At 40.8% G+C, this 492,268-nt stretch overlaps 2 protein-coding genes, 1 long non-coding RNA gene and 2 other non-coding genes across 8 annotated transcripts; 2 read left to right on the top strand and 3 right to left on the bottom strand.

Moving 5' to 3' along the window:
• Positions 1-35,917: 35,917 nt before the first annotated feature.
• Positions 35,918-292,467, top strand: EML6 (EMAP like 6). Its single transcript, XM_055377903.2, has 42 exons — positions 35,918-36,145; positions 36,921-37,630; positions 130,355-130,514; positions 133,887-133,985; positions 137,491-137,559; positions 144,642-144,827; positions 146,419-146,554; positions 161,109-161,310; positions 164,554-164,691; positions 167,029-167,285; positions 170,699-170,911; positions 176,563-176,730; positions 180,790-180,896; positions 183,771-183,889; positions 186,192-186,378; positions 188,387-188,492; positions 196,423-196,516; positions 207,184-207,284; positions 208,584-208,786; positions 211,036-211,147; positions 211,394-211,521; positions 215,760-215,901; positions 219,173-219,325; positions 219,500-219,631; positions 226,991-227,079; positions 232,785-232,961; positions 244,327-244,528; positions 244,639-244,765; positions 269,354-269,432; positions 271,125-271,254; positions 273,051-273,149; positions 274,440-274,613; positions 278,231-278,439; positions 279,574-279,731; positions 280,697-280,811; positions 283,000-283,188; positions 284,455-284,627; positions 285,040-285,202; positions 287,465-287,568; positions 288,590-288,743; positions 289,127-289,227; positions 290,529-292,467. Exons 2-42 carry the CDS (start codon positions 37,434-37,436, stop codon positions 290,551-290,553), a joined length of 5,877 nt encoding a protein of 1,958 aa, XP_055233878.2. The 5' UTR covers positions 35,918-36,145; positions 36,921-37,433; the 3' UTR covers positions 290,554-292,467.
• On the top strand, positions 167,356-167,417 carry LOC115933614 (U7 small nuclear RNA). Its single transcript, XR_004069482.1, has one exon. It is a non-coding gene; the product is annotated as a U7 small nuclear RNA (small nuclear RNA).
• Positions 292,468-292,625: 158 nt separating the features above from the next.
• RTN4 (reticulon 4) lies at positions 292,626-371,035 on the bottom strand. 4 transcript variants are annotated; one of them, XM_055377905.2, is made up of 9 exons: positions 370,107-370,870; positions 348,525-348,581; positions 345,447-347,846; positions 307,933-308,140; positions 302,980-303,118; positions 295,129-295,198; positions 294,256-294,302; positions 293,998-294,056; positions 292,626-293,633 (listed from the first exon to the last, which is right to left on the bottom strand). In XM_055377905.2, the coding sequence occupies exons 1-9, from the start codon at positions 370,660-370,662 to the stop codon at positions 293,591-293,593; spliced, it is 3,579 nt and encodes a 1,192-aa protein (XP_055233880.2). In that variant the 5' UTR covers positions 370,663-370,870; the 3' UTR covers positions 292,626-293,590. The 4 variants fall into 4 exon arrangements, with proteins under 4 accessions (XP_055233880.2, XP_055233883.1, XP_055233884.1 ...); XM_055377908.2 differs by lacking the exon at positions 345,447-347,846 and having other exon boundaries at positions 370,107-370,929; XM_055377909.2 differs by lacking the exons at positions 345,447-347,846; positions 348,525-348,581 and having other exon boundaries at positions 370,107-371,035.
• On the bottom strand, positions 334,811-334,914 carry LOC115933692 (U6 spliceosomal RNA). Its single transcript, XR_004069546.1, has one exon. It is a non-coding gene; the product is annotated as a U6 spliceosomal RNA (small nuclear RNA).
• Positions 371,036-374,122: 3,087 nt separating the features above from the next.
• LOC129531605 (uncharacterized) lies at positions 374,123-469,690 on the bottom strand. Its single transcript, XR_008676887.2, has 6 exons — positions 469,508-469,690; positions 461,810-466,280; positions 400,755-400,905; positions 388,758-388,953; positions 378,948-379,018; positions 374,123-376,921 (listed from the first exon to the last, which is right to left on the bottom strand). It is a non-coding gene; the product is annotated as an uncharacterized lncRNA (long non-coding RNA).
• Between the last annotated feature and the right edge of the window lie 22,578 nt (positions 469,691-492,268).

The raw sequence follows: 492,268 nt of genomic DNA, 5'->3' as shown, positions 1-492,268 counted from the left end.
TAGCTAGCCACCGTCTCTTTGGGTATCCCTTAGACTGCTGCTGGCCAGCAGGGGTGGATTTATCACAAAATGGAAGCGTCAGGACCCTTCACTTGCTCAGGCTCCTTCCAAGGCCCTATACCTAATTTTGTATTCATCATTTTATGTTCTTTTTTCTTTTTCTTAAACCACTCCCTCTCTGCAAATTGTATAAGCTTCAGGCCCCACAGAATCTGCTGGGTAGCTTAAATTTTGTCCCCAGAAGGTTCTGACGTGGGTCAGAACAGTACATTAAGCTCCAAGGTCGCTATTACACAAAGCTGAAAATGTACTCCCTCTCCCGTTTCTGATCTCCGTTTAGGTCCAATCCTATTGTCTATCACTAGGAGTTCTGCAATAAGAGGAAATAATAACATTAAGATACTCCAAAAAACAAAATGCAAACATTTTATATATGTGTTTATTTATTTTTTTGAGACGGAGTCTCACTCGGTCACCCAGGCTGGAGTGCAATGGCACGATCTCGGCTTACTGCAACCTCCGCCTCCCGTGTTCGAGTGATTCTCCTACCTCAGTCTCCTGAGTAGCTGGGATTACAGGGGCATGCCACCATGCCTGGCTAATTTTTTTTTTTGTATTTTTAGTAGAGACCGGGCTTCACCATGTTGGTCAGGCTCGTCTTGAACTCCTGACCTCATGATCCACACTCCTCGGCCTCCCAAAGTCCTGGGATTACAGGCATGAGCTGCCCCGCCTGGCCTACAAAATGCAAACATTTTAAAGGGGCCCCAGATGTAGATATAAATCCTTCTTCTGTAGTAAATTCTCAGGGAGAAATAAAAGTTTAAAGAACAGACCTACTTGCATGTTAAAGTCCAAAGGTATTAAAATCTGAAATCAAATTATCTTGCCCTTGTGAGTTAAAGTTCAAATAAATGAAAGTCAGTTTAAAGTCCATCTCCCCACACCCATTTCAAATTCCTAGTGGCTGGGGGTATCAAAGCCTGCGTAGAGCTGAAGTCCTCTTAGCAGCTGTAGCTGGCACCATCGCTTCCAGGAATGGAGGCGGTTCCTTAAGGCATAGCCTTGGTTCCCACCAAATTTAGAAAATGAGTGAATCTCCCTCCCTGAATCCATTTTCTCAGGGGAAAAAAAAAAAATGTTTTTTGTGTTGCCAAAAACGATAGCAGAGACTCAATTGTATCTAAGGAAAAGAAGGTGGAAGATAAAAATCCCTTCTTTCCCTGGAGCAGACCCTAGGTCTGAACCAATGTCCTAAAGAACAGGAAGTCCTGTGGAGCAGCAGAAATAAGCAGATAACAAAATCGAAAACATAGTGTAGGGCAGGTCTTCATGTAACACATTTACTAGGTGTCTAATGGTGCCATGCACTGTCATCTTCTGGGGCTGCAGTGGTGACAAGGCAAGCAAGGCCCTTCTCTGGCGTGGATAAGACCCATGCACCCCAATGAAAGGTGGCCAGGTTTGCTCATAGCTTGAGGGAAAAACAGATTTACCAAGACAGGATATTGGTTTGAACTCCTCACTTCTTAAGTAACAGAGAATGATGGTTCATATTGATTTGATGGCAGAGCAAACCACAAAGAAAGTAGTCATCTGGGAAGAGGAAGGGTTAGAAAGGAAAAACAAGACAAGCAATTGAATACGTGGTTCCTCTGGCCTTGCAGACACCAAGCTGTGACAGTGTGAGTGGGCTTCTTAGAGAGTCTGCCGCTGTGCATCTTGACTCTAATTTTCTTATTTTATTTTATTTTTATTTTGAGACAGGGTGTCGCTGGCACTCCTGGCCTGGAGTGCAGTGGTGCAATCAAGGCTCACTGCAGCCTCGACCTCCCATGCTCAAGGAATTCTCCTGCCTCAGCCTCCCTGGTAGATGGCTGGCTCCACTTTTGAAGCAGAGATTGCCACTTTTCTTGTACTTTACTATTATTTTTAAAATGACCTTTTTTTCTAGCATCCTCCCCAATCCCACTGCTTCTCAGGGCATAAGTCATTTCTCTTAACTCTTTTCTGGCTACATTGCTTTGAAACTCCTAGCATTGAGCTGGTGTTGCTCAGTGGAAATGCTCCTGCCTACTAATGCATGTGTGCCACTTGCACACATGTCCTCTGCTAAATTGCTACTCCATCTTGACATTTCACTTGTCTGCCTTGACTAAGATTCGGGAGTTGAAACAAATATAGCTGTTCACATGTTATGGTCCTTTTTCTTCACCTTTGTCAGGAGATGGGGATGCATGTGAGTTAAGTTAACACCTCAAGCAGGCCGTTAACAACTGAAAGGCAGGAAGTTTCAGTCAGTATCAGAGGGAAAATCTGACTTCTAGATGCTGGAGCATACACAGAGCACAGGGGATGGATGACATCAGTCCTTTACTTTACTCTTAAGACACGTATTCGTCCACACCAAGGCTTTCTGTTTCCCTGCCTTCTCTCCCTACTCCTGAGTCCTCTCAGTTTGTTTCACTTCTAGGCTAAGATGAAAAGAAAGCAGCATGGGTATGTCCCGTAGCAGCACTAGATGTGAAGTCTCCATGAAGCCAATATCTTTCTGATGCTAAGGAATGTTTATCTGTGCAAAGGTGATAAGGTAGAATCATTTAAATGCAGAATGGATTCAGACATCTGGGCAGATAATTGCAGCCAGCCACAAATTCAGTCATTCTGCTGTCTTCTATTTCCTTTCCATTTTAGGATTCTCACTTTTCTGACCTATGATTGTCAAAACAGAGTGAGAGTAAACTGGGGCCACTGATCAGACCTAAATCAAGGACTGAGAAGGTATTTGCAGTTCATTGGCATATGTTTGCATTTCTGTTTTTGCAGTGTTCCATGACAACATCCCTTAAGTACAGGGTGTGTCCACAAAACCTTAAAATTGATGGAAAGTAAACATTTAAACCAACTAGTTGATTGCCCATTGTGATACCATTAATGATTTTTCCCCTCCTTGAATTAACAGAATTTTGGGCTAACTGAAATGTCAAGACAACTTTTAATCCCAGAAAACCTAAATGGGAAATCATTTCCCAGTAAGATCATAGAGCCACCAAAAGGACCACATTCGAGGTCAATATACAACCAATAGCACTCTTCCACATAAAGAATAATCAGAAAAATATAATAAAAAGAGATCCCATTCACAATAGAAACAAAAACCATAACGTACCAAGAAATACCTTTGATGTGAAATTTTTTTGACCCAAGAGAAGAAAACCAACCAATCAAGCAAAATGGCGGTGACAAGAAAGCTTGACTAAATGGAAACAAGAACCATGCTCTTTTTTAAAGGAACGAATTCTACTCAATCTAACTTATAGGTTTGACCACTTCTCAATAAAAAACAGAATGTTTCTGAAAGTTAAAATTATTTACCTGAACTAGAGAATGAATAAACATAAAATGAGATAGCATCAAAGAAAAGGATTGTGATGATCATGGTGGGTACTAGCACCACCATTTGTGAAAAAATATTCTCAATCTGTGATAAAGACTGATGCTGATGCATGTCAGTGGAACTGATGCAAATCAATGGAATAGAATATAGCAGCTAGTACATAAATGAACATTATTATGCATAAGAACCAAAAATACTATAAGGAAGTTCATATGATCAATGGGAAAAGAAAGATTAGATACTCTTAAAAGTAACTATTCATCTTCTAATTGCACACAGAAATTAATTCTAAATGAATTAATGAAAATTTCAAAACGGCAAAAATTATCAAACTAGATTATGGAAAGGAATCTTTGTCAGACCTCTGATGGAAGGGAGCAATGTCAAAGCATGTAAGAGTAGATACGAATGCATAAAAACTTCACACTCTAAAATGCAATAACATAAAGGAAAGCAAAATCAGGTGACAGAGGGCAAATATCTCCGCTGTAAAGGATGGAGAAGATTTAACATTTGCTGATTTTTTTTTTTAAAAAAGCAAAGCCTCTAAGATGTCAATATGGGCAAACATACTCAGGGAAGAAGTAAACTGGTCAACACACAAATGAAAAAATATTCATTTTCATTAGTTGCAAAAGAAGTGTAAAGGCAAAACATAAATAGATTCAAATTTTGCTTATTAAATTGTATTTCAAATGGTAGTATATTCCGATGGTTTAAAAATCAGAAAGTATAAAAAGTGTATAGTGGAAAGTCTCCTTCTTGTGTTTATTCCCCTAGTGCCAGTTTCCCAACCCTGTGCTTAGATTTTAAAATATTATGGGTCTATGCAAATACACATATAGATTTTCCTCCTTTTAGTCTGAAGGTAGCATACCAAAAACATCGTTCTGAAATTTCTTTTTTGACATAATAATATATCTAGGAACTCTTTCCATATCAGTACTTAGCTTGCTCATTTTTTATAGTTATATAAAACATTTTTCATTAACATTAGTATGTTGAAGTATATATGAATTTAAATTGGTTTCATTTAGAGTTTTTTAATCATTTCAGAGGTACACACACATAAGATATTTACAAGTTATTCATTCAACATTTGTTGAAGTCCTACTGTATGGTAGAAAACAGGTATCTATCTAGAAACTAACAGACAGCCTGGTAAATAATAAAACTCCATTGTGTAGCTATCCTACAGTTTATTTAACCAGGTCACTGTTAATGTTCTTACTTTTCCTATAGGTGAATTGTTTTCTTTATAGTTTTCTAGTTTCATAATTACATTTAATAAATTTTTATTTTAGGCTGGGCACGGTGGCTCACGCCTGTAATCCCAGCACTTCGGGAGGCTGAGGCGAGTGGATCACAAGGTCAGGAGTTCGAGACCAGCCTGGTCAATATGGTGAAACCCCATCTCTACTAAAACTACAAAAATTAGCTAGGCGTGGTGACGGTCACCTGTAGTCCCAGCTACTCGGGAGTCTGAGGCAGGAGAATTGTTTAAACCTGGGAGGCTGACGTTGCAGTGAGCTGAAATCGTGCCACTGCACTCCAGCCTGGGCGACAGAGTGAGATTCCATCTCAAAAAAGAAAATAAAAAAATACACATTTTTATTTTAATAAAAAGAATTTGCATCTCATTAATGCATGTAATAAAGTTGTTAGAATTATTGATTCAATTATTAAAACTACATCAAAATCTATAGATGTTAATTATCATTCAGAAGTATTGAATTCCCAGTTTCAGGGATTAAGCACAAACATAGTCATAGATACGTAACAGGATAAGACCAATTCCTTCAAAAATGTGCTACCAAGAAGGCAACTCAAGATTTAGTAACACGATATTATGACAATATTCTGTGAAACAATCTGTCAGCATTTTCAGAAATATGACATGCAATGCCTGGAACACCAGCCAGCCAGGCTTCTTGGTAGACATGTCAGTGAGGACAAGGCTGCACCGGGGTGACATATGTTTTTAAATGGCTCAGAGGCCAAGCACATTGCAAGGTGTCAGGCATCCCTCTGACATTTCAGTTGAATATAAATTTGGAGCTGAATGTTTATCAAAGGTAAATATGTACACACAGTAATGCTTTCATAAGAGAAAATCTCAGGTAAGCACCCTATGTAATGAAGACAATAACTTATTAACACATAGCTCAGCTATCGATTGCTGTGTTGTAAGCCATCTCAAAGCACAGTAGCTATGTGATTTATTACTTGTCATGGTTCTGGGGTTGATGGAGCTCCATTGGGAGGAGCTTCTGCTCCACGTTGGGTAGCTGAGATCACTCATGCGACTGCATTCAGCCGGCAGCTTGGCTGGAGCTGGGATGTCCAAATGGCCTCTCATCCTCCAGGATCTCCTTGCACTTGGCTTTTCACCCTTCAGTGGTTCCTATGGTTTGGATGTCCCACCCAAGTCTCATGGTAAACTGTAATCCCCAATGCTAGAGATGAGGTCTGGTGAGAAGTGTTTAGATCATGGGGGCAGATTCCTTGTGAATGGCTTGGGCCATCCCATCCCCTTGGTGATAAGCAAACTCTCACTCTAAGTTCTTGTGAGATCTGGTCATTTAAAAGTGTATGGCACACCACCCCCCGACCATGCTCCTGCTTTTGCCATATGATGAGCAAGCTCCCATTTCACCTTCCACCATGAGTAAAGGCTCCCCAAGGCCTCCCTAGAAGCTGAGCAATGTTGGCACCATGCTTGTACAGCCTGCGGAACCATAAGTTGATTAAACCTCTTTTCTTTATGAATTACCAAATTTCAAGTATTTCTTTATTGCAATACAAGAACAGCCTAATACAGTGGTCTAGCTCCAAGGAACATTTGAAGAGGACAAGCCCCCATGTGAAAGTGTGTATTAAGCCTCTGCTTGCACCACACTAGCTAATGTCCCATTGGCCAAAGCAAGCCACATGGCCAAGGCCAGAGTCAAGAGCTTGAATACATAATACATAAGGGCATGACAACCAGTAAGTGTATTTCCCTGAGGCCATCAAAGTATAAAACTGCCACATCATGATTTTTCTCTGTTTTACTTGAAAGGATGATAAAATTACTAGGAGGGAGCAAGTGAAACACTGAAATAGTGCCAGAGGAGACTACACAAGAAATTCCTCTAACTTTAAAAATCAGCCTCCTGCTGGATGCAGTGGTGTGCACCTGTCATCCCAGCTACTCAGGAGGCTGAGGTGGGAGGATCACTTGAGCCCAGGAGTTCAAGGCTAGCTTGGGCAACATAGCAAAACCCCATCTCTGAAAGAAAAAAAAAAAAAAAAAAACCATCCTCTCCAAATCTTTTTCTTTTTTTTTTTTTTCCTTTGAGACAGAGTCTTCCTCTGTTGCCCAGGCTGGAGTGCAATGGCATGATCTCGGCTCACTGCAAGCTCTGCCTCCTGGGTTTCACGCCATTCTCCATGTTAGCCAGCATAGTCTTGATCTCCTGACCTCGTGATCCGCCCACCTCGGCCTCCCAAAGTGCTGGGATTACAGGCGTGAGCCACCGTGCCTGGCCCCATCCTTTCCAAATCTTAAGAGTGCAGCTGAACAATGTTGATTACAAAGGGGTGAAATGTGTAAACTTGTTGGTAAAGCTCATTTACTGACAAGCTTTACCAATAAGCTTTACCAAAGGGCAGCACACTTTTAGAAAATGTCAGTTTGTTCAGCTAATGGAAAACAAGCTTTACTATATGGATGGGTCCTTTTGACTCTCCTTGCCCAGGGTTCTTAGGGGAATCTCTGCTGTGGGCCCAGATGTCTCTGCAGGCCATCAGATTGAAGCAGGGGGATGACTGTGACCACATGGATGGTATGATGCCAGCCTTCATCACTACCAAAGGGCTTGAGTCTCAGTGACACTAGGTAGATCAAAATGAGGAATGATTCCATCAAAAATAAAGCATTCAAATTCAAAAGACAACTCTGTGCAGAGGATGAATAATTAATTAGGTAAGGGATGGTAGCAAGAAAATTGGGATTTTGTGGATAAATTGAACTGTTTACATGGAAAAACAAAACAGACCAACCATATCGACAGACTCACTGAATCTCGACCAGCTGGAAGCAGGCATATTGGTTGCTAATATGGAAAACTATTTTGACAGTTAAAAAAATTAATGACAGTTAAAAGGATGAATGCTGAAAGAACTGCTTAAACCCTCAAATAATGAACAATATCAAGAAGAAAAGGCAAAAAGAGGATAGTAGTGAAAACAAAATACAGAAGACTTACTTCAAAAGGAGGAGCAAAGCAAGATGGCTGAATAGAAGACTCCACCAATTGTCTTGCCTGCAAGGGCAGCAATTGAACAACTGTCTACTCACAAAAAGCACCTTCATAAGAATAAAAAATCAGGTGAGCACTGGTTTTAACTTTATCTAGCTGAAAGAGGCATTGAAGAAGGTAGGAAAGACAGTCTTGAATTGCTGACACCGCCCCTCCCCCGCCCCCTGGCAGTAGCAGCATGGCACAGAGAGAGAATCTGTGCACTTGGGAGAGGGAAAGTGCAGTAATTGTGAGACTTGCATTGAACTTAGTGCTGCCTTGTCATGGCAGAAAGCAAAACCAGGCTGAACTCAGCTGACACGTACCCATAGAGGGAGCATTTAGACCAGCTCTAGCTAGAGGGTTATTCCTCATCCCAGAAGATGGAACTTGAGCTGTGGCAAGCCTTGCCACCCCAGGCTAAAGTGCTCTGGGGCCCTAAATAAACTTGAAAGGCAGTCTAGGCCACAAAGACTGCAACACATAGGCAAGTCCTAGTGCTGAACTGGGCCCAGAGCCAGTGGAATTGGGGGGCACACAACCTACTGAGATACCAGATGGGGTGGGTAAGGGAGTGCTTGTGCAACCCCCTCAATCGTAGGCTGCTCATCTTATTGCTCCAAAAGAGACCTCTTCCTTCCACTTGAGGAGAGAGGAAGAAAGAGTGGGGAGGACTTTGTGTTGCAACTTGGATACGAGCTCAGCCACTGTAGGAAAGGGCACCAGTCAGAGTCATGAGGCCTCTTTCCCAAGCCCTAGCTCCCAGATGCCATGTCATTTCTTTTCTTTTTTTTTTGAGACGGAGTCTCACTCTGTCGCCCAGGCTGGAGTGCAGTGGCGCGATCTCGGCTCACTGCAAGCTCTGCCTCCCGGGTTCACACCATTCTCCTGCCTCAGCCTCTCGAGTAGCTGGGACTACAGGCGCCCGCCACCATGCCCAGCTAATTTTTTGTATTTTGTTTAGTACAGACAGGGTTTCACTGTGTTAGCTAGGATGGTCTCGATCTCCTGACCTCGTGATCCGCCCACCTGGGCCTCCCAAAGTGCTGGGATTACAGGTGTGAGCCACCGCGCCCGGCCCCAGATGCCATTTCTAGACACATCCTGGGCCAGAAGAGAACCTGCTGCCTTGAAGGAAAGGAACCAGTCCTGGCAGGACCCATCACCTGCTGACTAAAGAGCCCTTGGGTCTTGAATAACCAGAAACGATAACCAGATAATACGCCCTTGGCCTTGGGTGAGACTCTGAGTCTTACTGGCTTCAGGTGAGACTCAGCATATTCCCAGCTGTGGTGACTATGGGGAGAGACTCCTTCTGCTCAAGAAAAGTGAAGGGAAAAGCAAAGGGAACTTTGTCTCGCACCTTAGGTAGCAGCTCGGCCACAGCGGGATAGAGCACAAAGTGGGTTCTTGTGGTTCTCGATTCCAGGACTTGGCAATTGGACAGCATTTCTGGACCTGCCCTGGGCTAGAGGGGAGCCCACTCCCTTGAAGGGTATATCTCGGGCCAGGCAGCACTCACCACAAGCTGACTGAAGAGCACTTGGGCCTAAAGGGAACTTCAGCAGTAGTCTGGCAGCACTCCCCTCTGGGCTTAAGGTGGCAGTAGCCATAGGATGAGAACTCCTCTGCCTTTGGAAAGGGGAGGGAAGAGTGGGAAAACCTGCGTCTTCTGGTTTGAGTGCCAGCTCAACCACAGTACAACAGAACACCAGGTAGACATCTAAGGTTTTTTACTCTAGTTCCCTGATTCCAGGATAAAACCTCTGGACCTACTCGGCCTGGGGGAACTTGCCACCGCAAAGGGAAGTACATAAGTCTGGCTGGCTTTGCCACCTACTGAATGTAGAGCTCCAGGGCTTTGAGTGAACATAGGCAGTAGTCAGGGAGTGGTTACAGCAGGCCTTGGGTGAGACCCAGTGCTGTGCTGGCTTCAGGTCTGACCCAGCACAGTCCCAGTGGTGGTAGCCACAGGAGTGCTTGTGTCACTCCACCCCAAGCTCCAGGCAGTTCACAACAGAGGGAGACTTTATTTGTTTGGAAGAAAATAAGGGGAGAAAACAAGGGTCTTTGCCTGATAATCTAGAGAATTCTTCTGGATCATATCCAAGACCATCAAGGTGGTACCTCTATGTGCCTGTAATAATCAGACCATTTCTGGGCTAGGGGTGCCACCTAATGCAGCTACGGCTTAGTTCACAACACCTAAGTATTTTTGAATATCTGGAAAGCCTTTCCAAGAAGGACTGGTACAAGCAAGCCCAGGCTATGAAGACTACAGTAAATACCTAACTCTTCAGTGCCCAGACACAGACAAACATCCACAAGCATCAAGACTATCCAGTAAAACTAAATAAAGCACCAGGGACAAATCCTGGAGAAAAAGAGATATGTGACCTTTCAGACAGAGAATTCCAAATAACTGTGTTAAGGAAACTCAAAGAAATTCAAGATAACGCAGAGAAGGGATTCAGAATGTTATCAAATAAATTTAACAAAGAGATTAGTAATTTTTAAAAAATAAAGCAGAAGGCCAGATGCGGCAGCTCATGCCTGTAATCCCAGCACGTTGGGAGGCCGAGGGGGGTGGATCAAGAGGTCGAGAGACTGAGACCATCCTGGCCAACATAGTGAAACCCTGTCTCTACTAAAAATATAAAAATTAGCTGGGCATGGTGGCACCCACCTGTAGGCCCAAGCTACTCAGGAGGCTGAGACAGGAGAATCACTTGAACCCGAGAGGCAGAGGTTGCAGTGAGCTGAGATCGCACTGCACTCCAGCCTGGCAACAGAGTGAGACTCCATCTGAAAAATAAAATAAAATAAAATAAAATAAAAAATAAAGCAGAAATTCTATAGTTGGAAAATGCAATTGACATACTGAAGAATGCATCAGAGTCTTTTAATATCAGATTGATCAAGCAGAAGAAAGAGTTAGTGAGCTTGACAGACTATTTGAAAGAAGATTTTGTCATAGGAGACAAAAGAAAAAGGAATAAAAAGCAATGAAGCCCACCTACAGGATCTAGAAAATAGCCTCAAAAGGGCAGATCTAAAAGTTTCTCCTTTACAGAGGAGGTAGAGAAAGAGAGAGATGGGGGTAGAAAGTTTATTCAAAGGGATAATAACAGAGAACTTCCCAAAGCTAGAGAAAGATATCAATATCCAATTATAAGATGGTTATAGAACACCAAGCAGATTTAATCCAAAGAAGACTATCTCAAGGCGTTTAATAATCAAACTACCAAAAGTCAAGGATAAAGAAAGGATCCTAAAAGCAGCAAGAGAAAAGAGACAAATAATATATGGAGCTCCAACACGTATGGCAGTAGACTTTTCAGTGAAAACCTTACTGACCAGGAGAGAGTGGCATGACATATTTAAAGTGCTGAACGAAAAAAGGTTTTACCCTAGAATAGTATATCCAGTGCAAATATCCTTCAAACATGAGAGTCAAAGACTTTCCGAGACAAAAGCTGAGGGATTTCATCAACGCCAGCTCTGTCCTACAAGAAATATTAAATGGAGTACTTCAATCAGAAAGAAAAGAATATTAATAAGCAATAAGAAGTCATCTGAAGGTACAAAACTCACTGGTAATAGTAAGTATACAGAAAAACACAGAGTATTATCACTGTAAACTACTCTTAAGTAGAAAGACTAAATGATTAATCAAAAATAATAACTGCAACAAATTTTAAAGACACAGACAATACAATAATATATAAGTAGAAACAACAAAAAGCTAAAAAGCAAGGTGGGAAGACAAAGTTAAGGTGTAGAATTTTTATTAGTTTTCTTTTTGCTTGTTTGTTTGCTTGTTTATGCAAACAAAGTTAAGTCATTAAAATAAAGGGTTATAGGACAGTATTTGCAAGCCTCATAGTAACCTCAAGTCAAAAAACAAACAATAAATACATAAAAAATAAAAAACAAGAAATTAAATCATACCACTAGAGAAAATCACCTTCACTAAAAGGAAGACAGGAAAAAAGGAAGAGAAGACCACAAAACAACCAGATAACAAACAATAAAATGACAGGAGTGAGGGCTTACTTATCAACAACAACACTGAATGTAAATGGGCCAAATTTGCCAATCAAAATATGCAGAGTGACTGAATGGGGAAAAAAAAGACCCAATGATCTGTTGCTGACAGGAAACGTACTTCATCTGTAAAGACACACATAAATTGAAGGCAAAGGGCCAGAAAAAATTCCATACCAATGGAAACCAAAAAAGAGCAGGAGTAGCTATACTTATATCAGACAAAATAAATTTCAAGATGAAAACTATAAGAAGAGACCAAGAAGGTCATTATATAATGATAAAGTTGTCTATTCAGCAAGAGGATATAATAATTTTAAATATATGTACAATCAACACTGGAGCACCCAGATATATAAAGTGAATATTTTTAAAGCTAAAGGGAGAGATAGACTCCAATATAATAATGGCTGGAGATTTCAACACCCTACTTTCAGCATTGGGCAGATCTTCTAGATAGAAAATCAGCAAAGAAACATTGGACTTAATCTGCACTATAGACCCAATGGACCTAATTTATATTTACAGAACATTTCCTCTAACAGCTACAGAATACACATTCTTTTCCTCAGCACATGGATCATTGTCAAGGAGAGACCATATGTTAGGTCATAAAACAAGTCTTAAAACATTGAAATAAAATCAAGCATCTTCTCTGATCACAATGGAATAAAACTAAAACTAGAAGTCAATAACAAGAGGAATCTTAGAAACTATACAAACACGTGGAAATTAAACACCATGCTCCTGAATGACCAGTGGGTCAATGAAGAGATTAAGAAGGAAAGTTCAAAATTTCTTGAAACAAATTATAATGGAAACACAACATGCCAAAATATGTGATATATATGAAAAGCAGTTCTAAGATGAAAGTTTATAGCTATAAGTGCCTATATCAAAAAAGAAGAACTTTAAATAAACAACCTTATGATAGATGTTAAAGAACTAGAAAAGCAAGAGCAAACAAAATCGAAAATTAGTAGAAGATAGAAAATAATAAAGATCAGAGCATAAATAAATGAATTTAAAGTGAAGAAAACAGCACAAAATATCAGTGAAACAAAAAGTTGTGTTTTTTTGCAAAGATAAACAAAATTGGCAAACATTTTGCCAGACTAAGAAAAAAAGAGAGGACCCAAATAAATTAAATCAGAGATGAAAAAGGAGACATTACAACTGATAACCCAGAAATTCAAAGGGTCATTAGTGGCTACAGTGAGCAACGATATGCCAATAAATTGGAAAATCTAGAAGAAATGGATAAATTCCTAGACACGTACAGCCTACCAAGATTGAACAATGAAGAAATCCAAAACTTGAACCGACCAATAACAAGTAATAAGATCAAAGCCATAATAAAAAGTCTCCCAGCAAAGAAAAGCCCTGAACGCGGGGGCTTCACTGCTAAATTCTACCAAACATTTAAAGAACTACTACCAATCCTACTCAAATTATTCCAAAAAATAGAACAGGAGGGAATACTTCCAAACTTATTCTACGAGGCCAATATTACTCTAATACTAGAACCAGACAAAGACACATCAGAAAAAGGAAACTATGGGCCAATATCACTGATGAATATCAATGCAAAAATCCTCAACAAAATAGCAAACTGAATTCAACAACACATTAAAAAGATGATTCATCATGACCAAGTGGGTTTCATTCTAGTGATGCAAGAATGGTTCAACATATGCAAATCAATCAATGTGATATAGCATATCAACAGAATGAAGTGTAAAAACCATAAGATCATTTCAATTGATGCTGATAAATCAATTAATAATAAGTCATTATATCAATTGATGTTGATAAAATCCAACATCCCTTCATGATAAAAATCCTCAAAAATCTGAGTATAGAAGGAGCATACCCCAACATGATAAAAACCATATATGACAGACCCACAACTAGTGCCATACACAATGGGGAAAAACTGAAAGCCTTTCTTTTTGATCTGGAACATGACAAGGATGCCCACTGTCACCACTGTTATTCAGCATAGTACTGGAAGTCCTAGCTAGAACAATCAGACAAGAGAAAGAAATAAAGAGCACACAAATTGGAAAAGAATAAGTCAAAATATCCTTGTTTGCAGATGATATGATCTTATATTTAGAAAAACCTAAAGACTCGACCAAAAAACTATCAGAACTCATAAATAAATTCAGTAAAGTTGCAAGATACAAAATCAACATAGAAAAATTAGTAGCATTTGTAAATGCCAAAAGTAAACAATCTGAAAAAGAAATCAAGAAAGTAATCCCATTTATAACAGCTACAAATAAAATAAAATACCTAGGAATTAACCAAAGAAGTCAAAGATACCTACAGTAAAAACTGTAAAACACTAATGCAAGAAATTGAGGAGGACACCAAAAACTAGAAAGATATTCCATGTTCATGGATTAGAAGAATTAATATTGTTAAAATGTCCATACTACCCAAAACAATCTACAGATTCAATGGAATCCCTATCAAAATATCAAGGACGTTCTTCACAGAAATAGAAGAAAAACAGTCCTAAAATGTATATGGAATCACAAAAGACCCAGAATAGCCAAAGCCATCCTGAGCAAATAGAACAAAATTGGAAGAAACACATTACCTGACTTTAAATTATAGTACAGAGCTATTGTAAACAAAATGACGTGGTACTGGAATAAAAACAGATATGTAGATCAGTGGAACAGAACAGAGAGCCTAGAGATAAATCCACACATCTACAGCAAACTTGTTTTCAACAAAGGTGCCAAAAACATACACTGGGAAAAGGACCGCCTCTTCAGTAAATTGTCTGGGAAAACTGGATATCCATATGCAGAAGAATGAAACTAGACCCCATCTCCCTATCTCTTGCCATATAAAAAATAAAATCAAAATGGATTAAAGACTTACATTTAAGACCTCAACCTATGAAACTACTAAAATAAAACATTAGGGAAACTCTCCAGGACATTGGACTGGGCAAAGATTTCTTGAGTAATAACCCACAAGCACAGGCAACCAAAGCAAAAATGGACAAATGGGATCACATCGAGGTAAAAAGCTTCTGTACAGCAAAGGAAACAATCAACAAACTGAAGAGATAACCCACAAAATGGGAGAAAATATTTGCAAACTATCCATCTGATAAAGGATTAAAATCAGACTATATAAACAACTCAAACAACTTCATAGGACTAGTCTAATAACCCAGTTAGAAATGGGCAAAAGATCTGAATAGACATTTCTCAAAAGAAGACACAAAAATGGCCAACAGGGATATGAAAAGCTGTTCAACATCATGGATCATCAGAGAAATGCAAATCAAAACTACAATGCGATATCATCTCACTCCAGTTAAAATGGCTTTCATCCAAAAGTCAGGTAATAACAAATGCTGGCAAGGGTGTGGAGAAAAAGGAACACTTGTACACTGTTGGTAGGAATGTAAATTAATATAGCCACAATGGAGAACAATTTGGAGGTTCCTCAAAACAATTTGGAGTTTCCTAAAAATAGAGCTACCTTATGATCCAGCATTCCCCCTCCTAGGATAAACCCAAAAGAAAGGAAATCAGTGTATCAAAGAGATATCTACTCCTATGTTTATTGTAACACTATTCACAATAGTCAAGATTGGGAAGCAACCTAAGTGTCCATCATCAGATGAATGGATAAAGAAAATGTGGTACATAGACACAATGGAGTACTATTCAGCCATAAGAAAGAATGAGATCCTGTCATTTGCAACAACATGAACGGAACCGGAGGTCATTATGTTAAGTAAAACAAGCCAGGTACAGAAAGACAAACTTCACATGTTTTCACTTACTTGTGGGAGCTAAAAATTACAATATTTGAACTCATGGAGATAGAGTAGAAGGATAGTTATCAGAGGCTGGGAAGGGTAGTAGGAGGCTGTGGGGGAAGTGGGGATGGTTAATGGGCACAAAAGTTAGAAAGAATTAACAAGGTCTAGTAGTTGATAGCATAACAGGGTGACTATAGTAAAATTAATTTAATTTTACTTTTAAAAATAACTAACAGACTATATTTGGATTGATTGTAACACAAAGGATAAATGCTTGAGGTGATAAATTTTAAAAAGGCTTCAACAACAACAACAAAAAACAATGAATACAAGTAAATTAAACTTGCTCATTAAGGTCATGTAATTTGGAAAATGGTGCTTACTTTATCTTTTTTTCTAAATATTTTAAGATTAAATGCTGAATTAGAAAAATGCATTGGAATTTCAAATATATATAACAATTTATTAGGTCGGTACAAAAGTAATTGCTGTTTTTGCCATTTTGCCATACTTTTAAATGGCAAAAACAGCAATTACTTTTTTGCCATTACTTTTAAAATGGCAAAAACAGCAATTACTTTTGCAACAACCTAATAAAAGAAGAAATAGATTAACATAAATGTGGCATTTTGAATAAAATTGCTTATGCAATTTTTCATTAAGGCAAAAACTAACAATTCTGAGTGGCAATTAGAGTGACTCATCAATCAAATTATTTGATTGCATCAAAATGAAAAACTCAACAATTTGGCATTTTAAGCAATGAGTCCAAAGATATTCCAATTATATTGTTTAGTCCCCAGAGTATTTTTCCCCTTGTCTGGGATTGGCCAATACTGAAAACCATGCCTCTTCCTAAAATATAATAAAAGATATGTTTTGAAGAGGCTTCTTAGGTCATCTAGACAGGGCCCTGTGATCCTGTGATGAGAGCTACCATTTATTGAATGTCTAGTGTGTGCCAGGCACTGTGCTAAGTCCTTTACATGCTTATTCTGCTCAGCATCATCCCCATTTTACAGATAAGGAAACAAAGATACAGAGACAGATGTTAGCTTGTCAAGTCACACGTCTGGTAAATAGTGGAGACAGGATTTGCACCAGGCAAACTGACTGTGGCTCCAGTTTCCCACTGGTTTTGGAGCTGTAATAAAACAAGCACCAGGATAAATAAATCTGGGGGTAACTGTGCAACCAAAGAAAGGAACCTGAAGAATTGTTGACATGTGCAGCTCAAGATATAATCTGCTGTCCCAATTTTCCTTTTTCTACTCACTCTTTTTTTTTCTATTGCTACTGTTGCAAAGCAAACAAGCTATCCAAATAGTCCACCTTTTAAACTAACTGTAGACTAAAAATATCATTTATTTATACTTTAAAAAATCTTGTAGATTTAGTAAAGGAAGATTTAGTAAAAATTCAATGAAGAAAGTATTTTCTGCTTAAACAGCTTGAGTTTACCTCTTGGTACACAAGAGGTGGCCCTTTATTAAAGATATGGTCTTCTGTCGCCATCTTCAGGAAGAGATATAAATATCTCCTCTATCTCATGCTGTCAATTTTTAGTACATTCATGATTCAACCAAAGTTTGTTATATACAAACAGATAAAAGCAGAATTAAAAAACATATTTCTTAGTACATTTAGTGCACTAGTGGCCAGTATTTAAAGAGAATCTAAAAACTAGACTGCAGTATAGAGAAAAAAGAGTATTGTATGTCAAAATGGGTTTTGACATTTTTAAGGAAAATTTGGGGTCTTCATCAAACTCTAACATTATTGAAATTTTTCTTAATAAAATATACCTGTAAGCTTTGTCTTGCTTTCCAAAGGTTTATGTCCAATGAGCAGAGGATAAAGTGCATCTTATTTCCTCCTAAGCTTATTTCTGCAGGCATGGAACTTGCCCTTGCCTGGTGTTCTATAGAACATACTTAGATCTTGGCCCCAGAGAGCCTATCTTGTTCACTGATCTATCCCCAGCTACCAGCAAGATTTGTGACCCATTGTAGGCACCAATAAACATTTGTCAAGTCAATGCTTTCCTTCTTGTGTTTTACAATGAATCATCCTTTACTGTATAACTTTGGAGATAACCTAGATTTAACCAAAAATGTTGGTCAGGCCCACCCAGCTTATCTTATCAGTAAGTGAAATGAGCTTTCTCTAAGGCAAGCCAGCCTTCAGGATTAAAAAAAAAATACCCCCTGCTATTCACAGATCCTAAAATTCTGTTATGAAAAAGTCACCTTTTTGAGTGTTACCTTTTTACAATTTCCTACATAGGAAAATTAACTTTTTTTTTTTTTTTTTTTGAGACGGAGTCTCACTCTGTTGTCAGGCTGGAGTGCAGTGGCACGATCTCAGCTCACTGCAACCTCTGACCCCCGAGTTCAAGCGATTCTTCTGCCTCAGCCTCCTAAGTAGCTGGGATTACAGGCGCCTGCACTGCACCCGGCTAATTTTTTGTATTTTTAGTAGATACAGAGTTTCACCTTCTTGGCCAGGCTGGTCTTGAACTCCCAAAGTGAGCCACCATGCCTGGCCAGAAAATTAGCGTCTTAAGTGCTGTTAACTCTAAGTTTGGCTGGGCTCAGGGGAGCCTTAATTCCTGGGTTAAGGGATACCTTATCAGGGGTACTACAGCAACTGTGGAAGGTGAGTGGTTAGGGTATGGGAAGAACATATTAGAATTTCTATATACGTCATCTTTAAAATGTCTTTGTTTTACATGACATTTAGGGTATATAACTCATTTTTTTTCTTTTTTTTTTTTTTTGAGACGGAGTCCCGATCTGTCGCCCAGCCTGGAGTGCAGTGGCGCGATCTCGGCTCACTGTGACCTCCGCATCCCAGGTTCAAGAGATTCTCCTGCCTCAACCTCCTGAGTAGCTGGGACTACAGGTGCGCACCACCACACCTAGCTAATTTTTTTGTATTTTTAGTAGAGACAGGGTTTCACCGTGTTAGCCAGGATCGTCTCGATCTCTGGACCTTGTGATCCACCCACCTTGGCCTCCCAAAGTGCTGGGATTATAGGTGTGAGCCACCACGCCCAGCCATGGTATATAACTTATTAATACAGTAGTACATGTATATAATTTATTCTTATATATTTACACACACATCAGAGAGCTCACTAAAAATGTCTTATTAATAAGTTTGAAGATCACTGTTTAAAAAACACGACTTTGGAGCCAAACCTACACTTGAAGTACAGCTCTTTCACCTATAGATGTGGGAAACTGGATAAATTCTTTAACCTCTTTAAGTCTTTATTTTCTCTTTCATAAAATGGGAATAACAATATTACTTTTGCAAGGTTGTGGTGAAAATTGAAGGAGTGGTCTGTAATGTATTCAGCCCTGGGCCTACAAAATATTAACAGTTCAGTAAATACAGCTGGCTTCATGGGGTTGTGTGTGATCTGTGTAGTCAGGGGCCCGAGTTCTGAGGTGGTTTGCATTTGGTTTAATGCTCTGCTATGGCTGACTTGAAATTCTTAATAATTTTTGAACAAGGGTCCTGCATTTTCATTTTGTACTGGGCCATGTAAATTATGTAGCCAGTCCTAGTAAAGGGTAGCTTTTACTGCTGGCCTAGCTAAATTGCTGTTCAAGTTTTTTTAGTTCAGTTATCTAAAGGTTTGTACTCTTTGATCCACATCACTATTTAAGCTTCTTTAGGCTACGGATGTTCCTTCTTTGAGGATGAGCATAATATTTTTTCTAATGTAATTTTTTGTTGGGATATAATTCACATGCCATAAACCTTACCATTTAAAGGGTAAAATTCAATTGTTTTGAGTTTATTCACAAGGTTAGCCAAGTCTCTTTATTTTATTGTAGTATTTTTAATTTTTTTGAGACGGAGTCTCACTATTGTTGCCCAGGCTGGAGTGCAATGGTGCAATCTCGGCTCACTGAAACCTCTGCCTTCCAGGTTCAAGTGATCCTCCTACCTTAGCCTCCTGAGTAGCTGGGATTACAGGCGTACACCACCATGCCCAGCTAATTTTTGTATCTTTAGTAGAGACAAGGTTTCACCATGTTGGCCAGACCGTTCTCAAACTCCTGACCTCAGGTGATCCACCTGTCTTGGCCTCCCAAACTGTTGGGATTACAGGCATGAGCCATCGCACCCAGCCCTATTCTTTTTAAAGAGCCCTAGATTAGGAGTGAATTGCACTGATTCCACATTGTTTTCCCCACTCTTTGAAGCAGGATCTAATAAATGATGTGTGACTGAATTATACTACTTCATGAAAATATATTGCCCATATCAAACTAATGCTATTAATGAACTGGCCATAACATTTTAGAGGTGGGAGAGATCCTAAAGATCATTTGGTCTTACTCCTTCATTTTATGGTTTAGTAAATTGAAACCTAAAGAGATTGACTGCTTTCTTCAAAGCCACAAGGAAAGTGGTTAGAGCTGTGCTTAAACCCAGGTCTTGTTTTAATTTCGTGTGTCCCTAGCTCTATAAATCTATGTCATTCTGTTTAGTGTTCACCTTTAGACAGCAGAACCAAAAACCTCACTAATATAGAAAATTAGGTATTTGCAGGTACCAGCAGCAGGGTTCAAAAGAGTAAATTTTTTAGTCTCCTTCCCTTTAGTAAAGTGGATATTTTCAGAAATACAGAATTTTGGGTGTCAAGCTATTTGGATAATTGTTTCTCTAGTTTTCCTCACTCCTGAACCCAACTATGTGATATTGAGGCCTTTATATTACCATTCATTGATGACATAATACTGTCCCTTCTGCGTGCAATTTTGGAAATTTATTCATCTATGCTGCATAATGGTAGCAATTTCATGAACTTGTAACGTATTATTTAGCTCATTAAAGTCTTTGCATTTAAGCAATGTTGATGCTTTTAAGGTTGTGAAGAAATTTTAGTTTAATGCAGAATTAGTTCTAATACATTCTAGAATTTTATCAGAAAACTTTCATGGCCAGACAAACTAAAAACACAGTAACAGTAACTCAGGCAATTACACAGACTCATGCATAATTAAATCCTCCTTTTACATTGTTTGGGAGTCTTCTTTGAGAGGATATTTTAAATATTGATGTTGTGCAACTATAATTAATAATAAATATTTGGAGTGCTATTGATGACAGTGGTGGGCCTTCCGGAGCAGCCGCTGCCACCACGCTGGCTGCAGTGGGGAGGCGCAGGCAGTGGTGGCAGGAGCCGCTGCAGGAGCAGCAGTGGCGGTGGTGGGTGTGCCCCACGTCCCCTGTGCCCCGCGTTCCTGAGGCAGCCAACTGCACCACCCTCACCTTCACACAGCGGGGCAGGACCCAATCCCAGGTTTGGAACCTCCACCGGGGCCTCAACCTTGCTACCGCCACGTCTTGGCAGCCCCCGAGCCCCCAGCTGAAGGCACAACCAGGACTCATGGGGCCGCCTGAGAGCGTCGGGTTTGTTTGTGCAGGGTTTGCAGGGGCTGCTGCGCCGCCTGTACCTTGCCTACCGCTGCTGCAGGCAAAATGCGGAGAGGAGGCTAGCAGACCCTGCAGCCCACCCCTGGGAGACCCCTCGGAGCCTGCCGTCCTGGGAGCCCCCATGGTGGGGCCAGGCCGATTCACCCACTGGCAGGGGAGCAGTGCGGTGGGGCATGGAGGGACAGGCAGAGAGGAGCCCGGAGGAGGAGCTGGGCCCGTGGCAATGCTGTGTTCCATGGAGTCGGCAGGAGCCCCGCCTTCCCAGGGATAGCTGCAGCCGCCCAAGTCGTGGCTGTGGACCCAGGCCTCCCTGTGCTCTTGGGGACCGGGAGCAGGCAGGAGCCCTGCCCTCCCAGGTGCAGCTACAGCCGCCCAGCCGCGGCTGCGGATCCAGGCATCTCTGCACTCTTGGGGGCCAGGAAGGCCCCCCTTTACCCCCGCAGCCTTGGAGGTGTCTGCTCTGCTGCCTGGCCTCTCCCAGCTCCTGCTGCTCACTCTGATCTCGGAGCAAGGTTGGGGCCAAGCCCAGGTGCTGTTGCAGCCCAGCTGGGTGTGCGCACACTCAGGGCAGCGCTGACACACCAGTCCCCTGCCGCCTCAGCCTCCTCTGGGCTTTGGGCACCGATAAGCCCGTGAGGGAGGCCGCGGCAGGGGCTGAGGGCAGCTTTGCACTGGCCTGCCGGTGCCCCTGGGCCGGAACCGCCTGGGCACCATAAAGGCGGCAGGATCAGACAGGCTCCTGGGAAACAGGCAGGTCCCTGGTGAAGCCCCACCTTCCATCCGGGGAAGGTCTGAAGTCTGGCGGCCGGGCTGCTGGTCCCGTGATCAGAGTGGGAACTTGTGGTGCTTTTTTCGGGCCGCCCATGGCTGCTAATGGACTGACTGGCACACACTTCCTCCCCTCTGAGGCCCATAAAAAGCCGCGGACTCAGCCAGACCTGAAGAGACGATGGGACGACCTACCTAAAGAGAAGACCTACCCTTCTCTGCTGAGAGCTGAACACTCATTGGGAAAACCCTGGCTACCTAGAGGAGCTACCTACTGCGGGTCTCCTCTGAGCTGTTCTGTTGTTCAATAAAGCTCCTCTTTGTCTTGTTCATCCTCCACTTGTCCGTGTACCTCATTCTTCCTGGACACCCAGGACAAGAAATCGGGACCCGTCAAATGGTGGGGCTAAAAGAGCTGTAACACAAACAGGGCTGAAACACGCCTTTTGCTTGCCACGTTGCGGGCAACAAGAAGGAGAGAAGAGAGAAGAAAAGAAGAGCTGCAGCCCGTCAGAGATCCCAGACCTAGGAGCTCCCCGAGCCAGGTCTGTGACACCCTCTTTAGGGCTCTGCAGTTTCTGGCGTCTCCAAGCTTCTGGGTATCACCATGTTCCCTGATGTCAGCTGTGGAAGTTGCTTATGGTACGCCTGGTCTAGCAGCAGCCTTGCGGGGAGCCAGCTCTGGAGACAGCACCTGGAGCTGCCCACCCTGCTGCAGCTGCCCACCCTGCTGCAGCTGGAGTGCCTGGCTGCGCACAGTGGCCGGACCCCACGCTCGCCCACACCTCTTGCTGCTCCACGCCTGACTTGCCCTTGGCAGGTGTGGGATCCAGGCCAGTAGTGCGAGCCAAGGGTAACCTTCCAGGCAGAGTGGGTGGAATGAGCCCAGAGGGCCAGAGCAAAACCCAGCAAAGGTACCACTGGCCACAGAGGTTTCTGGATGGCCAAGTGACACTCCAGGGATCCCATAACACTATGTGGTATGTATTATAATCACTTTACATACATTCTCCCGTTCATCGAATTCTCACAACATATTTATGAAATGCGTTTTATTATCCATGCCTATTTTAAAGATAAGTAAACTGAGATGTTAAGAGATAAATAACTTGCCCAGGGTCACATATCCAGATGGTAGAATTGGACTTGAATGGAGATGTCTGACTCCAGAGCCCAAATCCTTAACCACCACCCTACACTTTCTCCCTGTTCTCATTGGAGAAAATGATAAACCAAAATCTTACTTGATTCATTTTAATGAAACTATAATTTAATAATGAAAGTATAATTTATAATAATGAAACTATAATGAAAGCACTCTGCAAGGATAATGAGTAAACACCTTCAGATGGAAATAGGCCCAAGAGAAGATTCTGTAGCAGATGCTGCTCTTCTGATTATGCCCTTAATATTTTGGCTGAAATAGTCAGTGAAGACACACCCTGTCCAGAATCCTGGCTCTAACAATATTTGGAACAGTTGAAAAATATTAATTTTAAAAACTGGAAAAAAGAGATCTATGGAGCATGTAGAACATATAAAAAGTAGAATAGTAGAGCAAACTTACATGTGCTCATTATCCAGCTTTAGTAATTATCAGCTCAGGGCCGATTTGGCTTTATCTAGAATCCCACCCACTTCTCCCTACCCTCTCCAGATTATTTCTAAACAAATTAAGCAAATTCACACTTCAAATCTTTTCATGGTGAATAATTCAGCATGAATCTCTAAAAGATAAGAACTCTTGTTTGAAAGCATAACCACAATACCATTATAACTCCTAAAATTTAATAATACCTTAAAATCATCAAACATTGAGTATTAACAGTTTCATGATTATCTCATAGTTCTTTTTTTTTTTTTAACTGCTTGTTCAACCCTGGATCCAAATATGCTCCAGAAGATAAGTTGGTATGTCCTTTAAATATGTTTTAATAAGAGTTTCCCCTGCCATCCCTCATTTTTAATTCTTATAATTTATTTGATTAAAAAACAGATTGTCTTTTAGAATTCCCCAAATATCAATTTTGCTGATTGTATCCCTGGGGTATCATTTAATATACTCCAATATGATGACTACAAAAAAGTTTTTCTTTTTAACTTTACAGTCAATCTTTAGGCATGCCTTCCTTTTGTTCATTTTGTCCTTAAGCATATCTTCAGAAATGTACAATTTTCCACATTTTAAAATCAATATAGTTTCAATTTACTTTTATCTGATTTTGAGAATTTTTTTCATATGATTAAGGACCACATTAATTTCTTCTTATGTGAACTACCTGTTCATATTTTTTGATAGAGTTACTGGTTTTATTTTTAATCAACAGAATCTCTAATATATTTCCTTTCTCTGTGATATTAATTACAAATATTTTTTCCCAGTTTTTTGTTTTTCTTTTCACTTGCTTAGGATATTCTTTGCCATGCAAAATATTCTTGATTTTTTGGTAATAGAAGGTATCAATTTTTGCCCATGTTGCTTCTGGATTTTGAGTCATGGTCAGGAATGTGTTTCTCATCTCCAGGTTGTGGGTGAATTTACTCATGTTTTCTTTTAGCACTCGATGGTTTTATTTTAACATTTATATTTCTGACCCAGTTGCAATTTATTCAGGTGTCAGGTGTAAGGAATGACTCAAATTCTACACTCCTCAGAGCAGGTTTTAAAACTCAGGACTTTATAAAGATAACAAAGGGATCTGTTCAAGATGATTGAACCCACAGTCCCTGGTGTAATCAAAGTAGGGTGGTGATAGCAGTAGGGTTCTGCTGTCTCCACATCCAACTTGTTTTTACTGAAGAACTGGCACTAATACCTGGGGCCACGAGAAAAATGTATGCTCTGCCCTACTCAAGACTGGCCTCTTCTCCTGGATGTGAAGATTGCCTTCTTGTCCCATGGCCTGTGCAGCTCCGTGCTAGGAGTGGGTTTTCTTCATTACAGAGATTTTCTGGGGGAGTTCTTACTCTTCTCATGCGGAAATGCCGAGTTCCCATTTAGTATGGAATCTTAATTCCCGTGTCAACCGATATTTGCCGAGGGTTTTGCTGACCTCCTTGTCACACTGACTAACCTGAAAAGTGGTCTGGCCTCTTTGCTTGGGCCTTTAGAAATCTCTAACCTGAGTACCTTCTCTGGGCAGGCTGTGTTCTCTCTGGTCAGTAAGGTAAGGAAATTTTTTTTTCTGCTACCTTTAGTGAACATAGTCTCTTTCTAAGGTAATAATAATAATAGCTAAAAGGTATTGGCTGCTTTGACAGGCACCAGGCTTACCCCTCATGCTTGTGGGGCCAGGGCAAGAGTACTAAAGAAGGCCCACATTCCATATGTCTACATACTTCAAAGTTAGATATCAAATAAACTTTTAAAAATGTCCTTACCGGCCGGGTGTGGTGGCTTATGCCTGTAATCCTAGCACTTTGGGAGGCCAAGGCGGGTGGATCTCCTGAGGTCCGGAGTAGGAGACCAACCTGACCAACATGGTGAAACCCCGTCTCTACTAAAAATACAAAAATTAGCTGGGCGTGGTGGCAGGCACCTGTAATCCCAGCTACACGGGAGGCTGAGGCAGAATAATCACTTGAACCTGAGAGGTGGAGGTTGCAGTGAGCCGAGATCACGCCATTGCACTCCAGCCTGGGTGACGGAGCAAGACTCCGTCTCACAGAAAAAAAAAAGTCCTTACACTGAAAAAATTACAATATTCTTGAGGGGCCTTACACACAGGTTTGTGGGCACTCAGTCCATACGTGTATGCTCCAGGTACATGTTCCCCTACCCCACAAATCACTTTCCTTTTAGGTCACCCTCTTACCTAGAAGAACACACTCCAGCAGAGAAGTCTGGAAGACAGCCCTGTAAGTGGGCTTAGAGCCATTTGTGTAGGGAATTCCAGGGTCTCAGATAGCTGGAACATGGTCTTAAAAGTGGGGTTGGATATGTGTTCTGGGTGGGCATGCCTCTTTGGCCTGGCAGAATCTTTGCTCCATAAGTAGAAGGAAAGTCTAGATGGGCCCCAGGCTGCTTTATATGTATTTTACGTATTTAATCCTTACAACAATCCTATGAAATAGGTAGTGTTATGCCTATCTTACAGATGAGGAAACCGAAGCTCAGAGAGGTTTAGGTAACTTGTCCAAGGCCAAAAGGCCACTAAGTGGCAAAGTAAGGATGACAATTTGAGTAGTCTGGCTCCAGAGTCCTGTCTTCTGAACTGAAAGGATTGCCCCGTTGGACTATTCCAGGATGCTTTCAGTGTAGTATATTAATCCCTCCCCACACCAATACTCAAGTATTATTGCTCTGAATACATAAACACTCAGTAAAGTTATTATGGAGTCCTTATCCTTGGCAATCACCTGAGCCTCCTTTAGTAGAATTAAAGTATCTCTAAAATACCTTCCAGCTCTAGAATCCTGATTCTTAGGTGAAGATTACTATAGTTTCCTCTTTAGTATACACTTCAACAGTATTCTAGAATGTATACCTGAAGGTAACACACAATTATTAATAATTATTATTCGTAATAATAATTTTTTTTAAGATAGAATCTCACTCTGTTGCCCAGGCTTGAGTGCAGTGGTGTGATCTCGGCTTACTGCATCCTCTGCCTTCTGGGATCAAGAAATTCTCGTGCCTCAGCCTCCCAAGTAGCTGGGACTACAGGTGCACGCCACCACACCTGGCTAATTTTTGTATTTTTAATAGAGACAGGGTTTTGCCATGTTGCCCAGGCTGGTCTTGAACTCCTGGCCTCAGGCAGTCCACCTGCCTCGGCCTCCCAAAGTGCTGAGATTACAAGTGTGAGCCACTGCATCCCGCCTAGTAATAATAATTATTAAATTATTATTTTAGAAACCTACCTAGCAGTGAGATTGTTGCACATCTTTAAAATTTTGAAACACAAATTAATACCTTCTATAGGAAGCTCTCATTGCTCTTACTAGCAAACACTGGAAAAACTTAATATCTAAGAAAAGATTTAAAACTGGGGGAAATGTAGTGCAACTTAGTATAATAGGAAATTTAATATATCTGGAAGAGATTATCATAAATTGTCAAAAAATGTAATAATGAAAATAGGGTATTTCTTGGTATGGATTTTAGAGAAGGCAAATAAATTAGTGTATAGGGCCCACTTGGGAAGAATATATAATGATGCCAGATCCAGTGGTCCAGATCTAACAACTAGATGTTACCCCTATTATAAGAGATCCAAAACATTTGAACTGTGTTGAAAGTATAGCATGCATTATTAGCTATATGACTGACTTTTCACATTTTTTCTTTGAGGTTAGCGTTTCAATAGGGTCTTTATTAAAAAGGTACACTATGACTGACATATTATCAGGAGGAGAAAAAAAAGAATTCTTATCAGCGTTAATGTCTGGATTAAGAAATTTTAAGTGATGTGAAGTTTCAAATGTCTGTACGTTGCAAGTTGGTCTTCAGGCAAACTAGACTTTATGTAGAGTTCTAGCTAGTTACATTTGAAAGACCAGACTCTCTCTGGGTATCTAGACATGCTTTTTAGAATAGGTCCTTTTCACACAGGGATTAAAGGGGCTTTTTCTCACTTGTCTGACCCGGTTCTTTTATGTTATCTTTATTGTACAGAGAATAAAGAGGAACCCCATCTTCAGTAAAATAAATCATGAAAACTTTTCATTGATTTGATATTCTCTTAGACTGTACTGCCTTCCACAGCTCAATAGGCAGAAACTCTTTGTCCTTTATTGAAAAAGTTTGAAAAAAGATGGGAGGGGGATGGGAAACTTTAGAAATTTTTTTTCCTCCCCAAATGGCTAATTGCCCATTCCCTTTAGCCCTAGCATTTTATATCTTCTAATGTGACTTGTATAGTTTATCTAAGATGTTAATTATTCCTGTAAACATGCTAAACATAGAATAAGTTCTAGATGATAGACAAAAATGCTGAATTTTAATTTAAAAATCAATCACTTCCTTTATGAATAAGAAATCATTTCTGCTCTAAAAATAACTGCCATTTAAGGAACTGAACAGACAAATGATTGGTACATATAATATGCAGGAAATCCACGTCACAACCAAGTAAAACGAGTCCAACTTTGTTTTCATTTTTATTTTTAATAGCTTTGTTGAGATATAATTTAGATAGCCTACATTTCACCTACTTAAAATGGTGCTCTTTAGTATATTCAGAATTGTGCAACCATCATTACCATCTAATTTTAGAACATTTTTATCATGCCTGCCCTCCAAAACCCCATACCCATTAGCAGTCGTTCCCATTTCCCCGCCTACCCACCTCCAGCTATAGGCAACCAAGAATCTACTTTCTGTCTATTTATATTTGTCTATTCTGGACACTCCGTCTGAAAATGGAATCACACAATATGCGTCTTTTGTGACTGGCTTCTTTCACCCAGAAAATTTTTTTTTCTTTTTTTTTTTGAGATGGAGTCTTGCTCTGTCACCCAGGCTGGAATGCAGTGGCACGATCTCGGCTTACTGCAACCCCCGCCTCCTGGGTTCAAGTGATTCTCCTACCTCAACCTCCCAAGTAGCTGGGACTACAGGCGCCCACCACCATGTCTGGCTAATTTTTGTATATTTAATAGAGATGGGGTTTCACCACGTTGACCACACACCACATAAAATTTTTTATTTTAAAAATAAAAAAATATTTTTAAGGTCTACATTGCAGCTTGTATTAGTTCACTTATTTTCATTGGAAAATAATTTTCCATTATGTAAACACATTTTATGTATCCATTCACAAATTGATGGATATTTGGATTATTTCCACTTTTTGGCTATTATAAGTAATGCTGCTATGAACATTCATTAACAAGTTTTTGTGTGGATGTATGTTATTCTCTGTCTTGGGTATATACCTAGAAGTGGAACTGTTGGGTCATATGGTAACTCTATATTTAACTTTTTGAGGAACTGCCAGATTGCTTTCCAAAGCAGCTCCATCTTACTGAGATATAATTTATCTTCATAAGCAGTGTATGAGGGTTCAAATTTCTCTACTTCCTCTCCAACACTTGTTACTGTTTTTTTGATTATACTTATTCTAGTGGGTGTGAAGTGGTATCTTGTAGTTTTGATTTGCATTTCTGTGTTGGGTAATTATGTGTAGCATCTTCTCGTGCTATTTTTATTTTTAAGTCTTTTACTTAAAAATGTGGACTCTAACCCCATTTGTTGATAACTGGTTATATACTACTGTCAATTTTTATTAGCTTAATGGTATCTAAAGTGTGATACCAATGAGGTCAAGGCTACAAGTTCTAGTTCCAAATAATTGGTTAGTTTCATACAGAAGAAATTGTGGTTAAACAGCTACACTCATATGTCCTAACTGTGTCCATCAATCTGACAGGCTTTTAATTTATTTTTATTTTTTTGAGGCAGAGTCTCTCTCTGTCGCCCAGGCTGGACTACTGCAGTGAACTGTGATTGCATCACTGCACTGCAGCCTCAATGACAGAGTGAGACCCTGTCTCAAAAAACAAACAAAAAATAAATAAAAAGCCCTGTAATTTTAAATGTACAAACTTTCCCCTGCACCCAGGAATATACTGTACAATCCTAGCCTCCCTTGCAGCTAGACACACTTGGTTACTAAATTCTGGCCAATGGGATATAAGCAAAAATGTTGTATGAGACTTACAGAAAATATTCTTAAAGGGAGAGGATATGCCTATCTTGATTTCTCATTTCTGTTAGCAGGAATGCAAATATAACCACTAAAGTTTGGTCTTAGATCATGAGATGAAAGATGTGTGATGCATGTAGCAAGACAGGAGGGAGGATTCTGAGGATCTGACAATTTCTTGAAGCTGCTGTACAAGACCTCAATGCCTATCTCCACACTTTTTATGTGAGAGAGAAACTTCTACCTTCTTTAATGGTTTGAGATCTTTAGTCATTTGCCATTAACCTTCATCATAACTGTCACAGTGCTATATAATTTCTTTAATATTTCAGAATATCTGCCTGTTGCCTTTATACGTAATTTAGCTAGTTATAATTCTGATGTTACACTTTGTTCCTCTCAGAACTTACAGACACTGCTCCATTTTTTCTGGCAGCATTGCAAGTTGCAGTGTAGAAAACTGAGACCAGCCTGATTTCCACACACATCCTCGATTTTTGTTTCTACCTAGATCCCTGAAATAAATTTTCCCAATTTTTTATTTCAAAAATTAAAACAAGTAAAAAACATCTAGATTCAGCAATTGCTGATATTTTCCATATTTGCTTTGTCTCATGTATGTGTATGTCTGCATGTGTATGTATATATTTCTCTATTTCCATCCACATTTCTTCCTGAATTAGCTAGAAATAAGCTGCAAACAATATTTTACTACTAAATACTTCAGGATGTGTTTCATAAGATTTTCCTTAAAATAAAAACAGCACTTTGGGAGGCCGAGGCGGGCGGATCACGAGGTCAGGAGATCGAGACCAAGGTGAAACCCCGTCTCTACTAAAAATACAAAATGTTAGCCGGGCGTAGTGGCGGGCGCCTGTAGTCCCAGCTACTCGGGAGGCTGAGGCAGGAGAATGGCGTGAACCCGGGAGGCGGAGCTTGCAGTGAGCCGAGATCGCGCCACTGCAGTCCAGCCTGGGTGACAGAGCGAGACTCCCTCTCAAAAAAAAAAAAAAAAAAAAAAAACAGCAATTCCTTAATATCCTCTAGTATGCATTCTGCATTCAAATTTCCCTAATCATTGTTTTTCCCCACATTCTATTTAAAATGTGGGGGAAAAACAAAACAAAACCAGCAGGATCCGATCAGGATTCACACAGTGTTTTTCGTTGTTACATCTCTTTAGTCTCCTTTACTAAAGCAAGAATAATCCCTTGCTTTTTAGTTTTTTAGTTGTTGTTATTACATTTACCTTTTGATGAGGCTAGGTCATTTGTGTTATATACTGTCCTACCTTCTGGCTTTACCTGATTGTTTTCTTGTGATTTCAATTAACTCATTCATCTATGCCATTTTTTCTATAAACTGAAAGTTAGGTCTCAAGGCTTAATTAGACTTGGGTTAGATATTATTTGGTAAAAATGTTTTATGCAGCATTTTATACTCATCACATCAGGAGGCAGGAGGAGCAAGTTGTTCTGCCACTAACGACACTAAGTTTGAAAAGCTGAGATGGTGTCCTCCAGATCTCTTCATTTAAAGGTAAATAATCTGTGGGATGATTTTTTTTTTTAGCTTATAGGAACACCCTTTCATCGGATTATTTCAGTATACAGTCGATCCTTGAACAACACAAGTTTGAACTGTGTGGGTCCACTTTATATGAGGAGTTTCATTCTGCCTCTGCCACTCCTGAGTTAGCAAGATCAACTCCTCTTCCACCTCCTCCTCAGCCTACTCAACGTGAAGACGTTGAGGATGGAGACCTTTATAATGATCCACTTCCACTTAATGAATAGTAAATATATCTTTTCCTCCTTATGATTTTCTTTTTTTTTTTTTTGAGACGAGGCAAGGAGGAGCAAGTCACATCTTACATGGATGGTGGCAGGCAAAGAGAGCTTGTGCAGGGAACTCCTGTTTTTAAAACCATCAGATCTCGTGAGACTCATTCACTATCACGAGAACAGTGCAGGAAAGACCTACCCCCATCATTCAACCACCTCCCACCAGGTTTCTCCCACAACACATCAGAATTGTGGGAGTTACAATTCAAGATGAGATTTGGGTGGGGTCACAGCCAAACCATATCACTGATATCTTAAATTCATGTTGTAACTAAGTTCTTCTCTAGCAGAAAATGTAAACTGTCTTCCAGATGGGGTTCTTCATCTATCTTTTGCATGTTATATACCTTTCTTTCAGGATTTTAGTTTGTGTTTGCTACGCCCTCTCTTTTCATCTTGCTCAGTTTGGATAGGGGCAGCTATTTCTAGATCATGTATCTATTCTGATATATTTTATATAAGTTATTGTTTACATCCTTCCCACTTTATCTAGGAATGAACTGATCTTCTCAGAGCTAAAATATGGTGACTGACTACTGTTTCCCCCCCTCCCCACTTTTCTGTAGCCTAATATTGGAAAAGAGTAGAACAGGAAAATGGGTGAAATCTACTGAGACTAAGTACAGCCTCCACTAAGAGACAAGGTTTTGCTCTTGCTTAAGGTACTATGAAATGACCAGTTCCAGGACCTATCCCATGCAGCCAAAGATATATCTCACACCTATGAATGTTGGATTATTCCTTTGACTCTGCATAGTACAACCATCATTCAACCACCTCCCTGATGATGGCAGGTCCTGGTGAAACTATTTTTGCTGAAGACCTAAAGTAATATGTAGGATCTTCTCTAAACGTATGCCCCTTCTTCACCTCAGCCTCTAAAAATGTATACTTACATTTTACTTTTCCAAATTGGAGCATTTTTTGTGAGAATTTTCATGAGTTTTTCAACTTATCTTCTGTCCTTACTACTGTTTGTTGAATCTTTTTCCTTCTTATTATTTAGGAAACTTCAGGAAGTAAATTCTGAGACTTTGCTTTACTCAACTATTACTTTCTCATCGTTTAATAATAAATGGATCTATGTCTTGTGTTGGGAGGTATGGGAGTAGTGGTTAATAACACTAGTTCTGTAGTTGGACAGACCTAAATCTGATTCTGGTTCTGCCATTTATTGAATAATCTTGGTTAAATTACTTATTTTCTGGGTCTCAGTTTCCTCACATTAAAATGAAGTTATCTACTCATAGGGTTGTTGTAAGGATTAAGAGAGATAAGGGATGTAAAGTGCCATTTATTTTTTTCCCACAGTTTAAGAATCCTCTATTTTTAGTTAGGTACATGGTTGCCCAGAATAAAAACTAGTTCCTAAATCTCCTTGCAGCAAGGTATGCCTGCATAACTAAGTTCAGACCAATAGCATATAAACAGAAAAGACTTGGGGTAGCTTTTTCTTTTTTATTTTGAGATCTCACTCTGTTGCCCAGGCTATAGTCTAATGGCGTGGTAACAGCTCACTGCAGCCTCAATCTCCTGGGCTTAAGCAATTCCTTCCACCTCAGCCTCCTGAGTAGCTGGGACTACAGGCCTGTGCCACTACACCCAGCTATTTTTGTAGTTTTTGTAGAGAAGGAGTGTCACCAAAGCCCAGCCTGGTCTAGTACTCCTGGGCTCAAGCAGTCCTCCCACCTTGGCCTCCCAAAGTGTTGGGATTACAGGTGTGAGGCACTGTGCCTGGCCTAGGGTAGCTTTTGAGCATCTTCCTTTTAAAGGCAGCCAGGATGTGCCCCATGACCCTTCTCTTCTTTGAAATGTACTTGAAATGTACGTTTGATGGCTAGTACTACATCTTGGACCATGAGGTCTAGGGACAGCAGAGCAGAATGCTGGCATGCTGCCAGTAGCCTGAGTACTCAAGGATTCCTTTAAGCAGAGCCATCATTCTAGGCCTGTACTACCTCCAGGTTTTTGTGAGAAATAAAATTCTATCAAGTTTAAATCATGGCTATTTTGGGTTTCATTTACAGGTGAACTTACTCTACCACCTAAACAATTTCTTTCATCATTCTTAGCATTTAAGAGCAGCGTCTGGAGTCAGACTGCCTGAGTTCAAATCCAGGCTTTGTCACTATTTTGTGCATTCCTGGGCAAGTTACTTAAACTTTCCTTACCTTCATTTCTTCATCTGTAAAATGAGGAAATAACAGTAACTACTTCATAGGATTATTACTGGGGTGAAGATTAAATTATTTGATACACGTAAAGCACCATTTATAGTGCCTGGAACATAGTAACTGCTATTCATTACAACAACATGTTATTATATTATGAGTTTTACTCATGCTTTTTAAGACTGCTTATTTCCAAAGGATACTACCAGTCTTATTTGACACTTTCAAGTAGAGGTTACTATCTACTGCCATATAGTAATAATTAACATTTATCTAATGCTTTACTAATTAACTTTTCACGTATGTATTACTTTGTTTCATTCTTACAATTATCCTGTGGGGTGAGTACTGCTATACTTTATTAAATGAGGAGAGTAAAGATCAGAGGATTTAGTGATTTGCCTAAGGTTACAATTGTAAGTGGCTGACTCAGACTTACTCCTCCAACTCATTCAACAGTCCGGTACAGCATGGGGGTCATTAGTTATACTAAAGATAATTTAGGAAATGAATATGTTCCATCCATTTCTATTTAAGAGACTTCTTTTCAATACAGTTGTACATTTTATCTGGAAAGTGTCTCTTCCTTTATAGACCACTGCCACTATCTCTAATGCAGCCTCAAGCACTACCCCAGACTTCTAATACCTCATGCTTTGATTACTGCTTTCATTGTTATTCCCTTATTTTTATTCAAAAAATCAATGACTCCATTATTTTAAGGATACAGCGCAAACCCCTATGCTCAGCTCCATCTACAATCTAACCTTTCATGTGTCCTCTTGATCTTATATGAATTCTCCCTTGCACCAAACTGGGTATTCTCTTTAGTGTTCTCTAAATCCACTTTTCTGCATCTACACTTTTGTTTATTCCCTAAACACATGTAGAACGCTCTTTCAATTTATCTTTACTTATCTCAATTCTATCTATATTTCCTAGTTCCTCCATGAAACTTTTCCTGATGTATTTTATCTGGAAAAACTCCTCCTCTTCTGAATTCTTATATAGAACTTACTGGCCAGGCACAGTGGCTCATGCCTGTAATCCCAGCAATTTGGGAAGCCGAGGCGGGCAGAACACCTGAGGTCAGGAGTTGGAGACCAGCCTGGCCAACAGGGCAAAACCCTGTCTCTACTAAAAATACAAAAATTAGCTGGGCGTGGTGGTGCGTATCTGTAATCCCAGCTACACAGGAGGCTGAGGCAGGAGAATCGTTTGAACCCAGGAGGCGGAGGTTGCAGTGAGCCAAGATCACGATATTCTAGCCTGGGCAACAGCCTGTTTTGTCTCAAAACAAAACAAAACAAAACAAAAAGAACAACAAAAACTTACTGTCTTTATGTAATTCATTTGGCACTGTTTTATGGCACGACATCATTGATCAACTGTATTTTTGCTTCTATCTCAAACCTTTCTCAGGCCGTGTTTTTGTTTTTGGTAGTGTTCTTGTTGCCTAGCACAGTGCCATCTCACTTATTTGTTGATTCTGTTTCCTTAAAAACAAAGATGAGACCAATTCAAATCCTCTTCATTACTGCGGGCAGCAACAAATCATGCAAACTCTGGCACTTCCAGTTCTTTCGAGCTTTCCTATCAGGTCGGAGGGTTGTCTTAAAACTTGAGGGAGATGAACTGAGTAAGCGATTACACTGAAAGCATGGGAGGGAAAGGACGTTCCAAACGTCCAATCCATCATCCTTTTGCAGCCTCTTAGTCACTGGGATTTTGAAATCTCTTTCCAAAGACTAGCTATGGCCCTAAATTGGAAATAGGCTACTTGAGAACACAGAGGATTCATAGTTCACCTCGGGCAGTTTTAGGAGAAATGCCACCAGCTTCTGCGTTTGAAGGCCAAGGTTAGTTGTTCATGGCGTGAGCACCTTCCTGCTTCCAAACTCTGGTTATCTGTAAATACCCAAGTCCTCTAATTTAGGACGCAGGTCATGGGAAGACGCTGGTTCTTAGGGCAGAAGTGAGCTCACATTCCCAGCATTTTTCTTAAACTTGGCAGAACTGCACTTTAACAAATTAAAATCCGTGTGTATGAAAAGGAAAACTTAAGTAGGAAACAAACTTAAGCTTGAGTCAGTTACAGCATGGTGAAGATGTCGGTTACAGCAACCCTCAGAGACCGATGAAGGAGAAATTCCAGTGGTGGGCTGGGAGACCGTCTCCATTCCAACTCCACCGCTTTTCTCTACAGACACCCACGCACGCCAGCTCCCGCCTCAGTCACAAGGGAACGCCCCCGTGGGCAGGCAGTCGCCCTTGGTGAGCCGCGATCTCCTCATCCCGAGAGCCGCAGGCTCCGCTGACGCCGGTACAGGTCTCGCTGCGACTCCCTCTGGGCGCGCGGAATCCTGGGACTTGTGGTCCCTTCCGCGCGCTGTCCGCCCTAACCGGCGCAGAGAGGACTACACTTCCCAGGATGCGTCGGGGGAAGAGGCCACAGGGATCGGGAGAGGGAGGGGGCGGCCCCAGTCCTCCGGGGCGTCGCTGTTTCCAAGCGGCGAGATCTCGCCTAGTAACCGGCAGCTGAGGTTCACTAGCGCTGCGTTGTGGCCCCGCCCCCGGAGCCCCGGCTGGAGGAAGAACCTGTCTCCCGCGGCGCCCCAGTGACGAAGTCCATCCCCGGGTGCGGGAGGCGGGGAGGGGAGGGCAGGCAGAGGATTTCGCTCGCTCGCCCGCGCGGGATCCGGGACGCGCCGGTGGCGTCCGCTGGCAGCAGAGGTTAGAGGCAGAGAGCGCGCGGATGCTCCGCGGGCGAGGCTGGTTCGGGAGTGGGAGGAGTGCAGGGCGCCGCCAAGGCGGCAGTGCGCGCGGGCCGAACAGTCCTGAGGGCGGGCATCCCTCGCGCAGCGCGCCGACCCCCGGGGCGTGTGCGTCTGTGGGGGGTTGCTGTCCCCCGGGTCCCGCGGGCGACTCCGCTCCACGCTGGGCTCAGGGCAGGACCCGGGGTTCCGTGGGACCCGGTGTTTAGCGCAGACGTTTCTGGGGAGAAGTACACGATTTTTGCCACTTGTTATTTAATTTCTCCTCGACCAGGAGCGTTTGTAGGTAGCGCACTCCCTCCGACTGCAGTAGTGCCTCGTTTCTTCCGAGTAAGACAGTCATTCATGATGCGGATTGGAGTTGCTGATCAGTGAGAGCTGCTAAGTTCTTTATGGCTTTCTCGGTGAAGAGAAGGTTCACGGAGGATATGATTATTAAACACACACATGAAAACTAATTGGAGCATCTAAGAAATGACCATTGCATATTCGCCCTCGCTTATTAGGGAAACAGCAAGCGTTCCTTCAAATCGCATCAGCAACTGCCAGGCAGCAGCATTTACGCATATTTCATATCATTAAGGAGATGGAACTGGAGAGAGAAAGCGGGAGTAGGGGACAATTTTTAAAAATACCCAACTTGGTTTAGTTTGGGGATAATTTATTTTCTTGGATTGGGTGACTTATGCGAAAAATCTGTTTCTTTCTTCCTCGCTCTCGCTTCCTGGATATAGACTGTCAATTTCGGATCCAAAGACGGCGATGGCAGAGCTCACCCGGGTTGCCTGTCAAATCAAGGCTATCGCAGAATAAATCTCGCCGCCTGCCGCGAAGCCCCGGCGCACCGCAAACTTCAGTGAGCGAACTGGGTGATCGCTGTTGGGATATGCAGATTCCTGATGTAAAAGGCGGGTTGGCCCCCCCGAGAGCCTCTCCCGGGGGCCGGAGCCCGCAGGTGCAGTGAGGCGCGCGCGCCGGTGCCGGCGCCCCCAGAGCCGCCTTGCCCGGGTAGAGGGATCCCGGCGCCCGGCGGGGTCTGGCGGCCGCACACCGGCGGCGGCGGCTTGTCTGCGGCGGCTGCAGCGGATGATGGTGGCGGCCGGCCCGCTGGGCTGTGCCTGTGTGTCGCCGCGGAAATCAGCGCCCAGCGCCGCGCGCTGAGCCCCTGCAGGTCCGCCGCAGCCCCAGCCTCGGCGAGGACGGCCCCGGCGCGCGGGGGGGCGGGGGGCGCGCGGGGTCGGCTTATCATGGCGGATCGGACGGCGCCCCGCTGCCAGCTCCGGCTGGAGTGGGTGTACGGGTACCGGGGTCACCAGTGCCGCAACAACCTGTACTACACGGCAGGCAAGGAGGTGGTCTACTTTGTGGCTGGGGTCGGGGTGGTTTACAACACCCGCGAGCACAGCCAAAAATTCTTCCTGGGACACAACGACGACATTATCAGGTAAGGGGGTGGCCAGGGGCGGCGGGGAAGGGTTGCGTGTGGAGGCTGGGAAGGTGGGAAGCGGTTGACCTGGGGTCGGATCCGGGAGCCCCGTGGAATAGAGGATTCTCTCTGGAGCCGCATGGAATTACAGAAGGGCTGCTGATTCTAGGGCCAGGGCAGAAACAGAGTGGGGAGTGTAGGTGAGGAGGGAGAGATGTCTTTTCGCTGTATCCCTCCGGAATTCTGGCTTTTAAATCTCCAAGGAGTTGAGTGTTCTGATGCTTTCTTGCTGTTCTTTCCTGCTACAAGTGGAAGGAGCCTGGGTAACTATGAAACACTTCTTCCTTCCCTAACCAGGTGCACGGTAGGACCAATAGCCTGAAGTGTGGGCATCATCTTTGGGAGGCTCCTCAGTGGGTTTCTCAGTAAGCAAGAGGATTAAAAAAGATCTGAAAGAAATTTTACTACTGGTAATTTGGAATCTTCATCTCAGATGCTTTGGACCTGGGAAATTTCTGCAGTGGGTGGGGAGTTTGTTCTCTAATATTTCACTTGGCAGTGTTTTAATGCCCAAAGCATATTTATACACTAAATGGATGCTTCCACAACATCATTGAGGTTATTAAAGGCTGGCAGCTGCTGGATCACAAAATCCTACCAGCCAGCCCACACAATGACCAACATCTGCTAGCGGATGGCCCAAGACTGACTGACAGGAGAGCTCATTTGGATGAATGGCCATTTTAGGGGCCCTCCCGGTTAAATTGAAGGGGGTTATATTGTGATTCTTGGCCCTATCCTCTCATCTTTGGACCAGACACATTTTCCTCCAGCCCTTGTCAGCTTTTATGTGAGCAAACAAGGTATGGGCCAGATGCTGTTCACAGGGAATCCTTTTCAGCCTGCAGCAGTTAAGGAAGATTTTCGTCATATGGGAGCCTCAGCCCACAGGGAAAATGACTTGCTGAGGATGGACTACAACTGACAGAGACCATATTTATACCTTCCAAACTTGTGCGTTTCATTGATGTAGAACAACTACCATTACATTCTCAGAATATTGCCACTTTTGCTCTAAGTTTGTCTTTCACAATGAAATAAATGAAGTGGTGTCATGTCCATGCTCCTAATTTCTCAGTGCAGAGAATGATTTCAAAGATCAGCTTTTTTTTCCTTCCTAATGATGTGCTTATATTCCAGAGCCTTTTTTTTTCTGAGACCTAAAGTTGAAAAATTGTTACAGAAGGCAAGCACTTAATATTCAAACTACAGATTTTAAAAAATCTTGACTTTTTTTGAAGACGGGAGCGCTAATGTTCTCAAGATTTAGTGGAACTAGCATGTAAAACTTTTTTCATGTCACGCATGACACAAATAGCTTTTTTTCTTCCCTCCCTAACATGGTAGTTGTTGTGCTTGGGGCATCCTTACATAGTTTTGTTCTGCAGATTTTGCTTCTCTAATTGCTAGGCTGATTATGAAAGTTACAGGTGCAAATGATTAACAATGACTCATGAAAAGGTTAGATGTTTAAAAATTTAAACCCATTATGTTTTTGCTCTCTCTGTCTTAATGCAGTGCTTTCCATTACAGCATCAAAATAAGATGTAGTCCTTTGGGTGAAGGGAGAGAGTGGCAATTAAACAGAAAATTCTCTGTGGTTAAATAATATTAATGTGACAGTTCACTGAACTACTCTGTGGATTTGAACTCCTAATCCGAATTTTTTCTCTGATACAAGGAAAAAAACCAAATGCACTGTTGAAGCTGAAGGTGGGAAAAGGGTGGAGTTGCAGTAAACCGTTGTTATGACAAGCAGCCGGGCTAGTGGGATGTGATGAAATCTAGCTTGGGTGGTTAAGGAAACATTCAGATTTGAAGAAAAGGTGAATGAAGTGATGTGTATAACTGGGTTTGCAGGGAGCCTTAACTGATGAGAGGAAAAAGAGACAGTTAGCGTCTGATCTATTCATTAAGCTACTTTAGTGACATAGTAGTAAGCCTGATTTCAGAGAAAGGACTGTATTCATAATTCTCCACAATATTTGGTTGGGTCAGAGTATGTATAGGTGAGCAGAGCAGAGCAGAGTTCTTTAACATCCAAATATGTCTTTGTGCACAAGAATAAAATTAAGTTCAATGAATTAAGAAACACAAACCACAGATTATTATGGAATTAAGAGCTATAAAATTGGAATGTTTATGCTGTTCTTTTGCTTTGTCTTACATATGTAAATATCTTTTTCTGGTGAAGGCACTGCACAAACCACAATGCACAATTTTTTGTCCTTATGAATTTTAATTCATTTCTGTGTATCCTGGTTACTACTATTCTTCCACCTGAAATACTGAAGTTTGTTATTAAATGGAGAGGACTATAGCTAAGGTTCTAATGCAAAAGTGTTTTGTTTTTTTATTGAATCACATGAATATCAAAACTTGTTCGTTTCTAACTCTTGTTTCCATCAGGTGAGATAGCATAAGTAATTGTCCACTTGGTACATAGCTTTTGCATTAGTTTGAAAGATATATTCATATGCATACATCTATACTGCTTTATTTTTTGTGCTGTTTTGCCAAGAATATTAACTAGAAAGCAGCCCAACAAGTATTGATAACACACTCCATTTTATAAAACCATGTGATCTCCAAGATCATAAGGAACCCTAATAATAATGTAGGTTTTGGCAGAGCTCATTAGGGCTCAGCATATGTGTCCTTCTGCTTTGACAGGCTATATGTCTAAGTCAGATTTTTAAAGATGTTGCTATGTGAGGCATAATATAATTTATTGAATGTGGAGGCTTAGTTTTATTCTCTTGAATGATTACTTTTCAATTCAGATAACAGATTAGAAGATGATGCCATATTTTAGACCTGATAACATTGTGATAGAACAAGTGAATACTTAAAGTAATATTTGCTATTCGGCTAACAACAAGATGCAAATCAGGGCTTGAGAGCAAGGACAGTAATAGAGACTGGGATAATTACTAACTTGGTTTCCACTTTAGGTAGTAGAACATGACACAGAGAATGGGAGTAAATGAAAGAAAAGCCTATGAACACATTCATCCTCTGTTACTTCCCTTCCATTTTCACAGTGATTCCAGTTGAGACATTTATCTCCTCACTCTGGACCACTATATGTATTGCTTCTGGCTAGTTCCCTGTCTCCAGGTTCTTGTGCCTCATTTTCCGGCTCCCACTTGCAAAGGAGGTTTATGTACAATGCTACTTTAGGGGAAAGGGCACTGACTTTGTTATCATGCACACTTGGGTATAAATCCCACTCTGCCATTTACTGGGGGTATCTGGGTGAGTGGCATCACTTTTCAGGGCCTTGTTTATTTGTGAAATGGGAATGACAATACCTAAACTGCAGAGTTGTAACTATTAGAAAAAAATGTATGCAAAGGGTTTAGTGTGGGGCCTGGCCCTTAGTTGGTGCTCAATAAATATTCTTAGTTGTGGTAGAAGTAGTATTTCACTAAACACACACACACCCCCAGAACAAAACAATGATTCATCATTGCTCACAGGCAGAAGTCCAGATTCCTAAGCTTTCTGTTCTCTCTCCTAACCTACCATCCTATCCTTATTTTCCTTTTTTAAAAAATCATAAATTGTTTGCTTCCCACTTGCCATATGATGACTCTGTTCTTCCCTGCCTCACAGTGGAATGATTCATCTTTCCCGCTGGCCCTTCTCTGTCTGTCCAGCCCCACCCCTCCAATGGCATAGCAGTGGGAGCTTGGACTTTGCTGTCAGTCATACTTGAGTTTGAACCTAGGACTGCCACCAGCTGGCGACTTTAATAAACCTTTTCGAATCTTAACTATCTCATCAGTGAAACAACTTTTCACTTATAAAATGGAGTTTTAAAGGTATCTCCTTTGTAGTTTGTTGTGGGGATTACATACAAAAATGTTTGGCCAATGGTAAGTGCGCAGCACCGGGGTCCTGTTTGCATCTGCATCCTGCAAAGCCCTATCTGCTGCAGTCTCACCTCTCCCATGAGACCTTGTACCATCCTCAGATGAAGGGGCACCTTGCACTTCCAAAACTTTGTGTGTTTTGTGACCGATGCTGCTCGCTTAATATGTATCATTTAGGGCTATCGTTTCATTCTGTTTTCATTTGTAAGCATATATAAGACCCTTGAGGCTGAGAATGAATCTTATAACCAGAGCTAACATTTCCTGAGTGCCAAACTCAGAACTAAATGTGTATATCGATTGATCTGATCCACCCTCTCACAATCCAGTGAGATAGGCACTGTTGCTAACCCCAGTCTACAGGGGAGGCAGCTGAGGCACAGAGAGGTTGAGGATCTTGCCTGTTGTCCCTGTCTGGCAGACTGTGGAATGGGAATTGGAACCCAGATTGGTCTGATTCCAAAGCTGCAAGCTTTGGCTTCACTGCTTTATGGCCTCTTATATTGTGGTCCCTACAACTGTGCCTTCTTCCTAACCAGAAGGTAGTAGATTGTTGCTCTTTGTAACTCGCTTATCCTCTGTTGGTCTATAAACCGTTTGCTTTATTCAAGAATATTTGAAGTAGATCATTAGAATTCTGCCTGGAAATGGGACCATGTTTAAGTTTTGTTTAGAAATATCCCCAGCTCGGCCAGGCTAATCCCAGCAATTTGGGAGGCTGAGGTGGGCAGGTCACTTGAGCTTGGGGGTTCAGGGCTAGCCTGGGTGGCATGGCAAAACCCCATCTCTACAGAAAATACAAGGGCTGGCTGGGCATGGTGGCAGGTGCCTGTGGTCCCTGGTATTCCGGGACCTAGGGCCAGAGAATCTCTTTGGCCCAGGAGGCAGAGGTTGCAGTAAGCCCGGTTTGTGCTGTTGCACTCCAGCCTGGGCGACAGGAGTGAGGCCCTGTCTCAAGAAAAAAAAAAGAAAAGAAAAAATTTAAAAAAGAGAAATAGCCACAGCTTTGGAACAATGACCTGAAACAATGATCTATTAGAGATTTTAATTTAAAAAATTATTTTAGTCAAAATTGTGACATGGCTCAAATAATCTAGTGCTGCAAATACAATTGAACTTGTTGGATTTGAAGAGACAGGTCTAACACCCATGATTGGGCCTGGAGTGTCAGGTAAGCAAGTTCACATGAAGGCCTAGAGATGTGACTTTATATTCTTTAGTCCCTTGACCAGTTTGAATAAGAGAAATATGGAGGTAACCACAAAGAATCAAATCCATATTAAGTTGAGTGCTTGCTCTGTACCAGACACTTCATGTATATGTCATCCTATTGAATTCTCCCACCCCCAACACTGAGAAATAGGTCTTCTCATTTTACACTGAGAAATGGCTCTGAGAGGGAAAGAGGTTTAATCAGAGTTACTCAATGGTACCATCCTACTGCTCATTGGATCCCACTTACTCTGTGCATTGGAAAGAGCGCGAAGTGAAAGCTTTTGACGGAAGCTTATAATGATCTTCATAAATGATTGCATTATTGCTCTTCTTATTAATAAATTATAGTCTTGTGATTTTTATTAAGATTTGTTTATTCTCTAAGTTGGGTGTAATTTATTCTTTCATATTTGTTAATTCATCAAAAACTCATTTTACATCTATAATGTGCCAGATGCAGGGGGTGTAGCAGTGAACATGACAAAGTTTCTGCCGCCTCGAAGCTTACTTTCTGATGGGGGAAGCCAACAGTGAATGGACAAGAAAATAAGATGACTATAGATTGTGATAAGTGCTAAGAAGAAAAATAATCACAGAGAAACTGGGTTGAATGGGGGTATGGAAGCCACCTTAGGCAAGATTTCCAGAGCAGCTCTCTAGGGAGATGGCATTTAAGCAGAAACATGAAGGGTGTGAAGGGGAAGACAGGTGAAGATGTAGTGGCAGAGAAGAGGTTATGTGCAAAAGTGCCAGGGTGGGAAGAAACTTAATGTGCCTAAAATTCTGGTATAGATAGCCAGAGAAAGACCAAGGTCATTGTAATTCTCATCCAGGTCATTAATGCCTCATGGGTTTTGGTACCATATGCCCTAGATTTCCCAGGACAGTCACAAATATTCCATTCATTTATTGTTGTGGATACTTGTCACATCATGAATCTAATTTTTAATTCAGAAATATGAGGCCAGGCTCACTCCTGTCATCCCAGCACTTTGGGAGGCTGAGGTGGGAGGATCGTTTGAGCCTGGGAGTTAAGGACCAGCCTGGGCAGCATAGGGAGACCGCATCGCTACAAAAAATTAAAAAATTTAGCCAGGCATGGTGGCATGTGCCTATGGTCTCAGCTACTTGGGAGCCTGGAAGGTCGAGACTGCAATGTGCTGTGATCACACCATTGCACTCCAGCCTGGGTGACAGGGCAAGACCCTGTCAAAAATATATATATATATATGACTGTGTTTTGTTTTGGAAAATGTGGTTGCCACATAATGGGTCACTGCTTGAAAACATTGCGCTGAACTATACTATCTTATAAAGAATTGTATCAGTCCCACCAACCACATCAATCAGTCATTTGGATTACACTGTGATAGGTGAAAAACTGTTCCCATGGCAGCAACCCTAATTAGGCAACACTATCGTGCAGCCTCTCCTATCCTCAAGGTGTGGATCTGAACACCTTTTTGAAGCACTGTGAAACTGTTTTCCACAACAGCCACACCATTTTAGCATCCCACCAGCAATGTATGAGAGGTCCAATTCCTCCACATCATCAAGATTTACTATTGTCTGTCTTTTTTTTACGATTGCCAGGCTGCTGGGTGTGAAATGATATCTCATTGTGGTTTTAATTTTCATTTCCTTCATGACTAATGATATTGATCATCTTTTCATAAACTTATTAGCCATTTGTATATCTTCTTGGATAAATGTCTATTCAAATCTATTACCCATTTTTAATCAGTTTGTCTTTTTATTGTTGAGTTCTAAGAGTTTTTTTACATATTCTGGGTATAAGTCCCTTATATATTATTTGCAGACTTTTTTCCCATTCAGTGAGTTGTCCTATTCACTGTCTTGGTGGTAGCCTTGGAAGTACAAAAGTTTTTCATTCTGATGATGTCCAATTTATTAATTTTTTCTTTTTTATGCTTTTGATGTCATATCTAGGCAACCATCACCTAATCCAAGGTCATCAAGATTTACTCCTATGTTTTCTTCTAAGAGTTTTATAGTTTTAGCTCTTACATTTAGGTAGATGATCTATTTTGAGTTAATTTTTGTATATGGTGTGAGGTAGGGGTCCAACTTTATTCTCTTGCATGTGGATATCTGGTTGTCCCAACATCGTTTGTTGAAAAGACTACTTTTTCTCCATGAAATTATCTTAGATGCCCACAGCCTTTGAATTCAGCCAGTAGGGGACTAACTTCTCCCATGTAGAAGATGCTGAATGTTCGGGGACCCAGAAATGGAAATAATCATTAAAGAGGTTAACCTAGAAGAAATAGAAACCATAGGCTTTGGTTGCTATTCTGTATTTGTAAAGATGCTGTTTGAGCTAATGAGTGACATATAGATTTTTATATATTTATAAAGTAAACTATAACTTAAATAGTGAGTGCAGTATTTAGTAACTGCTGGTTTAGTGACCAACAACAGTCTATACATTGGATTTGTTTACTCTGAAAGGTTTTTGCTTTTTAAAAATGATTTTATAAGCATCAGCCTTGCTGCTGGACACAGGTCTGTTGAGCCAGCTGAGGAGGTGAGTGGTATGGAAAGCAGGGGGAGTTGTAACAGAGGGTGCTTTTTGACCTCTACTCTTTTATCAGTTCATTCCTTTCTTCCCCTAAAGGGAGGTAGGCATCTGGATGACCTCAACTGGAATTTGAAGGATTCTGGGATTGTCCACTGGTTTGCTGCCTGCCACTCCCTTTCCCATTAACACAGAGGAGGGGAGCAGCAGGCCAGCCTACCTCCTGGGGATGAAAGGAGCTCTCTCTGGACTGGTAATACCTTAATAGGCTGGTCAGAGAATTTTTCTAAGGCTATGGAGAATTATTTTAAGGCATGAGCCTTCATTTTTAGTTTAACTGCTGTTTAATAATGCCAGGAAAACATTTTTCTGTGTTATGAGTTGATTTTATGGATAGGAATAAAACAAGACTCACAAATGACAAGATGTCTTCTAAGTAAGGGATCATCAGTTGCAAGAAACTTTTTCGAAGAAGTACAGTTGAGGAGATTACAAGGTGACAAGAAAACCTTTTGGAACTCAATTACAGGGAGTATGGCTGGTCTCTTAGGCACTGCACAGTATCACGCAGCTATTCTTTCTCTAATTATTTCTCTTGGAAGTGTCCCTATGCATCACAGGGATTCATGTCTCTGCTTCTCTCTGGACAATACAGGCTTTTATTTTCTCTGGCTGCTTAACTCAAGGATTCATTTTGCACATGGCCACCCTCCCAAAAATACACCTCAGTCCCCTGAGTACAATCCGTCTTGGTCCTATGGTACCAACTGAATCAATCTTTTGAGTCTTAATTCCAAATTCCCAGGAAAGAGAATCGAATTGCTCTATCATGGGTCAGAATGTCTACCGGGTCCAAACAGCTGTAGCCTGGAGGGTGGGACAATGTTTCAAAGGGCTGCCCCTTTAAAGAAGATCCCCCACCCCTAATAAGGGGGGAATAGACTGAGAGAGAATAAATGGCAACTTTACTACAGAAGGTGGAGTAGAAGAGAAGGAGGCAAATGATTTCTTGATGCAGAGAAAAGGACAGTGGTGAGAAATACTGAGTTGAGGACAAGAAAAGGTAAGTAAAGGGATACTAAAAGGGCTTACATTAAAAATATTGGTGATATGGCCGGGCACGGTGGCTCACTTCTGTAACCCTAGCACTTTGGGAGGCCAAGGTGGGTGGATCACCTGAGGTCAGGAGTTCAAGACCAGCCTGGCCAACATGGTGAAACCCCATCTCTACTAAAATACAAAAATTAGCCGGGCATGATAGCGGGTGCCTGTAATCCCAGCTACTCAAGAGGCTGAGACGGGAGAATCGTTTGAACCCAGGAAACAGTGGTTGCAGTGAGCTGAGATCGCACCACTGCACTCTAGCCTGGGTGGCTGAGTGATTCTCCATCTCAAAAAAAAAAAAAATTGGTGATATGATATATCATGGAGTTTTCACTTCTCATAAGAGACTGTGCCGAAGTGTCTCCAGACAGTGCTAGACAATGGCTGGTGGCCACAGCCTTGGAAGGCCAGTTGGGCATTAAGTGTTTGCCCACTGGGGTGCCAGTGCTACTATTAAGGGTTTTTTATCCCCTGCTGGTCTGGTGTCAGGGGTGATGGGTTAGAGGGGTGCAAATGGAAATGAGGCTGATATTGGCAGGCACTGGGGAGGTGGCTTGATGGTACTCACAGGAGGCTTCCTGGGGCTGGCACAGTGGCCAAGGTAGTGGAGGTGGGGATGAGGGACAGCTGTTATTTACCAATGGGTAAAGAAATAGTTCCATATTTTAACTGGTAGAGATACTGGTGCATACCTGCTGAACATCAACCATGGCAATGAGTGAAAAGGTTTCACGAGTGAAAAGGTTTCACGAGTGAACCGTTGGATGATTTAGTGAGTGTAGCTATCTAACATATTTTGAAAATGAATTTTCCTAAGGCTAGATTTAAAACCTGCTTAAGGCTCTTTATTGCCTGCATGATGAGAGTCAGACTCCCACAAGATGTTCTCCACGGTCTATTATGATCTTCTCCCTGGCTTCTCTTCCAGCCTGATGTCCCTCCCTGTCTTAACATCCTCCAGCCACATCACACACCTTGCAGTTCCCTGAATCTGGCATCCTATTTTGTGTTTCCTCTTCCCTGCGTGTATCATTTTGGTTGCCTGAAATGACCCCTCCTTTCTCCACTTATACAGTACTTCACTTCCTTCAATATCAATGCAAGTGTCACTTCTCCCTGAAGCCTTATCTGACAGCTCAAGACTATCTTGTCCTCCTTTCTCTATGCATCTGGGCTACCATGCACGTTCCTCCCTTCTGGAGTCATTGCATCGTGTTGCATTTGTTGACTTACCCATGTTTCCATCTGGTTTGAATTTCATGTGTGTGTCCCTGTGCCTAGCACCTTGTCATGGGCATAGTAAGTGCTTTGGATATTATTCTTTATATTTCGAATTATTTGGAAGGAGCAAGGTGTGAAACAGGGGTGAGATTTCTATAGAACTCATTATATACATACTTTGTGAAGATAAAAACCCGAAAATATTATTCTCAGCTGGCATTGAGAGGCAGGATTCAGAATCTTCTTTTTTAAGAGAATATTTGAATGGCAATAATGACTGATTATTGCTGTGTTCTTAGACACCAAATTTGATTTGACTTCTTCCTTATACTTCTCTACTGGCCTAGATGGAAAATACAGCCATTGAGGACATAATGTTTCCTACTGGAATATGGCCATGGCCCTTACAATGAATGAGACATTCCTTTTGAATGTTTGTGCTTAAGGTATTTTGACTGTATTATAAGAAAAATCATGATTTGCATCCCTTTCAATGTAAGAAATGTGGTCTTTTAAGCAACTTTTGAAAATATGTTGAAGTGTTTATAAGAGGGAAGTGAAGTCCAGATGTCTGCAGAGATTGTAAGGCAGCATCTGCCAGCTCTAACTAAATTTGTCTTTCCTGGCCTAGAAGAGTTTTACCCAAACATACAGAAGTAGGGGTTCGAGGGAAGACCCCTGGAGAAAGTGACTTTTGAAGGCTGAAGAGCGGTTTGGCAGGGAGGTGGAAAAAGAATGGGGAAGGAGGGAAAGACAGGGCAGGAACAGCTTATGCAGAGGCTCAGGGGCTTAAAATAGCAGGGTCCCTTGAAGCAAGAATAAGTAGCTCAATGTTACCAGAATGACAGATGAGAGTGAGGAGGGTACGGTGGGAGATGAAGCTGGATTAAGTGGGCTGGAGCTAGATAGCTAAGGGATTTACCGCTCATTCCACAAGTTATGGAGACCAGTGAGTTCATTTAAACAAGGCAAGAGAAGGCCAATTTACATTTTAGGAAGATCATTGCAGGAGTATTTCACTTTGTTTTTATTAACCTTTTCTTCCGATTCCTTTCTCCTCTTTTCCTTCAATGCCAGACTTCTCAGAAGAGGGAGCGTGGCATTGTGCATGGGGATTGGGGTCCCATGGGATTGAACACTGCATGGGCTCTGTCTCTAACCAGACATGTGACTTTGGGCATGGCAGTTACCTTTTCTGGGCCTCAGTTTCCTCATTTATAAATCCCTAAGATCCTTCCAAAATCTCTTCTAAGTTAAAGTCATGAGGTTCTTAGTTGTCTCCATTTACTGCCCCCGTTTTCTTTATCTCTCATTCACTTTTCAACATAGTGAACTGCTACTTCCGCCAGCCACTGGAGTTCTCTGGAGCGACTTCAGTGACCTCCATTGCTAGGTGGAGCCACATCGTGCTTAACCTCTTCACAGCATTGGGTCAGCTGATCACCTTCTACTCAGTGCCTATGCTTTTCTTTGCTCATCATTGTGGTCCCCTGGTTTTCTCTTACCTCCCCTGCCCTTTGCCTCCTCTCCTTAGGCCTACCTGATACATACAGGGGCCGGTCAATGTCACTGATGACATTTTCTTGCCAAAAATGCATGGCCTCAATCTAATAATGAGGAAACAGACCAATGCAAATTGAGGGACATTCTACAATACAACTGGTCTGGACTTGGCAAAAAATGTTATTCTTGTAAAAGACTAAAACAGATTGAGGGAATGTCCAGGTTAAAGGAGACTAGAATTATAGAACTAAATGCAATGTGTGACTTTGGATTGGGTGGAGAGGGGTTGCTATATATAACAGTATTGGGACAATTGGTGAAATGTGAATGTGGGACTATATATGAGGTAACAGCTTTGTGTCACTGTTAAATATTCTGAATTTGATTGTAGCAATGCAGTTATATAAGAGAATGTACTTATCTTAGAAGATGTGTGCTGAAATACTTAGGAGTGAAGAATCATGATGGCTGCAGTTTACTCTCAAATGGTTCAGTAACGATGACAGCAGCAGCAACAACAATAATAATGCATATGTTTTCTTTTTGTTTTTGTTTTTTTAAGATGGAGTCTCACTCTGTTACCCAGGTTGGAGTGCAGTGGCGCAATCTCGGCTCACTGCAACCTCTGCCTCCTGGGTTCAAGCGATTCTTCTGCCTCAGCCTTCTGAGTAGCTGGGATTATAGGCATGCGCCACCGTGCCTGGCTAATTTTTGTATTTTTAGTAGAGTCAGGGTTTCATCATTTAGGCCAGGTCTTGAACTCCTGACCTTAATAATGTATGTGTTTTATGTGTGTATGCATTGTCTCCTTCAAGGCATCTGTTCTCTCCTTTTCTCTTCATGCCATGCTCTTTTCCTAAGACCTCTTACCCACTGCCTCTTCCCTGCTTCCATCCTTGCCTTTCCCTTCTATTCTAAACACAGCAGCCAGAGTTATCTGGTTACAATAAGTAATTGCAGTCTTTGCTGTATAAGGTTGTGCGGTTGAACAGGTCGTGTCAATTCTCTGCCTTGAACCCGCAGAGGAAAAGCCAGAGTCCTTGTTATGGCTTCTGAGTCCCTATTTGGGGATTTGGCCCCTTTTACCTCTGCGATCCAATCTGTTTTCTCTACATTCCTTGATCCACTCCAGCCACACTGGCCTTCTAGCTGCTGCTTGAATACCCAGGTGCTCTTCTGCCACAGGGCCTTTGCACTCTTTTGCACTCCTTCTGCCTGGATCCTTGTCCCCTCAGACATTCACATGACATTACTCACTTCCCTTAGGTGCCTGATCAGTGTTACCTTAACTGATTACTCTATTTAAAATTCAGACTCTTCTCTAACACATTCCTTATTGCCCATCCTTGTTTTTTTTTCCTTAGTATTTCTTTTGATCTATCTTGGCTCTTTAAAATATAAGCTGTATTTGGGCAGGGCTGTTTCATTCACTGCTCTGCCTACAGTTCTCATAATGGAGCCTGGCATGTAGAAGGCGCTTAAGAAGTGTTTGTTGAATGAACAAATGAAAGACTTGTGCGTGACTTTTATTTGTTTTTGGATGATACCCTTAGAATTTCTGCTTAGAATAGGACTTCTTTTTTGTACCCCCTTTGACAGGCTATGAAGCCTATAGACACCATCTCAGAATAATAGGCTTGTTTGTTCTGTTTTACACTTTTATTGCAGTGTAATACAGATACAGAAAAGTACATATATCATAGTGTACAGCTGGATCAATTCTCACAAACCCAATACACCTGTAACCTTGCTCACATCAAAAAATCAATACCATCTATACCACAGACAGCACCTCATGCCCTTTTCCAGTGACAATCCCCACTGCAAAGGTGACCTCCATCCTGACTTTTAAGAGCATAGCTTAGTTTTGCTTAAGGTACTTTTAAAAGGAATGGTACAGTTTGCATTCTTTTATGTCTAGCTCCTTTCAGTCAATACTATGTTGATGAGATTCATTTGTGTTTCTACATGCTTATTTTCAGTTCTGTATTTTTTGTTGCGTGGAAATACTGGAGTTTATCTGTTCTACTGTTTACGGGCCTTTGGATGGTTTGCAGTTTCCCTTGGCTACTGGTACAAGCATTCTAGCACAAGTGAACATGTATGCAGTTCCACCTAGGAGTGGTATTGTTAGGTCACGGGGTGCACATGTGGTACTTGCTAGATACTGTCAAATGGTTTTCCACAGTGGTTGCATCTGGCCAGATGCGGTGGCTCACTCCTGTAATCCCAGCACTTTGGGAGGCCAAGGTGGGCAGATCACATGAGACCAGGAGTTTGAGACCAAAGCGGTTGTGTCAATTTATACTTCCACCATCACAGAATAGTGTTTTCTCATGTATAAAGTAAAATATATACATATATTCTATAGGAAATTCTTTTGAAATATGGTTATAAAAATAGTTTTAATATGTAGGTATATATTATATGTGCTTCTTTATTAACACATACAATTAAAAGGTTTAGCAGTTCTTATAATTACTATGATTTAAAAGTAGGGATGAATATGCCTGATGTTTGAGATATCTGCAACAAATGTAATGTGGTATGAAAATTCTGTGTTTTTAGCAGTCACAAGGTCACAGGTGCTGCTAATACTTCTATGGTTTGTTGATTACCTTTTGAATGATAGGAAATCTTAGTCTGTTACAAGTTAGTGAAAACGAAGGTATAATTTTTAATCTAAGTTCATCAACCTCCTGAAATCTATAAAAGGGTACATGGACCCCCAGGTTAAGAACCCCTTAAGGAAAATGACTTACAACAAAGATTTCTTGAGTGCCTCCTGTGTGCCATACCCTGTGTGAGGCGCTGGGGACCCAGCAGCACACAGCACACAGCACACATCTCCTCTCAAGGAACTTGCAGTCACGAGGGCAGGAGTCCACATATGCACAGCCAGATATGGTTAGTTACCCAAAGTGTGTGAGAGCCTTGGGACATACTCCTAGCCCATTCATGGGAGGCGGTTGGTGGTTAGGGAAGGCTTTCTGGAAGAAGGGGCATCATTAGATTTAGGCTCTATACCTGTCACTCTGGCTACAGTGTGGATAATGGATTGGAGGAAACAAGTCTGCAAGCACTTGAAGTAATCCAGGTGTGAAGTAATTGTGGTAGAATGCAAAGAGAACTATGAATACGTTCTGGAGACTCTTGATTCCTGGTGATGGATTGGATATGGGAGAGGGCATTGGGAGTAGGGTAGAAAGAAGGCAGGTAGGTGTAACGTAGTGGTCAAGTTTCTGACTTAGTCAGCTGGTTGAATGGTGATGACCATTCACTGAAACAGAATGAGGAGCAGCTTCAGGGTCAGGGGAGATGAGTTCAGCTTTGAACATATTTAGATTGAGGTGTCTGTGAGACATCCAAGAGGTGGTTATACATTTATATGGGCCCTTGCTCAGGAGAGAGCTGTGAGAGTTTCAGTGTATGTGTAGGAGTGGGTGAGATACCCAGAGAAGGTAGGGAGGAAGGAAAAGATCCCAGGGTCAGGACTTTGAGAAAGATCAACTTTTTAGAAACCAGCAGATAAAGGGGTACTTACGAAAGATGGGAATGGTCACAGGGGTAGGAGGCAAACCAGGGAAGTAGAATGCCCTTGAAACCAAGAACAGAGAGAGTGTCAAGAAGATGCTCAGCAGACTCAGCAGAGTAGAAGAAGGTGAGTCTGGAAAACGGCCCAGTGGATTTAGCAATAAGAGGTCATTGATGAATTGCTTTTGCTACATAAACACTGGGAATGATGATTTTTCTCGGGATTGTACTTTCATCTGGGTTTTAAGCTTTCTGTTATAGCAGTACGAATGTCCAAGGGTCATTTCCTTTCAGGTTTACTTTTCTTCTTACATCTGCTTTATATATTTTCCTCATGCTCTAGTGAGTTTTATGCTGCAGTGGTAGTAGGCAGTCCTTTCAGCTTAATGACTTCTATCTCTAGCAGACTCTAGCTCTTTTTTTTTCCTTGGGACAATAAGAGATATTGTTACAGATGTTGCTTCTTGGTAAAAAGACTTGCAGGCCTATTTTTCTGCAGAGTAGATATGAAGACATTCACTTTGACTGGCCCTGTTTATGTATGTGAGGGGTTAGCCTACTGATAATGACTTTGCAGGTCATCTTTCTTGCCTTGAGTGAAATTCAGTTTCTAGTCCATATGATAAAAATGTAATAGAAGAGATATAAATTCTATAAATTTGTAATTATTTTCTTCCCAGAATGTCAACAACTTGGATTTTTTTATAATCTTTGGGAGAAAAATGAGAAGCTACTTAAGTTAAGCACACATGTGTTCAGTGCTTACTCTGTAAATGACAGTGCAGGCCACACGATCACAGCGATCCAGGCAGGAACCACTGAGTGCCTGGATACTCCTTCCCTCCTCATTCTCATTGTCCAGAGAGCCCCAAGTGCAGCTGATCTTGGCCTCTCTATCTTACTGCTTCTGCCCTGGTCCACATCCCTGGTTTTGTGTGGATGGTTACAATAGAGTACTAACTGGTCTCCCGGCTTTGATGGTTACTCCCCTAGCCCATCCTCTGCTCAAGAACCTGGTGAACTTAAACAAAAAAATTCAGATTTAATGAGCCCACTCCTAAGGATTCTGATTCAGTGGGTATAGGTGTGAGGCCCCAAAATCTGCATTTAAAAAATTGCCATAGAAATATAGATATAGGTGTATATAAATAAGTACACACACACACACACACTTCCTTGCTGTTTCTGTTAAGATAACTAAGAAAGCAGTGACACATCAGCACCAGAAACATGACTAGCACCAAGAATCCAGTTTCTAAAGACTGTTCTCCACAAAAAAGAACAGAACTCCTTGGAGAAAAAGCTGATTCTAGGCCTGGGGCAGTGAAAGCACAAGATACATCTGGAATATCTTCTTGTGCTAGAAAATATAGCAGTGCTTAAAGAATAAGGGGAGATATTAAAATGACATGAGAGCCAGCTTGAAGGGACTTCCATTGGTGACATCTGGGATAATTTGAGCATGAATTATAATCTGTAGAATAAAATAAAAATCCTTGCATCCATAGTGATATAAATAACTCAATGGGGAGAAGGCAAAGCTCTTCCTTGTGTAGAAAGCCAAGTATTAAATATAGCTGGAATGATGGAGTTAGAAAACCAATGGATGCTATAACTAGTGATGACGTTTTGTTGAGAAACGTGATTTTACATTGTCCTCCACCACCAGATAGTTAATATTTATAAAGGACAAACAATAAGTACAGTGGAGAAACCTGGCAACCCACCATAACTAAATTCAAATTAATATTCATAACAATGGGACAAACCACACCATTAAAAGAAAAAAAGATTCCTCAAGTGGTTTTAGTCTCCAGAATTTCTGCTCTATGCTAGCACTGGAATTAGTGCTCTGTGGCACAGATCTGATCTGTCTCTGCCTTGCTTAAAAACTCCGGCCAACTCTATTGCTTCTGGAATGCGACCCTACCCCACCTTTTTGCCATTATCTCTTGCCACAGCTCTGTTTCCCCGACTTTCCTACCTTTGGTCCCATCACCCATACTCCTCGCAGTAAGTCAAAGGGTTTATGTGTCTCCATGTTACTGCCCACAGCCTTGCTGCTGAAAGTGCCTTCCAGGTCTCTGGAATCTGAATTTGTGGCAGATTCATATAAGCCAAGAGACAACTACAGTGTCACCATCTCTGTGAAGCCCTCCCTGATTTCACGGGGGCAGAACTAATGTCTGTTTCCTCCTTGCCACTGTAGCATTTTCTCCGTCTCTTAAACACGTCTCAATTCTGCTATGGCTTTCCATTTGTGTGTCTCTCCACCCCAGTTATGCAGGCGACTGGCCCTTCTGTGTCCTGGAGGCTCTTTATGTGGTGGAAAAAGCTAGGGCTTCAGTGCCAGTCACACCTAGGTTTGAATCTGATTCTACCACTTCTTAGTTGTTACACAGCCAGCCTCAGCTTCTTCCTCTAGACACACTGGTAGATTGTTATTGAGAATTCAATTCAGTAAAGCATATAAGGAGCTTTGCAAAGTGAGTTGAAGAATGACATAAAAGAGAAAGAAACCTCACTCTAGGCCCTGAGTAAGTTTTTTCACACGTAAGTCCTCACTGAATTTCATCATTGATAGGTCTTTGGAAACTGTGACTTTAAACAAAACAATGTACAACAAACCAATTTTACCGTCAGCCAATTGATATAAAGAGTTAAATTCCTACGCATATTTCTGGCCACAGGAAAATCACTAACCTAACTAAAGACCAAAATGCTTATCATATTAAACATTAAAGTAAATGGGAGCTATCTAGATGTTTAAGAAAGGTTAATAAAAACTAGTAAGATAATGATTTACTCGTTTATTCAGTTCAGGGTCCCGGGTGGCTGGAGCCTATCCCCGCAGCTCAGGGCACAAGGTGGGAACCAGCCCTGGACAGGATGCAGTCACGTCGCAGGGTGCACGCACACACACAGTTGCACTCATGTAGCACTCATGGAGACACACCAGTTCACTGAACATGCACATCTTTGGGATGTGGTAGGAAAGCAGAGCACCTGGAGAAAACCCTCGCAGACGTAGGGAGATTGTGCGAACTCCAAATGACAGTGGCCCTGGCCAGGAATTGATATTTTTTCTCATCAATGCTGTAACAAGACAATGTTATTCAAGGACCTGCTGTATATATCTATTATTTTCAAAGACGTATTTTATATATATGCGTTTTTCCCTGTAATCCTGAAGAGAATTCAGAGGTATAGTTACCTGGCTAGTAACCAACAGACCCAACTTTGAACCTATTTCTGACTCCAAAGCCATGTTCTTTCTATTACATGGGAACTCATAAACCAGGAGAGACAGAGCCAAAATTACCTTAAATAAGAAGCCCATAGTGAAAAATGTCAAGCTAGAGTTGTAGTCTCTAAACCTTTTTTGATTGTATACCTCTCTTGGTAAAATACTCTTGTGCAACTCCCACTATAGGAATATTTGCTTTTTTATATATTTATGTTATATACTTGTATTATTGTGCTAACATTGTATTAAAAAACACATATAACATTTACATTAAATTTATATGTGAATGCAATTTACATATAAATTTCTTACTATACTCCCCCAAATCATCTTGCACATATCTTTGAAAACCCCTGAACTAGAGAACAGAGGAAGGAAGGTAAATTTGACTAGTGGGGTTTTGGAAGAACCCATTCTGGAAGAGATGGCATTTGGGTGGCCTCTAGGAGGATGTTAGGAAGTTAGCTGGCACACTGGGTGGGGGAAAGCATTGCAGGTTGAGGTCACAGGATGAAGACAATGCATTGGACAATTCTGGGCATTTACATTGAACAATGGTAGTTGGGCCAGAAGAGAGTTGTGGGGGGTGGGGGGAATCTAGAAAATAATAATGTAGCACACTTAGAAATGCAGCTCTGAGACAGGCGGCCTTCTGAGCTAAAGAGATCGCTTTATGTTATCAGTCTTTTGTGGGGAAAAGAAGGACCCATAATGGTGATAGCCTAGAAGAAAACAAGAGCTGGTTGAGTGCCTAAGGGGCCAGAGGAAGGGATGTAAACCCATGGGAATGTCCTTGGGTGGCAAAGTGACCCCGAGGGATAAATTTGCAGGAACATGTAGGTGATTTCACATTTGGACTGGATAAAAATCCAAATGCAGAGGTGAGCCATGGAGGCTTTGAAAGATGTTAGTGACTGTGACTGGATCTGGATTTTAGACATACAGACTTATAAAAAAGTAGCATGGACAGGGGAGTGGGGTGTGCAGAGTCAGGGAGGCCAGTGTGAAGGAATGACCTCTGGAACGCAGAGCAGGGGGAGCAGGAGGGAGACAGTGGAGAGGCAAAGGGGGCATTCATGGGATGAGGAAGTGGGAGAGGGAGGAGCAAATGCATTAGATGACTAGGAAGTTGTGGGTCAGTTAGGGGAGAGAGGGACCGAGGAGGAGGATTGGGTTCTGGGTGGGAGGATGGGGGCCTATTTCAGACATGCTGAGTTTGAGGTGCCTATTGAAAATTTAACTATGGACATTAGAAGTGCACAGAAGAGACCTTGCCTATTCAGGTGTCAGTCACCACTGTATTAGGTGCAACTAGAAGGATGGGAATGCATGTGTATAACACAACACACACACGTCCACACACACACACACACACACACACACACACACCCTGCTATGGAGGCCTTCCCAGTGAGGGAGTGAGGGAAAGAAGGCATTGTGGGGTGCGGAGAAGAGGGCCTGCCTGCCTGCACACTGGTGTGGGGGAGTCTTTACAAGAGAAGGGATGCTGGAGGCGAGTCTTTAAGGCAGGAAGGATTCTCCAGGTATGAGGTCTAGGAAGACTGTCCTGCTTCTGACTCCAGGGTAGATGAGAAGGACCAGGTTTGGTGAAGCAGAGAGGTATTACAGAACACTGAATTCAGTTTAGAAGCAGTTAATCTTGGGACAGACTATTCTTTTAAGGGTAGCTTCCCAAGGAGGGAACAGGTCGGCAGTCTTGACTGCAGGTCTGATCTTCAGGAAGGTGGTTGGATGGAGATCCAGATGGGATAGTGCCTTCTATGAAAGGTAGCCAGATGGATAAAGGTGAGACTCATGTCACAGACACTGACTGAGTGCCTGCCAGGAGATACTGATGGAGGTTAACATATGGGTGAGGTGAAATGCATGTGAAATGAAAAGGCACAAGACCTTAAGACAGGCCAAGTCTGATGGTTAATATCTGTAATCTCAGCACTTTGGAAGGCTGAGGGGGGAGGATCGCTCAAGCCCAAGAGTTCGAGATGAGCCTGGGCAAAATGGCAAGACTCTGCCTCTACAAAAAAATGAAAACAAAATTAGCCAGGTGTGGTGGTGCACCTCTGTGGTCACAGCTGCTTGGGAGGCTGAGGAGAGAGTATTGCTTGAGCCCAGGAAATTGTGGCTGCGGTGAACCATATTCACTCCACCACACTCCAGCCTGGGTGACAGAGCAAGACCCTATCTCAGAAATAAAAAAGAGCTTAAGATAAAACCGTGGGGTATATCCTTCCCTTTAACTACTGAGGAGAGGAGAAGAAGCATGAAGGGGCCTGAGCAGGAGCAGAGTAGCCAGGAAGAATTGGAGAGGTTTAGGATTGTAAACCAAGGGAGGAGCAAAATTGTAAACCAAATTGTAAGCCAAGGGAGGAGCAAAAGACTCTGCATGTGTTTTGCTGGAGCTGGTGGTGGAGGAAGTGGAGGTGGGGTCAACTGTGGAGCTGTGCAAAAAGATGGACCAGGATTGAGACTCAAAAGAGGTTAAGGGAAGAGCAATTTCATTCCAATGGTATTGGGCAGAATCCAAATTGCTAGAACAATGAGTAAGAATGAAAATGTGGAGGCAATGGGAAAGTGTAGCCTAATTAGGGCAAGGCACTTCCTGGTATCTGGAAGATTTAGGAGTTGTCTTGCTAATAGGCACCTATTCTGGGAGATTCAACATGCCCAAGATGCCATCTGTTTCAGTAGGGAATACTGAATGAAGGTACAAGTTGACCATCAACTGTGTCTCTTTTTCTCAAAATGATCCTTAATCAAGAGGACATATCTGCTTTGATGGAGCAACAAGTCAGAGGTTTGAAAATCTATTTATTGTTTTCCTTGGGTACAGGCTTGTGATTTCGTTTGTTTTTATGGTGGTTAATTATTCCTGAAATTTCAAGATGTATACAACATTCTGTTTAAGGGCTTTGTCAAAAATAAAAATATAAAGAAGAGAGAAAAAGAAAAGAGTGTTGTTGTTGTTACTAATCCTTATAGTATGTCACACTGCGAAGACTGATTTATAGGTGCAAATTTTACAGAATTCAGGACTTAGTTTTTTTCTGAGTTATAGCATCTTTTTTCTCTTTAAGTGACTTTTTTGTTTTATAGCTAGAAAACAATTGATCTCTTTATAGGTATTTAATTCCATACGTGTCCTAGTTTCATCTAATTCTCCTTTGAATCTCAAAAGCTAATTCAGCAGCTAGCTTTTTCTTTCTGGGTACCACACAAAAATAAAAAATCAAATTTCCGGCAATAAATCAATGGAAATGTTAAAGCAGTACTGTGCCACGAGTGATCAGTGATTGGCCATAGATGCCACATCAAGGAAGCAGTCACTCAATAGACATCCCAGGAGTGTTTTTTACTGAATGTCAATTACTGAATGTCTAACTTACTTTCTCTGGCACTGTATGCACTTCAAAGAGACTGCAGTATGAGCACTGTGTATTTTCTACATCCTGTGCTCATTCAAATCCTCATTTGACCTTTTCCCTTGTGTTTACAGGAATCTTAACTATAGGATTTTAAAAGTGATTTTATTAAATATCAAGGAGATACATAACATTTTGGTAAATATGTAAAGTGTAAGTAATAATTAAAGATTTTTAGAACTTCACCAAATGTCACCACTGTGTTGGTGGGTAAAATGCTTCACTTGTTTTTCTAATTAGAACACCCTATGCAGTGACCTGAGAGTCCAAGGGCTTCATGTTTTCAGAGCGGGTCACTTCACCTTTTCAGCCATGACAGAAGCAAATCTAGCCAAGGATACCCTTTCTTTTCATGCCAAGTGTGCTTTCTGCATAAGGTAAAAGGTCTGCTAGGCTGATGTTCAGGTGGTGGCAACACACTACTATAGGACAAGATCCTGAAATTCAAAATAGTGGGAGTTAATAATGAGGACATTTTGTGAAATGACTAAAAACGAACTCATTAACTTATATATTCTTTGGTAACTTTACTTATCACTAGGCTAGGAGAAAATAAGTATGTATGTCTGAAACCCACATAAAGAATGAACTTAATTCTTGCTTAAGACTAAAATGGCAATAAAAAGTGGTAATTGTAAGGGAAATTGGAACTTTAAGTAAACTTATTTCAGGCTCTTTGTTTTATTTTATTTGGGCCCTAAGCAAAAATTACTGTACTAATTAGCATGATTGATTTCATCCCATGTTATTTATCCTTAAGATATGAAATTATGAAAAAAACTTTGAGATACATGTGAAAAAATGTTAAACAGTTCTTGTTTCTACTAGTATACTCATTTTAATCTTCTTTATTTATAACTACATTATACAAATTTATCTAGGATTTTTACTTTATATTAATACTTGGATTACAGAACTGAGTCATTATTACTTATCCTAATTTTGTGCTTGGTTAAATTTTGTTACAATTTATAGGTTTAGAAACTTTCACTTTAAAATGTGCAAGGTATTCCAGTAATCCTGGGGAAAATGGGTTCCTTATAGTGACAATTATTACAAAAATTATAATGGGTAAAATTGTTTATTAATTCTGGCAAGACACCAAAAAGAAATTATAGTAGTTGACAGAAAACTTAGAAAAAATAAACTGTAAGAGAACATAGGAAATTATCAAAACTATGATTATATGGTGTCAAAGAAAGACTCAATAAAACTTTATTTCCTTTTCATACAAAAAGATTTGCCCCAGTGCCTTTGGTGGGCATAATTTTTATATGATTCTTAGTTGAAGCTATAAACTAAAAATCATGGGTGTTATTAAAAGCTGTCTTCTAAGATCCTACCTGGATTGGGAGAATATGGAATCTGGTTTTGGTTTTTCTTCTTCAGGCTAAAGGGCCAGAGTATCTTGTTTGCTGTCTTCATCACTGGTCCAGCACAAGGCCTAGTATAGGGAGGACACTCAACACATTTTTGTTGACTTGAATTGACTCAGAGGCCAGTGTTTACATACACTGTGGCTACCAGAAGAACCCCTGGACTTCTTTTTATTGGGGGGCAGGGAACAGGATTGCACTCTGTAGCCTACACTGGAGTGCAATGGTAGGATCATGGCTCACTGCAGATTCAACCTCCTGGACTCAAATGATCCTCTCACCCTAGCCTCCTGAGTAGCTGGGACTACAGGTGCATGCCACCACTCTCTGCTAATTTTTTATTTTTATTTTTGTATAGACAGGGTCTTGCTTTGTTGCCCAGGCTGGGCTCAAACTCCTGGCCTCAAGAAATCCTCCCACGTTGGCCTTTTAAAATGCTGGGATTATAGGTCTGCGCCACTGTCCCTGGCCAGAATCCCTGGACTTCTAATTTGTCAGTTCAATCTTGGTTTTATGTCTAAGCCTTCATATCGATGGACATTTAGATTGTTGACTATTATGAACACTGTTGTAGCACACATCCTTATGTATACTTTCTAGAGTATATGCGTGTTTCTGTAGCAGATATTTCTAGAAGTAGAATGGCCAGGGTCAAGAAATGTGTATACTTTGTATTGTGATAGATGTTGACAAATTGCCTTTCAAAAAGAGATGTACCAATGGACATGTAGGAAAATGATATTCCTGACAGCTTCCTCTGCTCTTATATCACATTAGTTTTAACTCTCTTAAAGACAGAAAGAATGTGGAAATTTTAAAGTTAAGAAAGTAAAGCATTCATGGGTGAAAATAATAAACAATGTTTCTTCTTTTCTGTTTGGTCTCTTTCATGGTAAATGCCTACATTTACACATGTGAAGACTCACAGAAATAGTCTATTAAAATAATAAACATTATATTCAAATATAATAATCTTATATTCAAATATCTTGGGCTTGATCATTTAATATGTGATTGTTTAATTGCTATCATAACATAAATAGGGATTTATCATACTGTCTTTTCTATAGAGTTGTCCTACCAATAATATATATTATTGATGCAGAGAGAAGATAAAACCAACATTTTATAATGTGTACCTTATTGATTAATAATATGTAATTATATACCTCATATATATGTGATTTATATTACCTATTATTATGTACTGGGCACGCTGAGCATTTTGCATACATTACCTTATTTAATGCTCACAAAAAATTTTTGAGGTAGATACTATTATTCCCTGTTTACTGAAGAAGAAACTGAGGCCTGGAGTATTTAAGTAATTTGTCCCAAAACATCCAGCTAGTAGCTGTCAAACAGGAGTTAAACCCAGGCGTCTCTCACCCCACACCCCAGCTGCCTAATTTACCTAATTGTCTGGCATATTTTAGTCACTCAGTTATTGTCATCTGATGGTAAGAATCAGGGATATTTTTCAAAGAAAAATAATGACATGAATTTAACATGAACTCCCATCACGGTATGTCCATTTGAGGCTTTCAGAGAGGTCCCTATTGAAAAAACTAGCCCTCTTCTAAGAATTTCTGCTTGACACTAGGTCCAGATCAGTTTTTTTCCTTGATGTTTGCTGAAAGCAATGGCAACAATTCCTATCACCTGTTTCTTGAACAAGGGAAGTACTTTGGCACAGAGCAGGGCCCTGCCGCGGTGAGCTCCAGGACTATCCATCGTGCACTGCCCACAATACCCCCTTAGCCTGGCTGCCCAGCCTGAGGGCCTGATTTTTGGCTTTTGGATATGGCCCAGGAAGAACTCAGGTGACATGCAGATTGATAATATTTGACTCCTGGGACCGGACTCAAGCTTTAGACCTGGAATGGCCAAGCTGGAACTCTGCCATTCCGATGGCTTCATAGCTACTTACTCACCAGCCAGTCTACAGCATTAGGTTGCTTGCTCCTCTGGGAAGCCATAAAGAGTTGGTGTGAGCAGTTAGCTTATTGGCATCACCACCACAGTTTTTTGGTGTTTAGAGACTTTCAGTTCAGGGTAACAGAACCCAACTCAAATTGGCCTAAGGAAACAAAGGAATTTAGTGGCTTATGCCACTGGAAAGTTCTGGATTGGTGCTGATATCAGAGCCTACAGGGACTCAGATGACTGTCAGTCGTATCTTAGACTCTCCCTTTCTCCATCTCTTGGCTGTGTTTCTCTCCGGTCGTTGGCCTCATTCTTTCCTTCTGCTGGCCGATTTTTTTGAACCTATGGGTATGGGCAGTATGTTGATGCCATGGTCATGGGTGGCTCCTGGTTTCCAGTCTCTCAGCTCAAGACCTCAGAGGAAACAGGGAGCTTTCCTAGCAACAGATTGTAAAGTTACAGGGAAGGACACTCTGGCCTTGCTTGGGTCATGTGACCATTTTAGACATATGACTGTAGCCCAGAATGGGTATCATGGTTGTCCAATCAGTGCAAGAAATTGTGATTGGCAGTCCTCCCTGAGCCACATGGGATGGGGAAGGGCCAATTTTTTTAAAAAGGGGAGAAGAGTTATTACCAGAAGAAAGGGAAAGAAATGTTGAGCTTACTAAAACAATATGTATTTAAAAGTGGTTGTTACAAGAGAGCCTGGAAAATAATAGGATGTTGAGCTTGACGCATCATTCAGAGAACAGATGAGTCCAGGAAACAATAGATCCCTGCTTGTTAGCTCTTTGAAAGGGATGGTTGCCTTCACCAATATCTTTTTAGGTTGAGAATCAGATCCATGTTTTATGCTGACAAAGACAATTTACTTGGGCAAAGGGCAGAATCATCTGGGCATGTTAAATAGCAAATATGAAACCTGCATATTGGATTACTGGTGTGGAGGACAGGGATCACTTCCTTAGTGTAGTTCCTGAGAAACACACGGAGATGTAAAGGAGCTTGGGCATGAGCTTATCTTGGAGGACTCTAATGGGAGTATAGATAAAATGGAAGCTTCTGAACAGAAGATTCCCTTTGAATACTGAGCAGAAGGTTCACAAGGAACTTTAGTTATTTTATGCAAAGCACAAGGGAACAGAGAGGATTAAATTAGAGCTTCTGCTTCCAGAAAAAGAAAAAAAATAGGATACGTTTAAAGGAAGAGAAGCTTACAAAAGGAAGGACAAATGCTCCGCAGCACACAGTAATACCCCGTCCCCTCAACCTTCCATCCCCCATATCCTTATCAAACTTTAGACAGATTTTTAAAAATCACTGAAGTTATTTTGTGGACCTATATTTAAAATTTATTTTTCAGTTCAGACAGAACATGTTATTCCATGTTGGCACACAGTAGCCTAAAAGTTGTCTTGGTTGACTGTGCAAGGTTTGTTATGCTGAATATATAGTGCCATTTATTGTTAACTTCTGGCTAATAAATGTCTTCAATTTGCTTTCTGAAAACTGAGGCAGTTAGAGGGTATCAAAAAGAGGATGAAACTTTTATCATCCAGTTTCAAGAAATAAGGGTGATAGGCCTTTGGGTTTCATAATGATAACTGGAATCCTTTAAGGGTTTGCATTTTGCGTATTTAACTATTTTGAAGGTAAACTTCAGCAGCCTGTATTTGTAACTTAGGCTTCCAAAACTTTCTTCCTTCTTTCCCACCTTAAGGATGAGTGTACTTTAGGGCATCATTTTCAGCATGTCTAGCGTGCCAGTGTTTTTCATTACACTGTGTTTAAATTACATGCTCTACTTAGGTTTGTTGGGAACCTCACAGAATCTCAGTTCTGCTGTTTTTTAAAGGTTACTTTTTTTCCACCATTATAATACCTATATTTACTCATTAAACAAAATTTTAAAAATAAGACAAGAAAGAAAAAAATTATTCATAGTTGAACCCCAAATATCTGTTCACATTTTTGTGAACTTCTTAATTGAAATATAACACATATATAAAAAAGTATACAAATTATGTGTTTATGATGAAATTTAGCAAGGTTAATATACCCATATAACTACTACCCAGATCAAGAAATAGAACATTAATGCAGCCTGGAACCTCTCACCTCCCACTTCCCAGTCATTATGCCCTCTTGAAGATAACCACTATTCTGACTCCTCTTATGTAGATATGTTTTGCCTGATATTGAACTTTATAAAAATTGAATAATAAAATATGTTCTCTTTTGTGTGGGGCTGAATTATTCAACATTTGTCAATGAAATTCATGCATGTTGTAGTAGATAGCATTCGTTCATTCTTTTTCATTGCTGTATAGTATTCTACTGTGTGAATATAATTTATTCTGTACTTGCTCTTAGCCAAAAGGCCAAGAAGTGATAAATATAATTTATTGTGTTCACTATTGGACATTTGGGTTGTTTTCACTTTGAGTCTACTATAAATAATGCTTCTTTTTAAACCTTTTTTTTTGAGACAGAGTCTTACTTTGTCACCCAGGCTGGAGTGCAGTGGCACGATCATGGCTTACTGCAACCTCTGCCTCCCAGGTTCAAGCGATTCTCCTGCCTCAGCCTCCCAAGTAGCTGGTACCACAGGCATCCACCACCACACCCAGCTAATTTTTGGATTTTTAGTAGAGGCGGGGTTTCACCATGTTGGCCAGGCTGGTCTCAAACTCCGTGAGCCACGGTGCCCGGCTACATTCTTATACATGTCTTTTGACACCTGGATCATAGGGCATGCACATGTTTAGCCTTAAAAGGTATATTACCAAATGGTTTTACCAATTTATATACCACTAATGTATGAGAGTTCTAGTTTCTCCACATTCTTGCCAAGACTTGGTATTGAATGTCTTTTTCAGTTTTAATTATCCTGGTGTGGAGTACCACATTGTGTTTTTAATTTTATTTTCTCTGATCATCAATAACATTGAGCACTAGTGTAGTCACAATGATGTTCCTCTAAAGATATATCGATGTCCTGATCCCTGGAGCCTGTGAATATGTGACATTACATGGCAAAAGGGACTTTATCAATGTAATTAAGTTAAGGATCTTAAAATGAGGAGCTTATCCTGGATTATCCCAGTGGGCTCAATGTAATCATAAAGGTCCTTATAAATGAGAGTGACAGGGAGTCAGAGAAGGAGATGCCATGATGGAAGTAGTGATGCTATGAGGAAGGCTTGACTGACCATTGCTAGCTTTGAAGATGAAAGGGACCTGCTAGCCAAGAAATGTGGGCAGCCTCTAGAAGGTAGAAAAAGCAGAGGAACAGAGTCTCCCAGTATCCCTAGGGCACCCAGTAAGAATGCAGTCCTGAGTTTTTTGTTTTTTTTTTAAAGAGACTGGGTCTGATTCTGTGGCTCAAACTGGAGTGCAGTGGTGCAGTCATAGCTCACCGCAGCCTCGAACTCCAGGCCTCAAGCTCAAGTGATTCTCTGGCCTCAGCCTCCCGAGTAGTTGGGACTACAGGTGCACATCACCATGTCCGGCTAATTAAAAAAATTTTTTTTGGCCAGGCGCGATGGCTCACACCTGTAATCCCAGCACTTTGGGAGACCAAGGCGGGTGGATCACGAGGTCAGGAGTTCGAGACCAGCCTGACCAACATGGTGACACCCTGTCTCTACTAAAAATAGAAAAATTAGCCGGGTGTGGCAGCCTGCACCTGTAGTCCCAGTTACTCGGGAGGCTGAGGCAGGAGAATTGCTTGAACCCAGGAGGCGGAGGTTGCAGTGAGTCGAGATCACACCACTGCACTCCAGTCTGGGCGACAGAGCGAGACTCCGTCTCAAAAAAAAAAATTTTTTTTTTTTAGAGACAGAAACTTGCTACGTTACCCAAGCTGGCCTCAAACTCCTGGCCCCAAGCAATCCTCCTGCCTCAGCCTCTTGAGTTAGCTGCGATTACAGGTGGGAGCCACTGCACCTGTCTTGAAAATCTGACCACTAGTCAGCCTTGAAAATTTTGATTTTCGTTCATTGAGACACATTTTGGACACCTGACTTTCAGAACTGTAAGTTAGTACATTTGTGTTGTTTGAAGCCACTAAGTTCATGGTAATTTCCTATTATGGCAGCAATAGGAAACTAGTACAAGCACCTTTTCATGTGCTTAGTGACCATTTTGATACCCTCTTTTGTGAAGTGCCTCTTCAGGTCTTTTTGACCGTTTGAAATAACTGGGTTGCCTGTCTTTTTCTTATTGATATATATGAGTTATTTATATATACTGGATATAAGTACTTTGTCAATTCTATATTTCAAATATCTTCTCCCATTCTGTGGCTTGCATTTGTATTCTTTGATGATCAGAAGTTCTTTATTTAGTGAAGTCCAATTTATCAATCTTTTACTTTATGATTAGTGCTGTCTGGGTCCTGTTAATGAAATATTTCCCCAATTCAGGGTTATGTAAAGATTTTCCTATGTAATCTTCTCAAAACGGCACTGTCCAATAGAACTTTCTGAAGTGTAGAAATGTTCTATGTTTGTACTGTCCAATGGTAGCCCACTAGTCACATTTGGCTACTGGCCACTTAAAATGTGGTTAGTGAAAGCTAAATTTTAAATTTTATTAGATTTTAATTAATTCAAAATTAAATGTAGTTAGTCACGTATAGCTAGTGGTTACCACAATGGATACCACAGTTCCAGAAACTTTATTGATTTCCCTTTCAAATTTAGGTCTGTGATCCAATGGAAATGATTTTATGAGATAGTGGTCATGATTAGCAATTTGTTTTTTAAATACAGATATACAGTTAACCCAGATCTATTATAGAAAAGATCATTTTTTAACCTATTGAACTAGTGGCAACCTTGTCATAAATCAGGCAGCCCTAATAAGTCTGTTTCTGGATTCCATTCTGATCCATTAGTCTTCATCCTTGCACTGACGCCACGCTGTTTTAATTACTGCAGCTTGAACTCTGAGAATATAACCTCTCTGACTTTGTGGTACTTCTTCAGAATTGTCTTGAGTATTCTGTGTCCTTTGTATTTCCGTATCAGTTTTAGAATTGATCTGTCAATTTCCATTAAAAACCTGCTGATATTTTGATTGAGATTATATTGATTGTATAAATCACTTTGGAGAGAATTGACATCTTTATAATATTGAGTCTTCCAATCCATGAAAATGATATATCCCTCTACTTTGTTCTCTTAGTAATGGTTTATAATTTTCTGGAGGAAGTCTTATCCATCTTTTGATGTTCGTCTCTACGTATTTGATGGGTTTTGATGCTATCGCAGATGGTATACTTTCAATGTTCATTTTCTAATTATTTTTGCTAGTATATAGAAATATAATTTTTTAGTTTTTTCGAGACAGGGTTTGGCTCTGTTACTCAGACTGGAGTGCAGTGGTGTGATCTCAGCTCACTGCACCCTCCACCTCCCAGGCTCAAGCGGTCCTCCCACCTCAGCCTCTGAGTAGCTGGGACTACAGGTGCAGGCCACCACGCCTGGCTAATTTTTCTATTTTTAGTAGAGACGGAGTTTCATCATGTTGCCCAGGGTTCTGCTTAGGTTTTTAACCTCTTAACCGCTGTTTTCTGCTTGGCTAAGAAAGCTCTTCCTTCTTGTATGTACTGGTTAGGAATCGGCAAATACCTTAAGGGGAAATTGTATGCAGAGGGTTGGACTTTCCTCTCTGCCATACCATTTTTAATTTGGATCTTGGCCCTCTTCCTTAAGTTTAGGCTGCCTTGGAAGCCCTGAATTCTAAGTTTTGTTTCTCTCATTCAGTGAGAATGCCGTGAGCGATAGGTGGCAGTTTCTGCTTACCCTCTGGGCTCTGCACTGCAAATTGGTAAATGCCCCAAGGAGGCAGAGTGGGTGAAATTTAGGGCTTACTTTAATGTTCAGGGCATTGCTCTTCTGTCAGGATCCTTGCCCCTAAAATTCCTCCTGCTTTGGTTTGTTCATCAGTGTCTTCAATCGACTGTGCTCTTTAATTTTATCTAGCTTTTATAGAAGTTCTCAATGGAAAGGTTGGTAGAATAAAATTCACTTTGTCCAACACAGAGTGGATGTCTAAATGTTAACATTTTAATGGATATTCATTCTGTTTCCTTTAATGTGCTTATGTTTTTATGTCTGTGAGCATGCTGTTTATACAAGTTTGGGTTTTGGTCCTGATTTTATATTGTCATACACAGCAGTTTCTTGAACCATTTGTCTTGTATTTGGGCAGTAGGGTGTTTCTTTTATTTTCCTTTTTTAAAAATTCTTTTTTTAAGTTTATATTTTCCTTTTATAAATGATGTTCTCAGGAGCATTTTTTTCTACAAAAAGCCTTTTTTTTTTGATTTGGGGTTATTTTCTTAAAAAGTAGGATTTCTAATTTATTTTTGTTGTGGTTTTCTCTGATATTCTGGGTCATTATTCCTGGCATACTGAAATTTAACAATAATGTGGCTTTGTTTGGGTCTTCCATCCATTGATCTTGCCTTTTTTGGGCCTCTCAACCTACAAACTCCTGAGTCTCAGTTCTGGAATGTTTTCTTGCCTTCCTTTCCATTCTCTTTGCTCTTTCTTCTTCAAAGCTTTTTGGTAGTTTTGAGACCTCCTGGGTCTGTAATTGTAATCCTATTTTCCTTATTATTATTGTTTTCTATTTTCTGGTAGATTTTTCTATTTTATCATTCAAATCGGTTGAATTTTTATTTTTGTATTTTATATTTTAAAATGCTTTTTAAACATTTACTGAATTTTTCTTTTTTATAGCTTCTTGTTTCAATATATTGCCATATTTTTTCTTTTTTCTGAGTATATTAATTATGTCCCTCCCTTATGTCTCCTTCCTTTTCTCTGTCACCTCAGCATTCCCTTTTTCTCCTGTATATTTGTATTGGTCTTTAACTTTTAGGTTCAAGGCTTTCATCAGATGTTGGGCAGCCTTTGGCTGTCTTTGTATTTAAGAGCAAGACCCCTGAAAGCAAATTGGGAGCTCTATATGAAGGGCAATGTTGATGAGTGGTTTCACCATAGGGTGTTAAGGTGGTGCACCGCCTTTGCAATGGAGGATGCTATAATACAATGTCAGGATGGAGAGGCATTTTCTCTTGTGTTGGTCAGTTTCCCCAGAAAGGAACCTCCAATCTCTTGCCTGGGGGTGACCGTGGGGTATGCAGTATACCTGGTGGCAAGTGTTCCAGGAGTAAAATGGAGAGAGGTTTTATGGTTCACGAGGCCGCCGACTCACTTAACTTCCTGTATGAGCTTTCCTCAGCTGGGCAGCCCCAGAGAGTAAATCTCCAGAGTTCTGCTGGGTGAGAGGAGGATTCTGGTGGACTCACTGTTCTTTACACAAGCTCTCAACTAGTCCTCCTACTTTCACCCCCTCCATCCACTCCAGCCTTCAGGATATGTATCTGCAAGGCCCTGAGCCTTTCCAGTTTTCCGGCTGTGAGCTGGCTGCTTCTTTCTGACTTCCCCCTTCTTCCTCCCACCCTCGCCCTGGTAGGCTTAGATTTCTTAGGGTTCTAAAATCAGTCACCACTTACTCATTTGCTTTCCGGCTCCTTTTTTTTTTTTTTTCTTCAAGGTTTCTTTTGCATACTTTATCCTTTCTTCTTGTTCTCTTTGTCTTTGTGGGCCTGTGTCTTTTAAAATAACTCCCTATCTTTTCAATTTGGCAAGAAGCATAGATAAATGCTTTAAAACTGAAAGTCTTGCATTGGATTTTGAATGCCAGTGACCGTAATTTTCATTTCTATGAGTTTTATTTGACTTTCACTTTTCTTCTGTTCTCGTATGCCTTATTCTTACCATGCGATATCTACACCTTCATCTTTTTATTGATTTTAAATAGATTGAAACTCTTTCCAGCTGTTCTATTGTTTTCAAGTCCTGAAGGGAGAGGGGAGTGGGTGGAAAGAAGGGATGCTAATTGTCTTGCTTGCTGTGTCTCCTGAGTCTTTCTTACAGTGATTTGTTTTTTTGTCCAGTGTAATACTATTTCTGGTGGGAGTCCTGTATGTCCTGGTTGTGGAGACATCCCTACAGAGTAGGTTTTGCCTTGCTTCTGATGGCCCAGAATGTGCTCTTATAGTTTCTCTTATTTCTGGACCTCTATACATGTGGTTTCAGAAATGTTCTATTTTCTCATCTTTGCTTCACTGTCTCTTACTAATCTCTCAGATCTCTGTTTAGAAGTGATTTTCTCTGGGACGGTTTTCCCAGTCCCCCATTCCCTGTATTGTCCCCTAGTATCTTATACTTCCTCCAACGTAGTACTTATTACCCTGTAGTATATCATCCATTTGTTTGTCTCTCTCTTCCTTGTGACTGATTCTGGAAGACAGGATCATGTTATCTTGTTCACTGTTAAATATCTAGTGCCTACCAAAGTACCTGGCCCAAACCAGGTATCAGTAAATATTTTATAAAAGAATATGATGCTATATCTTGTTTTAAGAGGCTTTGCAGGGATGGATTACAGATTGGTCTGAGAGCATTGTTTTTTTAGTCCCAGTTTTGCTACATTCCAGGTGACACTGCTTCATAGAGCAATGTAGGGTAATGCAGGGGTGCTCTGCAAACATAAAATATGGGTGGTTCATAGGTGGTTCATAAGTTGCCTTTTTGAGCTATAGATTTTCTTCCTGTTTTCATCACTTCCACATATAGTACATAATGGATCACACACTTGAAAACAAAAAATTGGGATGGAGTGCTTGGCACTCAGCACACGACCCAGTATTCTTGTGTGGCTCCCTCTTAGACCCAGTGAAGCAGCCTCCATTAGGTGGATGTTTTCAATTCCATTTTCCATTTGTGAAATGTGTGATTATAAAACAGCTGTGTAACAGTATGTTGTGTCTAGCATGTCTTCTTTTCAGGTAGTAGGAAATGACAAGTTCATACTAGATGAATAATAATATGCATATCTGATAATTAGGCCCACAGTTTACAGTGGCTTTGACTGGTATTTAATGTAGCTATCTTCAAAACTTGAGTTTAGGAATACTGTCCAAAGAATTTTTTTTTATAGCTAAATGAATGAGTAACCTTGGTTTTCTGGAGTATTTTATGGTAATACTAGAAAGAATAGTGGTGGTAACTATTATAAGATCATGGGGAAAGTGCTAAAATGAGTCACTTATTTTGGAAATAGCAATAATATTATTTGCTAATATTTATTGAATGCCGACTAAACGCATAGCAACTTTATTCATTTAAGGAGCTTTTAAAGGTTTTATAGAGTTTTTAAAAGTCATAAATTCAGACATAAATTAGCAATGGATGCCAAATCTGGGGGAGAGAGAAAAACTTTAAAAACTCTAAAAACTTTACATGTACCAACTCATTTAAATCTAAAGAAAAGTTGGATTTTACCAACACATCTTCATCACCAAGCTAGCATGTGAATGCTCAGGAGACAGCATGCAGAATCTGCTCAAAATGGAGACATTTTAACTATATCCCAATGTTAGGCTGTGCTAAGGTGATCCAAGAGTGAAGTTCGAGGTTGGACAAAATTAGATGTAATTAATAGTTGAGGAAACTTCCTTCCCTCCATATATATATATATAAAATCTTTGTTTACATATAATATATATTTATATATATTTTAATGATTAAGTGTAGGTGAGAAATAAGATAACTTGCTCTAGATATCAGCAGGATCATTATACACAGCAGGATCAAGACTCAGGCTCCGATTCTGGGCCATTACTCTGATGCATTAAGAATGTTAGTAATTTAAATAGCCTAACTTCCAGTTTTTCTCAGTTTCCACTATTTTATAGTCAAATTGATCTTGGTCTTAGATTTATTTAGTGTTTGACTCGATCCGTATTTTTAATCATTGAAAATTAATTTTTAACTACTTAAGTAATACATGAATAAGTTTTCTTTTTTTTTTTTTAATTTTAGAACATTCCAAATGAAGCTTTCATTTCCTGTCCTGGTCTCTCTCCATGCTCCCCAGATATTCACTACTGCTATGAGTTTGGTATATATTTTTCAGATCTTTATATTCACGTACTACCCAAGAACATAACAGAGTATTGCTTTATGCATGTGCTTGATTTCTTTACATAAATTCCCCCATTGACAGACTTCTAGGTTCTTTTGCTTTTCAAACAGTGTTTCAGTGAATCCTTGCACACATGGGAGAGTGGCCCTCTAGGGAGGTATCTAGAGGTGGACTTGGTTAGTCACAGGTATGCCCATTTTCAGTTTCAATATAGCCTAGAATTGCAGTACCTAGAGGCAGCAGGCTTGCAGAGTACCTGTTTCCCTACCATCTGGCCGGTATATGACACTATCAAATTCAATTTGTTTTGCCAAATGTAATTTTATCTGGGTTTTCTTTCTTATATGAAGAAGTAAGTTTCTATCTTTCCCTTATACAAACAAACCTTGACAGAGAATCACTGCTTTTGTCCTGGAATTCGGAAGATTTCAAAGATGGTGGAGGTGTACATGAGATCCATTCTCTCTCCCCACTGCTTTGAAGTTGAGGGAGCATTTTTTTTTTTTTTTTTTTTTTACTAGAAAAAGAATCTGGGACAGACTGAAAGATGGAAGTTACTCTGTGTCTGGGAAATACAAACCTCCTGAATCTAGAAGCATGAGGCTTAGTATGATGAATGGTGACCAATAATGTTTTTATTAATCTGGGAAGTACTGAGTTTGGTAATCAGTATCTTTGAGGTTTATGCTAGTGAAGTTAATCCCAAGGCATTTGAGAAACTAGATTTCAGCTTCTCTGCTTTATGGTTTTAATTCCACTTTATTCTTAGTGGTAGTGCAGCCGAATGATAATAACTCTCATCATTGTTGAGAAATTGTTTTCCATATGGTTATTTCATCTGAGAATATGATTTTAAACAGACTACCAATGTCATAGTACTCCCAGTTTGTGGAACGGACTTGTTTAATGTTATAAACTTGAATTTTGCCGTTTTGTGAACCAAAAAATATGATAATAAACAATACGCTTTGTTTCTTTTTTATTAATGCTTAACTGAAAAAAAAGCATAAATGAAGGTGCTTATTTTTATTAATTGGGGAAATACCAGGGATTAAACAAAGCTTGGTCCTTCAGTGTTTATAATTTTTGGTAAGAAAGTTGAATAAGGTATTTCCCCTTTTCAGAGCAGCTTACTAGTTTTATCTGAGGTATATAATATATGAATGTAATTAAATTATCAAATTTGGTTGGTCATTTAAAAAATCACAAAGGCATAAAAGTGGACATTTATGAATCACATTGCAATTTGGTCGAAAGTGATTCTTTCACTAACATAAATCATAAACTCTGTGGATATAGCTTGACTTTAATTTGTCTGAATTATGATATGGAAATGTTTAAAATGGTCAAAAATAGTTGAGGTACCTCTGCTTTAAGTTTAAAATATAAGTCTATTTAAACTTATTTTGGAATAATTTCAAACTTGCAGAAAAATAGCAAGAATAGTCCACAGATTTCATCCATTTTTAGTATTTTGACACATTTTCTTTGTTATTCTTTCTCTTTATAGATACGCATTAGTATTGCTTTTTTTTTTGGAATCACTTGAAAGTAGGTTGAATGCATCATTCCCTTTTACCCTTAATACTAAAACATGTAATTTTAAGAATAAGGATAGTCACTTGTATAACCACAGTATGGTTATTAAATTCAGGAAATTTAATGTTGACACAATACTGTTATCTGCTCTATATTCTTCTTTAGTCAGTAATGCCAATAATTCCCTTTAGGGCAATTTTTTTCTGGTATAAGATCCAGCTCAGATAATGTATTGCATTTCATTTTCATGTCTCCTTAGTCTCTTTTAATCTGGAAAAGTGCCTAAGCCTCTCTTTATCTTTTAGGACATTGACATTTTAGAAGAATACAGGCCAGTTCTTTTACTGAATGTCCCTCAAAGTTGGGTTTATCTGATGTTTCCCCATGATCAGCTTTAGGGTATGCATGTTTGGCTGGAGTACCTCAGAAGTGATAGTGTGTCCTCCTCAGAACATCACGGATGGGAATGCATGATGTCTATCCACTCATTATTGGTGATGTTCAATCTGATCATGGTAAAATCGATCATTAAATGTTATCCATTTTCTCTATCATATAGTTACTATTTTTTTCTTTTCTAATTATAGAGTAATTTGAGTGGAAGTGCTTTTTAAGACTCCACATAAATATCTTACTCCCCAAGCGTCTCCCACCTCCAGATTTAGTATCCGTTGCTAATTTATGTCTGAATTTATGACTTTTAAAAACTCCATTATTCCTTCCATATTTATTAGTTGACATTCTGCTATAATAAAGTGCTTCCTGCCCTTATTTATTTTGATGCTCAGATTATCCCCAGGGCCATAGGAATTCCATTTATCTATTTCCTTTGTCCTTTTGACGTGCTTTATAAATTTGTGTAGCATCTTATTGCTGTTTGGCATCATAGCTGTTCCAGGTCCATTTTGTACTTTCCCTTCCCTAGCACTGGAATCAATTTCTCCAAGAAATTCTGGTTCTTTTAGTGGGACTGGTATTTAAGAACAGTGATCTGTGATCATTGCTGTGCCAGAATGTCATTGTTCTTGACCTTTTCAGCAGATGGAGCTGGGGAATATATATACCTACACACTCATATATATAGCTAAAAAGATAGAGATACATTTAAACATCTTAAGTTTATACTGGTAACCCCCCAATTCCAACACAGCTTCCCACCCTACATTCTTCCTTGGTTTCTCCCATTTATTATTTATGTCTCTTTTCTTCCATAGTGAGAAGTCTGTCTCACAAAACATAATACATTTATTCATTTGATCCATCCTGCAATGTGCATAAAATAGTTTCAGGATTGTATACCCATCGAGTATGAAAAACAAACCACTAAGAAGAGTTCAAGATTTATTTGCAGTTCTTTTATATTTCTTTACACTGAGCATGAATAGTCAAAGCTCTATGTTCAGAAGTTACTTGGATTAGTTCTGTATTTTAAAAATTCAGCATGGTTATGTTATTCATTTTAAATAAAGTTGGGTTCACTGGAATACAGTTAGGTTTACATTCAGTTTTAGGCTTCTCCCTCTATTCTTGTTGATCTAATTGAATTTTTGAATGTTTATAGAACATTAACATGATTCCAAAACTCCAGACTATACAAAATAAGATATACTCAGAGAAGTATTCCAAGCTTCTTTCATTTTATTATCTTTTAAGTTAGCAATCTGCTTTTAAAGAATATTGAGAATTTAAAATCAAACACAGTGTTTGGCTAGGTGCATTTGTGTGGTTTTTGGATGGGTAGGTGGGTAGAGATATTACTGTCTGTTCTCCAAGTCATAGAAAATATGGAGAATGAAAGTGGTCTTTCTCCTTCTACCAGGAGCCTAAAAGGGTGAATGTATTCAAAGTGGTTAAGGTAAAAATTGGGTATGACATTAATTTCATCGGAAAACAGCTTCAGCAGGCCTGGCAGGGTAGGGTGAGGGTTTGGAAAGGCTCTGGTGCTTTCAGGGCGTGACACTAGGGGGCGCCTTGGCTCTGATGCTGCCTTCAGGCTCCCTTCTCTGCCAGAGTGAGGCTGGGAAGTGAGGTTCAAGATCTCTAGCCCTGAAGGCCTCTCCAGACTCCGTTGGTTGTTCTGTACCATCTTGTAGGGTTTTGACCCAGGGGTGGACAGAAGTTGAAGGACAGGGACATTCTCAGGCCTCTGGCCTTTTTCTTCGTTGACCTTCTTAACTTCCTGCCCTCTGGTCAGCATTTTATTTTGTTTAGGTTGGCAAAAATGGCTGAGTTAAGTAACCTGTCCAAGGTCATCATTCAAACTCCAAGCAGTCCAGTTGTTTTCAATATGCCATTTTAGAAAGGTTATAGACAGCAGCCATTTATGCTGTGTGCCTGTCTGCCTGTAAAATAAGATTAAGTCCATATAATTTCCTAATACAAAACAAACTGGCACAAAGTAGACATAGTGGGAATATTATTAGTTACACGTTATGAAATCGGAAAATTCAAATGAGAGCCATTTAAAGTAAATATAGAATTAGCGAGATTAGACCAAGAGGAAAAAAGTTGAGCTGATAATTAACTCAACATCTGATCCCCCCAAAGCAATCACAAATAAATTCATTATCCCTATTGCTCGTGAAACCTCGGGGCACTCCACTTGTATAAGGAATTTGAGGTGCATTAACTTTAAATTGCACTTGTCTGCCTCTTGTTGCTTGTGTAGGCATGTTTGCATTGCTTATATTAATGCTTAGTAATTCAATGGCTAATGTGAAATCCCCCTGCTTTAACTTTGGGGAAGATAAAATTAAATTGTGCCTTCATCAATAAATACAAGAATAGGTTAAAGGCTGAACTTGTTTTTAAGAACATCACCTATCTCATCAGGAGTGACTGGTTAAATACTGTTCTGCCTAGGGCAGAATCAAACACAGTTTGGGGAAATGGGGCAGCAAAAGGCCATGGTGGCCTTTTCAGCTTTCTTTCTATTTGGTATATGCATGGTAGGAGATGCCAGATTCCTATTTAAACTCTTCTATTTACAAAATTGCTCATGCCAAAATTTATTCATGAGTGCTTCCATTAAAGCTTGTAGTGAATTTTTTCCACCTGGGATTGCTGGCATTTGATTAGTGGGAGATGGTTAAATCACACATATGAATAGTGAGCTAATATTTTTGCTTTCAGTGTTTGTTTCCATTTTTAAAATTTTTCCTCTCTTTTGCCTACATTAGAATTTTTTTTTCTTTATTTCCCACTTTCTCGTAATAATATATTTTCTGGATATCTTCCTTTGAGTGGAAAAGTACCTGAATTTTAAATTTAAGTGATCGTAGAAGTTTTAGAAGCAGTAAATATTTATTATATTCAGCCTCTAATTTATTGTGTATAATTTAACACACATAAGCAGATCTCTAGAAATTACTTACAAGGGTATTTTTAAGAAGAGAAATGCTGATCTTATATTTTTAGTATGGATTGACATAATTTTAAATCTTCTTCAACAATGGCTAAAACTTGTTATGAATTATCTATATCTATAATTTTAGCATTTAATTATATATCTCCTCTTTTGAACTGTTGTCTGGTTGTTTACCCTCTTTTCCCTACAAACTTAAGGGCAAACAAATTTTATGCATTCTTTTATTTTTATTTTTATTTTTTGGAGATGGAGTCTCGCTCAGTCGCCCAGGTTGGAGTGCAATGGCACGATCTCGGCTCACTGCAAGCTCCGCCTGCCGGGTTCACGCCATTCTCCTGCCTCAGCCTCCCTAGTAGGTGGGACTACAGGCACCCGCCCTACGTCCGGCTAAGTTTTCTGTATTTTTAGTAGAGATGGGGTTTCACTGTGTTAGCCAGGATGGTCTCGATCCCCTGACCTCGTGATCCACCCATCTCGGCCTCCCAAAGTGCTGGGATTACAGGCGTCATGCATTCTTTTTAGTTTAGTCCCTATGGTACTATCTATACCATTATAAAATAGGTACTTAATAAATAGTCAATAAATACTTTACCCATTTCTTATCTACATACAATCTACTTTCTTTTTTATTTTACTTTTTATTTTGAAGCAATTTTAGACTTAGAAAAGTTCCAAGATGTGTAAGAAGAATACCAATATACCTTTCACCCAGATTCCTCAAATGTTAAGTATTTTGCCACATTTGCTTTAATATTCTCTCTTATTCTCTCTCCCTTCTTTCCACCTCCTCCTCTCACACTTTGCTTCCTCTCTCTCTATTCTTTTCCTTCATCTATCCACATGTATATGTATGTAGATACATATTTTTTTCTTGAGCCACTTGAGAGTAAGTTGCAGACCAGACACCTTGTGTAGTTACTAAAAACAAGGACTTCTTTTGTGTAACCACAGTATAGCTTTCAAAATCAATAAAATAATATTTAAACAATAGCTGATGTATAGATCTGATTAATATTTTGGCAATTGTCCCAATAATGTCCTTCAGAGCAAAAGAAAATCCCAGATCACGTGTTGAACATATCAAGTCTCTTTTGTCTTCTTTGATCTAGAACATTTCCTTAGTCTTTCTTTGTCTTTCATAACCTTGATACTTCTGAAGAATACAAGGCAGTTATTTTATAGAATGACCGTCAGTTTGGGTTTGTCCAGTGTTTTCTTATAATTTTGTTTATATAATTTTGGCAGAAGTATCATAGAAGTGATGTATTCTTCTTAGTACATAATATCAGGAGGCACATGATATTAATTTGTCCTATTACAGGTGATGTTAACTTTGGTCACTTGGTTTAGGGGATCTGCCAGATTTCTCTATGACAAAGTTACTATTTTTTTTCCTTTGTAATTAACATATATCTTGTGGAAATATAGTTTGAGACTGTGTAAATATCTGTTTCTAATCAAACTTTCACACAGGAGTTTTAGCATCAACTGATGATTCATGGCATAGTAAATTATTATTATGATTGCCAAATTAGATTCTGTTGTTTATTTTGAACATATATGTCCTTTGTTTATATGTTTACATATATGTCCTTTGTTTAGCTTCAGAATTATCTCCTAATTGTCTTCGTCATTATATGCCTTATTCTAGTGTACAGTAAATAACATTTATTTATTTCTCACAAATAAGTAACTTCATACTGAATACTTTTCATGATGGATCATCTGCTATCCTTTGTTTGCAATAGCAGCTAAAAGTAGCACCAAGTATATTAAATATCACTAGCAGAATAGTTTGCTTTCACATAATTTTAGGAAAAAATAATATCTAGAAATATAGTATTTTGTGTCAAAATTACCCTCCTTGAATGAGGCAGTCAAGGTAGGTTTTTATAGAGCATCTATTTGCTGTGACTGTTTCTTTGAAGCATCTTGAATACTATTTTGACACTGTTACAGCAAAGTATTAACTGATGCAACATAAACACAATTTAACTCAGTATTAACAGGACAGTTTGACAAGCCCTAATCAATGAAGAAGAACCTACAGCCAGGGAAAAAATGTCTAGATTCTAATGCATCAACATAGATATTGTTTTGCCTTTTTATTATATGATGATAAAGTAGAATCTACTAGATAAAAATAAATAACACGTAAATAGATATTTATATCAAGACTGGATAGTGTACTTTTATTTTAAGAAACACCCATGCAATACTTTTAGTCTCCAGTCTAAAAAGATATTTCACCTCAAATATCTATTTTATTTTATTTCTACTATGTCTATTGCAATTTAGTTCTGTGTATCACATATTTACTGAGTAGCCTGCCTGGACCTATACAGTAATTAATTGGTATGAAGAGAGTGTGTGTGTGTGTGTGTGTGTGTGTGTGTGTGTGTGTGTGTATTGCAAAAATATTGGAAGAAGTACTTTCTTCATTTTTTATTTTTTGTAGAGACGGGGTCTCACTATATTGTCCAGGCTGGTGTCGAACTCCTGGCTTCAAGCAGTCCTCTTGCTGCATGCTCCACCATGCCTGGCTAATTTTTGTATTTTTTTGTAGAGATTAAGTTTTTGCCATGTTGCCCAGGCTGGTCTCAAACTGCTGAGCTCAAGCGATCTGCCTGCCTCTGCCTCCCAAAGTGCTGGGGTTACAGGCGTGAGTCAACATGCCAGCCAGAAGAAGTACTTTTAATTTAATTTTGAATTTCACCTGCAAACATCTGCATGAGATCACATTCAGAGTAATGAGTCTTAGGCTTTGTAGAGAGTGTGGAATTGTTGTCTAGGTAAGTTTCTTTCATTGGTTCAGATGTGGGCCTCTTGAAAGGGAACATTGTAGATGAGATCATATGCCAAGGCTACCTCCTCGTTGGTGATATCCTGTTTCAGTTCTCATTATAGTTCTAAACAGATCAGAAAAACTTTTTTTTTTTGATGATTCATTGGCCTTTGAGAACAATGAAAACATGTTGTTTTGGCCTTAGTTGATCTCAGAGATGCCATTCCTTTATGTACTTACTTTTTAGTTAAAAGGATTCAGCAACTGTCAGAGAATCAAACTGATTTTGCAATGTTTTGGCATCTTATTGCTAGAACTACTGATAGATATGGTATCTCAAGGATGACATGCAAGGACCTTTCCTAGTTGGTCCCCACTACTACTTTTCTTCCCAATATGATATGAGGAATTCTGAATTGGCTCTTTTGTAAAGTTTTCAGGGTGGCAGGCAACACAGTGACAAGAACACTTGTAAACAGTTTATTTACATTCAATGGACTATATTTAATCATTTTATAGTTAATTTGCATAAACCTCTCTCTGTGGAATGTCCATGAAAATGTTTTTGGTTGGTGACAAGCAATATGGTAGAGATGCAGAGAGTCGTGAGGCCCGGATTGTAGCCCAAGATCTGTTATCCTCTTTCTGTGTGATCTTGGGCAAGCCATTATCTCCTCTGAGTTGGTTTTCTCATCTGTGAAGAAGACAGATTACAACATCTCTGAAGCTTTACATCTTAAAGTTCTAAAACTTTTCTGTTTAATAGTTAAATATATATAAATTTTCTACTCAAAGTTTTTTTTTTTAGAAAATAAATGGGATTTTGGCTTCTATATAAATAACAATTATACAAGACATTGTAAATCCCAATCTATGATTTATAGGTTCTAATTGAAATACTTCTCATGTTCATGTCTACATAATGCCAACACATGTGGATAATGATGACTTTGCATAAGATTTTGTCTGTATGAGTTTCAGCTTTCAGTTGAAAGCTGGGCAGTTAAGAACCACACTATCCAAGAAGCTGGGAAATAACTTATTTTGATTAATCAAAATACAATGTACAGATAAGCTGGTTGAGATACCCGAATCTGACAGGACATTTAAAATAAACTGGCAAAGATTTATATGAGCCAGTCTGGCTGCAGTGTGCACCTGGTGGGTTGTCTGGAAGCTTTGATGAATTAGTAGTGATGTCAGAAGACTTCACTATAATTCTAGGCTAGAATATTGCCATAGGGATGCAGCAGAGGACATCTGTTTTCACTTCAATTTATCCATCAGAGCCAACAATTTGAGTGCTACAGGGACAAGCCCTAGTGAAGCAGATTTTAATACCATGCACCTGATCTATGATGGGTTCTTATTTTTGAGAATGGATGGGTATGTTTAAATACATTTTTAAAAATTGTAGTACAAAAGTAATACATGCTCACTGTAAGACATTGAAAACTACTGAAGCATATACATTTAAAATATCCTCACCCCCAGCCACCCCAACTCTCACTCTCCTACGGCAGCCAGTATAAGCAAAATTTTATAGTACTTTATTGAGGTGTTATTGACATTCAAAAAGCTGTATGTATTTAAAGTATACAACTTGATGAGTTTGGAGGTGAGTAGAGGCCTGTGAAACCATCACCACAATGTATGCCATAAACATACCCATGACGTCCAAGAGTTTTCTTCTGCCCTCTTTATGATGGTGATTAGAACATTTCACATAAGATCTCTTTGTGAACTTTTAAGTGTGTGATACAGTATTGTTAACTCTAGGTACTATGCTGTCCAGTAGATCTGTAGGACTTATTAATCTTGCATAACTGAAACTTAAACTTTGTACCCTTTGACCAATTCCTCCCAGTTTTCTCCTCCTCTCGGACTCTGGAAAGCCACTATAAATTTTATATAGATCTTTGTAGGCCTTTTTCTAAGTATCCCACTATTATATTATATTATTGTAATTTAGAATTTTAGACTTGACTGAATGCAGATAATTTTGCATTCTGTGGAATGATATGAAGAAGCCCTTTAATATTTTTCAGTAAAATTGATAGTCTATCAGTATACTCAAATATTTGTCCTGAGCTTCTTGCTATGGGCCAGTCTTGGGCAGTTTTCTAACTTAAATAGTGATCTTGCTTAACCTAAGTCATGTAGAGCTTGTTCCGTGTTGGATAAGGAGATGGTGAACTATAAATAGTATAAGGATATAATTTATCATCCAAACTGGGACACTTTGAGAGTCCTTAATAATTACACTGGGACAACACGTGTAAGCTGGGACCGTTGGACATTTGGTCACTCTGAAAGTTGACACCAGCACAATTGGGACCACTTGCTTTCCAGTTCTGTTCCATGGTTCCTCATTCCTGTGGGATGATATAGCTGTGAACTCTACTGCATTTGGTCATTGACCTTAAATGAACTGATGGTTGATCGCCTCTTGCCCTTTGGTTTTTGTAATAGAGAAACTGCAGTATTTCTTAGGGAGACTTGTTAGCACCCAACATCAGACTAAGTTTCTTAATTCCATAATCATCTAGTATCTGTTCTTTCCACTTCTCACTTCCTAGTCTCTTCTCAGTTGCCTCCAGCTGGGCTTCTCTTGCCACCATTCCACAAAATCTGCTTTTGTTTATGCCATTTATGACCTCCATGTTCACAAATCTAGGGGTAATCACATCTCTGTCGTTAGTTGATACAGTTGATCATTCCTTCCTTCTCAGAATATGTTCTTCCCGTTATTCCTGTGACTGCACGCTTTTCCAGCTTCTCCCCACTTTCCAGTGCTGCCTTCTTAGTATCCTCTGCTGAATGCTTCTCTGCTTGTCCTCTGTGTTGAATTGCCCCAGGGCCCTTTCCTACCCACAGTCACACTTTTGTGGATGTAGTAATCATCTTCATGTTGGTGAATGGTTGTACCATGTACTGAAATGGAAACAGAGAGGAGCAGGTTTAATGTGGGGTGGGGAAATGGAAGGTCAAAGGCTCTGTTTTGGGTTTAAGATGTCTGTTACAGGCCTGGATGACAATGTCAAGTGGGCAGTTAGATGCATGAGTCTTGAGCTCAGTGGCAGGATCAGGACTGATGAGTTCTGTCATCCAGCCTATGTAATTTACTGAGCAGTTAATATTAATGGCATGCTACACATTTTTGGAGTTATAATTACAGTTTAGGCTCTCTACCTTCTCACCAGATCATCCCTAAAGCCTTTAACCTGGACTGGCTAGATGAAGTGTCCCTTGGTATTCTGTTCCAATTCTTTCTTTCTCATCACACTCATTCTCTGTCATCCTGTGAGTCACCACATGTCCCGTAACGCCACAGGCAACCATTCCTTACTCATACAAGAGCGGATACATTATCATAGGTATCTTACACCGTGTCAGCAGTTATTCAAAAGCCAATCTTTAAATTATGCAGCTTTTCTGCCTCAACTGGTCTTCATCAGCTGTTTATCACCGTATTTCTATTGCTAATTGCATAGATGAAGACAGATGCAGGAAACTCTGGATGTGGGATGTCTTCTTTGAAAACGAATGCTGCTAACGCCATTTCCAGAATGTCTGCTACAAAATTCCTTCTATAAAATGGTAGCTATCACATATGTGTGTGTATGTATATGTATATATGTGTGAACACACGCAGACACATACACAGTTGGGGTTGCAGCTGTTCCTCACAGTTGTCCGATAATCTGTTAACTGAGGTCGTGTCCATACAGTTTCTTTGAGGCATAAAATGATTATACACTGGGCAGCAAAACTGCAGCCTCTTTTTCTACTCTGATAGTTTCATTTGCGTTACCTCTTCAAGAAGAAGATTAGAATTAAATTGACTAGGCAAGCAAAGCTGAAAATTGAATTAATTTCAGATTTGTAATAAAAAATGGGATCTCTCCTACTCAGTGTTAACGAGGACCCTGTAGGCTATACAAACTAAACTGACAGTCTCTCATTAAAATGATATTTTCTCCAGTGAAATGTACTGGCACTAAATAGTCTCTGAAATGCTTTATGCTGCAGGAACACAGCTGCCTTCAGGATTATGGAACTGAGAGCAGTTTTCATGAATCCCGTGGAAGCCACAGCATTTATTAAATTGTTGCAATTTTACCAACTATTTATGGAATTCCTGCTTTGTGCCAGACATTGTGCTAGGCAGTTTGGATAAGGAAGGTAGTTCATGATTCTTGTGATGAAAGAGCTTCCAATCTAATAGGAGAAAGTGTTACATATAAAACGAAGCTTGAAGTGTATTGGTTAGTGGTGTGAGAGAAGTGCTATGGAAATATGAACAGAGGTGACTAATTGTATCCAGTTGGTTTGGATAAGAAGGAAATGAGTAATGAGAGGTGTGGACTTTGAAGGATTTCACCAGGAAGAAAATAGTCATATGGAACGGTGAAAATTACAAAACATTTCATGTCAAGTTAAATACTATGGAATTAATTCCATTTTTACTATATGGTTTGCCTTTAAGGAGATTTGATAATTTCATTCCAAGATACAATTTCCCCTAAACTGAGGCTACCTTTTTGTTTGTAAGAATGGCAAAAATTTACTGAATGCCTACCATGTGCTGTGTGTGTATGTACATTCCCTTATACTACACATAACAGCAGCTCTGCGGTGTAGTTAACATTGTCAACAGTAGATGGGAGAGGTCAGGAGACTTGTGCGTGGTTACACAGCTGGTAAGTGGCAGAGCTGGGCTTCACACCCAGGTCTGTTCCTCTGCAGAGACCATGTGTTTCTCCCACAGAACACTGCCTTTCTCACACAGGACTGTTAACAGCTGTGACTGCTGGTCGACGAAGGTGATGACATTGTCAGAGTCCACGTGTACAATTCTGGATTAATTTAACCAGATGCTACATTTGGGGAAGCCTTGGAACCAAATACTTCTCAGTATTTTGTTGACTTGATGATCTGAGAGCTTAGGTGTTGGTTAGGCCCAGGGTAGGGCAACACTGACCTTTCCTTCTGTCCTCATGTCCGAAAGTGACTGGATCTTGGAGGATGAGTCCCAGATGCTAAAGAGAGTGGTAAGCCTCTCAGTGGCCCCAGATGAGCTGCCTCAGGAGTGCCAGCCTGTGGGCGGCTGGGTGAGCTAACTGTCCAGCTAGAGGCTGTGGCTCTCCCCTAAGGTACTAATGGTTAAGGCTGCTGGCTATATGAGAGATATTTTCTCTTGGAAGGAACCAGAGCTACACTAAGTGACCTCAGTCCTTGAGGACTAGAAGGCTCCACTGAGCAGTGAGGCTGAGCATGTAGCCCAAAGCTGGGAGAGCAAGACACTAGGACAAGTTTCAGAACTGCGTTCTCTGAGCACTTCTATGTGCCCACCTCTTTTCTGTCAGTGTTCCAAGCCAGACTGTCAAATTGCTTATCTCAGATCCGTAACTGAGCCCAGTCTTCCCCTCCTGGGCCAGTGGCAGATCATGCCTGGAAGGCTGAGCTTTCTTCCACCCCTCATCATTCAAGAAAGGAAGAGACATTATTCATCTTTGGAGGGGAATTTCAAGACTAAAGGAGATGTATGAAGTATTGGTTTCTGACATCTATGTCTCTAGGCAAAACATCACTAGGCAATTATTTCCAATTTACATTGTCTAAGCTCTCAGATATCCATGGAAGGAGCCATATTTCTGTCTCTCTTCTTTCATCTACTGTATTTACAACTGGGAACTTCTTTCTTGCAGCTAACTTTAAGTTTGCATACTTTATTTGAACATCCATATCTGTTTCTTCTATGCTCAGGAATTATGAAATTAGCGCTTCTCCTAAGGAAAAGTATCACAGAATTTTCTCCCAGAGGCATCTTAGTGTGGCATGAGAGCATAAGCTTTGGAGTCAGATCTAGATTCAAATCTGTTTCTGCTACATACCATCAATTCGATTTGATGACTGGCACAGGGCCTCCTTTTTTCTTGTTCCTTTGCTGTCCTCAAGTAGTGGCTGCTCCCACTCCAGCCTTCATGTCTGCATTCCAGCCAGCAGGAGGAGAAAGAGGGGCACTGCTAAGAACACTTCCTGGAAGTTGCACACATGACTTCCATTTTCATCCCAGGGGCCAGAGCATGGTTGAATGGCCACACCCAGCAGACTCCAAGGGAAGCTAGGAAATGTCTTTATTCTTGGCATTTATTTCTGTAAAAGAAGAGGAGTGATTATCATAGGTTGAGTTTCCTAGGAAGCAGCTCTGAGACGAAGTTCAGCTTGCAAAATGTTTATTGGATCAGTAGTGATGGAAGGGAGGGCAGAGAGAGAAGTCAGGATACTATGCAGGCTCCACAGGATGGTCAGGCCTTTATGTTCCTACATTGATCAGTCATTAGGTACAGGCCATTATGGGAAGAAGGGTGACTGTGGGTGAGGGAGCTGTTGGAAGTTGAGGTGATCCCTGAAGAGCCTGACAGACAGAGGCCTTCTGGCCAACAGCACTACCAGCAACATATCCTTCATGGAAGGGGGTTCTGGATGGTTTTTAGCCTACATCACGGGGAGAATGGAAGAGCTAGCATCTCTGCTACACTACATCATAGGGTGGTTGTAAGGATCAAATAAAATAAAACATAGAGGTCCTTTTGCAAGAGGACCTGGCTTATGGTAAGCATCCAATCTATCTTAGATGTGGTATTAGTATTTCCCAAAGTTATTTTTACAAGATGTCTTTCTCCCAGAGGATCTTGTGGGACTAAAAGAGTTGGCATTCCTAGTCTAATGATCAAATTTAGGAAGTAGTGTATTGCAAAATCTTTATCTTCTACGCTGTGTGGATTGGTCTTTAGTCAATCCTTCTCCTAATGATTTGCATTAGAAAAGATAGTGTTGACATTGCTTTTGCCTTTGGTTTTCACCCAAGTGGAAATACAGAAAGTGCTTACAACATGTAAAATTCTGTATTGTTGACATTCATTACTTTTGTTAACAAATGTGTCACATAGAAATTTCCTGAAAATATGATCAAAAAATGAAAAAGCAAATACTTAGTGAGCAGACATGCAGTGGGGGGACCTTCCTACCCAGTGTGAGCCAGCATTTCTCACCTGTGCCTCTATAGTAGTCTAACTGGTGTGCCAGTTCCCACTTTTTGCTCCAGGTATAGTCTATTCATTATGGTAGCCAAAATAAGCCTTTAAAATTTTTAAATCAATCTTACCAATTCCTTTTACTCTCAACCCTCCAATTGCTGCCCAGTGTATTGACAGTGAAATGCGGAGTCCTTGCCATTCCTCGCTAGGCCCTGCAGGCACTGGCCCCTAGCCACTTCTCTGACCCCATTTCTGTCCCAGCCATTTTGCTCTAGCCACACTGGCTTCTTTGCTATTTCTCAGACAAACCAAGCAAGTGTCTAACTCAGGACTTTTGGACTTGTTCTTTCCCGTGCCTGAAACGCTCCTCCCCTCGATTTGGCCTTGGCTTACTCCCTCATTTTGTGCAGATTTCTGTGCTCCTCCTAACCTCATTGGAGGCCTTTCCTGACCTCTTTATATAAAATTGCACCTCTTGTCACCCTTTATCTCTCTCACCCTATTTTATTTTATTCATAGCACGTATTACAACCTAAAACTGTGAATTTAATGTTTATTGTTCATTGTATGACCAGACTACAGGATCTAAGAGAGCAGGGCCTTTGTTTTTGCTTATTGCTATATCCCCAGGAGAGTGCCTGGCTTCAAGCATGCACTCCACAAATTTTTGCAAATGGAGGAGTGAGTGTGCTGGATTCTGGAAGTACAGTAGTACCCTGCCCTTGTGGAATGGGAATATATAGTCTACAACTAAAACCCATTCTAACAGAAGATGCAATAAAAATTACAGAATTTTCTCTTTAAATATATTATTGTTGTAAACACCCATAGGGTTTCTAATATTGAGCCATCCTTGCATTCCTGTGACAACCTTACTTGGTCATGATACACAATTATTTTATAATAATATACTATTCTTAAGATTTGGTTTGCCATTATGTATTCTATTTAATATTGGCAAGTAAGAATGGTTTTCTGTAGCTTTATGATGTCTTTATCTAGTTTTGATAACCATAAGCCTTATCCTGGTTATACCAGCCTCACAGGGGTCCAACCTGCCTTATTTTGTTGTTGTTGTTGTTGTGTTTTGTTTTGCCTTAGGCTTTTAGCAGCCCAAAGCCATGTTTTTTAGTTTCTGTCTCTAGTGATAAGTGGAAAAGGAGGAGGAGAAAGGGGCTTTATTGGCCCAACCAGAAACAGAGACTAAGAACCCATGACTACATTCTCTCCCTTGTCGAGAACTCTGTTAATCTAGGTTTTATAGAACTTGCCTGTAAAACTGCCTGGGCTCGGTACCTTCGTGTTGGGTAGAAATTTGTCTTTATACATTTTGCGATTATTGCCCTATTTAATTAGTTCCCTTTTCTTGAGTCAATTTTTATACTTTTATTTTCTGGGAAAGCTTTTATCTATATTTTTGAATATAGGTAGTAGGCTCATAAAATGCTACATGTATATTTTCTAATATTGCTTATTTGTGTTTTCTTTCACTGGTTTTAATCAAGCTTGGCAAATTTTTTTCTACTGTATTGTTGTTTCATTTATGATCCCTTTGATGAGGGGATCATTAGAAGCCCCAACTCCAGCATTATGCAATACATGCAGGAAACGAACATGCACATGTATTCCCTGAATCTACTAGAAAAAAGAATGTCTCCTCCCTCCCCTCCTGTGCCACCCCACCCCCACGTCCTGTTTCTAACTCAACCTTGGATATTTTACAACATATATTCAGTTTGAAAGCTAATACTGATACCTTGCTTTATATGAACATTTGTATACTGGGACCCTGGTGAGGGACTGACTTCATTGGGATAGTTTATGGCTTAATGCATCTATGTGACTTATGTCTTGTTTTCTCTAAGTATTTATCCTAATAAATTTAAGAGATTCTTTGGTTTAAAAAAAACACCTTTGATTTTGTTCATTGAGTCTACTTTGTTGTTATTTTATTCCGTTTCATTAGGGTCTCTTTTTATTCTACCACAATTGCCAGAGTAAGGACAGCTTTATTGCCAGCTGCAGCTTTGCTGTCCACATCGCCCTGTGAGGCCTGGAGTCCCCAAAGATTCTAACCTACTGATATTTGACCTCAATACTCACAGAAGGAAGTCTGCTAGCCCTGAAAATGAATACTTCCTTTGCTGCAAATCTTAAGGTTTTAGCATGGAGCCAAATGCCTTCTCACTGCCAGCAAATTATTTAGGGTGGGGGTGGAGGAGTTGTGATGGTGGAGTGATGGAGAGGAGCTTATAAGTAGTCCAGCTGCTCTGCAGGATATCATTTAGTTGAGCGTCCTGATGGCTTCTTGACTCTGAGCTTGGACTTTTATGCTCACTTTTTATTGCAGGCTTTTTGCTTTGGGTTCCATGTAAATCTGAGTCCTTCGCTTTCTGTCTTCCACATAGACCTCAAAACTTTTGGTCCACTATTAGCACCATTTCTCAGTACTTAATTTTTAACAAAACAAGATACTGGTATGATCTTGCTTTGGAAAGGGGAAATGTAATTACTATCTTGGTGTGTCCTTATGGTCCTCATTTAACTCCTGTATTTTGTCATTGGCCATGCGGGAGAGATGGGAGTCATGAGTTCTGTTGGGCACTGGAATCTTTTTCTCACCCCAGAGTGACCAATCTGCCCTCAGCTTAGTGATTTCAGGAGCAGGAAGAGCCCTTTCCATGGCTGGGTACATGGAGTGTTACATTAATGAGTGCTTGCTCGAAAGTACCCATGTTTTCTTTGGTAAAGAAACTATCTTAAAATCCAAGATGTGGGTTATTTGAGAATATGATTTATTAATAGCAAATTTCTTCTGCCATCAAAATAGACTTCTGAATGAATTTAATAAAATTTTTGGGGAATATTTACATATGAAAAAATACCACTGGTTCTATTTTAAAATCTAAGCTTGTAGAGAAACAAAAGATAAAGAAAAAATATTCAACTCTATAAAAGATAATCTAGGCATTCATCACCTAAACATTCAAAGAGTGGAAATAATGTCTTGACTTTCTGTTTTTTCTTCAACTGTTTGGGGTCATTTAGACATGTCAGGGTAAGAGTTTTTTTCCATTTATATGTATCTATGAATCTCTAAATGTTTAGCTTATTTGGGATTATGTCAGAATGTGCAAATCCAGAATTAATTCTCAAAAGAAAGTGAGATAAAATCAGTTTAAGATGGCAAGTGAAGGATTTGTATAAGATTTCATTAAAGCTTATTAAATGTCAAAATTTATTACTAAAGAAGCCTCTGAAGTTAGTGCTAAATATAGAAAGAGAAGGAGGAAGAGAGAAGGGGGAGAGGAGAGAGAAAAAAGAGTTTTCTGTCTGGGATGAGGAGAAAGTTGCACCCCCCTCCCAAACTGGGGCTGAACTATAATTCTGACCCTCAAAAGTCAGCTACGTTTCCATATGAGGATTACCATCATGGCCATTTTATCACTCTGTGTGAGATGCTGACACCATGCACTAAGTTTTGGGTCCCATGTATTTCTTTTTATAGTGGAAGAAAAAAAACTAAAATATAATTAGAAGTGCATTGTTAGGCCGGGCGCGGTAGCTCACACCTGTAATCCCAGCACTTTGGGAGGCCGAGACAGGCAGGTCACAAGGTCAGGAGATCGAGACCATCCTGGCTATCACGGTGAAACCCCATCTCTACTAAAAAAATACAAAAAAATTATCTGGGTGTGGTGGCGGGTGCCTGTAGTCCCAGCTACTCGGGAGGCTGAGGCAGGAGAATGGCATGAACCTGGGAGGTGGAGGTTGCAGTGAGCCGAGATTGTGCCACTGCATTCCAGCCTGGGTGACAGAGCGAGACTCCATCTCAAAAAAAAAAAAAAAAGAAAAGAAGTGAATTGTTAAATTAATAAATATATCAAATATATAAAATAACTTTCCTTACACTCTTTACAATTATGATAGTAAGAATGAACTAACACTTTACACTTTCACCTGAGAAATGACAGAGCTTCAGAATTTGATTTCTTTAACTGTACAGTATTAATGAAATCCAAGATGGTATTTTGAATGAAAGAACCAACAGGAAGAAAAAGCCATTTTGGTGACAGGACAGTCTCATGAACTTGTCAGTGATAGAACTAGGGAAGATAATACAAAAGTTTTGACATCTCAGTTGCTTGCCACCCTATCTGACATGGCACTAGCTTGTTCTTTTAGAATATAGGAAGGAGGGGCCGGGTGCAGTGGCTCACGCCTATAATCCCAGCACTTTGGGAGGCCAAGGTGGGCAGATCACCTGAGGTCAGGAGTTCAAGACCAGCCTGGCCATCATGGTGAAACCCTGTCTCTACTAAAAAAAAAATACAAAAAAATTAGCTGGGTGTGGTAGCGGGTGCCTGTAATCTCAGCTACTCCGGAGGCTGAGGCAGGAGAATCGCTTGAACTCGGGAGGTGGAGGTTGCAGTGAGCCGAGATAGCACCATTGCACTCCAGCCTGGGCGACAAAAGTGAGACTCTGTCTCAAAAAAAAAAAAAAAGAATATAGGAAGGAGGGCCTGGTGTGGTAGCTTACACCTGTAATCCCAGCACTTTGGGAGGCTGAGGCAGGTCGATCGCTTGAGCTCAGGTGTTCAAGACAGGCCTGGACAACATGGCAAAACACCATCTTTACCAAAAATACAAAAATTAGCGGGGTATGGTGGTGTGTGCCTGTAGTCACAGCTACTTGGAAGGCTGAAGTGGGAGGATGGCTTGAGCCTAGGAGGTGAAGGTTGCAGTGAGCCAAGATCCTGCCACTGCACTGCAGCCTGGGTGACAGACTCAGTCTGAAAAAAAAAAAAGAATATAGGAAGGAAGGCAGGAGGGAGGGGAGAGAGGGAGAGAGGGAAAAAATATCTTTACAAAAGTTTAAAAAGTGGAACAAGATGATTGTAAAACCTTCAAATGATACGGAAATGTACAATAATACAGAGTTAGGAGGTGGGACTCCCACTCCCACCTCCTAATTCGGCTTTCCAAAGGTCCCTACTATTCACGGTTGTATATTCTTCAAACATTTATCTGTGTAGAAGCTAACACATGCATTTAGCCAACTGAGAGGCATTTATTAATAATCGTTTACAGTTTTTTACTATTACAAATAATAACACAATGAAATGCCTTTTTACCCATTAGTATAATATCTATTGAAATGTAATTAGAAATGAATAGTTAGATATGATAAAAATGACTTTCAGTCTGTAAGGCTAAACAATTTACTAGACTAGATTGTTCAAAAATCAGAGTGATTTAATATCCCTTAGCTTTTAGAATGCATTGGCAAAAATGACGTTTGTAGCTTTAGACTTGCATAGATAGATAGTTGACTGTCCCAGAAATATTTGACCTGATACAGAGATCTTCTTTGCATGTGCTTGCTTTCTAGAGCGGGCTGTACTGGAGTGAGTGGATAATAAGGCTCTTAGTTCTTCTTATATTCTCTATTCATTCTCCCCAGCAATTAAGGGAACTGTGTCTATAATATTGGAGATCTGGAGGAGAATTCAAGGTTAAAAAAGAAATACACCGTTATTATGTTAATTGTCTAAGATAATAATAATTTTGATTCCTTAGGGAACTACCTCAGATGTACTACACAGTTTTTGATGGAATATTTGCAATCTGGCTATAAATATGGAATGATAACGGAATGAGATATTTTCATAGAAACATAGTAAAAGGATAATGCTTAAGAATAAACTACATTATGTCTTGTGAGTCACACAAATAATGATTTGAATTATGTGACTGTGGAATTGTTGCATGAGTATAATAGATGGTTCATTCTTGCCTCTAAGCATTTGACATGCTACTTATTATGAAGGTTCAAATCCCATGCTTATTTATAATTCTTTGGGAGGTTAAGAAAGGAATTATTAGCTCTGGCATCCTTTATTTGTATGTAAAAACGTGAAAGGTAATACTATATGGTTTTCTGTATAAGAGGATATACTACTGAATAGTAAAAATAACAATTTACCTTTATTAAGTACTTACTACCTGCCTGCATTGCTCTGAGCACTTAAGCATGGAATGATCCCAATGACCCAACTATATATATATATATCTATTATCATCCCCTTTTTACATGCGAGACATAGAAATGGTCAGTATCTTGCCCAGGGACACACAGCTAGTGAGTGGCAGGCTGGCATGAGTGTTGAGAGACTTTTCTGGCAGTGGTGATAGATTTGCAAGGAGCCAGTCATCCATTTACATTCTTGTTGAGACCCTTCTGTGGCCAATAAATCGCATGGATTTTGAAAAAAGTGATTCAGGTAAGAAGATGCAGCTGATGGCTGTGAAATGGGAAATAGTGTCATTCTCAGATAATTGGTCCACATAGGAATTAAAATATTACCAGCATGCTTAAACTAAATTATGACACTTGCCCAAATTATGGCAGTCACCCTCTACTTCACCTGAGTGAAAATTTTGAAATCTAATTGTATCTAGACAGTACTGACAAATCATTGAAGTTAGAGATTGCTAAATATGTTTTAAAGCTCATATCTAATATTAAAAAACATAGAAGTGTTATAGTGAAATACTAGCATGAATTTACAAGTATAAATAAACATATATATGTATATTTTATTCTATTTTGAGACAGGGTCTCATTCTGTCACCCAGGCTGGAGTGCAGTGGTGCGATCACACCTCATGCAGGCTTGACCTCTCTGGGCTCAAGTGATCCTCCCACTTCAGCCTCTCAAGTAGTTGGGACCACAGGCACATGCTGCCACGTCCCGCTAATTTTTATATTTTTTTAGAGATGGAGTTTAGCCATGTTAGCTGGGCTGGTCTTGAACTCCTGGACTCAAGTGATCTGCCCACCTTGGCCTCCCAAAGTGCTGGGATTACAGGCGTGAGCCACCGCTCCTGGACTACAAATACATCTTTTAAATTTCAAATTGTTAATATTGAGTTACCTTTTCTACTTTTAATTACAGTGCATGTAACAAAAAGTTTTCTCTATTTTATGCCAACCAAATTGCATTCTGTATTGTATTGAAACTAGGCACAAAGTAATAAAACATTTAAAATAAGTCTATGTTCTAACTAAGTTTTATTTTGAATTTCCCTATCACTTCAAAAGTATCTTTTCTGTACGTATGTTAAATTTTACTTCATTGTTAATCTTTGTTGGTTAGTTCTTTTCCCTGATATTTCCCTAATAGTAAACAAAACCTTTAAAAATATTTACAAAGTGTCATTTTATGTTTCATGAAATATTATTTTGGGTTTTTAAAGTCAAATTTTTATATTGGGAAGCATGATAAAAATGAGATTTTAGAGTAATTGACATATTTTGAAATATTAGAGAGATTTCCTAGGGAAATTGAAAAAGACATGATTTTCCTAAATTGGGGCTATTTTATTTTCCTGAATCAAATTCAGGCCTTGCTTTTACTTCTTAGATCTTGTTCTTTCTTCTGTTCCTTCTGTAAACCAACTAAGACATAAACACTGATTATCTGTTACTTTGTTCTTGTATGACTTCTCAGTTTTTTGTAACAAGTATCATGAATGTGTCTAATCAAATCATAAAGGGTTATAAATATCTCTATTAGACCTACTTGTATTTTTTTTTTGGCTAAATTCTGTCTTCTTGTCTTCTTCTCTAAGATGCTTTAGTATTCCTACCCTCATTCATTGTTCATCCCCACCCACCTGCATTTTGTTACCCTCTTACTCATTGATTAAAGGCCATAACCTCCACTAGTGAGAATGCTGGGTTCAGACCTGTGCCAACACTTGCCTACTGTGTAACCTATGGTGAAAACCAGGCGTCTCATTCATAAAGAGAAGAAAAGGTTAGCACCTAATTTAGGGGTGCTGGGATGATTAAATAATCTGTGTAAAGGCTTTAGCTTCCTGTCTAATATATAGCAAGAGCCCAGTAAATCATAGCTGTTTTTATTGCTGTCATTGCCCAATTAGCTCTGTCCTTGTGGAATATTCTACATGGTAGGGAAGTTAATATACGTATGTATGCATGCATATATTATATCGATCAGTAAATAATAACTAATAAAAGTTACATCATACTGTATTACATCCTACATAGAAAATGCTTTATTACAATGCCTGGGAAAGGTCATTTACTGACCTCATGTCTTGTCTCATAAAATAAGAAATTATTCATATTCCATGGCAATTGATGTATATGCATATTTCTTTTTTATTGTTCTGGATATAACTATGTAATGAAACACTGTGTTATATTGCAAGTAAAAATCAAGCTTAAGTCTAGATTTTTAATTTATGCTTTAAAATTTTCCCTTTAGCTAGTGTTTCAAATAACACTCAGAACGTCACAAATTGTTTTCTGTAATACCATTAGGTCAGTTTGTACACAGCCTTTAAAAGTTCTTTTCATATTTAGAACAAAGCTGTAGTTGATTTTAGATTTAAGGAAGTGAAATAGAGACATATACCTTTTCTCAATCTAATTTAAAAAATTTAGTCAAATGTGGATATCTGGTGTGGCAAGGAAAGAATTGTCCATGTAATTAGCTGTAGTTTATGCTGAATTGCGGCTAGTTTGAAACGACTGTGATGATTATATTCACTGAAATGTTTTTGAGGCTTGATTTTTTTAAAAGATTTTGAGAAGACAAGATTTTTAAAAATGAGATTAAAATAATTCTTACTTTCACCACCCTAAAAATTGACTACAGTATTTTCTTTTTCTATAATACTATAAATATGTATCACTGATATACTTGTAATGAGACTGTACATGCTATTTTGTATTCTGTTTTCTCTCATGTTAATATAGGTAAATCCACATTGCAAGATTTTAAATATCTGCACATTAGTGTATTATTATGTTCATGTTCCATAATTTATTGAACAGTTTCAATTTTTTTTTTGAGATAAGGTCTTGTGGTATTGCCCAGGCTGGAGTACAGTCATGATCATAGTTCATGGTAGCCTCGAAATCCGGGGCTCAAGTGAATATCCTGCCTTAGCTTCCTAAGTAGCTAGGACTACAGGCATGTGCTACTCATGCCTAATTATTTATTTTTTTTGTAGAGATGGGGATCTTGCTATGTTGCCCAGGCTGGTCTCAAACTCTCGGGCTCAAATGGTCCTCCTACCTCAGCCTCCCAAAGTGTTGGGATTATAGGCATGAGCCACCGCACCTGGCCTGAACTGTTCTTTAATGTTAGATCTTTATGAAGTTGTAAATTTTTAAATCAATTAGCAAGCAACTAACTATATTTTGCCTATCACTTTTTTGCTATATTAGAATAAATATTTATGAGTAGAATTACCAGGTAAGAATATAAATACTAATAAACCTTTTGCAACTTGTTACCATATGTATTTTCAAAAGTGTTATAAGATTTTACCATACCACTAATAATGAATTTGTATAGCCTGCTTTGCCAATATTGGGTGTTACACATCTGACCCTCAAATAAAATGGGACTTAGGGATGCTGCCCCCACCCCCTTGTGGTGAAAATCCAAGTAGAACTTTCTGACTCTCCAGAACTTAACTACTAATAGCGTGCTGTTGACAAGAAGCCTTACCAATAACAGAAACAGTCCATTAACACATATTTTCTATGTTATATGTATTATATACTGTATTCTTTTTTTTTAAATTTATTTTAAGTTCCAGGATACATGTGCAGGTTTGTTACATAGGTAAGTGTGTGCACCTATCAACCCATCATCGAGGTATTAAGCCCCACATGCTATTCTTAAAGGAAGCTAGAGAAAACAAATTGTTAAGAAAATCATAAGGAAGAGAAAATACCCTTACGGTACTGTATTGTATTTGTCAATACCATAAGAGTACATCATCTGTTTACAGGATGAATTGTCTGTCTGACATAGCAGGCAACTGCAGCTGCAGACCTCAGTCTATGGCAAATCTCAAGGAATTCACCATTTTCTTGTAATATGATGACTTTTCTGTGCTTCTTGGGAACACCTCCAGCCTAGATCACTAGTGGCACTTCATAGGGGGTCCCACAGTGTTATTTCAGGTTTATAGTATTGCACTAAACATGATGAAAAATACGAGAGAACTTCAAGAGATTTCCACCCCCCCACACACACACTTTTTTTTTTTTTTTTTTTAAGACGGAGTCTCACTATGTTGCCCAGACTGGAGTGCAGTGGCGCAATCTCGGCTCACCACAATGTCTGCCACCCAGGTTCAAGTGATTCTTGTGCCTCAGCCTCTCGAGCAGCTGGGATTACAGGTGTGAGCCACCACGCCTGGCTTATTTTTGTATTTTTAGTAGAGACGGGGTTTCACCATGTTGCCAGGCTGGTCTTGAACTCCAGACCTCAAGTGATCCTCCCACCTCGGCCTCCCAGAGTTACTGCCTCAGCCACCCAAAGGTGTGAGCCACTGTGCCTGGCCCCCATGGCCTTTTAAGGGATACTCACAACACTTAAGTTCACCACAATAGCAAAGTACTACAGAGGTACAGTGTGCATTATAGTTAATTTTATGCAGTTATGATTTAATACTGCATCTTTATATGTGTTTACATTTATCTCGACTGTGAATGATTCCTTGTACTGTGTGTAAGTTTTCATAAGTTTTAATGTTTTATTGTACATTTGTATAAATTTTGTAGTAGCAAATGATAAAATAGACCAGTGTTTACATATACTTTTTGCATTCATGACATATCTCTTTCTTAATTTTTTTCAGTATTTCTAGGCTACACGGTTCATTTTTGAGTTTTTTCAAATTGTCACAAATCTCCAAAAAAATGTTTTAGTGTATTTACTGGAAAAATATGAGTATAAGTGAACCAGCACAGTTCAAGCATGTGTCGTCTAAGGATCAACTGTATATATAAATATATATATGTATTTGTGTGTGTGTGTGTGTGCAATTTAGGGCATGGTTATGGCCAGGAGGAAGTGGAGTGGCTACCCAGGGTGTTCGGGTAAAGGAGCTAGAGGTGGAGCGGCCACCCAGGGTGTTGGGGTAAAGGAGCTAGCTGAGAGCACCCATTGTAGGGAGCCTTCTATTTTTTCTAGTGCAATCAATTTGAGAAGTCCCACCGGGGCAGTAGAGGAGGAGATGGCTGGGCCCTGTGGCTCCTATGCTTACTCCCTGAGTGTCTCTTTTCCCTGGAAGTTTTGTCTCTGCCCTGTCTTCAAGGAGGGTCGTTCCCTAGGTCTCTAGTCCCAGCTCTTTTTTGCTACTCTTATCTTAAACACCTGAGGGTAGCAGAAAGTACCCTGGACTGAGGTGTTACAATTCTTGACAGCAAACAATCTAGGTATTTATATAAGCAGAAAGTCACTTATTGAAGGGTATTGGGACATTCACAGGATCTCTACGAGAGCCAAAGACCACACAACGGAGAACAGTGCTCAGCCACAGTGGGGTCCCCTCCCCTGCTCAAGTGCTGCTACCGCACCCACTACCTACCCCACCAGTGGGTTGTGGTGAAGGAAGAATCTGCTGAACCCTTTCAGGGGACATAGCGGTATAGGGAGGTGGACAGTTTACTCAAGGTAGAACCCACAACACACATTCCTCTCCATTATACTGAGTTTCTGGCAAATATTATAGGACTCCATTGAGTCCAGATTTCAACAAAGAAATGGAGCAAACAATTAGAATAATTCCCAGATGCTCGAGTTTTCCATATTGAATCCAGAGGCTCTGTTAAGACAGCTGGTCTCTAAAGCCCAGGTTAAAGTAATGTTCTCCCCTTTCCTCGGAATTCATTCCCACACAGGTTCCCCAAATATATAGTGGACAGTGAAACTTGTTAAACATATACAAGTTTGTAAGTTTGCAAAATAGTGCCATTCTTTTGGTGTGTAAGCCTTTTTCTCTCGGGCTTGACTCTTTGTTTGACTCCCAGTGCAGTTGAAATCTGCCTCTGATTATGGATCTGGGAAGAGTGGGGCAGGGAGAGGTTAGAACATGAGAAGACTTAGGTTCTCTTTGAAAGATGAGTGCCTCAGGGGTGCCCACTGAGGTCTCCAGGCCAGGCAGGCACTGCCTAAGTAGGTTCAGCAGGGCTTCGGGGAGTTGTGCAGTGTGCGTTGGTGGGAGAGAAAGCGGGTAGGGGACTGGTTCAGGGGTTGGTAGTTCTCGAAGTGACCAAATGCTCTCATTTTCCCATCAATATCGTTTCATAGAAATACCTGACAAGGCTCCCATGGTCTGAGCCTTGTCAATGAGATGGGTGAGGGTTGGGGGGGGTCTTTATGTGAACCCAGATGTCAGTTTTTAATGAGAATTTCAAGTATTTATATTTTAAAAGTAAACCAGAGGAAGATTGAATTATGAAAAGATTGAATTGTAGTCATACAGACCTAGGTCTGAATCTTGGCTCTGCCACTTACCAGCTGTGTGGCCTGGGCAAGTTCCTTAACCTCCGTGAGCCGCAGTATGTTTGTCTGTAAAGAGAGATAAGTATGTTTATCCCATTGGATTGTTCTTGAGCATTAAATGAGATAATGTGTAAAGTACCGCGTAGTAATTGATCGATAAATAGTAGGTAATGTCACTGAATGATTAATAAATGCTTATGGAACTGAAGCAATCTTTAGCAATAAAGTGGAGCATTTTGCTCATGGGGAACTTGGGAGTCATGTCTGGAGATGTCTCAGTCTGGGGTACTTTCTTAAGATCTCAAATCAGATTTTATAGGAGGTTTGTTTCACATGTTTAAGGTAGCCTGTGTGTTTAGGTGGAATTTGTTCAAGTGTCCATTGTCATAAATTTGTTTAATATCATTGCTCCTTCTGCATCAATTTTTAGGCCAGACCTAAGTTATTTGAAACCCGGTTGTACACACCCCGTCCCCCGAGGCCTGGTTGAAACTTGCCTCACCTGTGCGGTGGTTTCTGCTGTAGCCTGCCTGTTCCTCATCTCGCAGACCCAAAAAAAACCCAGCACACCCCACAGCTGTTGATCATGATGAAACCTGATGGTCAACATCAGAGTCAGGTAAATTAGACCCCCTCCCTTCGCACGTGTTTTCTTTAAACTAGCCAACCACTGCCCTGTGGAAAGCCTATGGCAGAACACCCGTGGACCTTAATAAAGGCTCAGGTGGCCAGGTTCTCGCTCACTCGCTCGCTAGCTGCCCACGTACTGGTTGAGCACGTAGGTTCCAGATGGCTCCCGCTTCCTGTTGGCCCTGCAAGGCGGGCTGCTCTCTCCTCTCTGGCATCTGTAAGTAACACCGGCTTCTGTTATTTCATGTGTTTTGTTGTGCCGGCTCCTGTGTCTCACTTGAACCTAACTCCCCTCCTGGTCAGGGCTGGACCCAGGTGAGAGAAGATCTACAAGGGTGGCTGCCACTATAACCGAGTTTTCTGTGAGAGGGGCATCTGGTCATGTGTCCACGCTTAGGATTAGGCATCCAGCTGGGAAAAGAGGTATTCTGTGAGAAACACTATAAACATCTGGGGCCGCCCCCCGCCCCAGCAGGTCTAGAATCGATAGCCACTCTCCAGAGAGAGATCTCAAGACCAAGTTAGAGGAAAATTGAAGCTTAGCAAAATGATCAAACAAGATTTCGCCAAAATAACTGGTTATTTGGCTGGTTATATTAACTTGTCTAATAGAATGGCTTATCAGTCACTTTATTGGAGATTCCTGTTGTTTTGGTGTGAAATGGTGGTGAACACTAATTGGCTTTTTGAAAAATAGTGCCAAACTCTTCAGAACATATATTTTAGGAATCAAAACATTATTTCTCCTGAAATTTTTAATGACTTTATTGTTTAAAATACATGTTTCATTTCCATTGGCTAGATGAAAAATGGAAAGTCATTTCTGACTGGTTGGAGTTCCATAGACTTAACGCTGAATCCAATGGTTAGTAACATTGGCTTTCTATTCCCGTCTCCATCCGCCCCACTCCCTTTGCCACTTGCTTACATTTCTTAATAAAATGAGGCAGGTTTGCTATCTTTTTGCTTTTTATTCTTTCTTATATCCGTCATCTGTTATCCTTTCTCTTTCATGTGTTCTGTCTCTGCTTAATTCCTTCAGCACTTTGGTTTTATTCCAATAAATAGCTTCTGGAAGATACTTGCCTAAACAAACAAAAACAGCAATAACAATGAAACATTTAATTTTTAGCAAGTGTTATGGTGACCTTTAGAAAGAATGTGCTTTCCAAAGTAGACACGGATGGGACGTAACTGGCCCACCTGATGTTGTCTTCCGTACTTGTATTGGTTTTCTTTTCTTCTGTCATGTGCCAGATACTGTATTGGATGCTTTACAAACTCTACCTTATTTAATTTTATCCTCATGATATCCAGAAGGGAGTTAATATTCTCATCTTGCAGATGAGCAAACTAAGGCTCACACGTGGTCCTAATAGGTAGAATAGAAGGAATTTGAATCCAGAGTTAACTCCAGCACACATGCTGCTTTCCTTACCAGGGCTTGCTTCTACCTAAATAGTAAGTACAGGGAGAGCTTTATAACACAGAATATCTACAAATACTGATTGACTTCTCTGGCTCTTGGACCCAAATGAGAATGAGCTTCGTGGTATGTGTGTGTGGTGGGGATTCATCTTATTTTTGCAAAGCGTATATGTGTTGTATTTTTAAATGATGAAAAATGCACAGGTAACTGGTACAAGAGGGAGATCTAAGAACAGTCAGCATTAAGTAAATATTTGTTCAAAGAATGTCTTCCGATGACATTGCATAATTTCAGTTCATATATCTGAAAACTTAGTAATGACTAGTGATCTTTATAGGAGAGATTGAATAGTGGGCACTTATTTCTAATGAGCCAATTGAAAAGCAAATTAGATAACTTGCTGTGTGTATGGTGACAATTCACCCACTTTCTATTTTCTCTCCCACTGTCTTCCCACATATGTATATATTGTTTTCATTGACATATTAGTGAGTTAACTAGGTTAATTTTTATTGTGCCCAGAAAATATTTAGGTAATTTCAGATTCATTGTGGAGCGGGGAAGCACTCTAACTCTGTGAGCTGTACTCTGAATTGCAGAGTAAGTTTACAACTAGTGGGAAATATAAACATTGACAATATTTGCACTCTTAATCTGTGTGTACAACACCATACTCTGTTGTCACCACCCATTTCACGGCTGGAGGGTCCATTCTTGTATCATTCAGATACCAGCATTTGGAAGCCAAGGACCTACATTTTAATAGACTTAGAAGCAAGAAACTGGTTATATTTTTGACATACTTATCACCAGGCTTTCCCACAGTTGATCGTTCACATCCATATTAGTATCAGGACCCTATTGTGTATAAAGGACATTGGTAACTTAATTTTCAAACTTTGAAGCAAACAGTCACAGGCCTAAGTTACTGGATTATCACCATTCAGCATTTTTTCTGAATAAATATTACAAAAAATATAATAGGTGTGAGGAGAAATTCAGAGAGGTGAGGGAGGATGTGTAGGGTTTTCAGCTTTATTTCCTGCTTCTCCTGAGTTGCACGTGGGAACACAGATGATGCGAGTAAATGCCTGATCGGGAAGTGACGGCACAGTTACAGTCCTGCCGGTATGCTCACGCAGGTGGGTCTTTTTCTCATCTCTTTTGAAGATAATTTATTGGGAAGGTGCCTACATTCTGTCCAGTTTGATTTCAACAGTGGTTTGCCAAAATGAGAATGAGTCCGAATTTCTCACTGAAATCTACGTATCTTCAAAATTAAGAAATCCAGCAGTACTACTCCTTCCTCTTGTACCTGTGATACAAGTTTATCCCTTATTGATGGAGTTCACCAGCAATGTAAACCCTGAAGTTGATCAGTTTGTCCCCACTTCTAGTTCCAGTCAGTGGATTCTATAATTAGAAGAAAGAATGGCTGAGGTACTATAATAAAATATTTACCTTAAACAAAGCCACACCGGTATCCCTTTTGTTCTTCTCCCCATGGCTCTGGGTAAACACTATAACTGTGATGTTAGCCTGCAGGCTAGAGCCAAGAGAACTGAAGACTGACAAAAATAAGTGATATTGGAGGTTCAGTAGTGTCCACCCTTCCGTTTGCCCTCCGCTTGTGAAGTCCAGCCCTGGATTATACTACAAAGTAACTATGCTCTGGGACAAGTCATTTCTCCTCTCTGGCTTTGGTTTTCTTCAAATCTGTAAACTGAGAGGGTGGGATGAGATTTTACTTGAGTTTCCTTTTAGTTCTGATTCTATGAAGGAGTAACATGTCTTGTTTGACTCAGAAAATCCTGGCAATCTCTTTCAGGCTTATTGTAGTGTTTATTACAGCAAGCTCTTTAGAAGCTTCCGCATAAGCAGACATCAGAATGCGCCTGGACCTCCCAAAGTCATCTGGTTTTCTTCAGTCTTTTAAAAGTTCAGAAATGTGATTTGTAGAAGGAGTAATAGAAGGGAGTATAAATTGCAGTGGGAAATGGGAAAACATTCATCTTAAAGCCATATATTTCTCTGTACCCTTTTGACATGTAATATTTTCTTATTTCTATTGTGTTGGGCAGAATGAAAAATGGGTCTGGATATATTTTGTCCCTTTAATTGTAGCCTACTTTATTAATGCCCCCTGGGCTGTCTCCTATATTATTGGTGGCAGTTTCTCTTTTTAGTAAGTCATTATGCAGATCTTTGGGGATGACTGTCAAAATGCTTAATAAAAACTTGATAGCTAAGCTAACTTTTGATTTGGGGCTTTGAATAGGCATCCGATGCCCCTGCAACCTCACTCCTAGATATCTGACCAAGTGGAAAACTTATTTTCACACAAAAGCCTGTCTGTAAATGTCGATAGCAGCTATATTTGTGATTGCCAAATACAAGGGGCACAGGGGAAATTTGGAGGTGATAGAACTGTTGCATACCTGGATTACTGTGGTGGTTACATGATCACAGATGTTTGAAAACTCACAGAACTGTACACTAAAGGGTGAATTTTTCTGTATGTAATTTATACCTCAATTTAAAAAGGTGAAAAAATACTGCTAAAAGAGTATATTTGAAGTATTTTTTTATACCTAATACTATGGGCACTTTGGGATGAAATAGAAATACGCTATAGAAATACGACATTGTTCACAAGGGCCCTTTTAGGAGATTGAAATGTAGGATTTCTAAAAAGATGTTATGAGGACATATGGATTATTGGAAGTAGTTACTTCTGTCAGACAACAGAGGAGTTATAAAAAGCAAAAAAAAAAGAAATGATTTTTAAAGTTATAGCATCTGAGCTTTTTCTTAAAGTTGGTTTAAAGTTTTTGATCTTTAGGCTTGGTGGAGTGGCTCTCAACTATAATCTCAGCACTTTAGGAGGCTGAGGCAGGCAGGTCGCATGAGGCCAGGAGTTTGAGACCAGTCTCGTCAACATCGTGTAATTCCATCTCTACAAAATTACAAAAATTAGCTGGGTGTAGTGGTGCATGCCTGTAATCTCAGCTACTAGGGAGGCTGAGGCAGGAGAATTGCTTGAACTCAGTAGGTAGAGGCTGCAGTGAGCCAAACTTGCGCCACTGCATTCCAGCCTGGGCAACAGAGCAAGACTGTCACAAAATAAAAATTTTGATCTTTCAGCGTTTGCAGGGCAGTAGAGGGGAGGAGAACCAAGTCATAAAACACGGATCAACTTTATTTTCCTGAAGAAGTATAAGGTAAATATGTATGAGTAGGCTTTTTTTTTTTTTGGGTCCCAGCATATCGTAACTACTTTTGACAATCCCTGTTTCTAATAAAATTTATGCAAGCATATCTTTGTATATTTAATTTTTTCTGTGCAATTCAAGGAAGGCAAATGGTTACTATGAACACTAAATCCTGTCGAACTTCCTCACACACCCGCAACATAGGCAAATATTTCAAAGGCTGTGGAAGAGACTGCCAGTTGCCTACCAAATATCTAATCTTCCCTTCCTTAGCAACAGAACCCCAGTTCTTTTCAGGAAAGCAATGTCCCTGTAGGAAACATTGGCCAGTTTTCCTTTGAGCCAGATGTGGCTGGTGACTACATAAGTGTTGTGGACTTCCAGGAAGCGGGGCTGGTTTGGTTAGTAGGGGCAGCAGTGGCAGAACTTCCCCAACTCCCACCTCCTGGTGCCTGGAATGCAGCTGTGATGGCTGGAACTCCCTGGAACTCCAGCCTAGGTCTTTTCTCTTCCTTCCCCTAGCCCCTCAATAGCCTACTAGGAGACAGTTCTCCTTCTCAAAGAGAAAGTCTCTACTTGACAGTTGATGGAACAGTTGTTACTGGTTTCCCTGAAATAGCTCTTCGGTCAATTCCCTTGCCTCAACTCATCTAATAAACATGAAAACTGACCCTTAATAAGCATTTTCCACTTTGCTGGCAGTGTACTAAGTATATTCCATATATTATCTCAAATAAATCTTATCCCAATGAAGTAAGTTGTGTTATTATCCCCATTTCGGACAAATGTAAAGGCTAAGATAGATTAGGCAGCTGGCCCTGCTGCTTGGTCATGCAGCAGGGGAGCTGGGATTTCAGCAGAGGCCTGTTTGCTTCTGGACTGTGCCATTACACTCAGCTGCCCATTCATCTTTACTCAAGTCCCTGTTAATGTAGGTCACTCAGAGGCATTAAAACACCAATTCATGGATTTCTATCGCCCTTTTCTCTGTTCTTATTATTGATATTATACAAATTTTTCTTAGCAAAATTCTTAATTTGACCCCTTGCTGACCATGTGATTTGATTACTAAACATTAGTTCTCAGTCTTCTTCCCTGGCAGAAACATCTGAGGGAGTAGGGACAGGACGGGGAAGGGTCAACTCAGTTCCCTTAATTCAAATACTTTCCGCACCCCTCTGGCTTCTGTAAACTGGCTTGTCCTGATGCCCCCTAAAGGATCCTATCTGCCTAATGTTTTTTCTAGGAAAACTTATCTGACCAATGGCCCCTGCATAATGCCCCTTTTTCCTTTCAGTGGAGTAAAGGCTGGGCCACCTGTAAATGGTTAGTGCACTCAGATTAACTTTAATAGTAAAAAGGTCCTAAGCATTCTTATACAAGTGTTCAACTTACAAAAATTGTACGACATTACGCTTATGTGACAAGTGTAATACAGTTGTTTGGTTTAGTAAATGCCTAAAGGAGGGTCATTGGAGATGAATTTGTAGCTTCAGTAGGTTCTGGTACCAAGACCAGCCCTCATCTGTATGATGGCAACTGAAGACTTTCAGGATATTGATTCCCTTAAGAAGGAATCATTTCTTAATTCACTGACCACACTAGCTCCCACCAACCCAGCCTTCTTTAAATTCCTTTACCTCAGAATTTTACCATGCCATTCTTATATAGTACTATTTATCCGTATTTTTTTGTTTGTTTGTTTTTCTAGATTGGTTTTGCTTTAACTTGGTCTTAAGCTTCTGGAGGATATAAAATGAGTATAGTGAGTTTGTTTTCACACTACTATAAGGAACTACCTGAGACTGGGTAATTTTTAAAGAAAATAGGTTTAATTGACTCACACTTCAGCTTGGGTGGGGAGGCCTCAGAAAACTTAGAATCATGGTAGAAGGTAAAGGGGAAGCAGGGCATGTCTCACATGTGGCAGGAGAGAGAGCATGTGTGAATGAGGTGGGGAGGTGCCACACTTTAAAACCATCAGATCTTGTGAGAAATCACTATCACGAGAACACAAGGGAAATCTGCCCCCATTATCCAGTCACCCCCCACCAGGCCCCTCCTCTGGCATATGGGGATTACAATTCGAGAGGAGACTTGGGAACACAGAGCCAATATCAGTGAGTCTCATCAAATACACACTTACCTCGTGTGGGGGAGGAAAAGGGAAGAGGGGAAGGAGGAGGATAGGGACCAATTTAAAAAGCATGGTGTAGCATCCTGCCACTGCCAGCAAGGAGCATATGCCCCCAGGGAATGTCTGGGTCTGGTGTCCTCAGTGGGCCTCAGTACTCTACAGTCATGTACATATGCCACATGCACTGCGCTGCCCCGATGGTGCTCTAAGGAACTGACTATAAGCAAACTTCAGTACCTAGCCCCTAGCATAAGATGTGATTTCCCCCGAATTCAATACTTAATACTTGAGTGAGCCTGATTCCCAGGCTCACTGCTGATGAATGCAGAGGCATAGATTAGGGGATTAGGCAGCTACATCTTAAGAATTTAAGAACAGTGGTACTCATTCAGCTTAAAAAGCTGCTTCTGTGGAATTTGCATGATTTCTCTTTCATGGACATACTCACTGGTGGGCTACAACTGTTGGCATTAAAAATCCAGCACCAAAATCTAGATGAGATGCTTTCATCATCTAAATTTCAAAACACTGAATACGAGATAAAATTACACAAATAAGTCTTTTAAACTTTCTCACAGAAAAATTATAACAAGGATTTCAAAAGATGCTGAAGGGAAATAAAGGCAAGTATGTTACAAAATCCGTCTAATAGTATATAAGTAAAATCCCAAGATATCATATCTGTCTATGACATCTCTCTCTCCATATCTACATCTAATTTTAACCAAAAGAAATCTCCTTGGGAATAAGTCTGATTAATGGCTTCTAAAAATGACTGAGGAAATATTTCCTGCTGAATTTCCTTATTCAGTCTTTACTCATTACTCTCAAAATAACACAATAGGAGCCTAAAGAAGCTAAATGACCTATTTCTTCAGAGAATCCATTTCTTAAAGGGAAAATGAAATATTCCCACTTCAGGTGGAATCACATTTATATAACTTGTGCATTTTTTTGAAGCGTATTGAGTAAAGTGAGCGCTTTTTTGTTTTGGTAAGTTTTTTTTTTTCTTTTTTTTGTAAATGGAATCATTTTAAATATGCTGAGAGCTTACTGTCTTAAAGGAACACTTAAATCCTTTCATAATGAAAATTGAGTATATTAAATATGTGTGTGCTTGCATACACGAGCGCACACACACACTTAAGTGACTGTTAGTTCAGTGCCAAAAGACTTACAGAAACAGGGATTTAAGCATACTGGGCATCCAGAAAAGGTTATGGGGATCTACAAAACGCCTACTTGGGAGAAAATGTTGTGTTTCTTGTGGTAACATAAGTGAATGCATAGAACAAACCGTTTTAGAGCACCACCGGGCTATTATAGAGGGTTAAGTGCAGGAGTAAATGATTCAGACAAGGACTCCTCACCCTGTGGCCAGGTAGTCACAAGGGGGGGGATCCTTTAAAAAGGTAAGCTCTGCAGCACTTTGGGAGGCCGAGGTGGGCAATCACGAGGTCAGGAGATCCAGACCATACTGGCTAACATGTTGAAACCTGGTCTCTACTTAAAAATACAAAAAAATTAGCGGGGCCTAGTGGCAGGCACCTGTAGTCCCAGCTGCTCAGGAGGCTGAGGCAGGAGAATGGCGTGAACCCGGGAGGCAGAGCTTGCAGTGAGCCGAGATCGTGCCACTGCACTCCAGCCTGGGTGACAGAGCAAGACTCCATCTCAAAAAAAAAAACAAAAAACAACAACAAAAAAGAACAACAAAAAAAACCAACCGTGATCTTGTAGGTCTAAGGTTGAGTCTGAGGAGCTGTATTTATTATAATAAGCCCCACCTGTTGAGGATGGATGCTGCTGCTCTGAAGACCATACTTCGAGTAGCAAGGGGCCAGTATAGACAATAACAGCCATCGGAGTTCAAAGGAGAGAAATGAATATGGTCTGGCCTTGAGACCTCTCTCAAACCTAACCGTGTCTTCTAGTAATACGAATCCTGTCTTAATCTGCTTAGGATACACCTTAAACAAATTAAGTCATGATTTCATACACAGGTATATATCGGATAGAGGGTTTGGTTTCAGACCACTGCAATAAAGCGAGTCAGACAAATATTTTGGTTTCCTAGTGCATATAAAGTCATGTTTATATTGTCTACTAAGTGTGCAATAGCATTATGCCTAACAACATGTAGAAAACTTAAATTCTGTATTGTAAAAAAAAAAAAATGCTAGCAATAGTTGAGGCTTCAGCTAAGGTCTGTGGGAAGTGGTTGGTATCTAGTGAGACTATACTGTGGAAAGGCAGCCTGTGTAGAGGTTATAAGCACCAGCTTTAGAATCTGACTGCTAGGGTATAAATCCTGTCTCTACCACTTATCAGCCATGTAATCTTGGGCAAGTTACTTGACTTCTCTGGACTTCAGTGTCATTGATACATTTTTTTTAAATCCTTATGCCAATAGCACATTGTCTTAATTTAGCTTTATATTAAATCAAGATTTAATATAGTGTGAGTCCTCTAAGTTCATTGTTTTTCAAGGTTTTAGTTTTTTAAAAAACCTATTCTAGGACCCTTGTACTTCAATACAAGTGTCTGGATCAGTTTATCAATTTCTATAAAAAAGCTTGTTGGAATTTCGATTAGGATTGCAATGAAGCAATTTGAGGAGGATTGGTACCTTAACAATAATTGAGTTTTTCAATCCATAAACATAATATCTCTTCTTTGTCTTTAATTTTTCTATGTAGTATTTTATAGTTTGTTTATTTATTTATTTATTTATTTATTTATTTATTTTCTCAGACGCAGTCTTGCGCTGTTGTCCAGGCTGGAGTGCAGTGGCACCATCTCGGCTCACTGCAACCTCTGCCTCCCGGGTTCAAGTGCTTCTCCTGCCTCAGCCTCCTGAGGAGCTGGGATTATAGGTGCGCACCACCATGCCCGGCTAATTTATTTGTATCTTTAGTAGAGATGGGGTTTCACCATGTTTGCCAGGCTGGTCTGGAACTCCTGACCTTGTGATCTGCCGGCCTCAGCCCCCTAGAGTGCTGGGATTACAGGCGTGAGCGACCACACCCGGCCATTTTATAGTTTTTAATGTAAAGGAGCTATACATCTTTTTGTTAAACTTAAGATCTTAAGGACCTTATGTTTTTTGATGCTATTATAAGTGGCATTAAAATTGTTTTCCAATATATTGCTACCGGTACCTACAAATTGATTTTCGTATATGATCTTGTGTCTTGCAAATATTGTTATACTGAATTCTAGTAGGGTTTTTATTGATTAGGATAGTAGGATTTTGTAACTGTAGATTAATTAGGATACACAATATCATCTGTGAGTAGACAGTTTTACTACTTATTTTCCAATCTTTATACCTTTTATTTATTCTTGCTTTATTGTACTGCTAGGACCTGCAGGCTAATAATGAATAAAAATAAAAATCCTTGCCTTGGTCTTCATCATAAAGAGAATGGATTCAGTATTTCAGCATTAAATATTTTAGCTTACAGGTGTTTCATAGTTGCCTTTTATTAGATTGGGAATTTCCATTCTATTCTTAATTTGCTGACAGCATTTATCATGAATGGATGTTGGATTTTGTTAACCAGCAAATCTACATCTATTGAGATGATTGTATTTTTTTATGCTTTATTCTGCTATATATTCTGCTAGATTTTTTTGAGACGGAGTCTTGTTCTGTCTCCCAGGCTGGAGTGCAGTGGCACCATCTCGGTTCACTGCAACCTCTGCCTCCTGAATTCAAGTGATTCTCTTGCCTCAGCCTACCTAGTAGCTGGGACTACGGGTGTGCACCACCATGCCCAGCTAATTTTTGTATTTTTAGTAGAGAAGGAGTTTTACAATGTTGGCCAGGCTGGTCTCAAACTCCTGACCTCAGGTGATCTGCCTGCCCCAGTCTCTCAAAGTGCTGGGATTACAGGCATGAGCCACTGTGCCTAGCAGATCCTTTTTTTTTTTTTTTTTAAATCTACATCAACCTTGCATTTTTGGGATAAACCCCACTTGGCTATATATTTCTCAGTTTGCTCATTTGAGGGAATTTTGGCATCCATGTTCATTAGGGGTATTTATAAGTTTATTTTCTGGAGTTGTGTTTATCAAGTTTTGGTGTCAGTGTGCTTGCCTCATAAAGTGAGTTGGGAAGCATTTAATCCTCCTGTATTTTTTCACAGGAGTTTAAGATTGACATTAGTCATCCCTCTGTCTCTGTGGAGAATTGGTTCCAGGTCCTCCTGTGGATACCAAAATCCATGGATGTTCAAGTCGTTGATATAAAACGGTGCAGTATTTTTGAATATAATTTATGCATATCCTCTCATATACTTTAGATTACTTGTAATACCTTATACAAATGCTATGTAAACAGTTATTACACTGTATTGTTTAGGGAATAATTACAAGGGAAAAAAGTCTGTATGCATTCAATACAGATGCATTTTGTTTTCCGAATATTTATGATCCAAGGTTGGTTGAACCTATGGATGCAGAGGTCTGACTGTATTTCAAGATTGTTTTAGTCTGGAACCTTCATATTTCCATATAAAAGTTTGAATCAGCTTGTCCATTTCAATAAAAATACCCAGTTAGAATTTTGACTGGGATTGTATTGAACTGAACAATGTTGGTTACAGTTCACTAGCAAAATGATCTGGGCTTAGTTTTCCTTGTTGAGAGGTTTTTGATAATTCAAATTTTGTGCATATAGAACTATCCAGCCTTTCTGTGTGTATATGAATTCTGGTAATTTGTATCTTTCAAATAATTTGTATATTTCATCTAAGTTGTCAAATTTATTGGCGTGATGCTTCTAACATTTCCTTATCCTTAATGTCTGTAGGATCTTCAGTGATGTTCTCTCCTTCTTAGTATTTCTTGTGATTTACTATTTTCATTAATCTCTAAAAATCTGTTATTGGCTTTATTAATTTTCTATGTTTTCAGTTTATATTGATTTTTGCACTTTGTTTTTCTTTCCTACTTGTTTTTGGTATAATTTGCAGGCACCATTTTAGGGATATCTTAAGGACCATGCATTCCTATATTTCCAATGATTTTTGCTTGCCAGGACTTAACATTTAGGTGGTTCTGACACTTACAACTTTGGATGGCTTTTTGGTTTTTGGATAGGTGTGCCCATTCATGCATTAAGGGATATTATCAGCTCCTTGGATACTCGTTAGATAAGAAAAAGTAGGCTTTTCCTTCCCTATTTAAATTAACAATTCAGATAAAGCCTGAGTTGGCGCGGGAGGAAAACTTGTTTGATAATTATGTATATGTAGGACTCCTATATTTTCTTTTTCTGAAAATGGAATCATTAAAGAGTACAGGTTTTGGAGAAATGCACCAAATAAGAAACTAAAATTAGACTTTATACCTCAAATTCTGTGATTCAATGTAAGAAATGATTAATCTCTGCCATTAACATTAATATTTAGGTTTAAAAGAATATGTTGAGTTCACTTCTAAACTGAGTCAACATTAGCTTCAGTCAGTAATACAGAAACCATAGTTCTGTGAGTTTGTGTCTGCCCTTTTCTCCCTGCCTTTGCAGAACCACATCACAGACCATATCTAAGGCAACTGTGTATCCACTACCGGCAGACTTTGTTCTGGCTTAACCCCTGAGACAACTCTGTTGGCATTAGTTCTGGCCCCTTCCTCAGCTCCTGAACCTTCTGTCTATGGGATCTGCATTTTTTTCCCCACTTCCATCCATGTGAATTGCGGTTGCTACTGTGCGCTCCTTTTTTAAGTTCCCTTAAGACCTCTCAGGGTCTCCCAAGAACTGGAGCTTTGCTGTGCTCTTCTTAGTCATTCTCTTCAATACTAGGGACTTGCTCCTGGGCCTTACCTGGTACTTGGTCTTGCTAAGGACAGGATATTCTTCTTCAGTCCTGTCTGTCTTGAATCTGGGATTCTGCTCCTGACTGTTCTTCATCCATCTCTCCATACCTGCCAGACCAAAGCTTCCAGGGAACCTGGGTTTCTGGCCCCTGCCTGCTTGTCTGGCCCCGCTGTGAGCCTCTGGAGCTGTGTCTGCCAGTCGATGCCTCATCCCAGTGGAAATACTGGCTTGGTCCATACCTTTCTTCCCACAGCCTTCCTTACTTCAAAGGGCAATACTTTGCCACATCCTGAGAAATGATTGTTCCAAATTGTTTGTACAGCTCTACAGTTTTAAAATCTGATAGTATGCCTTAATGGCATTTAAAAAAACTACATCGATTCTGTATAATCTCTGTACATTAGAATTTAATATATATTGAGTATATTCAGGTGCAGGTGTATAAGCATTTGATGTCTACACCCCACCAAAAAAAGGTACTCAATAAATATTGTTCATTTGAGTTTCTTGTATTACATAAGGTAGAACTATCTCTCAGATCATAATGGATAATAAATCCCTTTTTCATAAATGATATAGTTTGTTAAATATACTCAAAGCATTAACACTTAACATATTAGTCTTGTCAAATCCACTGTTTGAGTAAACACAAACTCATAATGTTTGAGGTGGTAATAATCCTGAGTTAATTGACAAGAATGTATCAATCCACATGTTAATTATTGGAGGAAAAAAGATACCATTGTCATTTCACAGCGTATCATCAGCTTCCTGGGTTAGTGAGAACATGCCCCAGAGCCAGGCTGCCTCAGTGTGGACCCTAGGGTGTCCTACAAACAGGAAGAGAGTATCTGATATGGAATAGCTTAAGAGATCTTTCAAGGATGACCATAAAGAGAGGGAAACTCAGGCGTATAAAGATTACCAAAGAATGCTAAAACCAAGAAGTCATGTTGATAAGAGTGAAGACACCCTTTGACACTTACCTGGTCTTCAGTCCTAACCTCTCTCCAGGGCACGAGACCAAAATTTCCAACCCCTTGCTAGATATCTGAAACTGCCTAAAACATAACATATCCAGAATGGAAGTATTTGTTAATTGAACAGTTACTCATCAGAACCCACTGTGTGTCAGGCACTGTTAACACAGGAGGTATGGTCCCTGTCCTCAGTTAGCCTGCTATTAGTTTATGTTCTTTTCCCACTGGCTTCCCTTCTTGGTTCCTTCCCAGACCCACCCTGAGATCTATGCCCCCGTTTCCTCCACTGCTCCTGCTAGTCTGCCAGTTGGCTGATCCCGTCTCCTTGGCTTACTTCCCTGCCCATTCCTTTTATTATGGTTGTGGTTCTGGTGTTGCCATTACGGCTACTGAGATATTTCAGTGCATTCTCTTTCCTGGTACATAGTAGGATTGTAAATCTCTGCCCACTTAGAGTTAGGTGTGGCCATGTGACTTTAGCCAGTGAAATATGAGTAGTAGTAACGTGTTGCTTAAAAGCCAGCGTGTACCTCACCATGATCTCCTTTTCCTCTGGCATGTTCAAGATGGTGTCCTCTCCCCCAGCCTGGGTTCCTGAGAGAGGCCCTTTGCTGATGCATGGTGGAAATGTAGCATGAGGAAGGAATAAGCTACGGAGATGGTGAGGTCCTTCGTTACTGCAGCATAACAGCCTGTCTTATACAGTTGTTGACATGCGTGTCTTCACTAGATTATACGTGTCTTAAAGGTAGGCTCTGTGTCTCTTTTTTTTAGAAGTGGGTATAGACCTACTTCTAAGCCTGCTTTACCTATTGGGTCCTCAAACTAATTTTACTTGAATCTTCCTGGAACACTGGAGAAAGTATTGACTTGGGGAGAGCCAGGAGTGAATAATGTTTTAGAAAGATTACATAATACATGCTTGAGTAAATATCTGGCTTCAGAACCTTTAGAAGGAAAAAAAAATGATGGAAGAGAAGAGGTGCAGCTGTGGAGGTAGGCCGACTCCATCATAGTCAAGTTACTTCACTTGCCATGTCACTGGGGAATGTTGACTTCGTCTTTATCATTGGCAAACAGTTCTAGAAAGACACTTGAAGCTTTAGCTATATCCTAACATGTTTTTCATGAAGTTACAAGATACACATGCCATGTTTTATTTTTTTACTTATTTTTAAATGGATTTTTATTTAGCCAATTGGTGATTTGCAGTGAATTTTAAAGTCATTAGTGTGAATTAATGCAGTATTGCAGTGATACTGTTTTCTAGATTTAATGAGATGTCTGTTCTAACATTAATTTACAGAGAATATTTTTAATAAAGGCAGAAGACCTGAGTCATTCTAATTAGATAAATGTGCAGTTTCAATAGCACTAATAGAACTATTCATGTTACTAGCTTGAAAAGAAGATTAATGGTTTATATCACTTGAGTTTCTCATCACTAATCAGTCAAGTCTACGATTCACTGATGTACCTTCAAAGCAGCTGGTTATGGGCCTCCATGGCATAGCATTGTGAGTCCATTTTTTCCAGAAGAAGAAATAATTTCAGGAGTGAAAATCACCCCCGCAACTCCCTAAACTTCAGCTCCCAGCATTATAATTGCACTCTTTGCAGGAATTTACTTGCAGTTTGTCTTTTTGTCAACCCTATCTATAGAAATGATATTGGTGATTGGTAACTCCCCAGAAGATATGTTTTTGTTCAGAGGATTTTATTTAAACATCAATAGGTTCTTGACTAAAAATCTGACTCACATTTTTAGTTAGAAATCTATTGTTTTTATTGCATTTAAATTCAATCCTGTGAAAGAATACACCTGAGTGTTGTCATTCATTCTCCTGTAGACAGATATATTTCTTTCTTTTTTTAATACAGCTACAGCAAACATAGATGCAATCTCACAACATATACTTTTGAGTAATAGGAAGCAAGCCCCAGAAGAATACATATAACACACCATTTAAATAAAGTTCAAACACAAACCTGCATACATGCATAATAAAACTATATATTAAGATTAAGTATGGAATTCAGGGTAGTGGTGTCTTGATGGGGAGGGAGGAGGATATGACCAGGGGTGGTAGGCAAGAGTATTGCTGTTTAGTACTGTGTTTCTTAAACTGGGTGATGGGCCTATGGACATTCATGTCTTTATGCTTTATATATACACATATAGACATTTGTATTTGTGTCTGAATGTTTTATAGTTACTATCTGTTGTAAACAATGTCAACATCATGAATTTGGGTGTTAAGAAATAAAAATGATAGGATTTTTCAAAAGACTTTTCAAAGGACTGTTTGCAGCAGGTAGATGCCAAAAGATGATGGTGTAATTTAGGGGTCAGCAAACTACAACACACAGGCCAAATCTGACATACTGCTTGTTTTTGTGTGGTCCATGAGCTCAGAATGGTTTTTACATGTTAAAGTTTATTTTAAATAAAATCCAAAGACAAATAATACTCTCTCATGTGAAAATTATATAAAAAGCATTCATTCACTTATGTATTGTGTATGGCTACTTTATTATTAGTATTTTTTCAGGCGGAGTCTTGCTCTGTCTCCCAGGCTGGAGTGCAGTGGCACCATCTCGGCTCATTGGAAGCTCTACCTCCCGGGTTCAAGCCATTCTCCTGCCTCAGCCTCCTAAGTAGCTGGGGCCACAGGCGCCTGCCACCACTCCCGGCTAATTTTTTGTATTTTTAGTATAGAGATGGGGTTTCACCGTGTTAGTCAGGGTGGTCTCGATCTCTTGACCTTGTGATCCGCCCGCCTTGGCCTCCCAAAGTGCTGGGATTACAGGCGTGAACCATCGTGCCCAGCTGTGCATGGTTGCTTTCATACTAGCATGGCAGAATTTTGTAGTTGCAACAGAGACCATATGACCATCAAAGAGTAAAACGCTTACTATCTGACCCTTTATAGAAGGTTTGCTGACCCCTTATATAATGGAAAAGAAATTGAGATTGGAGAGGTAAAATTAGCTCCAAGTTTTCAGAAGCAGACAAAACTCACTTTGAGTCTTTGCTCAGTTTGTTACTAGATAGAGCTCTCTGACCTTTGCTAGAAATTATTTAAAAGGAAAGTGAATGTGAAAATGTCCAGCAAACTGGTTGGTACACTTTATAAAGAGATTTGGGGTTTTGGCCAGGTGTGGTGGCTCACGCCTGTAATCCCAGCAATTTGAGAGGCTTGAGGCAGGTGGATCATGAGGTCAGGAGATTGAGACCGTCCTGGCCAACATGGTGAAACCCCGTCTCTACTAAAATTACAAAAGTTAGCTGGGTGTGGTGGCACACGCCTGTAATCCCAGCTACTCGGGAGGCTGAGGCAGAAGAATCGCTTGAACCCAGGAGGTGGAGGTTGCAGTGAGCCGAGATCACACTACTGCACTCCAGCCTGACGTGCCATGCAACCATTTGATTTCTTATTTTGTTTGCTCTGGAGGAGTTGGATTGAATGAGGTCCCTTAAAGGGTCAAATAGCTCAGATGTAGATGTTAAAGGTATCCCCCACTGTTCCATCAGATTGGAAGGTGATCCTCAAATGAGGCTTGAATTCAGGAATAAACTTTAGCCACACACACGTACATACACACATATAAATATATGTATATATATTTTGGGGTACCTATTTTCAATATAAGGACTCTTTTAAGCATCAAACATATCCTAAAATAATCAGTCTTCAGAGACCCCTCCCACACAGATGCTTTTATTTTTCCCAAAACAAGCATGAATTGACTTAGAGGCTGGCTCAAACATGTAACAGCACCTTCCAGCATGGTGAATGCACTCAGGAGGGAGTTGTCCCTTACCACAGCTTCCATTACTTGCACCTGGCTCCAACCCCTAGGACATCAGATACTTGGATGGGTAGATGGACGAACCACCATTCTGGATAGTAATTTTCTTGGTTCCCAAGCAGCTTTTTTACTCTCAGTGGATGAAAACCAATATGGGGGAAGAGAAGGGAGGCAGAGGTGTTACTTACCTCTGTATAATAGACATGTAGGATCCTCAACTCCAGCCCAGGTAGACCCTGATTGGGGATTAAATTTGATCTAACATGTGACGTCTCTGGAACAGGAGCTGGTAAATGGCGGACTCCAATTTCATTAGGGGTCAAGGAACTAGAATAAAGTTACCCTTCATGTTATCTGTTTCCTTGAATTTTCTTAGCCCTGGACATTAAATTCTGTTCTTTAAAAGTCACTCATTGAGGCCGGGTGCAGTGGCTCACCCCTGTAATCCCAGCATTTTGGGAGGCTGAGGCGGGCTGATCATGAGGTCAGGAGATTGAGACCATCCTGGCTAACATGGTGAAACCCCGTCTCTACTAAAAATACAAAAAATCAGCCGGGCATGGTGGTGGGCGCCTGTAGTCCCAGGTCCTCGGGAGGCTGGGGCAGGAGAGTGAATCCGGGAGGTGGAGCTTGCAGTGAGCCGAGATCTCACCACTGCATTCCAGCCTGGGCTACAGAGCGAGACTCTGTCTCAAAAAAAAAAAAAAAAAAAAAAAAGGTTTCTCATTGGAATTGAAAATTGCTTCCTATGACGTGTCTGAGAATATGAAGTAATGAAAAGTGGGCTGGGTCAGCCTTGGCCTGAAGTGATGCTTACATGAATTAACCATCTCTGGAGGGATACTCGTGTCAAAGTAGGAGTTTATTCATGCTTGACTCTCCAGTGTGATGTCTGGGATTGCTTGCGCCAGCTCTGAGAAGGGCATGCTTGTCTTTCTTTGTGAAATAATAGAATATGGATGAATCCGTTTCCCCATGAAACCATTTCTGTTGAACTAAAATACAAAGGAAAATCGGTGACCTTGAATTAGGCTTGTTTGCAGTGTTATTAGCTTTCAAAGGCCCTTTCATTTCCATTTAATGATTTTCTTCTGAACAAACTATTGTAAGAATCTAATGCAATTTTTCAAAACCAACATCACAAATGTGGTTATTATTTTGTAGCTAATTTGGTTAGAAAAGTATGAGGCCCTATGTATTAAAACGTCATGCCATCACTTCTCAGAATGGCACTTTTAAAAACTGGATTTTGGTCTTCTGGATAACTATTTCTTGAACTACTGTTATCAAGAATAAGTGGTATTTTTCATGATCTTTCTTGTCTGGAGAGTTCGTGACAGGAATTTTGTGCATGAAGGATGCCTGTGTCGTTGAATGTGTTCTTGCATCCATCTTGCTCTTACTCAGATGTCTGAAGCTATACATGTCAACTTACTCATTCAACATGTATTTATAAAAGTGTCCATTAGAGGCTAGGCATGGTGCTGTTCTCGGGGTCATCAATGGAAAAAATAGACTATAAAATCCCTGCCCTCCTGTAGCCAACATTCTTTTAAAATACTGATGGCAGAATTTTAAAACACTGATGGCAGAATTAGAAAGAATGCCCCCGATACAAGCAAGAATGAAATACAGTTTTTATTTTCTGCATCTAAAAATCACAATAAGTAACTTACCTCGTACTTCTAAGAGTTTGAATTTTTTTAACTTGGTAATAATTTTAGTAGGCAGGGTGCAGTGACTCAAGCCTCTAAGCCCAGTACTTTGGGAGGCGGAGGCGGGCAGATCGCTTGAGCTCAGGAGTTTGAGACCAGCCTGGTCAACATGGTCAAACCCCATCTCTACAAAAAAATTTAAAAAATAGCCAGACATGGTGGCATGTGCCTATGGTCCCAGCTACTCGAGAGGCTGAGATGGGAGGATCACTGAGCCCTGGGAAGGTCGAGGCTGTGATCATGCCACTGCACTTCAGCCTGGGCAACAGAGTGAGACCCCGTCTCATACTACTACTACTACTACTACTACTACTAATAATAATAATAATAATAATAATAATAATTTAGTTGCTCTGATAAAAGGCCATGTTACTTTACTTATGGCTACTATTTGAGTGCCCACTGTGTCTCACACCCTGTGCTGAGTGTTCCCATTTACCCCATTTGGCAGATGAAAACTGCAGCATGTTCTCAACTCAGTAGAGAGACACACTCTTACACATGGAATCTTAAAAAGGTTTTAATTAGTCACTTACGCCAAGTTCAGTGATAGTTCCACAGTGACTGAATCCAAACTGCGCAGAATTGAGAGTAGTGGGCAAGAGTCAACGATGGGTTTCCAGTTCTGGAAACTTGGGAGACTGGGGTGAAACAGGTCCCCTCTTTCCTGCCCACTTACTCCTCCAAACACAAACATGCTGGATGAAATATTACATATGATCCTCATTGAAAGAGAAAAAACTTGGAAAGAGAACAGAAGGAAGAGGAAAAAGATGAAACTGAAGGGGAAGAGGGGAGGTGTTGTTAACCACAAGAGCAAAACAAAAGCCAGAGCTCCGTGTGAGCTGCCATAGTGTGGTGTCTGTAGTTTCTGTATGGCCAGGAAGTGCCCTTGGAAGCAAGTTTCATGAACATAAATGATCAAAGCCAACTAAACTGGTCAATTAATCAAACTTGGCTTCCTTAGAAAAGAATAGGACCTCAGTTTAGCCCTATTAGTCAGCTTGAGGAGTCAATGCAATTGAGGGGTAAGGGGTTGACAGTGGTAATAAATCACTGGGCTTTTTTCTCGGCTGTATCTTTGCCTCATACCTTCGTCAAGCCACCCTAGACCCTCCTCTAGCAGCTCCAAGCCCCTTTTGTTTGTTGTCACTTCTATTTAAGCCTTTGCCTTAGGTACCAATTAGTGAAGTGATTATCTTAAAGTTGCCATTGTCAATGCTTTGGAGAACGCCTTGCATTTTGACCAAGCTGGTGAGGGAATTGGTAAGTTAAAGATGAACTCTGCATGATTAAGGTATCAAAACAGCTTGAAGACTGCCATTTTAATGCACCTTTCACAAGGCTGTGCAACTCTACACTTAAATAAGTGGCCAGTTTTGTTTTTAAGTGATGATCCACGTGGAGAAAATACTTCCAGGATTTCAATTTTGAAACAATTGAAATTCTCCTCCTCTTAGAGTGTTAGCTCCCGTGTGTGTGAAATACAGCTGGTCACCTCTCCCTGTGGTGCTGACTCTCCACTCATGGACCGGGCACCATCTGAGATGTTTGACAGAACATTCTGAGGAAATGGAAATGATGAAATCACATTGAATTCAACAGTAGAATGATAGGCCATTTAATGCAGCCTTAATCTTGTGGCTCAGTTGGTGTGGTGTAATATTAGGCTTGCCTTCTACCTTCCAAATCCCTTGATAGTATAAACTAGAAAATGAAGACTTACCCTGAAAATGACTGTGTGCTACACTACAAGAAAGGTAGAATGCTCCAGGAGCAGTACAGATAGAGGTAGTAACATTTTGCCATCTGGCAAAGCCGCTAGACCAGATGAATTCATTAATGACTTCTCTAAAGTATTTAATCAGACCTTACTGAAACACATGACTGGCATATTTAATTATCCTAAATTAACAGGACTTCTGCCAGATACAACCCTCAATGCTTGAGTCATACTCCTTGCTTAAAGAGAGGAGGAAAAAAGGATGACTAGCTCCAGAAAGCTGGATTTCACATAGACCCCTCTCATTAGTGAAACTTCTCATTAGCAAATTGTTGTGTTACAGTCTTAGGCAGTATTTCTTCTTTTTCAAAGAATGCACTGTAAGACTAGCCATGCTGATCAAATTCTTTTATCAGTAGCAATTATACTGGTGAGAAGCTCTGCGAGTTGATAAATCTGATATAGCCATCAGACAACCCTGCCCACTTCCTGCCTGTGGAAGACTTCTAAACCAACAGATGCCTTCTTGTGTAAGTTAATCAATTTATATTTCTCCAGGATCACTTTTGTTTTAATCTTTGTATTTGTATCAGAACAATGGAGACACAAAATAACAGAAAGCATTATAATGTAAATTTACCCCTGCTCTAGTCTTTCCTATCTGCAATCTACTTTTCAAAGGAACACTTCTAATTTTCAGGACTGTTCTCTCTGGTGGTTACTTCCACATCTCAAAACAGTATGGTTAATGGCTATTTCTTATTTTCTTTAGACATGTTGACTTCCTTTTAACATACATGAGGATGTAGCTTAGGTATACCATTCTTACATCACTTTTCTTCTCCTCCCTGAGGGTTATTTTATTTTTTATTCCCTTAACATTTACCTTTGTAGCTTTAGGTTATATTTTCATACCTTTTTATTTTTGGGATTGTCAACTAGAAACAGTATGTCTTGGCTCCTAACATATGATGAAGGTATTAGTGACTTGAGTATTCCACTGAATGCTCCAGGGTTCTTTCACTCAATGTAATATTTTTGAGATTCATCCATGCTGTGGATGTCACTAGTTCCATTTCTGTTTATGGCTGAGAACAATTCCATTGCATGAATAGATGATAATCTATCCATTCACTTGTTGTATGTGTGACCTATTTCCAATTTCTGGCTCTTTTAAATCTGTGAAGACTTGTATGCAAGTCTTTGCTTAGACATTTCCTTTTGGTTTCCCTTGGATAAATTCTGAAGAGTGGAATTGCTAGATCATAATGGTACGCATATGTTTATAAGCAACTGCCAAAAGACTTTCCAAAGTGATTTATCATTTTACATTTCCTATTAGCAGTATATATGCATTCCAGTTGCTCTGTGTCTTTAGCAACACTTGGTATTATCAGTCTTTTTAATTTTAGTTGTCCTTGACATTGTTCAAGTCTTCCAGCATATTTTAAATTAAGTTGTGTTCTTATTAAATTATAAGCATTTTTATATATTCTGGGTAGAACTTTGGTGATTTTGTTGTTTTTTTCTTTTCATTCTCCTAGTCTGTGTTATGCATTTTCATTTTCCTATTAGTGTCTATCAAAGACCAGAAGTTTTTATTTTTAAAGTCCAATTTCTCCTTTGTGTAATGGTTCATGCTTGTTTGTTCTCTAAGAGACCATTATCTTTCAGAGATCACAAAGATTTTCTTATATTTTTTTCTATCAATTACTTGGTTTAGCTCTTATATTTTTTGAGTTTTTTTGCATATGGTAAAAGGGAAGAGTAAGGTTCACTTCTTTCCATATGGATACCTAGTTGTTCCAGCACTGTCTGTTGAAAAACAATCCTTTCCCCTGATGAGTTATCTTAACACTTTTGCTGGAAATGAGTTGATCATATAAATGTGGGTCTCTCTATGGATTCAATTCTATACCATTGATTTTTATGTCTATCCTTATAGCAATATTCTTAATTCCTTTTAATAAAGACTTTAAGCAGAACTTCTACTTTTGTTAACATTTTTTCTGACATATACATGTATGTATATACATATATATGTGTGTATGTATATACATATATATGTGTGTATGTATATATACATGTTTGTATATATGTCTATATTTTAGATGTTTTCTCCTTAGGGAGGCATCTTCAGATAACTGATCTTGTGCATTCCGAATGGTTTTTACCAGTTTAAATCACAGAGAATAGTCTTATTTTTAAATTCAAGGAGAGTTCACCATAGCTCTCTATGTACATGAGTTGCTCGGACTTAGAATGTCTGTTTCTGGCCGGGCGCGGTGGCTCACACTTGTAATCCCAGCACTTTGGGAGGCTGAGGTCGGTGGATCACCTGAGGTCAGGCATTCGAGACCAGCCTGGCCAACATGGCGAAACCCTGTCTCTACTAAAAATACAGAAAATAGCTGGGCGTGGAAGCACGTGCCTGTAATCCTAACTACTCGGGATGCTGAGGCAGGAGAATCGCTTGAACCTGGGAGGCGGAGGTTGCAGTGAGCTGAGATGACGCCCTTGCACTCCAGCCTGGGCAACAAGAGTGACTCCGTCTCCAAAAAAAAAAAGAATGTCCGTTTCTGGGGGTGAGGGGTAGGTTTCATGTGGGTCTATCACATGGCGGTTAATTAATAACAATACCACCTATATAGTGCTAGGTTTTAAGTGCTACTGTTTTAATCACTGCTTTAGGATTTATTAAGTACTCATAGTACCTACTTTCTTTGAGGTAGGTACTGTTGTTATTCCCATTCTTATGGATGAGAAACTGGGGCACAGAGAGGTTGAGTAATTTGCTGAGGGTGATATATGAGAAACTGTTCTTTGCCAGTAAGGAGAGGAGACAGGTTTCAGTGATGCACTTGTCACTGAACGAACAGCTCTCCAGGAGAAAAAAATTATGCATATGCATTAATAAACTTATACACTTTACTGACATAAATAATATATAATGCACAACTTACAAATAATAAAGTGTCATACTTTTTATTCCACATAGCCAATCAATTCTGATAGAATGCTTTTATTGATTTTTTTTTCCTCTTTTTCTGAACTCCTATATCTGTGGTCAGTCTATGGTTGCAGTTTAAGCATGACTTGACAAAATCACATGAGGAATAAATTCTTGATTACCATCTGGTTCAGCAAAGAAGTTGTTCACATCATTGGCAAATGATTAAAGTTCCAATATGTATATGTTTTACATTTTCCTTATTAATGTAAATAAAGCTATCAGCCAACATTTGTGTTGGAACTACACTTGTTGGTCAATGATGTGAGAGAATATTGAGGACGTTTTCTCAATTTTATATATTCACAATGTAACAGCTACAGAGTGACACGCTTTTATGTTTGTTCTGCCTTATCAACATTTTATCCTATTAAGTCTAGACAATCAACAAAACAATAAATTAAGCCCTGATTTGTAGCACTTAGTGATTTCCATGATGTAAATATACCCACTATGGCTGACTTCAAGCCACCAATGTGACATCATTGAAAATGGAGTTGGGAAGAGGTGTGGAGTAACACACCATCTATGGTATTTCTACCATATGGATAGGATAGCAATAAATAACCTCATGACTATAGACAACAGTGAAATGTAGTAAAATAATTACCAAGTGACGAGCTTTCAGTATGTATTACCTTTGCTTTTAATATAATTTATGTAATTGTAAATCTATATAATACCTAACGGTGGCTGTGATTAACTGGTTTACAAAGTTGCTAAAACTTAATCAGTTTTTGGTGGCCAGTCTAAGCTGGCTCCAATCATGCCACTGTATGGCTGTATTTTTAACCATTCTTTTATACGAAGGTATTGCTGGAATACAGTTTCATACCAGTAAGTATAGCATACAGTTATGGCAAGGTATTAAGTTTATTTTACTAAACCACATTCTCATTAGATGCACCACTCATCAAGCTTGTTAAAGTCCAGTTTTAGGGACCCCCCCTGCTTAACTATGGATTATACAGGTTCTGTGGGGTTCACACGATTCAGGAAAATGGTAATGAATTTTGCTGTTTTGTCCATGTTGCTGTCATTCCTGTTTGTGCTGCCCAAGCCCACCAGGAAGGCAGGGCCCTCTCTGTGGTGTCAAGATCACAGTTGTGGTGGGGTACTCAAGTGCTAAGCGCATCTCTTGGGACCAGGACTGGAACACAGCCATCCCCATCTGAGGTTCCACTACCTCCAGGCCACTGTTCAAATCGGGCCTGCCTTTGCCTTTTCTGCCTTGCAGATGAACATCCACTGAGGCTGGGTCACTCACCCTTCAATCCCCAAAGCAGCAACCTCCCCTTCTGTCCTCAGACAATGCAACCTAATTTTGATATGCCTCTGCCTCTGACATGGAAAAGCTGCTCTCAAGGTTATCTTCAGGGCAGGGAGGGAGAAGGCTTTCATGCTTTCCTGGTGAGACTTTTTTTTTCGAAAACAAAAACAAAAAAAACTAAACATATAAATTATTACTGAGAGAATCACTGAAGCAGCCTGGGCAAAAATGAAATGAGGCTTAAGAATTGCGAACATTTTTTAAATGCTGCACTTGGAACAAGTGCTCATAAAATTTTTTGCCTCAAGGAATCAAGAATGATTAATATTGATGAGTGTTTGTTGTTGTTGTTGTTGTTGTTGTTAAACTTCATAAGCAAGGCTGTTTCCTTCCATGACCCTTTTGATTCTCATCTTTTCTTTTTCACAAGATGTTTGGAAATCTTCCTGATCTCATCTGACATCAGGAAGACATGCTTTTCCCTCCTGGCATGCTGGAGAAACAAATCAATTTCTTCTCCCAGATAGGTTGATGAAGGTCCTTCTCTGCAGTGCTTTCTATTGCTATGGTAACAGAAGATGGGATTTCCCAACAGAACTAGGTTTATATATTAAAAAACGGTTCTTTCAAAACTTGATCCTTTTTTTGTTGCCATATATAAAATACAATAAATGGAATAAACTGAGTACCAAAGGAAAAACAGTCACACCAAAACTTTTTATGTAGGTGTGGAATGAGACTTTCATTGTCTTGAGACTCTCAATGAAAGGGAGTCAACTGTAAAAGTTTTAATATTGTGACAGTGCTGTCGTAGCTAAAATAACTTGAAAAAGTTGCAAGTCTTAGAAAAGCAAAGAATTAAATATATGGACTCTCAATAGGCGGATAGACTTAAAATAGAGATAAGTAGTGTCCGTACTTCCAGTCATAACATGGTAAAGAAGATGACAAGAAGCCCAAGGTAGAATAAGCATTTTGTGTGATGGTGGCACTCTCCGCTTCTGTGACTTCCGCTATAGGAGGACACAATAGTTGGCCATTTCTCATGAGATCTTATCAAAAGCCCAGGGATTCAGGGGACAGGGTTCTTTGCATCACAGCCCCTTAATTATATACAAAGACCTGACCTTTTAATCTGCTGGTTGACTAACAGCGTGGCTGGAGGGTGACTTCTGAGGCTCACAGCACTCAGAAAGGAGCAGAGAGCAATTTTGAGGTAGGTAGAAAAGGATGGACTTGGTTTCATTTGGGGAAAATTCAAACATAATACTCACCTGTCATTTAAAATGCTTCTGAACTAAAATTCCAAAGATGTGTGGAATTTTATTTATTAAATAAATACTTATTAAATAAATCTGTAACTCCACCATTATTGATACCTTCTATTCTCTTGCAAATTTAGTGAGTAAAGTTCGTGAGCTTTTCTCCTTTTTTGAGGCTTAACGTGCTTTTGAAATGACATGACAAATTTAAAATAGAAGTAAATGCCATTTGGCTGTGCCCTGGATGAGACATGGATGCCATTTGGCTGTGCCCTGGATGATACATGTCACTGCTGAAAGGAGTGGAGTTTCTGGGAAGCTGATGGGAAAGGCAACAAATAGTAAAGTGAATAAAGGTGGTTCTCTGTTCTTGCTATTCTTGACATGGACATAGATAAATGGTAACATTATGAGTCACTCTAAGCAATCATGTTGCATCAAGCCAGAGAGGTGATGTCACAGACTCTGGCTCATGAAAGGAGAAAAAGCTCACTTTCTTAATGTACCCAAATGGCAAAGGAGGACTGGAGAAAGGGCTGTAAAGAGATGATTTAACAAACAGTGTGAAGGAACTTCTGGCAAGAAAAAAAAATTGCAATGTGAACTTTTTAGTAAATGTGATAAATTTATGGGCTTCAGTATGAATGAGAAGAACAATAACCAGCATAAAAATACTTTAAATCCAAAATGTGAGGTGTTTTGGGGTAGCACTGCTAATTGAACAACTAAGGCTCGTAAGTTATTTGAAGACTTGTTGAAATCTGTTTATTCCATTCCCCCCAACCCCATCATTCAAAGAACTGAAATAAATCAGGAATTATGGAATTAGAACAACTGCTCGGAGCAGTGATTTATTATTTGCTTCTGGATGCTTCAGAATCTCAAGAATCTAACAAGTATCTCAAGGATTTTAAAATAGAAGCTGTGATCACAGCAAAATAGTTTAATTTCTATCTCTTGAAAGTGTTTCTGGCCTTCCAGGGGAAATATGCTCATTCTTCATTTTCTAGTCCCTGGGTAGAACCTGTTGCCTATTGCAGGGGGAGAGGCAATATGGCAGCCAAGATGGTTGGCACCATTCACTCCCTCTTCAAGTATTTTGTTAATGCTTACTCTGCTGTATGATGTTCCAGGAACTGTTTAGAGTGATGGAAGACAGCCCCTGCCCTCACGGAGCATACAATCTAGTCAATCCTCTTCTTCCTAGCCTTTAGGATTCCAGATGTGATGCTAACCTGAGCAGTCTCCTTGGTTTCCCCACTAAAAATTGGATAGAGTTAGGCCATCTTTTCCCAGGATCAGGCTCATAGGCTTCAAACTTTACTGTAGCCAGGCTCTGTGAGTTACAAACCTCGTTGCCCACACAAAATCTTCTGTCAACTTTAATGTGCCCAAGCTTGTCCTTGAGTCTCAAACATACTAAGCATTTCCCCCTCTGTTCTCACCCCCAGTAGCTCTTGACTCTTCTTTATCCCCTCTACCCATGTCTTCCCTCCCTGTCTCTCCCTGGTCCCTAACTGACCACCTTGCCTCTCCTAACACCCCTCACAGATCTGTCCTTACCCCTGCATTTCATCACTGCTAGGATTACCTTCCTAAATTATGGAACTGTTTATGCTGTGTCCTGCTGAAAATAGTCAGTGGTACCCTAATTTCCTGGCCTGGCTAAGACAGCTTTCAAGAGCTGCCCCTGCCTGCCTGACCCATTTCATTTTCTGCCATTCTCTATAAGACTGAAACTGTGGAGGACATTGTCTTTTCACATGAATCCCCTTTGCACCTTGTCTTTCATATGAACTCGTGTCTTCACTAACGTCCTGGGCAGCTGGTCACTCCATCCTCCATCTTTCTCCATCCTCCATCTTTCTATGTTACTGTGTATGTATATTGACATATTGTGATTACTACTTTACATGTCTCTTTCCTCTGAAAGTGGGCTCCTTCAAAGATAGCATTGTGATTTCTGTTTATATGTCTATGGTACTGTCCCTGACATATCATAGGTCCACAAGGGCCTGTTGAATAAGTGAATGAGTTAAAATATACTGGTTTATCAACAAACAGGGTTTTCAGACTGCTTCCATCCACTCAGCTTAATGAGCAAACATGGCATGCCATAATCTTGCAGTTTTCTGGGACATCTAGATACTTTGAAATAGCAGGTGTGTCTCAACAAAATTGAGATTGGGAGGGTCCTTTCTTATTGATAATCTCTCACCAACTGAATGCTGAAGTGTTCTACAACCTTAAAAAGTTAAAAGCTTATAGCATTCACCTGCTGTGAAAAGCAACCCTTCTATATGGGTTATCTTTTTGTATTACTTGCTTATGAAGATTCCTGAAGATATATTTTCCAGCAAGCACTTTTCAGATGTCCAACATGGATTTAAAGTACATATGTTGTTTTTGGAAGCCATATTATATTCACACAGGCATGTTTATGTTGGTTATAGATATATAATGCTAATTACACAAAAGACAAAATTTGTATTCAGTGTTCGCTCTGTACCAGGCACTCTGCTAAGTTCCCCAAATTGACTATATCATCTATTTTCTGTATTATCTGTATTTTTAGATGAGGAAACTGAGGCAAAAGATGAAGTAATTTGTCCAAAGAACCAGAGATACTAAGGGCAGCCAACATGCAAATCCAGTGTCTGATATCAGAACATATACTCTCATTAACATCATGCTAAACACTGAAAAAAAAAAAGTCTACTTCCATTTACTGTGTTAAGCAGATACTGAAAATTGAAATGGGAAAATTTGTATTTGTTTATTGTATAAGCAGAAGTTTACACAATGAGCTAGTTTGCTATATAGGTAATGTGCTCTTGATTCCCAATGTCTGCTTTTTAGAAAGACACAGCGTCTGTACACAATGAATTTAAAACATTAGGGTGATTTTTTTTTTTTAATCTAGGAAAAATACTTCTCAACGGCTACTGACTCCTTAAAATACCAGTTGGTATTTGACGAAGTTTCATTTTTATCGAACTACAGAGAAAAATTGCTATACAAACCACAATTGTAATTTGTAGTTCTTTGGTGTCACAGTGATCTATGTAAAATGGAAACTTTAACTTAAAATGTGTAATCTATAGCAACAGACACAGAAACAGCACATGACTCTGGGACCCATTCATGCTTTGAAATCCTAATGAGGATAGTATCCAGTGCTTCTGCAAGTAGGTTTAATTTCAAGAAGAGAACCTTCCCCTAGTAACAACATTTAAAAACAAATTAAAGTCAAAAGCTAACTTGAAAACAAGTAATATTTTGAATATCAATAATTAAATTTCACAACATAAAGCAATTATAAAACTATACAGATGATTTTAAATTGAATAATTACAATCACAACAGCACCTAATTTTCAAGGTAACCAATGGGTAAGACCAAATGAGATTGTCAGACTGTGCTAAGCCTCTCTGCTAAAGTGAACATTTCAATTAGTCAAATCAAGTAATTAATTACTTTGGGGACAGTTCAGACTCTTTCTCTTGAGATCACCTTGTTAGATAATTTAAATGACAAACAGATTTGGATAAAAGGTGATCAGTGTTTTCTTCAGTTGGAAGATATGAAAAGAAACCTTTTCTCTTTCAGCCTTGCCTTACACCCAGACAAAACTCTCGTTGCAACTGGCCAAGTCGGGAAGGAGCCATATATATGCATATGGGATTCCTATAATGTCCAGACTGTGTCTATTCTTAAAGATGTCCATACACATGGAGTTGCCTGCCTGGCTTTTGACTCAGATGGACAGGTGTGTATCTTTTTTTACTTGTTTTATTTAATGACTTCTCACAACTCACTTAAAACTATAATACAAATAGCCAGTAGACTCAAAGTCCATCAACCCTTGCTGGTTCTTCTGGCACAGCCTCCTAGAATTTTTCACCTGTTTTTTCCCCTTTAAAGCTATGGCACTAACACCAAACTCTGGACAGGCCTTGGTTTTTGTTCCCCTAGTCCCACCATGTGGTTAAAAAGCATCCATAAAAGAAGTCATGAATTCATGCTGATCAGGTTCACCATAGCCCAGTAATTCTACTTTGTTGTCTGTTGTTAGCTTCCTATTTGGAGTAAGGGCTAGACCAAGCCTTATTCACAGACGTCAAGCCCTGAGCATGTCTGTAGTACCTCTTGGTTTCAAAAGATGACATCACCTCCTAATAATCCACTGGGAAGATTATCCTTGACTCTTTACCCCTTGACGTCACTTTTAGCTGCTTCTCCCTGTCCTCTCCCAATTCAATCTATCATCAGTTCCTGGGTATTCATGTTTCTTTACAATAACTGACATCCTCTCCTTTCCATTCTTCCTGCCACTGTCCTTTAAGTGCTAATAAGTCAGTGTCATGTCTGACTTAGTTGAATCTCTTAGTCTCCTCACAGGCAATTTCTTGCTAATGCATTTCATCAACTGAAAACGGTGTGAAAGCATTGTTTAAAACCAGTAAGAGCTTGGAGTACTCAATGAATAAAGTCCACACTTTGTAGGTGGGCATTCTATTTTAGCCAACTTTTCTAGACTTTTCTCCGTTGTGCCCTTGTAGTCGAATTGGACAAATCTGCAAGACTCCTATCGCAGACCTTGCATGTTTGTACCTCTGGGCCCTTCCTCAGTCTGTCCTGTCCACCTGAAGTGTCCTGCTCACTCTTTTGCCCATTGAAGTGATTCAGTCTCCAAAGGTTTTCACAAAGCCTTGCCAATCCCTCCCGACAACATTTTCTCTTCTTCCTTTGACCTACAGCAACACTGGGCAGAAAAGATAGGTTGATACGTTCTAGAAAAGAAAGTAAAAACAGAGGGATCATTCCTGGCTCCGGCTGCATTCATCTCCTCCCCAAGGCCGGGCCTCTTCTCCCCATCTCCCCAACCGCCTCCGTTTCCTGTGCCACCCTTCCTCTGTCTATCTCACCCTGCATGTTTCTGCCTGTTAATTCCTTCAATCTAATTTTTGACAAGTTTCAGAGTTAATTCTGTAAGTTGGTGCCATGCAAAGATCTGTGAAATTATTCATAGAGGCTTAACTGAAAGTCTGTGGGAAATTCAGTGGATTATAGGAGTTGACCTGGTTTGAGTCACTTTTGAAAAACAATTAGCATTTACTTGCTGTTTTCTGCTATTTTAAGAGAGCATCGATCACTAGTCATTTTTCTTTCTAGAACTAGATTTATTACATAGGTAGACCCCTGGAATATATGTTCTTTATTTTACTCCTTTGTAATCTCATCCAGTTAGTCAGTTTAATGCATGCATTCCCTTTTATGGCTACATAAGGAGACAATAGCTGGATGCTAGTATTTGTTCAGGCTTGCAGTTATATTGACTTCCTGAATAAACTGAAGTGAATCAGAATCCATACACATGTACAAGTATAAATGTATGCTTATGTCTGTACTGGTATGTACCTTCTCTAATCTGATTTTGTTATTCAAGCAAGCATTCTTTATCAATTTGTTCTGAAGTGTCACAAGAAAATGTAATGCAGCAGAGGGAAATCCAGCTTTAACTTCATTTTTGTCCATGTTAATTTATGTTAGAATCCTAGCTATTCTCTTTTAGGTTTCATTTTGAAGGATGGTGGTGGGGGTGGATTGCATGGTACTTAACTGTCAGGTGAGAGAAATAACCTCTTGTATGTTAGCCATGGTGGATTTCCTGGCTTGTTGATGGCTATTTCTTCAGGTCCGCCTTACTCCCTGGACAGAGTTCACTGGAATCGAATGATATTTAGAAATGACAAATGGTCCATTACCTCACAATAGACAAAAGGCAATAAAGATGCTTTTCAGGTAGCTATGGGACCTGTCACTACAGATGAACAAAATAGGTTTCTTTCAGCTTTTTCTCCATCAGGAAATGTGGGTTTTACTTCAGTGCCCCTATTTGTGTTCACTGCTTTTTTTCTCTTAAAAAGAATAAGCTGAATGGAATTCACCCGTTCAAATTTTCTTATGAATAAAAATACAACCACATCTTATTTCCATTGCTGAAACCCTCAGTTAAAAAATTATAGCAAAGATATTTCTTAAGGACACATTAAAAAACCCTCAACGATGTGTGTTATATTAAAAATTCCTAATGGAAGCCATCTTTAGTGAAGAAACCTGAAGAATCCTTGCATAACAGCACATGTATACATTTAACCATATGTGGCTGTCTGTTTCATCCACACTGTGAGTGTGCATATACACAGACACACTCTCGAATGTACTCAGTACTCACACACTCTTACACTTGGGGAATACCATATTTTTAAAACCTCTTTAATTTACATACTTCACTTGACCCATACAACAATCCAATAAAGCAGAAGGAATGAATATTTTTTATACCCATTGTACAAATGAGAAAAGTGAGATTTAAGGAGGTTGATTTTGCAAGGTGTTATGTCTGGCTACTTAAAGAAAAGCCAAATCTACTTATAGTTCAGATTTCTTACATAATACTGTCTCCTTATAAGTGATATCCTGCAAGAAACTCTGATTTTGGTATGACTGTTGCCTGTTTTTCACACTTGGTTTTGTATATAATCATGTGGGTTGCATTTTATTCTTCCTTTAAGGACAGGTTCTGACCTGAACCCAGGGAATTTAGGCTGGGAGGTGAAGTACCAGATTACTTCTACTTAGATTATATTATCTTGTAGTCACCTTAAATGTTTGTGAAATTATAGAAAACTAAAAATTAATGTTCATTTATTCTATTCGTCAAACCGTTAAATTTTAGCAGTTTGAAGCTTTTAGACTATAGAATCCTGGGTTCTATTAAATCTCACATTAAGATTTTACCTAAAAATTTTAAGTTAAAAATTCCAAATGCTGCTATCAAGTTCTGTTTCTGTAGTTTCTATTGACGTATCAGAGATTTCCTGAGAGTTTATATGTATGTTTCTTACACTTAAAAAGGATAAAGGAGCTGTAGCTCTTAGGTTTTTGAAATTTCAGCATATACTAATGGAAGTCATCTATTGTGTTATTTTTAGTTTGGGGTTTAAGATGGGTTTTGAGAAATCGGTTTGTTATAAGAAATTCAATGCCTAACCCATAGTAAATAGTAACTATTTCTTAACGTGTCAATAAGTCTTCCCATCACTTTTAGGTACTAAATTATTGTTCTTATTCTTAGCGTTTAGCCTCTGTGGGGTTGGATGCCAAAAACACAGTCTGCATTTGGGACTGGAGGAAGGGAAAACTTCTGGCCTCAGCCACCGGCCATTCTGACAGGGTAAGAACTTGTTGGATCAAGCTGTGCAGATTTCAGAACTTGGGGGGACTTGTGATATCGCGTCTCAGACTTCTAATGTTTTTAACAGTAAATATTTCAGTATACATTTTTTCCTATTAAACTTATAAGCATCCTCTTTTTTCGTGATTAATAGCTAACTGTGTTAATGTGCTTCTGGTGATCAAGTACTTTATATGAATTGTTACTGCTTTTCATAGGCAAAGCAAATTTTTGATGCTGGCATTTTACTTTATGAAATCAAAATGGAATTGAATTTGAAATTATGTGTAGTTTAGATGTATTCATTTAGAAATGGAAATAGTTGTTAGAAAATAGTCACAAAATATGATTACAAGGGTACGCATTTTAATTTTGAATGAGTGTAATGACAACTTCGTGATTCTTTGTTGTATTTGAGAACATAGAATGTGACCTGCTTACTCCTGTTCAAGTCAGTGTGATCAGAAATGATAATTCCATGTAGTCTTAGGGGATGAAGGGGGTATATACATAAAACTGGTCAGAAATCTAATTTGCCAGTGTCTTGCATAATTAAAATAATTTGACTCCTTTATTATCTTGGTTTCTCTAAACAATGAATTTGCATGACTGTCTTACTTGAATTTCTAGTTGTTTTGTATTTCTGCACAATATAAGTGTTAATGTAGAATAGGCATTTCCAATCTTTTGGCTTCCCTGGGCCACATTGGAAGAATTGTCTTGGGCCACACATAAACACCAACACTAATGATAGCTGATGAGCTAAAAATAAAATAATCTCATAATATCTTAAGAACGTTTACAAATTTGTGTTGGGCTGCATTCACAGCCATCCTGGGCTGTGGGTTGGACAAGCTTGATGTAGAATGAGGCTCTAGTTAAACATGAAATTCACTGTCTCTTGCTTAGAAGGAACTCTTAAAAAAAAAAAAAAAAAGTATGAATGGCACATTGATCTATGGAGGTTTGTAGTTGTAAGGAGACCCCACAGATGTTGCAAATTCTACTCCAGGATCAAGTCTTCAGAAAGCTCGGGAGTGACCAACAATAGAACCTCAGTACTGGAAGAGGCCTGGTACCCCTCTCGTCCAGTAGTTCCCAATCCTGGCTACAGATAGAATCCTCTGGGGATACTTCACAGCATATATATACACTCATACATAATATTTTATCTGAGTTATTCTGCATTTGCTACTTCTATTTCTGAGTCATTTTATATAGTCTGACCTGAACTAGTCTAGTATACTGTCTGTCAGAATTTTGGGCCTTATCACCTTGGAAAAAGTAGAAAACTAAAGTTACAAACAGTTTAAACCAGTAAAATCTCCTTACTTAGAAAAATAGCCTAATGTAATCACTTTGGCTTGTATAGAAAGAGCTTTTATTGTTAAATTATTACTGTTAAACTAAATTTGGCCTCAGCTGCCCTCCATATGGTAAGTCTCTACAAAATCAACTACATCCTAGCTTGGTAAGTGACCAAACTGAAAATTTAGGTGTATACTTCCGTAACAAATAGCTGAGTGGCAGCCAGCTTCAGCCAATGGCAGGCTGCCATCTATTCAGACCATGCCCAAATAAAGCAAATTCGGTACTGAAACTAGGAAAGCTGTTTCTGTACCTCAGTTCGTTTTTCCCAGGATACATATGCCTGCCCAGTTGCAGAGCAGAGCTCTCTGAACCTCTTCTGGTTCTGAGGGCTGCCCAATTTGCAAACAGTTGTTTGCTCAATTCAACTCTGTTAAAACTTTAGATAAATTGAACACCACTGGATATCATGTGACTTGCCTGTATGTTTCAGTGACTGTGCATGTGCTATTGCTGTGCTACCACTTGCCAGTAAGGGTGAAATGTAAAAAGTATAATAGGACTATAGTGATGAGTCTGTAATCTTAGGATGTTTTAATGAAATGCTTTATTTGGAACACTGTTCTCCCAGACCCCATAATCTGTGTCACACATAATTTTGCTCTTTATTACTGATACCAGTATGAATTATTGACTGCTTATGGTTAACTTCAAGATTATCTTCAAGATTATTTTAGTGGCACTAAAATACTTAATCCATTACATTTATATAATGAATGTTTTATACCCTGCAAGATGACTTTATATACCTTATCTTCATTGACCTTAACAAAACTTGAGGTGTTGTTATCCACGTAGAGAAGATGAGGTTAAGGTTAGAGATGCTCAGACTTGCCTGAGCTTGAATGGCTGAAATGGATACTTGGACCAAGTACTTTTTCTTCAGTGCTCTTTCTGGGGACCATAATTGCTCCTTTATATGTGATGAAAAGTTAGTGGTCTAGGTTATTTCTCTGGTCTAGACTTGGTCCCTGACAAGTAGTCCTTCCCTTTCTATCAGTGTGTCATGGAATGCGTTCCATGGATCTACCTCCATCAGAATCTCCTGGAGTCTGTTTAAAGTGTTGGGTATCTGGGCCCAATTCCAGACCCACTAAATGAGAGCATCTCAGATGGCCCCTGGAAATACCTGTTTTAAGCAATTGCTGTGGGCAATTTGATTCTCAGGATTGACCTTTTCCTTCTTGTCTCTGGATTGGAAATAGAACTACCTGCAAACTGTCTGGTAGCTCTTGTTAAAAAATGATAAATAGGCCGGGCACGGTGGCTCATGCCTGTAATCCCAGCACTTTGAGAGGCCAAGGCGGGTGGATCACGAGGTGAAACCCCGTCTCTACTAAAAATAGAAAGATTAGCTGGGCGTGGTGGCACGCGCCTGTAGTCCCAGCTACTCGGGAGGCTGAGGCAGGAGAATTGCTTGAACCTGGGAAGCGGAGTTGCAGTGAGCCAAGATCACGCCACTGCACTCCAGCCTGGTGACGGAGCGAGACTGTCTCAAAAAAGAAAAAAAAAAAAACCAAAAAAAAAAAACAATGACAAATAGTAGTTGCAGATATATTTTCAGTTCATTGGATAATTGAAAATACAGTAGTATGTTGGGTCAGATTAAAATGATAGCCTGAGGGACTATTTCAGTTAGTGACAGATAAATCCCTCTGCCTTACATTTAGGAATATTAACTTCTGTGATTACTAGAGACTGTTGGCCACATTAAATTGTAGTTAACTGTTGAATGTTTTCCTAGCTAAGAAGCATTTTATAATTCTTTAAATTTCTATTGAAAAGCTATCTCCAAAGTGTTAGCACTGTGGAGAGCTATTGAAAAATTTGATCAAAAATTTATCCTAAATTGTCCATTTGTTTATCTCAAATGGACAAAATTAAAAATATGACACCAGTTTGTTCTAAATAATTATGGTAAGTTCTCTCTCTACTCAGGCCTTAAGGTAAGTAGACATGAGGTGATAACGTGTGTGTTAGTTCCTGACTCATTCCAAGCCAAATCTTCCATTTTTATTCTGTGCAGGTAACATTGTGTTCTAAATGTTAGAGTAGAGTCTTGGCAATTGGACTAGTATTGGGAAAAGGCAAAAATATACCAAATGATCAACATGGCAACTTTTAATGTTTTGAACAGATTTTTGATATTTCCTGGGATCCATATCAGCCAAACAGAGTGGTTAGCTGTGGAGTAAAACATATAAAGGTAAAGTTTTTTGTTTTTTAATTTTGGTACCTTGAGTGCAAATAATTTTAGGTGTTTGTATAGATAATTTGATGTTGAGAGACAGCTAGACTTTACATTTTGTTTCTTCAATATAGAGCCCTCTTACCTGTTTCTCTGCTCCTGAAGCAAACTAACATCAGCTGATGGGGATCTCTCTTAGAAATGCAAAGTAATGACAATCAAGTGAAGTGCTCCGCAGGCAGCTGAAAAGGAAATTTTATGTTAATTAAATATCGAACTGAAGACTCATAATACTTGTGGGATTGCATGTTTTAAAACAGTGTTTATTTTAATGTTGTGAAGTAAGTTTTTCCATTATAATGAATATTTACGTATTTGCATGTCAACACTTTGACATGTTATGTTCCCTTAAAAGAAAGGTGTCATGTTGCGCTCTACATGGAAATAGAGGAATTCACAGTACAAACCTATCTGGACCATTGGTTTTTAAACGCCCCAATCTTCCTCTAGACTACACTCTCATCTGGGTAGACCCACATTTACTTCTTACTATTTTGTTCACAAGTAGCAAAATTAACTGCATCAACATGCTTTGCTCTGACATAGCAAAAATTTCTCCTGACCCCTGGGATATGGCCCAGGATCTTCTTTCTCTATAGGATCGTAAATAATATAAGTTAAAGTCCATAAACAAGAGTATAAGGATTACTTTCTTGCATAGAGCATGCATGGATTCTGTACAAAAATGATACATTTCTGTATGAATGAAGACTTTCCTCTAACCAACCCCTCCTATTTTGCAGTTCTTTTAGTCTAGTTTTTCACGATCCTTCCCATTATTCTTGCTTGGTTAGAAGGGGACAGAGGATAAAATACTCAAATAAGTATAACAAATACGGAAGACTTACCTAAAGAATGTTACAAAACTCTGCAGAAGAATGTAAAACAATACTTGAACAAATGGAGTGACAATGTTGATTCTGGACACGTCTAAAATTTACAAATGTATCATTTATCTCCAAATTTATATTTGGTAGAAATGCAGTTAAAATCCCTATTACTTTTGTTTTTACCTGACAGAATTTCCCTTTAAATTATCCTAAATTAATCTGGAAGCATTAAATAATGACAATAACTATGAACTTTGGGATAAAGAATCATGAAGAGGATATATGTACCACTATTTACTAAAGTATAGTAGAATTTAATTTAAATGATATAAGACTTGGATACAAAGAAATAAAAAAAGCTGAAAAATAGAACTTAATATGTATGACAACTTAGAGTATAATAGCATCTCTAACTGGCAGGCACAAATTTATCAATTTTTTAGAAAAAGTCAATACTTCATACTATACACTAAAAGTCTATATGAATTAAAGAGGTAAGTTTCAAAAACTATAAAATAACTAGAGGAATATATAGGCAAATATTTAACTGCTCAAATTGGAGAAAGATTTTTTTAAAATGTGAAAGCAAAGAAATCGTAAGGGATAATACTGATGCAACTATAGAAATATTAAAATATTCTGTATAATTCCTTTTTTCCCCACAAAAAGAGGGAAACCACAAACTAGCAAAAGTATAAGCAGCACACAAAGTAGATACTGGGTTGTTCTCAAAATGCAAAGCTCTCTTGCAAATCTGTAGAATGGACAAAAAACATAGAAAACTGACAAATAGAAACACTGTTGGCCAATAGACTTATGAAAATGTTAAACTCTAATTAAGGAACACAAATTTTAAAATAACAGCATTTTAAATCTATCAAATTTATGATTAAAAGTACCCTATCTTGGCAAAGATTCAGTGAATGACCACTCTCAAACCTTGCTGGTAGAGAGGGGTAAGCTGATAATGGTCTTTCAGCCAAGAAATTTGGAAATATTTATCCTTAGAAATGTCAATTCTCTTTGATCCAGTAATTTCATATCTTAGAATCTATCCCAAGCAAATTGTTAGAAGTATGAACCAAGAGCTGACTTATTGCTGAGTAACTTGTCAATAGCAAATAACCAAATAGAAGATCTGAAATAAACCAAACAGAAGATCTGAAACCACTTAAGTGTCTCTAGGAAGTTGAATAAAATGTTACATCCATATGATGAAACACTGTACAATCATAAGTTATGTTTTAGATGATTGATGATATTGGGAAATATTCAAAATCTATTATATGGGGAAGTTTACACTTTACTTTGGGGGTGGGTTATGTTGGGATTAGATTTGTGGCTTTTTTTCCTTTAAAAACATTTTTATGTGGGAAATACATTAGAAGGACTTCTCCAAATGTTAAGCAGTTATCTCTGGGTAATGGGTTGATGGATAATTTTATCCCTTGTATACTTCATTGTAAAATTATTTTACAACAATATATATTCCAAAATAAGAAAAAATTTAAAAATGGAGAACAAAAATTTTAGAGGTTCCACTACTCAAAAGTGTAACATATTCCATCAACACATTAGGGCTTCGTAAACATTTAATAATCCTGTATCAAGCCCTGATGTGTATATTTTTAATCTAGGAAAACATCAGCTGAAATCTAGGTAGTTTGCTTTATTAGCAGCAGCTGGAGGCTCCTTCTATGCTTGGTACAGCATACCTGAAAGACCAAAAACTCATTCAGTTTAATATTTGAGTTTGTACTAGGTGAAAGAACAAAAACAGACGCCACTTTCAATTTGCTTGAAGTTTAGCCATTAAAACATTAAGACAGAATGTTTTGGAAGAAAGGTAAAAATCAAAGCCCTCTATCGATAAAGATGACATCCCAGCTGGCTAGAAGCATGTTGTCAGGATGGAGATGCTGCTTAGGCTGAGCCTCAGTGGGTGGGTGAGTTTGGTAGGAAGGGTCGGGAGGCAGAACTAGGTGAGGGGTTGCACTTCTGTCAGGAGTTAAGAGAGGCATTGGTCACCCATGGAAGTGTGGGACTGGGGAGCTGGGTGGGTCCTTGGCTCATTATATGTTCCAAGATTACCAATGTTTTCATCACCAAAGAACCTATTCCATAGTTTTTTTAGGGAACAAATATTTTGAAAGATGGTGGCCGCAAAATAAACTAGCCAATAAATCACAGGTTCCTTAGCAATGTTTTATTAGTCAAAGATGTTATCTGCCAACGTGAGTTTCTGATCAGACTAAAATATGAAAATTGTTTCAGCCATGAGTAAAAAAAACATGTGAGTACATAATGATCCTGATTTCTGTTAGGCTGTGGTGGGTTTCTGGAAATCTGGGACCCTAACCTGGGAGCCATCATCCATCCTGTACTCAGTGGTGAAGAAACCCAGGACCCTAGGGGGTTAGGTGGGAATCTGACTTTGATTTGTGATTGTTTCCCTCTACTTGACTCTGGGCAACCATTTAATCTCCCTGAGGCTGAATTTAATATTCATTCATTCATTCTCTCTCTCTCTGTCTGTCTCTCTCTCAGAGAGAGATCACTACCTCCTAAATTAAAGATAATTACATTAAAGAGTATGGAACCCAGTAGGGGCACAATAATGTTAATTTCCTTCCCCATTTCCTAGGGTCACAAAAATGATGGCACAGTTGAGATTTAAGCTCAGCCTCTGACTCCTATAGAGCTCTTTCCACTGAGAAATTTCTTTAGTGAACTACCTTGCCTTAACTTTTTACTGGGTTCTAACTAGATTTGCTGCTTAATTGATAGAATTCTCCTGATTCCTTCCTATCTCTTTCTGTCCTTGGTTAACTCTAACTTTTAAATCAGTAAATTCTAAAAGCAGAAAAGCAGAGACAAAATTCTGAAACTTTATTTGAAAACAAGAGCTACTTATCCTGTTTAAATTTAATTGTCTTAGCAGACTTGGACATTTTTTCTAAGCAAATACAAGCATTTTTACCTCAAAGAATCTGGAATGTCTACCCAGCAATACTTTATTAATTTTGCTTAGAAATATAAAACATTTAAGCAGACTTCAAAAAATTATTTTTGCTGTCTGTATTCTCTATGTCCAATTACCAGGATTTCTCCACTTTTTTCCCCCAAAAAACCTACCTTAACATTTAATGATTACAGTCATAAATTGAGTGCAAAATCTTTGTACTCAAAGAAAATACTTTCATCTGAAATTTGTATAGCTAGGGTGAAATCCTTTTTGGCTTTGTAAATCCCCTGTGTTTTGGCAAATAGGAAAATTGCAATTATCTGAAACGAATGCTTGAAAAACAGTAACAGTTGAGCATCGGCTGCTTCATTGGTTTTATAGCAAATGAGCCTACCAGGTTTGTGGATACTGTTGAGCCGTCTCTAGTCAGAGACAGAAGGGACTTTAGGGACTACCTAGGGCTAGATGAACTCAAGGTACCTGCCAGCTCTAACAAAATTTGCATTACAGTCTGTGGGTAGAGACTGGAGAAGATAAACAAGGTCTCCTCATTTGATGTGAATTTAATGGTGTGTTGCTACCCTAAACTGCCACTGTTTTCCAAGTAGGAAATGCTTCTCAAAAAGAGATAATATTTCAGGTATTTGCCATTTTCTGCAGAAAATAACATACATTTTAGGGAATCACTTGACTCTTTGGAATGTTTTCATGTGGGCCTTATACCATCTGACCTGGTGACTTGTCAATAAACTTTTATGTAGATCAAGTCTGAAGATAATGGGCTCTATTTTTTGTGACTGTCTGTCTGGAAATATTCAGATAACTCAGACGGGGGGTGTATATCCAAAGTTAAAGGACAAAATAATTATTTTAATCTTGATGCATGAGGAGGTGTAAAGAGAAAGGGAACTGTCTGCCTTAAGCATTGCCATGAACAGCAAGTTCTTTGGCATGTTGGTGCAACCAGTAATCATTTATGTCTAATAGTTTGTTCAGGTTCATAGTAACAGCTTAAATGTTTTCCAAAGCTTATACCTAACTAGCTTTTTCCTAGATCTCTTTATTCTTTATTAAAAGAAACTTTATTACAGGTGTGTGCTACCACTCCAGGCTAATTATTTTTGTAGAGATGGGGTTTTGCCATGTTGCCCAGGATGGTCTCTAACTCCTGGGCTCAAGTGATCTCTCTGCCTTGGCTTCCCAAAGTGCTGGTATTACAGGCATGAGCCACTGCACCTGGCTGCTTTATTATTTCAACATATACTTCAACACCTTTTCATTAATAATACCTAAAGAAATGAGTTACCAGAGCTGATACCTTTTTCTGAGAAGAGAATCCCATTTGGTCCTTCATTGTGTATCTGCCCTTCATTCTTGCCAAGGCATCCCTCTATTCCTTAACCCCCTGCCACGCACACACATAGGACAGCCCCCCACCCCCAGCTGCCTGAATCCCGGCCACCTTGGGGGTATAGCCATCCCAGAACTGTTTCCTCTAGTACCCAACTACTCTGAGAGGACCATGGTTTTTCCTCTCCTACAGGTGTAAAATAGTACAATGTTACTGATTTATTCCCACATGCCTGCCATGTGGCTTCATCTCATCCTGCTTCTCTGAATCCAGATGCAGTTTCTTCCTCACTGCTGATCCAAGTCCTACTCTTGTTCATTCTGTTTAATTCAACTTAGTTCTCTACCTTTGAATTTCCTGCCACCCGGGCACAGTCTGAATATGCTACCTTAAAATTATCTCATTGTTTCATTTGCCTCTGCATTGATTCAGAGTTGTCAAAGCAAAGATAAAGATTTCAGTATTTTTTCTAACCCCATTGAACCCTTATCTTCAGTGAGCTACTTCTGTTTGCTTTCCCTCCCCTCCAGATGGAGATGACAGTCCTGTCTACCTTAGCCTATTAAAGGTTTTGATAGGATCAAATAACTTAGCATATGCAAATAGCCTTTATAAACTGAGGGGGGGCTATTTCAAGGGCAGTGAGGTTATTCTAGTTGATACATGAAAACTATGTTAACGTTTTGAGAGGCCAAGTGGGGCGGATCACCTGAGGTCAGGAGTTTAAGACCAGCCTGGCCAACATGGTGAAACCCCATGTCTACTAAAAATACACAAAACTAGCTGGGTGCGGAGGCACATGCCTGTAGTCCCAGCTACTCAGGAGGCTGAGGCAGGAGAATCGCTTGAACCCAGGAGGCAGAGGTTGCAGTGAGCCAAGATCATGCCACTGCACTCCACCCTGGGCAGCAGAGTGAGACTCTGTCCCCACCTGCCCCCCCAGAAAAACTATGTCAGTGCAAAATATTTTGTGTCTGTATAACCATAGGAGTGTCCTTACTGCCTTGTATAAAATTGCTGAAGCTTTGTGTATGGTCTTCTACACAATGGACACATTTTATGCAACTAAAACTGAAAAGCCGAGTCAATTATTTGGGTATATGGAAATATAACTCATATTTATGAAACGTTTCTAAGTAACATTTCTACAATGAAGATTTATAACATTTAAAGTTATAAATTATTTCCAAATATATGTACACTAAAAATACCTAGATATAGCCGAGTGCAGTGGCTCACACCTGTAATTATAGCACTTTGGGAGGCCGAGGAGGGCAGATTACTTGAGGCCAGGAGTTCGAGACCAGCCTGGCCAACATGGAGAAACGCTGTCTCTACTACAAATACAAAAATTAGCTGAGCTTGGTGGTGCACTCCTATAATCTCAGCTACTCAGGAGGCTGATACACAAGAATCACTTGACCCTGGGAGGTAGAGGTTGCAGTGAGCTGAGATGGCGCCATTGCATTCCAGAAGTTACAGACTATCACAATTTTCCTTTTTATACTTATCTGTGTTTCTAAACCTTTCTACAATAAACCTATACTAGTTTTATAACTTGATAAAAAATTAAGCAAAACATGATTTGTCCACTTGATTCCAACTCTGAGAACATTATCTTCTATTAAATCACCATTAAACAATGAGCAAAGCTTTGAAATTTTGGAACTTTGAAAGTTTTAAAAGTGTTGTTATAGGCTTTTCTTATGTTCCTGGTAGTTAGCTAAAATGCTTTTGTGTTACATGTTGTTATATTACAGCAAAGCAAATTAACTTATTTGTGCCTAGCTTGGATAGAGCAAATTATGTGAAATGCACTGAAGTATAAATAAACACCAATCCAATACATCCGAATACTCTATCTTGGAGATGTATTTTATCACTTACATTCTAGTTTTGGACACTGTGTGGAAATGCCCTGACTGCAAAAAGAGGGATATTTGGCAAAACAGGGGATCTTCAGACCATCCTTTGCCTTGCATGTGCCAAAGAAGACATCACCTACTCTGGTGCTTTAAATGGTGACATCTATGTCTGGAAAGGGCTCAATTTAGTCCGCACCATTCAAGGAGCACATAGTGTAAGTATTACCATGTGGAAATCTGTGGGTGACTTAACAAATAAGGTAAGACCACGAATCCCTCCCTGTATTTTTCCCTTGTTGCTTTAGAATCAGAGAACCCTGCTGAACACTCCCTACTCATGACAATTTCCCATATTACATTTGCTCACCTAAAGGAAAATATATTTCAAAAGCATACAGTGTAATTAGCCCTCACCTTAACTATTAATTGCTTGATTTGTGTCATCCACAGTAGTTTGACAGAACACTGGAACTAGCTCATCAGATTCATCTTATAGGCACTTCTCAAACTTTAATATGCCCATGAGTTTCTGGGGAATCATGTTAAAATGCAGATTCTGGCTCCATAGGTCTGCGATGAAGTCGCCACAGCTCATCAGTGACCCATAGTTTGAACAGGAAAGGTGTAGATAACTATTGCTCTTGTATTGGTTGGTAAGATAGATTTTCCTCATTCTTTATGTTGAGGTGCCAGGCTGTCACCTCCACACCAGTGTCATGAGCTCTTAAGGTACAATCAGAAACCATTGATAACTACATATCTTCTGATGGTCTGCTCAGTAAGAGCAAGGAGAAACTTCTTACCACTCTGCTCTCTTTTTTGATACACATGAAAAGGACTACATTGTTGTATCTACAAATGATAAAATTGTCCCTATAAATGGGAAGATGATGTAAAAGGCAAAGCCTATCATAGTGAATGGAAATTGGGTAAAGATGTTATTGGAAATGATAAACCTTTAGCTTATTGCCTCCAAATTGATTCCCTATACCCTTAATATGAAGAAAAGTTTAAGCAATTCTTAGAGCTATGACATTTCAGATCTTTCACTATATGTTGCAGGTGAATTTTCTTGGCTTCACTAATTATGAAACAGCTCTTAAAATAATAGGTCAGTATTTGTCCTCATTCACAAAAGCAGCTGTCTTAGTAACCTAATTTCTTTTTATACTGGATCTTATGTCAACATTATATTCTTGCAGCACTTTTGAACAAACCAAATAAAGTATTTTCCTGTGGAGGAGCATCTTTAAATTCCTAAAACTATTTCCCGTGTGAAAATCTTCAAACGATGCTTAACAAGCGAACACAAGTGCTATTTACATTTTCAGTTAGGTTCAAGTGATACCTTTGTGAGCTCACTGAGGTACATTTTGGGCACTTTTGTGCCTATGAAAGTGTTTATGTTCCTAGCCTCTTATCTCTACTTAATTATTTTAGGCAGCAACTTCCATGAAACACCTCCATAGTTGTCTTTTCTCTCTAAGGGCCACTTATCACATAAAATAATTTGATTCCCATATCTGCATTAATTATGTTTTTGAATTTTTTTTAAACTGTAATCTTTTTAGTAGTGGTAAAAGAGCACTTGAACTAGTTTGCTTTGATTATTATGATTTTTTAAATGTAGCTGAGATGAACAGTGTTATAAATGGCTACTTGGTCTATTGTCAGCATTTCAATAGAGAACAAAGGGGTTTTATTTTTGTTTTTGCCTTGCTATGTTTTTAAATCAACATTCAACTGTATCTATTCATTATACTTAGGATGGTTGCAGCATTGAGTATTACCTGTTTTAATCAACAGGCTGGAATCTTTAGCATGTATGCTTGTGAAGAAGGCTTTGCCACTGGTGGGCGAGATGGGTGTATACGACTGTGGGACACTGATTTCAAACCAATAACCAAAATTGATCTCAGGGAGACAGAACAAGGATATAAAGGTAATATATGTGTTAAGCTTACCTGTAACTCTGGATGTGAAATATAATGTGAAGTTCTGTATTCATATTTGTTTCTCTATACCCCATTTTAAAAAGGCAGTTTATATAAATATATTGAATACAAGCAAAAGTATGTTAAAAGTAAATGGATGTCCTTTTTCCTAATTCACACAAATGCATCTGTATGAACCAGCAATGCTGCAGCCAAAATAAGCATTCTGATGAAGTTGCTGAGGTTTCTTAGGAGATGGGATTGTCAGTGACAAAACTGAGACGTTCTAGACAAGTTGGTTACCATTAAAGTGAATGTACCCAGCCTCTGAAAACAAACAAATGAGAGGAGAAATCAGACAAATTTTTTTTTTAATAGCTTTAAAGTAGTAGATAATTATCGTAGTAGGGATTAAGAGCATGGGCTCAGTCATGGGGGGTGGGTTCAAATTCTTTTTACCTATGAGAGAGTTAAGAAATTGAACGGCAGTCTCAAATTTCGGGGTATCTGTTTCCTCATCTATAAAATGGAGATAATACTAGCACCAGCCTCCCATAGTTGTATGAGGATTAAATATACTTAGAAAATGCTCAGGATGAGGACTAAATATACTTGCAAAGCGCACTTAGCACTCAAACTGTTAGCTATTCTCACCATATATAGAGTGTATATATGAGAATACAATATATCTTTTAAAATTCTCATGGTAGGCCTGTTACCTTCTGGCAGACAAAGAATTTACAGCCGAGAAAGATTAAAGTGGAAAATGTAAATAGGTAAGACAAGAGGAAGTCATAGCGCTGTTACTACGCTAAGCACAGGTTGGGAGGTTCTGTTCACTCCCCACAGGTGGGCCACAGACCCGGCGCCAAGGGAGGGGTACATGGTACTGTGAGCCATGGGGGTCCACAGGATGAAAACTTACCCATCGTTCTTGTGAAGGGGAATCTTTTTCAGTGCCGAGATGAGGGAGAAATTTCCTGAGCATCTTTTAGAGAAGACCCTGTGACATAGGGCTCAAAGTCCTCAACAGGCCTGAAACGAGTTGTTTCTCCTGGGTTGTTCCTCATGAAGCCCCCGCTGTGTGACCTGATGGCGATGCTGCCACAGAGGTTGTTCCATAGGCCAGATCATGTGGCAGTGCGCGGTGCTCTCTGCCGGCCTTAGGTAGATTTCAAAGGACTGGGAGAAAACAGCATAGACGGCATATCCTTCAGGCCATCCTTAAATAGCGTTGTTTGCAGCAAAACTTTGCCAACAGTTGAGCAACAGGGAAGTGAGCTGGATATTATACTTCCTGTTTATACCTGGATGCCAGCTGCTTTATGTATCTGTGAAATACAAAAATGTGCATTTAAGTCAACTAATCCAGGATTGTACTGTTGTCTTCTCATGGAGGCTCAGGATGCTGGTGTGCATACGTTTCTGAATACTAGGCACAGAGGTTGGCATAGGAAGTTGTGGAATTTGGTGTCTACCTCAATGTAGGGACAAGGAGATAGAAGTCCTTAAGTTCTCTGCCATAGAGTGTGGGCCAGGGAAACTTGATCTGGAAAAAACATGCCAAACAGATATAAGCTTGCAAGGACCCATAAGAGCAATTTTTTTTAAGTACAGTAGCCAAAAATGTTTGATCCTGAACCATGAAACTTCTTGGTATATCTTTCAAGGTAAACCAGAAACCAAAACATGTACTTAGAGAGCAGAGTCAACTTGCCAGATGGGATTAGTGACCATAAACTGCCTAAACGTTGGGGAGCACCAACCAAGATTCATGACTCTTTTTGGCAGTTACTCCATTTAGCTAATCCAAAAATTGTATCACATAATTAAGGCATAAATTTTAAAGCATGGGGATCAGCTAAGAAGCCATTGGTTTACGCTGCTATACTTTTCTACCCAATACTGAGTTCTTGAGCCTGGCTCTCCTGGGAGAGTTCAGGGACCAGTTCTGAATGAGGATCTGTGTAACCAGGTGTGGTACTGATCACATCAGCCCCACAGCCAACTCCCATCTACAGAGTTAGGACAGTCAGCGATGCCCTCCGTTGTACATCAGTCTCAGATTCCCGCTCCATCCTTACCAAGATCGAAGCACATCTGGCTGGTACACGGTGGACACTGGGAACCCGAAACAAGCCTGCACCTCATAGGATGTGCCCTGTGGTGCCTGGGCTTGGCGTTGACCAGGGATTGGTGTGCATCTTAGATGGCTTACTGATAAGGCGGTAGCCTGCATTTTGTAGGGAGAAAGAGATTGTGCTTTTAAAGGATGGTATAGATCATGTTCCAGTTTGAGTCCAAGGGAGTCGGAGAGGACATAGGGGCTGGGATGGAGCTCCTAGGAGAGTGGAGATGGCACTGCTTAGCATGTAGCCCCACAGTGTGGATGCTATGGATGATGTTAATTTTAGAATTGCTGCTGACGACCAGTACTCTTAATTGCTTAGTATTTTACTTTAAACTGATTAATATATCTTTTTAAAACTTTGCTTTAAACTAATATTTGTGGCATGAGTTTAATATGCTGGGGTTTAATTTTTGCCCTTGGAGCACCCACCTAAAATTATCCTCTCCCCCTGGCTTGGGCAACATTGTCACAAAAGGCCACTGTGTATCATCAAGCATCAAAAGAGATGCCTTCATTCCAGTCCTCAGTGAAAAAACAATGTACATGTAGCATCAAAAGAAGAAAGGCTCCTGGTTTGAATTACTGGTAACAACTAAAGTCTGGCCCACCCATTGCTCCCAACTTAGGGAGTTCTTGAGCCTGCATGGACAGGGTCATGTGGGGAAACGTGCTCTGAATCCCTCTCTAAGGTGCTCTGTTGCGCTCAGTCAGGCCTTGGTGCCATTATTGCGCTGAAGCAAGGAAGGGGAGGATGTTGAGTTCCAGAGCCACCTTCCATAGCTCCAAACAGGGAGAGAGTCTCAGAACCGGCCCTCCTATGGTCTTGGAGGCTGGCTGCCTGGGCCATCCTGTGATGGGGCAGCCTCTCCAAGGCAAGTGGAAGTGTGCCCCTAATCCAAAGTGAGGTAGAAGACCCAACACAAGTGTAGGAATTAAAATACATAGGATTTGAGGAGATAAAAGTAATCAAGATGTAAATAGCTTTCTGGCGTAGCTCCCCCTTCAGCCAGGCAGTACCATACCCTTGGTTGTTTCAACATTAGCAAAGAGCTGAGCAAATAAAAGGGAAGGAAAGAGGGTGGGAAAAGAACAAAAGAAAGCAGAGTGGACAGAAGATGGTCAGGTGTCCTCCCCACCCCCCGCCAACCCCTCATCCCTTCCCTCAAAGAAGGCTTGGCCTTCTGCTCCACCTCTCTTTGCCTCAAACAAACCAAGTATATTCGAAAGGAACAGATTCAGGCAGAGCAGTGTTAGACTTCCTTGCCCTCAGTTTGGACATGAAGCTTCCTTGCTCTCAGTTTGGACATGATAGTTTTATTTTTATAAGAACTATCTTGATATAAATGAGCCTTCTTCTGTATTTTTGCTATTTGTGAAACAGCGACACTCGAAATCATTTCAATGGAAATGTAGCGATTTCTCATCTTACTCAAACAGCCAAATAGTTTTCTAAACAAATTTAGCAAGAGAATTAATCATGGCCACAGCCCAGTTCCCATGACATGGTATGGGTACTTTTCTATGTTCTATAAATTTAAAAGTATTAGCAAAAATTAAGAAATTGCTGCTTACTAGTGTTTAGGAATCTGAGGGTATTTATAAAGATCACACTTAGTGTGCCACCTGTAAAGACTTCTGTTGCTCCTCCTGTAGACATCTATAAGATTTACAAAATGAATCTGACAATTTCCAAGTTGTTTAATGCAAATCTTTGCAAGATTGGCATACATTTGCATCTTCTAATAACTATTAACTGTTAGCCATCAAGAAAGAAGTTTTAAAATGAACTAAGATGGATACTAAGCTCAGAAAAAAATGATATGGCTTTGTAATAAAGTGACATTATTAATTCTTTTACATCTTTGTAGTAGCTTGAGCTAATTAGGACACTTGACTTACAGTAAAAACAATTAACCCCACTTTAGGTTAAGCGTGAATGATTGGAGATGGGTCACATTCACATCAAGAATTGGTTAGTGTCAGATCTGATTCTCAGGTCTCCCTCCCTTCTCCCCAAGGGTTAGTCAAAGAAAATGTCACTCACATGATGAGGAGGGCCATCCCTCTGTGAAGGGAATTGTAGAGTTTTATTTGCACCGGTGACTTGTGCGTCTTTTGTGAGTTATTGCATTTTTGCTGACTGGGTGTTCAAACAAGTTTCTGTGGCAACAACAACACAAGATGATATAAACCAACAACCTAATTCACCCAGGATCCTTCATCTGCAATTTTCAAAGCCAAAAGGTTCAGAATACCAGAAGATTTTTTAAATAACTAATTCGGCAGCAAAACTTGACCTGATATGAGGCTACTGGGTGTCTTTATATATTTTGTTATAGAAATATTTAATTTCAAGGTGCTGCCTCAGTTTCTGCTGGATATATTACAAGTCCAAAATCCACATTTTTCTGAATTCCAAAATGCATCTGGCACCAAAGAATTTCAGCTGTATGGGGTGGTTGTCCTCCAATATACATCTTAGTGAATATAAAATTCTGGAATTTTCAGGCTGGGAGAGACCCTGGATGTAAGGCGGCGGCGGCAGGGGATGGGGAGAACTCCCTCACTTCATGGATGGTACAATGAGGCCCAGGGTCATTAGCATCAGGCTAATTTGAAACTGAAGTCACTCACTCATACCTCACACCTCACACCAAACTTCACAACAGTGCATGCTGAGTCTGATCACTTTTAAAACACATTTATGATCTGGGTAAAATAATGAAGCTTGAGTAACTTATAGTGGTGGCAAGAAAAGCCAAAATTCTTAAAGTCCCTCAACCAAAATGAATTACTTCTAGGATAATAAAACACTTTGGGTTAATGGTTATAAATGATTCTGTCTAAAGGAATACAGTAATTATTCACACAGTATAAGATGTATTATTTACTTATTTGTCCACTCAGTAAACATTTATTAAACATCCAAGTGCCAGATACGTGCCTAGGAACTGAATAGGAAGTCCTGAAAAGTATACTTCAGTCAAGATTATATTTTAGGTGTGAGTGGAGGTCGGGGGAGTTCTGTGGATTTTAACTACCAACACATATTTATTGAGTTGTTGCTGTGTCTAATGGACTATAAACTCTGAATCCAGAAAGATCCTGCATTAGATGAATCACTGAGCAAGAATTAGAGGCCAAAGTTCCAGGACATGAGATGCCCTGCTTAGACTTGTCACTATCTCCACTGAACCTTCTCTGGTCGGGCCACCACCATCTTTCACATAGAATACTGCAGTTGCTTTGTAAGTTGCATTCCTGCTTCGACCACCATCCTCTGCACAGCAGCTAGAGGGATTATTTGAACTTTATGTGAGCCAGATCACATAATTGCTTTCCTCAAAACCCTGCAATGATTCATCTTACCCAGAGTCAAAGTCCTTATGGCAGCCACCCCCCTCCGCATTGCTCTGCTTCGCCCTAGCTGCTCCTTCCCCTCGCTGCTTCTCCCTCTGCCTGTGACACTCTTGCCTAGAATCTGCGTGACTACTTCCCTCCTCTCCTTCAAACCTTTGCTCAAATAAAGCCTATGCTGATGATCTCTTCTAGAATTGCAACTCATTCTGCCTCTACCACTCCAAGTATTCCAAATCCCCTTCTCCCGGGTTTACCTTTCACCTTGTAACATACAGTATAATTTCTGTGTTATGTTCTTGGCTATTGTCTGTTTCCGGAAAGGTGTAGGGATCTTTGTTCACTGATGCCTCCCACCCACTTAGGATGTGCCTGGTGTGTGCTGGAGTCCTGGAAGTAGCTGTCAGGTGAATGAAAAGTGTCATAGGACTGGAGGGTGGAGCCTTGTGGAGGAGCGCAAGTGATGAGGATGCAGAAGGAGGAACAGATAACTTGGTTTCTTTGTGTCAACCTGTGACATGCAAGCTTGCACTCCAAGGGCCAGCTACAGGAGGTCTTAGAGGTTTAGGGAGGCATGTGGCATAATCGGATCTCCACTTAGTTCTCCTGCCCCAGAGCAGAGAGCAGACTGGGGTAGGATAGGATCAGAGGTAGGAGCCCAGGTGGTTGTTCCACGATGTTCATGCTTATTAATGTTTTTACTCCTCTGAGTACTGTGATGGTCAGATAGTCTAGCAGCTCTCAACCAGGAGTGATTTTTTGGACATTTGGCAGTATCTGGAGACATTTCTGATTGTCGCAACTGCAGAGTTGCGACTGGCATCTATGGATAGAGGCCAGGGAAGCTGCTGAAAGTATTACAATGGACAGGAGAGCCACCACAACAAAGAATTACCCAGCCCCAAATGTTGATAGTGTTGTTGTTAAGAACCCTTGCAGAGAACGTCCAAAAGACCAACTCTCAAACCTGAGAACACCCTTGTTTACGATAGAAGCAAAATAAGCATATCCTATTCTCCAGTCCCGCGGGCGGCTCCATTACTTACCTCTTGACTCCTTGCCTCTGTCACCGCTCTCCCTGTGTGCCCACCATTTTTCTCTGGACTTGCCCTTCAGCCTCACTGTTCTGCTGAGAAGGTAGAAGAACACTGCAGAGGCCCGAGCCTCAGGAGCTGGAGACAGATTTGCAGCCAGGAGATGTGGTGTCACTGTGTGCTCAAGTTCCGTGTGTGACATGGTGTCAGAGGGCTGCTGGCCTGGCTTGTAGTAATTCCTCTGTAAATAACTCTCCTTAGCCAGCCTTATGTAAAAGCTAGCCTGGGTGGGTTTCCTCCCTGGGTGGGAGGCCATGGGCTTGGCTATGTGTTCTCATCTTCTGATATCTCACTAGGCTTTGTGGATCTTTCACAGTTCCCGTGGCTATAGAATTTTGGATCCTGCGGATTGGGTTTTGAAATAAGCAGAGATTTTGTAAAAAGAAATCTTCCCTATGAATTCTGCTGGCGATTCTCAGGCAGGGAGCCTTTGTGAACAGGAGCAGCAGGTCATAGGCAGTCCACGCTTAGGATGACCTGCAGCCCCAGCCCTGCGGCTCTCCCAGCTCAGGGTCAGTGCTGAATGCCCACTCTGTGGTGGCCTTTGTGGTACACACTCTACACACAGGATCCCATTTAATCCTCAAACTCCCCTGGGGGTCCCCTGGCAGGGAGGCTTCTCAGGCTGAGATCTGGGCAGTCACACAGGGCCTGGTGCTCAGGAGGGCCCTGCGGTTGGTTGCATGCTTTGCTGTCACTTCCTTGGAATTCCTAATCATTTTTTAGCAAGGGGCCCCACACTTCTGTTTTGTACTGGGCTCCAAAATCATTGGTGTTTATGAATCCCTGGGGAGATGCATGTCTTTCCTCCTGCATTTCTTTCACATTTCCAAACTCTGTCTTCAGCATTACCCTTAGAACATCAGAAGCCCCTGCAAGGCCCAGAGCTCCTGTGCCCAGGATCCAGGCTCCCTAGGTGGCCTCAGCCACCCCTTCCTGAGGGGCTGCAAGGGCGGGGGGTTTTGAAGATCTCTGCTGTCTTTTCCATACCCTCTACCAATACTCCCTCTTAAGTCTGGGTGAAATTACTCTTCCTCTCTCTCTTGTTCTTATTACCTTTTAACCTCTTGCACTCAAGGCATTCCCTGGTTTTGCATCCTTAATAAGGTTAGGTTTATAGGAGACAGCCACAGCCTTGTCTTGTTTCACCTTCAGTACCATGTCCTGGGCATACATTCACAGATACAGGAAATAACTTTGTGGGGAAGGGTATTAACTCCACACTTGAACTGCCTGAATCCTCTTTTTTTTCTTCCCTATTGCTAGCTTGCTCTGTGACTTGAGGCAAGTAATACAGACTTTCTATGCTGTTATTTCCTCATCAGTTCAGCACGTATTTACTAGCCCCGTTGAGGGCCTGGCACTGTCCATGGGGTTAATGATAATGCCACCTCCTAAGTACTCACGGGCACTCACGGGCACACGGCTTGGTTAAGTTGGTGAGAATCCTTACTGCCCACCTGCAGGGCTTGCTTGTTTATCTCAAAGTCGACTTCTCACAGGTGCTACTGTCTTTTGTGTTATTTGCTCATCATCCTTGGGCTTTCCGATCCAGTGGGGTAGAGTTTGCCAGCAAGTGACTGAAGAACCACTGCATTAGAATCAGCTGGTGACCTGCCGGGCACTCTGAATTTTCAACAATTTGACATGCAAGAACACACTAGCTGGAGAATGGCTTGAGCAGGCAGTGGTTCTCAGCCCTGGGGAGCTAAAAGTAATGAAGTCTTGCTCTGGTCCAGACCAACTGGGAGGAATATCTGGGAGGGGCGCAAGCATCTGTGTCTTTTAAATGCTCTCTCTGTAGATTCTGGTGTACATTGAGGGTTGGGAACAACCATGCCTGGCCCTTTACCATATCAGGCCTTGGAACATGGGTTTTAAGAACACTATTAAATACGAGCCTCTGCCTGCTTTCAGTTTTCCCCTCTTGGACCAAATAATTGGGAGAAAAGGCCATTTTCTTCCCCAAATGGTTTGTTCTCTTTGTGTGCTGGAACATAGCCTTTTCCTCTGCGAGTTTGCAGTGCCAGCAGATCAAAATTATAATAGCAAATGACAAAAGCTAAGTTGTAACATAAGGCAGAGTAACTAAGACTCTAGGAAAGGCCCATAGGGCACTTCATAGTTCCTGGCACTGCCACCTTACAGGGCTCGGATGTGACCACACATACAGCAAGTTGTTCTGTGCTGAGATGTGAACTTAGTAGAAAGATCCTGACCTAGCACAAAACCCGCGGGTTAAAATAATAGCATGATGTATTGATTCATTCCTCAGTGCCAGACACTGGGTCATGTGTTGTTGTGTTGAATTCTCACAATGCTATGAAGTGTGAGTGCTAATATCTCCACTTTACAGATGGAGGAACTAACGATATGAATGACTGAATACCTTACCATGTCACACAGCTGGGAACGGCTGGTATATAAATCCAGTTCATATATTTAACTGTTCAAAATAAACTAGTGGTAGAAAATAAGCAATGTCCCTTAGTAATGAGGTCTGATTTGATATTCACAGACTAGATCTCCCCATGGCCAGGCTTCAGGACTGTGGCAGAGGGAATTGGAAGGATGCTGTTTCTCTTCTCTGGTCTGAGTATAAAATCAGGGCCACGGACTGGTGAGAATTTGGTCTTGGCATAAGAGGATTTTTTTGGTTTAGATGGGTGGTTTGCTCTCTACTGCCATCTGCTGGCTCTCTGTACCAAGCATAGGCCCAAGCTCCACGTTTCTCATCACAAGTGGCACACGGTGTGGTGTCCAAATGTGGACACCTCATCTGTGTGGTGAAACGCCTTCAGTTCATACTGTCAAAAGTAACAATGATGTGTATTTCTCCAGGAAAGAGAACTTCTGTGGTTTTAAATAATGAGGATGGTTTCTCCTGTTTCTCTTAACTACTGATGGATTTGTAACCATATTCCAAATACTAGCTTATATTTCTCTGACTCCCAGAGCAGAATACAAAGGAGTATAAGACAGCTTCGTTGCCTTCTAATGCTGCAGCTGCCTTGGCCAGCCCAGCTGGGACATCATGATTACATTGCTGTTCTCTGGGTTTGTGTCAGAAGTAGAAACTAAGCCTTGATAGACAGGAGAAGTGAATTAATGTCAGAACTTTGTCAGGGATCTGCCACTCACCAAGGTCTCACCAGAAGGTTCCCAGAAGAGAGTGTGAGGTTCTCTTTACTACTCTTGCATGCAGAAGAACAACTGGGTTTAAAAAGGATGGCAATGGGATGTTATTAGGAAACATGAATACAGCTTTTGACCCACTGATGTCTTCCTTTTTAAAATGGTTATCTAAGGAATGAGAGTGACCTGGTATTGTATCTATTGCCTGGTGGACAGACGCCATGAGATTGACTTGTCTGATGTGACAAAAGACAATTGATGTGTTTAAAGAACTGAGTACTTAGGGAGAGACCCAGTTGCTCTCTGAGAGAAAATGTTCACAGCTCATTAAGTTGATATTGCAAGCAATGAAAATGTAGCAACTCCTTCTCTTGTTCTCTTCCCTTCCACCCATGGGTAGCCAGAAATAATTCTTGCTAAGCTCCGCCTTTACGTTGGTTAGTTCAGTGGAACCCTTTTTCAAATGAAATCGGAGATGGTGAGGTGTCAAGGGAAATGCAGCAGTGGGATCCTCAAACTCCCGCCTCTTGCTGTCCCATTTCCTGGCCCTCTCCTTGCCAGGCACTCTCCTTGCCAGGAACCTGGCACTCTTCTGAGGAATGCAGGAGCTCCCTGGATATGGTCTGAAAAACACTGAGTGTCGTGTGACTTGACTGGTTCATTAGTCTGCGCTGAGTTGGAAGGTTCGTCTTTGTTCCTGAGCCTCTTAAAGTTTTTTAAAAGAGAGGATATATAGATATATATTTAATGTCGATATTTAATTCCAGGTTGTGTGTTGTTATAATCTTTTTTCCTTGCTGAATTTATTCCCCCAAATAAGGTTAAAAAATAGCAGGACAATAAATACAGTAAAAAAGTAGATTATTTAGTTTTTGCTGATGTTGGAAAATCATTAACTCTTTCCTTCCTGATAATGCTGAAGAGTACAGCATTAAATCCTTTCTGTAATAAAGCATAAATAGATACTTGACCAAATACAGCTCCAGGCCCTTGGGACGAATTCAAGTCATTTGGCCTTGAGAGGGCAGACATGCTGTTGGAGGCCTTGGGAGAACTGGTGTGTTCATGCTTACAGTGAAGCCATGGATTCCAGACCTGCCTGGAAAAGGGCCATGTCTTTAAAACAATCAATGGCATTATAAAAGGACTATGATCTGAATATTCAATAACAGTTAAAATATATAACGTATCACTAAGATGTAATGTATATGTCTATATCTGTATACAATGTATGTGTATATAGGTACACATATACATTTGCATCACTTTAGTTTTTGGTGCATGGATATCTGCTTACATATGTCTGGCCCCTTTTTCAAATGTAATCTTCATTACGGTAGGAGCCTGTCTTGTTCACTGTTAAGCTCCACTGTCAGGCACAGAGTGGTGCTGAATAAAAATTTCTGGAATAAAGGAATGAATATATCCCTTCTTTGAATGTTCTTACTGAGTAACAAGGGTGGTATCTTTTATTTCTTGGCATCTCCAAGGACTCAAATATTTGATTTTGATGTTTTATTTCATTTGCTCAGTAATCTTTATTGAGCATCCAACACATGACAGTCACTATGCCAGGTATTGAGGATATAGCAGTAAATAAAACTGATAAAACTCTCTTCACAGACCTTTCTGTTCTACTGAGAGGAAGCAGACAATAAATACAGTAAAAGTAGATTATTTGTTTTTTGCTGATGTTGAAATATCACTGACTCTCCTTCCTTCCTGATGATGCTGAAAAGCAAAGCATTAAACCCTTTGTGTAATAAAACTAGATGATGCAAAGCCTGCTAGGGAGACAACTAATTCAGCCCGTCCTCCCAAGCCCCTGCAGGAGCTGAGAAAAACACCAGGGAGAAAACGGGAATATGTTGACTCCTGAGTGGTAATGAAACCCCGAAAAGGGTAGGCAAAGAGATCAGGACAAGGAGGGGGGCTGTGGCAACAGGATCATGGGCGCAAGGCCGTGTGGTTCTCTGCAGCTGAGCTGCATGCCCTGTCAGCTTGCAATGACATCCTGACTGCTTTCACCATACATCTGTCCTTCCCATCCTTGAAAGCCCATCCTGATGTTTGCAGTGGAGGATTTTGAGTAATTGACCCTGAACTAGTGTTGCCAGGGTGTCTCTACTCCTCCTGGCGGGAATAATACATCTGCCTGTGTGCTTTTTCCCACCATTTCAAGACCTGTAGCAATGAATTCAGAGGAAGGAGTAAAGACAGTTATCCCATGTATTTGTTTAAAGCCTTATGCCTTGAAAAACTACTTTCTCTTAATAACTGCATTTATCTCATTGGATCCTCTCGGGACCACAGTGAAGTGATTAAGATCAAGATTATAGTTAGGATGTCCATGTACCCCAAATTACCCCTTCTGTTGTCCCAGCATCCCAGCTGGTTTAGTATTTGTCTTGGCTTTTTTTTTTTTTCTTTTGAGACAATCTTGCTCTGTCGCCCAGGCTGGAGTACAATGGCACGATCTCAGCTCACTGCAAGTCCCTCCTCCTCCCAGGCTCATGCCATTCTCGTGCCTCAGCCACCCGGGTAGCTGGGAATACAGGTGCGTGCTACCATGTGCAGCTAATTTTTCTATTTTTAGTAGAGACGGGATTTCACCATGTTGGCCAGGCTGGTCTCAAGCTCCTGGCCTCAAGCGATCTGCCTGCCTCAGCCTCCCAAAATGTTGGGATTACAGGCATGAGCCACCGTGCCTTGCCATTTTTTTTTAATAGACTATTTTTTAGGACAGTTTAGGTTCAGAACAAAATTGAGAATGTAGAGAGACTTACCATATACCCCTTCCCACCCACAACACACATACATAGCTTCCCTCATTATCAATATGCCCCACCAGAGTGGTACATTTGTTCCAGTGGGTGAATCTACCTTGACGTGTCATTATCACCCAGATGCCGTAGTTCACGTTAGAGTTCACTCTTGGTGGCGTACATTCTGTGGGTTTTGACAAATGTGTAATGACATGTCTCCACCATTATAGTATCCTACAGGATAGTTTCACTGCCCTAAAAATCCTCCATACTCTGCCTGTTCATCACTCTGCCTATTTATCTCTCTGCCCCAGATTTTTAATTTTGCAGTAAACAGTTTTTAGAATGTTATAATTGAAAATACTTTGATAGAACTATTTAGTAGGTCTTTCAACATAAGAAAGCTGCTTCCTTAGTCAAATACTTCAAAGTATTATGTAAATTTAGTTTTAGAGCCTCTTAAAGGTGTTCTAATTGCAATGACAGATTACTTGGTCACCATAATTATAGTCTACATCTTAAGGGGAGAGAAATTGGTCCCCAGCAAGGAAGGAATACTCCTATGTCTAGCCAGCTGGACCTAGAGCAGGAGTAGAGCCCGAGTCCTCGAACTTCTGATACTTTCTATCCCAGAGACACAGTGCCTGCTGGGGAGGCAAATTGGAGCCCATCACATCTTGGCCTTGTTTTAAAGTAGTTAGGAAATTGATACTGCTTCTGTATTTCTAATTCGGATTCAAAAACTCACTGCCTAAACAAATAACAAACCCAGTAAGGAACAGAACAGACTGCAAAAAATCCAAGATATTGAGACTCAGGCAAGTGAGGACCTGCCTAGGGAGGATGAAATAGTACTACTGAGAGGGAAGTGTGGACTTCAAAGGAGTACTATGCTTTTGGAGAAGAGGCTTGTGGAGAAGATTCCATAAATTAAGTCGGTGAAGAATAGTATTTTCACTGATAAATGTTGGATGGTATTTTGAGATTGAAATTGGAGTTTCATTTGCATATTTCTGAGACATGGTACATCTGTTTATTCCGTAGGATATATCTAGATTCTGATCAAATATGTATTAAACTTGTTTAATATGATCATCAGCTGTTCTGTAGTGTCACCCACATATAATTTTAACACAATGTTATTCCTAAAGGTTGAACTGATTCTTCTCTCATAGCAAATCTGAAGGAAATTATTCTGAAGGTAAGGTTTTCATGAAGACCAATTTATCATCTTATATTTACTTGATGATATAGTATTTAAAATACATTCTACTGTTTAAGACCAGCCTGGGCACCACATAGCAAGACCTTGTCTCTAGAAAGAAAAAAAACTAGTCTAGGCATGGTGTTGCACACCTGTAGTCCCAGTTACTTGGGAGGGTGAAGCAGGAGGATTACTTTGAGCCCCGGAAGTCGAGGCTTCAGTGAGCTACAGTGCTACCACACTCCAGCCTGGGCAACAGAGTGAGACCCTGTCTCTAAAAAATAAACAATGCTGCTGTAGAAACACATAGTTATCCTAAGTCAAGGAAAAGCAGCCGCTCTTTTGCGAACTAGATTACAAGGGGTGGAGGAAACATCCAACACTTGTAAGAAAATAACACAGAATGGGCCGGGCATGGTGGCTCATGTCTGTAAACCCAGCACTTTGGGAGGCCGAGGCGGGCAGATCACGAGGTCAGGAGATCGAGACCATCCTGGCTAACACGGTGAAACCCCATCTCCACTAAAAATACAAAAATTAGCCGGGTGTGGTGGTGGGCACCTGTAGTCCCAGCTACTTGGGAGGCTGAGGCAGAATGGCGTGAACCCGGGAGGCGGAGGCTGCAGTGAGCTGAGATTGGGCCACTGCACTCTATAGTCTGGGTGACAGAGCAAGACTCCATCTCAAAAAAAAAAAAAAAGCACAAAGAACGGTGGCAGAGTTGATTCTCTGCCTCCAGGAGTCTTTAAGATGTGTGACATTTGATGCTATCCTGGTTAAAGGGCATTTACTTTAGGGTTTGTGTGTGTGTGTGTGTGTGTGTGTGTGTGTGTGAATAGTGTGAAGATTTGCTTTTGTTTTACTTATTTTTGTCAGGCCTCTCTATCCGGAGCGTGTGCTGGAAAGCAGACCGCCTTCTAGCAGGGACCCAGGACAGTGAGATATTTGAAGTGATTGTGCGAGAGCGAGACAAGCCGATGTTGATCCTACAGGGCCACTGCGAGGGTGAGCTCTGGGCTCTGGCCCTGCACCCCAAGAAGCCTCTGGCTGTGACAGGCAGCGATGACCGCTCTGTCAGGTGAGGCCCTACCGCCGTCACCTCTCTGACTTTGAGATGGATTTATTTGCCCAAATTTGCTTATTAATAGAAGGATAAAGTGCAGAACAGAACCACACAGTTTCCAAATGAAACGTTAAGACATTTAGCTCATCAAGTGGGTTTTTGGCATTTTGCTCCTGCTGTTGTCTTTCTTGGCTGCATCTTAAATCATGGAAATGTTTTTTAGAAGTGAAAAATACTTGAATACTGGTGATGCTGGCTTCCAGTTCTTTCTAATTGGAGATTTATGAGCTAAGCACACTCATCTATGATGAAACCATATTGTCCCCTCGTGCCCTTGGTCTTCTGCAGGGGGCTGCATGGAGATTTTACAATTTCGTTAGAGATCTCTCATTCATCATCATTAGAACTTAAATTCTGATTCTCAAAATTGTCTTTAGCACATAAGTAAACTATTATTTCTTTTTAAAGTCTCAGATGAAATTTTGAACAGCATCATCAGATCAAAGAATCATGAGGCCTGAGAAAGTAGTTTACTCGGAGCCTCCAGCTTTCTTGCTGTGGATCATTTTTATTCTTTTGAGAGCACAACTGGGTAAAATGAGCACAATGACTTACGACTGCAGTATTTTTGTACCTATTAAAGGAATGAACATATGACTTAAAGGTTTGAGATGAAGAATGTTACCCCAATTTTAGTATTTTATTACTTAGCGCTGAGCTTTAGATATGTTCAACAACAAACAGGCCAGAAAGAGGGAGAGTGTGAGAGGAACAGACTGATCAATCGATTGAATGGCTACTGCCTCTGGGTTTTGATAGCTAATATAGAACAATGCAAACTGGACTAAAGCTCACTACTTCCCACCTCCCTTATTTTGTGTGTTTATGAGTCTCATCAAAATACAATTAGTGTAGTCATTAATTCTATTTTTTCCATCTCTACCAAGCAGGAAAACCTCATTGATCTAAAAATCAGTGAGAAAAACTAAAACAACTGTTGTTCTCTCCTTGTGTGACATAAATGGTTATTTGGTTTATACTTCACTTTACTCACTTCTCCTTTTCTGTTTTTGTCTTTCTGTTACTCTTGAATTTTCCCACTTATTCAGACACCTGTGAAACTCATACCCATCCAGAAAGAAGTGATTTCAAGGAAGTCCTTCGCTTTTATGTTTTAACAATTGTTGAGTCTCAGAATTGCAAACACCCTTGAGGAGCCCTGACTGCCAGAATCTTATTCCCTTTAACCATTAATTTGACTAGAATCTTTAATACATTTTTACACTAAGTATTAAAATTTAGGAAGGCTAAAAGTCATAATTTCTTGAGAAAGATGAGCATAGTGACTTTAGAGGGATAGTACCATTTACTGAGGAGTGATGGTTTCTTTACTAGTAAAGCAAGGGTTACATTGCTTAAAATAGTACAAGGTTGAAACAGCATGAGATCATGCATGATGGATGAGGTATTGAGAACATACTCAGCTTGAGGCTGCACAGTACAGGCTGCCTAAGGGACCGGTAAGCTATTTACTGTGCAGCTCAGCATGGAAGGGATGTGCCCCATCCCTTCTGATGGCAGAATGCTTTGAGAGAAACCGTGCTGCATGTGACTTATTCTTGTCTGTCTGTTGCAGAGCTCTAGGTTCTCAGTCTCCCAGACACTAGTTTGTGTTAACAGAAGACTATATTTAAAAAAGTACTAATTGATGGAAGTCAGATACCACAATTGCACCCAACATGTAAAGCCTTATTTCTATCTTCAGATGTTTCATTCAGGCTCATTCAGTTTGGGGTGCCTGGATTTAGGTGTTGTGGGGATAGGAATGTTTGCTGAAAGCTTTGCTTGAGCTTCAATTGCCCCTCATTTGCCACTTCTCCAGCAGTGACTGTGCTCACTGGCCAGGAGTCCTGTGAGGTGTCCACCCCCACAAAAGTGGACCCATCACTTGGGCGCCCAGGGAAGCTTCTGAGGAGCAACAGAGGGGGATATCATTTGCTCTTCTTCACCTTGGACACATTTTCTTCCTAGGAAGCCCAACAAATGTATCATATATTTCAATCTGTGTGTGCTGAAATAACTATTACTAGAAAGCACTTTTATATATTTACATACATATATAATTATATTGATTATGTATACTGATATGTAGATATATAGATATATATTTATATTGATCTATATATTGAGAGATATATATTTATGTTGATATATATTTATATTGAGAGAGATATATTGATACATAATTTTTTTTTTTTTTGAGACAGGGCCTTGCTCTGTTTCCCAGGCTGGAGTGTAGTAGTATGAACATAGCTAACTGCAACCTTGAACTCCTAGGCTCAAGCTATCTTCCTACCTCAGCCTCCCAAGTAGCTGGGATTACAGGCATGCCCCACCACACCCAGCTATTTTTAAAATATTTTGTAGAGATGGAGTCTCACGACATTGCTCAGGCTGGTCTTGAACTCCTGGGCTCAAGCAATCTTCCTGCCTTGGCCTCCCAAAGTGCTGGGACTATAGGCATGAGCCACTGTGTCTGGCGCATACTTTTTAAAAAGCTAATAATAATGGCATCTTATCCTGTAAGTACTTTTTAACATGTATGTGTGATGAACAACCCTTGGTATACATAAAGGACAACTTTTAATTTCCAAAGTGAAAGTAATATTTTGTATGAAGTAGTATTTAATTTTTTTTTTTTTTTTTTTTTTGAGACAGGGCCTTGCACTGACACCCAGGCTGGAGTGCGGTGGCAGGATCAGCCTTGAACTCCTGGGCTTAAGTGATCCTCCTGCCTGTGCCCCCCAAGTAGCTGGGGCTACAGGCACACACAACCACATCCAGCTAATTTTTGTATTTTTTGTAGAGTCTGTGTCTCATTATATTGCCCAGGCTATTCTCGAACTCCTGGGCTCAGGTGATCCTCCTGCCATGGCCTCCCAAAGTGCTGGGATGACAGGCGTTGAGCCATCATGCCCAGCCTTAAATTTTTTTTTGTTCTGTGAATCTCAAAATCTTTGGAAATGTTACCTCATTTTATAATTCTTGCTGGTTTCCTTCAAATAATGAAAATGACCCAAAGATGCACTAAAACACCTTTCCAGACTCGCTGACAGGCCATGATAAAGGGCTCTGGTGTGAAGTTCCTATGTCTTTTCTTGTTACTGTTGGTGTGGTGAGCAGCCCTTCTTGCCTTGGGCTGGCCGATGACCATGGGAAGTTGGTTTTGTTTTGTTTTGACTTCGTTCTTGTGCCTAGGCTGTGGAGCCTGGCTGATCATGCCTTGATCGCCCGCTGTAACATGGAAGAGGCGGTTCGCAGTGTAGCTTTCAGCCCCGACGGATCTCAGCTGGCCCTGGGCATGAAGGACGGCTCTTTCATTGTTCTCCGAGTCAGGCACGTACTGATGTTGAAAATGGTATTTAGAAATGCTCTCGTGTTAAATGTTACAATTTTCCTGGTCATAATACATGCTAGGACCTTAGGAAAAATCCATTTACCCATTCAAATAGGAATACTATAGATCTACGATCCCCTATCTGTAATTCTGAAGTCCTAACGCTCTGAAAATACAAAATTATTTGATAATTTGGCAGCACAGTCTAACCCAACAAACTGATGTGAGGCTGTTGATAATCTAGTAATCTCTTAGTAGAAATAATCATGTGTCATGTGACTTGCTGCAAAATTATTGTGTTTAATACAGATTGCTGCCCCAGCCCCCACTGGGGATGTTACATGATATATTGTGTATGAACCTTTCTAAAATCTAATGAATAATGAATTCCCAAGCACATCTAATTCCAAGGGTTTTGGATAAAAGATTGTGGGCTTTGTAGTAAGCCAAGAAAAGAGGAAGAAAGAATAAAGCAGCACCCAACAGCACCAGATGTTTAGAGGTGAGCTTTAGTAAAAGATTTCTTCTACCCATAATTGATACTAAAATGGAATATTTCCTATTTACTGACATCCTATATATTTTTTACTGAAAAAAATTATGACCCACCCTTGTAATTCCTCTGAATGCATTTGTCATTCTCTCGACTCACATGTTTTGTAATTATAGAAAATAAATGCAGCTATAAATTAAATATTGCCCGCTTTGCACAGAGAATTCTCCATAGCTTTGATTGGAGAATGGTCTTAGCACAGTTTATTACACTACATTCTCACTACCAACCACACATAACTCATTACTGAACTAGTGGGCAACATTTTCTTTCTCTGCTTAGTGATGTGTGAAAAGATGGCTGAGTACCAGATTTCTTTTTTGATGGACTTCTCAAGCTTCCACACTACACACACACACACACACACACACATAAATTTCCAGACACCTATTTTATGACATTCTAGTACACCATAATGCTATTAATAAATGATAGCAGGTATGAGCGACTGTTATGTAGAACGATTATTTGCTATTCTTTATGTATTCAGTTTTTTTGGAGTTGATGAAGCCATCTTTACTGGCTCAGGGGACCTGCTAGTTGTCATAATCCTGTCTCACAGTTGTAGGGAAAAAACAACCCCAGTGAGCTTTCCAATGTGAGCAGAAATTCTTAAAAGAATCTGGTCAGAAACAAAACAAAATATTCCAGTGACTCACTGTATTCATGACAGTAAAATGTTGAATGATTACATCACAATTTAACATTTAAGAAGGTAATTTTCTTCAGCTGCTTTTTTGACTTGCTCTTTTTGCGACAATAGGTATCAAGCTTAACAGTCACTCGTTTCTTAAAGTATAAAAAAGATGATTTATTTATGTTAATCTTGATACATTCTCCCTTTCTCCATGGCGTATTTTTAAAACAATTTGACAAACCCCAACTTTTGAAACAAAAATTTTAGGGAAAAATAATATATAGTTAAACCTGAAAGCAAATGTGCATTTCTTTGTAAAATTTTAAAAATCGATACATAATAGATACACATATTTTCAGGGTACATGTAATTGAATACATTCATATAATTCGTGAAGATCAGATCAGTGTAATTGGGCTATCCATCACCTTAAATATTTTTTTCTTTATGCTAGAGACATTTGAATTATTTTCTCCTATTTGGAAATACCTGATAGATTATTATAACCTGTATTTACTCCACTGATCTACCAAATGCTGGATCTTATTTCTTCTGTCAAACTGCAGTTTGTGCCCCTTAATCCACCTCTCTTCATCACAAATATGCACTTAATTAAATATTTTGTTTTTACTTTGGAAGCCCAAAATATCATTTAAACAGTTTGTTATTCTCCTAAAATGCCATAAATTTTAAGACGGAGTCTTGCTCTGTCGCCCAAGCTGGAGTGCAGTGGTGCCATCTTGACTCACTGCAAGCTCTGCCTCCCAGGTTCACGCCATTCTCCTGCCTCAGCCTCCCGATTAGCTGGGACTACAGGCGCCTGCCACCACGCCCGGCTAATTTTTTGTATTTTTCATAGAGATGGGGTTTCACCTTGTTATCCAGGATGGTCTCAATCTCCTGACCTTGTGATCCGCCCGCTTCGGCCTCCCAAAGTGCTGGGATTACAGGCGTAAGCCACCGCACCCGGCCAATGCCATAAATTTTAAATAATAACATTTCATATATTTACTCAAAAGTTAATCCTTTAATTCCTGCAGGTTTGGTTCTCTTTCAACACACTTCTTTTTCTGACACATATATTTTAAAACTTGGATTTTCTATTTGTAGAATTTCTGCTTATCGTTTTGCTTTTTATTCTTACAGAGATATGACAGAAGTAGTTCACATCAAAGATCGAAAAGAAGTCATTCATGAAATGAAATTTTCTCCAGATGGTTCTTACCTTGCAGTGGGATCCAATGATGGCCCAGTAGATGTCTATGCTGTTGCCCAGAGGTATAAGAAAATTGGAGAATGCAGCAAGTCCCTTAGTTTCATCACGCACATTGACTGGTCCTTGGATAGTAAATACTTACAAACTAATGACGGTGCAGGAGAACGATTGTTCTACAAAATGCCATGTAAGTCATGTGGAGGCCTTGGATGTTTCTGGAAAGCAAAATTTTGAACCACGTGAAGGAAATACAGGACAAATGTCATGGCTCTTTTAGAATTTGTACAGCAGGTTTTCTGGTTTTTGCCGGAAAGCCCCCCCACCTCAGGGCAAGGAATGTTTTCTGTTGCAAGATCCTAAATAACAGACATTCAAAGGAAAGGTATGAGTTGGAACATGTTAAACTAAAAATTACTGCACAACAAGGGAGATCGTGAATGAAATTTAAAGACAAGGCATAGACCAGGCATAAATTCTTGCCATTGTTATAATGGACAAAAGATATATATCTAGAATATATAAAGAATGCCTAAGGACAAGAGCAAGGAAAAAAAACACTAGAAAAATGGGCAAATCTCACATGACCAATAAAAGACTAGGAATCAGGGAAATGATCATTAAAACAACAGTGAAGTACCATTTTACACTATTTAGACTGGCAAAAGTCTGATGGCGAGAAGAGGGGAAATGGAAACCACATATACTGCTGGTGAGAACATGTACTAAGGCATGTGCGCACAAGGATGTTTGTGACACAATGCCTAAATGTTTATCAGCATGAGGAGAGTTGAGTTAAATGTGATGTAGTCATATAATGGAATACTTTAAAGAACTTGAATAAATTAAACTAGAGCTACTTGCATCAGTAGGGATAGATCTCAAAAATATGCTGAGCAGACAAAAGAAAGTTGTGGAATGATATATACAGTGTATGGTCATTTATATAAACTTTTAGCACATGAAAAAATTCTGTATTATTTATGACCATATACACATGTAGTAAATGTTTTAACAATGAATGGGAATGATACCTCATTCAGGATGTCGGTTACCGCTGAGAAGCAGAGATGATCTTGGAAAGACTAACCCAATGAGGCCAGGCATGGTGGCTCATGCCTGTAATCCTAGCACTTTTGGAGACTGAGGCGGGTGGATCACTTGAGGTCAGGAGTTCGAAATCAACTTGACCAACATGGTGAAGTCTCTGCTAAAAATACAAAAAAAATTAGCCAGGCGTGGTGGCGGGCACCTGTATTTCCAGCTACTTGGGAGGCTAAGGTGGCAGAATTGCTTGAACCCAGGAGGTGGAGTTTGCAGCGAGCTGAGATCGCACCACTGCACTCCAGCCTGGGTGACAGAGCAAGACTCCATCTCAAAATAAATAATAAATAAATTTAGAAAAAAAGCCCAATGGATTTTAACTCTGAAACATTTTCTTTAAAATTCTGTGATAAAGACATAATGTTAGGATTTGTTGAAACTGTGTGGTGCAACACTTGTACACTATAGTAGTCTGTATAATTTTCTGTATGCTCGAAGTATTTCATAGTTTTTTAAAGTAGAGAAAATCTGAAACAATTGTAGAACCAACTTTCAAGTATTTGGATGTTCACGACCTGTTTAGTTGATTATCCAAGTCTTTTGCTTTATCTGTTATTTCTTCTTTATTCCTGCTCTTTGCCCATTTCATTGTTCATTAATGTGTACCTAAAAAGTTGACTAAATGGTGATAATGCAAGATAGTTATAATGCTTCTGTCAGTGCCTTGCACACACAATTCTGCAACAGGGTTAGAAATGACTGAAAATGAACTGGAGGTATCATCCGTGGGTTTCAGCTTGTCAGGCAATAATACTCCCGTCGTAACACAGATATCCAGGGATAGTCGGCTACATTATCGTTAGGAAAACTGGTTCCTGCCAGAATAGAAAAGAATAGTCTATTGAAATTTTAGAAAAAATGGCCCTGGGAGTATTAGAAACTCTGAGATCAGCTTAGAACTCCAACAACATTTCAAGATTAAAGTCTTCAAAGATTTGAGGATCATAGTCCTTATTTATTTTGATTGTTTTAGTCCCAGATCTTTGTTCTTCATAATTGGAATCTCTTACTGGTTATTTGGTGAAATGTGCCCACTGGGATTTTTTAAATGCTATTTTTGTGACCCCACCGTAACTTTTATAAGAGATTCATCTGACTTACATAATACTCATTTATTAACATTTAGTTTGTATAATGCTAAAATAAATGTCATAAATAAGGCTCTGCCTTATCAAATTCTTCAGTGCGCCATTGCTGAAATATGTATTTGTTTTCTTTGCTTGATGTTACTTCATATATTTTTTCTATGTGAAAAAATATTAAACACATGTTTATCATTTGCAATAATAAAATACCATCCTGTTCAGGGGTGGCATCATAATTTACTTCATCACTGTCTTATTATTGGGTATTTGAGATTATTTCTAGTTTCTTTGTTGGTCCAGCTGTTGGAATTCCAAATGCCCTTGTACTGGTGGAATTTTCTCTCCTGAGTTACTTCCTAGGACTGTATTCTCCAAGGCAAGAACACTAGGTGAAAGACTGTGTTCCAACTACAGACGTTTTTATTTTGTTGTCTCTTCAATGAAGTTTTACGTAATGCTGTGTTACAGTCTAGAATTTTAAGGTGCCAATTTGATAATGCACCAGTATTATATAAGGGCATTTATTCTCACCAATTCTTTATTTTGAAAATACTTATTCTGAGAGAGAAGTTAGGTAATATGCTTAAATGTCTTGATTTTGAATTTTAAAATTGTGTGTGGTTAAACACTTTTCCAAATGTATGTTTGTTTCCTTCTTTGTGTGCTCTCTGGGGAACATCCCTGACCTGCTGTGGTGGGAACTGGGTAGTGGGCCATCCCCATTTGGGAATATACACAGCACAACGGTCGGGATTATTTTCCCCCGTGAATTACATTTTATTTCATCATAATCTTGTAGATTTTCAGTGCCTAGTACTTATAAATTTAAACAATATTCACTAATTTTTTTTCATTAATCTACTGAGCCTGAATTTTAAAGACACCACTTCTGAGCATCCTTAAATTATGAAAAATAGAAGTTCAGGATGAACTTAGCCAAAGTTTTTAAAACCTGACAAAGCGTTGGTGACTAAACATGATGATACATGATAAAAGTCATTTCATTAATACTACAAAGCATAATACCATCTGTATCAAGGTAATTAAGTAATTGTTAGTAGCTTGAGACATTACATTTAGTATGATAATTTTCTTCTTAAGTTTTTTGATACATTCATGTGTTTATTGGGTACATGTGAAATTCTGTGACATTCATAGAATGTGTATTGATCAAGTCAGGATATTTAGGGATGCATCATCTGAATATTTCATCATTTTCTTTTTATGTCTGAGTTTTGAGTGTGGGCTTTCTTTAAGCCATGCAAAAAAAGAAAAAATTGCAAATGGGATAAAGAGATTAAAATACGTAGTTTTCTGTATTTACAAAAGTTTTCTTAAAGTTTCAGATCTTTATAAAAAATAAATTAGAATAAACTTTTTATTTAAATGTAATGTTAATATTGATTATTTTCAGCTGGGAAGCCTTTAACAAGTAAAGAAGAAATTAAAGGGATTCCTTGGGCCTCCTGGACATGCGTGAAAGGCCCTGAAGTGAGTGGAATTTGGCCCAAATACACTGAGGTTACTGACATCAACTCAGTGGATGCGAATTACAACAGCTCAGTGCTGGTGTCTGGAGATGATTTTGGACTGGTTAAATTGTTTAAATTTCCTTGTCTCAAGAGAGGTAAGGCCAAAAGAGATGTTTCATTGCATAAAGATTTACTCTGAACTGTATACAGTACAATTAAGGCTGATCTTCCTGCTGTCTATTCCAATGCACTGTTTATTTTATCTTGTATATTCTTATTTACTTTTCAACAATTTTAAATAGAATGTGTTGATGTCTTCTACTTTTGACATCTTAAGATAGGTGGTTTTGCAAATTTAAGAAAGAATTTGCTAATAGAGTTATTACCATATTGTGATTTGTAAGCCTTGTTTCACATTTCAAACAAGTCATATTTATGTAAATATTCATAGTTTATATATAGTCCGTTAAAATGTTGTAACTAAAATTCTTTTATGATTCAGAGCTATTGTGCTTATACATGGAAAAGCGAAGGAAATCCTTTCAGACATAATTAAAATCTGATCATGGTTGTGGTGATAATAGTTTATGGACCTCTCGTCATAGCAGTAATTTTGCAAACTAGATTTACATAACTGGTGAAATTTTTGAGAGAAGTTTGATTCAAAGCAACCCTCTTTGCCCTCATGTTTTGTTAAAATTGTTTGACTTCAGTTATGTGGCACACTCAAGCATTGTAGAAGGTGATGAATTAACCATGTAATGACCTCTTCTTCCTTTGCAAGTTTAGGCAAAGCCCATATTCAGGCTCTTCTGAGACTCCTCAACTGTGCCTGAAAATCCGATCTTAGAAAAGTAATCAACAGGGACATGCTACTGCCTGAAAACTCTTTCACTTGAACAATTTTTAGACTAAGCAAGGAAAGGGATTGAAAAATGCAATCAGAAAGTCATTTTCAGCTAACTGGCAGTTTTGAAGCAGTGACAATTATGGTACAAATGGAACATAAAATGCATAACAAGACACCATCACTGAAACATCACAAAATGACCATCCGTTTAAAATGTGCAAGGCACAGAATTATCTCAACATGCCCAATTCATACTCTTCTTTTTCCCCACAAGAGCCCTTTGAGTAATAGGGCATATCTTGTTAGATTGAGTAGTATACTTGCAGGGGGTAAGTTAGGCCTCCAAGAAAGTACCTGGGAATTCAGAATTGAGAAGAAACAACATTGGGGTCAGTGGCAACACTACTGGTCTCTAGTGTCAGAACTTGAGAATAAACATAACTCGATGATAATTGATACCCTATACATCCCAAGTCTTTTAAGGTGTGCTTGGGTCTGGAAAATAGCAATGGAAATGTGGATCTATTATTAGAAAAGAAAGCGTGTGTTAGTCTGTTCTTACATTGCTGTAAAGAAGTACCTGAGACTTGGTAATTTATAAAGAATAGAGGTTTAATTGGCTCACTGTTTTGTAGGCTACACAGGAAGCATGATGATAGCATTTGCTTGGCGTCTGGGCAAGGGGTGCTCAGGAAACTTACAATCATGGCAGAAGGTGAGGGGGAGAAGGCACGTCACAAAGCCAGAGCAGGAGCAAGACAGAGCTAGAGCAGGGTTCCTACACTTTTGAGCAAGCAGACCTCATGAAAATTTGTTCGCTTTTAGGACAGCACCAAGAGGATGATGCTAACCTATTCGTGAGAAATTCACCCCCACAATCCAGTTACCTTCTACCAGGCCCCCCCCCCCCCAATTCTGGAGATTTCAATTCAACATGAGGTTTGAGCAGGGACACATGTCCAAACTATTTTACAGAGGGTGAGTAGTGCTGTCAAAATGAGTCACCGTTACATAAAAAACAGCTCTTTGGATAATGGCACACAGAGGGCATCTGCATGAATGAGGAGAGATGGACAGCCAGATGACAGTATGGTGAGAAGTAGCAAAACCCACCTCAGCAACCCACAGACTTATCCATGTCCTCATAGCAAATGGACTTGTGTTCTACTTTTCATGACACATGGCTTATAAATCTTGTAATTTGCCTCTGAGACATTCAGGCTTTTGTGTCCTTTTTGTGCCAAAACTACTGGTGGGGAAGTGAATAAAAGAGTGGGAATTGTTGACGGGAATACTAGCAGTTGGTGGAACATGTCTGTCTGTAATTTAGGTGACAAGGTACAAGTATTCCCTGTACATTTTGAACCTGTAAACAGCCAGATATGGGCAGGTGCTGATGACCATGAGCAGTTGTGGGAAATGAGCAAACATTATTGTTTTCCATTGTGATTTTTAAAAACTCACAACCAAGTTAATTTGACATGTTTGCAATTATATGTGTATAACAATCAGTTGCACAGTAATTAGACGTAAGTGTTCTGCAGTTAATGAAAATGACTGCTACTGTACTATGTTTACGTAGCCAAACCAATTTGTTTTTCTCATTTTGACAGTTTTCACGTCTTAAAATAATTAGGATCAATACTGACTGCTTTCCCTGATACCACTTAGACTATATCCTGTTTGACCATCGCCACACAGACACTGAAACGAGGTAAAATCCAAGGCCTTGCTCAATGACAATTTGCCATGTCCTAATAGCCTTGGTACTCACCCCTACTCCAATGGGAGACTCAGAGTCTCTCCATGTTCCACCTGGTGCACCCGTTCCGTTCCTCCTTTGCATTACACCTCAGCAACCCACAAAAGTATCCATGTCCTAATAGCAAATGGACTTGTGTTGTACATTTTATGACACATGGCCTATGGACAGCTTGAACAGCCACCTCCCATGATGAATGTCCTGAATGTTAAGACTTGAGTTGCAGAAATCTTGGATCTTAGATCTTGGAGGGGCTGGTGCTGGCCTTCCATATGTCATGGATAAGCTTGATGCAGTGCAGGGGCAGGAAGGCCAGTGTGGCTAGAACTTAGTGCATGAGGGGAAGAGTTGCATACCGTGACACTGGAGAGGGTGACAGGGCTGTGTCGTAAAGGGCCCCCTGGCCACTACTAGAAATCAGAGTCGTCTTCTAAGTGCAGTGAAAAACTATGGATGGTTTTACATGGAGTGATGTGACCAATCTAAGCTTTTAAGACTGTTTTGATATCTTGTGGAATGGTTAGGAAAAGGGAGGTTTCAAGTAGAGAAGTTATTGCAGGAGTCCAGGTAAGAGATGACGTGGCTTGGACAAAGATATTAGGAAGAGATACAGAAAGGTTGATCAGGCTTAGGAAACAGTTTCAAGGCAGAGCTGAGGGTCTTACAGATGGACTGGATATGAGAATAGAGGAAAAGAAAGTAATCAAGGATGACTTCTAAGTTTGGGACTTGAGCAGTAGGTTGAGTAGTGGCAGCATTTACAGAGCTGGGAAAATGAGAAAAAAGATGTTTGTCTCTGGGAGTGCATATAAGGGGAAGGGGAATGTCTCAGTCTGTTTTCCTTGTTGTAAGTTAGGGGCCCGTATTGGGCATCCGGGTGGACATGGCACAGAGCTGTCAGTGCTCCAGGGAGATGTCAGGGCTGGAGATGTGCACTTGGCAGTCACGTTGACAGCACTTTAAAGCCATGGGGGAGGAGGTTGATAGAGAAGAGATGAGGGCTGAGGCCTGAGCCCTCCTGTGGTGCAGAGGACAAAGGGAGGTCTGGTGGAGTCATTCAGTGTCCCAAGGAAAGCCTTTTGAGAGACAGTGTGGCCTTCATTTATTCAAGAAGTGTTTGTTAAATGCTGTCCTAGGGGATGGAGATAGGCCAGTGATGAAAACAAGCACAAATCCCTGCCCTCATGGAGCTTTTGTTCTACTGAAGGTCCACAGTTAATATACAAGAAAATATAAACATATCTGATTGTGAGAAGTGCTGTGAAGAAAAATAAAGCAAACAGTGGGAGCAGAGAATGCTGGAGTTAGGCAGTGTAGTGTTCTACATGAGTTGGTCAAAGAGGGGCTTGCTGTTGTGGTTTCATTTGACTTAGAACCTGAAGGAGAATGAAGAATCCAGCCGTTCAGATATCTAGGGAGAGAGCACTTCAGACAGAGGAAACAGCAAAGGCCTAGAAGCAGAGAAAATGCCTAGCATGTTTGGGGAATAGCAAAGAGACCAGTGTACCCAGAGCAGAGTGAGTGAGGGAGGAGAGAGGGCAGAAAGAAAAGGTCAGAGAGGTAAGGCCTAAGTATTAATGACACTAATGCTTTTGCAGGTTCTAGTTCCAGCTTACAAAGGCTATATTAATTATCTATTGCTGCATAACAAATTATTCTCCAAACTTAAAAGTGTAAATGCACAAACATTTATTATATCATGGTTTCTGGGAGTCAAGGATTCCCAAGAAGCTTAGCTGGGTGATTCTAGTTCAGGGTCTCTCATGAGGTTGCAGTCATGTGAAGGCTAGACTGAGGCCAGAGGATTCACTTCTTCCAAGATGGCTCACTCATGTGGCTCTTGGCAGGAGGCCTCAGTTCCCGCTGTGTGAGCCTCTCCATAGATTGCTCCAGTGTGCTTATGACGTGGCATATAGAGATCCAAGAAAGACAGCAAGGAAGAATCTGCAGTACCTTTTATAACCTCCTCTTAGATGTCACCTTCACTTTTGCCATATTCTGTTCATTTTGTATCAGAGAATTCGTGGACATATTTTTAAATCTCTGCAAAGAGATAGGCTAATTGATCTGTGAGGAAGGTATAAAGGTCAAGGAAGCAAAGAAGGGGCCAACACTTTAAGATCTAAAGAGAGTTGGGAAGAGCATACCCTGCTCCCCAATTACTCAATCATGAGCCAACATTTCCAACTGACCTTAGTTGGAGCCAGTTTGACTTTATTACGAAACTGATTTAGGTAACTCTTTGAAGTAGGCAAGTTTGCTTTTGAGACCCAGTGCTTCGTTTCCCTTCTGCAGCAGAATTCCCCTAATTTTTCTCAGAGCCCCTGATATAATGAGCCTTGTCTGGTCAGAGCATGCTCTCAAAAAATGTATGAGCATGACATGTAGCAGTAATTTTCACCTTCTTAAAAATCATTGCCTCTCCAGAGGACATTTGAAATTCAAACATGTGATAGTTGAACAGATGGCCTCCCCCAACCCTAATAAAAGGGATTTCATTTAGAGAAATTGTAAGAAATAGAAATGTTTTTGAAGAGAAGTTGGGGTATTTGCCCTCCTGAAATCTCCCATGGACTTTGGGGTTCTAGGCCTCCATGTAAGATGGACCCTGCTTATTACTCGAGTACCTTGATGCCGCTGTGTACTGAGCATATGCTGAAGGCTTTACTACTGTAATTCAACTGCAAATATCACTTCAAGTAGCTTTTTCTATTGCACTCACTACCTGGGGTTAGTGTTCACTGAGTAAAGCAACCAGTTTAAGGAGGAAAAAATGATTCTCCAAACTCTATGTCTACGTGACTCCAAACAATAATTTTATTTCCATAGAATTCTGTTTCCTGTTGCACAGGATTGCCTGTCTTATCTTGCATTTAAATAAGAATGTGTAAGATGTTCATTCTCTATCATTTATTTTCAGAATCAGTGAAGCAGTAGGCATTATTTGGAACAGGTTCAGGTGTGTCTTTAGCCACGGGGCTTAAATTTTAAGACCTATTTTTAGCTTACTGCATGTTGGAATAATTGAGATATCTTTTGAAGCACTTGGTTATTTGTTACAATATGTAAGATGGAACATCATTTTCAGATATATTTAAAGATTTTACTCTTCAACATGAACAGGAGGGGGGTTGTTTTAAACTAATGAACTCTTCTTTTTTCATAACTAATCCTCTCAAAAAATATTCTTTCAGGAGCCAAATTTAGAAAGTATGTGGGCCATTCTGCACATGTCACAAATGTCCGCTGGTCCCATGACTTTCAGTGGGTGTTGAGCACAGGAGGGGCTGATCACTCAGTTTTCCAGTGGAGGTTTATTCCAGAAGGTGTCAGCAACGGCATGCTGGAAACTGCACCCCAAGGTAAACCCAGCAATAATTTCTTAACATCATTTTATTTTTCAATAGGCATTTCAAAGAATGGTCTAACATGTATTCTATAGGTAAAGGATTTAAGCAATTTTGGAAAATTGATTCCTGTAATCTTAAAATTTTAAGATAAGAAGAAACTTTAAAGATTAATATGGGTCAGTTGGATAATTTTCTTCAAAGGAAGTTGCTTTACCAAATGCAAGTTGAGCAGGACGTCAGCAACGTGACATCTGCAATGTCAGAATAGGAAGCTCCTGACTCTCCCTCCACTCACGGACACCAAATACATGTTGATTCGCAGGTCCATTCTCTCTGAGAGAAAGTCATACAAGTTGAGAAACTCCTACCCACCAGGCAACTGAGAAAACATCCACATTGGGTAGGTAGGAAAAGCTGAGGCACACTCTGGCAGGAACCCTGCCCTGGGCACTGCTTCCTGAAATCAGGACAGGAATCCCCACCACTCAACCTCTGCCTGTGGAGAGAAGGGTTTGGACCTCACACATAGTGCCCTAACTCTAGGTTCCCTGTGGACTGGCTCTTAATTCACCAACTCTGGGAGTAGAGGGAATTAGACATTTGGGAGTCTCTATAGACCATGGGAAAGAAGCCTCGGTTTGATACAAGTGCTCAAGCCTTCCAGGGGCTTCATCCCCTGGAGCAGTTCTGAGAAGGGGCTTAAAAAATGCAGCCTAGTTTCTACCTAGAAGGGGTTGATGACACATTTCCGGAGGCTACTTGGCAGCCTGGCTTCTAACCAATATGCAACAGGGATTTAGAGGGGCAGACACACATTAGCCCAGCTGGCAGCCTAAGAAACAGACCTCTGAGCCTCCTCCCATGACTCATCCCAGCAGTAACTCCAGATCTAATAATATACTCTGGAAGGAGTTTGTCCACACGTTGAGCTCCCCAACTTTTATAGCTTCCACTCAAGGAAATGCATCCTAAACCTCCCACTTCTGGGAGCAGAGGGGGCAAAGTATATGAATGTCTGTCTAGACCATAGAGAAAGGTGGCAGTTTTATATGGACTTGTAGGCACTTCCAGCGGCTTCTTCTCTTAGGAGTGGTGACGAGAAGGTGCTCTAAGAATGCGGCTCCTCATTTCTCCCCAGATGGGGTTTCTGCCATGTGTTGAATGCCCAACTTTTACAGCTACCTCCCAGAGGACTCCATCCTAAACTTTTTTCTGGGAGCAGAAGGGACTAGGAATATTCTAGTCTTCCTATATCACGGAACAAAGATGTGGTCTTAAATGGGTTTACAAACACTTACAGGAGCGACGTCCCCTTGGAGCAGTGCAGAAAAAGGTTGGGAATGTGCAACTCCCATTTTTTTTCTCCAAAAGGGGCTTACAGCATACACTTCCAATGCTACTTGATGGCCTGCCATCAAATGATTTCCATCAAGGAGCTAACAGGGCAAACATATAATAGCCTTCCAGCAGCCAGAGCTCAGCACTTCATGAGCCTTTGCTCTGGCTCGCCCCAGTGATAAATCTAAGCCTACCCATACTTACTGGAAAAAGTTTGGTCATACACCAAGTGCCACACCTTCTATAGCTCCCACCTGTCTCCTTAATGAACTAGCTCTGGAAATTGATGGGGCTTCACATTCCTGAATGGACTTAAACCACATAAAATGAAGAGGTAGAGGTACAATGGGCCCACTTCAGGAGTTACCTCCCCAGGATCAGAGGGTACAGTCTAAATGTGAGTACAGGCATTTGTCACAGATTCTCTACCTGGCTTAGTGCAGAAAAAGTGAGTGGTAAATGACTGTGCTCAGCTTCACTGTGAAGATAGAAGGAATTGAAACACACAGCCTACCCTCCAACCCTTCTAGCTACGTCAAAAGAGTCTGATGTCTTCCCCTCTTTACAGTCTTGTGGTACCAACAGGACATGGCACATCTTAAGCTCTAGGGGCCACCAAAACAGACAGTAGTCTGGACAAACACAGATTTGAGAGGCACCTTAAAATCACTGGCCAGTCAGATTGGTGAGATCCTTCTCCTATACAAGGCCAGTCTGATGAGATAGGGAGAGGTTTTTTTTTTTTTTTTTTTTTTTAATCTAATGCACAGAAACCAACACACAGTGTCAGTGACAATAAAGAAATGAAATTCCAGATAAATGAGCAAGACATCTCCAGAAAGCAACCCCAGTTAAGTAGAGATATGTGGTTTACCCAAAAGGGAATTCAAAATAATAGTCATAAAGACCCTCACTGAGGTCAAGAGAGCGATATTAGAACAAATTGAGAACTTTAGAGATAGAAGGTGTTTTTTAAAAGTACGCAATGAATTTTGGTACTTTTAAAATACTTTCTCTGAGGATGGGCTGAGCACGTTGACTCATGACTGTAATCCCAGCACTTTGGGAGGCTAAGGCAGGTGGATCACTTGAGGTTAGGAGTTTGAACACCAGCCTGGCAAACATGGTGAAACACCCTTGTCTCTACTAAAAATACAAAAATTAGCCAGGCGTGGTGGAGCATGTCTGTAATCCCAGCTACAGGGGAGGCTGAGGCAGGAGAATTGCTTGAACCGGGAGGTGAAGGTTGCAGTGAGCCAAGATTGTGCCACTGCACTCCAGCCTGGGTGACAGAACATGACTCCATCTCAAAAAAAAAAAAAAAAGGAACTTTCTCTGAAGAGTACTGCCACTGAACTGAAAAATTCAATAGAGAGGTTCAGTAGCAGACTAGATTAAGCAGAAGAAAGGAACAGTGAACTTAAAGACAGATTACTGGAAACCATTCAATCTGAGAAAGAAAAAGAGTAAAGATAGCGTAGAGACTTACGGTGGTCCAACAACTTATGTGTTACCAACATGCCAAAAAGAGAAGAGAGAGAAATGGGCAGAAAACATGTTCAAGGAAATAACGGCAGAAAAATTCCCAAGCCTAGGAAAGAAAATAAGCCAAATCTAGGAAGCGCAAAGGACACCAGTAAGATGAATCCAAAAAGATGCACCCCAAGAAACATCTTAAATGATCACAAGTTAAAGGCAGAGCATTAAAAGTAGTAAGGGAAAAGAGAATCATCACACATAAGGAAACCTCTATAAAACCATAAGCAGATTTCCCAAATGCAAGTTGAAGGTCTAAGGTTTACGTGAAGAATTAACCTTTGGGGGATAACAGGAGAGGATACATTTCAGCTTCCTTAGGACAATTGTAACAGGCAGTGGGTCTGCTCAGGCTGCAGGGGAACAGGGTAACCTTTGAAATGTAAGTGGCCTTCAGAATGGGGCTCAAGGAATGGTTCACGGTTGGGGCCTATGTGTTCCAATTCATTGGACGTGTATGTAGTATTTTCATTTATCTCTGATGTCAGCAGAGGTGAGCAGGTGATAAAATGAAAAATTATTTGAATAAATGTCGACAAGAGTTCTGTGGTGGTTTGGGCCATGACAATTACCAACACTTGGGTGGGCATGCTTAAAAGGCTAAAGAGGATCTGTATTGAAGTAAATGGTTGGGTTTATTTTTGCCCTAGCCTTTCCCTTCTTAAAACCTGCCCATTTTACAAAACAAAGCTTAAAACCCAGGTATCTGCTATCTAATAGAAATGTGTAAATGACCAACCTAGGCAATGTGGTGAAACCCTGTCCCTACAAATAAAATTTAAAAATTAACTGGGCATGGTGGTACGCATCTCTGTAGTCCCAGCTGCCAGGAGGCTGAGGTGGGAGGATTGCTTGAGCCCCAGAGAAGGAGGTTGTAGTGAGCTGAGATTGTGCCACTGCACTCCAGCCTAGGAGACAGACCCTGTCTCAAAAAAAGTATAAATGAGTTTAGTCTGCCTGGTGGGTGGTGTGGGGAAGGAAGTTGTCCTAGTCTGTTAATGTTCCTGAAAGGAGTGAAGGGTGGGCTGAACTAAACCAAAAGATGAAAGAAAGATGTTTTAACAATTTATATTAAATGAAAACTATGGTATAGTTTTTATTTACTTTGCTAGGATGAAAGGAAAAATATTTTAGATAATTTCAGTTGCTCAGAGTCTCAGAATTTTTGCTTGTTTCTTATGGGTTGTATCTCTGCAGAAGGTGGAGCTGATTCCTACAGTGAAGAATCTGATTCAGATTTATCTGATGTGCCCGAACTGGACTCTGATATTGAGCAAGAAGCTCAAATCAATTATGATCGCCAGGTCAGTAAGCAGGGAGCAATGAAAATTTGTAACCCCAGAAGGGGATCTCATTGGATTTGGACATAGCACTAAAAATGACTGGCACTTAGACAAAGAGAATTAAGGCAGAAACAAGAAAAATAGTCTACTTTGTGCCTTTAAGTGCAGGTTAAAACCAAAGTGTTTACCCAATCATACCATTAAAATTTATTTCAGCAGAAAGTAATTGCACAGTTTCAAAACTGAACCCCTGGTATTTGGGCTTTTTGCCTCCCTAGCACCTAAAACTTTAAAATATATTTTGAAGAAAAATGTGCAAGTAAGCCATAGGTCTTTTTTCACTTTCTTAGCAGATTATGAAAGCATGTGTTTCCTTTACAAGGATGGATACCCTTAAGGCATGGTGGTTTGCATGTGAGCTTGTTAGCCCGGTTTTTCTGTTAACTTACTGCAACCATTATCCATTTAATCAAAGTAATTATCTACTTAAAGCTCAAATAAAATGTGTATTAATCTCTCCAGTCAGAAATCACCTCTAGTAGGAAAGCTGATCAGCTGACTTCAATTTTTTTGGAAGTTGACATATCATTTTAGCACTCAACAGTGAGTGTTAAAGCAATCCCTCAGCGGAATCTGAACACATACCACCTTGTTACAGCAATAACCATGGGGGTTCTCTTTTTCTTCCTTGTCACTTAACAAAGATATGTGAAGCAGATTCTGTACATGAATGTGGAATGAATAAGACTTCAAATTTCAGATGCATGAACTGTAAGTGTCGCCAATAGAGATTTAAGATATAGGCCTATGGCAGCTACCATGTATTGAAAGAAGTAAAGTAACTTGCCCATGTCCACTTTGCTTGTAGTATTAGGATAACAATGCTTACCTAGGCTTCTCTCCAAAGTGCACATTCTATGCACTACTTGGTTTGCCTCTATATAAGCACTAAATTGGAATATTTTTCAGCCCATAATCATCAGTCATTGATTCAGAGTTTGAAAAATTGTGTTCGTACCAAGACAGTCTAATGGTTTGGGTCAGCCCCATGACGAAATCATCTTGACTGTGCATTGACACATTGTATTATGCAATATGACTACTAAAAAGGACTTGAAAAGAGATTATTGTCTGTGGCCATACAACCCTGAACGTAGTCAATCTTGCCTGAATGGAAATTATTAATGTGGAAATATTATGCAAACACTAAACAATATTATACTCTGGTATCAGGAGACAATAAAGTTTAAACACAATACAGAATTTAGGAAAAGAAATCTTTAATTGGGAAGTGTTTGTTTAATAAAATGGTGCTAGTAGAAGAATGAAAAGGGGCCAGGCACAGTGGCTCATTCCTGTAATACCGATGCTTTGGGAGGACAAAGTGGGAGCATCACTTGAGACCAGGAGCTTGAGACCAGCCTAGTTAACATGGTCTCTGTATCTACAAAAAAAAAAAAAAAAAAAAAATGCTGGGCATTTGCCTGTAGTTCCAGCTACTCAGGAAGCTGAGGTGGGAGGATTGCCTGAGCCCAGGAGTTTGAGGGCTACACGCCACTGTACTGCAGTCTGGGCAACAGAGCAAGACCCTGTCTCTAAGAAAAATAAGTAAAAGAATGAAAAGGTAGACTTAAAATTCATGCCTACGACTTAAACAGTTTGAATATCCTTAATGTGAAAATCTGAATTCTCCAAAATCCAAAACTTCATGAGTACCGGTATGATGCTGAAAGGAAATGTGCATTGGAGCATTTTGTATTTTGGTTTTGGATTTGGAATGCTCAACCAGTAAGTATAATGCAAATATTCCAAGATCTGAAAAAATCTGAAATCCAAAACATTTCTGATCCCAAACATTTCAAATAAGGAATACTCAACCTGTATATTCTCCCTGACATGTCACTTTCCAGTGCTTTCACCGATATTTGATTTACATTCACAATATTCCTGAGTTATTCCTTAACAGGGATTTTTTAACTCAATTTTACAGATGAGAATTTGAAGCCCACAGAGGTTATGAGACCCATTTAAACAATAGAAATATGAAGACTAGAATTCATTGCTCTAAAGTAAATAGTTGGTGAGCTGATGAAAGCATCATGAATTAAGTTGAATAATAATCTTTAGATTCTAGAAGCTTGGTTAATTGCATTTGTAGTAGACAAAACAGTAGTGAGAGTTCTTCTGACTTTTTACAAATGATTTTTGATCAAATCCTAAACAGGGGCCTTATATTTTATGATTTTTAAAAGAGTTTGATTAAATAAAAACTTGATGAAGATGAGAAATTATTACTAGATTGGATTTGATTCTCCACCTGTTAAATGGACATTTCTTGGTAGTAAAGTATAAATACACAGTAAACAACAGATGTGTTTTTATATGCATTTAAATGGTACAATCAGCAGCACGTTTTAGGTCCCAAGTTAGACCAAGATTGATCTTTGCTCTATATCTCAGATCTGTTAAGATGCATGAAGCTATGAAGTGAATGTGATTCCAAAGAGGGATTTCAGGAGAAAATTGTCATGACTCATGAGGTCCATATTTTTCAAATGTCAGAATCAGTAAGAGATTTCTGGCCTTAGAAGAAATAAAACAAACTATTTTATTTATATTTTACTGATACTTAATTTCCTTTAAAATTTACTAATATATTTTCTAGACATTAAGAAAACAGTAACAAATCAAGAAAGATTATTTTAAAATCCCAATTATTTAAAAAATAGTTCATATTAGTTTTATTCATTAGGAAAAAGTAATATTCATTCTCATGTCTTAAGTTTTCAGACATTTTATTGAAGCGATTAAAGATTTTACAAGAATGTCAAGATACTGATATTTTTGGAACCTGATGAAAGGCATCTCACCCAGATGTTTCTGTTGTACTTTAAGGTTTACAAAGAAGATCTACCTCAGCTAAAGCAACAAAGTAAAGAGAAAAACCACGTAGTGCCCTTCCTCAAACGAGAAAAGGCTCCTGAGGACAGCTTGAAACTCCAGTTCATACACGGGTGGGTGGCCTGTCATGGGCGCCCGTGCGTGTTCCTCTGTCTCTGCCTGGCTGTCACCAACCTTAGCACCAGGCTTAAGGGATCCCCTCCCCTCAGTGTCGTCCTCCTCCTGGCTAGCTCTTCTCTGCAAAGTGCACTTGTACCTGTGGTTGCTATTTTAAGTGTGACTCTCTACCCACTTCCCTCGTTGATGTTCTGTGGCCATCACAGTGTGATTGTCTCTAGATTTCTCAGACTTCATATAATTCCATGACTTAAAGGGTGCTGCTGCTCATTGCTGCTGCACTTCTTTCTCATCACCATCTTCACTTCCTCTTTCTCCTTTCCCCTAATCCCCTGCTGTGTTTTGCTGGCTCCACCATAGGACGGTATTTTCTTCAGATATTTTCTGCACATGTGCCCAAAATGATTTTGAATTTTGTAAAATTTTATGCACCCTTGCATATTTTAAGTAGACAACTAAAACTTTTTAATGTCGGTTTAAATGGCTGAGAAGATACTATCTGTATTATGAATACATCAGTCCTTTAAATGGATGCAAAGGAACCTAAATGCCATAAATGTTTGATTCTCACTATTATCAACTTAAAAAATACGTGAGACCAGACACAGTGGCTCACACCTGTAATCCCAGCCCTTTGGGAGGCTGAGGCAGGTGGATTGCTTGAGCCCAGGAGTTCGAGACATGGTGAAATCTCATCTCTACAAAAAACTAGCCAGATGTGGTGGCGTGTACCTCTAGTCCCAGCTACCCAGGAGGGAAGTTGAGGTTGGGGAATCACCTGAGTTGGGGAGGTCTAGGCTGCAGTGAGCTGTGATCTTGCCAGTGCACTCCAGCCTGGTTAACAGTGAGGCCCTGTCTCAAAAGGGGGAAAAAAATACATGAACAAGTCCTTCTAAAACAGGAAGCTATTTTACGTCATTCATATTTCTACCTAAGCTCACATTTCCATTCTAATTTTCCCATAAAATTTTACCCTAACATAATCTTTTTATGCTTGAGAGTCCTTTGTCACCATATCATACCCTCTGCAAGAAAAAAAATTTTTCTGTGGTCCTAAGACTCTAACTCAGCCCAATACAATATCCACTAGCCACACACAGTCACTGAGCACTTAAAATATGGCTATTCTGAAAAAAGATGTTCTGCATGTGTAAAATGCACACCAATTTTGAAGACTTACTATGAAAAGAGGAATGTAAAATATCTCATAAGTTTTTATGTTGATTACATGTTGACATAGTAATATCTTAGATGTGTTTTGGGTTTAAAATGTTACTGAAATAAATTTTTTTTCTAATATGGCAACAAATTTTTAATTACTTAGGAGGATCATGTTATTTTTCTGTTAGTGTTGCTCCATTAACAGTTTATTTGAATTATAATTATTAGTAAAGTCGACTAAATCAACATGAATATATTACTAACTGTGACATATAATTATTAAGCACAGAAAAATTTTGTTGGAAATTATTTTAATATGATGGATTGGTTTTCAGTTGCAAGATCTGTGCATTTATATTACTTACTGTTAGAATGTAACAAAGTTTAATATTGAGTCTATTCTCAGTTCTCATTTTTGTATAGATATAAGCAGTGAGAAAGTTTATTCTCTTAAATAAGTAGGTAAGAATGGAGGCCATTTTATAGCAATGTTATTCAATTCTTCAAACTCCTATGATAGGCCAAAAAAGTCATATTTGATTTTGATGTATCACAAAAAATAATGATCTTTCAGCTGGTAATTCCATTAAGTCTCTGTACAATTTTGTTGAAAGCAAAGAATTGGAAATCACTTGATTTGCAGGATTCCTTAGCCAGTCATTAGAGTTGTTTTCTTTCAACATGCATACTTGTATTTTGAATTGTTCCTTTGTTTTGGTGCCCCTGGAAGGGTCTGTGTCCCAGAGTAATACAGTGTAGTAGGATTCCAGATGGAGGAGAGGAATGGCTTTCTGCAGTGGGCGGAAGGCATTTATGAGAGGGGAGATGGGAAAGGAATACCTGTGCCTCATCACAGATGTGTTCTCAGATGATCATTTTTAAGAAAAAGCACACACAGTAGCTGAGGATCTGCTAACAGATTCTGTTACAATGTTCAGTGCCCATGTGCCTTTTTGAGAGTCATCTCATGCCCTCAGACGGCCACATATCCTCATTTAAACATTGCTGTCCTATGTGACACCTGGGGTTCCACTTGTACGTGTTCACGTCAATATGTTAGCCTTGCCTCTGACACCTCCTGCTCCATGCATTTGCTGTTTGTTCAACCACTGTGCATTTCTTGGACCTGTGCTTCAGTTATAGAGGCTACGACTGTAGAAACAATCTGTTCTACACACAAGCTGGGGAAGTAGTCTACCACATTGCTGCAGTTGCTGTCGTGTATAATCGGCAGCAGCACTCCCAGAGGCTGTACCTGGGGCACGATGACGACATTCTCAGCCTGACCATCCATCCAGTGAAGGACTATGTGGCTACTGGGCAGGTATCTATCTCCTGTAAACTAGGGCCTAGCCAAAAAGAGAATTTAATTTTTGAATTCAGTTTACATACTAGAAATTCAAGAAATACTTGGTAGAAATAAACATGAGATGGGAAGATGAAGATTGAGTGATCATTGGATCCTTCCAAGATTATGGGAGAATCAACCAAAGCATCTTAGCACTATTGGGAGACCTCTGAGGAGTTCTTTTCCTGGAAGGATGAGATCTATGAATGGGACCAGCTAAAACTAAAATGGTGAAAGTTTTGTCAAGGAGCAGCTTTATATACTTCCTTGCTGTATGCCCAGGACTTAGTATATCCTAGGTACTCAATAAATATTTATTGAATGAACCATTTAAAAATACAATAACATCTAGAGTATAATTATATTTGTAAGACTGAAAACCATAAGACTTTTGACTAATTTGTATTTTAGCCTTATAAAAACACCTTGAATTTTATCTGAACTTTTTTTTGAAATGCCTAAACCTTAGATTGAGTCTGTAATTGAAAAAGCTGCTAAAACAGGGACCCTCTAGAATCATTTGGGAGTGTAAAGAGAAAAATAATCATTAATTTATTAAAGACTTTATTAAACACAGATGTATTACCTTGCTGGCAAAAGAGTAATATTGTCAAAAGTATTTTTAGTTTTATCTTTTCCTCGAATGTATAGATTATACTTTTGTTCAGTTTTTATAATGAGTGTTTAATTGCAGATAATACTTCAAATGGTATTAACTAAGTGGCAAATTCTAAGAAAACATTCTTGGTATAATGTCAAAGGTTAACATGAGACAAGCCCTTTTCCTGAGACTTGACATGCAGGTGGTAAAGCCTTTGGACAGAGTTCATAACCTGGGGTTCATGAAATCTATGAATGAAAATGAGAACATGAGGGGAGTCAACCCCTTAAAAAGTTGTATTTGGGGGAAAAAGGATCCATAGCTTTTAAATATTTTTTTAAAAGGGTTACAGTCCTCCAAAGGGTAAGGGCTGACCATTGGTTTATACATGAATTTGCTGGCCCTCCAACTGAAAATTAGAGACCTACTGTGTTAGGTGATGTTATAAGGTTTTACAAGTAATTGATCATTGCTTTGCTTTTTCACTTGCCCTTATTTTTTGTCTGTCTTATAAACAGATGGTGCTTGATTCACGTGTATTTAATAGCCTCTTTTTTTAAGTAAAAGCCAGAGGTGGTTTTTTTTACATAAATCCCCAAGGAGATACTGCACTCAATACTGTATTTGATGGAAGGTAAACCAGTGGCAAACAGTATTCCAGCAGCCACCTGCAGGAGACTGGGCCTCCACAGACCTCTGTAGGAGTGGCCTGGATTCTACTCATTTATGCCTATGGCTTTATCTCCCATTTTTCCTTTTAAAGTCATCACACCCAACAGGTTTCCCCACCCCCCACTACATATTACAAGTGAGAAAAACCACTTTACTATTATAATTTTCTTTGTTGTTGGGGATTAGTGTGATAGAAGCTTGTATCCCTGCAAAGATAATCCACCTTACTGAAAGATAGTGTTGCCATGAAAATGTTATTTCCCAGGGGGAGAAGCGGGACCAGGTCTTCTTCTGGTGGGTAGCGTAATTGAGAATGGGTAAAATAACTCTGGATAGCGTCATGACAATGTACAAGTGACTTCCTTGACTGAGAAGCAGAATCTTGTGTCGAGCTGGGAAGGCAGGAGAGGGAATGGTAGAAGTAACTGACAAAAACAAGGCACAGTGGACATTTGAATTAGCCTTAAAGGCCCAGGCATCAGGTTAGGCTCTGTTGGAACTCTACCTGATTGCCAGGACAAGCCTCTTAGAGATACAGTGCCTCAGTTTCCTCATCTCAAAAATAACTGAATTGTAGCAGATGATTTCCTAGGGTCCTTCTATTCTCCAAATGGGTTTATCTTGGTTTCTGAGCAGTGTTGGACTCTAAGGAACAAAATCATTGTTAGTATAATGTATTAGTAGTTAATAACAGTCATTCTGTTATTTAAGGTTGGAAGAGATGCTGCTATTCATGTGTGGGACACACAAACTCTAAAATGTTTGTCGCTGTTGAAAGGACAACATCAGAGAGGAGTGTGTGCACTTGATTTTTCAGGTAAGGCCAAGAGTGATTGACACATGGTTCTACGTTGAGAGAGAGAGAGACACAGAGCGAGTATGCCCCGCGCATGTGCGCACGCGTGTGTGTATTTAAACATGCTCCCACTTAGTCGTTCTGTTTGTATTGAAGTGCAAGCTCTTTGTATGCCAGCTACCCGCTCTTATACTGAGAATCATACATAGGAATACCTCACCAAAAAATGTGGCCTTTAGATTACACACCGCTTCCCATCTTCCTCATTTTCTGTCTCCTAAGTCATTACCCAGAGCTCACACTGTGTTCTGTATTTGCTTGAGCAATTTGAAATCCAGAGCAGCTGTTGCTGTTGACTTAGTCGCAAATGTCTGGCAGTGACTCAGAACATCAATTTCATCTCTCCAAATAAGTGGGAGCACATCACTTCTGATTGAAAATACAAAGTACTAGAGAGAAGGCTGCAAATTATCTGCAGAGGGCCACTTTACAACATTGGTATTTTGGAAATAACTTTTATATCGAAAAAATAGAACTGAAGTTTTCATCTCCTTAATTTAAAATTTGAACACAGTATCATAAAAAATAACTGATGAAAGTTAAGTTCCTTTAGAGTGAGTTTTCTTTAAGTTGGCATTTGAGAATGAGGGTCTATCACAAAAAAGTATTTCTACCTAGAAATTTTTAATAATTGCAACTGTAGAAATTAGATCAATAGAAAAAGAATTCTAAACTTTGTACAGAAAGCTGATTTTATAATTTTTTTCTAAATCTTATTCAAGTGCTTAATAAGTATAACATGTGTAATATTATTAAATTCCATGACTCCACAAGCCTGATTGTTCTCCCCTGTCCCTTCCTCTCCCCGTTCAAGCCCTCACTCTCTCTCATCTATGCCATGGTAGTCATGCTGGTCTCTAATTCTATCCCCTCTTCCTCAGTCCATCCCACCCTCTTCTGGAGTCTCCCAAAAGCATAGTTACCATTGCCACCACATGGATTCCCCTTGGTTGGCTGACTCATTGTGGAGCCCTTGGGACATCCATGGCCTTCCATGATCTGGCCTTAACCTTCCTTAGCAGCATTTTTAACCCACCAGCCCATTAGTGCTCCTTCACATCTGTCTAACTGTGGAGGCTACATGCACTCTTGCCCTTCTTTTGGCTGTGTTCTTTGCTCATGCTCTTCTCATGTGTCTTTTCAAGTCCTGCCATCCTTTAAGGTCAAGCTGGAAGTTTTCTCTTCCAACTTTACAGGGAGAAATAACCTGTCCTTTATTCTGCATCCCTTAGCCCTTTGTTGTCATTGCTCTTATGGCACCCATTGCTCTTGTGGCACTCCATGTGGCACACAGTTACTTGTGTCAGCATCTCCCAGGCATTTCACACACAGTAAACTACTTGGCAGTAGAGCCCATCTGTCTGGTCCCCACTGCACATGTCATATTGCTGTGCAAATAGAAGCTACTAAAAAAAGTGAATGACTAAATGAACAAATGAGGTTCTGCTTAATGCACTTTGTCTTGCCTTTCCCTATTACTACTAGAATTTTACATTATAAACCACGTTTGGGTGAAAACTACCTTCATTGCCTGACCAGTGCAACATGGGGCAGTTTTTAGTTTTTCTAACAGGCATGTTCTCACATACTGTGAATTACTCTACAAATCTGAGCTGCTGTATCATTATTAGAAGTTATTCAATGCCTTCAGTGATTATCAAATTAGTAAAAATCAAGGCTAAACAGTTTATACTCTACACTGGTGACATGTGAGGTAGGAGAAGGCATAAGTGTCAAGGGAGAGAGAACTCCGCATACCACCTGCCAGCTGAATAACACAGTCAGTAATTCACTCAATAAACAGTGAATACAAAGTCCAAACTCCCGGAAGTGTGATGGACATGCAGTTTTAAAATAGGTGTGCTATGTGTCACTGATAAAGCAGTGAAACCTAAAAGAAGCTGTAATTTTAGTTCAAATACGATTGTATTTCAAAGATGGGGATGAATTCCTTCTGCTTTTTGTTCTCCATAGTTCTACTCCTCAGTGGCCAAACTGCCTTTTTCCTAAAATTAATTTTGCTAGCAGACAAATGTGTGTATACTTAATATAAGTAATTAATATGCTTTAGAAGAGTGGTGAAATGCCCGTTAAAGTAGCAAAAATAAATAACAACAGCTAAATGTTTACAACATTATTGGGAATCCAATATATTCATTCTTTTGGCAGCACTGAAAATTGACTCAATTCTAGTGAACAATCTGGCAATGTATAACAAAGCTGTGATTCAAAATGACAAGTATGAAGATTGTATTTTATGCACATTTCAATGTATCAAGATAAAAGAAAAAATTGAACTCAAAATACCATCTATCACTGATTGCAAATGAGAATGTGCATATGTGTATTAGCATATAAACAAAGTGGCAAGAAATTTAGAGTAATATAAATAGAATTTAATCATTTGGTTATTTCCTCTATAGAGTTGATTAGTTTTCTATTTTTTAAAATCAAAATAATTAGCTCATGTTATTTTAAATACCTTTGGAAGAAGAGATTAGCAGATCAAAGACATTAACTATGAGATGAGTTGGTAGCAATAAGCTGGTACCCAGTAATGTGGCCTCTTCATTTCAGATAGCTAACATTTCTTCTGGGCTTATTAGTTTTATAGAAGAAAGAACAAGAAATTAAGTGAGCTTAGAAACCTTTTTCCCATAAGGCAGCCCTTCAGATGAGTGCCTGGGTAGAGAAATCAGATACTCTGGAGGAGGTGAGGAGCCCGATTCTGTAACTGCTTCTGATTCCCATCTTGGGCAAATAAATTCCCAAATATGAAATGTTTTGTGCATAAGAAGGGTATTTCAGTATTTTAACATTACAGTCTCCATTCTCCAGATAACAATCACTGGGAAAGAGCCCATTTTTCAGCAAATGTGTTGTTTTTGCTTACGGAAATTCACCTTTTTGTCTTACAGGTTAAGTAGTATGTCAATATATAAATGGTAGAAAGGAATCTGATAGTTTTAGAAAGTACTAATACTAAGGACTATTGCAGAAAAACTTTCACTGATACGTGATTCATTACCATAAATGGTTACATACAGATGAATTGTAGTCATTGAGTGGGGGTTGGGGTGAGGGAGTGGGGACCTGTGGTGACTCCTGAAAGTGTGAGCTGAGGCCTGTTTGGTTTAATTTCTATTGATAGTCTATGTTCTAATAATATAGTTTGAGTCTTAAACCCCTGCAACCACTTTATAGGCTGAGAATGGAGATCCTGAAGTTTGGTGGGGTGGCCTGGGCAAAAGTCAACAGTGGCCGATCCAAAGGCAGAACCCAGGTCCATTGCGAGGGCCACCAGGCCTGGGTTTGTCAGCAGGCAGGAGGCATGCCAGGAGTTCTCCTCGGTGTCAGGCCTCCTCCTGCCGCTTCCCTTTGCCGATGCTAGTGTGTACACTTGGCAAGAGTGTCATACCTGGGACACTCAGTGTGCAGGCTCACTTTCCGCTACCTGTGCCCTCCAGTAAGCATGTCCATCTGCCCTTCCCACCCTCCACTGTAACTGTGGAGTAGACATGGTGGTGCATAGAGGCCCCCATGTGGAACAGCCCCAAGTGAAGAGAGATCCCGTTCTAAAACAGCCCAGAAACTCACACTTACCTGAAGTATGAACAAGGGCAACTAATGCTACCATCCTTTGGAAACTGATAGAAAAGTGAGTAGCTCAAGTAGAAATGTTGAAAGAGGAGACTACGTAGACCTCCTTGTTTAACGGTGTAAACAGGGCACTGACACGACACTCATCAGTTACGATTTAGCTAGTGCTCCATCTCTGTGCCTCAGGACTCCTGTCGCTGCCCTTCTCTTAGGAGTTAGCTCTTTTGGGGGGTTTTATGGACACCTACTGATAGTGTGCTTGTCTCTTACTAGAGAATAAATTGTCCTGGAAATATAAAGCAGGCAAACAATGTGAAAACTAGACAACAAATAAGCACAGTTATGTGTGAGGATTTAGATTGTTCTTGCCACTTTTCGAAAGCAAACAAAAGGCATTTTTAGTCAAAAATGTTTCTTGGACAAAATTTGTAACTGGGCTACAAGGACAAGAAGGAATGAATATTATCTCAGTTGAGAACCTCTTTTAACTCAGTATTTATTACTGTCTACGGGAAGGGGAACCATTTTTGTTTTGTGCTTGCCGTGAGGAAAGTGCTTCCACATGAATAGAAAACCAGATTAGAAATAGAAAAGGTCAACCACAGAAGTATTTTCTAGCCTAAATATCAACCATATAATTTTTTTAAAAGCTTCGTAGAATAATACTGATTTCCATAAGGGCACATCTAAGACTTGATTTCATTGTGTTCAGTAGAAAACCTATGCATTTTTTATGAGCCCTGAATAGAGAGACCAACTCATAATTGTCTGAATAAAACTTTGTCTAATTCACCCTTTACTATTGACATTAAATGCCTTCATATTATTTCTGGACTATGTCACAGACATCCATAATTAATGCATGCTGTGACTGCAAAGATGTGAAAGGACATTACCTAAGAGTCTAAAAACATGGCTAAAAATAAAAAACTCCAACTAACCGGTCAGAGAGTAGATTTCCAAAGCTAAGACCAACCTTACAGGGAAAGTGAGAACTGGGAAAGAGTAAAAAGGTAGCCAATTTTATTTCCAAACTGTGTAGTATATACACAGAAATAGCCCACACCCGCAGAACTCGGGGAAGTCACCATCCCAAAAAAGAGGTATGGTTGTTGAGGCACCTCTGGGTTTGGACTTCTGCTTCCATTGCTACCCACAATCAGAATATCTTTTTTGGTTTAGAAAGGTTGGTATAACAGTGAGGATAAGCTGACAGGGCCTTGCAGAAATTCTCCTAAAATAAAAGCTCACCTCTTACCCCGGCAAAATCAGCTTATCCTTAGGCCTTCTTCAGATGACATAAAACTTTATTATTTTAAATGTATTTGTGCTTGCATTCCAAGAAGAACATAACTACACAGATTTCAAAAGAAAACATGAAATATAGTAAATGAATGCAACAAGACATTAAATATTCGTAGTGTTTTTGAAATGAATAATTTCTTTAAAAATTTGTTTATAATTAACACATAATTGCAAATGTTTACGGGGTAGAATGTGACATTTCAGTACATGTATATATTGTGTAATGATCAAATCAGAGTAGCTATCACATCCATCACCTCAAACATTTATCATTTCTTTGTGGTGATAACATTCAAGATCTTCTTTTCTAGCTATTTTGAAATATACAATACATTATTAGCTATAGTCACCTTAATATGTAATATAACACCAGAACTTACTCTTCCTAACTGTAGCTTTGTACTCAGTCTTGACTCATCATCCAAAAAAAAATTTTTTTTTTTTTTTGAGACAAGGTCTCACTGTTTCACCCAGGCTGGAGTGCAGTGGCATGATCATGGCTCACTGCAGCCTGGACCTCCTGAGCTCAATCGATCCTCCCAACTCAGCCTCCCAAGTATCTGGGACTACAGATGCACACCACCAAGCTTAGCTAATTTTTTTTGTATTTTTGTAGAGACTGGGTTTTCTCATGTTGCCCAGGCTGATCACCCACTCCTGGGCTCAAGGGATTCACCTGCCTCAGCCTCCCAAAGTGTTGGGATTACAGATGTGAGCCACTGCACCTGGCCAAAATCTTTATAGCTATATAACGTAGTACATTCTATTTCAGTCTATACCATCCACAGGCATATTCTGTCTTTATCTTCTTCCTCATCATCAATGTCACCAGTATCATCAACATTCATTGAAAACTTGATTCATGTGAGACTTACAAAGGAAATGTGATGTATTATGAGTCTTAAAAGAGCTTATGATATTAAAAAAGGAGAGAGAAAACACCAATAAAAATAAAATCAAGTGCAGAGGCATGCCAATATAGAAACAACCAGAACATATCAAGAGATATGGAAAAAGTAATGTTGGTAATGAATAGGAAGTCATTACCAGTTCCTTCTCCTAAATGCTAAAGAGGGACCTTGCCCAATTTAAAGCCTGGTAACATTTAAGCATAAGGGGATATCATTAGTTGTTATTTGAAAGACGTAGTTTATAATAATCACTTGGTGGTGATTTAGCCCTTAATGAAAGTGTTAACGTCTTCATCTAATACTACAGCCTAGTAGCTTGAAAGGGTCATGTAACTTTCAAATCCTTGCCTCATACTTAGTAGTGATGGAGGGTTGGAGAGGATTTGGTTTGTTAAACCAGACTTTTTCTTTCTCTGACTCTCCTTCATCCAGAAAAGGAGGAGACTACCATTTCCAGTTGGTTGGAGGAGGGTCTCTTGCATAAGCAAGTGCCCTCAAAGCATGGGCGTTGGTTAGCAGTTGAGATGGGGTTGCCAGATTAAACCAACAAAATCATAGGAAGCTCAATTAAATTTGAGTTTCAGGTAAATAATTTTTGTCGTAAGTGTATTCCATGCAAAATAAGGATAAATATGTAATATACATATAAATATTGCATGTGACATACTTGTACTAAGAAATTAGTTACTGCTTACCTGAAATGCCAGTTTAACAAGGTTTTCTGTATTTTATCTGGCAACCCTAATTTGGGGTATACTGCAGGTCTGCCTTTGAAAATACCAGTTGGGACCTCTGAGTGGACTGGCAGAACTGGAAGAGGCAATTTATCACAGACCTGTGTTGCTTTACCCTCATGGCTGGCCCTTGGTAGTCAGAGAAGAGCCCTGATATACTGATGCAGGATGAGCTTGATCACTCGTCTCCTAGCAACCGCACAGCTAGTGGAAGGGAGACTGCTGACCCAGAGATGGTTCTGTGTTGAATCTAGCCTTGCAGGAAGGCAGCAAAGGAAAGGCTTATTGACTATACCTCTTCTTTTGTCTTGAAGGGAAAAAGCAAATTAACTGTTTTTATTTGAAATTTAATTGTGCATTCAATATATTTTTAAAACAATTTTTGGGAAAATAACCTAAATGTCCAAATTATAGTAATCATGGATAATTATTATTCTCTTAGAGAAATAAATTGTCCTGGAAATGTAAAGCAGACAAGTGATGTGAAAACTAGACAATAAGCAGTTATACATAGGGATTTACAGTAATCTATTCTTGCCACTTTTCTAAACAATTATAAGTAATATTTAATACTAAAGGAAAATGTTCATGATATAACAGATGAAGAAAGATTAGATTACCAGAATAATACTGAACAGGTTTTGTTTTTTTCTAAGCACATTTGTGTAAAGATTGGTAGGATATATATCAAATGTTAGCCTAGAAATTTGGAAGATTTAAAAATTTTTTGTATCCATATTTTCTAAATGTCCTATAACAAGTACACTACATTTGAAATAGGGAATATAAAATTTTTAAATTGTAAAATCATCTTTTGAAAGAATTTTTTGAGTTAAATTTAGTTTCTATAATGTTCCTAACTTGGAGAATTAACTGAACCCAGTTTTTAGAGCTGAAAATGGTCTCAGGATCACAAAGCCAAGTGGTACCTCGAGTTAAATACCATGAGATTTGTTTGTCACAAAATAGACATAGTTTTTGTAGCTTACCTGAGAGTCTCCCTCTAGCTCTGTGTCTCAGAATGTCAGGTCGGCAATTTACTTCGGCAGCCCGTTATGCATTAGGAAGCTCTGCTATCTCTAGTCATGCATTTCATTCAGCGAGGTCCATTTAGTATATGATACCTCTTATGTATTAAAATATAATTGTACATGTTTATAGAGTATAGTGTGATGTTTTAGTACATGTATACATTGTATAATCAAGTCAGGGCAGCTATCACATCCATCACCTCAAATATTTATCAATTCTTAAGATCAGTTACTTATTCCTCTTTACAGTGTATGGAATGTTTTGTTTTTTCATGGAAGAAATTTTGACGTTTGTGTTGTTTTCATACAGCCGATGGAAAATGTCTGGTGTCGGTTGGTTTAGACGACTTTCACAGTATTGTATTTTGGGACTGGAAAAAGGGAGAAAAGATAGCCACAACAAGGTAAGAAGCTGCCTGGATCTTACGGTATCCTGCTGATACCACGGTTCAGTAAAGGTCAATAGTTTTCATTTTCTGGTAAGATTTCGTCTTCAAATGCAGGTGAAATTGACGTAGAAAGCTTAGCACCTAAGTGAAAAAATACTGCAGTATTTCATGGTGCCAAACCTGACTTAGAGCAGGTAATGTTTGTTGCGGTGAATCAGAAAATTCCGAAATCCTCTGCAGAGAGTCATTCACCGCTTCATTTTGAGTGGTCTGTGTAATCTGTATCAAAGCACTTCAGCAATAGAAAAGCAGCTTTTCTCAGGCTGGTGCCTTGCCCCTTGTTTTTCTTCTGTCCTAGCATCTGGTGAAGGATTGTCAATGTCACCGGAGTCAGAAGCACCGTTTGTCATGAGGCTGCAGCATGCTGGAAAGGAGGCCCCACCGTGTGCATCTGCCACTTGCTTTCAAAGCAGGCAAATTGTTTCCCTAATCTCCCGTCTTATAAATAGATTTTTTGAGACCGACTGCTGTTTATAGACCACCTGTCCTCCCTTACCCCAGCCTTCCTGCCTGCTGAATCAGCACTAAGTCTGAACATGACTTTCCACTCCTACTTACATTGAGCTCAGTTGTTTGCCCAACCCTGATCAGGGGTCAAAATAGTTGGCAGCCAAGGCCCAGCAATACAATTTGTTGCCTAGGCGTGTTGTCAGTGTACCTCCCTGCTTGTTCTTCTCTGCATTAATGCTGTCCTTTCTATCTTGCGATATAAAATCATTTTGAAGTTAATAGCCTTGAACCCCAATATTCACTTTTTAAAGTAATATTTTCCTCTACAATATTAAATAGGGAAAAAGTTTTGTGGGGATTTAATGAATGAAGATTTATAAATTGCTAGAGACCTGGAGGAGCAGCAGATGGAGGCATGAGGACTCCAACTGACCATCTTCGGAGAAAAAGAGAAGCTTTTCTGATGACTGCTGTTGAGATTGAATTCTTGGCAACAAATGACAGCTCATAAATCTGCCTGCCCAAGTGGTTTTTCTTCTGATCTTTGTTTCTAGTGTTCCTCACTGTCATTCCACTCCCTTCTAGTAGTACTCAGATTCAGCTTCTCATCAGAACTCTGTTTACCCCCAGACTAAAATACAGAATTTAAGTTTAATATTTCTGATAATATACCATCTGCCTTTACACATAATTTCAGGGAAAGCACATTTCTGGATTTCAAAAGCAACAGAAATGCAATTTTCCTGCTAGAAAATCCTCTGCAGCTGTGGGTGGCTCACCAGTTTTTGCCCGAAACATTAATAGAAATGGAAGAAAGAAATATTTCTTAATATTAAAATAGTATATATTTTATATACTTGATGGATAGTGTTACTGCCTCTATTTAACACAAAGTTGACTTAACACCATTATGTTAATAACACAATTCATATTTGGAATTGCTCCCAGCCTAATGACATATTCCCAAAACAGGATACCTGCAGAATTGCCCAGGAGAACATTTTGGATTGACATTAGCCAGTGCTGTTTCCAAGCAGGAATATCAAGGATTAAAGTTCTTTGGAAGAACAGTAGATTTTACAGTAATAAGTAAATAAAAGTTACGTAAATATCTATTTGCATAATATTAAAAAGATACATATTTACGTAAATACATAAGAAATTTAGACAAATAAATAAAGCTTATATGTATGGCCTTAGAGTGCTTAAGTAGATAGAAACTTTTAAAAACAGGAGGCCGGGCATAGTGGCTCACGTCTGTAATCCCAGCACTTTGTGAGGCTGAGGTGGGCGGATCTCCTAAGGTCAGGAGTTCGAGACCAGCCTGGCCAACATGGTGAAACCCCGTCTTTACTAAAAATATAAAAATTAGCCAGGCGTGGTGGCGGGTGCCTGTAATCCTAGCTACTCGGGAGGCAGGAAAATCGCTTGAACCTTGGAGGCAGAGGTTGCAGTGAGCCACGATTTAGCCACTGCACTCCAGCCTGGGTGACAGAGTGAGACTCCGTCTCAAAAAAAAAAAAAAAAAAATTTAAACAGGGGCATGATAGAAGTGACAAAGAAGTAATCCTTAACTGAATGATACCTTGCTTCCAGGGTCATCTAAGCTCCCAAGAGGGCCTAATTCACAGAGAAGCTGATTCAGTCCTACCCCTCACTTTTCACTTCTGTGTCTCGATCACTGCCAGCCTCATTTATAGAGCAAGGCTGAACAATTAACCTGCTTCTGGCTGGCTGTGCTGTTTTGGCAAGGGTGATTGTTCTGTTCCACTCATCGCCCAGGAGGTGAGGTTTCTCCACAGAGGAGGAGCATGGTTGGTAGCTGTGGTGGCATCGTCAGCTGTACTGCTGGTGGCTGTGCTGACGTGTGCCAGCTGTGCAACCGGGCACTCAGAAGTTGCTCCTCCCCTGATTGGTGAGAATATTTTAAATGAACCTACTCTTTAGCAGCTCACAGAAACTAGAGAAATTCAGAATTGGACCACAGAGATCTTATTTACAAGATACTCGAGATTTTATTTTCAAGATCTCTGTGAGATGATCCGATCTATTTAAACAATTTCCCCGCATGCATCTTTGCTAATTTTTATGTGTGATTTCGGTTACCTCCATTACAAATGAATTTTTTAGTCTTCTTTTTTTTTTTTCCCTAAAGATCATTCCAATTTTAGTCTAGTATACAAGTATCCCATTTAAGATCCAAGGCTGATCTCTTGTAGAAGTAGTTACAGGGCCTAACATCACTGTCAATCAGGGCAGAATAATGCAATGATTAATCAGGTACATCTGTGCTCCTTTATCTGTGCTTGTGTTACTCTGGTAGTGTGACTAGGGGAACAATGAGTAATTACAGATACTTTTCATCTCAGAGTTTGAATAGGAGGGATCTTGGACAAAAAAGAATTATCAACAAGAACACTTCCCAGGCTAATCTGAAAGTTTTGCTGCTAGAAAGCTTAGGGACAAAGGCCGGGCGCGGTGGCTCACACCCGTAATCCCAGCACTTTGGGAGACCAAGGCGTGCGGATCACGAGGTCAGGAGATCGCGACCATCCTGGCTAACAGGGTGAAACCCCATCTCTACTAAAAATACAAAAAATTAGCCAGGCGTGGTGGTGGGCGCCTGTAGTCCCAGCTACTCGGGAGGCTGAGGCAGGAGAATGGCGTGAACCCGGGAGGCGGAGCTTGCAGTGAGCCGAGATCATGGCACTGCACTCCAGTCTGGGCGGCAGAGCCAGACTCCGTCTCAAAAAAAAAAAAAGAAAGCTTAGGGACACACTAAGCTTATGCATATGGCAGGCGTATCGAACTTCCAAGTAAGCACTTCTGTATTAGCTTCGTCGCTTGATCTATTTTAGGTCCCTACCTTTACATGCATTTAATGACTATGATAGAGTCTCCCGCATACCATATGGGCCCCTTTTCTTTTTCACTTTGTTTTTTAAAATAACACTTATTCTTTCCTCTGTTTTTCAAATAATATATGATCATTATAGAAAAATTAGCAGGGAAAAGCACTTAATAAAAGGAAAATCATCTATAATTCCACTACCCAGATGTAGCCATGGTTAACATTTTAGCATATATCTTTTAGTATGTATTTTTCTAGTATTTGTATTCATTTTTATTTACATGTGGAGTATTGTACATATGCTCTATAACTGTTTTTTTCACTCACTAATACGTCATCTCACTGTTCTAATTTGTTACCTGTCTTGTTCTATATTATTCTATATTTTGAGCCAATTTAAATGTTTTTTTGGAGTTAGTATATGTATCAAACATTCATCAGTCTTCCTGTTAAAGGCTACTGCCACAGAAAGGGAGAATAAAATTACACACAGGACTGGGCCTCTATGCAAACAGAGTTCTGAATGGACAATATGGAAACCAAGTCACCCAGTGTGCAGTTGCCCTTGGCCTCTGGAAGAGGCTCCTTCCTTCGTGCTTGCTGGTGGGTTTATATGGCCCTGTGCGGTGAATTCCTTGTGATGGGGCGTGAGGAATCATCCAGTGTTAGGACAGCAGCACAGTGTGTAAGTTCTTATTCTCGCCATCTAAGATCTGACAAACTCTTTGCATTTTGTTTTGCTTACACATACACACATGCACGTGTGTGCACAAACACACCTACACTTGCAGGCAACTTCCCTACAAGTTTAACAAGTGTGTATAAGAAAAATGACAGGTATGCAGTGTGTTCTTTATTTAGATATTGACATTAGCTAAACATTTACATGCCATCATTAGCCACTTTATAACTAGCCACAACAGAAATAACCTTGGTGTTTTTATGACATAGAGTAGGACAACAAAAACTCTCACCCAAACTCAAAGTGCTTTTTCTGTTTTCTCACTCAACAACAATCAGCACAGAGACTTCTGTGACCAAACTTGCGGGGATTTCTCCCCACCAGCAAGCAAACAATTTTGTTTGCTGAGTGTTCTCTAGTTCCGTTCTATTCTGACACTGTCTACATGGAGGTAGCCTCAGATCCTACAGGTTGAGGGATCAGTTTCTGAGACCGTTCCCCTCATCCCACCTTGGGTTCGATTAATTTGCTGGAGTTGCTCAAAGAACTCAGACGTACTTACTTCATTTGCCAGGTTATTACAGAGGATGTTATGAAGGTTATGGTTGGAAAGCTATATAGGGCAAGGCACGTGGGAAGGGGCACAGAGCTTCCATGGCCTCCCTGGGTGCACCTTCCTCCAGGGATCTCCTTGTGTTCAGCTATCTAGAAGTTCTCCAAACCCTGTGCTTTGGAGTTTTTACTGGAGGCTTCATTACATAGGCATGATTGGTTTACCCACTGGCGATGGGTGAGCAACTTAACTTTTGATCCCTCTCCCTTCCCTGAAGGTCAGGAATGGGGCTGCAAGTCCCAACCCTCTACTACTGCTTTGGTCTTTCTGGTGACCCATCCTGAAGCTACCTCTGGGCTGGCAGCCATCAAGTCAATCATGAGCATACAAGAAGACCTCCCTGGAGATCCTAAGGATTGTAGGAGTAGTAGGCCAGGAAATGGAGGGGGAGAATTGAAGATCACATGTATTTTGTAATATCACAATGGCACTAAGAAATTAGATGTAAACTAAAAAGTTCTCACAAAAAAAGATTTTTGTAAATGTTTGGCATTGTATAAATACAAGGAAACAATCTTTTATCTCTAGGAAATATAGTTTTCTGTACTTTTTATTTTCATTTTGGTTTTCTCTAGTCTCTCTAAAGTATGTATTAATGATTTTGTATCTAGGGAGATTTTCCTCCAATCAAGAAATCATTGGGCTGGGCATGGTGGCTCATGCCTATAATCCCAGCACTTTGGGAGGCTGAGGCAGGTGGATCACTTGAGGTCAGGAGTTGCAGATCAGCCTGGCCCCCATCTCTACTAAAAATACAAAAAATTAGCTGGGCATGATGGTGCTGTAGTCCCAGCTACTTGGGAGGCTGAGGCATGAGACTCATCTGAGCCCGGGAGGCAGAGGTTGCAGTGAGCCCAGATTGCGCCACTGCACTCCAGCCTGAGTGACAGAGTGAGATTCTGTCTCAAAACAAACCTGGCACGGTGGCTCACGCCTGTAATCCCAGCACTTTGGGAGGTCGAGGCGGGCGGATCACCTCAGGTCAGGAGTTTGAGACCAGCCTGACCAACATGGTAAAACCACCATCTCTACTAAAAATATAAAAAATTAGCCAGGCATGGTGGCACATGCCTGTAATTCCACCTACTCAGGAGGCTGAGACAGGAGAATCACTTGAACCCGGGAGGCGGAGGTTGTAGTGAGCCGAGATCGTGCCACAGCATTCCATCCTGGGCAACAAGAACAAAACTCTGTCTCAAAAAAAAAAATTTTTTTTTGGATGCTTAATGTTTTTATGGTTATCTGGTTGATTTCTTCTCTTGGTGTTAAACACATTTCGTCTTTAGACCTTTTTCTCCCCTAATTGTTAACGATATGTCCAGTAATGTATCCTAGTTCCAATATCCATATTCACTTTTTGATTTTCTTTTTTCTTTTTTTTTTTTTTTTTTGTTGGAGTCTTGCTCTTTCTCCCAGGCCAGAGTGCAGTGGCGCTATCTCGGCTCACTGCAAGCTCCACCTCCCAGGTTCACGCCATTCTCTTGCCTCAGCCTCCTGAGTAGCTGGGACTACAGGCGCCAGCCACCACGCCCGGCTAATTTTTTGTATTTTTAGTAGAGACGGGGTTTCACCGTGTTAGCCAGGAAGGTCTCGATCTCCTGACCTCGTGATCCGCCCGCCTCGGCCTCCCAAAGTGCTGGGATTACAGGCGTGAGCCACCGCGCCCGGCCTGTTGAGCATGTTTTCATGTGCTGACTGTGTATATTTTCCTTGTAGAATAGAGTCATTTGTCTTTTTATTATTGAGTTTTAAGAGTTTTAATATATTTTGAATATAGGTCCCTTATCAGATATATGATTTGCAAATAATTTCACCCATGTTTAAGTTTTTAGGCAAGAATGCTTTATAGGTACTTCCTGTCACATCAGAAAAGATAAAATCGGTGGTATACCAGAGAGTAAGGAGGCAGTAGGCATGGTCCTTCCCAGGTGCAAGCAATAGGGGTATATTATCTGTAGAGAATTTGAAAATAACTAAAAGCCATACTGCTTTTTATTGTTCCCATTATCTGGCAATTCTAAACAATGTTAGTGATGGAATTCCTTCCCTCCAGGATGGACCACTTCCCCTGCACCACCCTTTTGTACACTACTGCCCAGAACATCTAGTTTTTCTGCTGTCAGTAATACTCAGCTCGGTTGGTGGGTTCTGGGAGCATTGAACTGATCCTTTCATTGTACAGCTCCCCATCACCACATTTTCTAATGGTTGTAGCATCAGCTGACAACCTTGGGCTAAATTGGTTACTTAGTTCAGGGTTCAAAGTGGCAATTTTCTAATTTTATCATTCATTCTTCATGTTAGCTAGAATTATTTTGTAAACAATTTTCCCTCCTGAACCATTTGGTTTCTCTGAAATATAATTCTCACAGAAAGTGATTCTTTAAATGTTAGGGTTATTTGAGTTTTGTCTATAACTTGCTGGTTTTTTTCCCAGTTTGTCATTCATCCTTTGAATTTGCTATGGTGTTTTTCATCAAGCAAAAGGTTTATATTTTTATGTGGTTAAATTTATTAATCTTTTATTGCTTTAAGATTTTTGTATTTAGAAAAATACTGCCCATTCTCACATTAAAAAGGAATCATCTATTCTAATGTTCTATGGCTTCATCTTTTATGTTTAAGTCTCTAAATAGTTTAGAATCTATCCTAGTATCTGAGGAACAGGTCCAGCTTTCTGTTTTTTCCATGTGGCTACCAAGGTGTTCCATTTTTTCCGTTTTTAAATAGATTTTATATTTTAGAGTGGTTTTAGATTGACAGCAAAATTGAGCAGAAAGTACAGAGAGTTCCCATTACCTCCTGCCTCCTCATATGCACAGCCTCCCCTATTATCACCCTCCTGCACTAGATGGTACATTTGTTACAATTCATGAACCTACCTTGACACATCATTATCACCCAAAGTCCGCAGTTTATATTAGCATTCACTTGTTTTGTACATTCTGCGAGTTTTGACAAATGTATATTGACACATATTTATCATGATAATGTTACCAAGCTAGCAATGGGCTTGCTGCCCAAAAAGCATAGACGCCGATACTATGCCACCAGCTTTTGTGAAAAGAAAGACTTTATTGCAGTTTGACGGGCAAGGAGACAGGAGGCAATGCTCAGATCTCTCTCTTGAGCTGGGGTCTGGGGCAGGATTCATAGCAGAGGGTAATGAGGCATGATCTGATTGGATCTTATAATGCAGTGTGGCCGGGAGACATGATAGGACTGGATCATGCCATGAGGTGTGTAGTTCTTAATTTGGTCCCTGTTCCTTGGGCCAAGCACTAAGGTTCCACCCATGGTTGCATGCTTGGTTCATCTGGGCATGATCAGGTGATATAACTTGCAACCTGGGTTACATGATAACTGAAAAACAACTCACCATTGTATTATATAAAGTTGAACCAGATTGGGCTGATTCTGCAGTTACAACAGTATATTCAGAAGAGTTACACTGCCCTAAAAGTTCTTTGTGTTCTGCCTATTTATCCTTTCATCCCTCCCTCCTCTGTATACTGTGGCAACCACTAATTTTTTACCCGTCTTTGTAGTCTTACCTTTTCCAGAATGTCATATAATTGGAACTATATAGTATGTAGTCTTTTCTGATTGGCTTCTTTTACTTAATGATATATATTTACATTTCTTCCATGTGTTTTCATGATGTGGTAGTTCATTTCTTTTTAGCGCTGAATAATATCCATTGTCTGGATGTGCCACAGTTTGTTTACCCATTCACCTGCCGAAGGACATCTATGTTGCTGCCACATTTTGACAATTATGAAGCTGCTATAAATATCCATGTGCAGGTTTCTGTGTGGACATAAGTTTTCAGCTCATTTAGGCAAATATCAAGGAATGTAATTGCTGGTTGTATGGTAAGAATATGCTTAGTTTTGTAAGAAATTGCCAAACTGTCTTTCAAAATAGCTGTATCATTTTGCATTCCCACCAGCAATTAACAAGAGTTCTTAGCACTCCACAGACTAGCCAGCATTTGGCATCAAACACCATTTATTTTAAAAGTTCATCTTTCCTGCTATTTATATAAAATCTTGTCTTTGTTATACACTACATTTTTATATTCATTTGTGTCTGTTTCAAGATTTTCTTTTTTGCCGTTTGTCAGTCAACTCATACACAGGTACTATACTGTTTTAATTATGGAGCCTTTATAGATTGTTTTAATACCTAGGAGAGCTACTCTCTGCCCTCTGCTTTTCTGTTTCCATTTTCCTGATCATTCCTGCTGGCTTATTCTTCCATGAGAACTTTAAAATCAAATTGTCTAACTCCAGATTAAACACACACACACCCCATGGTCTTTTTATTGGAACTAAGTTGAATTTATAAACTAAGGGATAACTGCTATCTTTAGGATTGAGTTTTCCTTTCCAAGAACATGGGATATAGTTCTGTTTTTTTAAAGTCTGCCTTTTTAATCTTACTTATCAGGTCTTTTTTTCTCTCTTCATTTTTATGTTATATGTATCTTGTTGAGTTTATGCCTTGTTATTTTTATTGTTTATAAATAGAGTTCTCTCCTACATTATATTTTTCAACCAGTCACTGTATATACAAAGGTTATTGATTTGGTATTCAATTTTATATACTGTACCTTTACTAAAATGTCTTATTTGTAGTCATTTTAAAATTTCCTTTTTAATTTTTTAGACATATATCATTTGCAAATATGAATAGTTTTAGCTCTTCCATTCCAGCTCTTGTGCCTTTTAAAATCTCTTCTAGTTGCATTAGTTTATATGTTCAATATGATGTTAAATGGTAGTGGTAATTATCCTGACTCTATTGGGAATGCCATTAAGTAACAGTCTTTTGAGTGTGCACACACAAATATGACGAATAAGCTATTCCAGCGTGTTCTGTCTTTAAAGAAAAGATAATGACACATAGCATGTTTGGAGAGCCAGCCTATATGTAGTTAGCTTGAATAAATCTGGGTTTCTCAATGACAAAGTACAGGGAAATACAAATGTCTAAAGGACAAGTCTGAAGCGTCCTTTAATTTCTACTGTATTGGGTGTTGAGTGGTTTATTTTTTAAATCATGGGTGAGTGTTAGATTTTTGTCAAATACCTTTTCAGCATCTGAAAATGATAATATGATTTTTCTCTTTACATCTATTAATATGATCAGTTGTATTACTTGATTCCTTAATATTGAGCCACCCTTGTGTTTGGTCCTAATGTATTATTTTTAATATGCTTTCAGATTCTGTTTGCTAATATTTATGATGTTTGTATCTATATTCGTAAGGCAGATCGGTCAGTCATGTTCTTTTTTTTAATTGCTTTTTTTACATTATTAAAATTATGTCCTAATATATCAAAGACCATCAAATAGTCCCTCTCATGCTGTGAGATTCCAAGTCTACAGCCCAGGTCTACAATGGAACTTTGCATTTTTATTTGTCCTTCTGCCCCTTGGGTTATAAACCTACCTCTCTGTGCAGCATCCCAAAGTGCCTTGAATCAATAGAAGACATCCTTTCTCTTTCCATAGCTGTGGGTCCAGGGCTTCAACTTCTAAACAATATGTTTCCAGCTGAAAACACATTTAACCCAGAGCAATGCTTTCCACAGCAAGAGTGATTCATGTGAAGCTTTTTGTTAATACTCTCTTTCCTCCTGCACAAGAGGAGGAAAAGAGGAGTCAATACTATCTCTTTCCTTCTGCACGTCCCCAGAATTACTTGCAACCCCACAGTGGTGGCATTAATTTTATCTTATGGAGACATTACAATATGTTTTAAATATTTCATTACTTCGCTTAAAGTATAAGTAAATAAACTTTGGCAGCAATATTAGGATAAGAAGAAAGGGTTCAAACATGCAAAGAAAAGCCAAAGCTCGTTATTTTAATGTAGATGCCTGTGTGGATTTTTAAACCATTTTCTAATTTAGTGGTCCTGTTAGATGTGCTTAAAATTAGACCAAATGCATGCTTTTAATAAAACTGTTACTGCTTCCATCCAAACTAGAATCTTATTTCCTATTTGTCTCTTACAGAGGACATAAAGATAAGATATTTGTGGTAAAGTGTAACCCACACCATGTTGACAAGATGGTTACAGTTGGGATAAAACACATCAAATTCTGGCAACAAGCAGGTACTGTCGTTTGGGTTTATCATTTATGTGACTGAGAGGTTTACCCTAGCTGGAAAGAAAAACAAAACAAACTGTTGCTACTACCTGGCTTGTCTCTGCAATCTAAAATAAAAATGTGCCTAAAAAAATTATCTCCCAAATTCACTTAGAACACTTGAAGCTTAGAACACTCTATATGACGCTATGCATATTCATCAATACCTAGAAAGCTTTGGAAAATGTTCTGCTGTGAAAATAATCATTTTTATATTTAGTCATCTGTTCTGAAAGCAGTAATTATGTTAGACTACTGCACAGGAAATAAAATAATCATTTTGGTTGAGTGAATAAAATTTTATCTGTTTGGATGGTTCCTTTATTTATCTATTACTGAATTTAAACCTGAATTAAACCCTGAGTCTGCCCACAAATAGGTGGTCCAATAAATATTGGTGGATTTAATGTTGATAATAATGATGAGTAAATAAGCATGAGAAAACATAGAGGATATCTCATTCTTCTCACTAATAAGTCAGACTTAATATAATTGAGTCTGAATTCTTAGTATCAGCTTTGGTACCAAGCCCTAACTTATTATGCACAAAATGTGAATAAGGTTCTGCTCCAGTGCATTTTGCTTTTAAAAGAAGGTAATGCCACCCAGTATGTCTGGAGAGCCAGCCTGTGCGTAGCTGTCTTGAATAAAGCTGGGTTTCTCAGTGACAGGGAGTGTGGGGAAATGTGAATGTGTAAGGGACAAATCTAATGGCTTGTCCCGTGTACTACCTTTTCCTACAAAACAATTCTTTTTTCTCACCCCAAAATAGCTGTTATAAATAAGCAGAGCATATATAACATGCTTATATTTTACATTTACAGTCAGTACTATTTTTATCGTTTTTGGTCAGCATTCATGAAGACTTTGCTTGTTCCTTCAGGCACTTAGTCACTCTTTCTCTTGGCTGACACAGAACTTATGCTGAGCCTCAGTTAAACGCATGTCTTGGACTGAGATGCATATTGATTCCTCTCTCCAGCCAGATTCTGAGTTCCTTGAATACAGGAACCCTCTTTTCATCTTCATATCCCAACAGTGAGCGCTGCACTTACCACATGTAGGGATTCAGTAAACACTGAGTTAATGAATGAATGAGAAATACTCTTAGAATATTTTTGTTTGTGATGTTCTCTGTCACTTTTAGACATCTTTACATAAATACCTAATGAGAGACACCAGGTTTCTCATGGAAGTAGTCCTTCTACATGCTTATAGGAAGTGCCAGATTTTTGAAAGTAATAACTGTTCTTGGTCCACTCTAGGTGGGGGCTTCACTTCTAAAAGAGGAACTTTTGGAAGCGTTGGAAAATTGGAAACAATGATGTGTGTTTCTTACGGACGAATGGAAGATCTAGTGTTCTCAGGAGCAGCTACTGGAGATATTTTTATTTGGAAAGACATTCTACTACTGAAGACAGTGAAAGCTCATGATGGGCCTGTGTTTGCTATGTATGCACTGGATAAGGTATGGCCTGCGTGTCAGCATTCATTTTCCTCATCAGCCTTCTAAAATTATAAAGTAGTCTTAGGATGGCCCAAGAGGATGCCTGTATCTAAAACAGGCCTGTCTGAATTAGGAAGTAGTTGTCATGAAGCTCAGTCAAGAGACAACAGGGAGGAAAGCAAAGATATTTTTATAATTTCGTTTACAGTTGTTTCTTTATATGCAACTTCTCTGCACTTTTTCCACACATGCTCTTCCTGGCGCCCACTCATGAGAGTCCCTTAAGAAGTGCCAGGATAAATGTGGACACTTAGCAGCAGAAGAGTCCTGAGAAATACTTCAGCATTGTCTTCCTCCTTGGTGACACAATGGGCAGAGACCTGAAAGTACCAAATGGTTACATTATTGTTCCAGACATCCATTTGCTACGATAAATTTGCATCCATAACCAGCTTGCTCCTGTGTAGAAAGGCTCAGCTTTTACAAGAGTGTTAGAGTGAAGGCTGTTGATTGGCCATATTACAACTCAAGCTCATCATCATAGCCCTGGTCTGTCTACTTGCCTTGCACTGTCCCTCTACAAAGATTACACTTACCTTCTCTTTTAGTCTGTTTTTGCTGCTGTAACAGAATTTCTGAGACTAGGTACTTTATAATGAACAGAAGTTTATTGGCTCACAGTTCTGGAGGCTGGGAAGTCCAAAATTCAGGGGCTGCAACAGGGAAGGGCCTTCTTGCTGTGTTACCCACTGGCTGAAGGGCCAATAAGAGTGGGAGGATCCGAAATCATCCTTTTGTAATGAACCCACTCCTACAATAATGGCATTAATCCGTTCATGAGGGCAGACCCCTCATGGTCTAGTCAACTCTGAAAGTTCCCACATCTTAATACTGTTACAGAGGCAGTTAAATTTCAACATGAGTTTTGGAGGGGGCTAATATTTAAACCATAGCACCTTCAGTGTTTTAAAACACTTTATTCAATCGGCAAATATCAACTTCTTTTCAGTTATTTCCAGTTTCCTGGTAGTACCACTTCATCTGTGCCCTCTGACCTCCAGTTTAAGCCACCTACTACTCCTAACCCATGTCTCAATTTTCTTTTACCTGTCCTTAGGCAAATGTGTTGATTCTACTGCAAAAGTAGGTTCTTGTTAGGTATGCAACTGTAATGGTTGTTTTGGTGGCTAAGGTTTTTTTTGTTTTGTTTTGTTTTTTTACTGGTACATATGTTTTTGGTTAAACTGCAAGTATTAGAAAAGATTAAAGAAGAAGAAAGAATTTCTGTAGGCCCAGAAGTAGATATGGTGTAACTTGTTTAAGCTCTTGTTGTTTGGTAAATTAAGCTGCAAAATCATGAGAAAAGACAAGGATATCACAATATAATATATTGCATTTAAATTTAATTTGGGGATTGAAATTTCCTGGGTACAAATTCTATAGAAGAATAAGGATATTTAGTGTTATACACTTGGAAATATTATTTCTTTGTAAACTTCATAAAAATGCATTAAATTAAAAGTTGCTAAGAAAGCAGTGAATTACTCAGCTTTTTTCTTAGAAAAAAAAAAACCTCTAAGAACAGTTGGTATATATAATAAATTACCAGAAAGGAAAACTAGTACAGCCAAAAAATTATAAGCTTAGAACAGGAATAAAGATCACTGTTCAGTAAAAAATATCCAATATGTTAAGCTTTTTACTTTCCAGGTTTTTGTAAAAATTAATCTGGATTTTAATTATGGAAATTGTGTCTATTGAATGAAATAGGATAGTTTCATTATATAAAGTACCTAAGCTACTCTTAATAAATAATGATATTTTCTTCTGGACATGACTTTTGTTTTTAAATGTTTAACAATAATTTTAAACCGTGATGTTAACTTCAATCCATTTGGTCAGAGTATGTGAGATACCAGAAACTCTGCTATGTTTTGAGGCTGGTTCCATTCTGTAGGAACCACATTCTGGTTGGGAGACTGGGCACAAGCAGAGCCATCCTTGATCAGTGGGCCAGCTGCCAACCATTGTTCTGAGGAGAGTGCAGTGGACACATGATGAGAACGTGCTTAATCTTGCTTAGGGAAGTGTGTGAGAAATGCTCCCAGAAAATATTATTCGAACATTGTTATCACCAGAGTTTTCCATCTCATATATTTAGGAAGGTAACATCCACAAAGCTTCCTTACCTGCGGGGAATCCTCCTGGGGCCAAGTGGGTAATTGGTCATTTTGATGTGTATATAATACCTCTCATGTGTGCCTTCACAGGGCTTTGTAACAGGTGGAAAGGACGGCATCGTGGAGCTCTGGGATGATATGTTTGAAAGATGTTTGAAGACTTATGCCATTAAAAGATCAGCATTGTCGACTAGCTCAAAAGGTGCCACTCCCAAACATGTAATAGAGATCTTTGTATTCATAGGGATGGAGAAGATTGTACTAAAGTTTTTAGAAAACTATTAGCAAATCAATTTTCTCCCTCTTCCATGTTTAGAACTCTCTTCCTCTGGTAGAAATGTCAAGGCTGACTGCCTAGTACCTAGTTCTTTGGAGCTATAAAAATTGAATTTATACTAATAAGCAGTTGTTTTTGTTACTGTGTTAAATATACCATCCCCTTCCCCAGGCTTGCTTTTGGAAGATAACCCTTCAATTCGTGCCATCACTTTGGGACATGGACATATCCTGGTGGGAACAAAAAATGGAGAGATTCTAGAAATCGATAAGAGTGGCCCAATGACACTGCTTGTTCAGGTACTGTTTGTATGTATACTAAACTGCAATTCACATCAGGGCTGGGACTGGGGTGAGGCAAAGTTTGATGCTTAGGTTGCAAAACTTAAGGAGGCACTCACTCTCAGGATTGCACAGGAGTTGAACTAGTTACCTATTGCTGTGTAACAAATTGCCACAAACTTAGCAGCTTAAAACAACACACATTTATTTTCTCACAGTGTCTGTGGATCAGGAATCTGAGCACAGCTTAACTGGATCCTCTGCTTAGTGTTTTATAAGGTTGCAATAAAGGCCAGGGTTATGGTCTCATCTGAGGCTAAACTGGGGAAGATTTTTCCAAGCTCACTCATGTTGTTGGCAGAATTTAGTTGCTTGTAAGTGTAGGACTAAAGGCTTTTTTTTTTTCTTGCTGGCTGTTGGCCAGAGGCCATTTTCAGCTCCCAGAGGCTGCCCACAGTTCCTTGCCACATAGGGTTTCCCAACATTGCTGCTTTCTCAAAGCCAAAAACGGGAAAAAAAAATAGACACTACAATTTTATGTTACATAATTATGTCATCACATATGTGGAATCATAACATTCCGTTGCCTTTGCCATATGCTGTTGGTTAGAAACAAGTCACAGGTCATACCACACTCAAAGGGAGGTGATTATGCAAGAGTGTGAAAACACAAGAGGAGTATGAGGGTCACCATCACTGGCCACCCTCTGGCCACCAGTTATTCATGTCCCTACCACATACAGAATCCTTTACCTCCACCTCCAAGGTCCCCAAGAGCCTTATCACATTACAGGATCTGCTCAAAGTCCAGAATCTCATTATCTAAATTGGGTCCAGGTGTGGAAGAGGTGCCTTAGGTATAAGTCCTGTCAATCTGTCCGTCCATAAAATGAACAAGACAAATTACCTGCTCCCCACATGCCAGATGCACTCGTGCCCCTTTGGAATGTGGGCCTCACTATAGTCTCAGCCTTGATCCACATAAGCAAATTGCATCCTCCTTAGTCCCTGTCTTCCCTCAAAAGTCATATTTAGGTAAAATTGAACTTAAATAAATGTAACAGCACCTTTTAGGAGCCAAGAAATGATAAAATCTCACCTCAAGGATGGGGATGTGGTAGGATGTGGAGGTGCGTAGGTAGTCCTGCCCAGTTTGGTGATGGATAAGACCATATTTAGGTGGAAGAGGCATGGTGAGGGGTGAAGGATGTGTGTTCAGAAGTTGGAGGGAAAAGAAAATGCACTGATCATATGAGCAGTCAGAACTTCCAAGATTCCAGTGCAGGAGCTTCCCCTCCTTGCCTTGATCTCTGAGTGATTGATGCCTGCAGGCTTGCTGTATTAGGAGTGAATCCCCAAATCCCACTGAGAGGGTCCCTCTGACTTACTGTATCACGGAAACACATGTGCATATACACTATGGCTCAGGACACTGCAAGGCTTTAAAAACACAGGTGCCCAAGTCCCACCCTGGTTATCCTGAACAAATCTGTGTTTTTAAAAGAAAAAATCTATGTTAAAAGCAAACCTCGAAAGCTCTGCAGCTGGTCGTGTCTTGCAGCCAGGCTGGAGAACTAGGCTGGAGATGCATCCCTGAGGCAATGATGTCTTTGTTCTCCAGCTGTTCTTGCTTTTGTTGTTTTCTTCCAAACTAAATCTTTTTTTTTCTGCCCATAACTTCTCAGTTAATTTTACTGAAAAGTATTTATTTACTTTTTAATCTCCAAATGTTTGAGAATGTAAATTGTTTCTATGTATGCTATGTTGCTAGATATTTTAGAAGATTTATGCCCCAATATGATTTAAATAATACTGTAAGATCTATACTTTGTTTTCTCTCTTACTTTGTTACGCTTGAGGTAGTTTGGTTTAAATATGTTTTATGCTTGATTAAGGCTTTTCACTTCTTGATTCTCCACAATTCTATTCTTTCCTATGTTTGTTTCTATTGCTCTAATAAGAAAAATAACCACAGCAATCATATATTGAGCACCTACTCTGTGTCAGGCAATACTGTTGTACAACATTTGTCTCATCTCCACAACAGATTGGCTCTGTTACATTCTTTTATAGATGAGGGACCTAAAGCCCAGAAAATTACCCACAGTCACATGCTAAGAACTGCGGAGCTGGGATTCCAACCAAGGTTTGCCAGAGCCCTTTTTCACCTCACCAGGCTGTTCCCCACATCTCTTAGCTTGGACACTGCAGGAAAGCCCCTGAGCTATGGGGTGGCTGGTTGAGCTGCTGGAAGCTTCAGACCAGATGTTAGTTACCATCTTTGCCACCTACATGTGTACCATTCTCTCCCTTTTTTTTTTCAGCATCTTTTTTTCATCTTCTGCTCTCTCATTTGCTATTTCCTCTTAGGTGGAACTCATTATTTCAGTTCAGTCAATGTTTGTTGGGCTCCTGCCCAGGTCTGCTCTGTGCTGTGTATATGTGCAGTGGAATAAGGGCTTCCTGCTTGCCCAGGACCGTGTCACAGTCCTGTTCTGAGAGACGATAGAGATAGCAAGGGAAAGTGAAGGAACTGCAGAGGCAGTGCGAGTGAGACGATGGGCTGTCCTGCCGGAAGAAGATTTTAGAACCACTTTGCCAGTTTTGGTGGCACGGCAATCCAATCACAGTTGGAATAGACTGCTTACTTTTTAAGAGAAAATAAGGTTGGGGGAGGGGAGAATGGCAGGTGATGGGTTGTGGCATTTCCCGTCAAGTGTGCTTTGAAGCAGTCAGCTCGCAGTTGTACAGCTGTTTATGATCAGCTTTGTGGGTGATCAGCAGCAAAGCAGGATCCTAAGCCCATTTCCTTGAGCCATTCGAGGTCCTTCAAGCCTGCCTCGCTTACTGTCCGATCCTGTGTTACACGGGGATTAAAATAAACAGATTAAGGAAGTACAATTTTGATGTCAATGTAAGGCAGTGGTTTAAAAGGATCTCTGGGTCCCACAATCCTGTTCTTAACTAAAATACACAAAGGGGCTCAGTCTATAGAAGAGCTTCAAGCAGAGTCAGTCTGGGAAGATGTGAGGTTGACCCATGAGCTGTACCCTGACTGTGACTCTGGGGCTGGGAGGCTTCCGAAGAGAAGGCTAGAAAACTGGGGATGTAGGGTGTCCTCAAATCCAATAAATTCAAAAACAATGTCTGTATCCTTCAGCCCTCATTTCCTCATATTTGAATGTCAGCTGTATTTGGAACTTTACATCTTCTGCCAAATTACTATTTTGCTCAAATAGCTTCTCAGTTAAATTGGAATCATCCAATTTCTCTTTGGAAAGCCACCTGTTCCCCAAAGCATTCCAGCTACAAACACCTTTCAGATGCCTGTGTGTGGGCTTCCTTTTTGCTTTACTAAGCAAAGCCTTTTTGTAGTTAGCCATTAAAAAGCAAAAATTCGGTAAACAGTTAATCTGGTCTGTTTTATTGCTCTGTAGCACTAATCTTTACACACTGCATTATAGAGTGAAAAATTATGAGAATCAAATTCATTTTCTCCCTGTTAAGTGTTCGTTATAAAAAAAATACTGCTTTATCTTAGTTATTATTCTAAGCCAGCCAAGTGTGTTTGTGATAAGATAAAGATATATGGAATTGGTCCAGTGCTTATTAAGCACCTTTCAGTTTTTGATGTTCATTGTTGGCACATGAACAGACAAATCTGTGAACAGACGCAGAACCTGGGCTACACCGAGGACGCTTGAAATGAAAATTTAGCTTCCTTTATTTCTGCTCTGCCGAATGCTACACATTCAAAGGACTAAAATTGCATAAATAATTAGAATATTGCTCTTCAATTTCACTGACATGAATGGGTCGTACCTGCATCTTTTAGAATATGATTTAACTGAAGGAAGTGGTTTGTGTCCTTGTGATTAAGCTGCTTTACTAGGAGGGTACATAGATACTATGTTTATTTAGTATGAAACAACAGAAAAGCAGGCATTTCACCATTTACCTGGATATTTCTAAATGGAAAGATGTTTGGCATCATATAAACAAAACCAATAAGCAATGAGTTCATGTTTTGCTTTGCAAATGAATGATTTAGCATCGTGTAGGTCTAGCTGTAGATTCAAGTTTAAATGAAAAAATTATTTCGGGTGATCATTTTGGTTCAAGGAAGCTCAAAGTGTGTTTATTCCTATTTGTGCTTTTTTGTGATACTCTTGGACTGAATATGTAGCACCAGGCTAAAGAAGGGCTAGCCAAACAGCATAAGTAAAGTTTATGTTGCCCCTTTTCCTCTCCCACAGGGGCACATGGAAGGAGAAGTGTGGGGGTTGGCAGCTCACCCTCTCCTGCCCATCTGTGCAACAGTGAGCGATGATAAAACACTTCGCATCTGGGAACTCTCTGCCCAGCACCGTATGCTGGCAGTACGGAAACTCAAAAAAGGTACATAACACCACCTTACACATCTGTCAGAGTATTTACAAGTAACAGAATGTGTCAGATTTATTCACTCAATTAATATTTACTGAGGGCACGTGTTATATGCCCATAAATATGCTGAGCAATGAGAATTTTATATTGGTTGCTACAGTCATAACTAAGCACATGTAGAATTATTCCAGAAGGCTGGCCTAATCCAGCTCCATTTTTCACTTCATTTTCGTTGCACTGCACAGATATTTGCCACCTGGGGGCAATATGTTCTTCCTCTTCTCATTGAGAGCTGTGGGAGTCAATTGAAATTCATCAGCTTTTAAAGAATGCTATTTATTTTGTAACTAACAGTCTCCAGAACTTACTTTAGGACTTGAAAACAAACATCAATTATATAGAAACATAATACTTAAGAAATGAGTAAATATGTCTTGAACACCTAAATGCACTACAACTATGAGGTGTACTGAGAGGTATAAATTCAGCAAACATTTATTAAGTAGCTTCTGTGTGGCAGGCACCGGGGATCCCATGATGAATGGTCCCATCTCTAGTGTCCGAGATAGACAGGACTTGAACAGAGTCTCAGCAACATATCCATTCAAATTGGGTAATTCGAGGAGAGTCTTTAAAATGGGACTATTTATATAAAGAGATGGGGAAGGTATGAGGAAATGACCAGGGATAGTGCAGCGCTATGCAGCTAGTAATGGCGGCTGCTCTCACTGGCCCTGGGCATGAAGGGGCAGGAGGAGAGGACAATTGCTGCAACCTTGAATATGAGAGCCACATGAGATGGCAGCCTGAGAGAAGCCACGACTGATAGCAGGGGACTCTGCCAGCATGCAGTGACCCTGCGGGAGGCAGCCAGGGAAATAAATGGCCCAGGCTCCCTATTCTTCCTCCATCTCTCTAATTTCCCACCCGTGCTCCCCGTTGGCCAAACTCAACCAGAAACCAGAGGACAAGGGAGCCCATTGATGCTCTCCATGCAGACCAGCTTCAGGCACAGAGCAGGGTGGACAAGGGCAAAAAGGGGATGTGAAAGGACAAACTAAAGATAGTTGGCACAAAGTACCCTGGAGCCTCAGAGGACATCTACTGCTTGGAAATGCTTCGTCAGAGAGGTGACAAGAGCTGAGGCTTGAAGGATCTGTAAAAGTTCTTAAGAGGGAAGGATGAAATTGGGGTCTGACCCTAAAATATTTGTACTGAATAATTTTATAAGCAGACATGAGGATTGTATTCTAGGGTAATAAAATGAAGAAAGGTGTCAAAACAGTAGTAACAATAGTGATGGTGGCTAATATGGCTGAGCCAGCAACTATGCCAGCTGTTTCCTTGTAGTCTTTGTAGGAACCCCATGAGTAAGGCTATTATTATTGCCACTTACAAATCAGAAAACTGAGGCACAGGAAGTTTAATTAGTTTGCACATTTAGTAGGTAATGGAACCAAATTCAAATCCATGCAGTGTGACTGTGAGAACACACCTGTGGCCACTGCTTAACACTATTTCCCTCTGCCGTGTTGCCTGTCTTTACACTAGACTCCTGGGGATTGGTAAATGGTGGAGGCAGGATTTCCCAAATCTAAGTCCAAAGCCCATGCTCTTAATCACTACAGGCTAGAATCATTTTGGCTACTAGTTTATACTGGGGGAATGATAGGCCAAGTCCTCACTGTGAAGGACTTGAATGTCAGTGAATGGACTTTATTCCCTAAGTTAAAAATTAGTTGAAAAGAACAACTGTTGACCCATCTTAGATAGGATAACCATTCAACCCAGTTTACCCCTGTTGTTCTGGTATAATTATTAATAGCTTTCCTTTTCACTCTCAAACGTGTCTTGGTCTGTACGATAGATTGTGGTTAACCTAATCTTGATGATGCTCTTCAAGGGCAGGCTTGTATTTTCATTGTCTCAGTACTGGCACGTCAGTTTTGGGTATGAACACAGCTTTCAGCATACCATGAACAGAGGAGTTGGTAAAGAGGCTCGGTATTAAATGCCCTGGCACAAGGCCATCTGGCTGTCCTATCCCTGGGGTGTGCTTACAACTCTCAACGATAAGAATGGTGGCAGAGGGTAGGCATGTTCTTGAATCAGTTTCCTTTTAGACATACCTTTGCAAAGTCCATGCTCCTGATTCAGAAAGGTCTTTGTGACCCTACAAAGCAGTAGAGAACATGGTTCATGGAGCGCCATCACCCTAGTGCCAATTAGTTTTCCAGAAACACCTTGGGAGAATGTTCAGATTCCATTCTTTCCATGACAGAAGAGGCAAGAACAACATCTTTCACCTCTAGAGTTATGCATTACAATCCATGGATCAGAGAATTGGAGCAACTAAAAGAATGAGGTCCTCTAAAGCAAGTTGTATGTAAGGCTTAATATTTTAAAATAATGGTTTCTGGAAATTTTATTATAGAACTCCTATTCTTAAATATTACCTCTTTTCTTCGAAGCAAAGATACTCATCCTATTAACCCTATACTCCTTTTCTCCATTTAACCCACTTATTTTTTGAAAACTCCAGGTATTTAAATACTCATAAATGAATGAATAAACCTCATGGAAGTTGAAAATGTATTTTTGATATTATGATCATTTTCCTTGGACTTGGGGAGAAGAGATGTTTAATTTTATTTTCTTGAGACAGGGTCTCCCTCTGTCATCCAGTCTGGAGTGCCATGGCATGATCACTGCTCACTGCACCCTCCGCCTCCAAAGCTCAAGTGATCCTTCCACCTTGCCTCCTGAGTAGTTGGAATTACAGGCATGTGCCACTATTCCCGGCTAATTTTTGTATTTTTTGTAGAGATGGGATTTTGCTACGTTGCCCAGGCTGGTCTTGAACCCCAGGGCTCAAGCAATCCACCTGCCTTGGTCTCCCAAGGTGCTGGGATTACAGGCATGAGCCACTGCACCTAGCTTATTTCTGTACTTTTTGTACGGGGTGGGTTTCGCCTCTATAAAAAATAACTTTTCAACTAATTTTTAACCTACGGAATGTGGCCCAGACTGGTCTCGAACTCCTGGGCTCAAGAGATCCGCCTGCCTCGACCTTCCAAAGTGCTGGGATTACAGGCATGAGCTGCTGCGCCCAGCCAAGAGGTGTCTTAAATTAGGAGGTTTTAGTTTTCACAAGTGTAGTGTCAATTTAAAGGCAGTCACGTGTCCATACATAATGCACATCATCAGATTTCTTCATCTTTTCATGTGGTTTGCTTTCAGTGAAGTTTTGGATAATAAGTGTTTTTTGTGGATTCTTCTGTAGGTGGAAGATGCTGTGCCTTTTCCCCTGATGGGAAAGCCTTAGCGGTTGGCTTGAACGATGGGAGTTTCCTGGTGGTAAATGCTGACACTGTTGAAGACATGGTCTCTTTCCATCACAGAAAAGAAATGATCTCTGATATTAAGTTTTCAAAAGGTGAAGATGACAGCAGATACTTTTTAAAATAGCACAGTCTTGGGACAAAAAATTACAAGAATGAACTATTTCAAATGTTTGTTTGACCATTTTCCCACTTTTAAAATACTGAGTTCCTGGAAGTAAATTCCTATATAAAATGCTTCGGTGTTAACCCCACATTTTTCTTTACAGATACGGGAAAATACCTTGCCGTGGCATCCCATGATAACTTTGTGGATATTTACAACGTACTTACAAGCAAAAGGGTTGGCATCTGTAAAGGTGCTTCTAGTTATATTACACACATTGACTGGGACTCTAGAGGTAAAGTATGTTGTGGCTTTCAAAATAGAATTTCTGTGTTTAAAAAATGTCCATTTATGCGTTGTTTCTAGAGAGAATGGCAGTTGAGTGTTAGAAATGGGAAAGGGGAACCCCACAACAATATAAACGACTGTAATTTTACAACCCAGAGGCAGCTGCTGCTAACATTTTGAATACTTTTTCCATCTTTTTATGCTTAAGATTATTATTGTCACTATTGATTCAAGCCATTGAGTTTTAAGACAGTTAAAGATACATGATGCCTTTTGTTACCATAGCAAGCCACCACCTCACCTTTAGTTGGGAGTGCTTTCTCCTTGACTTGGGTCCCCTCATCCTCCTCCTGGCTGGTTTCCCTTTTCCACCCAAAGCTCCACCTCTTGGAGAACCGCCCAAAAAGGCTCAAGCAAATTTCCTCCTCCAGCAGAGGTAGAAATCTACATTCAGCCTGCCTAAAATTTCTCTGCTCTATAAAACTCCCAACCTACTCCTACCTCTTCCAAGTCATGCCCACAAATGCCATGAGGATTTGTCTATTTAATAAATCTAGCTTTTATGGTGTTGAATAGTCTTAAGCTAGCAAATGTGGAGGCTCTGGAAGTGAGTAAGACATGGTTTCTGCTCCCTGCGGAGTTTATAATTGAGTGAGGGAGATACTCGTCCATAAATAATACAGGAGCACAAAATGGGTACCGTGTGAGTAAGCAGTGGTGAGTCACAAGGGAAGTGGTGAGCAGGGACTCAGAATGGGCCACGGCAGCATTCAGTACCCAGGGTGGAACATTGCACTATAGGGTGAGTCACTTGTAAATCCTATCCTCAAGACTCGGCTGATGTTGAGAGTCTGGAGCAGGTACTTGGGAATGGACAGCATTCCCACCTTCAGAGACGTTGTATTCCACTGTGGTAGAGAAGCACCAAGCCCAATGTATGCTCTGAGGGAAAGCTCCTTGGAGGTAATCCACGGAGCCTCTGTAGAAGGGAGTGACCTTTGAGGTTGATCTTGAGAGATAAGGAGAAATCCACCAGATAGCACTATCAAGGAAGAGCCATTCCAGGCAAAAGGAATATGGCATATGAAGAGCGAAGGTGGGAAGAACCAGGAGGTGATGAAGAAATAGAAGTGCTCAGTGGCTGAGGGTGTGAAGGGAGGGGAATGTGGAGACACAGGCTGGGATAGAGCAGAAGTTTCATGCTGAACTGTGTACTTGTAGGCACTACGTAACTCTGAGGGATCTAGCGTGGGGCATTCCCTCCCATCTTGGGGAGAAGAAGTGAGCCTGGAGTTGGAGCAATCAGATTAATCAGGAGAACGATGATGAAGGCCTCTGCCAAAAAGGTTATTTCAGAGTATTTCTTGGAGTAGTGGCCATAGACCAGGACTTGGAAACCCTTCTGCCTGGCAGGTATTTAGTTGTAACTATACTTGCCACACTGGAATTTGGACTTTATTTCAGCTTTACAACATTCAGGGGTTTTATACGGTGCAGTAGATAGAGAAAAAAGCATGCGATGCATTGCATTTATACAAGGTACAAGTCCCAACAAGGGCAAAGGGAGATCAGATAAGTCTGTTTCACTTTCATGTCAGGGCAGTGCCAGCCAGACAAAGTGCCGAGGGCTTCGACCGGCATTTATGACCAGGCAGGGCACTATGACTTATCTAGGAACTGGTGAGGCCAATGAAAGCAGCTGCTTCTCAGACCCTTCTTTGATATTCTCTGGTTTTTTTTTTTAAAGCAGTGATTTCTCCCTATTTATTATCTTGCTATTCCCTTGCCAGGTAGAATAGGGTCTGATTAACTTTATTTAGAATCGGACACACACACACACACACACACACACACACACACACACACACACACAAAATACCTGATACAGTATGTGAAATCCCACCACTCGATGACTATTAGGGATTAAAACCCATTATTGTTTCTATTATGGAGTGCAGAGTCCAGAGAAAAGAGGGTATATATAGAGTAAATTTTGACTGGGAAGATTTCTTAATTCTTTTGAATTGTAAAGTACACATAACAAAAATGTACCATTTTAATCATTTTTTAAGTGTACAGTTCAAGGACGTTAAAAACATTGACACTGTTGTGCAACCATCACTGCCTCCGTCTCAGAATTCTTTTCATCTTCTAAAACTGATGACATTCCCATTAAATGATAACTTTTCATTTCCCCAACACCTGGCATCTACCATTTTACTTTCTGTCTCTATGAATGTTACCACTCTTGGTACCTCGTATAAGTGGAATCATACAGTATTTGTCTTTCTGTAATGGGCTTATTCCACTTAGCATAATGTCCTCAAGATTCCTCCATGTTGTAGCGTGTGTCAGAATTTCCTTACTTTAAAGACTGAATGTTTCATTTTATGTATAGACTGTATTTTGCTTATCTATTTGTTGAGGGGCACCTGTGTGGCTGCCACATTTCAGCCACTGTGAGTGATGCTGCTATGAACATGGATGTACAAATATATCTTCAAAACCCTGCTTTCAAGTATTTGAGGTATATGCCCAGTGGTGTAATTGCTGAATCATATGGCAGTTCTATTTTTAACTTTTTGAGGAATTACTATACTGTTTTCCATAGCAGCTCTACCATTTTATATTCCCACCAGTTGTACACAAGGGTTCAAATCTCTCCACATCCTTGCCAAAGCTTATTTTATGTGTTTATTTTGATAATAGCTGTCCGAATGGATATGAAGTGTATCTCATTGTGGGTTTCATTTGCGTTTAGGGAGTTTGTTTGTTCTTAATTCTGCAAATGTATAGGCCCTGTGTCAGATGCTGGGGATATAAAGAGAAGTAAGTCCCAGATAGAAAGCACAAGATCTCGGCCAGGATCAAGGGGATGCTGCTGTGGAGGGGCCTGGGGGAAGGTCTGTGTAAAGTCCCTCAATATGGAGCCATCACTTGGTGGAAAGAGAAGCAAACCTCCCTATTTCCATAATCTTGCCCAAGGCCAGCCTCCTAGAGCTCAGGATGCTGAGGGAGGCTCCTGGGAATGAGCAGGAGAGGAGTGGAGTCAAAGGTCTTTGAAAAGCCACCATGCCTCTCATTGTAAGGGTCCCTGCAGGCAGGTGAGGGGATCAGACCAAGTGCTTTTTGTGGATTGAGAGTAGTAGAGGCACTTCTGATTTTTAGGGAGGAATTACACCATCTGGAGAATAAGAGCAAGAATGCCTGTGAATCTTCTTTGATCTAACTCCACTAGCCATGAGACATGTGTCGTCCTGATATTCCTGCATTTCCAACATCCCAGTCCCCAAAATGCCTGATCTCGAGAATGTGCCATGCTGCCTCAAGACCAGCCTAGCTTTCACAGCAGGGGCCTCCAGAGTCTGGCAAGGTTGAGAGCAGAATTTAGAAGCAGGGATCTGTTTCATGCCTTTGATCCTGTCGAAAATAGTGAAAGCATTTGCCAGAGCCAGCTGGCTTCTCAGGGTGGGGGATGGCACAGCCGCCAGCCTCAGCAGCCTCTTGTGCCCATGGCAACTACAGGTCCTTGGAAAACCAAAAAGTGCACTGGGCTTTTGCAGGAACGTCAGCTACCCCTGAATGAAAGCTCCAGCATGGAATGCTTGAGAAAGAAAAAATGTATGGAGGGAGAGAAAACATAGAAAGGATATTTTTTAAATGCTATAAGTTCATTTCTAGAAATATCAGGCTATAACATCCCTTACAAATTAACATTTTGAAGGCTGGGCGTGGTGGCTCACACCTGTATTCTCAGCACTTTGGGAGGCTGAGGTGGGTGACCTGAGGTGAGGAGTTTGAGGCCAGCCTGGCCAACATGGTGAAACCCCATCTCTACTAAAAATACAAAAATCAGCCAGTTGTGGTGGCAGGCGCCTGTAATCCCAGCTACTTGGGAGGCTGAGGCCAGGAGAATTGCTTGAACCGGGAGGCAGAGGTTGAAGGGAGCTGAGATTGTACCACTGCACTCCAGCCTGGGTAACAGAGCCGAGACTATGTCTCAAAAAATAATAATAAAAATGACAATTTGAGCCATAATAGGACATTTCATTCCCATTTTCATTGCAGATGGCCCGATACTTGGTACATTTAGTACCAATTGTTAGAATTTTTCTAACTTGTAAATTATATAGCAGCTGGGATGATGTATGTGGATCACTTTGTGGGCTGCAAAGCTCTATGGTACCCGCAAGATGTGTGATGTAAGGACATGGGTGTCTTTCAGTTTTTAATCTGTGTGAGCAGATATTTCCAGTGAATAAAAATGTGATTCTGAAAGGATTACTGTTATTCAAGAGCAATTATAAATGCAAACAGAGTTTTTGTTCTTGCTTCTGCTCCTCATCCTCAGAATATGTCAGTGGTGAGATAGATAGATAGATAGATAGATAGATAGATAGATAGATAGATAGATAGATAGATAGATAGATAGATATCACAGCAGGCAGAGAGAAAAAGGAGTGGTGACCTAAATATTTCCTCATGCTTAAGAAACATGTATTAGCAGCAGTAAAGAAAATTTTGGTTTTAAAAAAATACCCTTAATTATTCCTTCCTAATAGAAGAATAGCTTTTTGGTTTGGTTTTTTCTTCTTGACATCCTTGATAGCAAAGAGCAGAAACCCACTCAAACCAGCTTAAACTTTTTTTTTTTTTGAGACAGGGTCCCACTTTGTCACCCAGGTTGGAGTGCTGTGGTGCAATCTCAGATCACTGCAATCTGTGCCTCCCGTGCTCAAGAGATCCTCTCACATTAGCTTCCCAAGCAGCTGAGACCACAGGTGCCTGCCACCATGCCCGGCTAATTTTTTTTCTGTATTTTTAGTAGATACGGGGTTTCACCATGTTGCCCAGGCTAGAAACCAGCTTAAATTTTAAAATAATAATAACAGATGAGTTTATTGGAAAGCTACGGAGATATTTTATAGAATCCAAGAGCAGGAAAGAACACCTGCCAAGGAACTGACTTTAGCAATGAACTAGAAAACGCACAGGAACCAAGCAAGTAGTTCCTTTCCCCTCCTCTCCCACTCTTAGTCAGCTAGTTTCAGCATCCACTGCTCTTCTGGGTCTTATCTCTGCCTTTGACCCCTCTCTCTGCACAAGCAGCCTTTCTCTACTTCATCTGCACACGGCCCAGTCTCGGCTGCCCCAAAATGCCACCCACAGGCCCAAAGTCCACATCTCATCCCTGTAGGCACCAACTGATTCAGCCTCTCAGATTCCAATTTACCAAGAGAGAATTTTGATTACCCAGCCCAGTGTGAGCCTGGCCCCTCCAGGATCAACATCTGCCCCCAGAGTATAAACATGACTGCGGGGGCAGTTCTCAGGGAAGGGGCATGGGCTAGATAGGGACCCTGCAAGCTGTCTACAATGCTACACAGCACTTACGGTACTTGTCTATGTGTTTAGATTCTCGAATATTTTTGCAATCATAAATTAACCTCACTGAGAGATCCTTCTCGTTTTTGGTTTTAAGTGAAGTATGATCTTTGAAACTATGGTGTAAAGTGAGTTGTTGGGATTTATCTGAGGATTACAGTCCTCTGAATTATCTTAGTATCTCATGGCCAAATATCATCTAAAATTAGCCATATTCAAAGAATGTGTTCACTGAATAACTGTCCACGTGCTTTGTCATTTGCAATCACTCTTGAGTGTCCTAAAAATAGAATTACTTTACAGATGTATTTAGTTCATCGGAAAAGTATTGGTTACTCATTTTCTTATAATTCTAAATAGTCAAAGATAACTAACTCCCTTTTTTCTTTTCTCACTTACATATATTCAGCCATAAAGTCAGAAGATGTGCCCATTTCAGGGTACACATTTTCAGATATATTTGCTCAAGTCAAGGAAAAATCCCCTAATCACTGTGTTATAATTCACCAAATTAGAAATGATTAAAGTTGTCAGTTTAGAAATGAGAGAACCTTATTTTTAGTCACGTAGAAGTAGATCTACAACTTCTTAAGATTAGCCAAGCTAGGCTGAGCATGGTGGCTCATGCCTTATAATCCCAGCACTTTGGGAGGCCGAGGTGGGCAGATCACGTGAGGTCAGGAGTTCAAGACCACCCTGGCCAACATGATGAATCTCTGTCTCTACTAAAAAATACAATTAGCCAAGCGTGGTGGTGGGTGCCTGTAATCCCAGCTACTCAGAAGGCTGAGGCAAGAGAATCGCTTGAACTTGAGAGGCAGAGGTTGCAGTGAGCCAAGATTACACCACTGCCCACTGCACTCCAGCATGGGTGACAGAGCGAGAGTCCATCTCAAAAAAAAAAAAAAAAGATTAGCCAAGCTAGATTTCAGATCAAGGCGGTTCCTATTTAAATGCTAAAGAACACTATCTAAACCAAAAAGTTCTTATTTTGGTATTATTTTTCTAAGAAATATTTCAAAACTACTAGATATACATAGTTATGGGAAAAAGAAAAGGAGAAATATTATGTATATGTATACTGAATTATTTATAGGTGAAATATGATGTCTGAAATTTGCTTCAAAATAATCTAGGGTGGAGGTTCGTGAAACAGGGTTGGCCATGTGTTAATAGCTGTTGAGGCTGGACAGTGGGCATACAGGGGTTCTTTATACTCTTCTTCTATACATGTTTGAAACTTTCCATAATATTTAAAAAATGGCAAAAATACTGGAACATAAATACCTTGAGTCATTTACATTTTAAGCCTTACAAGATTGTTGCCATTGGAGGAGGAGAATTAGGAAATCTAACCTTTTTCAACGTCAAATCCAAGATTATAATTGTACATAAGACTGAAAGACTATTTTTGCCCAACATTTTCCTTGGGGAAAGTCCTGGATTTCTTTTCAAAAGTTCAAGTAAGACCAGAGGGTGGGAAGGAATGAGCATTTATAGTTTGTGTGTTCTGTTTCTAAACTTTAAAGGCAAATTTAGAACTCAGTCCTAAGTAAATGTGAATGCTCACAGTAAGTGTTTTATTTCTAATTGCCATAATCTTCCAATGACATAATTCTTGCCAACACAGTTTGCTGAGAGGCAACTGGGAAAAACAGGGGGAAAACTGATTTTTCTCAGGCTTTGGAAAACTATATTTTCAGTGCAGCAGAGTAAAACATATCAAACTTTATTCTTGTGTTATTTGAAGGATGTTCAAGGTCAAATATTATGAAGTCCATATTCTAAAAATCACAGCTTTGGGGTTTGTACCACATCATGTAATTGGCTGTACATGCCCTTCTGAATAATTCAAAATGTATTTACTCAATTTATGAGAATTTGATTAAAATGAATCAAAATAGCACCCATGCTTCTCATTTTATAATAAAGAGATAAAGTCAGATTTTAATTGTCTCTCTACTTCGTTCTGTCGTAACAGGAAAATTATTGCAAGTTAACTCAGGTGCCAAAGAACAACTTTTTTTTGAAGCTCCAAGAGGCAAACGGCATATAATAAGACCTTCAGAGGTAATAATCATACACAAAGATTTTTAAAGATATTTTGTGAAGATTTAATATGTGCATTTTAATAAAACCTATCACATTAACTATTAATATGGATTATATTTACTATACCTTTAAGTTTGATCATGTCTTGAATCTGATTGCTTAATCTGGTTTCCAGGTTCCCAGAACATATGGATTTATCACACCACTGGTGTAGCAATGTACAGTTGGTGCTCTGCTTAATTTTTCTCTGCCTGAAGACAATGAATAAGCTAGCAATTTGGATGTTATATATTCCTTTTTCCATTTGACATGTCATTTTGTGCAAAGCTTTTTATGAACATATATTTTGAAACATGTTTTCTCAATGGTTATTTGTAATTATGAACATTATTAACTATAACAACAGAATTTTTTTTTTGAGGTGGAGTCTTGCTCTTTTGCCCAGGCTGGAGTGCAGGGGCACCATCTTGGCTCACTGCAACCTCCCCCTCCCAGGTTAATGTGATTCTCCCACCACAGCCTCCCGAGTAGCTGGGATCATAGGCATCTGCCACCACACCCAGCTAATTTTTTTATTTTATTTTTTTAGTAGAGATGGGGTTTCCCTATGTTGGCCAGGCTGGTCTCGAACTCCTAACCTCAGGTGATCCGCCCACGTCAGCCTCCCAAAGTGCTGGGATTACAGATGTGAGCCACCGTGTCCAGCCTGGAAATTATTTTTTGAGACAAAAACAATCTGCAATCTGACCATTGTATTGTATCAAACTGTTTTCTTTTTTCTAGGTTTCCTTATGTCCTTAGCTACATACATGATTTTTTAGTTGCTGAAATCAAAGCCTAGATAAAATTTTTGAATCCCTAAACTAACACCTCTTGAAAGCTAGATGGCTTTTGTAGATGCGTACCTCTTTCAGGGTGTACACATAATGAGCCCTGGTCTAACTGTTGATGAGGATGAGGAAATATTGCTTCCTTAGAGGAAAAGGAGGTAAGGGTATGCCACTGAGTGGCACGCATCTGCCTCTCCCTCACTTCAGTTTGCCAGTATCTTAAACTGTCCCAGTATTGTAAGGTTCTCCCTAAGACATTTGGACACGTGTACATTTGCATTTTCGTTGTTTGTAAAGGAAGTATATGTGTAGTACTTAAAAAATATACATTGTTATAGATCATGGCATTGTATTAATGGAAATTGTTCACTGAGAAATTTTTATCTCACTCCCCTCCCGAATTCCAATTTGTTTGTCTCTGATCAGTCCTCTTTTTAACTTTTTTATATGGAGAAACTTATGGCCTTGAGTAAGAGATATTTTTAATTACGTCATTCATTCACTGGTAATTTGTTGACTGCCAGATACTTTATATACCTTTATTTTTAATTTTAATTTCAGCTTTGATTTTAGATTCGGGGGTACATGCATAGGTTTGCTTCATGGGTCTGTTGTATGACACTGAGGACTGGCATACAAATTATTGCATCACCCAGGTAGGGAGCACAGTACCTAGTAGATAGTGTTTTAGCCTTTGCCACCTCCTCTCTCTGCCCCCCAGTAATCCCCAGTATCTGTTGTTCCCACCTTCCTGTCTGTGTGTACCCAATGCTTTATTCCCACTCGTGAGAACGTGTGGTATTTGGTATTCTGTTCCTGCGTTCTCTTAATATAATGGCTTCTAGCTACATCCATGTTGCTGCAAAGAACATTATTTCATTATTTTTTATGGCTGCATAGTATTCTATGGTGTATATGTACCACATTTCCTTTATCCAGTTGGTCACTGATGGGCATCTTGGTTGATTCCATATCTTTGCTATTGTGAATAGTGCTGCAATGAATATATGAGTACATGTGTCTTTTTGGTAGAACAATTCATTTTCTTTGGGGTATGTACCCGGTAATGGTATTGCTGAGTAGAATGGTAATTCTTTTTTAAGTTCTTTGAGAAATCTCCAAACTGCTTTCCACAGAGGCTAAACTAATTTACATTCCCACCAACAGTGAATAAGCATTCCCTTTACTCTTCAGCCTTGCCAGATTCTGGTTTTTTTTTTTTTTTTACTTTTAATAATAGCCATTCTGAAGGATGTGAGACAGCATCTTGTGGTTTTGATTAGCATTTCTCCAGTGATTGGTGATAAACATTTTTTCATGTTTGTTGGCTGCTTGTATGTCTTCTTTTGAGACGTGTCTTTTCATATCTTTTGCCCACTTTTTTTTTTTTTTTAAGACCCTTTTCTAAGGGTCTTGCTGTATCACCCAGGCTGGAGTGTAGCGGTACCATCACGGCTCACTGCAACCTCGACTTGCCAGGCTTAGGTGATCTTTCTGCCTCAGTCTCCCGAGTAGCTGGGACTGTAGATGCACACCACCATGCCCAGCTAATTCTTGTATAATAGTTTTAGTAGAGCCAGGGTTTTGCCATGTTGCTCAGGCTGGTCTCCAACTCCTGTTGCCCTCTTTTTAATGGGGTTGTTTTTTGCCTGTTGACTTAAGTTCCTTTTAGATTCTGGATATTAGACCCTTTTCAGATGCATGGTTTGCAAATATTTTCTCCCATTCTGTAGGTTGTCTGTTTTCTCTGTCGATATTTTCTTTTGCTATGTGGAAGCGCTTTAGTTAATTAAACTCATCAAGTCTCACTTGTCAATTTTTGTTTTTGTTACAATTGCTTTTGAGGACTTAGTCATAAATTCTTACCCAAGGCCGATGTCCAGAATGGTATTTCCTAGGTTTTCTTCTAGGATTCTTATAGTTTGAGGTCTTACATTTAAATCTCTAATACATCTTGAGTTAATTTTTGTGTATGGTGAAATGTAGGGGTCCAGTTTCATTCTTCTGCAAATGGCTAGCCAGTTTTCCCTGCACCATTTATTTAACAGAGAGTCCTTTCCCCATTGCTTATTTTTGCTGACTGTGTCGAAGATCAGCTGGCTGTAGGTGTGCAGCTTTATTTCTGGGTTCTCTATTCCACTGGCCTATATGTCTTTTTATACCAGTACCAGTCTGTTTTGGTTACTGTAGCCTTGTAGTATACTTTGAAGTCCAGTAATACGATACCTCTGGCTTTGTTCTTTTTGCCTAGAAATGCTTTGACTATTCAGCCTCTTTTTTGGCTCCATATGAATTTCAGAATATATACACCTATATTTTAATCCTCATAACAGCTTTACATGATAGTTGTCAATCTGGTTTTACAGATAAGGAAACTAAGGCTCTGTAAGGGCAAAAGACCTACAGCACTGTGATCTTAACCCAAAGGCATCTATGTGTGACTCCATGGCCTACACCATGAAGCCTCTCAATTTCTCCTTTGGATTTAAGTGTCATTTCACATCACTTCAGCTGTACTTTCCCTTCCTGTTTTAGTGCCCCCAAATAAGTATACTAAAATGAAATGTAATTTAACCAAATGGTAGAGGAGGATGAGGCTGGCTTGGAACAGATGAGCAATTATTATATAAAAGATAATGCAGAAAAGGAAAATTCATGTTATAATGCTTCCCAAAGTGACAGGCTCTTGCTCTGAAGAGTTAATTTGTTACCCTGTGGTGCACATTTGTTACTCCAGAGGCTAATTCCTGATGATGTTGGTTGCAGAGTCCCTCCAACTGATGCTTTCTTGGCCAACTTCCCTAGTAGTGCCGCTACTGAGAGCATTGAAGAGGTAGCTCATCATGTTAGTCCCAATATTATAAGGCCCTTTGACTGAGCATGGGGGATTTTGGAAAATCTTTTTCAAAGAAGCAATTTTTTTTTTAAGAAACAATCATGGTAAACTAATAAAAAGCTTACCCAGCAAATTGTTAAAATATGACAAATGTTAAAATGCCCATTTCAAATCCATCTGATACAAATGGTACAGTTAAAGCAGCACCATATTGGGAGGCAAACTCTCTGGAGCAAACCTCCCCCTTCGGTTTCCTAAGCGTGCTGTGACTGCAGTGATGTAACCTGTCTGTGGGCCTCAGTTGCTTCCTTTGCAAAATGATAACATGTCTACCTGAGGCAAGGTGCTAAGGAAGGGATCCCTTGAGGACTCTCCTTCCATCTTAGTTCCAGCATTTTCAACAAGTTTATTTAACCCTTTTGCATTGACAGATTACAGGTATCATTTTTAATGCTCCATTTTAAGTGCAATTTCTGTAGCTTCCAGCAAGTTCGACATTTGCTTCCCCTGGAGAACACGGTGTCCTGATCTGGCCAACAGTGTTGTGTTGGGGTGTCTGCCAGGGGAGCAATACCATCTCCCTTTCCTTTCCTGCTGGGATGAGGCCAGCATCACTGTAGGGATTGCGAGTGGACTAGGAGAGTCTTAGAGATGGAATCTAGAATTTGGAAGGGAGTCAATGGCCAAAAGCATGCTTCCAGAACCAGCAAGGGATGGTTCCCTGCTTCTCTTCCTGTGAAGGTTAGGTTAGGACATCATAAGGGGTTGAGGGACTCCAGTTCTAAAACTGAGGTGATTTCTGGGGGAACCACCTTGAGTCACCTTGGTCTGTGTTCCTACCCGAGGCCCCCAAGTCACAGGACCAGATTCAGATTTTTGTTTCCACCTCTGTGTGCCTCCAAAAGAAACACACAAGATTAAATGAGGAGAAATTTGAGAGACTAACAAATGTATATAGCACCTTACCACGTTGTGACTAAAACTCCTGGCTGCATCTTTATCTCGTAATTTCTCTTCTAAGCAATAACAACAAGCAGAAATTAGGCAAGGTACATTAGCAACGTGCAAAACAGTTTCAAATTCAAAAAGAGAGATCTGGGCTTTAATTTTAGCTACAGTTCTCTAATTTCTTTTACTCCAGTGCTTTCTCTAAAGAAACTGGAATATTAAGGTATAATAGCAGATGTTGAATGAAAGTAAATGAGATAAAATCTCCCCGGAAAGCCATAATGTTGTTGTTATTGTCTATTATTGTTTTAGGAAAATGGAAAGAAAAACCTCAGTCTTATCAGGATTTAACCTATACAAATTACAAATATTCTAGCCAAGAATTTCAGACAAAACAGTTTTAAAGGATAAAAGATTCATGGCAATAGAATATGAATAGCTCTTCAGATTTTTAAAGTAGTCTCTCTAGAGCATACAGGATATTAAGCTTGCTGCAGAACCTTATTACTTTTTCCTCCAAGGAAGCAGTCATGTTTTTTAAAGTTGTGTCTTGTAACTTTTTAAAATAATTGGCTAAATGATCATCTCCATTGATCAGCCTAGGTCAGTGATTCTCAACTGAGAGCAATTTTGTTTCCCAGGAACATTTGGCAATGCCTGGGGACAAGGGTATGCTACTGGCATCCAGTGGGCGGAGACCAGAGATGCTCTAAACATCCTGACACGCACAGGACAGTCCCAACAACAAAGAATTTTCCAGCCTAAGACATCAGTGCTGGGGTTGGGGAATCTGGATCCAGCTTATGGCTTATACAATGATAAATGTCTAGTTAAGAACTAAAATACCTTATTATTATCAAATTTCCACAATTTCAAAGTGTTCATTTTATCTAGAGAAAAACATTTGGGTATTTGACTGCAGTGTTGGTTTCTTAAGACAATGCAAATAACCACTTTAAATATGCAACTTAGAATTCGTGTACCTCAGCACTCAACACAAATGCCTAATGTTGGCAAAGTAATTTAGAATTACTCAGGTGCAAACTGTTTCTTTTAAATAAAACAAACTAGGTTGTGCAAAAATATCATTCTCTTTCGTTCTTTTTCAGATCGAGAAGATACAGTGGGACACATGGACCTGTGTCCTGGGGCCCACCTGTGAGGGAATCTGGCCAGCACATAGCGATATAACTGACGTAAATGCTGCCAGTCTTACCAAAGACTGTTCCCTTTTAGCCACTGGAGATGATTTTGGTTTCGTTAAGCTTTTTTCATATCCTGTCAAGGTAATATTGCATGTTTATTATCTTTACTTGCTCAGTCTCCTTAATAACCTTAAATATTGTATCTAACTGCATTTTTTAAAATTTGAAGTCATAAGCAATTCACATTATCGGAGTATTATTTATGCTGTATAAAAACCTCCCTGACATTGTGTTTGAGTGACTAATTTCAGTGCAGTTCTCATGGCATAGAATTCTACCTTGAAAGGTCTTCAGTGGTCACCAAATCCAACATCTCACAAACTGCAAAGTAAGTGTTACCTTTACAACCTCACAGACCAGTGCCTTTCTAACTTTCATTAGGATACTTCCACAGATGAGGAACTTAATACCACACAGCACCCCAACTGATTTTTAAATACCTCCAATTGTTAAAACGTTTTTCTCTATCTTGAGCTGAATTCTTCTCTTTCCTTTTTTTTTTTTTTTGAGACGGAGTTTCACTCTGTTGCCCAGGCTGGAGTGCAGTGGCGCCATCTCGGCTGACTGCAACTTCTGCCTCCCAGGTTCAGGCAGTTCCCTGCCTCAGCCTCCCAAGTAGCTGGATTACAGATGCCTGCCACCACGCTAGACTAATTTTTGTATTTTTAGTAGAGAGAGGGTTTCACCATCTTGACCAGGCTGGTCTTGAACTCCTTACTTTGTGATCCACCCGCCTTGGCCTCCCAAAGTGCTGGGATTAGGGGCGTGAGCCACTGCGCCTGGCCTCTTTTCTTTTTAAATAAAGTTCTACCTTCTGAACCATCATTAAACAATTCCATTCCTCTTACAGCCGTCATCTTTAGTAAGATCACATTTGACTCCCCAAAGTCTCATTTTTTTTTCCAGCCTAACCTTTCTAGTTCCTTCAGCCATTTCCCATATTCGATGGCTTACAGCTGTCCCCTCCCTTTAAGCACAGTCCAGTTTATCAATTATTCCTTCAACTATCTAGTCTAGAACTGTATTCAGTGTTCCAGTTGTAATCTGATCAGGTCAGAGCACAGTGGGACTGCTACCTTCTTGGTTTTGAGTTTTACACTTGTGTTAAATCAAACTAAAATGGCATTGGCCCTTTTGGCTGCCACACTACAAAACTGAATCATAGACGTCAATCTCAAAAATGTTCAGATTATCCCCAAGCCTGTACTTACGCAGTTGATTTTCTAAGATCTGAGTACAGAACTTTACATTTGTACCCAAAGAGTTTTATTTATTTCTTCTCAGTGTTCCATCCTATCTGTATCTTTGAATACCTTGTCAGAGCATTTTCTCTCCCTTGCAGCATCATGTCATCCTCTGCTTTCACAATCCCGAGTTCTAAATCATAGAAAAAAAAGACAGACTGGAGCAATCACACGTCAACTCCAGGAACCTCCCCCTCAATTCAGTTTTACATTCCATTTATTTATTTATTTATTTTAACTAATGAATGAATGAATGACAGGGTTTTGCTGTGTTTCCCAGGCCGGAGTGCAGTGGCACGATCACCGCTCACTGCAGCCTCTACCTTCTAGACTCAAGCAATCAATCCACCTCAGCCTCCCCAGTAGCTGGGATTATGTGCATACCACCATGCCCGGCTAATTTTTTTACTTTTTGTAGAGATGGGGTCTCACTATATTACCCAGGCTGGTCCCACACTCCTGGACTCAAACAGTCCTCCCACCTGGGCCTCCCAAAGTATTGGAATTATAATCATGAGCCACCATACCCAGCTGACATTCTGTTTATTAATCTACACATTGTAACAATTCTTTAATCAGTAACAGATATTTAAATTTACCCCCCTGTACAGTCATTTATCCTGGTCCAAGAAGACATCATTAAATTCTTGGCAAATGTCTTGCCTAAAGACAAGTGGATAGTGGTCTCTGTCATCCTTAATCTCTCCTTCTAATAAACCAACCAATAAAATATGTGAGGTTAGTTCACAGTGTACCCATTACTGTCTGGTTATCACTACTTCTTTTTCCAAATGCTTATCGAACTCCTGTGTAATATTTCATCCTAGAATTTTCCAGGGATTACATTACCTCATGAATCAATATTTTTCGAAGCCTATTTGTTTTCCCACTGGGATACAAGAACCACTTTGTGTTTGATGCCACCTCTCCTGATTCCTAAACTTTTCAGCTATTACTGTATTATTTCTGTGGTCACGTTTGAAGGCACCTATACTCACGTAAATGAGCTCTGTTTTCTCCTTTGCAGTTTGAAGAACATTCTCTTTGACAGAGGAAATGAGAAATTGACTTTCAGTTCATCTGAAGCCACCTGATTGAGAAGTGTTCCTAACTTTCCTCTATTTTGCTTCTGTCCCTAAATATATCTTTCAAATCCTTTTCAAAAGTCTTATTTTTTGTCTTTAGCATTCCAGAAACTACACTTAAAAGTCGGTGCAAGGCTTTTGTATTCATCCTCAATTATTTGCTCCTCCTGTCATTTGTACATTTTAACCTGAACATACCAGTTACCTCTATGGCCACTTTGGTTACTTTGGACGCTTTTCCTTTCTTCTCCTTTCTTTGTTAATAACTGATTGGGTTATCATGGTGAGTAGCCCTGAGATACACATCTGATTATGTCCAGTGTTACCTTCATTGCCCATCCCAAAGCCACCTGGCAACCTTCTGCCAATGATCTGTCACTTACCAGCCCTTCCTATTTGATCAGAATTTAGTTCTAAGTAGCCATTTTCCTTGCTATTTCTATGTGTAAATGAAATTGCTAGCAGTACAAGGCAAAAAGTTAGTGATACTCTGGTTTTAGTAGACCAAGGTTTTGGAGCAGCTATTTAGATAACTAAAACCCCCACAGTACTATTGCATCTTGCTAGTATTTCCCCTACCTGACAAGGTGGCTTATCTATATATTACAGTCATTTCAAGTTGTGTTCCTCAGACCGGAGTTCCAGGGAGGTATATCTCAGGTGGGAAGGAAGGAACCAGTGCAAAAGCTCTGGAATCCCATTCCTGTTTCAACAAAGTTACACTATGTTTTGTATTTTGCACATTCATCTTCTGTGTGTGCTTTTTTTCTAAGATTTTATTGTGAAGATTTTGAAGCATACACATAAGACGAGAGAATAATATAGTGAACTAATAGAAACCCACAACCTAAATTCTGTAATTTAAAGTAAACTGTAGAATTAAGAAAGAAAAATAAAGGTCTCAAATAACCTAACTTTACACTTCAGAAAACTAGGAAAAGAAGACCAAACTAAGCTTACTGTTAGCAGAAGGAAGGAAATAATAAAGATTAGAACAGAAATAAATAAGAGATTATAAAGAGAATAGAAAAGACCAATGAAACTAAGAGTTGGTGTTTTTGAAAAGGTAAAATTGACCAACCTTTAGCTAGACTAGCCAAAAAAAGGACTCAAATAAAATTATAAATGAAAGATGAGACATTATAACTGATACTATAGAAATACAAAGGATCATAAGAGACTACTTTGAGCAATTACATGCCAACAAATTGGATAACCTGGAAGAAATGAAACATTTCTGGAAATATACAGCCTACCAAAACTGAATTGCAAAGAAATAGAAAATCTGAACAGATCAATAATGCACAAGAGATTGAATCTGTAATCAAGAACCTCCCAGAAAAGCCCAAGACCATGTGGCTTCATGTGTGATTTCTCCCAAGTATTTAAAGAAAAAATATTGCCAATCCTTTTTAAACTCTTTCAAAAAAAAAAAAAAAATTGAAGGGGAGGGAACACTTCTAAACTCATCTTAGAAGGCCAGCAGAACCTTGATACCAAAACCAGATAGACATTACAAGAAAACTACAGGCCAATATGCCTGATGAATATAGGTGCAAAAATCTGAAACAAAATACTACAAACCAAATTCAACAGCACATTAAAAAGATCATACACCATGATCAAGTGGAATGTGTTCCTGGGATGCAAGGATGGTTCAACATATGCAAGTCAGTAAATGTGATGTACCACATAAACAGAATAAAGGATAAAAATCATTTGATTATCTCAGTGGATGTGAGAAAAGGATGGACAAAATTCAACATCCTCTCATGATTAAAAACACTTCAATTAGATATAGAAGAAAGGAACTTCAATAAAGGCCATAAATGAAAAACCCACAACTAACATACTCAATGATGAAAAGCCAAAAGCTTTTCCTCTAAGATCAGGAACAAGACAAGGAAGTCCTAGCCAGAGCAATTAAGCAAGCAAAAGAGAGAAAAGGCATCCAGATCAGAAAGAAAGACGTAAAATTATCTCTATTTATGTACAACATGATCTTATATATAGAAAACCCTAAAGACCCCCCCAAAAGCTATTAGAATTAATAAAGTCAGTAAAGTTGTAGGATACAAAGCTAACATATACAATTCAATTACATTTTTATATACTTAGACTATCTACAAAAACTGTATCATCAAGACAAATAAAATGTTTAGGAATAAGTTTAGCCAAGGAGGCGAAAGAACTGTATACTGAAATCTGTAAGACACTCATGAAATAAATCGAAGAAGACACAAATAAATGGAAAGAGATCCTGTGTTCATGGAGTGGAAGAACTAATATTGTTAAAATGTTCACACTACCCAAAAAATAATCTACAGATTCAATGTAATCCTTATCAAAATTCCAAAGGCATTTTTTTCACAAAAATTGGAAAAACAACCTTAAAATTTGTGTGTAACCACAAAAAACCTGAATAGCCAAAGCAATCCCAAGAAAGAATAAAACTGGAAGTGTCACACTTTGAAATATACATTTCAAACTATATTACAAAGCTATAGTAATCAAAATGTATGGTACTGACATAAAAACAGACACATAGACCAATGAAACAGAATAAAGATGCCAGAAATATATCCATATATATTATATAGTCAATTTTTGACAAGGATACCAAAAATATACGGTAAGGAGAAGACAGTCTCTTCAATGAGTGGTGTCAGGGAAACTGGATATCTACATTCAAAAGAGTGAAATTGGACTTTATCTCACACCATTTAAAAAAATTAACTCAAAATGGATTAAAGACTTAAATGTAAGACCTGAAATCATACAACTCCTAGAAGAAAATGTAAAGAGCTCCTTGACATTGGTCTTGGCAGTGATTTCTTGGATATAACAGCCAAAGCACAAGCAAAAACAAAAGCAAGTGAGACAACATCAAACTAAAAAGCTTTGCATGGCAAGTGAAACAATCAACAAAATGAAAAGGCGGTCTATCAAATGGGAAAAATAATTGCAACCCATGTTTCTGATAAGGGGTTAATATACAAAATATATAATGAATTTTACAACTCAATAGCAATAACTATGATTTTAAAACAGGCAAATGACTTGAATAGACATTTCTCCAAAGAAGACATAGAAATGGCCAACAGGTATGTGAAAAGATGTTCAACATCACTTTTTAGGGAAATGTAAATCAAAATCACAGATATCACCTCACACCTGTTAGGATGTCTATTTAAAAAAGAACAAGTGTTGGTGAGGGTGTAAAGAAAGGGAACCCTTGTACACTGTTTGCCCACCAACAGTGTACAAATTGGTGCAGTCATTATGGAAAACGATATGGAGGTTCCTCAAAAAATTAAAAACTAATATATGATTCAGTAATCCCACTTCTGGGTGTATATCCAAAGGAAATGAAATCAGTATCTTGAAGAGATATCTACACCACCATGTTCATTACAGCATTATTTACAATAGCCAAGATATGGAAACAACTGAAGTATCTATCAACAAATGAATGGATAAGGAAATTATTGTGTATATATACATACACATGGTGGCATATTATTCACCCATAAAAAAGAGGGAAATCCTGTCATTTGCAATAATGTGGATGAACCTGAAGGATATGGTAAGTGAGATGAGCCAGGCACAGAAAGACAAATACTTTGTGATCTCACATATACGTGGAAGCTAAAAAAAGTTGAACTCACAGAAGTAGAGACTAGAAGGGTGGTGGCCAAGGACTGGAGAGTGGGTGGAAATGGGGAGATGTTGGTCAAAGGGTATAAGCTTTTTTTTTTTTTTTTTTCCGAGAGGGAGTTTTGTTCTTGTTGCCCAGGCTGGAGTGCAATGGCACAATCTGGGCTCACTGCAACCTCTGCCTCCCGGGTTCAACCGATTCTCCTGCCTCAGCCCCCTGAGTAGCTGAGATTACAGGCATGTGGCACTATGCCTGGCTAATTTTGTAATTTTGGTAGAGATGGGGTTTCTCCATGTTGATCAGGCTGGTCTCGAACTCCCAACCTTAGGTGATCTGTCCACCTCAGCCTCCCAAAGTGCTGGGATTATAGGCGTGAGCCACCACGCCTGGCCAAAGAGTATAAACTTTTAAGATAAATAAGTTCTGGGGATCTGATGTAGAGCATGGTGACTGTATTTAATTATACTGTATTACTTTAAATTTGCTAACAGAGTAGATCCTAAGTGTCCTCACCAAACACACACACACACACACACACAATGGTAACTATGTCATGATTAATGCATTAATTACCTTGATTGTAGTAATTATTTCACAATGTATGCATATATCAGATTCTGTTGTACACCTTGAATATATAAAATTTTTGTTAATTATACCTCAGTAAAGCTGGCAGGAAAAAGTAAATTTTAGACATCAAGATACTTACCCCTAAATGTTTCATCATGCATATTGCTATCTAGAGTTCAAGATTTGCTTATGGTATTTTTTAAGTAAAATTTATATACAGTTGAAATACATAAATGTTCAGTGTTCCATTTGATAAGCTTTGACAAAAAGCTCATATACCTATATAAACATCTCTTATGAAGATACATACGCCATTGCCACTCCAGGCTGCTTCCTCATACTCCTTCTGGGCCAGTCCCCATGCCCCCTCCCTCCCTCAGCTGAAACAACTGTTCCAATGTTTTTCACCATAAATTTTACCTGTTTAAGAATTTCATATAAATGAAATAGGTACTGCTTTTTATCCAGCTTCTTTCACTCAGAGATGTTTCTGAGATTTATCCATGTTGTTGCATAATAATAATTCATTCATTTTCATAGCTGAGTAGAATTCCATTGTGTGGATATAACAGTTTGTTCATCCGTATTCCTATGATGAACATACTTTTCCAGTTTTTGGTTATAGTAAAGCTGCTATGAACATTTTTAGACAAGTCTTTGTAGACATATGCTTTCTTTCTCTTAGGTAAATATATAGGAGTGGAATTTCTGAGTCATGGGGAAAAATATATATAACATTTTAAGAAACTGCCAGACCTTTTTCCAAAGTTGTATCATTTTATATTCCCACCAAAAATGTAAGAGTTCCAGTTGCTGATATTCGGTCTTGTCAGATGCATAAAATTCAGCTGTCCTGGGGAGTAGATAGTGCCATCCAGTTGTGTTTTCAGTTTACATTTCTCTGATGACTAAGGATGCTGAGCACTTTGTCATCTATTTACTGTTTGGGAAGTATCTGTACAAATCTTTTGTCCATTATTTTAAATTATCTTTTCATTCTTGAGTTCTGTATATTTCTTGAGTTCTCTGTTTCTTCAATCAGATTGAAGAAATAGGTTCATAGCTTAAACTACTAGCCAAATATGAATTATTTTGATAAAATCACTTCCTCTTTTTTTAAAAAAATTATTTATTATTTTTCAAGATAGAGTTTTTGCTCTTGTTGCCCAGGCTGCAGTGTAATGGCGTGATCTCGGCTCACTGCAACCTCTGCCTCCTGGGTTCAAATGATTCTCCTGCTTCAGCCTCCTGAATAGCTGGGATCACAGGTGCCTGCCACCATACCTGGCTAATTTTTTGTATTTTTAGTAGAGATGGGGTTTCACCATGTTGGCCAGACTGGTCTCGAACTCCTGACCTCAGGTGATCCACCTGCCTTTGCCTCCCAAAGTGCTGGGATTACAGGAGTGAGCCACTGCACCCAGCCTCTTCTTTTTTTTTTCAACCTGATTTTTCTGGCACACTTTCCTTCCCAAATACATGAATCTCTTGCCAATGAATATTTCCAGCTGTATAGTCACACTTGTCCAACTGCTATCACTCTGTTGAACAAAGTTCATTATCTGTTATGAACTTGAATGGTTGTGTCTTCGCAAATCTGTGTTAAAGCCCTAACTCCCAATGGGACTGTATTTGGAGATAGGTCATTTAGGGAAGTAACTAAGATTAAATGAGTTTATAAGGGAGGGGCCCTAATCTGATAGAATCAGTGTCCTTATAGAAGAGATGCCAGAGAGCTAGCTTTCACTCTCCACACACACACCGCCCGCTCTTCCTGTGAGCACACAGTGAGAAGGCAGCTATCTACAAGCCAGGAAGAGAGCCCACACCAGGAACCAAATTGGCCAGCACCTTTATCTTGCCCAGCCTCTAAAACTGTGAGAAATAAATTTCTGCTGTTTGGCTACCCAGCCTAGGGCATTTTGTTATGGCAACCCAAGCAGACTAATGTCCCATGCCATTGCTATATTCTCGCATTGAGTTCTATGTCATCAGTCTTGGTGATACCTGTGAGATCTTATTACCACCACAGAGCTCTGTGTCCAAAATTCAAGTTCCGTTTGTTGGCTGCTAAAATCACGTCATTATCTTGGCTCTTTTTCTCATTCTACTTTCCCATGAGTGGGCATCTCTTCCAGTTATTTTTCTTTCCATGCCAGACAAGTATCTTTATTAATATTCAGTTTTATAGGTTAAAGCCTTCCCAATTAGATCATTAGTGCCCTGACAGCCACCTTATCCCAACCTCCATGAGACAGACCCTATCCTTTATCAGAGACTTAACAGGAGCACGACCCATTTTTGTAGTACCTTAAACCATGGACCAGAAAACCAAATTCTGTTTTTTGACACCATCTGTATGGCCTGCTGATTGCTTCCTGTAGCCTCCCTTCCCTTCCGAACCTAGACCCTTTTGCTAAATGGAGAGGCTAAAATACCACTGTGTCATTTGCATTTTTAAAACCCTCCATGCCCTCAAGTCCTTAAGTTTCCTCCTCAGAATGTGAAAAGCTCTGGAGGATGATTCTTCAGAGAGAAACTTTGCATGGAAAATTTTATAGACAGGGAAACTGAAATGTGAATGTAGGGGAGAATGCACAGCTTTCACGAGATTCTGAGGAATTTCTTCCCTACAAGGGATTGACAACCACTACTCTGGAGACATATTCCAGATTTTTTTTGTTTTAAGATGGAGTCTCACTGTTGCCCAGGCTGTAGTGCAGTGGTGTGATCTTGGCTGACAGCAACCTCTGCCTCCCAGGTTCAAGCAATTCTCCTGCCTCAGCCTCCCAAGTAGCTTGGATTACAGGCATCCACCACCATGCCCAGCTAATTTTTGTATTTTTAGTAGAGTCGGGGTTTCACCATGTTGGCCAGGCTGGTCTTGAACTCCTGACCTCAAGTGATCTGCCCGCCTTGGCCTCCCAAAGTGCTGGGATTACGGGCATGAACCACTGCACCTGGCCATATTCCAGGTTTTTCTGGTGCTATCATCCATTATTTCATCACTTGATGGATCGAGTTGTGGTGAAGCAGCAAGTTCTGATGGGTGTAACAAGTGCAGTTTGGCTTGAAGACCCAGAAAGGTCATTCATCCCAATGGCTGTGCCAGGTCTTGAGGACGTTTCCTCCGTAGGCCCTGCTGGGAACCACTAAACATCCCTGCCAGTGTCTTCCTCTTGAGACAGCAGCTGGTTTCGCAGAACCTTCTAGCAACTGTCAATTCCCTTTATTGTTGCATGGAGCAGTGATCTTGTTTCCTATTCTGAGAACCTTGAATCACCCACTGCTGCAGGAATCTCTGCCTTGTTAAATCTCTTCAGTGGCCCTGAATTTTTTCCTCTCTCTTTCTTCCTCTATGTCCCTTTTTTCCCCTCTGCAACCTGAATCTCATCCTTTAGAGTCTGTTTTTCCTTGAACCTTTCTTTTTGCATTTTTTCTTCCCATCTAGAAACCCTGTGTCCCTCTTATAAGTTGAGGGTGTAGAGAGGCATTTCTCATGCTCTTTTACTTCTGTAAAGAAACAGCTTGCATTTGTAGTCTATAAACTGGATGTGCTCCTGCTTCCAGCTAGAAGACCAGCAGGGCACATGGCTGCAGCTGCTGTGACTGTCCTCTGTTTCCATGCCTTCTGGATCTCACATGTTCAAATGGGTTTTTCTTGGAAATTCTTTTGTTCTGCCTATTTGCTAGCAAACTAATGACTCTGGAGGGCCTCCTGGAAATCCTACCTGCCTGTTTGCTTCAGGAATCTTTCTAGGCTCAGTACTCTGCTGAGGAGTAGGCAGTTCCGCTCTGCCATCAGCTAGTAGTTGGCCAAATACAGGGCGATCTTGACTAGGAGTATTACAAAGTCACTAGTGCTCCTGCACCTGTTTCCTGCTGTATGTCTGTGCTGTTTTCAGATTCTCTAGCATGCCAGTCCAAAACCCTCTGGGAGCCACTTGTAAATTACTTAATAAAATTTTCATCTAGGATACTGGTGACTCTCTCACAACCTCAGAGAGTGCATGTGGCCTTCCATATTCTGTAAGGTATTCCCTCGGAGTCGCTGAGAGGATGGAAAAACTCCATGTCTTTAAATGGCTCCCACTGCAGCTGTTTTTGCCAGGCTGTGGCTCATGAGCTGAATATGGAAGCTCTTTCTGATGCCAGCTTTGATTTTGCACCACTTGTCAGGACTGCCCTGGCATGAGCAGCTGACTCACATTCCATCCTCCACCCGGGGATAAAGGTGGGGTGGCCTGGGCACACCACTCCAAAAAGCTTTTAGTCGTTACTGATAAATTGGGTTGTATGTATTTGGCTATGTTTGTTGAAAAGGAGCTTTGCTTTAAATCAATGTTTGCGTGTTTGTATTAAAAATTCTTTCTAGCGTATGTGCCAGAAACCGTTGTGTTCATTTTATATCTTACTTGAAGTCCCAGGTTTATAAGATATCCTTTGCTCTTCTGCCACTGCCTGGACTATGGTACAAAAGTCACTGTAGGAGATGGCTGTGAAGACACTTTTGATCTCAGATGTCAGCCAGACTCACAGTCAGGAGTTTACACTAGAGACCTGTGGAGGCAGCACATTTGACATTTGAGAGAACCAGAACAAGCTTTTTATATGTCCATAGATTCCCAGAAAGTAGGTTCTGTAGTCTAACATTTCATTCATTCCCTCAAAAATATATTCAGGACCTATTGTGAGCTGGGTACTGTTTGAAGAAAAAAGAGACCTAGTGCCTGCCCACATGGAGCTTACATTCTAGTTGAAATTTAGGAAATTGCTGTTGAACTGTTTCCTTTGTATCCAGTAGAAACCAGTAGAAACTAATATGGATAAACGAGCCCAGAGAAAGGAATAACAGTGGCTGGGGTAATAACCAATTTCGGGCTTTACAGGGACAGCACGCAAGATTCAAGAAGTACGTGGGGCACAGTGCACATGTCACTAACGTGAGGTGGCTGCACAATGACTCTGTGCTGCTCACGGTGGGCGGCGCCGACACAGCCCTGATGATCTGGACCAGGGAGTTTGTGGGGACCCAGGAGAGCAAGCTGGTGGACAGTGAGGAGTCGGACACCGACGTGGAAGAGGATGGAGGTGAGCCCCCCACCTGCCACGTGCCTCCTGTGCCGAATGCACCTCCCAACACCTCCCTTCCTGGGCCACTGCAAACCAACTGGCTCCCCAATCTCTTTCTGTTGTTTGAGGCTATGACAGCGATGTTGCTAGAGAAAAGGCCATTGACTACACCACCAAGATTTATGCTGTGAGCATCAGGGAAATGGAAGGCACCAAGCCACACCAGCAGCTGAAGGAAGTTTCCGTGGAAGAAAGGTATGGTGTTGCCAGGTTTGCTTGCTTTTATTATACCTGATGACAAGAAACTTGTTTAAGCCAGAGTGCATTTTCTTTGCCCTCAAAGTTGCTGTTTAAGTCAGTCTTTTATAAATCTGCACAGAGTCTTCACCTGTACACAGGCTTAAGCTGAGAAAAAATTGCACAACATCCCAGTACGTGGCAAAGGGCGGTTTATACTTTGTGGAAGTCGGTTATGGAATGTGACTTGAATAGACATGAAATTTAGTTGGACTACGCTTCTCCATGCGCAGAAAAAATGCTAGGGTAGCCCAAAAGCAGTCCTGACTGTGGCGGCTGACAGGAAAGCCTGCTGACCAGCAAGGTAGGAGGGAGGACAGGCTTCTGAGGTCATGGAGGAATGGTTGCGGAGTTGTGAAAAACCGTCTTCCATTCTAACCAGAATCTGTGCCTTATACTCCATTCACTTGGTGTATCTTCTCTTACTGTGTCTTCATTTGCCCAGATTTGTCCAGGTGGGTTTGGCAATTCCAGACTATCCCATTTGGTTTTATTGCCTTGGATCCTCTATGTAGAATGAGTGTTTTCTAGTATTATTTTGGGGCTTTTCAATGTGCTATTTTAAGTATTGATAAGAATTGTCAAACACTTTAGCATTTCTAAAAAGAAAAGCTCAGAATTACTATATTACTTAATTTATCATATTCATGCTAAGAGTGGATATTGAATAAAAACTCTTAATAACTAAAGAGAATTTCATGGATCTCAAAGATGTTTTAAGAATTCTGTTGGCTGTTCACATTGAGGTAGGCTCGATGTTGATAATACGCTGGTCCCACAATATATAATTTATGAGATTCAAGTAGTTTGCATTTCATGTGGCTTTCTGCCTAACAATAAGTCTGACCTATCACTTCTTACTACTATGTGGGGTTTTAGATGCAAAGAAATGTAACCTCCTCCTCCTCCTCCTCCCTGCTTAAATTCAGTGCCAGATGTTAAAATAAACTTGGTAAATGGTGGGTGTGCTACTGGCAAGAAGATTGAATCTAATGCAAAAAAGCCCTAATTTTTCCCTAGCATCTTTGTTAGATGTTACAAAGATCCAGAGCTTTCTTTTAAGAAAAAATTAGAGATTTTTCTGCAGTGGTCTTCATAGTTCATTTTGCTTGCAACATGGTTTTAAAGTGGCCACAAACAGAAAATAATTTTTATGAGTCCTAATTCTAAGAATTAAGGGGAAAAAAGAACCATATGCACAGAAGTGCATGAATAGGCCTCCCACTTAAATAATCCAATCTAAAAAAATGTTTCACCTGAAGTATACATTCCTTTGGAAAAAAAAAATTACCCAGCCTTTCTAATTTCTTTTCTAGTTTCACATACCATTATGAAATGAGTTGACATGGCCATTATCCCAAGGGTGTTTCTGGCTGATTTCTGTAACTCATTCGTACATCATGCTAAGATTCATGCTAGCCACCAAAATATAATCATTTAACCCAAGCTCCAAATTCCAGACACTACAGCTGATTTCAAACCCAAACCAAGGCTCACCTAATCTTCTTCTTGTCTCATTGCCTCTTTGGGCAAATCTGTCAAAATTTCATACTGCCAAACTTAATGAAAGGGAGGAGGACTGATGATAGAGAGGACCCTAAGAATTTTTCATTTTAAAATTCAGAATTTTCACGCTACCCCATTTTATTATCAAGCTATACCCCATCAGATAGGAAACTGTATAGTCGCATACACTGGAATGACTCTTTTTTTTTTATCGAAAGGAAAAAGCCTTATAATATTATGAAATAGGGGTAGGCAGTTCAGTACTTTACTGGCATTTAAAAAAATTCACACCAGGATTTAGTGAAGAAAACAATTTTAAGATAAGTATAGGGTCTGGAGGAATAATCAAACCTTTTCTGTAGAGAGCAGCTTCCTAGATAACTTTAAAAGCCTTGACAGCCTCAATTCCCAGAAGGAGCTGGAACTAGAGCACACACTGCCAGCTGCACAGCATGCCGGGAGCAGAGTGGGGCCCTGCCAGGTAGGGTCAGCTAGTAAAGAGCAATAAATGATGGCCAACTTAGCAGTCTCCATGGGGGCAAATCACAATCAGAACCAAGAACAAGCAGACTCCACCGGTCCTGGTCAGTAATTTTAGGGGAGACTGAACCTCAGAGATCAGACTGTAGGCATTTTCTGGACCACAAAATAGAACATTGCCAGGCAAGGCAGGGCATTTGGGGAATTTGAGAGAAAGCAGGATGAGTGATGGAATTGGGAGGGTGGCACAAGATGTTAAACAGCAATATCTTAGTCCTCATCTAGGGTATAAAACAGGACCCATGGACTCTAGCATCCTGGAATGACAGAGGGGCAGAGAAAGAAAAATGCTGACATCAGGACCACATGAAGCCAGGCAGCAGTGGCCAGCTTCTCCCTGGGAATAATCAGGGCCGTTGCCCAGCAGCCCCTGATACTGTTTTCTTTGGCAACTTCAAGCCCTGCTTGAAGATTTGAGAGGCAGGGGTTTTCCTTGGTGTTCCCGTCATTGTGCCTTCTGTATATACCTGCAGATAATTCTGTATACCTGGGTGCTTTTTCTAAACACTTGGTTCAAGACACGCACCAATGAGACTAATGGGAGACGAGTACTCGAGGACTGAAAGAGATGTGAGCTTGGGACAACCACTCCACGCAGGGTCCTTAGCACTGTTTTGTCACTTAGCAATGTTTCAGGCAGCTCTACCTCTGGTAAATCCCCTGTCACCTAAAAGCAATTAGAAACCGTGAGATGACTGTAGCACCTGTCGTACTGAGAAAAATGCCTTGAAGGCAGCTGTGCTTTATGCATCAGTTACTTTTGAAGCAACTGAATTCCTAATTCCTAAATTTTAAGATACTTGTGGATTGTTTCTAATTAGACTCAGTTATTTGACTTTAAAATAGCTGTGAGATTTCAGATCCTGCTTCCTTGCACAATTGCTAATTACATTGTGAGTTCTTATTCTTCAGAAGCCGTATGATCTTCAGTTCTAATCTTTCAGAAAATGAGGAAGCTGAGAAGAAATTTACAATTGGTCTCAAAAGAATCCTGGGCTACACCTACCAGATATGTAATGTCCATGAGGTGTTCAGCGGGTAGCCCAGTTACTCCAGCTTTCCTCTAGCACACTGGGATACCCTGCCTCCATGACCCAGACTCATCTGGCTGGTCCCCAACCTTGGGTGAACCCTTGGGTGATCTTGCTGCTCAGCTGCCATGTGTGGTGTGTGGCTGAGGAAAGTCATGAAGTCTTTTTTACTTTTGGGAATCCATGCTTTCACTCCTTATCTGGGCACTCAGGGCTACCCCACGCTGCCCTCCTTCATCCCCAGCCGACTTGACGCTAATTCTGGTCTAGAGGAACCCTTCCAAACCTTCCCACCTCTCAAGTGCCACGCCCCAACCTGACACACCTCTTACTCTCAACTTTTGACCTCATCTCCTTTGCCATGTTTTTTATAGTGTAATCTTTTGTCCATCTACAAACTTAAGATATTTAATTGATACTTAAAATATCAGAAAAGTTCCTTTTGGGAGAAAAAATGAAGGAGGAAAGCATAGTTTTTCAGAGCAATTTAAGATACAAAATGCTTATATCATCTCAACATGAGGTATGGTGTCCAAATCCTGTATTCAGACTTCGGTAAAAACAGTTTTCCCCAATTCATCAAGTGATGAAATCCCTAAGGTTTGCTTGGTACCAAATTACTAGAGTTGCCTGTTAAATTAAGAATTTTCTTTTCACGTTACCAAAGTCACACCTAGCTTACACAGTGTTTTTTGATTTATAACATAGGGGCTTTCAAGGGGGTCACCCAACCCAAACTGGCCTAAGCAAAGGGGAACTTACTGGTTTACACACCTAAGTATGCAGGAGTGGGGCAACTTCAGGTGGCACTTCTTAAGAGAACTCAAATCTTGCTGCCAGGATTCTGGTTTTTTTCTTCATATCTCAGTTCTGCTTCCTCTGGGTTATTACAGTTCTTCAGGTAGAAAAATGGCTGCAGAGCTTATAGTCTCTGTGGTTCAAAATCAGTAGGAAAGAACTGCCTCTGATTCACAAGTTCCCCCTACAAATGTCTTTTGAGGTGCTATTGGCTCTGGTGGGTCTCAGGACTACCCTTGAACCAATCACTATGGGCTAGGAAGAAAAAGTCTTTGACTCTTCCCTTGGAAATAGTCACCTGCCACCATAGACTAGCAATGTAATCACTTCACCTCTCCGTAATCACTTCCCCCAGAGGTGATTTGGACAGACCCAAAATAGAAAATGTCTATTAGAGTTCATCCTTTTCTTGTCATATATATTCTCTTAAAATGGCCCCATTTAAAACTATTCTATGTATAGGCCAGGCACAGTGGCTTATGCCTGTAATCCCAGAATTTGGGAAGCCAAGGTGGGCAGATTACATGAGGCCAGGAATTCAAGACCAGCCTAGGAAACATGGTGAAACCCTGTCTCTCATAAAAATACAAAAATTAGCCTGGTATGGTGGCACACACCTGTAATCTCAGCTACTCGGGAGGCTGAGGCACAAATCGCTTGAACCCAGGAGGCAGAGGTTGCAGCGAGCCAAGATGGCACTGCTGCACTCCAGCCTGGGTGACAGAGTGAGACTCTGCCTCAAAAAGAAAGAAAAAAAAACCCACTAAAGACCCCCACTATCCTATATGTAATTTGAAATGCAGTTATGCCACCTTCCCAAAAAGAGGCGGCTCAAAGTCTCAGCCAGTTGCCACATCCAGGATCTGAGAGTACTGTGAAATTTTCTCATCCAGGTCCAGATAAAGCCCCTCATGGTCCTGTGGCTAATGATAATATTAACCACCCTAACTTGCCAAATAGTGGTAAAGAGAGGACAGAATGAAGATAATTTTTTTGAATCACCACTTTGAAGGAGGGAGAATGAGACAACATGCAGTGGTCACTGGTCCATGCCGTATTGTCTTCTGCTGGACTGAACAATCAACGATTCCTGCCCTAGCTGTGTGCGAGTATTATATGACTGGATGGTAATGTGAATGTTGGTAAATACCAGCAGTCAGGATATAAAGGTTTTGTTTGTTGTTTCAAAACATACACATATGGAAGTGAAAAATAAAAGTAGGAAGTAACATAATACTCTCTTAAAAGTACAGCTCTCCAAGTGTCCCAGGTTCCTACTGGGATGTCAGTGATGCCCCTGTATTTTGTCATTCTCATGGGAAAATTTGTATCCTCCCGCCCTCCCATGAGCTCCTCCCTTGACGAGAGACTGGCTCAGCGCTTGGCTGCTCCACAGACACGCATAAGCTGTCACTTTGCTTGAGGGAAGGTCAATTTTTAGACATCTGCCAGGAGGCCCACATTTCAGGTCAGTCTAAATTCCATTTTTGTCATTTAGTCCTCTGGCCTAAGATTTGGAGTTATATAGTATCAACTTAGAAAATATATATATTTATATTTATATTTATATTTATATTTGAGACTGGGTCTGGCTCTGTTGCCCAGGGTGTAGTATGGTGGCGTGATCCTGGCTCACTGCAGCCTCAACCTCCTGGGCTCAAGCAATTCTCCCACTTCAGCCCCCCAAGTACCTGGGACTAGGACTACAGGTGTGCACCACCATACCCAGCTTATCTTTATTTTAGAGATGGGGTGGTCTTACTATGTTTCCCAGGGTGTTCTCAAACTCTTTGGCTCAAGCAGTCTTAACACCTTGGCCTCCCAAGTGCTAGGATTCCAGGTGTGAGCCACCATGCCCAGCTCAAAAAATATATTTTTTTACATCTCAAACTGATACTTGAGTTCTCAAGGGAAAGATATATCAATTAAACAAATTACTATTTTATTTCTTAAGTCAAATCACTTGTCACTCTGCCGTCATTTTTGGTGATAAACTGAGTATGAGTTAATTTATTATTGGTAGATATTCCTTTTTTAAAGTATAGTTTATATTATTTGTCTCTGGAAGGAATATTATAACCTTTTGTAGGCTCAACAAATTTTCATTAATGGTTTGCTATTGGCATTGCTTCGTGTTTAGATTGTCACATTTGGTCTCTAGCAGACACTCCTTTGGGTGGGTGTACGTGTCATTTTTGTAGTACCACCATGTACCTTTGAAAGTGTCTGTTTTTTGCTAAGGAGTCCCATGCTTATCTTTGGTGTTCCTGTCCTGTGAATGGCGTCTGGGCTCTATGAGTACACATTAGCTGGAGATTTGGAGAACACACAAAATCTAGTTCATTCTCCTTTAATTGTTCTTTCTAATGGAAAGTGGTGGTTATCACAGAAAAGAACCTTAGGGTATTTTACTGTTGAACAGTAATTACTATCATGTGTAACTACTTTTGCATATGTTTTTATTACCTAGTATTATATCTGCATAACTTTTTAAAAATCAGAGATGGCCAGCAAAAATTCAAATCAATGTCAAGAATTATTAGAGACATTTAAAACTTTACCCAATTAAAGTGAAACAATTTTGATGAGTCACAGTTTTTATACCACCATCTGAGCGTGCCACAACAACTTATAAAATACATTCATGCTGAGGTTTGTTACTTTTAAAAATTGTAGTCTTATATTCACATTATGTTTTGTTATTCGCATATATCTTTAAAAATAATGTTTAAGGCCAGGCGTAGTAGCTCACACCTGTAATCTCGGCACTTTGGAAGGCTGAGGTGGGAGGATAACTTGAACCCAGGAGGTTGAGGCTGGCAGGAGTTTAGATGAGCCTGGGCAACATAAGGAGGCCCTGTCTCTACAAACAAAATTTTAAAAATTAGCTGGGAATGAAAACACACTCTTATAATCCCAGCTACTCAGGAGGCTGGGGTGAGAGGATCCCTTGAGGCCAGGAGTTCAAGGCTGCGGTGAGCTGTGATCACACCAGTGCACTCCAGCCTGGCCAACAGAGCGAGACCCTGTCCGTGAATGAATGAATCAATGTGTGTTTAAACATCTTGGACTCATCTCCAGAGGTTTTCATTATCACATTAAGAGAAAGCCAGAAATTAGAAACTTATAACTATGGAAATATTTAGTGCCAATGTCTACATTTTTTGTTCTTATCAAATTGTCATGTGGCTTCAATTTTGTTTACTGTGGTAACTACACGATCACAAAGGAACATTCTTTTTGATAATTGATATGTAGCATCTAATAATATCTCTAAGTGTGAGTTATGATGTTTTACTGAAGTTCATATGAGCTGACCAGGTATTAGTCTTCCTAGTTACATCTGGTGGAGCCATGGTTAGTAATTTATTTTTAAATGCCTCCTGTTTGACATCGGTGGATGTCCTCATTTCTTCCTCACTTAACCGGCCACATAGGGGTTGGTCATAATGGATAATTTTATTTGCTGTATACAGTTGGAACCTGCATTCTACAGAAACCCAACTTTATAATAAGATACAGAATAAATAGAGAATTAAACTATTATGGAAATTGGCGTATAAGTACTCACTTAACCTTTATGTTTTGAGGAGGATACAATAATTAGCTCAAGGATTGTTTTCTCAATGCACCTGAGTCAGCCATCTGTATTTTTTTCGAGGTCCTTTATTAACAACTGCTGAGGCATACAGCTTTTGACTGTCTATCCAGGGATGAATAAAAGAATGTTAGACTTACCACTTCCTCTTTTTACATTATCTTTATAACATTACTTTACTTATAGCATTTTTCACCTGTCACTGAAAAGAGGTTTAACTGCTCCTCCTTTTCTTACCTGAGAAGCTGCATAACTTATGGCCAAAAGTCAAAATCCCAAACTCACCTAAAGCATATTTTTTTCCTTCCGCAGTAGACTTTGGGCTTGTTGCCAGTCTCTCCTGCTTAGCTCAGGCTAAAACGGTCATGTCTCTCTTTTTTTTTTTTTTTTTTTTTTTTTTTTAAAGTCTGGGCCGGGCACAGTGGCTCATGCCTGTAATCCCAGCACTTTGGGAGGCGGAGGAGGGTGTATCACCAGAGGTCAGGAGTTTGAGACGTGCCTCACCAACGTGGAAAAATCCCATCTCTACTAAAAATATAAAATTAGCTGGGTGTGGTGCACATGCCTGTAATCCCAGCTACTCGAGAGGCTGAGGCAGGAGAATTGCTTAAACCCGGGAGGTGGAGGTTGTGGTGAGCCGAGATCGAGCCATTGCACTCCAGCCTGGGCAACAAGAGCGAAACTCTGTCTCAAAAAAAAAAAAAAAAAAAAAAAAAGAAGAAGTCTTAGGCTAAGCATGGTGGGGTAAGCCGGTTATCCCAGCACTTTGGGAAGCCGAGGCGGGAGGATGGCTTCAGACCAGCCTGGACAATATAGGGAGACCTTGTCTCTATAAAAAATTTAAAAGTTAGCCAGATGTGGAGGTTTAGTTGCTTGGGAGGCTGAGATAAAAGGATCACTTGAGCCTGGGAGGTCAAGGCTGCAGTGAGCCATGATCATGCCACCGTACTCCAGCCTGGGCCATAGAGCAAGACTCTGTCTTTAAAAAAAAAAAAAAAAAAAAAGTAGAAAAGTTAGTTTTTAATGCTTCAATTATATTGCCTTAGCTCCAACTTAGTGTGGTTTACTTTATAAATTATGGATAACTGTAGATATTGTGATATTTATAGTTTTAGTCACTGATGTGTTAGATTTTATCCAGATATTCAGCTGTTTTACCTGGGTAGATGACATGTACACAGCCATCTTCTAAAAAAAGTTTCAAGCAACAGTGTTTTTATATACTCTATCAATCAAACTTTGTGCATTAATTAAATACTGTTTGTATTTAAATCATTATGGAATCTCTGACTTCTACAAGAGTTGGGTCAATGAGAATCAAAGCAAAACTCGGCTCCCCTTGGATTTCCTCTTACATATAAAACCTCAAAATAATGCAGTGTCTACCTTGAAAGTGGCCAGCTACATTCTGACAGGGGCTTAAAGACATCCTTTGCTTTAATCCCACTTCTGACACCATCTGCTTAGTCCTCACAGGACAGTGATGTTAATGACGTGAATGAGGAAAAGTGATTGTATAAAAGTTGGGTGGGGCCAGGTGCTGTGGCTCATGCCTATAATCCTAGCACATTGGGAGGCCGAGGCGGGCAGATCACCTGAGGTCAGGAGTTCGAGACCAGCCTGGCCAACATGGCAAAACTTTGTCTCTACTAAAAATACAAAAATTAGCCAGGCATGGTGGCAGGCACCTGTAATCCCAGCTACTCGGGAGGCTGAGGCAGGAGAATCACTTGAACCTGGGAGGCAGAGGTTGCAGTGAGCTGAGATCGCACCATTGCACTCCAGCCTGGGCAACAAGAACAAAACTCCATCTCAAAAAAAAGTTAGATGAAGTTTCTGTAATTTTAGGGTATGCAGAAAGCTATAGATACAGTTACATAAGGCAGGAGCTAATAGCATTTTTTAGGCAGCACTGTTAGGGCTTCCCAAGTCCCTCGCATGCCTCAATGAGACATACAGCCATGCTTATTGGCATTTTTCCAAGCACAAGAGGCTTGCTTTATTTCTCTGAGATGTATTTTATACTCTTCTACCATCTCCTCCTGAAACACATACCCAAATGTTTAGCAGAATCTGAGTACATGCCTACCAGCTCCGACAGTATAAGTAACTACTACAAAACAGTTCTAACATACTTTGACACGTCTACTATGGGAACTAACTGACTTTGGCTTCAATAGAACCCTGCCTCAGGCCCAGGCTTCACGCTGTCTGAGGTTCTCTTCAGCACAATGTGATGGGTTCCTTGGACGTCTGGCTGCACCTGTTCGGATCTCTGAGAAGATTTTGTTTGTCTTTGTTCTGTTTTGCCAAGTCTGAGATTGGCACTGGGGAAAATTGCCTTTCTGAGGGCTTTATTTTTGGTTTCCTTATTATCTCATTTCTGTTGGTGGGAGACCTGGGAGTTGCCTTAAGAACTGAACAATCACAGGCCCTTGCTGTTGACCTGATCAGGGTTACACATAAAGCCCTCCTCTCCCAAGTAGGTTGTCAACTCTGTGAAAGCAAAATTTCTGTTTTATACACTGCTTTATCTCTCTAATCTAGAACATGCTGGCACTTAGTAAATGTGTGTTGAATGAATAAATAGACTCCTTAACAACAACTTAACAAGATTTAGATTCATTTTCAGTCTAGCCCATGGATTAGATATCAAATTCTGAGTTCTTGTTGACACTTTGTCATTAAAATCCATAATCCAGCTAGGAAATCTCTGCTTCTAAGCAGTTGGCCTCCCTGGTCATCCTTCCAGCGCTCAGGCTGCAGCCTTCTCCATCTTGCTTCTGCCTTTAGGCAATTCCAAGTAGTGGTCTGAAGTGGAGAAGCCCTTGGCCCCAGACTGCATCTCAGTGGTGTTGAGGATAGTTGTCTGCTTTGTCTGGCAGGGAATGTGTGATAGTGGATGTTTAGGAGGGGTCTAGAGGATCAGGCAACTCTCCTTTCTCTGTCATACTTGCTGTAAGTTTACTTCCATGTGGATGGATGAGTACTGCTTCCAACAGTCCCCATGGACGAGGACTCATTTCCAAGTACCAGTAGCCCCTTGTGATATGCGCCCATATTTGGCTGATGCCAGCTGTCAGCATTCCATCATTTTCAATAGCCCCCACTTGTGGACCAGCAGGCATGTCAGAATCCTGAAGGTTGATCCTTATCCTCCCCGCTCCCTGCAGTGCCCCTGCCTGGGTTCTGCTCTGTCTCTCTTGACCCTCCCTCCAGGCAACAGCAGAGGCTAACAACTTTAATACAAGAGATGGTTGTCCTGGTTTAATGAGATTTGGGCATCCCATACAAGTCTGGGGGTGTGTCCCAAGTGGAATTCCTCTCCCAATTCTCTGTGAAGAGAGGGGAAAGGAACCGTTTCACTTCACAAACTGCCTTCCACTACAGAGGCAACTTCCCTCTCCAGCCATCTCAGCGGCCCGGCACAAGCAAACACGAGGAGGAGGTGCCAGAATTATTCTTAGCAGCAGATTATAAAGGAGGAATCTGTGAATATTCTGCATTAATATTTTAGTCCTTGTGGAATATATTCACTGTCAATCTGTGGCATATGTTCCTTAGGAAACCAAGGAACTTTTACCAAACCAAAATTAGAAGTAGTTTCTAAGCCTTTTATAAATGGCGGTGCCCTTACCTGTGAACTGACAGGCGCTAGCACCAAATGACCTCAAAATTCCACTGTAGCATTAGCATTTTCCAGAATTTTTTTAGACTGTACTTACAGTTGAATGGATAAGGCATTAAAACCTATCTTCCACCTCATTCTTTCTGAGTTGATTTGAATGGGTTTATGAACTGAAACAAAAAGAAAGTTCTATAAAGAAAACTATATACTGTGGGCTTAAAAAATTTTTGTGGGGTTTCAGAGATTTTTGTTTGTTTGTTTTGGTCATGTTTTGGTGTCAACTCTAAATTAATAGCCTTCTTTAATCCTTGATTCCTTAATTTATTAGTCTATGGCATCAATATAAAATTTCACTGGATTATAAACTGTGTAGGATTATCAGTTCCCCAGTGGCTGGTACTGTACCTATCATGGGACCACTGTGTGTCTAATGTGGTGCCTTACACTTAATACACAGCAAACAAATACTGTTCAAATGAATAGATGAATGGACCAATTTACTTAGCCTGATTCTCTTAATAGTTAATCTGTCTTCAAGATGCTGTGCAAGTCCATTCTTGGTCAGCGACCACTTGTACCTTCACTTCATTAGCAACTATGAATGGTCTTTGTGGGAAATGACGTGACTGATGTAGAATCCAGGGTGCCCCAGTTGGCCCTGGGACTGCACTTGGCAAAATGACTTTTTAATCTTTGTAGTATCTGTCCTTCAGGAATTACAATGTTTGTTTGGTTTAAATCTGTTTAACCCCAGGCAAAAGGAATCGAGAAGATTCTTTGTCACTGTGGCTATCATGCCTATCGTACACACCAAGGTGCTTTGTCAGCAGGTTTACAATGAAACAAAGAACATGCTCATAAGTGACTGTGAGAAAATGGGAAGGATGTAGACAGGTTTCCTTCAGTCACCAAATCACCGTATATAAGTAATCCCAGTTTTCCTTCTAACCTTTTATGCTGTGCTTGGAAACAGAAATCTGGGAGAAGTTGCCCCCAATTTGTTTTTAGTTTCTAATTTTTTAATGGACACGCAATAATTTTGTATGTTTATAAGGTACATAGTTTCAATATTTTCAATGTATAGTGGTCAAATTGGTATCATTAGCGTATCTTTCACCTCGAACATTTGTCATTTATTTCTGTTGGGACCATTCAAAATCCTCTCTTCTGCTATTCACTCATATGTGGAAGCTGCCCCCAGTTTTTTTTAGATGCCTTATTTAATCAGGAGATCTGTGGGAATTTCAAGCTCGCCTGAGGCATGATGAGCATGGTGAAGTGGCACAGTGTCAACGGCAAATGAGCAACCTGCGCTCCCAGCTCCTTCCTCAGCGTAGCCGGACAGAGACCCTTTGTTGTCATTGATCAATAGCTGCTTTGTGGGCCTGTATTGTTAGAGTTGCTAAGAACTGACCATCCTGCTAAGCTAATGCTGCTGGATTTACCATATAGAGATTGATGAAAACTGCTCAATCCTATCTTGAAGCTTGGCCCAATAAATGGGGAGGAACTTCTAGTTCTACATTTCCATCCCGTTTCCAAGGCTGGAGTGACCTTACAGAGCCTGCAGACCTTACAGAGAGTTGGTACAGAGATCTGCAGTTGCATGTGTGTTGTTTAAGCTGAGCCCAGCCCTCCCCATGGGAGAGTGATGGCACACGTGTAGTGCACGCAGGGCGAGGAGCACTCCTGCTCCAGAGCCCTTCTCTCTAAGCTACATTCTTCTTCATCCCACCCCTTCATTCTGCAAGAGTTCTGCCCGCATAGCTGCAGCAAGCAGGTAGAAATGCAAGACTCCTGTTCTTTATGAAGATGGAAGGGACTGAAATTATAATATCTATTAAACCCAGAAATGCTGAAATTAATCATCTCCAAGGCCTATTGCTTAGTTAGGTAACTCCACTAAAAGCTGAATCATTCGTTGATTTTTTTCTAAGTGAATATGATGCTATTTTCATAAATGATTTTCTTTATTCAAACCCCTTGATTTTCTGTATTGGTTTGAAGCAAAGCAATGACTTCTGTCTGATAATTTTAGGCATTAAACCTGCTGTTCATTATAGAATAGTTTCTTCACTTTTGATGACAGAGTGGCCAGTGTATAAAAATCCAGAAGTAAAGTGTTGGAAAATGATTTTTAGAAGATTAATGTGCCTAGGAAATCACACTCCCACAGTGTAATCATCAAATCAAACCTACTCACTTATGGAGATAAAAGAACACTTCAAAAATATGTAAGCACTTTTCTGTCAAAAGGGAGTGTCTCTCCAAAGACTGTGGCAGAGTTGGGTCTGATTATTTTAGGCAAGTGTCTGAACATCTCACAGATTCTCCATTTGGGGGGAATGGGCACTACCAGGGGTGTTGACCTGCCTCCTGTCAATTAGTGTGTGGTCAGGATGTGGTAACCGAGGAGGCATTTGCAGGAGTGGAAGGTGTGAAGGATCAGGGTGCTCTTGTGGGTGTGTTTAAACTATGTTGGCGTGCTCTTTACCCGACTCCCTCCCGCTCATTTGAAGTTCGTGTCATGCTCTGCCATCTTCTGCCCCTTCCTGTTCTTGTCATCTGTCAACTTCCTGTCTCTGAGCAATTCAGCTCATGGTCAACTGGCCAACCCTAGCCAGCTCCTGCCATGCCCTGGGTTACATCATCACCAGGAACTCCTCTGTCCCTCAGTGTCTTAACCAGCTGTCCTCTGGATTTCTCATTCCCGGGTACACCTGATCTTCATCAAGACAAACGAGTGCCTAGACACCTTCATTTTTCCCCAAGTTCATCAGCCCTTGCCTCACTTTTTGTGCCTACCCAAATGCCATTTCCCAGTCCTGTTGGCCCTTCTCCCCTACATTCCTCCTACCACCTGCCTCTCCACTCTTCTCATAGGAAGTCCCACGTTGGCACAGATGGCCACCACCAGAGAGGCTGCCTGGCTGCTGAACATGGCCCTCCAAGCTCCTGCCTCATTTTCATCCTTTCCTTTGGTTGGTTTTCTCTGCTGCTTCTCAGCAGTCATCCAGGTTTCAATTCAACCTCCTGCCCCTCCTTCACTGAGAAAACAGAAGCCACTGGCACGCATTCCATCTTGGTGCTTCTTTCTCTCTCCTCCATTTTGCTTCCCATCCTTCACTCACGTCAGCCATTCATCTTCTTCCCTCTCTTCTCAGAGGAAGTAAGTCCCTTCTCCAATTCAAGACAGGTCCCTCACCTGGTGCTTGGCCCCGGCCTCCTGTCCATCCGTGCTCCCTCATCTGTGTCTCTTGTGTCACTCTCCCACAGCCAGATCCATGTCCTCAACCAAAAAGTACATCCCAGTTTCCCACCTCCACCCAGCTCTCCTCAGGAAAAAAACAGGTCCTTTGACTAATCTTATAAACTTACACATTTCTGCCGTCACCTTCCCTCCAACCTTTTTCGTTTCTCATTCAGGCCTTGTAGTCTTTTCTTCACTATCCTATCTCATCTGTCCTCTGTCCCTGCCATTCTACTGACATGGGGGCTCTTTAACCCCTGAGTCCAGTGACTCTCCTCTCTCTGTCTTACTAAGAGAACTTGTTTCTTCTAGAAGTAGCATTGTCCAGTAGAAATATGTGAGCCACGTGTATAAATTTTCTAGCAGGCACATTAAAAAAGTTGAGATGGTGACATTGATTTTAACAATATATTTTAACTCGATATATTAAAAAATATTTCAACATGTAATTAATATAAAATTATATTTTACATTCTTTTAAAAATTTTTCAGTAGGACTTCAAATTCCAGTGTGTATTTTATAGTTATAGCACAATTCACACTTTTGAAAGCCACATGTGGCATTGGCTACTGAATTGGACAGAGCGTGTTAGAGAAGAATGTAAACGTTCTTCTCTCGCCTTTTTGAAAGAATCTCTCTTGGCCCTTCTGGTGCCTCCCTCTCTCTTCTCAGTGTCTCACCTCTGCTTCCTCTTCCAGCCCCTTACATGCTGTTGGTCCTCAGGATTTTACCTTTGGCTGGCATCTTTTCACCCTCTACCATCTACCCTCTCTCTTAATTAATCTTTTATATCCCACCCATTGGCTAGTGATTCCCAGGGTCATGTCACTGACTCCCATCTCTCAGTGGAACTTCCAACTAACAAAGCTATCTCACAGGTGTTCAAAGCTCAACATGCCAAAATTGAACTCATCATCTTCCCTCATTGATATTTTCTCTCTGTCTCATTCTATGATACAACCATCTATCCAGATATGCAAGCTGGAAAACTGGTATTGCCCTTGAGTTGCTTTTCCTACTTCATCCCCTAAAGACTCTCCATGACAAAGTGCTGTGAAGTCTATTTCGCCAACCTTTCTTTAAATATTCACCTGTTTTCTTCTCCACAACCACTGCTCCAGTCAAGTGCTTCATCATTCCTCTCTTGGATCATCACAGTGGCCTCTTCAGTATTCTGCCCATCTTAGTTCCCTTTACGCCACCCTTTGTAATCTCATTTTTTCACCCAAATAACTTTGTATTCACCTAAAATAGCCAAGTCTAAGACCATATCCCCATTTTTAAAACAACAACAAAAAGACACAAAGCTGTGTGATAGGCTTCAGTCAAGAGCATTTCAAGAGGGTAGGCTTCTCAGGACATCCTGTAGTTCTTCTGCCTGAATCCTTTCCATCAACCCCATCACTAAGTATCTCTGTACGTGATTCTGGAAGACATGGGAATACACTCAACAGAGTCCAGTTCTTAGGAATACTCTTAACAGAGTCCAGTTCTGAAGAATGCACTTAACACAGTCCAGTTTGGTCTTGATAACAGAGAGGCCCCATGGCTTTGGAGATTTTTCCTAACCCTGGATTTATCCTAGAGCACTGGTTGCTAATTTCTCTGTGTTTCTCGCCCCTCCCTTTCTCCCTCCCCTCCCCCATCTGTCCCTCCCTACCCCCCTCCTTCCCTCCTTCACTCCTTCCCTCGTCCCTCTCTGCCTCCCCCTTCTCCCATTCCTCCCTCTCTCCCCCCTCTTCCATTCCTCCCTCTCTCCTCCCATCCCATTCCTCCCTCCCTCATCCTTCCCTACCCCTCTCTCCCCCTCCCCTCTCTCCCCCTCCCCTCTCTCCCCCTCCCCTCTCTCCCCCTCCCCTCTCTCCCCCTCCCCTCTCTCCCCCTCCCCTCTCTCCCCCTCCCCTCTCTCCCCCTCCCCTCTCTCCCCCTCCCCTCTCTCCCCCTCCCCTCTCTCCCCCTCCCCTCTCTCCCCCTCCCCTCTCTCCCCCTCCCCTCTCTCCCCCTCCCCTCTCTCCCCCTCCCCTCTCTCCCCCTCCCCTCTCTCCCCCTCCCCTCTCTCCCCCTCCCCTCTCTCCCCCTCCCCTCTCTCCCCCTCCCCTCTCTCCCCCTCCCCTCTCTCCCCTCTCTCCCCCTCTCCCCTCTCTCCCCTCTCTCCCCCTCTCCCCTCTCTCCCCTCTCTCCCCTCTCTCCCCTCTCTCCCCTCTCTCCCCTCTCTCCCCTCTCTCCCCTCTCCCCTCTCTCCCCTCTCTCCCCTCTCTCCCCTCTCTCCCCTCTCTCCCCTCTCTCCCCTCTCTCCCCTCTCTCCCCCTCTCCCCTCTCTCCCCCTCTCCCCCTCTCCCCTCTCTCCCCCTCTCCCCTCTCTCCCCCTCTCCCCCTCTCCCCTCACCTCTCTCCTCCCCCCTCTATTCCCTCCCCTTCCCTCCCTCCCCTACCCCTTCCATTCCTCCCCTCCCCCTTCCATTCCTCCCCTTGCTCCCCTTCCCTCCCGCTTCCATGCCTCCCCCTGCCCCCTTCCATACTTCCCCCTGCCCCCTTCCATACTTCCCCCCTCCCCACTTCCATGCCTCCCCTTCCCTCCCCATCTCCCTCCCCTTCCCTCCCCCCTCCCCTCCCCTTCCCTCCCCCTCCCCTCCCCCTCCCCTCCCCCTTCCCTCCCCCTTCCCTCCCCCACCTCTTCTCTCCCCTTCCCTTCCCCTTCCCTCCCCCACCTCTCCTCTCCTACCTCTCCTCTCCCACCTCTCCCCTCCCCGTTCCCTTCCCCACCTCTCCCCTCCCCACCTCTCCCCTCCGCACCTCTTCCCCACCCCTCCCCACCTCTCCCCTCCCCCACCTCTCCCCGCCCCCTCCCCTCCCCCATCTCTCCCCACCCCCTCCCCTCCCCCCACCTCTCCCCACTCCCTCCCCTCCCTTCCCCCACCTCTCCCCACCCCCTCCCCTCCCTTCCCACACCTCTCCCCTCCCCTCCCCCATCTCTCCCCGCCCCCTCCCTCTTCCCTCTCCCCACCTCTCCCCTCCCTCTTCCCTCCCCACACCTCTCCCCTCCCCACACCTCTCCCCTCCCTCTTCCCTCCCCCGACCTCTTCCCTCCCTCTTCCCTCCTCCCTCCCTCTTCCCTCCCTCTTCTCTCCCCCAACCTCTCCCCTCCCTCTTCCCTCCCCCCACCTCTCCCCTCCCCTTCTCCCCTTTCCCCCTCCCCTTTTTCCCCCTCCCCTTTTTCCCCCTCCCCTTTTTCCCCCTCCCCTTTTTCCCCCTCCCCTTTTCCCCCTCCCCTTTTTCCCCCTCCCCTTTTCCCCCTCCCCTTTTCCCCCTCCCCTTTTTCCCCCTCCCCTTTTCCCCCTCCCCTTTTCCCCCTCCCCTTTTCCCCCCTCCCCTTTTCCCCCCTCCCCTTTTCCCCCTCCCCTTTTCCCCCTCCCCTTTTCCCCCTCCCCTTTTCCCCCTCCCCTTTTCCCCCTCCCCTTTTCCCCCCTCCCCTTTTCCCCCCTCCCCTTTTCCCCCCTCCCCTTTTCCCCCCTCCCCTTTTCCCCCCTCCCCTTTTCCCCCCTCCCCTTTTCCCCCCTCCCCTTTTCCCCCCTTCTCCTCTCCCCCTTCTCCTCTCCCCCTTCTCCTCTCCCCCTTCTCCTCTCCCCCTTTCTTCCCTCCCCTTCTCTTCCCTCCCCTTCTCTTCCCTCCCCTTCTCTTCCCTCCCCTTCTCTTCCCTCCCCTTCTCTTCCCTCCCCTTCTCTTCCCTCCACTTCTCTTCCCTCCACTTCTCCCCCCTTCTCCCCTCCCCCTCTCTCCCCTCCCCCTCTCTCCCCTCCCCCTCTCTCCCCTCCCCCTTATCCCCCTTATCCCCTCCCACTTGTCTCCCCCTCCCCCTTATCTCCTCCCACTTGTCTCCGCCTCCCCCTTATCCTATCCCACTTGTCTTCCCTTCCCCCTTCCCCCTCCCCCTCCCCCTCCCCTTCGCCCTCCCCCTCCCCCTCCCCTTCCCCCTCCCCCTCCCCCTCCCCTTCCCCCTCCCCCTCCCCTTCCCCCTTCCCCCTCCCCTTCCCCCTTCCCCCTCCCCCTCCCCTTCCCCCTCCCCCTCCCCTTCCCCCTCCTCCTCCCCTTCCCCCTTCCCCCTCCCCCTTCTCCCCCTCCCCTTCCCCTTCTCCCCCTTCTCCCCCCTTCCCCTTCTCCCCCTTCTCTCCCCTCCCCCTTCTCCCCCTTCTCTCCCCTCTCCCTTCTCTCCCCTCCCCCTTCTCTCCCCTCCCCCTTCTCTCCCCTCCCCCTTCTCTCCCCTCCCCCTTCTCTCCCCTCTCCCCCTTCTCTCCCTTCCCCCTTCTCTCCCCTCTCCCCCTTCTCTCCCTTCACTCCCCTCTCCCCCTTCTCTCCCTTCTCTCCCCTCTCCCCCTTCTCTCCCTTCTCTCCCCTCTCCCCCTCCCCCTCCCCCTTCTCTCCCCTCTCCCCCTCCCCCTTCTCTCCCCTCTCCCCCTCCCCCTTCTCTCCCCTCTCCCCCTCCCCCTTCTCTCCCCTCTCCCCCTCCCCCTTCTCTCCCCTCTCCCCCTCCCCCTTCTCTCCCCTCTCCCCCTCCCCCTTCTCTCCCCTCTCCCCCTCCCCCTTCTCTCCCCTCTCCCCCTCCCCCTTCTCTCCCCTCTCCCCCTCCCCTTCTCTCCCCTCTCCCCCTCCCCTTCTCTCCCCTCTCCCCCTTCTCTCCCCTCTCCCCCTTCTCTCCCCTCTCCCCCTTCTCTCCCCTCTCCCCCTTCTCTCCCCTCTCCCCCTTCTCTCCCCCCTTCTCTTCCCCTTCTCTTCCCCTTCTGCCCCCCTTCCCTTCCCCTTCTGCCCCCCTTCCCTTCCCTTTCCCCTCCCCTTCCCTTTCCCATCCCCATCCTCTTCCCTTCCCCTTCCCCTCCCCTTCTCTCTCCTTCTCTCCCCCCTCCCCTTCTCTCCCCTTCTCTCCCCTTCTCTCCCCCCTCCCCTTCTCTCCCCTTCTCTCCCCTTCTCTCCCCTTCTCTCCCCCCTCCCCCCCTCCCCTCCTCTCCCCCCTCCCCCCCTCCCCTCCTCTCCCCCCTCCCCCCCTCCCCCCTCCCCTCCTCTCCCCCCTCCCCCCTCCCCCCTCCCCTCCTCTCCCCCCTCCCCCCCTCTCCCCCCTCCCCTCCTCTCCCCCCTCCCCTCCTCTCCCCCCTCCCCTCCTCTCCCCCCTCCCCCCCTCCCCCCTCCCCTCCTCTCCCCCCTCCCCCCTCCCCTCCTCTCCCCCCTCCCCCCCTCCCCCCTCCCCCCCTCCCCCCTCCCCTCCTCTCCCCCTTCCCCCCCTCCCCCCTCCCCCCCTCCCCCCTCCCCTCCTCTCCCCCCTCCCCCCCTCCCCCCTCCCCTCCTCTCCCCCTCCCCCCTCCCCTCCTCTCCCCCTCCCCCCTCCCCTCCTCTCCCCCCTCTCCCCTCCTCTCCCCCCTCCCCCCTCCCCCCCTCTCCCCTCCTCTCCCCCCTCCCCCCCTCTCCCCTCCTCTCCCCCCCTCTCCCCTCCTCTCCCCTCCTCTCCCCCCCTCTCCCCCCCTCCCCCCCTCCCCTCCTCTCCCCCCTCTCCTCCTCTCCCCCCCTCTCCCCTCCTCCCTTTTCCCCTCTCTCTCCTCCTCCCTTTTCCCCTCTCTCTCCTCCTCCCTTTTCCCTTCTCGCCCCTCCTCCCTTTTCCCTTCTCGCCCCTCCTCCCTTTTCCCTTCTCGCCCCTCCTCCCTTTTCCCTTCTCGCCCCTCCTCCCTTTTCCCTTCTCGCCCCTCCTCCCTTTTCCCTTCTCGCCCCTCCTCCCTTTTCCCTTCTCGCCCCTCCTCCCTTTTCCCTTCTCGCCCCCTCCCTCTTCTCTCTCCCCGCGCCCTCCCTCTTCTCTCTCCCCGCCCCCTCCCTCTTCTCTCTCCCCGCCCCCTCCCTCTTCTCTCTCCCCGCCCCCTCCCTCTTCTCTCTCCTCGCCCCCTCTCTCTTCTCTCTCCCCTCCCCCTTCTCTCTCCCCTCCCCCTTCTCTCTCCCTTCTCTCTCTCCCTCCCCCTTCTCTCCCCTTCTCTCTCCCCTCTCTCTCTCCCTCCCCCTTCTCTCCCCCTTCTCTCTCCCCTCTCTCTCCCCTCTCTCTGTCCCTCCCCCTTCTCTCCCTCTTCTCTCTCCCCTCTCTCTCTCCCTCCCCCTTCTCTCCCTCTTCTCTCTCCCCTCTCTCTCTCCCTCCCCCTTCTCTCCCTCTTCTCTCTCCCCTCTCTCTCTCCCTCCCCCTTCTCTCCCTCTTCTCTCTCCCCTCTCTCTCTCCCTCCCCCTTCTCTCTCCCCTCTCTCTCTCCCTCCCCCTTCTCTCTCCCCTCTCTCTCTCCCTCCCCCTTCTCTCTCCCCTCTCTCTCTGCCTCCCCCTTCTCTCTCCCCTCTCTCTCTGCCTCCCCCTTCTCTCTCCCCTCTCTCTCTGCCTCCCCCTTCTCTCTCCCCTCTCTCTCTGCCTTCCCCTTCTCTCTCCCCTCTCTCTCCCCCTCCCCCTTCTCTCTCCCCTCTCTCTCTCCCTCCCCCTTCTCTCTCCCTCCCCCTTCTCTCTCCCCTCTCTCTCCCTCCCCCTTCTCTCTCCCCTCTCTCTCTCCCTCCCCCTTCTCTCTCCCCTCTCTCTCTGCCTTCCCCTTCTCTCTCCCTTCCCCCTCCCCTTTGGATTTCCCAAGACATTCTAAAACCATTGGAGCATTTTATGCCACATTTTGGAAGGTGAAGAAAGCTGTTTCCTCCAAGGACACTTTGAACATTGTCTGATGAACACGACTCAAAACAACTTCAAACTTGAATTTCTTGGCTAGTTGGAACTGAGTTTCCCCACACTCACACCCACACCCACACCCACACCCACACCCCTTTTTATAGAAACTGGTTGGAACGACTTGGTTTCTCACAGGCTGTCCAAGCCTCGCTCCCCAGTTGGCTCTCATGTTGTACTCATCTTGGATTGCAACTGACTCGTGACCTCAGTTGTTTCAGAAGCTTCCCTGAGCACTTTGGCCCTGAATGCTCTTACACATTTCAGGTCATTGTGTGCTCTGCTCCACCTCTTGCTCTGTCAGCCCAGTGCCTTGGGGAGGGGGAAAGGAGGGACAAGTACCCAGGCATTGGCCTGCCTTGGGGGTCTGTGCAGGGCAAGAGCCCATGTCAGGATAACACTCTCCACATCTTTAGTTGAGTCTAAGCTTTCTCTTCAGCAGCCCAGCGCTGGGCAGTGGGATGACAGCAGGAATTGGCCTTCCCATGATCCTGCCCTGCCCACAGAATGTGCCACCTGTATCCACAGGGGATACAGGGTTGTGACTCTCCCCACAGGCACTGAAGAGCAGGGCCAACTTGTTACTCAACACCAAGCCCCAGGCTGGAGTTCGCAGCCTCTCCCTGGGCTTCCTGCCTTCACTCTGTCTTCTTGGCAGGCTTCTCCTGCTCTCCAGAGCTTAGGCCTGTCTGCCACCCTCTCTCCTGATTATCCAGTTTGTTTGCTGTCTTGCCAGGCTCCCTCCTTAAATTTCTTGCCAATGGAAGCTCTTTCTCCTTTGTTCCCTGACCCTGCCCCCCTGCCCATTCTCCTCAAAGCCTGCTTGCCCCACCAGGCCCCTTTGTGTCTCTGCTCCTCCCATCTCCAGTCTCTCAGCCCCTCACCTTCCCAGATCTTGGCCCCACTGGGTCTCCCTGCCAGTGCCAGGTTGTGCCCACAGCCTTCCTCGCACTCCTGTCCTGTGCCAGCTGGGAATGACCAACTCTAATGAGCTGATTGGACTGAAAGTGAGTGAATGTCCTCATGCCTCCACTCCTTCCCACCTCAGCAAAGCTTTTCAGAGTCCCATTTCTGATGGAATCTGAATCTAGAAGGATTTAGATCCACGGAAAACTGTTAAACCTCCAGTGTTTGGCTACGTGTGAAGTCTCTGGCAGTCCCTCCCACATCTGATGTTATGAACACTGTTTATAGATGCCTGGAAAGAAGCTTTTAATACTTGTATTGTGTTTTAACTTGCTTTCCTTTGGAGGCAGGGAATTGTCAAGTAAGTATTCACACCGCTCTGGAGAAAAACACAGGTGTTTGGTGAACATCCAGTACTAAGTGTTCACGCAGAATCCACAACCGCGAAGGGTCAATACTTAAAATCCGCTGAATTTGCCACAATGCAGGTTTCTTCCCCTTGCTCCTCTCATCTTCAGTTTTGAAGCAATACAGCTGTAAACATATGCTTGCGAAATGAGAAAGAAACATTGAGATTGCTTTACCTTTCGGTTTTTTTCTGAAAATCAAGGTGAAAAAAAAAAGCATCGGATTGCCTCTGTGTATATATATACAATCTCCTGTATATATAAGTACACGGTGTTTGTGCTTGTATGCATACTCTATATTCACTGTATAATATATTACATATTATACAACCTGTGTGTCCCCTGAAATCGAGCCCTGTGTTTATCCTCGAATTATGCCTTATGAGCCATGCCATAGTTCCAGTGTCCTCTTGCTCTCCTCATAGCCCCTGGCTTGCTTTTGTCATACACTTAAACATTCTTAGGTGAAAGAAGAAACCCACGGATTTCATTTGAAAGTCCCACTAAAACAGAAGAAAGAGCAGATGTCCTGGGAAGCGATAATTAATGTGAAGGAAGTGTCTAATTGTGAGAACTGGCATGCCCCCAGTCTCCCGATTTTGCTCAATTTGGTGGCGATGATGTCAGCCGGGGGTGTCGTTTTGCAGAGATGTGCTCTCTACCCATTCTTCAGTGGTGATTATAATACCGTTTGGTCCAATTATCACTTATGATTACATAACGTGTTTTGATTGAAGAGTTTCTGAGAAAATAAAGGTACCCTGTCTTTCCCTGCACACAAAAAGAACCCCCGCAAGCCATTCGAGCAGGCAGGCTGACCTACCAAGAAACACTGGGAATTATTAGGCTAAATTATGAGTTGAACTTGATTTGGAAACAAAGTATCTATTGTACATAACTCCCCACGACATCCAGGAAGATGTCATTGTTTTTCTGACAGCAAGTTTCTCCCCAGCACACTCTAAGCAGAGTCCCCGGGCGCATTCGTAAAGTCACGGAGAGTGTGCGGGAAGCATTGACAAAGCTTCCTTTTCTCTCCCTATTCTGTAGGCGCTTTAGTGCAGAGTTTGCCCAGAGACGCCAGGGTATGAGCTTTCTGAATTTGTAGACTGGTGCACTCTTTCATTTCTGTTTTAGTTCTTTGCTGGCATGCTGGGGAAGCATGGTGTGTGCCACACAGGAATGTCTGTTCACTTGAAAAATGCTTGTGCATGAGTGAGGTGGTTGCTAAAGCGGCTATAAACTGTACTAAGTTTCTCACTTGGCTTTGTTTGCTGCTTACAAGGGGATCAAGGTAATCCTTCTCTTTGCATATCCCGGGAGCAATAACTAATTACTTTGGAACATGTGGTGGGAGCTGGTACAGTTCTCTCTCGACCCATCCAGAGAGAAATCTGATTTAAGGAAACCCCACATCACCAAGAACTGGCCTACTCCTCTAGGATTCCATTAGGGCTTACACATTGTAAAATCTCTTCATTAAATTTGGAGGCCCCAGACCCCAAAACTGAGGCGGGAAAAGCAACCTTTGGTGTGGTAGCAGCTGAATGCAGACCCGAGTCCTGAGACGAGGGCGGAGTGGGATGCGGGAGTGCTGTCTGTCTCCTGTCCCTCTGCTTCCTGCCTGCCTGTCTGAGAAGTGAGGCCGACCTAGGCACTTGACCTGTGGTCCTTAGGGCCCTTTCCGAAGCCTGGCTTGTAAGTGCCACTTCACGCCACACCATGGCCATTGACAACTTAATTCTGAACAACATGAGCACATCCCTGTCTGAAAAAGGTCAGCAAGTCCAGGAAATGTGGCCTCCCTCCCCTCATGGTCAGGCTTCTCCTTGGTTTTGAACCAAGCCCCTCTTGTTTCAAGCCCACATGTTCTTCCTGCTCCCCCTGCTCCCAGGAGAAGGTTAAGCAGAGGGAGGAGGGCTGACCCTGACCACGCTGCCTCAAGCGTGGGGAGGCCCAACCCAGTGCCTGTGAATTCAGGCTGGGTCCCGTGGCAGGCGGGGAGTGAGAGAGGAGGGCAGGACTGAACAGATCCAGGTGGAGGGGCCTTTGAGGCGGGAGGAGAGAGGAGGCCGGCACTGGCTTAGACAGGCCACACCAGGAAGGCAGCCTTGCAGCCCTTGTTCAATGCTGTGCTTCCTCTGGCCGCTGTCTCTTCCAGACCACCCGTTAGCCGAGCAGCTCCCCAGCCTGAGAAACTGCAGAAGAACAATATCACCAAAAAAAAGAAACTGGTTGAGGTGAGTTAAACAATTACTTGTAGTCTGATATTGACATTCTAAGACATACCTGGTGGACATCCCCATCTGCACGTCCCAAAGACACAGTCAAGTGAAACAGAGTAGGTCCCTTGGGCTCTCTTTTGTCCCCTCTCCCTCCTACGTAGCACTGTGTCTTCCATCCCAGGGACCAGAGTCGCAGCCACTGTATCGTATTCCTGCTTCCCCCAGCCCTGTCACCAGGTCCTTTCAGTACTAAATCTAAGACGTCCTGTGTCCCTCAAGCCTGGCTCCGTTTCCCTCCACTTGGTCCCACTCAGACCCTCAGCATCCCTTCCATGGAGAAGAAAGAAAAGAGACAGGGGAGCACATATTCACTGTCTCTAATGTTGCCTGAGCCCTGACTGTGTGCCGGGTGCCCTGCTCCATAGCCACGAAGCGTTTCATACAATCTTCACACACAGGAGGGACGCACCATTACTGTTTCCATTTTCCCGACGAGGACACTGTGGCTGAGGGGAGTTAAGGGAGTTATTAGGTCTCAAGCCCAAGATCACCAAGCCAGTAAGTGGAAAGGGATTTGAACTCAATTGTTGAGACTAGGCTCTCATAAAGTCAGAGGCCTCCTGACTGTTCTGCCTGACTTCAGGCTCCACCCTCTTTCTCTGACACATGCCCCAATGCCTCCAGAGTTGGTTTTTTAAAGTCTACATCTTCCATGCCTCACGCTGGCCTTCAGACCTGGGAGAGTCCCACATTGCCAATGGGATTCAAGTTCTTGGTTTCAAAACCTTACCCAGAGCCACTTTCTAAGCTTACCGCCTATGATTCTTCACCACAGTGCAAATCTCTGGCCCCCCAAACCCAGCGCTAGTGTTCTCGGAAGCTGCCTGGGACTTTGAAGCCCCTGTGTGGTCATTCCTTCTGCTTAGAAGGCTCCTCCTGCCAGCTCCCAGTACCCTGGTCTTTCCAAGACCTTCTCCAGTATCTTTTCTGTGGAGTCTTTCCTGATGCTTCTCACCCTAAACCTTCCTGCAGTTCCCTGCCCACACCCCATCCTACCACCTGCACAGTGATAGGCACAGAGGAGCTGCCTGAGAGGTCTGTGTTGGATTAGGAACTGATCTGAATCAGCCACTGTTCTTTGTCTTAGAAGACAAGACAGGAAGATGAGAAAGACTATAAACCTCAACAGTATCTAGTTTTTGGGGGGAAAAAATGGCAAATATGTAGCAACTTTGTAGAGCAAGCACCAGGCAGTAGAATGAGCATGGCCATTTGACTCTATGTTCTGCTCTACCCACCCTGGTCACATTGATGAGAGTTTATTAGAGCAAACCTCTGAGCCACCATTCAGCTCACCCAGAGAGTGCCTGCCAAGGCACAGACACAAAACTGCTAGGTACCCTTTACAGGGCATCAAATCTCTGGACTTTGGCACACCGACAGAGCCAGGAAGTAAATCTGGGTTTTTTGGAAAGTCATGGTGATTCTGTGTGTTAGACTGCCACCCCAGCATTTCAGAAAACTAAAGAAGGGGCTGCATTTTCTCCTCAGCCAGTCAAGAAGCAAAATGTTTTCAGTGAGTGTGTGTTGGCCTCACCAGCCATACCGTTCCTGGGACACATGAGGCTGCTCACGCAATGTGGGTGTGTTCCTCGGCTCTCCCTTCCTTCCTCTGAGGGTCACATTGATCTGTGTGTGTGAATGCAGGAGCTGGCTCTAGACCACGTGTTTGGCTACAGAGGTTTCGACTGTCGAAATAACCTGCATTACCTTAATGATGGCGCTGATATCATCTTCCACACGGCAGCAGCTGGCATCGTTCAGAACCTCTCCACAGGTAACCGGGGGTTTAAAAACACAGGTTTTTCTTTTAGCTGGTTTTTACATGCTTTCCCCACTCTTTAGATGCCCAAGAGCTTAAGCATTTTCCTTCCCTTATAGAGCCATTCCCCCCACTTCCAGCATGGTCTCAGTTAGGCCTGGTAACGCTCAGGCTCAGTGAGTCAGAGCCTTCTCTTTTTCTGACCTGAGCTTGACCTCACCTCATCATAGGCCCTAGAGAGAAGGCGGCCATGTTGACACCAGCCTCTGTAACCGACAGCCATGGAGAAAAGCAAGAGACAGGGTGTAAGAAGTGGAGAAATTCCTTGGAGACCATAACCATGAAGAAATCACAGAACTTTGCCTATTCATTTTTACAATGAGCTATTTTTTAACAGCTCAGATTTTTCAAGTTGTATTTTGACAGTTTAGCCACATTTATAATGAGAATGAAAACAATTAAACAATAAACAAAAATACCAGGCCCGGCGAGGTGGCTCATGCCTGTAATCCCAGCACTTTGAGAGGCCGAGGTTGGCGGATCACCTGAGGTCGGGAGTTCGAGACCAGCCCGGTCAACATAGAGAAACCCCATCTCTACTAAAAATACAAAAATTAGCCAGGCATGGTGGCAGGTGCCTGTAGTCCCAGCTACTCAGGAGGCTGAGGCAGGAGAACCCGGTTTGAGGTTGCTTGAACCCGGGAGGTGGAGGTTGCAGTGAGCCAAGATTGCGCCATTGCACTCCAGCCTGAGCAACAGAGGGAGACTCTCTTTCAAAAAGAAAAAAAAAAAATACTCAAACCACATGGTGACTCAAATTTTAAAAATGAACATTTCAAACAAAAAGAACCATTCAGAAATTAACAGAAAACTGTATCATTACAACCAGATTTAAACAGGTTCACATTTTGCCTTATTTGCTCATGCCTCAAGAAAAAAAAAAACCTTTCATTTTAAATTTTTGTTCTTTGTCAATTCTGTGTAGTTGTTCATACATAGATTTAAACACTGAAATCACTGGGCACATGTTGATTTGTGTGTATCTGAGGGGGAGGAGGACCTTGACATTGTCTATATATTTTCTTCACTTTCTAGCCTTGCCATCATATTGGTAGCCTTCCTTGTGTATCTACACCATCATTCATCTTTAGGTTCTTGAGCATTTGGGTGGGTTTAAAGTGGCTACTATGGAAGTCAGCAAACCCATTTGCTTTGATAGATGATAAAGTGCTCTTTCTTCTACTTCCTGTGACATATGTCGAGTTAGGGCTTTCCAGGGTAAAGCCATCACCTGTGCTTTCCAGGCCCCCAAGTGGATTGGCATTTGGTGAGCAAAGATGATTAATCCCTGAGAATTTCATATTCCACATGAAGAAGTGGTACCATTTTGCTCAGTAAAGCATCATCTCCAGGCCTCCACCCCCACTTCTGCCCAGATGTGGACACTGAGAAGCACCAGTCCTGTGCCATGGAGTGGAGGAGACTTTGACCTTCATCATTGTGGACTCTGGAAACCCCTGTACTTGAACTGTGCTCTGGACCCACACAGAGTTGTGGGAAGTATCGAAGAGCAGCTTGAGTGTATCAGATAACAGACAGTAGCTCCCCTTCTCCCAGACCCAAAACAGAATATGAACATTTCAAAAAAACGATCCTTCATCTCCCCAAGTGTGATTCTGGAAGTGAGAATTTGAGGGCTGTAAGCTCTCACTTTTATAAGAAGTATCCAATGGCTCCACGCGATGTTTTGAAGTTGCCCTAAAAGGTCTTTAGGTTCCACTGTTCACCCTCCCATGATCTCTCTCCCCCAGGGAACCAGAGCTTCTATCTGGAGCACACAGATGACATCCTCTGTCTCACAGTGAACCAGCACCCCAAGTACAGAAACGTGGTGGCCACCAGCCAGATAGGTAGGAGGTCCTGTGGCAGCTGAGGCTCTCCCAGCTTGCAGGGATGCTGACCTGTCAGCAATTACTGGGAGAGGGAGTGGGTGGGTTGCTTACATCCATCCCTTCTTGTTGATGTTGCTGTTGATTTTTTGAGTCCTGAATGTATCTGTGTCACCTGAGTTGACACATCCAGTGACTGTGATTCTGAGGGACCATAAAGTCTCACCAGCGCCTGAGAGTCCAAATAAACGATGGCCCCCATCCCTGTGGACTTGTAAGAATAGTTTTTCAGACCCCAAGTGTCAAGAACTCCGTGTCTTTTGAAGGTGATGATTGTGCTTGGCCAGGGTAGGTTTCAGTAAGTGTACCTGGACCCCCTGTGCCCTGGGAAACTGCCAGTGACAAATGTGAACTGATTCACATTTATGAGAAGTTTGTTTTCACTTTGTCATCTCGAGCAATTTTTACAACTTCCTGCTTGTTTTCATTGAACCATGTCCATTTTTAAGTTTAATTTGGAACTTTCTCATGCTGGTGTTTAGTGCTTCACTGTTGGAAACGTGACTTATTTTAGCTATTGTTTTCCCTTGACGCTTCCTCATTGCCATTGCTCACCCAATGCAGGTGATATTCCGGAAACCCCAGGTAAGGCTGTTCCATCCGTGAGTAGTTTGAATCTGCAGAGCAAAATCATGTCATTCTATCATGTTTGCTGATTGTATCTTGCTGAATTGCAGATACAAATCATTGACCTCACCAGTTTCCTTCGTATAAAATCCTCTGCAAGTGTGTGTGTGTTGAACATAAATGTCCGTAGGGCTCTGCCTTTAAAAGCAAATTTCCTCTAGTCTTTCTCCTCTGGCCAGGTCAGGCTATAGGTCTCTTATGCCCAATGACTGTAACAGCCCTAAACATTTGTCTTAAAAAAGGCTTTTGCAGGCCGGGCGGCAGTGGCTCACATTTGTAATCCCAGCACTTTGGGAGGCGGGCGGATCACCTGAGGTCAGGAGTTCGAGACCAGCCTGGCCAACATGGTGAAATACTGTCTCTACTAAAAATACAAAAATTAGCTGGGTGTGGTGGTGCGCGCCTGTAATGCCAGCTACTCGGGAGGCTGAGGCACGAGGATCGTGTGAACCCAGGACGTGGAGGTTGCAGTGAGCTGAGATGGTGCCACTGCACTCTGGCCTGGGCAACAGAGCAAGAGTCTGTCTAAAAAAAAAAAAAAAAAGGCTTTTACATGAACATAAGCATCGCCTTGGCTCTGCCATTTGTCAGCCTTACTTCTTTGTCATGCCTCTCCACACTCAGGGACAACACCTTCCATCCACATATGGGACGCCATGACCAAACACACCCTCTCCATGCTGCGGTGCTTCCACTCCAAGGGGGTGAATTACATCAACTTCAGTGCAACTGGAAAGCTCCTGGTGTCGGTGGGAGTGGACCCGGAGCACACCATCACTGTCTGGCGATGGCAGGAAGGTAAACCAGCACTGGGCTTTCTGTCCCTCCAGGGTGTCTGCCTGTGGGTGTCGAGCCTGTGGGCTCGAACCCAGATCTGCCTCACTCCGAAGCCCGCCGTAGGCACTGACTGCTGCTGGGCAAGTGGAAAACAGGGCACTGGGGATCCTGGTATAGCTGCCCCACTGATGCCAGTGCATCCCAGGGTCCCAGGGCCAGGAGGAGGCTGGCCAGGGACTCCAGGGCCCATTAGTGAAGGGGCTCTGAGGAGGTTCCCCGATGTTGGCAGCCCTCCTCCTCGGAAGGCAGCAGCCTCCCCGACATCTGTCTTAGCCACCTTCCTACCCAAGGGTCCTTGTCTTCCGTGCTCTTTCTGATGGCCCCTGGATCCTACTACAGCCCTATCACTTTGTCTGCTTTATTTTAGGAAATGGGATAATGTTTTATCATAGTCTCAGAAGCAATTAAATTTTTTTTTAACATTTTAACACTTTTGAAATAGGGATTTATCTTACGATCCAGGTTTACATTTACTGTAACAGGATTTCTTTCTAGTCCTCCCCCAATACATGCACACACACCTCACACACATGCACACACACAAGCTGCAACTGAATGTATGGTCATCTTAGAACTAAAGATGTGCAATCCTCCTCATATATTCTCAGGTTGGGTACTGTCCTGGCAAGAGCGGATCCAATTAGTCAGGACATTAATGAGGTCTGTCTGCAGCTAGGCAGCCTGTATCTGGGACACGCTCTACCAGGCAAGCGCAGAGGTGTCACTTCTCCCATCCAGGGCTCTGGAGTCCCATTATCTCCGCATCTTCCCATGGAGGGGGTGGTGCATGGAGGTTGTAAAGAGATCAGCACACTGGGGGAAAGTTCCAGTCCCTCCTGAGCACCCCCATATGAGGAAAAGAGCCTGACAGCTTGCAGACATTTGTGATGATACCATATTCCTTCAGAAGGTGACATGATCTGTAATGTTTCTAGGAAACCACATGTTCTCATTCTCTTGTTCACCAGTATATCTCACCCAGATGGCCGCATAGTCAGTATCCCACGGGTGCAGATTCATTCCTTGTGATGTCAAGTGGCCAACTGATTGACCAGACTCAGCCCAGAGAAATTGAGCGTCTTAAATGATAGACATAGAGCATCTTGGAGTGGGAAGAACTAGAGAAGACTTCCTGCAGTCAGGACCCATCCTAAGGAGAAATCCCTTCAAATGCACCCCTTTGTCCTTTCAAGGGGTGTGGCTTTCAAGGACCCCTTGAATACTTTCAAGGATGTGGCTCTCATCACTTCACAAGGCAGCCCACATGCTGTCAGAAAGCTCTTGCGTAAAGCCCCTTCTTATGTGGGGACAGAAATTGCTTCATTATATGTTTCTTCTGTGCTGCTAACTCTGTTCCTAGATCCTTGGAAGAAAGCTCTCACACTGGCCCCGCTGCACGGCCTTGTCTTTTTAGGTTCAGGCTCACTGTCTTCACTCCCTCTACCTGTCCTCCAAGCAGTGCCTGCTTTGGCCTGCCCTAGCACAGACTCTTGCTCACCCAGGGTCCCTTCTGACCTCCCAGGGGAAGGTTAGAGGAGCCAGGACTTTTAAACAAGCTCCCGGGGAAAAGAGGAGCCTGCTCTTGTTTGTACAGAGGGTTGTAAGCCAGTGCTGATATCTGACCTATCACCAGCCACCACCTCTTCCGGGTTGACCACGGACATGTCATCTCTCCTCTCTTCCTTCTCCAGTGTGGGTTTGCCTTCATTTCAAGTCTTACTTACAGATAAATAGCATGTGTTTGGGGAGGTTTACATACATTTTATGTATCACTAGAGAGCCTATTATTCATTCTTCATTTATTAGAGGATTGTTTTGGGGAACGTGTGTGTGTGTGTGTAGGTAAAAATAAAATAGACCTAAAAATGAGCTTATTACATAAAATCCATGTCGTCAGGTCCTAGGTATATGTGTAATTTGCTCTGAGCAGACTAGAAGCCAATGCAGAGGGGGATACAGGTGTCTCCACAATTAGAAGCGTCCATGAAATTAAAACAAGGAAAATACAAACAGTGGCTTTGAAAAAATGTGCAACTCATTGTTTGTTTGCATTTCTCCCATGACTGGTGAGCTGGAATCTCTTTCCATCTCATTAGCCACTTGTATTGGCTGCTTTTGTAATTTACCTGTTCAAATCCTTTTACTACTTGGAGTGGGAGGGTTGTTTGTCTTTTACTTATAATTTGTAGTTCCTTATAGATCTTTAATGTTAATCCTCTGAATCTTACAAGCATTGCAAGTGCTTTCTTCCAGTATGTTGTGTTACTTTGTTTATGGTATCCTTGGAGACCGTGGGTCTTAAAACCTCTGAGCCCTAAGTCGAGAGAGATCTGCTACAGTAAGTCAGAGATTCCATATGCAGAGAGAATTACAGCTGGGAGAAGTTCTCTGTGGGTCCCCCCAGCCTCGCCTAGAAAGATATTCTGTTAGGGAGTATCAGAGGGGTGGCCACAGGCCCAGCTACATCAAAACCCACCGCCATCATGGTACTAGAAAGCTGTCATAAAAACAAATGCGAAGTGATGAGAACGAAGAAGAAAAAAATAGGTGTGTGAATAATCAAGGGAGGGGTGACAATTAAGAAATCGGAACAAAAACATTCAGAGTAAGTTAAAGGGTAACAGGTTTAAAACAAAAATTTAAAACTCGAGAGCTTAAAAATAATGAAATTAAAAAAGAGGTGGGTTTAAAATACAGGCTAAAAGAATAGAAGCCAAGAAATTTTAAAAGGAGCTAAAGGAGTGATGATAATACTGTTACTACTACTACTACTACTACTACTACTACTACTACTACTGGCTAGCACATGATCACTCGGAGTATCAAGCACTGTGCTCAGGGCTTCACTGACGTCAATTCTTTTTATCTGCACTGCACCTTCTGAAATAGGAACGATTATTAGCCCCATCTTACAGGTAAGGAAACTAAAGCACAGAGAGCTTAAATAATTTGTCTAAAGTTGTTCTACAAGTAAATGGTAGAGTTGGAATTTTATTAAGACAAAGGTTAAATGAAACTCAAGAGACATAAATAAATGGGGTTAAGGAAAAAAAACTAGTACTTAAAAGGTAAAAAAATTTAAACCTAAACACCACAAAATAAAAGGAAAACGGGGAACTTAAAGAAAATGCAGGAGAATCTTAGGGGAAAAAAACACAAAAGCTCTCTAGAGGAATATGAGTCCCACTGGCCCTCTGGGAGCGGCTCTGTCATCCTGTGGGGGGACGACTCCTGTGGTGATGCTGGGGACTTGATGGAAGGGGGATGGGGGATATCTTTAAGCCACTTTGTTGCCTTCTCATATCTGGAAGCTTCCATCTCACAGGCCATCCTTTCTTGCTACGTTCATGAATGCCTGGGTTGGGGGATCTGTTACCAGCACCTGCTGCTCTGGAAACTTGCCAGACACACTTTCCCCGCTGCCACCTGGGGAGGAGTGTCTGAAGGGGAGAGAGTGCTGTAAAGAAGAACTGAGGCATGGCTTACGCCTGCTGGGGTGGAGGCCTCCTGGGCTGCGGCTCCCCCGGCCTGGCCTATGAAGCAATGAGGAGCCTCACTGGACTCTGTCACCCACACAGGTGCCAAGGTTGCCAGCCGAGGGGGTCACCTGGAGCGCATATTTGTGGTGGAATTTCGCCCCGACTCAGACACGCAGTTTGTATCTGTCGGGGTCAAACATATGAAGTTCTGGACCCTGGCAGGCAGCGCCTTACTTTACAAGAAAGGGGTCATCGGGTCCCTGGGAGCTGCCAAAATGCAGACGATGCTCTCCGTGGCCTTCGGTGCTGTGAGTTCTAGCAGATACTCCCTGAGAAGGGGACCCAGACCCCCTGGGCATGGGCATGGGCATGGGCAGGAGGGGAGTTTGGCCAAGAGGCTGAAAACAGCAGGAAAGCCCTTTCCACATTCGCTCCTCTACTGGCTTATTTGCAACAACTGCTCCTTTTCTGTAGCGCATATGGGTGGGTTGACTATATATATATATATATATATATATATATATATATATATATATATAATTTTTCTGAGACAGAGTCTTGCTCTGTCACCTAGGCTGGAGTGCAGTGGTGCAATCTCGGCTCACTGCAACCTCCACCTCCCAGGCTCAAGCGATTCTCCTGCCTCAGCTTCCCAAGTAGCTGGGACTATAGGCACCTGCCACCACGCCTGGCTAATTTTTGTATTTTTAGTAGAAATAGGGTTTCACCATGTTGACCAGGCTGGTCTTGAACTCCTGACCTCAGGTGATCCGCCTGCCTCAGCCTCCCAAAGTACTAGGATTACAGGTGTGAGCCACCTCGCCTGGCCAATATTTTTTTTTTCTTAAAATATTAACCAGAAAAGGTAGGACACCCACCCAGGACAGGAGGTTTGTTGTTCTAAAGGCAACCCTGAGTTGCAAGCCCCAGAGGATATTGGGAACAATTTCCGCTGTAGATAATGATCCTTTTTCTTTCCAGCCCTCTTGTGCCACAGATGCCCCCAATTACCACCCTTAAGTGGGCTATGGGGTGCCCTCAGCCAATGCAAGCTCCAACTTCGTGGTCCTCCAGGAGTGGGTTTCTCCCTCTTGTAGAGGGGCCCTAGGAAAGTGTCCTTTGGCCTGGAGTCTGCTCCATCCCTGCTGTCACTTGGGCCATGCTCACAGAAGGGAAGTCCTTGTTAATGCACAGCTGTGCTCAGAGGGGACGTCAGATGCCCAAGCCAGTTAAATATAGTGAATTTCCAAGCCAGGTGACTGCCTTGTGATGTGCTCTCGGTGATTTCTTTGCAAATTCTGCTGCTTTCCTTAGCACAAAGAGATCAAACTGCCTAGACATGTCTGCGTCTCTAGCTCTGGTTCCTTAATGAGAGAACGGGTGGCTGGGGAGGGACCCGCTTGAGTGTGTTCCGGGTGTAGAAGATGTTCTTTTGTTTACAGAACAACCTCACTTTCACGGGTGCCATCAATGGAGATGTCTACGTCTGGAAGGACCACTTCCTCATCCGGCTGGTGGCCAAGGCTCACACAGGCCCCGTGTTCACAATGTACACAACCCTTCGGGATGGACTCATAGTGACCGGCGGAAAAGAGCGGCCGTAAGCCAAAGCTCCTGTGGAAACAACTTGTCATTTGTTGTTATCTTGGGAGAAACTGACAAAAGTGTCCCCAGCTTGGAAAAAATGCAGATTGTCATCCTCCTATCTTTTTTGCATTAGGAGGATCAGTCTGCTCTCTCTCCAAGAGGGCCCTAAGTCAAGATCCTCACAAGGAAGAGAGGAGTGCAGAGGTGGTTTGATGATAGTTTAAAAACCTGAGAGAGGCATGGTGGTTCACGCCTGTAATCTCAGCACTTTGGGAGGCCAAGGTGGGCAGACAGATCACCTGAGGTCAGGAGTTCAAAACCAGCCTGGTCAACATGGTGAAACCCCGACTCTACTGAAAATACAAAATTTGGCCGGGCATGGTGGTGGGCACCTGTAATCCCAGCTACTAGGGAGGCTGAGGCAGGAGAATGGCTGGAACCCAGGAGGCGGAGGTTGCAGTGAGCCGAGATCATGTCATTGCACTCCAGCCTGGGCGACAAGAGTGAAACTCCATCTCAAAATAAATTAATAAATTAAAAAAAAATCTTGAGAGGTATTCTTGAACAAACCACAGTGACTTTGCTGTTGATAAAACGTTATTCTTAGTAGCTCTGTGGAGGAATGGAGGAAGGAGGAGAAGAGGGGAGATGCAGAAGCAAAGCCTGAAGACAGGAGCAACATTTCTGTGTTCTAATCTAATAAAAAGTCTGAATTTCCAAATTACGTTTTCTTTCCTCCCAAGATAGTAGCATTTGAAGGCATTTTAGGAAATCTGCAAGCTCAGGAGGTTGGGATTGCTTAGCAGCAGGGCCTAAGAGAGAAGCTGCCTGGTGGAGGGTCTGGACCCTGGAGGGTCTTTCCTTCTGGGCCCCAACTGGCCAGGACCCTGATGACTGGGAAAGAGGGGAGAGAGCTGGAGGGGGTAGTGGGTCTTAGGATGAGGGTTAACAGCCTGAGTCCCTTTCAATCTTTTTTAGGACCAAAGAAGGAGGTGCTGTAAAATTGTGGGACCAGGAGATGAAGCGCTGCCGGGCCTTTCAGCTGGAGACGGGGCAGCTGGTGGAGTGTGTGCGCTCCGTGTGCCGTGGAAAAGTGAGCACAGCCAGCTCCCCTGGGGGCTGGGCCAGGGAAGGGGGAAGTGTAGGTACCTTCCCAGCCGGCACTTTCTCTGGGCTGGTTTGTTTACTCCTTGAAACAAGGCCTCAATACGTGAATTGTGCTGTAGTGGGAAGCAGCTTAAGAGAGTCAGACTCCCCCAGGAAGAACCAGCTGGGTGACCTTGGGTGTGTTCCTTAATGTTTTTGTGTCCAGCACACAGGTTTGTCATGAGGTTTTTGTGAGGGTCACATATTTATACATGACAGTGCCTTTCATCTTACCTGGCATATAGTCCCATTCAGGAGATGTTAGCTACTAGTATTATAGATGATATTCTCATAAGCTCAGAGATACTAAATAGTTTGCCCATGCCCTAAGCTATAGGGCCAGTAAGGAGGAGGATAAGGGCCACCAAACTGTCTGACTCAAAGCCATTGGTTTCTAACTCATATTTGGGTAGCGTATCAAAAACAACTGTCGGGTTTTAAAGAATATGGATGTACAGGCACCCACCTGGAGCTGGTGAATCAGAATCTCAGGAGTGGGACCTGGACCTGTATGTTTCCTTCTATTTCCTTCTATTTAAATTCCCCCAGGAGATTTGATGCACTTAAAAGCCAATCTCCAAACTTCTATTGAATACCTTGTGTTTGTTTTTGAATATCAGTTTAAGAATTTGCTTTCTAGATGCTGTCCATGAAAAAGGCAAACTGGATATGGAGGACCACATGATTCAAAACTAGGGATTTTGTTCTTAAATAGCTAAGTGATGCCCAGCTGGAAGGGTAGTTATGGGAGATGAAGGCAGGACTATGCCTGGAGCCTGGAAGTTATCAGGAAGTAGTTTTTTTTTTTTTTTTTTTTTGAGACAGAGTCTTGCTCTGTTGCTCAGGCTGGAGTACTGTGGCATGATCTCAACTCACTGCAACCTACACCTCCTTGGTTCGAGCGATTCTCCTGCCTCAGCCTCCCAAGTAGCTGGGATTACAGGTGGCCACCACCACGCCCAGCTAATTTTTTGTATTTGTAGTAGAGATGGGGTTTTCCCATGTTGGCCAGGCTGTTCTCAAACTCCTGACCTCAGGTGATCCACCCACCACGGCCTCCCAAAGTGCTGGGATTACAGGCGTGAGCCATCACACCTGGCCAGGAAGCAGATTTTTGTTCAGTGGAAGGAGGAACTTACTAAGAGCTTGAGCTGTCCAAGAACAGGAGAATTGGCTGCTTTGCTCTGCAGTCACTGGAATATTCTAGCAGAGGCTGGGTGATGGAGGAGTCTGTGCTGAAGCTCTCACCTGAGGTGGCTGATGGAGAAAGGGCAAAGTAAGAGGGTGGACAAGAGCAATTAAGAATGGACAGTTTGTTGTTAAAAACAAAACACTGGCCAGGCATGGTGGCTCACACCTGTAATCCCAGCACTCTGGGAGGCCAAGAGGCAGGCACATCACTTGAGGTCAGGAGTTCGAGACCACCTGGCCAATATGGTAAAACCCCATCTCTACTAAAAATACAAAAATTAGCCAGATGTGGTGGCGGGCACCTGTAGTCCTAGCTACTGGGGAGGCTGAGGCAGGAGAATCGCTTGAACCCAGGAGGCAGAGGTTGCAGTGAGCCAAGATGTCACCACTGCACTCCAGCCTGGGTGACAGTGAGACCCTGTCTCAAAAAACAAAAAACAAACAAAAACAACACTTCTCACCCCTTCTTATTTTAATATTAACACTGCAAAGGCATTTTCTCAAGTTACTTGTTTTTTTTTTTAGACAGGGTCTCACTGTGTCACCCAGGCTGGAGTGCAGTGGTGCCATCATCATAGCTCACTGCAACCTCAAATTCGTGGGCTCAAGCAATCCCCAAGTTTTTCTAATAATAGTGGTGTTTTAAATTTTTTTAATTGTGGCCAAATAGACATAAAATTGACCATTTTGACCATTTGTAAATATACAATTCAGTGGCATTAGGTGCGTTCACATGTTGTGCAGCCATCACCACCATCCACAGAACTTTTCTTGCAAAACTGTAACTGTACCCACTGAACACTGACTCCCCTGTCCCCAACCCCCATTCACCGGCAGTCATCATTCTACTTTCTGTCCCCATGAATTTGTCTACTCTAGATACCTCATATGAGTGCAGTCATACAGTATTTGTCCTTTTTCTAATAGTGTTTCAATTACAACAGGGAAAAATCTTAGTGGGAACCAAAGACGGAGAAATAATTGAAGTTGGTGAAAAAAATGCTGCTTCTAATATCCTGATTGATGGTCACATGGAAGGGGAGATCTGGGGCCTGGCCACTCACCCTTCCAAGGACCTCTTCATCTCTGCCAGCAACGATGGCACAGCCCGGATCTGGGACCTGGCTGACAAGGTGAGGCCGACTCTGCCCAAACTCAGATGCCCACGAGTGGGCTGCGCGGCAGTGGGAGCTGAGCGAGGAGAGGCCCAGCCAGCATCATGGCAGAGACGGGGATGGGGCCAGATAGGAGATCGAGTTAGAAAACCTAACGATAAAAGAAGCCCCACTCACCACACCCCGTCTAAACAATATAATTGAGAACGATTATTCTGTTGTCATGAAAGAACCCACAAAACTAAAAATATAGAGACAATTCATGTTTTTCCTGGATGAGAAGACTAAAAATGATTTAAAATGTCAAATGTTCTGAAATGGGCCTAATGTATTTCTGTCAAAATCCCAACAAGGTTTCTCTTAGAGCTTGGGAAGGCAAGTTCATCTGGAGTAAAACTGTGAAATAGCAAGGAGTGGCTGGGCGGAGCGGGGTGGGTGGGAGGGAACAAAGAGTTCTTGCCAATTCTCATGCCTTATCCAGTGTTAAAACAAGTACTCAAGTTCAACTAATTAAAATACTTGGTTTCATTTTTAAATGGCTGGTAAGTGTTTGTTGTATTTTTAGTGTCAGAGTCACAGAATAGACAGGTAAAAGCTTGAGTATGGTTGCTAGACTTTTAAGTTAGTTTCTGTAATTATTTATTAAACATTATTAGCAACAGCTGTCACTACTTGACTACCTACATAACACCAGCTGCTTCATGGACATGATCAGTGCCTACAATAACCTTGCAAAACCCTTATTAACATCGCTATTAGTAAAAATCGAAAAACTGAGATGTAATTTACCCAAACACACCCAGCTAGTAAGTGACAGGGCCAGGATTCAGAATTTGAACTAGCAGAGGCAGAAGCTCACACTCTTTCCCCTAAAGAAGAGGTTGGCAATCTACAGTTAAAGGCCAGATCGGGCCTGTGGCCTGTTTCTGCAAGTCCAGCTGCCCTCATTTATTCAGGTACTGAGGCTGTCTTGTGCTACAGCGGCAAAGGTGAGTAGTTGCGACAGAGACTATGGCCCACAGAGTCTAAAGTGGGTGCTACCTAATCATTTACAGAAAAAGTTGGGCAGCCTGTGCCCTAAAACTTGTTGTCCCCCAAGCTGCTCTAATCAAGACATACAGCTCTGCTCAGTTATTCAGGGACATTTACTCTAAGAAGCAAGAGATTTGGTGGCCTGCAGTGGCTGCGAGGGCAGCCTGACTTCTCTGGCCTGGTGCAGAATGTCTCCTGGAGACCAGCTGAGGGGGCCAAGAGCTCAGGTGACTTTCCTTTGCATCAATGTAGAAGCTGTTAAACAAGGTGAGCTTGGGCCATGCGGCCAGGTGTGCAGCCTACAGCCCTGATGGGGAGATGGTGGCCATTGGTATGAAGAATGGAGAGTTTGTCATCTTGTTGGTGAACAGCCTGAAAGTTTGGGGGAAAAAACGAGACCGGAAATCTGCTATCCAAGATATCAGGTACCTAAGTGGGTGGTCTGGGCATGGAGGAGAAAGGCAAGCATTCTGCTTACCAGTGGTTCCCATTCCAGCCACGGCTGGAATAAAGAACTCAGTTGTGAGAGGGTCACTTTCAACAAGCCACCTATGAAAGAATACCTTCTCCCACTCTCACTCTCAGACAAGTCTTTGCTAATTTCCATAGAAGTGTGGTTAAAATTACTTGTAAATGTCATTCTACATATTTCCCAGGGATTCGATCCAGATAAATTGTTGAATTCCGTAGAATGCCAGGAGAGGCTGACCACATGTGAGTCACAAGGCGGCTCTCATTGCCTTTGGGCCTGGAAGGCCTGTCACAGACCAGCCTTCATGCCTGACCAGCCCCAAACAGCCCTCCTCACGGACTCTGCTCTCGGATTGCTTTTTCTAGAATTAGCCCAGACAACCGATTCTTAGCCGTTGGTTCTTCTGAACACACAGTTGACTTCTATGACCTCACTCAGGGCACAAATCTGAACCGCATTGGCTACTGCAAAGATATCCCAAGCTTTGTCATTCAGATGGATTTTTCTGCGGATGGCAAATACATTCAGGTATGCTTGGGGTTTACTTATATCTGGGGCAATCAATAACAACAGCAGTAATAACAATGGCCTATATTAATCGAGTCCTTACGGTGTGCCAGGCAGTGTGCTAACTCACTCTTCACCAGAACTCCTTAAGTAGTTACTTTTTCCATATTTTATAAATGTAGAAACAGAGGCTTAGAGAATTTAAGAACGTTGAGGAAATAGAATTTAAAATAATAAAGAGTAAGAAAAACAGGAAACACAAGCCCTAATCATCTTTAATCTGCCCCTCACCACCTCCTCTTCAGAGTTTCCTGATTTCTAGTTTTCTGGGGCTACACCTAAGCCTTGTGCCGCTTCTAATATTTATTCATGTCATTTCCAAACTCTACTGGGTAGAATGGCCCCTCCATACGTGGGCCCTGGACTCCAGCCAGTGGGCCTGGAGTGAAAGCTCATCCCTGGGTCCCAGGGGAACTGACCGGTGGAAGGGAGGGAGACGGTTCCACTGCTGGGACTCATCCCTAAAAACAGATTGATTTCTCCAGCACTCAACAAATCTGCGTTTGTGAGCTGGCCTGGAGCTGGATATTCACTGTAAAAGGAGAGAGGATGTATTTATTCATTCAACTATTTGCTGAACCGGGCACTATGCTAGACTTTTAGATGGACAAAATGAGACTGGTCCCGTAACCACCCAAGGGGTTCACCTTGCCGGCTGCCTAGACAGAGCCGATTTCTCAAGACAGGGGAATTGCAATAGAGAAAGAGTAATTCACGCAGAGCTGGCTGTGCGGGAGACCGGAGTTTTATTATTACTCAAATTGGTCTCCTTGAGCATTCCGGAAGCAGAGTTGTTAAGGATAATTTGGTGGGTGGGGGGAAGCCAGTGAACCAGGAGTGCTAATTGGTCAGAGATGAAATCATAGGGAGTTGAAGCTGTCTTCCTGCACTAAGTCACTTCCTGGGTGAGGGCCACAAGATCAGCTGAGCCAGTGTATTGATCTGGGTGGGGCCAGCTGATCCATCAAGTGCAGGGTCTGCAAAATATCTCAAGCACTGAATTTAGGAGCAGTTTGAGGGTCAGAATCTTGTAGCCTCCGGCTACATGACTCCTAAACCATAGTTTCTAATCTTTTGGCTAATGTTAATCCTACACAGGCAATCTGGTCCCCAGGCAAGAAGGAGGTCTGCTTTGGGAAAGGGCTACTACCATCTTTGTTTAAACCATAAACTATAAACTTTCTCCCAAAGTTAGTTCAGCCTACACCCAGGAATGAACAAGGACAGCATGGAGGTTAGAAACAAGATGGAGCCAGTTAAGTTAGATCTCTTTCACTGTCTCAATCATAATTTTGCAAAGGCAGTTTCAGTCCCTGCTTCCTGGAGCTTGCTCTATAACAGAGAAGACAAGCACTAAACAGACAATCACAAAATATAAATATAATTACAAATTGTGATTATGTGCCAAGAAGGAAAAGTACAGCATTCCGGGGAGCATGTAACAAGGTGCTGAATTTAGATGCACTTCCTCTCAGCAAGTGATACTTACGCTGAGGTCTGCAGGGTGTGTAGGTGTTAGCCAACAGAGAGGTGGGAACATTGTTCCAGGCCATCTGCATGAAAGCCCTGAGGCAGGAAAGAGCTCAGCTTCCCAGCTCATTCCAGGAGAAGCACTGCAGGGAGAGAGGAAGCTGAACAGGAAGGCAGCAGCCATTCACTGCAGATGTCTTGATGGTAGGAAAAATGGTTTGTTTCCTTTAGAAGACTCCCAGAGCACCGAGGTTCAGGTTCTAGACACCTCAGAGATCACCTGTGTCAGCCACTGTCCAGGAGAAACCTGCCTTACCTCTGTACCAAAGGTTCTTGGTTTCCTGAGAACTGGGATTCCTGTGTATCAGAAACACCTGGCGGCTTTGTTACAGCAGGGATTGCTGGGCCCCACCCTTTCGGTGTCTGTCCGGGTAGGTTTGGGGTGGGGCCCCAAAATTTGCATTTCTAACAGATTTCTAGAGGCAGCTGAGGTTGCTGGTCGGGAACCACACTCAGAGAACCGCTATCTTAGGACTGGAAAATAGCAAGAAAATGGATGAGAAGAAAGATGGGAAAATGGCCTGCTGGTGTGTCATGGGCTGGCCATGGCTTTGCAGCCTGGAGCTGAGCTTGGGTTTGGAGAAAAGCCCTAGGGATGCAGAGGCTGGGCAGTGTTCTGGGAAACTGCGCCCAAAGGGAGTCTGTGGGACTGAGAAAGAACGTTGATGAACATGGCTTCCCTTCTACCTACAGGTGTCAACAGGTGCCTATAAGCGCCAGGTGCATGAGGTCCCCCTGGGGAAGCAGGTAACTGAAGCCATGATCGTTGAGAAGATCACCTGGGCCTCCTGGACAAGGTGACTGACTGGAAGAAAAAACTTGAGGAAAAGGTCACAAGGGAGTCTCTTGTCTCACTCAGGCTCAGCCTCCAAGTTTGTGCAGGATCTGAAGAAGCTGAGAAATGGAGCTGTCTTTTCTTTTGGGGGTGAGGGTGGGAGGCTTCTTGGCACTAGTTTAGGTCACTGGCTTTGATCTGACCTAGGTTTTTGAAATGCGAAGCCCCTCTTTTTGTGTAATTTCTTCTACAAGTCTCCAACCCCTTCCAGCAAGTTCAACAGGAAACCATCTCCCGTCTCTTGGCCAATCCTAGTGCACAGTGAGGCCTCCATTCGCTAGGGGAAGGGAGTGGGAGGGCCAGACCCCGGCTTAGCAGGATGAGAAACAATGGCTAATTCATGGGAAAAGAGACCATTTAGCCTGTGAGTTGAAAGGAACCCCTGCTGTTCTCCCCAACACACACATATTCAAGAGGACCACAGGGAACAGGGAGAGAATCAAAGATGGGGGTAACTTGTGTTTTTGGAGTGTAGGGGTCTGAGGCAGAGGGGGAACAGTAAGAGCTGGCACAGATGTACAGAGGGGAAGGGGACAGATGCTTTCATGCCAGGAGAGCCACATGGCTGTACTGAATTACATAAAACAGCACCAGGGACCAATTTCATGGAATACAATTTTTCCAGAGACCAGGTTGGGGGTGGGGTTTCGGGATGAAACTGTTCCACCTCATAAGGAGCTTGCAACCTAGATCCCTCGCATGCTTAGTTCACAATAGGGTTCACACTCCTATGAGACTCTAATGCTGCGGCAGATCTGACAGGAGGCGGAGTTCAGGTGGTAATGCTCCGCCACCACTGCTCACCTCCTGCCCTGCGGTCGGTTCCTAACAGGCCATGGACCAGTACCGGTCCGTGGCCTGGCTGTTGGGGACCCCTGATGTTAAACATCCCTCTCTTCCTTATCCCTGGGAGGTGATGACTGACTGCAAGCAGCCTTCGCCGTGACTTCCTTCTATCCTAACCCCTCTTTCTGTTGGAACAGCGTCCTGGGAGATGAAGTCATTGGAATCTGGCCACGAAATGCAGACAAGGCTGATGTCAACTGTGCATGTGTGACCCACGCTGGCCTGAACATTGTCACAGGAGATGACTTTGGGCTGGTGAAGCTCTTTGATTTTCCATGCACGGAAAAATTTGTGAGTGTTCCTCAGAGTAACCTCCCTGCAGGTTCTCTGGTCGTCTGCAGGAGATAGGGGCCATGTCTAGATGGCCCTCTGGGAGACACAGAGAAACCCTGTCCCGGTACAGTGGAAATATGGCAATGAGTTTTTCACCTTCTGGAGGGGCAGTCCTGGAAGCCAGAAGGGAGGATGGAGGGCGGATAAAATGACCTGAAGTGGGGCAAGGATGAGAGGCAGGAAAAGTCAGCCAAAGGCTGGCTAATAGATGAGTCCAGACCAAATGGAAGTCCCCGGTGAAGGAAGGTTCTGGGAGCAGGGGATTTGAGTGCTGGAAGTAGTCTGTGGTTGCTGAGAGGAGCCAGGGTCTCTTAGCTGTCTCCATTCACTTTCGCTCACAGGCCAAACATAAGCGTTACTTTGGTCACTCGGCTCACGTGACGAACATCCGTTTCTCTTATGATGACAAGTATGTGGTCAGCACTGGAGGAGACGACTGCAGGTACTAACCTAGCTGACCCAGTTCTTACTCCACAGGCCTGGCCAGCTCTCCCTTCCCATCTCAGGCATCCCGTGGGTCAGCCTCTCCCAGGGGCATGAGGAGGGCTGATGTGGGGCTAATAAACAGGAAATTCCATGAGTCCTCATGAAGGCAAGTACTTTCCAAGACAAGGCATTTACTCTTTGGTGACTGTCAACCCAATGGTTGTGACTGGAGCTGTCCTGGGATGGCATGGGCATGTGATAGCTACTCTGGGCACTGCTGGGGGAAAGGGACAGGTGGATGAGACCCAAGATGGCTGATCTGAGTAGAAGCTCTTGGCAGCCCATGGGCTTTTGTGCATAATCAGGAGGTTAGAATGGAAATTCATCTATATGTCCTTTTAAGAACTCCCAGTTGATCACCAGTGTTGGGAATTTCTTTATTTACTCTAAATAGAGTATAGAGGAACAGGTCTAGGTCATTCTAACTCACTCAGCTCCCCCATTTCTGATGAGCTTCATTGTAGCATGAATACTGGGTTCTATTCAGCCCAAGCAAAACTCCTGAGGGGATAAAGATGAAATACAGGCCTTCTGATACTTCCTGGTGGTCTGAGTTAGGTTGTAAGAAAGGCACCTATGAAGAATTTCAACCCACTTCCCACTCAAAAGCACTGTGTATTTCTCATGGCCTGCCTGGGAGCACCCATCTCCAGCCTGCTGTGCTGGCTACTTCTGGCACTTATAGCCCTTGAGATAGTACTGACAGCGGCTCCCTGTGGGGTGCTAACACCCATTCAAAGCAGCACCAACCCAGTTGTGAACAAGCTAGGAGTAAGACGTAAATGAATTGGTCACCCCAATGCAGGGGATACAGACTTGTTTTAACATAAAAAAGAAGTGGCCTTAACCGTGCGGGGCTTGTAGGCCTTTGTAGGCATGGGAGCATGCTGTGATCCCTGGTTCTGTGCTAAACACTCAGAAGGGCTCTCTGACTCAAGTGGAGTTGATAAACCTTTTCAATAGTAACAGGAGAGAGTGTGATATCAAAGTGCCAGAAGTCCTCACGGACCAACATTTAGCACAGACATTCAAACTGCTGAAAGAACCAAACAGAACTCAACTGAAAAAAACAGACCTTTTAAAAAAAGCAATAGATCTTAATTTGGTGGCAAGATCCCTGGTTTACCTTTTGAAGTCAAAATGTTCAATATATCACCCGAGCTTGACTTTTGAGCCACTTGGCAAGATTGTTTTTTGCCACTTGACACAAGTATGATGTCCAGCTATGCAAAATGACTGTTTGATCTGCCTTTTCAGTGTATTTGTGTGGCGATGTCTGTAAAATGCCAGAAGCCTCTTATGTTATTGCTGCTGCTGCTACCAGCCAGCAACTGCAGAGGCCGTGCTGAGGTGCCTCCTTGCCACCAGCCGTTGGGAAATGCCTACCATGCTGCCCCGGACGCACAAGCTCAAAACGCTGCAGAAGTTACACAACTGCTCCCATAATCTGGACTCTCCAAAACCGTGATGCCACGAAGGAAGGTCAAGTTGTAAAATGTTAAGACTGCTTGCCTCTGTTCCTGAGACTAAACACTATACATACTAACTACATTGACAAAGAAATCCTATCTGATAATGTAGCCCGCTGACAAATTTTGAAGCCTCGGTTACCCTAACCAATATGTAGCTTTTAATTTGCATCAAAACTTTTACAAAGATGTTTTGCTATTGTTTCTATATACTTCAAGAATGTTCATTTTTACAAATAAGTTGAACAAGACAGCCTAAGTTAGATGCACCGAAGTACTAGAAATATCGCTAGCCTCTGTTCTCCAGTTTAGCTTTCAAAACCAAATGAGCCATGTATAAAGGAGTTGAGAAACTTAATTTTTTAATGTTTCATTTGCAGAGTTTTATATCCATTAAGTGCCTTTGAAAGTTTCCAATTGTGTGGGCTGCTGTCTCACCTCCCACCCATTTCTCCTTTCTCCATATGGTGCTAAAACTTCAAAGCTGAGGAGGGCTGCAGGACCCTTAGCAGATTCAGTGTGTCACCCTTGTCCTGTGTTCACGCCAAGGCTTCCTAAATGAAAGACATCGGTTACCTGCTTATGGGAAGGTGAGCAGCAAAGGAATTGAAGTTCGGGACGGGGTAGAATTATGGGTTTTCATTGTGTTTCGTGCCAAACCCACAAAATCCAAAATAGAATTCAAGTTAAACAAACTTCTACTACAAAATGGAAGGGGAAAAAGGCTCAGGAAGGTCCAGGAGAATGAGTTGACTTATCTCGTTAAATCTTAAGATAAATGAGGTAACCCAAGGCTGCACCTTGGTGTACCACCCTGAGTGAGTGGAGTTGAGGTGACTTCATTTGATTGCTTCAGGCGAACTATATAGGTCAAGTCCAGATTATAAAAAAATTATCTGCAGAACAAATTGTAAACCCAAGGAATAGCTGGTAAATCAAAATTATAAAGTGAGTTAGAGTTCCTTGGAGTTGGTTGTATGACAGAATATGACTTGGACAATCTTTACCAGAAGCCATCTGTAAGCCCCTCAGTCACGCTTTCCATGTAGCTGACAGTGCTCACTGAGAGTTGGTGCGGGACTGGTGGTTCTGAGCACATAGACGCCTATTAGTCCTTCCGGTCAGTGAACGAAAATTCTAGACCTACAGTTACTGGCTACTTGCATTTGTCAGTTTAGAGAAAAGGTAAAATGAGGCATTTTCAGTTATAGAATAGACTAACATTTACCACAGAAGTGCTTCAGCATTCTAAATGGATTAGATCACTCATTAAGCTATTTTTATACGCCAATTTACTAATGCCTTACATCAATCCACTAATAGGTTGTTGGGCCCGCAGTAGAGTCCCTATGCAGTCCCAATTCTGTTTTCTGTAACCATGTGACTGGTGATGCAGAGTGATAACCATGTCTGCCTATCTTGTACTAGACTCTTCATGCTGATCGGATCTTGCATTCAAATAACCATGTGGAAGAACAATGAATCGATTAATGATGACATGTACAACTATATTTAAAGAGCAATAGTGTCCGTGTGTCACGAAAAGCTTATTTGTAAACGTTTATATGGTATGATTTTATGATTTTATGTATGTTCATAAATCCTGCACTGTATGATATATGTTAAAATATCGGTGCATGAATTTATTTTCAAAGAAGTACAAAACACATATCAATCACTTAAACATTTTATGTGTCAAATAAAATTTGATTGATTATGTAAACACATTTGTTGACTTTTGTTTGTTTCCACAGTAAACAAACAGCTGCACCATCAGCTGAAAAAACCCTTCTAAAAGCACAAGCTACCATTCACTGGTTGAAGCAAAGTTTACTGTGCATTTTTAATCTGCTGCAATTTCATGAAATGAAAATACCAAAGCACATTTTAAGTCTATAAGCTTTATTGATACTTTGCTTTTACAGTTCACAATGCATTCCACAGATTTAGTTCAGTACAGCTTAAACCACAATGGTATAAATCTTCATTTTGTAATTTCTTGCATAACAATGTTTGATATTTGCAAACAACATTTTTGGAAGCATTAGATTCAGTCCATAGATTCTGTGACAAAATTAACTACAGTAAGTCTGTGCAATGAAATTGAAATTGATGTTGGAGTTCTATGTGTGTGGCATTTCATGTTGAAAACAGATGGTAGTGCTCCTAGAAATATATCTTCTTCTTCTTCTAGCTTATGTGCTTTGGAACTACACATGTATAACCAATGACTGACTCTGAAATATCAAGCACTGTGGGGTGGCTGGAAGGTAAAGGTCTAAGCTTTGTGAAACACTATACATATATAATCTATATTTACTTATATTGGCAATTAATATAACAGTAAAAGTCACAATACACCTAGAACATACCAGAAAAGCAAGCTTTGTCATTCCTGCTTTACCGGTATGATCTCGTCTAAACATTTCATTTCAGAAAATCTGCATCAATCTACACGGACCATACACAGTGCACAAACTGAAAAGGGCTTTTTTTTTTTTTTTTTTCTAGCTCCACCATCTCTGCAACTTGCCAAGATGCGGCAAGACTACCTGCAACAAAGTAAAATATACAGGTTTTTTATTCCACCAGTGCCTCAGATAGGAAAAAGATATGATTACGGTTTAAATCCATACATAGCAGCTTACAATACTTAACATGATGAACACATGGCAGTCAAGACAGGTAATTTTTCCTCACAACAGTGCATGGCTAAAAATAAAGATCTAACAACGATCTGTGAAACTGCACTGCAACGTCAAGGTTCGTTCTTCCCTGACCCTCCCCCGTATAATCAAATGAATATCCCCTTTAAAGATGATGAACTCCTACTAATTATTTTGGGCGTTTTCATTCAGCTTTGCGCTTCAATCCAGGGATTTTCGCTTGGATTCTGAAAATGAAAAAGTCAATGTAAATATCAGTTTTGTTTGCTGCTGCTTAAAATACCATCTTCCAAGAACTACTTGTATGTTATTCAGCTAATACAAGAAATGAAATCTTTAAAGCTGCCTAATTCTAAGCTATAATTTTGCCACCTTGGCCTCATGAATTAGATTTAAACAAAGCCTTAAACACATAATAAACCCAGAAACGAATGGTCCAAATGTTAGAAAAACAATCTTTTGGCAACTCTGAAGTCACACTTAAGGTCTGATAGAGATTTGTTACTCATTATGCCTGCAATATGAAAATACTGTTCTCACAATCCAGCACACCTTATCCTAGTAAAAACACTGCAGATTTTAAATACTTACTTAGCCATAGCATCTTTAACATTCTTATTTGCAAGTCCTAGATAATGATCTATCTGTGCCTGAAAGAGAGGTATAAAGGAATTATTACCGTTGCTAAAGAATCTTATTAACCACTGCTATGTGTCAAGCTAAAGGCTTAAGAAACCATCACACTTCTCATTTTTGTAAGACATTGAAAATGGGCACTAATACATTCATAAATCCCATGTAATAGAGTGAGTGCTCTATTCTGAAGTCAGCAATTAGTTAGGAAATTACCTGATGCCGTTCATAAATAACAGGAACACTGAAGAGTGAAATGAGAGCTGAAAAGGGAAATATACAACTTTTCAAAAAGAATGGAATGATTTGGGAGGAATAAACACTCAAAAAACTATTAAACTGGCAACTCAAGATAACCAAGCAGTGTTCCTAATGAATGAATAAAAACATAAGGATCTCTGGATGCATCTGCTGTTGAGGAGCCACTCCAGAGGAATGAATGAACTGTGTGAGGCTGCAGTTATTAGAGCTAGGAACCATTTCTAGCTTCAAATCATATCACAGTGAGATTTCATAAAATAAAGGTATCCCTGGTTAGATTTATGACTGCACCATCATATAAAGCCACCCTTTATCTGGTTTATCACTGTTAGTAGGAGCTGTCTTCAGCAACTAAGGTAGCATTTCAATAAACCGGGAAGCAGTATCACCAACTTATTTAAAGACAATACAACCTCAAACTTATTTTGAGATGGAGTTTCACTCTTGTTGCCCAAGCTGGAGTGCAATGGCACGATCTCGGCTCACTGCAACCTCCGCCTCTTGGGCTCAAGTGATTCTCCTGCCTCAGCCTCCAGAGTAGCTGGGATTACAGGCGTGCGCCACCACGCCCGGCTAATTTTTTATATTTTTAGTAGAAATGGGGTTTCACCATGTTAGCCAGGCTGGTCTCGAACTCCTGGCCCCAGGTGATCCGCCCACCTCGGCCTCCCAAAGTGCTGGGATTACAGGCATGAGCTACCGCGCCCGGCCCACATTTTCATCCCCTACTTTTCATACAATGAGAATATTCTCCACTAAAATGTCTAAGCTCCTGGCACACAATCTTCTTTCCAGCAATTTTTCATCCCAATGGCTTTGTAGACTTACCCAAAATCAGTAGTGTCAGACCATTAAACAAGGCACCAACATAGGTAAATACCCACATCAACACTGCAAACTATAAGAAAATAACATTAGCCCATTATAAACAAAATTCAAGTAAAGTTTCTTAATTATGCTTTCAAAAACATCCCATCTAAATGCCTACCTACAAAAGGCATACAACTTGAAGACTGGGTAAAGTACCATGAACAGTTCACTATTAAGTCACGAGTCTCAATTATGAATTTCAAAATCCTAAAATAATTAATAGATTTGACCCATTTTCTCTGGACTACACTACCAAGTAGTTGATTCTGCTGAGATCAGAAAATATACCAACGGTGCATCTTACCCCTCCAGCACTAACAACATTTAGCTTTTAAATGGGAAGACTATAAAGGTGTTATGAGAGTTGTCTATTAAAATTGATTTCAAAGTATGAACTAGTTGAGTGCTTGAAGATATATGAGCTGAATAATTCAGACATTAATATCTCAGCTGATAAGCAACAATTGGGCAAAGAGTACTTATCAGGGAAATTACGTTTCAGGTACCAAAAATATCACCTCTAGCCTCTGAAGGATCAGGCACAAAGTCAGTCTGAATTTTGTTAAACATTGGTCATCATCAATTCCTTTGCTTTCTAATTCAAGGCCTTCACATGTATGTCTGGCAATCACTTTGACCTACTTAGTAGGTAACAAACACGATGCCACCAGCTACAGTGATTATTTAGGCTTATATAACAGTATAAATGAAAAGGGGAGTAGTAGAGCACCCCCATTATCTAAAGCAGGGATCAGTAAACTTTCTCTGTGAAGAGCTAGACAGTAAAATTTTAGGTTTTATGGACCACATAGGGTCTGTGTCTCATTATTCTTTGTTGTTGTCATAACCCTTTAAAAATGTACACCACCCACTCTTAGCTCCCACACTACACAAAAACAGGCCGTGGCCCAAACAAGCAGTGGTTTGCTAACCCTTGATCTAAAGCATATATCTTTCTCCATGTATTAAACAAACTCTGACTGAATGCTTACTGACCATTAATTAAGCAGTCAAACATTAGTAAGCATATTTATTACAGCTTAGGAAGACACTTTGGATGACTCTACCAAGCAACAGCTCTACAAATAGCAACACTCTGGTCACCCTAACTGAATTTAATGTTCAAGTCAGTAAATATCAGGCATTCTTATTATCTGTCAATTGAAAAAAAATTTTTTTAAGCTGCCGTATTCTTAGCAATTGCTATTGGAACCCCTGGTAGAAAGGTTTGAAGGATGACTTCAGTTACTAAGGCTTTTCTCTCACAGTTTTATAGACTCCTATTGCTGAAGCTAAATATAACTTTTGCACTTGAGCAAGTTTACTATAGAGCAAGAGAGTTATTTTTATCCATCACTATCCACAAGTCTAAAGGGAAAAGTGTTGACCTTCCATATTTTAGAAGAAATTACTCTAGCAATGAAGATGCCCTTAACATGACAGAAGATAGTAACAAATACAAGCTAAAATAACTCCTCATTTGGTCATTACAGTCACTTACAAGGCTTCACTCCAAGTCCACAGGGGAAAAGCCCAAGACTTCACACCTGAGCCACTGAAGGAGCTCAAATGTCACTTGCCTCTTTGAGAACACTTCCTAAAAGCCAGGCTATCCCAAGACAAAGAGAAGAACACAGGGAGGTCTCAAATGTCCTTAGGGCCAGGCAGGTGACATACATGTATGTGAGAGGCTGGGAGAGAATTGAGGCACACAGTGATATGCATTCTTCCTCTCAAAGGGGCACTTACAACCCTGCTCCATATGCTGTGGCCATGCAAATATTCCAGGCCAGTGTTGCCAGAAATGTACACTTTTGTGTGCTATCATATAATTTTTAAATGTTGCAGCTATGTTGAGAAAACTGAACACTTCGGGGGCCCAAAACAGAAATAGTGGGTAAGTGTATCCCAGGGAACACACCACCAGGAGAGAAATGGGTGGCAGCAAGAACTAACCTAGAGAGTAACCATTATTAATGGGAATCCACCACAAATAATGGATTTGTAACATGGCAGGAATAAGGTCAATAAACACTTTAAAGAAGTAAACAGGCTGCTCTCATTTTGGACTTAACAAATTCTACACGATTCCATGGCAAATACTTTGCAACATTACAGCCAATACTTATTAACTGAAGAGGTCAAAGCTTATCTCTCCATTGCACAGTATCGAGACTGGAGGAAGGAGGCCTAAAATGTAATGAAGATCTAACAAATACTTACTGAAAAGGGGCAAGGCCACGTCTGGTTTATCTTTATTCCAGGGCAATAAGAGAATTAAATTCACTGTGTATCACACACCTGATTAAAGAGCTCTGCAGATTTGTGATGTTTCAATTTGGGGGAAGGGGTATCTTTAAGGCAAACGGTGGGAGAGTGCTTAGTAAGATCTCAGAAATTACTCTGGCAGTTCTGACCATTTCAAAACTTTCCTGCACTCTCAAACTCTAAACTCTACTTGCCCTTCTGTGTCTCCTTCAGATTCATTCATTAGTTGGTAAGTTTGGACTCTCTCTATATCCCCAGCCCATTTCCTTCTAATTTTTCTGAGAGCTCAAGAAACCTGAAAGGAAGCTGTCAAAATGTGAATGTTAACAGCTGCCTATGAGCCTGAGAGCTAGATTTTAGTGTTCTTCTGGGTCAGCTATTTCTGGAGCTCAGGCCGTTTTTTTTTTTTTTTTCTTCCCCTCACTTTCAGATTTAAGATTGTCTTCTGGAACATTATAGTTGCGCCTCAATTACAGAAAAGTAAGAACCTCTGCTGAAAATACCTGGTCTTAGTCCCTAAAAAAGTAAAATTATTAGACAGCTTTTTGGGATTTGAGGTTTCAAAAGACAGGAACCCGCTAAGAAGGCTCAGTTAGACTCAATTAGCCCAAAAGCTGAGCCCAGTAGGCATTGTCATATGCTTTTCTTTCAATGATTGGGGGTGGGAAGCGGGGGGAGGGAGGATTTATAGTTTAACGCCACAACTTTTTAAAACAGTGATTTTTGCCATACTATTTGACCAGGAAAATGATCGTTGCTCACTCTATAAATACTTGAAATCTTTTCTAGGACTTAGAAGTTTGTAGTTAATTGCAAAGGAGCAAAACAAATGGAACATTACACAAGAATTTAAAAGGAGAACTCTGCAGAACATGTCTTATTTTTATTCGCCCAAGTCAACCACCAGGAAACTTGGACCAGGCACACGGATGCCCATCATTTCACACCGGCGTTTATAAAAGGACTAATGAGCCCTGGAGTTTGTTTATTTTTTTGATCACATTTTGAAAGGCCAGGCTCCTCCTTTACTGCCCCCGCCAAAAGGCAATAAGCAAGGAAAAGGTTTCACATGCTAGCAAGAGCGGCTCTAAAATTTCAATTTCTGAGGAAGATGGTTCCAAATGGAAATAGTCATAATTGTAGGCTGGGCATGGTGGCTCACACCTGTAATCCCAGCACTCTGGGAGGCCAAGGCAGGCAGATCACCTGAGGTCAGGAGTTCGAGACCAGTCTGGCCAACTTGGCAAAACCCCATCTCTTCTAAAAATACAAAAATTAGCTGGGCGTGGTGGCGGACGCCTGTAGTCCCAGCTACTTGGGAGGCTAAAGCAGGAGAATCACTTGAACCTGGAAGGCAAAGGTTGCAGTGAGCCTAAGATCGCACCACCACCCTCCAGCCTCGGTGACAGAGCGAGACTCTATCTCCAAAAAAAAAAAAAAAAAAAAAAAAGAGCTAGTGATAATTGTGACCCAGAATCTAAAAATGTAGATATAAATTTGAGGGCACACAACAGATTTTGCATTTATGAAGACAATGAGTTATAGAGATACTTCTTTCAAACTGTTGTTTAAAAACTATTATTTTGTAAACATAGAGCTTGATAAAAGTGTCTTTTCTAAATGACAAAAATTTAGAAATGAGAATAATTTCTACTACATTTTCCTGAAATTAAGATGGTTTCCATTTTCCTAGCTATGAATCATATAAAATCAATTTAATTCCAATAAAAAGCTACTTCCTATAAATTTTTAAAAACTCATTGTTATTTAAATAAGATAAAACATACATCTAAACTGGAGAGACTGGGGCTATTAGCAAACTTCCCATAAATTTAAAATCTGACTATAAGGCATTAAAATAAATCCGTTTAAACAAGGTAAATACATTTTTCCTTATGTTGAAAAAGTAAAAAAAGAATGGGAATTGGAAAAACATTTTTTGCTTGCTTTAGGGTGACAGAATATAACTTTCCCTACCAGTTTTTGTGGCTAAAAGGCAAAAGGTAATACAGTCCACTATTAAGGAACTTAAGATTAAGATTTTAATAATTTTTTTTTTTTTAAACAGACAGGGTCTCACTCTGTTGCCGTGGCTGGAATGCAGTGGTATGATTATGGCTCACTGCATCCTCCACCTCCTGGGCTCAAGAATCCTCTTGCCTCAGCCTCCCAAGTAGCTGGGACTACAGGCATGGGCCACCATGGCTGGCTGATTTTTTAGTTTTTTTGTTTATAGAAACAGTCTCACAATGTTGCCTAGGCTGGTCTCAAACTCCTGGCCTCAAGCAATCCTTCCGCCTTGGCCTCCCAAAGTGCTGGGATTACCGGCGTGAGCTACTGTGCGTGGCCAGGAAAACCTTCTTCTTTTTAAAATGCTCTCTATATAAACAAAAACTGTGGTGGATAAGTGTGGCCATACACAGAAGTCTCTCTAGAAAGGTAATCCTATCAAGCATTTTTATAAAAAAGCAAAGTGATGTTTTTTTTATCAGCTTCCTTTTTCAATAAAAGCTGTTTTAAGGAAGTATTCAGTATTTCTGTAGTACCCTTATTTTCAATGGAAACAAACACATGGAATCTGTACTACTCATATACAATGACATTAGGAAAGGGTTTAGCTAAATTCTTGTGTGGCAAAATCACAAGGTTTATCGTTTATCAAGGAAGACCTTTCATGTACATTATCAGAGTGTGCACCTGAATTACCAAAGGCTTTACCTTTCATGGGGAGAAAAGGACAGATTCCCTGCCTTATTCATTTGCCTCTAGATTTTGAGATCTAAATGCCAGGTTCACTTTAAGTGCTAACATGATGAGGCAACTGTTATTTATTTGCAGTCCTAAATGAATTGCCAGCTGGGGAAGTCACCAAGCAGGTTTCCTTGAGCTCCGGGCTTGCCAAAAACACAACTCAGGGAAACCAATAAAGTATGTTTTTCTTCTCTTTTCTTTTTAAAAGGATTGCTAATCCTTAAGGATAAATTATAATTTTAATGAAAGTCCTTTTTTTCAATACTAAGAAACAACAAGTGTTCCAGAAAGGAAATCTGTCTCATCATGTGTTACTTTCTGTTACTTTCAAATTAGCAGTCACTCAATGCAAGAACTTATCAAGTTCGATTTCTCTCATTTATGCTAGCTTCCTCATGAATAACATAATTGCTTTTACAAAAAAATGTAGTTTTCAAAAGAAATTAAAAGATCAGATTTAACAAAGAAATTATTTCTCAAAACTTATTTTAAAAAGTCCTCATATTCGATTCTCAAATACGTGTGCAAAACAGAGATTTAAAATGTTTCTTAAGATCTCATCAGCCCCTTTCTAACATTTTCTCTCTCCTCTTGCCCCGTATCTACACAACGGACTGTGTATGGATGAAAATTTTCTCTGAAAGAATAAATAAGTTTTCTTTTGATTAAAGACAAGTGGAAACTTTATACTCAAACTCAGAAAACTAGAGCATAATGAATTATTTCCAGATCAATTTTTTAAAAAAATAGATTTATTCAAGAATGACATTTCTCTCAAGAAAAATGTTAAATTGTAGACATATAGCTGCCTTCACTGCTATACTGTGCAAACATGGAGGATGACTTTTGGTGTATCTCTGTTGCCGTGTTTATTGAATCTATAAAAACAACAAGCATCTCTCCTCTCCTAAGCTCACCAGGCTTTTCTTTGAAGTCACCTCTCTCCCCCACCAATCTCTGATTACTAAATTCAGAGATGGTCCTTTGCTGTTTGAAGCTCTGAATTACTACTTATAGACAGTATTTCTTCTCAGTCAATTCCTACCCACAAACCATCCATCTTAAACGGCATCAGTACCTCCTCCTCAATCACTTTTCACACATGTTCTACCCTAGAAGTCAGCTACGTATAGAAGGTAATAATACATGAATAGGAACTGGTTTCCTCTAGGCTGTATGTACAAGGTTCTATTTCATTTGCTCCAAAATATTTTTAGTTATCTCTTTTGAAACTTATTAACCAAACATGCCAAACAACATAACCGTATTCTTTTTATTTACAGACTAACATCAGATCATTTTAAAACATCACTACAGATTTAGTCACTAAATGCAACCACTCTATACGAAAGAGGTAAGTAATAAAAGGAAACTACATTATTTACCCTTGATGTTATTAGGAAGTAACTTAAGTTCCAAGTCATAAATAAAAGTAAGAGATGCAGCTGGGCACAGTGGCTCATACCTGTAAGCCCAGAGACGCAAACAGCTGAAAATAATGTATCAACTACTAGGTTATAAAGGCTAAAATTTTTTTTTTTTTTAAAGCACTTTAAGCACTTAAACCTATTCTGACCAGTTCAGAAATTGTTTTTCTGAGTCTAAAGGCCCAGTCACCTTATTGCTACTATACCCTTGGCATGTGTGATAAATATAAACTAGAACATTTCTCTTGGAAATGAAAAATGAAAAATTATGAGAATTACCACCACTACATTTCCGCCCAGGCTTAGACTGGAAACAAGTCTGCCTGTTTTCTGCAGAGTCACAGGCAAGAGCATATACAACACAAATGACAAGTTCTATGAAAAAGAAAAGCACTACAGGTCCAGTGCTTCAGGCTTAAATTACACAACTGTGGTTTAGTGCCTGTTTCGTCAGTCAGAACTTTGGGAGAGTTTATTTGCAAGGTGAGACTCTTAACAGCTGCTTATGTAGCGAGATCCAAAAACTAAAGAAAAACTTCCAATGATTACCAATTGAAGATTAGTTGAAGTGTTTCAGAATATTAAATCTTATCCAGAATAAGAAAGACTCCAAGATATGAAATAGCTTTCATGTATGTATGAATCACATACAAGCTAAGAAACTAAGTGCTAGACTAAAGCAAAGTCAGAATGAATAAATCTGATAATGCATTAGACGATCTTTATGCTTATAGTCAAAATTCCGATTAATTTCCTTTCCTTTTAATCTTTACGATTTCCAAAAGTATTATTTTATACATATATATACATATATTTTTTTTTGAGACAGAGTTTCACTCTTGTTGCCCAGGCTGGAATGCAATGGCGTGACCTCAGCTCACCGAAACCTCTGCCTCCCGGGTTCAAGCGATTCTCCTGCCTCAGCTTCCTGAGTAGCTGGGATTACAGGCATGCACCACCACGCCTGGCTAATTTTGTATTTTTAGTAGAGACGGGGTTTCTCCATGTTGGCCAGGCTAGTCTCGAACTCCTGACCTCAGGTAATCCACCTGCCTCGGCCTCCCAAAGTGCTAGGATTACAGGTGTGAGCCACCACACCCGGCCCACAAGTATGATTTATAACTTATTCTCCTTTAAAAAGGAATACAGGACTCTCTGTATTAAGTATGACCAAAAAAAAAAGGGGAATAGCACTTCCTCATCCTTATTTGATTGGATTCTGAATTTTAAAACACAAGTTTACAGCCACGTGATTTAATTAATATTTATCATTTACTTGAATATAGAAAAACACAATTTTAGACTCAACTCTCTTGATACTAAATTCTGGGTATATCAAAAATGAAAGGCAAAATAAACTTACCTTCAGAGAATCAACTAAATCATCAACTAAGAAGAGGCGCCTGAGTTCCTTTATCGTGCAGTTCACATGACCAAGAGCAGAATTACTGTACTTCTGAACCAACTCCTCAGATATAGCAACTTCAGATTCCAGATATGCCCTAGAAAACAAAACACATCATAATTGTCACTAATTGGAGTGATTTTCCCCTAAATGTCAATCAGAAATTATATATCTGTAAGAAATTAAGAAAACATTCTACTATAAAAGCCAACTGTTTCCAAATTAGGGGCAATATAAAAACTCAGCAGTAAGGGGTATTTCCTTGATATGCACTGTCTGCTGACTAGCACAGAAAAAGCTTACACTTTGAAGCCAGACTGATCTGGGATTGAATCTGATGCTCTGCCACTTACCTGGCTAGGTAATTTTGCAAAGTTATTTATTCTTCCCTCTAAACTTAGTTTCCTCATTTATAAAGTGGAGATTATCAAGAGAATTCAGTGAGAAAAGTGCCTAATGCAACTGAGCACAAGGATGCACTCAGTAAATGGTAGTTATGACTATGGTTTTTTTTTTTTTCTTAAAGTTGACACTATGTTGTCTCATCACGTTTTCCTAACAAAGATCTTTTTCATTTCCAAATCCTAAACTCTCTCAGACTAACCTTTAGGGGAAATTGCTCAATATGTCAAGCACCAGATTGTAAAGTGGCTGCCAAAAGCACAGTGGCAATCCTAGCAAAACATAAGAGTTACATCATCTAGATGTTTTAATCCATACCGAGATGGCTAAAATTGTTAAATTTAAAAGTATTGTATTGGTAATAAATAAATAAATAAATAAAAATACTATACTGGGGAAAAAGTCAAGTCCACAGGAATGTAAGAAACAGTTTCATTACTGTTTCAAAGAAGCCATTTTATCTTGGCAGGGTACAACCAACTCAGAAGTGCTGAGTGTTCCCTCGTATCTGTTGGAAGTAGTCCTCATTACCTCCCTATGTCTCAGGATGCCAGTTTCTTACAGTGGAAATAACATCTTAGACAACTCCTTGTCCCATAGTTTTACCTCTGCAACATGCCCCAAATATGTCTCCTGGTTTTTATTCACAGTGCCATCACTCTATTTTAAGCACTTACTATTTACGAGCTGGAATATTCTATCACTCTCCAAACCAATCTCTGATCTGCCTGCATCCAAATCCATTCTGTCAGCCAATGCCAGAATAACCTTATGTGAGCTATCCTAGACAGTGCTGTCTAGGCTGAACTCAAGCAAGAGTTAGAAGACCTGCCACTACCTAGCTATACAACATTGCAAAAGGCATTTAACTTCTCTGGGTAAGTGCTCCAACTCTGCAAATTTGAGAAACAGACTTTCCTCAGTTCCTTCAGGCTCAAACATTCTGTGATTCTATGACTCCAACTTTTCAACCAGGGACATCCTCCTAAATCTTTCCAACCTTACTTTCAACTACTCTTTATGTTGCAGCCAGAAATGAGTCATTCACTAAGTATTTTTTAACCTTAATGTAGCCCTTATTAATCATATGGTTTTCCCAATCTGCAATGCTCTCTTACCTCTGGTGATACCTTATTTAGCCAGTTAGCCCCATCTCAAATCTCACCCATACATAGAGAGCCTTATCTGACAATCTCTTTCATAAAACCCTGATGTTATCTCTCACTCCTGTATAATTCTAACAATGCTTTCTTTTGTGTTAGTCTTATAGTATTTACTAGATTCAGCTCTGAAATATAGACACATGTATACTTGTATATTTTTCCTACTAGAGTAGAAACTGTTATGGACCAGGAATGTATCTTTACTAATACATGGTCTAACACACTGTTAGACAATTATTAACAAAAAACGGAATTATTAATATCAAGTTAAAAATACTCAAATACTCACACTGATATTTAAACCAGCAATTATTTGTTTACCCAAATTTGAGAAATATAGGAAAGTGGCTGATATAACCCTGGTTGGTATTCTGCTTCTTTGTACCACTGTTACTTGTTCTTGCTGAAGACAAGATGCCTAAGCAGAAGCCATAAAGACAGTACTCCCCATCAATGACATCCTGTAGATATTTACACTAATTCAACTGACATTTATGTGATATTAATACAATGCCAGCACTGTTCATCACTCAGTAACCACAGGTATTAGATACAAACCACATAATATCACCTCTACTAGTATGATTAAGGGGTACTAGGAAAAACTGTCCAACAAGCTTAAACTGGTATGTTGGCTGAATTTACTTTATAATGACTATAAAAGGACTTTAAGAATATAAAGTGTTTCTAGCCAGGCATAGTGGTGCATGCCTGTAGTCCCAGCTACTTGGGACATTGAGGCAGGAGGATTGCTTGAGTCCAGGAGTTCGAGACCAGCCTGGGCGACACAGTGAGACCCATCTCTTTGAAGAAAGTTTAAAAAATGAATAAAGTTGTTTCTAAGAAGGAAATAAATCACTAATATTTTCCAAAAACCTCAAAAATCAAATGATGTGTAAAATTGGAACTGTAGAAAATTTAGAAGTTTTGGCTTGACAATATTTTTACATATTTCAGCATAACTAATTAAAAATCATACTTCTTTATGATTTGTGGCTTGATAATAGTATGACTCGGCCTTTTTTTTTTTTTTTTTTCCTGAAAGAGTCTTGTTCTATTGCCTAGGCTGGAGTATAGTGGCATGATCACAGCTCACTGCAGCCTTGAACTCCTGGGTTCTAGCAATTTTCTTAGCTCAGCTGCCTGAATAGCTGGGACTACTGGCATGCATCACCACACCTGGATAATTTTTAATTTTTTGTAGAGATGGGAGTCTCACTATGTTGCCCAGGCTGGTCTCCAACTCCTGGCTTCAAGCAATCCTCCTGCCTCAGGATCCCAAAGCATTAGTATTACAGGCATGAGCCAACACGTCTGGCTGGCTCTGCCATTTTCAAACTACAATTTCAAGTTACTGAATTCCAACTTTTTCCCCGTCACCCCATAAAATGGAGTGATACCACCTATCTCACAGAATTATCACAAATTTAAAATAAACTTATTAAAATATGTACATAAAAGGTTAGACACATAGGAGCTATTCAATAAATGTTGGTCTCTCCCCCTAAACTTGTATAACATCATTACTTCATCAAAAAGAGAAAGCCAGAGAAAAATCACCAGTCTTTACAATAAACAAAATAATTCAGTAGGTCTCCTCTTTCAAAGTCTGTAAATCCATTTAAGTTTACCCATTAATATCAACTGGATCATGTTGTAGGTAGGTACATAGTCGTATGCCCAAACAGATATTACCTTGCCACAAATAGTTTTTTCCTTTATTTCCCCTACTTTCAAGCTAACAAGTTAGAAATAGTTTTTAAATTATCTCAATCTATTTGAAGAAAAATGATCTCCTTATGCAAAACAATTAACATTTCAAAGGCTTAGTTAATGCAGTAGGAACTGAATTTTCGGATCATTTGGGGTCAGGGTTAGGAAATTCTCCAAAGAGCTGGGTCTTGAACCAAACTAAGAACCAAATAAAAAGTATGACTGAGGCAGCTAAGGAAGGCAGCATGAACATGGGTACAAAACTCTGGAAGGGGTAAATGAGAGACAAGACAAAGACATATGGACTTCATCCTACAGTCTATAGAGGGCCGGGGCATTTTCTTTTGTATTTTTTCTCCTTAGGAAAATAGTGGTACTTCTAGAAAAATTAATCTGACATCATCTGTAAGAACTGAAGTAATCCGAGGTAACTACAAGTCAATGTAGTAACAAATGGAGTCCAATTAGGGGTCAGCAAACTTTCTGTAAAGGGCCAGATAGTTAAGCATTTTAGGCTTTCATGTCCATATAGTCTCTCTTAAAACTACTGAATTCTGCTATTACAGTACGAAACCAGCTACATGAATGAGCATGGCTGTGTTCCAACAAACTATTTACAAAAGCAGGCAGCAGACTGAATTTGGCCATGGCCTTGCTTTACAGGCCCCTGGTAGACTGAGGAAGCAGTGGAAAAGAACAAAATTTTGTGATTTTCCTAACAATATTTAGTGATTTTCTTTATATGAGATGAAAACAAAGATAACATCAAAACAGGAGCCTGAAAACTAGCATGGTAGTGGTGTTATGGATAGAAATTAACAAGTTTGAGGGGAAAAGTTCATTTAAAAACGTGGTGAATTAGTGGTTGTCGGGCGTTGGTTGGGGAGTTGAACTGTTAATAAGTAGGAAGTTTCTTTTTGTGTGATGAAAATAGTGATGGTATAGAATTCTGTGAATATACTAAAAACCAATGAGTTTTATGGTATATGAATTATATGTCAATTAAAAAAGAGGGGGAAAAACATGCAGAATATGAGGTGAGGGCAGAAGACTCAAGCTGAGGTTGTGTCTCCATAGCAACTATATAATGCTATAGTATACTTGTGAAAATAAGGGTAGAAGATGATAGTTGAGAGACAAGGAGATGCTGAAACAAAGCTCTCCAAAAAATAATTAAAAAGTAATGCCTTAAGAAACGAGAAGAAACTAGATAAAGAAAATACATAAAGAAAAGCATAACAGAAAACATCAGCATACTAGAAAGATATGAAATATCAGAAGGCACGTTATCAGACAGCATAAAAAGCAATAAATATCCTCATCAAACCTACCCATGTTAAAAAGATACAACACTCATTCAAATAAGATAACCAATGCTTAACTCTAATAAATATTCCTAACAAGTAGCAGAGTTAGTTTAATGATACATAAACAGTCTCCTCCATCATGAGCCTTTAAAACGACTTTTAGAAAATCTCAAAAGCAGATGTTTTTGGTATAGCTCAAGCAAATAACTGCAATTATCTTTAACAAAAAAATGCATGCTTGTAACTCTATAGACAGTAGATGAAGTCTTAATACCAATCCTGTTCACACTATTGCCAATGCATGCCTTGTTTTCCAGACATCTCACCTGAATGGGTGGCCTTCATCTGATTTCTGGATAGCTTGGATCACACCCTTGTATATCCTAAAGCTGATGGTCACAGAGAGCAGGGCCAAGGCAATGTAGGCTGTTACACTCACAATGCTGAATACTGTCAATGAAAGCAGCAGGAATAGGCTGGCACCAAACACCACTCCAGTCTTCTTAATGTCTCTCCAGTACAGGAGGTCAACAACTAAAAATTGAAAAAGAAATCTGAAATTAGAACGTTATTTTATCAATTTGGATTTGCTCCATCTATGAAAACAAACAGGCTACTACATAAAGTAAAATCAAACCTAAAAATTTAAAGAAACACTAAGTTAAAGAAACACTAACTTTATAACCCACATTTTAAACCCACTCTTAGTTGTATATTAGTATAACACCTTTATTTTTGACCATGAAATGTTTTTTATTCAAATTTATTTCTGCATAACCAAATCATTCTAGCCATACACAATGATTAAATGTCTCCAAAGCCTAGAAGACTTCTAATCCAAAACAAGGAGTTACTTAAAATAATCTTGGGGGCTGAGTGCAGTGGTTCATGCCTGTAATCCCAGCACTGTGGGAGGCTGAGGCAGGTGGATCACCTGAGGTCAGGCATTCCACACCAGCCTGGCCAACACGGCAAAACTCCGTCTCTACTGAAAATACAAAAATTAGTGAGGCATGGTGGCGCATGCCTGTAATTTCAGCTACTCAGGAGGCTGAGGCAAGAGAATCGCTTGAACCCGGGAGGCAGAGGTTGCAGTGAGCCGAGACTGCACCACTGCACTCCAGAATGGGCGACAGAGCAGGACTCTTCTCTCCAAAAAAATCATCTTGGGGTTTTTCATCTCATACAATGCATGCTATATATTCAAATAATTCAATAAATATATTCCAATAACAGAAAAAATATTAACACACTAAAATGAGATACTTCAGTGACACCAAAATATATTTATATGCAGAAAATAAATTTAAAAAGGCTGACATATAAAACCTACACATATGAATGAGCTTTTTTTCTTATTTGTTTTTTTGTGCTAGTAATAACTCTGCTCTTAAGATCTGTCTTTTAGAAACAAAATAGTAACTTAACCTGGGTATCATTAAAAGAAGAATTTCCTACAAAGAAAAAGACAGAACAAACAGCCTTTAGATTACCTGAAAAGCTACTTCCTTCTAAGAGTTGATAAATATAATGCCGTAAAAATTTAGGGGTCAAAGAAAAAAGAAAAGTAAATGTGTTATACATTTACATAATGTTTATTAATAGTAAGGAGTCAGACAAAGCCCAACTTAGCATGTCTGCTCTTGGACATGGCCACAGGGCCACTGAGGGGATCAAGTAAGCATAGCCTGATGTCTCAAAATCAGGTTATGCTCAATGCAAGGAGAACCCCAAAGTGTGCCAAAGTGCTCTTGAATTCATAGGCTGATGTAATTAATCTCTCTCTGAACTGTGAACAATTGGGAGAAAAAAAATTTATAGTAAATATGGATATACTCTTTCTAAGAAGAGGTGACATCAAAGAAAAATCACAGTTTTAGGGCTGCTTTGGTTTTGATCCCCAAGGTCCCCTAAGATGTATGTAACTTTCCTTTGCTCTTAAGGGTACTTCTGTAGGGAAAACTATGTATGTGAACTGCACAATGTTGGATATTAGTACAAAGTCCTTAACTGCTGCTAGTATATCATGAGTAGTACTGTTTAGGATATTTTAAATGCCCATCACTGTGTCCAGTACATAGCAGGGATTCAAACACTTATTTCAGTTGCCTAAATGGTCTGGCTTGAATGCTATTACTTTAACATTCTATATATGATTTCGAAGTTTGTTTTCAAACTCTGATTTCAACTATTTATTCAAATATTCCCAAACTTGTTTGTTACAGCCCCTGCCTAAAACATCTAAAGGAGCTTAGTGCTATTCCACTAGTTTCTACTATTGTACTAGCACAACTGAGGACTGACAAGAACTTGAAATGGCCTATCTATAGGTTGTCAGAGGGACATTTCGAATAATGTCATATTGAATAAAGAGATAAGAGCAACGCTGATAGGTTTCTGGCAATCAGCAAACACTTAATGAGGTGAAACTGTTCAAGTAACTCAACCTAGCAGAATGAGAAAACTCATTCTGATTCTTGAAGGTCTTGTCCAACATTACAATTCTAGGAAAGATAAGACATGTAAAAGCAAGTCAATGAAGGTATAAAATAAACATTGCACTGCTGTAAGAACTCAGAAAAGGGAAAAACTGGAAGAAATGTTAAGACTGTGAAATACTGTAAATGGAAACTGAGCTGGGTCTTGAAGAATGAATGCGATCTAGAAAACCTAAAGGTACAGGCCTAACTGTAAGCATCTTTCTGCTAACAGTGGTTCTAATAATTAATGCCTTTTTTTTTATTAGGAGGGTACAGTGAGAGAACAAGGGGAGTGATGATAAAGACAGCCCTTGGTAAGATCACTCTTTACTGTGAGGCTCCCTTTGTACCCTACAACGGTGGTTTAATACACACAAACAGAAAACTTAGGTTCTATAGTTGGGTCACCTAGACTAAAAAAATGGTTGAATAACTTACGAGCTACGTGACCTCAGGAAAGTCACTAAAGTCCTCTATATTTCAGTTTCTTCATCTATAAAACGTATATGAAAATAGGAATGAACAAAAGGCTTAAAGTTTCTAGATAGAAAGGAGAAAAAACTTTTGAGATTTACTGCACCCCAGGGTGACAACAGTCAATAGTTGTATGTATTTCAAATAACTGAGAGTAAATTTCATGTCTCACCACAAAAATAGGTAACAAGGCGGTACTTTAATAAGTTTGATTTAATCACACCACATTGTATACATGTCAAAACATATTGTACCCCATAAATATATACAGCTATGATTTGTCAATAAAAAAATAGGAATGATCTCATTGAGATGTGATTCACTAGATTTTTCATTAGCAAGATAATTAATGTAAAGCACTTAATAGAGTACATAGCATATAATAAATTCTTAATAAATGTCAGTGCTATTTGTTGCTGTTATTATTACCACAATCACAATCATCTTACTCAATATTTAAATAGTAAATACATAAAGAAGAAAATTTCAAACTTATTAACTTTAGGTTAATAAACTATACTGTTGTGTTATATTGTAAACATGTTACTTTATAAACCATATGGGAAAGAATTTTAAAGCTTATCTAAGTTTTTACTATTATAGGGTAAGTAAAAGCTAATAGCCCAAAGGAATCAGCAAGTAAGGTGTACCTCAAATCTATTTTTCTTTTACTTTTTTTTTTGAGACAGAGTCTCGCACTGTCGCCCGGGCTGGAGTGCAGTGGCGCGATCTCAGCTCATTGCAAGCTCCGCCTCCCAGGTTCATGGCATTCTCCTGCCTCAGCCTCCCGAGTAGCTGGGACAGGCGCCCGCCACCATGCCCGGCTGATTTTTTGTTTTTTCAGTAGAGACGGGGTTTCACCGTGTTAGGAAGGATGGTCTCGATCTGCTGACCTCATGATCCGCCCGCCTCGGCCTCTCAAAGTGCTGGGATTACAGGCGTGGGCTACCGTGCCTGGCCTCTCAAATCTATTTTTCATATGAACAAATGCTCCTTTATAAAAGTGGTTCTCAAACTGCTCAGAAACATTAATTAACCTTCAAAATCACTATTGGTGAGAAGTTAAAGTAAATGCAGATGTACTTGCTATTTTTTACCATCATTAAAAACTACTCAGTAAAACCTGGCCATGAAATCAATGACTTTAGATTTGAGAGGTTTGCACTGTACAACATAAATTAATGTCTAATCAAACTTCCTAATATTATAACAGAGTTACTGTCTAAACAGGTGTAGCGACTATATATGAATTATTTATAATTAGTCTATAATTTCTACCTAAATGAATATGGTAGAAGGAAATATCAGGACTGGGATTCAAGAGAACCACATCCTAGCATGTACCAGCTCAGCAATTGTGTGATTTTGGATACGACTCCAACCTCTCTGGCCTTCAGTTTTATCGTCCATAAAGGGCATTAATCTTCTAATCTCTCTTTTCCCTTAAGGAATTAACATGACCCACAGTCAGTACAAAGATACACACATTAGTACTGCATTCAAATTCCCTGTCAGTGGATCCAAACCGATGAAGTTTTACTACTGGGGCATTATCTGTGCTCAATATAATTTAAAAATATTTCCTTCCTTTTTAGATCTAGATTTTTTTGGGGAGAAGGAAGCTTAAATATTTTTATTCATACCAGTCTTCTGATTTGAACCTTCCTAGAAATATCTTAAGTACCAGACATTATTAAAACTTTAGGAAAATAACCAGTTAATATTCCTACAATTTTTCAAGCAATTATAAACTCTATCATTATGGCAACTGTATGAGAGAAACTTTTTAAAAGTTTGAAAAATGATACGCTTAAGCCTGATAGATGTTTTGATTGCTGATCTACGTTCTCCAATCTCCACACCTCCTTTATGCCAAACACTGCAGTAGCCTATACAACATTATCTCTTTCAATTATTAAAACCTAATGAGCCACTATGCAAAGTGGGTTATGCCTGTAATTCCAGCACTTTGGGAGGCCGAGGTGGGAGGCCAGGAGTTTGAGACCAGGCTGGGAAACACAGAGACCCCTCATCTCTTAAACAAACAAACAAACAAACCTAATGAAAGGTAGGCTTGAAAGAGTGAAACCCAGCTCCTACATGACTAAACCCAGATCACATCATTAATAAGTGGCAGAACATGGATCTGAACCCAGGATTCCTATGGATAAAAACTCATATTCTCCATTGTATGATGCCAAATTGAAGGCTTAGCTGATTAAAGTGCTTCAAAATGTTATAAGTGTGCATGCATAACAAATGGGCAAAGTGTAGGCAGATAATTACAACATGCAAGATGAATCATAAAGGCCAAGAAGAAAAGCTAAGTGAAATTAACAAGATAGTTTAATCAATAAGGGACAAATTTTAATGTGAATATTTCACCTACCGTTAGACCCAAAAACCGAGAACAGGGCTTTACTCCAATATATTTGATAAGTACTTTCCCACAGTAGAGAACTATAATTAAGTTGTTGAAAAATGACATTTAAAAACTATGTGAATCTAATTAAATAAAATCAGGGTATATTTATGCAAGAGAAATGTTGTGTAGCCATTAAAAAAAAGTGATACAGATCTACATTATCACAGAAACATGTCCATAATGATAAATGAAACCAGAATGTTACAAAAAGACTCACAGTATATTCTCACTTAAGAAATTAAACATATGGCCGAGCGTGGTGGCTCACGCCTGTAATCTCAGCACTTTAGAAGGCCGAGGCAGGTGGATCATGAGGTCAGGAAATCGAGACCATCCTTCCTAATACGGTGAAACCCCGTCTCTACTAAAAATACAAAAAAAAAAAATTAGCCGGGCTTGGTAGTGGGCACCTGTAGTCCCAGCTACTCAGGAGGCTGAGGCAGGAGAATGGCGTGAACCCGAGAGGCGGAGGTTGCAGTGAGCCGAGATTGCGCCACTGCACTCCAGCCTGGGCAACAGAGCGAGACTCCATCTCAAAAAAAAAAAAAAAAAGAAAAGAAATTAAACATATAACTATGAAGTCTGAAAGTATATCTACTAAGCAGTGTTTTTATCTCTGCATAACGGGATTATCAATGAGTTTTACTTGCTTCTTTACTCTTTTCTGTGCCATCTGAAATGGTCCCACTCTAATGGCAAGCATGAATCATGACTATAATCAGAAAAAAATTCACCCCATTCTGTTTCTATTCGGTACTACTGAAGAGTCTTATGAGTGTTATTTTTCCCAGTAGGCTTTCCTATTGGAAAAAGAACACCCTGTCTGTTAGGTTAATAAATATTTGGATCCAGCCAACAGTTAAAATTCTAGCAGTATATAACTAAGTTGATGATTCTGGTGTTCTGCGTTGAATCAAGTCAATTTTCCCAAAGTTAATGATACCAGAATAGTCATGTATAAGGCCCAGCAGTACTCAATGATAGTAAGCCCTAACCTACCACTTCCTTTCCTCTTGTCATATGGTTCCTAGGAACACGGTCTTTTCAATAAATGGAAAAGCTCTGAAAATTACATACGTAAGCCCACACATACTGAATAAAAATATGTAAGCAGCTACATGAGAGTAGCTCAAAGCAGGTATCATGACAGACATACTGAAACAAGTACTAGGAATGCTCTGGTGGAGCCACCAGACCCTTTAGAGCCCTGGAGGAAAACAAAAAGGGAAGAACAGCCAAGAGAAATGAGACAACTAGGCACTGATAGTCACATGTAAGATAATATGAATATATCCTAGAATAGGAACACCTGAGAGGCAATCTACACTGCCACCAACCCCACTGTGCAAAGTACAGAAGAACTTCCATCTTTTTCCGTAAAGAAGCTGAAAAGATTGTTAGTGAAGCTGCAAGAATGAAAAAAATATTAGTTGATACCAAACAGTGTGGCTGACTTAATTGACATTTGCCAACAAAATTTCTAGTCCCTTACAGATTCCTCAAATTGGTTTTAATAAAAAAATTTTGAAAGATTGTTTATACAGGATAAATGATTCTCAATAGGAGGAATGTATAGAACTTTATTAAAATCCCTTCTGAGAAATATAGTGTTTTTCTGAGAAAAATACTGTTGCTTCTAATGGTCAACAAGAGAATTATTAGTTAATTTAGATTTATTAGTTAACTTAGAAGTTTGTTCAATCCTGATACCAAAATCAGACAAAGACATCACAAGAAAGGAAAACTACAGATAAATATCCCTTATGAATATAGATGCAATAATCCCCAACAAAATACAAGCAAACTGGATCGAGCAACATATAAAAAAGATTATACACCATGGCCAAGTGGCCTTTATCTCAGAAATACAAGATTGATTAAACATACGAAAATCAATCAACACAATAAATCATATTAATAGGATAAGGACAAAAACCACATGATCATCCCAACAGATGCAGAAAAAGCATCTCACAAACTCCAACACCCTTTCAAGATAAAACATTTAACATACTAGGAACAAAATGGAACATTATCAACCTGATAAAGAGCATCTACAAAAACCCACAGCTAACATCAAACTAAATGGTAAAAATCTTTCCCCCTAAGACTAGGAACAAGACAAGTACATCCATTCTTGCCACTTCTGGTCCTGGGGGTGCTATGCAGTGCAACTGGCCAAGAAAAAGACATACAAGGCATCCATATTGGAAAGGAAGAGATTAAACTCTATATAAAGATAACATGATCTTATACAGTAAATCCTCACTTAAATGTTGAGGATAGCTTTCTGGAAACTGCAACTTTAAGTGAAATGACATGTAACAGAACCAATTTTACCATAGGCTAATTTATATAAACAAGACTTCATTTTCTATGGCATATTTCTGGTCACAAAAACATCATCATATTCTAAATAAAGGTCGGGCACAGTGGCTCACGCCTGTAATCCCAGCACTTTCAGAGGCCAAGGCAGGCAGATCACCTGAGGTCAGGAGTTTGAGCCTGGTCAACATGGTGAAACCCCATCTCTACTAAAAATACAAAAATTAGCTGGGCATGGTGGCCGGTGCCTGTAATCCCAGCTACTCGGGAGGCTGAGGCAGGAGAATAACTTGAACTCAGGAGGCGGAGGTTGCAGCAAGCTGAGATCACATCACTACACTACAGCCTGCATGACACAGAAAGACCCTGTCTCTAAAAAAAAAAAAAAAATCTTAATAAAGACTCAAAACACTTCTACTATTAAACACTGAAATAAAGTAAGCTATATATACATTTAAGAAAGATTTTTTAAAACACAATTTTTGGTGAATCAGTGATGGTGGTTGTAGTGGTGGTGGGTTAAATCAAGGAACAAATGTCTGCAAAGCAAATACTGTGGTAGGAGCACCTCCTGCCACCACCACACAGTTCAGAAACAACAAATATGGAGGGATCTCTAAGTGCCTTCATACTGCATCATTTATTGTTGTGCATTTGCATGATTATTATATACTTTATGGGTTTTTATTTTATAATAATCTGTATTCATTCATTCATTCATTCATTTTCTAAGCTGCTTATTCCAGTTCTGGGTCACGGGTGGCCAGAGCCTATCCTGACATCTCAGGGTGCAAGGCAGGAACCAACCCTGGACAGGACACCATTCCATCACAGGGCACACTCATACACACACCCCCACACTCATTATGAGACAACTGATACACACCAGTGAACCTAATGTGTAAATCTTTAGAATGTGGGAAGAAACCACAGAGTACCCAGAGAAAACCCCATGCAGACATGGGGAGAACATACAAATCCCATACAGACAGTGGCCCCAGCCAGGAATTGTTTTTTTTTCTCTTCCTCATGCACATTATAACGAAACAACACTGAACAAAACAATGATATGAGGGTCTGTTGTATGTATTTTAAAAATTCTAAGGAATCCACAAAAAGCTACTAGAAATAATGAATGAGAGTCCAGCAAGGCTGTAGGACACAATATCAATATACAAAAATTGTATTTCTATACACTAGCAATGAACAATCTGAAAATGAATTAAATAATTCCATTTGTAATAGCATAGAAAAAATAAGATACTTAGGAATACAGTGAAAAGAATTTCAAGACATATAAACTATACATAACACACTGTCGAAAGAAATTAAAGATGACTTAAATAATTGGAAAGACTCCTGTTCATGAATTGAAAGACATTAAGACAGTAACACTCCTCAAATTGATCTAAAATACAAACACTATCAAAATCCTAGCTGTCTTTTAGCAAAAATTGACATGCCAATTGCAAAATTCATATGGAAATATAAGGGATCCAAAAAATCAAGAAAAACTTGAAAAAGTACAACAAAGGTTGGAGGACTCGAACCTCCCTATATCAAAACTTCCTAAAAAGATACAGTAATCAAGACAGTAGAGTAGTTACACAAGGACAAACAGGTAGATTAGTGGAATACAACTGATAACCCAGAAATAAACCATTACATTTATGGTCAACTGACTTTCACAAGGGTGCCAAGGCAACTCAATAAGAAAAAAACAGTCTTTTAAACAAATGGTGCTAGGACAACTGGATATCCAACTGCAAAACAAATGACGTTGGATTCTTCTACTTCATATCACACATAAAAGTTAACTCATAACGGCCGAAAGACTCAAAGTTAAGAGCTTAAACTAGAAAACTCTTCTATCTTTGTTTCTTATCTTTTTGTTGTTGTTATTGTCATTGAGACAAGGTCTCACTCTGTCACCCATGCTGGAGTGGAGTGGTGCAAAAGCAGGCAGCCTCAGCTTCCTGGGCTCAAACAATCCTCCTGCCTCAGCCTCCCAAAGTGCTGGGATTGTAAGCATCAGTCACAGCACCTAGCCAGAAAACTCTTTAAGAAAAAAATAAGTGTAAATTTTCATGACTTTGGATTAGGCAATTGTTTCTTACATATAACACCAAAAGTAGAAACAACAAAAGAAAAAAAAAGATAAATTGGACTTCATTAAAATTAAAAACTTTCACCACAAATAAAGTGGAAAGATACCACACAGAACGAGAGAAAACACTTGCAAACCAATTCTCTGATAAGAGACTTGTACTCAGAATATATTGAAAAACTTTTACAACAGTAAAAAACAATTTAAAATAGACAACAGATTTGAATGGACATTTCTCCAAAGAAGGTACACAAATGGCCAATAAGCACATGAAAAAATACTCAACATCATTTAGTCATTATAAAAATGCAAACCAAAACCACAATGAGATACCACTTCATACCCCCTAGGACGGCTATAATCAAAAAGATGAACAATAAAAGGTGTTAACAAAAAGTGATGAAGATTAGAAGCCTCATACATTGCTGATGGGAATGTAAAATTCAGCCACTGTGAAAAACAATTTGGCAGTTCCTCAGAAAATTAAATACAGAGTTATCTTATTACCTGGCAATTCCACTCCTAGGAATTTTCACCCAAGAAACTAGAAAACACAAAAACTTAACACACAAATGTTCATAGCAGCATTATTCATGATAGCCAAAAAGAGGAGACAGACAACCCAAATGTCTATCAGGTGATGAATGGATTTTTTTAAAAAAAGGTATATCCATATAACAGAATATTATTAGGCCATAAAACGAAATGAAGTGCAGTAGTCCTCCCTTACCTGCATTTTCCCTTTCCCTGGTTAGAGTTTCCTGCAGTTAACCACAGTTAAAAATTAGGTGAGTATAGTACAATGAGATATTTTGAGAAAGACACCACATTCATTTAACTTTACTATACTGTTACCATGATTCTATTTCACTGTTAAAGTTGTTAATTTCTTACTGTAACTAATTTATAAATTTAACTTTATCATAGTTATGTATAGATAGGAATAAACAGTATATATAGGGTTCAGTCCTATCTGCAGTTTCTAGGGCATACGCTAGGGGTCTTAGAGTTTTACCCCTCAAGAATAAGGGGGAAACTACTGTACTGATAAATGTTACAACCCAGATGAATCTTGAAAACATATGCTAAGTGAAAGAAGCCAGTCACAAAAGGCCATATATTTTATGATTCTGTTTATATGAAGTGCCTTGAATATGCAAGTTATGAATTCTGTAGAGACAGAAAGTAGATAAGTGATTGTCAGGGGCTGGGGAAAAAGGGAAGAGGAGTGACTGCTAGAGGGTGTGGGGGGCTTTTTTGGGAGGGGGTGAAGAAAATGTCCTGGAAATAGATTTAAAACTTTAAAAAAATAGTCCTTTCAACATACTTCTCTACTAGGTTGTAAACTCCATAAAAGAACATGTATGTCTTACTACCTAACTTTATCCCCAGAGCTGAGCAGAAAGCCAAAAACAACTAAATTTTCAATATTATTGTTGACTGATTAGAATGAACGAATACCTTATGACAGGTTACTAATTCTAATTGATTTATTTAAAAAATGTTTCTACGCTTTAGACTTAACATTTATTTTATTTACACTATTTTCAGATGTCTACATTTATTAAATAACAAATAATGCTTTCAGGTAATTTATAAAAAAGAAAACACTGTTTTGCAGGCTTGTCTCCCCTTACTAGACCCTGGAAAACTGATAAATGCCTTTCATCTTTATATTCCCATTACCTACATCATTAATGCTTGCTGCACTGTCTGAATAGCGGCCAGATTATTTTTAGAACAGAAACATTTAAATTCATTTTCAAATTAAAATAAAGGACACCTTTCAATAAGAACTACAGGATCACCAAAATGCTAATTTTGGATTCCTCGGTAATCACTTTAGTGGTTCCTTATTTTTGAAAAACCAAAACTAAGACAAAGAGTTTATACAAGGAAAGTTTAACTTTTCATGGTTCCTCAAGTCTCCTTCTATACTGCAGAATAAAGGGTTAATCATACAAGGTAATCCTATTCTGTGGCCTCAACCTTACTCATACAAAATGTTCATTAAACATCCTTTCAAAGATCTGAGATGAATTTAGCAGTACTTTTCCATTTACAACTTTGGGGGAATGCTTATGAATTGCTAAAAATAATGTTCATCAATTTTAACAAACCCTTGTAGTTTAGAAAAAAGCAATTTATGCCCTGCAGTCCTTGCCGTTTGTTTCCAAGATAAAAATCTGAAAAATGACTGTGTGTAATAGCATCTTTATCAAAATAAAATTTTAATTCAAAATAACTCAGTACACTTAAATCTTTTCTTTAAAATAAAAACTTCTGGCTCAATGCACAGTAAGAAGAGTTGCCTACATTTGGTAATCACAAACTGTCATCTGCCATAGCTAAAAATAGTGTCAGCCTGCATTGTGCATGCCTTACGTGCAGAAGTCATCCAATTACATTTTGCCTCAAATCAAATTCTTACATTCTTCTTTGAACAGCCCGAAGTCAGGTTTCAATTTTAAAAAGCTTTTGTCTGGGAAGGCGGGGCAGGGGGGAGTTAAACTGGCTGTTCCTAAAAATACTAGGACAGGGAATGGCTGGCAGAAAAATACCTACTTTTGAAGCAAAAGCAAATATTAAGTTCTCTTTAATAATGCCAGGTGAGGAATAAGAATGGCAGTTAAATAGGAAATAAATGAATATATAAATATTAGAACGGTATTAAAATTTCAGTTGTTTTTCACAACCATGTTTATAATAAGTAATTATATATTTATTAAGAATCACAACCCTTAATCAAATTCTTCCCAAATGCCAGGAAAAGTCATTAGAATTCAGAATTGAACATTTAGTACTACGTAATAGAAAGCTTTTGTGTCAACACAGTAAGCATTCACCTGTCAAAAAACTGACAGGTGAAGGTCCACAAAAAGGATCTGTGCAGAGTTTAGCTCTCTTCACAAAGACATTAAGAGGAGCTTGAGTCCTATTTCTTTTGAGTCCTATTTCTTCCTTCAGGTTAGTATCAATATGATCTGAGAAGATAATGTAATCTCTGTTTCCCTGTGTGTAAAATTAGAAAAATAATACCCACCTAAGAAATTATTTGAAGCTGAATTGAAATTTCACATATGGAAATGCTTGGTAAACTGAACACACTGGTACTAAAGCTCAAGAGATAAGGTCAAGAAAGGCAATCAAATATTATATGTAATGCTTAGCTAAGCCCTGATTTTTTAAAAAAGGTGAATTCAACTTTCTCTGAAAGTATATCTAAAGAGGTTTCAATTAGCACGTCTCAGGCTGATGGGTACCTGTTATTGCTACAAAAGTATCTCAACCAAATACCTGGCAAACCAGCATCTGTCTTGGCTATCTCCTCTTCCTTTAACTAGTTTTTAAACAGATACATGCAAAATTTCAGGTCCTTGTCTCTTCCACTAAATCTTTCCTGTCTTACTTTGATAACGTTACAGTGCTTTGGCAAATTTGAACCACCACACCTAAGAAAATAACACTTTACATGACAAACAAATAGCACTAATAAACAATCAGCAAAATTTCTATACTTCCCTTTTCTACAATAATTTTGTCATCTCCCAGTCTGAGCAAGGCACTGTGCTGAGTACATTGTATACATTACCTGGAATCATAACAACTCTAAAAAGTATTATCTGCATTACATATGTGATGCAAATGTATTTGTACATTTGTAATGTAAACATATTGTTAAATAAATTGTGTAGGGTTACAAACTGAAATTCAAGTCTGACCATGAAGGTCTCACTCTATTATACCTTTTGTATTTAAAGGACTATATTAATACTCAAGTTTCTTTTTATGCTACTTGAGAATACCAAATGCTGTTTCTACCTTAGTTTAAATAATTGAGACAGGAGACACAATTTACTAACACTACGAGTAGAGTTATAGGTGAGACCAATAAATTTCCTTAAGAGATTCAATAATAGGAATAAACCATGTTTTGTTTAAATTGTTTTCTAGAAGCAATCTGAATTGTTCTCACCTTAAAAATAAATTTATACTATAAATAACAATCTATGTAATTACATATGAACTATAAAAATAGATAAAAAAGACACTGGTGAATTTAAGAATGATATTAAAATTTTTAAATAAGCAATAAACTTGACAAACACAGCATATAAAGCAATGAAAATACCATTTCTAGAAAATCTCCAGGAAACAGAAGCCAAACATAAAGATGTGAAGTTAAGTCAATGTTTACTATTCATTTTATTAAAAAACCAATCCTACACCCAGGATAGAACCTTATTATTATTACTGAGAACAAATGGCCTTTACAATTAAAATCGTTTTAAACACCGAGTGTGTTTTCACACACATACTCCTTTCCCCACATAACATGAACTAAAAGATGGTTTGTGATTTTAAAAATATGCGTCTCTAGCTCTCTAGTAACCAACACTATTTGAGGAGTACAAGATTCTCTTACCCAAGTTTAGTATTGTTAAATGGTCCCTGCAGTTATGAAGTTGCATAGGAAAGAAAATTTTCATAAATAAGAAAACATCCACTAAGTAATCTTCAAAATTAATCCAAGCTCATAAATATCGCTTACTGTTTAAATTCACCATCCAGCGTCACTCATTACCTAAATGTCTTGTCAGATAAAACCACCCAAATCAACAGTGCAAAATTGCAAATCTTCCTATTAACATGAAATTCCACAAAGTTAATGTTGTGGGTGATGCTGGAGAATTGCTCCAAAAAACACTGACAGTCCAACAGGCACTTCAAAACAGAGCCTCTCACTTCAAAAGATTAGGAAGAGCCCCCAGGAAAGTACATTTTTAAACCACTGAACATTTTTTGTAAAGGGACATTATATATGATCCACTGTGAAATTCAACCATAAAGCAAAAGAAGCCATTTTGTGCTAGTATACAATTTTGTGGCAAAAATTACATTCCCCTAAATCCCAAAAACCTGATTCATCCTCTATGTATTCTAAAACCTTACGCACGGCTGTGATTATAAACTAAACTATGTTAAGAATGAACTAAAATAAATTTATTTTCATAGTTATTGGTTTTTATGTGCCAAGATAAAGTCAATCAAATCTTATTTTATTTATTTATTTATTTATTTAAGACAGCGTCTCCCTCTGTCACCCAGGCTGGAGCAGAGTGGCATCATCATAGCTCACTGCAGCCTCGACCTCCTGGGCTCAAGCAATCCTGCCACCTCAGCCTCCCAGGTAGCTGGGACCATAGGCGTGCACCACCACACCAAGCTAATTTTTTAAAATTTTGTAGAGACAGGGCCTCCCTATGTTGCCCAGACTGGTCTCAAACTCCTGGGCTCAAGCAGTCCTCCCACTGTGGCCTCCCAAAGTGCTAGGATTACAGGCGTGAGCTACAAGGCCCAGCCAGTGGTCTTTTTTTCCTATATTTCAAGTAGAAAATGCCTCAAATATGTTGCAGAAACATAAAAACTACCTATGGCTGTTTGCCGTCTTCTAAGGATAACACGAATTTCTCTAAGAGAAAAGTGAAGTTCAATAACACCACAGATGCTTCATTTATAATTAAATTCACCAGTTTACTTCATTAGTTCATGTAGTTTTCAATATCTCCCATAATCCTACACTCTTTCCAGCTTTACTAGGAGAAAACAAGCAAAAAAGGGCAGAAAACAGTTCTAATTTTGCACTCCTAGTTTTCCTAAACCATGATAATTTTCTCTTTACAGAATAATCCTACCTTTAATTTCATTTTCTCTAAGGTAAAGCTAAATATCTTCTCTTTAAGTATGTTGGATATACATGACTCTCCCTACCTGCACTCACTTTAACGATTTTTCAATTGTAAAGAATGTTAAAATGAGAACTTCTCCTATGACAAGTTTGTATTTCTGATACATGTTGATAAGCATGTGGTTATTAAGTTACTAGAATTGATCAAGACCTGCATAAATAGAAACCTAAAATTAGAAAATAAACTGGTTCAATGTATAATTTACTATAGTTTAAATTTTCCTTCTTGTTGGCCCATCTAAAGCTTAAAATAAGTAGGCAACAAGTCTTAGAAGCCTGAGGTTACTGCTCAAAACCCTATTTTCTACTAACAAAAACTAAATGGAAAACATACTGTCCCGTAACTCTAGAAACATGAAGCTTAATATACTGGAGTTGGGGGAGGGGAAGAGCTCAAAGCAAATTACTAGTTCAAAACACAGAATGAACCTCACTAGTAAGTAAATCAGTTATATGTCTTCTTCCATAACCTTATATAACTGTTGTACACACAATATAAATGTTCATCGAATCAATGAACAGTACAAATAATCATTAATATTTGATAATTTGGTAATTTTTCAGTTTTTAAATTGCTTTGAGCTTCATAAGAAAATGTTATATAGAATATGGTAGTGATATAGTATTTGAAGAAAGACGACACAAAATATTTTAGTGTCTATAATACGTCCAATGCCTAAGGGGCAGCTGAATCAAACAAACTTGAAAGTCATGAAGCAGATTAAAAAAAATACACACACACTCAGTAATATGTCAGCCTTATTCATGATAGAGCAGAGAAATAAGTATAAATGTGGTGTCAGATCACTGCTCCAAGGATGCAAAGAAAAGTATTGCCTAAATTAAACATCATCCCTTAGCCCAAATTCTAGCCAGAGATGGGACCAAGTGAATACAGTCAGCCCTCTATGTCTGCAGGTTCCACATCTGTGGATTCAACTAACTGTGGAGGGAAAAATGTAGCTAGACCTATGATGACTGCATCTGTAACTAAGCAAGTACAGACTTTTTTCCTGTCATTATTCCCTGAACAATATAACAACTACCTACATTGTAAAAAGTAACTCAGAGATGATCTCAACAAGATGTGCGTAGGTTTTACGAAAATACTGCACCATTTTATATAAGAGACGTGGGCATCTGTGGATTTTGGTATCCATGGTGTAGGGGGACGCGGGGTGGAGGGCTGGAAATAATCTCCTGCAGATACTGAGATGGCTGTACATAAAAAGGGAACTTAGGGGACACCCAGAGAACAAATTTAAGAATTCTATTCTCTGCCTAGATATTCTGCCTACACCCCAGCATGTAATCCAATCCTGAAAGATGAAAAGAAATTATTCTCCTGGCCCAGAGAACTCCCACTAGGTTTAACCTTTTGACAATACCTGTACTAAATGACTAACCACACCTACCTTCTTCCATGATTAGTGTGACAGACAACTGCCTGCCTTTTTTATTGCAGTGAGGACAATACGAAAGAAGTATACGACATTCAATAACATGCCACAAGTAGACTATGCACAAATAAAATATCAAAACATGGGCCGTTTTAGCTTATATACTTTTCAATCTTTGGTTATTCAAGTGCAAATATAAATTATAAAATAAAAACAAAGGCTTCATGCCACCATGGACCTGTGGCATGGTCCTGTGTGGGCCTGACAAATATTTAAATCTCTCGTTTTCTTGGTTTCCTTCTCAGTAAAACAGGAAAGTTGGAATAAATGATTAATAGAATGCCTTATCTGCAGGAATACTCTAAAAATTCTGAATCTACAGAAGTTCCTTCAGTTGCTGAATTGTTCCTTTAAGAAGGGGGAAAGTGGGGGAATCCTTTTTCTAATTGCTCCCACTTGAAATCATATTTTAAAATTTTCCAAAAATTTATGTGGGTTTAAGGCCAGAAGTAAACCTGGCTGAAAAATGGAGTTCTCAGCCTTTTCCTTCATTGACAAGCTGCACCAAGTCAATCAGAAGACCCAGTGATGAAGCCATCACTGTTTTTGGCCTTCAAAAAAATTTGGAGGCTGGAAAAAGAGCCAAGATATTTATGTATAAATAATTGTAATAGAAAGTACAAAATGAAACCCCTCATGCCCTTCCCTTAGGGGGGAAAAAAAAAGTACAAAATGAAAACTGAGAGATGGGAGTGAGGAACACTGAACTACCTCCCCAGGGAGACTTAGTGAACACCTCAAGGAGAACCGGGTCTTTGATAAGGACTACTTGAGCAAAATGAAATGGGAAGAAAGGGCCTTCAAGGTGGAGAGAAAAACACAAGCAAAGGCAAAGAACAGGTATGTTTAGAAAACGAGTCCTTCAGTGTGGCTAGCGACAGGGAGTAATGACAGACGAAATTATAAAGGTTGGGGCTAGGCCATGGAATGCCTTTCAAACATCCAGGATAGACAGAAGAAACTTCATTTGAAAAGTAAGTAAAGGAAAATCCCTTAAGTGCCATGATTAGAGTTGCACTTCGGAAGAGTAATTTTAATTTCGCTGTGACACACATCATTTAGTGGAAAGATCAGTTAGGGGCCCTAGTAAGGATAAGGAGTACACAGACTTGGGTAAATAAAATAGAAAGGCTATTTCCACCATTGCTCCCACTGCTTACACATCTTACAATATAAAGCTGGTTCTTATCAAGTAATTTAATGAGTTAACACTGACGAAATAGCTATCTTAGGGTAAAAACTGTAAGAAAGGAATACATACTATTTAACCTTAGCCACAGATCCATGATAGACACTCACATTCACTGATGAAAATAACAATTTGTACAATCTTTCTGGAAAGCAGTTTTGTAAAAGGCGCCCAAAGCCTAAATAACATAACCCAGAAATTTGGAAATAATCACAAATAGAAACAAAGACTTATATTCAGTTATAATCATTTTAGCATTGTTTTTACAGGTTGAGTATTCCTGTAATATGTGGGACTAGAATATGTTGGAATATTTGGAAATATTTTGGAATACTTGCATATACGTAATGAGGTATCTTGGGAGTGAGGCCCAAGTCTAAACATGAAATTTATTCTGTTTCATCTACATGTTATATCCATAGCCTGGAAGTAATTTTATGCAATATTTTACATAATTCTGTGCATGAAACAAAGATTGTGTTAAGTATTTATGTGTGGAATTTTCTACTTGTGGTATCACATCAGTGCTCAAAATGTTTCAGACTTTGGAGCATTTTGGCTTTTAGATTTTCAGATTAGGGATGTTCAACCTGTACTTGCAAAACTTTAGCAATAACCTGATTTAACTAGATGGAATTAAAATATTGTAGTCATTAAAATAGCGTACAGTATTTAAAAAATACTTAATGGAGGAAAAAGACTACAGAATAAAATATACCACAAAACCCTCCCAACACACATTACCCTGTTAAAAAGATGCCCCAAAACTATTCTCTATGCGATGTGAGTTTTACTCTTCTACTTACCTTCTAAATTCTCTATAACACATACCTATGTAGTGCTGCACTACTAACCCAAGATCTAGAAAATGTATCTAATGAATGCCTAAATATTCGGTTTTAACAAAGTTTAGAACTGAAAGGAGAGTCGTTCCAATCAGTAGGCCCCATAATTAATTAATGCCAAAGTTCCCTTGTTGGGCATTTTTTGGCCTTCCCAAGTAAGGCATTTCAAACACCAAGACCCCTGCTACTCTCTACCAAAATGTCAGTATGAGCTTTATTCAAGGCTTTCAAAAAATGAAAGTAGCTTATCATAAGTAAAGATCAGAGAGCCCTAAAAGAATCTCTACACGGAAGTATGCTGCAGAAATGGTCCAAAACTAGTTTGTCTTGAGATATAATTATATTAAGTTTTAATGCTAGAAACATTTCTTTCCCTATCCTACAGAAACTTCTCTCAAAGATTACCTCTGGCACATTAACTGACAAATCCAAAGAGTACTGTAACAATAAAGAACAGTGTTGCACCTACTTTTAAAATTTAACAAGATTCACATCCATTTCTCACTTATATTAACCAGCTTCTCTAAGTATTTAATTGCCCATTCCTTCTTGAAAATTCTTTCCCCCCTTAGTATCAGTTACACTATCCTGCTTCTTTTACTGCTCTAGAACCTCCTCATTTTCCCTAAAGCCGCAGACCTCCATAACGTAGGTTTTAGGCTTTCCTTTCTTAATAGTTCTTTCAATGCGAATCTCCTCACATAGTATTCACCTGCCTCACTCTGCATTTGACTCCCAATTCTTTATCATTAAACCTGTCATTTATCTGAGCTTCCGGGATGTTCTATCATCACTTCAAATTCAAAGTGTCTGAAACTCAACTTGGCATCTTTTCTATTTTAGCTCTATTTCTACTAATACTAAAGGACTGTCATTGCCAATATTTCACTCTAATTCAAACTTCATGTTGCCCCTTGAGTCTTTACACCTCATCCTTGTCTTGCAAATCTATACCAAATGCCAAGTATTCCTTCCTTGAATTTCTCAAATCTGCCGCTTCTTCTTCCTTCCTATTTCAGGCCAAATTCAAGCCTATCTACTTTAAATCTGGGCACAACTACAGTCATCCTAACTGGTGTGGCTATAGGTTATTCTCCCCCAGTTGATCTTATGCAGCACCCTAAACCAACTGCTATCATTTACCATTCCCTACTTTAAAACTTCCAAATCCTTTTTATTTCTTTTACAATCAAATCCAAAACTCAATGTCTTCTGCGGTCTGGCCCAGGGTATCTTTTCCATAAAACCAGAGAACCTCTCAACTGGAACCCTGGGCAGCATGCAAATGAGTAAATTAAAACCAAAAAGGTAAGTTTCTTATTCTAGCCAAAATCAAAATATACCAGAACCAAGGCTTAAACCCTAGATCACTGTTTCCCGAATTTGCCCAAAAATATGAATTACACCAGGATGCTTAATATGCAGATTGCCAGGCCCTACAAAATCTGATTTGGTAGGTCAGGACCCAAGGAATCTGCATTTTTAAGAAGCACTAGATGATTCTCATCTACAGAGAAGTATGAGGAAACCTAATCTAGTTCATCTAAATTTTCTACATTCCTTGACCACACCAATCTTATCTTTCAACTCCTGTCCTAAATATTCTGTTCTACCCAAAAAGTTATTTACTGTCTCAACTATAGCTTTTTAGTGGTTATATCATTCTCCTACCCCATCCAAATCCCTAGGCCTACCCATTCCTTCCTATTTTAAGCTCCTAAAAATCTTTTGACTACCTTAATCAAAATTTTCCATATAACCCCAGTAATCGAATACTATGTAAATGTCATTTGTCATAAGTATCCTACTAAACAGAAAATATGAAGAATATATAAAAGAATGCAAATTATTAATGCTTTCAGCCTGAAAGATCGAGTATCTTAAATACCAGTTAATCGGCAAGCAAACACACACACACACACACACACACCACCTTTTAAAGAACACTGAAATCAGAGCATCTCTCAAATCTGTCACTATGCTATACTGGTGGTCAGGGGGAGAATGCAGTAGAAAAATGCCTAAGTATATTTTTAAAATTTACCTAGACCCTAGATTAGGCTCCTTCTCTGCTGTCAAACTATTTTTTTTTTAAATGAGGAAAAACTCATTCCATGACAGCTTCCAACTTCTCAGTGATTTCCAACTTAAACCTTACTCTGTAATCTTAAATATTACTCTGTAATATTAAAATTGTCTGCTGATAGAGAAAATACTAAAATATAATTTAACCACTGAATCAGAAAAACAGGCAAAGTTAATCTTACCGACCAAAACAGCCAGACAGGTACTAAAAAATATTAGGCCATTCCACTTACAAAGTGAGGCTCCCCAGAGATATTCAGGAGTAAATTCAATTTTACATTTGAGTACCTAAAAATAATCAAACAAATCTCTGGAAAAAATATGAACTACATTGGATCTTAATTTCTCCTGTCTCATAATACCTTTAAATTACTTCAACAAATAAAGAACTTAAGATGTTATTTAATGATTTAAGACTTATTAATAAAGAACCTTAATAGTTGCAGAATGAGCCCTGATACGACTTTTCACCTACTTTTAAGGCCTGTATTTATTGTATTATTATCATTTGTATCATTTTCACTTAGCAAAAGCTACCATATATCAATTCATCAATCTGTAACGTCAACGGCTAACAGGATGAAGAAATAAAAATCCTTCTCTTTAAATTCACATGTAAAGAAATCCTAAAGGCAAAACCCAAAGCTGTATTGTTTTCTATTATTTTTTAGGTTGCAACCATAAAATCTTACCAATGTCTCAATATGGTCTCAATCTTAAATTCACCTTTTCCCCACGTCTTTATTGAACAAATTTTTAAAAAGATATTGTAAAAGTTACTGTAATTAGCTCTACATACTTTTAGAAATATTGTTGCCAATCCTGCTAGAAGGAAATAATTTTTTTTAATTATAAAACTTGAATGTAGCCAGGAAAAAAACTGCTTATGTAGAATGTCTATTTGGACTACTTAAAAATAGCTCTAATAATTTAAAGGTAATTTATTATAAGTGGTCAGATATACAGCCTACCACCTTCTTTTAAAGAAAAAAAGGTAGATTTAACCATCTACATAATAAAATATTCTTTAAATATTCTAGTCAACATTTTACCATTTACAGGCTTAAATTCTTACACAATGATCCACTGAGATTTGAAAGGATCTGGGCTTTCAAGGGGGAGGAAAAGGGATCAAAATCACTGATTGGTTATTACAAGGACAAAGGTTAGTGACTTAAATATAGACATGCATTTAAAATTACTGTGTAATTATACTGTGTAATTTGAATGATTTCAAGATGCACATAATCTGATTAAAAGAAAGTTGGTAATAATTTTAAAGGTTCAAATCAGATTTTCAAAGAAGAGGCTTACTGCAAACACAATATCTTGCTACCTACAAACCTTTGCACAGAATTTCAACTACACCAAGTAAGGTTTTTTAAAATAGTCACGGAAAATATGTCACTGTGAAACACAAAAACAGCAATGTGTATTTACCACATCCAAGTGACGAACAAATGAAATCTGTTAGATCTATATTGTTTACAATGTGCAAGATTAGAGAACAGAATCTAAACGGCAGGACTGAAAAGACTAAACCGAATGCCAGTGAAACAGAACAGCATGACATTTTCTGGTATACAACCAAATGTAAAAACACGTGAGATAGCCGTTTTAATCCTTTAGACTTCAACTCTTCAGAGGTTTCACTTTCAATCCAAAATATCTAAATTCCAAAGCTTATTCATAGAAATATATTAGTGGTCACATATAAAAACTGAATAAGAAATTAAAAAGCAGATATACCCTTGTCCTTCCAATTTTTCTTCTGACCGTCCATCTCTTGTCACGATCTGCTTTGCAGCTCCAATTATTAATTATGCATACCAACAGAAAAGCTGTAACTGCACAAACCTACTCCCTGAGACATGAAATACCCGTTTCCTCAACCGAAGTCTGCAGTCTCCTCTGCTGCACAACTGCAGCAGGACTGAAGTCACCTGACGTCTTCTGGGTGTGGAACAGTCTGACGCAGTGCAATCTGTAACTAGGCTACTAATACTCCAGCATTAATGCTTTCCTTCTATCTGTTGATTGTTTTAGGCATTTGCCTTGTTGCTCATACCAAATGGAGCTGCATTTGCAGGGAGAGGGCAGGCTACCAAAAGAAAGGAAATAAGGGTTGTTCTTAGAACTAACCACTGAATGTATCTGAAATGCAATTAAAGCCATATGCAGTTTTTTTTCTTTCTTTTTTTAACAGATGGTCGAATTATGCTACTGGTTTTCAGTTTCATTTAAAACTCTAAAATTAATGGTTACCTGATAAGATAAAAATGGACTGATCAAATATTAATAGCCTAAATTTCAAGCTTGTGAAATGATGAGTCTCCTTAATTGCTCCTAAGTTTATTAAGACGTAAAACATTCAGCATTTTGCACCTTATGAAGGGATAAACAGAAAATAAAAGTCAAATTACTAATGTTTATTGAACATATTATTTGAACAGAAAACTTTAGCAACTTAATCTTCCTAATATCTTTTTTCCTCTTTTACAATTATGGAAATCCAGAGACTTACAAACATACACTTACTCTTAATCATCATCTGCTCCAACTCAATCTTTGAATATTTATTAGACACCTCTACAGACAGTATTAATAGATTCTTAGCTTGGGGAGATATATTCATGGGCTAATGATATAATCTGCCATGGGAAAATGACATAAAAGCAAACTATAATTTTATTTTATTTATTTTTTTCTGACACAGGGTCTCGCTCTGTCACCAAGGCTGGAGTGCAGTGGTGCAATCATTGGTCACATGGCAACCTCAACCTCCCAGGCTCAAGCGATCCTCCCATCTCAGTCACCACAGGCATGTGCCACCATGCCCAGTTAATTTTTTATTTTTACACTTTTTTTAGAGATGAGGTCTCCCTGTGTTGTCCAAGCTGGTCACAAACTCCTGGGCTCAAGCAATTCTCCCACCTCAGCCTCCTAAAGTGCGGGGATTACAGGTATGAGCCACCACACCTGGCCTAAAATTTTGCTGAAAAATATAAAAACAAATCTATGTACAGCATTTTTAAAATCTGTGTTCAACTTTATAAAACTGATTTTCATTCCAATGCAGTGTCTCTACTTATGTTCCACAATCAATTCACCTGATACTTATATCTGCCTAAACAGAAAAGGCACTAACAAATCAGCTAAAATATTTTAAAATGCAATTTGCGAAAATACTGTAAGATACGTAGCCTATGTACAAAAATACATACTTAAGACTGTATAGCTAAAATGAAATAGAGATAATATTTTCTGGAACCTGCTATCTGTGGGCTGCAAAATCCTTAATATCAGAAGTGGCTTGATATTAATATATACTCCTATTATGTACCCAAAAAAACTAAAAACAAAACATGTAAGAGTTAAACATAGAACTAAAATTAGGAAAATGAGAGGGGAAAAAGGAAGTGGCTTGAATATCAATGACACATTTATTTCCCTATCTGCCACTCTAACTCCAAACATAAATAAAGAAAAGTAATTTTTAAAAGAGCCCAGTATTCTCAGCTCGAGTTAATATTTAACTTTAAACTTTATTCACTGAACCCCTGCATAATGTGATATTTGAGAACCCGGTCATCAAGCCATATCATGGCCTGAAAATGTCTGGCCTCTCCACGCAACATTCAGAATCTCAAACTATTTAGTAAATACAAAATACTGACTTTCTAATAACAAGTCTCTTAAAACTGAAAGCCAATAAATAAGTAGCATTAGAATAAAACACTCAACTATAGTACTCAAACACTATTTTCAAGTCAGAGATTACTTCACTAGGAGAAGAAAAAAGATTTACTGTGATCAAGTTACTCGGCACTTAAGACTACTTGTATCTTCTGTGGTACTTGATTTGGCTTAACAATTAAAGAAAAAAGTCTGAGAGGCGCAAGAATGTGTAATAAAACATACCCACTCATCTAAACATTAAACATACTTAATAGCACCCCTGACAGATTAAAAAGTCAAAATAGGAGCCCTGAAGTTTAGTAAACATTTCAGCCTACATAGTGACATCTACTTCTTTAATTTTTATGGTCTTTGTAAGTGTACAAGGAAAACTAGCTTGTGGAAATCAACTGACATTTTGCCCAGTTCTTTCTTACAAAGTTTTTCAACTAGACTTGTTTTAAGTTTGGCAAGTTAAGCAAAAAAGTGCTTAAATCTGAAAAACTGATATGACACAAATTCGTTAAAGATGTAAAGCCAGATGGGCTATGTTTATTATGAAAATCATATAATCTCTACTAAAAATGGAAGGCTTTAGGACATTGCCTGACAAAAAGTAGGCACTATGTAAGTGCTATTTACTTATCAGTATGCTAAAAATAACAATCAAACTAGAAGCAACAAGACAAGTAAGGCACATCTAAGAAAGCTCATATATTAAGTCATTCAACTCTAGGCAATAACCCAATCTTTCTAAACAGAATTGCCCCCTCTCATACACAAACTATTGTCGTTGCTGTATAGTTCTATTATTTTCCAGCTGAGAAAAATGTACATCTGCATAGTTTATAGGTCCTATTCCACACTGAACCCCAACTTAACAAGTCAAATAAAGAAAGGACATAAATCTGTTAAAAACTTATCTTCATTTATTTTGTTTTCCTTCAACTACCTAACTTTTAAAAAAATTAATTCTTTTGAGGACAATTTTCAAGTAGAGCACATATGTCTCAACTTGCAGAATGGCATTTTGACTATTTGAGACAGGAACCTCTTTTCCCATAAAAGCAAAGGCTCACAAAGGAGAGGCCACAGAAAACTCCTTTATTTATACTGCAAGCCAATAAAAGTGTTGTATGAATTCTAAGCCCTATTTCATATTGTGTGTTTGTGGAGGGGAGAAGAGGGGGAAAGTATTCTCCTTTTCCTGAACTCAAAATCAGCTTTACACAGAACTTTTGAAATAAACTGTTCAAAGTTCATATTTGGCAATTTCCCACTCCTCAATGTCCATGTCCCCAGTATCCCCTTCTCCCAAGCATGACAAAAAAATCAAAGATGAAAACTTCCCCAAATACATATCCATAATGTCTTTCCTTTGCACCTTATGAAGGGATAAGCTCTAAAGGGTAATATGCTGTAAAATTACCTACACGGTTTCTTTTCTCACATCTCAAACCAAACTCTCGTTTCCTTCATGCACTTACCTCTTAAGTAGGAAATATGCATAAATCAATTCCTACTAAACAAGAAACTCTTTTATGACCTCAGAAACTTTGTGTATGTTTTTTGGTGGGTTTTTTTTGAGGGGGAGGGTGTAGGGGGGGTGGTATCTAACTGGCAAGATTTCAGACAGTAGAAAGTTATATTTTAGATTTTAGAACAGGCAGCACTATGCAAGGTGTTAAGTCCACCCCAGCCAGCTCTTATTTTAAGACATTCTTCCTTTTCCATTTCTTTCTTTCCTCTACTTCTGCACCCAGGAAAAACTCAGGTTTTTGTTTTGCTTCGTTTTTCTTTACAACATTTAGAGATGCAAGGGAAAGAGGGTGGGAAAGCAGCAATCATTTGGATTGAAAATGCTACTCTGAAAGTTAGAGACTGCTTATGTACACTGCTCTTGAGAGCTAAAATAATTTATACTTTCCAGCCACAGAAAATAGGCATGTTTTTTAAAAAATAAGAAACAATTATAGCTACACAGCAGTTTTAAGCTTATTTCAAAATTTAACTATTCTGAGCTACACAAAGGTATGAAATTAACATGTTTCATTACTGAAAGGAGTTAATTTTTAAAACCCTACCATATGCTGTAATATAATGCCCTCTATGGACTAAATTACAGCACTTCAACATTACTGAATTAAATCTTAACTGGAAAAAGATTTTAGTCTAGAAAATGAATGACAGTACAAGTTAAAATAGCAAAACAACGAGCATTTTAAAGTCTATAAAAAATTTAACATAAGGTACCAAAAATGAATACTAAAATTCATAAACTGAAAGTGACACTATTTATGAAAACTAATATGCTAACTTCTTACATTATAATCTAGAACATACAAATATTCTTAAACACCCAAAGCATTTTTAAAAATTTTTTATATAAAAATATGAAACACTTCACTAATTCTATGCGTCATTCTTGTACAGGGGCTATGCTGATCTTCTCTGTATAATTCCAATTTTAGTATGTGCTGCTGAAGCAAGCATTTTTTTTTTTTTTTGGAGACAGAGTCTCGCTCTGTCACCAGGCTGGAATGCAGTGGCACGATCTTGGCTCACTGCAACCTCCACCTCCCGGGTTCAAGTGATTCTCCTGCCTAGCCTCCCAAGTGGCTGGGACTACAGGTGCGTGCCACCAAGCCCAGCTAATTTTTGTATTTTTAGTAGAGACGAGCATTCACCATGTTGGCCAGGATGGTCTGGATCTCCTGACCTCGTGATCTGCCCGCCTTAGCCTCCCAAAGTGCTGGGATTACAGACGTGAGCCACTACACCTGGCCTCAAGCACGCATTTTTAAATTCTGAATTCAAGAATTAATAGCCACTAGGCTCTAAACAGATCTTCTTAAACTTTAATGTCTTCATTTAAGTATCCAGGTATGGGGGGAATCTTTAAGGTCATTTCATAATGTTTATAGTAGTACGATTAAAGCATTTGTTTGATTTGGTACAAGATGTCAATATTCAAAATTGCTTATAAAAATTTTAAACTCATCTGTTAGTGCAAAACGATATTCACAGCTCGCTAAATTTCTCTGTCCAACTGAATTTATTCCACATAGTCAATTATAGATCATTCCACAGACTTGATCTTCCATCTACAACACTAGATGGCACCAACACCCGTAGTCTACAGTTGATTGCCCAGTTCATGGAAGGCAATCTGGCAAACATTAACTTTCTGGCTTTTCCACAAGATTGCTGCCTGGCCCTAGGGAGCTAGATCAGAGTATGGGAATAGGAAAACAACTCTAACACCAAAAAAAATACGTGGGGTAAAATAATCTCTAATCGGTATCCAAAATCAATTTTAAATAGATCAGAACTAAGTGTAAAATTAAAACTATAAGTAAATAAAAAATATATTTTCCTTTGTGAAAACTGAAAATGTCCACTGAAATGTAAACTAAAAATCTTTTAGAAAACTGAGGGAAAACTATAACACAAGAGTTTACATCCTTTATATGTAAAGAACTCTCATAAAATCAGGAAAAAAAATGAACACCTAAATTCAAAAATGGGCAAAGAGTATGAACAAGCAAAAATCACAGAAGAAATACAAACTGCCAACATGTTCACATTCACTAATAATCAAAGATCAAAAAAGCAAGTACTACTTGCACCTATCAAACTGGTAAAGGGCTTTTAAAAAATACCTAGTACAGAATGTCCAGAAGAATATTTAAGGAACGAATCATAGTAGATAACTCTAGGAACAGCACTAGGCAGCTGGACAACAGAGAGGGAGGAAGAAGTGTGACTGTCTCTGTACTTTTTGCATTTTGTATAATGTAAAAATATTATCTATCAAAAAATAAGCAATATGAATTGTTGGTGAAAGTAGAGAAATGGGTGTTTTCTTCTTCTGATAAAAGGGTAAAAATTAGTACAACTTTTCTGGTGGCCAATTTTTATAGAAACCCTTATAAATGCTCATACCCACTAACCTAGGTTTTTATTTCAAATTGATTTATGGAAAATAATTCAGGGATATGTAAGATATATTTAAATATAAAGAGGTTAATAGCATTATTTATCAATAACAAAGGAACAATCTAAGGGTCCAACAATAGCAAAGTGACTGGTTAAACTATACCCATACTAAGGAACACTAAGTACAAAAAATCAGCAGCAAAATATTTAAAGACATGGAAATGTTTGCATTATATAAGACATTACTAAAGTTTTTAAAAGCTTATAAACAATATATAGAGTATGATTCCAATTTCATAAAACACTATTACATTCTTAAAAATACACATATGCGGCCAGGTGCGCTGGTTCATGCCTTTACTCCCAGCACTTTGGGAGGCCAAGGTGGGCAGATCACTTAAGGTCAGGAGTTCCGGACCAGCTTAGCCAACATGGTGAAACCCTGTCTCTACTAAAAATACAAAAATTAGCCAGGCACAGTGGCCCACACCTGTAATCCCAGCTACTCGGGAGGCTGAGGCACAAGAATCGCTTGAACCCAGGAGGCAGAGGTTGCAGTGAGTGGAGATCCCGCCACTGCTACTCCAGCCTGAGTGACAGAGCGAGACTATGTCTCAAACGAAAACAAAAACAAAACACATGTGCATTGAAAGTAGACTAGAATAATATATTCTAAAATATTAAACATTGATTATGTCTGGGTAATATGATTATAATTTTTTTCATCTCAATGCTTTTCTACATTTTTCAAATTTGTACAATGAGCGTGTATTGTATGTCAGACTGCTTCATAAACTGTTGCTCTAACTTCACTGATAGTTATCAAGTCCTTAGAAAAAATCCTTATTACTAAAATATTGAAGCTCAAGTAGATTAAAATATTTGCCAAGGGTCATACAGCTAAATCAGTGAAAGGGTCAGAATTAGAACTCAGGTCTGTAAAATGCCTAAAATTAAGTTATTTAACCACATTATATTTAGCAGGTATCTCTTTGTTATGGTACATATTTATTTTCAATCTGTATTGGGCCCACAGTAAGCACTAAAAAAAACCTCACTAATTTAACAATGTCACTTTTTAAAAAGTAAATATAATCGTTTCCTTTATTAACAAGAGTCAGGTTCTAATTTAGCTACATTGTACATCTACTGATAGCCTTCCAGTTAAGATTAACTACTTATCATAATAAAGTCCAACTTACATCAAAATTTTCCAAATATTATTTGCTCAATAAAAATATATTTTAAACAAAATATCAACTCTTAGTATCTACAGTACTTCAGTAAAAAAACTCAAAGGCTATATATACTTTTTCAGAAAAATATTTTAAGTCATAAGAATATCAAAACAATTCTTATTCATGAACATATGTAAGTTCTTATTCATGAACATACATAAGTTTGCAAAGCTAATTTCGTATTATTTACCTAGACAAACAAGCCCTTTTAAAGTGAGTGATCATGGTAATACTACTTGGTGAATCCTGGGTATTACATAGTTTAATTATAATGAACATATAATCAATGTATGGTCGGTTTACACTTCACTTACCAATAGTTCCAATTAGTTCAGCAAGACACAATCTATATTTCGATTACGAACTAAAAATATTCTCTGTGCATTAGTGACAAGCAACCAACAAACATATATTAAGTTATCATTAAGTCAAGATCTCAGCAGTTTGGACAGGAGACATGAGCACCTTTCTGTACCAACAGCCTACCAACATAAACAGATGATAGCAGTTGTCCAAAGTAGGGTTTTTCAGTCTCCACATACTAGCAACAGAATGTTACCCTAGTTCCAATATCCTTACATATGTGAGAAAATGTAGATGGCAACCAACTTTCTTGACATCTTAAGATGTCAAGAAATGTCTTACATTGCCTAATGGTTCAACACAACAGATATATGATAAAAGCAGCAGCACCTTGATTGCCTGCTAAAGTTAGGACAATAACTGCTTATTCCAAAACCAGGAAATAACCGTGAACGGACAAAACCTGAGTTGGAATCGCAGTTCATTCTTGTGAAACTAGGTAACAACTAATACAAATAAGAAGTTAGCCCAATGTCTGAAACACGCAGAAGCTCAAAAACATTGTGCTTATTACGTAATTTACCAGGTATCCTTGAAAAAGTTACTTAACATCCTTAGGCTTAGATTTTATCATCTATAAAATGGTTCCTTCTTTCAGATTATGGTGAAGACCTAAATGAAACAAATATGTGAGAGTGCTTGTTGGTCAGAAGATGTTCCATAAATGATAGTCTTCCCTTTCCAGATAAAATGAGAAGAATTCAGCTTTTCTCAACACTTTAAAATTCTCAGTTAAAAACCTAAAACTGGGAGAAAGAAAATCTAGAACTGAAACAAATGAAGCTAACTGTATTTCAAATGAATATCATAGCCATTAGTCAGTGGGAGAAGGACGGAGGGAAAAGAAAAAAGAACAAACTAATACAAGTAATCTGTGAATAATGTATTTGACTATATACATTCCATCTTAGGCAGGGTTGCGGAGTAGGGATTTGCAAACAATCCAGAACTCTTTTATCAAGTTTTTTTTTTATTAAAGTGATATGAAAAAAGCATTCTACAACTCTTATAGGTGTATTAAAGGACTGGATATAAATAATGTATTGGTGGTCTTAGGAACCAGGGTTCTCACTATAAAAGAAGAGACAAATATGAAATCAGGAAAGAAAGAACAAACCCTGTGAGAATGGATTAGAATTAGAGGTATCTGTGTGAACTCATTTCTTAAGTATGTATGTGTATGTGTGTATGTTTATTTTTATGTATGTATATAAGCATTTCCTAGCTTTATCCACTGAAAGTGTTAAAATGGAAAGATCCCCACAGTAGCAATGACCACAACTAGCATCTAGCTCTTGATCTTTAATACCTCACTATTATGAAAATGACCTCTCATTCTACATTAAAAGGAATCAGGCATCCTTGGAGAAATGGCTGATTCCAGGGCTGGGACACGGTAAGCATAAAATAGGCCTACAATATTTTGTTAGGCTAGAAAGTAAGAAATGCTCCCCTCCCAACCCCAAAGAAAGAAGGTTGCATGTCCCTGAGCCTACCTGAAGGAACCCTCAAAATATGCAATAATTTACCACCAAAATAATAAAGTTCAGTAATGAATCATAAACCATTGGAAAGAAAATGGAAATTCATGGATCCATACTGATAATTAATTAGCTAATTAATTCATTAATGGAAATGGAGGTCTGCTGCTTAAACAGGAATGCTGAGGGTCAAATGAAAAATGTACGGGGAGTACTGGAGTTAAAATCATTTTTCAACTCTCATGGTAAAGACTGGATCAAGCAAGAATCATCAATGGTTTACTAAATCAGGGGGGCGAATTTTGATATGGAGCAGGATATCTGCATGTGTTCAAGTGTCACTCCTCAGACTGCTTATCATCTGTAAGGGAGAAACAAAGACAATATAAGGAAATCAGAGCCCATCTTGCCCAGACGGTCAAAATTAACATAACCAGTGAGGGACTGATGAATAGCAGATAACTCTAGAAGTGGTGCTATGAGAGGGACACATCATCATCTATACAGTATCATAAATGAACCCATAGCCTCAAATTAATCACTAGGAAACATCGGACAAATCCACTAGGAGGAATGTTCTATTATAAAGTCGGGGGAAGAGAGGCCCTGTGTTCTTTAAAACTGCTAATGTCATAACAAATGAAGACTGAAATGGGAAGTCCTACCCAGAGCAACTGAGCAAGAGAGAAATAAAGGATATCCAAATTAGAAAAGAGGAAGTCAAATTGCCCCTGTTTGCAGATGACATGATCTTATATAAAGAAAAACCTAAAGACTACCAAAAACTTGTAAATTCTGTAAAGTTGCAGGATATAAAATCAATAACAAAAATATCGCATGTCTTTACACAAACAACAAACTAGCTGAAAAAGAAATCAAGTAGGAAACTCCATTTGCAATAGCTTAAAAAAAAATACCTCAGAATAAGTTTAACCAAGGAGGTGAAAGACTTCTACAAGGAAATCTACAAAACAATGATGAAAGAAATTGAAGAGGATACAAACAAATGCAAAGAAAGACATTCCATGTTCATGAATCATAAGAGTTAACATTGTTAAAAAATGGCCGTAATATCCAAAGCAGTCTACAGATTCAATGCAATCCCTAATAAAATACCAATGACCTTCTTCACAGGAATAGGAAAAAAAATCCTAAAATCTGTATGGAACCACAAGACTCCAAAAAGCAAAAGCAATCCTGAACAAAAATAAAGCTGGCGGAATCACACTACTAAATTTCAAAATATACTACACAGCTATAGTAACCAAAACAGCATGGTACTGGCATAAAAACAGAAACACAGACCAATGGAACAGAACAGATAACCCAGAAATTAATTAACATATCTATAGCCAATCAATTTTTGGAAAAAAAAAATGCCAAGAACATTCATTGGGGAAATGCCAAGAACATTCATTGATACTACTGAGAAAAAAAATCAGTATTTACATTCCAATAGTAAGAATATAGTTTGTCACAAATTTCTTTGTAAATGGAGGGGGAGGAAGACCAGAATTCATTAGTTTCTTGACAAACTTTACTTCCCAAAATTAATAAAGCACCATCTGCATCACAATACCTTATTCATCTCTCTTGCAAAATCAATCTTTCTTCCCAAAACTAAAACTGATTTCTGCCTATAAAATGTCATTTTAAGAAAACAAGAACAGGAAAGTCCTGGAGGCTCACACCTGTAATCCCAGCACTTTGGGAGGCAGAGGCGGGAGGATCCTTGAACGCAGGAGTTTGAGACCAGCCTGGGCAACAAGGCAAGACCTCCTCTCTACAAAAATAATTAGCCAGGCATAGTGACATGAGCCTTTGGTCCCAGCTACTTGGGAGGCTGAGGACCACCTGACCCTGGGAGGTCGAGGCTGCAGTGAGCCATAATCTCACCACTGCACTTCAGCCTGGGCGACACAGCAAGAACCTGTCTCAAAAAAAGAGAAGAAGAACATATGAGATAATAAATGATCTGAGGAAATTAGTATTTTATTATTTAATAGTTTAAATGTTTAAATGCATACACATTAATAAGACCCAGAATTTTTTTAAAAACACACTTAAATATTTCATAATTAGAGATGGCATAAAACTTTTAAGTCATCTGAGAAGAGAGCTTCCCTTATGTTTTATCAGACCACTGCTGTATTTTGGTACATTTGACTTCAGTACACTTGAACCTCCCTTTCACGAAGATACATAGGTAAGTACCTATCCTCACTATAACATAGATCACAATGTTTAACTATGTCCTCAATAGTGTGCCTGTACCAGCTGGCTGTAAGCTGCATAAAGGGCAAAACTTTGTCTTAGTTTCATCTTTTTCCCTGCCCCCCCCGCCAAAAAAAATCTCATATAGTGCCTGATAGAAGCATGTTAAAGCAACTCTTACCTGCTTTTACACTTTTTTTTTTTTTGTCTTTTTTTTCTCCCTTTTTTGTGGAGAACGGAGTCTCGCTATATTGCCCAGGCAGGTCTCGAACTCCTGGGCTCAAGCTATCCTCCCACCTCTCCCTCCCTGAGAGCTGGGATTACAGGCGTGAGCCATTGTGACTGGCCACTACTTACCTGCTTTTAACAGATGCCTGTTATATAATCAAGTCAAGAAAATTATTAAGTTGCAAGGACTTGAGCTAATCCACCCTTCCTTTTATAGAAAAGGAAAATGACATCTAGAGAAACAAAGTGATTGTCAGTGGTATAGCCAAGACTAAAACCTCAGGTCACCTATATTGTTTTCATTATAGCAATACTGGGTTTCCTTCCCACAACTTTTGTAGAATATATATTTTGGGTGTATCTAAATAATTCTCTATTCCCTAGTAAGTTGCTATGATAACTAATATCAAAAAAGGTTAAGTCAAAAAGGCAGGAAATAACAATTTTCTCAGAGAAGGGAGATAAACATATTCTAAAAGAGAATGCCCAAGCATTGCTTACACTTTCTTCCACCATCCCCATTTAAGCTTTCAAAGGCAATGCCCCCTTTTCTTCCCTTACTTCTAAACTATTAGGCTATAGATTTCCCAGGTTTAACAAAAACAATCCAAGAAATAGGTGACTCCTGAAATACTGAAATTCCTAAGGGCCACCATCTACTAGAGGACTGCCAGCTTTAAGTTTTGGGAGGAAGCACTAGTGGGGAGGGGAGACTTCAAAGGTGTTGCTACACGGATTACTCCTTGCTCTTCACCCAGTCATCACCACGCTGCTCTGGGCTTCTGAGACCCTTCTTTCTACTGTTCCCTCCTAAACCATTTTACTGTGCTGTTTGAAACCCCCATTCCACTGTGAACCAGCTCCTCTAATCCTCAACATCTTTACTGAACACTCCTGCCTTTACCTCGCCTTCACTAAAACCTGGCTCTTCCTTGAAGATACTGGTTTCCCTGTGGAACTTGCTAAATGAAGCCTAAATCGTTCTCTCATATTCTACACACCTAAGGGAGGAGTGGGGAGGTCAGTACCCTCTGCTCACCAATGCTGCTTCCAGACTTTTATTTCAGAGACCTTGGGCAAAAGTCTTGGCTATTCCGCTATGTCATTCTCTGTCCTTCCTCATTTCTTCTACCTACCATCCTGCCAGTTACCTCACTGCCCTTTACCAAGGACTCTTACCCCAGTATTCCTCTCCACCCCTAGTCCTGCCATCACCCTGGGTGACTTCAATGTTAGGTAGAAGTGCAATACAGTATCATGGCCTCATAGTTTACTTGACCTCACCTCTAGCAATCTTAATCTGACTACACGGTAGGCCTTTGCCTGATGGCCTAACACTGGCCATTATAATCAACCTGAACTGCTATTCCTCTGAAATTCTAAATTCAGCATCCAACACACACACACACCCTGCTCTCCCGCACATGCATTCTTTCTCTCCCCTACTTTGACCACAATCTCCTATCATTCTGGCATGTATTTATTCCTACCACTATTGGTTCTTAAACCTAATCTGGGCCTTGAGTTCACTGACCATCTACTCTCCTCCTACCTCTCCTACCTTTTTCTATTCACATCCTTCAACTTAGATGTCACAGTCTATCACTTCAAATTACTCTCCTGCTATCACCCTCAACTTTCTTGACTTACTGTCCTTCCACAGGGCCCACCTGCCAAAACACATCCTTGAATCAATGCAATCATTTGCCTTCCCTGAACCCATACCTAGGTTGTTTGGCACAGTCAAAGAAAAGTCACCCTACCATTTAGACCACCTTTCAACCTTGATTAGGCTCCTAATACAATGCCTTTGGTTTCCCTAGTCAGAGGTATTGCAGATCTCTTCCACCCAAGCATGATCTACTTCATTCCCAGCAAATGAACTAACATACTGCTTTAAAGAATAAACATAAACCATCAAATAATTCCCTCAACTTTCAGTCACAAAACCCTAACAGTATCAATACCCCATACTTTCCTTTCCACTCATTACAATCAAAGCTCTATCGTTCCTTCTCTCTAACACTAATTCTTCCACCTGAACTAGGCAGCACATCCCCATCCCCTTCTGACTTTCTGCCAGCACCTGTAATCAGATTTTCCCCTTCCCACCTTAAAAAAAAAAAGTCCTACCTCCACTGCATACTCTCCTTCCTGCTTGCTAATATTTTAATTTTTCTCCAATAAAAAACTCAAGAGTAATCAACATTTAATAACCACTTACTCAAGTCTCATTCACTTCTCAATCCTAGCCATGCCCATGCACACCACACCATTTGCCACTGTCATGACAATATCTTCCCTCCTTTGTGACCAACTTGCAATCCTTAACTGACCTCTCCAGTATTTGATAATTTTGACCATTTCTTCCACCTTCAAGTAGTCCTCTTCTCTTGATTCTTCCTAATTGGTATCTGGGGCTTTAATTTCTATCTTTAAGCCCATGACAGACACATACAGCCAAGATCTCTCTCAAGAGCTTCATGTGTATAATATCCATAACTTACTGGATATCTTAGAGGTATGTACATCAATACCAACATATCCAAAACCAAATTTGTATCTTCCCTCTTAAACCTACTTTAATCTCTCATGTTCCCTATCTCAGTTTCTCATACTGCCACCCATACAAGTGCACATGCCAGAAATGAAATCCAGGGTTCCTGGGGTCATCTTTACCTCTTCCCCTCATCCTTTATGTCCCTATCCATCAAACACCAAGTCCTATGTCTCTGTGCTCATCCCACTGCCTGAATGTTCATAATCTGCTCTTTCTTAGATTACAGCAACTGGTCTACCACTGTTCCAATGGTGATGAGCTGGACCGTACTGCTGAAGCACCAGCACTTAAATATATAAGTATATTCAGTAAATTTATCATAATCACTATTATAGAGAAAACGCAGCTAAATCAGAATGCTAATAAAAAGCACATGTGCAAATCACCTTGTGCAAATCACCTTATGCAAATCAGGTATGTGGAAAATGGATAGTCAAAAAAAAAAAGGAGAATCGGTACTTTTCAAAAGAATTCATAATAGCATAATTCATTTTATACTTTTCAACAAAATGTCTACACTCAGTATGCCTAACTTTATACCTACCACTGGAAAAGTACTATATTATATAGAAATATTTAAAACATACTATAGAAATTTTCTTTAAAAATTAAATATGATAATTTCTGGGATAACAAAAACACATCTGAAAATATTTTAATATCTCTTGCTCTTCATGTTATCAAGAAACACAAGCGAAAAAAGAAAGAAAGAAAGAAAGAAATAGGTACTAAAGCCAATTCTTATAAACAAAAATATTTTCTATTAATAGTTCCATAGTGCAATATAAAAGTGTAACTGTGTGGAAAAGTTAAGGGTGAATGCTGAGTGCAAGAGAGTTAGAAAAAGCACTAAAACCTTTAACTGAAAAAGTGGAGAAGACTTCTTACCAATGTGACATATGAGACACTATAAACATAATATAAAACACAAAATGTAGTGGAATGTTCCCTAAATCCAAAAGTGGCATGAAAGCACAAAACTGCATATAGATTGGATTACCTGAAGTTTTACTCAGCTCTGCTGAAAATATAGCAGATGGTGATCTGTCCTCTTTTTCTGTATCGGAAGGAAGTTTTTTCTCAGCTTCTTTCACAAGAACTTTGGGTTTAACTATGCTCTCTATCTCTGCTTGGGTGGCCAAAGCAGAAACATCTGGAGGCAATAAGAGCACCTTTGATGTAGCAGACCCATTTTTGGAAAAGTCATCTGAGAAACTGACTTTCTCTTCAACTTTGGGTTGCACGTTCTTCAAAGAAAGGTCATGGGGCAACTCTGTGCAAGACAATGACCCAGCTCCATCCGGGGCATTAGCAATTTCACTTTTGTGGGATACTTCTAGGTCAGTATATTCCCTGGTTAATTTAGAAAATGAATCAGTTTTAGAACTGATCAATGTAGGGAACTCATCTATAATTTCAATTGGAGATGAATCTGAAAATGTTTCAGTTTCTCTTATCTGTGCTTCCTTAGAAATAAATAAGTCATCATTTGAATAAACTGCAGTACTGAGCTCCTCCATCTGCAAAGGAATTTTCTCCTTTTTGCTCAATGTTGAAACTTCATCAGGTAACAGGGTATCTTTTGTGTTATCTAAACTGAGCTTAAAAGATTCCAAATATGGCTTTCCTCCCTCAGGTGGCAAAGCACTGAGTTTTTCCTTATTTTCATGTTCTATCATTGACTCAAATGAAGTCTCAGTGAGACTTTCTTTCACAAGCATCACAGCTTCATCTTGTTTTTGTGGAACGTCAGGTATTGAATCATCACTAAATAAGTCAACTGGTTCAGAATCAGGTGAGGAATCTTCAACTAGCTCAGAATGATCAGGCACTGGCTGTTCAACTTTTGCCATTTCTGAATAATCAGAGAAATCCGGAGCTGGTTCAGCAGAAAGCTTTGTTTCTTTAATTAAATCACATGCAATAGATATATAAGGAGCTTCTGTTTCTTGAAGAGCTGTATTAATATTTTCAGGCTCTTTAATTTCTTCCTTTATTCCTGATACTTTTTTTAGTGATACACTCATGGCCTCTTCATATGGTGGGGGGTTTTCAGGCTCATGTTTTATGCTTTCATAATTAACTGAAGAAGCTTCTAATGGTGATGAGCTGGGCTGTATCACGGAAGCACCAGCACTAGGAACTGCAGAATTCAATGGTGCTTCCATAACAATGTCAGGCAAAACTGGTGAAGGAGTAGCTTCTGACTCTTCAAATGATGGGCAAAGCTGTGCTGCAGGATAGAGTGACTCTTGCATAACTTCTGATGTTTGAACCAAGTCCATTTTTGTTTCATAAGCAATCTTTGTACCAGTAACTTCATTCAATTCATTTTCACATGCTTCCTGTACTAAATCTGGAGTCAGGCCTTCAGGCATGTTTGCCACGACTTCCTCAGTCACCTTTGCTAAATTATCTGTTGTGACATAATCTGTTTCAGAATCCTGTGCTGCTACAAGAAAAGGGTTTGATGTTTTGGTGCTAGTATTCTTCTCTGTTACTATTTGGGCCTTCTTTTCTTCTATTTTTTTTTCATCGGTCTTATTTTCTGAAGTAGGATCTCCTAACAAAGGAAAAATGTTTGTTGCAATGCTCTCAGTTGCTGCTGGGTTAAAGGGAGCACATGTGATATATGCTCCTGAACGATCCTTTATACCTTCTGGCGTACTGGGGAAAGAAGTATCATCATTACTACTCTCACTATCTTTTTCGTGATTAGTTTGCTCAAGGCTATCTGCAAAACATTTTTTATCCACTTTACTTTCCAAGTTGCTCTCGATTTTACCTCCAGCAGCCAACATATCACTATCTTCCTTACTATCTTTCACTTCCCATACTCGCTCAAATGGTTTGAAGTCTGCATATTCCTCCCTCATAGGAGCTTCCACTGCAACTCTCTTTTCATTAAATCTGTCTTTTGCTTTTTCTGAAGACACAACTTCATCCTCTTTAACCAATTTAGTAAGAGCTGTAGGTAACTCTTGTTGATTATGAAGGATGTTATTACTAACTAAATTCTCTTCTTCATCTTTATTTTTCACGATTATTTCTTCCCTAGGATTTGCTACTATTACGGCAGATTCTGCTTTTGGAGAGACACTGAACGATGATCCCATTTCTGAGTATTCTAATTCTGAAAACTCTGTTAAATCTCTATCTACGAGTAGAGTTTTTGCCTTCTCTGAGACCTCTTTAGAAGCTTCACTGACATTTTCTTGAAGTGTTCCTTCAGTGGGTAATACTGTTGACAAATTACCAAGGTATTCATGTTCTTTGAAAGAAGCGGCTGAGAGAGGAGACAGAGAAGGAAGAGAAGCAGCAGTTTCAAGCAGGACAGATGGGAAATCCTCTTGACCAGCCGAAATAGTGTTACCTGGCTGCTCCTTCAAGTCCATATTTTCTGTGACCATGGACAGAAAGGAAAGTTAGAGAATGCCAGTGTTCTCAGAGTTAATGCAAGTTTTATGACAGATCCAAAATAGTGTTAGTAAAGACTTACTGTTTACTAAAATGATATGTTAATAGCAATTAATAAGTAACAATAGAGTAGACTTGAATCATTACTGAAAATATTAAGCTATTGTAAATATAACATATGCATGGCTACAGAGGCAATTACATGCTGTGCAAAGACAAATCAAGTCTGAGTAAACCTCAAATGTTATCAACTAAGATACTAATAGCTAGTTTTAGAGAAGAGAAGAATATCTGTGAAAAGAGTTTCGGTGACAGTATAGGAAAGAAGGGGCACTGGGTAAATGCCATAGACTGGTATTTATTTACAGGAAAGCCTTTCTGGCTATACTCAAACTGTATTTGGAGAAAGGGAATGGTAAATATGTAAATGAAATTCAAGGGTCCAAGAATTCCTTATGTACTTCCAAGTATTCATCAGATTTTGCTCATTTTTCCCTTGGGCATACCATATAAAATGCACATTTCAACTTTTCCAGTAGACAAAACATTCTTGGAACCATGCTAATTTTTAGTAAACCCAAACTACTCTGCATAGAGTTAACACACTAAAGAGTTAAAGTTAGAATACAGAGAGGATAAAAGGCTGGCAGAAAGAACTTGCCTGCAGAGGAGCGTATCACAGGCTCAGATGCAGCAGGAAGAGCAAAAAGGGTCTCATCTGAAAAACAAATAGAATATAACCTCAGCAGAAATAAAGACAGATTGAAAGGAGACTAAAGATAAGAGGAGCAAGCCAGGGTTCAGTTTGTAATAAGTTAACAAAAAACTTTACAGAGAAAGGGCCAAGATCAAAAGGAAGTCAGAAAAAGTAGTACCATTAATTCAGGTTAAATCATCATATGTATTATAAAGTTAATTAAATGTTATCCATAGAACCTATCATTTTTCAAGAGGCAATACAACCTGTTTATGTTAAAGAAACTTATGAATCAAAGTGGCTTTAAAATACTGTTCTACTTAACATATCACATCCCAAGCTTTCACTCAGGTTTTCACATAGGTAAATTGTCTTGTTCTATTCAGGCCAAAAACAAAAAGCTGAATTTGAATACAATTAACAACTACAAATGTTTAATCTTTTGTTACTGGCATATATTCAATTTAAAGAAACACTTTTAAAGAATTATGCATTTTCTCTTACATTCTAAGTTGTTACAGTCATTGTACATTGTTCTTTGAAGACATTAGTCCTGTGCCAATGTCCAAATGCCAGAGTCCAAAATACAAAAAAAAATAATTAACTGCCTTTAGGATGACACCATTATTGGTTTTGTTTAAAATTAACCTAAGTGAGGGCTACTTGTTATTTGTATACACAACTAGTAAGTGAGAGACTAAGGCAATTCAATTCCAGAGCCCATTTCCTTAATCACTGTATGTTACAGAACTGAATGCTTATATTTCCTACAAAACTCATGTTAAAGCCCCAACCCCTAAAGTGATAGTATCTGAAGATGGGGACTTTGGGAGGTGATTAGGGTTAAATGCAGTCAGGGTGGGGCCCTGGGCCAAGGGGATTAATGCCCTTACAAGAAGAGACACCAGAGAGCTAGCTGTCATGCTCCCTGTCTCCCCAGGCACACACAATAGGTCTTGTGTGCACACAGTGAGATGGTGGTCACCTATAAGCCAGGAGAAGAGGCCTCAAAAAGAAATCTACCTTGCCAGCACCTTGATCTTAGACTTACCAGCCTCCAGAATTGTGAGAAGTAAATTTCTGTTCAGCCACCCAGCCTATGGTATTTTGTTACGGCAGCCCAAGCTAACTAATACACTCTATATTGGTAATATTAACTTTGTACAATGTCATCTTGTACCTGCAGTTGGGAGATCCTAAGCTAAAGATCTTCCATGGTTTACACTAGAGAAAGGCCTCTACCATCAGACAATTTGAAACAGCCTGAGAGATGACTGGAAGGTGATATTCCTTTAACAGAGAGAACCTAATAAATTTAGACAATTTCATCTGGATGGACAAGCTAGACAAGGCTGATCAAAACAGATAAAAATCCAAGAAATGTAGCTAATATGAATACGGACTTGTCTTCCAAGCATATTACCCTTAATGAATTAGGAGAGCTAACTTCACAAGGTCTTATGTATTTTAGATAAATATATACTGGGCATGAAGTCATACTTAAAGGATTCCTAGATGAGGGTGATGACGGGAAATTTATGATGTGTGTTTAAAAGGGTTTCCTCCAACCTAGAGCACTAGGTAGGATGGGCTATCCAGTCAAAGGGGTAATATAATGGCTTATAAGATTTTTAAATAAAGTGCATATATATGTGTACACATTTTTAAAAGATTACTTGCTATGTGGATCTTAAATTACAGTTTCTCATTTGTAAAATGAAGGAAAGTTCCCTTCAGCTAAAATAATGAATTATTAGCTTGTATAAAACTGAAATTTGAGGGTCAAAGAGCAGAACCAAATAATTATGCAGGTGCTCCATCTAAATAACAATTAACCAATTCTTAACAAAATGGTTGCCTTTTTTATCTAGACAATATAGTCAAAAGCCACTAATTCAGAGGCTAGTCTATCTGGAAAGTGAACTAGAAACATATATTACTGTTAAAGTTAGTGGGAAAACAAACTACATCTAAATTTGTGCCATAATTTTAAAGTATTTTTTTAATGTACTGTACTCTTATTCCTACCTAGTGCAATAATATTTATAATAAAAACTATATTCCTGGAATTTTTCTAAGTAAAAAAGTTTTCAAATTGGTATTTCAAAGATTCATTATGTTTAAGAAAAAAAGAAAAATCTTCATTTTGTAAAATGGGATTCGATCCAGTTAACCATAAAACAAGTACTACATTTCTAAAAGCTCTTTAAAAAAATCCAGAATAGTTAACTATCTTCTGGGACTTCAAGAATACAGTTCAGACTCCTAATAAAGCAATCACAGATCATGATATTGAATTGCCTAAGTCCAAATCACAAATCCATCACTTACAACTGTAACTCTTAGCCTTTCTGTGCCTAATGAAACTTGTAAAATAAGGATAATAAGAGTACCTACCTCAAAATGTTGTGAAGGAGGGAGAGGGAAAGAAAAAAGAAGTAACAACTTGCCCTAAGTCACAGAACTAGGAGGCCAGAGGGTCAGAATTCAAAACATCTAATTCCCAAGTCTTTGTGCTTTATTATTATTATTATTTTTTGGCTAGGCTTCCTCAAAGCACGAGATGTGCTTCATCTTCTGAAGGATGTATTTATGTACAAGTGCAACTGGTGCAATCCTTCTTACTGTATCAGCCCCTCAAGTTAGTTCTCCTGAAACAAGGTAAATCGTCACCCAGTAAATACCTTGTAATTAGCAGAAATATTGCATTGATCAGTTGCTTCTATTTTACAATGTAACAACATTTATAGAAACATTAATGTGGGACAGGTACTGTGCTGAGCCGGCACATTTGTTTCAGTTGTTCATTCTGTTCTCAAAACTACCCTGTAAGGTAGGTACTACTGTTACCCCCATTTCACATACGAGAAAAGAGGCATTTAAATCATATCTAATTATAATACTACAAAAAACCTGCATTTTAAAACCATAGAACTTCTGCTTCTGGCTATGAGAGTAATTACAACAGACTAATTCTTCCAATATAAGCAACTAAAAATATGGGCAAAATACTAGAAGCAACTATCTTGAGACACTGGACAAGAGGCAGGACAGCAGTGTGAATCCTGAGAAAAGGGAAACCTGCAAGATGACTACGCTGCTTTCTGTCTGAAGGCACATTCTGGTCTACAGCACAGAGAGAAGCCTAAGAATACCGCACTCTTGGCTAAGCTGAGGAGGCTGAGGAGTTGTCTGGAATTTGTGGGACAGGGTAACATACAAAGTAAAGCCTCACAGAAAAGGAGCTCCAAAAATCTGGATAGGGGTTCCTCTTAAACCTCTGGGTGAATACTACGCTGCATGTGCACAGCACAAGACTCGGCAAGGCCTAGCCAAGAAACCTATGGTAGAGCTGCAAATTAACTGGATTATATCGAAGGTCAGAAAGTGCTGAAGACCTGATCTAAAAATTCTGACCAGTCAGAAAGGAAAGATCTCTCTAAACACCTCAAGCAGGACTACTCTAAGCCTAAAGGATACTCTAGACCAAGAGTCAGCAAACCATGGCTCATGAGCCCATATTGTATTGGAACACAGCCACGCCCATTCACTTCTGTGCTGTCTATAACTACTTTTGCACAATAAAAACAGAGACGAACAGTTTAGACAAAGGCTGTATGGCCCACAAGCCTAAAATATTTACTCTAACTGGCCCTGTAAGTCTGCAGACCCCTACCTCTAGACCCACCCTAACTTTAAAATCAAAACTTGAAAGGATCAAAATGATTTTCCAGCAAATTAACTGCCTGCCAGAACAAAGTTAAAACCACCAAATCCATGACATGCAGTATAAAATAAATTAATGGACATGCAAAGCAGCAAGAAAATATGACCATAAATAAGAAAGAATAGCAAATATAAACAAACAAATAACGTAGACGTTGGATTCGCACTTTTTTTTTTTTTTGAGGCGGAGTCTTGCTCTGTCACCCAGGCTGGAGTACAGCGGGGCTATCTTGGCTCACTGCAACCTCCACCTCCCAGGTTCAAGCAATTATCCCGCCTCAGCCTCTGAGTAGCTGGGATTACAGGTGTCTGCCATCACACCAAGCTAATTTTTGTATTTTTAGTAGAGACGGGGTTTCACTACGGTGGCCAAGCTGGTCTCAAACTCCTGACCTCAAGTGATCCGCCAGCCTCAGCTTCCCAAAGTGCTGGAATTACAAGTGTGAACTAACACACCTGGCCTGGATTAGCAAATATTAAAATGAAAATTAAAATAGCTATTAAGATATTAAGTACAGAAAAAGACATATAGAGTAGACAGGGAATCTTGGTGGAGAAATATAGACTAAAGGACCAAATGGAGATGCTAGAACTGTAAATTATATTAACTGAAAATAATCACTAGATGAGCTTAAAGGCAGATTAGACAATACAGAAAAAAAGATTTATTGATAAACAAACTTAAAAAACATCAACAGAAATTATCCAAACTGAAACACAACAAGGGAAAAGGGCAAGTGAAAAAAGGAACAGAGCCTCAGTGCTGAGAGACAATCAAGGAGTTAAAATACCTATAATTGCAGTCCCCTTAAAAAAAGCAACAGTGGCCAGGCATGGGAGCTCATGCCTGTAACCCCAACACTTTAGGAGGCCAAAGTGGGAGGACCACTTGAGGCCAGGAGTTGGGACACCAGTTTGGACAACACAGTGAGACCCTATCTCTACAAAAAACTTAAAAATTAGCCGGTGTAGTGGTGCACACGTGCAGTTCTAGCAACTCAGGAGGCTGAGATGGGAGGATCACTCAAGCCCAGGAGTTTGAGGCTGTAACAAGCCATGATCACGCCACTGCACTCCACCCTGGACAACACAGTTAAGACCCTGTCTCTTTAAAAAAGACTGAAGAAGTTAAAAAAAAGAAAAGAAAAAATGGCCTAAAATTGGACAGAAGTTGGCATTTTGAAAATACCAACCAACAGAGCCACAAAGCTCAATGTACTCCAAGCAGAATAAACACACCACCACAAAAAGGCACACCATAAGGGTCAAACTGAAAATCAAAGATAGAGACAACCCTAAAAACAGTCAGAGGAAAAAAGCAGGTAAACAACAATAAGAATGACCTCACCTCTCATTGATGTAATCCAAAAGGTAATGAACGCCTTTAAAGTTATGAAAAAACTGACCATCTAAAATTATATACAGATAATCCTCATTATTCATGGATTCCTTATTTGCTCATTTACCTGCTCACTAAATTTGTAGCCCCAAAATCCATACTTGCAGCACTTTCAGGACATGCAATGAGCAGAGCAGGCAAACCAGAGCGGGTCATCCAAAGTACAAGTTCCCAGCTGAGATGGAACAAGGTAACCCTACCGCCTTCTTGTTTCAGCTCTGCCACTGACTTCCCTGTTTCATATGGCCCTTAAGCACAGCACTGACATGCTATCGAGTGTTTTTAACCACAAGAAGGCTATGATGTGCCTTACAGAGAAAACATATGTTAGATAATCTTCCTTCAGGCATAAATTATAGTGTTCTTGGCCATGAGTTCAATGTTAATGAATCAATAATACATATTAAATAAGATGTCTTTATTTTTTAATTGATATATAACAGTTGTTTTATATTTTGGTAGTACATATGATATTTTGATACCTATATGCAATGTGTAATGATCAAGTCAGAGTAACTGGGTTATATATCACCTCAAACATTTTTCTTTTCTTTGTGTTAGAAACATTACAATTCTTCTAGCTATTCTGAAATACAGAATAAATCATTAACTATAATTTTTCTACTGTACTATCAAATACTAGAACTTATTCCTTCTATCCAACTGTATTTTTGTACCCCAGGTGGCTTTAAATAGAAAAACACATAAAACAAGGTAATATACTGATTGGTTAACAAAAATATTATGACAAGAGGCTTACAGGAGCCAAGTCTGTATTTCCCCTAAGAACAATGATTCAGTATTTGCTAATTCCCTGTTTTTGGTGGCTATACAGAACATAGTGACAGCTTAAAAAACAGAATTGGCTGTATTATTCAAAACATATTTTTTTAAATGACCAGGCATGGTGGCTCACACCTGTAATCTCAGGACTGTAGGAGGCTGGGGTAGGAGGATTGCTTGAGCCCTGGGGTACGAGACCAGCCCGGGCAACAAAGTGAGACCCCAACTCTCCAAAAAAATTAAAAAATTAGCCAGGCACAGTAGCGTGTGCCTATAGTCCCACCTACTTGGGAGGCTGAGGTGGGAGGATCACTTGAGCCCAGGAGTTTGAGGCTGCAGTGGGTTATGATCAGGCCACTGGACTCCAGCCTGGGCAACAGAGTAAGACCTTATCTCTAAACAAACAAACAAAATATATAGAAAAAGTAAAGATTAATAAAGGTATTTTCAGATAAAAGCTGAAAACAGAAGCTGAAAGAATTTGTCACTAAGACACCTACAATACAAGAAATGTTAAGTCAAGTTCTTCAGACTGAGAGAAAATGATATGAGATGTAAACTTTGATCTTCATGTAGGAATAAAGAATGGCAAAAATGGTAAATATATATGTAGATGTTGAATATACAGGTAGATGTTAATTATTCTCATTTCTTAGTTTCTTCAAAGAATAATTAACTTTCTGAAGCACAAATAATCACAAAATACAATAACTATAATACATTTAGAAGCAAAACTTATGACAATAAAAGCACAAAGGATGAAAATAGTATATGAAAGTATGTTTTATTACATGTGAAACATGTAAGGTGGTATAATATTCTTGCTATTTTATGATAAATTGAGAATGCATTCTGTAATCCCTAGAACAGCCTCTTAAAAAATAAAGAGGTACAGCTAAAACCCCAACAGAGGAGATAAATCTGAATATTATAAAATCCTTGATTAATCCAGAAGAAGAAACAAAAGAAGAAAATCAAAGAACCCAAAAAGCAGATGGGACAAAGAAAAAACAAAGACACATACCCACACACCATCAGTTAGGATACAGATGATTTAGGCCCCACTACCAATGAGCTAAACTGACTTTTATGGAACACTACAACCAACAATATAATACACGTTCTTCTCAAGTACATATGGAACATTCACCAAGATAAAACATTTCCTGGGCTACAAAACAATCTCAATCTAAAACAAGTGAAATCATGCAGTCTATGTTCTACAATGAATTAAATCATCTAAAATATCCTCAAATGTTTAAAAATTAAACTACAGAATTCTAAATAATCCATGAATCAAAGAAAATAGGGGGAAAATTAAAGAAATTCTGAATCAAATGATCATGAAAATGCGTGGGATGCAGCAAAGTAATGCTTAGAGAGAAATGTATAGCTTTTAAATGCTTTTAGAAAAAAGGCTTAAAATCGAAGTGTAAAGCTTCCACTTTAAAAGAGCAAGTTAAATCCAAACAAGTAAAAGAAAATAAGTAGTAAAGGGCAGAAACCAATGATAGAAAATAGATTTAAAAAAAAAATCAATGAAACAAAAAGTTGCTTCCCTGAAAAGATCAACAGAATTAATAATCAACTAAAATGATCAAGACAGACAGAGACTGAGAGACAGAGAGAGGAAGCAAGTATTGAAAATAAAAGAGGGACTGTTACTGTAGGTCCTAAAAACGTAAGAGAATATTATGCACACATTTATGACCATAAATTAGACAACTTAGATGAGTAGACAACTTCCTTGATGTCTACTTATCAAAATGAAAGACAAGTTTCTTTATACCCAGTCATCAAAATGAAATAGATGCATTCCTTGAAAGACACAAATCACCAAAACTGACACAAGCAGAAATCAAAAATCAGAATAGTCCTATGTGACTACACTTGTAACTTAAAACCCCCACGAAGAAAACTAATATAAAACATCTAATGAATAGTACCAACCTTACACAAACTCTTTGAGCATATAAAGGAAAAGCAAACACTTCCCATAAAATTTTTATAGATTTATGCATTAATACCAAAACCAGACAAGGATATAACACGAAAATTAAAATTAATTTATATAACAATATTCCTCATAACCACACATGCAAAAAATCTTCAATAAAATAGTAGCAGATTGAATCCAGCAACTCATAGAAAGTATAATCATCACCAAATGGGGTTTAATTCCAGGAAGGTGAGGTTGGTTTAACATTCAAAATCAAACAATAGGTCGCACGCAATGGCTCATGCCTGTAATCCCAGCACTTTGGGAGGCTGAGGTGGGCAGATCACTTTAGGCCAAGAGTTTGAGACCAGCCTGGCCAACATGGTAAGACCCTGTCTCTACTAAAAATACAAAAATCACCCAGGTGTGGTGGCGTGCACCTGTAGTCCCAGCTACTCGGGAGGCTGAGGCACAAGAAACGCTTGAAACCAGGAGGCAGAGATTGCAGTGAGCCAATATCGTGCCACTGCACTCCAGCCCAGGCAACAGAGCAAGACTGTCTCAAAAAAAAAAAAAAAAAATTTAAAAATTTAAAAAGTTTTCTTAAATCAAATAATGAAATTCACTATAGTAACAACAGCCCGAAAAGGAAAAACCATATGATCATCTCAACAAATGTCAAAAACTTATCCGACAAATTTCAACACCTGTTATCATAAAAACTATCAGCAAACTAGGAATAGAAGGAAGCTTTCTCAACCTAAGGGTCAGGATATCTAGGAAAAATATTCAGCTAACATCATACTTAAAGGTGAAAGACTAATGCATTCACTCAAGATTCTGTGTAAAACAAGCAATCTACCAGGCTTCTCATAAAGATCTGAAGAGAAAAGTAAAACTATCTTAACTTACAGACAACAGGACTGTATAGTTGGAAAATCCTAAGGATTCAAAATAAAATAACCCTACCAAAGCTAGTAGTGAATTTATAAGGATACAGGATAGATGCAAAGACAGTACACAAAACTTAACTCTATTTCCATACAGTAGCAACAAAGAGAAAATGAAAATATTTTCTAAATATCACTCACTGTAACAAAAAAACATAAAATATTTAGGCATAAATTTGACAAGAGATGCACAAAACTGCTATACTGAAACACACTGCTGAGAGAAATTACAGATGATCTAAACAACAGAGATATCACGTTCATGGGTTGAAAGATATAATATTGTTGAGTGTCAGGAAACAGTTCTCTATGAGTATATTGTGTTTTTACACATCTTCCCTTTGTTCCTATCTTTTAAAAACGTTTGTATTGTGAACAGCCTTGGAAAACAGGGACAGTTTCTTCTTCTTCAGCAACTAGCAGCCATGCTTATTATATGACACAAAAGATTTGTTTCCCTAAGCTTAAGATTTCTGTCTATAATACAACCTGCTACAGGTGCAGATCTCACTCAGCCATCTCAGTGTTGCTCCATGTGAAATGGACCTGAGGGAACTGGCACAAGAAAATGCTAATATTCTGGCTACTGTCACTGCTGTGAGTAATAAAGTCCTTTGCCTCTGACCCAGGCATCTTATATCCTCTGCCAGCATCCATGAAACTATGACAGGCTAACTTGTTACCTTTGAAGTAGTGTAAAATCTCAAATCCTAAGACGTCACTTATCCCCCCTACTAATCTCTAAATTCAATGCAATCCCAATCAAATTCATAACAGGCATTTTATAGAAATGAACAAGCTGATTCTGAAATTTATGCAGAAATACTAAGGGACCTAGAAGACACAAAACAATTTTGAAAAAAGATCAAACTTGCAGTCATACTACTTAATTTTACGACTTGCTATAAAACTACAATAATCAAGTATTGGCATAAGGATAGACAAATCAGTAGAACAAAATAGATATATATAAATAGACACACTTCATATGGTCAATTTCTCTTCCCAAAGGCACCAAAGCAATTCAATAGAAAGAGAAAAATATTTTCAAAAAACTCTGCTGGGAAAACTGGGTATTATATGTATGGAAAAGAAACAAATAAATCTGGATCTATGGTAACTCATACCATAGACAAAAACTACCTCAAAACGGATCAAGACAAACAAAAGCTAAAACTATCAAGCTTCTAGAAGAAACCAAAGTGTCTTCACAATCTTGGAAGGAGGCAAAGATGTCTTAGACATCACAAAGAAAGCACTAACCATGAAAGAAAAAGTAATTATGACTTCTCAAAATTAAAAATTTATACTCATCAAAAGAATCAATAAAATTAATAGGCAAGCTACAGACTAGGAGAATATATTCACAACACATGTATCAGACCAAAGATTTGTATTCATAATATATAGAGAGAACTCTTACAAATATGTAGGAAAAAAAAAGGCATACAACACAATTTAAGAATGGGCAAATTACTTGAACAGACACTTCACCAAAGAAAACATACACACAAAGGACATGTAAAAGTCCTCTAATTCATTAGTCCCTAGGGAAATCTAGATTAAGACCACAATGAGGAACCACTACATAACCACTAAAATGGTTAGAATTTAAAAAACTGACAATATCAAATGTTGGTGAAAATGTAAAGCCACTAGAATTCTCACACATTGCTGGTGGAAGTGGTTGGGGGAACAGTTAAGCAACTTCTTATAAAGTTAAATATATAGTTACCCCATGACTCAGCAATTCTACTCTCAAGTATTTACCTAAGAGAAATGAAAATATATGCATACAAAAATGTCTATGTAAGAATGTTCACAGCATTTTGTTCATAGTAGCCAAAAACTATAATCCAAACATCCAACGAGTGAATACATAATTAAACTGTGCTATATTCTTAGCATGGAATACCACTCAGCAGTTAAAAGGAACAAATTACTGATACCTGCAGCATCATTAGTAAGTCTTAAAAGCATCATGCTGAATGCAAGTAGCCAAGCACAAAATGTATGATTCCATTCATATGACTGATGCTTTAAAATACGTAAAACTAATCTATGATGAAAGAAATCAAAACAGTAGTTGTTTGGGATTGGTGTTGCGGGTAGGAACCAGAGCAAAGAATTGAAGGACTGACTGCTAAGGACCCAAGAGATCTTTCTAGGATGACAGAAATGTTCTATATCTTGTCAGAGGTGTGGATAAACTAATGTACGCATTTGTCAAAATGTAAAACTGTTGTAACTTAAAATTTATGCATTTTACTGCATGTAAATTATATCTTAATAAAAACATTAAGGTGAAAAAGGTGTATGGGCATTCTTCAACAAATAAATTGCAGAGAGAGACCACAAATAAGGGAGAACTCATTGATAGATTAAAAGACTAATAAATCAAATTGATCTACTGTAATATGTGGACCTTACTCGAATTCTGATTCTAACTGTAAAAATAGAAAGAAAGACCATTTATGACATTCAGTAAATAACAGTCAATGTGAGGCCAGGCGCGCTCGCTCACACCAGCACTTTGGGGGGCCGAGGCAGGTGAATCACCTGAGGTCAGGAATTCGAGACCAGCCTGCCCAATATGGTGAAACCCCATCTCTACTAAAAATACAAAAATTAGCCAGGTGTAGTGTTGGGTGCCTGTAATCACAGCTACTCGGAGACTGAGGCAGGAGAATCACTTGAACCCAGGAGGTGGAGGTTGCAGTGAGCCAAACTTACACCACTGCACTCCAGCCTGGGTGACAAGAGTGAAACTCCATCTCTAAATAAATAAATGCAAATGTGAACATTAGCTGGATGCTTGATACTAATTCTACTGTATTGAAGACATTTTAACCATAGTTTTACCCTCAACTCTTTTAGTATTCCATTAAAATATATACATGTTTGAGTCTATCAATCTTAAACTTAACCATATCCCCTGCAACATATTTCATTAACAAAATTTTAATAAGGGAACAAGAGTAAGTTTGGTTGATGAGAGAGTGTAAATGAGAAGGTATGTTGTAGGTGGCAGTTTCTCAGTCCTTGTTCAAAAGTGATGTCTTATAGCCCTAATCCTTATGGCAGATCTCTGTGCAGTACAGATGGCCTATAAAATATAATGAAATACTAACTTGATCTTCCATATTCTGATTTTCAATAATTCACCTATGCAAGCAAAAGCATCTAACAAAGTTTTTATCAAGTTATTTTATATAAAATTTGGTTTTTATACAAAATTAAAATATCAGAATTTGATAAAATAAAACTTTCCATAATTTAACAATGATGTTGATGAATTGAGACTGAAGTTCTAGACTATGAAAGGGATTTATATCACAGATACAAGCATCTTTGGTAACCTCTTCAGAAGAGAATAAATAAAAGTAAATTCCCTTATTTTCTGAGATCAAAACCTCTAGTAGCTTAAAAAAAAAAAAGTTGTAACACTTTTAGGTCACCTCCATCTACGGTTGTCAGGGCACTGAGATAAATGAACTCAATAATGGCACCTTCCAATTAGGCGAGTTTATAAATCAACCTACAAAGTTGGGGAGAAAGAACACGTAGGCAGACCTGGAATCCTTAAGTAGGCTTCTCTCTTTCCACAAAAGCAGTTCAGAGATCTGTAAATATGTCCTGTAAGGCCAATCACAAAACTCCTCCGGTTTTAAGAGCAGAAAAATTCTTTACAACTAAGGGCCTGTATTTTTTCCTTCATCTGCTACCTATACCTCTCATAAGTACAACCTCTATTCATCTTTCTTGTCCTCTTACTCAGCCCTAGGCCTAGTTAAAAAAACAAAAAGGAATATATTAACTTTTTTCTTAATATTGAACTTCCAAGAGACCACCAATATAAGCAGCAACTCCAAACTCTTGAACAACAAAACTTTATAAACTTTCTGTATCTGTGGTAACAATTCCATCAATGAGAAAAACAAGCTATTAAAGAAATAATTATTTTTGAAAAGTAGAGGGCCACCTATGTAAAGAGACTGCTTTAAAAAAAAAAAATCCAGTATTTGGCAGCTACAGCTCCTACTACAAGAGTACAGAGAATATTTCTTTCTTTCTCAACACAATTTTTTTTTTTTTTTGGAAATGAAAAAGCAGGAAGACTTAGCTTTTTTCTCAGTCAATTATCAATTGAAAAGAGAGAGCCAAATACCTGTATAATTCAGTATGTTACAAGGAGGCTAGAATATTTATTTTTAAAAGTCTCTAGTTCACCTAATTATATGCTAAATTTTTTTAAATACATGTTAATAAAAACCATGTGTTTATGGAAAAATACACAATATCAACACCGAACGTATTTCAATTCTCCCCAAAATTAATCCATAAATGTAATGCAACCTACTAAAACTCCAACAGAGGGAGAGGGGACAAGATAAAAAAAATTTTAAGATGAAGTAGAAAATTATACACACATAAGATAGCCAAGAAAAATATTTATGGAAAAGCCTTTTAGCTAGTATTTAAAAATTATAGCACAACAGTCTGATACTTCTGTGTGAACTGACAGATAAATGGAAAAGCAGAGGAAATATTTCACCCATACTACAAGAATATGACAAAAATGGTACTTCAAAGTGGTTAAGAAGGACAATTCAAAATAAAAGGTATTGGAACAAATGGGAAATAATCTTGAAATATAAAATTATTTCACTACTTCACTCTCTAGAACAAAACAAACTGCAAATAAATCAAATAATTAAATGTTAAAATGAAATCATAAAAAGTATAAAAGTACTTACTAGGAGTAAACATGGGGGAAAATTTTTACGATCCTCAAGATGGATTTTCTAAGGATTACATAAAACTCAATGACTTTTTTCACTTTTATGACTCAAAGTCATAAAAGAAAATGATAAATCTGACTACATAAAAATTTCTAAACAGAAAAACATACCATATGGTCAAAATACAAATAACAAATCAATAAAAAGTTTTGAAGACATATGACAAAAGGCTAGTTTCCTTACAATGCAGATTAAGTGAATCTACATATATGAGACCAAAAACCCAAAAGAATAGGCAAAAGCTGTGATCAGAAAAAATCTGACACCTAAGCCTATGAAAAATGACTCAAATTTAAAAGAACAATTTGCTAAACAATGTATTAGTTCACTAATATACTGTGTTGGTAAAGACATAAGGGAAAAGGTACCTTAACAGGTTGGTGGGAATAAAGGTTGGAACCATTCTTTGAATGACACTTTGGCATTAGCTACCAACATTTTAAATGCAAATATCCTTTGAAGCAGTAATTCTACTTGCACAGATTTATCCTACAACCTATATAATGGCATGTATTCCCAAAGAAGTGTATACAAGAGTGTTCACAGAAATAGTATTTGTAAGAGAAAAAACTAAGTATCAACCTAAATAACCATCAATAAGGGACTGATTAAATAAAATATGGTACATCCCCAGAGTCCTCTGCATCTATTTTTGTGGAAAATAAAGTGAAAAGGATATACATGTATAAATAAGTATTTATCCACAGATTATCTCTAAACAGATACTCAAGAAACTACTAACAGAGGGTGGATCTACAGAAGACAATTTGTGGAAATCTGGGTAACAGGTAGAAAGAGTTACTTTTCTGTGTATTCTTGTAGTACTGTTTGGAATTGTTACCTTGTATATATAAATAAATAAATGCTTTCATAAGATTTGGGATTTTTATTGAGAGAAGATATTATAGTAATTCTAGAACTATACAGAATATGAAGATCAGCATCTTACTCATTCAACAAACTGAGTGCCTATCACATCTAAGGCACTGCAATGCAGACACAATGCATATAGTCCTTTTCCTCAAAGAAAAAGGTCACAGCACCTTTCCTCAAGGAGTACACTGTCTGGTGGAGGAAAAAAATCAGTAACCATACCATTACCTTATATAGAATGATATATACTATGAAGAGGTAAGAACAGAATATTATGGAAACACGTGATGAAAGCAACTTAAAAATCAATGATCATCATTCCAAGAAACATAAATATCAATAGCTTAAATATGAAATTATCAACTCCTCCTTTGGGGTTAAAAAGGATGATGATGGCATTAGTCTGAGAAAATCTTAGCATCAGTAAAGCTGGGTCTCATCATTTTGCATACCTATGTCCTGCACTAGCTATCCACAAAGGTCACATTCATTCAAACACTACTGAGAACTATGGTTTTACCATTACAGTTCCCATCCCTAGTGCTGTCATCCTCAGAAGAACCTGATCCCTTTAGAAACAGGAACAAAAAGTCTCAAAGAATGTACCATAAGTATAGTATATCTGCAAAATTTACTTCTATTTACTTAAGGGTTCCAGGGAAGAATCAAGAAATAGCCATTCAGTTTATACTTTTATCCTGGGCTAGCAAAGTACCTTAAAAAGGAACCATTAAATTGAGGCTTTGAATCAAGTTATTCTAATAAGTTGTTTGAAGGTATATTATGAAAATAACTGGCGGGGCACAGTGGCTCACACCTGTAATTTCAACACTTTCAGAAGTCGAGGTGGGAGAATTGCTTGAGCCCAGGAGTTCAAGACCAACCTGGCCAACATAGTAAGACCCCATCTTTAAAAAAATAAAAATAAGGCTGGGAGCAGTGGCTCACACCTGTAATCCCAGAATTGTGGGACGCCGAGGCAGCTGGGTCACCTGAGGTCAGGAGTTCAAGACCAGCCTGGCCAACATGGTGAAACCCCGTCTCTACTAAGAATACAAAAATTAGCCAGGTGTGGTGGCACATGCCTGTGGTCCCAGCTACTCGGGAGGCTGAGGCAGGAGAATTGCTGGAACCTAGGAGGTGGAGGTTGCAGTGAGCCAAGATTGCGCCACTGCACTCCAGCCTGGGCTACAGAGCAAGACTCCACCTCAAAAATAAAATAAAATAAAAATAAAAATAAAAATATATTTAGGCTGGGTGTGGTGGCTCACGCCTGTAAACCCAGCACTTCGAGAAGACTGCTTGACCTCAGGAATTTGAGCCCAGCCTGGGCAACATGGCGAAACCCTATCTGCATGAAAAATACAAAAATTAGCTGGGCGTGGTGGTACGTGCCTGTGGTCCCAGCTAGTTGGGAGGCTGAGGTGGCAGGATCACTTGAGCCCAGAAGATGAGGCTGCAGTGAGCCAAGACTGCACCACTATACTTTAGCCTGCGTGAAACAGCAAGACCCTCTCTCCAAAATATAAATACATAAATATAAAAGTTTTTTTAAAAAATAAAATTTTAAAAAAATTTTAAAAATAGCCAGCATGGTGGTGTGCACCTGTAGTCTCAGCTACCTGGGGGGATGAAGTGGGAGGACTGCTTAAGCCCAGGAGGTCAAGGGTATAGTGAGCCATAATCATGCCACTGCACTCCAGCCTGAGCGACAGAGTAAGACTCTGTCTCAAAAGAAACAAACAAACAAACAAACAAACAAAAAACTTGCCAGGCATGGTGGCTCATGCCTGTAATCCCAGCACTTTGGGAGGCCCAGGCAGGAGGATCGCTTCAGGCCCCAAGTTTGAAACCAGCCTGGACAAAAGTGAGACCATTGTTTTTTGGTTTTTAGATTTTTTAAAAGAAAATAACTACACATAAAACAAAGCCAATTAATGGACAATAGGTAACATGCTCCTTTTCAGAAATGTTTTTATAACATGGCAAATCCTTTAAGTTTACAATAATATAGCACTAAAATAACATGTTTTCTAAACACTATTCCATGCAGTTATTTATCAGTGGTTCCACATATATCCATCACTTCATTTTAAAAAGGATTTGAGAGTTTGCAAATCACTAAAAAAAAAAAAAAAAAAAAAAAAAGACCACAAATTTGACACTGAGTTGCCCAGGAACCAATCTGAAACATAATTCACCATACCCATAAGGAGTATACTACTTATTCCCAACTTTTAAAAATAAGAAATGGCTTAACCAGAAATTATTCAGAATCACAAAAATGAAAGTGGGGAATGGACAGGGCATGACTTCCTTGTGTTTAGAAGCATCCACTTCCTGGGAACTTGGACTTTATATTAAGAACTGATACCTAATATTTAAACCATATGTCACTCAAAATCTTAAAATTTCTAATACATGCTACTACGCCAATAAAAATGATCATATAATAAATGGCTTCATGATAGTAAAAACTAGTAACTTTTAAGCCCCAACCCATAATCTGTATTTATGAGCAGTATTCAATTTTATACAAATTTTCATGGCAATTAAATTTTGGCAGTCTCTGAAACTGATTTAATAAGCACTAATATTCTTTTCTTTGTCTTTACATTCATGGTTTCCAAGTCCTATCAATTCGTCTTTCATACAGCCTCTTCGTAAACTAACTATAAAAACAGATTCACAGCCAATTAAAGAAAGCGTGCTTCTTATACTCTTATATTCCTCCCTTCTATTCCATTTTCACTGAATGAACAAATAATGAAATAGTTCAGGCCCTACTCATCTCTCCCAGAACTACTGTAATAGCTTTCTAAATAATTCATCTGTTTTTCCTTCCCACCTATCTTGAATATTGTCACCAATTTTCTAATACTGCTTTCACGGTGCCTTGCCTCAGTTCAAATAACCTTCAATGGCTGTCTTCCCAAAGCCAAAAGCTCTAATTCGAGAGGGGGTGAAAAACAATAACTTTAGAAACAACAATTAATAAAAACAATTTTGGTTTCATAATATAAATTACCAAAAGCAAGGGCAACTGGATAGCAGAGCATGGATTAAAGTGGAATGATAAAATCCAAATTCCTTAATTTGGCACTCAGCATCTTTCAGAATCCAGATCTACATATTTTCGGTCTTAATTAACCTTGGTTTAGAACATGTCCAGAGACCAGTTCGAAGTCACCCTTAATTATGTTTGCACTGCTCTCAAATCAATTTCTAGCCAGAGTTTTCTGTGCATATCCTCAAAGCCTAACTTAACCAACCACTAAGCCAAGTATTTTCCCATGAAAAATGGCCCCCAAGTGAGAGGTTTTAGTCTCACTTCAGTTACTGCATTGCGATGGAGACGCTCTGGGCACAACAGCAAACAGTAAAATTACAACTTATTAACAGATGAAAATCAGGGCTTACTCATAAATAACGTAAACAGCAATGTTAAACAGACAAGTGTCAGTGATCTAGAAACCCTCTCTTCCAGGTAGGCTAGTCTATGCTTCTAACCCTGCTCTGCACATTTCTCACCTTTGTCTCACATCAGTCCTCTCAGTAGCCCTGAATCTTCCAAACTTATTTTAGTTCCAAAATCACAATATAATTATTTAATAAGCATATTTTAATTTTTTTAAAAAGCTAAATGTTTTTACCATTGCCTGATAGAGACCCCCAATGATCTGGGTGGGTAAGACCACCTCTTCACTCTCCCACTAGTTTTTCTCACTAGTCTTACACTAGATTCTCAGACACAAAGAGCTCATTCCTGCCTCAGGGTTTTGCCCTGAAGTTGCTTGGAAATGTTTTCTCTCTGCAGCTCAAATCTCACCTTCTAAGCCTTAGTGTCACCTAACCTAAAAAAGCCCCCATAAATCCCCATCATTCTCTATGCCATTATCCTGTTTATTTTCCTCATAACACCACTATTCTGGGTTCTTTATTATGTGCTTATTATCTGTACTATCCCAAGGGGGAGCATGTGTCTTGCTTATTGCTATACCCTCAAAGCTTAGAATAGATCCTGTAGGTAATCAATAATGGGTTGAATTAATGAACAAACTCTTGAATGCATTAAGAAATCCAGACACATTGAAAATGGTTAACTATCCACAACCATAATCACAATGTTCTTACACTCACTAAAAAAACTAAAGTTTCCCAATAGGTATCATCAATATGGAATTAGGGAACTCTGTAGAACAGGCAATATTCTTTCCCCATTGCCTTCCAACCTCAGCATTCCAACACACAAGATTCCAAGAGAGTGCTGTCACCCCCTGAATCCCTAATGTTCAAAGACAGAACTCTTTTCTTTGTTCCCATACCAATACAAGATTAGTATGCTTTTGTCAATCATTAACCTTCCTGTGGCCAGGCGCAGTGGCTCATGCCTGTAATCCCAACACTTTGGGAGGCCAAGGTGGGTGGATCACCGGAGGTCAGGAGTTCAAGACCACCAGCCTGGCCAACATGGTAAAATCCCATCTCTACTAAAAATACAAAAATTAGCCAGGCGTGGTGGCAGGCGCCTGTAATCCCAGCTACTCGGGAGGCTGAGGCAGGAGAATCACTTGAGCCTGGGAGGCGGAGGTTGCAGTGAGCCAAGATTGCGTCATTGCACTCCAGCCTGGTGACAAGGGGGAGACTATCTCAAAAAAAAAAAAAAAAAAATTCCTGTTTAAAAACTTATTTCATATTTTTCTCTCTTACCTCAGTTTCCCTCAAGTATGTCTTTTTCATAAAGAAAAAAGAAAAGATTGAGTTACTCCTCATCTTCTAAGACCTTTAATATGGCAATTAGTGTTTTGAGTAGTATGGGGGTGAGGAGTCCGTCAACATCAAAATATTACTAAAAAGCATCGCAATTGGCTTATTTTCCCCCATTATGGAGAAGTGAATTGAGAAAAAAAAAATCAGACTGATTTTCTTTCAAGAAATGAATCACCTCTAACATCCTACAAGGCTATGAAGATTTCCAAGCAGGCAGTTACACTACTTGATTCTTGACCTTTTATACATAAAGGTCCTACTGCTAGTGGGACACTTTCTGTCCCCGAAGTAGCAAGTACTTATGAATGCATCTAATATTATGCATTCTCAATCCCTAACAAACGTGATTTTTTTCGCTTCCAAAATAATTTCCCAAGATGAAAACGGCAATAAAACAATGTGCCTAATAATAACATACAATCAGGAACTTAGGTGAATGAAAGAACTTGAAAACTATTTTACAGACCATACATAGTCATGCCTCGCTGAACAGGGGGAACAGGATCTGAGAAATGTATTGTTAGGCAATTCTGTCGTTGTGCAAACCTCACAGTATACTTACACAAACCTAGATGGTAGAGCCCACTACACACCTATATGTAGGCTATATGGTATAATCAATTGCTCCTAGGCTACTAACCTATACAGGATGTTACTGTAGGCAACTGTAACACAATGGTATTTGTGTAGTGTTTATCTAAACATACCTAAAATAACACTGCACAAAGGATTAAAAGATGGCACACGTGTACAGGGCACTGGCCATGAACAGAGCTTGCCAGCCTGGAAGCTGCTGTGGACGTGAGTAGTGAGTGAATGTGAAGGCCTAGGACATTACCATGTACTACTGTACAACTTACAGACACTCTACGGTTAGGCTACACTAAATTTATCTTTAGATATATTTTTTCAATAATAAATCAACCTTAGCTTACTGTATCTTTTCTATTTTATAAACTTTTTGGCTCTTTTGTAATAACGTTTAACTTAAAACACAAACACATTTTAAAGCTATAGAAAAGAAATTTTATATTCTTATTCTATAAGCTTTTTTCTATTTTTTTTTTAACTTTTGTTAAAAACTAAGATACAAACGCATTACCCTAGGCCTACACAGGGTCAAGATCAAGACGTCGCTAGGCGGCAGGAATTTTTCAGCTCCATTACAACCTTATGGAGCCACCGTTGCAAATGCGGTCCGTCCTTGACCTAAACGTCGTTATGAGGCACGTGACCGTATTTTGATTCTGTAACCTAAAACATATCCTTCTGAAAAACAGTATTTCTAACCAATATATATGAAAATGTCTGTCTCAAAACATTTCTCTGTGTCTCATGGTAAATCTGCCACGAGTTCAATTAGCCAATTCCTGGCAAGGAATCCACAGGTTTTCCCTTCTTTAGGAATGTCAACCATTTTGCCTTTTATTTTTTTCTGTAAGATTCAATTATGATGCACTAAGAGGCTGGGCCAAGTCCACACTAACAGCAATTCCACCGACCCTGCAGCTGAAACCCCGGCAGAACTACGCCCCCTCGAACACAATGCCTGGATCCCCTTTCCCTGGTTCGGTTTAGCTGGTGGGGAGCAGTCCACATCACACCCCGGGGAGCTGGGCGGTGGCAGGACTTTACCAGAACTCTCTCCTTCCCATTTCTCCACGCACCACACCACTGGAGGCGCTCTCCCTTCACTGCGGTTGGGTCAATGTGGACGTTTTCCACTCGGCCAGCTCCCCACGAGCACAGGAGGAGGGGGAGGGGAAGCGCAAAGGGGCCACCCACGCCAGCCAGGAGGTGAGGAGGGAGCCCGGGGCAGAATGCAGGCCAACAGACCCGCAGCAAAATTGCACCTTTTCCAAAGGAGCAACCCAGACGGGTAGACAAAAGCACCTCCTAAAAATATCTGGGTGCCAAGGCCTTTTTTCCTTCCTCACCTCGAAGCCCAACCAACCCGATAAATCCACAACCCTGGCTCTCGGGTATATACCCGGCTCCTACTACGGGTGGGTGCCTAACTTCCGAGAATCGGTACGCTGGGCATCACACAGGGTGAAAGTGGGAGCCGGGAGCGGTGCACGTGTTCCCCGAAACCAAGACGGACAATAAGAACAAACCCGGGCTCCAAGGGCCGCCCCACCCTTCTCCCCGCGCTTCCAACCAGACGGGGCGCCATCGCCCCGAAGTCCGCAGACAAAGCGCCCTCGGGGCGGAGAGGAGGGCCCAGCCCAAAGCATCTGGGGCTGCACACAAAAGAGGGAGGGGCGCGAGGGGCGGCGCGAAGCGAGAGGGCGCGGCACTCACCCACTGAGCCCGAGGAGCCCCTGCGCTTGGGCGCGGCCGGGGTGGAGGGGGGCGCGGCGGGAGCCGGGGCTGGCGGGGTCCACACGGGCTCTGCCTGGGGGCTCACGCTGGCCGGGGGAGGAGGGGGAGGCCGGGCCGGAGGCTCGTCGTCCTCAGGGAGCTTGGAGGGCGAGACTGCGGCATCAGACAGCGGGGATGGCGCGGGCACGGTCGACGACACCGGGCTCGGGTCCCAAGACGGCTGCCGCTCCGGGGCGACGGGGGGAGCGGCCGGCAGGGGTCCCCGGGGCGCCGGCGGCACGAAGTCATTTCCGAAGTCCATCAGGGGCGCGCCGGCGGCAGGGGCGGTGGGCACTGGGGCCGCGGACAGCCCGGCGGCGGGCTTCCTCTCCAGCACCTCCAGCTCCTCCAGGTCTTCGTCCTCGTCCTCCTCTTCCTCCTCCTCTTCTTCCTCCTCGTCCTCCGGCTCCCTCACGAACTGGTACTTGAACGCGGGCTGCGGCCGGGGTGGGCTGTCCGAGGACGAGACCAGAGGCGACTGGTCCAGGTCTTCCATGGCTGGAGGGTGGAGATGATGCTGCAGCTGCTGCCGCCGCCGCCGGGGCCGCGTCTCAGAGCCGCGGGCGGTTGTGGGGGTTGGGGAGGACTGAGAGGGGCTGGGCCGACTGAGCCGAGGGACCTACTGTGGTGACGGCTCCCGGAACAATGAGACTGCTCCTCCTGCCTCCGCGCCGGTGATGCGCCACCCGCCCTGTCCCCAGTTGCCGCCGCCGCCCAGATGAGCTAGGAGTGAGGCCAGCGGACTCTCCGCCCAGTTTGGCGTGACTCACCCTCCCCGGGGGAGGGCAGGGACTGGCGCGGGAGGGAGAGAGCCAATCGGTTACAGGATCGAGAAGATAGGCGACCAGCCGGGCCAACAGAAAGGGAAGGAGCTGGAAGTGGGCGGGGACTACGGCACTTCCTCTCTCTTACCGGCTGGGATTGCGTTCAGTGGGCGGGGCTGAGAGCTGGGAGCTCCACCCCCACTTTGGGTAACTGTGAGTTGGGGTGGGGTCTTGGCCTTGCCCGCAGCTGGGGGTCCGTATGTCGTTAGAGCACTGGGAAAGGGGGCGGGCTGCTGGCTGGGAGGGGTCGGCGCGGTTTCTGGCGCGCCACCGGAAGGGCGTTATCCTGGGGGAACTGAGAGTGGAAACTTTCCTCCCGGGAAAGGAAGAAACCCGACTGGAGAAAGGTATTAGCGGGACTGTGAAGTGGGCCCTAAGGATTTTTAAAGATTTTTGAAATAAAAGATTATTTGTTCACTCAGAGTTCCAAACTACATCACTACTACTACCACCCTAAAATAAGAAAAAAATTGTTTTTTGACAGTTAGGCTCACTCAGTCTAAACCGCAGTCCCCGAAATTGGGAGGAAAACAGCTGTGCTGAATTAACTAGGGATCTGGGGCCGACCATTTGAAAGTCCGCTCTTCTTCCAAAGAGAGTTTGGGGCCTTGCCTGCTGGACTCTTACATGGTAAGAGAGTGAGTCACCCAAAGAGAGAGGCAGCGGGGAGACAGGAAAGTGGAAATACAAAGATGCCTTGGAAAGCTAATTTGGTTCACGTTACATTTCAGTCACCTTAGGTTCATGAGTCAACATTTCGGATGATTCAGGCTTTCTGGGAGTCAGGAAGCCCCATAGTCATTGGTTTGATATGCAGGAATAAGCATGATCCCCATTCCACTTTTTATGAGGCTGGAGAGTTTAAAGAAAGTAGTTGCAGAACATCTTTGTAAGAATCAGGATCCTTTTATCTTTCTGATTTACCTTTCAAAAATATTCACTGCATGCCTACTCTGGAGGTCCTGGAGAGAAGAGGATAACCTGCTTTCAAGTTGCTCAAAGTCTAAATCTGTGCTGTACCTGACAGGTACTGGCTACTTGTGGCTACTGATTGAACACTCGGAATGTATGTAGCTAGGCTGAAATTAGATGTGCTGTAAGTGTAAAATGCGCACTGGATTTCAAGAATTAGTACCTCCGAAATGTAAAATATCTCAGCTTTCCTGTTGACTGAATGTTGAAATTGATATTTTGGATATATTGGGATAAGTATAATATTATTAAATTAATTTTACTTGTTCTTTTTAAAGCAGCTTCTAGAGTTTTTTAAATACATAATGGCTCACATTATATTTCTTTTGGACAGTGCTAGTCTAGATTAATAATTAAGAAAGTTTGATTGCCATGGGGAATCACTGGCAAATTCTTAGCTCCAACTAATTTATATTACTGTGGCTTAATTTGGGTATTAAAAAAGAAAAGTAAGAGTTGGAGGGAGGGATAAATAGGTGGAACACAGAAGATTTTGGGGGCAGTGAAACTGTTCTGTATTATACTGTAATGGTGGATACATAACATTATGCATTTGACAAAACCCACAGGACTATACAACAGAAAGAGTGAACCCTAATGTAGACTATTGACTTTAGTTAATGATATATCAATATCAGTTCATCAGTTGTAACAAATGTACCACCTCAATGCGTTATGTTAATAATAGAGGAAACTGTGGTTAGGGGGCAGGAGTGACAGTGTATGGGAACTCTGTACTTCCTGTTCAACTTTTCTGTAAACCTAAAACTGCTCTAAGAAATAAAGTTTATGAACCTTTAAAAAAGGAAAAGAATAAAGATTTCCTGGCAATGTTACTTGCTTGGGTTACTTATCAACAATATATTCAAGACCTATCACATTAATTCCACGGAGAACTGGCTTTATTTGTACAAAACGTTTGTGACTTGCTTTGAGTTTGGTTTTATTTTTTGGAGGGGTTGGGAAGAGTAGGAAGAGAGATGTATTGATGTGGAATTTTGGGGCGGGAAGTTAATGCCAAATGAATTTAAACAAAACAAATTTCTAGAATGATGACTACAAGAGACATATTTGAAGTCTTTGTCAAATATTTATCAAAAATTATAAAAAATTTGCCTGATTTTCAACCAATTGCATAAACATACAAAAATATACTAACAGTATTTTATGATACGACCTTTTCTATTGTCACAGTTTAGCTATCAGCAGTCTTCCCCGCATGCTTTTCCCACTATGACTGTTCTGAAATTCTTTAATGATAAGTTTCACAGGGCTTTTATGTATGTCTAATATAAACAGGACTTACGTTATTTACAAGTTGTTTATATGATATTTCTGCATTCATATATCCCTGTACCTACTACTACTAAAATAGTCTCAAAGGAGTATCTTTAATCAAAGTTTCACAAAAGAATAATTATAAATAGTAGATTTACAATTTTAATAGGAAATAGCAGTTAATATTGATGCAATAATATAAGCACTATCTGGTGCAGAATAAAAATAAATTTTATTAATCTCAGTGACTTCTAAACAAATAAGTATTTGATAGATAGATGAGTAAAGAGTTTGCCCAGCTTTCATAGAATGATCAACAAAGCAAAAAGAAAGGAGGCTGTTGCTGCTCTACCACAATTAAAAGTAAAGCTAGTTATACATTGTTGTAACTAGATGTAAATATCACTATCACTAACAAAATTCTGGTGGACATTTGAACCAGTTAAAAGAAAAATGCACATTCTAGATACTAATAATAGTTTTAAAATAATTATTCAATAATTTATATTTGAAAATAGCTTATCAGACGGGCACGGTGACTCATGCCTATAATCCCAGCACTTTGGGTGGCTGAGGCGGGTAGATCTCTTGAGGTCAGGAGTTTGAGACCAGCCTGGCCAACATGGTGAAACCCCATCTCTACTAAAAATACCAAATTAGCAGGGCATGGTGGTGCATACCTGTAACCCCAGCTACTTGGGAGGCTGAGGTAGGAGAATTGCTTGGACCTGAGAGGCAGGGGTTGCAGTGAGCCAAGATCATGCCATTGCACTCCAGCCTGGATGAAAAGAGTGAAACTCCATCTCAAAAAAAACAAACAAAAAAAGAAACAAAGAAAAGAAAATACCTTATCAGAAGTAGAAGATTGAAGTTTTCAGATACCACTGGTTAGTAGCTGTTCTCTCTGAGAACACTACAAGAGATCCAGCCTGCTAGAATCATAGAATCTCAGGGTTGGGAGAACTTTGGGAAGTCAGCTTAACCAATCTCTCTTCCATTATCATGGTCTCACTTATAAGCAAGAGCTAAATAAAATGTACATATGGACATAGAGTTTGGAATGATAGTGGAGACTCAGAAGACTGGAGAGAAGGAGAAGGGATGATGAGAAATTCTTTATTGGTACAATGTACATTATTAGGGTGATGGATACACTAAAAGGGTGACCACTATGCAATCAATACATGCAAAAAAATTACACTTGTACCCATAAATTTATACAAATAAAAAATTTAAATAGTTAAAATAAAAAAATTCTTAAGAGTACCAAAATGATGTTTCAGTTTCTTTTAAATAGAAAGATTGAATGTAATTCAGTGGTGCTCTTGAACACAGGCCAGTCATTTTCAGTAGGTGAAAAAGCTGTGGTTGACTGCTCTTGAAACAGGTGTGTCTGTAATCCACCTCTCATCTTTCTTATCTTGCTGAACCATCCCTTTTGTGCTTTCACTTTATACTTTTTAATAAGAGAAATATTTGTTGGGTATACAGTCTGCACCAGGCCCTGCTCAAGACTTTGAAGAATACAGCACTAAGCCAAACAGACACAAACGTGCTTGCATGTTTTCCGTAAGAGACCTATTACTTGGGGAAATCACCCCTTCCATTTCTATAGTATTATACCTTATTTGCAGAATGCTAAATTGACACCTAAACTGGTATTTGTAGAACAAGTTAATTGTCCTTGAATTATGTATGCCCCTCAAAAGAGTTAAAAGGCGTAGGATGGGTATACTCTTGCCTACATGTAGCAGGACGTGAACACCAGAGTGGGTTCGGTAAGAGAAGAAAGATGAGAGGTGGATTGTAGAGAAACCTGTTTCAAGAGCAGCCAACCACAGCTTTTTCACCTCTGAAAATGACTTGCCTGTGTTCAGGAGTGCCACTGAATGACATTTGACCTGTCTATGTAAAAAAGACTGAAATATCATTTTGGCACCCTTAAGTGAAAAATTAACAGCGTGCTAAGTTGTTGTCCCTATCATTTTGCTGGGATTTTAGATTTTATGAAATGTACCATTTTGTGAAATGCAGTTCATGGTTCTGTTCAACATCTTAACATATTAAATCCATTCTGTAATAAGAATAGAAATATAAATGTAAGATCAACTTCTTCAGTCATGTTAGTTAAGCATTGACAGTTAGTGTTGGATCTAAAATAAAAATGTTAAGTCCCAAAAAGAAATCCCATAATAAGCAAGTGAAAGTCATAATTAAAACTGAACCAAATCTTTCTCCTTTAACTGTTTTTGGTCCCCTGCATTATTAGAAATTAGGCTATTTGAATATGCATTGTTTCCCTGGAGAAATTTATTTTGATCTAGCAAAAAAATTATTTCAGATCCGAGAAAGTTAATTTTGATCTACCAGTACAAAACCAAGCAGAAGACATCCTATGCTGTCTTAGACAAATAAAAATGTGTCCTCATATGAAGAAAGAAGGCAGAAAAGAGTCCACAAAATTTAACAACTCATTCTAATATATAACTTATTATTTTTAATACTTAAAGGTTGAAGTGTAAGTGCTGTTATTTAATCTTCAATGGAGATAGACAGAAACCAAGTGGTCACTGTCTTTAAACATTGTTCATTGATTCAACTAAAACCTACTGACCGTGGCCGGGCGCGGTGGCTCACGCCTGTAATCCCAGCACTTTGGGAGGCCGAGGCAGGCGGATCACGAGGTCAGGAGATCAGGATGATCCTGGCTAACATGGTGAAACCCCGTCTCTACTAAAAATACAAAAAAAAAATTAGCCAGGCGTGGTGGCGGGCGCCTGTAGTCCCAGCTACTTGGGAGGCTGAGGCAGGAGAATGGCGTGAACCTAGGAGGCAGCGCTTGCAGTGAGCAGAGATCGCGCCACTGCACTCCAGCCTGGGCGACAGACCGAGACTCTGTCTCAGAAAAAAAAACAAAAACAAAAACCTACTGACCATCTAGGCTCTGGTGATAAATAATAGATAAAACACATTTCCTAATGTCAAAGAATGTATAGTCTAGTTTACATAAGAATGTATATCTATAAATATGTGTATATATAGATGTATACATGTATATACATATATGTATATGATATAGATTTATGTATCTATATATACATATATGTGTTTGTGTGTGTGTGTATATATATATATATATATATATCTGTACATACACAGTAGTTCCACTTAATCCATGCTTTCACTTTCCGTGGTCTTAGTTACCCTCAGTCAGCTGCAGTTCAAAAATATTAAAATGAAAACTCCAGAAATAAACAATTCATAAGTTTTAAATTGTGTGCTGTTCTGAGTAGCATGATGAAATCTCAAGCACTCCCCTTCTGTCCCTCAAGGGAGGTGAATCATCCCTTTGTCCAGTGATCACACTATCTATGCTCCCTGCCCTCCCCTCGTGATAGTCACTTAGCAGCCATCCCTGGGAGCAGATTGGCTGTCATGGTACCACAGTGCTGCATTCAGGTAACCCTTATTTTACGTAATAATGGCCCCAGAGTGTGAGGGTAAGGACGCTGGCAATCTGGATATGCCAAAGAGAAGTCATAAAGTGCTTCCTTTACATGAAAAGGTGAGCCGGCTGTGGTGGCTCGTACCTGTAATTCCACACTTTGAGAGGCGAAGGTGGGCAAATCACTTGAGGTCAGGAGTTCAGGACCAGCTTGGGCAACATGGAGAACCTGATTTCTACAAAAAATACAAAAATTAGCTGGGCGTGATGGAGTGTGTCACCCAAACTGGGTGACAGAGCAAGACCCCATTTCAAAAAAAAAAAAGTCAGGTAGAAGTGAAACTTCTCTGGATATCCTCCTTCTGTAATTTTGACCTTCAAATTATGTAACTGTATTGCCTATTTAAAAAGTATTTAATTTAGAAATTATTGTTGAAATAAGTTCCCAATATAGTGATTATGTGTTCTGCATCACAACTCAGGATGCCCACTCTGTTTATTAAACAGATTAAAAAACACAGGTCAGAATTTTAAAACTCAGGCCTATGTAACAAAGCCAGAAATTTTACAATGGAGAATCAGAGGTTATGCAATAAGATATAATTCCTAGGTTTAGGTAGTAGGCTTGATCTCAAAATAAGGCTTGTTATCCAGAAAGTAACCCAACCCCCTTCATAGACCTCTTTGGGATGCTTTGAAAACTTCTCACCCCAGAAAAAATGCACAAACACAAAACATAATTTTTCAATGGTTCATGCATGTTTCAAAGCCCATCCATGGATGTCAATAAATTTAGCTGCCAATACATTTACACTGCTCTCCTATTTAACTGGAGATGAATTTACATACCTAAAACAACTAAATAACCATACAGTGGTATTAAATATCTGCATAGCTTAGCAAGAAAGCCAAATAGGGAAGAAATCAGTGGGTCTGATATGATGTATGCGGATTTTTTGGAGGAGCTGAGAAATGACCTCACTCTCAAAATAGTAGGATTCGGAGGCATAGAAGGTACAGAAAATAGAGCATAGGCATTTGAGAAGAGAGCAAAGTATATATGGGAACCATAGGACACAGGTCTAATTGAAGTAAGGATTTGTGTTAGCAAATTGTATAAGGAAAGCACTTAGCACAGAGTCAGGCACTTGGGTACTCAATTAATAGTAATTATTATTATTATTGCTACTATTAGAGCAGAATAAGGTCACACAGCTAAGGTGAAGCCATGTTCTAAAGGACCTTGAATGTCACAAAAGCAATTAAGACTTGATAAGTCACTCTATTTTTGAGCAGAAGAACTTGATTCAGCAAACTATTTGGAACATGTGAAGAATGCGTTTGAGAAAGTGAAAAGAGGATGGGTACTAAGAGTAGTTCACCCAGGCCTGGTGGTTCACGCCTATAATCCCAGCACCTAGGGAGGCCAAAGCAGAGGCTTGCTTGAGGCCAGTAGTTTGAGAACAGCCTGGGCAACATAGCAAAAACCCATCTCTACAAAAAATAAAAAATTAGCTGGGTGTGATTGTGCATGCATGTGGTTCTAGCTACTTGGGAGGCTAAGACGGGAGGATCGCTTGAGCCAAGGAGGTCGAGGTTACAGTAAGCCATGATTGTACCATTGCCCTCCAGCTTGGGCAACAGAGCAAAATCCTATCTCAAAAATAAAATAAATAAATAATAGAGTAGTTCAGTGGGTTTTGATCACAAAGCTAAAGAGAACTAAAACTAGGATGGTGGGAGTGGAAATAAAGGACCTATTTGAGGGACTTTAAAAACTGGAGAGGCCTCAGGGACTGATTCATGATCTACAAGGGATAAAGGAGAGGGAAAAGTTGGAGGGAATATTTTTAATTTTACATTATTATTATCATTTCCTTATTAAATATTACTAAATTAATCTTCTATTCTTTAGATTCTATGAGTGTTGCACTACTAGAATGTTTGTTCTGGGTAAAGGATGCAAACATCCTTGATGAAGCTCCCCACGGATCTTACCAAAACTAGGCTGAGATATGATGTAGGAGGGAATCAGGGGTTTCTCTTCAGCCATGAACAGCTTTTAACTGAATGTGTAGGTGGTGATAATGTTAAATGTACCACACAAAATCAGATTCATTTTTTTACCCATACGAAATTTCCATGGTGTACATGCCAGCTACCAGCCACTTTCAGGCTTGTCTATGCTTAACAGCTTCTGAACTGTTTGTTGATGAAATTTTAGTGGAAATTCTTATAGTAGAATCCCAAATGTTCTCTTACTGTGTTAAGCCTGATTCATGGTAGTTGGAGGTTTTCATTCTCTCTTGGTGATTACATTGGGTCTGCAGCTGCTGGAAGCAGAAAGAAGAGGGAAAATAAAGTGGTGCTTCCAGGTTGCTAAGAAAAATGGAAAAAAATCAAAGAAATGACAGCTTTAGAAATCATCTCTACAGTCAAGGTTTATTTCAGTCACGTGGCAGCTCTGTTAGTTGTTCCTGGTACATTGTACAGTCAAAAATGCAATTCTGGTTTAAGTTTTGGCTTTGTTTTTTGATAATTTTTTTAAAAATTAAAATAATAGAGAGGAGGGTCTCACTATGTTGCCCAGGTTGGTCTTGAACTCTTGAGCTCAAGTGATCGTTGCCACCTCAGCCTCCCAGAGTGCTGGGATTACAGGCGTGAGCCACCATGCCTGGCCTAAGTTTTGGCTTTCAGAAGGTAGTGTGATACCTAGAGAACATGGTTTATCTCTAATAACGGAGATGACCTTGAGCAAGTCAATTCATTTTTTTTTCAACCCAGCCTATGACAAGGTATTGTTTCAGGAATAAGTGAAATTTCATTGTCAAAGCTCTTTGTAAATGTAAAGCACCACAGAAAAATAAGGTATTTGTTGGGACTTTTTACTTTTTGTTTTGCCTGTGCTGATCTCGACATCCCAAGGACAAAACCTATGATTTAGACTTAATTGGTTTTCTTTTTTTTAATATACTTAATACATATAGTAGAAATTTAATTAATACGTTTTTTATTTTTGAGACAGTCTCACTCTGTTGCCCAGGATGGAGTGCAGTGGTGCGATCACGGCTCACTGTAGCCTCAACACCCCAGGCTCAAGCCATCCTCCCACCTCAGCCTCCGGAGTAGATGGGACTACAAGTACGCACCACCACACCTGGCTAATTTTTGTATATTTACTGGAGATGGGGTTTCAAGCCGGGCGCAGTGGCTCATGCTTATAATCCCAGCACTTTGGGAGGCCAAGGTGGGTGTATTGCTTGAGGTCAGGAGTTTGAGACCAGCCTGGCCAACATGGTGAAACCCTGTCTCTACTAAAAATACAAAAATTAGCTGGGTGTCATGGCAGGTGCCTGTAATCCCAGCTACTCAGGAGGCTGAGGCAGGAGAATCGCTTGAACCCAGGAGGTGGAGGTTGCAGTGAGCCAAGATTGCACTACTGCATTCCAGCCTGGGCAACGGAGTGAGACTCTGTCTCAAAAAAGAGAGAGAGAGAAAGAGAGAGAGAGATGGGGTTTCACCATGTTGCCCAAGCTAGTCTCTAACTCCTGGGTTCAAGCGATCCTCCTGCCTTGGCCTCCCAAAGTGCTGGGATTACAGGGGTGAGCCACCCTGCCCCCAGCCTTAATACGTTTTGATTAATGATGCAAACAAGGGGGAAACTCTCCTGGAATGTCGCTGGCTAATGGATTGAAACTGCAGTCAGCCAGTGGGTGTCTTGCGATCTTCCCACAGCAGTAGTAGGAGAAGGAGATAAGGTGGAGAGTAAGGGGAGAAAAAAATAGATTGGATTTCTAACAATCTCCCAAAAAACACACAGAATTTAGCTTTTTATATTTGGCTATTTTTATTACAAAAAGCTAATTCAATGCCCTGGACTTTAAAAGGAATGGGCATGGGGCAATACAGTTAATAGTATCTTGCCATTATTTTACCTTTTTAATGTTTTCTATCTTTTATTTGTTTCTTTGCAGTTCCATAGTTTTTCATACCTCTTTAGTGCTAATTATAGCATATAGTTGTCATATTTCAGTTATACCTATTTTTAAGTGCAGTGATCTCTTGACAGATGTCTGCTAGATTCCCAATGTCAGTGGAACTCATGGTTAATTTCTACATTCCTTTATCATCCTCACATATTCATTCATTTAACAAATATGCAAGGAGTGCTACTATATGCTGGACAGTGTATTAAGCACTGGTTATGGAAGCAAAATAGGCACAATCCTTGCCCTCATGCAACTCACAGTCTGGTGGCAGAGTATGCTAAAGACTTCTTGGGCCGGCCACGGTGGATCACACCTATAATCCCAGCACTTAGGGAGGCCAAGGCGGGTGGATCGCTTGATTCCAGGAGTTTGAGACCAGCCTGGGTAACATGGCAAAATACCATCTCTACAAAAAATACAAAAATTAGCTAGCGTGGTGGCACGCACCTGTAGTCCCAGCTATTCAGGAGGCTGAGGTGGGAGGATTACTTGAGCCTACGAGGTCGAGGCTGTGGTCAGCCAAGATCATACCACTGTACTCCAGCTTGTGTGAGAGAGCACCATCCTGTCTCAAAATAAAGAAGACTTCTTGTTGGCCCCTAGTATCCACTATCCTATTCTTTAGAAGTGGACCTCCAATACTAAAGAATGTTAAGTAAATAACAGTCATCATGACATTCTTCGTCTAAATTTTAGTATGCATATTTTAAAAATAAGAATTTTTTTTTTTTTTTTTTTTGAGATAGAGTCTCACTCTGTCACCCAGGCTGGAGTGCAGTGGCACCATCTCGGTTCACTGCAACCTCCGCCTACTGGGTTCCAGCAATTTTCCTGCCTCAGCCTCCCAAGTAGCTGGGGTTACAGGCGCACGCCACCACACCTGGCTGATTTGTATTTTTAGTAGGAACGGGGTTTCACCATGTTGGCCAGGCTGGTCTCAAACTCCTGACCTCAGGTGATCCACCCACCATGGCCTCCCAAAGTGCTGGGATTACAGACGTGAGCCACCAAGGTTTCCTACATAGCCAAAATAACAATCACAGCTGACAGTAGTAATAATTCCTTAATAGCATATTATATTTGAATACCTATGCATATTGAAATTTCTCCAGTTGTCCACGCAATGTCCTTTACAGCTGGTTTATCCAAACCAGGATCCAACTGAGGACCACACATCACATCTGGTTGTTATGTCCCCTCAGTCTCTTTGAAATATATCAGCCCCTTTATTCATGATACTGCAATGTTAAAGAGACAGAAACAGGAACAATTCTTCTACAGAAGAATGTCCCAACTTCTCAACTTGTTTGATTGCTTCGTCAGGGTACCAGTTAGCTTGTTTCTCTTCCCCTTGTGATTTCTGTAAAGCTGAAATTATGTTATGACAAATTGATACAGAAGAGGGGCAGGGAAGTGCTGGGAGGAGAAAGGTAGGTCCCTGGCGAGGGCTCCACCCCAGGTCCTGTGCCCATAGACCTAGGTGACGACAGGCACTCCTGCCTTGGCGCCCAAATGTTGCATTTCCCAAGACCCCCCTGGCCTCCCACGCCCCCATCCTGTGCCTATAAAAACCCGAGACCCTAGCAAGGCAAACACACAAAAACGGCTGGACGTTGAGAGAAACACATTGGCGGAGGAACACACAAGCGGTTGGATTTCGAGAGGACATTAAGAGCACGTCAAGAGCACACGGACAGGCACTGGCACGCCGGCAGGTCATTGACCGGCAGAACAGAGTTTGGCCAGGGCTGTCAGAGAAGAGTCGGGCCGCCAAGCAGCCCGACTTCCAGGGGAAAACCATCTCCCTTCTGGCTCCTCCATCTGCTGAGAGCTACTTCCACTCAATAAAACCTTGCACTCATTCTCCAAACCCACATGTGATCCAATTCTTCCAGTACACCAAGGCAGGAACCCCGAGATACAGAAAGCCCTCTGTCCTTGCAATAAGGCAGGGGTCTAATTGAGCTGACTAACACAAGCCGCCTACAGATGGCTAAACTAAAAGAGCACCCGTAACACGTCCACTGGGGCTTCAGTTGTAAACATTCACCCCTAGACACTGCCGTGGGGTCAGAGCCCCACAGCCTGCGCGTCTGTGTGCTCCCCTAGAGGTTTGAGCAGCGGGGCACTGAAGAAGGGAGCCACACTCCTATCGCATGCCCTGAGAGGGGGACAAGGGAATCTTTCCCATTTCAAAATTAAGGCCCAATTAGACTCAAATTTGAACATTTTTGGCAAGATTGTGTGGCAAGTAGTACTGTGTACTTCAAATCACATCACATCAGGAGACACAGAATATCTGACCCCTGGATTGAGGTGATGACAGCCTGACTTTTTCACTGTAAAGCTTTGTTCTTTCATGGACAGAAGTAATCTGTGCAGAGGTTTTGTTTTGCTTTGTTTGGCACCTTATGAATGTCGTTTATCATTAGCCATCTACCTGGTCATTTTAACATCAATTGAAAATCCTTGCCTGATTCAATAATTTCACTAAGGAACTCTCAATTTTTAACAGTGTGTATAAAATCTCACTTACTTTGAATAAAAACTGTATTTGCCTTCCTGACTCCAGCTGTATGGAATACAAGCATGATGGCTGGAACTGAGGCAACCATTTTGGACTGTGAGGTGGAAGCCATATGCTTAATTTGGTGGAATAGCTAGAGGGAAGAAGCCTAGGTCTCTTATGACCATGGAGCTACCATACTAACCTTGATCTACCTGCCTCTAAACTTCGTTTATATGAGAGAAAAATGAACTATCATTTTCAGCCACTGTATATTTTTCAACAGTTGAACCAATTCCTGACACAGCAAAGAAGATAATAAAACAAGCATATAATTATAATTTTGGTAAATTATATTTAAAAAAAATAGAAGATGGGAATAGAAGATAGTGGGCTTCTTAGGTGAGGCGGGAAAGCCTTCGCAAGCAGGTTACATTTAAGTGGAGAGTAGAATGCTGAGAAGCAGTGAATTGTGTGAGGTGGTAGGGAGTTTCCTAAACAGAGGAGACTGCGTGTGGGAAGTGGTAAAGTAGAAAGGGCTTGCTTGGCATGTTCACAGAATTAAAAGGAGGCCATGTAGCTGGAACTTAATGACACCAGATGGTGGGGGAGAGGCTAGCAGATGCAACGTCATTTAGGACTAGCAGGCCATAGTAATGAGTTGACTTTTTTTTTCAAGCATAATGGTAAGAGTTGTAAGCAGGAGAATAACACTGAATTATGTTTTAGTTATTCTGGGCCCGACGCAGTGGCTCACACCTGTAACGCCTGCACCCTGGGAGGCCAAGGTGGGTGGATCACCTGAGGTCAGCAGTTCCCGACCAGCCTGGACAACATGGTAAAACCCCGTCTCCACTGAAAATACAAAAATTAGCCGGGCGTGGTGGTGGGCGCCTGTAGTTCCAGCTACTCGGGAAGTTGAGGCAGGAGAATTGCTTGAACCTGGGAGGCAGAGGTTACAGTGAGCGGAGACTGGGTACTGTACTCCAGCCTGGGCAACAGGGGGAGACAGTCTCAAAAAAAAAAAAAAGTTATTCTGACTGTTCTGTGGTGAACAGAGGGCAACAAAACTGAAAGCAGGCCAAGCGCAGTGGCTCACACCTGTCCTCTCAGCACTTTGGGCGACCAAGGTGGTAAGATTACTTGAGACCAGGATTTCAAGACAAACCTGGGCAACAAAGTGAGACCCTCTCTCCTCAAAAAAATTTAAAAATTAGCCAGGTGTAGTGGTGTGTACCTGTAGTCCCAGTGTCTCAGGAGGCTGAGGCAGGAGGATTCCTTGAACTCAGGAGTGGCACCATGATGGCTGTACTCCAGACTGGGCAATAGAGCAAGACCATGTCTTAAAAAAAAAAAGAAAGAAAAGAAAAGAAAAAAGAAAACACGTAACAGAAATTCATTTTCAAAAGAAACATCTAGAGTCATCCCAGACTAACTACAACACTTTGGCAACAATTATTCATATTTAAAATGATAACACAAACATTCTTTTTTTTTTTTTGAGACGGAATTTCACTCTGTTGCCCAGGCTGGAGTGCAGTGGCACTTGATCTCGGCTCACTGCAACCTCCGCCTCCCGGGTTCAAGCAGTTCTCCTGCCTCAGCCTCCCAAGTAGCTGGGATTACAGGTGCCTGCCACCACACCCAGCTAATTTTTGTATTTTTAGCAGAGATGGGGTTTCACCATGTTGGTGAGGTTGGTCTCAAACTCCTGACCTCAGGTGATCCATCAGCCTTGGCCTCCCAAAGTGCTGGGATTACAGGTGTGAGCCAATGCGCCAGGCCTACACGAACATTATTAAATCATTAAAGAATATGTTGGATTTCTATACAAAAATACCGAGACTGTGAAAGTACAATAACTTACTTAAAAATGTTCATGAGTGAGAAATAGAGTTTTCTGGTTAATCTTTAGTTAACAAGGAGTCAAATTAATTATAATGTAAAATTCCAGTTGAGACTTTGTTAAATTATGTGATTAACTAAACATATGAATTTTTCCCTAACGTAACTTTCCTTTTTAAGGAATCACTTATATGAAAGTGATAGGGTATCAAATTAGATTAATAATATAAATTAATAGCTTTAATTTTCCATTTAGAATGCATGTGTTATATTATATGGGTTTGTAAACATTGTACCCCAAATAAGCCAGTAAGCATATGCTGGAAAGAATGCAAGCGAAATTACAGAGATAAGTTGAATATGTTACTGGTTGATATCCGTAGCCTGAAAAAGCCATCGGTTCTACTCTCATAGGATGTCTTCTTTATTCAGCATTCTACAGGAGTTTTTTCATATCAGAATCCACTGGCATGCCAATATCCAGCTTACATAAATAGCATTTTACTAGAGCATTTGCTTTTATTTATACCACATTTTCTTTACATTTCTATAACTAAAAGCTTTCTTAAAATTGCACTCATAATCTCTGTGTTTTATCCCATCTGCCTTCTACTGCTATTTGCTAGTGTGATGAATGTGTTATACTACCTCTATGAAGGGCCGCCTTTATAGGCATGTTAACACATTTAAACCAAAATGAGATCAAGTAAGAATATACCTAAGAAAATTAATGGATATCCACCAAAAGACATGTAAAACTGCTCATGGCAGCTTTATTTATAATATCTAAAACTTATAAAATAAAAAACCAAATTTTCATCAAGAGTAGAATGGATTAATTCATGTAAGGGAATACTATAAAAATGGTTTGCAATAAAAAGAGCAAACCACTACACACGCTAATATAACTCAACCCTAGAGAACCCACGTTGAACAAAAGAAACAAGGTACACACATACACACACACGCAAACCATGCAGTATGATTCCATTTATATGAAGTTTAAAAACATGCAAAACTGCTTTTGGATGGCTAGATAATAAAAAAAAAACATGCAAAACTAATCTATGGTGATAAAAATTAGAACAATGGTTACTGGGTTAGGGAAGTATTATTGACTGAGACAGGGCTCGATAGGGCCTTGTGGGATGCTGGAACTACTCTATACTTGATTTGGATGGTGGTTACACAGTTATACACACTCATGTAGAAGGTAATGTGCATAAACATGTATATACGCATGTGGAAAATAAACTTTAAGATTAGTTCATTTTACTATGTGGATGTCATGCTTCAATAATTTCTTTTAAATTCAATAGTAAATTATGGTACATTCTCCAATAGACTAATAGAAATTTTTAAAAAGAATAGAACTACATGAATTGGAAGGAATGATATCCCAAAATATCAAGTGAAAAAAGCAATTGGCAAAGTAGTTTGTTAGTATGAACCCATTTGTGTGTGTGTGTGTGTGTGTGTGTGTGTGTGTATGTTTTAATAGCTACATGTTTGATTGTATATGCATGGGCAGTTCCTGGAAGGACACACAGGAAATTGTTTTGATAGTAGGTTACCTCAGACAACTGGGATGTGGGACTGAGGGCTGGGGTTTGTACATAAACTCTTATTTTTCAGTTTATTCTTTTTAATGCTCTCTTTATATAAATTTAGCCTAATTTGGCTGGGCGTGGTGGCTCACACCTGTAATCCCAGCACTTTGGGAGGCCTAGGCAGGAGAATCACTTGAGGTCAGGAGTTTGAGACCAGCCTGGCCAACATGGTGAAACCCTGTCTCTACTAAAAATACAAAAATTATCCGGGCGTGGTGGCAGGCACCTGTAATCCCAGCTACTCAGGAGGCTGAAGCAGGAGAATCGCTTGAACCCGGGAAGCGGAGGTTGCAGTGAGCCAAGATCGTGCCACTGCACTCCAGCCTGGGTAACAGCAAGACTCCATCTCAAAAATAAATAAATAAATAAATAAATAAATAAATAAATAAATAAAGCCTACTTTACAAGGCCTTATTAATCTTTTCTGCGTTTGTAAAATTGTATTATGTTGAGCCATATGAAATTGTCATTTTTATAAGTCAAAAATGTGAGAATATTGGCCATTTCATGTAGTTCAATGTCATACAATGAACAGAAGTAGGTATATGAAAACACTCATTTAGACATTACTCATTCAGAATTTGAAATAATTTGCATGTTCAACATAAAGAACATAACCCAAACCCAATAAGATTATCTATGTATATTTGAGTTTAATGTTTGTTACCCAAAAGTACAGTAATTTAATAAACCCTTTAAAATTGTTTATAATGTACACTGTTCATATACTAAATATTTCTAATAGTTTCTGAACCTATAAATTAGTATTCCAAAAATATAATGAAAGTGGAAATTGGAAAATCTAGGGTTAATGTCCAGCTCTGTCACTGGCTCTCTGACGTAAAATAAGCTGCTTGATGATTGCTCTGAATCTCAATTTTCTTCAGTATAATATAAAGAATATGATACCTGACCTGCAGGATTGCTCAAAGGATTAACTTGTTGATGCATGTAAAAACACTTTGGAAAGTACAAAGCACCATCCAAATGTAGTCATTAATGTTTTTAAACAAGGAAAGGGAATAGCACATGTTTGCTTTGAAGGGATCAACTTTGCAGTAACCATATCGCAATTTTTTTTTTTTTAAGATAGAGTCTTGTTCTGTTACCCAGACTGGAGTGCAGTTGCACGATCTCAGCTCACTACAACCTCCACCTCCCAGGTTCAAGTGATTCTTGTGCCTCAGCCTCCCGAGTAGCTGGGATTACAGGCATATGCCACCACACCGAGCTAATTTTTTTGTATTTTTAGTAGAGATAGGATTTCACCATGTTGGCCAGGCTGATCTTGAACTCCTGACCTCAAGTGATTAGCCTGTCTCGGCCTCCCAAAGTGCTGGGATTACAGGCGTGAGCCCCACACCTGGCCCCATATTGTAATTTATATTCTTCTAGATCAATAATTCTCAGACTTTTCATCTCGAGATCCCTTTACACTCTTCCATGCTGTGGATTTTAGCTATTAATATTTACTGTACTATAAGTTAAAATAGATTTTAAATATTTATTTTAAAATAACATTAATAAACCCACTGCATGTTAATATAAATCACATTTTTATGAGAAATAGCTATTGCTGAAACAATAAATAATTAGTAAGAAAAGAAGTATTATTTTACATTTTTGCAAATTTCCTTAAAGTCTAGCTTAATATAAGACAGTTGGATTCTCATATCTACTTCTGCATTCAATCTGTTGAAATCTGTTGTTTTAGTTGAAGTATATGAAGAAAATTTGGCCTTAAGCAGATATGGGGTTGGAAATGGGAAGAATATTTTAATGATTTTTTAAGATGATTGTGGATATTACTATTTGGTACCATATCAAAACACAATAAGTAGTAGTTTCTTAAAGGTGATTTGCAGTGTGGAATCTGAAACTATATCAATGAACATTTCCTACCCTGCTACATTAAAATCCATTGGTCTGTCTTGCACTCTGAATGGGTCTTTCACCCATGCATCATCCAATAACATCATATTGAAAATATCAGTACATAGACTTATTGATATCTTCCCAAGCTTGACACATTTCCTTAGATGATATTTTAAAATCATATTAATCATATCATCATTTCTTGCATCAGAAAAGTCTTTTAGTACTAGGAAACTGTCATACTCACAGTGGTGAATGCAGGTCTTCCAAAATTCAAAATTTTAGTTGAAAACCCAAATTTTATCTTTAATAAACTGTCAGTTTTTCTTTCCTCAAAATGACAGGTTTACTTCATATGTTTTTGAGTAAAGTTCTGCTGAATACCCAAGTTTGAATAACCACAGTTTGTCTGCCAGTCGCTCTTTCAAGTGAAAAATGGTGCTCTACAAAAAAAAAGGGGGGGTTGGGGGCTAGTTTGGCTTGCAGCTCAAATAATTGCATAAATGATTTGCTCAAGACAATCACTTTTGTACTTCAGTATGCAGCAACAATGCTTTCTGTGTACTTTCCATTTTATCACACAGAATGTTAAAAAATGGGCACTCAAGGGTCAAGATTTAATTAATACTTTTTACTACTTTGACAAGGACCTTCTTCAGTGAAACTGGCTTTTCTTTTTACTGTGAGTGCATGGAGGTGAAGAACACAAAGACAATTAGTGTACTTTAAAGCCACTGCCTTGATTTGTGCCAAGGCACCCAAAGTTCGCATCACCATTGCTTCTGCATCATCAGTGCAAAATTAGAGAGAAGTGGCACAAGGGGTAGGGAGAGGGCAAATAACATCTTAATATTATCATAAAAAGAGTCTGGACCTTGCAGACTTTCTGAAGAAATCTCAGGAGGAGCACCCAGGGGTCTGTGAACCACACTTTGAGAATTGCTGATCTAGATAATGACTAACACATTTTACCTAGCTCAGAAAAAAACCTAATTAGACTGGTTTAGTCCAGTCGTCTTCAAGAAATCAATTGCTTAGAGTATGAAAGTTCTAACCTTTATCAGTGAGATAAAAATAATGCTTCTCATCCATGTCAGCATTCTTCTGGAAAATAAAATCCAAAATTACCTGGTCCTCTGTAACCACCCCCCTCAAAAAAATCAGAAAGCCCCTCTAATACTCTAAGTGTTCCTCTTAGTAAATTCAACTCTGCCATTGTCTAAAAACAAACTGAAAATATCTGCATGGCCAGAGACGACTATCCACAGGGTTTATTGCTATTAAACAAATAAGAGTTACAACTTGTAGGTGAGTATGGAGTATAATTGTTCACCCTCCTTTCAGAAGTAGAGTTAACTTCTAGGAAAATTCACCTGTGAGTTTTCTCTAAGGCAATAAGGGAAGGCCTCTGCCTCCTCCACCCAAGCATTCTTCCAAAATTAATAATAGAAGCTGGCAGATAAGCAGTCTCCCAGAGAGGCCCAACCGACATTCCTGGGGGCACCTGCAGGGCCTGCACCTCCACCCATCACCCAATGTCCACGAAGTTCAGTGTTTTCTCTAAGAGAGCAAGAAAAAGAGACCACAGTGGAACTGAACCATGTCAATTTGATGTCAAAGAGGAAAAAGAGAGAAACACAGGTACATGAATTAAGCCAAATGCTGGCTGGAGAAGTAGGGATGATGACAACTGGGGAAAGGATTGAGAGAAGGGATGAAGAATTAAGAGAAAGCACCAAATGTGGGGTAAAAGATGACACATTATTGAACTCCCTTTTAAAATGTTTTGCCCAGTGGTTTCGATGGCAGAGACTAATCATAGGGCAAACTGAGAACATGCCAAGCACCATTAACCAAGGCAAAGAGACAGTCTAAAGCAGGGGTTCCTCAACCTCAGAACAATTAAAACTATGAGCTGGATAGTCTTTGTTATGGGGGCTGTCTTGTGCATTCTAGGATGTTTAGTGGGATCACCAGCTGCTACTCACTAGATGCCAGTAATAGTCCAGTAATACACCCTTCCCCAAATCCTCCCCACCCCCCCCCCCCCAAACAAAAGGCCAGGCACAGTGGCTCGCACCTGTAATTCCAGCACTTTGGGAAGCTAAGGCAGAAGGATCCCGTGAGCTCAGAGGTTCAACATAGCGAGATCTTGTCTCTACTAAAAATGTTAAAATATTAACCAGGCATGGTGGCTCACACTTGTAGTCCCAGCTACTCAGGAGGCTGAGGCCAGAGGAGCACTTGGGCCCAAGAAATCAAGGCTGTAGTGAGCTATGATCATGCCATTGCACTCCAGCCTGGGTGACTGAGCAAGACTCTGTCTCAAAAAAAAAAAAAGAAAGAAAGAAAGAAAGAAAAAGAAAATACTCCCTCCCATTTGCAACAACCAAAAATGCCTTTGGGAAGAGGGATGAGATTAGGGGTGGGGAGCAAAATTGACTGTGGTTAAAAATCACTGGTCTATTATTATCTCAGCATATAAAATTCTCCACTCCTATCAAGGACAAACAGCTGTTTTGATTTTTGTTGTTGTTGTTGTTTGTTTTTTTGTTTTTCATTTTTTTTGACAGAGTCTCTCTCTCTTGCCCAGGCTGGAGTACAGTGGTGCGATCTCGGCTCACTGCAAGCTCTGTCTCCCGGGTTCACACCATTCTCCTGCCTCAGCCTCCCGAGTAGCTGGGACTACAGGTGCCCGCCACCACGCCTGGCTAATTTTTTTGTATTTTTATTAGAGATGGGGTTTCACTGTGTTAGCCAGGATGGTCTCAATCTCCTGACCTCGTGATCTGCCCGCCTCAGCCTCCCAAAGTGCTGGGATTACAGGCGTGAGCCACCTCGCCCTGCCTTTTTTTTCTTCTTTTTTTTTTTTAATGGAACTTTGAAACTCCAAGCCCAGTCTAAGTTCCTGGAAATGGTTTCAAATTATGCTTAGCTTCTACAATAATAATTTACTGGCCACCAGGGGGTCTCTGGCTTGTTATCTACAAGACAAAATGTCTGGCACAGAGTCAGTCATCCTGGGTCCTATTACTACCTTGCAATTAACTCTTTGTGTCTCAGTTTCATCATTTCTCAAATGGGAGCAATAGTACCTTCCCTACCTTCTGTACGGGTGATTATAAGGAAACAATGAAAGGAGATGGAAAAGTGCTTTGAAAGTTAAAAGAAAATGTAACCAGACATAACTAAGTCATTACGGTCTTTTCAGAAACTGGAAACACATTAACAAACAACCCTGTGTGTTTGATGCCCTTTTCTACTTCTAACTACATAGAATTTGTGTTGCTGGTATAGGAGAGGCACCATTTGCCATAAAAAAAAAAAAAAAAAAAAGCCAGTCGTTTACTTCTGCTAATGCAGAGAATATTTGTGATCTGATTCTATGAAAAATACTGCAGGCGATCACTGACTTCAGACTGTCAATTTATAGATTACACCTTTTTAGCAAACCATAGCCCATACCCTTCACTGATGTCCCCAGCACTGCCGCAGTGCCTGTGGTTGTCAAAAAACCACAAACAAAACCCCTGAATCTTTTTAGAGATTCTATAGATTTATTAGTGAAGGGAGGGAAAAAGTTGTAAAGATCATAAACAGTTTAGGAGAGAGCAGTTCAAATTACTTTGTAAAGTAAAGATGTTGTAATGACTGGGTTAGCTTGAGAATTTTGGAACCCCAAAGAGATTCCAAGAGAGAGAAGAGGAGAAAGTAAAGTTAGAAAATTGCTAAAATCAACTTCATTTATTTGAAAATTTTCCAGAGTACAAGAAAGTCAAAATGTTCATCATCTTCCTCCTCCGCTTCCTGCAATAAGCAGCTCCCACCACTATCCCAAATCATTAAGATGTCCTTCCATGGTATGGGTGTGCCACAATTGGTGTAAACAGTCCCTTATTGACGTGGATTGTTTTTAGTTTTTTTTTCTTTTCAAAAAAAAAATATGTAAAACTGGAGTAAACAGAATCAAAGAAAAGCATTATTTGTATTTCTTTTTTCTTTTCTTTCTTTTTTTTTTTTTTTTTTTGAGGCAGAGCCTCGCTCTGTCTCCCAGGCTGGAGTGCAGTGGCGCGATCTCTGCTCACTGCAAGCTCCACCTCCCGTGTTCACGCCATTCTCCTCCCTCAGCCTCCCGAGTAGCTGGGACTGCAGGCGCCCGCCACCATGCCCAGCTAATTTTCTGTATTTTTAGTAGAGATGGTGTTTCACTGCGTTAGCCAGGATGGTCTCGATCTCTGACCTCGTGATCCGCCTGCCTCAGCCTCCCAAAGTGCTGGGATTACAGGCGTGAGCCACCGCACCCGGCCCAGTATTTATATTTTCTTAGGATACATTCTTGTTTGTGAAGCTTCTGGATCGAGGGGCATACACATTTTTTAAGTTTTCACTTTTGATAATAATTTTTTTGAGCAATTTCTTCTCTTTAATTATCACAGTACCATCTTGCTGTTCTAGATATAACTGTACCACTTAGCACTTGAGCACGTGCCTAATGATACTCGATACGCATTCTAATTTTGAAATTCCCCAAAGGAATGTTTACATGATCTTCAAATTTGAAAAATCTCTAACTATAAGGATCACAACTATTACTGTTTTCTGTCATCTTTTACAGGATTACCATTTGTGCTTTATACTTCTTTATTAAATATGCCATGTTTATTTCAAATAATCAAAAGAGAAACTGTTAAAGTGTTTTTTTTCTGCAACTCTATCCCCTGAAAATGAGCTTCTTCAGTTGCTCGGCTCAGTTGCTCATTCTTTCATCTTATTCAATCACCCCTTCTAGCTTCCATCCCTCAATATAATTATTTATGTCTGCAATTTTATTAGGCAATTCTGTTAAGAGGCAGACTGGGTTTTACATATTTTTAAATAAATTATAAAGAAAAGTTTTACTGTACCTACTATACAACAGCAAAGAAAGACAATTCTAACTAGCCATGTGTCTCACAGAAACCACTTTCAAAAGTGTATTGCTATGCATAAACTTGTGACCTTTTTCTTGCCTGCTGGGGATAACCTTTAGCTCAATCTCTATTTATTTCTCTCCATAAATACCAAACAACCAAGAGCGTTAATTTTATCATCCAATGTGCATCTCATTATATTTTATTATTTGCAATAGTGTCTACAAATAGCTTTATAGAAGACATAAATATGCAGTAGCATAGCATTTAGTTGTTACTATTAGAAGAAACGGTAGCAGTAATTCAATTTTTATGTGTTATCCTTGGAGCTAAGAGTAGGAGGAGAACAGAGAATTTGGCAGCAAGTTGGTATACTTAAGGAAATGCCTAACAACCAACCCCAGTATCATTGGGAAGCAATTCTGGGAATTACAACAAAAATGCTAATATATGACATTTGTATGAAGATACACTACTAAGTCAATGTGCAAATTTCCAGGGACTCATTAGGAGCCACTTTAAAATACAATTTTCAGAATTCTCATTTATCTTCAGACTGCTCATATCAATGGCTTTCTGGGGACATTTGCTGATTCTATGCACTGAAAATTTCAATCTAACAGCTTGATTCACAGATGTTGAAACTGAAAAGAACTTTAGAGGTAAAGCACAGTTTTCTTCACTTAAAGGCAAAGAGACGTATAAACTTATCCAGACCACTCGTTGGTTGGTGGCAGTGCCAGGACCTGAGCTCAGTTTCTGACATGAGCTCTGGTATACCACCCACAGCACCACCCTCCCTCAGGACCACCTGCCCCAGTTTCGTTGCAAGGTGGCATTCACTGTGAGGTTAAGCCAGAGTCACAGCATATTCCCAAAACAGCTCACTTGCCCAACCTCAGCAATGAAATCAGATGGCAAGTAAGTAAACATAACGCACTCTTGTTATAAATTTCAGGTGTTCTGTCTCAGACACCCATGTTTGAAGGTGATGTGCTTTAGTAACCCATTTGTTTTACAGGATTCTATGGAAGTTGGTAGTGACTCTGAAGCTAGGTCAGAAATGAATATCATAAAGTAAGAAAACACTGGCCATGCACAGTGGCTCACAACTGTAATCTCAGTGCTTTGGGAAACTGAGGTGGGAGGATCGCTTGAGGCCAGGAGTTTGAGGCCAGCCAACATAGCAAGACCCCTGTCTCTACGAAAAATGTTAAAATTAGCCAGGTGTGGGGGCACACTCCTGTAGTCCTAGCTACTTAGGAAACTGAGGCAGGAGGACTGCTTGAGCCCAGGAGGTTGAGGCTTCAATGAGCTATGATCACACCATTGCACTCCAGCCTGGGCAACTGAGCAAGACCCTGTCTCCCTGCTGCCGTCACCAAAAAAAAAAAGAAAATATGGAGAAAGTGGGAATCCTCCCTAAATCATTCTATGAAGACAGTATCACCCTAATATCAAAATGAAGAAAGGATATAACAAAGAAAGAAAACTGCAGACCAATATCCCTGATGAACATAGATGCAAAAATCCTCAACAAAATACTAGCTTACCAAATCAAATGACATATCAAGAAGATAATCCACCGTGATCAAATGGGTTTCATAACAGGAATAAAGGGATGGTTTAACATCTGTAAGTCAATAAATGTGATACACCACATAAACAGACTTAAAAACGAAAATCACATGATTATCTCAAGAGATGCAGAAAAAGCATTTGACAAATCCAGCATCCCTTCATGATTAAAACCCTTAGCAAAACTGGCATATAAGAGACATAACTTAAGGTAGTAAAAGCCATCTATGACAAACCCACAACCAACATTATACCAACTGGGGAAAAGTTGAAGGTATTCCCCCTGATAACTGGAACAAGACAAGGATGCCCTCTTTCACCACTTCTGTTCAACGTAGTACTGGAAGTCCTAGCCAGAGCAATCAGAAAAGAGAAAGAAATAAAAGGCATCCAAATTGGTAATGAGGAAGTCAAACTGTCACTGTTTGCTGATGACATGGTCGTATACCTAGAAAACCCTGAAGACATCCAACAATCTCCTAGAACTGGTAAATGAATTCAGCAAAGTTTCAGGATACAAAATTAACATACACAAATCAGTAGCTCTGCTACACACCAACAGCGACCAAGCTGAGAATCAAATCAAGAACTCAACCCCTTTTACAATCACTGCCAAAAACAAAACAAAACAAAACCTTAGGAATATGCTTAACCTAAGTGAAAGGAGGTGAAAGGCCATTACGAGGAAAACTACAAAACACTGCTGAAATAAATCATAGGTGACACAAACAAATGGAAACACATCCCATGCTTATGGATGAGTAGAATCAATATTGTGAAAATGACCATACTGCCAAAAGCAATCTACAAACTAAATGCAATACCTATCAAAATACCACCACCATTCTTCACAGAACTAGAAGAAACAATCCTAAAATTCATATGGAACCAAAAAAGAGCTCATATAGCCAAATCAAGATTAAGCAAAAAGAACAAATCTGGAGGCATTACATTACTTGACTTCAAACTATATTACAAGGCCATAGTCACCAAAACAGCATAGTACTGGTATAAAAATAGGCACATAGACCAATGGAACAGAATGGAGAACCCATAAATAAAGCCAAATATTTATAGTCAACTGATCTCTGACAAAGCAAACAAAAACATAAAATGAGGAAGACACCCTATTCAACAAATGATGCTGGGATAATTGGCAAGCCGCATGTAAAAGAATGAAACTGGATTCTCATATCTCACCCTATACAAAACTCAAGATGGATTAAAGACTTAAATCTAAGACCTGAAACCACGAAAATTCTAGAACAAACTTTGGAGAAACCCTTCTAGACACTGGTTTAGTCAAAGACTTCATGACCAAGAACCCAAAAGCAAATGCAACAAAAAGATAAATAGATGGGACTTAATTAAATTAAAAAAGCTCCTGCACAGCAAAAGAAATAATCAGCAAACAGACAACCCATGGAGTGGGAGGAAAATATTCATAATCTATACATCCGACAAATGACTAATACCCAGAATCTACAAGGAACACAAACAAATCAGCAAGAACAAAACAAACAATCCCATCAAAAAGTGGGCTAAGGACATGAATAAGCAATTCTCAAAAGAAGATATACAAATGGCCGACAAACATGAAAAAATGCTCAACATCACTACTTGATATGGTTTGGCTGTGTCCCCACCCAAATTTCTTTTGTTCTTTTTTTTTTTTTTTTTTTTTTTTGAGATGGAATCTCACTCTGTTGCCCAGGCTGGAGTGCAATGGCACAATCTTGGCTCACTGCAACCAGGTTCTAGTGATTTTCCTGCCTCAGCCTGCTGAGTAGCTGGAACTATAGGCATGCATAACCACGCTGAGCTAATTTTTGTATTTTTAGTACAGACGCGGTTTCACCATGTTGGCCAGGCTGATCTCAAACTCCTGACCTCAGATGATCTGCCTGCCTCCCAAAGTGCTGGGATTACAGGCGAGAGCCACTGTGCCTGGTCCCACCCAAATTTCATCTTGAATTGTAGTTCCCATAATCCCCGCGTGTCTTGGGAGGGACCCAGTGGGAGATAAGTGAATCATGGGGGTGGTTACCCCCATGCTGTTCTCATGATAGTGAGTTCTCACAAGATCTGATGGTTTTATAAGGGGCTTTTCTCCCTTTGCTTGGTACTTCTCTCTCCTGCAACCTTGTGGAAAAGGACATGTTTGCCTCCCCTTCCACCATGATAGAAAGTTTCCTGAGGTCTTCCTAGCCATGCAGAACTGTGAGTCAATTAAACTTCCTTCCTTTATAAATTGCCCAGTCTCAGGCAGTTCTTTTTTTTTTTTTTTGAGACGGAGTGTGTCGCTCTGTCGACCAGGTTGCAGTGCAGTGGCGCGATCTCAGCTCACTTTAAGCTCCGCCTCCTGGGTTCATGCCGTTCTCCTGCCTCAGCCTCCCGAGTAGCTGGGACTACAGGCACCCACCATCATGCCCTGCTAATTTTTTTGTATTTTTTAATAGAGACGGGGTTTCACCGTGTTAGCCAGGATGGTCTCGATCTCCTGATCTCGTGATCCTCCTGCCTCGGCCTCCCAAAGTGCTGGGATTACAGGCGTGAGCCACCGCACCCCGCCTAGGGCAGCAGCATGAGAACGGACTAATATACTACTTATCAGGAAAATGCAAATCAAAACCATCAGGAAAATGCAAATCAAAACCACAATGCAATACCACCTCACTCCTGCAAGAATGGCCATAATCAAAAAATCAAAAAATAATAGACGTTAGTGTGGATGTGGTGAAAAGGAAACACTTTTACATTGTTGGTGGGAATGTAAACTAGTACAACCACTATGGAAAACAGTGTGGAGATTCCTTAAAGAACTAAAAGTAGATCTACCATTTGATCCAGCAATCCCACTCCTGGGTATCTACCCAGAGGAAAAGAAGTCATTATACGAAAAAGATACCTGCACACACATTTATAGCAGCACAATTCGCAACTGCAAAAAAATGGAACCAGCCCAAATGCCCATCAATCAACAAGTGGATAAAGAAAATGTTTTATACACACACACACACACACACACACACACACACACACACACACACACACACACACATACATACCATAGAATACTACTCAGCCATAAAAAGCAATGAAATAATGGCATTTGCAGGAGCCTGGACAGAATTAGAGACTGTTATTCTAAGTGAAGTAACTCACTTCACTTAGAATGGAAAACCAGACATTGTATGTTCTCACTCACAAGTGGGAGCTAAGCTGTGAGGATGCAAAGGCATAAGAATGATACGATGGACGTTTGGGGACTTTGGGGACTCAGGGGATTCAGGGGAAAGGGTGGGAGGGGGATGAGGGATAAAAGACTACGCATTGAGTACAGTGTATAGTGCTCAGGTGATGGGTGCACCAAAATCTCACAAACCACCACTAAAGAGCTTGTTCATGTAACCAAACACAACTTTTTCCCAAAAAACCTATTGAAATAAAAAAAAAATTTAAAAGAAAGAAATAATGGTTTTTAACAGTTTTATCATATTATTTTTATTTTTTTAAATTTATTATTTTTTGAGGCTTGCTCTGCTGCCCAGGCTGGAATACAGTGGTGCAATCATGGCTCACTGCAGCCTCAACCTCCTGGGCTCAAGTGATCCTCCCACCTCAGCCTCTGGAATAGCTAGTTCTACAGACATGTGCCAACATGCCCAGCCTAGTTTTGCCATATTATTTTTAAACCGAATAGTATAGATTTAGAAATGATATTCCAGTTCTTCTTCTACATTATAGAGAAGAAAAAACAGTAACAAAATGTAAATAACTTCCTACGGCTAAATACTTTTTTACCTCATAGGAGACTTTAGCCTGTCTTCCTTTCTTCCTTCCTTCAAAAATTATTGAAAACCTGCTAGTAATACTTGCAAGATACTATCCTGTGAGTTGTGAGCATACAAAATGACTCAAAAATTAACTGTACTTTCAAAGGATTTACTGACAAGTAGGGACAATGTTTGTAAACACAGAGTAAATGTGTTAAGTGCTTTAAAAGCGGGGAGAAATTGCTTCTGATTGGGATCATAGAAAGACGGAGAATGTGAAATTTGAGGTTACTAAGAGAGAGGTAGATTTTGAATATGTGGGTGTTTGTGGAGGGAGTATTTAAAAGAAAGGATGATCACAGAAGTAGAAAAACTCAGGGCAAATACTGGGAAAAAAAGGTTCGATTCATCTGACCATCCTTGGGAATAAGGAGAGGAAATGGGAAATGGAAAATAGAGTAAGACAAACGGGAGCCAGTAGACCTGTTAAGAGGCCATGTATTAGGACGGTCCAGAAAAGGGGCCAGGAAGGCCTGCATTAAGCTGGTGTCTTGCAAGTGGCTGTAGTGAACATAGAGGAGGTTGTGGTCACAGAGGTTTGGTGGTGGAATCTAGGATTTGGCAGCTGATTGATCTATAAGGCAAAGACAAGGGAAGGGCCAAAGAGGTTGCCAAAGCTTCAAATACCAGTCCCTGGGGAGATGATGGGGGAAACCAAACCAATCTCAGTCTTTATGGAAGCAAAAAGTTATACCAGTGCTAGTGAAAATTCATTGTGCCTGGGTGGTTAACTCACCGTGAAGGAACAAGTGTTATTTCTTCTACTTATTGGAAGGACAGACTGGGCTTTGTTAGGAAGGAGAGTTTTTTTTGTTTTGTTTTGTTTTAAAGTCTGACCACTGAATCTGTCAAGTAACTTAGAAGAGTAAAGGGCCTCAGGATAGAAACAGGGAGAGCAAGGAAAGCACACATGTCAGGTAAAGTGGCAGAAGACGATGAGCTTCAGCTTATGGTCAGCAAGAATACTGGTGCTGTTCCCAAATCTTCTGATCTTTCAATAAAAACTGAAAATCTTCACTTTTTAATGAAACCTCCATCTTTTAATGTTGTCAGTTCAGAGTGTTAAAAGGTACTATACTCATAGGACAAAATGTGTCTGCTGTCAGATCTGATCAGAGACTAGCAATTTTCTGAGTCCAGGTATCAGATCATGGGGCAACAGTTCTGGACTCTCCTACAGAGGGATGATGCCTAGGAATAAAGAGACCAACAGCCCTGTCTGAACACTGCTGAAATGCATAAACTCTGGAACTAGTACAGCATACTATAGTGGTTAAGAGCACAGACTCCCAAACCAGACTGCCTGGGTCCAAATCCTGGTTCCTTACTAGCCAGGCAGTCTAGTGCAAACTACTCTCTGTACCATAGTGTCCTTAATTTAAAAATGAATGTAATAATACTATGACCTATCTGGTGCAGATATGTAAACATTTGCTAGCATTATCTGTGATGAATCTCTTATTTTGGGGGGACAGGGGACAGGGTTCTCCCAGGCTAGAGTGTAGTGGCATGATCACAGTTAACTACAGCCTTGACCTCCCAGGCTCAAGTGATCCTCCCACCTCAGCTTCCCTAGTAGCTGAGACTACAGGTACACACCACCATACCCGGCTAACTTTTTGTATTTTTTTTGTAGATGGGGTCTCGCCATGTCGCCCACGCTGGTCTTGAACTCCTGGGCTCAAGCGATCCTCTTGCCCCAGCCTTCCAAAGTACTGGGATTACAGGTGTGAACCAATATGCCCAGCCATATTTTTGATGAATCTCAAGAGAAACGGAAGGGGCTCTGCAAAATGACTGATTAGATTTCTAATTATCCGGGGTAGGTGGCAGTCTTGAGCAAAATTTAATTTGATATAAAAAAATGAAATATGACATTCCTTGTATTTGCATATCACAGAGCAAATTCATACCAGTTACCTTGATTCTGTTGTCATATTTCATCTTCATCATATTTCTCTCCATATCCTGTGTCAGACATAATTTTTATACCCTTCTTTAATGGCTTAGTATCTTATTCCTCAGTGTTACTCATATCCAGAATAGTCTTGTTATTTTCGATGACAACTCTCTATTGAAAGAAAAGGGTAGGAAAAATTAAGTATACTGAAACCATCTTTCTAAGAAAAGTTTTTAAATCTTATTTTACAATATTCTCCCTTTCCTAACTGGGCATATGACCCTTCTGTCTTTTATAAATAGCCAATAAAGTGTTTTTGCACATTTATACATACATAATACATATCCACAAACTGTCCCATAGACAGGATCTCTTTACTCAAGCTTAATTAAATTGATTTGAAAGAACTAATTTTACACTATGTAAAGAATGCGCAATCTTTATCTTTTGAAAACCTTTTGGTCTTAAAAAGGAAAAAAATTCTTTTGGAAGGAAATGACATTATACTTTTTAAAAAATATTCAGAGCTCTCAAAAGGCACACTGTATTCACTCTCTCTTTCTTTTTCCCTCTTTCCTTCCTTTCTTTCTTTCATTCTTTCATTCTTTCATTCTTTCTTATTTTGAAACAGGAGCTCACTCTGTCACCCAGGCTGGAGCGCAGTGGCATGATCACAGCTCACTGCAGCCTCAACCTCCTGGGCCAAGTGATCCTCCTGCCTCAGCCTCTGAAGTAGCTGGGACCACAGGTGCTTGCCACCATGCCCTGCTAATTTGTTTTTTATTTTTTGTAGAGACAGGGTGTCACTATGTTGTCCAGCCTTGGCTCGAACTCCTGGGCTCAAGTGATCCTCCTTCCTCAGACTCCCTAAGTGCTGGGATTACAGGTATGAGCCACCACACCCAGCCTTCACTCTCTTTTAAGCTACTACACACCAGAAAATTAATTCAAAACTTACTCTGTCTAATTTAAATAGCATATATGCAGAACAGCATTATTCATACCTAAATATATATATGCCATTATGAATACTAAACATTTGTGATTATTGCACTACTTGCAAACTCAGAGAATTTATTTATTTCATCCCATTGATTAAAAAAAGAGATATCCAGCCAGGCATGGTGGCTCAGACCTGTAATCCCAGCATTTTGGAGGCCAAGGCAGGAAGATGGCTTGAGCCCAGGAGTTCAAGACCAGCCTGGGTAATATAATGAGACCTCATCTCTCAAAAAGTTTTTTTAATTACCTGAGCATGCTAGTGCATGCCTGTGATCCCAGCTACTCAGGAGGCTGAGGCTGGAGAATCACTTGAGCCTGGCAGGTGCAGGTTGCATTGAGTTAAGACCATACCACTGCACTCCAGCTTCGGCAACAGAGCCAGACCCTGTCTCAAAAAAAAAAAAAAAAAAAAAAAAAAAAAAATGAGTGAGAGAGAGAGAGATCTATCCCCTGCCTTTTTGCTAATCAAGATTGCTAATTCATTTTTATCAAATATGATGAAAAAGAGGCCTTACATACTTAACTTCTGCTTTTTTCCCTCATGCTGCCTTTAAATATAACAGCCATTTGATTCTTTCAGGTAGATGGGTACTTTACTTGGTAGAAGGCCTAAACTGAATTTCAGTCCTTGACAGTCAAGAAGCATAAATGTGCAATAATCTGTATAAAGACAGTATGTTTAATCTCTTTACAGAGATTATTTCTAACTGGCTATACCACTTCCAGGTATGGAACAGGCTGACAGAGCTGGATCCAAAGGGCTCAGAATGGAGCAACCAAGGTGTATTCACCTGATGCTTTGTTCTCCCTAAGCTCTTCCATAGAAACGATCATATATCACCTCGGCAATTGTTTTGTAAGTACTCAGAAATTATATCACAACAAAAATGCTATTGTAGATTCATATATCTCTCAAAAGCTAGAGACTTGAGAACAGCCAAATCAGGAGCAGCCACCACAAACCAAACCACCACACTCCCAACATGCTCCTGAAACAGGCAATCCCCAGCAAGCCCAGCCTCGGCGACTGGCCCAATTTCACCCACCCCTGGCCAGGTAGAGACCAATCTATAACACATTTCCAAAGCCTTATCTGTCTATAAGCCTTGGCTCAGTGATTCCACTTAAGAAAATAATCCTAAATTTCTGCAAAGCTCAAGAAAGCAAATATGTATTATGCTAAGTTCTATGCATCATAAACCATGGTAGGTGTTGGAAACAATAAAATTATTGCTTGCCCTTATGAACTTTATAAAGTGAACTGGAAATTTTATACTTCTCATTTACTGAATGCCTCCTATGTACCAGGTGCTCTACTAGGCATGTTATATGTGTTATTTCACTTAATCGTTACAGCCTGTAAAATATAAGTAGTATCACCCATATCTCACATTAAAGCGGTTGAGTAATTTGTCCCAAGTCATACAGCTAAGAGGTAGCATTGCTCTGAGACCGCGCCACTGCACTCCAGCTTCGGCAACAGAATGAGACTCCGTCTCAAGAAGTAGCATTTCTGAGATTCAAACTCAGGTCTAAAGCTTTTCAAATTTCGTGTTTTACCCACCAAGCTGCATTATATATTTTAAATAACAGTAACAACATCAACAACCATCTAATGTAAACAAAAGAGGAATGAGTACATAAGTTAATATCAATAGGTTGGATATGCAGCCATTAAAAGTGATATCTATGACAGTTTGTCACAACACAGAAAATTGCTTGCTTATAAATATAACAATAAAAACAGGATGTGGGGCTGGGTGTGGTGGCTCATGCCTGTAATCCCTGCACTTTGGAAGGCCAAGGTGGGAGGAACACTTGAGACCAGAAGTTTGAGACCAGCCTGGCCAACGTGGTAAAACCCCGTCTCTACTAAAAATACAAAAATTAGCCAGGCATGGTGGTATGCACCTGTGGTCCCAGGTACTTGGGCAGCTGAGGCACGAGGATTGCTTGAGCCTGGGAGGCAGGGGTTGCAGTGAGCCAAGATTGCGCCACTGCACTTCCGGCCTGGACAACAAAGAGAGACTCCGTCTCAAAGAAAAAAAAAAACAACCAGGATGTGAATTCATATACTATGATTTAAACTATGATTAAAACACATACACACACATGTACTAGAATAAAAAGCACATTTAAAAAAATAGGTAAACCTCCTGCACTTTCACTTAAATAATACAAAATTAAGGGAAACTATAAGGGGAAAAATTGTATTTTCACATACAATTCAGACAAAACAGTTGACCCAAGCCTATTTAAAATGGGGACTAGATCCTCTTTCCCCTAACAGTTACTTTAAAAATTTCTTCTCATCATCCTATCTTCTATGTGAAATAAGAAGAAGCATATATTTGGTCTGACCCCAGTTCCTGGCACACAGCTCCTAAAACCCTTGTAATTTCCTGAGCATCTCAATCGCTAGGTGCATTCTTTGTTCGAATATTTGGTCTTTGACCCTGGTTCCTGAAACAGAGCTTAATTCCTTGGAGTTTCCTGGGTTAAAGGAGCACCTTTTGTTCTAATGAGGTGACTCTTCGTGGGTTTCTGGAAGGGGGGTGGTCACCAGAAAGACCAACCCATGATTAAAAGTTTGGAACTTTCAGCCCTACTCTGCAACGTCCAGGAAGGAAAGAGGGATTGCAGTTGAGTTAATTGTTGATCATGTCTACATGATTAAGCCTCCATAAAAATCCCCAAACTACGGGGTTCAGAGAGCTTCTGGGTTGCTGAAATCATGGAAGGTGGCATCCCCTAAGAGGCCATAAAAGCTCACAACCCCTCCCCCATACATTGCCTTATGCATCTTTTTCATCTGGCTGTTCCTGAGTTGCATCCCCCCGCCTTTTTTTTTTTTTTTAAATAGAGGTGGGGTCTCACTATGTTGCCTAGGCTGGTCTTGATCTCCTGGGCTCATGTGATCCTCCAGCCTGAGTCTCTGAAATTGCTGGGATTACAGGTGTGAGCCACCATGCCTGGCCATGAATTGCATCCTGTTATAATAACAGGTAAACAAAAGTAAAGAGTTCTCTGAGTTCTGTGAGCCATTCTAGCAAATGATTGAACCCCTGGGGGGTCATGGGAACCTCTGATTTGTAACCAAGTCAGACAAAAGGTGTGGGTAATCTGGGAACCTACTATTTGCACTTGGCATCTGATGTTTGGGGTAGTCTCATGGGATTGAGCCCTTAACCTGTGGCGTCTGTGCTGACTAGAGTAAGTGTCAGAACTGAATTAAATTGTAGGATACCCAGTCAATGTCTGCCAAGAAGTGGAGAATTGCTTAATGTGGCCAAAACTCACACATTTTGGTGACCAGAAACATCTGTGTTGTTGCTGTTTTGAGACAGGGTCTTGCTCTGTCACTCAGGCTGGAGTGCAATGGCGCAATCACAGCTCACTGCAGCCTGAACCTCCTGGGCTCAAGTGATCCCCCCTGACACTCAGCCAACCAACTAGCTGGGACTAAAGGCACACATCACCATGTCCAGCTAATTTTTAAAGAAAATATTGTAGAGACTAGATCTTACTATGTTGCCCAGGCTGGTCTTTTACTCCTGGGTTCAAACGATCCTCCTGCCTTGACCTCCCAAGGTGCTCGGATTAAGGCATGAGCCACTGCACCTAGCTCTTTGTTGCTTTGAGAGTATAAACAGTAGGAGAAGACATTTTAGTTTTTTCCTATTGCACACTGTATTAATTAGGGTTCTCCAGAGAAACAGAACCGTGTGTGTGTGTGTACACATAACAGGAGATATATATACACACATCCTATTGGTTCTGTTTCTCTGGAGAACCCAAACACAGTGTGTAATAGGTGTGTGTGGGGGTGTGTGTGTATATATACATATACACCCACACACACACATAGAAGGAGAGAGAGGTAGATAAATCTGTTCCAAGGAACTGGCAATTGTGGGAGCTAGCAAGTCCAAAATCTGCAGGGCAGCCTGGAGACCTGGAGAGGAGTGGGTGTTGCAGTCTTCAGTTCGATGGCAGTCTAGAGGCAGAATTTCTTTCTCCTCAGAGGATCTCAGTCTCTTAAGACCCTCAACTGATTGTGTGACGCCCACGCTCATAATAAAGGGGAATCTGTTTTACTCAAAGCTGACAACTTAGATGCTAATCTCATCTTAAAAGTACCTCACAGCAACATCTAGACATGTTTGCCCAAATAACTGGGCTCCATAGCCTAACAAATTCAAACATAAAAATGAATCATATTATAATCCTTCCCCAATCTACATAGAAAAAAATGAATGAGTATTTCAGATCCTGAAACACAGGCTCATTCCATCCTTTGATAAACATTATTGAAGGCCTGGCCCCCTTCTAACATTAGGCCCATTATCAGACATAAATGTAATCTCGCCGCACATTTGTTGGATCATAACAAATCAAATCTGTAGCCCCTTAATGTTTACAAAATATGTTCATAAATACATCTTGTGTAATCTTCACAAATCATTATTGCAGTCCTCATTTGACCAAAAATAAGGCGAGAGAGAATACTCTGACACATCAAAGATTGTAACGTCAATAGGTGATAGAGCCAACAAGAGTCAGATCTTCTGATATTACTTCATCAAATAGAGCCCTTTCTTCATCACATGGACACTGTGAACAGAAGTAACACAGGTCCTCAAGGATAGCAGCTATTTTATTATTTCCCAATTAATCTACATTGAAAAGACACAAAGATCAAGATGCCTAGCTTATTCCCCTGACTGTGAATATAAAGTTGTATAACAAGTTTAGGAATTGATCACTGTCTACAAGTAGTGTTTAGTTTTGTTTTTAACTTTTATTAAAGTATAGCATGCTAACTCAGATTATAAGTTTACACCTCAATACATTTCACAAAATGAATACCCCTATGTAACTGTTACCAAGATCAAGAAATAGAATATGACTAGGGCTGGGTGCAGTGGCTCGCACCTGTAATCCCAGAACGTTGGGAGGCCAAGGCAGGAGGATTGTTTGTGCCCAGGAATTCAAGACCACCCTGGGCAACATAGCCTGATCTAATCTCTCCAAAAAAAACATTTAAAAATTAGCCAAGCATGGTGGTATGTGCCTGTAGTTCCAACTACTAGGGAGGCTGAGGTGGGAGGATCACTCAAGCCCACGATTTCGAGGCTGCAGTGAGCTGTGATCACACCACTGCACTTCAGCCTGGGCAACAGAGGGAGACACTGTCTCTAACCAACATAATAAATAATAATAATTAATAATAATAATAACATCAGTATCTCAGAAGCCCTTTTGGAGCCCCCTCTCAGCCATCATCTTTCCCGCAAAGGTAACCACCATCCAGATATCTTTCACTGTCAACCAATTTTGCCTTTGTTTTCAACTTTAATTTTTTTTTTTTTTTGTAGACGATTTCTCACTGTGTTTCTCAGAATGGTCTCAAACTCCTGGCCTCAAGCGATCCTTCTGCCTGAGCCTCCCAAAGTGCCGGGATTACAGCCATGAACCACTGCACTCAGCCTGTTTTCAACCTTATACAAATGGAATCCTACTGTATGTGCTTTTTCATATCTGGGCTCCTTTACTCTATGTCTGTGAGATTAATAAACTTGTTTGTTCAGTTACGTTACTGCTGTGTAGCATTCTATTGTATAATGTACCACAATTTATTCATCTGGTCATCCAACAATTTGGGTGGTTACGTTTGGGGGTACTGTGAACTATGCTGCTGTGAATATGTACCCAAGTTATGGACCATCTGTGTATGTGTTTCTGTTCAGTATATACCTTGAAGTGTAATTGCTGGGTCATTCATCTGCATGCATTCATTTTTACTGGAAACTGCCAAACAGCTTCCTAAGTGGTTGTGCTAATTTGTACAACCACTAGCAGTTGATGAGATTTCCAGTTGTTCCACTCATTAGCTTTTATCATTGTTGTTTTTAATGTTATACTTTTACAACATATGGATATATTCATACAATGTATAACATTGGTTTGCATGTTTTCAAAACTTCATAGAAATGCTACTATATCATGCTGAAAATATTCCGCCACTTGTTTCTGAGATTTATCTGTGTTGGTACATATAGTTCCAATTTATTCTCTTTCACTGCTACACACCATTCTAGTTTTTCAAGTCTGAATCTTGTTGATGGCCACTCAGCTTGTTTCCATTTTCTCATGATTATAAATGACACAAAGACTGTTCTTATTCATGTGTCTTTGTACCCATCTGTGAGACTATCTCAAGTGCAACTGCTGAGTCATAGTGTATGTATATCTTCAGCTATACTAGATATTGGCAAAATTGCTTTCCAAAATTGTTGTACCAACTTACACTGCTATAAGCAGCCTGTGAGGGTGTCCACTGCTCCAGATCCTCACCAGTGATTTGTATGGTTGGATTTTTTTTAATGTTTGTTGATTGAATGGGTGTGTAATATCCTAATAACTTTCTTAAATAAGTTTTCCAAAAACTTTATAAATACATACACTTCTATTTGCAAAGAGGAAGAGAAGTTCATTCCCCTTCTCTATTCACATAGAGCTGTGGTTCTGGAACCTTAGTGTTGTTTATTTAAGCAGGGCCTGGGGATCTGCCTGACTGCATGCAGATGTCAGAAGACCCTGAGGAATGTTGCCTCAGTGCCTTGTATGCACAGCTAGCGCAGTTATCTCAAGTACTTAGGGGTTATGTTATCTTCTCCCCAGCTAGGACACGGGCTGCTGGATGGCAGAGACAAATTCTATGACAGTTTTGTATCCTTAGGGCCCAGCCCTCAGAGGAAACTCAGTGAGTATTCATGGATGTAGGGAAGGAAGGAAAAGTGGGAATGACAACTTATTTTCTCTTTGGTCTGCATCAGATCTTAGAGCATCTGGAGATACATAGTTTGTTTATTTAAAAATGCAAAGCACACACATATTCTTTTCTATTAACTGTTAGGGATTTAATAATATTCTTTCATATAAATAATTTTCAACTTGGCCTAATGAATGACATATCAAAGCCTTCCATTTTGTAGTATTTCCTAATGTTTTCTCTCAGGAGGATTACATACTGAATACTTTGGAACAGGGTGCTCCCTGGACAACATATGGACATATTCATATGATACGTAACATTGGTTTGCATATTTTCAAAACTTCATAGAAATGCTATCATGCTGAAAATATTCTGCCACTTGGCACATACATTGGAGCTTTCCTCCAAAGGGTCTAGTAAGCAAAATACATTCAAAATGATGGCAGGGAGTTAGTGAAAGGCAGAAAGAAAAGAATCTTCTGAAAGCAAAAAAGCAGAGATGGATCAAGGCAGAGGGAGGAACACAGAAAAGGAGAGAGGAGACTGAAAGGTGAAATTTATCCAACAGTGGGTTCATTAATTAGGAAGGGCTCCTCATTAGACAACATTATTTACAGGGCGGTTTATTGGTCTCCCATCCTCTGGCCAGACTGACAGCACAAGAATAGGGTTATTTATTTATTTATTTATGTATTTTGAGATGGAGTCTCGTTCTTGTTGCCCAGGCTGGAGTGCAGTGGCACGATCTCAGCTCACTGCAACCTCTGCCTCCTGGGTTCAAGCAATTCTCCTGCCTCAGCCTCCCAAGTAGCTGGGACTACAGGCGCTCGCAGTTAATTTTTGTATTTTTAATAGAGATGGGGTTTCACCATGTTGGCCAGGCTGGTCTTGAACTCCTGACCTAAGGTGATCCACCCACCTTGGCCTCCCAAAGTGCTGGGATTACAGGCGTGAGCCACCGCGCCGGGCCAGAGTAGGGCTATCCTTAGGACTCTTTTAACTAAGGATATCACAGAACAAGAGGGTTGAAAAGGGCTGAACCCTAGCATGTAATCTATAATTAACTTGAGCATCAGTATGAATGCTAAAAATCAGTACAAGTATACCCAATGTGGTAGCAAGATACCTCCCCTCCCAGGACAGCACTGTTAAAGCCTTCACTCTGGGCTAGAGCAGGGTCTTTGTTCTGGTTTGAGGCCACCCTCCTGAATGTGACTTGTCTACTTCTACAGTTCTTTCTAGGCACATCCCGTTTTGGTCAGCCCAGCCACTTTCCGGCATGATCTGCCAGGTAATTAACAGATTTATCAATTACGGAAAAATCTGTCTCCTTGTCTGGATGTACTTAAAATTCAGCGTTTAAGGAACAGAGACGTCCTGCTCCAACTAAGTGAATGTTGTCAACTGCATGTCTAGTGCTTTAGCTATTTCTGTTTCTAGTCGTCATTTCCCAAATCTGCGAAATGCAAACACTTGAGATACAAGCCCACCTCCAAAGCAAGGCCATTCTACAAATTGCCTTCTTCTGGCCACCACTCTTCAGCACAGCACTGTGGTCCTTGTGCCCGGGGAGGAGGTCTTATTCCTCTCCTTGTCACTGGCCTCTCCAGGCATGTGGTAAAAAGGTCCCCCTGGGACACCTGGGGCATGGAACATTTTCCCCATTGCTGAGATCACTGACTGACAGCAGCAACTAGACTGACTCCCCTCCCCTGGTCCCCACCCCAAGCAGCTGTCTGAATGTTAGAATAGGCACGAGGAGTTGTTAAAGTTGAGAAAGGCTTACTTTTCATAAACAACACATGTTTTCTAAGGAGAGATTTATTTAATGAAAGTCTTTTTTTTTCTCCTGAGTCTTTGGTAGATTTGAATTGTAAAATAGATCTGGGGCTGTTTTGAGTAGAAGGATGGGGCTGTTTTGAGTGGAAGGATAGGGCTGGAGTGGAGACAGCTGAATTCCTCTACCTGGAGAAGTCCAGTATCTGTGAATAGGAGGTATGATAAGGCCATAGAACTATCCCCAAATGTCCCCTAGGTAGAGTGGCCCAAGACAGTTTAAAACAGAGAGACCCAATATTCCACTTAATATAATTTGGGTTACAGTATTACCTTCACACTATTTCCAAACACACAAGCTCACATCTGCTTCCAGCAAATCTTTAATGCAGTTCCCTGCACACTCAATATCTTGACTGCATATGGACATAGAGAAAGTGGCTGAATTTCCTCTCTGAGAAGAGGATGTCATGGAGGAAGAAGAGATAGTCCCTAAACTGAGCCAATTCAACCAAAGCAGAAGCTGAAGCTACAGAAGACAATGAGAATGAAGCCTCCACCTCCCCTCTATCCACCTGGAAGTTTCACCAAAATCATCTCAAGAGCTTGAGAATTCCATGAAATGTGGAGTAGGGCTTTGGGCCCATTCTAAAGGACAAGGAGGACTACAGCTGATGGTTCCCAAAGACCTGTCTTCCGCACTGACCCAGGGTCCAATTGCTCATACAATTTCTCCTCTTAGATATCTAATATGTAACTCCCATTTAAAATGGCCAAAAACCAAACTCGGTTCCACCCCCTAAACATGCTTCTCCCTCAGTCTTTTCCACCTCAGTTACCAGCCCCACATCCACTCAGTTGCTCAAGCCCCAAATCTACGAGTCATCTTGGTTCTGCCTTCTCTCATTCTCTCTATCCAGGAGATCAGCAGGCCTTGTCAGTCCCTCCTCCAAGACACATCCCAAGTTGACATTTTTCACCTTCTCTGCACATCTCCATTGATTCCACCCAAGAAGTCTCAGCCACCAATCCTCAACTGAACTCCCAGTTTTGCTCAACTGGGTAGAGCAAAAACCTCCCTAACCAGTTGCCCTGTCTTTCCTCTGGCCACCAGTGGCCTTTTCACTACCTGGTGGTACCAGTCAGAAAGGGGTGTGTCTGTGTATAAATCGGACCGTATCGCTCCACCATTTACAATCATTCATGGCTTCCCATTGCAATCCAAACTCCTCTCTGTGGCCTAGGGGGCCCCATGTGATTGGGCCGTGTTTACCACTCTGACCTCTTTCTTCCTCCATTCATAGGGTGTCATCCACACTGGGCCCTTTCTTCCCACATACACACAAATCTTCTTGCCTCAGAGCCTCCGTACATGCTATTTTTCTGCCTGGAATGCTTTTCCCTTAAATTTTCACCTGTCTGCCCCAATCCCTAAACTTCTAGCCCCTGCTCACTCTCTACCCTTTATCTTATTTTCCTGTAACACTTATTTGTTGCTTGATTACAAATTTTTCATCTTCCTGTCCTCATTAGAATGTAAGCTCAGGCCAGCTGCAGTAGCTTGTACCTAGAATCCCAGTACTGCGGGAGGCCGAGGCAGGAGGATTGCTTGAGCCCAGGAGTTTGGGACCTGCCTGGGCAATATAGCAGGATACTGTCTCTCCAAAAAGAAAATTTTTTTTAATTAGCCAGTGTATTAGTCTGTTTTCACGCTACTGATAAAGACATACCCAAAACTAGGAAGAAAAAGAGGTTTAGTTGGACTTACAGTTCCACATGGCTGGGGAGGCCTCAGAATCATAGGAGGTAAAAGGCATTTCTTATATGGCAGCGGCAAGAGAAAATGAGGAAGAAGCAAAAGCAGAAACCCCTGATAAATCCATCAGATCTCGTGAGACTTACTCACTATCATGAGAACAGCACAGGCAAGACTGGCTCCCATGATTCAATTACCTCCCCCTGGGTCCCTCCCACAACATGTGGGAATTCTGGGAGACACAATTCAAGTTGAGATTTGGGTGGGGACACAGCCAAACCATGCCAGGCTTGGTGGCACTTGCCTGTAGTCTCAGCTACCTGGGAGGTTGAGGTGGGAAGATTGCTTGAGTCCAGGAGTTTGAGGCTGCAGTGAGCTGAGATGGCACCACTGCACTCCAGCCTGGGCGACAGAGTGAGACCATGACTTAAAAAAAAAAAGGAAGCTCAATGAAGGGAGAGATTTTTTTTTCTTTTCTTTTCTTTTTTTTTTTCAAGTTGGAGTTTCCCTCTTGTTGCCCAGGCTGGAGTGTAATGGCATGATCTCAGCTCACCGTAACCTCCACCTCCTGGGTTCAAGCAATTCTCCTGCCTCAGCCTCCCTAGTAGCTGGGATTACAGGCATGCACCACCACCCCTGGTTAATTTTGTATTTTTAGTAGAGACAGGGTTTCTCCATGTTGTCAGCCTGGTCTCAAACTCCCAACCTCAGGTGATCTGCCTACCTCGGCCTCCTAAAGTGCTGGGATTACAGGCGTGAGCCACCGTGCCCAGCCCGAAGGAAGAGATTTTTTATCTCCAGCTCCTAGAACACTACCTGGCAGAAAAAAGTGCTCAATACAAACTTGTGGAATGAGTATACCTGAGTTTCACTTGTTTCCTGCTTGCCCTCTGTCAGAGGCCACACCCAATTGTGGCACCTGGTAAAAGCCTCACTCATTAGAGTTTTGTCATTTAACTCCTTCCTGTAAGCCAGGTAAAACTGACCACATATATATGTAGATGCCCTTTTCCAATTTCAGTTTGGGGGCTCCCCTGGAGAAAGCAGAGGCCTCACACTAGAGCTAGCAGCAGCCCCAGGAAAATTCACACGGGGTGAAGTTTTATTCTTTCAAAGTAGCCAGTTTTGCCCCTTGGCATTTTCTTCTTCTTCACAGACATTTTCCCAATGGGTAAAAGTTTTTTGTTTGATTTTAAAAATTCACTTTTTCACTTATCTATTCAGTGTTGCTTACTGAGTTCTGACCACTGACAAAAATAACCATTGTGTGTGTGTGTGTGTGTGTACGTGTGTAAAATATCAGACGATAAGAGCCTTGCATTGTTCTAAGAGCTGCTTGAAAATGTCTGTGTTTTGATAGCTTATGATGCACATTCGTGGGCCAGCCAATTACAGTGACAGCTCTTTAATGAAGAAATGTCATACACATTAATATAGAATTTGTATTTGCTCTTAGTAATACCTGTAAGTGCCTAGTTCAACAGTTTTTGTGGTTGAAATGCTAAAAAATACAACTGAAATGCTGTTGAACTCTAAATGGCTAAATGCATGTATACCTGTATGTTGTTTTATTTACACACACACATAAACATATGTGTGTATATTATATTTAAATAATTTATTCTATATATATTTAATTTATTATATATATATATATATAGAATAAATTAAGCAATAATGTCCCTGGGCCCAAAGAAAGTATTCTTCATTCTCCTGTTAGGCCAGAAAGGTGTTTATTATGCCGAGGGAAGTTCTTGCACTCATAACCTCTAAGTGATTCCGCAGCATAGCTTAGAGGTGATGCTTCTTCCGGAGGAAGCCCTGAGTCACTATCTGCATCTTTCCTGAGATCTGGAGAGTGCAAGGGTACCAACACCTCTCCCTCCACCAGGCCAGGGGGGATTAGGAAAGAGTCAGAGATGAAGGAGAAAAGGAGAAGAGAAATTGGTAAGAGGAAAAAGGGTAAATGTCTCAATTGTTTCCTCCTCTGATTACAGCCAGAGAAAGGCAGTCTGAGGGCCCCTTAACTAACTCCCTGTTAAGGTCTGGCAAAGATATAATGCATTTCATTTAGCTATGCTTCTATTACTTGAATGGTTTGCTTTTTCTAAGGGAAATAGAACTGGGAAAGGAATTATAAGGAAGAGAATTTTCTTGCTTTTATTCTATTTATAAATGGAATATGAGAGGGACATGGAAATAGCATGAAAGAGTCACAATTTTCTTACAATCACTAATATCCTACACTAATGTATCTGGGTGGCAGAGCGGATGGAGCCATAATGGTGTTTGTTATGGACTGAATCATGTTCCCCCAAGATTCATATGTTAAAGCTGCACCCTCAATGTGATGGTATTAGGATGTGGAGCCTTTGGGGGGTAATTAGATTTAGATGAGGCCCTGAGAGTAGAGTCCCCATGATGGGATTAGTGCCTTCTAAGGAGAGATCTCTCTCTCTCCACCACCTGAGGACACAATGAGGAGGCAGCTGTCTGCAAGCCAGGAAGAAAGCCCTCACCAGGAATCCATCAGCACCTGCATTTTGGGCTTTTCAGCCTCCAGAACTGTAGGAAATACATGTTTGTTGTTGAAGTCACCCAGGCTGTGCTATTTTGTGACAGTCGCCAAGCTGACAAAGAGAGTGTTTTGCATGAATTAATTCAGCAGATAATTCCTGAGCATCGCTAGCACTCTGGGTACTGTGCAGTGAAGTATAGAGCAGTGATCAATCAGGTGAGCTTCTGCTTTCATGGGACTTCAGTTTGAGTGGGAAAATACACCACATACCATAAACAAGTAAACAGACAAGTAAATATTAGATAGTGGTAAGAGCCATGAACAAAACACAACAGAGCCATGCTATGTGGAGTGACTGGGGAGCGGCTACTTTAGATCAGGTCATCAAAGGAGGCTTTCTGGGGAGGGGACATTTGAGATGAATGACAAGGAAGAGCTGACTAGGAGAAAATCTGGTGGAAAACGTTTGAGGCACAGGGAACCATGGTGCTAACATCAGGTCTATGTAAGACTGACAGTTACCCCTGAGTTAGGTCAAGCAAAGAATGAAGTGGACTTGAGACAGGCTTGAGTGTTAATACCCAAAACTGAAAGCAAGAGATGCACAGCAAGAAATTCATATAAGAAGCTTCAGATTTTGAATACCAATGAAATAACCATGGTTTCCGAGTGACCTCCTACTCCACACAAGTCCTCCCCTTGTATTTCCCGTATTATCGCCATACACCATCCACACAACATGCAATATCCAAATATCATAATAAGGTTGGGCGCGGTGGCTCACACCTGTAATCGCAGCACTTGGAAGGCCAAGGCAGGTGGATCACCTGACGTCAGGAGTTCGAGATCAGCCTGGCCAACATGGTGAAACCCCATCTCTACTTAAAATACAAAAATCAGCTGGGCAGTAGGGGCATGTGCCTGTAATCCTGGCTACTTGGGAGGCTGAGGCAGGAGAATCGCTTGAACCTGGCAGGCGGAAGTTGCAGTGAGCCGAGATCGTGCCACTGCACTCTAGTCTGGGCGACAGAGTGAGATCCTGTCTCAAAAAAAAACACAGACAAAAAAAAAAAACAAATATTATTATGAGGTTAACCACATCATCATCTACCTTCAATTAATTTTTGTAAAATAATTTTAAAAATTAACATCTTATATTTGTGAGGTCCATTTGTTATAATTGATGAACCAACCTATGTTGATACATTATTAATTGAAGTCCACACTATTCAGATTTTTTCTTTTCTTTCAGTGAAACCCTGTCTTACTTTGCTGCCCAGGCTGGAGTATAAGTGGCTTAACGAGGGCTCATCGTAGCCTTGACCTCCCAGGGTCAAGTGGTCCTCCCACCTTGGCACTCCCTATCCCCCTGCCCCCCACTCCCCTAAATAGCTGGGACTATAGGCACTCGCCACCACACCTGGCTAATTTTTATTTTTTTTTTGTAGAGATGGGGATCTCACTATGTTGCCCAGGCTCTATGCAGATTTCAAATGCCCTTTTCCTGTTAGGATCCCATCCAGGATACCACATTGCATTTAGTCATGCTTCCTTAGGCTAGTTTTGGCTCTAACAGTTTCCTAGACTTTCCCTGTTTTTGCTACCTTTGACAGTTTTGAGCAGGGACTGATCAAGCAATTTGTAGAATGTCCCTCACTTGGGATTTATCTGATGCTTTTCTCCTAATGGGACAGTGGTTATGGGTTATTGGGAGAGAGACTACAGAGGTAAAGTACCATTCTCATCCCACCATATAAGAGCGCATGCTGGGCCGGGTATGGTGGCTCACACCTGTTCCTAGCACTTTGGGAGGCCGAGGCGGGTGGATTACCTGAGGACGGGAGTTCAAGCCCAACCTAACCAACATGGAGAAACCCCGTCTCTACTAAAAATACAAAATTAGCTGGGCGTGGTGGCGCATGCCTGTAATCCCAGGTACTCGGGAGGCTGAGGCAGGAGAATCGCTTGAACCCGGGAGGCGGAGGTTGCTGTGAGCCAATATCACACCATTGCACTCCAGCCTGGGCAACAAGAGCAAAACTCTGCCTCAAAAAAAAAAAAAAAAAAGAGTGCATGCTACCACCATGACTTATCACTGCTGATGCTGACCTTGATCTCTTGGCTGAGCTTCCAAGTGATTTTTGATTCCTCATTCTCCCATCCCTGGAATCTATCATTCATCAGGCCTCATCTAATATAACTCTCAAGGTTCTCTCCCAGAACCCACTACTCATCAGCATTATCTCCACAGTCTCAAGTCTAAGTTTCCAGACTGTTCTCAGCATCCTGCACCACGTTATCAAAGCTCTAATCATAGCCTTTCTCTGGCTAAATAATCCCACTTAGGAATAAAACTTTTGTCTTAGTTGGAAGTTAAGGTCCAAGGTTTTCAGTATTGCTTTGGGGACTTTTTCTCAATCTGAATGCAAGCTACTTTCCAGTTTTGGCTCCTGCCCTGAGATCTGGGTACCATGCTAGCACTCCTCCACCACACCCTCTGCTCATTCCATCATGCTGCAGCAGTTACTGTTTATTAAGCTTCTGTCCTGTGCCAGGCAGCTTTCTGGGCCCAGGAATACAAAAACTACGAAGAAAGGCTTCCCTACACTCAAGGAATGAGGCGTAGTCAGAGTGACAGTCATTGTAAATGGATAATTGCAAGGTTGTTAGGTAGATGCGTGGTATTTATTTGGGCATGTACAAATTTTAAAGGGAGCAACTAGGCCAAAGCCCCTCACTGTGGCCCCAGTACTTAGGGGAGATTACACTAAGATAGTGATATCTGAGCAATGATTTCAATAAAGAAAAAAGTTCACCAAGCAGACAAGAGGCCAAGAGAAGTTCTGGGCAGAGGGCACAGCACGAACTAAGGCATGGCCACTAATCAATTTAATGTGGAAGTATTTGCAAAAGATGAGTAAGAGCTAAACTGTGATGAAGGAGGATTGCTTGAGCCCGGGAGGTCAAGGCTGCAATGAGCCCTGATTGTGCCACCGCACTCCAGCCTGGATGACAGAGTGAAATTCTGTCTCAAAAAAAAAAAAAAATCCTTGGCCTCAGTCCCGACTCAGAATCAGAATTTCTGGGGTTGGGGGGAAAGCCTGGTAATTCTGCATTTGTAATCAAACCCCAGGTACTTCTTGTAAAGAAAGCTTTGGAACACTGGTACTCTAAGAGAATAATAGAAAACAAGATCAAAACAAGAAGAAACTGGAGGCAGAAAGAGCAGTTGGAAGACACTTGCTATTGCCCCAGAGATGGCAAAGCTTGAACCAAGGAGACAGCAGTGGGGGAAGGAGGAGGGGCAGCTTCAGGAGGCCTCGAAGAGGCAGACTGTCAGAGGTAGAGCTGCAGACGCCACCCAGGCCTCTAAGGATTCTATCTTGAACACTTTCATAAACATTGGGAATATGAGAGACGGAATAGGTTGCTGGGAAAGATAATGAGCTCAGTTTCGGAACATGTTGACTTTGAAGTGAAATCCATAATGAAGAGTGGACACTTGAACAGTCTGTTCTGGAACTCAGGATAGAGGTCAGGGCTGGAGATAAGGATTTCTGAATCATTTGAATCACCAGTGTATAGGCAAGAGCAGGAAAAGTGAAATTTCCCCAGGAAGCAGGTGGAGTCTGAAGGGCCAAGAATGACATATGGAAGCCTTCAGCACTCCCTCCCCCTCCTCATCAACCTTCAGCCTCATCTTTCTCCTCTGTGCCCTTCCCCCAATCTCTTTTTCTACCTCACACAATTTTATCAAAGGCCATCTCCCAACTGTTACTATCCTAGATGGAATTAACCTCTGCACTGTGCTATGGTATGTCTTTGTACTCCCTTTATCACATCTCCAATCATTTTAGATTAGGGCTAGTGTTGTCCCATTTTCTTTTTCACCTGTTAGAGGCAGAAGCATGTCCGGATTTGCAGTACCCAGCACAAAGCTGGTGTTTAGTAAATGTTTGTGGTCTTGTGGTGGAGATTTAAGGATTACTCATTCATTTGGACTTATAATTCTATTATCTAAAGTATAAATGAATCTACTCAAACAATAGATGCCAAGCTATAATAAATTATTGCTGATGGTATTTCTCAACACAGTACCATCTGGCCTTTGTCTTTCTATTTCTAGTTCAAGGTTCTTACATTTTATTTTAACAATAGCTACCCAAGTTTATATTTTTCATATCACTGCATCACACAGAAAGGGCATACGTTAAAGTCATGGGTGGTAGAAAAAGGTTCACTACATCTTAATATCTAAGATATTTGGACCAAATTACTCATGTATTCTTTGATCAGAAAGAGTGTATACTTTATGCAACCTAAAACTTAGGCATTTAATTTTTAAAAACAGTTTATTATAATAATTTAAAACCATTATGTAAAAATAGAATAATAATAAACCTCCAAATACCCATTACCCAACTTCAATAATTATCAATCAACTCAGGGTCAATTCTCTTTTAGCTTTACTTCCAACTCCATTGCATATTATTTTGAAGCAAATGCCAGAGAACATATCTTATCAGTAAAAGAGAAGAGTTTTTTAAAACCATAATATTATCACACCCCAAAAAATTAACAATAATCTCTTAACAAAATCAACATCGAGTCATTGTTCAAACGACCAATTTTCTCATAAATGCAATTTCTTTTAATTTTTAAAAATTAAGATCCAAATAAGGTCCACATGTTGCAATTCACCAATATGCCTTTTAAATCTCTTTTAATCTATAGGTTTCCCCCTGAACCCCCTTTCTTGCAAATTATTTATTGACAAAATCAGGTCATTTGTTCCGTAGAGTTTCTCATAGTCTAGTTTTTTGCTGCCTTCATTCCCCCAATGTAGTATAACATGTTCCTCTGTCCTCTCTATTTTCTAAATTGGTATTTGGAACAAGAAACTTGGTAAGATTTGAATTTGCCTTTTTGGCAAGACTTCTTCATGAATGGGTGTATTCTTCCTTCATCCATCAGGAGGTCCATACTGTTTGGTTGTCTGTATTCTTGTTATGTTAGCAATCACTTCTCCTTAAGGCCTAGATCTATTAGTTCTTTAGAGGCCATAGAAAGGGGACTCTATTATTCCTTTGCTGTTTAGTGGCTGAATTAGTTCTTTAAACAAGAACTTCGCCTCATGCACTATTTAGTTACTGGGGCATACAGTTCATATAAGAAAGGCAGAAAAAAATGGTAGAATTTATTTACCGGTTATCAGTTCAATAATGAGTTGCCTCCCAATCATCTTATAAACATGACCAGTTTTTTGAGCATCATTATGGACTCATAGATTTAAACATATTTGAGGTGTTTCAATCTATCGCTGGTATTATCCCTACTGATGTCAAAATTGTGACACCTTTGGCCATTGGGAGCCTCTTTAAGTTGGTTCTGCTGTCCTTTTGAGAATGACCCTGTAGTCCTCAATAGCTTCCTCACTACCTATATGACAAAGTGCTTCAGGGATCCCTTGTTCATTTCCTGCCCTAGACCTTGACTCGGCCGTTTCTTCAAGGAGCCTGGCTCTTAGACATGGGAAATGGTATTTCAGGACATCAATCAGGGATTTGGGGGTGCTTTTTGCACCTGGGTTGGCTAGAGACTGACTTTAAATTTTTGAATTTCTCAGACATACTAGTGGCTAAAAGTGCAGGTGCCAGAGGTAGACTGTCTGGGTTTGAATCACCACTCTACCACATATTATGTATGTGATACGGTGCCAGTTTACCAACTTATCTGTGCTTCAGTTTTTGTCAATTGTGAAAAGAGAATAATAACAGTAGCTAAATATGTAGAATCCTGTAAAGTTTAAATGAAGCGATTCATGTAAAATGCTTAGAATAGGGCCTGGCACATAGGGCTGTGTAAGCATTGACTATTATTATTCTTATTACTAGTCTCTTTCCAGCCTCGTCATTGTTGCCTGCTTACACTGTGGGTCATCTGATATGCAACATGGACTTACATTTTATTCATATCTAGTGACATGCTGACTTATTTTAGAGAACTAGTCTAAGTTACATCTGCAACATTTGTCCTACTAATCTGCTACTTTAAATGATGCAATACTTGCACATATTAGAACATTTCCTGTAAAGGAATCCAAATTCAACAAAACAAATGGCATTCATAAGGTCACCAAGCACCAGTGTACTTTCTGCTTTTTATACTTGTCTGGAAAGGGGTAAATTAGCAGAAGCCTGGCTAGGAGTGACCCCACTATGGAGTGAAGGTCTTACTTTGCACTGGGGGCTTGGACAAGCCACATTCGTCTTGTCTTTCCTAGTTGAACACAGGGAGCTATTGGGGTGGCATTCCCCAAGTCCTCCAGATCCCTTTCTAATCAAACTGGTAGAATTACAAGACATATCCCAGATCACATAAATCTTAATGTTGGTTCTGTCTGGAAGCCCATTCATATTATGAAATCTTGATCTATTCAGCCATTTGCTATAATTCTTTCTTCAGGTTCGAGGAGTTCAGATCTCAGCACTGCTGCAACTGAAGACAGTGAAAGGGAAGCAGCAGACCTGTGGGCTGTTTCCCTGGTGGTCCATTAGACCCCAACAAAGCCTCAAGGTACATCTTCTCTAAACCTAAAAACCCTACGGAGCTCTAACAAGAACAGTCTCTAAAGTAGTTAAATCAAAGTTTATTTAAAGCAAAGGCATTTGTTTATTTGCAATTTTATATACTTGCATTACTGACATATAATTGTGCTATCATTGCATCAGCCATGCCAAGTTGTCCACAGCTCACTGGCTAGAAATTCTCAGGATGCACTAGGGTTCATTTGTGCTTAAACAAAAATTTACTTGCTTGTTTTATTCTTTTCTTTCTTTTTTCTCCTGACAGCACTCTTAGAATTTTTTTTTTTTTTTACTCTTACCATTTTATAAAAATAGCTGTCATTAGATTACTTGACATTTAAAACACTTTGGATTAAAATGTAATTTTAATCACATATTTATCAACAGGAAAATGTGAATAAATAATGGTAAATTTATGTAATAGAAACTATTTAGCCACTAAAATTATAAAATGTATTTTGAAATCTTGACATAGAAACATGAGAGAACAAAAACAAGCTCCAAACAGTTTGTATAGTAGGATTATATTTCAGTAAAATAATAATTATTTTACATGTTGGCATATGCATAGAAAAAAATCTGAAGAAACAAGTTGTTAATAGGGATTATCTCCAGGGGTGAGATTATCATTGTCTTTTCCTACATATTCCTATAGTTTCTGAATTTCTTATGAATATTTATTACTTTTCCAATCAGAAAATGTTTCTTTTTTTGAAAATCAATGTTGTTATAACTTGTTCAGAAGAGTGAAATAATACATTATCCACTGTAATAATAATTTTAGTGAGATTTCTCATGGTAGCTTCTCAGGAAATTCTATAATACTAATAAGTTTCTGTAAAAATTGAAGTTATTAATACAATAACTGAAGTATTGAAAAACAGTATACTTAGCCTTCTCAGAATCCAAAATGATTTAGTGTATATTTTTATACATATGCAAAACCAAATGGAATTTAAAACTTTGAAATCTTTAGAACAATCAACAAACCACATTCATTCATTAAGCATGCATTTCTGCTACATAGTCTGTGCCAGGCAATGTGCTAGGTATGCAAGTACCAGCTACACAGAGATGAAAAAGATCAACCCAATTTCTGTCCTCATATGATGGTATGAACCAGCCCTGTGTATATCCTGGAGCATAGGAATAATTAACTAGAAGAACTGCTGCATGTGAATAAATAATAAGCAAATTAATTAATTTGTTATGTTAAAGTGAATTTTTCACTACGTAAGAGCTAAGTGACTGGAAAGATTGTATATTTCATCAGCACATTCAAATTTCACAAAATCATCACACACTGTAGGATATATGTTCATATATCTTCACACCTCCAAATCAAATAGAAAAGGAAAAATAGAGTGAAATCTTATTATCGTTTTCTACTGATATTTCACTTTTAGATGTGACATCTGAAATCTAAGACAAAAAAAGGCTTCTGCTTTTATTTTGAATCATAAAGTTAACAAGTCCATTTTTAAAAATCATGAGCACCAAATTCCTTAAAGATGAGATATTGTTATTTCGTAACTTTCCATCCAAATCATGCCTAAATCATTTTTCAGTTCTTTGGAGCAGATGACGATTAAGGGGGAAAGGGAAGGAGGGATCAAAATGTTCAGTGAAATGGAATTTAGTTTGTTTTTGTAAGGCTGAAATCCCTTGAAGATGCTATATAAACTACTACTTTAGGCCAGGGGGTAGCAAACCTTTTCTGTGAAGGGCCAGATAGTAAATCTTTTAGGATTTGTGGACCATGGACCATGCTGTCTCTGCCAAAATGGCTCAACTCTGTTGTTTTACAGCAAAACAGCCATAAACTACACATAAACAAAGGGACATAGCTGTGTTTCAATAAAACTTTATTTGTGGACGCTAAAAATTTTAATGTTATATAATTCTCACATGTCATTTTTCTTTTGATTTTTTTTTAATCATTTAAAATGTGAAATTCGTCCTTAGTTGGCAGACCTCACAAGAATCTGGTGGCTGGTTGGACTTGACACATGGCCAACTGCCAGTCCCTGCTAATAGGCCAGGGCATGGTGCTTGGGATCTGCTGCTTCTCTTTGGTCCTGGTATTGAAGGGTAGGAGGTAGGAGAGGAGAATCCAAGAGATTTATAAAACAAAACTCTATAGATTTGCTAAAAACAATTTGTAAGACAAAACTCTATTGTTTTTCTAAAGACAATTCAAATCTCTTTATTAATCTAAGAAGTTACTATCATGGCCGGGTGCGGTGGCTCACGCCTGTAATCCCAGCACTTTGGGAGGCTAAGGCGGGCAGATCACCTGAGGTCAGGAGTTTGAGACCAGCCTGACCAATGTGGAGAAACCCCGTCTCTACTAAAATTACAAAATAAGCCAGGCATGGTGACACATGCCTGTAATCCCAGCTACTAGGGAGGCTGAGGCAGGAGAATCACTTGAACCTGGGAGGCGGAGGTTGCAGTGAGCTGAGATCACACCATTGCACTCCAGCAACAAGGGCAAAACTCCGGAAAAAAAAAAAAAAAAGGAAGTATATTTTTAAAAGTTTATAAAACATTTAAAGAAACAATGAGTTTTAAAAGGATGCACCTGGAGAGCATTATGTTGAGTGACATAAACCAGAAACAGAAAGATACTGTATGATCTCACTTACATGTGGAACGTAAAAAAGTCGAACTCAGGGCAGAGAGTAGAAATGTGGTTACCAGAGACTTGGGAAAGGAAAAATGGGGAGGTGATGATTAAAGGGTACAAAGTTTCAGTTATGGAAGATAAATAAGCTCTGGAGACCTATTATATAGCATAGTGCCTATAGCTAACAATACTGTATTGTACACTTAAAATGTGTCCAAGAGGGTAGTTCTTATACTGAGTGTTCTTACCCATACACACACAAAAATTAATAATATTAATAATAAAGGGGTTGGGAGAAAACTTTAGGAGGTGATGAATATATTTATGGTCTTGATGGTAGTGATGGTTTTATGGGTATATACTTATCCTTAAACCCACAGAGCTGTGTACTTTATTTTTTTCCCTCTTTTTCTATGTCTCACAGAAGACTTCTATACAGTTGTATACTTAAAAATGTGCAGCTTTTTTGTTGTTGTTGAAACGGAGTCTCGCTCTGTTGCCCAGGGTGGAGTGCAGTGGCGCAATCTCGGCTCACTGCAACCTCCACCTCCCGGGTTCAAACGATTCTCCTGCCCCAGTCTCCCGAGTAGCTAGAATTACAGGCTCCTGCCACCACACCCGCCTAATTTGTGTATATTTAGTAGAGATGGGGTTTCACCATGTTGGCCAGGCTGGTCTCAAACTCCTGACCTCAGGTGATCCACCAACCTCGGCCTCCCGAAGTGCTGCAATTACAGGAATGATCCACTGCACCTAGCCTATGTGTAGCTTTTTATATGTAAATTGTACCTCAATAAAGTGTTTTTTGTTCTTTTTATTCATTTATTTATTTTGAGATGCAATCTTGCTCTGTTGCCCAGTCTGGAGTGCAGTGGCACTAGCTGAGCTCACTGCAACCTCCACCTTCTGGGTTCAAGCGATTCTCCTGGGTCAGCCTCCCCAGTAGCTAAGATTACAGACACGCACCACCACACACGGCTAATCTTTTTTGCTTTTTTTTTAGTAGAGACAGGGTTTCACCATGTGGGCCAGGCTGGTCTCAAACTCCTGACCTCAAGTGATCCACCCACCTCGGCCTCCCAAAGCACTGGGATTACAGGTGTGAGCCACCATGCCTGGCTGTTTTTTAAATTTTTGAGACAAGTCTTGCTCTGTTGCCCAGGCTGGAGTGCAGCGTTGCGATCTCAGCTCACTGCAACCTCCGCCTCCTGGGTTCATGATTCTCGTGCTTCAGCCTCCCGAGTAGCTGGGACTATCAGGCGCATGCCACCACATCTGGCTAATTTTTGTATTTTTAATAGAGACAGGATTTCACCATGTTGACGAAGCTGGTCTCAAACTCATGGCCTCACGTGATCCACCTGCCTCGGCCTCCCAAACTGCTGGGATTAGAGGTGTGAGCCACCGTGCCTGGCCTTGTTTTTATTTTTTAAGGGCAGCTCTGAATGAAGAGACATCCATTCCTTCCTATTTTTCTTGCTGAGCATTGGGAAATAATAATTTTTTTAAAAAAAGAAACTTCCTAGATTAATGAGAAGTAGTATCTGTTTATTGTTTTGTTTTAGTTTTTTGTTATATATGTCTTTTGAAACAGAGTCTCATTCTGTCACCCAGGCTGGAGTGCAGTGGTGTGATCTTGGTTCACTGCAATCTCAACCTCTTGGGCTCAAGCGATCTTCCCACCTCAGCCTCTCAAATAGCTGAGACCACAGGAGCATACCACTATGCCAGGCTAATTTTTCTATTGTTTGTAGAGATGAGGTTTTGCCATGTTGCCCGGGCTGGTCTCAAACTCCTGAGCTCAAGCAATCCACTCACCATGTCCTCCCAAAATGCTGGGATTATAGGCGTGAGCCACCTGGGCCTGCTCATTGTTTTCATTAGCATTTCTTTGATTACTACTTATGTGAACTTTTTCACATTTTTAGGCCTTTCATATTTCTTTTTTGTGAATTACTCATTGCCTTCCACCCATTTTTTTCTATTGAGAATTTTTTTTTTTTTTTTTTTTTGGTGACAGAGTCTCACTCTGTCACCCAGGCTGGAGTACAGTGGCACGATCTTGGCTCACTGCAACCTCCAGCTCCCAGGTTCAAGCAATTCTCCTGCCTCAGCCTCCTGAGTAGCTGGGATTACAGGCATTTGCCACCACACCCGGCTAATTTTTGTATTTTTAGTAGAGATGGCGTTTCGCCATGTTGGCCAGGCTGGTCTCGAACTCCTGATCTCAAGTGATCTGCCCACTTCGGCTTCCCAAAGTGGTGGGATTACAGGCATGAGCCACCATGCCGGCTGAGATTGTTTTTCTAATTTATTTTACGCAAGCTCTGTATATTGTTACTGACCCTTTATCTATTATTAAGTAATAAATATTTCCCCATTCTCCCTTGCTGTTTTATTTTGTGGAGTGTATTTATGATAGGTAATCTTATTGTAGTCAAAAGCAATCTTTTCTGCTGAGTGTGGTGGTTCATGCCTAATCCCAGAACTTTGGCAGGGGAAGGAAGCAGGAGAAACACTTGCAACCAGGGATACAAGACCAACCTGGGCAACATAGAGAGACACCCCGCCCCAGACTCCACAAAAAATTTAAAAGTTAGCCAAGTACAGTGGCACATGCCTGTAGTCCTAACTACTCTGGAGGCTGAGGCCAGAGGATCGCTTGCACCCAGGAGTTCGAGGCTACAGTGAGCTATTATCATGCCACTGCAAGCCAGCCTGGGTGACAGGAGGAGACCCCCATCTCTAAAATAAATTTTTTAAGCAATCTTTTATTTTGTATCTTATCTTTTCTCTTATGCTTAAAATATACTTCACCTTTTCAAAAGCACATATTCAATTATATGTTCTACTATTTGGGGGGTTGTACTTTTTAAAATCATACTGTTGAGATTTGGTATTCGGTTTGTTATATAAGCTAGAGATCCAAAGCCATAATTTTCTAAATAGCTCACCTATTTTCCTGTGTTCAAATCCTTCCTCATCTGTAGTCCCAGCTCAAACGCACATATTCCACTTGGGTGACAGCTCACCCTACCCTGAATTTCTTGCCCTCCTCCTCTTCTTCCTCCCCCATAGCTTTTCCTTCTTTCTCATATTATAATCATCTGTGCATATATCTTCTATTGCATCACACTGTACACTCCTTGAGAGCTGGGACTGAGTTTGTTATCTTTGTGTCTCCCAAAGCCCTCATCCAGGGCCTCACACATTTGTGAGAAGAAAGGATAAGTGATAATGACAAATTTCTAGATACATTTTGTTGCAAGTTTCATGTAATATTTATTAAACTTTTTTTTTTTTAATGGAGTTTTGCTGTTGTTGCCCAGGCTGGAGTGCAGTGGCATGATCTCGGCTCACTGCAACCTCTGCCTCCTGGGTTCAAGTGATTCTCCTGCCTCAGCCTCCTGAGTAGCTGGGATTACAGGCGTGCACCACCACACCCGCCTAATTTGTGTATATTTAGTAGAGATGGGGTTTCACCATGTTGGCCAGGCTGGTCTCGAACACCTGACCTCAGGTGATCCACCGGCCTAGGCCTCCCAAAGTGTTGGGATTACAGGCGTGAGCCACCATGCCCCGTCTTATTGAACATTTTAACAAATATTTATTTTTGTAAGCCTAAAAGTGATTCTTTGAACTTTTAAACAAAGCGAACCAAAAGATAGTACAAAAACACTAGCACCTGAATGTTGAATGTCACCATAAGTGTAAAATTATATATTTTAGAGTAGTGTGAGCTTTTAATGTTAAGTCATATTAAACTCTTAAATTAAGCAGACCCAGCATTGGCAGTGTAGCTGTAACTTTCTGATGTTAATAAAAACAAAATTGGTGACTCAAAATTAAATCATGCCAAGGTTTTGATACCTTTGTCTTAAGATATTAATGAAACACTTCAAAACACTGATATGAAGTGCCCAGATTCTCAGATGTTTGTTGAGTGAGTTTTGTTTAGTTGCATGTATTTTTTTTTTTCAGTGAATGTCTGGCACATTGCAATAATCAAACATGTGCTTATTTTTCTTGTATTGGCATAATCAGTGACTTGTACATTCAGTGATAGCATTTAAGCAAGTTTTATCAGCAAGCAACATTTTCAGTTCATAAATAAGTTTTCAAAAATCTTGTAAGGATTTAAATTTGCTGAATGTAAAGACTGAACCTCAAAAAAAAAATAAAAGGAAAGAAAAGAAAGGGTGAGTGATGGCTACTCTAGGCCCTTCTTTCTTGCCCTTGCTCATTCTCACAGGGGAAGGCAGAACAAACCTCACAGCCAGTATGAGACTGCCTGGCTGGTACATCTGGGGGGTTTTGTGGTGGCTAGGAATCCAAAGAAGCTCTTATTTGAACAACAAGGCTGGTATTTATAGAATAAGTTCAGGCACTTCAGGCTAAGCAGATACAAAAGTGAGCAGAGATGGTAGTCAGGCTCTGGGTAGATAAAGGGTGCCCTGGGCATCCAGAGGCCCAGTATCTATGAACATCAGGAATGTCTGTGCCACTCCCCAGACAAACAGAGATCCCAACTCAGGATTTCTCACCCTTGGTCAACTATAATTACAAAAACAGAGATTGTGAATAGTTCTGCATGACTCTGGAAAGCCTGTATGTGGTATAGATAAATATACACTAGATTCTATACAACCTCATCATGCCTTTAGCTACGTAGAGACTGGACTTTAAAACACACGTTTCCCATCCTGTTAAATCCGGTCCTTTTTTTTTTTTTTTTTTTTGAGATGGAGTCTTGCTCTGTATATAGATTAGGCTGGAGTGCAGTGGCACATCTCAGCTCACTGCAACCTCTGCCTCCTGGGTTCAAGCGATTCTCCTGCCTCAGCCTCCCAACTAGCTGGGATTACAGGCGATGCCACAATTCCCAGCTAATTTTTGTGTTTTTAGTAGACATGGGGTTTTCCCATATTGGCCAGGCTGGTCTCGAACCCCTGACTTCAGGTGATCCACCCGCCTCAGCCTCCCAAAGTGCTGCGATTACAGGCGTGAGCCAACCCACCCAGCCCAGTTCTTTATGTATATAGATATATGGACAGCTATAGGGAAATGTGATTAAGCATTTTTTTAAAAATTGCCCATTTCAGTAGTAATCCCCAAATTCTAAGCTAGAGAGCATTTAGTTACTTGAGTGCTCATCTCTTGCCAGGCAGGAGAGGGAGAAGGGTGAAGGGGCTCCAGCATCGGGGATGGGCCTGGAATTCCACTCAGGGTGAATGATATATTGAGAACTGAGGGTTTAGTAGGTTCAGAATCCCTTGCTAGCCATATTGAATAGGGTTTGTTTTTCTTACAGAATTTTGAGAAGAACCAGTAAGAGCAGCTCTAGTGGAGGGATGGGGGAAGAGGGGTAATAAAAGCAGATTACGCTGGATTTGGAAATAAGAAGCCACAGGGCCATGCCCCTATCCTTACCCACCTCTCCTCTCTTATTACTTTGATTCCCATAAAGAAATAAATATTTAGGTTGGCACAAAAGTAATTGTGGTTTTTGCCTTTACTTTTAATTAAAAACATTAATGGCAAAAACCGCAATTACTTTTGCACCAGCCTAATCATAGGCCAATTTCTATGACTAAAATCCCCAAAAATAGTAAGACTAAGAATCTACAGGAGCTCTTCACAGCCATATTCCTCACAGAATAATTCCAGGAGCTCTGTGCTAAACACATCCCTAAGGAAACTCTGTGCAAAGAGAAGATCAAGGCCAGCAGCTTTTTCAGGTCTGCAGCGTTTCCAAGTGACAGCAGGCTCAGCTGGACACGTCTCCAAGTACAATTTCTAAATTATGAGAAGTGGGATTGTTTTAAATCGATACATCGAACGCTTAAACACACACACTTTTGAAACATTTCAGCCACAGCTGTTAAAAGATTGATAAATTTTAAGTTCCTGAAATACTGAAATGAAAAAAACAGTTATATATTAGAAGAGTGCTAAATTCCTTTAAAAATAAAAATGCACTAAATGTTTAAGAGGACAGCCATAATTTTTAAAACCCAGCAAGTGGATGCCTGCATGGGAGAAAGTCACTGAACAGCCTGAGCCCTTCAATAATAGATGCAAAGTTAAAGAAATGTCAATGCTGATAATAAATTGCTCAGGATGACTCAAATGCAGCTTCTTCTCTGCTGATCACTTCTGGTATTAACTGTGCTTACAAAAGCAAATACCTCATATTCCTTCCACTCTATAGAAAAACCAACAGGTACAGTATCACATAGCTAGGTAGGCCTTGAATAGAAAAAAGGGTAACTCAGCTTTGACAAGGACTTTTATCTCTGGAATTTCTGTCCTCTGAAAATATTTGTTACTGATACTCACTTGCTATGCCCCAATTCCCTGATTCTGCTAAAACACCTTTTAGAAAAGGAAGCACTGGAGCAGGGTGTTTACTTTGTTGATGCTCTGGAGCAAGCGGGTGTTACTGTGTATGTTCCATGTTAGGGGTTTGTCCAAGAAAAAGGAGCAGACGGCTAGTGACTCAGAACATATGTTGACCCGAGTGCCCTTTGGCAAACAGGAGCTCCAGGCAGAGAGTAAATATGCTCTAAATATTTGAAAAAGGGAATAACTCAGCCAAGAAAAGAGAAGTCTGAGGGAGCACCCTAAAACAATCTTAGCCTTGTAGAGGGATATTATTTATTCCCTGGGGAGAAAACTGTTTCTCTTTTCCAAAAAAGAGTGGACATTGAATTTATATTCATAAGTGGTACGAAAAATAAGGGAAGGATGATAAACAGTGAAAGGAACAAAAGAAATTCTGGAATCTCAGGGCTGGTCGTGGTGGTTCACACCTATAATCCCAGCATTGTGGGAAGTCGAGGCTGGTGGATAGCTTGAGCCCAGGAGTTCGAGACCAGCCTGGGCAACATGGTGAAACCCCATCTCTACCCAAAAAATAAAAAAATTAGCCAGGTATGGTGGCCTATGTCTGTAGTCCCAGCTACGTGGGAGGCTGAGGTGGGAGGATTGCTTGAGCCTGGGAGGCAGAGGTTGCAGTGAGCCGAGTTTCTGCCACTGCATTCCAGCCTGGGTGACAGAGGGAGACCCTGTCTCAAAAAAAAAAAAAAAAAAAAAAAAAAAAAATTCTGGAATCTCGTGCCTCTCATCAATAGAAAGCAGCTGTAAAAGCAGAGGCATAGCCCAAATGGCCCCTGAGTACCCCTTCTCACCTTCCATTTTCTTAGAATGGTAGATATTTGCCCAAGGTTACAATAACATCAAAACAAACAGAACAATCAGGAATACCCTATTACATATCAGAGCCAATAAAGGCTCAAAAAATTCTTGCTGGTGAAGAAAACAAATGTTCCCAAACAGCATTTCCTGGTTACTTATCAATAATGCAGACCAATGTCAATCTATCTGAGGGCGCATATACTTCCATTTGGATCCTTTAAAAAAAACTGTCTCATTCTTTAAATAAATGTCAAGGGTGTTTACTCCAGAAATAAAATAGAAAGCCAACCTCAAATCAGGAAAAATACAGATTAAAAATATATCTACGCCAGGCCAGGCGCGGTAGCTCATGCCTATAATCCCAGCACTTTGGGAGGCCAAGGCAGGCAGGTCGCCTGAGGTCAGGAGTTCAAGACCAGCCTGGTCAACATGGCAAAACCCTGTCTCTACTAAAAATACAAAAATTAGCTGGGTGTGGTGGCACATGCCTGTAATCCCAGCTACTTGGGAAGCTGAGGCAGGAGAATTGCTTGAACCCAGGAGGTGGAGGTTGCAGTGAGCCGAGATCCGTACCACGGTACCCCAGCCGGGGCAACAGAGTGAGACTGTGTCTCAAAATAACAATAATAATAATAATAATGTATCTCCGCATGGGGGATAAGGTCTGAAAAAAAGAAAAGAATAAAAACAAAATAAAAACAAATTGTCTTTATTTTTACTTGCTTGCTTGCTAACCTTGGGAAATTTGCTAGCTGCAAAGTTGCTTTTTATTTTCCAATAATTCCTGAGGGATCACTGGAATACTTGCATGAAAAAAAAAATTCATTTTAACCTCACTCTTCCGAGATTTTTAAAACAGAGCAAGCACAGAGATAACAAAGAAACCTTTTTCAGAGGCACCCTCAAATCTTAGGCCCAAATAGATGGTGGTATCAACAGAAACAACGAAATATCCATAGCAACTGTGGAAAGCAGATCTCATCCCATAGTGAGATAATAAATAAAGTCACTGCCTTTTGTGACACCTTACTCAATCTCAGACAGAAATAAATGCTCCTCACTCCTGTTCCCATAAATCCACCTAGCTTGTGTTTGTGGGAGCAGAGGGAGGATTGTTCCCCAATCCAGGCCCACGAAAGTGGCTTTCCCTTCCACAGCACCTCCCACCGTCTGCTGGGAGTCACAGACCTCTCCCAAGGACTCACTCAGGAGGGTGTCTGGGGCTGTTTAGGAGGAGGGGTCTCCACTGGCTAGTTTGGAGGAAACTCAACGAAATCAAAACCCAACTGTAGGGGCCACGTACAGAGTAAGTGTTGAAAAAACGTTAATGTCCACCCTTCCTTTATCCAGACACATTGAACAGATATTCACTGAAATGTCCTCAAAAAATCTACCTCACCCCATGTCTATCCATCTTCCCGAATGCTGCCTGCCTTCTGCCTTGTGACCAGCTCTGCCGGCAGACCCTGCAGTATGACTCAGCGTGTTGAAATCTGCCTCTGTGGGCACGCACTGCTCTCAAAACTGCTTCAACCACCAGAAGCAGCTAATTGCAATGAGTCTCTGGGGATCCTGCTCCAATGGTGACACTCAAGAGGAAGCGACCACCTAGGCAATACCTTCCTATTAAATGCTACCGAACTCCAGAAAGAGTGTGCCTTGGCTTTGTGAGGAGCTCAGAGGCTCTGAGAGGCCCCCTGTGGGGGAGCGTGTTCAGGACTATACGAGGCCTACCTTCCCAGCTCACCTGCACTGGGCTGAGATGATGGTGGTGACAATGACAAATAATACTAAGAAGAAAGTTACCACTGACTGAACACTTATCATTTACTAAGCACTTGGCATATGTTGCCTCATCTACCCCCCGACAGCAACCCAGTAAAATCCTCATTTTACAGGTGAGGAAACCAGAGGTCACAGAGCCAAAGTCAAGTGGTGATTAAGCAAGGCTTGAGCCCAGACTGTGGGGTTAGGGTTCTAGGCTCCCAACCATGTCAACACTACTGGCTTTAGAGCAGCTGCACTTTCCACACTAGTATTGTTCTAAATCTAAGCATGGCCAGAGGAAAGAATAGGAAGCTCCACATTGACCTCTAAGCTTTTTATAGAGAAGCATCTCCCCAGACACTGCCCCTCCAGCGAGCCTGGAGCCGGGCTGCCTCAGCCGTGTCTGCAGCAGTCCTCAGAGGCCCTGCTGGAACCTGACCCTGAAGCTCCCAGCATCCACGCTGCCGCTGGCTCCCAGCCCCGCCTTGCGGCTCGAGCATAGCCATGAACAGCTCTGATGAATTATCTACCAGAGGAGAACTCCAATTGTATCATCAAAAGAGAGTTGGGGATTATCTGTTATTTTCATTGTCCTTGCCACTTCAGCCCCTATTTATTCAGAGCTGCTCATGGCTCTGGCTTCCTTGTTTTATTTCTTCTGCCAACCCCCAGCTGGAGTTTCTGGAGCAACCAAATAGCTAAAAACAAAAAGAGGAAGCAGCAACAGTCTGACATTTACAAAGATGGAGAAATTGCTCTCTAGACACATGACAACAAACTGTAGAAAGAAAAATTGTGGCAAGATCAACGTGAGCAACTGGGAGCTCAGTGGATGGTCCATAGATAGAAGGCCCTGGCCACACTGTGATTCCAGGGCCCCAAAAACCACCAGCACTGGTGTGAGAAGGAGGAAGACCATGACCTGACATTAAGAGAAAGGCTATGTCCTGTGCTGTTGCTAGAAAAATAAAAAGGCCACCACCAAAAGAAGCCCCTCTCCTTTGTTCTGTGAGGAGGGTAAGCAGTGCAGTCCAAGGCTTCGTGGGGTGGGAAAAGGTGTATTCTCTTCTTTATGCGTGGAAGCCTTACTTACCTGTAGAAGAGGATCCCTCAGGACTTCAGAACTGTGGTTTCTACAGACTGGGGCATGTTCAGGCCAATGTGGAACTGAATTCAAGCCTTATCAATACTCACAAACAACAGAGGAGGATCTCAGGTGAGGCTATGACTACCTTCCCCTCATTTAGCATCCCTGGCTACTCTGTCCTCTTTTGGAAAGCTTCTGTCTGTCTCTCTGAAGTGGGTAAAAGAGACAAGGGTGGTGGTGGTAGTTGCTCTGGGGGAGAAGTTGCTGCAGTAGCCCTTGTTTCAACTGAACAATATTATGGATTTCCGTCCAGCAAGTGACCTCTCACTCCGGACCTGTAGGGTCCATGCAGTCCAGTGTAAGTAAATTGGCTCTATCAGCCTGGTTTCACAACCCACATCATCCCAACTCTACCCTACCCAAGAGTTGCTAGAAGCACCTATTACTCCTGTAGAAGGTGAGGGAGAGGTGACCCCCAGTCCAAAGTGACTAGAGACCATGACTGACCAGCCCAGAATCAGAAAGCTAAGGAACCACCTGTCTAATAGTCTGGTGCCAAACACAGGCCCTTCACTGCTCTTGGGAATGTTCTCGGCCATCCCTTCCTGGCCAAAAACAGAATATCAACTGCTTCTGAACCTGGGTCCTAGGCAACTAAACTGGGCTGTGAAAGAAACATCTATGCTGAGCCTATTGCTCCCTGAAATGGCCTCACAAATTTGCTTTGGAAACCATGCATTTTTCAAAACTTGATTTTCTTTGTACTTGTTGAAAGTTTTATTTTCATCTTAAAATGCTAAATATACAATTTATCAGAAAATATAGCTAGATTTATATTTTTCCAGTCAGCAGTTTGGAATCGTCTGTCTTTACATTAGTCTATAATAAGACAGGCACACTTAGAATATTTTATTATGTCACTTTTTCATTCTGGGACTTGGTGCATCATTTGCACCAAGTGTTGGTTTGTTCCACCTCTCTCTTTTGTGAATTAGTCTGCAGCTCCACTTTGCAGTTTGAAATGTGAGTCAGCAAAGGAGAAACTCACTTCTCTATGCAGGGGATGGAGCTGGAAGGGAACAAGGAGGCTCCAAAGTCCAGGTCATGGTTGATGTCTCCTGATTAACTCCAGGCCGGGCGTGGTGGCTCACACCTGTAATCCCATCACTTTAGGAAGCCGAGGCAGGTGGATTACTTGAGGTCAGGAGTTCGAGACCAGTCTGACTGACATGGTGAAACCCCGTCGCTACTAAAAATACAAAAATTAGATGAGCGTGGTGACGCATGCCTGTAATCCCAGCTACTTGGGAGGCTGAGGCAGGAGAATTGCTTGAACCCAGGGGGTGGAGGTTGCAGTGAGCCAAGATTGCGGCACTGCACTCCAGGCTGGGTGATACAGTGAGACTCTGTCTCTAAATAAATAAGCAAATAAATAAGTAACTCCAGAGAACCATAGAAAGTTAGTACACCCGTTCTCCAGAATGCCTTTGAAAAGGCACGTTCCTCCTCTGAAGCTTCCCTGGGTGCAAAGGCTCACGGGTGGCAATAGGGTGAAGAATAGCCACCCCCATTCATCTCCCCTTGTCAGTCCCAGGTTCACTAGAGGGTGCATCAGCTTAAAGATGGCTTACGAGATAGAGGTATTTATTAACTGTTACCACCGTTGATGCCACACCAGCACATGCATGTGGGCTTACAGGTTTCATGTACTTGGGATACAGAAGCCACAGCTAGGAGAGAATATAAAAACTTCTCCCTTCAGACAATTTGATTTTCCAAATCATATTCTTGGTATATGGGTTAAATTATGCATATTAGCTTTTTGTGGTTTATATAACTAATTACTATAAATTAGTGGCTTAAAACAACACACATTTATTATCTTATCAGCTCTGTAGGTCAGAAGCCTGACAAGAATCTTACTAGGCTAAAATCAAGATGTCAGAAGGTCTGTATTCCTTTCTAGAAGCACTAGAGGACAATCTGTTTCTATGCCTTTTCTGGCTTCTAAAAGCTCCCACATTCCTTGACTCCTGGTCCCCTTCCTTAATCTTCAAAGCCAGCAATAGCTGGTTGAGTCTTTCTCACATTACATCACTATGAAACTGACTCTCCTGCTTCTCTCATTCTCTTATAAGAACTTCCGTGATTACACTGGGCCCATCTATATATGTAGGTAACAGGGATTAGGATGTGGACATCTTTGGAGAGGAGGCACGATTTTGCCCACCACACTGTAGAAGATTTCTAGAAATCTGAGAATAAAGAGATAATATCCTTATCACAAAATCATGAGAAACGAAGGCTGGGGTCCACCCCCGTCTTAAGCTACTAATGCTACTGCCCAAGAAAGCAGTCTGCTCCCAATAGCCCCTCAGGATTCTATTCCGGGGCACTATGTTTTTGTCATCAATAGAAGAAAAGCATTCTGTCTAGCTCATCCTTTCTGTACATTGCTTCTCCTCTTACCACATATGGGCAGGGAAATCTAGCAACTTGTATGTCTGGCTCAAAGTTAAAGTCACCAGTGTGCTGCTATGAAACTACTACCTCCTCCCCACAGTTCCTTTATGCCATCCTCTTATGACCATTTTTTAACCCTTGAAACATTTTGATGACTCAGTGCTGCAGAATCCCAGCTCAGTGTGATTCAATGCTTCAGGGTAAGCTAGTGCTTTGTAAAGTGACAGCAAAGACCCTCTGGGTGCATTCAACATGGCTACTGTTGTGGCCATTAGCTTCTATTGTGAGAGACAACCCCAAAAGAGGATCATATAACAAGGAGATGGGGACTAGTCTTTTTTTTTTTTTTTTTTTTTTGAGATTGGGTCTCACTTTGTTGCCCAGGCTGGTCTCAAACTCCTGGCCTCAAGCTATCCTCCCGCCTGGCCTCCCAAAGTGCTAGGATTATAGGCATGAGTCACTGCCGGGGCCTCATTTCTAATTGTTTCATCAGGCTGATCCTGGACCAGCAGCTGATAAGACTCTGGCTGTGCTAGAAGCCATGTAAGACGTTTGAAACAGATAATGGGAGAAACAAATCAAGAATATCAAAGCCTTGGCTTCAAATGATGATAAAAATAGATACACAACACAGTGGTTAAGAGTGTTAAAATGCCTCCACACCACATATTAGCGATGGGATCCTGGGTAAGTTTCTTAACCTCTCTGAGCCTCAGTTTCCTTATCTGAAATTCAGGATAACAATAGAATCAATCATATAGGATTCCAGTAGCTGATACATTGGAAGCATTCACTGTTAGCTAGAATTATTAGTCAGATGCTAAGCACTTTCCGAGCATTTCTTAATTAATCATCAAAATAGCCCCATGAGGTATGTACTATTATTATAATCTCCATTCTAAGATGAGGATGAACTTATAGTCACACAGCTAATGAGTGGCAGAGGCAGGACCAGAATTCAAGTTGGTCCGACTTAAAAGACCATGCCCTTAACCTCTGTGGGGAGCAAGATTCTAGGGGAAAAGACTGGTCAATAACTGCACCTTAGATGTCTCATCTCTTCTACACTTCCCAGCACTCTCCTTTATGCATAGCTGTTTCTTTTTCTTTCTTTTTTTTCTTTTTTTTTTTTTTTTTTTGAGATGGAGTCTTGCTCTGTCACCCAGGCTGGAGTGCAGTGGTGCAACCTTGGCTGTCTGCAACCTCCACCTCCTGGGTTCAAGCAATTCTCCTGCTTCAGCCTCCCAAGTAGCTGGGGCTACATGTGTTCACCACCATGCCTGGCTGATTTTTGTATTTTTAGCAGAGATGGGGTTTCATCATGTTGATCAGGCCAGTCTTGAACTCCTGACCCCAAGTGATCCACCTGCCTTGGCCTCCCAAAGTGCCGAGATTACAGGTGTGAGCCAACGCACCCGGCCAGATAGCTGTTTCTTACGTGATGGATCAGAAAACTTCAATGAAAAAAGCATAAAGACAGACATGTGAGACCTTGAAATAGCCCTGGGTCATCTTGGACCTGATCCAATGTCACACACTGAATATTGGGTTTCGAGGCTCCTGAAAGCTCATGCCTTCGAGCATTCCCTTCAATGAGCAGCCTCTTCCTGAAGGGCCTCCTAACCATCACCTCAAGCTCATCCTGGAACAGAGAAGACACAGCTAGAGCCCTGGAGCAGCAAGTCCCAATCCTGACTCGGCAGCATCCCAGGGAATAACACCTGGCTTAAGGAGCACAATGAAATCCTCATTAATCAAATTAATTTTAACTTGCTGTAATTTTAAAGGAGAATCTATGCTTTTCTGAGGGGTTGCTATGGATCTAAACAATGAGAGGGCGTGGCAGCTCTGGAAAGGGCAACAATTGCTGTGTTAAAAGCTTCATGAAATCTCACAGACAAAATATGCAAAAGAAACCAGACACAAAGAAGTATGCACTTCATTATTTCATTTAGATAAAGGTCAAGAATAGGCAAACTACTCTGTGCTATGCAGGGATGCAATCTTTGATGGTAAAAATATAAAAAAAGAAAAAGGCACAGAAGCCAGGAGAGTGACTACCTTTGGCGTAGGGAAGGGAGTTGGAATTCCACTAGGCAAGGGTCTCCTGGGGTGCTGGCAATGTTCCATTTCTTAACATGGGTGGAAATGACACAGGGTTCCTTTTATTACAATTCATTTGGTTTTATAAGATTCCCTTTATATAATGCATCTATGCAGTTTTCTGTGTGTTATATTTCATAATAACAAAGGTTGGTTTGTTTGGGATTTTCTGTTTTGTCTCACTAAGGAAATTTGTAGCAACCCCACCCCTGAGAAGACTGAATTTCTAACGAGCTTCTAAATGTTGCTGATGCTGCCACACTTTGGATAGCACCGATCTAGTCTACTCTCAAAATTTTGCCCCATCTTTTAAAAGACACCCAGGGCTGGGCATGGTAGCTCATGCCTGTAATCCCAGCACTTTGGGAGGTCAAGGTGAAGGATTGCTTGAGCCTAGGAGTTCAAGAACAGCCTGAGCAACATACTGGGACCTTGCCTCTACAAATATTTTAAAAATTAGCCAGGAGAAGTGGTGTGCCCCTGTAATTCCAGCTACTTGGGAGGCTGAGTTGGGAGGATCGCTTGAGCTCAAGAGGTCAAGGCTGCAGTGAGCTGTGTTCACACCATTTCACTACACCCTGGGCAATGGAGCAAGACCCTGTCTCAAAAAAAAAAAGACACCCAGGAAGAAGTTTCACATGATAGAGGGTATAGAATACGGTCCTCTGCTTCTAGTGGACAGACTATTGAATCTAGTTCACGATTCTTTTGTAAAACAATCCTCCCTGCCCCCCAAGCACACTCACACACACGCACAAACTCCCTCTCAACATTATCAATTATCTGTGTCAAGTTGAATCTTCACCAAACCAGGAGTTAAGTCTAGTGGTTTCTGAAGCCATGCAACCAGCCATCAGTGCAGAGGGAAAAGGACAGAAAGGCCCTAGCTCATGGAACCCTGAAAAAAGACTGCTCTCTAATGCAGATGAGGACACAACCGTTCTGTTCCCTGCTGTTCTGATTGCTATCAGACTTCAACCATCAGATATGGGTCCCTGACAATTTATCAGGAAGCAAGCAGCCTGCCTTTTCTCCTGTCTAAATTCTGCATTCTATTTCCTTGTATTCTACACAAAATGCAAAACAGCAGCTAAAAATAGAAGCTGAGGTGCTAGTGAGGCTGATTTGTGTGCGAAGAAGGCAGAGAGATGTCAGGGGGAAGAATTCAGAGGAGAGCTGCCTGGGGCCCCTTCCTGAGCTGTCACAGACAGCAGCCTGGAAAAGAAATACAAGGGAAGGAGACAGAGGTGGGAGGCTGGATGGACTGCCCAATTATTACACCTGCAGAGAATCCTTGCGGGTTTTTTGGGCTCCCTAAAAGCGCCCTGACCTATTTTTTGAAATGTTTTTTTCCTTATTCATCAAAATACATTCTCAGTGAATTGCAGTCAAGTTTCCTGCAATTACTCAATCTAAAGTTTTGTTTTCTACACTGGGAGCTATAGTCTATGCCTCTACGTATAATGGTAATATACTCAACAGTACCAGGCTGACGATGGATAGGGTGAATTTCTTAAAGTGGCAGGGAAGCTGCAGTTTTAAATGAATCCATCTGAAAAGCTTTGAACAAAGCCTTGAGTCTATTTAAGAACAGAGAGCTCATGTGATAGCTGGCTGGCTTCATCCCTTAGATAGGGGACACAGACTTACTGGATGCGAGTATAAAAGCCTTATAGTAGAAGTAAATTTCATAATGCCTTGGATTTATAGAGCACTTTTCTTCATAGAACTTGTATTCTCTGGGCAGAGTGACCAGCCCAACTTGGAATCTCTCTTAGCCATAGTGAAAATGATGAAAGTATTACAGGGGGCAAAAAAGCAAAAGATCAGGGAGAGAAGTCAATAGTTCCCCAGGGATCTCCCAGGGCAACCTTGCTCCCAGGCTGCTGGAGCACCACTAGGATCTAGGGTATGTGGTTTCCACAACCACCTCCTCCTCCCTCATGTCATAGGGCTGTTGAGAAAATGGGATTAGCTATATGGCCAACCCATAATTATGCAGGGGCGGAGGAGTCAGACCATTGACCAGCTGGCTTCTCATTTCTCCTTCTCTCAGCTGCTCACCAGCCTCAGATGCAGGAGGGTGAAGATGGGATTCCCAGAACACCTCTCCATTTGCTCCCATGAACTGGAAAAAAGCGCAGTCATTGTAAGTGACTGTAAAATGCAAACCCATGCCTCGCTGTGGGCTGCGTGAGGCCCAGACTGGCCCATGGCACTGAGAGGTGGGGTGGGTGAATGATTCCCATGCCCACTCTGGACACCCAGGCCTTGCCTTGGCAGAACCTAAGGAGGGGCTGAACAGCACAGCCGCATCTCTGAAGAAAGCAACCCTGTGTCACCTCAGGCAGAGGCCGAGGCCGAAGGAAGCAAAGGTTCTTAGAAGGAAAGCAATGCTTCCTGCCCCTCTCACTTTAGCTCTCCGAAGCCACTTTTCCCAGCAGGTTTCCCCCTATCTCCAGCTCACCAGGGTGGACACAGACAGAAAGAAACTCCTGGCTGGGCACCCTGGCAGGCTCAGGGAAACTAGAGCCCAGGCTTGGGCCCTGCCTTGCCAACCTTCCTCCGGCCCAGGCTTTACAACGGGCCCTTCCTCCAAGCTGGGGCTGGCCCCCAGACCTCTCACTGTCCCTCCATTCTGCTTGTCCCCTTTCAACTGCTCAGCAGTCAGAAGACGAGCAGGAGATATTTAACAACTTGAACCTGACCAAATTAAGTTTGAGATGGTTTAAATAAATGTCCAAATGAGTTTTCTACATTTCTATGCTTTCTCTAACTCCCATTCTCAAGCAAGTCAAAAAATGTCTCTGAGTGAAGCCCTCAAGCTCTGACTGAGAATATAATGTTGTTATTATTAGAGCAACGGGGAAGGAGACATGCCATCTCCAGGCAGGGCTCGGGTGGGCTGTGTGGGAGGCGACTGTCAGCAGCTGTTGGGTGGAAAGCTTGTTTATTGTCAGCAGCCTGGCTCAGAGATTAAGAAAAGCTCAGGTCTCCAGCTCACACACACATAGCTGCAGGCAGCAGCTGCTCCAGACATGGCATTCAACCACAGGGGTCCCCAGGGTCTCCTTTCAGGGTTAACTTGACCAATAAGGAAACCCTGGTGGCCACCAGGACAGCTGGAAAAATTCCCATGGGGCCACAGAACCAAATACCCCCAATAAAAATGTTCAGCATCCAATGCCACACTAAACCCAAGAACCCAGAATCAGCCTTGAATCCCACACAACAGCAACAGCTCTATGTCCTGAGACTGTTTCCCAGTCATTCACCAAATACTTATTGTGCAGTGTCTGACAGACACCATACATGGGACTGGAAATAGACCAATGAATGAGACAGTCAGTCCCGATCCCTGCTCTCAGGGAGCTCACAGTCTGGTAAAAATTACCTGCAGTTAAACTGGTAAAAAATCATGTGTTGAGTATTATGATAGAGGAAGCTCAGGGAGCAATGAGTACAACATCAGGAAAAAGCTAACTGACCACAAGGAATTGCCCTGGTAAGAAAACCATCACTAAGAGATACTGTGAAGTTTGGGATTAGGGTCTCAAGAGACGTCAGCCCAAGACCATTACCACTATTTCTCCTTCTTCAGCCAATTAAACTTTTAGCTAATATCTACCCATTTGATTCATGTTCTATTTATTACCAGTCTGTTGAACAGAAGGCTCTGGGGAAAGATAATTATAATCATAGAGCATCTATCAAAGTATCCAGAATTTTCTGGGAAGCATGACAGATCCTTTTATCCACTGAGGTCATTATTATTATCATGCTATTGTCATCGGCCATTATTCTTACTCTTCCTCTGATGATGACAATTACCAGGGAAGGAGGAAGGAAAATGGGATTTGAGTGAGGTACCAAGGGGACTTAAACTTGATCAGTAATGTTTTCTTTTATATAAAATAACCTGAAATAAATATGCCAAAATGTAAATATTTATTCATTCAGGGTACTGAGAACATGAGTGCTTGTCATGTCATGTTACTCACTGTACTTTTCTATATTTAACTTTTTTTCTGAAAACATACAGAAAAACAAAAAGATTGCTAGAGCACATAACAAAATTTTAGCCGTATTTCTGCTAGGTGGGATTTCTTATTTTTACTTATCTGTATTTTCTTTTTTCTTTTTTTTTCTTTGAGACAGGGTCTCACTCTGTTGTCCAGGCTGGAGTGCAGTGGTGTAATCTTGGCTCACTGCAGCCTCAACCTCCTGGACTCAAGCGATCCTCCCACCTCAGCCCCACAGGTAGGGGCCCCCTCCAGATAATTTTTGTATTTTTTATAGAGAGAGGATTTTGCCATGTTGCCCAGGCTGGTCTCAAACTCCTGGACTCAAGCAATCCACCTGCCTCGGCCTCCCAAAGTGCTGGGATTATAGGCATGAGCCACTGCACCCGGCCTTGGGTTTCCATTTTTCAGAACATGTTCCTGATTTTTACAGGTTCCCTGACTTAGAGTGCTTTCTGGCTTACAACACCAAGAAGTCATTACTTCCCCACCAAGGTTTGCACAAATGGCCCTGACCAGAGCTGGCTCCATGGGCCTGCAACCTGTGTAGTCATTTGCACAAGCCCAAGGCTCCAAAAGAACCCCATAGTTGGTTTAATGTTCTGTGGCTATTGTCTGAAATTCTTAATAATTTTATCTTTGAACTTGTGTTTTGTAAGTGACGTCTGATGAGAGGATGGAGCAGGCATGTGAGAAGGAAGATAAGCTGGCAGCAGTCCACGCACGCATGGGTCAGTCCTATGGGCACAAGCAGGCAGTGTGCTGGGCAGCACCCAGAAACAGAGCTGAGCCCAGCTGAGGTGGCAATAGTGGCCACAGCCCCAGAAGAGGTAGAAACTCCACATGGAAGCACAAGGACAGAGGTGGGAGACCTGCACACACACCCATCCCCAGAGCCTGTCCCTGCACCATCTGCACAAATAATAACTCTCCAGCCAGCGCACGGGGACAGGAACTGCCAGTGCTCAAGCAGTAAACCTGGTTGTTAAATTAGTTAATACCACAAAATACAAATGTACACATGGACATTGCAATAAAGCATATCAATCAGAGTTATTAGAATTATCCAATGAGTTTGGAATCTCTAGTTTTAAAATTATTACAGTACTGTGAATCCAATATCCACAGACTCAAAAATAGAAATTAAATTTAGAGACCATTGCATCAGCAGAAAGAGCATCATTTTCTAAGGAATAAGCCAATTATTAACAAGAAAGAAAATAAAAAATTAATTTATATAATGGAAGATAAAGCAATAGAATGCATAAATAGGCATTTTTAACTACATATAAATCATGAAACCACTTTTGATTCTTGTATGACCTCAGCAAGTTGCAAAAAATGCCAAAGGAAACATTAAAGTGTCACTCATAAATTTATATTTGAAATTAAATTCATACTTACTTGAAGGCTATCATCAACTCTAAATGTACTAAAATTTATATTTTAAAATAATTTATCAGAAATTTACCCCAATGCTGTCCCAGCCTATAAAATATACTTAAGAGCTCCAGTAACAATTGCATCAGCAGAAAGATTATTCTCAAAATTAAAAACTATCAAAAATTATTTGAGATCTTGTATTTGCCAAAAATGACTGTCACTTTCAATTATATCAATTGAAAATGAAGTTGCTAAAAGTAAAACTTTTGATGACCTCATAAATGAATTTGCAAAAAAGTAAGCCAGAAAAATCTTATGATCAAGATATCACATTGGTAATTATCACTTATTACATTATATTATACCATATGACACCAAAAGTGGATTTTTGCATTTGTAAGTTTATATTGTTACTCGTGTAACACTATTATGCCTATTACGTTTATAAGTAACAAGATCTTTTTGAAAGAAAAAGTTTATATAAAGTACCTTTAATAGCACTTTTCTTTCCTAATTTTTGAATAAGGACTCTGCATTTTCATTTTGCACTGGGCCTTGCAAATTGTGTAGCCAGCCCTAACCAGGACTATTCAGTCACCACCTCCCTTTGTAATGAAGTCCAGCATCTCTCTGTAAGGCAGCTGGTCTTGGGAAGTAAAATGGCCCATTCAGGGATGGACTAAGGACTTTGTATCCTTATTGTACTGGCCCACAGCTGAGCAAAGGCAAAATAATGCAGAAACCAGTCACAGGACTCTTCTCCATAGACCACAGTGGAACTGCCAGCCCCACACATAGATGCTGCAGCAAGTTTGAGCTGAGAGAATCACCCTAATCCCCTCTCTTTTGTCAGTATCCTTCTCTGATGAACTTCTTCATTCTTTTGGGGACACACCACGGAACAAGACTGAATTCCTGAGGAGGGGGCATAGCATAGGGTGTATTGAGGCCCCAACAACCAGTTTCTCAGTCTTTCTGTCTAGATCCAGTTTGATGGCTCCTAGTTTGATACCTAGAAGCTCTCACAGGGACACTTAACCAAGGAGGCAAAGTCTCTGATAGATAAAAGCCTTGCAGGCATGTAAGGCTAAATCAAAGGAAAACAAAGAGGTGGCCTTCAAACCAAGAGCCAAATCAGAAAGCCAATCCCATTCACAATTGCCACAAAAAGAATAAAATACCTAGGAATACAGCTAACCAGGGAGGTGAAAGATCTCTACAGTGAGAATTACAAAACACTGCTCAAGGAAATCAGAGAAGACACAAACAAATGGAAAACACATCCCATGCTCATGGATAGGAAGAATCAGTATCATTAAAATGGCTATACTGGCCGTAGCAATTTACAGATTCAATGCTATTCCTATCAAACTACCAACAATCTTCACAGAACTAGAAAAAAACTATTTTAAAATGTATATGGAACAAAAAAAGAGCCTGAATAGCGAAGGCAATCCTAAGCAAAAAGAACAAAGTTGGAGGTATCACATTATGCAAGTTTAAATTATACTACAAGGCTACAGTAACCAAAACAGCATGGTACTGGTACAAAAACAGGCACATAGACCAACGGAACAGAACGGAGAGCCCAGAAATAAGGCCACATATCTATGACCATCTGATCTTCAACAAAACTGACAAAACCAAGCAATGGGGAAAAGACTCCCTGTTCAATAAATGATGCTGGGATAACTGGCTAGCCATATGCAGAAGATTGAAAATGGACCCCTTTCTTTTTTTTTTATTTTTTTTTATTTTTTATTTTTTATTGATCATTCTTGGGTGTTTCTTGCAGAGGGGGATTTGGCAGGGTCACAGGACAATAGTGGAGGGAAGGTCAGCAGATAAACAAGTGAACAAAGTTCTCTGGTTTTCCTAGGCAGAGGACCTTGCGGCCCTCCGCAGTGTTTGTGTCCCTGGGTACTTGAGATTAGGGAGTGGTGATGACTCTTAACGAGCATGCTGCCTTCAAGCATCTGGTTAACAAAGCACATCTTGCACCGCCCTTAATCCATTCAACCCTGAGTGGATACAGCACATGTTTCAGAGAGCACAGGGTTGGGGGTAAGGTCACAGATCAACAGGATCCCAAGGCAGAAGAATTTTTCTTAGTACAGAACAAAATGAAGTCTCCCATGTCTACCTCTTTCTACACAGACACGGCAACCATCCGATTTCCCAATCTTTTCCCCATCTTTCTCCCCTTTCTATTCCACAAAACCGCCATTGTCTTCATGGCCCGTTCTCAATGAGCTGTTGGGTACACCTCCCAGACGGGGTGGTGGCCGGGCAGAGGGGCTCCTCACTTCCCAGTAGGGGCGGCCGGGCAGAGGCGCCCCTCACCTCCCGGACGGGGTGGCTGGCCGGGCGGGGGGCTGACCCCCCCCACCTCCCTCCCGGACGGGGCGGCTGGCCGGGCGCGAGGGCTGACCCCCCCAACTCCCTCCCAGACGGGGCGGCTGGCCGGGCGGGGGGCTGACCCCCCCCCTCCCTCCCGGACGGGGCGGCTGGCTGGGCAGAGGGGCTCCTCACTTCCCAGTAGGGGCGGCCGGGCAGAGGCGCCCCTCACCTCCCAGACGGGGCGGCTGGCTGGGCGGGGTGCTGACCCCCCCACCTCCCTCCCGGATGGGGCGGCTGGCCGGGTGGGGGGCTGACCCCCCCCACCTCCCTCCCGGACGGGGCGGCTGGCTGGCCGCGCAGAGGGGCTCCTCACTTCCCAGTAGGAGCAGCCGGGCAGAGGCGCCCCTCACTTCCCCGATGGGGCGGCTGGCCGGGCGGGGGGCTGACCCCCCCACCTCCCTCCCGGACGGGGCGGCTGGCTGGGCGGTGGGCTGACCCCCCCACCTCCCTCCCTGACGGGGCGGCTGGCCGGGCAGAGGGGCTCCTCACTTCCCAGTAGGGGCGGCCGGGCAGAGGCGCCCCTCACCTCCCGGACGGGGCGGCTGGCCGGGCAGGGGGCTGACCCCCCCACCTCCCTCCCGGACGGGGCGGCTGGCCGGGCAGAGGGGCTCCTCACTTCCCAGTAGGGGTGGCCGGGCAGAGGCGCCCCTCACCTCCCGGACGGGGCGGCTGGGAAAATGGACCCCTTTCTTATACCATACACAAAAATCAATTCAATAATGCAGACTGCTGCACAAAACAAAAGAAAAAAGTCAACTAAAGATGAATTAAAGCCTTAAAAGTAAAATGCAAAACTATAAAGACCCTGGAAGACAACCTAAACAATACCATCCTGGACATAGGAATGGGCAAAAATTTCATGAGAAAGACACAAAGAGCTATCGCAACGAAAGCAAAAATTGACAAGTGGGATCTAATTAAACTTAAGAGCTCTGCACAGCAAAAGAAACTATCAATGGTAAACAGAATGGGAGAAACCTACAGAATGGGAGAAAATATTTGCAAACTACGCATCTGACGAAGGTCTAATATCCAGCACCTATAAGGAACTTGAACAGATTTATAAGAGGAAAACAACCCCATTAAAAAGTGGGCAAAGGACATGAACAGATACTTCTCAAAAGAAGACATATGGCCGGGTGCGGTGGCTCACGCCCATAATCCCAACACTCTGGGAGGCCAAGGCAGGTGGATGACTTGAGGTTATGAGTTCGAGACCAGCCTGGCCAACGTGGTGAAACCTTGTCTCTACTAAAAATACAAAAATTAGGTGGGCACGGTGGCACATGCCTGTAATTCCAGCTACTCACAAGGCTGAGGTGGCAGAATCGTTTGAACTCAGGAGGCAGAGGTTGCAGTGAGCCAAGATCTCACCAGTGCACCCCAGCTTGCATGACAGAGCCAGACTCTGTCTCAAAAATTTTTAAAAAGCCAGGCACAGTGGTTCATGGCTGTAATCACAGCACTTTGGGAGGCCGAGGTGGGCGGATCACCAGGTCAGGAGATCAAGACCATCCTGGCTAATACAGTGAAACCCCATCTCTAATAAAAATACAAAAAATTAGCCAGGCATGGCAGCACGTGCCTATAGTCCCAGCTACTTGGGAGGCCGAGGCGGGAGAATGGTGTGAACCTGACAGGCAGAGCTTGCAGTGAGCCGAGATCACGCCACTGCACTCCAGTCTGGGTGACAGAGTGAGACTCCGACTCAAAAAAAAAAAAAAAAAAAGGTCCGGGCATGGTGGCTCATGCCTGTAATCCCAGCACTTTGGGAGGCCAAGGCGGGCAGATCACCTGAGGTCAAGAGTTTGAGACCTCATGGAGCCTGACCAACATGGAGAAACCCCATCTCTACTGAAAATACAAAATTAGTCGGGTGTGGTGGCGCATGCCTGTAATCTCAGCTACTGGAGAGGCTGAGGCATGAGAATCGCTTGAACCTGGGAGGCAGAGGTTATGGTGAGCCGAGATGGCACCATTGCATTCCAGCCTGGGAAACAAGAGCAAAACTCCGTCTCAAAAAGAAAAAAAAAAAGAAGACATATATGCAGCCAACAAGCATATGGAAAAAAAAGCTCAATATCACTGATCATTAGAGAAATGCAAATCAAAACCACAAGGAGATACCATCTCACACCAGTCAGAATGGCTATCACTAAAAAGTTAAAAACTAACAGATGCTGGTGAGGTTGTGGAGAAAAGGGAACACTTATACGCTGTTGGTGGGATTATAAATTGATTCAACCATTGTGGAAAGCAGTGGGGCAATTCCTCAAAGAGCTAAAAACAGAACTACCGTTTGACCCAGCAATCCCATTATTGGGTATATCCCAGAGGAATATAAATGATTCTATCATAAAGAAACATGCATGTGAATGTTCACTGCAGCACTGTTCACAATAGCAAAGACATGGAATCAACCTAAATGCCCATCAGTGACAGATTGGATAAAGAAAATATGGTACACATACACCATGGAATACTATGCAGCCACAAAAAAGAATGAAATCATGTTCTTTGCAGCAACATGGATGCAGCTGGAGGCAAATTAATGCAGGAACAGAAACCCAAATACTGCATGTTCTCACTTATAAGTGGCAGCTAAATAATAATAACTTATGAACATGAAGGAAACAACAGACACTGGGGTCTACTTGAGGGGGAGAGTACGGGGAGGAAGAAGAGTAGAAAAGATAACTATTGGGTACTGGGCTTAATACCTGGGTGACGAAATATTATGTATAACAAACACCCATGACTCGTGTTTATCTATGTAACAAATCTTCATGTGTACCCCTAAATCTAAAATAAAAGTTTAAAAGTAATCTTTAATTAAAAAAAGAAAGAGGTGGCCTTAGAGCCAGGAGCCCAGGACAAATGCTGCCCCAAGAGGTGTTCCGCTGTTCTTCAGAACAACACAGGACAAAAAGACTCAGGCTGACAAGATGATCACCTTTGGATGATTTCATTTCATTTTATGCTTTGGCAGCTTTCATAAGAGCACAGCCACAGATAGGATTTTACTCTGGTCCTGAACACTGGATCTTCTCCAACTTCCACTACCGTACAATTTGACAACTTGATCATTTCCTGTCTTGTCCTGTTTTATGTTTCTACATGTATACATCACAAGGTCTTTGAGGACAGAGACCATATCCTCTTCTTCATGTGTCCCCAAACACTAAGTCCATATTATACTTCTTAGAGCACATACAACCGACTTTCCCATTCATCACGTCATCCATCCTCATAATACCCCACACAAGCTGGGGTAATTCCCATTTTCAGAGAGGAGATTGAGGCCTTGGCTCACTGATTGGCTCACAGTTTCATAGCTGCCAAAGGACAGAGCTAGAACACAATCACAGATGTCTGATTCTGTTCCACTGTTCTATTGTACCTCTGTGGAGGGGGCCATTTCTAAAAGAACAGACATTCCCCCAGAATCACTCTTTCTACACCCTACCTAGCATGGTGCATTACAAATGCAGATACTTCAGTGAAACCTTGTAATGATAAATGCTTTTGTGTTTGGCATCAGAACCATACCTCTCTGTGATGGCTTTTTTTTTTTTTTGGACACAGGGTCTCCCTCTGTTCCCCAGACTTGGAGTGCAGTGGAGCCATCATGGCTCATTGCAGTCTCGACCTCCTGGGCTTAAGTTTTCTTCCATGCCTGGCTAATTTTTTTATTTTTTGTAGAGGCGAGATCTTCCCTTGTTGCCCAGGCTGGTCTTAAACTACTGGGCCTCCCAAAGTGCTGGGATTATAGGCATGAGCCACTGCACTGGGACTGTGACTGTTTTCTCCACTACATGGCAGCTGCCTTTGAGGACAGAGCATGTCCTTAAAACTACTCCTGTTACACTTATCTGCATTGTTCTGGGACTGCTGTGTCAAGGAAATTGCAAGGAAAGGATGGAACTCTCCAAAAACTGGGCCTTCAGGGTGGCCTCACATTTTTTTTGCACCCTCCTAGGGTGGAAGACAACAGCAATAGCTTAAAGCACTCTCTCTAGACTTGCTTCTGGTCGTGGTGACCATCCATGCAGCCATGGCTTCTGTGCATTGCTCTCTCCGATGAGGAAAATGTGGAGTTCTAGACCCCCAGAGCAAACTCACTCCACTTGCGCTTCTCTCCTAAGTCCCTAAGGCCTACCAGATTCTGTCCCCTGGGGACAGTCCCAACTCACTGCAACCTAAAAATGGTTTCCACATGTTTATAACCATGGGATAAGGAAGGCCTTCTTAAGAAAGGCACAAAAACAAGCCAGGAAGATAAAAGGATTAAAAACCCAGGCAACATAGCAACTCACAATTCAGAACAATGAAAGATATAGGCAAAGTTAAAAAGACAAGTGACATATTAAAATATCTGAAGCAGGTATTACAAGCAAATAACTAATATTCAGTATACCAGCAATCCCTACAATTCAATAAGAAAAAAGAAAAAAAAAAGGGGGGTGGGAGGGAGGGCTGGGCGCGGTGGCTCACGCCTGTAATCCCAGCACTTTGGAAGGCCAAGATGGGTGGATCACCTGAGGTCAGGAGTTTGAGACCAGCCTGACCAACACGGTGAAACCCTGTCTCTAATAAAAATACAAAAAATTAGCCAGGCGTGATGGCAGGCGCCTGTAATCCCAGCTACTCGGGAGGCTGAGGCAGGAGAATCGCTTGAAGCCAGGAGGTAGAGGTTGCAGTGAGCTGAGATTGTGCCACTACACTCCAGCCTAGGTGTGACAGAGCAAGACTCCGTCTCAAAAAAAAAAAAGAAAAAAAAAAGAAAAGGGGGTGGGAGGCAAAGGATATAAAGAGGCAATTCACAATAGCAGAAATACAAATGGCCAACAGCAAAGGAAAATATGTCAAATCTCACTGTAAACAGATAAATACACTTAAATACTAAAATATCATTGTTTTCTCATCAGGTTAGCAACCATTAGTCTGGGCCAGTGACTCACACCTGTAATCCCAGCATTTTGGAAGGCCGAGGCAGGCAGATCACTTGAGCCCAGGAGTTCGTGACCAGCTTGGGAAACATAGAGAGACTGTGTCTCTACAAAAAAAAACTTTAAAAATTAGCTGGTAGTAATAACACATAGCTGTAGTCCCAGCTACTCAGGAGGCTGAGATAGGAGGATTGCCTGAGCCTAAGGGTTTCAACGTTACAGAGACCTATGATTGCACCACAGCACACAGACTGGGTGGGTGACAAAGCAAGACTCTTTTTTTTTGAGATGGAGTCTCGCTCAGGCTGGAGTGCAGTGGTGCTGTCTCAGCTCACTGCAACCTCCACCTCCCGGGCTCAAGCAATTCTCCTGCCACAGCCTCCTGAGTAGCTGGGACTACAGGCTCTTGCCACCACACCCAGCTAATTTTTTGTATTCGTAGTAGAGACAGGGTTTCACCGTGTTAGCCAGGATGGTCTTGAGCTCCTGACCTCGTGATCCACCTGCCTCGGACTCCCAAAGTGTTGGGATTGATTACAGGCGTGAGCCACCGTGCCCGGTCAACTCTGTCTTTTAAAAAAAGAAAAAAGAGTAGCAATAATTAAAAAGACTAAAAATGCCCAGCACTGGAAGTTAGGAGGACAATTAGGTTGCATTAAATTTTAAAATGTGCATGCTCTTTGATCCTACATTCTACTTCTAATGTCTAACCTTGAGAAATACTTTGCACATGTGCCTGAAAAAGCATGTACAAAAATGCTAATTATAAAACTGTTTGTGAAGGCATAAAATTGAAAACAACCTGAATGTCCTCTAGTAAAGGCATGGCTTAATAAGTTATGGAACAGTCATATTAAGGAATATTATGCAGCAGTTAGAAAGACTAGGTTGTTCACTGAGTGCTGACATGGAAAAATTTCCAAGATGTATTAAGTGAAAAAAGTGAATTGTTTAACAATATGCACAATGTTTATGTTTATATTTAAACATGTACACTCCCCACTAAACCATACATTTCTATAGGACATACATGTATTTGTAAATAGAAATACATCTGGAAAAATACATACTAAGATGGCCAAAAAAAAGTATGTGAGATGATGGATATGTTAATTAGGTTGATTGTGTTAATCATTTTACAATGTACACATATATTAAAACATCACGTTAGGCTGGGTGTGGTGGCTCACGCCTGTAATCCCAGCACTTTGGGAGGATGATGTGGGCAGACTGCTCGAGCCCAGGAGTTCGAGACCAGCCGGAACAACAAAAAATACAAAAATCTCTACAAAAAATACAAAAATTAGCCAGGCATGGTGGTGCACACCTATATTTTCAGCTACTTGGGAGGCTGAGGCGGGAGGATCTCTTGAACCCAAGAGGTGGAGGTTGCAGTAAGTCAAGATCTCACCACATTTACAATAGATCTTGCCAAATTTTACAATAATTGAGGCTCTGAGAGGTAATTTGCCTGAGGTCACAGAGCTATCAAGTAACACAGAAGGGTTTCAGTTCATGTCTGACTGATTCAAGAGCTGCCATGAAGGGAGGTGGCTTGCAAAAACTCAAGAAGATGATCCAGACAAAGAAAGATTAGAGCAACAAAAAGAAGGTATTAGGAAGGTAATGAATACCACTCTCCTGATAGTAGGTTGGAACAGAGATGTCCAAGAATCATGCAAAAGTCCTGGGCCCCCATCTGTCTTCAGTGTACAAAGGAAAAACAAGAACTTAATTCACTACGTATTGTATGATGATACTTTTAACAAGTTTTGTTTGTTTTTTGGGGGTTTTTTTGACATAAGTTCTCACTCTTTCACCCAGGCTAGAGTGCAGTGGTACAATCTCAGCTCACTACAACCTCCACCTCTTGGGCTCAAGTGATCCTCCTTTTAACAAGTTTTGTTTGTTTTTTGGGTTTTTTTTTGACATAAGGTCTCACCCTTTCACCCAGGCTGGAGTGCAGTGGTGCAATCTCAGCTCACTACAACCTCCACTTCTTGGGCTCAAGTGATCCTCCTGTCTCAGCCTCCTGAGTAGCTGAGACTACAGGCATGCACCACCACACCCAGCTAATTTTTGTATTTTTAGTAGAGACAGGGTTTTGCCATGTTGCCCAGGCTGGTCTCTAACTCCTGGAATCAAGTGATCCTTCCTCCTGGGCCTCCCAAAGTTCTAGGATTACAGACGTGAGCTACTGCACCCAGCCTAAAGTATTTTTTAATACTTTTTAAAGCCCCAAACATTCTTTTACCGGTTTGAACAAACCAGTGGTAAAAGATATCAGAAAAACTGAAAACATTGGCAGGACACGGTGGCTCACACATGTAATCCCAGCACTTTGGGAAGGTGAGGTGGGTGTATCACCTGAAGTCAGGAGTTCAAGACCAGCCTGACCAACAAGGTGAAACCCTGTCTCTACTAAAAATACAAAAATTAGCCGGGTGTGGTGGTGTGCACCTGTAATCCCAGCTACTTGGGAAGCTGAGGCAGGAGAATTGCTTGAACCCAGGAGGCAGAGGTTGCAGTGAGCCAAGATGGCACCATTGCACTCCAGCCTGGGCAACACAGCGAGACTCCATCTCAAAAAAATAATAAAATCTGAAAACATTATTACATATTTCTTTTTTATTACATGATATTTTAACAATTACTGTTAACTGTGTTGGTTGTGCTAATGGTATACCATGTTTTATCAAAAGTCCTTATGTGTTAAATACCTGCTCAAGTATTTATGGGGGGAATGATGTGACACCAGAAATTTGCTTTAAAAACATTAGAACTGGCAACAAAACAAAGTAGAAGCTGGAGGAAATCGGTGAAACAAGAATGGCAGTACGTTAATTGCTGAAGCTGGGTGATGGGAATATGGGGATTCATTACACTATGCTCTCCACTTTTATGTGTGTTTGAAACTTTTCGGCCAGGCGCAGTGGCTCATGCTTGCAATCCCAGCACTTTGGGAGGCTGAGGCAGGCGAATCACCTGAGGTCAGGAGTTTGAGACCAGCCTGGCCAACAGGGCGAAACCCCGTCTCTACTAAAAATACAAAAATTAGCCGGGTGTGATGGCACACATCTGTAATCCCAGGTGCTCTGGAGTCTGAGGCAGGAGAATTGCTTGAACTTAGGAGGCAGAGGTTGCAGGGAGCCGAGATGGTGCCACTGCACTCCAGCCTGGGCAACAGAGTGAGACTCTGTCTCAAAAAAACAAAAAACCTTTGAAATGAAAAGGCAAGAGTGATGGTTCATGCCTATAATCCTAGCACTTTGGGAGGCCAAAGGAGGCAGGTTGCTTGAGCCCAGGAGTTTGAGACCAGCCTGGGCAACATGGTATACCCCTGTCTCTACAAAAAATACAAAAATTAGCCGGGCATGATGGTGCATGTGCCTGCAATTCTAGCTACTTGAGAGGCTGACGAGGGAGAATCACCTGAGCATGGGAGGTGGAGGCTGCAGTGAACCGAGGTCTTGCCACTGCACTCCAGCCTGGGCCACAGAGTGAGACCGTCTCTCAAAAAAAAAAAAAAATTGAAAATCAAAAATAAATATACTGATCATTTTAGGAGTTAGTTCTCGCTCTCCAGTTTTGTTGCTTTTTTTAAAAATTATTATTATTTTTAAAAAACATGGCCGGGTGTGGTGGCTCACACCTGTAAATCCTGTACTTTGGGAGGCCGAGGCAGGTGGATCACTTGAAGCCAGGAGTTCAAGATCATCCTGACCAACATGATGAAACCGTGTCTCTACTAAAAATACAAAAATTAGCCAGGTGTGCTGGTGGGTGCCTGTAATCCCAGCCACCTGGGAGGCTGAAGCAGGAGAATCACTTGAACCCAGGAGGCAGAGGTTCCAGTGAGCTGAGATCACGCCACAGCACTACAACCTGGGCAACAGACTGAGACTCTGTCTCAAAAAACTAAAACTAAAAATAGAAAAATTTGTGGGTACATAGTAAGTATATTTATATATGGGGTTCATGAGATGTGTTGATACAGGCAAGCATGCAATGTGAAATAAGCACATCATGGAGAATGAGGTGTTGTCTTTTGCTTGTTTACTTTTTATTTTTCAGTTTATTTGTTCCCTCTCCCTGCCTTTTTTTTACTTGCAAAAGCAATAAATACTTGTAAAAATTGTCAGAAAGGTGTAAATCTACTTCCCAATAATACGGGAGGACTGTGTCATGTGTATTTCTTGTAACCTCCTCCTTATGCAGGATACTGCCCACACCGGTATGTGTTCAGTTCAATTCCATTAGAACTACTGTTCCTCACAAGGCTGTAAGGTACCCTTGAGGTGTCTAGTCCAATTCCTCCATTCTATGGAGGGAGAAACTGAGGCCCTGAGAAGAAGGGAAACTTAGTTAGGGACCCTGAGCTGGTTAAGTGACAGAACCATAAATAGCTCTCACCGTCCTTAACATAGCCCCTGCCAGATAACCCCTAAGGAGACCCAGCAGCCACACGGCTGATAAAGCCACTGCTTGTCAAGATGTCACAGGGTGAACCCCAAAATTGGGGTTCAGCCCAGGAAGTCATGTGGGTTCTTGGCTCCAAACAGGAAGAGCAAGCCAAGAGAGCAAAGTGAAAGCAAGTTTATTAAGTAAAGGAATGAAAGGGTGGAGAGTCCACAGGCAAAGCAACCCCAAAGGCTGCTGGTTGGCTATTTTGACGGTGATTTCTTAATCACATGCTAAACAAAGAGTGGATTTTCATGAGCTTTCTGGGAAAGGGGTGGGGAATTTCCACAACTGAGGGTTCCTCTCCCTTTCAGACCATATATGGTAACTTCCAGACGGTTGCCATGGCTTTTGTAAACTGTCATGTCGCTAGTGGGAGTTCCCTTTAGTATGCTAATTTATTACAATTAGTGTATAACGAGCAGAGAGGACAACCAGAGATTGCTTTTGTGGTCACGTGGGTTTTGATTGATTTTTCACTTGCTTCTTTACTGCATCCTGTTTTATCTGTGGGGTCTTTATGATTTGTATCTTGTGAACTCCTATCTCACTACCATCAGCATTCCCCTCTTCCCCCTACTCCTCTTGACCTCTTGACAGAAGCTGAGGAAACGGGAAAGCAGATCCTAGACTTGGAGAAGGTCTGTGTGGGGTCCAAGGCCACTCAGTAATAAGACTCCCCCAGGTCCAAAGTCCAGAGGCAGCCCCCAGACTCACTCCATCTCTCAGAGGCTGATGCCCACCCAGCAGGCATTCACCTTAGCTCAGAGCAGCACCAACTTCCTGCATGCAGTCAATAAAGTGCAGTTTGCTTCCTGACATAAACAGCTGTTCTCAGAAAGCAAATATGCAAAGAGAATATTATTCTTCAAGTTTAAATGAGGAAGAAGAAAGGGTGGGTGGAGCGGGAGGTGAGAGCTTACACAGAGTTCTAGGTTTACAATCTAATTCTCCAGAGCCAGCCTCTGACCTGCAGCCCCTGAGTGCCCAAGCTTTTTGGGCCCACCGAAAAGGGCTCTTGAGGCAGCTCAAAACCGCTTCAGAAGTAAATGCGAGGAGTTACTTACTCAGGGTTTGCCCAGTCCTGAGGAGGAAACAATTCTGATCGGGGCTTCACTAGAGGGTCTAGATCTCTGCTGTCCAACATAGTAGCCACTTGTCACATGTGTCTGTTGAGCACTCGAAATGTGAGTCGGAAGTCAGCTGGGCTGTAAGTGTAAAATGCACATAGCACCAGGCATGGTGGCTCACACCTACAATTCCATTTGGGGAGGCCAAGAGGGAAGGATCACTTGAGGCCTAGAGTTCAAGATCAACCTGGGCAACATAGTGAGACTCCATTTCTATTAAAAAAAGTTTTTAATGCACATAAGATTTCAAAGATGGCACAAAAATAATAGTTTTAAAATCTCACTAGTAATTTTTATATTGATTATATGTTTGTTTTTTTGGTTTTTTTTTGAGATGGAGTCTTGCTCTGTCACCCAGGCTGGAGTGCAGTGGCTCAGTCTTGACTCACGGCAACCTCCGCCTCCCAGGCTCAAGCAATTCTCATGCCTCAGCCTCCTGAGTAGCTGGATTACACGTGCACACCACCATTCCCGGCCAATTTCTGTATTTTTAGTAGAGATGGGATTTCACCATGTTGGCCAGGCTGGTCTCAAACTCCTGGTCTCAAGTGATCTGCCCACCTCAGCCTCCCAAAGTGCTGGGATTACAGGCGTGAGCCACCATGCCCAGCCTCAATTATACGTTTAAAAGATAACATTTTCAATATATGGTGTTAAAACATTTAAATCATTCTGCTTCTTTTTTTACACTTTACTGAAGTATAATTGGCACACAATAAACTGCACAACTTGGTAAGTTTTGACATGTGTATATACAATACCATGAAGCCATCATCGCAATTAAGATAATGAACATCTCCGCCAACCCCAAAAAGTTTTCTCATGCCCTGCTGTAGTCCTTCCTGCCAATCCCCCATCCCTAATTACTGATCTGCATATGGAGTTTGCATTTGCTAGAATTTTATGTGAATAAAATTATACAGTAATATATATTTTTTACTGCTTTAACTTAGTTTAATTATTGTGAGGTTCATTCATGTTGTTGCATGTATCAGTAGTTCATTCCTCCTTATTGCTGAGTAGTATTCTATTATATATCATAGTTTGTTTATCCACTTGTTAGAGCAGTTAGCTAGGCAGATATGAACAAGGCAGGAGAGGGCCCCCACCTCCAGGCATGTTAGGTGACCAGCAGGTGGTTGTTAAACTGTCTCTCTAAAATAAGAATTGGTCACAGCCAGTGCCAGAGCTTAAAGGCAGTCTCCCAATAGATAGAAAACACCTAAAGCTGGTGATCAGCCGCTTCCTGATAAGATCTCAGAAGTTGGGTGAGTGGGCTCAAGCATGTACACTAAGAAGCAACAGGGCAAAGTTTCACTGGTCTATAACCTTCCTCCAGGAACACTCAACTGGTAAGGGAAGAATACCTCAAGTGAGCATGTGCAAAACTTCAATAAACACCTGTGCACACGGCCCCTTCCAAGTGCTGGCAGGCAACTGTGCATACAGCCAGCCCACTCCAAGGGAAGAATCAGGGGAGCAGAGACACAAATCCCAGAACCATGCCAATTATAAAACCCCAAGTCAAAGGCTAAACAGCATACTTAGACTCAAGTCGCCCACTTGGCCCTCTTCCAAGTGTACTTTACTTCCTTTTGTTCCTGTGCTAAAACTTTTTAATAAACTTTCACTCTTGCTCTGAAGAGTCTCTCACCACACCTTATGCCCCTCAGATGAATTCTTTCGCCTGAGGCGGCAAGAATCAAGCTGCCACAGACCCATATGGATTCACTGCTGCTGATACATTCACCTCTTGCTGGGCATTGGTTTGTTTCCAGTTTGGGGCTACTGCAAATAAAGTAGCTATGAACATTTGATTACCTGTTTCTTTTAACGTTGTTTAAAAATGAGGTTACTAGAAAATTTTAAATGTGACTCGCATTATTTCTGTTGGACAGTGTACATCTAGATTCTCTTCCAGGCTGTCCACTTCCCTGAGTCAGGCAGACTGCCTACTTAATTGAATTCAGCAAATCAATACCCTGGGCCAGGTACAGAGTGGGGAGCTGTTGTTACAAAGGTGAACGGCCTGGGGAGACCCATTTCTGCCCCCCAGACTGGCCTTTTACCAGGTACGGTCTCAAGGAACTGGCAGTCCTGCAGAGGAGAGAGACGCATAAACCATCACCTAGAATTCAACAGGAGAAGCCAGGGAGAGATGCATAAAGACAGAGCTCTGGCCAGGCAGAGGAGGAAGCATGCACTTCCGTCTGGGGAGCTGAGGAAGGTTTCCCAGGAGATGATCTTTGAACTACATCTTAGAGGATGAGAATTCACCAAGCAGAGTAGAGGGAGTGTTTCTAAACGCAGAAAAAGGAACTGAAATGCCCCAGGGCAAGGCAGCTTCCAGGAATTGGAGACTAAGAGCAAAGAGGGGGGCATGAGAAGAGGAGGGCATGAAATGGGGGTGGCTGGAGAGGAGGCCAGAGAGGGGGCCAGCCATGCCCTGCTGAGGGTGACCTCTATGCAGTGACACTACGGAGTCAGGAAAGAGCCAGACCAGAACCACACTTTAGGAGAACATAGGAGTAACGAATACCTGGACCACGTCAGTGGGAATAGACAGCAGGGACTAAATTCCGGAGCGTTCGGAAGCAGCCTGTGCAGGAAATGGTGACTGACTAGATGGGAGTCATGTGGAAGGGCTGGATTCTGAAATCACGGCGGCTGCTGCTCCTGGATAGATGTGTGCCTCTCTTGCCTGGACTCTGACTACAGCCTCCCCACAGGTGCCCCCTCAACCTGTCCAGACCAACCACCCCACTGCTGGCACAGAGAGATTTAAACTCCCTGAGTGTTTTCTACCAGCTCAGTCTCCCCCATGGCCCTCTCTCCACCTCCGACCTCTCAGCTGTAGCCTGAAATCTCATTTCCCTTCACATGGGCACAAAGCTCTGGGCAAGCGGAACCTGCCGCAGGCCTGTGCAGCGTGGTCCTGCCAGCCCAGAGCACTGCAGCGGCTCTCCCCATTCCCCCTACTGACCCCTCTGCCGCTCCGCAACCGCCCCTCCCCCCCTCCCCACACCGCAATAGTGCATGTCCCTCCATCCTCATGTCCTCGCAGCCTATGTGCTTGGTTACACAGCTTGACCTAGACTGAAAAGCCTCCTCCCCTTCCAGGCATGGTTTGGAGGCTCCTTCTCCAGAAGCTTTCCCTGAGGCCTCTAGATCCATGAGCTCCTCTGCAACCTGGTGCACACTGTACACTGCCTTTTATAACCTCCTTCATGCCCACCAAACCATGACTCCTTGAGGGCAGCATCTAAGTCTTTTCATTTCTGGAACCGGACTGCTGGAGATAGAGATTTGAAAGTAATCTGAAGTTGGCAGGAATTGCCCTACGAAAGCTGAGATAAGGATGAGGGAGGGGCCCCAAGGACAAAGCCCCCTGCATGCACCAGGATTTCTGACCCAATACAATGGTGAGAAGAGGTCTTTCCAGATCTTTCCAGATATAATCATTGCTCTCTATTCTGAAAGTCGTAGGGAAGGCTTAGTTTGTCGAAGAGGAAAACAGCTATATGGAGACAAGAAAAAAACAGCAGGAGTTCTGGGCCTTTGATGCTGTGACCCCCTCCCTTCCCTTCCATCCTTGCTCTCTGAGACCTTGGCTCTACAAGCCTTTTAACCAGAGAGCGGAGTCTCAGATGAGCCAGCAACGTGAGGAGAGAAACCTCCTTCTACGGTTCTGCAGAGTCTTTCTTTCTCTCCATGGATGTATAAGCAATTCAACAGCACATGATAAAAGTGAAGGGAGGGGAGAGCCACATTAATTTCCTTGAGGCAAATGATAAGCTGGCAGAATTGGCTCCATGGAAGGAGATAAAAGCTCCAAACACGGCTGAATGACTCTTAGGATTCGAGCCTGGTACGGATGCAAATTAAAATAAAAACTATATAAACAGCAGCACAATCGCACCATTCAGGACTCCTTCATTAGCAGCCAGCTCTCCAGTGCCACTACCCGCAAAGACAACTTCCCTTTCTTCTTCCTTCTAACTAATTTCCAAGCTGGTCAACAAAAGGATGCTAAGGACAAAAGCAGTTCTAATTGATGAGGCTTTGGGGAGAGGGTTGTTGGGGAGATTCATTTTATGTGTGCAAATCAAAAAGCAAATGTGATGTGTCAGACCAGCTGAGGACAGGCCTCCTGCTGAGGTACCAAGTTCCTCCTCTCAAAGCTCAGGGCCGCTCGGGCTAATAACCCAACGGTCACATCTACTAATTCAGGCCTCCTGGTGCCCAGTAGAGCCAACTTCCCAAAATGCTGCCTTGTATAGGGGGACCCCGTTTGATAGCCAGGCCCACAATGCAATGACACATTGCCATAAAGTACAATAAAGAGTACTCGCCTCTACTCTTCATGGCAGAGGACAAAGTTCATCCATTGTATTATCATGAAGTATCATTACGTTGGGCAGTCATTTGGTTAAGGAGACACGGTTTCCCCAAGTTCACCTCTTGTTGAATGTTCAGACTCCAGGAAGGACACTCTGCTCACAAACTACAGGTTTCCCTCATTTTCTTCCCATTTGGTCAGCATTCCCAGTCACCCCCAGCTGTCTCTCCAGGCACCTCTTCAAATCACAGAGCGTTCCCCCATGTCTTTCATCCACATGACCTGCTCTCTAGCCACGAAGATTTCTTGGCTGTTTCAGGCTCCTCCCCCAGCTTGAAATTCTCCCCTATTTTCCCACTATCCATCCCCTAAGCCTCATGAGCCTCAGTTCTCTCCCTTTAAAATGGGGTAATAATCCCTGCTCTACTCCTCTCATGGGCTATTGGGAGACTCAAATGAAATGAGAGACACAAAAGCAACCATACATGGCATAAATATGTTGACAGAAATGTCTTAATTGAGGCAATAGCACTGCACCATTTAGTGACTGCCAAAAATCTCTATTGTAAAATGAGAGAATTTTTTTTGCAATGAACAGAACAAATTAAGATCCTTACATACCAACTACCAACATGAACTTTCAGCATTTAAACATTTTGAAAACCAAAACAGCCAAAGCGAGCCATGCCCCACCTTGGCCCCTGCAGGCCTGCCCCAGGGGATCTCACCTGCGCATGCCTGCTAGTCGCCCTCCACCTCACCCAGGTTACAGCTTTCAGCTGTGCTGCTCTGACATCAGGTGAAAGGGCTGGTGCCTGGGAGAGGAAAAGACCAAAGAGAATAGTGAGGGTGCGAGGATTTCTTTTCTCTGATTGTGAATGTTGCATTGCTTTGCCCCATAGAGAAAATTCTATCATTTAAGAAAAGGACAGCTGGGCACAGTGACTCATGCCTGTCATCCCAGCACTTTGGAAGGCCAGGGCGGGCAGATCATGAGGTCAGGAGATCGAGACCATCCTGGCTAAGATGGTGAAACCCCGTCTGTACTAAAAATACAAAAATTAGCTGGGTGTGTTGGCGCACGTCTGTAGTCCCAGCTGCTTGGGAGGCTGAGGCAGGAGAATCGCTTGAACCCAGGAGGCAGGGGTTGCAGTGAGCCGAGATCACACCACTGCAGTCCAGCCTGGGCAGTAGAGTGAGACTCTGTCTCAAAAAAAAAAAAGAAAGAAGGAAAGAAAAGAAAAGGATTGTGTTTGCAGTCTAACTGGTGGTGGCTGCTGTGAACAGGGACACTGTTCTTTTCCTGCTTATGTGCTAAGCAAAAACAAGTGGGGAGAGGAAAGTCCTGTGACCCTGCTCAAATGATTGCCCTTTCCACCCACTCCCCACCCAGCTGAGTGGTCCCTAAGCTGCATGGCTGTTCTCTCATTTTCTCAGGTGATAAGAATAAGAGAGGTGTTATCTGCCATGAACAGCCACTGCTTTAGGGGCTGATGGTTAACAACACATGACCTAGCACTCTTCCTCAACACCTGCAAGTCCTGGTTGCATCAGCTTACACAATGCTGTTGAAAAGACAACGTGGGTAGATAACAACTCAGGTCTTAAAGGTCTTTTCCAAATTATACTCACCTAGTTTGCTGGCGTTGCCATAACAAATTAACAAACTGGGTGGCGGATCTTAAAGATCTTTTCCAAATTATACTCTCCTAGTTTCCTGGCGTTGCCATAACAAATTAACAAACTGGGTGGCGGAAAACAACAGAAACTTATTCTCTCATTTGGTGGAGGCCAGAAGTCCAAAGTGAAGGTGTTGTCAGGGCTGGCTCCTTCTGTAGGCTCTGAGGGAGAACGTGTTCCATGCCTCTCTCTTAGCTTCTGGTGGCTGCTGGCCATCTTTGGTGTTCCTTGGCTTGTGGTGCTCATCAATTCCTGACTCCATCTTCACATAACCTTTTCCTCTGGGTCTGTGTGTCCTCTCCTCTTCTTCAGGTGTCCTTGGATCTACGGTGCCCGGCTAAATCCTGGATGATTTGACCTCAAGATCCTTACATTACATTTGCAAAGAACTTTTTATCCAAAGGAAGTTACCTTCATAGGTTCCAGGGGTTAGGACTTAGACATACTTTTGTGGGGGGATGTGTTCAACCCACTACATCACTCAAGCAAAGGGGAAGGGAGAAGACCAGGAAACCACACTGAACCCCTACTGAAACCTGTTGAGAATTCATGGGACAAGGTGGGGACTGGAGTTATTCAGCCAAATTATGGTATGAAGGGCAATAGGGGTGCTGAAGGGGCCTTCAACATTGCTATAGTAGGGAAAAGGGGGCATTAGCTTGGGGTCTGAAACCCACGGAGGACACCAGGTGGCTGGAATGACAAAATCACGTTGTATGAGCCCCGTCATCAATATGTCTGTTCCTGCTCACCTCCCCTTCCTCTCACTTACCCCTACTGAGTGAGCTATGGATAACCCAGAGCACTTTACCCTCCTGGGGGTGTGAACAAGGCAGCAGCCTGGCTGAGCCCCAGGAAACTCTCCCAGTGGCCTTTTCTGTCCAGGACTTTGCTGTCCGGCTTTGTGAAGGTCAGCTAACTCTGTCCACTCTGAGACTGCTCAAGTGAGTGCACTTCCACAACTGGTGTATTAATACAGGATTTGGCACTTCACTTTCTTCTGCTGCTGTTAATGTTTACATTGTAGAAGGAAGAGGAAAAACCCTCAGTTAACAAAAGATCAGAAAAAGGTACACCAGGCTGGGCAGGGTGACTCACAACTGTAAACCCAGCACTCTGGGAGGTCGCAGAGGATTGTTCGAGACCAGGAGTTCAAGACCAGCCTGGCCAACATAGTGAGAATCCGTCTCTACCAAAGAAAAAAAATTTAGCGTGTCATGGTGGTGCACACCTGAAGTTCAGGCTACTCTGGAGTTGAGGTGGGAGGATCACTTGAGCCCAGGAAGTCGAGGCTGAAGTAAGCCAAGATCATGCCACTGCACTGTAGCTTGAGTGACAGAGTGAGATCTTGTCTTGAAAACAAAAACAAAAAAGATTCTTAAAAGAAGAAGGCACACCAGGCACAAAAAGTTATACTCTCTGAGAAAGAGATTTAAAAAAGTATTGAATGAATAACTATTTCCAAGTTTCAAAGGAAGTGTTCCTGAAGTTCTTAATGTTATCTCCCTCCAATAAATCGTTGCCAATTGTGTAAATAAACAGAACAGCTTTTTATTTCCAGCTCATAGTTATAGTTACCAAGAAAACTTCTCAGGCCAGAGGTGGCAGGCCTTTGGTCAAAGCCAACCCTATAATATATGTCTTGTTTTTCAGGTTTAGAGTTCATTAACAGTTGAAAATCAAATTTTTCCCTCACAGTGCTAGAAAGAAGAAGTCTGGTGAATGTAATCTGGGAAAGTTCTGTGGATGACTTGAGGGACTGAACTTTTACATTCATCATTTAGCAGGTATTTATTGTTGAGTGTGTATCTTGAGTCGATCCCTCTGCTAGATGCTATGTATACAGCCATGCACAGCAATTCAAACATGGCCCTACCTTCAGGGCGCTTTCTTGAGAGAGGGAAAGAAGGAAGGGAGACATTAAACTGATGATCACACAAATAATTATAGTTGATCTAAATGCTACAAAGCAATGATATGGGGTATCATGGAGGCATATAACTGCACACCTAACAGATGATCAAATGGAAACACAGGACGTAGGTACTTTGCTCCCAATAATAAAGTCTTCAGGGGGTCTCCCCCGAAGGATTTGCACACATTCTCTCTCCCATCTCTCTCAAAAATGGTGGATAGAGCTCCCTGCCTCTCCAGAAGCCAAAACTACTTGAAGCAAATCTTCAGACAGGATTTGGGGCTATGTGCCCAGGTGACCCCTGAAGAGATCCTAGAACCCCCTGCGGTGAGAGAAAGATGCTCTTGGAAAAAGGAATGCAGCAGAAGCAAGTCCCCAGGGCTGAGATTAGAAAATAAGGTTCTAACCACCTCACACCTATTAGGATGGCTACCATGAAAAAAATAAAAGATAACAAGTGTTGGTGGGATGTGGAGAAATTGGAACCCTTGTACTCTGTTGTTAAGACTGTAAAATGGTACAGCCCTGATGGAAAACAGTATGGAGCGTTCCTTAAAAAATTAAAAATAGAACTACCAGATGATTCAGCAATCCTATTTCTAGGTATTTATCAAGAAGAATTGAAGTAAAGATGTGCTAGAGATATTTGCACTCCCATGTTCATTGCAGCATTATCATTATATTATTATAGTCAAGATATGGAAACAACCTAAATGCCCATCAACAGATGAGTCAATAAATGTGGTAAGAGACCAGGTACGGCGGCTCATACCTGTAATCCCAGCACTTTGGGAGGTTGAGGTGGGTGGATCACCTGAGGCCAGGAGTTCAAGACCAGCCTGTGACTAACATGGTGAAACCCCGTGTCTACTAAAAATATAAAAATTAGCTGGGTGTGGTGGCACTCACCTGTAATCCCAGCTACTCAGGAGGCTGAGGCAAAAGAATCGCTTGAACATGGGAGGCAGAGGTTACAGTGAGCCAAGATAGTACCACTACACTCCAGCCTGGGTGACAGAACAAGACTCTGTCTAAAAAAAAAAATGTGGTATGAATATAAATGGAATATTATTCAGCCTTGAAAAAGAAGAAAATCCTGCCACACATGACAATATGGAAGAACTTTGAGGATATTATGCTAAGTGAAACAAACTAGTCACAGAAAGACAAATACCTCATGATTCCACTTTCATGATGTATTTAAAATAGTCAAACTCATATAGAGAATAGAATGATGGCTGCCAGGGGCTGTAAGGGGCTTAGGGAATGGTAGCTGTTATTCAGGGGGATAAAGCTTCAGTTACACAAGATGAACAAGTTCCAGAGATCTGTTGTACCACATCGTGACTATAGTTAACAATACTGTATTGTACACTTAACAATTTGTTAAGGTAGATTTTATGTTAAGTGTTTGTATCAGGCTGTTCTTGCGTTGTTGTAAATAAATACCTGAGACTGGGTAATTTATAAAGAAAAGAGGTTTAAATGGCTCACAGTTCTGCAGGCTTTACAGGAAGCATGGTGCTGACATCTGCTCAGCTTCCAGGGAGGCCTTAGGGAGCATTTACTCATGGTGGAAGGTGAAGCAGGAGAAGCCATGTCACCTGGCAAGAAGAAGAGCAAGAGAGAGCGAGTCAGGAGGAGGCATCACACACTTAAGTGACCAGATCTTTTTTTCTTTCTTTTTTTTTTTTTTTTTCCTTGAGACGGAATTTCGCTCTTGTCGTCCAGGCTGGACTGCAATGGCACAATCTGGGCTCCCTGCAAACTCCGCCTCCCAGGTTCAAGCGATTCTCCTGCCTCAGCCTCCCGAGTAGCTAGGATTACAGGCACGTGTCACTATGCCCAGCTAATTTTTGTATTTTTAGTAGAGATAGGGTTTCACCATATTGGCCAGGCTGGTCACAAACTCCTGACCTCAGGTGATCCGCCCACCTCGGCCTCCCAAAGTCCTGGGATTACAGACATGAGCTGCCGCACGTGGCCAAATGACCAGATCTTGTGAGAACTCACTGATTATCTCAAGGACAACATCAAGCCCTGAGGAATACACCCCCGTGACCCACACAGCTCCCACCAGGCCCCACCTCCAACATTGGGGATTACATCTCAACATGAGATTTGAGTGGGGACAAATATTCAAACTATATCAATGCTCTTACCACAATTTTAAGAAAACAAGAAGGAAAATAAGACTCTAGATTGGGGGTTGACAACTATGGCCTGTGTGTCAAATCCAGCCTGCTGCCTGTTTTTGTAAATAAAGTTTTATTGGAACACAACCACACTGATTCATTTCATTATTGTCTATGACTGCTTTTGCACTCAAATATTACTGCTGAGTAGTAGCAGCAGGGTCTGTATAATCCACAAAGCTTTCTGAAACTCCTGTCTACCCTGCATGAGGGTGTCAGTGGCTGGTCACTGTGGCATTCTCCACATTTCTGCTCTTAATATTCTCCGTTGGAAAACCTGAAATGTTTCCCAACTGCCCACTGGTCTGTCACTCGGTCCACAGACTGGGCTTAGCCTTACATGTCACAATTCTAATTCATGTGCTCTAAAGTTGCTATGTTCACTACAGTAGCCACTAGATATGTGGCTATTTAAATTTAAAGTAATCACATCTGGCCTTTTAAAAAGAGAGCTTTGCCAACTCCCACTTTAGATTCTTCTGGGCTCTTATCACCACACCAGAATGACTTAACACCTTTACCTGGATTGCTTTGGAAGGAAGAAGGTAAACACAGAAAGTTAATTTGCTAAGAACATCAGAGTTGGCCGGGTGCGGTGGCTCATGCCTGTAATCCCAGCACCGTGGGAGGCCAAGGCAGGCCAGGGCGATCAGGAGTCCGAGACCAGTCTGGCCAACATGGTGAAGCCCCATCTCTACTAAAAATACAAAAATTAGCCGGGCGTGGTGGCGCACGCCTGTAATCCAGCTACTCGGGAGGCTGAGGCAGGAGAATCACTTGAACCGGGGAGGTGGAGGTTGCAGTGAGCTGAAATTGCATCACTGCACTCCAGCCTGGGTGACAGAACAAGACTCTGTCTCAAAAGAAAAAACAAAAAACAAAAAAAGAACATCAGAGTCCACTCATAAGCACCTACTGTAATCCAGGCTCTGTTTTGAAAATAGTGCATTTAGTCCTCACATCAACTTCATGAGGCAGGAATCATCATCCTCATTTTACAAGTCAGAAAATGGAGACTCCGAGATGTAAAGTGCCAAAGTTTAAATTCATATTTGAACTTGGATCTGTCTGCCTGTGTACTTCATCACTGCATCCAACTTCCTGCACCATCTCTGCTTAAACATTTGTACACATTTGTATGGAATTAATAGGAAGAATTCCATCACTTTAAATAAAGCAACGATCAGTAGAAACTAAATCAAGTGAATATATCCTGCATATCAGACAGTATCAGGCTGCCCTTGTAGCCCGATGTCACTGTATTGATTTCCTGAAGGCTTGAAATGCTGGACGTTCAGTCACTGTTGGGTTTGAATTTTTGAATTCTTGTAGTTGTGTGCTGCAGTAAGGGTGTGGTGTGGGGGTGGGGGAAAGTTTGCTGAATTACAAGACCATCAAAGACCTAGTTACTCCCTGCCTGTCTATTATTACCCCAACAACCTCATTACAAACATTCATGCTTCTCATTCAGAAGAGGGAATCAGGATTGTGAGGCAGTTTTGGAAACCATATCAACAAAGCACAGTTACAAAACCAGGGCATGTTTAATTCAAACAAGAGAAGACCTGTTAGAAGCATGCTAGCTGGGTATTATGCCAGCAGAAAGCCCTGTCATATCAAGAAGGGAGCAGCCTTCAGTGTGTTCTCTCAGAGGTAAGAATGAAGACCCACGCAGATGTCCCAATTTACAATGGTTCGACTTACCATTTTTGACTATGATGCAAAAGCGATATGCATTTGGTTCAAACTGTATGTCAAGTACCCATACACCCATTCTGTTTTTCACTTTCAGTACAGTGGTCAATAAACTACATGAGATATTCAACACTTTATTATTATAAATAGGCTTTGTGTTAGATGATTTTGCCCAAATGTTGGCTCATGTAAGTGTTCTGAGCATGTTTAAAGTAGGCTAGGCTAGGCTGTGATGTTAGGTAGGTTGGTTGTATTAAGTGCATTTTTTACTTACGATATTTTCAACTTGCAATGGGTTGAACACATAACCCCATTGTAAGTCAAGGAGCATCAGCAATTGGAAGTAAAACAGGCCAATTTTGGCTCAAAAGTTGAAAGGATATTCCAACAATTGGAAATATCAAAAAATAAAATGAGCTTCTGAGGGGAAGAGCCCATGGAACTCTAGAGATATCCAAGCAAGACATTTGTCACGATGTCGTGGTATGGATTTCTGAAATGCTTGAAATCCTAGACTAGTTCACTGCTAATCCAAAAGCCCTAGTCCCTCCAATCCAAAGAGCCCACAGTTCTATAAACAAAGAGACTTGCCTAAGGACCACACCGGGAAAGTCAGTGCCCTGAATCAAATTTGTCCTTCCTAAGTCTTTCCACGTCCTAATCACACCTCAACTAAATATCACAACCGAAAGCCAGTGCCCATTTCCAACCAAACCCCAGCCACCTTGGGTTATAATCCAGGACTAACTGAGTAATTTTTGAAATAAACATAAGAAATATCTTTCAGGCTGAGTGCAGTGGCTCATGCCTATAATCCCAATACTTTGGGAGGCCAACACAGGCAGATCACTTGAGTTCAGGAGTTTGAGACCAGCCTGGGCAACATGGCAAAAACCTGTCTCATAAAATACAAAAATTAGTTCAGGTGTGGTGGCACAAACCTGTAGTTCCAGCTACTCTGGAGGCTAAGGCAAGAGGATCGCTTGAGCCCAGGAGGCAGAGATTAGAATCCAAGATCATGCCACTGCACTCCAGCCCAGGTGACGGAGCAAGATCCTGTCTCCAAAACAAAACAAAACAAAACAAAAACAAACAAAAAAACCTTTCAGTTTGTCAGGTGAAACAGTAAGGTCTCTGGCTTTGGAATAGGCAGCAAGAAGTGAATGATCAAAATAATAACGTTAACTAACATTTCCTTTATGCTTTGCCATTTACAAAGAGATCCATGATTCAGTTGATCTCCACAACGGCCCTGGAAAGGAAACAAGACATGTTAGATGTTAGCCATTATCATCCATTTGTAGAGTAAAAGGTGGCCTGGTTCCCCACAATTGCAAAGCTAATACATTGTGACATTGTGACTCAAACCCAAACTTCTACCTTCAAATGGCTGAAGACCTAATGAGTGACACCTTGAAGACAGTAGGGGTCACGTTGGTGGACACCATTTTGATCACTGCACTGCAGAGAACAGCTAAGAGTTCAGAATTTTTGCTTCAAATTTGTTTGCAGTCTTTGGAATGCATGCGGTCATTTGAACACATGAACCTTGGCAAAAGTGAATGTGTTGCTGAGAACATCATGCAGTTAGAGTATGCACGTTTTATGAGACCAGTGCTTAAAATATTAGAATGTGTTTCACATCTTGAGGATGCATTCAGATTGAGAGGCTAGATACTCCAAGAGATAATCATCAAGATTCATGCCATTTAAATAGAGGTTGTCTTTACTGTTTATTGCTCACATCGGTGGTATTGAATTTTATATCCTGTTTTCCCATAAGGTCTGGACTGAATCATCTCCTCTTCTGTCACAACACTTGCCTTTGGAGGCTCCCAGAAGGGAAACAAGAAACAATGAGCAAATGATAGGTAGCCTATGTGCTGATTAGAGGCTGTTTGCATACTGTCACCTGCAGAAAGCCTTCAGTGTTCCTGGGGTTCTATTAGGGTGATTAATGGGCCTGTGAATAATTGGAGATAGCCATCTTTGCTTCTAAAACTGAAAAACATCCCTCATCAGAAACACGTCTGCCAGCCTTTAAGGCAGTCAAAGCTTTGGGGTAAAGAATTCTTCAAATAGCTATAGGGTAGGTAAGGGGAAATAATTCCAGGCAGGGGAGCCATTTGAGTAAAGGCAGGAAGGCATGAAAACGGAAGGCCTTTTCTACTTAACCAGAGCACAGAACATGTACAGGTGAGCATCACAAGGCTGAATGGAAAACACCTCTACCAGTTCTTGTGGTCATTGATGACTAAAATAATAAATGTCTTTAGAAAAAGCGACACTAAGAAATGCATGTTTTGTGTTAAAAATTCTGCTCTAGAGCTTTATAAATAATTTTAAAGCTTCTGGTGCTCAGTGTTCTCCTTTGAGGAATACAGGTTTATGTGGTTCATCTCCCTTAGTCCCCACTGCAGCTAGGGGAAAAGTGAGATGCTCTCATCCCATCTCACCACTGAACATGGAGCCACTGCTTGGGCTAAATCTGTCTTTTACAAATTTTTTTCCCTACTTATCTTCTCACACAGTATGGACTCTCCAAATGGGTCAATTAAAGATGATAAATGCACAGCTCTTACTTCCCTACTCCAAACTGTTATTGGCTGCTGAATGACTGTACCAGTGGTTCCCAAAGAGTGGTCCTTGGGCCATCATCACCTGGGGACTTGTTAGAAATGCACATTCTTGGTGGGGCATGGTGGCTCCCGCCTATAATCCCAGAACTTTGAGAGGTCGAGGTGGGCACATTGCTTGAACCCAGGATTTGGGAAACCAGCCTGGCCAACATGGCAAAACCCTGTCTCTACAAACACACACACACACACACACACACACACACACACACACACACACAACAAAAACAAACAAACAAAAAACCCACAAAAATTAGCCAGGTGTGGTGGCACACATCTGTAGTCCCAGGTACTTGGGAGGCTGAGGTGAGAGGGATCACTTGAGCCTGGGAAGCAGAGGTTACAGTGAGCTGAGATCATGCCACTGTACTCCAGCCTGGGCGACAGAGCAAGACCCTGTCTCAAAAAAGAAAGAAATGCAAATTCTTGGGCCCTACCCTGGAGCCACTGAATCAGAAGCTCTGTGGGTAGGCCCAGCAAGCTGTGTGTTAACAAGCCCTCATGTACAGGTGATTCCAGTGCACATTTAAGTTTGACAAACACTGGACTATAGCATTAAGTACCTTCTGGAGCTTGCCATCTGAGAGATCTTGTGTTCAGTCCTTATCGCGTCATCAGCAATATTGAGAGCATGGATGTCACAAAGAGGAACAAACACCATCCATCCCTTTAAAGGATTTCCAAGGAGGCCACAACATTACTCTTCCCATTCAGATCACTGAGGTTGGCCAATGCCATACTCTGCTCACACAACATTTCTCTCCTTTCCCATCGCCCCAACTCTGTTCACTCCCCTGTTATGCGTGTGTCAGTTATCCTAACTGCCCCATCACACTGTGATTCCAAAAGCAAGAACCATAGTTTTTTTCTTCTTTATGTAATCTTTGTTTTCTGTGCCCATCAAACCCAGGGAAACAATTAATGGCAATACCACCGGGTCTTTGATTCCTGATTCTCCACCCAGTCACCACTGGGTTATTAGAAGTTCAAGCTCCACACTGGGTCCCCACTATTCCCAAACATGCCCCATGACTACACTGCTCAAGAGAATTATGAAGCCAGATGCAGAGGCTCATGCCTGTAATCCCAGCACTTTGGGAGATCAAGGTGGGAAGATCACTTGAGTCCAGGAGTTTGAGACCAGCCTGGTAACATGGTGAAACCCCATCTCTACAAAAAATTAGCCAGGCATTATGGCACATGCCTGTGGTCCCAGCTGCTCAGGAGGTTGAAGTGGGAGGACCGCTTGAGCCCAGGAGGTTGAGGCTGCAGTGAGCTGTGACTAATAAAAGAAAAGAAAAAAAAAAGGCGGGCTACAGTGGCTCATGCCTGTAACCCCAGCACTTTGGGAGGCTGAGGCGGGTGGATCACCTGAGGTCAGGAGTTTGAGACCAGCCTGGCCAACATGGAGAAACCCCATCTCTACTAAAAATACCAAAAATTAGCCAGATGTGGTGCCAGGCACCTGTAATCCCAGCTACTTAGGAGGCTGAGGCAGGAGAATCACTTGAGGTGGGGGTTGCAGTAAGCCGAGACTGTGCCACTGCACTCCAGCCTGGGCAACAGAGCAAGACTCCATCTCAAAAAAAAAAAAAAAGAGAGAGAGAGAGAGAGAATTATGGTCCCTCACTACTTCCCCTAGTGAAAAGAGGAGACCAACAGAGCCCACTGCTGCTGGCAGCAGAGACCAAGGCCTTGTCTCCCACTGGCCTGTCACTCACCACGTCTCACAGCTCAGCTTTCACTTCTGTCTTTCATTGCAGAAAGGGAAGCATCTCTTTTCACCAGTGATGACAATTCCTGAGTCCTATAAGACTCCTCCCATCTGCCAAAGAAGTCTGATATTTTCAACACCTGTGAAAAGATGGGAAAAAAAGAAATCTGGTATTTATAGCTCTGTCTGCAGATGACTGAGGCATTCTCAGAACTAGACAAGACAGTATTGAATAATACCTTCCAATGTCTTACTCCCACCAACCGTGAGCTGGTTGTTCAAGGTCAGGATAAACAGAGATGTAAATTTCTTCCACCCCACAATAAGTTCCTTCTCCATGTAGGGTATCAGGATCATCCACTCTCTCCCCACTTGGTGTATAATTATGAATATACATGAAATTTTTACAATCCTAGGACTCAAGTTATGTTTCAAAGTAAATCTTAGGAGACTCTCAGAAAAAGATAAGTGCTGATGGCCTTTCCTGATGGCCTAGAGTTCCTGGAGAGGTGGATCCTCATTACATTGCTTCTCTGTGGTGCCTATCATGGCACTTTCACCATGTGAAAAAAGGGAAATGTTCGACAAGCAAATAAATGCATTATCAAAATTTCGTCTCATCTTAGAAAATGCAAAGCAAAGCCCAGAAGAGAAGGCCCATACAGGTAGTTAGTTTGTAGGAAAAAGTGAGTAGAAGGAAAGTTGGGCAGGTCCCTGCCTGGGCAGTGCATATTCAGATGTGCAACAGGCATGTAGGGGGAAGGGAGGCTGGAGGCCTGAGGCCTGGGCAGGTGGAGAAGGGCATGTGAAGAAAATGGACATATTGGGGCTGAAAGAGGGAAACAATAATGTGGAAAAATCAGACAGGAAAAGAAAAAGAAGTCAACATGGGAAGATGCCAAATATCTATTTTGCCAAGCCTGCAGCTAGCTCAACAGAGAGGACCAGAGTAGAGAAGTTTCAGTATAAACAAGTAAGAAAATGACCTGGGATTTCTGTACAAATGACTCTGTCCTCCAAAGACAGGAAGGGGTAAGAGTCTGTGTCACCCAAATATCTAAGAATCCACTGTGGAGGTCCTAGTCTTAGTTCTGGTCTGCATTGTCTATCCTCTCTGGATCCCACAAGACTTAAGAGTATTTATCATACTTTGCCTATGAGAGTGCAGCTGCCTCCTTCTCTGGAGTATACACTTGTTCTTGGCAAGAGCAACATCTCACAATGAGTTTCCAGCCATCACAACACCTAGAAGGGTATGAGCACAGTGTAGACACTTGCTGATGGGACTGCAATCAGAGGTGAAAACCAGAAAAGTGGTGCAGACTTTTCAATCAGCCTTGCAGGAGACGGCACTAATTTTGCCACCCTAAAAACCTTTCTTCAAGCTCAAACACCTAGTCCAAAGGATATATCTGTCTGCTAAATATGCTCGCAGGGCTGCTCAGATGAGACAGTCAATGAAGTGCCCTTTCAAACTTAATCTAACAACTATTCTGAGTGCTCAGGATATGTTAGGCGCTTTGACGGCACTGGGGCTACAGTGAGAAGACACACAGTCCCGATTTCTTGAAGCTCACAGTCTGTTGTGAAAGATCGCATTAAACAGGAAATTACATGCGTGATGAGGGTTGCCAAAGCATCCTTGGAAGTGCTCAGAAATTCAGAGATTTAACTTCAGAGTGGTCGATTCTTTGCTGTGGTATCATGTTGGCATCTCCTGCTTACCTCAGGGGTAATACATAAGGCAAAACAGGTCATATTTCCCCCTTGAGACTGCAGGGAAAAAGCTTAGGTTGCTCTACCAACCACCAGCTGCTTGGTAAAGCAGAAATAAGAGCAGTAGCAAACCAAGAAATAAAGGGCCCTCGCCTTCTGATATGTATGAGGCGTCTATAACCTGGGAGGTCCTCATACAGGCCAAAAGGTGTTTTCCCAAGTGGCAACTCTGCTTCATGTCAACTCCAGTAACACCTGGAAAACTGTGAGCGCCATCTTCCTCCACCCACCACAATAAACAGCAAAGAAATCTGGAGTAAACAAAGAGGACCTCTGAGCAGCGGGACTCCTGTGCTTAACTTCTCAAAAAAGGAGGGCCATGTCAAAGTTCTTACTCCTACTGTGTGAGAAATAAGGCTATGGATGAGAAGCAACAGAACATGAGGCAACAGGGAGAAATGAAAGTAGAGAGTGTGAAAGGCCCCAGGGGAATAAAAATATAGCTATTTGGGGACAGTTAGTGAAGGGGACAAAGGGCCAACTCCATGTATCTCTACTGCCTTGCGAGTATCACCAAGCTGCAGTGTTATTGTACAGTCTCCTGTACTGACAGTCCCAAGTCATGGAAATAAAAATATTACATGAAATATATCACATTTAAAGAAGCCAAGGCTGTATCACAAAAGTTTAAAATCTTCAAATTTTGTACTTCAAGAGGTACAGGCTTTAGATTCTAGAAAAATATACTATTTGCAATATATCATTCCCTGAGAAGCCTAGAAAGTTAGAAAAGGAGAATGTTACCATGTATAAGAACTGGCTCTTAATGTCTGCCTTATTGTGCATCTTTCCTGAGTTACTATTAAGGTGGCGATTGCCGCAAATAGGGAAAATGTCTTACGCATGAAATATTGATGGTGATTACGTAATACAGAAATTTCACAAGTATTCTGAATGTTGTATACAAAAACTCCTCTGAAGAGCTAATGTTAGGGCCTGGGGAATTCTGGTCCTGGCAACACATCAATTAAAAACCAGCAGCTACTCCCCAGGTATCAAAGGCTGCAATCCCCTTGAGGGGTTGCTGACAGCCCAGCAGCTGAAAGAGCTACCCAAACCGGTACTGATCACTAGACAATGACATTTAAAGGGCATTGAATACTAGGATAACTCTGTCAGGGCGCCATTTGTTAGATCCAAATGCTTGCATTTTCAAATGGCAAACCCTTTTCAGGAGCAGATGTATGGCAATGCAGGCCTAGCTGTGCTGAGAGCCATGGAAACTGTTTTGCAAGCTGCTATCATTAAGCAAGTAATAACACTCTGAAACTGGGCTTCAGTGCATAATTAAGACAGGTTTTAACTCATCAGCCACCACACCCAACGTCTGAAAGTATCTTTAAAAGGGAAGTATGCATGTAATAAAATGAACTAGGGCAAAGTTAACAGCTTCCAGATAAGTGTTATTGCCAGAAATTTGGGCCTTCTGGAAGCCCCAGGACAGAAACCCAATCCTCAGTGCCCCCTGCCTCTATTCTTCTGAACAAGTGGGTCACATGCATAACAGGAGACTTGCTGTATCCTCAAAGTGCAAGAGGGGAGAGGGACCTGGGTATGCAGTGAGTCTCCCCCAGACAAAGTCTTTCCTTTTCTGAGCTTTGTTGTCCTCTACGGTCCTGGGAACCAGAAACATTGCAGGCTTCTACATGAAAAAGGGTGAGTTCACTTTCAGATGGTATTTCAGCCAAAGGCAGAGGTTAGGAAAGAAAGGGCACTGTGCTGTACCCACCACAACCAGCCTAAGTACACCTTGAGGTTAGTGTTGGTACCAGTGCTCAACACCAAGGGCTCTGCAGCCACCTTTTCTGCTAGGAGCCACCTTCTCTGGGCAGATTCCACTCCTTTGCCCTCAGATATCTGAGACAGGTGGCCAGGAGCCAATGGAGTTTTGTGGAAGGGAATGGCTTTGGAGCCAGGTGAGCCTGGCTTACAATCTGGCTCTACCACTTATTAGCCAGAGTTTGCCAACAGTCCCAGCTCATCTCCCACAGCACATGCTCTGACACCATCCTATGTCAATCCCTCCTCTTAGTTGTGTCTAGTTCACATGGGAGTGAGCAGGAGCACAAAAAGACTAAATCCCACAGCACACCTTCCTCCATATGGCCTTCTGAACTCAACCAACAGTGACCCCTCCCCCCCGCCCCACGGGGAACTGTGTCCACTCCAAACATCTGTCTATCCCTCAAATCCTGGCTTTTGCATCACCATCGCCAGTTCTGGGGAAAGGTGTGTTACGTTTCTTCTCAGCAGGCTAATTCAGATGAGATTCACTGAGCTTGGGTCAAGAACAGGCAGAGTGCTCCTGCTTGTTGTGTAAAAGGGACCGGCTTCATCAGAGGTGAGCCAGTTTCCACCACCTTGCAGGACTCCACATCAGGTCTTGTTCTCCACTTTACAGATTATTCTCCCACCTCTCCTGGTTGAATGCCTCTGGATACCCAGCTCTGGATAAGGGCCTTTTCTTCTGAGACTTGGTAGCCTCATGAAGTACTGAGGGGGATGACGCTGCCAGAAATCACTGAAGAATTCCCTTGTCTCTGTGTCCTTCCCGTATGTGGACAGTTAATGTTTCCATTGGAAGACCTAGGGTCTGGAATTCCTTGTTCATTTAGCTGGATAGTGCCTGATGTTTAGCGTTAGTAGGATAGTACAAGTGTGGCTTTTATAAGTAGACATTTGCTTTTGTGCCAGCAGCGTGACTTGAACATAGCAGGGACAAAAGTATCTGTTGAATGAATGTTCATTTTATTGGCACTCCTATCCTCTCATTTCATGTCTGGCTGTTTTTAAAATTGTACCTTGAGTGAGGATATAGCAACTTTTATAAATACAAGTTCAAATTAAGTTGCTTTAGAAAAGCCATTAGAATTTAGCCACGCTCAGGAGAGCAAATGCAAGGACCAAAATTATCCATCTCATTAGTAATTTTTCCTGGTAAAATAGCACAGAGCAATGTCAACTGTTATTCCATTTCAGAGACCACAGGCATTCCTCTGTATTCAGGAAGAGGAAACCAAAGCAATTTTTTGGGACAAGTTCAAAAAGCCAAAGAATTTACCAAGCTAGAAAGGTCTCCCCAGGCCTATAAGACTTTGCTGCCACAGTCACTACGACAATAGCAACATAATAAGTATTGGGAGCATCAGCCCAGGCTGCAAAGATTGCTATTAAAATACATTCATGCCTGAACCCTGATTTCTTTTCTCCACTTTTGCTGGCTAATTCTACCGCAGCAATTCAGAAGCTCTGTAACACAGAACTGCTCACTCTCTCTGCACATTCCTCATGCCAATCCTCTTTGTAAATGTTTGCTTTAAACATAATCTGCAGCTTTACTAAGATTATGTCCTGAGCACACATTTTTTAGTCATCTGAATCTCTGGGATGGGAGAGCTGACGCTTTCCTGCACCCTCAATTTTTGCCTCCAGCTTTATTCCTTAGACTTCTTCCAGGCTTTTCTGCTCTGATGGGGGCATTTCATAGTCAAAGACCTACAGAATTCTTGAAGACAAAGATCACTTGTTACCCTTTCTTTGTGTCTGCTATGTGCCTTGAACATGGAAGGTGCTTGGTAAGTATTTTTAGCAAACCAGTCTACTCGTTGCTTCTTGAATTCATTAAGCACATTCCCATCTTGGAGCCCTTGCTGAAGCTTTTTCTCCTGCCAAGAATGCACTCACTCCCTGCTCCTTTCCATTTATGCAAATCCTGACTGTCTCTCAGGACCAAAATCAAGCCCTCTGAGATCTTACAGAACACTGTTCTTTTGGCAATTAACATGCTATTTAAAAAAGAAACAAAACATTGGTCTGTGTCTAGGTCTTGTCTCTTCAATTAGACTGAAGCCCTGTATTCTCAATGTCAGCCCAAGCAATTTGCCAGGAGCAAAACCAGGAGTCTGGCCAAGGTAAGAAAGGGGCCCAAAGCCTTGCCTCAGAGAGCAGTATCAGGGGTCTAAGTCAGACACTGAGATAACAAAGGAATGGCCCATGTGGAGAAGGGATCTATGCAAATAAGTTGGATTCAAAGGCAGGAACAAAAAAACAGAGTAGGTACAGAAGCTGAGGTTAGGTTGTGGTCAGTCCAGAATGATGCCCTTGGACAAGGCTTGTTTGTCCTGATATTGGTATTGAAAGTCCAGTCCCTGCTCCTTCAGGTAGCATAGCTTGATAGTGCTCCCCAACTCTGGCACTGACACCCCTGCATAGAAACTGTTGAATCCCTTATTGGAACACATTAATCCCCACCCAGAACCTAGCACAGTGTTATACAAATAGTAGGCTTTCAATTAGGAAGGGAAGGAAGGAGGGAAGAAGAGACAGATTGTTATCTACTTCCTTCTGCTAGTTCAGAAGGCCAAAGTGAGCCCAAGGAAAATGCCATCCTCAGAGCCACCCACCCACCTAGTTGTTTTGTAAGAACTGCCACATCTTTCATGCTTTTGGGGATTATTTTAATCTCTGGTAGATCTTCAGCTCTTTATGCACAGAGACTCGATCTGCTTTTTTTGTATCTGCCACTGAGGAGTGGGTACTGATTCCAGCTTCCAAGCCAGGCATGGAGGTCTCACTGCATTGCTCACTGGCTGGGAGCCCTCTCTGGGTTTAGCCATTCTGCCTTTGTCTTTTGTTTACCACAGTTATCTCTTTCTCCACCTCCACCCCAAACACCCAAAGCCAATCATGCCAAGAGGGGAGCAGGGTCTCCTCTGATAAGCCTCCACCACCCCCTGCTTATACTAGTGAGAGTAGGTGGCAACTGTGCCCTCGAGGCTATTCCCATAGCCATCAGCAGAGGGATCAGGGCCGATGTTTATGACCCTGTCTGTCCTGCCAAATTCACCACTAATAGAGTGCACCAAAGAACAGGGATGATATAAGTGTGACTTTGACTATGACTAGGTCTGTCCCTTCCCACTCCTTACTATTTTTCAAGGCAGAAACACACATAGGAGAAGGGAAAGTGACCTTCATACTGTTGTTCTTACTATGGCCTCTCCCTCTAATCACAAGCAAAGTGGGAAATGCAGAACATCAGGTAAATTCTGAACAGTAAAAACAAAATAAGATTAAGAAACAAAACAAAACCCACACCTCTCATAAACAAAAGAGTGGGAAATTCTGCTTCATTAGGTAAAATCCTATTTCAGATCAACTGATTGTGGAAAGAGAGAAAAACCCATTTGACAGAATGATGAATTAAAGCAGCCAAGCAAAACCCAAACAGCAAAGCAGGAAATTGCATGGTTATTCTTAAAATCAATGTGAAAGAGAGGCAGGGCTTGGGGAAGAGAGGCTGATCCAGTTGGAGCCGCAGAAAGGAAGCTCTATGTGAGGCTTGCCGGGGCTCACCTTTCCTGTTCCAGGCCCTGCGTGCATGTGTTATCTCTGAGCCAGCACTAGCTTATCTCTTATTAGTTTGAGAAGTGTAACGAGGGCACCTCACCCAGCACTGAATGCATACAAAGGCTACCTCTCTCGACCTACACTATAAACCTGTGAGTAGTCAGGACAAGGGCTGTTGCAGCCATTACACAGATGAGAAAACCAAGTCTCAGGAAGATTTGCTCCAGGCCCTGCAGACTGGCAATAACATTTGACTCTTCTATTGCCAAGCTTGGAGCTCCCAGCCTTGGGCTGCTGCAAGAAGGGAAGAAATCAGCAGGGTAGCCAGTGAAGCTCCTCAGGCTTCTTTCCTCTTTCAATCAGGGACTGCACAGACTTCTGTGCAACCACCACCCCTCTGTCACTCCAGTTAATCCCCAGGCTCAATGGCTATAAATTCCTTGGCTACAAACTGGCCCTACGACCACAGGTATCCATTCAGTCATACTCTTTTTTATTTTTTTATTTTTTTTTGAGACGGAGTTTCACTCTTGTTGCCCAGGCTGGAGTGCAATGGCGCAATCTCGGCTCACCGCAACCTCCGCCGCCCGGGTTCAAGCGATTCTCCTGCTTCAGCCTCCTGAGTAGCTGGGATTACAGGTGCCTGCCACCACGCCCAGCTAATTTTTGTATTTTTAGTAGAGACAGGATTTCTCTGTGTTGGTCAGGCCAGTCTCGAACTCCCGACTTCAGGTGATCCACCCGCCTTGGCCTCCCAAAGTGCTGGGATTACAGGCGTGAGCCACCGCACCCAGCCAAGCCCCACTCTTTTTTGCCAAAGTTTCTTCTGGTAAAACAAACCTATAAAGAGAGATATATACTTAGGAGGCCCCCACCCAGCTCAGCTGAAGGAAGAGAATGGGTGGGTGCTGAGGCTTCCTATTTTGGGAAATCAGTCAGTTCTCTATCAGCAGAGCCTGGGCCTCTGGCCAACAAGTCCTTGGAGAGAGGGAGAGCAACAAGTCAGGGGCAGCTTTAGAGCACTCCAGGGAGAGGGCAGCCTCAGCCCCCTGAGCACATGCTAAAGTGACACCACTATGACCTTGCCCCCTCTACTTCCACTGGGCAGGGACCTGCTTCCCATGTGTGGCCCTGAGCCTACTGGGGAAGGGATTGAGGGTGTACTGCCCCTCCCCACAACAAGGTGGGAGGGAGAACAGGCCCAGATCTGTCCTCTGCTCCAATTTCCTCCTCAGAGAGGAAGAGGTGGCTCCGCGCAGCAGCTGTGTGACCCTTGGCAGTTTCTCATCTGTAAAAAAGTGACAGCAAAACCTGCTTCATAGAATATGGTGCTGACTCATTGAGATGATGTCTGTGAAACACCTAACATGCACTGGGTACTCAGCTAAGGGAGGGGGCATCCCTTCCTCCCAGCAGCAATTCATGAATTCTCAGGGAGCATCAGCCTCTCGTACATCTTGTTCTGCACCATCAATGACAACCTTCCCTAAACCCCAAATATAGCTCTCTCTATGCCAGCTGCATATGCCTATCTGCAGCTCCTCCAGTCCCATTCTGGCCATTGGTTCTGCTGTATATTTTATTATACAAAATATATATTATATACTTATATAGTATTTCCCACATACCCAGGACTCTTCTAAGACCTTTATGTCTGTTTCTTAAAAAGCACAACCCCTTTCTTTCTTATCTTTTTTTTTTCAGGAAATAAAGTCTCACTGTCACTCAGGCTGGAGTGCAGTGGTGCAATCATAGCTCACTGCCATGTGACAGTGAGCCTCGAACTCATGAGTTCAAGTACTCCTCCTGCCTCAGACTCCTGAGTAGCTGGGACTGCAGGTGTACGTCACAACACCTGGCTAAGCCTGGCTAATTTTTTTTAATTTTTAGTAGAGGCAAGGTCTCACGATGTAGCCCAGGCTGGAACCCCTTTCACTTAATCATCAAATGCTCCCAACAGTATGGTTGAGGTGCTAATTTTGCAAAGAAAAACTTGGCCACTAATCCTTATTTTTATTTCCAAATACAGTATATTTCTTCTAACCAGGGTATTTTCAAACTCTTAAACACTGCAGGTTTCTGATGTAAATGCATGATCTTTCTTTAAGAACTTGCCTCGGCTCAGCCCCTTCCCACCATACATTCCAAAACTAAAGCAACTTTAAGAGCTGAAGCCAAGCTGCTGTGCCTAGCAAATCATCAGCATGGATGCCACTCTCAGACCTTTTCAAATGAGCCAGTAGGAAGAATGTCAGTGACAAGTTGAGAACCCCAGGAGACCTGGAAGGGACAGCCAAGGAAGAGAGAACCAGCACCTTCCAGAGAACAAATGTTTCAAGTTAAAAGGCCTGCCCAGGCCCTGGGCCAGTGCAGCATAATGCAGTGTGATTATGGGAGCAATCTAAAAATCAATACCGACTGGGCAGCCAACACAGCACCTGTGGAAATAGCCAACCAATGGGTCCTCTCCTGCAAGAACCTGGCAGCCACCACCTCCTGCAGCACAAACAAGCAAACTTTCTAAACCCAAGTAGTATCCTGGGTCTGAGAAACTGAAAAGACAAATTGCCAGAGCTCTGGGAGGGTCTTTATAAAGTCCTAAAGCACCTCTGCAAACAGAGGCTGAAATAAGATAAATCCCCTGAAGGGCTGTCAGTCATCATCATCATACGGCCCCTCTTAAGTAATGATAGTGAGGAGGAGAAGGCTACTGTACCTTCCTCCTCATCCAGCATCAGCCCTGCTTAACCATTAGACGTGGCTCCTACTCAGCCACCTGGCCTGCCTGCAGATGAGGCAAATAAACAGACCAGATGTGTTTAAAGATGTTGCTGTGGGGATGACAAGAAGGCAGGATAAAAGGAGAGAGGTACAGAAGCACGAATTCCTAGCAGACAAGGCTCACTCTGAGGTATTTGAGACTCCACGGAGTCCTTGGCCTTCCTCTGGGAAAAATTAGGTGGTGGTGGGGCCCACAGCAAGGACTTTGCTTCTGTCTCCCTCACCAGGTCGCAGGATCCTTGAGTTGGGGCATTTTTTAAAGTACCAAGGTACATCAAGTTCCCAAGACCCTGCCCTACATTTCTTTCCCTTTTCTGTTACAGTAAGGACACTATTTTATGCTTATTTAGTGATACTTTGCAAACAACTTTCTTCTGGATTAGGGCTAGTTTCATCAGATAATCCAGGCATATACTGGGCGCCCACCAACATGTTTTACCAGGATATGAATGAGGTGGGAGGATTGATTTATTGACTAGAGAAAGAAAGAGCAAAATATTACTCACCCAGAAGCAATGGGTCTAGGACATGGGGGAAGTGGGTGGTTTATCCAGGACCTGCTCAAAGGGGTTCCCCTTCAAGACAAGCAGGGATTCCTGAACTGCCCCACCAGGGGAAAGCCATCTACTCCTTTGATTCTTGCTCAAAGACAAACATCCTGACAGGACATCCTGGCATTTCATAACCCAAGCTAGGCATGTGTGCCTTTATCCATGCTAGGGCCCGGCATCCCAAGTTCCCAACAAGCAGAGCTGCCATTGAAAATGAAAAGTCCTCGCTGATGAATGCATCCCTACTGACAGCACCCTGTCTGAGCTGTATCCATCACACTGACCTCCCTTCCCCTTTTCTTCACCTCACAGAATGGGAAAGGGTTTCTTTCTTTTCCTTCTTCTTCTTCTTCTTCTTTTTTTTTTTTCTGAGCCCACAGTTGATGAGCTTCAAGGTACAACCTGACACGAACTCCCTAGTGGCAAACCTGTGTGGTTGCCATGGTGCCCTGCAGTGCCATTCAAGGCCTCGCTCCCTATGCAGACCCAGACTGCAGCTCCTTAGCAAAAAGGCAGAATGCCAATGAGGCTGGAGGTAATGAGAAGCGGGTGTTGAAATCTCATTTCCGCCAACATATTTCCCGTCACTCCTTGACAAGCATTCTACTTTCTTCTATACTCCCCATCAACCCTAGACAGCACAGGTTAACATAAAACCTCTAAAGTTCAGGCTGGGTGAGTGGAAAAGAATATACAAAGAACCCTGCCAATCCATAAGGCAGAAAATAAGCCCTTGGCATATGGCCGGTGCTCAATAAATACCTGTTAAACGAATGAATAAAAGCAGCTCAGCTATGGTTTAGACCTCCTGAGGGACATTTTCTGAAAAGACATGGTCGGTTTGTTATGATATTTTCTGCCTTCCAAAATGCTTTCACGTGTTATCGCATTGGATCTTTCTGAAAAGAAAAGAAGTCCTGAAAGGAAAACCCAGCCCCTGTCTCCTGACTCACCCCTTTCCCACCTCCTCTAATGGCTCAGCCCCAGCCCTGCCCCCTTCCCTGAACAGGGGTCGTTGGACATCCGAGAGGAGGCAGAGGGCTCAGACATGCACAAAAGCCCTGTCCCTGCATCAGCTCAGAGGGGACTTGAATGATAAAATATTTATTTGGTGATAAGACCTTGTGTTCCAGATCAAATGTCCACTCTTGCCTGGATTACCTTACAGTAAAGTCAACTTAATGACAGTGTCGGCTGCCTGCTGCCCCCAAATCGCTGGAGGGTCACTCACACCAGCTTGCACAGAAGCCATCCCAGCCTCTCAGTTGGGGAAACAGACCAATCAGCAGATATCCATATCTTCGATAAGCCACGCACCCCATGTACCCGGCCCACATGTGCTGTTCAGGACCACCAGGCTTCAGGCCTTTCTGCTTCCCTTTCCTTCCTCAGTGATAACACCAGTGATGATGGGGTATCTTTCCTCCTCACCCCTTCCTTTCTTTGGTGCCTTGTCTCTGACAGTGGCTGAAAGCCATGTCCCTGCATCCCTGCCCTGCATGATGACAGCTCCCACAGAGGTTCCTTCTCAGAGTTCTAGCTCTTCCTGTTTCTGGTACTGCGATTTCCTCCCTCCTCGTGCCCTGTCTCCATGGGAGGTAATGGTTCCTGACTGAGGCAGTCTCTGGGTACTCAACATTCCTTAGTGGTTCTCTTAACCTTGCCCAAATCTCTGGTAATAATCTCTTTATTAAAGTCTTTTTATTTGAACCTTTATGGATAAATTCTATTTTCCTGTAAGGCGGGCCCTGACTGATATATATACTCAGAGATACCCATGTCTGCATCTAATTAGCTGAAAGGGCCAGCCATATCCTGATTCGTCAGCAGGAGCAGAGAGACAGCAGTGCCCGGTGCTCATTCACTCATCTTCAACACAGAGCTTCCACATTCCAAGCAAGTCAAGCTTGCCCTTCCTTCCTCCCTCATCTTTCTAGAGGCAGTGGCCTAGCTGCACATTCTCATAAAGCAGCTCAGCGTGGGCTGCCAGCAATCTAACATCAGGATGGAAGAAAACAGAGGCCTCAGAGGTTCGGCATTTTCTGGAATCTAATGATTCTGCTGATTCTCCTGCGTTTAGCAATAGCCGTTTCAATTTCAGGATGCTTAGATCACTTCTTTGTTCTTTCTGCTGTGTAGCTACGGCATTACCGTGAGTCTGGGGGAATTCCTGTTTGGGGGTAGGCCTTTTTTAAGGTTTTGTTTTGGTTTTTGCCTTGTTCTGAATAAGTCAGGTCCATGTACTTGGTAGAAGGTCAAGTTTGTTTGGGATCTTCTCCTGCAGTGTGTCTACAGCTGACCTCTACTTCAAATGGTGCCTCTCTGTCCCTAGGCTCTGACATAACTCCCTCCTCTTACTTCAGGGTACCTGTCTAAGTCTGGGAGATCCAGAACTTCTCCTTCTCTTTTGTATTTACCTGCCGCCAACTTCCAGGTTGCTGCAACCTTCACTGCCAAGTCACTCAGCAGGTTACTCCGATGCTCATTCATTACCCATTTATTTACTGAAGGTCTGCCATGTGCCAAGGAAAACAACAGTGACCAAATACTTATCCTGGCTCTTCAGGACCTCAGAGTCTCGCGGGGAGGGGAAGACAAGTAAACAAGACGTTTTGGATTCTGCTGCTTCCGCGGGGAATTACAGAGGTGAAATGGAAGGGCTTGGGAGTGAGGTCCCTGCCGGGCTCTGTCTCCTGACCATGAGCATTCTAGGCCAGGGATCAGGTTCACAGGCAGCCTATTTTCCACACCTCATAAGAAATGTGTTTCATAAATAAGTAACCACACCTGAGTTACTATGCAAATAAACTCAGCTCTGTCCTCTGAACAGCCAAGTTCACTTTTCCACTAGCCTTTTCTCTCCTGCTTCTACCTCCTCTATCTTTACCCTGTGCTGCTAATTTCTCAGTCTGTCATTACTGAATGAGACACCCAGCCTGGAACAGAAAGGACAGTTTGAAGGGGGTCTCTACCCGGTATCTGAGCCGAGTTCCTTCTAAGCACCAGTGTTTACAATGGCTCCGACTCGTGCCTTAAAAAAAAAATCGCTACAGAAAATACCAAGACTGATAGCTAAATCCAATTAAATTAAGATTAATAAAAAGGGAGGGAGGCCAGCAGAATGAAGCCAGCAGGAAACCTCTCTTGCTGCAGTGTGCTGCTCCATGCATTTCAAATGCAGCCCAACACAAGTCCTGATTCACCTTCACTTACCCTTACACAGAAGCCTCGCAGACAGGCTAGGTGCAGCTGCAAGACGAGCTGCTAAGAACTTGCTGATTTCAATACAGACTGGTTTCCAAAATGTTCTGGGGTTTTAAAACTTCACTCCCCCAAACACTTCAGGCTATGCCATAACTAATCCCACATCTTGCATTTATTTGGGAAAAGAGACTTTGGTATTCTATGTGGGTGAGATAAGAAGCAAAGACTAACTAGGGAATCTGGCATCTCTTTTGTTGCCATTTCCTGTTGTGAAAATCCTTCAAATCAAAATATTATTGAACACTGGAGTTAGAAGGAGTGATGGAGACTACTCGGTTCTATGGCCTTTCCCTGTTTTGGAGAACTAATGGAGGAAACAGGCCTTGACTGAGCTCCTACAAACGAGTGCCTCAGCTAATGCAGGCTGCAGTCCAGTATTCTGTTGACTGCACTACTGCCATGGGGATTCATCCACAAGGTGTTTGCAAAGGACAGAGAAGGAATTCGCAGCCACGAAAGGGAGAATGGAAACTCTCCAAAGAGGAAGAAATCAGCTTGACATTTAGCTTGCCATCTAGCCTGGCTGTCACGAGGCCATGAATCTGCCTGATGAGAGGTGAAAGAGAGAAATGAAGAAGACGAGGAAACAGGGAGGGAGGAATAAATTTCAAAACAAACAGAATCTGTGGCTCTGCACTCACTCCCCGTACTGGGGTGGCAAAGGGTTGGGTGGGAATGAGGGGAAGGGAAATATGTTCCTGGAGGAAAAGGCTTCTTATGTAAAGGGTGAAGGAAAGACTCAGACCCAAGTAGAAGCCAGGGGAAGCTGCTGTGGTGGACGCTGTGACGCTCCCCAGGTTCCGTTTCATGAATGAGGAGTTTAGTCCCCCACATGGTCGAAAAGCTGCTAGAGCAAGATCCATGGCCATCAGCACTCTTGGGGACTTCCTGGGCTGAAGGAAACTACCCTGCCCAAGTCATGCCTACTTCCAGTGGCAGCCCCCATCCAGTGACTCATCCACAGAAGTCTAAAGGCCTGGCTCCACACACCAACTGGGGATACCTCAGAAGGGCCCTCCCAGCTTCAGTGCATTCCAAGTGGTCAGCTGAGCTCTTTTCTGGGACTACTTCAGAGCTTAGCTTCTCCCTCTGCCCAACCCTGCTTTCTTCTCTTCCCTTCCACAGTGTGGATACGGAGAGCACTTCCTAATGAACAGCCTGCACACAAACCTCTGTCTCAGAGTCAGCTTTTCAGGGAGCCCTACCCACAACACTGCTTATGAAGTAAATGTGCAGAGCCCTGCTGAAGGCAGAGAGAAGATTGTCATCTGTTGAGTCTGGTCAGGTAACTCACACCGTGAAGAACATTGCCCAAGTCCTTATTTAGAGAATTAAGTTTGGTGCCACCTTACAGTCAACCACAACATGTGTATTGGGCCATCCAAGCATCAGAGCAGGGGGACTGAAAAGGTGATCCCTTCCCTCACAGAACCTGCCCTTCCTCAACCAATCAGTCAGATATAGGTACAGCCAGTTCTTAAAGACCTTTAAAGAGCACTCCAAACCCACCCTCGGAACTGTCACCCCTTAAAAGTTCATAAACCTTAACTATCAAAAACATCTCCCTGCAATAATTTAAAGTTTTAACTTAAATTAAATTCCTGTGTGAATTTCTTTTTGTTGTCTTAAGCAGAAGTAGAAAACATGTATAAGGTTCTCTGTTCAGTAATCCTTTATGGTTCATCTTTAATATTTCTTCAAGGTTAATGATCCCATTTCCCACTAGCTTCCTGGCAAAAGGTCATGTTTTCAATCCTATCATCTCTGCAGCTTTCTGTAATAAAGCTTGGTTTGAATGTCAGTCAGTTTAATAGCTATGCCAATTTCTCACCTATTAGAGCCAAGTCTTTATCATCCTCTTTGACAAATGGCACAAGTGGATGCAATAACAAGTCACATTCTAAAGCCACTGAGGGCACTTTGGTTCCCACCCTTCCAGGCAAGCATTTCCACAGCCTGGGCTCCTAACTGAAGATATAAAGGGATCAAGGGAAGAAGAAAGGTTAAACCTAGGAACACAGAAGCCAGTGTGCCCCCAGAGAACAGAAGAGGCGGTCTGCAGAGTTCAGAAGGCAGGCAGCTCATGCTTGAAGGTGATAGGCTTCTGCCTACAAGAGAAATCTGAGCACATCAGTTACTTCTGTCTTACCAAGAATCCCTGAGATACTGAGATTTCTGAGTTGAAAGTGAGATAAGGCCTGTTTTGTTTTGTTTGTTTGTTTCCATGTACATAGCTCAAGATGTTTTCTGGGCCGGGTGCAGTGGCTCACTCCTGTAATTCCAGCACTTTGGGAGGCCGAGGCGGGTGGATCATGAGGTCAGGAGATTGAGACCATCCTGGCCAACATGGTGAAACCCCGCCTTTACTAAAAATACAGAAATTAGCAGGGTGCGGTGGCACGTGCCTGTAATTCCAGCTACTCAAGAGGCTGAGGCAGGAGGATCGCTTGAACCAGGGAGTCGGAGGTTGTGTGAGCCCAGATGGCGCCACTGCACTCCAGCCTGGTGACAGAGTGAGACTCCATCTCAAAAAAAAAAAAAAAAAAAAAAAAGATGCTTTCTGGATCTGCAATGATAAGTAGTGATTTATGTTGGAGAAAGAAATAAGGGAGGTCCAGGCCCTTACTTTACTATCTCTGACCCTGTTTACAGAAGATCCACCCAGTAACTATGACATTTAACTGTGGAGTGGTAGAGTTTTTATACTCATGGGGAAAACTCACACTAGTGGTGCCAAACCACTGGGCATGGCCTAACACAATTTCTGATAGCCAGGGGAGCTGGGGTCGGGGAGGGTGATTACTGGCATCTAGTGTCCTGCATCTACAAGGCCACAGGACAACCTCACATAACAAAGAATTATCCCGTCCAAACTGTCAATGGTGCTGAGGTTGAGAAACCCTGACTTACAAATAATTCTCTATCCTCCTAAATGTATTCACCTACTCAGGAATCATCAGGCCTTGTTTCTCCTCCTCTAGACACTCAGCTGACCTGGGAAAATTACAAGCTGCTTGACCAACAAGCTCATTATCTTGTTTTTGATGGAGACAGAGCTGAGGAACAAAGACAACAAATAAAACCCCAACTGTGGGGTGAAAGAAGACTTAACCTTGGCTCACAGGCTCCCTTCAAAAGCTAAGTGGTATGTGGAGATCCGTGAGCTGGCAGTTCTGGTCAGAAAATAATAAAGTCTCAGAATTACTTCCTAGGCTAGGGTCTCTTCAGAGGCATACACAGATGCCTCTTGCTTTCACCTCTGTACTAATCTCATTGCCCCACTTTGAATCAAGGCTTGAAGACTGTGCAAGCAGAATAACCAGGCACTCTCTTCAGTTAGTTCTGAAACCATCTCAATGATTTTGGGAGAATACACTCCCCACAATCTGGCAACAAGTTGTCTGGCTTGGGTTATTTCTAAGTCTACATTTCTTAGTTTCCTGAAGAATACACTGGGCATGCCAAAAGGTTTCAAAGCTACAGTTACGGCATCAGCAACAACTCTTCAACTAGCCTGTGCTTCAGCCCAAAGCAGCACAAACAGGAAAGTCAGCCAAGCCACGAGGGGCCCGGTCAAGCGTCTAACAGTGTAGGATTGCTGCATAACGAGCAGGATCCTACTACAATACAGCCTTTGAAGTGCCTTGAAAATAAATGCTATGTTTAGAAAACAAAGTCCTCTCTCCAGGCCTGGACTCACCCCACTCACCCCACCCTCATCCCTATTTCACTGAAAAGCTAAATATGAAAAAGTGCTTGGATGTTTACATATTTTCATATAGAGTAAATTTTCCTTAAAGGGCCATCTTCTTAAGAATACAAATCCTCCAAGAATGGTCCTCGAGCTGCTCAAGCTTTCCAACCAGAAAATATGACTGTATTGAAAAATATGACTAGAAACAATAGGACCAGCCTCACTTCTTCCCCATAAAAACAATTCCAGTCACTGAAGGTCTTGCTGGCATCTCTGCTGCCATCTACTGAGTCAAACTGGCACATATTCTAGTAAATCCTAACCAAGAAAGGTCATTGTTCTGTATATGTTTCCATTTTAACTCTTACCATGTTGTATTACAATTGTTTGTATATAACTTTACTTCTAGATTGCAAGTACCCATGAGATACATAGGATGTCTTATTCATCTTTTAGTAGCTAATCAGGAAATGGTTGTTGGATTAAGTAATTTTGAGTGTTGCACAGGGCTTCTCCAAAAAGATCATCTCAAGAATTTTCTTTAGGACTGCTCTAAAACCCAGAAACTACCATAATTATATCAAACAGAAGAGAGCAACTAGTTTATTTTTTAAGGCTTTCAGAGTAGCTCCTTCTACAACTTTCTTTGTTGACCCAATATCAGCCTTCACAATCTCCACCATCAGCAAATTATTCTGTCTCAAATAAAAATGGTTTATTATTTAGTTCTATGGCTCATGTGGCTTAGAGTTTGTTGTATCCTTAAGGTGAGGGCTTTTGGACACTCAAAGGCAGAACCGTGATTATATGTTTGTTTTTTTCTTCCCAAATTGAATAACCCCATTCCTTCACCTTTTCTTTTTACATCTTCACGATCTATACATGCTCAAAATTAGTAACAGTTTTCTTAATGTGAAGCCTCAAACTAGTTTTGATACTCTATTTAGCATTTGAGCAAAGATGATTTCAACAAGTGTTTGTGGTGCCTGCTATTATCCCTATCAATGGGACACTTTGCATTAGGCAAACCTAACATTTACCAGGCAGATAAATTAGGAGTTGGTGATTCATCTCACAGAGCATTCCCAGGAAAATTTCTTCAAAATAACCATTTCAGTCCTATTTCATTTAGAAAATAATCATTTTATGAGCAATTTTTCATGGATTACAAATCACAGAATGAGAGTAGCTGTAATCTTATTGATGTCTAATTTATGTGTCACTTGGGTTTAAGATATGCACCTTTTTCTGGTATCTGCTACTGGTGTTATGAGCTCTTCAAGACCTCTTGTTCCTTAGAGAAAGAGTCAGCATGAAAATCATCTCTTAGAAAATATTATCATGTTCATTTGACACCTGAAAAAGCATACCCAGAGGGCAGAAGAAACTTGGAGACTGTTTATACACACAAATAGCATAAAGGACTTTTTCCCATCTCTAGGGGACCAACCTGGGCAAAGGAATAGAAGGAATAGCCTTGGCAATTATTCTCCCTGTCCCTGCACCCTCAAGAAAACAGGGAGAGTCACATTCTCGGATGCCAAGATTAATACCTATCTTTGGTTTCTTAGCAAGCAGGCTCTCTGCACTGCAATCTGGAAGGCCACTGGAATCTCTCTGCCAATGTTTTTCGCATCCTCATTATTGATCCTAGTAGCAGCACAAACCTGTTTCTGGATGTTGTGTTCAGAAGCTGATCAACATTAAGTACTCACCTCAGGGAGGCTGGCCAAAAACAGCCTGCAGACTTTTCAAGCTGACTTTTCAAACTGTTTGCTCTTTGGGTTGGTCAGGGCCTACAATCAAAACTCATCATCGTTAATTCATAAACGCCTAACTCTTTAAGCAATTTGGCAAAAATCTTTTGACAATTCAGTCCCACTGCTGGGGGCTGCTTCCAAAATGTACATTTTCAAAATGTGTGAGCAGGCTGGACA

Source organism: Gorilla gorilla, chromosome 12 (genome assembly GCF_029281585.2).
Source record: "Gorilla gorilla gorilla isolate KB3781 chromosome 12, NHGRI_mGorGor1-v2.1_pri, whole genome shotgun sequence".
Lineage (NCBI taxonomy): Eukaryota > Metazoa > Chordata > Mammalia > Primates > Hominidae > Gorilla > Gorilla gorilla.
Note: the sequence above shows the minus strand (reverse complement) of the source record. Positions and strands in the feature narration are given on the sequence as shown.

Bases quoted from the DNA above. Each gene is read 5' to 3' on its own strand.
- EML6 (XM_055377903.2), top strand. From the start codon at position 37,434: ATGGCGGATCGGACGGCGCCCCGCTGCCAGCTCCGGCTGGAGTGGGTG. The intron at 137,560-144,641 runs GTAAAGTTTTTT...CTTACATTCTAG, and splicing joins GTGGAGTAAAACATATAAAG to TTTTGGACACTGTGTGGAAA. The intron at 287,569-288,589 runs GTGACTGACTGG...CTGTTGGAACAG, and splicing joins ACCTGGGCCTCCTGGACAAG to CGTCCTGGGAGATGAAGTCA.
- RTN4 (XM_055377905.2), bottom strand. From the start codon at position 370,662: ATGGAAGACCTGGACCAGTCGCCTCTGGTCTCGTCCTCGGACAGCCCA. The intron at 348,582-370,106 runs GTGAGTGCCGCG...TTTGTTTTTCAG, and splicing joins GGGCTCCTCGGGCTCAGTGG to ATGAGACCCTTTTTGCTCTT. The intron at 308,141-345,446 runs GTAATCCAATCT...TTCAATTTTTAG, and splicing joins AGAGCTGAGTAAAACTTCAG to TTGTTGACCTCCTGTACTGG.